Source organism: Ranitomeya imitator, chromosome 6, assembly GCF_032444005.1.
Source record: "Ranitomeya imitator isolate aRanImi1 chromosome 6, aRanImi1.pri, whole genome shotgun sequence".
Taxonomy (NCBI): domain Eukaryota; kingdom Metazoa; phylum Chordata; class Amphibia; order Anura; family Dendrobatidae; genus Ranitomeya; species Ranitomeya imitator.
This window is the reverse complement of record NC_091287.1, coordinates 160,350,613-160,897,563: the sequence shown is the minus strand read 5'-3', so window position 1 is coordinate 160,897,563 and position 546,951 is coordinate 160,350,613. Positions and strand designations below refer to the sequence as shown.

The following is a 546,951-nucleotide window of genomic DNA, read 5'->3' as shown; positions in this document are numbered from 1 at the left end:
CAGTTTTCCCTCCTGCAGATTTAGCAGAGCTCAGTGGTTGAGCTGTGTATATCCCGCCAACACCACACCTTCTGTGTACAATGTATAGTGACCGAAAGCTGCTAATCGGTGCTGGGGAGTGGTTGCACCAGGAGGCCAGTTGTCTTCTAGTAATAATTTTCTGCTGATAAAATACTGATTGTATTGAACAGCAAAAACACAGCCTAGTAAGAGACACATCGCTGGAATCGGGGTCCCCTCCTTCTAGCTTCTACAAGCAAAAAAGAAAAGACGTATAATATATATATAATTAATTTTTTTGTGTGTGATTTATTTTTAAATAATTTAAAAAAAAAATTTACTTCTTTTGCACTTTTTTACTTTGTCTTCCTCTGGGGACTTTATCGTTTATGAATCTGTTCACTGGTATAATGCACTGCAACGCCCTACACCTGTCAGTGTTGCACTGGCAGGACGCCTTTTAGACCATGCCCCTGGCATAGTCTAATAGACCACTGTAGCTGGCAGACACAGAGGTCGTCATGTGACCTCCGGTTGCTATGACTACCATCGGCAGCCCACGAGTACATCATGGGGGCCCCTCCCTCTCCTAGCCTCCTAAATGCTGCGATCGCTGTTAGTTGCGGCTTTTAAGGGGTTAAACACCGGAGCTCGGCTGTCACTTTAGCCGAGCTGCCGGCGGCAATCGTGCGGTCACTGCATGATCACCATGACTTTAGTGTATGTCATTAGTCTGGAACCCCTTCCCAATCATGACATACAGGCCTGTCAAAGGTCTTGAAGGGATTAAAGTGGTTTTCTCACTAAATCTGTTTATCACTGATTCACAGAACAGGTGATAAATGTAAGAACACTAGGGTACCCTCGCTAATAAAAAAACAAACAAACAAGGGTTCCAAAATCCCTTCTGTCAATGAAACAATGGTTCACATGTTTGACCACAGCCATTCTCCTCTAGGGCACTAACACAATCTCCATCAGTTCCCTAGAAGTGTATGGAGCAGGCATGTGCACCACCACTCTATTCACACAGAGAATGTAGATGAAAGGTGACTTTAGTAGGACATCCCCTGTTAAACGCCCTTGTTTAGTAGTTAACCTGTTTTGGCATCTTCCTCACTGTGTACCATATAGTTGTCAATCATAAGCTGGAGGATGAGGTTATTCTCCTTGCCCAGCATAAATATGTAAGTAAAGGAGAGGGAAGTGCGGAGGATCCCCGATGCTGCCGCCAACAAAGGACAATCCAGGCAGGAAGTATAAAAAACTTCCAATTTATTGCAACGCGTTTCGGAGTAGAATCTCTTCCTTCCTCAGACATAACGGAAAAGGAATCACCACCTCCTTTATACATGTTATCATCTTTCTCCCAGTGCATCATATAGCTGTCAATCATAAGCTGGAGGGTGAGGTTATCCTGGTTACCCCTCCCATCATAAATATCTGGACTGAGCTCCCAGCTCCTGCTGTTGCATTGAATGTTTTGATTTTATGTAAATTACACCCAAAAAATTAATAAGTTATGAGAAGGATTGGCTTAAAGAAATTTGAATGTGCACATGTTAGATGCCACTGACAGATTGACAGTGGTATTTGACAGGTTAACAGCCACGGGTGGCGTTCCCCATATAAAAGGCAGGGACAGAACATATGGCGTAAATGTACATCATATGTCATGAAGGGGTTAATCTTTAAGACCTTTAATTGCAGCCAAGCAGTGGAGTACTTTGTCCTGCATACAAATCATGGGTTTCTTGAAAGATGCCATGGTACAATCCTCCTGGTCTGTTAGGAGTCGCTCTCATCTCATCAGTCCATAAAACCTTTGACAAATCTGTTTTTCTTGGCCCAGTCTGGACTTTTCACCTTCTGTGTCTTGTTCAGTGGGGGTTGGGTTCAGTCCCCCTCACCTTGGCCATGTCTCTGAGCACTGAACACCTTGTACTTCTGGGCCTCCAGGGAGGTTGCAGTTCTGGAATATGACAGCACTGGAGGAGAACGGGTTGTGGTTGCTTCACATTTGATTCTTCTCAAATCTTAGGTAGTTAATGTGCATCTTTTTCTCAACAAGGTTTTGAGAAACTGCAACAAAACTCTTAAATGTTCTCTGATTATGTCCCACTTTCCAGAGTGCTGCATCCCTCTCTAAGACTTTAACAATTATTGACATTTCAGAGTCCGTTAAATCTATTTTTGGTCCATTTTGCCTGAGGAAACCAAGCTGCCTAATAATTCTACACACCCTGATAAAGGTGATAAGGCTGTTGTATCCTTAGGTTCATTACACATCACCTAATCTGCTTCCTCCTGTAAGCATTCAGATTATACAAATATTAGAAAAAATTGGAGGAAAAAAAATCTGTCTGTAAAGTATAAACAAAGTCAGTTTTTATTTCTACATAGACCAGAAACCAGAAACTCCAGTATTACATATTTGACTGGTGAGATTTTATATGAAGGACACAGGTAAGAAAGGTATGGAAGTCGTCACTAAACTGCAAAGTATACTGTATATGTCTGAGCGTTTTCTGTCGCATTATTGCAGGTCTGAGGAAGTAATTTCTGACTCGGTCAGATGGTGTGCATTTCTAATATTGCTCTGATTTCTGATTTACTTGTTTATAAGCATTCAGATTATGCAGTTTGTAGATGAATAATCTGCATATAATTAATGTAATGGTCCAATAACTCACTTGCCTAATAATTGTGCACACAGTGTATTATTCAAAAACATCATATGTGCTGAATTCGAAAAACATCATTAATCCCCCAAAAAATAAATACAGTATGTAAAAAAAACAACTTTGCATCAGTCCTAGGTCTTGCATGAATGTCCTGCAGGGAGTTGGGTCCAAGTCTCTGTTAGTTGATTCCCGATATGCTCTTTCCACTATAACATTTCCTATCAGTAAGGCTAGTTTCACATTTGCATCTATGTGCACATCATATCATCCGCAAACGTATGCAAAAATGCATGCTAATGCAGTGTTTTTAATCCGCATCAGCTTACGTATGACGGCAAAAAAACGCAGCATTGGCATGTGTTTTTGCATGCGTTTGCGCTTTTTATGCTCATGCATTCGATAGGAAAATGCTTTCCCAGGAGAATTTTCTTCACACAAGCCACGCCCAATGGGCATGTCTCATGGAAATTCTTTATATAGAACCTTGTACAGATTAAATCCTTTGCATTAGCTTGTGAACAAGAAAGGAAAAGAGAGAGACTGAGAAGACGTCATCGGTATTTTTGGCAACACCCCATTGTAGAAGTCCGAGAGAGCCGTGAAGCCTACCACTCCTTATTCAGTGAGCTCCGTGAAAACCTGGAGAAATATTTTGAGTACACGAGGATGTCTCAAGAGATCTTTAGGGATTTGCTGCTTCGTGTACACGGAGCCATCAGCAGGCAGGACACCCAGCTCCGTAGAGCGATTCCTGCTGAGGAACGTCTGCTGGTGACACTAAGGTACGTAATATTTCAAAAGAAACGCCTGTCATAAATATTATTGTTTTGCCATGTACAGTACTTAATTTTTTTTTTCCTTTTTCTGTTCGGTAAAACACCTGTCATAAATATTGTTGTTCTAAAAGCCATGTCCTTAATGGTTTTTTCCATTCTCTTTTTGGCAGATTCCTGGCTACCGGAGAGAACTTATTATCGCCCCAATTCCGGATTGGAATTTCAACACTTTCTGGGATTGTTGCAGACACCTGCTGGGCTTTGTGGGACATTCGGCGTGAGGAATTTTTTCCCCTACCCACTCCTGAAATCTGGCAGGAAAATGACGAAAAATACTGGCAAATTTGTAATTTTCCAAACTGTTTGGGAGCTGTGGACAGAAAACATATTAGAATTACCAATCCGGCTGGAACTGTATCTGAGTACTTTAATTATAAAAAAATACTTTTCTATAGTGCTCATGGTGATTGCAGCTACGGACTGTAGATTTGTCACCGTGGACATTGGATCTTTTGGATGCGGTAATGACTCACAGACATTTAAAAACTTGGACATGGGCAAACGCTTTTATGGGAACCATTTCAATTTCCCACTACCATGACCTCTTCTCACCCTTGAAGGGCCCGCCAATGCCATTTGTTGTGGTTGGGGATGAGGCCTTTCAGATGTGTGCAAACCTCCTTAAACGATACTCCAGTTGGGACTTGAACTACACCAAAATCATTTTTAACTACCAACTGACAAGGGCACGAAGAACTGTTGAGTGTGCCTTTGGTTTGCTGGTATAGAAATGGCGCATTTTGGGAAAAGCCATTAATCTCAAAATTGATACAATCGATGAGGTTATCAAAGCGTGTGTGGTTCTGCACAACTACATCATGGCTAAAGAGCGACCCCACGTAGATCTTGGTGAACCTCTTTCTAACCCATTGCCAGATTACCATCATCACACTCTGAGGACAAGGTAAGTTGCCCAAATGAGGGATACATTTGCTTGCCTACTTTGTTTTTTATATTGGATGTGTAGCATGGCAAGATGAAATGGTTTAGTAAAATGTTCCTGTAATGTTATGTATTTGGAATGTTAGAATGTACCTTTAATGTTTGCTGACAATAAAACACCTCTAGTGAAACACCTGTTCCAAGTGCCCTCTACATTACAATGCTTAGTTTTATAAGGTGATCACCGGGTCACAACTACAGTCTTTATTCCACTCCCTGTCTCATGGAGATTGAGTTATGTCACCTATTATTTACACTACACCTCTCTGTCAGTGCTATGGTAGATGACGTCGGATTAGCTCCATCGTCTCTAGTCTGCATTAATCTATAGTCCAATAGATTAATGCAGACTGAAGAGACGATGGAGCTAATCCACCTCATATCTTTACTCACCTGCCCGTGTGTCAGAACTAGTGCACTCAGGAGGCAGAAAACCCATGTACACATGGCGGCAACACAGCTGCAAAAGACTGATGACACGACCGCTCATAGTCTGCCAAGTCATGGAGGTGCGATTGCTCTGTTGTCCTGAGCAGTGGTCTCAGTGTTTTTCAACCATGTTTACTTCATGGTTTTAAGGTAAAACAGTGTGGCAATACTTTATTTAACCACAACACACAATAGCAAACAGAACAATCTCAGCAATTACACCAAGATGGGGCACATTACAGGGCCCCACCCTTCCGCTGACTCGCCGAGATAATGGTAGATGTTACTTCAGAGATCCCAGGGTCGCTACTCCATTTGTAGTATGCACGCAGAGAGGAGGTAACGACAAGCGTACGGAGATTTCCGCGAACAGTCCTATGTTCTTTGAGCCGGGTCCGAAGTACCTTCAGCTGAGATCCTCCAGAGTGTCACAGCCATGACTTCTGTAATGTAAGCTACCTGAACACCAACAGCTCTTCTTTCTTATTCATTCAGACATTCCATCACAGGCTTGGGGGAAGGAGGTAGGCTATCCCTCACTGGAGGAGTGTGTAAACAACATGCATAGATTGTCCTTCAGTCCAACATCAAGATAAGGTAAACAATGGTGATGAGGTCAAGTAGCACTACAGGTACAGTCTTTGGGTACCGTTACACTATACGATTTACCAACGATCACGACCAGCGATACAACCTGGCCGTGATCGTTGGTAAGTCGTTGTGTGGTCGCTGGAGAGCTGTCACACAGACAGCTCTCCAGCGACCAACGATGCCGAGGTCCCCGGGTAACCAGGGTAAACATCGGGTTACTAAGCGCAGGGCCGCGCTTAGTAACCCGATGTTTACCCTGGTTACCAGCGTAAAAAAAAAAAAACAGTGCATACTTACATTCCGGTGTCTGTCCCTTGCCGTCTGCTTCCCGCACTGACTGACTGCCGGCCGTAAAGTGAAAGCACAGCGCGCTGTGCTCTGCTTTCACTTTATGGCCGGCAGTCAGTCAGTGGGGGAAGCAGACGGCAAGGGACCTGACGGACACCGGAATGTAAGTATGTACTGTTTGTTTTTTTTTACATTTACGATGGTAACCAGGATAAACATCGGGTTACTAAGCGCGGCCCTGCGCTTAGTAACCCGATGTTTACCCTGGTTACAAGCGAACGCATCGCTGGATCGGTGTCACACACACCGATCCAGCGATGACAGCGGGAGATCCAGCGACGAAAGAATGTTCCAAACGATCTGCTATGACGTACGATTCTCAGCAGGGTCCCTGATCGCTGCTGCGTGTCAGACACAGCGATATCGTATGGATATCGCTGGAACGTCACGAATCGTGCCGTCGTAGCGATCAAAATGGCACTGTGTGACGGTACCCTTTCCCTCTCTGCTTTCAAAATCAACAAGCCAGAATATAAAGCATTATTAGCATATCTTCACACATCAAAAAACAAAGATAAACACACACTATGTACAAGTCACCATTACACACTTACACAGTATGTTAAATAGTATATCAGTCTGTCTTCTTGACCCACCAGACAAACACTTAAATCCTCAAGCCAATCTATATATATAATTGTCTAAGGGTTTTTCTGTCTGTCCTGGAAATCCCGCGTCTGATTGGTCGAGGCCGCCAGGCCTCGACCAATCAGCGACGGGCACAGCATGGCGACGATGATGTCATAAAGGTTGCCTCGACCAATCAGCGACGGGCACAGTCTGCCGCGAATTCTGGAATCATTATTGTCCTCCACTGCTGTCAAGTGCCGCCATTGTGTTGTCTAAGGGTCTAATTGTCTGTCTCGGATATCAGCCAATCAGCGATATTAGTGCAGGATTTTAACACCACTGACAGCGCAACATACATAAATACATACATATTCTAGAATACCCGATGCGTTTGAATCGGGCCAACATCTAGTATACAGATAAATGTCAATTCTACTTGGTTTGCAAAAACATTGTTGTCTGGGAAATTAAGATACAATCTGGTTTCTTCACACCCCACGTAGGCAGACTCTGTAGTATAAGGCAGACCCCACCCATAGGTAGACTCTGTAGTATAAGGCAGACCCCCCATAGGCAGGCTGTAGTATAAGGCAGCCCCTCCATAGGCAGACTCTAGTATAAGGCAGACTCTAGTATAAGGCAGCCCCACATAGGCAGACTGTAGTATAAGGCAGACCACCCATAGGCAGACTCTAGTATAAGGCAGACCCCTCATAGACAGACTCTAGTATAAGGCAGACCCCCCGAAAGGCAGACTAGAATAAGGCAGACCCCTCCATAGGCAGACTCTGTAATATAAGGCAGACCCCCACATAGGCAGACTCTGTAGTATAAGGCAGACCCCCCTTAGGCAGACTCTGGTATAAGGCAGTCCCCAACTAAATAAATACTCACTTCTCTTCTTCCTGGCCCTGAGCGCCCGCTCATCTCCGGACAGCAGGCGCCGGGTAGTGACGTCATCGCTCCCGCTGTCAGTGTCTGAGTCAGACGCTGACAGGGGGATGATGGCAGTAGTGTAACGCTCCTGCTCTCATCAATGCAGTCAGCTGAATCGGCATCCACCCGATACAGCCAACCCTGCGATGACAGGCTTTGGGCCACCGCTGGCACCGGGCCACCCCACCTGCTCAGGGGCCCCATAGCGGCCGGGCGGCAGAGCAGGGAGATCAATTCTCCCTGCTCTGCCACAGAATGTGACTATCGGCGCGCTGTACACTTGCCGATACAGTTGTAGTGGCGTAGCCCCGGGTGGGCCCCCTCAGAGCGTGGGGGCCCAGGGCGATGGCCCCATCTGCCCGCCGGTAGCTACGCTACTGTCAATCCAACTGACTGAATCATAAAATGTTAGAGTTTGAAGGGACCTCCTGGCTCATCTGGTCCAACCCTCTGCTCAAAGCAGGATTCACTAAATCATCCCAGACAGATGTCTGTCCAGCCTCTGTTTGAAGACTTCCATTGAAGGAGAACTCCCCACCTCTCGTGGCAGCGTGTTCCACTCATTGATCACCCTAACTATCAAAAAGTTTTTTCTAACATCTAATCTGTGTCTCCTCCTATTCAGTTTCATCCCATTGCTTTTAGTCTTTCCTTGTGCAAATGAGAATAAAGATGATCCTTCTACAATGTGACAACCCTTGAAATATTTGTAGACCGCTATTAAGTCTCTTCTCAGGCTTCTTTTTTGCAAGCTAAACATTCCTAAATCCTGTAAGCGTTCCTCATAGGACATGGTTTTCAGACCGGTCACCATTCTGGTCGCTCTTCTCTGAACTTGATCCAGTTTGTTGATGTATTTTTTAAAATGTGGTACCCAAAACTGGACACAGTATTCCAGATGAGGTCTGACCAAAGAGGAGTAGAGGGCAATAATGACTTCACATGATCTAGACTGTATGCTTCTGTTAATACATCCCAGAATTGTATTTGCCCTTTTTGCTGCTGCATCACACTGTTGACTCATGTTAAGTCTGTGATCTATTAGTATACCCAAGTCTTTTTCACATGTGCTGTTGCTTAGCCCTATTCCTCCCATTCTGTATATGTTTTTTTCATTTTTATTGCCCAGATGTAGTACTTTGTATTTTTGCCTGTTAAAAATCATTCTGTTAGTTGCTGCCCACTCCTCCAGTTTATTTATATACTAGATGTTGGCCCGATTCAAACGCATCGGGTATTCTAGAATATGTATGTATTTATGTATGTTGCGCTGTCAGTGGTGTTTAAATCCTGCACTAATATCGCTGATTGGCTGATATCCGAGACAGACAGACAATTAGACCCTTAGACAACACAATGGCGGCACTTGACAGCAGTGGAGAACAATGATGATTCCAGAATTCACGGCAGACTGTGCCCGTCGCTGATTTGTCGAGCCTCGACCAATCAGAGACTGTGCCCGTCGCTGATTTGTCGAGCCTCGACCAATCAGAGACTGTGCCCGTCGCTGATTGGTCGAGGCCTGGAGGCCTCGACCAATCAGCGACGCGGGATTTCCAGGACAGAAATAGATAGATTCCTAGATTGTGGCCCGATTCTAACGCATCGGGTATTCTAGAACAGGGGTCCCCAACTCCAGTCCTCAAGGCCCACCAACATGTCATGTTTTCAGGATTTCCTTAGTCTTGCCCAGGTAATAATTGCATCACCTGTGCAATGCAAAGGAAATCCTGAAAACATGACCTGTTGGTGGGCCTTGAGGACTGGAGTTGGGGACCCCTGTTCTAGAATATCCATGTCCCCGTAGTATATGGACAATGATGATTCCAGAATTTGTGGCAGACTGTGCCCGTCGCTGATTGGTCGAGGCAACCTTTATGACATCATTGTCGCCATGGCAACCATTATGACATCTACGTCGATACTGTGCCCGTCGCTGATTGGTCGAGGCGAATTCGCGGCAGACTGTGCCCGTCGCTGATTGGTCGAGGCAACCTTTATGACATCATCGTCGCCATGCTGTGGCCTGGCGGCCTCGACCAATCAGAGACGCGGGATTTCCAGGACAGACAGACAGACAGAAAAACCCTTAGACAATTATATATATAGATTTTTGAATCCTCTTTCTCTCTTCTCTAGTATTAGCTATCCCTCCTAGCTTTGTGTCATCAGCAAATTTAATCAGTTTACCCTCAATTCCTTCATCTCAATCATTGATAAAGATGTTGAACAATACAGGGCCCAAGGACAGAGCCCTGTGGTACACCACTTGAGACATTCTTCCAACTGGATGTGCAGCCATTTATGACCACTCTTTGGGTCCGACCACTAAGTCAGTTATGAATCCACCTAACAGTTGCCTTGTCCATTCCATACTCCATATTCCATTTCCCATCCTTCCTGGACATTTTTGTCCTTAAGGATATCCAGCCATTGGATCCCTCCGATTCTCTTTCTGAGTCCCTTAAACTCTGCCTTTCTTAAATCTAACCTTGACGTCTGAGTCTTCACAGGTCTTCCTCCTCTAGTTATCCAAAATTCTAAAATAGCATAGTCGCTACCTCCTAGGGTCCCAGCCACTCACACCTCCTCAACCATTTCTTCCCTGTTTATAAGGATTAGATCCAAGGTAACAGATCCCCTTGTTTTCTCTCCTACCTTTTGGAAGATAAAATTGTCAGCAAGAGAGGATAAGAATTTGTTTGACCTGTTAGTTTTGCCTGAGCGAGAGATTCCCATCAAATGTCTGGAAAGTTGAAATCTCCCATGACAACTATGTCATATTTTTTGGAGCACTTGACCATTTGATGCATAAAGAGTTCATCCATATCTTTAGCTTGCACAGGCGGCCTGTAGTAAATGCCTACAATTGTGTCCTTTCCATTGTTCCGTTGTTGTACGTCCCCCGGCGTCAGCTTCCCTGCACTGACTGTCAGCGCCGCCGGCCGTAAAGCAGAGCACAGCGGTGATGTCACCGCTGTGCTCTGCTTTACGGCCGGTGCTGACACAGTCAGTGCAGGGAAGCTGACGCCGGGGGACGTGACAGACATTGGAATGTGAGTATGTACTGTTTTTTTTTTTTTTAACTTTTACAATGGTAACCAGGGTAAATATCGGGTTACTAAGCGCGGCCCTGCACTTAGTAACCCGATGTTTACCCTGGTTACAAGTGAACACATCACTGGATCGGCGTCACACACGCCGATCCAGCGATGACAGCGGGTGATCAGCGACCAAAAAAAGGTCCTGATCATTCCCCACGACCAACGATCTCCCAGCAGGGGCCTGATCGTTGGTCGCTGTCACACATAAGGAGATCGTTAGCGAGATCGTTTCTACGTCACAAAAAAGCGTGACGTTGCAAAAATATCGTTAACAATATCGTTATGTGTGAAGGTACCTTAAAGGGACACTGTCACCTGAATTTGGAGGGAACAATCTTCAGCCATGGAGGTGGGGTTTGGGGGTTTTTGATTCACCCTTTCCTTACCCGCTGGCTGCATGCTGGCTGCAATATTGGATTGAAGTTCATTCTCTGTCCTCCATAGTAAATGCCTGCGCAAGGCAAGATTGCACCTTGTGCAGGCATGTACTATGGAGGACAGAGAATGAACTTCAATCCAATATTACAGCCAGCATGCAGCCAGCGGGTAAGGAAAGGGTGAATCAAAAACCCCAAAACCCCGCCTCCATGGCTGAAGATGGTTCCCTCCAAATTCAGGTGACAGTGTCCCTTTAAGAGATTAGTCGCCGTCAAAAATATCTGGCAGCTGTTTACTCATAGTGAACACAGGAGTGTGGTTTGAGCGGTTGACATCTATCTAAAGTGTATGGTGGGCTTTAATAGTGCAACAAGCACATCTGCATTGACGACATGGTCAGTACAAGATAGCGGAGTCCAGTAATAGGCTGCAATAGTCTCACACTCTAGTTATGTCAGTGCTGTAGCCTGTCTACAAAGAGTGGAGGCAATGATGCAGAGGCAGCTGAGGATGGTGGGTAAAATTCAGTCTCTTATTTTAATTTCAGCAATCCTGTAAATTATATAAAAAAAGCAATTCTTGGAAATCGCCGCTTAGGCTTTGTGCACACGGTGTCTTTTTCAGGTGAATTCCGCCCAGAATCCCATGAAAAAATGCCACAAAAGCGCCTGATAAAGTGAACAGCACAGCAATATCATAGCAGCATTATAGACTAAACGGTTGATATTGACTTGTAGGATTACTACTTCCAATAGATGGCATTAGAATTCAAGTCCTCTTCCTCTCTGAAGAGACAATTTGCTTATTTAATTTCCCAGAGCAGCATGCAAGGTGTTTGACTCGAAAACCACAAAAAAAAGGAAAAATCCTCCAATATTCAAGAAAACAAACCAAAAACAGGCAGATATGCTTACCTGTCTAAATGGGCCTCAATACCATTGCACTGACGGTGCAGCGGACCCAAGTAAAATGGCAACTGCACAGGTGCAATACCAAATGAAACAGCCAGCCTTCAATCAGGGATTGACCGTGTGGCACACCAATGCACTAAAATATATACTCTGTATGTGGTGTGTTCACACAAGGAATGCAGAGCATCTGGTTCTCAGCCAATTAATGATGCCGTATGGCGGGCTGCCCAGTGCTAACTGTAATGCATCCTGTGTGAACAGAAGCCACAGTGTACAGAACCATTTGGGCCCAACTGCACCCCGAAAAAAATACAACGTGCAAAAAAAACATATCAATATATGTAAGGTATTGGTTGATATTCTGGCCATAATATGTAAGCTGGCAACCCGCGTCAAGGGTCCTTACGTTTGCCAGTCCTACTCTAACTGTGCAGTTGCCATTTTACTTGGGTCCGCTGCACCCCGTCAGTGCAATTGAGGCCCATTTAGACAGGTAAGCGTCTCGGCCTGTTTTTGTTTTTTTAAGGTCTTTGACTCCTCATACTGGCATGCCAGTCCTGGCATGTCACTCTCCATAAGGAGAAACCTTACCCCTTAGACCAGAGAGTAAAACGAACGCCAGCATTTTCCTGAAGCTGCCTCGGCTTGGAAAACCTTTGCAAATGCGTTGGAATCTAAAGGTGTGTGCGTAGCCTGAAACAGCAGTTGCTGATTGGTAATTGCTGTATTAACCCCTTAATCCCATATGACGTTTTATCCCGTCCAGGTGACCTGGGACTTAATTCCCGGTGACGGGATAGTACGTCATATGCGATCGGCCGCGCTCACGATCGCGATGTGCCGGCGGTACAGGGAAGCATCGCGCAGGGAGGGGGCTCCCTGCGTGCTTCCCTGAGACGATCGGTACACGGTGATGTACTCACTGTGTACCGAGCGTCTTCTCCCTGCAGTCCCCGGATCCAAAATGGCCGCAGGGCTGCATCCGGGTCCTGCAGGGAGCACTTCCGGGTCGCCTGCAGCTCTGTAAGCCTGCAGCGATGTCAGTGAGATCGCCGATCTTACAGAGTGCTGTGCAAACTGTAAGATCGGCGATCTGTGATGTCCCCCCCTGGGACAAAGTAAAAAAGTAAATAAAAAAATTTCCACATGTGTAACAAAAAAAAAAAAAAAAAAATTACTAAATAAATAAATAAAAAAAATATTATTCCCATAAATACATTTCTTTCTCTAAAAAAAAAAAAACAATAAAAGTGCACATTTAGTATCGCCGCGTCCGTAACGACCCAACCTATAAAACTGTCCCACTAGTTAACCCCTTCAGTGAACACCGTAAGAAAAAAAAAAAAACGAGCCAAAAAACAACGCTTTATTATCATACCGCCGAACAAAAAGTGGAATAACACGCGATCAAAAAGACGGATATAAATAACCTTGATACTGCTGAAAACGTCATCTTGTCCCGCAAAAAGAGCCACCACAAAGCATAATAAGCAAAAAAATAAAAAAATTATAGTCCTGAGAATAAAGCGATGCCAAAATAATTATTTTTTCTATAAAATAGCTTTTATCGTATAAAAGCGCCAAAACATAAAAAAATAATATAAATGAGGTATCGCTGTAATCGTACTGACCCGACGAATAAAACTGCTTCATCCACTTTACCAAACGCGGAACGGTATAAACGCCTCCCCCAAAAGAAATTCATGAATAGCTGGTTTTTGGTCATTCTGCCTCACAAAAATCGGAATAAAAAGTGATCAAAAACTGTCACATGTCCAAAAATGTTACCAATAAAAACGTCAACTCGTCCCGCAAAAAACAAGACCTCACATGACTCTGTGGACCAAAATATGGAAAAATTATAGGTCTCAAAATGTGGAGACGCAAAAACTTTTTTGCTATTAAAAAAGCGTATTTTAGTGTGTGACGGCTGCCAATCATAAAAATCCGATATAAAAAACCCACTATAAAAGTAAATCAAACCCCCCTTCATCACCCCCTTAGTTAGGGAAAAATAATAAAATTAAAAAAATGTATTTATTTCCATTTTCCTATCAGGGCTAGGGTTAGGGTTAGGGCTAGGGTTGGGGTTAGGATTGGAGCTAAAGTTAGGGTTAGGGTTGGGGCTAAAGTTAGGGTTAGGGTTGGGGCTGAAGTTGGGGCTAGGGTTGGGGCTAGGGTTAGGGCTAGGGTTAGGGTTGGGGTTAGGGTTGGAGCTAAAGTTAGGGTTAGGGTTGGGGCTAAAGTTAGGGTTAGGGTTGGGGCTAAAGTTAGGGTTAGGGTTGGGGCTAAAGTTAGGTTTAGGGTTTGGATTATATTTACGGTTGGGATTAGGGTTGGGATTAGAATTAGGGGTGTGTCAGGGTTAGGGGTGTGGTTAGGGTTACCGTTGGGATTAGGGTTAGGGGTGTGTTAGGGTTTCAGGTAGAATTGGGGAGTTTCCACTGTTTAGGCACATCAGGGGCTCTCCAAACGCGACATGGCGTCCAATCTCAATTCCAGCCAATTCTGCGATAAAAAAGTCAAACAGTGCTCCTTACCTTCCGAGCTCTCCGGTGCGCCCAAACAGGGGTTTACCCCAACATATGGGGTATCAGCGTACTCAGGACAAATTGGACAACTTTTGGGGTCCAAGTTCTCTTGTTATCCTTAAGAAAATAAAAATGGGGGCTAAAATTCATTTTTGTGGGAAAAATAAGATTTTTTTTATTTTCGCAGCTCTGCGTTGTAAACTGCAGTGAAACACTTGGTGGTTCAAAGTTCTCACAACACATCTAGATAGGTTCCTTGGGAGGTCTAGTTTCCAATATGGGGTCACTTGTGGGGGGTTTGTACTGTTTGGGTACATCAGGGGCTCTGCAAATGCAACGTGACGCCTGCAGACCAATCCATCTAAGTCTGTATTCCAAATAGCGCTCCTTCCCTTCCGAGCTCTGCCATGCGCCCAAACAGTGCTTCCCCCACATATGGGGTATCAGCGTACACAGGACAAATTGGACAACAACTTTTGGGGTCCAATTTATCCTGTTACCCTTGTGAAAATACATAACTGGGGGCTAAAAAATCATTTTTGTGAAAAAAAAAATAATTTTTATTTTCACGGCTCTGCGTTATAAACTGTAGTGAAACAATTGGGGGGTCAAAGTTCTCACAACACATCTAGATAGGTTCCTTGGGGGGTCTAGTTTCCAATATGGGGTCACTTGTGGGGGGTTTGTACTGTTTGGGTACATCAGGGGCTCTGCAAATGCAACGTGACGCCTGCAGACCAATGCATCTAAGTCTGTATTCCAAATGGCGCTCCTCCCCTTCCGAGCTCTGCCATGCGCCGAAACAGTGCTTCCTTCCCCCACATATGGGGTATCAGCGTACTCAGGAAAAATTGGACAACAACTTTTGGGGTCCAATTTATCCTGTTACCCTTGTGAAAATACATAACTGGGGGCTAAAAAATCATTTTTGTGAAAAAAAAAAAGAATTTTTATTTTCACGGCTCTGCGTTATAAACTGTAGTGAAACACTTGGGGGTTCAAAGTTCTCACAACACATCTAGATAAGTTCCTTGGGGGGTCTAGTTTCCAATATGGGGTCACTTGTGGGGGGTTTGTACTGTTTGGGTACATCAGGGGCTCTGCAAATGCAACGTGACGCCTGCAGACCAATGCATCTAAGTCTGTATTCCAAATGGCGCTCCTCCCCTTCCGAGCTCTGCCATGCGCCCAAACAGTGCTTCCTTCCCCCACATATGGGGTATCAGCGTACTCAGGGAAAATTGGACAACAACCTTTGGGGTCCATTTTATCCTGTTACCCTTGTGAAAATACAAAACTGGGGACTAAAAATCATTTTTGTGAAGAAAAAAAAGAATTTTTATTTTCACGGCTCTGCGTTATAAACTGTAGTGAAACACTTGGGGGCTCAAAGCTCTCAAAACACATCTAGATAAGTTCCTTAGGGGGTCTACTTTCCAAAATGGTGTCAACTTTTGTGGTCTAATTTCTTCTCTTACCCTTGGGAAAATAAAAAATTGGGGGCAAAAAGATCATTTTTGTGAAAAAATATGATTTTTTATTTTTACGGCTCAGCATTATAAACTTCTATGAAGCACTTGGTGGGTCAAAGTGCTCACCACACATCTAGATAAGTTCCTTAAGGGGTCTACTTTCCAAAATGGTGTCACTTGTGGGGGGTTTCAATGTTTAGGCACATCAGGGGCTCTCCAAACGCAACATGGGGTCCCATCTCAATTCCAGTCAATTTTGCATTGAAAAGTCAAATGGTGCTCCTTCCTTTCCGAGCTCTGCCATGCGCCCAAACAATGGTTTACACCCACATATGGGGTATCAGCATACTCAGGACCGATTGCACAACAACTTTTGTGGTCCAATTTCTTCTCTTACCCTTGGGAAAATAAAAAATTGGGGGCAAAAAGATCATTTTTGTGAAAAAATATGATTTTTTATTTTTACGGCTCTGCATTATAAACTTCTATGAAGCACTTGGTGGGTCAAAGTGCTCACCACACATCTAGATAAGTTCCTTAAGGGGTCTACTTTCCAAAATGGTGTCACTTGTGGGGGTTTTCAATGTTTAGGCACATCAGGGGCTCTCCAAACGCAACATGGCGTCCCATCTCAATTCCAGTCAATTTTGCATTGAAAAGTCAAATGGCGCTCCTTTCCTTCCGAGCTCTGCCATGCGCCCAAACAGTGGTTTATCCCCACATATGGGGTATCAACGTACTCAGGACAAATTGTACAACAACTTTTGGGGTCCATTTTCTCCTGTTACCCTTGGTAAAATAAAACAAATTGGAGCTGAAATAAATTTTGTGTGAAAAAAAGTTAAATGTTTATTTTTATTTAAACATTCCAAAAATTCCTGTAAAACACCTGAAGGGTTAATAAACTTCTTGAATGTGGTTTTGAGCACCTTGAGGGGTGCAGTTTTTAGAATGGTGTCACACTTGGGTATTTTCTATCATATAGACCCCTCAAAATTACTTCAAATGAGATGTGGTCCCTAAAAAAAAAATGGCGTTGCAAAAATGAGAAATTGCTGGTCAACTTTTAACCCTTATAACTCCCTAACAAAAAAAAATTTTGGTTCCAAAATTGTGCTGATGTAAAGGAGACATGTGGGAAATGTTACTTATTAAGTATTTTGCATGACATATCTCTGTGATTTAAGGGTATAAAAATTCAAAGTTGGAAAATTGCGAAATGTTCAAAATTTTCGCCAAATTTCCGTTTTTTTCCCAAATAAACGCAAGTTTTATCGAATAAATTTTACCACTAACATGAAGTACAATACGTCACGAGAAAACAATGTCAGAATCGCCAAGATCCGTTGAAGCGTTCCAGAGTTATAACCTCATAAAGGGACAGTGGTCAGAATTGTAAAAATTGGCCCGGTCATTAACGTGCAAACCACCCTCGGGGCTTAAGGGGTTAATTCTGCAGACAGTGCGTATTTATTGTGAGATCTCTGGCTTTGATTTAATATGCCACGATGGGAGGTTGTGGAAAGCTTTTAAGCATGTCAGGAATTGACAACCAGGAAGTTGGGACCCAACATTTACAGGGAGTCCGTTTTTTTCATAAAGAGCTGTAGATTTGAATATAGGTTTTTTTTTATGTTTTCTGTACTAACATCTTATATAATAATTACTTTTTGGCGATTGATTTTAAAGTGAATCCGTCCGCAGGGTTTTCTATGTAATCCAAGAGCCGCACAATGTCAGAGCACAGATCTTGACTTCAGTGATGTGTCACTTATTAGGCAGATTATTATTACGGGACTAGGTGTCTCATGCCTCCTATTCCAGCCACGCCCCCACCACTGATTAGCAGTTGTGGAGACATGAGGGTCAGTGGGTGCTCTCATCCGCTGGCCTAGCTGTCTTTAGAAAGATTGCATGGACCAGGGTTCTTCCCACTGAATGCCCATACTTGTTCCCTGTAGGCAGAATACTATTCAGACAACACATTGTGAGGGTAACACAGTGTGGCAATACTTTATGGATCACCAACAATCAATAACATATAGTACAGTCCCAGCAAATACACAAGATGGTGCAAATGACAGTCTCGCCTTTCTGTTGGATTGCCGAGAATTAGAACATCAGTGTCTTTGGGGCTTCCAGAGCCAACTAGCCCAACCAGTGGAGTTAGAGGAGATAACGGGAAGCTGACGGCGTACATTGCGGTATGTGGCCAGGTGACCTGATTGTCCCATCCTGGGTTCTCCAAATGTCTTTGAGGGTTCAGTGATGGTTAATGGAGCAGATCTGTATTCCTCCAGTTGGTGCCATGGTTCTTTGGCTGCTGTCCTGACACAGAGTCTCTCTGGAAACAGAGGTAGATCTCACTTTTATAGTCCACAGCTCTTATTCATGGCATTATTCCACAGGATTGGTGGGAGGAGATAATCTCTCATTGTTCGAGTGTTAAATTAACCTGCATATTTTGTCCTTCCAGGATTATAGAATAATAGACTGCAGGGCTGATACAATGTGTAAGCGTCAGGCATTCAGCATATTAACAAACATTGATTCTTCAATGAACCTGCATCTTTGTCCTCCCAAGGTTATTTAGAAGAATAAATTGCAGGGGCTGGTATAATAGGTAATCAGCAGGCCTTCAATTAATCAACATACAACAAGAGTCAACGTGCTGGTTCATATGAACAATGGCTCATGTTTCTTGATCTACTGAATAATACATCTCGCATAATTAAGAATAAATACTGAGTAATCACAGCAGCTTTCCGTCAATATACACTATACAGGGAAAGCTGCCAATTAGTGATGAGCGCCGGGCTACACAGGACTCAACATTGTGAACTTTACTACAACTGCAGCAGATAAAACTGTGATTCTATCACAACTGCTGCACCCACTAAAGTGAGTAATAAATCGCTAGAATTGGGGTCTCTACCCCTACATCATGCTGCTGTCAGATTATATAGCAAAGTCTGTGGATAGATTTCCTTTAAGTAAAACATATATGCTCTTTCTGGTGATGGGTACCTTTAACCATCCCAGCTATTGTAGCTCTGGAAAATATGGTGACATAATTAAAGAAGTCCACTCTGTCATCATTTTGATCCACATGGATTATGATGCTTTGGGCGTTTAGTACATGAGCTACATTAATAGCTGATTATCGTGTAGATATCTCTTGTGTGTGCAAAACAATCGCATTGACTTACATGCATTGATATAGCAAACTTGTGAAAATCTGCCATGCCACACTATATAAGCATTACACCTTGTATTAGAACAGATGCACTTTGGAAATACCGAACAGCTATGCCATGTTGGAGGTTCTTTTAACGTTTGCTATATCTGAATGTCAAAATGCAAGAAACTGTTATATCAAACACACACAAGGATTACCCAAAATGTCTGAGGACAGTCCAAGTCTTTTGGTGATAAGAAATAAAAACTTAATTGCTTTGGCTGATACTTAGTAATAGTTTGTGTTATGAATAATTTATGTAAACTGAACTCATCATCTTTCCTCCATCTCACCTAACTCCCCTACCTTATATATCACAATAAATGATATCACGCTTTCCCGTGTACAGCAAGTCCGCTGCCTCAGAGTAATCCTCAACTCTGCCCTGTCCTTCAAACCGCACATCAAAGCGCTTGCCGCCTCAACTCAAAAATATTTCCAGAATCTGCGCTTTTCTCAACCCTGAATTTACTAAAATGTTAGTGCATGCCCTCATCGTCTCCTACCTCGACTATTGCAACATCCTCCTCTGTGGCCTCCCTGCTAACACTCTTTGCACCTCTCCAGTTCGTCCTTAACTCTGCTGCATGACTAATCCATTTCTCCTCTCACTATTCCTCAGCTTCTCTCCTCTGCAAATCCCTTAATTGGCTCCCAATTCGCCAACTATATCCAGTTCAAAATATTGACATTGACCTACAAAGTCATCCATAATCTGTCTCCTCCATAGGTCTCTGAACTAATCTTCCATTACCTTCCAACACATAATCTCCGGTCCTCTCAAGACCTCCTTCTGTACTCCACACTTATACATTCCTCACCCAATCGCCTCCAAGAAAACTCCAGAGCACAACCCATATTCTGGAATTTTGTGCCCCAACATGTTGGATTATGTGCCTGTTTCGGAACTACCAGAAGAAACTTGAAAGTGCAACTCTTCAAGCTAGTTTACAGCCTACAATAACCCCACTGCTACCTCACCACCATCAGTGCTTCCGCAACTCCCCCAACTTACTGTCTCCATTATCTGGAAGACTGTGAGCCCACAATGGTAGGGCCCTTTCCCCTTTGTACCAGCCTGTCATTGTTAGTTTGTTCAAGGTAATTTATACCTGTTTTCTGTATGTAACACTCTCTCATGTACAATACCATGGAATCGATGGTGCTCTAAATATAAATAATAATACCATTCATCGAGTGACAATGCCAGATCTCCAACATCCTGACATAATCTCTGCTCAGAGATCCTCTCTCTCTTCTGGATGATATATGGTTTACCGTCATCTGTCAGTGTCTCATCAAAAATGTATTGCTTTGGCCTTTAGTAATAAAATGACTATGCCCCTCTTTGTGGAATAGCATTATGCAAGCAATAAATCAGCCAAAATCTGGGTTGTTATTTTTAAAATAATCTGGGTAGATTATGCGGTGAATTTCTATTACATGGATAGATTTTAGGTGTTGCATTGTAGTATTGAAGGTCAGGTATATGAATGGGGAAAATGTTTTTATTTTCATTTAAGTGTTTCTTTGTACAATAAATCTATACATATCAGAGCCTTTCATATTTCTAATTTCAGAGTAATAAATATTTTATTAAATGTTACTGTTTTTGTAATGAGAATTACATTACACAACCACAAGGCTGTCAATACTACACTAATGTAACACTATATTTACTGACTTACATTTATCTATATTCTGTAGAGGGATCAATTTTGTATTTTACAGGCAAAATCTACATTAATCTACATTAACCTGTCTGTTGTGAATTCCGCTCTTGGGCTCCCTCCGGTGGTTGTGAGTGGCACTTTTGTGGGTTCTGCTCTTGGGCTCCCTCTTGTGGTTTCTAGTGGTATGGCTGCTCCTTGGAGTTAGCTGTCATCAGCTGCCTCCACTTATCGTCTCTTCTGCTCGGCTATTTAAGCCTGGCTCTTTCTTCAGCCAGTGCCACTTGTAAATGGTTCCTGGTTGGATTCACATCTCTTTGGAGTTCCCTGTTATCCTGACCAGTTCAGCAAAGCTAAGTTTTTGCTTGCTCTTTTCTGTCCATAGATTGTGGACTTATCCATTCTGTGCTTTCTATGTTTGTCCAGCTTATCAGTGTGAATTAATTCTGTCTTGCTGGAAGCTCTGGGAGGCAGATTTGCCCTCCACACCTTTAGTCAGGTGTGGAGATTTTTTGTAAACTCTGCGTGGATTTTTGTAGTGTTTTATACTGACCGCACAGTATTCCATCCTGTCCTATCTATTTAGCTAGACTGGCCTCCTGTGCTCATCCTGGTTTCATTCTGTGTATGTCTTTTCCCTCTCCACTCACAGTCATTATTTGTGGGGGGCTAATGTATCCTTTGGGGATTTTCTCTGAGGCAAGATAGTTTTCCTGCTTCTTTCTTTAGGGGTAGTTAGCTCTTAGGCTGTGACGAGATGCCTAGGGAGAGTTAGGAGCATTCCACGGCTACTTCTAGTGTTGTGTTGAGCTTAGGGACTGCGGTCAGTACAGTTACCACTTCCTTCAGAGCTCGTTCCATGTTGCTCCTAGACCACCGTATCATAACACCTGTCACCCCCATAATCGAAGGTAAGCTAAGCCCCCGATGTAACCTGAAAGATGAGAAAAAGAGGCCTCTCTGATCTTTCCCAGCTCCTGCGCACTGCAGTACTTTGCTCTGGCCTCAACAGGGCAGACAAAGTATGCCTGCACCGGAGCTGCAGCGTAAAGACAAGAAGAGAAAGTCATCGTGAGAAGATGGGAGGCGCTGGACCGGACCGCGACACCCATCGGACCAGACCGCAGCGGGAACGCCCCTGGGTGGAGTATAATCTAACCTTTTTTTCTCATCTTTCAGGATACATCGGGGGCTTATGTACATCATTACAGAATGCTGTAGATAATCCCCTGATGCCGGTGGGCTTAGCTCACCTTCGATTTTGGGGGTGACAGGTTCCCTTCAAAAAGTGTGATTATGAAAATACTTTTTTTCTCCAAACTTTATATTGGTTGTGTGTAGTGATGTGAAAACCCGAACAGTAAAGTTTGGGATATGTACCAGACACCTAATGTCCATGCACGGACCCCGAACACAACTTCTCCCAGAAGTCCGTCTTACTGTTCGGGTTTGGCAGCCCGAACCAGGGCCGGCTCCAGGTTTTTGAGGGCCCCGGGCGAAAGAGTCTCAGTGGGCCCCTCCTTTAACACATACCCCGATTCATGATCGCATATAAACACAGCCATGTAGTATATAACACTGCCCACGTAGTATATAGCAGCCCATGTAGTATATAGCAGCCCACGTAGCATATAGCAGCCCATGTAGTATATAGCACAGCCCACGTAGTATATAGCAGCGCAGCCCATGTAGTATATAGCAGCGCAGCCCACATAGTATATAGCAGCGCCACTCACTCATGCACTGGTAGGACTAGGAGCTCCTCCTGAATCTGCCTCATAACTTCAGCAGCACAGCAGCCAGCCAGGGGCGGAGAGCAGAGCAGAGAACGTGCTCTCTCCCCCCACAAACAATGTCACACTGGCTGCCTTCTCTTAACCCCTATGTGTGCCTGCCTGGCTGCACTCACTGAGTGATAAGATGCTTGTGTCAGAGCTGGCACATAGGGGTTAAGAGAACGCAGCCAGCAGTGACTTTGTAGGCGGAGAGAGCATGTTATCTCCTGCTCTCCCAGCTGTATCTATGACAGCGTGAGTGGGCCCCCCTCTCTCCCCAGGGCCCCGGCATTTGCCCGCTGTGCCGTGTGCTGACGCCGGCCCTGGCCCGAACAAAGCTTGATGAAAGGCTGCAGCGGAGCCACTCAACAAGCTTTTCCGGTGTGGATACTTCCAGCCTCATCACAGCCCTCAGTTGTCTGCTTTATCTTGGCTGGTTATCAAAGGTTATCAAAAATAGATGGAAATAGGGTGCCCCCTATTTTTGATAACCAGCCAAGGTAAAGCAGACAGCTAGGGGCTGGTATTCTCAGGCTGATCCATGGATATTTAGCCTTCCCCAGTCTAAAAATAGCAGCCCTCATCTGCCTCAGAAAAGGCGTATCTATTAGATGTGCAGATTCTGGAGCTTTTCCTGGCTCTTTCCACTTGCCCTGGTGCATTGATGGGGTTGATGTCTGCTGTGTAATGTCTGCTGACATCTAGACCAGAAGCTAGTAGTTAGTAATGGGGTCGCATCTATCAGACACCTCCATTACTAACGTAGTAAGTAGTTAAAGAAACACAGGAAAAAAAATATTTTCTTTGAATAAAGACTCTCCTACACTCCCTCGTTAACCCATTTATTCAAAATAAATCCAGGAAATAGCTAACATATTAAACACCTTCTTCTCCACGGTATTCACGGTGGAAAATGAAATGCTAGGTGAAATCCCAAGAAACAATGAAAACCCTATATTAAGGGTCACCAATCTAACCCAAGAAGAGGTGCGAAACCGGCTAAATAAGATTAAAATAGATAAATCTCCGGGTCCGGATGGCATACACCCACGAGTACTAAGAGAACTAAGTAATGTAATAGATAAACCATTATTTCTTATTTTTAGGGACTCTATAGCGACAGGGTCTGTTCCGCAGGATTGGCGCATAGCAAATGTGGTGCCAATATTCAAAAAGGGCTCTAAAAGTGAACCTGGAAATTATAGGCCAGCAAGTCTAACCTCTATTGTTGGTAAAATATTTGAAGGGTTTCTGAGGGATGTTATTCTGTATTATCTCAATGAGAATAACTGTTTAACTCCATATCAGCATGGGTTTATGAGAAATCGCTCCTGTCAAACCAATCTAATCAGTTTTTATGAAGAGGTAAGCTATAGGCTGGACCACGGTGAGTCATTGGACGTGGTATATCTCGATTTTTCCAAAGCGTTTGATACCGTGCCGCACAAGAGGTTGGTACACAAAATGAGAATGCTTGGTCTGGGGGAAATTGTGTGTAAATGGGTTAGTAACTGGCTTAGTGATAGAAAGCAGAGGGTGGTTATAAATGGTATAGTCTCTAACTGGGTCGCTGTGACCAGTGGGGTACCGCAGGGGTCAGTATTGGGACCTGTTCTCTTCAACATATTCATTAATGATCTGGTAGAAGGTTTACACAGTAAAATATCGATATTTGCAGATGATACAAAACTATGTAAAGCAGTTAATACAAGAGAAGATAGTATTCTGCTACAGATGGATCTGGATAAGTTGGAAACTTGGGCTGAAAGGTGGCAGATGAGGTTTAACAATGATAAATGTAAGGTTATACACATGGGAAGAAGGAATCAATGTCACCATTACACACTGAATGGGAAACCACTGGGTAAATCTGACAGGGAGAAGGACTTGGGGATCCTAGTTAATTATAAACTTACCTTGAGCAGCCAGTGCCAGGCAGCAGCTGCCAAGGCAAACAGGATCATGGGGTGCATTAAAAGAGGTCTGGATACACATGATGAGAGCATTATACTGCCTCTGTACAAATCCCTAGTTAGACCGCACATGGAGTACTGTGTCCAGTTTTGGGCACCGGTGCTCAGGAAGGATATAATGGAACTAGAGAGAGTACAAAGGAGGGCAACAAAATTAATAAAGGGGATGGGAGAACTACAATACCCAGATAGATTAGCGAAATTAGGATTATTTAGTCTAGAAAAAAGACGACTGAGGGGCGATCTAATAACCATGTATAAGTATATAAGGGGACAATACAAATATCTCGCTGAGGATCTGTTTATACCAAGGAAGGTGACGGGCACAAGGGGGCATTCTTTGCGTCTGGAGGAGAGAAGGTTTTTCCACCAACATAGAAGAGGATTCTTTACTGTTAGGGCAGTGAGAATCTGGAATTGCTTGCCTGAGGAGGTGGTGATGGCGAACTCAGTCGAGGGGTTCAAGAGAGGCCTGGATGTCTTCCTGGAGCAGAACAATATTGTATCATACAATTAGGTTCTGTAGAAGGACGTAGATCTGGGGATTTATTATGATGGAATATAGGCTGAACTGGATGGACAAATGTCTTTTTTCGGCCTTACTAACTATGTTACTATGTTACTATGTTACTAAATTCCAACGGTAAGCCAATAGATTCGACGACACAAATAGAATCCTATGGAATCTCGTTCTGAGAAAATGGTGGGCACGGAAACTGTCACTCTCCTGCCTGCTGCTGACTGCGAGTAATCCTATTGAGCCTCGCTCTGAGATCGTTCTGAGAAAAATAAATAATTTCCAATGCACCAGGGCAAGTGGGAAGAGCCCGGCAAAGTGCCAGAATTGGCTTATATAAGGGATGCAAATTTTCTTGGACGGCTGCTATATTTAGGCTGGGGAGGGCCAAATATCCATGCACCATCCCAGCCTGAGAATATAAGCCTCCAGCTGTTTGTTTTACCCCACATCGTTTTTTTTTAATTTATTTATTTCTTACTGATAGATAAATAAATGAAAAAATACTAAAAAATAAATTAATAAATAAAAAATGACATGAGGTCCGCCCCTATTTTTAATAACCAGTGAAGGGAAAGCATGCCGTTGTGAGCTGGTCTTATTTTCTAGGAAGGATCCAATATCCATTGACTTTCCCAACCTATTAATATCAGCCCCCAACTGTCTGCTTTGCCATTGCTGGTTATTACAAGAGGAAGGACAATTTTCTATAACCAGCTAAGGCAAAGCAGACAGCTGGGAGCTGATATTAATAGGCTGGGAAGGTCCATGGATATTGGACTCTTCCTCATTGCCCCGGTGTGGTGGCAATCAGCTAATGGGATTGTGGGGTTGATGTCAGCTGTGTAATGTCTGCTGAGTGCTGACATCAAGCCCACGGGTTAGTAATTGATGTGCTTCTATAAGACACTCCCATTACTAACCCAGTAAGTAAATGAAAAAGAAAACACACTAAAAAAATCTGTTTGAAAAAAAGCTACCCGACAATGTCCCTCTTTCCCCCCCATTTATTAAAAATAATAGTAAAAAATCCAGAGGGACCACATTAATCCATAATGTCCCAATGCAGAAAGTAAAGTCAATTAAAGCATGGTTTTATATTTTTTATTTTAAGTTGGAAACATTCTTTGGAAATATGTTATATAAAATTGGAGCTTTCCTTTATTCTACAAATTTTAGGTTAATCGCAGATTCTTTTGCCATTTCACACTAAAGACAGAAGTATTCACTTTCTCGTCTATGTATAGAACTTGTTAAATCTTCTTTAAGAGGTGTTTCCATTCCACAAGCATCATCTTATACCATCATTATTGTAGTACATAGTCTAATTTATAGCTTTATCTCAAAGAAAGACATTTAATAAGATGTACATTGTGATAAACTCACCTGTCACGAAGTGACTGTCCAAGCGTGACACCACCCAACGGGTGGTCGGTCACAAAGCGGCGAGACTCACAATGAAACATCGGGGACACAATAACAATGGTGGGCCCTGCGTTAGGGAAAGGGGAAATGGACACCTGCACTCTCCTAAGGATGTGCCCTAATCTTCCTGAAGTCCCTATCCAGGTTCATTCAACCTGTGGCCGAGATGGATACCTTAGCCCTCTCGCACTGCACCTATCCCTGGGTAGGGAATTGGCGAGTGAGAACACTGGTCCCACCACTGCACTAATAAACACAAAGGGAAAGAAAGACAAACAAGGTATCAGCAAAAAAACACTTAGCTTTCTTCGCTGCAATGCACCGCACAGCAGAGTAAGGCACCAGAAATAAGTATTCAGCTGAAGAACCACCCCACTCAGCAAACTCCTTCTCCAGCTAGCTTGATCACCAGAAGGACCTCCTGTATAACCAACAGTCAGCTGATGCATCAGGTGACCTTATGAAGGATGGTGGGAGTGGTCACCACCAACATCAGCTGACCGAGTAGCAATGCAATAACACCAGCGGCCACCTGGGGGAAAACTGCATTAACCCACTATAACTAGAAAGGGAAAAAGGTTTTAATCAAAGGAAAACCAGATCTGCCACAGATCCAAACATGGATCGTGACAGTACCCCCCTTTCAATGAGGGGCCTCTGGACACTTGACACCGGACCTCACCAAATAACCTACGATGAGGACGCCTCGATCCACCAGAGTTCACCTGGGCAGTCACCGGACTCTCAGGTTTATGGCAAACATGGCCTGATGAAAATGCCAACAACGTAGGCTCCGGAGGCACCACAAATCTCCAGAGCACCGAACTGGGGAATGAGTTGTGTACATGCATAACTGGGGGTAACTCCAACTGAAAAGTCCCCAGGCTGAGAATGGCCGAAACCCGATAAGGCCCAATCACCCTGGAACTCCAGGTCCCAGTTGCACACTTCCACCTTATGTTTTTGGTGGACCCCCTTGAGGAAGGTACCAAACCGAAACACACGTCGGGGTGGACAGGTGTCCCTGCGTTATCTACCATCTTCATCAGGTGAAGTGCACGCTTTAATACTTTTATACTCTTACAGCCATTACATTGATAATTTAATTACTGATGAGCTAGTGATACTGGCTGTATTATTTGCTTGTTCGTGGTTGCAACCGCTCCTACATGTTGCACGTTGCACTTTATAATTCACCTGTATGAGTCTACTTGTATTCAGGGATTGCCTTACCTTGGGCTTAGCATGATGCTGGTGATATTCTTTGTCATCTTTTAGCCCTGCTGTGCACTGTTTGTCCGTCTTTTATCTTGTTTAATATAAATAAAGTGTTATTTGATTTTGGATTCTATGACTGCGTGGGGCTTCTTTTCCTATTTAACTATGTTCTGCAGTTGTCCATATATCCATGCATAGGTGGCGGTTTGGACATGTAGGTGTATTGGTATATGTAGCTATATATATACACATATATGGTGTTATCATTGTGTTAATTACTATCCACCACCGATAATGCACATTGGAATTTTGCTATATGTTATGGCAAACATGGCCTGATGAAAATGCCAACAACGTAGGCTCGGCGGCACCACAAATCTCCAGAGCGCCGAACTGGGGAATGAGCTGTGTACATGCATAACTGGGGGTAACTCCAACTGAAAAGTCCCCGGGCTGAGAATGGCCGAAACCCGATATGGCCCAATCACTCTGGAACTCCAGGTCCCAGTTGTACACTTCCACCTTATGTTTTTGGTGGACCCCCATACGTATTCATTCACACACAGGTCCGGACCTGAACGTTTATTTCCATGTATACGTTTGCCACAAGACGGTGAACTCTTTGAGGAATTGACAACAGAGGCGTCCCCCTGTGTCACCAAACTCACACCCCTACCAAGCTCAGAGGGAACCACCACCCTCACCTGACCCCTCCTCCTAAGCTGACTACGACACTCAGGGTTAGCATGTGGTGAGGGTTGAGTCTTGCCCCTACTCCCTGGCAGCACCTCTGCTGCCCCCAATGGAGAAGAAGGGGTAGGTTGTAAAAGAGCAGCAGAGATCGTAGCTCCCGGGCAGCAGTACTTACACGAATGACCCCAGCTGATTACTTCCCTGGACCGCCAATCTATGACCGGGTTGTATCTTTTCAACCAAGGAAGTCCTAAAACCATGGGAGTTGGTATACCTTCCATGACGTAGCATGATAAAGACTCTTCCTGACAAGCCCCTATACGCAGATGTATATTGTCTACGACTTGAGTAATGCTCCCCTGGCTGAGTGGGGCAGAGTCTATGGCCTGGACGCTTAAGGGTCTTTCTAGCGTCCTCATCAGGCCATGGGTCTGGACAAAATGAGCATCCACCAAATTGACTCCTGCTCCACTGTCCACTAACACCGGAATATTCTCAATTACCCCATCAGTAACCACCTCAGCAGGTAAGGTACACTGAGACGTAAAAAATGGAGGAAATATACACACCCTGGTCACCTCCCTCCACACGACCAGGGGGACGCGGCTCTTTAGATGCGCAGGTACTCTGGCACGTGCTGGGCAGACATTGATAAAATGACAGGTCTGCCCATAGAAAAAACATGCCCTCACTCCACGGCGAACCACAGGCAACCCCGTTTGGAAACCAACTCCTTCCAACTGCATGGGTTCGTCCGCCTGCTCAGGTGTCCCCACCACCCTAGCAAGGACTACAGGGGGCATATTTGGTGTATGCCTCTCCCTCAAGCGTCTATTCACCCGGATGTCAAGGGACATGGTGGTCTTCAACGACCTTGGGGCGGCGTACTGCACCAGAGTATCTTGCAATCTTGGGGACAGACCCTGTACAAAATGGCTCCTAAAGGAAGGGTCATTCCACTGTGTATCTGTGGCTCACCTCCTGAACTCTGGACAATACTCCTCAGCCGGCCGGCCCCCCTGCTTAATTTTACAGAGTCGGGATTCCACCAGGGAGACGCCATCAGGATCACCATACATCAGCGCCAGAGCTGTAAAAAACTCGCCCACCGACCGTAGGGATGGTGAACCGGTCAGCAGGGAGAAAGCCCAGGATTGGGGATCACCCTTAAGAAGGGAAATGATGATTCCCACCCGTTGCTCCTCACTCCCTGATGAACGGGGGTGGAGCCTGAAGTATAGCTTGCAGGCTTCCTTAAAAACTAAAAATATATCTCTCCCTCCAGAGAACCTGTCAGGGAGAGATATCTTGGGTTCTGGTTGAACCTGTACCTGAGTCGAAGCCCGAACCCCAACAATTGCTGCAGCTGTTGCACCACCTCACCACGCAGCACCTTACACTCCTTGGTGAGGGTCTGAAGCAATTGGGCAAAGGCCTGCATTTGAGCATGGCTCACCAGGAAAAATGGGATGGTTGGTTATAATGTCACAAAGTGACTGTCCAAGCGTGACACGACCCAACGGGTGGTCGGTCACAAACCGGCGAGACTCACAAGGGAACAACGGGGAAACAATAACGGTGGGCCCTGCGATAGGGAACGGGGAAATGGACACCTCCTGTACTCTCCTAAGGATGTGCCCTAATCTTCCTGACGTCCCTATACAGGTTCTTTCAACTTGTCGCCGAGCTGGATACCTTAACCCTCACTTGAGTTGGCGAGTGAGAATACTGGTCCCATCGCTGCACTTATAAGCACAAAGAGAAAGAAAGACAAACAAGGTTTCTGCAAAAAACACTTAGCTTTCTTCTGCTGCAATGCACCGCACAGCAGAGTAAGGCACCAGGAATAAGTATTCAGCTAACGAACCACTGCACTCAGCAAACCCCTTCTCCAGCTAGGTTGATCACCAGAAGGACCTGTACAACCAACAGTCAGCTTATGCATCAGGTGACCTTATGAAGGATGGTGGGAGTGGTCACCACCAACATCAGCTGACTGAGTAGCAATGCAATAACACCAGCGGCCACCGGGGGGGGACATCCATATGCAATGTGATTTTAACATGAGCTTTTACATACAGCAGTTGTCATTTTACACATCATTTTAAAATGAAATATTCTTCAAAACACACACACACATATATATATATATATATATATATACATATATACATATATGTTAAAGTATTTCCTTTATTTTTTAACAACAGAAAATAACTCCAAGTAAATCAAACTTCTGTGAAATCAAACTGTCCACTTAGGAAGCAACACTGTTCGACAATCAATTTCACATGCTGTTGTGCAAATGAAATAGACAGCAGATGGAAATTATTGACAATTATCAAGTCACATGAAATAGAAGGGTTAAAGTTTAGCCTTTTATTGCCTTTTGCCTTTAATTGCTAGAATGTGTTTAGAAATTGTTCTGATGATGCAGTAGTCTTGTAGTCTATGATTCAAGGATTTTATACTTCTTATCTTACATGTTTTCAATAATCAGCCACAACATGATCTGGGTACATGGGAAAACAAAGGTCAGCATGACCTGGGAAACATGGGGGAGGGCTACATGAATTACATTGAGAGTTACATTTGTTGTAAATGGTATAAAATACTGCCTCTTGCTTCATTACATCAGATAAAGTGACTTTGCTCACAGCACGTGTGCAGTTTCCTTTTCCTCCAAGCGTGCTTGTAAATGAAGGGCGTAAATTCCTGATTTGGCCTCACTGGTGATCTGGCATATCTGACATTGGGTCAGAACGTAAACAGCTACAAAACACACTCAATAAAGGAGTGGTTCTGCAGGTGGGGAACACAGACCACATCTCAGTACCAATGGTTTCTGGCTGATGTTTTGGTCACTTTTGAATGTTGACTGTGCTTTTACACTTGTGGTAGCATGAGATGGACTCTACAACCCACACAAGTGGCTCAGGTAGTGCAGCTCATCCACAATGGCACATCATTGCGAGCTGTGGCAAGAAGAATTGCTGTGTCTGTCAACATAGAGTCCAGTGACTGGAGGCACTACCAGGAGACAGGCCAGTACACCAGGAGATGTGGAGGGGGCTGTAGGAGGACAGCAACCCAGCAGCAGGACTGCTACCTCAGCCTTTGCGAAAGGAAGAAAAGGAGGAGCACTGCCAGAGCCCTGCAAAATGACCTCCAGCAGGCAACAAATGTGCATGTGTCTGCACAAATGGTTAGAAACTGACTCCATGAGGATGGTCTGAGTGCCCGACGTCCACAGATGGGGGTAGTGCTCACTGCCCAAAACCGTGAAAGACGATTTACATTTGCCACAGAACACCAGGATTGGCAAATTCGCCACTGGTGCCCTGTGCTCTTCACAGATGAAAGCAGGTTCACACTGAGCACATGTGACAGACGTGACAGAGTCTGGAGACGCCGTGGAGAGCGATCAGCTGCCTGCAACATCCTTCAGCTTTACCAGTTTGGCAGTGGATCAGTAATGGTGTGGGGTGGCATTTCTTTTAGAGGGCCGAATGATTTGCATTCATGTCCATACAGACACCGTTGATAAATATCTAATGGCTATGGACGCTTAGGTGTCACTGTTGATCCTTGCACATGTATGTCCACTCGGCGACAATGCAGAGAGGGCTGTGTTTCTCATTTAATGAAGGGATGTTTAAGTTTGGGAACAACTGTAAATTTAAACATAAATATTCATCATGTGGAGGCACTCACAGCACAGCAAAGTGTTTTAGGAGTAGTAGACAGAGGGGAGGAGATAATACTGAGAAATGGGTGACGCTGGTGCTCCTGAATGAGGTGGAGTACTACCTAAATAAATATCCTGATAAAGCGGCATCCATTTTTTTAAGGGAAGGTTTAAGGCAGTGTTCAACAAGTCCGGTCCTCAAGAGCCACCAACAGGTCATGTTTTCAAGATTTCCTTAGTATGGCCCAGGTGATAATTGCATTACCTTCACAGGCAGGAATTTCATCACCTGTGAAATACTAAGGAAATCCTGAAAACATGACCTGTTGGTGGCTCTTGAGGACTGGAGTTGGGGAACACAGGCTTAAGGGATGGTTTTAAGATCCCTTTTTTTATACCAAAGTTCAGTTCACCACTAGGAATTTAAAGTCGGCACTCCAATTCCCCGACGTTGTTTCTGAAAAATTAGGCAAGTAGGTGGCAATGGGTAGGATGGCATGATTTTTTGTGGTGATGCCCCTTAATAATTTGAGGGTTTCACCACTTGGTGTGGTTCCAAAAAAGGAGCAGAATAAATATAGGTTAATCCACCAGTTGTGTTTTCCTAAGGGTTTTTTAATGAATGACGGGATAGATCTGGAGTTATGTTCCGTAATGTACACTTCATTTGATGCGGCTATGGATTGAGTGCGGTTGTGTGGAAAAGGGGGCTTTGATGGCAAAGACTAATATAAAGGCAGGATTTCGGCTATTACCAGTACATCCGGATAGCATGTGCTTGTTGCTTTGTTTTCGGAATGTTTTTTTTTTTTGTTGACCGTTGTCTTCCCATGGGATGTTCACTGCCATGTGTTTATTTTGAAACGTTTAGCACCTTTTTGGGATGGGTGAATAAGGATGTCTCTGGTTTGAATTCTTGCATCCATTATTTAGACGATTTTTTGTTCATTGGATAGGCTCAGGCATCTGATTGTTCTATCTTATTACATACCATGGAAAGTTTCACTAGGAAATTTGGCGTTCCTTTGGCAGCAGAAAAGACAGTAGGGCTATTGATTTCATTAAGTTTTTTGGGAATTGTGAGTGATACAGTGGTTATGAAGTGTAGATTGCCTGAAGAAAAAGTTGCGGACATGCTGGCTGAAGTGGCAAGAATTATTGGATTACAGAAGGTTGCACTAAGGCTACTTTCACACTTCCGTCGTTACAGGGCCATCGCAAACCGTCGGCCCGACGTACCGATGGACGTTGTGCTAAATTTAGCACAACGTGGGCAGCGGATGCAGTTTTACAACGCATCCGCTGCCCATTGTGATGAGCGGGGAGGAGGTGGCGGAGTTTCGGCCGCGCATGCGCGGTCGAAAATGGCGGACATGTCGCACAAAAATACGTTACATTGAACATTTTTTGTGCGTCGCGCCCGCCAAAACACGACGGATCCGTCACACCACGGATGCGACGTGTTCCCATCCGTCGCGATCCGTAGCTAATACAAGTCTATGGGCAAAAAACGCATCCTGCAAGCACATTTGCAGGATCTGTTTTTTGCCCATAACGACGGATTGCGACGGATGGAAAAAGACGGAAGTGTGAAAGTAGCCTAACTATATCTGGCAGTGTTAGCTGGGTGTAGTGCTGTCCAGTGGGCTGAAGCAGGGAGCATTTTACTCCTGCAGGATGGTACACAAATCCATACTACCAGAATGTACAGCACTAAAAGTCCCAGATACCCTAATCTCAGTGGTTAGGTCGGAGTCACACTAAACGTATGAAAAATTGGTCTGAGTCGAGAGTCGCACGAGTGTTCTCCGTATGGTAGTCCATGTGTTATACGTTTGCAATGGGATGATGCTATTTTCTCTCACCCATTTATCCATGTGACATCAATATACCATGTGTATGGCTTTTCATTTCCCACAGATTTTTCCTATGAAATTATATATCTCAATGGTCGTAAATTAGTAAAAACCTAATCAAGGAGGCCATATATTGTCTCCACAAGAACTTCCCTCCTCCAATCTTTTAAATAGACCCCCTGCTGGTGTCTTGTTTTTGCTGGTTTGTGAAAAACATGTCTGACAGGCTAACCTTAAACACAACTGAGCGGGTTCTTTTACATTGAGTCTGTCTCAACATTTTGGGGAGCCTTACCCAGTGATTGTTGGTCCGAGGAGGCAAAGACGAATGTGGGTACATCCGCCTTTGAGGCGACGGCTGACTAAAGAACATTTCCACCGACTGTATGGTTCACTACCCAGCCATCCTGACAAGTTTTATCACTACTGTCGGATGAGCATCTCTACATTTGACCTTTTTTTGGAGGCGGTGCCTAACCTTCAAAGATGCACAAATTACGTATTACTTACGTCTTTTACTTACAGTACGGTATGTAATAATCCTATATTTGTGGTATATTAAATGTAATTATCATTTTCAAACCCGCTCCAGCCATACATTATTTCTACATATTGTGTGAATGTTTACAGCATCTTTACTTCAATTGCTTAACCACATTTTGTCATTATTCTTTCTGCTGTTTGACAAAATGATCTGTTCCTTAGCATGTAAGGAATGTAAGTTCCTTAGCATTGTCTGTTGTTCACCCATGGCTTAGTTTGCTATGTTGCTTACTTTTGATAGACTGCACTGTTAATATTATGCGTGGAGAAGTTTTTTACTGAATTTTTGTTTGTTTATTGTTAACTTTAGATTTTTTACCAGTCTCTCCTATGCGGCACTTCATCTAGAGTTTCTGATTGGGAAATCGACCATCTCAGGCATTGTATGTTCTTCCTGTACAGAAATATGGGCCCGCCTTCATAATTCTGTTATGCCGGAGCCCAAGCAAGAAGACTGGCTGCTGATAGCCTGAGGATTTGAACAAACATGCCAGTTCCCCAACTGCATAGGATCCCTGGATGGGAAGCACATCCGTGTTCGTAAGCCGCCAAACTCAGGCTCCCAATATTACAATTATAAACAATTTTTTTCTGTAGTGCTGTTGGCGCTGGTCGACAGTGCATACAGGTTTATAATGTTGACATTGGGGCATATGGAAGAACTGGAGACTCCAGAGTCTTCAATTCTACCATAATCGGTCGGCAGATGCGAAATAATGATTTGGACATCCCACCCCCACATCTCCTACCAGGTTCAAGTTTAGAAGCCGTTCTGTAATGGTTGCTGATGAGGCATTTCAATTAAGCTACAATATAATGAGGCCATATCCACAGAGAGGCCTCGACCACCGGCGCCAAATATTTAATTATCGGATATCCCGTGCCCAACAATTAGTGGAGTGCACCTTTGGAATTCTCTGTGCAAAATGGAGGGTCCTGATATCAGCCATACAATTAATTGAAGCTAATGTAAATGGTGTCATTAACCCCTTCATGACCTTGGGATTTTTCGTTTTTCCGTGTTAGTTTTTCACTCCCCTCCTTCCCAGAGCCATAACTTTTTTATTTTTCCGTCAATTTGGCCATGTGAGGGCTTATTTTTTGCGGGACGAGTTGCACTTTTGAATAACATAATTGGTTTTAGCATGTCGTGTACTAGAAAATGGGAAAAAAATTCCAAGTGCGGTGAAATTGCAAAAAAAGTGCAATCCCACACTTGTTTTTTGTTTGGCTTTTTTGCTAGGTTCACTAAATGCTAAAACTGACCTGCCATTATGATTCTCCAGGTCAGTACGAGTTCATAGACACCTAACATGACTAGGTTATTTTTTATCTAAAAGGTGAAAAAAAATTCCAAACTTTGCTAAAAAAAAAAAAAAATTGCGCCATTTTCTGATACTCATAGCGTCTCCATTTTTCATGATCTGGAGTCGGTTGAGGGCTTATTTTTTGCGCACCGAGATGACGTTTTTAATGATAGCATTTTGGTGCAGATATGTTCTTTTGATCGCCTGTTATTGCATTTTAATGCAATGTCGCGGCGACCTAAAAAACGTAATTCTGGCGTTTCAAATTTTTTTCTCGCTACGCCGTTTAGCGATCAGTTTAATGCTTTTTTTTAATTGATTGGGCGATTCTGAGCGCGGTGATACCAAATATGTGTAGATTTGATTTTTTTTTTATTGATTTATTTTGATTGGGGCGAAAGGGGGGTGATTTAAACTTTTATATATTTTTTTTTTCACATTTTTTTTAACTTTTTTTTTTAACTTTTGCCATGCTTCAATAGCCTCCATGGGAGGCTAGAAGCAGGCACAACTCGATCGCCTCTGCTACATAGCAGCGATCTACTGATCGCTGCTATGTAGCAGAAATGGAGGTGTGCTGTGAGCGCCGACCACAGGGTGGCGCTCACAGCCACCGGTGATCAGTAACCATAGAGGTCTCTAGGACCTCTATGGTTACCATCCTGACGCATCGCCGACCCCCGATCATGTGACGGGGGTCGGCAATGACGTCATTTCCGGCCGCCCGGCCGGAAGCGGTAGTTAAATGCGGCTGTCTGCACTCTGCGTTTGACAGCGGCATTTAACTAGTTAATAGGTGCGGGCAGATCGCGATTCTGCCCGCGCCTTTTACGGGCACATGTCAGCTGTTCAAAACAGCTGACATGTCCCGGCTTTGATGCGGGCTCACCGCGGAGCCCTGCATCAAAGCAGGGGATCTGACCTCGGACGTATTATCCCGTCCGAGGTCAGAAAGGGGTTAAAGCCTATGTCATCCTTCATAATTTCACGAGGATTCATGAATGTCCATCAAATGATGCTGATGATGGAAACTATGGAAATAATGGCAGGGATCCAACACATGTTGGCAATCCACGTTTTCAGCCCTCTGGCCTTAGACATATTTAACAAATTATTTTCTATCACCAGAGGGATATTCTCCATGGCAAGACTATGCTGTGTCTATCTATATACATAATTGTCTAAGGGGTACTTCCGTCTGTCTGTCTGTCCTGTCACGGATATTCATTGGTCATGGCCTCTGTCTACCATGGAAATCCAAGTCGCTGATTGGTCGCCGCAAAACAGCCACGACCAATCAGCGACCGGCACAGTCCGGAAGAAAATGGCCGCTCTATACTCCCCGCAGTCAGTGGCCGGCGCCCGCTCCACCAGTCAGTGTCCCCGGCACTCCGCTCCCCGCAGTCAGTGTCCCCGGTGCTCCGCTCCCCGCAGTCAGTGTCCCCGGCACTCCGTTCACCGCAGTCAGTGTCCCCGGCACTCCGTTCACCGCAGTCAGTGTCCCCGGCGCTCCGCTCCCTGCAGTCAGTGTCCCCCGCGCTCCACTCCCCGCAGTCAGTGTCCCCGGCGCTCCGCTGCTTACTCCCCGCAGTCAGTGTCCCCGGCACCCGCTCCATACTCCCCTCCGGTCACCGCTAACACAGGGTTCATGCCGGCTGTAACGCATTCCGTTACCGCCGCTATTAACCCTGCGTGTCCCCAACCTTTTACTATTGATGCTGCTTATGCGGCATCAATAGTAAAAGAAAGTAATGTTAAAAATAGTACAAAAAAAAACTGCTATACTCACCCTCTGTTGTCCGCTGAGCCGCTTGCGCCTGCCGCCATCTTCCTTTCCCAGCGATGCTTTGCGAAATTACCCATAAGACCTAGCGGTCTCGCGAGACCGCTAAGTCTTATGGGTAATTTCGCAAAGCATCCTGGGAACGCAAGATGGCGGCAGCCGCGCGCCCATCTGCACAGCGCCATTGGATCCCAGGAAGTGAAGAGATGGGACGCTGAGGAGAGGCGACCAGAATGGTGAGTATGTTCAACTACAAGGGGCCCTCGGATCGTTAGGTGAGTATGTTTATTTTTTATTTTTTTAACCTGTGACATACGTGGCTCGGTAATATAGTACTCGGTAGTATAGTACTGGGCAATATCCTATGTGGCTCTGTGCTGTATACTACAAGGCTGGGCAATATACTGCGTCGCTGTGCAATATACTACGTGGCTGGACAATATACTACGTCGCTTTGCAATATACTATGTGGCTCTGTGCTGTATACTACGTGGCTGGACAATATACTACGTGGCTCTGTGCTGTATACTACGTGGCTGGGCAATATACTACGTAAATGGGCAATATACTACGTAACTGGGCAATATACTACGTGGCTGGGCAATATACTATGTGACTGGGCAATATACTACGTGGCTGGGCAATATACTACGTGGCTGGGCAATATACTACGTGACTGGGCAATATACTACGTCGCTGGGCAATATACTACGTCGATGGGCAATATACTACGTGGACATGTGTTGAGGAGAGCCATAAGATCAAATACTTAATTAACCCCAAGACATAAGAGATTGAGAGAAGTGACCCATAACGTGTATTTTTTGATCTTACATAAGATTTTTTAGATGAAAGTAAGACACTAAAGATGGCTGCCATTTCCTGTATCAGAGAGCCATGTGGCTGCCTGGCTGGTATCCAAGATGACGCCCACCCTGGTGACCTCATGGATCCACCCACAGTGACGCCCACCTTGATGACCTCATGGACCAACCCACCCTGATGACCTCATGGATCCACCCATGGACTTGCTCATTGCCCAACCCACTAACCAATGGAATGCATCCGATCACTCCCATTTTAGAGCTAACCGAGCCCCCTTACAGGGGATATATAAATCTGTGTCTTGCCTGAATAAAGTCTCTTTTTCCCTTGCAGCTGGGCCATAGATTGATCATGGAGAGTTTACATATGACTGTGTGTTGTTATATGTTTATTTCTTTGGTGCGCACCTGATCAATATCCATTAGGCCAGGAGTAGGCAACTTAAGTGAAGTGAACATTTTATTAAATTGTTCAACCTAACAATTTGGCTGCCCAACGTGGGGCCAGCAGAGGAAGAGCCCTGAACCCTGAGGAACGGCAACTGGAACGACAGAACGCGCTGTGTATCCTGTGCAGATTGCCTGATCGTGTCCGGTCTTCGTGGTATCTGTAAGACGGCAGAAGGGTCTCTCCGCTGCTGGTCATTTAATTGCAAGAACCGTCACATGTTTTAGTTGCCTACTGCCTGTTATGTGTTGTGAGGAGGGGAGATGACTGGTAGTTAAAACAGGAAAAGCAAGGTTTTTTTTAGAGAAGGAAAAGCAAGTGTTAGAACAGGAAAAGCAAGTTTTTAGAAAAGAAAAGCAAGCAAGTGTAAGAAAAAAAATAAAAATTATTTTTGTCTATGGTACAGTACATGGTTGTCGCCTGTGATAAGATTTTCAGTTCTGTATAAGAGAGACTAGGACCTTGAGTGATTGACTCGGCCTAGGGGGGCCCGGTAAAACTTGGAGTGAGATGACTCAGTTTGGCGCCTAATAAATTGTGTAGCGGCTCATTAAAACTTGGAGTGAGATGACTCAGTTCGAGCCAAATAAATAAATTTATAGTTTTTTTGCCCCATGGCATCGAGTGAGTTGACTCTGCACGGGGACTGGTAAGTTATGGAGCAATTTGACTAAGTAGGGAATAATTGGTTTGTAAAGTACGGAACACGGAAGTCAGACAGGGACCACGTGACAAGAAGGAATAGGAACTGAGTACTGCAGACTCAGTTCCCTTTAGAATCTCAGGGTTGAGTCATCTCCCCCGTCTTATTGTTTGTTTGGTGTTTGTTATCTTGATAGAGATATAGATATCTATAGAAAGATGGAGAATTTTATGCAGTTCTGCCGTATTGGCACTAAGCCAAATTCAGATGGCAAGATAGACTCGTGCACATTAGTAACGACTCGTGAAAGGAAGAGTCATGTTAAACAATGTAAAAAGCTTATGAAGTTGTGTGGAATGCCAGAAGGGGAAGGTTACAGCCCCTGGAGTGGAAGATTGTCTTGAAAGAAAGAAAGGGTATCCTAGAAGATAATGGATTTTTGTCTACTGCTAGGGCATGGGAGAGAGTCTCTGAAAGTCTGTATAGAGAAAATTGGGTAGAAGAGGAAAGGAATAAAAAGGGCAGAGTTTTGAATTATGTGTATTACAAAAATATGTCCTGTGAGCGGCCACCACCTTATAATGGTGGCCCAGAGCCATGTGCTAACCCTGGCAGCGGCCATTTTGTGAATGGTAAATTTGTTAATGCTGGTAGTAGCCATTTTGTGGATGATAAATTTGTTAATGCTGGTAGTAGCCATTTTGTGAATGGTAAATTTGTTAATGCTGGTAGTAACCATTTTGTGAATGGTAAATTTGTTAATGCTGGTAGTAGCCATTTTGTGGATGGCAAAAGTGTTAATTCTAATGGCGGCCATTTTGTGGATGGCAAAAAGTGTTAATTCTAATGGTGGCCATTTTGTGAATGGCAAATGTAATTCTGACGGCGGCCATTTTGTGAATGGCAAATGTAATTCTGACGGCGGCCATTTTGTGGATGGCAAATGTAATTCTGACGGCGGCCATTTTGTGGATGGCAAATGTAATTCTGATGGCGGCCATTTTGTGGATGGCAAATGTAATTCTGACGGTGGCCATTTTGTGGATGTCAAAAGTGTTAATACTAATGGTGGCCATTTTGTGGATAACAAATGTAATTCTGACGGTAGCCATTTTCTGGATGGCAAATGTGCTGCTCCTGGTGGTGAACATCTTAGACTAAGGCTACACACCACATCACCAAATCCTTGTTACCCAGTAATGACCATTAATGGCCAATACTATTTTCCTTTGGGAAGTGAACAAGCTTTACCCATGTATCCTGTCTCAGTGGTTTCCAATGGGGCACTGAACCTTTCCCCTATCTAGCAATCCTCCCGCCTGGATCGTCCTCGGCACCGACCCTTTCTACTGTCACTTCCACTGCCAATTTAGCCGCACACCCACACAAGATGCTCCAAGCAATGGCCTCTCCTCCCAACGCTTCCACTACAATAGCACTCTCACACAGTCTACCTAACCCTATACCCGGTACCTCACAGGCTCTCTTGCAGCCAAGTGCACAGCTGTATGGGACGGTGGCAACTGTATCAAGGGGGGGCTCAATCTGGGAGGGGGATGTCAATAGCACAGGAAGCACAAAGGGGAGGGAATGTTGGCAACCTGTTTTCGAAAAAAAACTTCCTGAGGGACCCTTGTTAGTGGTGGGAAAGGGTGACATAACGACAATGGAAACAGACGCTATTGTTAAAGCTGCCAATTCTCGGTTAGAGCATAATGGAGGTGTAGCTAGAGCTATAGTGTAAGCAGGAGGGGCGACTATTCAAGCTGACAGTCAAATCATTGTTGAGTCACGTGGTCAGATAGCTGTTGGGGACATAGTGGTGACTAAAGCTGGCAATCTTCCATGTAGAATGATCATACACGCTGTGACCCCTACTTTTGACCCTATTCATCCAGATGTTAGTGCTCAACAACTTCATGCAGCAATAACTCGCATTTTAGAGTATGCGAATATTAGTGAGCAAATTGAGACCTTGACAATTCCGGTGCCATCTCTACTCCCGCCTCAGGTGTCACCACCAACAGTGCCAATGCTCATGTCTGAGGAGCCCTGTTGTGAATTCTGTGGCTGAATTCACTCCTGTGGTCACAAGTGGTACTGCAGCTTCTGAGCTTCCTCCCTCAGGTGTTCTGGTGAGCTCGTTAACTGCTTCATTACTTAACTCCGCCTGATGCTGCTATCCTTGCTCCTTGTCAATGTTTCAGTGTTGGATCTGAGCTTCTCCTGATTGTTCCTGTGACCTGCTGCTCTGTATAGCTAAGTGCTTTTTGCTTTTTTGTTGCTTTTTTTCTGTCCAGCTTGTCTTTTGTTTTGCTGGAAGCTCTGAGACGCAAAGGGTGTACCGCCGTGCCGTTAGTTCGGCACGGTGGGTTTTTTTTGCCCCCTTTGCGTGGTTTTGCTTTAGGGTTTTTTGTAGACTGCAAAGTTCGCTTTACTGTCCTCGCTCTGTCCTAGAATATCGGGCCCCACTTTGCTGAATCTATTTCATCCCTACGTTTTGTCTTTTCATCTTACTCACAGTCATTATATGTGGGGGGCTGCCTTTTCCTTTGGGGAATTTCTCTGGGGCAAGTCAGGCCTATTTTTCTATCTTCAGGCTAGCTAGTTTCTTAGGCTGTGCCGAGTTGCCTAGGTAGTTGTTAGGCGCAATCCACAGCCGCTTTTAGTTGTGTTTAGGATAGGATCAGGTGTGCAGTCTACAGAGTTTCCACGTCTCAGAGCTCGTTCTTGTATTTTTGGGTATTTGTCAGATCACTGTGTGCGCTCTGATCGCTAAGCATACTGTGTTTCTGGATTGCCTTCATAACACCTGTCATTAGCAAACATAACAGTACAAGGAGCCCAAACTAATGATTCTCAATAGAGGGAAAGAAAAAGTTCTGACATCATTTTTTTTTTTTTTCTGCTCTGTGTTCACTTTTTTTTTTTCCCCTAGACATTTGGGTGATTCTGGACACAGGTGTGGACATGGATATTCAGGGTCTGTGCTCTTCAATGGATAATCTCGTTATAAATGTACAAAAAATTCAAGATACTATTGATCAGAAATCTATGTTAGAACCAAGAATTCCTATTCCTGATTTGTTTTTTGGAGATAGAACTAAGTTTCTAAGTTTCAAAAATAATTGTAAGCTATTTCTGGCCTTGAAACCTCATTCTTCTGGTAATCCTATTCAACAGGTTTTGATTATTATTTCTTTTTTGCGCGGCGACCCTCAAGACTGGGCATTTTCTCTTGCGCCAGGAGACCCTGCATTGAGTAGTGTCGATGCGTTTTTCCTGGCGCTCGGATTGCTGTACAATGAGCCTAATTCAGTGGATCAGGCTGAGAAAAATTTGCTGGCTTTGTGCCAGGGTCAGGATGATATAGAAGTATATTGTCAGAAATTTAGGAAATGGTCAGTACTCACTCAGTGGAATGAATCTGCGCTGGCAGCTTTGTTCAGAAAGGGTCTCTCTGAGGCTCTTAAGGATGTCATGGTGGGATTTCCTATGCCTGCTGGTTTGAATGAGTCTTTGTCTTTGGCCATTCAGATCGGTCGACGCTTGCGCGAGCGTAAATCTGTGCACCATTTGGCGGTACTGCCTGAGGTTAAACCTGAGCCTATGCAGTGCGATAGGACTATGACTAGAGTTGAACGGCAGGAATACAGACGTCTGAATGGTCTGTGTTTCTACTGTGGTGATTCCACTCATGCTATTTCTGATTGTCCTAAGCGCACTAAGCGGTCCGCTAGGTCTGCCGTCATTGGTACTGTACAGTCCAAATTCCTTCTGTCCATTACCTTGATATGCTCTTTGTCGTCGTTTTCTGTCATGGCGTTTGTGGATTCGGGCGCTGCCCTGAATCTGATGGATTTGGATTATGCTAAACGTTGTGGGTTTTTCTTGGAGCCTTTGCGGTGTCCTATTCCATTGAGAGGAATTGATGCTACACCTTTGGCCAAGAATAAACCTCAATACTGGGCCCAGCTGACCATGTGCATTGCTCCTGCACATCAGGAAGTTATTCGCTTTCTGGTGTTGCATAATCTGCATGATGTGGTCGTGTTGGGGTTGCCATGGCTACAAACCCATAATCCAGTATTGGATTGGAATTCCATGTCGGTATCCAGCTGGGGTTGTCAGGGGGTACATGGTGATGTTCCATTTTTGTCGATTTCGTCATCCACCCCTTCTGAGGTCCCAGAGTTCTTGTCTGATTATCAGGATGTATTTGAAGAGCCCAAGTCCGATGCTCTACCTCCGCATAGGGATTGTGATTGTGCTATCAATTTGATTCCTGGTAGTAAATTCCCCAAAGGTCAATTATTTAATTTATCCGTGCCCGAACACGCCGCTATGCGCAGTTATGTGAAGGAATCCCTGGAGAAGGGACATATTCGCCCATCGTCATCACCACTGGGAGCAGGGTTCTTCTTTGTAGCCAAGAAGGATGGTTCGCTGAGACCGTGTATTGATTACCGCCTTCTTAATAAGATCACTGTTAAATTTCAGTATCCCTTGCCATTGTTATCTGACTTGTTTGCTCGGATTAAGGGGCTAGTTGGTTCACTAAGATAGATCTTCGTGGTGCGTATAATCTGGTGAGAATCAGGCAAGGAGATGAATGGAAAACTGCATTCAATACGCCCGAGGGTCATTTTGAGTATCTAGTGATGCCGTTCGGACTTGCCAATGCTCCATCTGTGTTTCAGTCTTTAATGCATGACATCTTCCGTGAGTATCTGGATAAATTCCTGATTGTTTACTTGGATGACATTTTGATCTTCTCAGATGATTGGGAGTCTCATGTGAAGCAGGTCAGAATGGTTTTTCAGGTCCTGCGTGCTAACTCTTTGTTTGTGAAGGGATCAAAGTGTCTCTTCGGTGTGCAGAAAGTTTCATTTTTGGGGTTCATCTTTATCCCTTCTACTATCGAGATGGATCCAGTTAAGGTCCAAGCCATCCAGGATTGGATTCAGCCGACATCTCTGAAAAGTCTGCAAAAGTTCCTGGGCTTTGCTAATTTTTATCGTCGCTTCATCTGTAATTTTTCTAGCATTGCCAAACCATTGACCGATTTGACCAAGAAGAGTGCTGATTTGGTTAATTGGTCTTCTGCTGCTGTGGAAGCTTTTCAGGAGTTGAAGCATCGTTTTTGTTCTGCCCCTGTGTTGTGTCAGCCAGATGTTTCTCTTCCGTTCCAGGTCGAGGTTGATGCTTCTGAGATTGGAGCAGGGGCGGTTTTGTCACAGAGAGGTTCTGATTGCTCAGTGATGAAACCATGTGCTTTCTTTTCCAGGAAGTTTTCGCCCGCTGAGCGTAATTATGATGTGGGCAATCGAGAGTTGCTGGCCATGAAGTGGGCATTCGAGGAGTGGCGTCATTGGCTTGAAGGAGCTAAGCATCGCGTGGTGGTATTGACTGATCATAAGAACTTGACTTATCTCGAGTCTGCCAAGCGCTTGAATCCTAGACAGGCCCGTTGGTCGTTATTTTTTGCCCGCTTCGACTTTGTGATTTCGTACCTTCCGGGCTCTAAAAATGTGAAGGCGGATGCTCTGTCTAGGAGTTTTGTGCCCGACTCTCCGGGTTTATCTGAGCCAGCGGGTATCCTCAAGGAAGGAGTCATTGTGTCTGCCATCTCCCCTGATTTGCGGCGGGTGCTGCAAAAATTTCAGGCGAATAAACCTGATCGTTGTCCAGCAGAGAAACTGTTCGTCCCTGATAGGTGGACTAATAAACTTATCTCTGAACTTCATTGTTCGGTGTTGGCTGGTCATCCTGGAATCTTTGGTACCAGAGAGTTAGTGGCTAGATCCTTCTGGTGGCCATCTCTGTCACGGGATGTACGTACTTTTGTGCAGTCCTGTGGGATTTGTGCTAGGGCTAAGCCCTGCTGTTCTCGTGCCAGTGGGTTGCTTTTGCCCTTGCCGGTCCCAAAGAGGCCTTGGACACATATTTCGATGGATTTCATTTCTGACCTTCCCGTTTCTCAAAAGATGTCAGTCATTTGGGTGGTCTGTGATCGCTTTTCTAAAATGGTCCATCTGGTGCCCTTGGCTAAATTGCCTTCCTCCTCTGATTTGGTACCTTTGTTCTTTCAGCATGTGGTTCGGTTGCATGGCATTCCTGAGAATATTGTTTCTGACAGAGGTTCCCAGTTTGTTTCAAGGTTTTGGCGAGCCTTTTGTGGTAGGATGGGCATTGACCTATCCTTTTCCTCGGCTTTCCATCCTCAGACTAATGGCCAGACCGAACGAACCAATCAGACCTTGGAAACATATCTGAGATGTTTTGTTTCTGCAGACCAGGATGATTGGGTGTCCTTTTTGCCGTTGGCTGAGTTCGCCCTTAATAATCGGGCCAGCTCGGCTACCTTGGTTTCTCCATTTTTTTGCAATTCTGGGTTCCATCCTCGTTTCTCTTCAGGACAGGTTGAGTCTTCGGACTGTCCTGGTGTGGATTCTGTGGTGGATAGGTTGCAGCAGATCTGGACTCAGGTAGTGGACAATTTGATCTTGTCCCAGGAGAAAGCTCAACTTTTCGCTAATCGCAGACGCCGTGTGGGTCCCCGACTTCGTGTTGGGGATCTGGTTTGGTTATCTTCTCGTCATATTCCTATGAAGGTTTCCTCTCCTAAATTTAAACCTCGTTTTATTGGTCCGTATAGGATTTCTGAGGTTCTCAATCCTGTGTCTTTTCGTTTGACCCTCCCAGACTCCTTTTCCATACATAATGTATTCCATAGGTCGTTGTTGCGGAGATACGTGGCACCTATGGTTCCATCTGTTGAGCCTCCTGCCCCGGTTTTGGTGGAGGGGGAATTGGAGTATATTGTGGAGAAGATTTTGGATTCTCGTGTTTCTAGACGGAAACTCCAGTATCTGGTTAAATGGAAGGGTTATGCTCAGGAAGATAATTCCTGGGTTTTTGCCTCTGATGTTCATGCTTCCGATCTTGTTCGTGCCTTTCATGCGGCTCATCCTGGTCGGCCTGGGGGCTCTGGTGAGGGTTCGGTGACCCCTCCTCAAGGGGGGGGTACTGTTGTGAATTCTGTGGCTGAATTCACTCCTGTGGTCACAAGTGGTACTGCAGCTTCTGAGCTTCCTCCCTCAGGTGTTCTGGTGAGCTCGTTAACTGCTTCATTACTTAACTCTGCCTGATGCTGCTATCCTTGCTCCTTGTCAATGTTTCAGTGTTGGATCTGAGCTTCTCCTGATTGTTCCTGTGACCTGCTGCTCTGTATAGCTAAGTGCTTTTTGCTTTTTTGTTGCTTTTTTTCTGTCCAGCTTGTCTTTTGTTTTGCTGGAAGCTCTGAGACGCAAAGGGTGTACCGCCGTGCCGTTAGTTCGGCACGGTGGGGTTTTTTTGCCCCCTTTGCGTGGTTTTGCTTTAGGGTTTTTTGTAGACTGCAAAGTTCGCTTTACTGTCCTCGCTCTGTCCTAGAATATCGGGCCCCACTTTGCTGAATCTATTTCATCCCTACGTTTTGTCTTTTCATCTTACTCACAGTCATTATATGTGGGGGGCTGCCTTTTCCTTTGGGGAATTTCTCTGGGGCAAGTCAGGCCTATTTTTCTATCTTCAGGCTAGCTAGTTTCTTAGGCTGTGCCGAGTTGCCTAGGTAGTTGTTAGGCGCAATCCACAGCCGCTTTTAGTTGTGTTTAGGATAGGATCAGGTGTGCAGTCTACAGAGTTTCCACGTCTCAGAGCTCGTTCTTGTATTTTTGGGTATTTGTCAGATCACTGTGTGCGCTCTGATCGCTAAGCATACTGTGTTTCTGGATTGCCTTCATAACACCTGTCATTAGCAAACATAACAGAGCCCACCCTCTACGTCAAGTTTACACCCCAGCAAGCTGCTACTCTGTTGTACCAAGCTCCAGATCCAGAAAAACAGCCGATGCCTTTCTACAGAAGCATGCTTCAAATCCAAAGTACTTACCCAGCTACGTGGCAAGATCTAATTTCCCTGGCAAATCTTAAAGCAGTCGATGCATATTGGCCTGTTATGGATATCGTGTTCAATGATGACTCACTTGCCAGTGACAAGACATGGGACTCTGGTGTTGAGTTCTGCCAAGAACCCAAGACATGGGCCTCGGATGAGCTGGCTGACCTATCACTTATTGTCGCCAAAGGATTCCCGATGCCTCAAAGCTGATGCAGCCATTGTACGAAGACCTCAAGACATCAGCGTTTCTACTATGTACCAAATCCGTGGAAGCTTTCTACGCTCTTAAACAGGCCATATAGTCTGCACCAGCTTTTGGAATCCCAAATTCTGATATCATCTGAGGACATCCAGTTCTCTTAATGGCTCCACACGACATAATTGCTATTCCTGCAACCCTAAACATCTGTTGGTGCAGCGTCATATGAGACTACAATATTCGCTGTTGGTTCCGGATAATGTCACTCTTGTCCGCTGCAGCATCTTCAAACTGTCCATGCTGCTTCCTCTTTCCAGGGGGGATGTGGATGATGATGCTGATGCTCTCGGAGAAGATGCCTCTACACACTCAAAGGAGGATCATGACTGTCTTGAACAAATGCAGAAAGAAGTAGCCTCCAAGAAAAACGTGTCTGAAGACCCATTCCCACATGCTGACCTGACGTTCCTCATTGATGGTTCCAGATTTGCAGATGAAACGGGAAGGTTCCATACGGGATATGCCGTGGTTACACATGACCAGGTCATCTCAGCTGGATCACTACCACCGCACATGTCTGCACAAGAAGCGGAACTTAAAGCTTTGACGTTGGCTTGTCAGGAAGCAACGGAGAAGGTGGTCAACCTCTACACGGATTCAAGATATGCTTTCGGAGTGGCTCATGACTTCGGCAGTATCTGGGCAGCCAGAGGATACCTAACGTCCAGTGGAACTCCTGTAAAACATGCTGCTACCATACAAGAACTTGTGGCCGCTCTTGATCTACGTACGGAGGTTGCAGTGATCAAGATCAAAGCTCACGGAAGATTGGATTCTCCAGAAGCAAGGAGGAACTTCTTTGCTGACAAAACAGTAAAAACCTATGCTGCTGATCCATTTGGGAAAGAGAAAGCAGCGGTGTACGTGTCACAAAACACTGAAGAAGGGACTAAAGGCTCTCTTATGAGGATTATCCATCTACATCAAGACATCGGATGATGAAAAGAAGCCATGGCAAGAAGGAGGAGCTAAAAAAGGATGAAGATGGAGTCTGGAGGGTGAACAAAAAGTTCTGTCTACCCCGTAATCTGTATTCCTCGGAGACAGAATGGGCACACGGTATCGCCCAGAGGCAGGAATCAGATGATTGACCTGATTTGGAAGACTTACATGGCACTTGGGATCTCTACTGTCACCCCAAAATTACTGCAATTCCTGCCTTGTGTGTGCAACATGCAATCCAGCACCGCCCCAGAAAGTTACTCAGAAACATTGGCTAAACCACTCTATCCCTTTCAGAGAATTCAGATAGATCACATTCAAATGCCAAAAGTAGGGAAGTACGGGTATGTACTGGTAGTGACTGACATGTTCTCAGGATGGCCCGAAGCCTATCCAGTAATAAACATGACTGCCAGAGTGACTGTTAAGAGACTGATGACTGAAGTAGTATGCAGATATGGGGTCCCAGAGGTAATTGAGAGTGACCAAGGACCTGCGTTCACTGCAGCACTGACAAAGGAACTATGGACATTGGTGGGAGCTGATTTGGGTTTACATACTCCATATCACCCACAGAGCAGTGGGAAAGTAGAAACACTGAATGGCACCTTGAAAAATAAAATACTGAAAGCCAGTTAGGAGGTCAGACTTGGACAGACATTTTGCCCATTGCCTTATACTCAGTCAGAAACACTCCAAGGGGTCCCACCAACTCACACCACACGAGATTCTTTTTGGGGGAGCCTCCAAGGTTGGGTCAATATTTTCCACAACAACTAGCTTTAGGAAGTGATACTCTTGTAAATTATGTAATTGTCCTTACTAAAAGAACTGTCAGTAACACATGTACAAGTTTTATCATCCATTCCAGATCCAGATTCCAGTAAAGGTACCCATGATTTCCAACCTGGTGACTACATGCTGGTAAAGAAGTTCATCAGAAAGACATCCCTGGAGTCGAGATTTGAGGGTTCCTACCAAGTGCTCCTGACTACTCCTACTTCAGTCAGGATTGCTGAGCGTCTCCTGGATCCATATTATTATTATTATTATTTATTGTTATAGCGCCATTTAATCCATCTCTCACATTATAAAATTGTTAGACAGTTAGGGACAGAGTATCTGACCTGCTTGTCAAAGTCCAGCTACAAAGGGAGGTTTTCCACAAGGGAAAACTTGTCTCAAACTGGTGAAAACTCCAATTCCCCCTCCCGGGCGAGACGGTCAGATATAGGATGTGTTACATCAGGGTGAGTGACATATGTATTTTATGTAACCATGGAGATGGGAGATTGGAGAGTAATAGATCCAGCAGGTAGAAAAGTCCCGAGGACGCTGGTAGCGCGCTCCGAGATACCTCCTGATATATCCATGATTGGTCACACATTCTCTGGTGTCTATAGCATCTGTATTGTCATGAAGCCTCTGATGTCATAGTGACACTTAACACTGGTGGGTTAGGGAACCACGGTGGGATCAAGATAAAAAAAGGGGTTAATAAAGTATTTAGGGGGGACTGTTGAGGAGAGCCATAAGATCAAATACTTAATTAACCCCAAGACATAAGAGATTGAGAGAAGCGACCCATAACGTGTATTGTTTGATCTTACATAAGTTTTTTTAGATGAAAGTAAGACACTAAAGATGGCTGCCATTTCCTGTATCAGAGAGCCATGTGGCTGCCTGGCTCGTATCCAAGATGACGCCCACCCTGGTGACCTCATGGATCCACCCACAGTGACGCCCATCTTGATGACCTCATGGACCAACCCACCCTGATGACCTCATGGATCCACCCATGGACTTGCTCATTGCCCAACCCACTAACCAATGGAATGCATCCGATCACTCCCATTTTAGAGCTAACCGAGCCCCCTTACAGGGGATATATAAATCTGTGTCTTGCCTGAATAAAGTCTATTTTTCCCTTGCAGCTGGGCCATAGATTGATCATGGAGAGTTTAAATATGACTGTGTGTTGTTATATGTTTATTTCTTTGGTGCGCACCTGATCAATATCCATTAGGCCAGGAGTAGGCAACTTAAGTGAAGTGAACATTTTATTAAATTGTTCAACCTAACACATGCATATTCTAGAATACCCGATGCATTAGAATCGGGCCACCATCTAGTGTTATAATAATCTTTGTTCAACTATTTTCAATAAAAAACTGTTATCGAGCAAAGTGTACGATGACAATTTATGTGATAAAATACACCCTGTATATCAGAAGCATTGACAATATACACTGCTCAAAAAAATAAAAGGAACACTAAAATTCCATATCCTAGATATCACTGAATTAAATATTTCAGTTGCAAATCTTTATTCATTACATAGTGGAATGTGTTAAAAACAATAAAACATAAAAATGATTAATGTAGTTCAAAATTAATATCCCATGGAGGTCTGGATTTGGAATGATAATCAAAATCAAAGTGGAAAATCAAATTACAGGCTTGTCCAACTTCAGTGGAAATGCCTCAAGACAATGAAATGATGTTCTGTTGTGTGTGTGGCCTCGATGTGCCTGTAGCACCTCCCTACAATGCCTGGGCATGCTCCTGATGAGGCAGCGGATGGTCTCCTGAGGGATCTCCTCCCAGACCTGGACTAAAGCATCCTTCAACTCCTGGACAGTCTGTGGTGCAACGTGACGTTGGTGGATGGTGCGAGACATGATGTCCCAGATGTGTTCAATCGGATTCAGGTCTGGGGAACAGGCGGGCTAGTCCATAACTTCAATGCCTTCATCTTGCAGGAGCAGCTGAAACACTCCAGCCACATGAGCTCTGGCATTGTCCTGCATTAGGAGGAACCCAGGGCCAACCGCACCAGCATATGGTCTTGCAAGGGGTCTGAGGATCTCACTCGGTACCTAATGGCAGTCAGGCTACCTCTAGCGAGCACATGGAGGTCTGAGCGGCCCTCAAAAGAAATGCCACCCCACACCATTACTGACCCACTGCCAAACCAGTCATGCTGAAGGATGTTGCAGGCAGCAGATCACTCTCCACGCCATCTCCAGACTCTGTCTCGTCTGTCACATGTGCTCAGTGTGAACCTGCTTTCATCTGTGAAGAGCACAGGGCACCAGTGGCGAATTTGCCAATCCTGGTGTTTTGTGGCAAATTCCTAGCATCCTGCAAGGTGTTGGGCTGTGAGCACAACCCCCATCTATGGACGTCGGGCACTCAGACCATCCTCATGGAGTCGGTTTCTAACCATTTGTGCAGACACATGCACATTTGTGGCCTGCTGGTGGTCATTTTGCAGGGCTCTGGCAGTGCTCCTCCTGTTCCTCCTTGAACAAAGGCTGAGGTAGCGGTCCTGCTGCTGGGTTGTTGCCCTCCTACGGCCCCCTCCACGTCTCCTGGTGTACTGGCCTGTCTCCTGGTAGTGCCTCCAGTCTCTGGACACTACGCTGACAGACACATCAAACCTTCTTTCCACAGCTCGCAATGATGTGCCATCCTGGATGAGCTGCACTACCTGAGCCACTTGTGTGGGTTATAGAGTCCATCTCATGCTACCACGAGTGTGAAAGCACAACCAACATTCAAAAGTGACCAAAACATCAGACAGAAAGCATTGATACTGAGATGTGGTTTGTGGTCCCCACCTGCAGAACCACTCCTTTATTGAGTGTGTCTTGATAATTGGCAATAATTTTCATCTGTTGTCTATTCCATTTGCACAACAGCATGCGAAATTGATTGTCAAGCAGTATTGCTTCCTAAGTGGACGGTTTGATTTCACAGAAGTTTCATTTACTTGGAGTAATATTCTGTTATATAAGTGTTCCCTTTATTTTTTTGAGCAGTGTTTATTGGGCCAAACAAAAATCCCACATTGAAATAACAGGTTTATTGAGAGGTCGATGAGGCTGGATCCAGCCCAACGGAGGACCCTGTTGTGGTGCATGGTATTGGCCACTTGGGTAATGGTATTTATACTCATGTGGATTTGTGTTTGGCATTTGGCTAAACCTCCCAGAATGTCCATGTCGAGCACACCCATATTGTGACCACTCTCCTACAATGGGTATGTTCAAGTTGTCATATTGGGCAGATGCAGCTGGATTTGAGAAGTGCGCATGTGGGTGGAGGTGTTGGTACGAGGTTAGATGTGGCTGAGGTGATGAGATCCATGGTGGAGGTGGTTCTGGGAGTGCTACTGGCTGGTCATCATGGCTTCCTGGCATGTGCAGGTGGTTGTCAGTGGACATCTGCAATCTTTAAGGTAGTTGAAAACTAGACTTGGATTATTAGGTTCTGTGCATGAATCTATCACAATTTGTACCACAGCCTCACCTCTAGGGGAATTGTGTACATATATCGTACAAGAATCTGACCATATGCCTCCTCACCATCATCGTTAACAGTATGCGATAGATATTCCAAAACACCAATGTCTACGTTGCACATGTTACCGGGGGTGGGAAGCTCCCTCCTGCGTCAGCAACGGTGTGGGATGGCCACAGCCTGTTACCGGTGGTGGGAAGCTCCCTCCTGCATCAGCAACTTTGTGGGATGGCCACAGCCTGTGGTGAGGTATCCGGGGGAGCATAGGACTACTGCTATATCCACTTTCATCCTCATCTCGATTGGACTGGGAGTTAGGAAATTCAAATGGTCATAATATATATAGGTATTTCCGCTTTTTACTGGATGCTGCACCACTCCTCGCCCCCAGTTGGCACTCATGGTGGTTCTGATCACAGCAGCTGCATCACCATCTTATGACATCAGCCACTGCAAAGTGACACAATAAATTAATCTAAGTATGACACCTTGTTTGCGTTTTCAATGATAGGTTAGCGTGTAAACTTGCATTCAGTTTGCCAAGTGTGCATGAACAAACATGGCAGTTATTCCAAATAACATCATGTGGAATAATGTATTTCATTTTTTAGTTTTTTTGTTTTTTACTTACTAATGTCCTGCTGTACCACACGTGGACTTTCCTCATAATTGGGGAACATCTGGCAGCATATGCGTCTCCAAGCTACATCCTTTTTATTCTGATCTGCATAGTTGGTGTCGCGTTGGCCCCAGATTTCAGGCCTCTCCTGCACCAGAACAATCAGCATTTCCACATTGATATGGCTGGTCATGTTGCTGGTATCCGTGGAGGCGTGTTCCTGTTTTTTTTATTGGTTGCCAGGACAATCTGCATGCCAAGCTTCCTGTTCTTGGCTGATGCAATTTCTTGCGTGCGTATTTGTTGCACGCTACACGGATGGTCAGTGCGGTGTTTGAGTTTTTCTCGCACTCATAGGCTTACATTGGAGAGTCTCGGCCGAGTCTCGGTGACAATCGCAGCATGCTGCGATTTTATAAGCACGCCGAATATGCCTGAGAAACGGTGATATGAGCTGTCCCATAGATTAACCCTGGGCCGAGTGCTATGCGATGTTTTCTCGCATAGTACTCGGCCGTATACTACGGTAGTGTGACTCCGGCCTTAGACAGAGTCTTCACCTCTCACAGCTTCTAGTCCCAACATCTTATCCAGTGCCACACAGAGAATGAATGTGGCAGTGCCTAGTGACTAAAGCAGACATGGCAAGAGCAGGTCCCAGAGGCGTTGTGACATGAGCCTTGTTCTCTGCTTATTTTAGTAAATTAATCGGCATACATTATTAAATGAATATCTAGATATATAAATGGGTATTCATATAATATATGAGGCTTCATTTATAAAAAAAAAAAAAGCCACATCTACAGTGATAAGGAACACACAGTTATAAGACACATTAGCGGAACGCTGATAAGTGGATTTGCTGAGTCTATATAGCCATGCATAACTGTATGCTCTTTCTGCTGTGCATATTGTTGCCCTTATAGGGGGCATCTGTTTTATTGGTGTATTGGTGTTCTCGATGCTGAGAAATACAGTAACAGGCAGATACTGATCCATCATGCCATCCCATCAGGGACGCGTCTAATTGGCTCAAAATTAATTCTGCAGCAAAAGCTTACATGCACTAAGATTGCTATGCCTGTAAACAATTATGGACTGCCCATATGAAGATATCATGTGTTTGGAATCTTGTGATTTTTGGCAACGTTGTTATTATTTATTATTATAGCGCCATTTATTCCATGGCGCTTTACATGTGAGAAAGGGTATACATAAAAAGAACAATATATGACAAGGGAAGCTATCTGGGTTTATAGATTGATACATGTAATTATATTAATAATTTATCCACTTATAGTAATGAAAAAACCCCAGGAGATCGGACTGTATTAAGTGAGGGGGGACAGTCGGTGCACAATATCATGAAAGGGGGAGGAAAAAGAAACTAACCAAAATAGTCCAAAAACAACCAAAAGAGGAAAAATCCTCCACTGTTATTGAATTCTATTGAATCCTCCACTATTCAATAATAATATTAATATTCCTCTTTTGGTTGCTTTTGTTGTTAGAGTAGGACTGGCAAAAGTGAGGAGTGGACCCTTGACGTGGGTTGCCAGCTTACGTATTGTGGCCATAATATCAACTAATACCTTACATATACATGTATTATTACGTGTTTTTGTGCACGTTATTTATTTTTTCGGGGTGCAGCTGCGCCCAGTAAACTGTGGCCTCTGTGCACACGGGATGCATTATAGTTAGCACTGGTCAGCCTGCCATAGGGCATCATTAACAGGCTGTAAGCCAGATGCTCTGCATTTTTTTTGTGAACATTGCTGCATAAAGATTATTTGTTATGCACTGGTGTGCCAAGTGGCCAATCCCTGATTGTAGGCTGGCTGCCTCATCGGTATCACTGCACCTGTGCAGTTGCCATCTTTACTTGGGTCCGCTGCACCCTGACAGTGCATTTGTTTAGAGGCCTGGACAGGTAAGCATCTTTGCCTGTGTTTTGGTGTTTTTTTCAATAATAGTGGAGGATGTTTCCTCTTTTGGATGTTTTTGTTGTTAGAGTAGGACTGGTAAGTGTGAGGACCATTGACGTGGGTTGCTAGCTTACGTATTGTGGCCATAATATCAACTAATACCTTACATATAAATATATTGCTATGTGTTTTTGTTCAGGTTATTTATTTTTTGGGGTGTAGCTGAATACAGATGGCTGTGTAAACTGTGGCCTCTGTTGACACGGGATGCATTATAGTTAGCACTGGTCAGCTTGCCATAGGGGTCATTAATAGGCTGTGAGCCAGATGCTCTGCATTTTTAGTCTGATTAAACTAAAATTTAAATTTTGGGGCATATTAATGACCATCGTTATGTTTGGGGAAAAAATGAGAAGCTTGAAAGCCTAAGAACACCATCCCAACTGTGAAACACGGTGGTGGCAGCTTCATGTTGTGGGGTTGTTTTGCTGTAGGAGGGAGCCCTGCACAAAATAGATGACATCATGAGAAAAGAAGAAGTTAAAGTTTGGGTGGAAATGGGTCTTCCAAATGGACAATGATCCCAAGCATACTGCCAAAATGGTAACAAAGTGGCTTAAGGATAGCAAAGTCAATGTTTTGGAGTGGCCATGATCTCAATCCTATTGAAAATGTACTGCAAAGCTGAAAAGGCAGGTGAGAGCAAGGCGACCTACAAACCTGGATCAGTTGCACCAGTTTTGTCAGGAGGAATAAGCCCAAATTCCGACCAACTATTGTGAGAAGCTTGTGGGAGGATATCCCAAAAATTTGACCCAAGTAGAGTTGAGTGACTTTTACTTTTTTAGGATCGAGTCGGGTTTCGCGAAACCCGACTTTCTCAAAAGTCGGGTCGGGTGAAATCGGCCGATTATTGCGAAAAGTCGGGGTTCGGACGAAACACGAAACCCAATGCAAGTCAATGGGGAATCAAAGTCGGCAGTGAGTGGAGGACAGGAAAACACCTACAGTGTCCATTTTAATGCCAAAAACATCAATTCTTATTTCTTAAGCTTGTCAATCTTAATTTACTTTATAATAATAGCTAGACATTGAAAACAGGGGCTCATTTGGCTAAAGTTGTGGGGGGTAGGGCTGGCTCAAGATTTTCGTGGGCCCAGGAAACGCAGAATACGTCACGGCGGGGGAGCAGGGAGAGGTAAGTATTTCAACTTTGCAAGTGCTGTGATCCTGAGCAAGCAGGGGGGGCCCACTAGTTGGCACTGGCACAGGGCCCCTCATAGTACGGCGGTGTGTTTGACGGCGGGCAGCGCCTCCCACTGCCTGAGACACGTTTGCATACTATGAGGGGCCCTGTGCCAGTGCCAACGAGTATGCCCCCCCACCTGACTAAGGAACCTCCACTTTCATCTGCACCTTCCTCTTTACTGCCCCGTGTAAAGTGGTATAGTATGCGGGAAGGGGAACCTGACTTTCAGCAGAGTCAGATTCTGGCTGTGTAGAGTGCAAGGGGAATTGTTGTGGATTCTGTTTTTGGGCTCCCTCTGGTGGTTACAGATGGTACTGGGTGACTTGTGTTCTCTGCGGTCTCTGGTGTCCACCTGTTCTATCAGGATATGGGAGTTTCCTATTTAACCTGGCTTTCTTGTCATTTCCTCGCCGGCGATCAATGTAATCAGTGTGTCTTGTTACCTCTGCTTTCCGCTTCAGTAATCTTCAGGACAAGCTAAGTTTTTGATTTTCCTGTTCCACGTTTTGCTTTATTTTTGTTTTAGTCCAGCTTGCAGTTATGTGATTCCTTGTTGCTGGTTGCTCTAGTGGGCTGATATTACTCCTCATGTTCCATGAGTTGGCACATGAGTTCAGGTAATTTCAGGATGGTTTTTTGTAGGGTTTTTCGCTGACCGAGCAGTTCACTTTTGTATCCTCTGCTATCTAGTTTTAGCGGGCCTCATTTTGCTGAATCTGTTTTCATTACTACGTATGTGCTTTCCTCTCATTTCACCGTCATTACATGTGGGGGGCTGCTATTTCTGTGGGGTATTTCTCTGGAGGCAAGAGAGGTCTTTGTTTCTTCTAATAGGGGAAGCTAGTCCTTCGGCTGGCGCGAGACGTCTAGAATCATCGTAGGCACGTTCCCCGGCTACTGCTAGTGTTGTGAATTAGGTTCAGGATCGCGGTCAGCTCAGTTTCCATCACCCTAGAGCTTGTTCTGTTTTTTGTGTGCTTGTCCTTTTGTGATCCCCTGCCATTGGGATCATGACAGTATCGCCGGCCCGAAAAGTGGTAATCATATTGGCTGAAGTAGGAGGAAAAGTAGTCTGAGGAAGTGTTTTTTTTTTTTTGTTTTTTTTCCCTTCCCTCAGAGTTTGCTGCGTCTTACCTCCTCTTAATCCTTGAATGGCTCTGACCTCAGCTGTTTATCATGGACGTCCAGAGTTTGGCTTCCAGCCTGAATAATCTTGCTGCTAAGGTTCAAAATATACAAGATTTTGTTGTACATGCTCCTATGTCTGAACCTAGAATTCCTATCCCAGAGTTTTTTTCTGGAGATAGATCTAGTTTTCTGAATTTTAGGAACAATTGCAAGTTGTTTCTTTCTTTGAAATCTCGCTCCTCTGGAGACCCTGCTCAGCAAGTCAAGATTGTAATATCTTTCCTGCGGGGTGACCCTCAGAATTGGGCATTTGCATTGGCACGAGGGGATCCTGCGTTGCTCAATGTGGATGCGTTTTTTCTGGCATTGGGTTTGCTCTATGAGGAACCTAACCTAGAGATTCAGGCTGAAAAAGCTTTATTGGCTCTCTCTCAGGGGCAAGATGAAGCAGAATTATATTGTCAGAAATTTCGGAAATGGTCGGTGCTTACTCAGTGGAATGAGTGCGCCCTGGCTGCAAGATTCAGAGATGGCCTTTCTGAGGCCACTAAAGATGTTATGGTGGGGTTCCCTGCGCCTACAGGTCTGAATGAGTCTATGACTATGGCTATTCAGATTGATCGGCGTTTACGGGAGCGCAAACCTGTGCACCATTTGGCGGTGTCTTCTGAACAGGCACCTGAGACAATGCAATGTGATAGAATTCAGTCCAGAAGTGAACGGCAAAACTATAGGCGGAAAAATGGGTTGTGTTTTTATTGTGGTGATTCAGCTCATGTTATATCAGCATGCTCTAAACGCACAAAAAAGGTTGATAAGTCTGTTGCCATTAGTACTTTACAGTCTAAGTTCATTCTGTCTGTGACTCTGATTTGTTCATTATCAGCCATTTCCGTCGATGCCTATGTGGATTCAGGCGCTGCCCTGAGTCTTATGGATTGGTCATTTGCCAACCGCTGTGGGTTTAGTCTGGAGCCTCTGGAAGTCCCTATTCCTTTGAAAGGAATTGACTCTACAACTTTGGCTATGAATAATCCTCAGTACTGGACACACGTGACCATGCGTATGACTCCCGTTCATCAGGAGGTGATTCGCTTCCTGGTACTGTATAATTTTCATGATGATGCACCTCCGATTTCTATCGCTTCATCTACTCCTTCTGAGGTTCCTGTATTTTTGTCTAATTATCGGGATGTTTTTGAGGAGCCTAAGCTCAATTCGCTTCCTCCTCACAGGGATTGCGATTGTGCTATAGATTTGATTCCTGGCAGTAAATTTCCTAAAGGTCGTTTGTTCAATCTGTCAGTGCCAGAGCATACTGCTATGCGGGATTATGTTAAGGAGTCCTTGGAAAAGGGACATATCCGTCCATCTTCGTCTCCTTTGGGAGCAGGTTTTTTTTTCGTGGCCAAAAAAGATGGTTCCTTGAGGCCTTGTATAGATTACCGTCTTTTGAATAAGATTACGGTCAAATATCAGTATCCTTTGCAATTGTTGACTGATTTGTTCGCTCGCATTAAGGGGGCTAAATGGTTCACTAAGATTGATCTTCGGGGTGCGTATAATCTTGTGCGGATTAAGCAGGGTGATGAGTGGAAAACCGCATTTAATACGCCTGAGGGCCATTTTGGGTATTTGGTGATGCCTTTTGGACTTTCTAATGCTCCTTCTGTCTTCCAGTCCTTTATGCACGATATTTTCCGTGAATATCTGGATAAATTTATGATTGTGTATTTGGATGATGTTTTGTTTTTTTTTCTGATGACTGGGAGTCCCATGTTCAGCAGGTCAGGAAGGTGTTTCAGGTCCTGCGGGCCAATTCTTTGTTTGTAAAAAGTTCAAAGTGTCTCTTTGGAGTCCAGAAGATTTCTTTTTTGGGGTATATTTTTTCCCCTTCTACTATTGAGATGGATCCCGTCAAGGTTCAAGCTATTTGTGACTGGACGCAGCCTACATCTCTTAAGAGTCTACAGAAGTTCTTGGGCTTTGCTAATTTTTATCGTCGTTTCATAACTAATTTTTCTAGTGTTGTTAAGCCTTTGACGGATCTGACTAAGAAGGGTGCTGATGTTGCTGATTGGTCTCCTGCGGCTGTGGAGGCCTTTCAGGAACTTAAGCGCCGGTTTTCTTCTGCTCCTGTGTTGCGTCAGCCAGATGTTTCGCTTCCTTTTCAGGTTGAGGTTGATGCTTCTGAGATTGGAGCGGGGGCGGTTTTGTCACAGAGAAGCTCCGATTGCTCAGTGATGAAGCCATGTGCGTTCTTTTCTAGAAAGTTTTCGCCCACTGAGCGGAATTATGATGTTGGTAATCGGGAGCTTTTGGCCATGAAGTGGGCATTTGAGGAGTGGCGTCATTGGCTTGAGGGTGCTAGACATCGTGTGGTGGTCTTGACTGATCACAAAAATCTGATTTACCTTGAGTCTGCCAAGCGTCTGAATCCTAGACAGGCTCGTTGGTCACTGTTTTTCTCCCGTTTCGATTTTGTGGTTTCATACCTGCCAGGTTCAAAGAATGTGAAGGTGGATGCTCTTTCTAGGAGTTTTGTGCCTGATTCCCCTGGAAATTCTGAGCCCACTGGTATCCTTAGGGATGGGGTGATTTTGTCGGCTGTCTTCCCAGACTTGTGACGTGCTTTGCAGGAGTTTCAGGCGGATAAACCTGATCGTTGTCCGCCTGAAAGACTGTTTGTTCCGGATAATTGGACCAGTAGAGTCATCTCCGAGGTCCATTCTTCTGCGTTGGCAGGTCATCCTGGAATATTTGGTACTAGAGACTTGGTGGCCAGGTCTTTTTGGTGGCCTTCCTTGTCGAGGGATGTGCGTTCTTTTGTGCAGTCTTGTGAAGTTTGCGCTCGGGCTAAGCCTTGCTGTTCTCGGGCCAGTGGATTGTTGTCACCTTTGCCTATCCCGAAGAGGCCTTGGACGCACATTTCCATGGACTTTATTTCGGATCTCCCTGTCTCTCAAAAAATGTCCGTCATCTGGGTTGTGTGTGACCGCTTTTCTAAGATGGTTCATCTGGTACCCTTGCCTAAGTTACCTTCCTCCTCTGAGTTGGTCCCTCTGTTTTTTCAGAACGTGGTTCGTTTGCATGGGATTCAGGAGAACATTGTTTCTGACAGGGGATCCCAGTTTGTGTCTAGATTTTGGCGGACGTTCTGTGCTAAGATGGGCATTGATTTGTCCTTTTCGTCTGCATTCCATCCTCAGACGAATGGCCAGACGGAACGAACTAATCAGACCTTGGAAACTTATTTAAGGTGTTTTGTTTCTGCTGATCAAGATGACTGGGTTACCTTTTTGCCGCTTGCCGAATTTGCCCTTAATAATCGGGCTAGTTCTGCTACCTTGGTTTCTCCTTTCTTTTGTAATTCGGGGTTTCATCCTCGTTTTTCCTCTGGTCAGGTGGAGCCTTCTGATTGTTCTGGAGTGGACATGGTGGTGGATAGGTTGCATCAGATTTGGAGTCATGTGGTGGACAATTTGAAGTTGTCCCAGGAGAGGGCTCAGCAGTTTGCTAATCGCCGTCGCCGCGTGGGTCCTCGACTTCGTGTTGGGGACTTGGTGTGGTTGTCTTCTCGTTTTGTTCCTATGAAGGTCTCTTTTCCTAAGTTCAAGCCTCGGTTCATCGGTCCCTATAGGATCTTGGAAATTCTTAACCCTGTGTCGTTTCGTTTGGATCTCCCGGCATCGTTTGCTATTCATAATGTGTTCCATCGGTCGTTGTTGCGGAAGTATGAGGTACCTGTTGTTCCTTCGCTTGAGCCTCCTGCTCCGGTGCTGGTGGAGGGAGAATTGGAGTATGTTGTGGAGAAGATCTTGGATTCTCGTGTTTCCAGACGGAAACTTCAGTATTTGGTCAAGTGGAAGGGTTATGGTCAGGAGGATAATTCTTGGGTGGTTGCCTCTGATGTTCATGCTGCTGATTTGGTCCGTGCATTTCATAGGGCTCATCCTGGTCGCCCTGGTGGTTCTCGTGAGGGTTCGGTGATCCCTCCTCAAGGGGGGGGTACTGTTGTGGATTCTGTTTTTGGGCTCCCTCTGGTGGTTACAGATGGTACTGGGTGACTTGTGTTCTCTGCGGTCTCTGGTGTCCACCTGTTCTATCAGGATATGGGAGTTTCCTATTTAACCTGGCTTTCTTGTCATTTCCTCGCCGGCGATCAATGTAATCAGTGTGTCTTGTTACCTCTGCTTTCCGCTTCAGTAATCTTCAGGACAAGCTAAGTTTTTGATTTTCCTGTTCCACGTTTTGCTTTATTTTTGTTTTAGTCCAGCTTGCAGTTATGTGATTCCTTGTTGCTGGTTGCTCTAGTGGGCTGATATTACTCCTCATGTTCCATGAGTTGGCACATGAGTTCAGGTAATTTCAGGATGGTTTTTTGTAGGGTTTTTCGCTGACCGCGCAGTTCACTTTTGTATCCTCTGCTATCTAGTTTTAGCGGGCCTCATTTTGCTGAATCTGTTTTCATTACTACGTATGTGCTTTCCTCTCATTTCACCGTCATTACATGTGGGGGGCTGCTATTTCTGTGGGGTGTTTCTCTGGAGGCAAGAGAGGTCTTTGTTTCTTCTAATAGGGGAAGCTAGTCCTTCGGCTGGCGTGAGACGTCTAGAATCATCGTAGGCACGTTCCCCGGCTACTGCTAGTGTTGTGAATTAGGTTCAGGATCGCGGTCAGCTCAGTTTCCATCACCCTAGAGCTTGTTCTGTTTTTTGTGTGCTTGTCCTTTTGTGATCCCCTGCCATTGGGATCATGACAGGGAATGTAGTGGTCTGGGTCAATGTACCAGCAGACTCATCTAGCAGTGGCTGGGCAATGGGCAGGATGAGGAGGAAACACAGATATAGGCCCAAAATAAAAAAAGTAGGCTAAAAGCAGTTCAAAATTGGTAACAGGAGTACACAGGTGGCATTGCTTTGTTCAGTGGAGGACAACTGTAAGGAGTGGCTGACACAGTTACTAGGCCCAAATAAGTAAGTAGGCTCAATGCAGTTAAAAATTAGTAACAGGAGTAGACAGGCAGCATTGCTTTGTTCAGTGGAGGAGAAAAGCAGACACCGTTAGTAGGACCAACCAACAAGTAGGTCAAATGCAGTTTAATATCTGAAACGGTGAAAGTTGAGGCTCAGCTTTGTTCAGTGGAGGAGAAAAGCAAGGAGCGGCAGACACCATTAGTAGGCCCAACCAAACAAGTAGGCCAAATGCAGTTTAATATCTGAAACGGTGAAAATTGAGGCTCAGCTTTGTTCAGTGGAGGAGACCAACAAGCAGCGGCAGACACCGTTAGAAAGCCAAACCAAACAAGTAGGCCAAATGCAGTTTAATATCTGAAACGGTGAAAATTGAGGCTCAGCTTTGTTCAGTGGAGGACAACTGTAATGGGAGGCAGACACAGTTAATAGGCCTAAAATAAAAAAGTAGGCTAAATGCAGTTCAAAATTGGTAAGAGGATTACACAGGCGGCATAGCTTTTTTCAACAGAGGAGGACAACTGTTATGAGAGGCTCACACAGACTTAGTAGGCCTAAAATAAAAAAGTAGGCAAAATGCTGTTCAAAATTGGTAAGAGGAGTACACAGGCGGCATAGCTTTTTTCAGCGGAGGAGGACAACTGTTATGAGAGGCTCACACAGACTTAGTAGGCCTAAAATAAAAAAGTAGGCTAAATGCAGTTCAAAATTGGTAAGAGGAGTACACAGGCGGCATAGCTTTTTTCAACAGAGGAGGACAACTGTTATGAGGCTCACACAGACTTAGTAGGCCTAAAATAAAAAAGTTGGCTAAATTCAGTTCAAAATTGGTAAGAGAAGTACACAGGCGGCATAGCTTTTTTCAGCGGAGGAGGACAACTGTTATGAGAGGCTCACACAGACTTAGTAGGCCTAAAATAAAAAGTAGGCAAAATGCTGTTCAAAATTGGTAAGAGGAGTACACAGATTGCATTGCTTTGTTCAGTGGAGGACAACTGTAATAAGTGGCTGACACAGTTAGTAGGCCAAAATAATAAAGTGGGCTAAATGTCAGCCCAAAAAATGTTCATAAATAAACTGGTGGCATAGCTAGGTACAGGGGTGGGCTCCTCTGCTGAGTAGTAGACAATGGAAGCTGGCGCAAAGTATTAACTGGTCTAAAAGGAGGCCAGGGCCCCTGTATATTTTTACTATCATCTATCATTTCAACAAATTTGGATTGGCAGTGCCATTGAAGGATTTAACAGCACAGACTACACAGTGGTGGAGCAAGGAGAGGTAAAAGTGGTAGAGCACTGTTCGAGCTGGGGGGAACACTCTCTCGTGGGTGGTGGTACTGGCACAGGGCCCCCCATATTACGATGGTGTGTCTGACGTTGGGTGTGCACCACCACCGTCAGAGACATTTCATTGGACTATGAGGGTTCCTGTGCTAGTGCCGTCACCCAAAAGTGGGCACACCCACCTGTCCAGGCAAACGGCACTCGCACGGGTGCTTGCGCCAAGTGGTTACCACGGCCCTGTGGGGGGAGTCAGACCATTTAGGGAGGTAGAAAAATGGCCTAAGGTGAACATTTAGCAGCTGCAAATGGAGGAATTGGAGCAGTCGGTAAGAGGAAGCCAAAAGCAAGATATTTTTCAGGCAAGCTACGTGTCAGCAGGGGAAGGTGGGGCAAAATAATTAGAAATCCATGATTGGTTCATTTTAATGAAGGTTAGATCATCAACATTTCGGGTAGCCAGACGAGTCCTTTTTTTGGTCAGTATTGAACCAGCAGCACTGAAAACTCTTTCTTATAGCACACTAGCAGCTGGGCAAGCGAGCTCCTGTAATGCATATTCTGCCAATTCAGGCTAGGTGTCTATTTTTGAAGCCCAGTAATCAAAGGGGAATGACCTGTGAAGGAGAACATCGATAAGGGAGGAAAAATAGTTCGTAACCATACTGGACAAATGCTGTCTCCTGTCACTTTGAATCGATGCAGCAGTACCTGTCGTGTCTGCGGTCATTGTGAAATCACTCCACAACCTGGTCATAAAACCCCTCTGTCCAATGCCACTTCTGATTTGTGCACCTCTAACACCTCTGCCATGTTGCCCCCTACAGCTCGTGTGAGAACCATCACCGCCGCTGTGTGCTGGGAATGCCTGAACTAAGCGGTCTACAAGAGTTGCTTGTTTGGTAGCCAATTTTTGCTCAAGGTTCTCATGTGGCATGATATTTTGTAATTTCCCTTTATATCGTGGATCCAGGAGGCAGGCCAACCAGTAATCATCATCAGTCATCATTTTTATAATACGGGGGTCCCTTTTTAGGATACGCAAGGCATAATCAGCCATGTGGGCCAATGTTCCAGGTGTCAATTCACTGCTTGTGCTGGGTTGAGGAGCACTTTCTTGCAAATCAACATCACTTGTCTCCCGCAAAAACCCTGTACCTGACCTTGCAATGCCACCAGTTTCTATTGCCCCCTGAGAAGCATCCTCCTCCCATAAATATTCATCCCCCATCATCCTCCTCCTCATCCTCTTCATCCGCCACCTCATCCAGGAGAGTTCCCTGAGCAGACAATGGATGACTGTCATCAAGGCTTCCCTCCTCCTCGGCCGCAGACGCCTGCTCCTTAATGTGCGTCAAACTTTGCATCATCAGACGCATTAGTGGGATGCTCATGCTTATGATGGCGTCGTCTGTACTTACCAGCCGTGTGCATTCCTTAAAACACTAAAGGACTTGACAGAGGTCTTGGAGCTTCGACCACTGCACACCAGACAACTCCATGTCTGCCATCCAACTGCCTGCCCGTGTATGTGTATCCTCCCACAAATACATTACAGCACGCCTCTGTTCGCACAGTCTCTGAAGCATGTGCAGTGTGGAGTTCCACCTTGTTGCAACGTCGATTATTAGGCGGTGCTGGGGAAGCTTCAGCGATTGCTGATGGTTCAGCATATGGCTGGAGTGTACGGGCGACCGGCGGATGTGCGAGCAAAGTCTTCGCACCTTCAGGAGCAGGGCTGGTAACCCTGGATAATTTTTCAGGAAACACTGCACCACCAGGTTCAAGGTGTGAGCCAGGCAAGGAATGTGTTCAGTTCAGCTATGGCAGCCATAAAATTCCTTCTGTTATCACTGACTACCTTGCCTGCCTCAAGATGTACACTGCCTAGCCATGACTGACTTTCTTGCCGCAAGTACTCGGCCAGTACTTCCGCGGTGTGTCTGTTGTCGCCGAAACACTTAATTTCCAACACAGCCTGCTGACGCTTACCACTAGCTGTTCCATAATGTGACACCTCATGTGCAACACTGGCAGCTGCGGATGGAGTGGTCGGGCGACTGCGCTCTGTGGACGAGCTTTCGCTTCTGGAGGAGGAGGAGGAGGAGGAGGGGTGTCGAACGCCTACTGTCAACTGTTTCCTAGACCGTGGGCTAGGCAGAACTGTCCCACTATGGCTGTCCTCTGTGGACCCTGCATCCACCACATTAACCCAGTGCACCGTGATGGACACGTAACGTCCCTGGCCATGCCTACTGATCCATGTATCAGTTGTGAGGTGCACCTTTCTACTGACTGATTGCCTGAGTGCATGGACAATGCGGTCTTTGACATGCTGGTGGAGGGCTGGGATGGCTTTTCTCGCAAAGAAGTGTCGACTGGGTAGGTCATAGCGTGGTACTGCGTAGCCAATCAGGGCTTTGAAAGCTTCACTTTCAACCAACCGGTAGGGCATCATCTCTAACGAGATTAGTCTAGCAATGTGGGCGTTCAAACCCTGTGTACGCGGATGAGAGGATGAGTACTTCCTTTTCCTAATGAGAGTCACTTTTAGGGTGAGCTGGACAGGAGAGCTGCATATGGTGGAACTAGCGGGGGTGGTGGTGGTGGACATGGCAGATTGAGAGAGGGTTGGTGATGGTATTCTTGATGTTGGCCTACCTACAGTCTTTCCTACCAAGAACCTTGTGATTCCCTGACTGCTTTGGCCTTGCGACAATACCTCCACATTTGCTGTTGGTGGTGTCCTGACCAGTGGGCTTACAGTGAGGGAAGCAATGTAGCGTTGCTGACTACCTTCATTCTAAGCGGGTGCACCAACGGTACAGGACGTTTGGTAGTTAGTCCAGGCTTGCAAGTGCATGCTGGTTAAATGTCTACGCATGCACTTTGTATTTAAATTTTGGACATTCTTCCCTCTGCTAAAGGTCTTTGAGCATTTCTTACAGATAACTTTACGCAGATCATTCGGATCTTGGTTAAAAAATTCCCACACTGCACTCTACCTACTATCGAATACCTTTTCAGGCATTGCACGCTGTTCTCCTTTCACCAGATGGCCACGCTGTCCTAAAAGTGTTTTTGGTTTAGTCAAACGTTTTTGGCCAGATACGGGCCTGCCAGATGAAAGCTGTTGCGATGTAGGTGCTTGCTGCGGATCATCCTCCTCTGCTTCAGAGCTACTGCCAGTGGCACCCTGTTCCCCCAATGGCTGCCAATCTGGGTCAACAACTGGGTCATCTATCACCTCCTCTTCAATGTCATGTGCACCTTTCTCTGTGTCACCGTGTAAGGTGCTATAGTGTTCGGGACGGGGCACCATATTCTCATTAGGGTCAGATTCTGGCTCAGTATACTGTGAGGGCAATGTAGTGATCTGAGTCAATGGAACAACATAATAATCTAGCTGTGGCTGTGCATCTGTGCACTCCATGTCCGATTCATCTCGTAATGGGCTGTTAACTATTTCCCTTTCTAACCCTGGCACGGTATGTGTAAAGAGCTCCATGGAGTAAACAGTAGTGTCGCCTGCCGCATCCTTCACTTTTGCTTTGGGTGAAGGACACAAGGAAGCGACTTGGTCCTGACCGGGAGCATCCACTGACGACTCGCTGCTTTTATATTTTGAACTTCCGGAAGAGGAGGCGAAAGAGCTAGAGGCTGAGTCAGCAAGGAAAGCCAAAACTTTTTCCTGCTGCTCCGGTTTTAAAAGCTGTTTTCCTACTCCCAGATAAGGGAGCCTTCAAGGCCCTGTGTAGCCAGATGATGACACTGGCTCAACACCTCCAGCCTTAGGTGCTATTTTGCTTTTCCCACTACCACCAGATGCTCCACCAGCACCACCACCATCAGTACCAGCTGGCAACGACCGCCTACGGCCTCTTCCATCAGACTTCCTCATTTTTTGTTAAAATCTAACCAAAATAACAACCATTATATGTTACTGTAAAACAAGGTAGGAGGTGTATATAAACTTGTTGGCAATTTAAATCTCACTTTTTTTTTGGGGGGGGGGGACTGCGGCATAAAACAGGCCCTGTGCATTACACTACACAATGTAAGTGGCACAACGTTGCTGGCAGATATACGACCAACAGAACTGACGTATAGAAACTTGTTGTCAATTTAAATCTCACTTTTTTGGGGGGGGAAACTGCAGCAAAAAACAGGCCCAGTGTATTACAGTACACAATGTAAGTGGCACAACATGGCTGGCAGATATACGACCAACAGAACTGACATATAGAAACTTGTTGGCAATTTAAATCTCCCTTTTTGGGGGGGGAGACTGCAGCTAAAAACAGGCCCTGTGTATTACACTACACAATGTAAGTGGCACAACGTGGCTGGCAGATATACGACCAACAGAACTGACGTATAGAAGCTTGTTAGCAATTTAAATCTCACTTTTTTTGGGGGGAGACTGTGGCATAAAACAGGCCCTGTGTATTACACTACACAATATAAGTGGCACCACGTGGCTGGCAGATATACAACAAACAGAACTGACGTATAGAAACTTGTGGTCCATTTAAATCTCACTTTTTTTTGGGGGGGAGACTGCAGCAAAAAACAGGCCCTGTGTATTACACTACACAATGTAAATGGCAGAACGTGGCTGGCAGATATACGACCAACAGAACTGACATATAGAAACTTGTTGTCAATTTAAATCTCACTTTTTTGGGGAGGAGACTGCAGCTAAAAACAGGCCCTGTGTATTACACTACACAATGTAAGTGGCACAACGTGGCTGGCAGATATACGACCAACAGAACTGACATATAGAAGCTTGTTGTCAATTTAAATCTCACTTTTTTGGGGGGGAGACTGCAGCAAAAAACAGGCCCTGTGTATTACACTACACAATGTAAGTGGCACAACATGGCTGGCAGATATACGACAAACAGAATTGACGTATAGAAGCTTGTTGGCAATTTAAATCTCACTTTTTTGGGGGGGAGACTGCAGCAAAAAACAGGCCCTGTGTATTACACTACACAATGTAAGTGGCACAACGTGGCTGGCAGATATACGAAAAACAGAACTGACGTATAGAAACATGTTGTCAATTTAAATTTAACTTTTTTGGGGTGGAGACTGCAGCAAAAAACAGGCCCTGTGTGTTAGGGGTCCAGTTCCCGCCTCTGCACAGGGGGAATCTCGGGCCATCTCCGCTGCGGTCTCCCATTCTTCTCGTGCCGCAGTGGAGCCTGCTCAGTGGAGACGTCGGTCCCAGCGTCTCGCTCAGTCTGACTCTGTACAAAGAGTTGCTGCTTTTCCTGCTTCTGCCATTGGAGTCAGTGCTGGGCAGCGGCGAGCAGACGCTTCTGGGACTAAGTCCTGCTTTTCTCGTTCTGAGCATGCCCAGAGTAAGATCTCTCAGTGGAGATCGAGGGTCACATGATCAGATACTGCAGCTAAGGCCATTGGTCCTTCAGGAAGGTCCTGTAGGTGCTCACGCTCTGTGGCAGCTTCTCATTGGTCCTTCTAGGAAGGTCCTGTACGTGCTGCAACTATTTAAGGATCGCATGGCCACACGGCCATGCGCTAGTATTGTTCTATGTTATGTGCTTTGCGCCAGTGTGGTCACGTAAGAGTGTGTTCAGGGACCCGGCTGAAATAAGCCCCTAGAATGCTGGCACCTCCGGCGAGGAGATTGTGTTTGTATGTATTCAGGGACCTGGCTGAAATAAGCCCCTAGAATGCTGGCACCTCCGGCGAAGAGTTTTGTGTGCATGCGTGACCACTGACTGCTCTCTGTTTGGGCAGTTAGCCTGTGCCTCTGTGAAGTCTAACAGGGCACAGTGCTTTGCTTTCACGGCTACTCGGTGAATTAACTGAGTTAGTCCATACCGCCATATAGTGCCACCGTTTGCTAGCAGCAGGTTCTCCTGCACAGTGGACCCCGGGCTGTGAACGCACCAATAACAATAAAAACATCTATATTTACTCGGTGCGTTCCGCTAGCCCTAACAGAATACTAGCTCCAGGGTCTGGCTAGTAAATGGCGGACATTCAGCAATTCTTGCGGTATATCCAGCAGCTGGAGGGTAGGTTGGCGGCTCTCGAGAGCTAAACCTCAGCTGTGGATGTTAGCGCAGTTGCTGTACAGGCTGCTAGCGTGGCTGCAGCAACCTTGTCCACTGCCACCCCTGTTCCGACATTATCTCGCCTCCCGCTGCCAGAAAAATTTTCTGGAGCTAGCAAATCTTGTAGGGGATTCGTGAGTCAGTGCTCTATTCACCTTGAGCTCCTGGCTGCACGTTTTCCCACAGAACGGGCTAAGGTGGGATTTATTGTGTCTCTCTTGTCAGACAGGGCGTTGGAATGGGCGCGTGGCGATCATGTGGTGCAGAGTGCTCCGCTGTTCCTGAGCACTCTGAAACAGGTCTTTTTAGGACCTCAAGTCACCCATGATACGGCGCTCCAACTGCTGGCATTAACTCAGGGTGAGTCCTTGGTCAGCCATTTTGCCATCCACTTCCGCACTTTAGCTTCTGAGCTGGAGTGGTCGGATAAAGCCCTTATCCCCATATTTTGGAGGGGGCTGGCTGATCACGTGAAGGACGCTCTGGCCACTAGAGAGATTCCTGCCACACTGGAGGAGTTAATAACTGTCTCTAATCGTATTGACCTCCATTTTAACGAGCGGAGGTTAGAGCGAGCCCAGTGTAGGCAGAGGTTTCGGCTGGCTCCTACCTTCGCCAAACCTCTGGAATCTCCGGTCCTGGTTCCTGAGTCACATGAGGCCATGGAAGTGTCACAAGCGGGATCTAAGTCCCGGACCGCTTGTGCACTCAAGGTCTGTCATGTTTGCCAGCAGTCAGGACATCTTGTCACCAGATGTCCCCAGCGGTCGAGGAAACGTCAGCGTCTAGTGGTAGTAGGTGGAGGTAGTAGGTGGAGGTACACTAGACACGGCGACGTTTGCCTCCAAATTGTCCTTTAAGGGGACAATTATTATAGGCTCATCCTCCCACTCGGTAGAGCCCTGCGTGGATTCTGGGGCGGAGGGCAATTTTATGTCTTCTGCCTTCGCCCAACGTCACGCAATACTCCTGGTTATGCTAGCTCAACCAGTAACGGTACGAGTGGTGAATGGGTCGACTCTGCCCTCACAGATAACACACCAGACTATCCCTTTTACTCTGTCCATGTTGCCATCTCATCAGGAGATTATATCTCTGCTCATCATTCCTGAGGGAATTGATGAGGTCCTGTTGGGGATACCTTGGCTACGGTACCACTCTCCTCATATCAAGTGGTCCTCAGGCAGGATTCTGGGATGGGGTGAATCTTGTGGGGGTAGGTGTCAGAGGGAGTGCGTTCAGGTTGCTACTTCAGAGGTACCTGCAGAACTATCCTCTCTCCCCAAGCAATATTGGTCTTATGCAGACGTGTTCTCCAAAAAGGCGGCGGAGACCCTTCCGCCCCATCGCCCCTATGACTGTCCTATTGATCTCTTGCCTGGTGCTGAGCCTCTTCGGGGTCGAGTCTATCCGTTATCTCTCCCGGAGACGGAGGCAATGTCTCAGCATATTCAAGAGAATCTGGCAAGAGGGTTCATCAGGAAGTCAGTGTCACCTACTGAGGCTGGGTTCTTCTTCATGCAGAAGAAGAATGGGGAACTGCGTCCATGCATAGACTACATGGGTCTTAACGCCATCACCGTTAAGAATAAGTATCCTTTGCCCTTGATATCTGAGCTCTTCGATAGGCTTCGGGGAGCAAGGGTATTTACTAAATTAGATCTGCGGGGTGCTTACAACCTGATTCGCATCCGTGAGGGGGACAAATGGAAGACGGCTTTTAACACCAGGGATGGGCACTATGAATATCTGGTGATGCCCTTCGGGCGCTGTAATGCCCCAGGCGTTTTCCAAGACTTTGTGAACGACATCTTCCGGGATATGCTCTCCACCTCGGTTGTAGTCTATCTGGATGATATTCTCATCTACTCTCCAGATATTGACTCCCACCAGAGAGATGTTTGCAAAGTCTTCGACCTCCTACGGGCAAACTCCCTCTATGCCAAGTTGGAGAAGTGTATGTTCGAGCAGGAGTCCTTACCTTTCCTAGTCTATATCATCTCCGCCAGGGATTGGCTATGGATCCTGCCAAACTACAGGCTGTGATGGACTGGTAGGAACCCCATTCTCTTAAAGCGGTGCAGCGCTTTATGGGGTTCATTAATTATTATCGCCAATTCATTCCGCAGTTCTCAACTTTGGTAGCTCCCTTGGTTGCCCTCACCAAGAAGGGGGCAAATCCCAAATTGTGGTCTGAGGAGGTCTCCAAGGCCTTTAACTCCATAAAGTCACTCTTCGCTAGCGCTCCCATCCTACATCGCCCCGATGTAGATAAGCCATTTATCATGGAGGTGGATGCCTCATCTGTTGGTGCTGGAGCAGTCCTCTTCCAAAAGGATGCTCAAGGGCAGAAGCATCCTTGCTTCTTCTTTTCTAAGACCTTCTCACCAGCAGAGAGGAATTATTCCATTGGGGACAGGGAGTTGCTAACCATGAAGTTGGCTTTCTCGGAGTGGAGACATCTCTTGTAGGGAGCTCGTTTTCCCTTCCAAGTCTTCACAGATCATAAAAATTTCGTGTACCTGCAGACAGCCCAGCGGATAAATTCTCGCCAGGCCAGATGGTCCTTGTTCTTCTCCCGGTTTCATTTCACCCTCCATTTTCTTTCTGGGGAGAAGAACATTCGTGCCGACGATCTCTCTCGCTCCGTTGTGTCATCTGTGGAGGAGGAAGAGGAGCCTCGGCTTATTGTCCCCACCGAGAGCCTGAGAACTGTGGCCCCGGTTTTGCTAGAGTCTGTGCCTCCGGGCAAGACTTTTGTACCATCCAGTTTGCGACCGGAGGTTCTCTCTTGGGCACACTCATCCAGGGTGGGTGGACATTTTGGTTCTAAAAGGACATCTGAGTTACTGGCGAGGACATACTGGTGGCCGCATATGGCTCGTGATGTCGCAGACTATGTTCGGGTGTGTGTCTCTTGCGCCAAGAACAAGTCCCCTCGGCAAAAGCCAGCTGGGTTGCTTTACCCTCTGCCGGTGGCGGACAGGCCCTGGGAGATGGTCGGGATGGACTTTGTGGTGGGCTTACCAAGTCTCGTAGCTGCACCATTATCTGGGTGATCACCGACCATTTTTCCAAAATGGTTCATTTGGTGCCTCTTCCATGGCTTCCTTCTGCATGGGTTCTGGCAGCCTTGTTCATCAAGCATATCTTTCGCTTACACGGTATGCCGGACAAGATTGTCAGTGACCGGGGTCCCCAGTTTGCGTCTCGATTCTGGAAGGAGCTTTGTCGTCTACTCAGTATTGAGTTAAATCTCTCCTCGGCTTATCATCCCGAGACTAATGGGTTGGTTGAGAGGGCCAATCAGACTCTGGTCACATATTTATGACATTTTGTTTCTGCCAGGCAGGATGACTGGGCATCCTTGTTACCGTGGGCAGAGTTTGCCCTTAACAACGCTGTAGCCGACTCCACTGGTCAGACTCCTTTCCTCCTTAATTACGGCCAGCATCCGCGGGTTCCTGTGCCTATGCCCGTGTCCTCTGCCGACTCCAGGGTGGCAGACTGGGCAGTGGAGGCACGGGACATTTGGGACCGCACTCAGGATGCCATCCGGGCCTCCAAGGAGAGAATGAGGTCCTCCGCCAATGCACATCGGCGCCCTGCCCCGACCTTTGCTCCTGGCGATTTGGTGTGGCTCTCCGCCCGTAACATCAGGCTGCGTGTAGAGTCCACTAAGTTTGCACCTCGCTACTTGGGTCCCTTCAAGGTCCTCGAACAGGTTAATCCTGTGGTCTACCGTCTAGCCCTTCCTCCACGCCTAGGTATCACCGACACCTTTCATGTGTCCCTCCTTAAGCCCGTATACATGTCCAGGTTTTCTGAGTCATCTGCCGAGACATCGGGTTCGTCTACGGACGATTTCGAGGTGAACGCTATTTTGGGGTGCAAGGTGGTACGTGGCAAAAAAATTTATTTGGTGGACGGGAAGGGTTACGGTCCTTAGGATAGGTCCTGGGAGCCTGTTGAGCACATTCGGGCTCCGCAGCTCATTGACGCCTCCGAGTGTAGCGAGGCCCAAGGAGGGGGGGTAACGTTAGGGGTCGAGTTCCTGCCTCTGCACAGGGGAAATCTCGGGCCATCTCCGCTGCCGTCTCCCATTTTTCTCCTTCCACAGTGGAGCCTGCTCAGCGGAGACATCAGTCCCAGCGTCTTGCTCAGTCCCACTCTGTACAAAGAGTTACTGTTGCTTTTCCTGCTTCTGCCATTGAAGTCAGTGCTGGGCAGCGGCGAGCAGATGCTTCTGGGACTAAGTCCTGCTTTTCTCGTTCTGAGCATGCCCTGAGTAAGATCTCTCAGTGGAGATCGAGGGTCACATGGTCAGATACTGCAGCTAAGTCCATTGGTCCTTTCAGGAAGGTCCTGTAGGTGCTAGGACTAAGTCCTGCTTTGCACACACTGAGCATGCCCAGGGCAAGATCTCTCAGTGGAGATTTAGGGTCACATGCTCAGGTATGGCAGTCTCTCATTGGTTCTTATAGGAAGATCTTTTACTTGCTGTAGCTATATAAGGCTCGCATGGACGCACGGCCATGCGCTAGTATCAATTCAAATATGTGCTTTGCGCCAGTATGGTTATGCATGAGTGTGTTCAGAGACCTGGCTAAAATAAGCCCCTAGAATACCGGCTTCTCCGGTGAGGAGATTGTGTGTTCGTATTCAGGGACCCGGCTGAAATAAGCCCCTAGAATACCAGCTTCTCAGGTGAGGAGATTGTGTGTGTGCATAACCACTGACTGCTATCAGTTCGGCAGCAAGCTTGTGCTCCTGTGAGGCTAACAGGGCGCAGTGCTTTCCTCTCACGGCTGCTCTGTGAGGTAACAGAGCTAGTCTATACCGCCAAACAGTGCCACCATTCACTAGCAGCAGGTTCTCCTGCACGGTGGACCCCGGGCTGCGAACGCACCATTTATAATAAACATCTATTTTTACTCGGTGCTTTCCGCTAGCCCTAACATGGTGTCTCTGCGGTGTTGGATGTTTTGATCTCCCCGAGGTCATTCATCCTTATGTTTATAGTCCTTTTACTAGGCACTGCTCCTAATAGCCAGTTTTCTACTCCACACTGATGAGGGGCAAATACCCCGAAACAGCTGTCTGTGGATGGATACCATGTTTTGGCATGTGTTTTTCCTTTTTGGATGCTGCCCTTCCCGTGGTTGTTCCTTCCCGGTGAAAGACCTGGCTATTTATTGCTTGCGTTGAGAAAGATGGTGTCTCCGCGGCTGTTCTACATGTATTCTGATTTCATTTCAGATATTGAGAAAAACATGCATACAGTGGGTACGGAAAATATTCGGACCCCTTTAATTTTTTCACTCTTTGTTTCATTGCAGCCATTTGGCAAATTCACAAAAAGTTCATTTTTGTTCTCATTAATGTACACTCTGCACCCCATCTTGACTGAAAAAAAACAGAAATGTAGAAATTTTTGCAAAAGTATTAAAAAAGAAAAACTGAAATATCACATGATCATAAGTATTCAGACCCTTTGCTCAGCATTGAGTAGAAGCACCCTTGTGAGCTAGTACAGCCATGAGTCTTCTTGGGAATGATGCAACAAGTTTTTCACACCTGGATTTGGGGATCCTCTGCCATTCTTCCTTGCAGATCCTCTCCAGTTCCGTCAGGTTGGATGGTGAACGTTGGTGGACAGCCATTTTCAGGTCTCTCCAGAGATGCTCAAATGAGTTTAGGTCAGGGCTCTGGCTAGGCCAGTCAAGAATGGTCATAGAGTTGTTCTGAAGCCACTGCTTTGTTATTTTAGCTGTGTGCTTAGGGTCATTGTTTTGTTGGAAGGTGAGCCTTCAGCTAAGTCTGAGGTCCAGAACACTCTGGAAGAGATTTCATCCAGGATATCTCCGTACTTGGCCGCATTTATGTTTCCTTCAATGGCAACCAGTCGTCGTGTCCCTGCAGCTGAAAAACACCCCTATTGCTTGATGCTGCCACCACCATGTTTCACTGTTGGGAATGTATTGGGCTGGTGATGAGCAGTGCCTGGTTTTCTCCACACATACTACTTAGAATTATCACCAAAAAGGTCTAGCTTTGTCTCATCGGACCAGAGAATCTTGTTTCTCATAGTCTGAGAGTCCTTCATGTGTTTTTTTTAGCAAACTCTATGTGGGCTTTCATATTTCTTGCACTGAGGAGAGGCTTCCGTTGGGCCACTCTGCCATAAAGGCCCGACTGGTGGAGGGCTGCAGTGATGGTTAACTTTGTGGAACTTTCTCCCATTTCCTTACTACATCTCTGGAGGTCAGCCACATTGATCTTGGGGTTCTTCTTTACCTCTCTCACCAAGGCTGTTTTCCCACAATTGCTCAGTTTAGCTGGACGGCCAGGTCTAGAGAGACTTCAGGTGGTCCCGAACTTCTTCCATTTAAGGATTATGGAGGCCACTATGCTCTCAGGAACCTTGAGTACTGCAGAAATTCTTTTGTAACCTTGGCCAGATCTGTGCCTTGCCACAATTTTGTCTCTGAGCTGCTTGGCCAGTTCCTTTGACCTCATGATTCTCATTTGGTCTGACATGCACTGTGAGCTGGGAGGTCTTATATTGACAGGTGTGTGCCCTTCCAAATCAAGTCCTGTCAGTTTAATTAAACACAGCTGGACTCCAATGAAGAAGTAGAAACATCTCAAGGAGGATCACAAGGAAATGGACAGCATTTGACTGAAATATGAGTGTCTGCGCAAAGGGTCTGAATACTTATGACTGTGATATTTCAGCTTTTCTTTTTTTATTAAATTTGCAAAAATGTCTACATTTGTTTTTTTTCAGTGAAGATGGGGTACAGAGTGTACATTTATAAACAGGTTGCGGGATGCAGTGACGGACAGGAGGCAGATCAAGGGTTAACAAGGGGTTTAATAAACAATAGTTACTCCTTGCAGGGAGATATGTACACAAGGAGCAAGGTTATACGTAATACAGAGAGAACTAATAGGGGGAAGGTTTTTTAACGAACAGGGGAGAATAATACAAATAATACTTTTAACACTTTCGGCATCAGCCAAGGGTGTGCTCCTGCCCGTGAATGAGGACATTTAGATTACATGAAAAAAAAAGGATCTGTCACAGTTCTGTGAAAAAATGGGGGAAACTTCCCTGGTGTTAATGGTGTCCTCCTGTGGTCCTGATGATGGTGGTGTCCTCAGGTGGTCCTGGCAGTGGTGATGTCCTCTGGTGAACCTGGCGATGACGGTGACAGTCTGTGGTATTATTACGAGCACTGGCCCCAATGGATGAAGGGAGGAAGGAGGATTAGTCTCTTCCCTCAGCGGTGAGAGTCCCTACACTGCTGGACCCTGTGACACTATCCCGACACACTCTATTATGGCCAGCTCGGTCCACTCTGCCGTACCGATGAGTGCCTGTATCCCATACACCGACTTGCCTCTCACGGTCAGTACTCCCGGCCGGGGCGGCAATCTCGTAAAGGTCCGCGATGTAAGTGGGGACAGCGGTGTTAGCGAGGACAGCGTTATTTGTGGTGTCTCAGCAGTACCCCATCGGTCGGTTCCTGTCAGCGCTCCCTGTCGCCTCACAGCTGATCTTCTCTGACAGGACTCTCTCTCGCTCGCCGTTCCCGCCTGAACTGTTTGAATTTCTGCACATGCATTAACTGTCTGCTTAGCCATGCCCCCTTCTCTCGAGAACAGGGACACCCCAAGCTCTTCCCCTGTATCCTAGGTGACAGACCCGACGGTTCTGGACCCGTTATGGATGAGGCAAACCTGGTTAGTTTCTCCCCCTTACACATTAATGTGGAAAAAATGAACTTTTTTGAATTTACCAAATGGCTGCAATGAACCAAAGAGTGAAGAATTTAAAGGGGTCTGAATACTGTCCGTACCCACTGTATGTGTCTTTTTATATAGTGTATGTAAACTTCTGGTTTGATCTGTATATGTACAGTATGTAATTAGTGAACTCTGGACACCATCGGTTTCGCAGCCTGTGGACAAGGTTCGCTGCTATTTTTCAGCTTCTTGAATCTGCCACTTCAGGACCCTGGACAGCTGCACACACACTTGGCTCCATCTTGGGGTCTGTGATCTTCCTTGCCTGCTGCTCACCTCCATATACAGTAATGATGCCACATTCAGAGTGCTGTCCTGCTGACAATGTCCCCACAGCCGCAGCCATTAGCCACATGTAATACTGCACTATGTGCTTCCTCTTCATTTTCTCTTTTTCATCCCATCACTCCCCACTCCACTCATGTCTCCTCCTCTTCCCTCCCCTCCCTTCTCATTTTCTCTCAGCCTCCAGGCTCCATCTGATTCCTCTCACTTGGCTCCCTGGACCAGCAGCCATGGCTGATATGAAAACAGGCGTCTTCGCTAAAAATGTCCAGAAAAGGCTGAGCAGGGCTCAGGAGAAGGTGAGTGAACAGAGGCAGCCTGGCCTCCACATCGCAGATAGAGGCAGCCTGGCCTCCACACAGGGACAGAGGCAGCCTGGCCTCCACATAGGGACAGAGGCAGCCTGGTCTCCACACAGGGACAGAGGCAGCCTGGCCTCCACATAGGGACAGAGGCAGCCTGGCCTCCACAGAGGGACAGAGGCAGCCTGGCCTCCACACAGGGTCAGAGACAGCCTGGCCTCCACAAAGGGTCAGAGACAGCCTGGCCTCCACACAGGGACAGAGGCAGCCTGGCCTCCAGATAGCGACAGAGGCAGCCTGGCCTCCACACAGGGACAGAGGCAGCCTGGCCTCCACACAGCAGATAGAGGCAGCCTGGCCTCCACATAGGGACAGAGGCAGCCTGGTCTCCACATAGGGACAGAGGCAGCCTGGCCTCCACACAGCAGATAGAGGCAGCCTGGCCTCCACATAGGGACAGAGGCAGCCTGGTCTCCACATAGGGACAGAGGCAGCCTGGCCTCCACACAGGGACAGAGGCAGCCTGGCCTCCACACAGGGACAGAGGCAGCCTGGCCTCCACACAGCAGATAGAGGCAGCCTGGCCTCCACATAGGGACAGAGGCAGCCTGGCCTCCACACAGGGACATAGGCAGCCTGGCCTCCACACAGCAGATAGAGGCAGCCTGGCCTCCACATAGGGACAGAGGCAGCCTGGTCTCCACACAGGGACAGAGGCAGCCTGGCCTCCACATAGGGACAGAGGCAGCCTGGCCTCCACAGAGGGACAGAGGCAGCCTGGCCTCCACAGAGGGACAGAGGCAGCCTGGCCTCCACACAGGGTCAGAGACAGCCTGGTCTCCACAGAGGGACAGAGGCAGCCTGGCCTTCACACAGCAGATAGAGGCAGCCCGGCCTCCACATAGGGACATAGGCAGCCTGGCCTCCACACAGGGACATAGGCAGCCTGGCCTCCACATAGGGACAGGTAGCCTGCTCCAGCTGTGCACAGTGGCAGCTCCCCGGCCTCCATGTACAGTGGGGCGTTATCATGGCTGATTGTATCTGGGGTCATCAGTGGGAAATGAAGTAATATGTTACATGCATGTGGAAGCAGGAGGGAATGGCTGCTCGGAAGCCATCGCTTGTTCCAGGTAACAGCTTGCATCCCTTCTGCTGTCAGTGAATTGTCACACTGGAGGGGGAGGGAGTGTCTGTGTGTGGAGCTCTCCGGGCACCTAAGGGTTACTTGCAATGCAGCAGCATCAGGGGCCAGGGAATATATTGCAAGGCTGCACTACCGGCAATGGTGGGAGGGATTGCATGGTGCAGATCCAAGAGGAAACACTTCCACAAGGTCGAATTGCTGAAGAACTGTATGTGTAGGACTGCAAAGCCAAGAATATCCCAGCAGTGTCTCACCTAGAAATGAGAGTGGGACAGATAGATGGCAGCTACATCTGTATGCAAATCCTGCTAGGAATAAAGAAAAAAAAAAGAACATCTATCTCATATCTATATAAGTCATATGTGGCTCTATCTATCTATCTATCTATCTATCTATCTATCTATCTATCTATCCTTCCATCTATCTATTATCTATCTATACTTCCATCTATTATCTATCTATCTATCCTTCTATCTATCTACCGCTCTATCCTTCCATCAATCTATTATCTATCCTTCTATCTATCTATCTATCTATCTATCTATCTATCTATCTGTTATCTATCATCTATCTATCCTTCTATCTATCTATCTATCTATCTATCTATCTATCTATCTATCTATCTATCCTTCCATCTATCTATTATCTATCTATACTTCCATCTATTATCTATCTATCTATCTTTCTATCTATCTATCTATCTACCGCTCTATCCTTCTATCCATCTATCCTTCCATCAATCTATTATCTATCCTTCTATCTATCTATCTATCTATCTATCTATCTATCTATCCTTCCATCTATCTATTATCTATCTATACTTCCATCTATTATCTATCTATCTATCTATCTATCCTTCTATCTATCTATCTATCTATCTATCTATCTATCTATCTATCTATCGCTCTATCTATCTATCTATCTATCTATCTATCTATCTATCTATCTATCTATCTATCTATCCTTCTATCCATCTATCCTTCCATCTATCTATTATCTATCCTTCTATCTATCTATCTATCTATCTATCTATCTGTTATCTATCATCTATCCTTCTATCTATCTATCTATCATCTATTATCTATTATCTATCTCTCGATTATCTATCTACAGTATCTATCATCTATATCCTTTTATCTATCTATCTATCTATCTATCTATCTATCTATCTATCTATCTATCTATCTATCTATCTATCTATCTCTAGCCCATATCTGTCTTCTAGCTTCCTCTTGTCAAGGTCACATGTATTTGAATAGGGTGCTTTTGCCAGTATATAATATGGTACATTTCGGATCATAGACCTATTTTCTTTATTATATGACCAATTAGTAATATTTTTACTGATAAGAATCATATTGCACAATAATGATGCATTTGCATTGCATATACTTGCCTGGGAATGGAAGTTTCACGATAATCTTGCACTTTAAACAGGCTGCCGATCACCTAGCAAATAATCAAAATGTTTGTTCGTCGGGTGAAATGATTTTTTGTGTTGCATAAAAGATCCTGTTTCTCGGCAGCGCATCGCATCATCCTGTGCTGCCGAGAACATTGGCAGCTTATGTGCTCTGAACAATCTATTACTGATTGACTAGAGCAGGGTCTGTATGTCAGCGGGGTACAAACCAGCAATCGGTAAATATTTACCAATCAGTGGTTGATTTACACTACAAAATGGGGAAAAGTAACTGCCCCTCAGCCAATATCATGCTTGTACATCTGTGTGTAACTGACTGTAGCTTTGTAACTTTATACTGTACCTGATGGAAAGCTTAGGAAGGATGTCTACATGCAGCGTCTTCTCGCTTTGGTGCCGGATACAAGAAAACCCACTATTGTAATGTGCAGGTATAGTATATTACCGCGGTCCCGTACTATACGTTGTACTGTAACTCTGGGGCATTTGTTTTGGCCATATGAAATGCTGACTAGAAAGAAATTTAGGCCAAATGGCAGCACAATGGGCCAAGTGCTGCTGTACAAAGATTACATCTGTCATTGTGATTTGTTGGGGCAGATAAACAGTCTGCTGTCACTTGTCCCCACCCCCACACATGCACATGTTCAATGCAGTAAGAGGATTGTGTCCCTGTTAACCTTTTCACTGATCCATGGCCGGGGTGTCACTGTTCTAGGAGCAGCCAGTGCTTTTCTTAGTCTTGAAATCCAATGTCAGCTCAGATCTCACCTTCACTAGATAAGGGGAGAACCTAAGACAAGAGATCCCGTATGCTTAGTGTTCTGCTACTTACAAAAAATGTCTGCAGTGCATCATATAGCTTACAGCACACCCGTATAGCACATCCATCCTTTACAAGCGGTCTTTGCGTCCAAAGCTATTGGATGGCATATACATTCGATTTGGGAGACTTCGATCTCTTGTGTCAGTCATCACTGAGATTCAGGTGGATCAGGATGAACAGTGCAGGAGGTCCTATCCATGATCACAACGTGAAATGAAACCACAATAATCTTTATTTATATAGCGGCAACATATTCTGCAGCGCTTTACAATTGAATATTGTTATCCATACTACATGCATCGTCAGTAAACAATGATATATGATGCGCCGTATTCACACTTTACACGTGAGTGCCCAGTCATTGGCTCCTAGTTCTATAAATTAATCAATATGTATCAATATCTGCAATGTCTGACACCAAATAGCTAATGAGCTTATGGGAAATCAAATGGCATTTTAGCAATGCTAGAAAATGGCTTAGAAAACCATTACCCTAATCTGAGCAGAAAATGAAAATGTGGATACATAAGATGCATGTTGGGAAGTAGGAGACTGGAGAGCCATTTATTATAGCTCTGCCATGCATGGGTAACCTGACCACCTGCATAGTGTCACTTAATACAACCCATAGACCATGTCTTTCTTCACCTTCACATTTGAACTATATCAGATTTCTCTAGCAAAACTTGTGCATGGTTTTAATAATTACCTGTATATGGGGAAAGCGGCACCTGGATACACAGACTTGGGAGGTTTAGTTTTTACCTCCAAGTAATTTCAAGCTTTTATTCTTGAATTGGCTGCTTATATACTGTAGTTTCCTAGCTCATATTACAAAGAACCAACCTGGTCATCATTAATGCCATAGACGATGCTTCCCTCACCGACCTGCTACATCAGCCCAAAAAGTTCCCCTTCAGCAGGGACATTACAAATGAATGGCTCTCCATGCAATACAGAGATAATTGGGGCGTTTACACTGCAAGATAATCACGGATGAGCGTTGTTAAAAAATGCTCATTTCATGATTATCTTGCCATGTAAACAGGCTGACGCTCATACTTGTTCATCAGGTGAAATGATTTTTTACGCATCATAAAAGATAATTGTTCTTGGCGGTCCATCATCCTGTGTAAACAGGTCCCATAGCATCCTATAAGCACTGAGCAATCTAGTATAGGTCCCTCAGTGGCCATTGTTTGCTTTGGTGTGCCTGTGTAATCAGGCGTCCAAACTACCGCCAAGTGGTAAAATTTTACTGATCGGCGGTTATATTGTGCTGTCGGTCGGTATGTATAAATGGACTCGTAGAATAGCTCTGTTTTCTGGTTTACAGAGAGGGGTGCCAAGTGCTCTGCTATGACATCCATGGGGACTGTCTTTGTATGTCAAGCACATTAAATCTTGTGTGTGCATTTGCAACTATTGTCTATTGTTCCGATGTATCAAACATAAAAAGTGATCAATAATCAAGACTTCAGCTTGATAGACAGGCAAACATACATTTCAGAAATACACATATTTAAGCGTAGCTTAATATTTCAGCACCTAAAATCAAAACAGGTATTAATAATCATACACAGATTATGAGATGTAAAATCTAGATAAAGTACAGAGTATTGACTTCCGCTTCTATACAGATACATATCATGTCTCAATAGTACAGACATAATAATAGTAAATAAATCTTTATTTATTTACCACCAACATATTCTGCATCGCTTTAGGCTAGGTTCACACGTTGCGTCCTGTCCCTGCGGGTTCTCCCGCAGCGGATTTGATAAATCTGCAGGGCAAACCCGCTGCGGTTATCCCTGCAGATATATCGCGGTTTGTCCTGCGGGTTCCGCTGCGGGATTTTACCCCTACTATTGATGCTGCATATGCAGCAATATGCAGCATCAATAGTAATGTTAAAAATAATAAAATCATGATATACTCACCCTCTGACGTCCCGATCTCCTCGGCGCTGCAGGCGGCGGTCCGGTTCCAAAGATGCTGTGCGAGAAGGACCTTCGTGACGTCACGGTCATGTGACCGCGACGTCACCGCAGGTCCTGGTCGCATAGCAAACCTGAGACCGGACGGCCGCGTGCAGCACTGAGACTTCAGAGGTGAGTATATCATTATTTTTTATTTTAATTTTTTATTTTTTTTTACTCAAATATGGTTCCCGGGGCCTGGAGGAGAGTCTCCTCTCCTCCACCCCTGGTATAACCCGCACATTATCCGCTTACTTCCCGCATGGGGCACAGCCCCATGCGGGAAGTAAGCGGATCAATGCATTTCTATGGGTGCAGAATCGCTGCGATTCTGCACAAAGAAGTGACATGCTGCGGGTTTTTAACCGCTGCGTTTCTGCGTGGTTTTTCCCGCAGCATGTGCATAGCGGTTTGCGGTTTCCATTGGTTTACATGTAAATGTAAACGCAATGGAAACTACAGCAGACCCGCAGCGGCAAAATCGCTGCGGTTCCGTGGTAAAAACCGCAACGTGTGAACATGGCCTTACAATTCAACAGTTTATATACAGTATTCATAAGTAGCAACGTTAAAGATAATACAATAATTAAAGCAAAGATAATGACGACCCTACTCGTGAGAGCTTACAACCTACAATGAGTACAGGTGCTTATTTACAATGATGGTCCAGCCATTTTGAGGGAATGGGGATAGATAAAGGCTGTATGTGTGGTGCTTTTGGGTGATGGAACGTGATAGGCAGCTCTAAACAGATGTGTTTTTAGGAAGTGCCTAAAACTGTAGAAGTTGTGGTTAATCCTGATTTCCTGGGTAGTGCATTCCAGAGGATTAGTACAGCTCGTGAGAAGTCTTCGAGCCGGGAGTGGGGAGGTATGGATTAGTGTGGATGTTAGTAGATGTTAGTCGAAAGTCACTTGCGGAACGTAGAGAATGAGTAGGCCGATAAACAGAAATGAGGGAGGAGATGTAGGGGGGTGCCGCACTGTATAAAGCTCTGTGGGTGAGAACAAGCAGTTTAAATTGGATTCTATAATGTATGGGCAGCCAGTGTAATGACTGGCACAGAGCGGAGGCGTCCGAGTACCGATTAGCCAGATGGACGACCCTTGCTGCTGCGTTAAGAATGGACTAGAGAGGTGAAAGTCGAATGAGGGGAGGCCAACTAATAGAGCATTACAGTAGTCCAGGTGGGAGTGGATCAGGGCAGAAGTAAGAGTTTTTGTTGTTTCTATGGTGAGAAAGGGTCAGATTCAAGAGATTCTACAGGCAAGAACCAAGCCCTATGCAGTCTATACCCTATGACTTGTAAGATCGTTTGACTGCATGATTGGCCGACAGGTATTTTTAGTCTGTAATCATACAGACGCCTAGCTCTGCACTCTGCATAGCTACTAAGGACACAAAATAGTTGAAAAATAGTTGATGCAATTGAAAAAAAGATACAGCTCTATCAAATCTAACCTATAACTTAGCATGTTGATCCAGAGAAAGACAAAAATCCCATTAGGCAGATATTAATTGCTCCATATTAGGGGAAAAAATTATTCCCGGCTCCAAAGATCAAAATACATTTGTAGGTTAAGGTCTCATCACAGAATCTAGTACTCTGAAACTGTAATATTATATTTATCAAGAACGGCATCCAGGCCTCCTTGTACTTTTGTAGTGAATCCACCATTACAATATCATGCAGCAGAGAGTTCCATAGTCTCACTGCTCTTACAATAAAGAATCACCATCTGTGATTATGATTTAACCATTCTTTCCTATGCAGTGGCATGCAAAAATTTGGGCACCCCGGATCAAAAGTACTGTTATTGTGAAGAGTTAAGCAAGTTGAAGATTAAATGATCTCTAAAAAGGGCTAAAGTTAAATATGACACATTTCCTTTGTATTTGTAGGCAAAAAAAATAAATAATTTTTTAAATTGTAAAAATTACAAAAAGGAAAATTGACCAATGCAAATATTTCACGTTGCATAAAAATTGCATCTTTTCAGGTAAGGAAAACAGATCTAATAATAAGAAGGGCTAATGATATTACCTACTATATTTCCTAAGCAGAATTGATCATCCACATTCTAAGCAATGAATAATTTTTGGGGATAAAAGTCATATTTACCTATTTCTAGAATACTCCTTTAGCATAGGCTCCCGGCATCAATAATTTGCTCCTGTTGTATTCAGGATAGAAGGTCACATATGGTGTAATGGGAAATTGACGGTTTTATGTAGCAGAACTGAATCGTAATCTAAAATCCAAAGAAAAATGAGTGGATCTGTGAATATTAATTTTGTAGGCATTTTTGTTATTGACCCCATGGCTCCTGAGTATTCTGTTTTGATTTTTCATTCCTCCATACAATTAGAGAGATATGGATGTTTTAATTTAGTGCTAATTTTTATAGTGTTTTCAAAGGGGCGGGGCTTACAGGATTATCTGGGGGGGTGTCTGAGGGCTGTGCTGCTTTATTACCCTATGAGCCACGCCCCCTTAGAAAAGAAGATAAACTAGCACTAAATAAACAAAGCCGAGATATGAGGAATCATGCGTCAGATTAAAAGAAAACACAAAGCAAAATAAAACCCAAAACACTAAAACCATGGAGTACCCAGGGAAGCAGCAGAAACAAAATAAGAGCAAAAACTGGAAAATTGTGACCTAATGAGAGTTCCTCTATGTATAATGTATACATACATATTGGTGAAATGTGTTTAATTCATCTCTAAAAAGAAGAAAAGTCTTATTGAAGGAGACTGATTAGTAAAAATCCTTTAATCAACAATGCCTTTAAGATATCATTAATAATGTAAAATATTTTAGATTAATTTTACATATTTCAATAATTTTAGAGCTTTCTAATTATCATTTTTTGCTCTATGGCAGTTGTAGTGCTGCGGTGTCCTGACAGTGCAGCGATGAGGCAGTGACCCAGGAAAGTTCAAGGTAAACATAGTTTTAGGCTATGTGCACACGATGCGGATTTAGTGCGGATCCGCAGCGTTTTTTTCCACGCAGAAACGCTGCAGTTCCGCAAAGTGATTTACAGAACAATGTAAATCAATAGTAAAAAAAATCCTGTGCTAATGGTGCGGAAAAATCCGCATGAAAACCTCTGCGGATCAAAAGAAGTAGCATGTCACTTCTTTTGTGCGGAACTGCAGCGTTTCTGAACCCTTCCATCATAGAAATCCGCAGGGGTAAAAAAACGCAGAAAATCCGCACAAAATCCGCATCAGATCCGCAACAAAACTCACAAAATCCGCATAAAAAACACGTCAAATTCGCACCTGCGTTTTCTGCCAGGCGATGCGCATTTTGTGTAGAAAATTCTGCACCCCAATCCGCAACGTGTGCATATAGCCTTAATGTCCAAAAACTCACGAACAAAATAAACGGTATCCTCCGGATTGCATCCAGGGAACAAGACAGTCAGTAAATGTGTCTGGTTGCACCATGGTATCACACTGCGGGGTGCCAGCAGTTCGCTCCACTTGGCTCTGTGTTCCCTCACGCAGGCTGAGCTTTTGTGGAGCTGACTGCTCTGTAACTTGCAAACTCCACACTGACACACCCAACCCTCTTCTGCAAGGGTATTTACAATAACCTGTGGCTGTAGACCACATGAAAAACATGGACCGGGGAGGAAACAGACTGCCCCACTACCTTCCTGTAGTCCATTTCAAAAATAAAAGCCCATGACAAGTTTTCCTAAATCCGCCTTGGACAAATAGCTTGCCCAAAGCCCACACTCACTTTTATTCTGCATTGCAATCACAGCTCTGCCTGTGACTGCAATGCACTTCCATGGTCTCAATATGCTTGTGCGCGCATCCTGGGGGACACGTAGCGACCCTCACATATGACCCCAGTCACTGCCTCACACAATGCATTTTTTTTTGTAATAAAAATGAATTTAGAAATAATACTGTAAGTAGAAAATGTGGCCCACATGGACCAGCTTGATCAAAGGTACATAGCACATTTACATATATTCTTCCCCATGGTGTAAATTAATTTTGTTTTTCCATCTGTGACTTTTATTTGCTAGCTGAAGGCATATACAGGATGTTAGTGGAGCATTAAGACTAGTATGAGCCCAGGCCCAGCGGTGTAAATCTCAGCCTGGCAGCAAACAGTGTACATAAGTTCATGTAGTGTGTAAAGGTACTGTCACACTAAGCGATGCTGCAGCGATACCGACAACGATGTCGATCGCTGCAGCGTCGCTGTTTGGTCGCTGGAGAGCTGTCACACAGACAGCTCTCCAGCGACCAACGATCCCGAGGTCCCCGGGTAACCAGGGTAAACATCGGGTTACTAAGCACAGGGCCGCGCTTAGTAACCCGATGTTTACCCTGGTTACCGTTGTAAATGTAAAAAAACAAACATTACATACTTACATTCCCAGTGTCTGGTCATGTCCCTCGCCTTCAGCTTCCCGCACTGACTGAGCGCCTGCCGTAAAGTACAGCGGTGACGTCACCGCTGTGCTGTGCTTTACGGCTGGCCGGCGCTCACCAGTCAGTGCGGGAAGCTGAAGGCGAGGGACATGACCAGACACTGGGAATGTAAGTATGTAGTGTTTGTTTTTTTACATTTACAACGGTAACCAGGGTAAACATCGGGTTACTAAGCGCGGCCCTGCGCTTAGTAACCCGATATTTACCCTGGTTACCAGTGAAGACATCGCTGAATCGGCGTCACACACGCCGATTCAGCGATGTCAGCGGGTGATCCAGCGACAAAATAAAGTGCTGGACTTTCCCCAGCGACCAACGATCTCCCAGCAGGGGCCTGATCGTTGGTCGCTGTCACACATAACGATTTCGTTAACGATATCGTTGCTACGTCACAAAAAGCAACGATATCGTTAACGATATCGTTATGTGTGATGGTACCTTTAGATCAGCTTGGTACATCAGTGGCCAGATTTACCATTAATTACAACCTTAAGGGTATGTTCACACGTTCCTGATTTCCATCCTTTTTTTTTCAGGACTGTTTTTTTAAAAAACTGCAGCTCTTGGCAGAAAACGCAGGTCCTTTTTTTGGTCCTTTTTTTGTCCTTTTTTGATGCGTTTTTTGATCCTTTTTTTGATCCTTTTTTTTATGCAGTTTTCTATGCAGAGTCTGTGTGTTTTCTAGGAAGTTTTTTAGGGTTAAAATGGCTGAAAATACCCTAACCCTACCCCTAACCCTACCCCTACCCCTAACCCTACCCCTAACCCTACCCCTAACCCTAACCCTACCCCTAACCCTACCGCTAACCCTACCCCTAACCCTAACCCTACCCCTACCCCTAACCCTACCCCTAACCCTACCCCTAACCCTACCCCTAACCCTAACCCTAACCCTAACCCTACCCCTAACCCTATTCTAACCTTAGTGGAAAAAAAAAATTCTTAATTTTTTTTTATTGTCCCTACCTATGGGGGTGACAAAGGGGGGGGTGTCATTTACTATTTTTTTTTATTTTGATCACTGAGATAGATTATATCTCAGTGATCAAAATGCACTTTGGAACGAATCTGCCGGCCGGCAGATTCGGCGGGCGCACTGCGCATGCGCCCGCCATTTTGCAAGATGGCGGCGCCCAGGGAGAAGACGGCCGGACGGACACCGGGACGCCGGGTAAGTATAAGGGGGGGAGATTAGGGCACGGGGGGGCATCGGAGCACTGGGGGGGGGCATTGGAGCACGGGGCGGTGGGATTGGAGCACGGGGGGGCGGGATCGGAGCACGGGGGGGCAGCCACACTCCGCCCACGCATTTCCGCCCGCTTCCCCGCACTTCCTGCTGCAGCGGTTCTGCACCACAAACCGCAGTAAAACCCGCAGATATTTTTTTCATCTGCGGGTTTTACTGCGGGTTTGACCTCACAATGGAGGTCAATGGGTGCAGAACCGCTGCGGCTCCGAAAAAAGAAGTGACATGGTACTTCTTTTTTCCCGCAGCTATTCAGCGTGGCTTTTTTTTTTATTTTCCGCATTGTGGGCACAGCAGTTCCTGTTTTCCATAGGGTACAATGTAATGTACCCTGCATGGAAAACAGCTGCGGACCCGCAGCGGGAAAATCGCGGCAATTCCGCATGAAAAAAAGGATCGTGTGAACATGGCCTAAAGCTCCTGATATGCAGATTGGGGTCTGTTGTTGTTTAGTGTTATCTGATAACAAGAGATGATTGAGGTGGGGCACGAACAGAATAACTGATGATGCACAGCCAAATAGGTTTATCTAAAGAACCTTTTCATGATAAATCATTTCTATGGATTTATTCCTAACATTATATTAATTGAATACCTGCAATGAACCCAGTATTGGGCATTCCCAGAACGAGGGCGCATTAGTGGCTTATTTCTATTATTTGTGCTTGTATAGCTAAAATGAGATATCCCCCTGTATACATGGGCCCTGGAGCACTGCATTGCTTTCATGCTTCATGCCATCCCAGTAACTGGCTCGTGGCTTTTGAACATATTTAGCAATACAAGACAATGATAAAGCCTTATTATTATTATTATTATTATTATTATTATTATTATTATTATTATTATCTTACTGGACATATTCAGAAGCCATAGGCAGTACTAGGTGAAGTTACTCTGAATGCTGTATATGTTAATTTCCCTGTTGTTGATCACAAGAACGGCTTACTGCCCTGGGCCGTAGGTTATTCATTGCACACATGTCTACTTTACATCAGCACAATTTTGGAAACAAAATTTTTTTGTTAGGGAGTTATAAGGGTTAAAAGTTGACCAGCAATTTCTCATTTTTACAACACCATTTTTTGTTAGGGACCACGTCACATTTGAAGTCATTTTGAGGGGTCTATATGATAGAAAATACCCAAGTGTGACACCATTCTAAAAACTGCACGCCTCAAGGTGCTCAAAACCACATTCAAGAAGTTTATTAACCCTTGAGGTGTTTCACAAGAATTTTTTGAATGTTTAAAAAAAATGAACATTTAATTTTTTTTCACAAAAAATTTACTTCAGCTCCAATTTGTTTTATTTTACCAAGGGTAGCAGGAGAAAATGGACCCTAAAAGTTGTTGTACAATTTGTCCTGAGTACCTGGATACCCCATATGTGAGGGTAAACCACTGTTTGGGTGCATGGCAGAGCTCAGAAGGGAAGAAGCGCCGTTTGACTTTTCAATACAAAATTGGCTGGAATTGAGATGGGACGCAATGTTGCGTTGAGGAGCCTCTGATGTGCCTAAACATTGAAACTCCCCACAAGTGACACCATTTTGGAAAGTAGACCCCCTAAGGAACTTATCTAGATGTGTGATGAGCACTTTGACCCACCAAGTTCTTCACAGAAGTTTATAATGTAGAGCCGTAAAAATAAAAAATATTTTTTCACAAAAATTATCTTTTCGCCCCCAATTTTTTATTTTCCCAAGGGTACCAGAAGAAATTGTACCCCAAAAGTTGTTGTACAATTTGTCCTGAGTACGCTGATAACCCATATGTGGGGGTAAACCTCTGTTTGGGTGCATGGCAGAGCTCGGAAGGGAAGGAGCGCTGTTTTTTAGCGGATTTTTATGATTGGCAGCTGTCACACACTAAAAGACGCTTTTTATTGCAAAAAATATTTTTTTTTTTCGTTACCACATTTTGAGAGCTATACTTTTTCCATATTTTGGTCCACAGAGTCATGTGAGGCTTCTTTTTTTGCGGGACGGGTTGATGTTTTTATTGGTAACATTTTCGGGCACGTGATATTTTTTGATCGCTTTTTATTCCGATTTTTGTGAGGCAGTATGACCAAAAACCAGCTATTCATGAATTTCTTTTGGGGGGGCATTTATACCGTTCCGCGTTTGGTAAAATAGATAAAGCAGTTTTATTCTTTGGTCAGTACGATTACAGCGATACCTCACTTAGATTTTTTTTTTATGTTTTGGCGCTTTTATACAATGAAAACTATTTTATAGAAAAAATAATTATTTTTGCATCGCTTTATTCTGAAGACTATAACTTTTTTATTTTTTCACTGATGACACTGTATGGTGGCGCGTTTTTTGCGGGATAAGATGACGTTTTCAGCGGTACCATGGTTATTTATATCTGTCTTTTTGATCGCATGCTATTCCACTTTTTGTTCGGCGGTATGATAATAAAGGGTTGTTTTTTGCCTCGTTTTTTTAATTTTTTTTTACAGTGTTCACTGAAGGGGTTAACTAGTGGGATAGTTTTATAGGTCGGGTCGTTACGGACGCGGCGATACTAAATATGTGTATTTTTATTGTTTGTTTTTTTTATTTAGATAAAGGAATATATTTATTGGAACAATAATTTTTTATTTATTTATTTAGGATTTTTTTTTATTATTTTTTTTTTACACATCTGAATATTTTTTTTTACTTTTTTACTTTGCCCCAGGGGGGGACATCACAGTAAAGTGACAGATTGCTGATCTGACACTTTGCTGTGTACTGTGTCAGATCAGCAATCTGACGTGCACAGCAGGGAGGCTTCCCGGCGCCTGCTTCGGCTTTAGTGAGGTTGTACATGCCTTAGGCCGGAGTCACACTCAGCGTAGGGAAATACGGTCCGTATTTTACATGCATAATACGCAGAAAAGTCCCCAAAATAGTGATCCGTATGTCATCCATAGGCAGGGTGTGTCAGCATATTTTGCGCATGTAATCCTCCGTATGTAATCCGTATGGCATCTGTACTGCGAGATTTTCTCGACGGCTTGCAAAACGGACATACAATGGATCCATGGGCTCAAATATTCATGAAAACATATATACAGTCTATATATATATATATATATATATATATACATACATACATATATATGTCAGTGAGACACATATATCTTTATATTTAATACAGCGCTAGATAGCTTAAAAGCCGGTAATTCAATTGCCGTCTTTTGCTATCTCCTTCCCAAACCCGACAGGATATGAGACATGGTTTACATGCAGTAAACCATTTCATATCCCTTATTTTTTAACATATTCTTCACTAATAATGTTCCAAGTGTCTGTGTGCAAAATTTGGGGGCTCTAGCTGTTAAAATAAAGGGTTAAATCACGGAAAAAATTGGCATGCGCTCCCGCGCAATTTTCTCTGCCAGAGTGAGAAAGCAAGTGACTGAGGGCAGATATTAATAGCCTAGAGAGGGACCATGGTTATAGGACCCCCCCTGGCTAAAATCATCTGCCCCCAGCCACCCCAGAAAAGGCACATCTGGAAGATGCGCCTAATCTGGCACTTAGCCTCTCTCTTCCCACTCCCCTGTAGTGGTGGGATATGGGGTAATAAAGGGTTAATGTCACCTTGCTATTGTAAGGTGACATTAAGCCAGGTTAATAATGGAGAGGTGTCAATAAGATACCTATCCATTATTAATCCAATAGTAGTAAATGGTTAATAAAACACACACACATTAGGAAACAAGTATTTTATTGAAATAAAGACACAGGGTGTTGTAATAGTTTATTATACTCTCAATCCAATTGAAGACCCTTTTCACCTGAAACAAAGTTAAAATAAAAAATCAACAATATCCCATACCTTCCGTCGTTCAGTCTTGTCCCACGCTGTAAATCCATCTGAAGGGGTTAAATAATTTTACACGCAGGAGCCTGCTAATGCAGCCGCCCCTGCTTGTAAAAACTGGGGAATGAATGGAAAGCAGGGGATCGTTTTCCTGTAAAGTACGGCAGAGAAATATACAGCAGATAGGATCTGCCCCATAGAGAATCATTGGTCCGTGTGCAATGCGTAGTTTTTGCGCCTCTCATACGTCCGTACAACTCGCTAGTGTGACCCCGGCCTTAAGGGAGACAAAAATGTACGTTTTTTGTATTATTTCCATTTAGAAAAACTAGCATTACAAAAAAGGTCATCCATGTAAATTGGCTATTTTAGTGGCAAAAGAGTTACATCTGCACATTATAATTAAAACTGAGTCACTGATAATAAGAGCATTGGAGATAATGTTTTGTAAAGTTTGAACCCATTAAGCCTACCATCTCCATGGACCAGAATGTACGCATTAGTTTACACAGCAGTTTCCCTATTCTTATAGCACAAGTCCCAATTTCTCCACACCTCCAATCGATCTGCCGCGCCTATTAACTAGTTAAATGCCGCTGTCAAACTCTGACAGCGGCATTTAGCAAGCGCATCCGGCTGGAAATGTGCACACTGCTGACCCCGTCACATGATCGGGAGTCATCAGGGCGTCGGCATAACAACCAGAGGTCTCCAGCAGACCTTTATGGTTGTTGATGCTAGATTGCTACCTAGATTTTGCTGCCTAGGGGCGATCTGAGCATCGCCCCTATGTGGCATAGCCGATCAGGCTATGCCAACTTCTAGCCTCCCATGGAGGCTATTGAAGCATGGCAAAAGTAAAAAATAAATGTTTTGAAAAACCTTTCGCCCTATTCGAAATAAAACAATAAAAAAATTTAAGATACACATATGATCTATCAATAAAAAAGGATTAACCTGATCGCTAAACGGCGTAGCGAGAAAAAAATTCAAAACTCCAGAATTATGTTTTTTTGGTCACCACGATATTGCATTAAAATGCAATAACGGGCGATCAAAAGATCAAAGAAAGTATCTGCGCTGAAATGGTATAATTAAAAACGTCAGCTCGGCACGCAAAAATAAGCCCTCACCCAGCCCGAGATCACGAAAAATGGAGACGCTACGGGTATCGGAATATTGCACACTTTTTTTTTAACAAAGATTGGAATTTTTTTTCACCACTTAGGTAAATAATAACCTAGACATGTTTGGTGTCTATGAATTTGTAATGACCTGGAGAATCATAATGGCTGGTCAGTTTTAGCAATTAGTGAACCTAGCAAAAAAGCCAAACAAAAAACCAGTGTGGGATTGCACTTTTTTGCAATTTCACCGCACTTGACAATTTTTTTTTCCCGTTTTCTAGTACAAGACATGGTGAAACCAATGGTGTCGTTCAAAAGTGCAACTCGCCCTGCAATAAATAAGCCCTCACATGGCCATATTGACGGAAAAATAAAAAGTTCCGGTCATTAAGGGGTTAAACAGTGTACATTTCTTTTGTCAGTGTAGGGATTAATCTGCTCATTTGAGCGCTCCTGGAGCATTAATGCTCTCAGCTGTGCACTGTAAGCCACTCACATCTCTTATATAATCTGGACCCTGGCTAGCACTCATTATCAGAGGTAGCTTATGCTGCATGGCTGGACGTTGTTGGTGGTTATTATTGGATTAGGTGGTTGGTGGATTTATCTGAGACTGTTGCTAGGTTTTGAGTATGTGATTATTCCCTTTCTTCTCCTACTTTGGTTTAACCCCATCATCCACTTCCCTGTGTTTACCTCTGTTGTTTATGTGTATATATTTGTAAAATTGGTATTTTCCTTTATACCTCTTAGTATTACCTTGCTAGTCTGGTTGATGTATTATTGTACACTTCTACTCCCCTCTACCCTGGGTGGGGGAAGGGTACAGACTGAGGGCGGAATCAGGAGCTAAGACAAGGTACGTGTTCCTGGCATCTTCACCATCAGAAGTAGTCTGGGGAACAGGGCGAGCTAGGGTGCCCCTACCATTAGGGACAGGGAGGGAGCCCCTGGTCCCGGGACACTCGTCAACAGAGTATTGACACCTACCCATCGATATCTCTAAAAAGAATTGTTTATTTCTTGTTTTTCTTTATTGCTTGTAATGCATAACTGATCTTTGAAGGGTAAATGTAGCTGATGAAGGGACCCGGGATGACATTAACCTAAAGCATCCAATACTCTTTTGATAGCTATCTCCTGCCATCTCCACCCTCACATATGTCACTATCTTCCCTTGGTTGTCCCCCTTCCAATTTGTCTATCCCTTCCCACAGTTCATCTCCTAATGTGTTGTCTACTCTTAATGTGTCCAGTCCCATCCAGGAGCCAATCCTTCAATTACTTGCCCCTTCCTCTGTAACCCCTTCATCATCAAATGTAACTCAATCATCCCAGCTCAACAACCCCAAGGTCCTCAGTATATCACCGTCATACATACCCTGAACATAAAACCCATTGTTGTTAAAACATTTTTTTATTTTGTTTGCACAATCCCTGTTTTCTTTGTCACTTTATGCGAAAACACACACAAGTTGTAAAGGGTGTATAACTGGAGGAGTTTTATTAATAATAAAGTCATGAAACATATGTAGTAAGTCAGCAAACATATAGTACAGTAAGTCAGCAAACATATAACATTTAATTAAAGTGTATTAAACCATATCGTCTTGCCATGCGAGACGTCCAATATCCGAAACAACGTAAGCAGCAAACTTGTCCCTCATGTAGGCAACTTCCACTGTAGTCCTCAGAGGGTGATCACGGTAATCCTGCAAACTGGAAAGTGGTATCAACAGGTTTGTCAAGTTCTAATTGTAGTCGCTCTTTTGCCAGGATGTAATTGTGCATAACAACACACGCTTTGACCACATCATCAATTGTCTCAGTTTTTAGAATGATTGGTGTTCCCAAAACATGCCATTTTGATGCCAGCAAACCAAAGGCACACTCCACAGTTCTTTGTGCCCTTGTCAGTCAGTAGTTGAAAACCCTTTTGGTGTGATTCAAGTCCCAACTCGAGTAGGATTTTACGAGGTTGGTACACATTTGAAATGCCTCATCCCCAACCACAACAAATGGCATTGGCAGTCCTTCAGTGTTCAGAAGAGTTAGTGGAAGTGGAAAATTAAAATTATTACCATACAAACGTTTTCCCATGTCAGAGTTTTTGAAAGTCTGTGATTTCTTCATCCAAATGAGCCAAAGTCAATGGCGACACTCAGCATCTGCAATCGCCATGAGAACAATTGAAAAGTATTTTTTGTAATTGAAATACTGGGATCCACTTCCAGCAGGTTTCAGAATCCGAATATGTTTGCCATCCACAGCCCCCACACAGTTAGAAAAATTAAAAATGTCATTGAATTTTGCTGCATTTTTCAGCCAGAGTTCAGTTTTGGGTTGGGGGAGGAATTCTGCACGCAGAATGTGACATAAAGCATCGGGAAGAAATGAGGAATCCAGTTCGACAAGATAGTGAAAAAACTCTTTTCTTTATTCGATTTTGACATAAAGCACCGCAGGTTTCTTCAACAATCCCAGAAATTGTGGACACTCCAATTCAGAATTGGAAATGTAGAGATCTTAAGGTCTCTCCAGTAGCCAGGAATCTGACGAACAGAAAATGGTAAAAAAAAAAATCAGTACCTGGCTTTTCTAACAATAATACAAATGACGTGTTTATTTTTCAAAATTACGTACCTCAGGGTCACCAACAGACATTCTTCAGCATGAATTGCTCTACGTAGTTGCTTGTCCTGCCTGGTGATGGATCCTCGCACACGTTGCAGCAATTCATCGAAGCTCTGTTCAGACATCCTTGTGTAGTGGAAAAACTTATCTGGGTTTGTACGTAGCTAGGTGTGCAACGAGTGGTAGGCTCCACGACTCTCTCTGACTTCAACGATGGGGTGATGCCAGTAGCGATGACGATGTCTTCTCCGTCTTGCTCTTCTTTCTTCTTTGCAAGCCACAGCAAAGGCAAAAGCCAATTTCAATTACAAATCCAGATTGCAATAGAAGCTCTCCATGCCAAGATCCATCTTGTAGCTGGATACAGCAACAAAAGATGAGGTTTTCATCCCTGTTAGGGTCTATATATACATAATCTCCATGAGACACGCCCATTGGGTGTGACTTTTGTCAAGGAAATTCTCCTGGAACAGCATTTGCCGCATAACAAAATTCTTTGAAACTTCAAATGCATGTGCTGAAAAAACGCAAACGCATGCAAAAATGCATACTAACGCTTGCACATACAGCTTTTTTATGGTGTCATGCGTAAGCTGATGCGGATAAAAAATGCTGCGTAAACATGCGTTTTGGCATGCGTTTGCGTATGCAGATGATACGCTGTGTACAGACGCTAATGTGAACTTAGCCTAAGTATCCCGTGTTAGTGTATAGTCACTCTAGTTCTCCTTACAGCTGACCAGTTGCAGAATAAATTCAGGCTCATAATCAGATTCAGAGTTGTATTTGTGAAACCTTTTTTTTGTGTAAATATATTTTTATTAAAGAGAAGAGAATTTTACAAGAAAAACAGTAGTTAAAAACTACGACAATGAGCAAAGTACTTTTTCTTATAATATACAATTCAAGAAGAGTAACACAAAAACACTCATTCACAAACCTTGCATAAATCTTACATAAAAGAGAAAAAAGGAAAAAAAAAAAAAAAGAAAAATTAGAGGGAGTAAACCCTCTAGAATGACTATGGTAACTTTAACTTATAAGCAATAACTCCTTGCCCCCGCAACAGGCGAGGACTTTCAAAACCGTAAATAAAAGAAAGCATACCTAAAATCAGTTCGCCCATGTCCCCAAGAGCGAGACATGCACGCAAATAGTATCATTATAATTATAAAAGTAACTGGTAAATCATGGTACAGACCTATCACACCGAACTGGTGGAAGGAGAACAGCTCACCCAGGGGGGAGATAGAAAGAGGAGGAAATAGAGGGGGGAGCCCAAGTAGGTGGGGCTCAAGAAAAGAAATATAAAATGAGAATACGAAAAGAAAAGAAAAATAGCTTAGTAATCAACTGTAGAATAGACAGGCGTATCAGGTAAACAGGTTGTGAAACCTTTTTTATGAAAAGAGTGATTTACACATTTAATATTGATTTAAAGCAAACATTAAATAAATTGAATATGTGCAGTGAAATCGGTATTGGCCAGTCCCAGCACAAGTGCTCATTATTGGCTTATTCTCCCAATGATTTGTTCTTCCTTAGCCCCTGCTTTACACCAGACATGCAAATGGCTAAATTCAAGCTAAATACATATTCCATAATATCTGCTACGTAGTGTGTCGGTCCTATTATACCTAGTTACTGCATAGTTAACAAAATGTGGTGTGGATGCAATAAATAATTGATGAAGCCACGTCTAGTGCCTGCCGAGGAGTAAGACAAGCTATCTCAAGCAAAATGTGCATGGCGTATAAATAAGTTATATAAAGAAGGTGGGCAGCCTTAGACTGCAGATAAGGCTGGACAGCACAAGGCTCTAATCATATGTGTTATAGGCAGCCATGTGGTGTGAACTCGCCTTATACCACAGTTCAGCACATCGTTCTATGTGAGACATACAGTAATATACAGACAGTTCTGTGTGAATCGCAGTGGTGAGGAAGACCTTGGCATATCCTTCAATATGCTAAAACATCAAATAGGTAGAATACCACATATGTGCTTTCTGTGGCACATTTTTCCAGGCCCCATTTATGTACCTTTAAAGAAGACCTGTCACTTGCTCAAAAAATTGAATCTTGTATAAATCTCTGCTTTTAGTTGAACTAGACGCTTTTTCAGAATTTTCTCTGGCACTGCAAATCAAAACTTTGTATTGCCTGACCTAATAGTGCTGTGATTCAGAGGAGACTGAAGAAACACCCAGTTCAAATACAAGCAGAAATTTCACATGCTGCGCTCCAAAAGCAACAATGTCTCTACAATGGCCTGATGCAATACAAAAAGGAAAAAGAGAGGCAAAATCAGGATAGCTCAGGGATTTTTTTTTTTTTACAAAGGATTTTGATTAATTTTTATTAGCAAATTACAGGTCTTTAAGTCTATGGCCAGGTGGGATTTATCTGCTGTAGAATATCCACAAAACAAAATCTAGAATGAAATCTACAACGACAATGAATCTAAAGTACTGCAAGGCCTCCAATTGTTCTGAAAACACTTGCATATCATTTTGAGATTTTCTAGGACCATATCTAACTCATTTCAAGCTTTTTAACATAAGCACAGCCTTACTAATGTCAAAGTGACCTGAACATATATGGCAATGGGCAGGGGCGTACATATACATCAGGGTGCCCCATAGCAGAAGATCTAATTGGGCCCCCCAAACAAAAATAAAAAAAAATATTCGGAGGGGTCACAGAAGAGCATATCTCACAACTTTGCAGCCTTTACAAAGCTTTTTTTCTCCTACTGAAGTCCTAGATTCCCCTTTCATTGCACCCATAAAGTATAATGCCAATAAAAGTGCTACACAAGCACTGTATGATACTCCCACAGTGACATCATCCACAGTAGCCTCGACACGCACAGTATGATGAGCCTACTGTACACTACCTTAACTCCCCCGGCAATGTATGGTGACCCCAACACAGTATGATCCCCCAAGTGTGACACCCACACAGCCCTCCATGCAGTATAATTGGCCCACATACGGTATAATGGTCCCACACCTCACCACACTGTATATTGGCTCCCACTAGCCCTTCAAACAGAATAATGGCTCCCACAGACCATGATGGACCTCAAGCAAGCCTTTACACTGTGTAATTGCTTGCATAATGTAGAATGTCCCCCACATAGCCCTCCATAAATTATAAAGGCTCTCACATAGCATGCCAAATATTATAATCCGCCTCCACATAACCCTCCAAATGTCATAATGGCCCACACATAGACCTCCATATATTATAATAGCCCCCACATAGCCCTCCATATGTTAGAATAGCCCCCACATAGCCCCCCATTTAGTATAATGGGCCCCATAGTCATCCATATAGTATGCTGCTTCCCATAATCCTCCATATACTATAATGCACTCCCCATAGTCCTCCATATAGTATAATGTACTCTTATAGTCCTCCATATAGTATAATGTGCCCCATAGCCTACCATATAGTATAATGCACACCCCAATAGTTGTCCATATAGTATATTGCACTCCCCATAGCCCTCCATGTAGTATAATGCACTCCCTATAGTCTTCCATAAAGTATAGTACACTTCAAATATTCCTCCATACAGTGTACTGCACTCCCCATAGTCCTCCATACAGTATTATGGCTATTAGCATGCACATCAGCGCAATGGGTGCCATGTAGTGACGTCATCTTGCCCCCTGCACTGAGATGTCAGACGCTGAGGAGGAAGCATCAGCTGATGTTCCCTCTTTTACCATTACTTACAACTGTATCGGCATCCAAAGCAGTCATGTGGCCTTTATTGGCTGTATGCCACTAGTAATGGGTAAAATGATGGTAACATGCAGTAACCAAGCGCCAGTTCCTCAAACACTGATCTTCTTCATTGTTGTGCTTTAACACACGATATGTACAGTTTGTTCAATGTTCTATGGCTTTCTTTCCCCATCTCTATTGATAATCTGTGAGTGGTGACGTACTCTCACTATCCAGATTTAACACAAAATGGTTGCTGCTTGTGCTTTTATACAGGTTAAGATAGCCCCTCCTGGTTGGCTGTGCTTTACCATGTGATGTGATAGTGGCAAGGCATTATGGGGAATTGGTTGCACTCAAGCGTATGTGAGGCTCCTCTGACTGATGCAATCTTTCCCAATGTGTAAAATATCAGAGGTCATTTTAGGCGATTTGTGTTATGTGAGTCACAAATTGAGGGAATTTCTAAAATTTCAACATGAATTCAATTCACATAGAATGGATTCTCTCATCTTTAGTGAAATCCATATTATTATTTGATATGCCGGAGCCTTAAAATGTAAATGATGAATTACTTCATATATACTATTACTACAGTCATGGCCAAAAGTATTGACACCCCTGCAATTCTGTCAAATAATACTCATTTACTTCCTGAAAATGATTGCAAACACAAATTATTTGGTATTGTTATCTTCATTTAATTTATCTTAAATGAAAAAAAACACAAAAAGAATTGTCCTAAAGTCAAATTTGATATATATCCACACCAAACATAAAAAAGCGGGTGGACAAAAGTATTGGCACTGTTCGAAAAATCATGTGATGCTTCTTTAATTTGTGTAATTAACAGCACCTGTAACTTACCTGTGGCACCAAACAGGTGTTGGCAATAACTAAATGACACTTGCAGCCAGTTGACATGGATTAAAGTTGACTCAACCGCTGTCCTGTGTCCTTGTGTGTACCACATTGAGCATGGAGAAAAGAAAGAAGACCAAAGAACTGTCTAAGGACTTGAGAAACCAAATTGTGAGGAAGCATGAGCAATCTCAAGGCTACAAGTCCATCTCCAAAGACCTGAATGTTTCTGCGTCTACTATGTGCAGTGTCATCAAGAAGTTTAAAGCCCATGGCACTGTGGCTAACCTCCCTAGATGTGGACGGAAAAGAAAAATTGACAAGAAATTTCAACGCAAGATTGTGCGGATGTTGGATAAAGAACCTTGACTAACATCCAAACAAGTTCAAGCTGCCCTGCAGTCCTAGGGTGCAACAGTGTCAACCCGTACTATCCGTCGGCGTCTGAATGAAAAGGTACTGTATGGTAGGGGACCCAGGAAGACCCCACTTCTTACCCCGAGACATAAAAAAGCCAGGCTGGAGTTTGCCAAAACTTACCTGAAAAAGCCTAAAACGTTTTGGAAGAATGTTCTCTGGTCAGATGAGACAAAAGTAGAGCTTTTTGGGCAAAGGCATCAATATTGAGTTTACAGGAGAAAAAAAAGAGGCATTCAAAGAAAAGGACACGGTCCCTACAGTCAAACATGGCGGAGGTTCCCTGATGTTTTGGGGTTGCTTTGCTGCCTCTGGCACTGGACTGCTTGACTGTGTGAATGGCATTATGAAGTCTGAAGACTACCAACAAATTTTGCAGCATAATGTAGGGCCCAGTGTGAGAAAGCTGGGTCTCCCTCAGAGGTCATGGGTCTTCCAGCAGGAAAATGACCCAAAACACACTTCAAAAAGCACTACAAAATGGTTTGAGAGAAAGCACTGGAGACTTCTAAGGTGGCCAGCAATGAGTCCAGACCTGAATCCCATAGAACACCTGTGGAGAGATCTAAAAATGGCAGTTTGGAGAAGGCACCCTTTAAATATCAGGGACCTGGAGCAGTTTGCCAAAGCAGAATGGTCTAAAATTCCAGCAGAGCATTGCAGGAAACTCATTGATGGTTACCGGGAGCGGTTGGTCGCAGTTATTTTGGCTAAAGGTTGTGCAACCAAGTATTAGGCTGAGGGTGCCAATACTTTTGTCTGGCCCATTTTTGGAGTTTTGTGTGAAATGATCAATGTTTTGCTTCATTCTCTTTTGTGTTTTTTCATTGAAGACAAATTAAATGAAGATAATAATACCAAATAATTTGTGTTTGCAATCATTTTCAGGAAGAAAATGAGTATTATCTGACAGAATTGCAGGGGGGTAAATACTTTTGGCCATGACTGTATATTTTATACTGAAAACTTGTGAAAACCACCAAAGGGTGGAGTAACCATAAACCATTAAACCCCAATTAAAACGTACACATTTATTGAAATAATTAACAGTGGAAAATACCAACCACAGAATATCATGTGCACAAAAAAGTAAAAAGAACAGTCCAAGTGTTTGCAAAGACCCCCTGATCATAAAGGTAATTTGATATCAGTGTGTACAATTATCAAGAAAACAATTGTTTACCCATAATGACCCAGGATCACAAATGCCCTCCTTGCTGCCCCAATGCGAGTTTCGAGTAGCTGCTTTTCCCCCCTTTTATACTATAGGTGTCACGATCAATTTTTGGATTTGTGGCCGCTCTGTTTCTACTCTGTTTTAAATGTAACTTTTTTCCTTTCAGGACCAGCATGGGTTAATGTCAGTTTTTCCCTCGCTGGCATTCTGCTGCACTGCAGAGTTGCTAGGTCAGCTGATGTGGGTGGTGACCACTCCCACCATATGTTTAAATGGTCACCTGATGCATCAGATGACTGTTTGTGATAGTTTCTCTATGGAGACCAGCCTTGCAGTTGCAGCTCTCTGGTGTCAGCTACCTCTGGTGTTTGGAGACCTGTTTCTGTGTCATCTGCGGTGTGGAGCTTGACAGCGGTGTCTGGAAGCTAAGTGTTGTGTTTATTCCTTGTCCCTTTCGTGTTTGTCACTGTCCCCTGTGTGGTACTATCTGCTGTGGTGAGGCTAGCGCCCCTTGCCGCCCAGTGCACTGGCCAGGGCAGTGCTAGGTGACAGCGAGGGACGAGCTTCCTGACAGCGGTGGGGGGAAGAACCCACTTAGGGCATTAGGGGAATGCAGAGACAGGCTCAGGTTTGAGCTCAGGTGGTGACCATCCCCCATTTCCCTATCAGTAGGGCCTTCCTCTCCTTATTTCCATCCCGTTGTGTGTGTGTTGCGCCGTCCGCTGACCGACCCCTCGTTGGGTCATGTCACATCGTGACAGTAGGTGAGAATTTTGAACTGAAGAGTTTGGATAAAATTTCATGCAAAGTCATCTACTTTGCTTCTCCTCTAATACATTACAGATTTTCGGCCCAGAAACTCTGGATAGAAAAACCACTGCATATATAAGCAGTACCCTATAAATGCCAGCTCATGAATTCCTAGAAGTGCCCACTAAGGCCCTAGTAAATGTCAGCAACAGGGTCCACTTTAGTGTCAGCTAACTTGCAACACTTCCAGTGGCCTTGTGGATGCAGCACTCCTTTAACAAAGCTAGAATATCATTTTACTAACATCCTCCATAGTAAATGTGACTGAACATTTCTGACATATAGTCAGCATACTTATTGGACTGTGTTGTGCTGCTTCTCCGTCCATATCTGGTCAGTGTACTGTTCTCTTTATGTCCAATATGGCTTGCCCCCCTTGCCTCTCCATTGGTGTGCGATGGACCAGCGCAAATGACGATGGTGCTGTGTCTATTCCAGAGAAAGGAATGACAGGCAGAAATGATTCAGACTTGCACAACCCTACAACCGACTCTGCGGTGGCCAACGGGACATTGATCGCAGATCTGTTACCAGATATCCATATGTATCCAGAAGAAAGGCAGCTGAACCAGAAACTCTACATCTTAACGCATACATTGTTTTCAAACATGCCCCGTGACAAACATCCATTTTGTATGTCCGTAACACACATGCATATTGATAACATGCGGATAAAATGGATCCCAAACAACAAAGGTGTAATGTATAGATGTATTTTGCTCCAATATGAAGCTATAGACATCATAAAAAATAATATGTATCAGACAAATATCACTTACTAGATGGTGGCCCGATTCTAACGCATCGGGTATTCTAGAATATATATTTATGCATGTATATAGCAGCCACATAGTATATAGCACAGGCCACGTAGTATATAGGAGCCAAGTAGTATATAGCAGACAAATACTACGTGGCTTGTGCTATATACTATGTGGCTGCTATATACATACATATTGTAGAATACCCGATGCATTAATACAGGCCACACAATATATAACAGTGGCCACGCAGTATATAACACAGCCACATACTATATAACACAGCCCACGCAGTATATAGCAGCCACGCAGTATATAACACAGGCGATGTAGTATATAACACAGGCCACGCAGTATATAACACTGGCAACGTAATATATAGCACAGCCCACGCAGTATATAGCAGCCACACAGTATATAACACAGGCGACGTAGTATATAACACAGGCCACGCAGTATATTACACTGGCCACGTAATATATAGCACAGCCCACGCAGGATATAGCAGCCACATAGTATATAACACTGCCCACGCAGTATATAACTGGCCACGTAATATATAGCACAGCCCTCGCAGTACATAACACAGCCCACATAGTATATAACACTGCCTATGTAGTATATAGCAGCCATGCGGTATCTAACACAGCCCACGTAGCATATAGTAGTGTGGGCACCATATCCCTGTTAAAAAAATAATTAAAATAAAAAATAGTTATATACTCACCCCATGGGATCCAGCGAAGCTCCGGCGATTCGCGCGCGGCTGTCGCGAGCGCATCGTCGGACTACGGAGGGTGAGAATAGCAGGTTTTTTTTTTTAATTATTTTTAACAGTAGATCTTTTTACTATTGATGCCGCATAGGCAGCATGAATAGTAAAAAGTTGGGGACACACAGGGTTAATAGCAGCGGTTACGGAGTGCGTTACCCGCGGCATAACGCGGTCCGTTACCGTCGGCATTAACCCTGTGTGAGCGGTGACTGGAGGGGAGTATGCGGGCGCCGGGCACGGACTGCGGGGAGTAAGGAGCGGCCATTTTCTTCCGGACTGTGCCCGTCGCTGTTTGGTCGTGGCTGTTTTGCCGCGACCAATCAGCGACTTGGATTTCCATGACAGACAGAGGCCGCGACCAATGAATATCCGTGACAGAAAGACAGACAGAAAGACAGACAGACAGACAGTCGGAAGTGACCCTTAGACAATTATAGTAGACAGTATGCGCCAACATTGATTTCTGCAGAGAAGTCCCTGAATGCATAGATTTATTCATGAAGGTTGAATCACATCATTTTCCAGGTTTGTCCTGCTTACTACAGAAAATTGATGTGTATTCACCATGCAGAAAATGAGCCACATTCCCATTTTTGCAGCTTCTAGACAGAGACCTGAAATGTCTTATTAAAATCGATGGTCTACCAGCCAATATATTCAGGATATATCTGAAATGTTAATAGCGTAACTAGCGTTGTAGCAATAGGAAAAATAAAAAAGTGCCTAATACAGTACTGGCATTTAGATCCATATCTCATTTACCTAGGTAAGCCTTTAGAGAGTCAAAGTGGTAAATGAAGATACAACATGAGCCAGACTTATCAACAGCAGCTTTACATGGTATCCAGGTAGCAACATGAATGTATTCCATAGTGCACATTAGTAAAGAGCCAAAGCTGTTAGTTTAAAAGAAAAAAGCAAATTATATGTTCTAATTTAGCTCAGTTCAGAATACATTTAGACTAGTGTTTCCCAAACTCCAGTCTTCACGACTCCCAACTGATTGTGATTCCAGATTTTCCTTAGTATGGCATAGGTGTTGGAATTATTATCAAGGCATCAAAAATTGCCACAGCAATGCAATACTAAGGAAATCTTAATTACATTGATCTATTAGGGGCCGTAAGGAATGAAGTTTGGGGAACACTGTTAAGTAATGGCTTTGGCCATGACATAGGTATCACCTGACAACAACAGTTATCACTGTGTATTCACTATAGCAGTTTACTGAAGGTGAATGGGGTCGTATTGCAGCCTCTAGAGCAAGGGTGCACAAAATTTTTTGGTCCAAGGGCCACTTTGTCATACTGAACCAATCCCAATGCCTGAAAATATTTTTATCGGGGTCCTTACATGAATGCATCGCCAGAACCACCATCAGTACATTAATACATCATCATAACAAAGTTTTGAGTATTTGAGAAGGATTTGGAGAGTTTCTACTCAAAGAAAGTTAGTATAACACACCCAAACTTACGCTGAGTTTTTGTAGCAGAAGCTCAACCAAATATTCCTCATAATCTCAAAACTAAGTTTTGAGGACTTTTCAGTTTTAACATGCAGCATGTTATGGATTACTACATACAGTATGTACAAGATCAGAGCCATAGTCAGTACATGAATGCAGCACCGTAACCACCATCAGTACAGGAATACATCACCAATCCACCGTCAGAACAGGGATACATCACTAAGCTTAGTATAGTGATCAATTGCGGAGAAAGGAGCATTGTGATAAAATCACCGTCAGGGCTGCCGACAAGCGCTGCTTTGCCTCTGTCGTGGCACTGTTCATATATATTCTTGACTGAAAGAAGCTAATACATTTGAATATTGGAAGAACACTGTATCTCCCAATTCTCTGACTGTGGGATGCAAAGTATACTTTGGCTGGCTGCATGTTGGGCACACCTGCTGTAGAGAACAATGACAGCATCAAGCAAGTTACATAAAGTTTTTAGCTAGTTGGATTTTTTGTGGCTTGCTTATCACAGTACCCTAAGGTTTTTCTGCTTTAAGTCACATTGTAGCCATGGCATAGAGCAATCTTTGACCACGTGACCTGTGTCACCATCTATATCTAGCCTCGTTGTATATGATTGGTGTATGCGCTTTGGCCTTTATGTCAATTATGTCTAGAGGGCGCTATGCACCCAGCAAATGCCTATTTCCTTAAGTAGTAGCTAATCTGCAGTACTCACAGTGGCCTCTAGACTGTGCTGTTTAGCTCTGTTCAGCGATTACATCCTTCCGCTTGAGCTAATCAGAGCGGAACGATGTGGGTCCCAGAGGTCAGATTACAAGTCACCAATATTATATGCCTGAACAACCCTTTTATTCAAATTTGGATATTCACTTAAAAGCAGACTTAACTGAGCTTTGGTAATTAAATAGTTAAAAGATTTTTACAACCGTAGATATTTATGTTATTGTTATAGGATACTGGCTATTGAACTTAGGCTACGCCAGGGTTGCGAGCATTTTTATTGGTATATCTATACAGTGTCTTCAATAAAGTGGCGCCGAAGATCGCGTATGTGCATGGCTGACTACGGCACCATTTTATTGAAGTAATGTATTACAACGCCAACATAGCAGTGCTCAAGTGCCGGCCGTAGGGGATGATGGTGATGGCCTGCGTATGCGCACTGCTATGTTGACGTTGTAAAGAAAAGGAGGATAGGAGTAGTTTTCGGCTTAAAAAAAGTAGACATTTTATTTTATACAAAACAAACTCATTGATAAATCACCCCCAAAAATTAAAAATGTACAAACAGACAAGTGATAACTAGCACCAAAAAGGTTTTTTAACCGACATACAGGAGGGCACCTAAGATAGGATGAGTATGAAGAAAGTTACTTCAGATAACAGATTGTATCTCTCAACTAATCATTGGGACTTGCTCTGCCCATAGTCATAATCCTGGTCCTGAGTAATGAAAGAGTCACAAAAAGTATGGTACATCTCACCCATGCTGCTGGAAAGATGTTGACATTGTAGTAGAATTCTTGAATAAAATGGCGCCAGCATCAGCGAGTGCGCATACTTCGCTATCCGGCGCCACTTTTTTTAAGACGCTGTGTTTGCGATTTTGCATATGCAGTGTCTTCAATGAAATGCCGCCGGAGATCTTAAAACATGTGCATGCGCTGACTCCAGCACCATTTTATTGAAGTAATGAACTACAATGTCAGCATAGCAGTGCGTGCACGCTCCAGCCATAGGGATAATGGCGGCATCCCGGCTTCGGATAGAAGGACACGTCCATTGTTATATATGGACACGTCCACTGTTATATATATATAGGATGTCATAAGTGACCTGTTCCCACCATGTGAGGTGGCTGCTGGATTGAATGGTAAAGTGTGTGCACAGGTCTGAGGCTTTGTCCAATTCAACCTTTATAAATCATAAACACCAAGCCGAGCAATTAAAGGGAATCGCGGTCCCATTGCGGTCCGATCCGATTGGTATCGCGGTCCAGGGCCTCCCATCTTCTTACAATGACGTCCTCTTCTTTGCTTCCTGTCGCGGCTTCGGCGCAGGCGTACTTTATTTGCCCTGTTGAGGGCAGAGCAAAGTACTGCAGTGCACAGGCACCGGAAAGGTCAGAGAGGCCCGGCGCCTGCGCACTGCAGTACTTTGCTCTGCCCTCAACAGGGCAGACAAAGTACGCCTGCGCCGGAGCAGCAACGTCATCGTATGAAGATAGGAGGTGCCGGACCTGGACCGCGACGCCCCTCGGACCGGACCGCCCCTGGGTGAGTATAATCTAACTTGCTTTTCTTATCTTTTAGGATACATCGGGGGTTTATCTACAGCATTATAGAATGCAGCTTATAGGCCTAAAATGGGGTGACAGATTCCCTTTAAACATTCACCTAGCACACAGGAGATACATGTATACAGATATATTACCGTATGTATATTATACGTATTCAGTTACACACATATAAGAAATAGTTAGGTGTAAGCTTAAGTTCACACGCTGCAGATTTTGGGCTGCAATGATCTTTCTGCACTAAATTCTGCTGCAACACTCTAATGATGTAGGAATGAAATGCTTCAGAACAGCTTTGGGTGACTTTTATAATTATACTCTAGGATTATAAATCTACTTACAAAGTGAACTTTCAGCCTCACTCCCCCAGTAGTAAATGATAGGAGTTGACCTACTGAGTTGTTAAGATGTACAGTAATTGAAACCTTATTTTGGTAGCATTTTGTCTTGTGTTGCTTTTTCTTTTAAATGAAACCTGTAGCCAACTTTTTGATATGTTATCTGAGAGCAGCATGCCGGCAAAACCCCGATTCTAGCAATGTATCACTTACTGGGCTGCTTGCTGCTGTTTTTAATCATTGTTTTCTCTGCTGCAGATCTAGCAGTTCTCTGAATGCTGAGCCCTTTCTAACCCCGCCCACACCACTGATTGGCAGCTTTCTGTGTATGCTGTGCATAGGCAGAAAGCTGCTCATCATTGGTTACGCAGAGCAGTGGGACTGCATGAAACAATACGACTAGTCCTTAAGTAATAATCTCCTGCTAATAAAACAATTAGCGTATTGAAGCTACAAGCAGCCCATCACTGGAATTAGGATTTCAGCCGCTACATCATGCTGCTCTCAGATAACATATCAAAATCTGATGACAGACATATATTTCTGGGCAGATTTTTATGCTTTCTGTATGGATGTAATATATCTAAGAATTACAGCATGACTGTCAGCGGGTCGTTCATGTAATTCAGCAGTGCATCAAACTGTACTAGGTTCACCTTGTACGTACAGTGGGATAACATTAGTTTATAACGAAATTATTGACAAAAGTGATTAATCTTAGGACAGTCACTTTTATAGATAGTGCATTAGAGGAGCTCCACTTATTGAAATCATCCCCTGAGCCTTCAGCCTACAGTATCATACATTGGGATTTATTAGATGGACACTGCTGATTAATTACATTCTGCATATAATCGGCTGTACTGTAGCTGTGGCTCTTAGTGAAGTGCGGCTCCTTAGACTCATGTAACCAGTTCAGATTTTAATTAAAATGTTATTAAAGCTGTGGTCATCAGGGAAAGTAATTTTAATATTGGATTACTTTGATTGCAAAGTACAATAGTAAAATATTGGGATAATTTTCTTGCTTAAAGAGAACCTTTCACCAAGTGTTTCATGTTGAGCTGGACATAATAGTGGTTGCAGAGCAGAATAAAACCTATGTATATTTTTTTCATTTCTCCTCTCCGTTACAGAGATATTAGCAATCAAAGTATTTGGCACCTAATGAGTTAACTTTTCTTAAGTGAGTGGGACTTAAAAAAGTTAACTAATTGGATATCAAATACTTTGATTTGAGTCCACTATGCAGCCACTATTACATTGTGTGTCCAGTTCAACATGAAAAAATGGTGAAAGGTTCTCTTTGAAAAAAAAACATCACTATTAAGGGTATGTGCACACGTCAGGACTTCTTGCTGAAATTTTCCTGACAAAAACCAGACATTTCTGCCAGAAATCCGCATGCGTTTTTTTCGCGTTTTTCATGCGTTTTTGACGTGTTTTTTGTGCGTTTTTCCCAAATGCATAGAATAGCGGGAAAAACGCAGAAAATCCGCAAAATTAATGAACATGCTGCTTTTTTTTACCGCGATGCGTTTTTTTTCGCGGAAAAAACGCATCATGTGCACAAAACATGCAGAATGCATTCTAAATCATAGGATGCATAATGTATGCGTTTTTAATGAGTTTTTATAGCGTTTTTACTGCGAAAAAACACGAAAAAAACGCGAAAAAACCTGAACGTGTGCACATAGCCTAAAGAAATCAATGTAAAAGATTTGCAGAAACCATTACAGTAATTAGAGGGTAAAGTGGAAACAGGATTTCCATTGTTGTTTTTACTTCTAGCAGGGCTAAAGGTGAATTTACATGGCCCGATTAGTGTTAACAGAATGTTCGTTTCACAATAATTGTGCAGTTTAAACAGACTATCAATTACCTGATGAATCAACAAAATGCTTGTTCGTCAGGTGAAATGATCCTTTAGTTTGTAAAAAAGATCATCATTCTCAGCAGCTCATTGAGTTGTGCCATCCTATGTGCACTACACGATCTATTACAGATCATTCACTGCATATCTGAAGCTGGGTTGGCCGGTATAAACAGAGTATTAAAAGACCGCCAACCGGCAAACTTGTTCCCAGTTGGCCATTGTTTAACCCCTTCATGACCTTGGGATTTTTCGTTTTTCCGTGTTCGTTTTTCACTCCCCTCCTTCCCAGAGCCATAACTTTTTTATTTTTCCGTCAATTTGGCCATGTGAGGGCTTATTGTTTGCGGGACGAGTTGTACTTTTGAACGACATCATTGGTTTTAGCATGTCGTGTACTAGAAAACGGGGAAAAAATTCCAAGTGCGGTGAAATTGCAAAAAAAGTGCAGTACCACACTTGTTTGGCTTTTTTGCTAGGTTCACTAAATGCTAAAACTGACCTGACATTATGATTCTCCAGGTCATTACGAGTTCATAGACACCTAACATGACTAGGTTATTTTTTACCTAAGTGGTGAAAAAAAATTCCAAACTTTGCTAAAAAGAAAAAAAAAAACATTTGCGCCATTTTCCGATACTCGTAGCGTCTCCATTTTTCATGATCTGGGGTCGGTTGAGGGCTTATTTTTTGCGTGCCAAGATGACGTTTTTAATGATAGCATTTTGGTGCAGATACGTTCTTTTGATCGCCCGTCATTGCATTTCAATGCAATGTCGCGGCGACCAATAAAACGTAATTCTGGCGTTTCGAATTTTTTTCTCGCTACGCCGTTTAGCGATCAGGTTAATGCTTTTTTTTAATTGATAGATCGGGCGATTCTGAACGCGGTGATACCAAATATGTGTAGATTTGACTTTTATTTTATTGTTTTATTTTGATTGGGGCGAAAGGGGGGTGATTTAACCCCTTTACCCCCAAGGGTGGTTTGCACGTCAATGACCAGGCCAATTTTTACAATTCTGACCACTGTCCCTTTATGAGGCTATAACTCTGGAACGCTTCAACGGATCCTGGTGATTCTGACATTGTTTTCTCGTGACATATTGTACTTCATGATAGTGGTAAAATTTCTTTGATAGTACCTGCGTTTATTTGTGAAAAAAACGGAAATTTGGCGAAAATTTTGAAAATTTCGCAATTTTCAAACTTTGAATTTTTATGCAATTAAATCACAGAGATATGTCACACAAAATACTTAATAAGTAACATTTCCCACATGTCTCCTTTACATCAGCATAATTTTGGAACCAAATTTTTTTTTTGTTAGGGAGTTATAAGGGTTAAAAGTTGACCAGCAATTTCTCATTTTTACAACACCATTTTTTTTTTAGGGACCACATCTCATTTGAAGTCATTTTGAGGGGTCTATATGATAGAAAATACCCAAGTGTGACACCATTCTAAAAACTACACCCCTCAAGGTGCTCAAAACCACATTCAAGAAGTTTATTAACCCTTCAGGTGTTTAATAGGAATTTTTGGAATGTTTAAATAAAAATGAACATTTAAATTTTTTACACAAAAAATTTACTTCAGCTCCAATTTGTTTTATTTTACCAAGGGTAACAGGAGAAAATGGACCCCAAAAGTTGTTGTCCAATTTGTCCTGAGTACGCTGATACCCCATATGTGGCAGTAAACCACTGTTTGGGCGCATGACAGAGCTCGGAAGGGAAGGAGCGCCGTTTGACTTTTCAATGCAAAATTGACAGAAATTGAGATGGGACGCCATGTTGCGTTTGGAGAGCCACTGATGTGCCTAAACATTGAAACCCCCCACAAGTGACACCATTTTGGAAAGTAGACCCCCTAAGGAACTTATCTGGATGTGTGGTGAGCACTTTGACCCACCAAGTGCTTTACAGAAGTTTATAATGCAGAACCGTAAAAATAAAAAATCATATTTTTTCACAAAAATTATATTTTTGCCCCCAATTTTTTATTTTTCCAAGGGTAAGAGAAGAAATTGGACCTCAAAAGTTGTTGTCCAATTTGTCCTGAGTACGCTGATACCCCATATGTGGCAGTAAACCACTGTTTGGGCGCATGGGAGAGCTCGGAAGGGAAGGAGCGCCGTTTGACTTTTCAATGCAAAATTGACAGAAATTGAGATGGGACGCCATGTTGCGTTTGGAGAGCCACTGATGTGCCTAAACATTGAAACCCCCCACAAGTGACACCATTTTGGAAAATAGACCCCCTAAGGAACTTATCTAGAGGTGTGGTGAGCACTTTGACCCACCAAGTGCTTCACAGAAGTTTATAATGCAGAACCGTAAAAATAAAAAATCATATTTTTTCACAAAAAATATATTTTTGCCCCCAATTTTTTATTTTTCCAAGGGTAAGAGAAGAAATTGGACCTCAAAAGTTGTTGTCCAATTTGTCCTGAGTATGCTGATACCCCATATGTGGCAGTAAACCACTGTTTGGGCGCATGGGAGAGCTCGGAAGGGAAGGAGCGCCGTTTGACTTTTCAATGCAAAATTGACAGGAATTGAGATGGGACGCCATGTTGCGTTTGGAGAGCCACTGATGTGCCTAAACATTGAAACCCCCCACAAGTGACACCATTTTGGAAAGTAGACCCCCTAAGGAACTTATCTGGATGTGTGGTGAGCACTTTGACCCACCAAGGGCTTCACAGAAGTTTATAATACAGAGCCATAAAAATAAAACAAATTTTTTTTCCCACAAAAATTATTTTTTAACCCCCAGTTTTGTATTTTCCCTAGGGTAACAGGAGAAATTGGACCCCAAAAGTTGTTGTCCAATTTGTCCTGAGTACGCTGATACCCCATATGTGGGGGAAGAACCACCGTTTGGGCGCATGGGAGGGCTCGGAAGGGAAGGAGCGCCATTTGGAATGCAGACTTAGATGGAATGGTCTGCAGGCGTCACATTGCGTTTGCAGAGCCCCTAATGTACCTAAACAGTAGAAACCCCCCACAAGTGACACCATTTTGGAAAGTAGACCCCCTAAGGAACTCATCTTGATGTGTTGTGAGAGCTTTGAACCCCCAAGTAATTCACTACAGTTTATAACGCAGAGCCGTGCAAATAAAAAATATTTTTTTTTTCCACAAAAATTATATTTTAGCCCCCAGTTTTGTATTTTTCCAAGGTTAGCAGGAGAAATTGGACCCTAAATGTTGTTGTCCAATTTGTCCTGAGTACGCTGATACCCGATATGTGGGGGGGAACCACCGTTTGGGCGCATAGGAGGGCTCGGAAGGGAAGGAGCATCATTTGGAATGCAGACTTAGATGGATTGGTCTGCAGGCGTCACATTGCGTTTGCAGAGCCCCTAATGTACCTAAACAGTAGAAACCCCCCACAAGTGACCCCATATTGGAAACTAGACCCCTCAATGAACTTATCTAGATTTGTTGTGAGAACTTTGAACCCCCAAGTGTTTCACTACAGTTTATAACGCAGAGCCGTGAAAATAAAAAATCTTTTTGTTTTCCCACAAAAATTATTTTTTAGCCCCCAGTTTTGTATTTTCCCAAGGGTAACAGGACAAAATGGACCACAAAAGTTGTTGTCCTATTTGTCCTGAGTACGCTGATACCCCATATGTTGGGGTAAACCCCTGTTTGGGCACACGGGAGAGCTCGGAAGGGAAGGAGCACTGTTTTACTTTTTCAACGCAGAATTGGCTGGAATTGAGATCGGACGCCATGTCGTGTTTGGAGAGCCCCTGATGTGCCTAAACAGTGGAAACCCCCCAATTATAACTGAAACCCTAATCTAAACACACCCCTAACCTTAATTCCAACGGTAACCCTAACCACACCTCTAACCCTGACACACCTCTAACCCTAATCCCAACCCTATTCCCAACCGTAAATGTAATCTAAACCCTAACCCTAACTTTAGCCCCAACCCTAACTGTAGCCCCAACCCTAACCCTAGCCCTAACCCTAGCCCTAACCCTAGCCCTAGCCCTAACCCTAGCCCTAATCCTAGCCCTAACTCTAGCCCTAATGGGAAAATGGAAATAAATACATTTTTTTTATTTTTCCCTAACTAAGGGGGTGATGAAGGGGGGTTTGATTTACTTTTATAGCAGGTTTTTAGCGGATTTTTATGATTGGCAGCCGTCACACACTGAAAGACGCTTTTTATTGCAAAAAATATTTTTTGCAATACCACATTTTGAGAGCTATAATTTTTCCATATTTTGGTCCACAGAGTCATGTAAGGTCTTGTTTTTTGCGGGACGAGTTGACGTTTTTATTGAAAACATTTTCGGGCATGTGACATTTTTTGATCGCTTTTTATTCCGATTTTTGTGAGGCAGAATGACCAAAAACCAGCTATTCATGAATTTCTATTGGGGGAGGCGTTTATACCGTTCCGCGTTTGCTAAAATTGATAAAGCAGTCTTATTCTTCGGGTCAGTACGATTACAGCGATATCTCATTTATATCATTTTTTTTATGTTTTGGCGCTTTTATACGATAAAAACTATTTTACAGAAAAAATAATTATTTTTGCATCGCTTTATTCTCAGGACTATAACTTTTTTATTTTTTTGCTGATGATGCTGTATGGTGGCTCGTTTTTTGTGGGACAAGATGACGTTTGCAGCGGTACCATGGTTATTTATAACTGTCTTTTTGTTCGCGTGTTATTCCACTTTTTGTTCGGCGGTATGATAATAAAGCGTGTTTTTTTTGCCTCGTTTTTTATTTTTTTTTCTTACGGTGTTTACTGAAGGGGTTAACTAGTGGGCCAGTTTTATAGGTCGGGTCGTTACAGACGCGGCGATACTAAATATGTGTACTTTTATTGTTTTTTTTTTTATTTAGATGAAGAAATGTATTTATGGGAATAATAATTTTTTTTTTTTTCATTATTTTGGAATATTTTTTTTTTTTTTTTTTTTTACACATTTGGAAAATTTTTTTTAAACTTTTTTACATTGTCCCAGGGGGGGACATCACAGATCAGTGATCTGACAGTGTGCACAGCACTCTGTCAGATCACTGATCTGACATGCAGCGCTGCAGGCTTCACAGTGCCTGCTCTGAGCAGGCTCTGTGAAGCCACCTCCCTCCCTGCAGGACCCGGATCCGCGGCCATCTTGGATCCGGGCCTGGAGCAGGGAGGGAGGGAGGTAAGACCCTCGCAGCAACGCGATCACATCGCGTTGCTGCGGGGGGCTCAGGGAAGCCCGCAGGGAGCCCCTCCCTGCGCGGTGCTTCCCTGCACCGCCGGCACATCGCGATCATGTTTGATCGCGGTGTGCCAGGGGTTAATGTGCCGGGGGCGGTCCGTGACCGCTCCTGGCACATAGTGCCGGATGTCAGCTGCGATAAGCAGCTGACACCCGGCCGCGATCGGCGGCGCTCCCCCCGTGAGCGCTGCCGATCGCTATGACGTACTATCCCGTCCAGGGTCAGATAAGCCCAGGGCACCTCGACGGGATAGTACGTCTAAGGTCACAGAGGGGTTAAACTTTTATATATTTTTTATTTTTTTCACATTTTTTTTAACTTTTTTTTACTTTTGCCATGCTTCAATAGCCTCCATGGGAGGCTAGAAGCAGGCACAGCACGATCGCCTCTGCTACATAGCAGCGATCTGCTGTTCGCTGCTATGTAGCAGAAAATCAGGTGTGCTGTGAGCGCCGACCACAGGGTGGCGCTCACAGCTGCCGGGGATCAGTAACCATAGAGGTCTCAAGGACCTCTATGGTTACAATGTACAAGCATTGCCGACCTCTGATCATGTGACTGGGGTCGGCAATGCCGTCATTTCCGTCCGGCCGGATGCGGTAGTTAAGTGCCGCTGTCTGCGTTTGACAGCGGCATTTAACTAGTTAGTAGGCGCGGGCAGATCGCAATTCTGCCCGCGCCTATTACGGGCGCATGTCAGCTGTTCAAAACAGCTGACATGTCCCGGCTTTGATGCGGGCTCACCGCCGGAGCCCGCGTCAAAGAGGGACTTCTGACCTCGGACATACTATCCCGTCCGAGGTCAGAAAGGGATTAATGCACATTGCGCTGTGTAAATGGACCTTCACTCTGACATTAATGTACTGAATATAATCATTATTGTACCAGACATTGTATGCAATGCAATTATTCTATAGAATGGCGACCATTTTTGGCAAAATATGAGTATTTTTTTTCTCTTTTTGACCTTATATATTTTTATAAGGATTTTGTAGAGTGCCTAATTATTGTAATCTGTAAAATATCTTTTTGGCAATGTATGAAGTAATAGACAACAGGGATACATTATTAATGAATTGATACCGGCGAAACCTAAGAACAGAAAGCAGAAAAGCAGAAGGCAAATTGTATTATGAAAGCTTTTTAATTAGAGTTAGGCAAATAGTCTCTTCAGAAAGGAAGACGCCTCTCACACAACCAAACAGATCTCACCCTTTGCACTGACGAGGGGCAGTACCCCGAAACACAGTGTCTGCAAATTGAGTGTAGGGATTCGGACAGAAATCCGAGAGTGGACCCTCTGGGTCGTGACTCTAGAGCCCCCGGGGTCGAGCGGACCAGATGGAATCACCCCCTATACAGGGAGCGTTAGGAGCAGGACCTCGGGGGAATGGAGACACAACAGCTAGAGCCAAAGGGACGACCCAAGATAGATGGAGACTACAGAGCTATTAGAGTGGCGGGGCATAAAAGGAAAAGAAGACTTAACTGAAGATGACAGGAACACAGACGATGTAGAACACGGCAGGACCACAGGACTTGGCAGGGCACAGCAGGTACACGGAACTTGGCAGGACACAGCAGGAACACGGAACTAGGCAGGACACAGCAGGAACACGGAACTTGGCAGGACACAGCAGGAACACGGAACTTGGCAGGACACAGCAGGAACACGGAACTTGGCAGGACACAGCAGGAACACGGAACTTGGCAGGACACAGCAGGAACACGGAACTTGGCAGGACACAGCAGGAACACGGAACTTGGCAGGACACAGCAGGAACACGGAACTAGGCAGGACACAGCACTGAAACAAAGCGAACACTGAGCAGGGAAAAGATATCGGAATAGGGGAGCCTAGGACATAGGGACACTGACGGCAGACAGTGCACCTACAAAGCAAAGGCGTCTTACCTAGGAAGACGCCGGGAAGTAATACCCGATGGGCGCCGCCATGTTGGGGCGGAGCCAGCGGGTTGCGACCTCCCAGAAGGCTCTGCGATGGAGGAGACGCGACCGCGCATGCGCAGTGAGACCGGACGCCGTGAGCCGGCGAAGGAGGAAGCAGAGCGGCGCGAGACAGGATCGCTAGTGCGCCGAGGGATGAGAGAAGCCGGGTAAGTATGTGCGGCGGTCGTAACAGTACCCCCCTCCTTAGTCCCCCTCTTTTTAAGGCTGGAAAGGAATCTTTTCATGATAAGAGGAGCATTGATGTTCTCTTGAGGCTCCCAGGACCTCTCCTCAGGACCAAATCCCTCCCAATCAATCAAAAAATAAGTCTTACCCCTAACTACCTTTTTAGCAAGAATATCTTTAACATTAAAGATTCCATCAGAAGTACAGAGCTGAGGAGAGGGAGAGGTAGCGGAGTGAAAATGATTAAAGACTGCGGGTTTGAGAAGAGACACATGGAAGGCATTGGGAATGCGCAAAGAGGCAGGTAGCTTCAACTTATAAGAGACATCATTAATGCGACTCAAGATAGGAAAAGGACCAATATAGCGAGGACCCAGTTTGCAAGAGGGAATTTTAAGCTTGATATAGCGAGAGGAGAGCCAAACTTTATCACCCGGAGAATATGGCGGAGCATCCAAACGCTTCTTGTCAGCAAACTTTTTCATATTAAGGCTAGCTCTCTCAAGAGCCACTTTGGTCTCATTCCAAATCGTAGAGAATTCCCGGGACAAGAAATCCGCTGCCGGTACCCCCGAGGAAAGAGAAACAGGAAGAGGAATGTTCGGATGTTGACCATAGACTACAAAAAAAGGAGTTTTGGAGGAAGACTCGCTGGGAAGATTGTTATATGAGAATTCGGCCCAGGGGAGAAGAAAGACCCAGTCATCTTGGTGTGCGTTGGAGAAATGTCGCAGATATGTAGTTAGAACTTGATTAACTCGCTCCACTTGTCCGTTGGACTGAGGGTGATAGGCGGAAGAGAAATCCAAGTTAACCTTTAATAGACTGCAGAGAGCTCTCCAAAAACGTGAGGTAAATTGTACTCCACGGTCTGAGACGATATGATGTGGAAAACCATGAAGACGGAAGACTTGGTGTAAAAAGATCTTTGCCAATTCTGGAGCCGAAGGCAGACCAGGCAATGCGATGAAGTGAGACATCTTAGAGAACCGATCTACAACAACCAAGATGACAGAGCAATTCGAGGAACACGGTAGATCAGTGATGAAGTCCATAGCTATATGACTCCAAGGGACGGAAGGCACAGGCAGAGGATGCAGGAGACCGGAAGGAAGCTGCCTAGGGACTTTATTCTTGGCACAAGAAGGACAAGAGGCGATGAATTTGGTGACGTCTTGTCGGAGAGATGGCCACCAGTAGTGCCGAGACACAAGAGAAAGTGTCTTCTTGACTCCTACATGTCCTGCAATTTTGGAGGAGTGACCCCAACGTAAAACTCTCTCCTTGTCTTGATTAGCCACAAGAGTCTTGCCAGGAGGAGTTGAAATCACTCTAAGCGGAGCAAGAGTGACGATCTTCGCAGGATCAATGATGTGAGCCGCAGAATCCTCAATGTCCTGAGGCAGAAAGGATCTCGAAAGAGCATCTGCTTTGACATTCTTATTTCCGGGTCGGAAATGAAGTTCAAATTCAAATCGTCCGAAGAATAAAGACCATCTGGCTTGTCATGGATTTAGTCTTTGGGCAGAGTAAATATAGGCCAGATTCTTGTGGTCTGTGTAAATGGTGAATGGATGAAGAGACCCCTCAAGAAGATAACGCCATTCTTCCAAGGCTAGCTTGATAGCCAATAGTTCTTTGTCCCCTATAGAGTAGTTACGCTCAGGGGCGGAAAAGGTTTTAGAAAAAAAAACACAGGTCACCAAACGTCCGGACGAAGATTTTTGCAGAAGTACAGCTCCAGCTCCAATAGAGGATGCGTCGACCTCAAGGACAAACGGTCTATTAGCATCAGGACGATGAAGCACAGGGGCCGTGGCGAAACTTTGTTTGAGGGACAGAAAGGACTCTTCAGCCTCAGGGGTCCAAAGACTGGAGTTGACTCCCTTGCGAACTAGGGCAGAGATAGGCTTGGTCAAGGAAGAAAAATGAGGAATAAATTGTCTATAGTAATTGGCAAAGCCAAGAAAACGTTGGATGGCTTTTGTTCCAAGAGAACGAGGCCAATTCAGGACAGCAGAAACCTTCTCTGGATCCATCTCTAAGCCAGATCTTGAGACAATATATCCAAGGAAGGGAAGGGAAGATTGTTCAAAGACGCACTTCTCAATCTTAGCGAACAGATGATTCTCTCTTAACCTTTGCAGAACACGACGGACATCTCGCCTGTGAGTGGAGAGATCCGGAGAAAAGATGAGAATGTCGTCAAGGTAAACTACGACTGAGGAGTAGAGAAGATCCCGAAATACATCGTTCACAAATTCCTGAAAAACCGCGGGGGCGTTGCAGAGACCAAACGGCATAACCAAGTATTCGTAGTGACCGTCACGAGTATTGAAGGCAGTCTTCCACTCATCGCCTGCACGAATACGAACCAAATTGTATGCGCCACGTAAATCTAATTTGGTAAAAATTTGCGAACCCCGAAGACGGTCGAAGAGTTCCGGAATGAGTGGCAGAGGATATTTGTTCTTCACCGTGATGTTGTTTAGGCCTCGATAATCAATGCAGGGACGGAGAGAACCGTCTTTCTTCTTCACGAAAAAAAACCCTGCTCCGGCCAGAGAAGAAGACTTGCGAATGAATCCTTTAGCAAGATTTTCTTGAATGTACTCAGACATAGCTTGAATCTCAGCAGGAGAGAGAGGATAGATTCTGCCCCTGGGCGGGTTAGTTCCAGGCACGAGATCTATGGGACAATCATAGAGACGGTGAGGCGAAAGACCCTCAGCCTCCTTCTTGTTGAAGACATCAGAAAAAGAGCTGTAGACACAGGGTAAGGCGGGAAGAGAAGAGGAAGGAGAAGAATTAGAGGAAAACCCCACAGGACGCACCGGCAGCAGACAACGTTCCCGACAAGACTCACCCCAGCGCAAGATATTGCCATTGCGCCAATCTAAAATGGGCTCGTGGTTCCGTAACCAAGGAAGACCTAAGAGCATAGAATGAGACAGGCCAGCTAAAACATAAAATACAATTCTCTCCTTGTGCAGAGCCCCAACTTGAAGTTCCACCTCAAGTGTTACTTGAGTAATGGTCTCCTGTAAAGGTTTACCATCCACAGATGCAAGAATCACAGGAGCCTCTAAGGTTTTGACTGGAACGGAGAATTTCAAAACCTCTTCCAACCTGATAAAATTCCCTGCTGCGCCCGAATCCACATACGCATCCAAAGAAATGCCCTTGCCCGCAACATGCAAAAGAACGGACAAGGTAAGGGGTTGAGAGGGATCAAACACACCTAGGGAGGCCTCTCTTACCTGACCTAGGCGGAGGAGTTTTCCGGACGTTCAGGGCATGAGCGCAATAAATGAGCAGCACTCCCGCAGTAAAAACATAACCCCTGAGTGCACCTCTCTTTACGACGTTGTTCGGACATCTTAAGACGGTCCACCTGCACAGGTTCCGGTGCGGACGCCTGAGAAGAAATTCTAGGCTGTGGGCTGAGTGGCTTTCGGGTGGCAGGAGAAGGACGAAGAGATCTCCGCTCGCGGGTGCGTTCTTGGAACCGAAGGTCAATACGGGTAGCTAAGGAAATTAATTCCTCCAAAACTGTAGGGGTGTCCCGACCAGCTAACTCATCTTTTATGCGCCCAGAGAGGCCCCGCCAGAAAGCACCCACCAACGCCTCATTGTTCCAGCCCAAATCAGAGGAGAGGGTGCGGAACTGAATAGCGTACTGGCCTACGGATAGCGATCCCTGATGGAGAGAAAATAGAGCTTCAGTAGTAGAGGCCAGACGTCCAGGTTCGTCAAAGACAAGACGGAAAGTCTCCAAAAATTCAGACAACCGGGAGACTAGGGGATCGTCTCGCTCCCAGAGTGGATTAACCCATGCCAAGGCGTCACCCTCCAGATGGGAAATCAAAAAAGCAACCTTGGACCGATCCGTTGGGTAATGCTGGGGCAGAAGCTCAAAGTGAAGACGGCATTGGTTTAAAAATCCACGGCAGGATTTAGGATCCCCATTGTACCGAGGCGGTTTAGCCAAGCGGGGTGGAAGGTGGGAAGCAGGAGCAGATGTAGAAGTGGCTGTCTGGATAGAAAGCAGCCGATCGGCTATTGAAGACAAATAACTAAGAATATGGGCCTGGGTGTCACGCTGCTGAGCTAACTCTTGCTGTACGCCAACGAGTAGAGCAGCATTGCCAGGATCAGAGGGCAGGAGCGAAGACAAGCGAGAATCCATAGATTTCAAAAAGGACATTATACGGGACTGATTCTCCCGCAAAAAGAGTAGCTCTTTTTGCACAGCAGAGGCCCCAGCGGGGTCCATGGCCTTTGCTTACTGTAGGGATTCGGACAGAAATCTGAGAGTGGACCCTCTGGGTCGTGACTCTAGAGCCCCCGGGGTCGAGCAGACCAGATGGAATCACCCCCTATACAGGGAGCGTTAGGAGCAGGACCTCCGGGGAATGGAGACACAACAGCTAGAGCCAAAGGGACGACCCAAGATAGATGGAGACTACAGAGCTATTAGAGTGGCGGGGCATAAAAGGAAAACAAGACTTAACTGAAGATGACAGGAACACAGACGATGTAGAACACGGCAGGACCACAGGACTTGGCAGGGCACAGCAGGTACACGGAACTTGGCAGGACACAGCAGGAACACGGAACTAGGCAGGACACAGCAGGAACACGGAACTTGGCAGGACACAGCAGGAACACGGAACTTAACATAGTAACATAGTAACATAGTAAGGCCGAAAAAAGACATTTGTCCATCCAGTTCAGCCTATATTCCATCATAATAAATACCCAGATCTACGTCCTTCTACAGAATCTAATAATTGTATGATACAATATTGTTCTGCTCCAGGAAGACATCCAGGCCTCTCTTGAACCCCTCGACTGAGTTCGCCATCACCACCTCCTCAGGCAAGCAATTCCAGATTCTCACTGCCCTAACAGTAAAGAATCCTCTTCTATGTTGGTGGAAAAACCTTCTCTCCTCCAGACGCAAAGAATGCCCCCTTGTGCCCGTCACCTTCCTTGGTATAAACAGATCCTCAGCGAGATATTTGTATTGTCCCCTTATATACTTATACATGGTTATTAGATCGCCCCTCAGTCGTCTTTTTTCTAGACTAAATAATCCTAATTTCGCTAATCTATCTGGGTATTGTAGTTCTCCCATCCCCTTTATTAATTTTGTTGCCCTCCTTTGTACTCTCTCTAGTTCCATTATATCCTTCCTGAGCACCGGTGCCCAAAACTGGACACAGTACTCCATGTGCGGTCTAACTAGGGATTTGTACAGAGGCAGTATAATGCTCTCATCATGTGTATCCAGACCTCTTTTAATGCACCCCATGATCCTGTTTGCCTTGGCAGCTGCTGCCTGGCACTGGCTGCTCCAGGTAAGTTTATCATTAACTAGGATCCCCAAGTCCTTCTCCCTGTCAGATTTACCCAGTGGTTTCCCGTTCAGTGTGTAATGGTGATATTGATTCCCTCTTCCCATGTGTATAACCTTACATTTATCATTGTTAAACCTCATCTGCCACCTTTCAGCCCAAGTTTCCAACTTATCCAGATCCATCTGTAGCAGAATACTATCTTCTCTTGTATTAACTGCTTTACATAGTTTTGTATCATCTGCAAATATCGATATTTTACTGTGTAAACCTTCAACCAGATCATTAATGAATATGTTGAAGAGAACAGGTCCCAATACTGACCCCTGCGGTACCCCACTGGTCACAGCGACCCAGTTAGAGACTATACCATTTATAACCACCCTCTGCTTTCTATCACTAAGCCAGTTACTAACCCATTTACACACATTTTCCCCCAGACCAAGCATTCTCATTTTGTGTACCAACCTCTTGTGCGGCACGGTATCAAACGCTTTGGAAAAATCGAGATATACCACGTCCAATGACTCACCGTGGTCCAGTCTATAGCTTACCTCTTCATAAAAACTGATTAGATTGGTTTGACAGGAGCGATTTCTCATAAACCCATGCTGATATGGAGTTAAACAGTTATTCTCATTGAGATAATCCAGAATAACATCCCTCAGAAACCCTTCAAATATTTTACCAACAATAGAGGTTAGACTTACTGGCCTATAATTTCCAGGTTCACTTTTAGAGCCCTTTTTGAATATTGGCACCACATTTGCTATGCGCCAGTCCTGCGGAACAGACCCTGTCGCTATAGAGTCACTAAAAATAAGAAATAATGGTTTATCTATTACATTACTTAGTTCTCTTAGTACTCGTGGGTGTATGCCATCCGGACCCGGAGATTTATCTATTTTAATCTTATTTAGCCGGTTTCGCACCTCTTCTTGGGTTAGATTGGTGACCCTTAATATAGGGTTTTCATTGTTTCTTGGGATTTCACCTAGCATTTCATTTTCCACCGTGAATACCGTGGAGAAGAAGGTGTTTAATATGTTAGCTTTTTCCTCGTCATCTACAACCATTCTTTCCTCACTATTTTTTAAGGGGCCTACATTTTCAGTTTTTATTCTTTTACTATTGATATAGTTGAAGAACAGTTTGGGATTAGTTTTACTCTCCTTAGCAATGTGCTTCTCTGTTTCCTTTTTGGCAGCTTTAATTAGTTTTTTAGATAAAGTATTTTTCTCCCTATAGTTTTTTAGAGCTTCAATGGTGCCATCCTGCTTTAGTAGTGCAAATGCTTTCTTTTTACTGTTAATTGCCTGTCTTACTTCTTTGTTTAGCCACATTGGGTTTTTCCTATTTCTAGTCCTTTTATTCCCACAAGGTATAAACCGCTTACACTGCCTATTTAGGATGTTCTTAAACATTTCCCATTTATTATCTGTATTCTCATTTCTGAGGATATTGTCCCAGTCTACCAGATTAAGGGCATCTCTAAGCTGTTCAAACTTTGCCTTCCTAAAGTTCAATGTTTTTGTGACTCCCTGACAAGTCCCCCTAGTGAAAGACAGGTGAAACTGCACAATATTGTGGTCGCTATTTCCTAAATGCCCAACCACTTGCAGATTTGTTATTCTGTCAGGTCTATTAGATAGTATTATCTTGTATTAACTTGGCAGGACACAGCAGGAACACGGAACTTGGCAGGACACAGCAGGAACACGGAACTTGGCAGGACACAGCAGGAACACGGAACTAGGCAGGACACAGCAGGAACACGGAACTTGGCAGGACACAGCAGGAACACGAACTAGGCAGGACACAGCACTGAAACAAAGCGAACACTGAGCAGGGAAAAGATATCGGAATAGGGGAGCCTAGGACATAGGGACACTGACGGCAGACAGTGCACCTACAAAGCAAAGGCGTCTTACCTAGGAAGAAATACCCGATGGGCGCCGCCATGTTGGGGCGGAGCCAGCAGGTCGCGACCTCCCAGAAGGCTCTGCGATGGAGGAGACGCGACCGCGCATGCGCAGTGAGACCGGACGCCGTGAGCCGGCGAAGGAGGAAGCAGAGCGGCGCGGGACAGGATCGCTAGTGCGCCGAGGGATGAGAGAAGCCGGGTAAGTATGTGCGGCGGTCGTAACATTGAGATTCTGGTTTGGCTTTTATCCTAAGCCATGTGACAAGGCTCGTTAAAGGGTCGACATTGACTGTTAGAATTGCTACTTCCAATAGGTGGCACTAGAGTTCTAGTCCTCTTCCTCTCTGAAGAGACTATTTGCATATTTCCCAGAGGAGCATTGTGGCTTTAAGTCCCTTCATCTCGGCATGCTTCACATGTCACTCTTCACAAGGAGAAACATTACTACTTGGATCATAGGGTTAGGAAATGTAGATAGATAAGGATCAGAAAATGAGTGCAGATTAGGATAAGGGGGTCAAGAGTAAAGGAGTTTGCAGCCTTAAGCAACTAGTCTGAACTCACTCTATGTGGCTGCAGACTTGTGAATCCTTACATCGTGCACAGCGTACACTGTGTGAATTCTCCAGTGTCGGCACCGTGAGCGCAAGTATTTCATTTACATACATAAGGTCACGTGTCGACTACATGTGAGCGGCGTCTCTCAATGCAAGTGTATCTAGTCAGAATGTGTCCGGAAGAATGCAAATCGCATACTTGCAGTCACATGACTGACCGCCGACAGTGCCTGAATGTCCTCACAGTGCGCAGTGCATGTGATGTGATGATTCACAAGTCTGCAGTCACATAACGTGACAGCATACTTGTAGCCTATGGGTAGACAACCCCTTTAATAGGGTTAGGAAATGTGGTAAGTCAATTATTTCACATTATAGTTACATTGCCTTCAAGTTTTAGGTATTATATAGAACACCTAACCCTTCTGTACAGAGCCTTCATGTCACACAAAACCTGTTGAGATACCTTGTTAGTAGTAAATTTGAGCCTTTATTTCCATCTATGAAGAACGACAGAGAAACAACATTGGAATAGTTCCTGAAGAGCTCAGAGTATTCAATGTGATAGTGTCGTCACAATATGTGAGTTATTTGCAGCTACAGTGACCTCGCTCAATGATAAATGCTGTTATACTGTAGTGTAAACACCAGACATCAAAAGTTCAGCCATAGCTCCTAGACTCAATTTGAGAACTTTTGTCCCGGGCTTCTAGTACTCACCTCCCTCCAACGTCCTCATTGCTCTATTGCTCCTCCTCCTCAGGAATGGAGCCACATCACTCTACTCGGGGCAATTAAATTATAATATTCACCCCTCTACTGTGATTAGGTCTCCCCAGGATTTGAACTCGCATCTCCATGTTTGCAGGCAGCAGGTCTATCTATGAGATATCTATGTGCCCACAATGATGAAGCTATGAGAATTTGGTTATCTTGACCTCTATTGCAGGCAGTGAACCCACAAACAGATTATACATGTCTATAGACATACATTGTATAAAACAATGTATTTCTATCTTTGCTGTATTCTAGAGGTGAAGAAAAAGTCAGATTTTTTGATTCCAATAAAACTACTACTACTAAAACGCAATTACAAACATGTCATTTTTTTCTGAGTCTCCATGGTATTTGTACCCACAACCTTCAACACTATAGGCAGGAGCTAAATCAATGGAGCCACAGGATCTGGTGGTGTAGCAGGGAGAATTTTGTGTACTTGATCTATATTGCAGGCTCTAACTCCACAGGCAGATTGTACTGATACATTGTGCACAGCAGTGTTTTTCTATGTATTTATATTCTAGAGGGAGAATTTTTTCATCAAAATAATGAAAAACACTTGATAATGAAAAAAATAATAAACATCACAAATCAGCAAACAGATGTATTTGGTGTCCTTAACGACCTGCATAACACAGCAATCAGATTATTTATCTTCTCTGAATATTGTGTTTGCTGCATTTCTTTTATACATTTTGCCCCTTATTTAAAGCAAATTTTGGTGAAGATATAAAGCAGAGTGTTAATGCTTTTTAATAGTACAGATATGCTTTGATTTTGTGCTTAAAAATGCACAGAAACTGAATACATGTCTTTTTTTTCAGAAGAAGCCTATAGAGAAAAATGCACCAAAACTGCAGAGTTCAGCAGCGTATTTAGACGCACAGGGGGCAGAGATTTAATGGAATCGCATCCACTTTGCTTGGAAATTTAGACATGTTCACATGTAGTGTAAATGTTACGTATTTTCTGCAGTGTTTTTTTGCACAGAACTTATGAAACCTGCGCCCCCTTTGGTCTAAAGACGCTGCTGAGCTGTGCAGTATTGGTGCTTTTATTCTCTCTTGTCTGCTATGTGGAGCCTAAAAATAATGCATGTAAAAAGCTGCAGATGCTTTTTTAAGTGCAGAATCAAAGCTTTTCTGTACTATAAAAATACATTAAAAACACGGCTTATCAATTGCACCAAAATCGCATCAAATAAAAGGGAAAATGCTTAAAAATGCAGCAATAATCAGAGAAGATTGGTACTGTGTAGTTTGGTGAGAACAGCTTTGGAACACAAAAAATGCAGTATTTATGCAAATACAGAGACCAAAAAACAAGATGTGGTATAGTGAAGCTATGTAAAGATGAGAAAGTCCTGGTTGTTACCACTGTGGATGAATGAACAAAAAATAAATCCATAGGTCCCAACTAGAGATGAGCAGGACACACAGATGGTTGCGCTAGTCCTGGCTAATCAAAAGCCTGAAGGTAAGAGATTCACAACCTCCTGTCCAGCCACCAGGTAAGGCTACTTTCACACTAGCGTCGGGCTCGGCCCGTCGCAGTGCGTCGGGCCGAGGTTACCGACGCTAGCGTTGTTTGCTCCGCACAACGGGTGCAGCGGATGCAGATTTTCATCGCATCCGCTGTCCCATTGTGAGGTGCGGGGAGGTGGGGGAGGAGTTCCGGCCGCCCATGCACGGTCGGAAAAAGCGGTCCGTCGGCAGCAAAAAACGTTACATGTAGCGTTTTTTGCTCCCGACGGTCCGCCACAACACGGCGCAACCGTCACACGACGGTTGCGACGTGTGGCAATGCGTCGCAATGCGTCGCTAATGTTAATCTATGGGGCAAAAACGCATTCTGCAAACAACTTTGCAGGATGCGTTTTTTCCCATAAACGACGCATTGCGACGTATTACAAAAAACGCTAGTGTGAAAGTAGCCTAACACTGATCTAGACACTGGACCAGAGACCCGTGAATCGACCCGATCATCTCTAGTACAGACCATCCTGGATACAGCGGACAGTCCTCGATTTGGGTCTACACCCTGTGATATCTGCTGAATTTCCTTCACTGCCACCGCACCTCTGATATCCCCTCCTGCCAGGTGAGAAAGAAATGGTACATGGGCGTGGATTGGGGTGTGGTCACAGGCATGGTCAAAATTTACCTTGGCGTGATACGCGCCACATGATTTGTTCCTCTTTCTATTCTTCAAAAGTTGGGAGGCATGGCTCACAAGCTCACAAAATGGTAAAAATGGTGGAGAAAGAAGTGCATAAAAGTCATCCTGTATCTGGATAAAATATTACCTCTTAAAACCTGAAAACAAAGTGAGCACAAACTACCTGTCTGAAACTCAAAGGGCCTGTCCAGGCATATAATACTGATAGTCTATAAGATAGGTTATCAGTATCAGATCACTGGGGGTCTGACATCCAGAACCCCCAAAAATCAGTTGTTTTAGCTATGGCGCTGGTGATGTGCATATTGTGATGTCCATTCAATATTTATACAATACTCACCTCAAAATGATGATTGACGGAGAAGCTTGTGACCAGACCTGTCCATCAGCCTCCTCCAAATACAAACAGTGTACAGGGAAAAGTGTTTAACCCCTTAATCCCATATGACGTACTATCCCGTCAAGGTGACCTGGGACTTAATTCCCAGTGACGGGATAGTACGTCATATGCGATCGGCCGTGCTCATGGGGGAGTGACTATCGCAGCTGACATCCAGCACTGCGATCAAACATTATTGGTACAAGGCGATGTGCTCACCTTGTACCGAGCGTCTCCTCCCTGCAGGCCTCGGATCCAAAATGGCCACGGGGCTACTTCCGGGTCCTGCAGGGAGGTGGCTTACAGTCTGGAGCAGTGCATGTCAGATCGCTGATCTGACACAGTGCTCTGCTAAGTGTCAGATCAGCGATCTGTCACTATACAGTGATGTCCCCCCTGGGACAAAGTAAAAAAGTAAAAAAAAAAATATTTTAAATGTGTAAAAAAAAAAAAAAAACCTAAATAAAGAGAAAAAAAAATATTGTTCCCATAAATACATTTATTTATCTAAATAAAAAAAAATGAAAGTACACATATTTAGTATCACCGCATCCGTAATGACCCGACCTATAAAACTGGCCCACTAGTTAACCCCTTCAGTGAACACCGTAAAAAAAAAACCGAGGGAAAAAACAACGCTTTATTATCATACCGCCTAGCAAAAAGTGGAATAACACACGATCAAAAAGACGGATATAAATAACCATGCGAGCTGCCATACAGCATCATCAGCAAAAAAATAAAAAAGATATACTCCTCAGAATAAAGCGATGCAAAAATAATTATTTTTTCTATAAAATAGTTTTTATCGTATAAAAGCGCCAAAACATAAAAAAAAAATCTAAATGAGGTATCGCTGTAATTGTACTGACCCGAAGAATAAAACTGCTTTCTCCATTTTACCAAACGCGGAACGGTATAAACGCCTCCCCCAAAAGAAATTCATGAATAGCTGGTTTTTGGTCATTCTGCCTCACAAAAATCGGAATAAAAAGCAATCAAAAAATGTCACATGCCCAAAAATGGTACCAATAAAAACGTCAACTCATCCCGCAAAAAACAAGACCTCACATGACTATGTGGACCAAAATATGGAAAAATTATAGGTCTCAAAATGTGGTAACACAAACAATTTTTTTTGCAATAAAAAGCGTCTTTTAGTGTGTGACGGCTGCCAATCATAAAAATCCGCTAAAAAACCTGCTATAAAAGTAAATCAAACCCCCCTTCATCACCCCCTTAGTTAGGGAAACAAAAAAATAAAAAAAAATGTATTTATTTCCATTTTCCCATTAGGGCTAGGGTTAGGGTTAGGGCTAGAGTTACGGTTAGGGCTAGGGTTAGGGCTAGGGTTAGGGTAAGGGTTGGGGCTAGGGTTTGGGCTAGGGTTAGGGCTAGGGTTGGGGTTAGGGTTGGGGTTAGGGGTGGGGCTAGGGTTAGGGTTGGGGCTAGCATTAGGGCTACAGTTAGGGTTAGGGCTACAGTTAGGGTTGGGGCTGGGGCTAAAGTTGGGGTTAGGGTTGGGGCTAAAGTTAGGGTTAGGGTTTGGATTACATTTACGGTTGGGATTAGGGTTAGGGGTGTGTCAGGGTTAGGGGTGTGGTTAGGGTTATGGTTGGGATTAGGGTTAGGGGTGTGTTTGGGATTGGGTTTCAGTTAGAATTGGGGGTTTCCACTGTTTAGGCACTCAGGGCTCTCCAAACGCGACATGGCGTCCGATCTCAATTCCAGCCAATTCTGCGTTGAGAAAGTAAAACAGTGCTCCTTCCTTTCCGAGCTCTCCCGTGCGCCAAAACAGGGGTTTACCCCAGCATACTCAGGACAAATTGGACACCAACTATGGGGGTCCAATTTCTCTTGTTACCCTTGGAAAAATAAAAATTTGGGGGGCTAAAAAAACATTTTTGCGAGAAAAAAATTAATTTTTATTTTCACGACTGCGTTATAAACTAGTGAAACACTCGGGGGTTCAAAGTTCTCACAATACATCTAGATAAGTTCCTTGGGGGGTCTAGTTTCCAAAATGGTGTCACTTGTGGGGGGTTTATACTGTTTAGGTGCATCAGGGGCTCTGCAAATGCAATGTGACGCCTGCAGACCAATCATCTAAGTCTGCATTCCAAATGGCGCTCCTTACCTTCCGAGCTCTGCCATGCACCCAAACGGTGGTTCCCCCCCACATCAGCGTACTCAGGACAAATTTCACAACAACTTTTGGGGTCCAATTTCTTCTTTTACCCTTGGGAAAATAAAAAATTGGGGGCGAAAAATCATATTTGTGAAAAAATATGATTTTTTATTTTCACGGCTCTGCGTTATAAACTTCTGTGAAGCACTTGGTGGGTTAAAGTGCTCATCACACATCTAGATAAGTTCATTGGGGGGTCAACTTTCCAAAATGGTGTCACTTGTGGGGGGTTTCAATGTTTAGGCACATCAGGGGCTCTCCAAACGCAACATGGCGTCCCATCTCAATTCCTGTCAATTTTGCATTGAAAAGTCAAATGGCGCTCCTTCCCTTCCGAGCTCTACCATGTACCCAAACAGTGGTTTACCCCCACATATGGGGTATCAGTGTACTCAGAACAAATTGTTCAACAACTTTTGGGGTCTATTTTCTCCTGTTACCCTTGGTAAAATAAAACAAATTGGATCTGAAGTAAATTTTTTGTGAAAAAAAGTTAAATGTTCATTTTTTTTTAAACATTCCAAAAATTCCTGTAAAACACCTGAAGGGTTAATAAACTTCTTGAAAGTGGTTTTGAGCACCTTGAGGGGTGCAGTTTTTAGAATGTTGTCACACTTGGTTATTTTCTATCATATAGACCCCTCAAAATGACTTCAAATGAGATGTGGTCCCTAAAAAATATTGATGTTGTAAAAATGAGACATTGCTGGTCAACTTTTAACCCTTATAACTCCCTAACAAAAAAAATTTTGGTTCCAAAATTGTGCTGATGTAAAGTAGACATGTGGGAAATGTTACTGTGTGACATATCTCTGTGATTTAAGGGCATAAAAATTCAAATTTGGAAAATTGCAAAATTTTCAAAATTTTTGCCAAATTTTAGTTTTTTTCACAAATAAACGCACGTTATATCTAATAAATTTTACCACTATCATGAAGTACAATATGTCTCGAGAAAACAATGTCAGAATCACCAAGATCCGTTAAAGCGTTCCAGAGTTATAAACTCATAAAGGGACAGTGGTCAGAATTGTAAAAATTGGCCCGATCATTAACGTGCAAACCACCCTTGGGGCTTAAGGGGTTAACTGGTGGTTTCTGATGGACAGGCCTGATCACGGGTGCCTATGTTATCTATCACATTGACCAAAGGATAGTTTTGCAATTTGTGGGGAAAACGGCACTGACAAATTAAGGAGGAGAACCTGTAATACATATACAGGTGCATCTCACAAAATTGGAATATCATCAAAAAGTTAATTTCTTTCAGTTCTTCAATACAAAAAGTGAAACTCATATATTATGTAGAGTACAAATAGAGTGATCTATTTCAAGTGTTTATTTCTCTTAATGCTGATGATTATGGTTTACAACCAATGAACACCCAAAAGTCATTATCTCAGTAAATTAGAATACTTTGTAACACCAGCTTGAGAAAATGATTTTAACATCCGAAATGTTGGTCTACTGAAATGTGTGTTTAGTAAATTCACTCCATACTCGTTCAGGGATCCTTTTGCATTAATTACTACATGAATTCTGTGTGGCATGGAGGCTATCAGTCTGTGCACATCTGAGGTGTTATGGAAGCCCAGGTTGCTTTGATAGCAGCCTTCAGCTCGTCTGCATTGTTGGATCTGTGTCTCTCATCTTCCTCTTGACAATATCTCATAGATTCACAATGGGGTTGGGGTTAAGGTCAGGCGAGTTTGCTGGATAATCAAGCACAGTGATAGTGTTGTTTTTAAACCAGGTATTGGTACTTTTCGCAGTGTGAACAGGTGCCAAGTCCTGCTGGAGAATGAAATTTCCATCTCCAAAAAGCTTGTTGACAGAGGGAATCATGCTCTAAAATTTCCTGGTAGATGGCTGTGCTGACTTTGTCTTGATAAAACACAGTGGACCTACACCAGCAGATGACATGGCTCCCCAAACCATCACTGATGGTGGAAACTTCACACTAGACCTCAAGCAGCTTGGATTGTGGCCTCTCCACTCATCCTCCAGACTCTGGGACCTTGATTTTAAAGGTCTAGTGTGAAGTTTCTCACAATCAGTGATGGTTTGGGGAGCCATGTCATCTGCTGGTGCCACACCGCATTGATGCAGTAATTGATGCAAAAGGGGCCTCGACCAAGTATTGAGTGCATTTACTGAATATACATTTCTGTAGGCCAACATTTCGGATGTTAAAATAATTTTTTCAAGCTGGTGTTATAAAGTATTCTAATTTACTGAGATAATGACTTTAGGGTTTTCATTGGCTGTAAACCAGAATCATCAACATTAACAGAAATAAACACTTGAAATAGGTCACTCTGTTTGTAAATACTCTATATAATATATGTGTTTCACTTTTTGTATTGAAGAACTGAAATAAATTAACTTTTTGATGATATTCTAATTTTGTGAGATGCACCTGTATATTAGCAATCGCTCACACTTGTGTCCTCAACACATTTGTTACAATATAGTGGACAACCCATTTAAAGGGAACCTGTCACATTGTACATGCAGTCAGATCTGTGGAGGGCATGGTCTAGAGACGGAGAAGCTGAGCAGAATAGGGTTGTGGGATAATATTTAAGTTATATTTTATTCAGTGAAATCCTTGGTATTTCTAGTAGTATCTTTGAGTCCAGTGGGTGGTCGTACTCAGTGATTGACAGTTATCTCTGTGTGCAGTCATACAGGGAAGGCTGTTTATCACTGAGCAGGCCCGCCCACTGGACTCGTGGGTACAAACACCAGGGATTTCAATGAAATACAAATATTACTGAAGCTTTTCTCACAAAAATCAATCTGATCAGCTCACTCTGCTCTATACCATCCCGCCTGCAGATCAGACACCATTTTCATCATGACAGGTTCCTTTTAAGCCATTAAGGTAGTGGAAGCCTTCAATGTATACATGCTCTAAATCTCCATCCATTATAAAGCAGATGATATGCAAATTAATTTTAGATTTGCATAAACTTACATCTTATGCTATTTTATTCATCTACATCTTCATCACTGCTTACAATAAGCTACATAATGACTGATATACTGTAATTATTCTCTATATTTGATGTGACATAAAGTTCATGAAAAAGCATAAGCATATCATCATTAATTATGTCTTTCCAATTAGTGAGAAAACAGAAAACATAACAGCTATGATGAACTGAAGCTATTCTGCATTCTGTAGACTGCGGTCACCGAACCGGCAGTGATATACCTTAAAGGGAATGGATCTGCTTTTGCTTCAAAAATGCCAGTCTGGCGCATATATAATGCTGTAATATGTAACAGTATTCCATTGTAGGGACTGCTCTTCTGTATTTTTGACCTAAATATGTTTGCTATGATTGGGATCCTAAAATGAGCTGAACTCCAAAAAATCAGTAAAAGGTCATATTTTGATTAAAAGGTAATCTCGATCTCTGAATGGTCATATGTCACAGGAAATCATCATCCATCTCTGCCAGGAATCTACATTAACTTCGGATGCTAGGGTCCCTTTTACAAATTAGCTTGATTTACCTTTATTTCAGAGAGTTGAAACCAGAGTAGGTAAAATTTACTGTTACTGGTGGCTATATTTTTTAACGAATGTTCGCTGAACCCACTGATTTTGGAAATGTTGGCGGGGAAGGGGGGAGGGTCTCTATTCTTGAATTTGGACTTTACAATGTGGTATCAACAAAAGTATAACTAGATAGAGTCACAAATGATCATGTCAAAGAGACATTTGCCCACATCAGCCATTTATACAGATTACATATAAGAAACATAGTTATTGAAAAGATGCCCCAAAACATTCCACAGGCTCTACCAGCTTAGTATGTATATAGTAATGTATATAGTATATACAGGCCAGGAAACAATTCGAGTGATAAGGTAGCAGTACGTATATCTTCAGAATTGATACAAAGTGTCATGTAAAAATTATTATTGCAGTCCTATGTAGGAAAATGTCTATTTTACCCACAAATGTAATGTCTTAACCTTAATAATACGAACAATTAATGGATAGACCTTTGATTACAGATGATTCTTTTTTTTTTTTTTACTAACAAATGATATACAGTACTGTGCAAAAGTTTCAGGAAGATGTGGGGAAAATGCTGCAATGTAAGAATGATTTAAAAAATAGAAGCTTATTTTTATCTATTAAAATGTAGAATTAATGAACAAGAGAGAAATCTGAATCAAATACATTTTTTGGTTTGAAACACCCTTTGTGTTCAAAATAGCATGAATTCTTCCAGGGACATTTAGACACAGTCATTAAAAGGATTCTGCAGAGAGGTTGTCCCAAACATCTTGGAGAGCTAACCACAGATCTTTTGTGTATGTAGACTTGGGCAAATCCTACTGTCTCTTCATGTAATCTGAAACAGACTCCATGTGTGGGACAAATCATCACTTCAGGACTCCTTGAAGATAGTTCTTAATGACATTAGCTGTATGTTTGGGATTGTTGTCCTGCTGCAAAGTAAATTTGGAGAAAATCAGACTCCTCCCTGATGGTAGTGCTTGATTTGTGACACCCCTGAGCACAGGGCAGATACCTATCTGTCTGTATTTCTCAGCATGAATAATACTATTAATCCTGGCCAAATTTCCAAATCAATTTACTTAAATGCAGCCCCAAACTTGCAGGATCCTACACCATGCGTCCCTTTGTTTGCAAACTCATCATTATATGATTCACCAGCCCTTCAGCAAACAAACTGCCTCATGTTGCAGAAAAATATTTATATTTTTTACTCCTCATTCCAAAGCACCTGCTGCACCCCAGTTTTTATGTTTTTGAGCATAGTTGAGTCACTTGCTTTATAGCAGGGGTCTCAAAATGCATTCCTCGAGGACCGCAAACCATGCGTGTTTTCCAGATTTCCTTAGCATTGCACAAGGTGCTGTAACCATGATGTGTGTAGGTGATTAAATTATTACCGTACCTGTGCAGTACAAGGAAATCCTGAAAACATGACCTGTTTGCGGCCCTTGAGGAATGAAGTTGGAAACCTCTGCTTTATAGGTTTCAGGTATTAGTTTTGGCAGTAATTCTTACCTGAAAACCACTTCTGGCCAGATTTCTCCAAACAGTAGATGAGTGTAGAATGGTCCCAATGGTTGCTGCTATTTTTAAGATGATGGCACTGCTGTACATCTTCCAATTTTAAAGGGAACTAAGCATGATGTTTTTTTCATCTGCTGCACTACACCATGTTACAAATTATTATGCAAATGATATTTTTCTCGGATTTTCTCAAATGGTCGGTGCAAATGACAGTTAGTCTAATAAAAGTCATCACCCGTTAGAGTATACATAAAATTTTATTGAAGAAACCTCCCAATGATAACAGTATAATCTCAAAAATGAATAAAAACTCAAAATGCATTGTTCCAAATTATTATGCACAGTAGAATTTCTAAACAATTGATATGTTTTAAAGAACTGAAAATGCTCATTTGTGAAATTTGCAGCATTAGGAGGTCACATTCACTGAACAAAAAAGCTGTTTAACTCCAAAACCTCCTAACAGGCCAAGTTACATGTTAACATAGGAACCCTTCTTTGATATCACCTTCACAATTCTTGCATCCATTGAATTTGTGAGTTTTTGGAGAGTTTCTGCTTGTATTTCTTTGCATGAAGTCAGAATAGCCTCCCAGAGCCGCTGTTTTGATGTGAACTGCCTCCCACCCTCATAGATCTTTTGCTTGATGATACTCCAAAGGTTCTCAATAGGGTTGAGGTCAGGGGAAGATGGTGGCCACACCATGAGTTTATCTCCTTTTATGCCCATAGCAGCCAATGACTCAGAGGTATTCTTTGCAGCATGAGATGATGCATTGTCAGTATGAAGATGACTTTGCTCCTGAAGGCACGTTTCTGCTTTTTATACCATGGAAGAAAGTTGTCAGTCAGAAACTCTATATACCGTATTTTCCGCTTTGTAAGACGCACTTTATTTCCCCCAAATTTGGGGGGGGAAATGGGGGTGCGTCTTACAAAGCGGATATACCGCTGTTACGCTCAGGGACCAGGAAAGCGAGATAAGTGGACCCACTGGACTGAAACAGCGAACCTCCCCAGGACGAGTGGACCAGAGGGACCGCCCCCTATACAGGGAGCGTTAGGAGCAGGCCCAGGGGAGACTGCTGAACGGCAGCCGGTACCAAAGTACAAGGAAAGGAAAAGGTCAGGGCAGGGACGACGGAAAAGAGAACGAAGAAGGAGAAGCGGAACAGGTAACGGGAACTGACAAGACAGACAGAGAAAGGAAGGACAAACCGGAAGACAGGATGGAGACACGAGACCACGGAAGCGCAGGAGACGATGGCGGAAGGACTAGGCAGAGGATCAGGAACACCGGGAAGAAACGAAGGTACAGGAGAACTGGAGCTGCAAGGGAAGCACGGAGACAGTTAATGATAATACACAGAAACGAAAAGTCAGAGACAAGCAGCAGGGAGAACGTAAGGTATGCTAGGAAGCGAGGGAGCCAGAGGCATTTGCCAGAAAACAAATGACAGACAGGCACAGCCAAAAGGAAGAGGCGGCCTTAAATGCAGAGTGGCAGCATACCTTCCGGGTCATGGTCCTCCAGGACCACAGAGAGCAGGGGAAAGAGTGTCCAAAGAAAAAGGCAGAGTGCGCATACAAGTGCTCCCAGTAGAGGGCGCTGTGGACACGCAGGAGCGCTGCTAGTAACGTCAGCGCTGCCAGCGAGACACAAGGCTGACCGGAGCAGGGAAGGCAAAGTGCGCGTGCGCAGGACACCCTAGTGCGCGCGCACCCGACAGGAAGCAGGAGCCGGGAGAGCGAGCAGAGAAGGCGGCGCTGGAACAGGAGCGCGCCGGGACGCCGAGGAGCGGTAAATAAAAGCGGACAGCAGGGGCCGCGGCGGTGATAATGGCGACCTGGCAGTACTCCCCTCCTTACCTCCCCCTTTCTAAGACCAGAAAGAAATCTAGCCAAAACTCGAGGAGCTTGGATGTTCTCCCGAGGCTCCCAGGATCTCTCCTCTGGACCAAAACCCTTCCAGTCTACCAGAAAAAAGGTCCTCCCCCTCACTCTCTTCATGGCAAGGATGTCCTTAATCTCAAAAACATCATTAGCGGAGACCGGCCGGGAAGAAGGCGCAGTAGAGGCATGAAACTGATTGAGAACAAGTGGCTTCAGAAGGGAAACATGGAAGGAATTAGGAATGCGTAGCGAGGAGGGCAGCTTTAACTTGTAGGAGACATCATTAATACGGGTCAGAATCTCAAAAGGCCCAATATAACGAGGACCCAATTTACGAGAAGGAATCTTTAAGCGAACAAATGTAGAGGATAACCATACCCTATCACCGGGATGATATAACGGAGGGTCTAGGCGCCTCTTGTCAGCATGTCTCTTCATTCTGTCTCGCGCAAATTCAAGAACGGTCTTGGTCTCCTGCCAGATCCTGGAGAACTCCCCGGACAAAAGATCAGCCGCCGGCACCCCCGAGACAGGAGGAACCGGTAGAGGTACACCAGGATGTTGACCGTAGACGATAAAGAAGGGCGACTTGGAAGAAGATTCACTGGCATGGTTGTTGTATGCAAATTCTGCCCAAGGAAGAAGATCAGACCAGTCACTGTGATGTGCATTGGAAAAATGATGAAGATAAGTTACCAGAGTCTGATTGGTGCGTTCCACTTGACCGTTGGACTGAGGGTGGTAGGCAGAAGAGAAGTCAAGTGAGATGTTCATATATTTACAGAGCGCTCTCCAAAACCGAGATGTAAACTGAACTCCTCTATCTGAAACGATATGTTGAGGAAAGCCATGAATACGAAAAATATGGCGGACAAAATTTTTTGCCAGTTCAGGTGCAGAGGGTAAACCAGGAAGGGATAAAAAATGAGCCATTTTGGAGAACCTATCCACAACAACAAGGATGACAGTGCATCGGTGATGAAATCCATTGCAATGTGTTGCCACGGAGCTGAAGGAACTGGCAGCGGATGAAGAAGTCCTGAGGGCCGTCGTCTAGGAATCTTGTTCTTGGCACAAGACGGACAAGAAGCAACAAAATCTTGAACATCCTGGGAAAGAGTCGGCCACCAGTAGTAGCGGGAAAGAAGCAAGAGCGTCTTCTTAAGACCGGCATGACCAGCAAACTTGGAGGCATGGCCCCAACGTAAAACTCGCCTTCTGTTGCACTCAGAGACGAAGGTCTTGCCCGGAGGCAGCGAAGACAGATTGACGGGAGCTACTACGATGACCTTGGAGGGATCCAGAATATGCGAAGCCTCTTCCTCTGAGTCGATAGGCAAAAAGGATCTGGAGAGAGCGTCGGCCTTAAGATTTTTATTGCCAGGACGAAAATGTAACTCGAAATTAAAACGAGCAAAGAAAAGGGACCATCTAGCTTGCCGGGGATTAAGTCTCTGAGCCGAACGAATATAAGCTAGATTCTTGTGGTCCGTATAGATCCTGAACGGGTGAACAGCTCCCTCCAAAAGGTATCTCCACTCTTGTAGAGCCAACTTTATGGCCAATAACTCCCTGTCACCAATAGAATAGTTTCGCTCAGAAGGAGAGAAGGTCTTGGAAAAGAAACCGCAGGTGACAAATCGCCCAGACGAGGATTCTTGAGACAGTACTGCCCCTGCTCCTACTGCAGAAGCATCCACTTCGAGAATAAAAGGTTTATTGACTTCAGGACGATGAAGTATGGGAGCTGTGGTGAAGGCTTGTTTCAAAGAAAGAAAGGCATCTTCAGCTTCAGGGGTCCAGATGTGAGGATCGGATCCCTTGTGAATCAAGGAGATGATGGATTTGATTAGAGAAGAAAAGTGAGGAATGAATTGTCGGTAGTAATTCGCGAAACCGACGAATCGCTGGATAGCTTTGGTACCAAGAGGACGTGGCCAGTTGAGCACGGTGGACACCTTTTCCGGATCCATGCATAGACCAGAGTCGGAGATAATGTATCCCAGGAAAGGAAGAGATGACTGCTCAAATGCGCATTTCTCGATCTTGGCGAATAGACGATTCTCCCTCAGACGCAGAAGAACAAGACGAACGTCCCTTCTGTGAGTAGACAGGTCAGGAGAATAAACGAGAATATCGTCCAGATATACCACCACGCAAGAATACAAAAGATCACGGAAAATGTCATTCACAAATTCTTGGAATACCGCGGGGGCATTGCATAAGCCAAAGGGCATGACGAGGTACTCATAGTGACCATCTCTGGTGTTGAAAGCGGTCTTCCACTCATCTCCGGAACGAATTCGGATAAGATTGTAGGCCCCGCGAAGATCCAGCTTAGTAAAAATTCGAGCTCCCCGTAGCCGATCAAAAAGTTCAGGAATAAGAGGCAGTGGATACTTGTTCTTAATAGTAATACAATTAAGACCACGGTAGTCGATGCAGGGACGGAGGGTTCCGTCCTTCTTCTTAACAAAAAAGAAACCTGCACCTGCGGGTGAGGAGGACTTCCGGATGAAACCCTTGGCCAAATTCTCCTGAACATACTCGGACATGGCTTGAGACTCAAGAAGATTCAGTGGATAGATTCGTCCTCTTGGTGGAGTTGAACCAGGAACGAGGTCGATCGGGCAGTCATATGGGCGATGCGGGGGCAAGTTCTCCGCTTCTTTCTTATCGAAGACATCAGCAAAGGAGTGATAGGCAGAAGGCAAACCTGCCGGAGGAGAAGTAGACATGGATGACAAGGAAGAACAGGACGTAGACATTTAGTTTGACAGGAATTACCCCAAAGGAGGACATCACCAGAACGCCAATCTAAAACTGGCTCGTGTATTCTTAACCACGGAAGACCCAGGCGAAACGTATGAGATAAAGATGGCAACACGTAGAAGGCAATCTTCTCCCGATGTAAAGCTCCGATTTGCAGTTCCACTTCTTCTGTGACCAAAGTAACGGTCTCCTGCAAGGGCCGACCGTCAACTGAAGCTAACTGCCGAGGAGACTCCAAGGATCTGACAGGAATTTGAAACCTACTGACCGCCTCGAGTTGAATAAAATTTCCAGCCGCTCCAGAATCAACATACGCTACTTCAGAAAAGCGAGCGGAACCGATATGCAACTGAACTGAAAGAGTAAAAGGTAGAGAGGAATCACTATCACCCAGGTAAGCCTCCCTTACCTGACCTAGGCGGAAGCGTTTCCCGGCCTCACCGGACAGGAACGCAGAAGATGGGAGGCACTGCCACAGTAAAAGCAGAGACCCTGTGCCAGTCTCTCCTTACGACGCTGCTCCGCCGGCTTGATACGGTCCACCTGCATACGTTCAGGAGCAGATACCACAGAAGGAGAGACTTGAGGAGAGCGAGGAGGACTGCGAGAAGATAGGACTGGACGAGGCGGTCTCCTCTCCCTGGCCGATTCACGGAGACGTTCCTGAAAATGCAAGTCAATGCGGGTCGCCAGGGAAATCAGATCCTCCAGAATTATAGGAGTGTCTCTACCCGCCAACTCGTCCTTAATTCGACCAGACAGACCACGCCAGAAGGCCCCAACCAAAGCCTCATTGTTCCAGCCCAGCTCGGACGACAAGGTACGAAATTGAATGGCGTACTGGCCGACAGAAAGAGTACCCTGGCGGAGACTAAAAAGAGACTCGGTAGTAGAAGCCAACCGTCCCGGCTCATCGAAGACCTTACGAAAGGTCTCTAGAAAAGAAGACAGTTGGGAGACGAGAGGATCATCACGTTCCCAAAGGGGGTTAACCCAGGCCAGGGCCACACCCTCCAAGTGAGACACAATAAAGGCCACCTTAGCTCGGTCAGTGGGGTATTGTTGTGGCAGAAGTTCAAAGTGCATCTGGCATTGGTTTAGGAAACCTCGACACAATTTAGGATCTCCCCCGTATCGTGGCGGCCTAGCCAGATGAGGAGGAGGGTGCGAAGCCGGAGCCTGGGCAGGGGCTGAGGTGGCAGTTTGAAGGGCGAGCAGACGATTATCCACAGAAGCCAGGTAACTCAGTATGTGGCCCTGGGTATCACGTTGCTGGGCGAGCTCTTGCTGGAGACTGGCCAGCTGGGTTGCGCTCCCCGGGTCGGAGGGTTGAAGAGCAGCTAAACGGGACTCCATAGATTTAAGAAAACCCATAATCCGGCTTTGGTTCTCCCGTAAAAACAAGAGTTCCTTTTGGGTGGAAGCAGAGGTACCAGCGGGATCCCTGGCCTGTCTGTACTGTTACGCTCAGGGACCAGGAAAGCGAGATAAGTGGATCCACTGGACCGAAACAGCGAACCTCCCCAGGACGAGTGGACCAGGTGGACCGCCCCCTATACAGGGAGCGTTAGGAGCAGGCCCAGGGGAGACTGCTGAACGGCAGCCGGTACCAAAGTACAAGGAAAGGAAAAGGTCAGGGCAGGGACGACGGAAAAGAGAACGAAGAAGGAGAAACGGAACGGGTAACGGGAACTGACAAGACAGACAGAGAAAGGAAGGACAAACCGGAAGACAGGATGCAGACACGAGACCACGGAAGCGCAGGAGACGATGGCGGAAGGACTAGGCAGAGGATCAGGAACACTGGGAAGAAACGAAGGTACAGGAGAACTGGAGCTGCAAGGGAAGCACGGAGACAGTTAATGATAATACACAGAAACGAAAAGTCAGAGACAAGCAGCAGGGAGAACGTAAGGTATGCTAGGAAGCGAGGGAGCCAGAGGCATTTGCCAGAAAACAAATGACAGACAGGCACAGCCAAAAGGAAGAGGCGGCCTTAAATGCAGAGTGGCAGCATACCTTCCGGGTCATGGTCCTCCAGGACCACAGAGAGCAGGGGAAAGAGTGTCCAAAGAAAAAGGCAGAGTGCGCATACAAGTGCTCCCAGTAGAGGGCGCTGTGGACGCGCAGGAGCGCTGCTAGTAACGTCAGCGCTGCCAGCGAGACACAAGGCTGACCGGAGCAGGGAAGGCAGAGTGCGCGTGCGCAGGACACCCTAGTGCACGCGCGCCCGACAGGAAGCAGGAGCCGGGAGAGCGAGCAGAGAAGGCGGCGCTGGAACAGGAGCGCGCCAGGACGCCGAGGAGCGGTAAGTAAAAGCGGACAGCAGGGACCGCGGCGGTGATAATGGCGACCTGACAACTGCTTACCGTTACAGGCTGGGATAAGGGGGTGTCCGCTGCTGCCCGCCGCCCGCCGCCGCCCGCCACCGCTACCGCAGTTGTCCGCTGCTGCCCGCTGCTGTCCCGGGAGATCCTGGAAACTCCGGTGCTGCGGGGGGCTCTGGCATACTGGAGTTAGTTCCAGTATGACTGACTTTGGGAAAATGGCCGCCGGAATCTCGGGAGATGAGATTTCAGCGCTGAGATCTCATCTCTCGAGATTCCGGCGGCCATTTTCCTGGAGTCAGTCATACAGGAACGCATGGACGAACTGCCGGGGGGCTCTGGTCTTTCACAAAATGTCGCCAGAGCCCCCCCGCAGCCCCGGAGACAGCCCTGCAGCCCCCCGAGACAGCCCTGCAGCCCCCGAGACAGCCCTGCAGCCCCCGAGACAGCCTTGCAGCCCCAAAGACAGCCCTGCAGCCCCGGAGACAGCCCTGTAGCACAGGAGCCCCCCTGCAGCACAGGAGCCCCCCTGCAGACCCCCTCATCCCAGCCTGCAGCACAGGAGCCCCCCTGCAGACCCCCTCATCTCAGCCTGCAGCAATGCTCCACTCCTGCTTCCAGCACCGACCCTGGGACCCTGATCCGCTACAGCCACAACCCCTGGTGAGTAATAAGACGCATGGATTATAAGACGCCCCCACCAATTTATTAAAAAAAGTTTTTTTCCTATTTTTCTCCTCAAAATTTGGGGTGCGTCTTATAATCCGGAGCGTCTTACAAAGCGAAAAATACGGTACTTTGCAGAGGTCATTTTCACACCTTCAGGAACCTTAAAGGGCCCAACCAGCTGTTTCCCCATGATTACGGCCCAAAACATGACTCCATTCACTACTCCATCCATCTGGACCATCCAGGGTTGCTCAACACTCATCAGTAAACAAGACTGTTTGAAAATTAGTCTTCATGTATGTCTGGGCACACTGCAACCGTTTTTGCTTGTGAACACTGTTTAGAGGTGGCCAAATATCTGTCTGCTGGTTTGTAATGGCTTTTTAGCAGCTGATCTCTTAATCCGATGAACTTGCCTGGCAGAAACCTTCCTCATTCTGCCTTTATCAGCACGAACACATCTGTGCTTAGATTCAGCCACAAATCTCTTAACAGTGCGATGATCACACTTACGTTTTCGGGAAATATCTAATGTTTTCATCCCTTGAATAGGCATTGCACTATTTGATGCTTTTCGGCAGCAGAGAGATCCTTTTTTTCCCATGTTACTTGAAAACTGTAGCCTGCTTAATAATGTGGAACATCATTTTTAGGCCACATTCACACGTTCCTTTTTATCCTGCGGGTTCTCCCGCAGCGGATTTGATAAATCTGCAGGGCAAACCCGCTGCGGTTATCCCTGCAGATTTATCGCGGTTTGTCCTGCGGGTTCCGCTGCGGGTTCCGCTGCGGGATTTACCCCTACTATTGATGCTGCATATGCAGCAATATGCAGCATCAATAGTAATGTTAAAAATAATAAAATCATGATGATATACTCACCCTCTGACGTCCCGATCTCACCTCGGCGCTGCAGGCGGCGGTCCGGTTCCAAAGATGTTGTGCGACCAGGACCTTCGGTGACGTCACGGTCATGTGACCGCGACTTCACCGAAGGTCCTGGTCGCATAGCAAACCTGAGACCGGACGGCCGCGTGCAGCGCTGAGACTTCAGAGGTGAGTATATCATGATTTTTTATTTTAATTCTTTTTTTTTTAATACAAATATGGTTCCCGGGGCCTGCAGGAGAGTCTCCTCTCCTCCACCCCGGGTATAACCCGCACATTATCCGCATTACTTCCCGCATGGTGGGCACAGCCCCATGCGGGAAGTAAGCGGATCAATGCATTTCTATGGGTGCAGAATCGCTGCGATTCTGCACAAAGAAGTGACATGGTCCTTCTTTTTTTCTGCAGCAATTCAGCGCGGTTTTTTTCGGGTTTTTCCGCATCATGTGCACTGCGGTTTCTGTTTTCCATAGGGTAACATTGTACTGTACCCTGCATGGAAAACAGCTGCGGACCCGCAGCGGCAAAATCGCCGCGGTTCCGCAGTAAAAACCGCATAGTGTGAACATGGCCTTAAGTAGTTTTTCTTTAATTAGAATCACCTGGAAAACTAATTATCACATGTGTTTAAGATTAATTTCAGTGATCCATTGAGCTCTGAGACACAATACCATCCATGAGTTTATTTGAAAAACAAAACCATTAAATCTTTATGAAACTTAAATCCAATTTGCATAATAATTTGGAACACGGTGTAAAGCTCCTTGACTATTTCAGCTTCTTGTTCCTCAACGTTACCCACTTCTTGCTGTCCTCCATGCTGTGAAATACAGGCTGATGTATAGCCACAATGCAATACTATCAGGGAGACATCTGATTAGCTCCAAATTTATTCTCTGTTGGGACAATGACCTCAAATATACAGCCAATATCAATATAAGTTAAGGTACCGTCACATTAAGCAACTTACCAACGAGAACGACAACAATCTGTGACGTTGCAGCGTCCTGGATAGCGATCTCGTTGTGTTTGACACGCAGCAACGATCAGGATCCTGCTGTGACATCGCTGGTCATCGCTGAAAGTCCGGAACTTTATTTGGTCGTCAGGTCGGCGTGATTCGTCATGTTTGACAGCAAAAGCAACGATGCCTGCAATGTTTTTCCATGGAGCGAACAACCAGCGAGAACGATAAGTACGTCACTGGATCGCTCCTGCATCGTTCTGGAGCTGCTGTGTTTGACGTCTCCTAGCGACCTAAACAGCGACGCTGCAGCGATCGGCATCGTTGTCTATATCGCTGCAGCGTCGCTTAATGTGATGCTACCTTTAGCTTCATTGTAAAGATGAACAAGTAGCGTAGGAAGTGATAATAAGGCCCCCACAAAAGCCTTATCTCAACATCACCGAGTCTGATTAAAGTGAACCTGTCAGCAGTTATGCCAGGTGCCGGGGCTCTTTGACCTTTTCCAGCACCTGCAAACTGCAGTACTTTGCCCTGCCCTCAACAGGGCAGATAAGAACGCCTACACAGGAGTGTAATGTCAGGGAGCCTGTGTGGATGATGCAGGGTTGCATCATCCAGAAGAAGTAAGCAGGAGGGCGGCGATCATAAGAAAATGGGAGGCGCCGGACTTAGACTAGCGACATGCCTCGGACTGGACCGCCCCGCAGGATGCTGTATATCAGCCCTGAAAGGTGATGGCCACATCTTATATTGACCAAAACTGCTGAAAAGTTCCCTTTAAGAGACAGAAGGATTTTCACAAGCCTACATCTATAGATCTGTAGTTAGTTCTTCAAGATGTTTGCAACAAATTCCCTGCTGAGTTCCTTCAAAAACTGTGTGTAAGTGTACCTGGAATTGATGTTTTGGTGCAATTTTAAAGGCATAAGGAGATCACAGCAAATATTAATTTGATTTAGACTAGTTGGCCCGTGCAAAATTTTCGCACATTGGTCGTCGGGGGTGCAGGCAATTTCCGAAAAAGCAAGCTGGTCAAATGTAAATGTAAAGTCCATGAAATCTTTGTAACTATCAGCTCTAAGTTGTTTTTGATGTGTGTGAATATACGCTAACCTGGAGCTTTCTATCTACTATATAATTGTCTAAGGGTCACTTCCGTCTGTCTGTCTGTCTTTCTGTCTGTCTTTTTGTCTGTCTTTTTGTCTGTCACAGATATTCGTTGGTCGCGGCCTCTGTCTGTCATGGAAATCCAAGTCGCTGATTGGTCGTGGCAAAACGCCCACGACCATTGCCACGACCAATCAGCGACGGGCACAGTCTGGCGGAAAAATGGCCACTCCTTCCTCCCCGCAGTCAGTGCCCGCTCCATACTCCCCACCAGTCAGCCCTCACACAGGGTTGATGGCAGCGTTAATGGACCGCGTTATGCCGCAGTGTAACGCACTCCATTAACGCAGCTATTAACCCTGTGTGACCAACTTTTTACTATTGGTGCTGTGTATGCAGCATCAATAGTAAAAAGATCTAATGTTACAAATAATAATAATAAAAAAAAAGCTTATTGTCACGCTCCGACGTGCGTCCTGTCCTCGGCAGTGCAAGCGGCAGGTTCTGGTGGCAAGGATGCTATGCGAGAAGGACCTTCCATGACGTCACAGTCATGTGACCACGACGTCATCACAGGTCCTGCGCTCATACCAACCCTGGGACCGGAAGCTGCCGCATACACCGCACACAAGCGCCAGGACTACAATGGACCCTCGGAACGTGAGTATATGTTTATTTTTTATTTTAAGTCTTTTTTAACCTGTTACATACATAGTAACATAGTAACATAGTTAGTAAGGCCGAAAAAAGACATTTGTCCATCCATCCATCCAGTTCAGCCTATATTCCATCATAATAAATCCCCAGATCTACGTCCTTCTACAGAACCTAATTGTATGATACAATATTGTTCTGCTCCAGGAAGACATCCAGGCCTCTCTTGAACCCCTCGACTGAGTTCGCCATCACCACCTCCTCAGGCAAGCAATTCCAGATTCTCACTGCCCTAACAGTAAAGAATCCTCTTCTATGTTGGTGGAAAAACCTTCTCTCCTCCAGACGCAAAGAATGCCCCCTTGTGCCCGTCACCTTCCTTGGTATAAACAGATCCTCAGCGAGATATTTGTATTGTCCCCTTATATACTTATACATGGTTATTAGATCGCCCCTCAGTCGTCTTTTTTCTAGACTAAATAATCCTAATTTCGCTAATCTATCTGGGTATTGTAGTTCTCCCATCCCCTTTATTAATTTTGTTGCCCTCCTTTGTACTCTCTCTAGTTCCATTATATCCTTCCTGAGCACCGGTGCCCAAAACTGGACACAGTACTCCATGTGCGGTCTAACTAGGGATTTGTACAGAGGCAGTATAATGCTCTCATCATGTGTATCCAGACCTCTTTTAATGCACCCCATGATCTTGTTTGCCTTGGCAGCTGCTGCCTGGCACTGGCTGCTCCAGGTAAGTTTATCATTAACTAGGATCCCCAAGTCCTTCTCCCTGTCAGATTTACCCAGTGGTTTACCATTCAGTGTGTAATGGTGACATTGATTCCTTCTTCCCATGTGTATAACCTTACATTTATCATTGTTAAACCTCATCTGCCACCTTTCAGCCCAAGTTTCCAACTTATCCAGATCCATCTGTAGCAGAATACTATCTTCACTTGTATTAACTGCTTTACATAGTTTTGTATCATCTGCAAATATCGATATTTTACTGTGTAAACCTTCTACCAGATCATTAATGAATATGTTGAAGAGAACAGGTCCCAATACTGACCCCTGCGGTACCCCACTAGTCACAGCGACCCAGTTAGAGACTATACCATTTATAACCACCCTCTGCTTTCTATCACTAAGCCAGTTACTAACCCATTTACACACATTTTCCCCCAGACCAAGCATTCTCATTTTGTGTACCAACCTCTTGTGCGGCACGGTATCAAACGCTTTGGAAAAATCGAGATATACCACGTCCAATGACTCACCGTGGTCCAGTCTATAGCTTACCTCTTCATAAAAACTGATTAGATTGGTTTGACAGGAGCGATTTCTCATAAACCCATGCTGATATGGAGTTAAACAGTTATTCTCATTGAGATAATCCAGAATAACATCCCTCAGAAACCCTTCAAATATTTTACCAACAATAGAGGTTAGACTTACTGGCCTATAATTTCCAGGTTCACTTTTAGAGCCCTTTTTGAATATTGGCACCACATTTGCTATGCGCCAGTCCTGCGGAACAGACCCTGTCACTATAGAGTCACTAAAAATAAGAAATAATGGTTTATCTATTACATTACTTAGTTCTCTTAGTACTCGTGGGTGTATGCCATCCGGACCCGGAGATTTATCTATTTTAATCTTATTTAGCCGGTTTCGCACCTCTTCTTGGGTTAGATTGGTGACCCTTAATATAGGGTTTTCATTGTTTCTTGGGATTTCACCTAGCATTTCATTTTCCACCGTGAATACCGTGGAGAAGAAGGTGTTTAATATGTTAGCTTTTTCCTCGTCATCTACAACCATTCTTTCCTCACTATTTTTTAAGGGGCCTACATTTTCAGTTTTTATTCTTTTACTATTAATATAGTTGAAGAACAGTTTGGGATTAGTTTTACTCTCCTTAGCAATGTGCTTCTCTGTTTCCTTTTTGGCAGCTTTAATTAGTTTTTTAGATAAAGTATTTTTCTCCCTATAGTTTTTTAGAGCTTCAATGGTGCCATCCTGCTTTAGTAGTGCAAATGCTTTCTTTTTACTGTTAATTGCCTGTCTTACTTCTTTGTTTAGCCACATTGGGTTTTTCCTATTTCTAGTCCTTTTATTCCCACAAGGTATAAACCGCTTACACTGCCTATTTAGGATGTTCTTAAACATTTCCCATTTATTATCTGTATTCTTATTTCTGAGGATATTGTCCCAGTCTACCAGATTAAGGGCATCTCTAAGCTGTTCAAACTTTGCCTTCCTAAAGTTCAATGTTTTTGTGACTCCCTGACAAGTCCCCCTAGTGAAAGACAGGTGAAACTGCACAATATTGTGGTCGCTATTTCCTAAATGCCCAACCACCTGCAGATTTGTTATTCTGTCAGGTCTATTAGATAGTATTAGGTCTAAAAGTGCTGCTCCTCTGGTTGGATTCTGCACCAATTGTGAAAGATAATTTTTCTTGGTTATTAGCAGAAACCTGTTGCCTTTATGGGTTTCACAGGTTTCTGTTTCCCAGTTAATATCCGGGTAGTTAAAGTCCCCCATAACCAGGACCTCATTATGGGTTGCAGCTTCATCTATCTGCTTTAGAAGTAGACTTTCCATGCTTTCTGTTATATTTGGGGGTTTGTAACAGACCCCAATGAGAATTTTGTTACCATTTTTCCCTCCATGAATTTCAACCCATATGGACTCGACATCTTCATTCCCTTCGCTAATATCCTCCCTTAAAGTGGACTTTAGACAAGACTTTACATAGAGACAAACCCCTCCTCCTCTCCGATTTTTACGATCCTTTCTAAACAGACTGTAACCCTGTAAGTTAACTGCCCAGTCATAGCTTTCATCTAACCATGTCTCGGTTATTCCCACTATGTCAAAGTTACCTGTAGATATTTCTGCTTCTAGTTCTTCCATCTTGTTTGTCAGGCTTCTGGCGTTTGCGAGCATGCAGTTTAGAGGATTTTGTTTTGTTCCAATCTCCTCACTGTGGATTGTTTTAGAAATGTTCTTACCTCCCTTCTGAGTATGTTTTCCTGGGTCGTCTTTGTACGAGTCTAATGTTTTTCTTCCCGTCCCCTCTTCTTCTAGTTTAACGCCCTCCTGATGAGTGTAGCGAGTCTTCTGGCGAATGTGTGTTTCCCAGGTTTGTTGAGGTGTAGTCCGTCTCTGGCGAGGAGTCCATCATACCAGTAATTCACACCGTGGTCCAGGAATCCAAATCCTTGTTGTCTGCACCATCGTCTTAGCCAGTTGTTTGCATCAAGGATCCTGTTCCATCTCCTGGTGCCATGCCCATCTACTGGAAGGATAGAAGAAAAAACTACCTGTGCATCCAGTTCCTTTACTTTCTTCCCCAACTCTTCAAAGTCCTTGCAGATTGTCGGTAGGTCCTTCCTTGCCGTGTCATTGGTGCCAACATGTATCAGAAGAAATGGGTGGACGTCCTTGGAGCTGAAGAGCTTTGGTATCCTATCGGTCACATCCTTGATCATCGCACCTGGAAGGCAGCATACTTCTCTTGCAGTTATGTCCGGTCTGCAGATGGCTGCTTCTGTGCCTCTCAGTAGTGAGTCTCCCACCACCACCACTCTTCGTTGCTTCTTGGCTGTACTTTTTGCTGTCACTTGTTGCTGTGTGCCCTTTTCTTTTTTGCTTGCTGGTATTGCTTCATTCTTAGGTGTGCCATCTTCATCCTCTACAAAGATTTGATATCGGTTCTTCAGTTGTGTGGTTGGTGATTTCTCCATGGTCTTCTTGCTTCTTTTGGTCACATGCTTCCACTCATCTGCTTTTGGAGGTTCTCTGACACTTTTTGCACCTTCTGTGACCAGTAGAGATGCTTCTGTTCTGTCTAGAAAGTCTTCATTCTTTTTGATGAGTTTCAAAGTTGCTAGGCAATATGCTACGTGACTGGCCAATATACTACGTGACTGGGCAGTATACTACGTGGCTCTGTGCTGTATACTACGTCGCTGTGCAATATACTACGTGGCTGGGCAATATACTACGTGGCTGTGCAATATACTACGTGACTGGACAATATACTACGTGACTGGGCAATATACTACGTGACTGGGCAATATACTACGTGACTGGGCAGTATACTACGTGACTGGGCAGTATACTACGTGTCTGTGCTGTATACTACATCGCTGTGCAATATACTACGTGGCTGGGCAATATACTACGTGGCTGGGGAATATACTACGTGTCTCTGTGCTGTATACTACGTCGCTGTGCAATATACTACGTGGCTGGGCAATATACTACGTGACTGGGCAATATACTACTTGACTGGGCAATATACTATGTGACTGGGCAATATACTACGTGACTGGGCAATATACTACGTGGCTGGGCAATATACTATGTGGCTGGGCAATATACTATGTCACTGGGCAATATACTACGTAGCTGGGCAATATAGTACGTGACCGGGCAATATACTACGTGGCTGGGCAATATACTACGTGGCTGGGCAATATACTACATGGCTGGGCTGTATACTACGTGACTCTGTGCTGTATACTACGTCGCTGTGCAATATACTACGTGGCTGGGCAATATACTACGTGACTGGGCAATATACTACGTGACTGGGCAATATACTATGTGGCTGGGCAATATACTACGTCACTGGGCAATATACTACGTAGCTGGGCAATATAGTACGTGACTGGGCAATATACTACGTAGCTGGGCAATAGGTAATATGCTATGTGGTTGGGCAATATACTACGTGGCTGGGCAATATACTATGTGGGCTGTGCAATATACTATGTGGACATGCATATTCTAGAATACCCGATGCGTTAGAATCGGGCCACCATCTAGTCTATATATATAATTGTCTAAGGGGCACTTCCGTCTGTTTGTCTGTATGTCTGTTTGTAGGTCACGGAAATCCCGTGTCGTTGAATGGTCGCGGCTGCCAGGCCTTGACCAATCAGCGACGGGCACAGTCCGGCCGCGAATTCGCCCCTTCCTACTCTCTGTCAGTGCCCCCTCCAGTCAGCGCTCACACAGGGTTAATGGCTGCGTTACACCACGTTATGCCGCGGTGTAACGCAGTCCGTTAACGCAGCTATTAACTCTGTGTGACCAACTTGTTACTATTGATGCTGCCTATGCAGCATCAATAGTAAAAAGATCTAATGTTAAAAATTAAAAACAAAATAAAAAATCATTATATACTCACCTTCTGTTGCCTTTCCCGCTGCTCTTCGTGACGCTCCGGTCAGTGCATTGCAGTCTCGCGAGGTGATGACGTAGCGGTCTCGCGAGACCACTACATTATCATCTCGCAAGACCACAATGCATTTTTGCATTCTTTTGTTCATTGACTTTACATTTTGTTAACTGATGAAAATAAACTATTAACATTTGCATTTTTTAAAACATTTGCAGCATTTTTCCACACCTACTGTAAACCTTTGCATAGACAAGCTCCAAAGAAAGCCATACCTTTTATGATAAACATTATAACCCTACATAAAACGCAGAGCTGCCTTAATTCTTAATTAAGGCAGATTATGACCTCAATTTTTCTGTATAGATACATGTTGTAGACAACCTTGAAATCTTCACAACAAATTTCTCAAGGTGTCTTAAAAGAAACATTTTGATCGTGTGTGTACAAAGAAATCAGAAGGGCCCTAAAGCAGAAGTCCGCACAGTATAATGGCCCCCACACAACCCTCTACATAGTATAATGGCCCCCCACATTACAGTGACCCGCACGGAGCCCTCAACATAGAATAATTCCCCCCACACTGACCTTTACCCAGTATAATGAACCCCACTCAACCCCTTACACAGTATGATGACTCCAACACAGTATAATGGCCCTCACACAGCCCTCTACACAGTATACTGGCCCCCACACAGTCCTTCGTGCAGTATAAAGGCCTCCATTCAGCACTCCACCACTCCACACAGTATGATGCCCCCCACACAGCTATCCTCACATAATAATGGCAGTGCACAGGTCCTGTGCTGCCTTTTCATACCAAATTTGCTTTTTACTGCTGCAGACAATCACTCGCTGCAGCTATGACTAAAGGTACCTTCACACTGAACAACTTGATAACGATAGCGATCCGTGACGTTGTAGCGTCCTGGATAGCGATATCGTGTTTGACACGCAGCAGCGATCAGGATCCTGCTGTGACTGTTAGGAGTCGAGTTTCCTCTGCTGCACAGGGGGAATCTCGATCCGTCTCCGCTGCGGTCTCCCATTCTTCTCCAGCCTCAGTGGAGTCTGCTCAGCAGGGACATCGATCCCAGCGTCTCACTCAGTCTGACTCTGTGCGAAGAGTTACTGCTGCTTTTCCTGCTTCTGCCATTGAAGCCAGGGCTGGGCAGTGGCGAGTGGACGTTTCTGGATCTAAGTCCTGCTTTTCTCTGTCTGAGCATGCCCAGGGCAGGATCTCCCGTTGGAGATCGAGGGTCACATGCTCAGGTACTGCAGCACATCCCATTGGTCCTTTTGGCAGGTCCTGAAAGGGCAAAACTTCTGTAGCTGTTTCCTGTGCTGCAGCTATATAAACTGCGCATGACCGCACGGCCATGCGCTAGTATTGTCTTGTAAATATGTGTGTGTGTTGTGAGTGAAAGTCGCTCTTTAAATAACCCTCCCTATTGAATGTCTGTTCGCGGAAGGTGTATGTTTGCTTTCTAGCGCCCGACTTATCCAACAGCACGAAACACACATTACAGCTACCAGTTGCTGTGTCCGCCAGTACGGCGCTGTGCGCTTGCTCTGCGCTTTCCTGACCCAAGCCTGGGTGGTTAGTGGCGTCCGTCAGTGCGGCACCGCACGCCCTCTTGTGCCTTAATATTATTATTTATGTTCCTCTGACACACCCAGTTGCGGTGTTGTGCCAGCAAGTGTCTAATAGGACTTCAATCCTGTGTAGGGGTTGAGTCCGCTGACTTCTTGCTCGCGCTTTATGTGCGGTACTGCGGTCCTGTGACGCAACAGGATCGCTTCCTTCACGCAGGGTGAAGTTAACCCATGTGTGTATACTTAGTACCGCCATATAGTCCGTCTTACTAGCAGCAGGGTCTTTTACCTGCACGGTGGACCTCGGACTGCGAACGCACCTAATACCATAACATCTGATTCTTGGTGCGTTCCGCCAGTCCCTAACAGAATACTAGCGCCAAGGTAACATAGTAACATAGTAACATAGTTAGTAAGGCCGAAAAAAGACATTTGTCCATCCAGTTCAGCCTATATTCCATCATAATAAATCCCCAGATCTACGTCCTTCTACAGAACCTAATAATTGTATGATACAATATTGTTCTGCTCCAGGAAGACATCCAGGCCTCTCTTGAACCCCTCGACTGAGTTCGCCATCACCACCTCCTCAGGCAAGCAATTCCAGATTCTCACTGCCCTAACAGTAAAGAATCCTCTTCTATGTTGGTGGAAAAACCTTCTCTTCTCCAGACGCAAAGAATGCCCCCTTGTGCCCGTCACCTTCCTTGGTATAAACAGATCCTCAGCGAGATATTTGTATTGTCCCCTTATATACTTATACATGGTTATTAGATCGCCCCTCAGTCGTCTTTTTTCTAGACTAAATAATCCTAATTTCGCTAATCTATCTGGGTATTGTAGTTCTCCCATCCCCTTTATTAATTTTGTTGCCCTCCTTTGTACTCTCTCTAGTTCCATTATATCCTTCCTGAGCACCGGTGCCCAAAACTGGACACAGTACTCCATGTGCGGTCTAACTAGGGATTTGCACAGAGGCAGTATAATGCTCTCATCATGTGTATCCAGACCTCTTTTAATGCACCCCATGATCCTGTTTGCCTTGGCAAGGTCTGGCTAGTAATGACGGACGATCAGCGTTCACAGCGGTACATCCAACAGCTGGAGGGTAGGTTGGCGGCTCTAGAGCGTGCAACCTCAGCTGTGGACGTTACTGCTGTCGCTGTTCAGGCTGCAAGTGCAGTTGCAGCCAGTTTGTCCGCTGCCACCCCTGCTCCGACCTTATCCCGTCTCCCGCTTCCAGATAAGTTTGCTGGTGACAGTAAGCTATGTCGGGGATTCGTGAGCCAGTGCTCCATACATCTCGAGCTGCTGGCTGCACGTTTTCCTACGGAACGGGCGAGGGTGGGATTCATCTTGTCTCTTTTGTCGGGCAGGGCGTTGGAGTGGGCAAAGCCGCTTTGGGAACGTGGTGATCGTGTGGTACAGAGTGCTCCTATCTTCCTGGACGCTCTGAGGCAGGTCTTTTTGGGACCCCGTGTCACCCACGATACCGCGCTCCAATTGTTGGCAATTTCTCAGGCTTTGTCCATGGTCAGCCAGTTCGCCATCCTATTCCGGACTCTAGCTTCTGAGCTGGAATGGCCGGATAAAGTCCTTATTCCGGTGTTGTGGAAAGGACTGGCAGATCATGTAAAGGACGCCTTGGCCACCAGGGAGATTCCCGCCACACTGGAGGAGCTTATTACTATAGCTACCCGCATCGATCTCCGTTTTAACGAGCGGAGGTTGGAGCGGACCCAGTGTAGGCAGAGGTTTCGGCTGGCTCCCACCTTTGCCAAACCTCTAGAATCTCCTGTTATGGCGTCTGACTCCCATGAGGCCATGGAGGTTTCTTGAGCGGGACCTAGGTCTCAGACCGCTTGAGTACCTGTGGTGTGTAAAAATTGCCAGCAACCGGGACATTACGCTAATAAATGTCCACGGCGGTCGGGAAAATGATCGCTTCTAGTGACCATTGGAGGAGGTTCACTGGACACAGCGGCATTTTCCTCCAAATTGTCCTTTAAAGGGACAATCCTGTTAGGCACATCCACTCTTACAGTAGAGCTTTGTGTGGATTCAGGAGCAGAAGGAAATTTTATGTCTTCTGCTTTTGCTCTGCGCCACGCAGTACCTCTGGTTATGCTTGCCAAACCAGTAACCGTTAGAGTGGTGAATGGGTCGACACTTCCGCTACAGATCACACATCAGACTGTCCCTTTCACGTTAGCCATGTCCCCATCCCACCAGGAGATTATTTCCCTTCTTGTCCTTCCCGAGGGAATGGATGAGATTCTGCTGGGAATACCCTGGCTCCGTTTCCACTCCCCACATATTGAGTGGACCTCTGGGAGGATATTGGGTTGGAGTGAATCCTGTAAGGGCAGATGTGTGAAAGAGTGCGTTCAGGTTTCCACCACTGAGATGCCCGCAGATCTCTCTACTCTCCCCAAATACTATTGGTCTTATGCAGACGTCTTCTCCAAAAAGGCCGTGGAGACCCTTCCGCCTCACCGTCCTTATGACTGTCCTATAGATCTCTTGCCTGGAGCAGAACCTCCTCGGGGACGTGTCTATCCCCTCTCTCTCCCGGAAACGGAGGCTATGTCCCAGTACATCCAGGAGAATTTGGCAAGAGGGTTTATTAGGAAGTCAGTGTCACCAGCAGGGGCAGGGTTCTTCTTCGTACAGAAGAAGAATGGAGAGTTGCGTCCTTGCATAGACTACAGGGGTCTTAACGCCATCACCGTTAAGAATAAGTACCCGCTGCCCCTGATTTCTGAGCTTTTTGATAGGCTACGGGGAGCTAAGGTATTTACCAAATTAGACCTGCGGGGAGCTTATAACCTGATTCGCATCCGTGAGGGGGACGAATGGAAGACGGCGTTTAACACCAGAGATGGGCACTATGAGTATCTGGTGATGCCCTTCGGGCTCTGTAATGCCCCAGCCGTTTTCCAAGACTTTGTCAATGACATCTTCCGGGATATGCTTTCCACCTCGGTCGTAGTCTATCTGGATGATATTCTCATCTTCTCTCCAGATATTGACTCCCACCGGAGAGATGTTGGCAGAGTCTTCGACCTCTTACAGGCAAACTCTCTTTACGCAAAGTTGGAGAAGTGTGTGTTTGAGCAGGAGTCTTTACCTTTCCTGGGCTATATCATCTCTGCCCAGGGATTGGCTATGGATCCTGCCAAACTACAGGCTGTGATGGACTGGCAAGAACCCCATTCACTTAAAGCGGTGCAGCGCTTTATGGGGTTCATTAATTATTACCGCCAGTTCATTCCCCATTTCTCAACTTTGGTAGCTCCCTTGGTAGCCCTCACCAAGAAGGGAGCAAATCCCAAAGTGTGGTCTGAAGAGGTCTCCAAGGCCTTTTCTTCTACTAAGTCTCATTTTGCTAGCGCTCCCATCCTACATCGTCCCGATGTCGATAAGCCATTTATAATGGAGGTGGATGCCTCTTCCGTTGGTGCTGGAGCAGTCCTCTTCCAAAAGGATGCTCAAGGTCGGAAGCATCCGTGCTTCTTCTTCTCCAAGACCTTCACACCAGCGGAGAGGAATTAGTCCATCGGGGACAGGGAGTTGCTAGCGATGAAATTGGCTTTCTCAGAGTGGAGACATCTCTTGGAGGGGGCTCGTTTTCCCTTTCAAGTTTTTACAGACCACAAAAATTTGCTCTATTGCAAACAGCCCAGCGGCTAAATTCTCGCCAGGCCAGATGGTCCTTATTCTTCTCCCGATTCCACTTCACCCTCCATTATCTCGCTGGGGAGAAGAATATTCGAGCTGATGCTCTTTCTCGCTCTGTTGTGTCATCTGAGGAGGAGGAAGGAGAGCCTCGGCTTATTGTTCCTTCTGAGAGCTTGGGAACCGTGGCTCCGGTGTCGCTTGAGTCTGTGCCTCCGGGCAAGACTTTTGTGCCCATAAATTTGCGACCGGAGGTTCTCTCTTGGGCTCATTCCTCCAGGGTGGGTGGACACTTTGGGACAAAAAGGACATCTGAGCTGCTGGCGAGGACGTACTGGTGGCCGCATATGCTTCGGGATGTCAGAGATTACGTTCTGGCGTGTGTCTCATGCGCCAATAATAAGTCTCCTCGACAACGGCCGTCTGGGTTACTCTATCCCTTGCCGGTGGCAGACAGGCCCTGGGAGATGGTCGGGATGGACTTTGTAGTGGGTTTGCCCAAGTCTCGTGGCTGTACCATCATTTGAGTTATTACCGATCATTTCTCGAAAATGGTGCATTTGGTGCCGCTCCCACGGTTACCTTCTGCACGGGCCTTGGCAGCGTTGTTCATAAGACACATCTTCCGCCTACACGGCATGCCAGACAAAATTGTCAGTGACCGGGGTCCCCAGTTTGCGTCTCTGTTCTGGAGAGAGCTTTGTCGTCTTCTCAGCATTGAGTTAAATCTCTCTTCCGCATATCATCCCGAGACGAATGGGTTGGTAGAGAGGGCCAATCAGACTCTGGTCACATATCTACGACATTTTGTTTCTGCCAGGCAGGATGACTGGGCATCTTTATTACCATGGGCAGAGTTCGCCCTTAATAACGCTGTAGCTGACTCCACCGGTCAGACTCCTTTCCTCCTTAATTACGGCCAGCATCCGCGGGTTCCTGTGCCTATGCCCGTGTCCTCTGCTGACTCCAGGGTGGCAGACTGGGCAGTGGAGGCACGGGACATTTGGGACCACACTCAGGATGCCATTCGGGCCTCGAAGGAGAGAATGAGGTCCTCCGCCGATGCACATCGGCGCCCTGCCCCGACCTTTGCTCCTGGCGATTTAGTGTGGCTCTCCGCCCATAACATCAGGCTGCGAGTTGAGTCCACTAAATTTGCTCCTCGCTACTTGGGCCCATTCAAGGTCCTCGAGCAGGTTAATCCTGTGGTCTATCGTTTGGCCCTTCCGCCACGCCTGGGTATCACCGACACCTTTCATGTGTCCCTCTTGAAACCCGTGTATATGTCCCGGTTTTCCGAGTCATCTGCTGGGACATCGGGTTCGTCTACGGACGATTATGAGGTGAACGCTATTTTGGGGTTCAAGGTGGTACGTGGCAAAAAATTTTATTTGGTAGACTGGAAGGGTTATGGCCCCGAGGACAGGTCCTGGGAGCCTGTTGAGCACATTCGGGCCCTGCAGCTTATTGCTGCCTTCGAACGTAGCGAGGCCCAAGGAGGGGGGGGGCAATGTTAGGAGTCGAGTTTTCTCTGCTGCACAGGGGGAATCTCGATCCATCTCCGCTGCCGTCTCCCATTCTTCTCCAGCCTCAGTGGAGTCTGCTCAGCAGGGACGTCGATCCCAGCGTCTCGCTCAGTCTGACTCTGTGCGAAGAGTTACTGCTGCTTTTCCTGCTTCTGCCATTGAAGCCAGTGCTGGGCAGCGGCAAGTGGACGTTTCTGGATCTAAGTCCTGCTTTTCTCTGTCTGAGCATGCCCAGGGCAGGATCTCCCGTTGGAGATCGAGGGTCACATGCTCAGGTACTGCAGCACATCCCATTGGTCCCTTTGGCAGGTCCTGAAAGGGCAAAACTTCTGTAGCTGTTTCCTGTGCTGCAGCTATATAAACTGCGCATGACTGCACGGCCATGCGCTAGTATTGTCTTGTAAATATGTGTGTGTGTTGTGAGTGAAAGTCGCTCTTTAAATAACCCTCCCTATTGAATGTCTGTTCGCGGAAGGTGTATGTTTGCTTTCTAGCGCCCGACTTATCCAACAGCACGAAACACACATTACAGCTACCAGTTGCCGTGTCCGCCAGTACGGCGCTGTGCGCTTGCTCTGCGCTTTCCTGACCCAAGCCTGGGTGGTTAGTGGCGTCCGTCAGTGCGGCACCGCACGCACTCTTGTGCCTTAATATTATTATTTATGTTCCTCTGACACACCCAGTTGCGGTGTTGTGCCAGCAAGTGTCTAATCGGACTTCAATCCTGTGTAGGGGTTGAGTCCGCTGACTTCTTGCTCGCGCTTTATGTGCGGTACTGCGGTCCTGTGACGCAACAGGATCGCTTCCTTCACGCAGGGTGAAGTTAACCCATGTGTGTATACTTAGTACCGCCATATAGTCCGTCTTACTAGCAGCAGGGTCTTTTACCTGCACGGTGGACCTCGGACTGCGAACGCACCTCATACCATAACATCTGATTCTTGGTGCGTTCCGCCAGTCCCTAACAGTGACATCGCTGGTCGGAGCTAGAAGGCCACAACTTTATTTCGTCGCTGGATCACCTGCTGACATCGCTGAATCGGCATGTGTGACGCCGATCCAGCGATGTCTTCACTGATAACCAGGGTAAACATCGGGTTACTAAGCGCAGGGCCGCGCTTAGTAACCCGATATTTACCCTGGTTACCTAAAAAAAAAAAAACACTACATACTTACATTCCGGTGTCTATCGCGTCCCTCGCCGTCAGCTTCCCGCACTGACTGTGAGCGCCGGCCGTAAAGCACAGCGGTGACGTCACCGCTGTGCTCTGCTTTACGGCCGGCCCTCACCGTCAGTGCGGGAAGCTGACGGCGAGGGACGCGACAGACACCGTAATGTAAGTATGTAGTGTTTTTTTTTTTACATTTACAATGGTAACCAGGGTAAATATCGGGTTACTAAGCGCGGCCCTGCACTTAGTAACCCGATGTTTACTCTGGTTACCCGGGGACCTCGGCATCGTTGGTCGCTGGAGAGCTGTCTGTGTCACAGCTCTCCAGCGACCACACAGCGACGCTGCAGCGATCGGCATCGTTGTCTATATCGCTGCAGCGTCGCTTGATGTGACGGTACCCTAACGCATCACTGCTGCTGCCAGTCATTTGCTACAATGGTCAGATGTTAGTTACAGTTACTTGACAACCATTCATGTAATTAACTATCTGTGGAATACATGACTATGCCATGACAGCCAAAACATAGACCTTTCTTACAGAGTTGCTCCCCATAAGAAAGTTCTCAATGTGAGATGCCTTTATAATTGCTATATTCCAACAAGAGAATACAGACAAGTGATGTCGTCTTGTGAGTGTGACAACTCATTTCTTCTTCAAAATTCTGATTCTAGCGCCTAAATCCTAAAATTGTTCATTTATTAGTTACTTCCAGCTCAGTGGCTCTTCAATTGCTTTTAGAAGATTTCCTACATTTTCAATGTTTTCCATTAAAAGAGGATTTTGCATTGACATTTATACATGTCAGTAATAGAAATATTGCTTAAAATAAATCATAATATTTTCTGGCCGTGCTGTATATGAGCCAGTCACTCGTAATGAATGTATTGTCTCAGTTGTGGTGGTTAGTCTGGGCATATTAGCATCAAGATCCACCTTCACAGAATGCGTCATCGCAGAATGGATTTCTCCCACTGAGCGTACAAGTTATTATCAGATCAGTAACCAATGACAGTAAAAAAGAGGGCATGCCAGGGTGAAGGAATGCTAGTTTCTAGACCTCGGCGCCAGTGTAAATGTGTCTAATGCTTCAAAGGATGATTTGTGAAATGGGGTTGTTATAGTGTCACCATGATACAAGATGGGAACTGGATTTTCCAAATAAGTTAACCACATCATAATAAAACCTATATTATACGGAATATATCTATAAAAAAATAAATATTATCAAACAGATGTAGATTTCCTTTATGCAGAATTCATCTTGGACCAAAAATATAGTGTATAAGTATCACCTGGCCACCAGATTTTGGCCAAAAATCTTATCTATCTACAGTACCCATGGCAAGGCCAATTCACTACTTGGATGAGAGCTATTTCGCAGCCTTTCTCACTGATTAATCTTTTCAACAGGTGACAGCTCTAATTTTTCTCATGACAGCTCATTAAATTGTCTGCATGGACACAGATAAAGGGAACCTGTCAAGCAATTTATGCTGCGCATAACTGCGGGCAGCATGAATCGGAGCCAGGCTGCACATAGGTATGCCTCTCTGAAGAGGTAGACTTAAAAGTCTCTTCAATCTGACATGCCATGTTTGGCATGCCACTCTCATCCCAATCAGACGTCTCTCACCCAGCTAAACCAGATCTCACACTGCACTGATGAGGGGCAGCACCCTGAAACATTGTGTCTGCAAATTAAGATTCTGGTTTGGTTTTTATCCTAAGTCATGTGGCAAGGCTTGTAAGGGTCGAAATTGACTGTTAGGATTGCTACTTTCATTAGGTGGCACTAGAGTTCTAGTCCTCTTCCTCTTTGAAGAGGAATTTGCAGATTTATGTTCTCTGATAGGCACTGGCATTTCAGAGAAATATAGTTTGAAGCTCTGGCTTCTCCCCATACTGCTCCAGGTGATGGACAGGTTTTTCTCATAGCGAGATATATGTCAATCTCCTAGAGCGGCGCTGGGAAAAAACGTCTAGAGTCGGCACCGGACTAGTCTCATGTCTCGGTATAGTCCCTGGGTGGATTTTCAAACTACCTTATCTAATCGAGTATAAGCCAATCCGAGTATATGCCGAGGCACCTACTTTTCCACGGAAAACTGGGTAAGCTTATTGACTCGAGTATAAGCCGGGTATGCATTGTCCCCACATCCCTGTCCAGCTATACATGGCTCCCACTTCCCTGTCCTGTATGTATATACAGCAAGGTAGATTTGTGAACAAGTTTAAAACATAACTTTTAATATGAACCATAAAAAGTCCCGAAGACCCTTATTACACCAACATAAATACCACAAAATAAGCACACACAATTCACATACTAACAGACGCTCCCACAGAGAGCTGCGAATCCATGTAGCATGGTGGAGAAAAAAGGGGAAACCTTTTTCAAAAATATATACACCACCAAAAAACAATACCATTAGGCACCTTTATCAGTTGCCCTACAATCTGCATGTAACATATTCAGGTTTTGGCAGAAAAAGGCAAAACAATCAATTCAGAACTTAATGCCTAAGTATATAAAAGGAACAATCTCACCCAAACATAGTTCTTTCCTTCACAACCGATGGTAGATCGTCCAAGGGTATCCATATTCATAGGGGGAGGCCTCCAAACACCCATACAGTACCCAGTTCATTGGATTTGTACCTGACCATATTCAAATCATCCCTCACAAATAGGTCTCCTGACGCGTTTCTCTAGGCTTGGTCATCAGGGGAGAAGCCGTTCATTACAAAGTGAAGACAAGGTGTGTGCAATCCATCACACACCAAAGTGAGATTGTCCTGGTATGAATGCCTCGCCATCCCTGTCCCTGTCTGCATGCTTCCCTTGTCCCTGTTATTGTATGCATGCCTCTCCCTTCCCTGTCCTGGAATAAATGCCACCCTGTCCCTGCCCCTGTATGCATGCCTCCCCGTTCCATCCCTGTATGCATGCCTCTCCTGTTCCATCCCGGTATGCATGCCTCTCCTGTTCCATCCCGGTATGCATGCCTCTCCCGTTCCATCCCGGTATGCATGCCTCTCCCGTTCCATCCCGGTATGCATGCCTCTCCGGTTCCATCACTGTATGCACGCCTCCTGTCCTGGTATGAATGCCTCCCCCTTCCCTGTCCTATGGGAGTGGAGACGTGTCCATATTCATTACCTTAATGAGGTTGCGCAGGTAGGCGAGTATGATGTGTCCTGGAAGCCGCAGGCTCCTGTCTCCCGCTGCTCTGCCGCCCCACCTTCCCCGCCGGCTTTCTGTACCGTGACCCTTCTATAAGCCAAGGTGGGGGGGAGTTTTCAGCACACAAAAAATGTGCTGAAAAACTCGGCTTATACATGAGTATATACGGTATGTTTTTTTTATACACTGGTGCATTTCAGAGACAGACAAACCTGGCTGGAGTCGTGCATTCATGCTTTGATTTGTGCTATCCGTTGTTTGACAGGTTCCCGTTGAATAAACTATATCTGCCTGCAGCAAACAGTAGTGGGAGACTCAAGGCCACTTGCTCGAACTTAGTGTATTGGTTTAATACTGTGCTCAATATGTAAGTGTACGCACTAAGCGCCCCCTAGTGGTAGCTGCAGTCAGTCAGCATTTTATCATTGTTGCTATGACTATGCTTAAATAGGGAATTTGGATCCGAAAAATTAAGCTCTGACTCATGAAAGCACTATGCACAGGCACATGGGGTCCTCAGGAACGTGCTATACCGTAGAACGGTCCAGGCTTTGAAATACAACTTGTCTCGGCAGGATTAAATTATGACCTGGGGTAGCAATTTGTAGTATAGTATTATTACTCCACTAACAGGAGCACGTGTCCCCACTAAACACTGTGGAAATGATGGTAGAACGCGACAGTGACATTCACGACAGCTGTACTGAGCTACAATGATACATTCTGGATCTTTTCGCGCACAACCTTTGTGTAATGAAATTCTCTGCGGCTCGTCATAGAGCTTAAATAAATAAATAATCTTTATTTTTATATAGCGCTAACATATTCCGCAGCGCTTTACAGGTTGCACACATTATCATCGCTGTCCCCATTGGGGCTCACAATCTAGAATCCCTATCAGTATGTCTTTGGAATGTGTGAGGAAACCGGAGTACCCGGAGGAAACCCACGCAAACATGGGGAGAACATACAAACTCTTTGCAGATGTTGTCCTTGGTGGGATTTGAACCCAGGACTCCAGCTCCTGCTGTGCTATCCACTGAGCCACCGTGCTGCCCTAATCTAACCTGTATACAGAAGACTGAATTTGCTTTATGACTGGTTAAATTACAACCCTATTTATATGTAAACTAGATGGTGGCCCGATTCTAACGCATCGGATATTCTAGAATATGCATGTCCACGTAATATATTGCCCAGCCCACGTAGCATATTGCCCAGCCACGTAGTATATTGCCGAGCGACGTAGTATATTGCCGGGGCCACGTAGTATATTGCCCAGCCACGTAGTATATTGCCCAGTGACGTAGTATATTGCCCAGTCACGTAGTGTACAGCACAGAGCCACGTAGTATATTGCACAGCGACGTAGTATACAGCACAGAGCTACGTAGTATATTGCACAGTGACATAGTATATTGCCCAGTCACGTAGTATATTGCCCAGTCTCGTAGTATATTCCCTAGTGACGTAGTATATTGGCCAGTTACGTGATGGACAGGTTTTTCTCATAGCGAGATATATGTCAATCTCCTAGAGCGGCGCTGGGAAAAAACGTCTAGAGTCGGCACCGGACTAGTCTCATGTCTCGGTATAGTCCCTGGGTGGATTTTCAAACTACCTTATCTAATCGAGTATAAGCCAATCCGAGTATATGCCGAGGCACCTACTTTTCCACGGAAAACTGGGTAAGCTTATTGACTCGAGTATAAGCCGGGTATGCATTGTCCCCACATCCCTGTCCAGCTATACATGGCTCCCACTTCCCTGTCCTGTATGTATATACAGCAAGGTAGATTTGTGAACAAGTTTAAAACATAACTTTTAATATGAACCATAAAAAGTCCCGAAGACCCTTATTACACCAACATAAATACCACAAAATAAGCACACACAATTCACATACTAACAGACGCTCCCACAGAGAGCTGCGAATCCATGTAGCATGGTGGAGAAAAAAGGGGAAACCTTTTTCAAAAATATATACACCACCAAAAAACAATACCATTAGGCACCTTTATCAGTTGCCCTACAATCTGCATGTAACATATTCAGGTTTTGGCAGAAAAAGGCAAAACAATCAATTCAGAACTTAATGCCTAAGTATATAAAAGGAACAATCTCACCCAAACATAGTTCTTTCCTTCACAACCGATGGTAGATCGTCCAAGGGTATCCATATTCATAGGGGGAGGCCTCCAAACACCCATACAGTACCCAGTTCATTGGATTTGTACCTGACCATATTCAAATCATCCCTCACAAATAGGTCTCCTGACGCGTTTCTCTAGGCTTGGTCATCAGGGGAGAAGCCGTTCATTACAAAGTGAAGACAAGGTGTGTGCAATCCATCACACACCAAAGTGAGATTGTCCTGGTATGAATGCCTCGCCATCCCTGTCCCTGTCTGCATGCTTCCCTTGTCCCTGTTATTGTATGCATGCCTCTCCCTTCCCTGTCCTGGAATAAATGCCACCCTGTCCCTGCCCCTGTATGCATGCCTCCCCGTTCCATCCCTGTATGCATGCCTCTCCTGTTCCATCCCGGTATGCATGCCTCTCCTGTTCCATCCCGGTATGCATGCCTCTCCCGTTCCATCCCGGTATGCATGCCTCTCCCGTTCCATCCCGGTATGCATGCCTCTCCGGTTCCATCACTGTATGCACGCCTCCTGTCCTGGTATGAATGCCTCCCCCTTCCCTGTCCTATGGGAGTGGAGACGTGTCCATATTCATTACCTTAATGAGGTTGCGCAGGTAGGCGAGTATGATGTGTCCTGGAAGCCGCAGGCTCCTGTCTCCCGCTGCTCTGCCGCCCCACCTTCCCCGCCGGCTTTCTGTACCGTGACCCTTCTATAAGCCAAGGTGGGGGGGAGTTTTCAGCACACAAAAAATGTGCTGAAAAACTCGGCTTATACATGAGTATATACGGTATGTTTTTTTTATACACTGGTGCATTTCAGAGACAGACAAACCTGGCTGGAGTCGTGCATTCATGCTTTGATTTGTGCTATCCGTTGTTTGACAGGTTCCCGTTGAATAAACTATATCTGCCTGCAGCAAACAGTAGTGGGAGACTCAAGGCCACTTGCTCGAACTTAGTGTATTGGTTTAATACTGTGCTCAATATGTAAGTGTACGCACTAAGCGCCCCCTAGTGGTAGCTGCAGTCAGTCAGCATTTTATCATTGTTGCTATGACTATGCTTAAATAGGGAATTTGGATCCGAAAAATTAAGCTCTGACTCATGAAAGCACTATGCACAGGCACATGGGGTCCTCAGGAACGTGCTATACCGTAGAACGGTCCAGGCTTTGAAATACAACTTGTCTCGGCAGGATTAAATTATGACCTGGGGTAGCAATTTGTAGTATAGTATTATTACTCCACTAACAGGAGCACGTGTCCCCACTAAACACTGTGGAAATGATGGTAGAACGCGACAGTGACATTCACGACAGCTGTACTGAGCTACAATGATACATTCTGGATCTTTTCGCGCACAACCTTTGTGTAATGAAATTCTCTGCGGCTCGTCATAGAGCTTAAATAAATAAATAATCTTTATTTTTATATAGCGCTAACATATTCCGCAGCGCTTTACAGGTTGCACACATTATCATCGCTGTCCCCATTGGGGCTCACAATCTAGAATCCCTATCAGTATGTCTTTGGAATGTGTGAGGAAACCGGAGTACCCGGAGGAAACCCACGCAAACATGGGGAGAACATACAAACTCTTTGCAGATGTTGTCCTTGGTGGGATTTGAACCCAGGACTCCAGCTCCTGCTGTGCTATCCACTGAGCCACCGTGCTGCCCTAATCTAACCTGTATACAGAAGACTGAATTTGCTTTATGACTGGTTAAATTACAACCCTATTTATATGTAAACTAGATGGTGGCCCGATTCTAACGCATCGGATATTCTAGAATATGCATGTCCACGTAATATATTGCCCAGCCCACGTAGCATATTGCCCAGCCACGTAGTATATTGCCGAGCGACGTAGTATATTGCCGGGGCCACGTAGTATATTGCCCAGCCACGTAGTATATTGCCCAGTGACGTAGTATATTGCCCAGTCACGTAGTGTACAGCACAGAGCCACGTAGTATATTGCACAGCGACGTAGTATACAGCACAGAGCTACGTAGTATATTGCACAGTGACATAGTATATTGCCCAGTCACGTAGTATATTGCCCAGTCTCGTAGTATATTCCCTAGTGACGTAGTATATTGGCCAGTTACGTAGTATACAGCACAGAACCACGTAGTATATTGCACAGCGACGTAGTATACAGCACAGAGCCACGTAGTATATTGCCCAGCCACTAGTATATTGTCCAGCCAGGTAGTATATTGCCCAGTGACGTAGTATATTGCCCAGTCACGTAGTATACAGCACAGAGCCACGAAGTATATTACACAGCAACATAGTATATTGCCCAGTCACGTAGTATATTGCCCAGTCACGTAGTATATTCCCTAGTGATGTAGTATATTGGCCAGTTACGTAGTATACAGCACAGAGCCACGTAGTATATTGCACAGCGACGTAGTATACAACACAGAGCCACGTAATATATTGCCCAGCGATGTAGTATATTGCCCAGCCACGTAGTATATTGCCCAGCCACGTAGTATATTGCCCAGTCACGTAGTATATTGCCCAGTCACGTAGTATACAGCACAGAGCCACATAGTATATTGCACAGCGACGTAGTATACAGCACAGAGCCACATAGTATATTGCACAGCGATGTAGTATACAGCACAGAGCCACGTAGTATATTGCACAGCGACGTAGTATATTGCCCAGTCACGTAGTATATTGCCCAGTCACGTAGTACATTCCCTAGTGACGTAGTATATTGGCCAGTTACGTAGTGTACAGCACAGAGCCACGTAGTATATTGCACAGGGACGTAGTATACAGCACAGAGCCACATAGTATATTGCCCAGCCACGTAGTATATTGTCCAGCCAGGTAGTATATTGCCCAGTGACGTAGTATATTGCCCAGTCACGTAGTATACAGCACAGAGCCACGTAGTATATTGCACAGCGACGTAGTATACAGCACAGAGCCACGTAGTATATTGCACAGCGACGTGGTATGTTGCCCAGCCATGTAGAATATTGTCCAGCCACGTAGTATATTGCCCAGTGACGTAGTATACAGCACAGAGCCACGTAGTATATTGCCCAGTGACATAGTATATTGCCCAGCCACGTAGTATATTGTCCATCCACGTAGTATATTGCCCAGTGACGTAGTATACAGCACAGAGCCACATAGTATATTGCCCAGTGACGTAGTATATCGGCCAGTGACGTAGTATATTGCCCAGCCACGTAGTATATTGCACAGCCACGTAGTATATTGCCCAGTGGCGTAGTATATTGCCCAGCCACGTAGTATATTGTCCAGCCACGTAGTATATTGCCCAGTGACGTAGTATACAGCACAGAGCCACGTAGTATGATGCACAGCGACGTAGTATACAGCACAGAGCCACATAGTATATTGCCCAGTGACGTAGTATATTGCCCAGCCACGTGGTATATTGCCCAGTGACGTAGTATATTGCACAGCGACGTAGTATACAGCACAGAGCCACGTAGTATATTGCCCAGTGACGTAGTATATTTCCCAGTGACGTAGTATATTGCACAGCCACGTAGTATATTGCCCAGTGACGTAGTATATTGCCCAGCCACGTAGTATATTGCCCAGTGACGTAGTATGCAGCACAGAGCCACGTAGTATATTGCACAGTGACGTAGTATACAGCACAGAGCCACATAGTATATTGCCCAGCCACGTAGTATATTGCACAGCCACGTAGTATATTGCCCAGTGACGTAGTATACAGCACAGAGCCACGTAGTATATTGCACAGCGACGTAGTATATAGCATAGAGCCACATAGTATATTGCCCAGCCACGTAGTATACAGCACAGAGCCACGTAGTATATTGCACAGCGACGTAGTATACAGCACAGAGCCACGTAGTATATTGCCCAGTGACGTAGTATATTGCCCAACCACGTAGTATATTGCCCAGCCACGTAGTATGTTGCCCAGTGACGTAGTATACAGCACGGAGCCACGTAGTATATTGCACAGCCACGTACTATACAGCATAGAGCCACGTAGTATATTGCCCAGCCACATAGTATATTGCCCAGCTACGTAGTATATTACCCAGCCACGTATGTCACAGGTTAAAAAATAAAAAATAAACATACTTACCTAACGATCCAAGGGCCCCTTGTAGTTTAACATACTCACCATTCTGGTCGCTGCTCCTCAGCGTCCCATCTCTCCGCCTCCTGGGATCCAACGGCGCTGTGGCGATGGGCACGCGGCTGCCGCCATCTTCCGTTCCCAGGATGCTTTGTGAAATTAACCAGATGACTTAGCGGTCTCGCGAGACCGCTAGGTCTTCTGGGTAATTTCGCAAAGCATCGCTGGGAAAGGAAGATGGCGGCAAGCGCGAGCGGACAACGGAGGGTGAGTATAGCAGGTTTTTAGTTTTTTTTACTATTTTTAACATTACTTTTTTTACTATTGATGCCGCATAGGCAGCATCAATAGTAAAAGGTTGGGGTCACACAGGGTTCATAGCGGCGGTAACGGAGTGCGTTACTCGCGGCATAATGGGGTCTGTTACCGCCGGCATTAACCCTGTGTTAGCGGTGACCGGAGGGGAGTATGGAGCGGGCGCCGGGGACAGTGACTGTAGGGAGCATGGAGCGGAGCGCCGGGGACACTGCGGGGAGTATGGAGCGGAGCGCCGGGGACACTGACTGCAGGGAGTATGGACCGGAGCGCCGGGGACACTGACTGCGGGGAGTATGGAGCGGAGCGCCGGGGACACTGACTGCGGGGAGCGGGGCGTATGGAGCGGATCGCCGGGGACACTGACGCCGGGGACACTGACTGCGGGGAGTAAGGAGCGGCCATTTTCTTCCGGACTGTGCCCGTCGCTGATTTGTCGCGGCAGCCATGACAGGCAGCTGGCGAGACAAATCAGCGAATGAATAACCGTGACAGAAGGACAGACAGACGGAAGTGACCCTTAGACAATTATATAGTAGATGACACTGTATGGGCCCGTAACACAGACATCGCATGTAATCTTATCAGCGTCACCTCGCTGACAGTAATGATGGGACTTAGGGTACCGTCACACTATACCATTTCGATCGCTACGACGGTACGATTCGTGCCGTTCCAGCGATATCGTTACGATATCGCTGTGTCTGACACGCAGCAGCGATCAGGGATCCTGCTGAGAATCGTACGTCGTAGCAGATCGTTTAGAACTTTCTTTCATCGCTGGATCTCCTGCTGTCATCGCTAGATCGGTGTGTGTGACACCGATCTAGCGATCTAGCGATGCGATCCAGCGATGCGTTCGCTTGTAACCAGGGTAAACATCGGGTAACTAAGCGCAGGACCGCGCTTAGTAACCCGATGTTTACCCTGGTTACAAGCGTAAAACTAAAAAAAAACAAACAGCACATACTTACATTCTGGTGTCCGTCAGGTCCCTTGCCGTCTGCTTCCCGCACTGTGACTGCCGGCCGTAAAGTGAAAGCAGAGCACAGCGGCTGTGCTTTCACTTTCACTTTACGGCCGGCAGTCAGTGAGTGCGGGAAGCAGACAGCAAGGGACCTGACGGACACCAGAATGTAAGTATGTGCTGTTTTTTTTTTTTTTAGTTTTACGCTTGTAACCAGGGTAAACATCGGGTTACTAAGCGCGGTCCTGCGCTTAGTTACCCGATGTTTACCCTGGTTACCCAGGGACCTCGGCATCGTTGGTCGCTGGAGAGCTGTCTGTGTGACAGCTCCCCAGCGACCACACTACGATTTACCTACGATCACGGCCAGGTCATATCGCTGGTCGTGATCGTAGGTAAATCGTATAGTGTGACGGTACCTTTAGACACATGGGATATTATGTTTAGACGACTGCAGTCTCTTCTATTGTCTGTATCAACTGTACAAACTGTAGAAACGTTTTCGGTGATCTATCAGTAGTGTAATATCATCTGGATGAAGTGGGGACAAGTTTATCACCCAGCATGATACGTTTTACATTTGTTAAGCACATTTTTAAGTTTTTGTCTTCCATTTAGCACTTCATGACAGATGTACTTTTACACCAGTATGTCTGTAAAAAATAATGGCCATTTTATGAGCAAATGTAAAAATTGACTAAAACACACAATAACTTCATTTTAAACAAGCTGTTGGGAATTATGTACAATTATTCAGGTTCTGCTGAAAAACAACACAATTTCCTGTTTGGGTGACAGCCAGTTCTAGTTAATGAAAAGGGCATGGGTGTCATGATCCCAATGGCAGGGGATCACAAAAAGGACAAGCACAGATACAAACAAGCTCTAGGGCGATGGAACCTGAGCTGACCGCGACCCTGAACCTAACACACAAATAAAAGTAGCCGGGGAACGTGCCTACGATGATCCTAGACGTCTCGCTCCAGCCGAAGATCTAACTTCCCCTATCAGAAGAAACACAGACCTCTCTTGCCTCCAGAAAAATACCCCACAGCAAATAGCAGCCCCCCACATATAATGACGGTGAAATGAGAGGAAAGCACATACGTAGTGTGAAAACAGTTTCAGCAAAATGAGGCCCGCTAAAGCTAGATAGCAGAGGATACAAAAGTGAACTGCGCGGTCAGCGAAAAACCCTTCAAAAAACCATCCTGAAATTACTTGAACTCATGTGCCAACTCATGGTACATGAAAAGCAATTTCAGCCCACTAGAGCAACCAGCAGCAGAGAATCACATATCTGCAGGCTGGACTAAAAACCAAATTAAGCAAAACACAAAACAGGAAAATCCAAACTTAGCTTGTCCAGAAGGTTCTAGGAGCAGGGAGCAGAGGTAACAAGACACACTGGATACATTGATAACCGGCGAGGAAATGCCAGCAAAGCCAGGTTAAATAGGAAACTCCCATATGCTGATGGAACAGGTGGAACCCAGAAACCCAGGAAAGACAAGTCACCCAGTACCATCAGTAACCACCAGGGGGAGCCCAAAAACAGAACTCACAACAGTACCCCCCCCTTGAGGAGGGGTCACCGAACCCTCACGAGAACCACCAGGGCGACCAGGATGAGCCCTATGAAAAGCGCGAACCAAATCATCAGCATGAACATCCGAGGCAACCACCCAAGAATTATCCTCCTGACCATAACCCTTCCACTTGACCAAATACTGGAGTTTCCGTCTGGAAACACGAGAATCCAAGATCTTCTCCACAACATACTCCAATTCTCCCTCCACCAGCACTGGAGCAGGAGGCTCAAGAGAAGGAACAACAGGTACCTCATACTTCCGCAACAACGACCGATGAAACACATTATGAATAGCAAACGATGCCGGGAGATCCAAACGAAACGACACAGGGTTAAGAATTTCCAAGATCCTATAGGGACCGATGAACCGAGGCTTGAACTTAGGAGAAGAGACCTTCATAGGAACAAAACGAGAAGACAACCACACCAAGTCACCAACAAGAAGTCGAGGACCCATGCGGCGACGGCGATTAGCAAACTGCTGAGCCTTCTCCTGGGACAACTTCAAATTGTCCACCACATGACTCCAAATCCGATGCAACCTATCCACCACCATGTCCACTCCAGGACAATCAGAAGGTTCCACCTGACCAGAGGAAAAACGAGGATGAAACCCCGAATTACAAAAGAAAGGAGAAACCAAGGTAGCAGAACTAGCCCGATTATTAAGCGCAAACTCGGCCAGCGGCAAAAAGGTAACCCAGTCATCCTGATCAGCAGAAACAAAACACCTTAAATAAGTTTCCAAGGTCTGATTAGTTCGTTCAGTCTGGCCATTCGTCTGAGGATGGAATGCAGACGAAAAGGACAAATCAATGCCCATCTTAGCACAGAAAGTCCGCCAAAATCTAGACACAAAGTGGGATCCCCTGTCAGAAACGATGTTCTCAGGAATCCCATGCAAACGAACCACATTCTGAAAAAACAGAGGGACCAACTCAGAGGAGGAAGGCAACTTAGGCAAGGGTACCAGATGAACCATTTTAGAAAAGCGATCACACACAACCCAGATGACGGACATTTTTTGAGAAACAGGGAGATCCGAAATAAAGTCCATGGAAATGTGCGTCCAAGGCCTCTTCGGGATAGGCAAAGGTGACAACAATCCACTGGCCCGAGAACAGCAAGGCTTAGCCCGAGCACAAACCTCACAAGACTGCACAAAAGAACACACATCCCTCGACAAGGAAGGCCACCAAAAAGACCTGGCCACCAAGTCTCTAGTACCAAATATTCCAGGATGACCTGCCAACGCAGAAGAATGGACCTCGGAGATGACTCTACTGGTCCAATTATCCGGAACAAACAGTCTCTCAGGCGGACAACGATCAGGTTTAGCCACCTGAAACTCCTGCAAAGCACGTCGCAAGTCTGGGGAGACAGCAGACAAAATCACCCCATCCCTAAGGATACCAGAGGGCTCAGAATTTCCAAGGGAGTCAGGCACAAAACTCCTAGAAAGAGCATCCGCCTTCACATTCTTTGAACCTGGCAGGTATGAAACCACAAAATTGAAACGAGAGAAAAACAGTGACCAACGAGCCTGTCTAGGATTCAGACGCCTGGCAGACTCAAGGTAAATCAAATTTTTGTGATCAGTCAAGACCACCACACGATGTCTAGCACCCTCTAGCCAATGACGCCACTCCTCAAATGCCCACTTCATGGCCAAAAGTTCCCGATTACCAACATCATAATTCCGCTCAGCCGGCGAAAACTTTCTAGAAAAAAACGCGCATGGCTTCATCACTGAGCCATCGGAGCTTCTCTGTGACAAAACCGCCCCCGCTCCAATCTCGGAAGCATCAACCTCAACCTGAAAAGGGAGCGAAACATCTGGCTGACGCAACACAGGAGCAGAAGAAAACCGGCGCTTAAGTTCCTGAAAGGCCTCCACAGCCGCAGGAGACCAATTAGCAACATCAGCACCCTTCTTAGTCAAATCCGTCAAAGGCTTAACAACACTAGAAAAATTAGTTATAAAACGACGATAGAAATTAGCAAAGCCCAAGAACTTCTGTAGACTCTTAAGAGATGTAGGCTGCGTCCAGTCACAAATAGCCTGAACCTTGACGGGATCCATCTCAATAGTAGAAGGGGAAAAAATATACCCCAAGAAAGAAATCTTCTGGACTCCAAAGAGACACTTTGAGCCTTTTACAAACAAGGAATTGGCCCGCAGGACCTGAAACACCTTCCTGACCTGCTGAACATGAGACTCCCAGTCATCAGAAAAAAACAAAATATCATCCAAATACACAATCATAAATTTATCCAGATATTCACGGAAAATATCGTGCATAAAGGACTGGAAGACTGAAGGAGCATTAGAAAGTCCAAAAGGCATTACCAAATACTCAAAATGGCCCTCAGGCGTATTAAATGCGGTTTTCCACTCATCACCTTGCTTTATTCGTATAAGATTATACGCACCCCGAAGATCAATCTTAGTGAACCATTTAGCCCCCTTAATGCGAGCAAACAAATCAGTCAACAATGGCAAAGGATACTGATATTTTACGGTAATCTTATTCAAAAGACGATAATCTATACAAGGCCTCAAGGAACCATCTTTCTTGGCCACGAAAAAAAAACCTGCTCCCAAAGGGGACAAAGATGGACGGATATGTCCCTTTTCCAAGGACTCCTTAACATAATCCCGCATAGCAGTATGCTCTGGCACTGACAGATTGAACAAACGACCTTTAGGAAATTTACTGCCCGGAATTAAATTTATAGCACAATCGCAATCCCTGTGAGGAGGAAGCGAACTGAGCTTAGGCTCCTCAAAAACATCCCGATAGTCAGACAAAAACACAGGAATCTCAGAAGGAGTAGATGAAGCGATAGAAATCGGAGGTGCATCATCATGAACCCCCTGACAACCCCAGCTTAACACAGACACTGATTTCCAGTCAAGGACTGGATTATGAGTTTGTAACCATGGCAGACCAAGTACTAGAACATCATGCAAATTATACAGTACCAGGAAGCGAATCACCTCCTGATGAACGGGAGTCATACGCATGGTCACTTGTGTCCAGTACTGAGGTTTATTCATAGCCAAAGGTGTAGAGTCAATTCCCTTCAAAGGAATAGTGACTTCCAGAGGCTCCAGACTAAACCCACAGCGATTGGCAAATGACCAATCCATAAGACTCAGGGCAGCGCCTGAATCCACATAGGCATCGACGGAAATGGATGATAATGAACAAATCAGAGTCACAGACAGAATGAACTTAGACTGTAAAGTACTAATGGCAACAGACTTATCAACCTTTTTTGTGCGTTTAGAGCATGCTGATATAACATGAGCTGAATCACCACAATAAAAGCACAACCCTTTTTTCCGCCTATACTTTTGCCGTTCACTTCTGGACTGAATTCTATCACATTGCATTATCTCAGGTGACGGTTCAGACGACACCGCCAAATGATGCACAGGTTTGCGCTCCCGTAAACGCCGATCAATCTGAACAGCCATAGTCATAGACTCATTCAGACCAGCAGGCGCAGGGAACCCCACCATAACATCTTTAATGGCCTCAGAAAGGCCATCTCTAAACTTTGCAGCCAGAGCGCACTCATTCCACTGAGTAAGTACCGACCACTTCTGAAATTTTTGACAATAAATTTCTGCTTCATCTTGCCCCTGAGAGAGGGCCAACAAAGCTTTTTCAGCCTGAATCTCTTGGTTAGGTTCCTCATAGAGCAAACCCAATGCCAGAAAAAACGCATCTGCATTAAGCAACGCAGGGTCCCCTGGTGCCAATGCAAATGCCCAATCCTGAGGGTCACCCCGCAGGAAAGATATAATTATCTTGACTTGCTGAGCAGGGTCTCCAGAGGAGCGAGATTTCAAAGAAAGAAACAACTTGCAATTGTTCCTAAAATTCAGAAAACGAGATCTATCTCCAGAAAAAAACTCTGGGACAGGAATTCTAGGTTCAGACATAGGAGCATGTACAACAAAATCCTATATATTTTGAACCTTAGTGGCAAGATTATTCAGGCTGGAAGCCAAACTCTGGACGTCCATGATAAACAGCTGAGATCAGAGCCATTCAAAGATTAAGAGGAGGAGGAAGTAGCCAGGCTGCAAAAAAAAAAAAACTTCCTCAGACTACTTATCCTCCTACTTCAGCCAATACAATTAACACTTTGTGCTCCGGTTATACTGTCATGATCCCAATGGCAGGGGATCACAAAAAGGACAAGCACAGATACAAACAAGCTCTAGGGCGATGGAACCTGAGCTGACCGCGACCCTGAACCTAACACACAAATAAAAGTAGCCGGGGAACGTGCCTACGATGATCCTAGACGTCTCGCTCCAGCCGAAGATCTAACTTCCCCTATCAGAAGAAACACAGACCTCTCTTGCCTCCAGAAAAATACCCCACAGCAAATAGCAGCCCCCCACATATAATGACGGTGAAATGAGAGGAAAGCACATACGTAGTATGAAAACAGTTTCAGCAAAATGAGGCCCGCTAAAGCTAGATAGCAGAGGATACAAAAGTGAACTGCGCGGTCAGCGAAAAACCCTTCAAAAAACCATCCTGAAATTACTTGAACTCATGTGCCAACTCATGGTACATGAAAAGCAATTTCAGCCCACTAGAGCAACCAGCAGCAGAGAATCACATATCTGCAGGCTGGACTAAAAACCAAATTAAGCAAAACACAAAACAGGAAAATCCAAACTTAGCTTGTCCAGAAGGTTCTAGGAGCAGGGAGCAGAGGTAACAAGACACACTGGATACATTGATAACCGGCGAGGAAATGCCAGCAAAGCCAGGTTAAATAGGAAACTCCCATATGCTGATGGAACAGGTGGAACCCAGAAACCCAGGAAAGACAAGTCACCCAGTACCATCAGTAACCACCAGAGGGAGCCCAAAAACAGAACTCACAACACATGGGTAAACTACACAAGGCATCTTGCTTCATTCGTCATTTATGTTATGCCAAGCATCAGATTGCATTGTGTCTTCTGTTGTTTAACCCCTTCCTGACCTTAGACGTATCCATAAGCCCTGGTTGGGAAGGCCTTTCTGACCTTGGATGTATGGAAACGTCGTGGCGATTTTGCGCGTTCAGGAGCTGTATGTGCTCTATCGCCTCCCGGTGTTCAGCCAATATGACAGCTCACCCCTGACTCTCATGGCCAGGAGCGCTGCCCGCACCACTCCTGGCAGTTTAACCTCTTGAATACTAAAATCTATACCAATTGCAGCATTTAGAGGGCAGGGAAAGAGCCCCCTCCCTCTCCCTTCTTTCTAAATGCTGCAATTGATATCGGCGACAACATTGCAAGTGCCCGATCGTTGCCATGGTGAGCTGAGGTCATAATGAAGACATCCGGGTTACCAGACTAGCAGCTTGTTAAACCTTTCCCCGAGCATGGTCTAGCAAGCTTGTGTGGGAGCAGAACTGACAATTATAAAGCATTGTAAAGCCCTTGCATTGCTATGCTTTATAAAGCGATCACACTGCTGAAAGTGAAAATCCCATTGAGGGAAACAAAATTGTAAAGATATTTCTGAAAAATCACAAAATGATAAAAAAATAAAACTGTATTGTGCCCATAAATAAGTATTTTTATGTAAGAAATAAAAACAGTATGATTGTCTTACCGCTGTCTCTAACATCATGTCCTCCCTCTATCTGAAACTGAACCTGTCAAAAACTGACTCCTCTTGTTATCTCCCTGTATTAACCTACCTTTGCCTGACATTGCCATCTCCGTGTGCGGGTCCATCATTACTCCAAAGCAACATGCCCGCTGCCTTGGGGTCATACTTGATTCTGAGCTTTCATTCACCCCCCACATCCGATCACTGGCTCGCTCTTCTTATCTGCATCTCAAAAACATTTCTAGAAATTGCCATTTTCTTACTTTCGACTCTGCAAAAACTCTTACTGTTTCACTTATTCATTCTCATCTGGACTATTGTAACTCTCTACTAATCGGCCTCCCTCTTACCAAACTTTCCCCTCTCCAGTCTGTCCTGAATGCTCCAGCCAGGATAATATTCCTCACCAACCGTTACACAGATGCCTCTACCTTGTGCCAGTCATTACACTGGTTACCCATCCACTCAAGAATCCAGTACAAAACTATTACCCTCATCCACAAAGCACTCCATGGCTCAGCACCACCCTACATCTACTCTCTGGTCTCAGTGTACCACCCTACCCGTGCCCTCCACTCCGCTAATGACCTCAGGTTAGCATCCTCAATAATCAGATCCTCCCATTCCCATCTCCAAGACTTTACATGTGCTGCGCCGATTCTTTGGAATGCGCTACCTAGGTTAGTACGATTAATCCCCACAGTTTTAAGCGTGCCCTAAAAACTCATTTGTTCAGATTGGCCTACCACATCAACGCATTAACCTAACTATCCCTGTGTGGCCCATTCAAAAAAAAAAACATAATCAGGTTCCTCGCAACATGTTCTCATACACTTTATGCAGTTATTAGCCCTCTGTGTTGTACTGCTACATACTTAGGCAGTTAACTGGTTCATGCAGCTTTACATGAACACCTGAGCCTTACACTATGGTTGGTCCGAATAACTAAAGCAATTGTTACCATCCACCTCTCGTGTCTCTCCTTTTCCTCATAGTTTGTAAGCTTGCGAGCAGGGCCCTCATTCCTCTTGGTATCTATTTTGAACTGTGATTTATGTTATGCTGTAATGTCTATTGTCTGTACAAGTCCCCTCTGTAATTTGTAAAGCGCTGCAGAATATGTTGGCGCTATATACAGTAAATAAAATTATTATTATTATTATTACTACACATAGTCTGCAAACTAGTCTAAGAAAATCTGTGCTCCAGTAGGCAAATAGTGCTCTGTCCCTCTCGAATCTTGCCATGGGGCTAAGCAGTACTGTACAACCACATATGGGGTATTTCTGCATTCACCAGAAATTGTAGGATACATTTTGATGCCAATTTGTACACATTCTCCCTTGTGAAAATGTAAAATCTGGGTCTAAAACAAAATTTTTGCTGCAAAAGTGCAATTTTCGCTTTGCACTGTGCCTCAAAAGTAGTTTTCAGTCACATATGGGGTATCAGTATACTCAGGAGAAATTACACAACAAATTTGGGGTCCACTTTCTCTTGTTACCCTTGTCAAAATAAAAAATGGGGCTAAAAGTACATTTGTGTGGCAAAAATTTTGATTTTTTATTTTGACGGCTTTACGTTATAAACTTCTGTGTAGAACCTGATGGTTCAAGGTGCTCACCACACATCTAGATAAATTCCTTGAGGGGTTTAGTTTCCAAAATGGCATCACTTGTGGGAGGTATCTACTCTTTAGGCACATCAAGGGCTCTCCAAACCCGGCATGGCGTTCGCTAACGATTCTAACTAATTTTGCGTTCAAAAAGTCATATGGCGCTCTTTCCCTTCCGAGATCTGCCATGCACGCAAACAGTAGTTTTCCAGCACCTATCAGGTATTGGCGTACTCTGGAGAAATTGAACAACAAAGTTTGTGGTCCATTCTCTCCTATTACCCTTGCGAAAATAAAATATTTGGGGCTAAAGTAAACTTTTTGTGAAAAAAGTTAAATGTTATTTTTTTCCTTACATATTCCATTAATTCCTGTGAAGCACCTGAAGGGTTAATAAACTTCTTGAATGTGGTTTTGAGGACTTTGACGGGTGGCATGCGCCCAAACAGTAGTTTTCCAACACATATGGGGTCTCGGCGTACTCAGGAGATTTTTACCCTTGTGAAAATAAAAAAATGGGGCTAAAAGAATATTTTTGTGGGAAAAATTAGATTTTTTTTCAAGGCTCAACGTTATAACTTTTTGTGAAGCAAGTGAGTGTTCAAAGTGTTCACCATACATCTAGAAAAGTTCCTAGAGGCGTGTAGTTTCTAAATGGGGTCACATGTGGCAGGTTTCTACTGTTTAGGTACATCAGGGGCTCTCCAAATGCGACATGGTGTCAGCTAGTGATTTCAGCCAATTTTGCATTCAAAAAATGGTGTTCCTTCCCTTCCGAGCCTTGCCATGCGCGCAAACAGTAGTTTTCCAGCACATATGGGGTATTGGAGTACTCAGGAGAAATTGAGCAACAAAGTTTGTGGTCCATGTGAAAATAAAAAATTAGGGGCTAAAGTAAAATTTATGTGAAAATAAGTTAAATATTCATTTTGTCCTTCCACATTCCATTCATTCCTGTGAAGCACCTGAAGGGTTAATAAACTTGAATGTGTTTTTGAGGACTTTGATGGGTGCCGTTTTTAGAATGGTTTTACTTTTGGGTATTTTCTGACATATAAGCTCCCAAAGTCACTTCAAATGGCTTTATAAATTTTGTTGTAAAAATGAGATATTACTGATCAAGTTTTAACCCTTCTAACTTCCTAACCAAAAAATTATGTTTAAAAAAATTATGCAGATGCAACGTATGCATGTAGTAAATGTTATTTATAAAATATTTTGTGATATAACTCTCTGGTTTAAGGGAATCAAAATGAATAGTTTTAAAATTGGGACATTTTTAACCCCTTAGTGACAGAGCCAATTTGGTACTTAATGACCAGGCCAATTTTTGCAATTCTGACCACTGTCACTTTATGAGGTTATAACTCTGGAACGCTTCAACGGATCCCGCTGATTCTGAGATTGTTTTTTCGTGACATATTGTACTTCATGTTAGTGGTAACATTTCTTCGATATTACTTGCGATTATTTATGAAAAAAACGGAAATATGGCGAAAATTTTTAAAATTTTGCAATTTTCAAACTTTGTATTTTTATGCCCTTAAATCAGAGAGATATGTCATGAAAAATAGTTAATAAATAACATTTCCCACATGTCTACTTTACATCAGCACAATTTTGGAAACAAATTTTTTTTTTGTTAGGGAGTTATAAGGGTTAAAAGTTGACCAGCAATTTCTCATTTTTACAACACCATTTTTTTTTAGGGACCACATCACATTTGAAGTCATTTTGAGGGGTCTATATGATAGAAAATAATGAAGTGTGACACCATTCTAAAAACTACACCCCTCAAGGTTCTCAAAACCACATTCAAGAAGTTTATTAACCCTTTACGTGCTTCACAGGAACTGAAACAATGTGGAAGGAAAAAATGAACATTTAACTTTTTTTTGCAAACATCTTAATTCAGAACCATTTTTTTTATTTTCACAAGTGTAAAAACAGAAATGTAACCATAAATTTTGTTATGCAATTTCTCCTGAATACGCCAATACCCCATATGTGGGGGTAAACCACTGTTAGGGCGCACCGCAGAACTTAGAAGTGAAGGAGCGCCGTTTGACTTTTTCAATGCAGAATTGGCTGGAATTGAGATCGGACACCATGTCACATTTAGAGAGCCCCTGATGTACCTAAACAGTGGAAACTCCCCACAAGTGACACCATTTTGGAAACTAGACCCCTTAAGGAACTTATCTAGATGTGTGGTGAGCACTTTGAACCCCCAAGTGCTTTACAGAAGTTTATAACGTAGAGCCGTGAAAATAAAAAATCGCTTTTGTTTACACAAAAATGATCTTTTCGCCCACAAATTCTTATTTTCACAAGGGTAACAGGAGAAATTAGACCACAAAAGTTGTTGTGCGATTTCTCCTGAATACGTCGATACCCCATGTGTGAGGGTAAACCACTGTTTGGGCGCACCGCAGAGCTTGGAAGTGAAGGAGCGCCGTTTTACTTTTTCAATGTTGAATTGGCTGGAATTGAGATTGGACGCCATGTCGCGTTTGGAGAGCCCCTGATGTGCCTAAACAGTGGAAACCCTCCACAAGTGACACCATTTTGGAAACTAGACCCCTTAAGGAACTTATCTAGATGTGTGGCGAGCACTTTGAACCCCCATGTGCTTCACAGAAGTTTATAACGTAGAGCCGTGAAAAAAAAAAAATCGCATTTTTTCTACAAAAATGATCTTTTTGCCCATAAATTTTTATTTTCACAAGGGTAACAGGAGAAATTAGACCACAAAAGTTGTTGTGCAATTTCTCCTGAGTACGCTGATACCCAATATGTGGGGGTAAACAACTGTTAGGGCGCACCGCAGAGCTTGGAAGAGAAGGAGTGCCGTTTTACTTTTTCAATGTAGAATTGGCTGGAATTGAGATTGGACGCCATGTCGCGTTTGGAGAGCCCCTGATGTGCCTAAACAGTGGAAACCCCCCACAAGTGACACCATTTTGGAAACTAGACCCCTTAAGGAACTTATCTAGATGTGTGGCGAGCACTTTGAACCCCCATGTGCTTCACAGAAGTTTATAACGTAGAGCCGTGAAAAAAAAAAATATTTTTTCCACAAAAAAGATTTTTTAGCCACCAAATTTTTATTTTCACAAGGGTAACAAGAGAAATTGGACCCCAAAAGTTGTTGTCCAATTTGTCCTGAGTATGCTGGTACCCCATATGTGGGGGTAAACCACTGTTTGGGCACACGGCAGAGCTCGGAAGGAAGGAGCGCCGTTTTGGAATGCAGACTTTGATAGAATGGTCTGCGGGTATTATGTTGCGTTTGCAGAGCCCCTGATGTACCTAACCAGTAGAAACCCTCCACAAGTGACCCCATTTTGGAAACTAGACCCCCCAAGGAACTTATCTAGATGTGTGGTGAGAACTTTGAATGCCCAAGTGCTTCACAGAAGTTTAGAATGCAGAGTCGTGAAAATAAAAAATATTTTTTTTCCACAAAAAAGATATTGTAGCCCCCAAGTTTTTATTTTCACAAGGGTAACAGGAGAAATTGGACTGCAATAGTTGTTGTCCAATTTATCCCGAGTACGCTGATGCGCAATATATGTGGGGGTAAACCACTGTTTGGGCGCACGGCAGAGCTCGGAAGGGAAGGAGCGCCTTTTTGGAATGCAGACTTTGATAGAATGGTCTGTGGGCATTATGTTGCGATTGCAGAGCCCCTGATGTACCTAAACTGTAGTAACCCCCACAAGTGACCCCATTTTGGAAACTAGACCCCCCAAGGAACTTATCTAGATGTGTGGTGAGAACTTTGAATGCCCAAGTGCTTCACAGAAGTTTAGAATGCAGAGTCGTGAAAATAAAAAATATTTTTTTTTTCACAAAAAAGATTTTGTAGCCCCCAAGTTTTTATTTTCACAAGGGTAACTGTCATGATCCAGTTCTGAGATTATGTTCAGCTCTCTTGTCTCTGGACTGGTCATGTGGGAGTTAATCCTCTCTGCCTCACCCTGGAGCTGGCTGTGTTATTTAAGTCCTCTGCAGCCTGGGGGCCAGTGTCAGCTATAAGTTCATCCTGCACTGATTGAGCTCCTGACCTGGATCCCTGTTCTAAGTGTTCCTCTTTGCCTCTGACTGACTGCACCCGTTTGTTACTTGTTCTGACCTTTGGCCTGTACCCCGACTCTGTCTTACGCCTCACGTTTTGGTTACCACGTTCCCGGTAGGTTCTGACATCTTGCTTGCCCCCGACGATTCTCTGGAGCGAGAGGGTCAGCTATAATGTGATGTGCTGCTGCAGTGCAGTATGGAGCAATCTCCACCAGGGGGTGCTGGATAAGGAAAGGAGGCTGCACACACAGCACAGCTACACTGAACAACAACACAGGTGTCACAGGTAAAGAAAGGGACATGAAACAAGCCAAGGTCATACACGGAGATAGCAGCACGGTACAGAAGGGGCGAGCAGAGAATCGTCGGGGGCAAGCAAGATGTCAGAACCTACCGGGAACGTGGTAACCAAAACGTGAGGCGTAAGACAGAGTCGGGGTACAGGCCAAAGGTCAGAACAAGTAACAAACGGGTGCAGTCAGTCAGAGGCAAAGAGGAACACTTAGAACAGGGATCCAGGTCAGGAGCTCAATCAGTGCAGGATGAACTTATAGCTGACACTGGCCCCCAGGCTGCAGAGGACTTAAATAACACAGCCAGCTCCAGGGTGAGGCAGAGAGGATTAACTCCCACATGACCAGTCCAGAGACAAGAGAGCTGGACATAATCTCAGAACTGGATCATGACAGTAACAAGAGAAATTGGACCCCAGAAGTTGTTGTCCAATTTATCCCGAGTACGCTGATGCCCCATATGTGGGGGTAACCCACTGTTTGGACGGACGGCAGAGCTCAGAAGGGAGGGAGCACCATTTGACTTTTTGAGCGCAAAATTGGCTGTCGTGTTTGGAGACCCCCTGATGTACCTAAACAGTGGAAACCCCCCAATTCTAGCTCCAACCCTAACCCCAACACACCCCTAACCCTAATCCCAACCTCATCCATAATCCTAATCACTAACCCTAACCATAATCACAACCCTTACCCCAAAACAACCCTAATGTCAACCCTAACCATAACCCTAATCAAAACCCTAAATCCAACACACCCCTAATCCTAATCTCAACCCTAACCTCAAACCTAACCCTAATCCCAATACACCCCTAATCACAACCCTAACCTTAACCCTAATCCCAAACCTAACCCTAATCCCAAGCGTAACCCTAATGCCAACCCTAACCCTAATACCAACCCTAATCCAAACCCTAACCCTAATCCCAGCTCTAACCCTAACTTTAGCCCCAACCCTAGCCCTAACTTTAGCCCCAACCCTAACCCTAGCCCTAGGGCTACTTTCACATTCCGTCGCAATCCGTCGTTTTGGACACGAAACGGATCCTGCAAATGTGCCCGCAGGATGCGTTTTTTGCCCATAGACTTGTATTGCCGACGGATCGTGACGGATGGCCACACGTCGCGTCCGTCGTGCACTGGATCAGTTGTGTTTTGGCGGAGCGTCGGCACAAAAAAACGTTCAATGAAACGTTTTTTTGTACGTCGCATCCGCCATTTCTGACCGCACATGCGTGGCCGTAACTCCGCCCCCTCCTCCCCAGGACATAGATTGGGCAGCGGATGTGTTGAAAAACTACAGCTGCTGCCCACGTTGTGCACAATTTTCACAACGTGCGTCGGTATGTCGGGCCGACGCATTGCGACGGTCCCGTACCGACGTAAGTGTGAAAGAAGTTTAGCCCCAACCCTAACCCTAAATTTAGCCCCAACCCTAACCCTAAATTTAGCCCCAACCCTAGCCCTAACCCTAGCTCTACCCCTAACCCTACCCCTAACCCTACCCCTAACCCTACCCCTAACCCTACCCCTAACCCTACCCCTAACCCTAACCCTACCCCTAACCCTACCCCTAACCCTAACCCTAATCCTAACCCTAATTTTGGCCCCAACTGCTGTTCTCCTGCCGGCCGGCAGATGGAGACAGATGGCGGGCGCACTGGGCATGCGTCCGCCATGTTCTGCTGCCGGCGGCCAGGAGGAGCAGCAAGAGGATCCAGGGACCTAGGTGAGTATGCTAGGGTCCCCGAATCCCCCTATTTCTCTGTCCTCTGATGTGCGATCACATCAGAGGACAGAGAATTACACTTTACTTTTTTTTTTTTTTTTTTTTGCGGCCGCCGGTAAACAGTTAATTACCGGCGATCGCAAAACAGGGGTCGGTAATACCGACCCCGATCATGCTCTTTGGGGTCTCGGCTACCCCCGGCAGCCGAGACCCCAAAGATTCTCCCGGTGCCGGCCGGCGGGCGCACTGCGCATGCGCCCGCCATTTTGAAGATGACGGCGCCCACCTGGAGACACGAGGAGCATCGGGGGAGCTAGGTGAGTATTGGGGGGCCACCTGGGACCCCTTTTCTCTGTCCTCCGATGTGCGATCACATCGGAGGACAGAGAAATTAAAAAGAGATCGCTTTTTTTTTTTTTTGCGATCGCCGGTAAACGGTTAATTACCGGCGATCGCAAATGCGGGGTGGGTTAAAAACCCCCCGAATCATGTTCTCTGGGGTCTCGGCTACCCTCGGCAGCCGAGACCCCGGAGAAAATCGGCCTCTGGGGGGCGCTATGGACTTTTTCCACAGCGCCGTTAATTAACGGCGCTGTGGTTTAAGTACCCTTAGCGGCCGCCGTTAAAAGGCGTATCGGCGGTCGCTAAGGGGTTAAAAGTTTTGACAAATTTTCTATATTTTCACAAATAAACGCAAGTCATATCGAACAAATTCAACCGTTATTATGAAGTACAATATGTCACAAGAAAACAGTCTCAGAATCAGTTGGATCCGTTGAAGTGTTCCAGCGATATTAACTCATAAAGTGATAGTGGTCATAATTGTAAAATTTCGCCTGGTCATGAAAGTGAAAAATGGCGTGGGGGGTGAATGGGTTAAAGATTAGCTGTCATTTTAATTTTTTCCTCATAAATCATTAGTATAAGTGAAAATAATAATCTTTTTATTATATGTTAGTAAAGAAATCTGCTTCTTTCTCCTATTGGACAGATCTTTCATCTTCAAAATTCTCAGTTCACAAGTAAAATCTGTATTCAGTGAAGACAGATTATCCCATTACCAAGATAGGAGACAGTGTCAGACTGGGATGTCAAGGGTCCACCAGTAACATTGACTTTGGGGGGCCCACTTTTCACCTGCATACAAATATTACACTACCCTCATTCACACATTTACCTATATCTCTATATAATAATAAACCAGGTAGTTTGGTTAATGAATGATGAGATGCTGCTTTTTTTCTGTACAGAGTGAATCAATTGAATTATGCCAAGTACTGCCCATACAGTGCAGTTGGGGGCCCAGATCTGCACAGGGGCCCACCGGGGGATTGCCCTGTTACCCTATGGGTCAGTCCAATGGAGAACTATACGTGCTGTTTCGGGAGAACTTGCAGCAGAATGTCTGTGTCTACTTCTAGCTTCTCTCTCCACATTTCCTCTCCATAGAATTTTAAAAGCATCTCCTGTCATCTCCTATCTCCATAATTGGGAAGTCTGTGCTCACTGAATACAGATTTTCCACTGAACTGAGAATGAACGATCAGTCCCGAATTAGATAACATAAGAAAACAGACTTCTCTTTTAAAATATATTACAAATTTGCTTTTTCAAGTATGCTAATGATTTCTGAAATAAAAAAGCAACAATTAGTCTTTAAGTGGTTACTAATATATGTTTGTTTGGTTTTTTTTTGAAGAGAGAAGATGAAACCAACAAAGTTTGTTTTTATGAAGAAGTACGAAGAAGTGTAGACTTTTTTTTGTAACTTGGGACACCCCATCTGACAGGTGCAGCTCCATTACTAAAGGTGCCTGATAAACAGTGAAGGGGATGGTGTCCCTGTAAAGCGCCAATCAGGTGGGGTGACCCTACTGGTCTAATATTGATAGACTATGAATTTTCTTTTTTCCCAGATGAATTCTGTAACTATTTCCTGACCAGAAGCTTTATTAACAATTTTTTAACCAAGCCCATTTTTTTAGTTAGCTAGCCAAATGCCAATTAAATAACAAGCTGCTGTTCCGTTTCTTTGCCAACCTTGATTTTTGAAGACATTTGTTATTATGGACTTCAAAACATTTTGTTCAATCCAGACAGTAGTGGTCTTCAGACAGTAGGTGCTCAATGACCATATGCACTGTTCCAGTGTTACAGAACAAATCCACGGCAGGCACCGTTTTGCTCATTAATCCATAGAAAACATTTTTATATGACTTCCTTATATTAATAAAAAGAGCAAAAGAAAAGAAAATGTCTTCAGTTATAGATAAGATAAACATGATAAATACTAATACAACATCAGCCAAACATAATTTTCTCTTTCCTGTATGCCAGGAATACCAGATATCTATTTTATTTAATAGGCATAAACTTGGACAGACAGAACAGGTAAGGCCACATAAGAAAATAAAGCAGAAAGCTTTAGACCAGCTCACTTGCCCTCTGATCATAATTCCTCTGCATGGTGCCGCAAGACTGGCTCCCAGCAGGTCCATTATTTAGCTTTCATGCAGCCACATTGAGGCAAAATACTGCATTTGTTTGTGCTGATTATCTACTATGTGTAAAGAAAGTGGATGTGATTTCATGAAATCCCTGAACTTAAAGGGAGGCTGTCATCATCAGTTATCCCTCTTCTGTTAGCAGTTCCTGGGATGTTAGTTACACTGCTGTGTGCTCGCTTCCCCCGCAATGACATTCCCAGCTGCAATGGACTCAGGGTGGATAAAAATCAATGTTTTTTTTTTTTTAAAATAAAAAAAATCGGATTTTTTTTTATTTAAATCGGATTTTTTTTATTTAAATCGGATTTTTTTCAATAAACTGCTTTTTGAGGAAAATATTTTACCATCCAAAGGTTCTTCCATCATGAGATAAAGCTGAGTTGTTTAACTCAGTAGAATAAAGGCTGTATATGTGTAACATTCACAATGCCATGCTCTTCCAGAGGTTTCTGTAGGATTAGTGGGCAGTTTCTCTCCTATATTATCACAGACGCTCGCTTTACTTACGCAGTTCTCAAAACTGAATTTGACTCCGCAGAGGTCCCAGCCTCTTCTTCACGGCATTCATGTGAATCTAAGTGTGAGGAGGAGGAAGGGCAAGCAGACAAGAAAATTAAAGTGAAACTTTGAGCACAATACTGCAGCATAGCCACAGACAGACAAGTCTGGATCTGTTTGTGTGTACGATCTGAGGTTTATTACATTCTTTCCTTATAATGGCAGCAGGCCGTAAAAGAGACCCAGTTTGGGAATATTTTAATGAAGCTCCTTCGCCTATCGGTAAGGCAGGCATGCGTGCAAAATGCAAACGATGCAACAAAGAGATGCAAGGCCTGGTGGCGCGAGTGAGGCAACATCATGAGAAGTGCATCTTTTACGGCCTGCCCTTCCTCCTCCTCACACTTAGATTCACATTCTTCTTGTGTTGTGCAGATCTATTCCACTCCAAACAGTCAGAAACATATTGTCTAACTTCTTGGACTTGGCACTGAAGGGGTTGATTCTGTATTCATAGGTTTGTAGAACAATAGGATTAAGGTCTTTTTCTCAACTCTGTTCATGTTGTAACATTTTTGCCGTGAAGAAGAGGCTGGGACCTCTGCGGAGTCAAATTCAGTTAGGTAGAAACTTTGATTTAAATCACTGATTTAAATCAAGCCTTACTGACTAGTGATTTAAATTGTGATTTAAATCGTGATTTAAATCAGTTAGATTTAAATCAAATCCACCCTGAATGGACTACTACGGCGTTCACAGGCACAATTAATCTTACTTTTTAAACGCTTTCATCTGGCATTTAAGGATAATACAGGCATAGCTCTCAACCGTCCCGGATTGTCCCGTAACGTCAGAGCTTTTTTTCCCGGCGTCTATACTCACCTCTCTTCTTTCCGATGTCTTCATTGCTCTGTAGCTCCTCCTCATCTGGGGGGCGGTTCCTTATGTTTATGTTCAGTGCATAAATTAAACTATATATTTAGTGCTTTGCTCTCTTGTGTTCAGTTTCCCCAAAACTTGAACCCACATCTCCAAGCTGTAGCTCTACCAATGAGCCACAGCTTATAATAACACAGATAGGATAATTTGGTTATCTTGACTGTTATCGCAGGCAGTGAACACAGGTTATACATGTCTATTGAAATACATTTTGTATATAACAATGTATTTCTATGATCTCTGTATACTGAGGTGAAGAAAAAGATTTTTTTGTTCCTATAAAAGTAGTTAAAATAATAAGCAATTACAAAAATGGAAACCTGTTACCAGGTTTGATCGATATGAGATACAGCCACCACCTTTCAGGCCTGATATACCGCATTCTATAATGCTGTATATAAACCATCAACCTAACTTGTAAGGGCTCATACTCATCTGCGACGAAAATGGACTAGTGCAATCTAATAAGAAATTGGATTGCACTCTGAGTCGCTAAGCTATGAGTCACAGCTCATCTGCGATTTTTTTTCAGTTGAAATTGAACTGAGAAAATAATTGCATTATGCTGCGATTATCCTCATATCTCGTATGTGACTCGCCAACGCAAGTCAATGGGTATAAGAATAAAAATCACACGGCACTCGGACCATGTGAGTGCCGTCCGATTTTTACATACAGACGTCCTTTCAAAAACCAGCAATTCATCTGCCGCGTACAGTAAAATCACAGCCTGACCCGACAGAATAGAATGGATAGAAAACATATATACACATAGAATAAATAGATATAAATAATACAGTCACATGTATAATTAGTACGGTGCTTGTGTAGCTTACTGTACATGTATTTGTTTACACAATAAATTATTTTTGGAAAAAAATGATGTGGGATCTCCCAACATTTTATTAACCAGGAGAGGGAAAGTAAACAGCTGGGGGCAGATGTTTATAGCCTGGAAGGTGGTAATACTCATGGAGCTTCGCAGGCTATTAGAATCACCTCACAGCTGTATACTTAGCCTTTCCAGGTTATTAAAATGGGGGGCCTCCCCAAAAAAATCATGCAGGGTCCCTCTATAATTAATAACCAGCAAAGGCTAGGCACTCAGCTGTGAGCTGATATTAATAGCCTAGGAAGAGGCCATGGATATTGGCCCTGTCCCAGATTAAAAGTATCAGCTCTTAGCTGCTCCAGAATAGGTACATCCATAATATGCACCAAATCTGGCACTTAGCCCTGTTGTTCCCACTTGCCCTGGTCCAGTGGCAAGCGGGGTGATAGTTGAGGGGTTGATGTCACCTTTGTAATGTGAGGAGACATCAAGCCTAGAGGGTAGTAATGGAGAGGTGTCTATAGGATGCCCCTGTTACTAACCCCATAGTGATATTGTCACGATCCATGTTTGGATCTGTGGCTGATCTGGTTTCCCTCTGACTTAAACCTTTTTTCCTTTTTGGTCATTGGGGGTTAATGCAGTTTCCCCCCCCTGGTGGCCGCTGGTGTTATTGCATTGCATTGCTGCTGGATCAGCTGATGTTTGTGACCACTCCCATCATCCTTTATAAGGTCACCTGGTGCATCAGCTGACTGTTGGTTATACAGGTCCTTTTAGGAGACCAACTTTGCAGTAGCAGCTCCCTGGTGTCAGCCAAGTCTGGTGTTTGGAGCTCAGTTGCTGTACTATTTATGTTGTGGAGTCTGCAGCGGCGTGCACAAGCTAAGTTCTGAGTTTTGTTTCTTTGTAGTTTGTGCATTCACCTTTATATCATATCTTATTGTGTTTCCTTCTGTCTCATATTGTTTATTCCTGTTTATTTGCTTTGTGGTGCTGTTTACACTGTTCACCTCCTGGGGTGGGGGTTGGGGGTTTAGTTCAGGGGACAGGGACAGGTCGGCGACTTCGGCCTCCCTACCTTCAAGGGTATCCCCAAGTTAAGGAAAGACAGGGCTACCCCTAGCCTGAGGGGCAGTTCAGGGGCCCAGATTCCTAATCTCCTGTCTTCCTAAACCTTGCTCCGTGACAGATATTGTATAAAAAAAGCTCACCCAGAATAAATTCCTTTAATTGAAAGACTGACACAGACTCCTTTAACGAACATAAATTAAACCACACTCACGTCATCACTCAGTCCACTGAAATAATGTCCTCTGTAACAAAATTTAAATAATAAACAACAATATTCCCCACCTGTCCACCGAGAAGATAATAATTCATTTATCCCAATGCATCTCGCTCTGCTACATCTAGATGGCAGGCTGCATTATTGCATGAGGTGACTATATAGCGTCATCCACACAAAAGCATGAAAGAGGGAGGCGATCGTAAGAAAATGGAAGGCACCGGACCAAGAACATCGACACCCATTGGACCAATCCGCCCCCCAGGTGAGTATAATAAAAGTTCTTTTTCTTCTCTTTTATTTTGGGTTGGAGGCATATATACAGCATTATAGAATGCTGTATATCAGGACTGAAAGGTGATGGCCGTATCTCATATCGGCCAAACCTGGTGACATGTTCCCTTTTCCTCAGCCTCTGTAAAGAGGCCTGGAAACAAGCGTCAGATGACTTAAATATTGTTGGTCACGCTAGTTTAATGGCCTGTACTCCTCACATCTAAATAGTAAAAAAAAAATAAAAATGTTTATTTGTGATGGTGCAATATGTTAGCATTTGGGGCCCCACTTTAAACTTTTGACCAGGGCCCCACTTTGCCTAAAACTGGCCCTGCACACAGACATAGTCTAGCATACCAAAACGGCAATAATTTGTAGTAAAAAGATATGTGGGTGCGATTTTTAGACCCTCATTTTTTAGCAGCATCTATCACTGTGGCACTTGGGCTGCACCTGTGGGAAAATATACAGTAGCATGTTAGATGATGTAGGACTGGAATTTACCATCCCCCTTTTCTAACATACTGTGAGGATAACAATGCACACACTATAAAAGTTGGATATTACAGCAATCACTCAACCAGAGACAATGATGAATGGTTTTGGGGTAAAACCAGCTGTTTAGAGATAGTGGGGTCATGGAGCTGTTGTAGAGTGGGGGGAGGCTCAAAAAGTTTACAATCTTAACTAGATGGTGGCCCGATTCTAACGTATCGGGTATTCTAGAATATGTAGGTAGTATATAACACAGGCTACGTACTATATTGCACAGTGACGTAGTATATAACACAACCGACGTAGTATATAACAGAGCTACGTAGTATGTTACACAGTGTACGTAGTATATAGCAGAGCTACGTAGTATATAACACAGCCACGTAGTATATAACATAGCCACGTAGTGTATTGCACAGCTATGTAGTGTATTGCACAGGCACGTAGTATATTGGTCAGCCACGTAGTATATAGCAGAGCCACGTAGTATATAACATAGCCACGTAGTATATTGTAGAACCACGTAGTATATTGCACAGCCACGTAGTGTATTGCACAGCTACGTAGTGTATTGCACAGCTATGTAGTATATTGGTCAGCGATGGAGTATATAACATAGCCACGTAATATATTGTAGAGGCACGTAGTATATTGCATAGCTATGTAGTATATTGCACAGCCACGTAGTATATAACAGAGCTACATAGTATATTGCACAGCTACGTAGTATATTGGACAGTCACGTTGTATATTGCACAGTCACGTTGTATTTTGCCCAGCTACATAGTATATAGCACAGAGATGTAGTATATAACAGCCCACGCAGTATGTAACACAGCCCACGTAGTATATAGCAATGTGGGCACTATATGCGTGGATAAAAAAGACTTAAAATAAAAAATAAACATATACTCACCTTCCGAAGGCCCCTTAAAGTCTTGGCGCCTGTGTGTGGTACACACGGCAGCTTCTGGTCCCAGGGTTGGTATGAGTGCAGGACCTGTGATGACGTCACGGTCAGATGACCGTGATGTCATAGCAGGTCCTTCTCGCATAGCATCCTTGGCACTGGAACCTGCCGCTTGCACTGCCGAGGACAGCGCGGGACGTCGGAGGGTGAGAATAACCTTTTTTTTATTATTATTATTTGGAACATTAGATATTTTTACTATTGATGCTGCATATGCAGCATCAATAGTAAAAAGTTGGTCACACAGGGTTAATAGCTGCGTTAACGGAGTGCGTTACACCGCGGCATAGCACGGTCCGTTAACGCTGCCATTAACCCTGTGTGAGGGCTGACTGGAGGGGATTATGGAGCGGGCACTGACTGCGGGGAGGAAGGAGCGGCCATTTTACCGCCAGACTGTGCCCGTCGCTGATTGGTCGTGGCTGTTTTGCTGCGACCAATCAGCGACTTGGGGAATTCCGTTACAGACAGACAGAAAAACAGACAGACAGAAAGACAGAAGTTACCCTTAGACAATTATATAGTAGATATATACTTACCTTGTAATGTCTTCACATCCTGTTCAGTCCAGATGTCTCCGGATCCCAGAATTCCAAGCGGCGAAAGTTCACCGAACTCGATATTGGGACACCCAAGTTATGGGTGTCTCAATATGGAAACTGCTAGTGGTACCAGCCTCTTGCGCGGTACCACCAGTGGAGCACCGTCGCACCACACGCACACACACACACACACACACTGTATACGCCATACGCACCACACACACAAACACACGCTGTATATGCCGTACGCACCACACACACACACATTCTATATGCTGTACGCACCACACACACACACACACACACTGTATATGCCGTAGGCAACCTCTTGCGCGGTACCACCAGTGGAACACCGTCGAGGACACACCACCACCGTGATCAGCCGCATGATTCACTGACCGCCGCCATCTTTGTACAGGAGGAGTGCATGCACAGTTTTAATGTGACTGCCGCTATCTGTCTGCACAAAGATGGCGGTGATCTCATTTACTGCGCCTGCGCAAATTCCGCACAATCGAGTTGAATCATTCGGCTGATCCCGGCGGCAGATGCGCAACGTGTCTACAGGCAGAGGAAGCCGGTCACATTAAAGGGGTATTCCCATGAACGAAAGTTCGTTTTAAAAATTGTGTCTGACCGTGTACGGAGCATAACACATCTCCTGGGCTGGGGAGGAAGCAAAAGACAATACTGACATTACAGCAGGTGATCACATAGGATATCTTTTGTCATGTTAAATATTTCACTGACTGTTTTTAAACAATATTTTATCTCACAAAATGTATCCTCTGCGATCAAAGGGCACAGGGGTGAGAGACAGAGCATAGGGGGACACATCTCAAACGAGACAGCACATGAGGGGAGAACACAGCACAGGAAGGAGAGATACAGCAGACAAGGGGGATAGCACATGGGGTAGACAGGTCAAAGAAGAGAGCACAGAAGTCAGCACATGGGGAAAGAGAGAGTGGATAGGTGGGTGAGCACATTGGGGGACAGATTCTCAATGCTGCAAAGCCTGCCCCCATCGTGACATTACCATGCCTCCATCTAGATATACTATAAACTGTAATTACATTGAAAACTGTTTCTATGTTTGCCAATAATTCGCACTCTGCGTGGTTCCCGTAATAAATGGGATACCCCAAGATTCAGTGGAGCAATTACTGTTTAACTTTCTTATAATAGACACAGATATTTGTATAAATAGCATTGATTCAAATTTTGCTGAAGCCATCAAGGAGTGTCATTATGTGTAGTATATGGATGATGTTTATATAGAGAACTAGATGGTGGCCCGATTCTAACGCATCGGGTATTCTAGAAAAGCATGCCCACGTAGTATATTGCACAGCCCACATAGTATATTGCACAGCCCATGTAGTATATTGCCCAGCCACGTAGTATATTGCCCAGCCACGTAGTATATTTCCCAGTGACGTAGTATATTGCCCAGCCACGTAGTATATTGCCCAGCCACATAGTATATTGCCCACCACGTAGTATATTGCCCAGTCACGTAGTATATTGCCCAGCCACGTAGCATATTGCACAGCCACGTGGTATATTGCCCAACCACATAGTATATTGCCCAGCCACATAGTATATTGCCCAGCCACGTAGTATATTGCCCAGCCACGTAGTATATTGCCCAGCCACGTAGTATATTGCCCAGCCACGTAGTATATTGCCCAGCCACGTAGTATATTGCCCAGCCACGTAGTATATTGCCCAGTCACGTAGTATATTGCCCAGCCATGTAGTATATTGCCCACTTACGTAGTATATTGCCCAGTTACGTAGTATATTTCCCAGCCACATAGTATATTGCCCAGTCACATAGTATATTGCACAGCCCACGTAGTATATTACACAGCCCACGTAGTATATTACCCAGCCACGTAGCATATTGGCCAGCTACGTAGTATATTGCACAGCCCACATAGTATATTGCCCAGTCACGTAGTATATTGCCCAGCCACGTAGTATATTGCAAAGCCCACGTATATTGCCCAGCCACATAGTATATTGCCCAGTCACGTAGTATATTGCCTGTTATGATAAGATAATTCAGTACCACAATGGACATAGAGGTCAGAGCACATACAGTGACCTGACAATAACCCAAAAACATAGAACGAGCTCTGAGACATGGGAACTCTGCTGACCGCAATCCCTAATCCTCTCCACCCACACTAGAGGCAGCCGTGGATTGCGCCTAACGCTCCCTATGCAACTCGGCACAGCCTGAGAAACTAGCTAGCCTGAAGATAGAAAATAAGCCTACCTTGCCTCAGAGAAATACCCCTAATAATAATGACTGTGAGTTAAGATGAAAAGACAAACGTAGAGATGAAATAGATTTAGCAAAGTGAGGCCCGACTTTCTGAACAGAGCGAGGATAGGAAAGGTAACTTTGCGGTCAACACAAAACCCTACAAAAACCACGCAAAGGGGGCAAAAAGACCCTCCGTACCGAACTAACGGCACGGAGGTACACCCTCTGCGTCCCAGAGCTTCCAGCAAGCAGGAAAAAACAAATAGACAAGCTGGACAGAAAAAACAGCAAACAAAATAGCAAAGCAGAACTTAGCTTAGCTTAGCAGCAGGCCACAGGAACGATCCAGGAGGAAACAGGTCCAATACTAGAACATTGACTGGAGGCCAGGATCAAAGCACTAGGTGGAGTTAAATAGAGCAGCACCTAACGACTTCACCACATCACCTGAGGAAGGAAACTCAGAAGCTGCAGTACCACTTTCCTCCACCAATGGAAGCTCACAGAGAGAATCAGCCGAAGTACCACTTGTGACCACAGGAGGGAACTCTGCCACAGAATTCACAACAGTACCCCCCCCCTTGAGGAGGGGTCACCGAACCCCTAACCAGAGCCCCCAGGATGACCAGGATGAGCCATATGAAAGGCACGAACAAGATCGGGAGCATGGACATCAGAGGCAAAGACCCAGGAATTATCTTCCTGAGCATAACCCTTCCACTTAACCAGATACTGGAGTTTCCGTCTTGAAACACGAGAATCCAAAATCTTCTCCACAATATACTCCAACTCCCCCTCCACCAAAACCGGGGCAGGAGGATCAACAGATGGAACCATAGGTGCCACGTATCTCCGCAACAATGACCTATGGAATACGTTATGTATGGAAAAAGAATCTGGAAGGGTCAGACGAAAAGACACAGGATTAAGAACCTCAGAAATCCTATACGGACCAATGAAACGAGGTTTAAACTTAGGAGAGGAAACCTTCATAGGAATATGACGAGAAGATAACCAAACCAAATCCCCAACACGAAGTCGGGGACCCACACAGCGTCTGCGATTAGCGAAACGTTGAGCCTTCTCCTGGGACAAGGTCAAATTGTCCACTACATGAGTCCAAATCTGCTGCAACCTGTCCACCACAGTATCCACACCAGGACAGTCCGAAGACTCAACCTGCCCTGAAGAGAAACGAGGATGGAACCCAGAGTTGCAGAAAAACGGCGAAACCAAGGTAGCCGAGCTGGCCCGATTATTAAGGGCGAACTCAGCCAAAGGCAAAAAGGACACCCAGTCATCCTGATCAGCAGAAACAAAGCATCTCAGATATGTTTCCAAGGTCTGATTGGTTCGTTCGGTCTGGCCATTAGTCTGAGGATGGAAAGCCGAGGAAAAAGACAAGTCAATGCCCATCCTACCACAAAAGGCTCGCCAAAACCTCGAAACAAACTGGGAACCTCTGTCAGACACGATATTCTCTGGAATGCCATGTAAACGAACCACATGCTGGAAGAACAATGGCACCAAATCAGAGGAGGAAGGTAATTTAGACAAGGGTACCAAATGGACCATCTTAGAGAAGCGATCACAGACCGCCCAAATGACTGACATCTTTTGAGAGACGGGAAGATCTGAAATAAAATCCATAGAGATATGTGTCCAAGGCCTCTTCGGGACCGGCAAGGGCAAAAGCAACCCACTGGCACGAGAACAGCAGGGCTTAGCCCGAGCACAAATCCCACAGGACTGCACAAAAGTACGCACATCTCGCGACAGAGATGGCCACCAAAAGGATCTAGCCACTAACTCTCTGGTACCAAAGATTCCAGGATGACCAGCCAACACCGAACAATGAACCTCAGAGATAACTTTATTCGTCCACCTATCAGGGACAGTTTCTCCGCTGGGCAACGATCAGGTTTATTAGCCTGAAATTTTTGCAGCACCCGCCGCAAATCAGGGGAGATGGCAGACACAATTACTCTCTTTTTGAGGATACCCGCCGGCTCAGATAAACCCGGAGAGTCGGGCACAAAACTCCTAGACAGAGCATCCGCCTTCACATTTTTAGAGCCCGGAAGGTACGAAATCACAAAGTCAAAACGGGCAAAAAACAGCGACCAACGAGCCTGTCTAGGATTCAACCGCTTGGCAGACTCGAGATAAGTCAAGTTCTTATGATCAGTCAAGACCACCATGCGATGCTTAGCTCCTTCAAGCCAATGACGCCACTCCTCGAATGCCCACTTCATGGCCAGCAACTCTCGATTGCCCACATCATAATTTCGCTCAGCAGGCGAAAACTTCCTGGAAAAGAAGGCGCATGGTTTCATCACCGAGCAATCAGAACTTCTCTGCGACAAAACAGCCCCTGCTCCAATCTCAGAAGCATCAACCTCGACCTGGAACGGAAGCGAAACATCTGGTTGACACAACACAGGGGCAGAAGAAAAACGACGCTTCAACTCTTGAAAAGCTTCCACAGCAGCAGAAGACCAATTGACCACATCAGCACCCTTCTTGGTCAAATCGGTCAATGGTTTAGCAATACTAGAAAAATTGCAGATGAAGCGACGATAAAAATTAGCAAAGCCCAGGAACTTTTGCAGACTTTTCAGAGATGTCGGCTGAGTCCAATCATGGATGGCTTGGACCTTAACAGGGTCCATCTCGATAGTAGAAGGGGAAAAGATGAACCCCAAAAATGAAACCTTCTGAACACCAAAGAGACACTTTGATCCCTTCACAAACAAAGAATTAGCACGCAGGACCTGAAACACCGTTCTGACCTGCTTCACATGAGACTCCCAATCATCCGAGAAGATCAAAATGTCATCCAAGTACACAATCAGGAATTTATCCAGGTACTCTCGGAAGATGTCATGCATAAAGGACTGAAACACTGATGGAGCATTGGCAAGTCCGAATGGCATTACTAGATACTCAAAATGGCCCTTGGGCGTATTAAATGCAGTTTTCCATTCATCGCCTCGCTTAATACGCACAAGATTATACGCACCACGAAGATCTATCTTGGTGAACCAACTAGCCCCCTTAATCCGAGCAAACAAATCAGATAACAACGGCAAGGGGTACTGAAATTTAACCGTGATCTTATTTAGAAGGCGGTAATCTATACAAGGTCTCAGTGAACCATCCTTCTTGGCTACAAAAAAGAACCCTGCTCCTAATGGCGACGATGACGGGCGAATATGCCCCTTCTCCAAGGACTCCTTCACATAACTCCGCATAGCGGCGTGCTCAGGCACAGATAAATTAAACAGTCAACCTTTTGGAAATTTACTACCAGGAATCAAATCGATAGCACAATCACAATCCCTATGCGGAGGTAGGGTATCGGACTTGGGCTCATCAAATACATCCCGGTAATCAGACAAGAACTCTGGAACCTCAGAAGGGGTGGATGACGAAATAGTCAGAAATGGGACATCACCATGTACCCCCTGACAACCCCAGCTGGACACAGACATGGATTTCCAATCTAATACTGGATTATGGACTTGTAGCCATGGCAACCCCAGCACGACCACATCATGCAGATTATGCAACACCAGAAAGCGAATAACCTCCTGATGTGCAGGAGCCATGCACATGGTCAGCTGTGTCCAGTACTGAGGCTTATTCTTGGCCAAAGGCGTAGCATCAATTCCTCTCAATGGAATAGGACACTGCAAGGGCTCCAAGAAAAACCCACAACGCCTAGCATACTCCAAGTCCATCAAATTCAGGGCAGCGCCTGAATCCACAAATGCCATGACAGAATATGATGACAAAGAGCAGATCAAGGTAACGGACAGAAGAAATTTTGACTGTACCGTACCAATGGTGGCAGACCTAGCGAACCGCTTAGTGCGCTTAGGACAATCAGAGATAGCATGAGTGGAATCACCACAGTAGAAACACAGCCCATTCAGACGTCTGTGTTCTTGCCGTTCAACTCTGGTCAAAGTCCTATCGCACTGCATAGGCTCAAGTTTAAGCTCAGGTAATACCGCCAAATGGTGCACAGATTTACGCTCACACAAGCGTCGACCGATCTGAATGGCCAAAGACATAGACTCATTCAGACCAGCAGGAAATCCCACCATGACATCCTTAAGGGCTTCAGAGAGACCTTTTCTGAAAATAGCTGCAAGCGCACCTTCATTCCATTGAGTGAGTACGGACCACTTTCTAAATTTCTGACAATATACCTCTTTCTCATCCTGACCCTGACACAGAGCCAGCAAATTTTTCTCTGCCTGATCCACTGAATTAGGTTCATCGTACAGCAATCCGAGCGCCAGGAAAAACGCATCGATATTACTTAATGCAGGATCTCCTGACGTAAGAGAAAATGCCCAGTCCTGAGGGTCGCCACGTAAAAAAGAAATAATGATCCTAACTTGTTGAACTGGGTCACCAGAGGAGCGAGGTTTCAAAGCCAGAAATAGTTTACAATTATTTTTGAAACTCAAATTTAGTTCTATCTCCAAAAAACAAATCAGGAATAGGAATTCTCGGTTCTAACATAGAATTCTGAACCACAAAGTCTTGAATATTTTGTACTCTTGCCGTGAGCTGATCCACACATAAAGACAGACCTTTAATGTCCATCGCTACACCTGTGTCCTGAACCACCCAAATGTCTAGGGGAAAAAAAAGGCAAAACACAGTGCAGAGAAAAAAAAATGGTCTCAGAACTTCTTTTTTCCCTCTATTGAGAATCATTAGTACTTTTGGCCTCCAGTACTGTTATGATAAGATAATTCAGTACCACAATGGACATAGAGGTCAGAGCACATACAGTGACCTGACAATAACCCAAAAACATAGAACGAGCTCTGAGACGTGGGAACTCTGCTGACCGCAATCCCTAATCCTCTCCAACCACACTAGAGGCAGCCGTGGATTGCGCCTAACGCTCCCTATGCAACTCGGCACAGCCTGAGAAACTAGCTAGCCTGAAGATAGAAAATAAGCCTACTTTGCCTGAGAGAAATACCCCAAAGGAAAAGGCAGCCCCCACATATAATGACTGTGAGTTAAGATGAAAAGACAAACGTAGAGATGAAATAGATTTAGCAAAGTGAGGCCCGACTTTCTGAACAGAGCGAGGATAGGAAAGGTAACTTTGCGGTCAACACAAAACCCTACAAAAACCTCGCAAAGGGGGCAAAAAGACCCTCCATACCGAACTAACGGCACGGAGGTACACCCTCTGCGTCCCAGAGCTTCCAGCAAGCAGGAAAAAACAAATAGACAAGCTGAACAGAAAAAACAGCAAACAAAATAGCAAAGCAGAACTTAGCTATGCAGAGCAGCAGGCCACAGGAACGATCCAGGAGGAAACAGGTCCAATACTAGAACATTGACTGGAGGCCAGGATCAAAGCACTAGGTGGAGTTAAATAGAGCAGCACCTAACGACTTCACTACATCACCTGAGGAAGGAAACTCAGAAGCTGCAGTACCACTTTCCTCCACCAACTGGAAGCTCACAGAGAGAATCAGCCGAAGTACCACTTGTGACCACAGGAGGGAGCTCTGCCACAGAATTCACAACAATTGCCCAGTCACATAGTATATTGCCCAGCCACATAGTATTTTGCCCAGCCACGTAGTATATTGCCCAGCCACGTAGTATATTGCTCAGCCACGTAGTATATTGCCCAGCCACGTAGTATATTGCCCAGCCATGTAGTATATTGCCCAGTGACGTAGTATACAGCACAGTGCCATGTAGTATATTGCCCAGTCACGTAGTATATTGCCCAGTTACGTAGTATATTGCCCAGCCACGTAGTATATTGCCCAGTTACGTAGTATATTGCCCAGTTACGTAGTATATTTCCCAGCCACATAGTATATTGCCCAGTCACATAGTATATTGCACAGCCCACGTAGTATATTACCCAGCCACGTAGTATATTGGCCAGCCACGTAGTATATTGCACAGCCCACATAGTATATTGCCCAGTCACGTAGTATATTGCCCAGCTACGTAGTATATTGCACAGCCTACGTAGTATATTGCCCAGCCACATAGTATATTGCCCAGTCACGTAGTATATTGCCCAGTCACATAGTATATTGCCCAGCCACATAGTATTTTGCCCAGCCACATAGTATATTGCCCAGCCACGTAGTATATTGCCCAGCCACGTAGTATATTGCCCAGCCACGTAGTATATTGCCCAGCCATGTAGTATATTGCCCAGTGACGTAGTATACAGCACAATGCCATGTAGTATATTGCACAGTGATGTAGTATACTGCCCAGCCACGTAGTATTTTGCCGAGCTATGTAGTATATTGCCCAGTTACGTAGTATATTGCCCAGTCACGTAGTATATTGCCCAGTCACGTAGTATATTGCCCAGCCACGTAGTATATTGCCCAGCTATGTAGTATGTTGCCCAGCTATGTAGTATATTGCCCAGTGACGTAGTATATTGCCCAGTGACGTAGTATACAGCACAGAGTCACGTAGTATATTGCACAGCGACATAGTATATTGCCCAGCCACGTAGTATATTGCCCAGTGACATAGTATATTGCCCAGTGACGTAGTATACAGCACAGAGCCACGTAGTATATTGCCCAGTTACATAGTATATTGCCCAGCCACGTAGTATATTGCCCAGCTACGTAGTATATTGCCCAGTCACGTAGTATACAGCACAGAGCCACATAGTATATTGCACAGCGACGTAGTATACAGCACAGAGCCACGTAGTATATTGCCCAGCCACGTAGTATATTGCCCAGTCACGTAGTATATTGCCCAGCTACGTAGTATATTGCCCATCCACGTATGTCACAGGTTAAAAAAAAACATACTCACCTTCCGAGGGCCAGTTGTAGTTTGATCACATGACCGTGACGTCATGGCAGGTCCTTGTCGCGCAGGACCTGTGATGACGTCGCGGTCACTTGACCGTGACGTCATGGCAGGCCGTTCTCGCGCAGGGCCTGTGATGACGTCGCGGTCACTTGACCATGACGTCATGGCAGGTCCTTCTTGCGCAGGCGCGCAGGGCCTGTGATGACGTCACGGTCACATGACCGTGACGTCATGGCAGGTCCTGCTCCCATACCACCGGAACTTGCCGCTTGCATAGGCAGCATCAATAGTAAAAACTTGGTCACACAGGGTTAATAGCGGCGGTAATGGAGTGAGTTACCCGCGGCATAACGCGGTCCGTTACCGCTGGCATTAACCCTGTGTGAGCGGTGACTGCGGTGAGTATGGAGCGGGCGCCGACTGCAGGGGAGTAGGGAGGGACTAATCGGACTGTGGCCTTCGCTGATTGGTCGCGGCAGCCATGACAGGTAGCTGGCGAGACCAATCAGCGACTTGGATTTCATGACAGACAGAGGCCGTGACCATTGAATATCCGTGACAGACAGAAGGACAGAAAGACGGAAGTGACCCTTAGACAATTATATAGTAGATAAGCTGACCCAGGCACATTATGTTGATTGCAGCATATTTGTTACGGATCCTGGAGTGTACCCACTGGATTGCGGCGCCGACCGATCCCGGGCGAGCTGACCAGGTGGAACCGACCCCTATACAGGGGGAAGGTATGCTGCGATAGCTAGTGCCGGAGGGACAGCTCGAAGGAAACAGAAAGAACCAGGGTCCTCACCAAGAACAGTACGGAGCAGCGCATTCACTAAAGGGCACGAGACAAGGACCAGGCTCAGTCCACACAGCGGGTATGGGACTCTGGATAAGACAGGATACTTGCTGGGAGAGCCGAGATCCAGGGTAAGGCAGAGTGCACACAGGGAGACATACAGTGACAGGGACGGAGCAGAGTACGCACTGGGAAGCGTACAGGGGCAGAGCAGAGCATGGCCAGAGAAACACACAATAACAGGTACGGAGCTGACTATGCACTAGGAAGCATACAGGGACCTGAGAACTAGTCTGCACGGGACAAGTGCAAGAAAACAATAATCAGGCGCCAAGGGACGGCCGCAGCTGCCAGATATACCTGACTCGGACGCCGGGTAAGGTCACTTCCGGGTCAGGACACAGGCTGCTCAGGCCTAAGGCACCCAGCATGTGCGCATGCCCACATATTACGCAGTGCATTACAGATTAACAGTTTCATACACAACAGTCATAAGTAACAATTTTAACAATAAGACAACCCTGTTTGTGAGAGCTTATAATCTACAATGAGGTGGGGTGAGTCACAAAGTTCAGGTGTGTATTTACAATGATGGTTCAGCCATCTTGAAGGAGTGGTGTTGTAGTGCTGTTTTGAGCGGTGGAGTTCCCCTCCACTTCTCATACTGTGTCCTTACCAATCCCTCCCTCATGCCTTATACTGTGTCTGCACCAATCCCTCACTCTGTCCTCATAGTGTGTCCTCATCAATTCCTCCTCTCCTCATACTGTGCGCTCACTAACGCCCCACTTTTTGATGTGTCTGCACCATTCCCCTCACTCCTTATACTGTGTCCACATAACCCCCATTCCTCATACTGTGTCCGCACTAATCCCCCCACTCCTCATAATGTGCCTGCACCCATCCCCCCACTCCTTATACTGTGTTTGCACAACACCCCCTACTCCTCCTACTATGTCCGCATATTGTATCTACAACAATTCCCCTGCTACTTATTGTATTTCCACACAAACCCCACCTTACTCCTCATACTGTGTCTGCACCAATCCCCACAGCTCCACTCCATATACTGTATCCGCACCAATACTATGTCTGTCTTGCTCATATCTCCTTAAATCACCCTCTCCACCCCCAATTGCAATAAATCTTCTGTCTATTCAGCTCTAGGGGGATGCATACCTGACCTACGTTCACGACGTGCAAGCCCTCATCAAAGTCAGGTACCAGACATATGATGTAACTGTATGTCATATGTCGAGAAGGGGTAAAATGGGTTGTACACTACATTTATATTGATGAACTATCCTCAGGGTAGGTCACCAATATTAGAGTGGTGGAGTTGTGACACATGGAATCCCCAGCAATCAAGTGTTGGTGTTGGCTGGATGGGATCAGTCGCAAAGCAGAACAGCACAGATCCATGAACTACTTCCATTGATCGCTTTTTGACAAACGTACCTTTTGGAATTATGTCCAAACCATTTTCCCATATGCTTTTGGCAAACTTGATGTAGGTTTTGGCAAAATATAGATTGGATTGGGTGTTTTTTGCCACCCTACCCCACTGGGCAGATATATGAAAAATATGAGAGATTGTGGTCATGTGCAGTACATAACCACTTCTTGCCAGAAAATCTTGCAGCCCCTAAAATGCTATTGTCTCTGAGGCATGGACTTAATGAGTGTCAAACAGTACTCTTCATCAATCTGGCTCCAACTTTCTCTGATTGCTGTTGCCAGATCAGCTTTTCAGGTCGGAGCCTTGTCATGGACCATTTTCTTCAACTTCTACCAAAGATTTTCAATTGGATTGAGATCCGGTCTATTTGCAGGCCATGACATTGACCTTATGTGTCTTTTTTCAAGGAATGTTTGCACAGTTTTTGCTCTATGGCAGGATGCATTATCATCTCGGAAAATGATTTCATCATCCCCAAGCATCCTTTCATTTGATGGGATAAGAAAAGTGTCCAAAATATCAAAATAAACTTGTGCATTTATTGAAGACTAGATGGTGGCCCGATTCTAATGCATCGGGTATTCTAGAATATGCATGTCCACGTAGTATATAGCACAGCCACGTAGTATATTGCCCAGCCACGTAGTATATTGCCCAGCCATGTAGTATATTGCCCAGTCACGTAGTATATTGCCCAGTCATGTAGCATATTACCCAGTCACGTAGTATATTGCCCAGCCACGTAGTATATTGCCCAGTGACGTACTATATTGCCCAGCTACGTAGTATGTTGCTCAGCTACGTAGTATATTGTCCAGTGACGTAGTATATTGCCCAGTGACGTAGTATATTGCCCAGTGACGTAGTATATTGGCCAGCTACGTAGTATATTGCCCAGTGAGGTAGTATATTGCCCAGCCACGTAGTATATTGCCCAGCCACACAGTATATTGCCCAGTGACGTAGTATATTGCCCAGCCACGTAGTATGTTGCCCAGCCACATAGTATATTGCCTATTGCCCAGTCACGTAGTATATTGCCCAGCCACATAGTATATTGCCCAGTAACGTAGTATATTGCCCAGCCATATAGTTTATTGCCCAGCCACGTAGTATACTGCCCAGTCACGTAGTATATTGCACAGCCCACGTAGTATATTGCCCAGCCCACGTAGTATATAGCAATGTGGGCATCATATCCCTGTTTAAAAAAAGAATTAAAATAAAAAAATAGTTATATACTCACCTTCCGGAGCCCCCGGATCCAAGCGAAGCGGTTACCGACGCTGAGTCCTCGCGCGCTCCCATCTGAAGAGTGCATTGCGGTCTCGCGAGATGATGACGTAGCGGTCTCACGAGACCACTATGTCATCATCTCGCGAGATCGCAGCATGGACCGGTTACCGGAGCGTCGCGAGCGGGAAAGGCCTGTTGTGGATCCGACGGGCCGACGGACGGTGAGTATATAACGATTTTTTTTAATTATTATTTTTAACATTAGATCTTTTTACTATTAATGCCGCATAGGCAGCATCAATAGTAAAAAACGTTGGTCACACAGGGTTAATAGCAGCGTTAAGGGAGTGCGTTACACCGTGGCATAACACGGTCGGTTAACGCTGCCATTAACCCTTTGTGAGCGGTGACCGGAGGGCAGTATGGAGGGGGCTCTGACTGCGGGGAGGAAGGAGCGGCCATGTTGCCGCCGGACTGTGCCCGTCGCTGATTGGTCGTGGCTGTTTTGCCGCGACCAATCAGCGACTTGGATTTCCATGATAGACAGAGGCCACGACCAATGAATATCTGTGACAGACAGACGGAAGTGATCCTTAGACAATTATATAGTAGATGTAATGACAGCCATCTCCCCAGTGCCTCTACCTGACATGCAGCCCCAGGAAATTTGCAGGTTCTTTTCAGGCAGTCAACTTTATAAAACTCATTGGAATGGCACGAAACAAAAGTTCCAGCATCACCTTGCCCAATGCAGATTCGTGATTCATCACTGAATATGACTTTCATCCAGTCACCCACAGTCCACGATTGCTTTTCCTTAGCCGATTGTAACCTTGTTTTTTCTGTTTAGGTGTTAATGATGGCTTTCGTTTAGCTTTTCTGTATGTAAATCCCATTTCCTTTAGGCGGTTTCTTACAGTTCGGTCACAGACGTTGACTCCAGTTTCCACCCATTCATTCCTCATTTGTTTTGTTGTTCATTTCCTGTTTTGGAGACATATTGCTTTAAGTTTCCGGTCTTGACGCGTTGATGTCTTCCTTGGTCTACCATGTTTACCTTTAACAACCTTCCCATGTTGTTTGTATTTGGTCCAGATTTTAAACATAGCTGACTGTGAACAACCAACATCTTTTGCAACATTGCTTGATGATTTACCCTCTTTTAAGAGTTTGATAATCCTCTCCTTTGTTTCAATTGACATCTCTTATGTTGGAGCCATGATTCATGTCAGTCCTTTTGGTACAATAGCTCTCCAAAGTGTGATCACTCCTTTTTAGATGCAGACTAACGAGCAGATCTTATTTGATGCAGGTGTTATTTTTGGGTATGAAAATTTACAGAGTGATTCCATAATTTTTTCCTCAAAATTGAGTGATTCCATAATTCCATAATTATTTCCCTATGCTTGGTTAAAAAAAGTAACCATTACTGACTACCATATTTTTTGTTCTTGATTTCTTTTAGTTTTTCTTAAAGCCAGAAAGTTGCCATTTGAAATTACTTTAGTTTTGTGCCATGTCTGCTTTTTTTCTACAAAATTAAACAACTGAATGAACATCCTCCAAGGCTGGTGATTCCATAATTTTTGCCAGGGGTTGTATAACAACTAGGAATATAAATGAGACATCCCATGTTCAAAGATCAAAGGTCAAAAGGAAAATTAGCATAATCACTTAATCATAGCAGCACAGATGACCTACATTAGAGAGAGGAAGACAGCTAATCTCTTCTCAGCAGGAAAGTAACCATTTCAATAATGAAAATGAGGAAATTTCGCAATTATGTCAAGCATCATGTGCATGACCCTGAAAAATATAATGATAAAAATATAAATGTTTTACTAAAAAAATATATATACATCTAAATAATAAATTATGGCTGATGGCTGCAATGTTTATTAAACACGCCAATACATGCACAGTTTTCTTCAACTTGGTCAGCCACCTTTTTTCATGTGGGGATTGACATGTAATGTAAGTCTACCTCAGCAATCTTTTGCTACCAAATTAATCCCTTGCTACTGGCAATTCAATCAAAATTCAAGTGATCATGTACATTTTATCAGATATTTAACAAATTTAGAAACATAGTAATCACTGATCGCTATTACTTGTAGGGTAGAGTATAAGGAAAGTAGAAAGCGGCACTCAGCAGTACCAGTGGTGAGTGCCGCTTTCTGCCTTTATATTTTACCCTACAAGTTTCAAGTTGTACTCTTTCAAGCTGAGCACCCCATGATCTGTGCATACACACTGGATGATTTCTTTGTGCATTTTAGTGTATTGAACAATGCCAGCTTTTTCTTTCCTTTTTCTTTCCTTTTTTAACACTGATTGTTATATGTTTGTCTGAATTTTGGCTTATCAGATAACCTTTAGATCACACTGTTAGGGCTCATCTACATGACGGTATGCACATGGAGTGTCAATTATGTGCAAACTTTTTTTTAAGATTTTTCGTAAATCCCACAAAAAACCCTAATTTTTTTCTTTGTTAGGAAGTGATAAGGGTTAATAATTGACTAGCAATTTCTAATTTTTTCAACAAAATCATTTTTTTAGAAACCTCATCACATTTGAAGTGACTTTAAGGGGCCTATATGACAGAAAATAACCAAACGTGACACAATTCTAAAAACTGTACCCCTCAAAGTCCTCAAAACCACATTCAGGAAGCTTATTAACCCTTCAGGTGCTTCACAGGAACTAAAGAAATATGAAAGGGAGAAAACAATATTTAACTTTTTTCACAAAAATTTTAAATTTTACTTTAGCTCCAAATTTGTTATTTTCAGAAATTTGTTGTGCAATTTGTGGGGGAAATTGACTGTTTGGGCACACGGCAGGTCTCGGAAGGGAAACAGTACCGTTTCACCTTTTGAACGTAAATATAGCTTGAATCAAGAGCGGACGCCATGTTGGGTTTGGAGAGCCCCTGATGTGCCTAAAATGTGGAAACCCCTCACAAGTGACACCATTATGGAAACTAGACCCTTTAAGGAATGTATCTAGATGTGTGGTGAGCACCTTGAATCCCGAGGTGTTTCATATAAGTTTATAACGTAGAGTTGTGAAAATAAAAAAACACATTTTACCCACTAAAATGTACTTTTAGCCCCAAGTTTTTATTTTCACAAGAGTAGCAGGAGAAAATGGACCGCAAAATTTGTTTTGTTTTGCAATTTCTCCTGAGTACGCCGATACCCCATATGTGGGGAGCATTACTATTTGGGTGCAGGCGGCATCTTCCGGTCCCAGGGTGTGCTGACGTCGCGGTCACGTGACCGTGACGTCACGGCAGGTCCTTGTCGTGCAGGACTTGTCATGACGTCACGGTCACATGACCGTGTAGTGGTCACATGACCGTGACGTCACGGCAGGTCCTTTCCGCGCAGGCGCGCAGGACTTGTGATGACATCGCGGTCACATGACAGGTCCTTCTGCCAGACCATCCGTGCGACCGCAACGTGGCGGTTGCATCGTGAGGAGCGGGAAAGGCGGCGTAGGTGAGTATATAATCATTTTTTATTTTTTTTATTATTTTTAACATTCGATGTTTTTACTATTGGCGCTGCATAGGCTGCGTCAATAGTAAAAAACTTGGTCACACAGGTGTTGTGAATTCCGCTCTTGGGCTCCCTCCGGTGGTTGTAAGTGGCACTTTTGTGAGTTCTGCTCTTGGGCTCCCTCTTGTGGTTTCTAGTGGTATGGCTGCTCCTTGGAGTTAGCTGTCATCAGCTGCCTCCACTTATCGTCTCTTCTGCTCTGCTATTTAAGTCTGGCTCTTTCTTCAGCCTGTTCCACTTGTCAATGTTTCCTGGCTGGATTTACATCTCTGCTTGGATTCTCCTGGTTTCCTGACCAGTTCTGCAAAGATAAGTTCTGGCTTTGCTCATTTCAGTCCACATGTTGTGGACTTATTGTTCTGTGCATTCTATATTTGTCCAGCTTGTCAGTATGGATTATTTCTGTTAGCTGGAAGCTCTGGGAAGCAGATTTACCCTCCACACCTTTAGTCAGGTGTGGAGATTTTTGTAAACTCTGTGTGGATTGTTTTGTAGTTTTTATACTGACCGCACAGTATCCTTTCCTGTCCTATCTATCAAGCTAGACTGGCCTCCTATGCTAAAATCTGATTTCATTTCTGCGTATGTTATTTTCCCCTCCTCTCACCGTCAATATTTGTGGGGTCTATCTTTCCTTTGGGGATTTTCTCTGAGGCAAGATAGGTTTCCTGTTTCCATCTTTAGGGGAAGTTAGATCTTAGGCTGTGCCGAGGGGTCTAGGGAGCGTCAGATACCCCCCACGGCTATTTTTAGTTGCGCTGCTTCAGGGTTTGCGGTCAGTACAGATACCACCTCCTTCAGAGCTTGTCTCATGTTGTTCCTAAACCACCAGATCATAACAGTACAAGTGGCCAAAAATGAATTAAATGCATCTCAAAAGAAGGAAAAGAAAGTTCTGAACCATTTTTTTTTCTGTGCTTTGGTTTGTCTTTTTTTTTTCCTCTTGATATCTGGGTGGTTCTGGATATATGTTTTGGCATGGATGTTCAGGGTTTGTTTTCTCGTGTGGATCAACTTGCTGCAAGAGTACAGAGTATCCAGGACTATGTTGTCCAGACTCCGGCTTTAGAGCCCAGAATTCCTACTCCTGATTTGTTTTTTGGGGACAGATCCAAGTTTTTGAACTTTAAAAATAACTGGAAATTGTTTTTTGCTTTAAAACCCCGTTCTTCTGGTGGTCCCATTAAGCAAGTAAAAATCATCATATCCTTGCTGTGTGGTGACCCTCAAGACTGGGCTTTTTCTCTTGAAACAGGGGATCTGGCATTATTGAATGTAGATGCATTTTTTCAGGCGCTCGGATTATTGTATGACGAACCTAATTCTGTGGATCATGCAGAAAAAACCCTGTTGGCTTTGTGTCAAGGTCAGGAAGCGGCAGAGTTATACTGCCAGAAATTTAGAAAATGGTCTGTGCTCACTAAATGGAATGAAGAGGCTCTGGCTGCTATTTTCAGAAAAAGTATTTCTGAAACCCTTAAAGATGTTATGGTGGGCTTTCCTACGCCTGCCGGTTTGAGCGAATCTATGTCTCTAGCCATTCAGATTGATCAGCGTCTGCACGAGCGCAAAGCTGTGCACCATATGGCAGTATCCTCTGAGCAAAGTCCTGAACCTATGCAATGTGATAGGATTTTGACTAGAATAGAACGGCAGGAATTCAGACGTCAGAATAGGCTGTGTTTTTACTGTGGTGATTCGGCTCATGTTATCTCTGATTGCCCTAAGCGTACTAAGAGAGTCGCTAGGTCTGTTACCATTAGTACTATACAGCCTAAATTTTTCTTATCTGTAACCCTGATTTGCTCATTGTCGTCCTTTTCTGTCATGGCATTTGTGGATTCAGGCGCTGCCCTGAACTTAATGGACTTAGAATTCGCCAGGCACTGTGGTTTTTCCTTGCAGCCTTTGCAGAGCCCTATTCCTTTGAGGGGCATTGATGCTACACCCTTGGCCAAGGATAAACCTCAGTACTGGACACAGATGACTATGTACATGGCTCCAGCACATCAGGAAGATTGCCGTTTTCTGGTGTTGCATAACCTGCATGATGTTGTTGTACTGGGATTTCCATGGTTACAGGAACATAATCCGATGCTGGATTGGAAAACTATGTCTGTGACTAGTTGGGGTTGTCGAGGAGTACATAGTGACGTTCCTTTGATGTCAATTTCGTCTTCCCCCTCTTCTGAGGTCCCTGAGTTTTTGTCGGATTTCCAGGATGTATTTGATGAGCCCAAGTCCAGTTCCCTTCCTCCACATAGGGACTGTGATTGTGCTATTAACTTGATTCCTGGTTGTAAGTTCCCTAAGGGCCGACTTTTCAATCTGTCTGTGCCAGAGCATGCCACCATGCGGAGCTATGTTAAGGAATCTTTGGAGAAAGGGCATATTCGGCCTTCTTCGTCACCATTGGGAGCGGGTTTCTTTTTTGTTGCTAAGAAGGATGGCTCCTTGAGACCCTGTATTGATTATCATCTTCTTAATAAGATCACGGTCAAATTCCAATACCCCTTGCCTTTGCTTACTGATTTGTTTGCTCAGATTAAGGGGGCTAGTTGGTTTACTAAGATTGACCTCCGAGGGGCATATAATCTTGTTCGTATTAAACAGGGTGACGAATGGAAAACTGCATTTAATACGCCCGAAGGCCATTTTGAATACCTTGTGATGCCATTTGGGCTCTCTAATGCTCCATCTGTGTTCCAGTCTTTCATGCATGATATTTTCCACAATTATCTTGATAAATTCATGGTCGTATATTTGGATGATATTTTGATTTTTTCCAATGATTGGGTGTCTCATGTGAAACAGGTCAGGATGATGTTCCAGATCCTTTGTGATAATGCTTTATTTGTGAAGGGGTCTAAGTGCCTATTCGGAATTCAGAAGGTCTCTTTTTTGGGTTTTATTTTTTCTCCCTCGTCTATAGAAATGGATCCCGTTAAGGTCCAAGCTATTCATGACTGGATCCCACCCACATCTGTGAAGGGTCTTCAAAAATTTTTGGGCTCTGCTAATTTCTATCGCCGTTTCATTGCCAACTTTTCCAGTGTGGTTAAGCCCCTTACTGCTTTGACGAAGAAAGGCGCTGATGTGACAAATTGGTCCTCTGAGGCTGTTGAGGCCTTTCAGGAGCTTAAACGCCTATTTACTTCTGCCCATGTTTTGCGTCAACCGGATGTTTCTCTTCCTTTTCAGGTTGAGGTCGTCGCTTCTGAGATTGGGGCAGGGGCCATTTTGTCTCAGAGGGAGTCTGATGGTTCTTTGATGAAACCGTGTGGTTTTTTTTCCAGAAAGTTTTCGCCTGCGGAACGCAATTATGATGTCGGCAATCGGGAGTTGTTGGCTATGAAGTGGGCATTTGAGGAGTGGCGACATTGGCTTGAGGGAGCTAAACACCGTGTTGTGGTCCTGACCGATCATAAGAATCTGATTTACCTCGAGTCGGCCAAGCGGCTGAATCCTAGACAGGCTCGATGGTCCCTGTTTTTCTCCCGTTTTGATTTTGTGGTCTCGTATCTTCCGGGATCTAAGAATGTTAAGGCTGATGCCCTCTCTAGGAGTTTTTCGCCTGATTCTCCTGGAGTCCTGGAGCCGGTTTGCATTCTTAAGGAGGGGGTGATTCTTTCTGCTATCTCCCCTGATTTGCGGCGGGTGCTTCAGGAATTTCAGGCTGATAGGCCTGACCGCTGTCCAGTGGGGAAGCTGTTTGTTCCTGATAGATGGACAAGTAAGGTAATTTCTGAGGTTCATTGTTCAGTGTTAGCTGGTCATCCTGGGATTTTTGGTACCAGAGATTTGGTTGCTAGGTCCTTTTGGTGGCCTTCCTTGTCGCGCGATGTGCGTGCTTTTGTGCAGTCCTGTGGGACTTGCGCCCGGGCCAAGCCTTGCTGTTCCCGCGCTAGTGGGTTGCTTTTGCCTTTGCCGGTCCCTGAGAGGTCCTGGACGCATATTTCCATGGATTTTATTTCGGATCTTCCTGTTTCCCAGAAGATGTCTGTTATCTGGGTTGTTTGTGACCGGTTCTCTAAAATGGTCCATCTGGTACCTTTGCCTAAGTTGCCTTTCTCCTCAGATCTGGTTCCTTTATTTTTTCAGCATGTGGTTCGTTTGCATGGCATTCCGGAGAATATTGTGTCTGACAGAGGTTCTCAGTTTGTCTCTAGATTTTGGCGGGCCTTTTGTGCCAGGATGGGCATTGATTTGTCTTTTTCTTCGGCGTTTCATCCTCAGACTAATGGCCAAACTGAGCGAACTAATCAGACCTTGGAGACCTTTTTGAGATGCTTTGTGTCTGCTGATCAGGATGATTGGGTGTCTGTCTTGCCGTTGGCCGAGTTTGCCCTTAATAATCGGGCTAGTTCGGCTACTTTGGTTTCACCTTTCTTTTGTAATTTTGGTTTTCATCCTCGTTTTTCTTCTGGGCAGGTTGAGCCTTCTGATTGTCCTGGTGTTGATTCTGTGGTGGACAGGCTGCAGCAGATTTGGACTCATGTGGTGGACAATTTGACGTTGTCTCAGGAAAGGGCTCAACGTTTTGCTAACCGCCGTCGGTGTGTTGGTCCCCGGCTTCGTGTGGGGGATTTGGTTTGGTTGTCTTCTCGTCATGTTCCTATGAAGGTTTCTTCTCCTAAGTTTAAGCCTCGGTTTATTGGTCCTTATAAAATTTCTGAAATTATTAATCCGGTGTCTTTTCGTTTGGCTCTTCCTGCCTCTTTTGCCATTCATGATGTTTTCCATAGATCTTTGTTGCGGAGATATGTGGTGCTCGTTGTTCTTTCGGTTGACCCTCCTGCCCCGGTGTTGGTTGAGGGAGAGTTGGAATATGAGGTTGAGAAGATTTTGGATTCTCGTTTTTCGAGGCGGAGGCTTCAGTATCTTGTCAAGTGGAAGGGTTATGGCCAGGAGGATAATTCTTGGGTTGTTGCCTCCGATGTCCATGCCACCGATTTGGTTCGTGCTTTTCACTTGGCTCATCCTGATCAGCCTGGGGGCTCTGGTGAGGGTTCGGTGACCCCTCCTCAAGGGGGGGGGGTACTGTTGTGAATTCCGCTCTTGGGCTCCCTCCGGTGGTTGTAAGTGGCACTTTTGTGAGTTCTGCTCTTGGGCTCCCTCTTGTGGCTTCTAGTGGTATGGCTGCTCCTTGGAGTTAGCTCTCATCAGCTGCCTCCACTTATCGTCTCTTCTGCTCTGCTATTTAAGTCTGGCTCTTTCTTCAGCCTGTGCCACTTGTCAATGTTTCCTGGCTGGATTCACATCTCTGCTTGGATTCTCCTGGTTTCCTGACCAGTTCTGCAAAGATAAGTTCTGGCTTTGCTCATTTCAGTCCACATGTTGTGGACTTATTGTTCTGTGCATTCTATATTTGTCCAGCTTGTCAGTATGGATTATTTCTGTTAGCTGGAAGCTCTGTTAAGCAGATTTACCCTCCACACCTTTAGTCAGGTGTGGAGATTTTTGTAAACTATGTGTGGATTGTTTTGTAGTTTTTATACTGACCGCACAGTATCCTTTCCTGTCCTATCTATCAAGCTAGACTGGCCTCCTATGCTAAAATCTGATTTCATTTCTGCGTATGTTATTTTCCCCTCCTCTCACCGTCAATATTTGTGGGGGGCTATCTTTCCTTTGGGGATTTTCTCTGAGGCAAGATAGGTTTCCTGTTTCCATCTTTAGGGGAAGTTAGATCTTAGGCTGTGCCGAGGGGTCTAGGGAGCGTCAGGTACCCCCCACGGCTATTTTTAGTTGCGCTGCTAGGTTCAGGGTTTGCGGTCAGTACAGATACCACCTCCTTCAGAGCTTGTTTCATGTTGTTCCTAAACCACCAGATCATAACACACAGGGTTAATAGCAGCGGTAATGGACTGCATTACACAGCAGCATAACGCGGTCCGTTACCGCTGCCATTAACCCTGTGTGAGGGCAGACCGGAGGGGTGTATGCGGGCGCCGGGCAGTGAGTGCGGGGAGTAAGGAGCGGCCATTTTCTTCTGGACTGTGCGTGTCGCTGATTGGTCGCGGCAGCCCTGACAGGCAGCTGCCGAGACCAATCAGCGAACGAATAACCGTTACAGAAGGACAGACAGACAGACGGAAGTACCCCTTAGACAATTATGTATATGGATTTTTTACAGATGACACTGGCTTCGGGGAACAAAGTGACAAGTGATGGTGAGTATGTACTCTATGACTCTATGTTATATGTACTGTATGTCTGTATGTATTGTATGTAATGTATGAATGTATTGTATGTAGTATGTATGTAGTATGTATGTGGTATGTATTTATGTAGTATGTTGTATGTATGTAGTATGTTGTATGTATGTAGTATGTATGTAGTATGTTGTATGTATGTATGTAGTATGTATGTTGTATGTAGTATGTATGTTGTATGTATGTAGTATGTTGTATGTATGTAGTATGTATGTTGTATGTAGTATGTATGTTGTATGTAGTATGTATGTAGTATGTATGTAGTATGTATGTTGTATGTAGTATGTATGTATGTATGTAGTATGTATGTAGTATCTATGTAGTATGTTGTATATAGTATGTATGTGTTTTTTTGTGTTTTTTTTACATTCAACACATTAGCCGGGTGATGGGACTACTACTGTCCCATCATTGGCTAATGTGTCAATCACTGTCATTGCAGCATGCATAGCCCGATGGGACTTGTAGTCCCATCGGACGATGCCTGCACACACCTGCACAGACCCCCGGCAGCCCGCACAGACCTCCGAGAGGCCCGTACAGACCCCGGCAGGCCCGCAGACCCCCGAGAGGCCTGTACAGGCCCCCGGCAGGCCCGCACAGAACCCCGAGAGGCCTGTACAGGCCCCGGCAGGCCCGCACAGCCCCCCACGAGGCCCAAACAGGCCCCGGCAGGCCCGCACAGACCCCCAAGAGGCCCGTGCAGGCTTGCACAGACCCCTCGAGAGGCCCGTACAGACCCCCGGCAGGCCCTTACAGACCCCCGAGAGGCCCGTAAAGACCCCACCCGCACACATAGACACGCACAGTCTCCGCCCACGCACTGCCCACACTCTTCCCCCCTCCCGAACTGGATGTGCAGGGAAAGAAAGGGTTTATTTTCATTCCGATATTTGTGTCCCATTGACTTGCATTGGTTTCTGGTATCGGAATCGGTGATACCCGATATTTTTGGGGTATCGGTCTGATCCAATCTGATCCGATATTTCCGGATATCGGAAGGCATCGCTCAACACTCGTGAGGTTGCAAAGTGTTAAATAAAAAGCAAGTCCCTTGTATAATAGAATTTTAGCTTGGGGAAAATGGATCTATCTTCCTTTGCCTTTGTAGCAGCAGTTTATATATTATTTATGGTATAGATTCCTATATTAATGTCTATAAATTGGTTAATAGGTGCAGGTTTGATGAACAATATATTAAACAATTAGATTACTTAGACACATTAATTCTAATTAGATGTAAATTACTTGGAATATACTTTAAAAAGTTAATAGTACAGCAGATTTAGGCTGTTTGCTGCTTGAAGGGCTTCATTTTTACTAATACACTGAAAAATGTTTCTTACCAGTGGCATTTTAAAAAAAGACAGAAAATCTACTACATATATCAGCTGACTATTAACTCATTTCTGACATCGGGTGTATATTTACCCCCGATGTCAGACTCTCTGCCCTTGATGTGGGCTCCAGCGGTGTGCCCACATCTTTCCCAGCACATGTCACCTGTTTTGAACAGCTGACATGTGCCCGGAACAGTCGCGGGTGGAATCGTGATCCACCCACGGATATTAACCCGTTAAATGCTGCTGTCAAACGCTGACAGCAGCATTTAACAAGCGCTTTCGGCAATCGGGACGGAATCCGCCCACCGGGTCACCGGTTCATTGGCATGACAACCAGAGGTCTCCTGGAGACCTCTATAGTTGTCACTGCCATCTTGCTGTGAGCGCCACTCAGTGTTCGGCGCTCATGGCAAGTGAGTAATTCAGCTACATATAGGCGATCTAATCATCGCCTACGTGTAGCTGAGCAGATCGGGTTGTGGCATCTTCTAGTCTCCCATGCATGACAAATGTAAAAAAAAAAAAAAGCTTTTAAAAATATTTAAAAAAATAAATAAATAAACGTTCAAATCTCCCCCCTTTCACCCCATTCAAAATAATACACACAAAAAAATCAAACATGCACATATTCGGTATCGCCGCTTTCAGAATCTATCAATATAAAAAAAGGATTAAGCTGATTGCTAAATGGTGTAGGGAGACAAAAAGTCAAAACACCAGAATTATGTTTTTTTGATCGCCGAGACATTGCATTAAAATGCAATAACGGGAGATCAGATGTTTGTATTTGATCCAAAATGGTATAACTAATAAAGGTTAGCTTGGCGCGCAAAAAATAAGCCCTCACCCAATCTGAGATCATGAAAAATGGAGATGCTAAGGGTATCGGAAAATGGGGAAATTTTTTTGTTTTTTAGCAAAGTTTGTTTTTTTCTTTCACCACTTAGATAAAAAAGAACCAAGACATGTTTGGTGTCTATGAACTCGTAATGATGTGGAGAATCATAATGGCAGGTCAGTTTTAGCATTTCGTGAACCTAGTAAAAAAGCCAAACAAAAAACAAGTGTGGGATTGCAATTTCACCACACTTGGATTTTGTTTCTCATTTTCTAGTACACAACATGGTAAAACCAATAGTTCAAAAGTACAACTTGTCCCGCAAAAAAACATGCCCTCACACAGCCATATTGATGGAAAAATAAAAAAGTTATGGCTCTGGGAAGAAGGGGAGCAAAAAACGAAAACGAAAAAACGAAAAAACCTCCGGGGTTAAGAAGCAGCAGGTGACGAAGTGATAATCTCATCTTGGAAAGTTTACTGTAACATGGTCATGTATATTAGGAAAACTAAGCTGAAATCACAGCCAAAAAGTCAAATACAGTGTAAGATGATGATATCTACATATTTTGTCTGCAGATTATATAGGGAATTCTTGAAAAAAATAAAATTACACTGATTATAGTAAGATCCACACTCACATTTCAAAGCAAGTAGAGAATTAATATTCTTTAAGGTTGATAAATGTAAAATCTAGGACATCTACTATATAATTGTCTAAGGCTATGTTCACACCTAGGAAGGAGGCTGTGGGTTCTCCTGCGGGTTTTCCCGCAGCGGATTTGATAAATCTGCAGGGCAAACCCGCTGCGGTTATCCCTGCAGATTTATCGCGGATTGTGTTGCGGGTTCCGCTGCGGGATTTACTCCTACTATTGATGCCGCATATGCAGCAATATGCAGCATCAATAGTAATGCTAAAAATAATAAAAATCATGATATACTCACCCTCTGACGTCCCGATCTCCTCGGCGCTGCAGGCGGCGGTCCGGTTCCAAAGATGCTATGTGAGCAGGACCTTCGTGACGTCACGGTCATGTGACCGCGACGTCACCGCAGGTCCTGGTCGCATAGCAAACCTGAGACCGGACGGCCGCGTGCAGCACTGAGGAGATCGGGACGTCAGAGGGTGAATATATCATGATTTTTTATTTTAATTCTTTTTTTTTTTACACAAATATGGTTCCCGGGGCCTGGACAATATACTACGTGGCTGCGCTGTATACTACATCACTGTGCAGTATACTACGTGGCTTGGCAATATACTACGTGTCTCTGTGCTGTATACTACATGACTGGGCAATATACTACGTGACTGGGCAATAATACTACGTGACTGGGCAGTATACTACATGGCTGTGCTGTATGCTACGTGGCTCTGTGCTGTATACATTGCTCTGTGCTATATACTATATCACTGTGCAATATACTACGTGGCTGGGCAATATACTACGTGGCTGGGCAATATGCTACGTGTCTGTGCTGTGTACTACGTGACTGGGCAATATAGTACGTGACTGGGCAATATACTACGTGACTGGGCAATATACTACGTGACTGGGCAATATGCTACGTGTCTGTGCTGTATACTACGTGGCTCTGTGCTGTATACTATGTCGCTGTGCAATATACTACATAGCTGGGCAATATACTACGTGACTGGGCAATATACTACGTGGTTGGGCAATATACTACGTGGCTGGGCAATATACTACGTGGGCTGTGCAATATACTACGTGTACATGCATATTCTAGAATACCTGATGCGTTAGAATCGGGCCACCATCTAGTGTATATATATTTATTTATGATTTTATAGTTCAACTCCAAAGCAATGTTCACACGTTCAGTATTTTACATCAGTATCTGGAAGCCAAAACCAGGAGTGGGTGATAAATGCAGAAGTGGTGCATATGTTTCTATTATACTTCTCCTCTGATTGTTCCACTCCTGGTTTTGACTTACAAACACTGATGTAAAATACTGACCAAATACTGATCGTGTGAATGTGGCCTTAAAAGGACCCTCATAAGATGTGTATATGAGCATGCAGATCATAGAAAGTTGAATAATGTCATATCTTGATATCTATAATCCGATGTCTTATTCCAGAGAAACCCACGTTTTTCTTAACATGTAAATGAGCTGTTAAGATCTATCAGCGGAAAGTAGATCTCCTCAAAAATATTCAACCAAATCTACCGTATATACTCGAGTATAAGCCGACCCGAGTATAAGCCGACCCCCCTAATTTTGCCACAAAAAACTGGGAAAACTTATTGACTCGAGTATAAGCCTAGGGTGGAAATGCAGCATTTACCGGTGAATTTCAAAAATAAAAATAGATCATTATTTCCCCATAGCTGTGCCATATAGTGCTCTGCACCGTTCATGATTGTCCCATAGCTGTGCCCCATATAGTGCTCTGCACCGTTCATAGTTCCCTATAGCTGTGCCCCATATAATGCTCTGCACCGTTCATGATTGTCCCATAGCTGTGCCCCATACAGTGCTCTGCACCGTTCATTATTTCCCTATAGCTGTGCCCAATATAGTGGTCTGCACCGTTCATTATTTCCCTATAGCTGTGCCCCATACAGTGCTCTGCACCGTTCATTATTTCCCTATAGCTGTGCCCCATACAGTGCTCTGCACCGTTCATTATTTCCCTATAGCTGTGCCCCATACAGTGCTCTGCACCGTTCATTATTTCCCTATAGCTGTGCCCCATATAGTGCTCTGCACCGTTCATAGTTCCCTATAGCTGTGCCCCATATAGTGCTCTGCACCGTTCATAGTTCCCTATAGCTGTGCCCCATATAGTGCTCTGCACCGTTCATAGTTCCCTATAGCTGTGCCATATAGTGCTCTGCACCGTTCATAGTTCCCTATAGCTGTGCCCCATATAGTGCTCTGCATCGTTCATAGTTCCCTATAGCTGTGCCATATAGTGCTCTGCACCATTCATTATTTCCCTATAGCTGTGCCATATAGTGCTCTGCACCGTTCATAGTTCCCTATAGCTGTGCCCCATATAGTGCTCTGCACCGTTCATAGTTCCCTATAGCTGTGCCCCATATAGTCCTCTGCACCGTTCATAGTTCCCCATAGAAAGCTCTGCCATTGCCGCTGCTGCTGCAGTAAAAAAAAAAAAAAACCATACTCACCTCTCTTGCTTGCAGCTCCCGGCGTCCGGTCCCGGCGTCTCGTCCCGGCATCTCTGCACTGACTGATCAGGCAGAGGGCGCCGCGCACACGATATGCGTCATCGTGCCCTGTGACCTGAACAGTTAGAGCGCAGACGCCGGGAAGATGGAGCGGCGCCCGGCGGCTGGAACGCGGACAGGTGAATATTACATACTTACCTGGTCCCGACGTCCGGCTCCTTCTGCCTGTCACAGCTGGTCTTCGGTGCCGCAGCTTCTTTCTCTAATCAGCGGTCACCGGCACCGCTGATTAGAGAAATGAATTGGCGGCTCCACCCCTATAGGAGGTGGAGCCGCTTATTCATTTTTCTAATGAGCGGTCCCACGTGACCGCTGAAGAGGGGAAGAACTGCAGCACCGAAGACCGTGGGACAGGCGGGGAGCGCCAGGATCGCTGGGACTAGGTAAGTATGCCTCAGCGCCCTCACCCCCTCACCCGCCGACCCTGCCACCCACCTTGACTCGAGTATAAGCCGAGAGGGGCACTTTCAGCCCAAAAATTTGGGCTGAAAATCTCGGCTTATACTCGAGTATATACGGTAATTTTAAGTGAAAGCCATTACAAGTGTGAGGTAAGTAAATAAGGAGAATAGACTGTCAGTCATTACATGTCTCACACTGGTAATGGCCAATTTCATTTAAAATAAGCTTTGGAAGCAGATTTTCGGTGAGATCTCTGTCTGGCCCATAGATTTTAACAGCTCATATCATTTTATTCAACTTTCTATGACCTACATGCGTGCCTATTCTCTTTAGGGGAGATCGAGAAATGTAATTGTGGTGATGTTTACATATTAAAATATTAAGCATTAGTGAAGAATTAGAACAATGGGAGAGATTTTTGCATTCAGCAGTTTTCTGCCTTATTTCTTATTATGGTTCTTGCTTTTTCTTCATGATGAAAACTGGTAAATAGATAAAAAGGTAGAAAGGTTAGAAGTTAATGGTTTTGGAATATGGACGTCACAGTATTAGACCTAAATAATCCTGCTGTGTAAACCACTTAATGGATTTAACACTAAATAGACCTGGCTAGTAGAACTAAAGAACTCCGACTAAACTGTATGTTAGCATTGGCCTTAAATCCTAGGTAATAATGCAACCTGTACTGTATGTAGTTGATTAACAAGGACATGTACAGAATAGTTTATCCAAAGCCCTAATAGAGGTGGTCCTTAGATTACAACCCTAGTGTATTGACCAGAGCGACTAATTGATACAAAGAGCACTAACTGCCTTGAGATTGTTGATATTGTTCAAACCTTTTGGTTCTCAAGTCCTCAGCCAGTTCTATTCTCCAAATTTTGTTCTCCATGCTTAGTGTGGCACACACACACAATGCAAAGATGGAGTCAACTTCTTCCCTTTTTATCGGGTTTCAGGTGTGATTTTCATATCGGCCACACATTTTTTTTCCCACAGGTGAATTTGAACGAGCATCACATGCTTAAAGCAAAGTTGTTTAGCCACAATTTTGTAAATGGTGCCAACAATTTTGTCCGGCCTAGTTTTGGAGTTTTGTGAGAAATTATTTCCAGTTTACCATTTTTTTCTCTGTTTTTTTTTTGTGTGGTTCCAATACACACAAAAGGAAATAAACATATGTATAACAAACCATGTGTAACTGCAATAATTTTCTGGGAGAAATTCTTTATTTTCTGAAACAATTTCAAGGGTGCCAACCTTTTCGGACATGACTGTATATGTTCTAGCAGGGCACATGGACATGAGTGGTCTTTATTAGCCAAGCCTGTAAAAAAAACATGTTCAGTGTCCAATTTTCTGGTGGGTTTGGACTGTTATGTCTATGTTCCTTTTTTGTTACTTGTGTGGAAAAGCTGCAAAGAGGTGTAGTATATTCAAGATTGATTGAGAAGAGGATAGAAAGGCAGTGGGGAAGAAAAGAGGGGAGTCGTTCAGTTTATATGTGTTTGCTGGATGTGACCAGTCATTTAGACAGGCTGATTATGGTGTGAACCTCCCAATTACAATACAAGGAGCAGCTTGTGAGCATAAACTGCTGTCTTAAAAAAGTGAAATACTGTGCAGACTAACAAAACAGGAACATTTATGAGTACACGTCTTGTTCCTTTGGAAGTTATACCTTTCAATGATCAGAATACAAATAAATGATTTATCACATTTAGAAAAATCTCTTGAAACACATATTTATTGCTCAGCACACAAGAACTGCGGGAGGGAATGTTAAAATTGTGAGATGTTGGAAGCGCTATCTTTCTTACTGTGTGGGGTCTTATGATTTATGGTGTTGCTTGGCTACAGGAACTATCAAGCTGCATTTAATTATGTTCAATAAAATGAATTTAAGTAAACTTTGCAATTTCACTAATTAGAAAACTTGCTAACTTTTGATTATATTTAGTGCGGAGATTCATTAGCACTGTACAACACAGCAGGCTAAACCTCTGCAGGAACATCAGGAAACACATTGTACATGACACATCGTACAGGAGATAAAAACCAATATTGTTTTTGAGTAAAAATGCCTGGCCGTTATTAGGCTTGGCAAGTATTATCTCTATAGCTGTGGATGTAAGAAAATAACATACTGTAAATGTTGACTGTGATCATGATGTACCTTACTTTGTCTGTAGAGCAGAACAGATATATTGTGTAGGGGTTCAGCTCTCTGGTAGTCGCTTGGATATACACAGGCACAGGGTTTCAATGTCAAAAAACAAAATAAAGTTAATTGTCCTTCATAAACTTTACAGCTCTTAAAAGAAAACGTTTCTCTAGCCCAAATGAATAACATAAACAGTCCTTTCTTCAGCACACTACAACAAAGTAAATGTTGCAGTCTCTCCAATCTCAATATTGCAGGCAGTAGCAGCTCAAGTAGTTTTAACCGCTTTCACCAACATGCACCACTCACACTGCTGAGCCAACCCAGCTGCCTGTTATTACACTTTTAAGACTCGGAAGGAGTATGGGAGCAGGCTCTCCCACCTAGGCTCTTATGGTCGCTCCTAAATCCCGGACCCAAATTCCAAATAGTATGAATTCCCCACAGTGGGCCTCCACATAATAGAAAATCCCAAAAGTATAAATTGCTGACAGTCGCCTCTACACTAGCATCCTACTTGCCTATATGTCTTTTTCTATGTGTTTTCACAGCTCTGCCCATTTGGGGCCGAGCTACTCTCTGCTGCCTAGTCACATGACCTTAGAATTCCACATGACATGAAGGTCCCTGGAGGTTCTTTAGTCTTTACCCATATGGAGTTGCGGAACATAGATCTGACAACTCCCTGATCCACCATTGGGTACAACTGTATCCATGTCCTGAGAAAAGAGATATACTTGAAGTCAGATAATGTCCAACCTCCCTGGACAGTCAGACAACTCCCCAAATTCAGAACTGACCCCTTGACCTAGTAAGGAAGTATGTAAAACTCTTGAGAAACCTTAACCTTGGTCCCAAAAGTTGAGGGCCAGCCCAGCCCTCTTCAATATTTTATCTGTTGAAAAAGTTTACTTATCAATTTTGGTTCCCTGGATCAATCTTTAGTGATCTGGACCAATGAATGAAGTCTAGCACACATACCATGGGATCAACTGGAACTGAGACCATCAATTTATCTTGAATTTTACTTAATAAATTAAAAAGACCATAGAAGGAAAAAGTTTGCCAAATAGTTACCCTATCTAGTTTAAGTAGGTAGGTGCAAAACCCAATTTTGGAGAGAGAAAAAAAAACATGTACAGTGTACAAACATAAATTGCACCATTCTTTGATTAATATTTTGTTATGCAATTTTTACTGTTTTAAGTATATTCACCTATTGTTAATCTATGAAAGTCCCAATAGATCCGTTATATCTTGTTGTATACTTTTTGTTAAACATCTCAGAATTTATTATAGCATAAAGATTTTGAGGGATCCCCCTATTTTTTTGCTCACCATAGTTCTTTATGTGACCGGAAAATATACTGTGTATGTCCAAAGCTAATGGTACTAGAAAATCTCCTTGGAGCCTAATTTAAACTATAAATCAAAACTATCAGATGAAGAAATAGCCGCGCTCGCAAACGACTGTGAAACACAATATAATACGCTTTGTTTTTCCACAGTGGAGAAAGTGATAAAAAATCAGTAATATCAAAGACACATTTTAGACTTTTTCATATCTTGTGATACAATATGAATATTGCAAAAAATATTCTTTATATTGTGAGAAACACTATACCCCTGACACAAGAAGGTTAAAGATATCTTCATACAAATAAATAAATGAGAGATATCTTTTAATATCTGATTTTCTTTAGAGCAAACCCAATGCCAAATCTGGAAGGTCAGGTAGTATCCCTAGAAAGACTACCTTTAGCCATAGGAAATTGTATATCTGTTAAACTCATCCAAGTTCAGAATGAAGACTATTTACCTGCTTAAAATGTTTCAAAGTTTTAGAGTTGAAAGAAGACACAAGTCCATCTAAATTAACCTATAAGCTAAAATGTTGTGGAAGACAAAAAGCCTATTAGCCAGATGCAAAATTCCCCATATGAAGAGCAAAATTTCTTCCTGATTCCATATACCATATAGAAATCAGACTAGTTCCAGGGATCAACATTTCATCTTCAAAATGTAGTACTCTTAAGCTGTAATAGTATGTTTTTCAAGAAAGACATCCAGGCCCTCCCTGAAAGTTTGTAGTGCATCCACCATTACAATATCATGCGGAAGAGAGTTCCAGACTCTCACTGCTCTTACCATAAAGAATCACCATCTGTGATTGTGATCAAACCTTGTCCATTTGTCAACCTTACAGACCTAGGTGTGAAAACATCTTTAGAGAGGTCTCCGTAGTGTGCATTTATATATTTCTACATTGTAATGAGATCGCCCCTAAGACTTTTTTCAAACTGAATAACCCCAGGATTAATAACCTATCTTGGTATTGCAGTCTACTTCTTAATAACCTTGGTTGCTCTCCTCTGCACCCGCTCTAGTTCAACTATGTCCTTATACTATATTACACTGCAGCCCAAAATAGGACATAGAATTTCCAAAAATTATACTATCTGCATTTCCCATTTAAAGAGGTATTCTCGAGTTTGAAAGTGGGGTAAGGGATAACTTTTGTGATCGCTGGGTTTCCAACCACTAGGGTCCCCCACTGATCCCAGCTGAATTAAGCGGGAGTCGTTCGTTATCACTGCACTCATTGCATTCTTATTGGGACCCCCAAAGATAGCTGATTTCTGCACAAAATTCATTAAGCTGCCTTGTACATGATTAGCAACTTCTACATTCAGTCGAGGCTCTTCAGAGTCCAGTCCGTAGGATCGGTGGGGGCCTCAGCAGTTGGGAAGCTACTCCCTGTTTCACAGATAGGGGATAACTTTCAGACTTGAGAATACTCTGGTAAGTCTGAGTAATGCCTAAAGATGCCAGAGACAAAGACTCTTTTGTAGCTGCCGTCTGCTCTGGCTAATGGAAGACGAGATATTGAAGGGGGGACCCAGGGACATATTTAGAGTTTCTGCTGCCCTAGGCACTTTTAGTGCTGCATCCTCATTGGTGAGTATGACACTATCGGCAGTGATTTTGGCAATAATCTCTGAGGTAAAAGTAGCCTTTTGCAGCAGATCTGGCAGTTTTTCCGCATCTGCCATGTAACGGATCACTTACGGCAACACTGGGCTCGGCCTCATTCATTCCCTATGGGACTTGCGGACATGTGCAGCACTTGCGGTATTGCCGTGATCCGGCAAATGCAGTACTTGCAGCAATAGAAAAAAAAACATTGCTAGCAGTGTTTTTTTTTTCTCACCGCAAGTGCAAAACAGCAAGTGCCACACATGTCCACAAGTAGCCATCACTACCTGTCCCTGCACCTTGCTAGCTCATCCCTAACCATCCCTCTCTGACCTAAAACTACACCATAAAGCTTTAGAAAAACAATTTATTAACTGACATATTCCTACGACAATGAGGGCTCCAGGCTACGGCGTAGATTGGGACGGACAGCCTCCGGGTCTCCATTATCTCTCTGTGCACACCCTCAGTCCCTGCCTCACTGCCTGTGCTGCACTGTGCACAGACCTCCCTCCACCGGACCCGGTAATCGCTGCTCGCAGTAGCATAACGGCAGAGGTATATCTAGGGTTTCTGGCACCCGGGGATTAATTTTGGCCTACCCCCCCTCCCCGGGGGACATATGGGATTTTCACACTTAGTCATGTACCGTCGAGCTCCTCTCCCTAATGCTCTCAATGTTCAGTGAAAAACAGAGAAGCAGGAAGAGAAGCTCATTGTCACAGGACCATAAGTATGAAAGTCACATATGAGTGAAGTGTCCATGTGACGACTACTGGAACCTGCAGAGCTGAATCCTGACATTGCAGGCTTCTGATTTCTCACAACTAATGCACTGCACACTTTTAGGATTCTCCCTTGCCAGTGGACAGTCATGTCAGCACAAGCATGTGATTTGTATACTTCTGATCACATTACGACTAGACGTGCCCGGCCTCGCTCAGTTCATTTTCATTGAGTGAGGCCACACATGTCTAGTCAGCACGTGACCGCATGTATGTAAATCGCCAGCACAAGAGAATCCTGACAGCATGCAGTGCGCACTATGAGAATTCAGAAGTCTGCAGTCACAAAGAATGACTGCAAACTCATTACAAACCTGGACATTCCCTTTAATGCTCCTAACATAAATAAAAATATGAGAGTTAGTTAGCGTCACACATAACATTTACATCCAGGTACCTTATACATGACGTCGTCTAATTTTGCCACGGAAAACTGGGTAAGCTTATTGACTTGAGTATAAGCCCGGTATGCATTGTCCCCTCATTCCTATCCCAGTATGTGTGGTTCCCCCGTCCTGTCCTGCTCTGTGTGGCTCCCCCTCTTGTATGCATGGCTCGGCTCCCCCCTCCCATCCTGAATGCATGGCTCTGCTCTCCCCATCCCATCTTGTATGCATGACTTTGCTCTCCCCCAGTCCCATCTTGTATGCATGGCTCTGACCCCCCAGTCCTATCTTGCAAGCATGGCTCTGTTCCCCCCAGTCCCATCTTGTATGCATGGCTCTGCTCCCCCCTTCCAGTCTTATATGCATGGCTCTGTTCCCCCCAGTCCCATCCCATTTGCATAGCTCTGTTCCCCCCAGTCCCATCCTGTATGCATGGCTCTGATCCCCCCAGTCCCATCCTGTATGCATGGCTCAGTTCCCCCCCAGTCCCATCTTGTATGCGTGGCTCTGCTCCCCCCAGTCCCATCCTGTATGCATGGCTCTGTCCCCCTGTCCCATCTTGTGTGCATGGCTCTGTCCCCCCTGTCCCATCTTGTATGCATGGCTCTGTTCCCCCCAATCCCATCTTGTATGCATGGCTCTGTCCCCCTGTACCATCTTGTGTGCATGGCTCTGTTCCCCCCAGTCCCATCCTGTATGCATGGCTCTGTTCCCTCCCAGTCCCATCCTATATGCATAATTCTGTACCCCCATTCCCATCCTGTATGCATGGCTCTGTTCTCCCAGTCCCATCCTGTATGCATGGCTCTGTTGCCCCCATTCCGATCTTGTATGTATGGCCCTGTTCCCCCCAGTCCCATCTTGCATGTATGGCTCTGTTCCCCCCAGTCCCATCCTGTATGCATGGCTCTGATCCCTCGCAGTCCCATCCTATATGCATAGTTCTGTTCTCCCAGTCCCATCCTGTATGCATGGTTCTGTCCCCCCCAGTCCCATCCTGTATGCATGGCTCTGTTCCCCCCAGTCCCATCCTATATGCATGGCTCTGTCCCCCCTGTCCCATCTTGTATGCATGGCTCTGTTCCCCCCCAGTCCCATCTTGTATGCATGGCTCTGTTCCCCCCCAGTCCCATCCTGTATGAATGGCTCTGTTGCCCCCAGTCCCATCTTGTATGTATGACTCTGTTCCCCCCAGTCCCATCCTGTATGCATGGCTCTGTCCCCCTGTCCCATCTTGTGTGCATGGCTCTGTCCCCCCTGTCCCATCTTGTATGCATGGCTCTGTTCCCCCCAATCCCATCTTGTATGCATGGCTCTGTCCCCCTGTACCATCTTGTGTGCATGGCTCTGTTCCCCCGAGTCCCATCCTGTATGCATGGCTCTGTTCCCTCCCAGTCCCATCCTATATGCATAATTCTGTTCCCCCAGTCCCATCCTGTATGCATGGCTCTGTTCTCCCAGTCCCATCCTGTATGCATGGCTCTGTTGCCCCCATTCCGATCTTGTATGTATGGCCCTGTTCCCCCCAGTCCCATCTTGTATGTATGGCTCTGTTCCCCCCAGTCCCATCCTGTATGCATGGCTCTGATCCCTCCCAGTCCCATCCTATATGCATAGTTCTGTTCTCCCAGTCCCATCCTGTATGCATGGTTCTGTCCCCCCCCAGTCCCATCCTGTATGCATGGCTCTGTTCCCCCCAGTCCCATCCTATATGCATGGCTCTGTCCCCCCTGTCCCATTTTGTATGCATGGCTCTGTTCCCCCCCAGTCCCATCTTGTATGCATGGCTCTGTTCCCCCCCAGTCCCATCCTGTATGAATGGCTCTGTTGCCCCCAGTCCCATCTTGTATGTATGACTCTGTTCCCCCCAGTCCCATCCTGTATGCATGGCTCTGTTCCCTCCCAGTGCCATCCTATATGCATAGTTCTGTTCCCCCAGTCCCATCCTGTATGCATGGCTCTGATCCCCCCAGTCCCATCCTGTATGCATGGCTCTGTTGCCCCCAGTCCGATCTTGTATGTATGGCTCTGTTGCCCCCAGTCCCATCCTGTATGCATGGCTCTGTTCCCTCCCAGTCCCATCCTATATGCATGGTTCTGTTCCCCCCAGTCCCATCCTTTATGCATGGCTCTGTTCCCCCAGTCCCATCTTGTATGCATGGCTCTTTTCCCCCCCAGTCCCATCCTGTATGCATGGCTCTGTTCCCCCCAGTCCTTATCTTGTATGCATGGCTCTGTTCCCCCCCAGTCCCATCTTGTATGCATCGCTCTTTCCCCCTGTCCCATCTTGTATGCATGGCTCTGTTCCCCCCCAGTCCCATCCTGTATGCATGGCTCTGTTCCCCCCAGTCCCATCTTGTATGCATGGCTCTGTTCCCCCCCAGTCCCATCTTGTATGCATCGCTCTTTCCCCCTGTCCCATCCTGTATGCATGGCTCTGTTCCTCCCAGTCCCATCTTGTATGCATGGCTCTGTTCCCCCCCAGTCCCATCTTGTATGCATCGCTCTTTCCCCCTGTCCCATCCTGTATGCATGGCTCTGTTTCCCCCCCAGTCCCATCCTGTATGCATGGCTCTGTTCCCACCATTCCATCTTGTATGCATGGCCCTGTCCCCCCGTCACATCCTGTATGCATGGCTCTGTCCCCCTGTCCCATCTGGTGTGCATGGCTCTGTCCCCCCTGTCCCATCTTGTATGCATGGCTCTGTTCCCCCCAATCCCATCTTGTATGCATGGCTCTGTCCCACTGTCCCATCTTGTGTGCATGGCTCTGTTCCCCCCAGTCCCATCCTGTATGCATGGCTCTGTTCTCTCCCAGTCCCATACTATATGCATAATTCTGTTCCCCCAGTCCCATCCTGTATGCATGGCTCTGTTCCCCCAGTCCCATCCTGTATGCATGGCTCTGTTGCCCCCAGTCCGATCTTGTATGTATGGCCCTGTTCCCCCAGTCCCATCTTGTATGTATGGCTCTGTTCCCCCCAGTCCCATCCTGTATGCATGGCTCTGATCCTTCACAGTCCCATCCTATATGCATAGTTCTGTTCTCCCAGTCCCATCCTGTATGCATGGCTCTGTTCCCCCCAGTCCCATCCTATATGCATGGCTCTGTCCCCCCTGTCCCATCTTGTATGCATGGCTCTGTTCCCCCCAGTCCCATATTTCATGCATGGCTCTGTTCCCCCCCAGTCCCATCCTGTATGAATGGCTCTGTTGCCCCCAGTCCCATCTTGTATGTATGACTCTGTTCCCCCCAGTCCCATCCTGTATGCATGGCTCTGTTCCCTCCCAGTGCCATCCTATATGCATGGTTCTGTTCCCCCAGTCCCATCCTGTATGCATGGCTCTGATCCCCCCAGTCCCATCCTGTATTCATGGCTCTGTTGCCCCCAGTCTGATCTTGTATGTATGGCTCTGTTCCCCCAGTCCCATCCTGTATGCATGTCTCTGTTCCCTCCCAGTCCCATCCTATATGCATGGTTCTGTTCCCCCCAGTCCCATCCTGTATGCATGGCTCTGTTCCCCCAGTCCCATCTTGTATGCATGGCTCTTTTCCTCCCCAGTCCCATCCTGTATGCATGGCTCTGCTCCCCCCAGTCCCATCTTGTATGCATGGCTCTGTTCCCCCCAATCCCATCTTGTATGCATGGCTCTGTCCCCCTGTACCATCTTGTGTGCATGGCTCTGTTCCCCCGAGTCCCATCCTGTATGCATGACTCTGTTCCCTCCCAGTCCCATCCTATATGCATAATTCTGTTCCCCCAGTCCCATCCTGTATGCATGGCTCTGTTCTCCCAGTCCCATCCTGTATGCATGGCTCTGTTGCCCCCATTCCGATCTTGTATGTATGGCCCTGTTCCCCCCAGTCCCATCTTGTATGTATGGCTCTGTTCCCCCCAGTCCCATCCTATATGCATGGCTCTGATCGCTCCCAGTCCCATCCTATATGCATAGTTCTGTTCTCCCAGTCACATCCTGTATGCATGGTTCTGTCCCCCCCCAGTCCCATCCTGTATGCATGGCTCTGTTCCCCCCAGTCCCATCCTATATGCATGGCTCTGTCCCCCCTGTCCCATCTTGTATGCATGGCTCTGTTCCCCCCCAGTCCCATCTTGTATGCATGGCTCTGTTCCCCCCCAGTCCCATCCTGTATGAATGGCTCTGTTGCCCCCAGTCCCATCTTGTATGTATGACTCTGTTCCCCCCAGTCCCATCCTGTATGCATGGCTCTGTTCCCTCCCAGTGCCATCCTATATGCATAGTTCTGTTCCCCCAGTCCCATCCTGTATGCATGGCTCTGATCCCCCCAGTCCCATCCTGTATGCATGGCTCTGTTGCCCCCAGTCCGATCTTGTATGTATGGCTCTGTTGCCCCCAGTCCCATCCTGTATGCATGGCTCTGTTCCCTCCCAGTCCCATCCTATATGCATGGTTCTGTTCCCCCCAGTCCCATCCTGTATGCATGGCTCTGTTCCCCCAGTCCCATCCTGTATGCATGGCTCTGTTCCCCCCAGTCCTTATCTTGTATGCATGGCTCTGTTCCCCCCCAGTCCCATCTTGTATGCATCGCTCTTTCCCTCTGTCCCATCTTGTATGCATGGCTCTGTTCCCCCCCAGTCCCATCCTGTATGCATGGCTCTGTTCCCCCCAGTCCCATATTGTATGCATGGCTCTGTTCCCCCCCAGTCCCATCTTGTATGCATCGCTCTTTCCCCCTGTCCCATCCTGTATGCATGGCTCTGTTCCCCCAGTCCCATCCTGTATGCATAGCTCTGCTCCCCCTCCCAGTCTCATCTTGTATGCATGGCTCTGTTCCTCCCAGTCCCATCCTGTATGCATGGCTCTGTTTCCCCCCCAGTCCCATCCTGTATGCATGGCTCTGTTCCCACCATCCCATCTTGTATGCATGGCCCTGTCCCCCCGTCACATCCTGTATGCATGGCTCTGTCCCCCTGTCCCATCTGGTGTGCATGGCTCTGTCCCCCCTGTCCCATCTTGTATGCATGGCTCTGTTCCCCCCAATCCCATCTTGTATGCATGGCTCTGTCCCCCTGTCCCATCTTGTGTGCATGGCTCTGTTCCCCCCAGTCCCATCCTGTATGCATGGCTCTCTTCTCTCCCAGTCCCATACTATATGCATAATTCTGTTCCCCCAGTCCCATCCTGTATGCATGGCTCTGTTCCCCCAGTCCCATCCTGTATGCATGGCTCTGTTGCCCCCAGTCCGATCTTGTATGTATGGCCCTGTTCCCCCAGTCCCATCTTGTATGTATGGCTCTGTTCCCCCCAGTCCCATCCTGTATGCATGGCTCTGATCCCTCCCAGTCCCATCCTATATGCATAGTTCTGTTCTCCCAGTCCCATCCTGTATGCATGGCTCTGTTCCCCCCAGTCCCATCCTATATGCATGGCTCTGTCCCCCCTGTCCCATCTTGTATGCATGGCTCTGTTCCCCCCCAGTCCCATCTTGCATGCATGGCTCTGTTCCCCCCCAGTCCCATCCTGTATGAATGGCTCTGTTGCCCCCAGTCCCATCTTGTATGTATGACTCTGTTCCCCCCAGTCCCATCCTGTATGCATGGCTCTGTTCCCTCCCAGTGCCATCCTATATGCATGGTTCTGTTCCCCCAGTCCCATCCTGTATGCATGGCTCTGATCCCCCCAGTCCCATCCTGTATGCATGGCTCTGTTGCCCCCAGTCTGATCTTGTATGTATGGCTCTGTTCCCCCCAGTCCCATCCTGTATGCATGGCTCTGTTCCCTCCCAGTCCCATCCTATATGCATGGTTCTGTTCCCCCAGTCCCATCCTGTATGCATGGCTCTGTTCCCCCAGTCCCATCTTGTATGCATGGCTCTTTTCCCCCCCAGTCCCATCCTATATGCATGGCTCTGCTCCCCCCAGTCCCATCTTGTATGCATGGCTCTGTTCCCCCCCAGTCCCATCTTGTATGCATCGCTCTTTCCCCCTGTCCCATCTTGTGTCCATGGCTCTGTTCCCCCAGTCCCATCTTGTATGCATGGCTCTTTTCCCCCCCAGTCCCATCCTGTATGCATGGCTCTGTTCCCCCCAGTCCTTATCTTGTATGCATGGCTCTGTTCCCCCCCAGTCCCATCTTGTATGCATCGCTCTTTCCCCCTGTCCCATCTTGTATGCATGGCTCTGTTCCCCCCCAGTCCCATCCTGTATGCATGGCTCTGTTCCCCCCAGTCCCATCTTGTATGCATGGCTCTGTTCCCCCCCAGTCCCATCTTGTATGCATCGCTCTTTCCCCCTGTCCCATCCTGTATGCATGGCTCTGTTCCCCCAGTCCCATCCTGTATGCATAGCTCTGCTCCCCCTCCCAGTCTCATCTTGTATGCATGGCTCTGTTCCTCCCAGTCCCATCCTGTATGCATGGCTCTGTTTCCCCCCCAGTCCCATCCTGTATGCATGGCTCTGTTCCCACCATCCCATCTTGTATGCATGGCCCTGTCCCCCCGTCACATCCTGTATGCATGGCTCTGTCCCCCTGTCCCATCTGGTGTGCATGGCTCTGTCCCCCCTGTCCCATCTTGTATGCATGGCTCTGTTCCCCCCAATCCCATCTTGTATGCATGGCTCTGTCCCCTGTCCCATTTTGTGTGCATGGCTCTGTTCCCCCCAGTCCTATCCTGTATGCATGGCTCTGTTCTCTCCCAGTCCCATACTATATGCATAATTCTGTTCCCCCAGTCCCATCCTGTATGCATGGCTCTGTTCCCCCAGTCCCATCCTGTATGCATGGCTCTGTTGCCCCCAGTCCGATCTTGTATGTATGGCCTTGTTCCCCCAGTCCCATCTTGTATGTATGGCTCTGTTCCCCCCAGTCCCATCCTGTATGCATGGCTCTGATCCCTCCCAGTCCCATCCTATATGCATAGTTCTGTTCTCCCAGTCCCATCCTGTATGCATGGCTCTGTTCCCCCCAGTCCCATCCTATATGCATGGCTCTGTCCCCCCTGTCCCATCTTGTATGCATGGCTCTATTCCCCCCCAGTCCCATCTTGTATGCATGGCTCTGTTCCCCCCCAGTCCCATCCTGTATGAATGGCTCTGTTGCCCCCAGTCCCATCTTGTATGTATGACTCTGTTCCCCCCAGTCCCATCCTGTATGCATGGCTCTGTTCCCTCCCAGTGCCATCCTATATGCATAGTTCTGTTCCCCCAATCCCATCCTGTATGCATGGCTCTGATCCCCCCAGTCCCATCCTGTATGCATGGCTCTGTTGCCCCCAGTCCGATCTTGTATGTATGGCTCTGTTGCCCCCAGTCCCATCCAGTATGCATGGCTCTGTTCCCTCCCAGTCCCATCCTATATGCATGGTTCTGTTCCCCCCAGTCCCATCCTGTATGCATGGCTCTGTTCCCCCAGTCCCATCTTGTATGCATGGCTCTTTTCCCCCCAGTCCCATCCTGTATGCATGGCTCTGTTCCCCCCAGTCCTTATCTTGTATGCATGGCTCTGTTCCCCCCCAGTCCCATCTTGTATGCATCGCTCTTTCCCTCTGTCCCATCTTGTATGCATGGCTCTGTTCCCCCCCAGTCCCATCCTGTATGCATGGCTATGTTCCCCCCAGTCCCATCTTGTATGCATGGCTCTGTTCCCCCCCAGTCCCATCTTGTATGCATCGCTCTTTCCCCCTGTCCCATCCTGTATGCATGGCTCTGTTCCCCCAGTCCCATCCTGTATGCATAGCTCTGCTCCCCCTCCCAGTCTCATCTTGTATTCATGGCTCTGTTCCTCCCAGTCCCATCCTGTATGCATGGCTCTGTTTCCCCCCCAGTCCCATCCTGTATGCATGGCTCTGTTCCCACCATCCCATCTTGTATGCATGGCCCTGTCCCCCCGTCACATCCTGTATGCATGGCTCTGTCCCCCTGTCCCATCTGGTGTGCATGGCTCTGTCCCCCCTGTCCCATCTTGTATGCATGGCTCTGTTCCCCCCAATCCCATCTTGTATGCATGGCTCTGTCCCCCTGTCCCATCTTGTGTGCATGGCTCTGTTTCCCCCAGTCCCATCCTGTATGCATGGCTCTGTTCTCTCGCAGTCCCATACTATATGCATAATTCTGTTCCCCCAGTCCCATCCTGTATGCATGGCTCTGTTCCCCCAGTCCCATCCTGTATGCATGGCTCTGTTGCCCCCAGTCCGATCTTGTATGTATGGCCCTGTTCCCCCAGTCCCATCTTGTATGTATGGCTCTGTTCCCCCCAGTCCCATCCTGTATGCATGGCTCTGATCCTTCCCAGTCTCATCCTATATGCATAGTTCTGTTCTCCCAGTCCCATCCTGTATGCATGGCTCTGTTCCCCCCAGTCCCATCCTATACGCATGGCTCTGTCCCCCCTGTCCCATCTTGTATGCATGGCTCTGTTCCCCCCCAGTCCCATCTTGCATGCATGGCTCTGTTCCCCCCCAGTCCCATCCTGTATGAATGGCTCTGTTGCCCCCAGTCCCATCTTGTATGTATGACTCTGTTCCCCCCAGTCCCATCCTGTATGCATGGCTCTGTTCCCTCCCAGTGCCATCCTATATGCATGGTTCTGTTCCCCCAGTCCCATCCTGTATGCATGGCTCTGATCCCCCCAGTCCCATCCTGTATGCATGGCTCTGTTGCCCCCAGTCTGATCTTGTATGTATGGCTCTGTTCCCCCCAGTCCCATCCTGAATGCATGGCTCTGTTCCCTCCCAGTCCCATCCTATATGCATGGTTCTGTTCCCCCAGTCCCATCCTGTATGCATGGCTCTGTTCCCCCAGTCCCATCTTGTATGCATGGCTCTTTTCCCCCCCAGTCCCATTCTGTATGCATGGCTCTGCTCCCCCCAGTCCCATCTTGTATGCATGGCTCTGTTCCCCCCCAGTCCCATCTTGTATGCATCGCTCTTTCCCCCTGTCCCATCTTGTATGCATGGCTCTGTTCCCCCAGTCCCATCTTGTATGCATAGCTCTTTTCCCCCCCAGTCCCATCCTGTATGCATGGCTCTGTTCCCCCCAGTCCTTATCTTGTATGCATGGCTCTGTTCCCCCCCAGTCCCATCTTGTATGCATCGCTCTTTCCCCCTGTCCCATCTTGTATGCATGGCTCTGTTCCCCCCCAGTCCCATCCTGTATGCATGGCTCTGTTCCCCCCAGTCCCATCTTGTATGCATGGCTCTGTTCCCCCCCAGTCCCATCTTGTATGCATCGCTCTTTCCCCCTGTCCCATCCTGTATGCATGGCTCTGTTCCCCCAGTCCCATCCTGTATGCATAGCTCTGCTCCCCCTCCCAGTCTCATCTTGTATGCATGGCTCTGTTCCTCCCAGTCCCATCCTGTATGCATGGCTCTGTTTCCCCCCCAGTCCCATCCTGTATGCATGGCTCTGTTCCCACCATCCCATCTTGTATGCATGGCCCTGTCCCCCCGTCACATCCTGTATGCATGGCTCTGTCCCCCTGTCCCATCTGGTGTGCATGGCTCTGTCCCCCCTGTCCCATCTTGTATGCATGGCTCTGTCCCCCTGTCCCATCTTGTGTGCATGGCTCTGTTCCCCCCAGTCCCATCCTGTATGCATGGCTCTGTTCTCTCCCAGTCCCATACTATATGCATAATTCTGTTCCCCCAGTCCCATCCTGTATGCATGGCTCTGTTCCCCCAGTCCCATCCTGTATGCATGGCTCTGTTGCCCCCAGTCCGATCTTGTATGTATGGCCCTGTTCCCCCAGTCCCATCTTGTATGTATGGCTCTGTTCCCCCCAGTCCCATCCTGTATGCATGGCTCTGATCCCTCCCAGTCCCATCCTATATGCATAGTTCTGTTCTCCCAGTCCCATCCTGTATGCATGGCTCTGTTCCCCCCAGTCCCATCCTATATGCATGGCTCTGTCCCCCCTGTCCCATCTTGTATGCATGGCTCTGTTCCCCCCAGTCCCATCTTGCATGCATGGCTCTGTTCCCCCCCAGTCCCATCCTGTATGAATGGCTCTGTTGCCCCCAGTCCCATCTTGTATGTATGACTCTGTTCCCCCCAGTCCCATCCTATATGCATGGCTCTGTTCCCTCCCAGTGCCATCCTATATGCATGGTTCTGTTCCCCCAGTCCCATCCTGTATGCATGGCTCTGATCCCCCCAGTCCCATCCTGTATGCATGGCTCTGTTGCCCCCAGTCTGATCTTGTATGTATGGCTCTGTTCCCCCCAGTCCCATCCTGTATGCATGGCTCTGTTCCCTCCCAGTCCCATCCTATATGCATGGTTCTGTTCCCCCAGTCCCATCCTGTATGCATGGCTCTGTTCCCCCAGTCCCATCTTGTATGCATCGCTCTTTCCCCCTGTCCCATCTTGTATGCATGGCTCTGTTCCCCCCCAGTCCCATCCTGTATGCATGGCTCTGTTCCCCCCAGTCCCATCTTGTATGCATGGCTCTGTTCCCCCCCAGTCCCATCTTGTATGCATCGCTCTTTCCCCCTGTCCCATCCTGTATGCATGGCTCTGTTCCCCCAGTCCCATCCTGTATGCATAGCTCTGCTCCCCCTCCCAGTCTCATCTTGTATGCATGGCTCTGTTCCTCCCAGTCCCATCCTGTATGCATGGCTCTGTTTCCCCCCCAGTCCCATCCTGTATGCATGGCTCTGTTCCCACCATCCCATCTTGTATGCATGGCCCTGTCCCCCCGTCACATCCTGTATGCATGGCTCTGTCCCCCTGTCCCATCTGGTGTGCATGGCTCTGACCCCCTGTCCCATCTTGTATGCATGGCTCTGTTCCCCCCAATCCCATCTTGTATGCATGGCTCTGTCCCCCTGTCCCATCTTGTGTGCATGGCTCTGTTCCCCCCAGTCCCATCCTGTATGCATGGCTCTGTTCTCTCCCAGTCCCATACTATATGCATAATTCTGTTCCCCCAGTCCCATCCTGTATGCATGGCTCTGTTCCCCCAGTCCCATCCTGTATGCATGGCTCTGTTGCCCCCAGTCCGATCTTGTATGTATGGCCCTGTTCCCCCAGTCCCATCTTGTATGTATGGCTCTGTTCCCCCCAGTCCCATCTTGTATGTATGGCTCTGTTCCCCCCAGTCCCATCCTGTATCCATGGCTCTGATCCCTCCCAGTCCCATCCTATATGCATAGTTCTGTTCTCCCAGTCCCATCCTGTATGCATGGTTCTGTCCCCCCCCAGTCCCATCCTGTATGCATGGCTCTGTTCCCCCCAGTCCCATGCTATATGCATGGCTCTGTCCCCCCTGTCCCATCTTGTATGCATGGCTCTGTTCCCCCCAGTCCCATCTTGTATGCATGGCTCTGTTCCCCCCCAGTCCCATCCTGTATGAATGGCTCTGTTGCCCCCAGTCCCATCTTGTATGTATGACTCTGTTCCCCCCAGTCCCATCCTGTATGCATGGCTCTGTTCCCTCCCAGTGCCATCCTATATGCATAGTTCTGTTCCCCCAGTCCCATCCTGTATGCATGGCTCTGATCCCCCCAGTCCCATCCTGTATGCATGGCTCTGTTGCCCCCAGTCCGATCTTGTATGTATGGCTCTGTTGCCCCCAGTCCCATCCTGTATGCATGGCTCTGTTCCCTCCCAGTCCCATCCTATATGCATGGTTCTGTTCCCCCCAGTCCCATCCTGTATGCATGGCTCTGTTCCCCCAGTCCCATCTTGTATGCATGGCTCTTTTCCCCCCCAGTCCCATCCTGTATGCATGGCTCTGTTCCCCCCAGTCCTTATCTTGTATGCATGGCTCTGTTCCCCCCCAGTCCCATCTTGTATGCATCGCTCTTTCCCCCTGTCCCATCTTGTATGCATGGCTCTGTTCCCCCCCAGTCCCATCCTGTATGCATGGCTCTGTTCCCCCCAGTCCCATCTTGTATGCATGGCTCTGTTCCCCCCCAGTCCCATCTTGTATGCATCGCTCTTTCCCCCTGTCCCATCCTGTATGCATGGCTCTGTTCCCCCAGTCCCATCCTGTATGCATAGCTCTGCTCCCCCTCCCAGTCTCATCTTGTATGCATGGCTCTGTTCCTCCCAGTCCCATCCTGTATGCATGGCTCTGTTTCCCCCCCAGTCCCATCCTGTATGCATGGCTCTGTTCCCACCATCCCATCTTGTATGCATGGCCCTGTCCCCCCGTCACATCCTGTATGCATGGCTCTGTCCCCCTGTCCCATCTGGTGTGCATGGCTCTGTCCCCCCTGTCCCATCTTGTATGCATGGCTCTGTTCCCCCCAATCCCATCTTGTATGCATGGCTCTGTCCCCTGTCCCATTTTGTGTGCATGGCTCTGTTCCCCCCAGTCCTATCCTGTATGCATGGCTCTGTTCTCTCCCAGTCCCATACTATATGCATAATTCTGTTCCCCCAGTCCCATCCTGTATGCATGGCTCTGTTCCCCCAGTCCCATCCTGTATGCATGGCTCTGTTGCCCCCAGTCCGATCTTGTATGTATGGCCCTGTTCCCCCAGTCCCATCTTGTATGTATGGCTCTGTTCCCCCCAGTCCCATCCTGTATGCATGGCTCTGATCCCTCCCAGTCCCATCCTATATGCATAGTTCTGTTCTCCCAGTCCCATCCTGTATGCATGGCTCTGTTCCCCCCAGTCCCATCCTATATGCATGGCTCTGTCCCCCCTGTCCCATCTTGTATGCATGGCTCTATTCCCCCCCAGTCCCATCTTGTATGCATGGCTCTGTTCCCCCCCAGTCCCATCCTGTATGAATGGCTCTGTTGCCCCCAGTCCCATCTTGTATGTATGACTCTGTTCCCCCCAGTCCCATCCTGTATGCATGGCTCTGTTCCCTCCCAGTGCCATCCTATATGCATAGTTCTGTTCCCCCAATCCCATCCTGTATGCATGGCTCTGATCCCCCCAGTCCCATCCTGTATGCATGGCTCTGTTGCCCCCAGTCCGATCTTGTATGTATGGCTCTGTTGCCCCCAGTCCCATCCAGTATGCATGGCTCTGTTCCCTCCCAGTCCCATCCTATATGCATGGTTCTGTTCCCCCCAGTCCCATCCTGTATGCATGGCTCTGTTCCCCCAGTCCCATCTTGTATGCATGGCTCTTTTCCCCCCAGTCCCATCCTGTATGCATGGCTCTGTTCCCCCCAGTCCTTATCTTGTATGCATGGCTCTGTTCCCCCCCAGTCCCATCTTGTATGCATCGCTCTTTCCCTCTGTCCCATCTTGTATGCATGGCTCTGTTCCCCCCCAGTCCCATCCTGTATGCATGGCTATGTTCCCCCCAGTCCCATCTTGTATGCATGGCTCTGTTCCCCCCCAGTCCCATCTTGTATGCATCGCTCTTTCCCCCTGTCCCATCCTGTATGCATGGCTCTGTTCCCCCAGTCCCATCCTGTATGCATAGCTCTGCTCCCCCTCCCAGTCTCATCTTGTATTCATGGCTCTGTTCCTCCCAGTCCCATCCTGTATGCATGGCTCTGTTTCCCCCCCAGTCCCATCCTGTATGCATGGCTCTGTTCCCACCATCCCATCTTGTATGCATGGCCCTGTCCCCCCGTCACATCCTGTATGCATGGCTCTGTCCCCCTGTCCCATCTGGTGTGCATGGCTCTGTCCCCCCTGTCCCATCTTGTATGCATGGCTCTGTTCCCCCCAATCCCATCTTGTATGCATGGCTCTGTCCCCCTGTCCCATCTTGTGTGCATGGCTCTGTTTCCCCCAGTCCCATCCTGTATGCATGGCTCTGTTCTCTCGCAGTCCCATACTATATGCATAATTCTGTTCCCCCAGTCCCATCCTGTATGCATGGCTCTGTTCCCCCAGTCCCATCCTGTATGCATGGCTCTGTTGCCCCCAGTCCGATCTTGTATGTATGGCCCTGTTCCCCCAGTCCCATCTTGTATGTATGGCTCTGTTCCCCCCAGTCCCATCCTGTATGCATGGCTCTGATCCTTCCCAGTCTCATCCTATATGCATAGTTCTGTTCTCCCAGTCCCATCCTGTATGCATGGCTCTGTTCCCCCCAGTCCCATCCTATACGCATGGCTCTGTCCCCCCTGTCCCATCTTGTATGCATGGCTCTGTTCCCCCCCAGTCCCATCTTGCATGCATGGCTCTGTTCCCCCCCAGTCCCATCCTGTATGAATGGCTCTGTTGCCCCCAGTCCCATCTTGTATGTATGACTCTGTTCCCCCCAGTCCCATCCTGTATGCATGGCTCTGTTCCCTCCCAGTGCCATCCTATATGCATGGTTCTGTTCCCCCAGTCCCATCCTGTATGCATGGCTCTGATCCCCCCAGTCCCATCCTGTATGCATGGCTCTGTTGCCCCCAGTCTGATCTTGTATGTATGGCTCTGTTCCCCCCAGTCCCATCCTGAATGCATGGCTCTGTTCCCTCCCAGTCCCATCCTATATGCATGGTTCTGTTCCCCCAGTCCCATCCTGTATGCATGGCTCTGTTCCCCCAGTCCCATCTTGTATGCATGGCTCTTTTCCCCCCCAGTCCCATTCTGTATGCATGGCTCTGCTCCCCCCAGTCCCATCTTGTATGCATGGCTCTGTTCCCCCCCAGTCCCATCTTGTATGCATCGCTCTTTCCCCCTGTCCCATCTTGTATGCATGGCTCTGTTCCCCCAGTCCCATCTTGTATGCATAGCTCTTTTCCCCCCCAGTCCCATCCTGTATGCATGGCTCTGTTCCCCCCAGTCCTTATCTTGTATGCATGGCTCTGTTCCCCCCCAGTCCCATCTTGTATGCATCGCTCTTTCCCCCTGTCCCATCTTGTATGCATGGCTCTGTTCCCCCCCAGTCCCATCCTGTATGCATGGCTCTGTTCCCCCCAGTCCCATCTTGTATGCATGGCTCTGTTCCCCCCCAGTCCCATCTTGTATGCATCGCTCTTTCCCCCTGTCCCATCCTGTATGCATGGCTCTGTTCCCCCAGTCCCATCCTGTATGCATAGCTCTGCTCCCCCTCCCAGTCTCATCTTGTATGCATGGCTCTGTTCCTCCCAGTCCCATCCTGTATGCATGGCTCTGTTTCCCCCCCAGTCCCATCCTGTATGCATGGCTCTGTTCCCACCATCCCATCTTGTATGCATGGCCCTGTCCCCCCGTCACATCCTGTATGCATGGCTCTGTCCCCCTGTCCCATCTGGTGTGCATGGCTCTGTCCCCCCTGTCCCATCTTGTATGCATGGCTCTGTCCCCCTGTCCCATCTTGTGTGCATGGCTCTGTTCCCCCCAGTCCCATCCTGTATGCATGGCTCTGTTCTCTCCCAGTCCCATACTATATGCATAATTCTGTTCCCCCAGTCCCATCCTGTATGCATGGCTCTGTTCCCCCAGTCCCATCCTGTATGCATGGCTCTGTTGCCCCCAGTCCGATCTTGTATGTATGGCCCTGTTCCCCCAGTCCCATCTTGTATGTATGGCTCTGTTCCCCCCAGTCCCATCCTGTATGCATGGCTCTGATCCCTCCCAGTCCCATCCTATATGCATAGTTCTGTTCTCCCAGTCCCATCCTGTATGCATGGCTCTGTTCCCCCCAGTCCCATCCTATATGCATGGCTCTGTCCCCCCTGTCCCATCTTGTATGCATGGCTCTGTTCCCCCCAGTCCCATCTTGCATGCATGGCTCTGTTCCCCCCCAGTCCCATCCTGTATGAATGGCTCTGTTGCCCCCAGTCCCATCTTGTATGTATGACTCTGTTCCCCCCAGTCCCATCCTGTATGCATGGCTCTGTTCCCTCCCAGTGCCATCCTATATGCATGGTTCTGTTCCCCCAGTCCCATCCTGTATGCATGGCTCTGATCCCCCCAGTCCCATCCTGTATGCATGGCTCTGTTGCCCCCAGTCTGATCTTGTATGTATGGCTCTGTTCCCCCCAGTCCCATCCTGTATGCATGGCTCTGTTCCCTCCCAGTCCCATCCTATATGCATGGTTCTGTTCCCCCAGTCCCATCCTGTATGCATGGCTCTGTTCCCCCAGTCCCATCTTGTATGCATCGCTCTTTCCCCCTGTCCCATCTTGTATGCATGGCTCTGTTCCCCCCCAGTCCCATTCTGTATGCATGGCTCTGTTCCCCCCAGTCCCATCTTGTATGCATGGCTCTGTTCCCCCCCAGTCCCATCTTGTATGCATCGCTCTTTCCCCCTGTCCCATCCTGTATGCATGGCTCTGTTCCCCAGTCCCATCCTGTATGCATAGCTCTGCTCCCCCTCCCAGTCTCATCTTGTATGCATGGCTCTGTTCCTCCCAGTCCCATCCTGTATGCATGGCTCTGTTTCCCCCCCAGTCCCATCCTGTATGCATGGCTCTGTTCCCACCATCCCATCTTGTATGCATGGCCCTGTCCCCCCGTCACATCCTGTATGCATGGCTCTGTCCCCCTGTCCCATCTGGTGTGCATGGCTCTGACCCCCTGTCCCATCTTGTATGCATGGCTCTGTTCCCCCCAATCCCATCTTGTATGCATGGCTCTGTCCCCCTGTCCCATCTTGTGTGCATGGCTCTGTTCCCCCCAGTCCCATCCTGTATGCATGGCTCTGTTCTCTCCCAGTCCCATACTATATGCATAATTCTGTTCCCCCAGTCCCATCCTGTATGCATGGCTCTGTTCCCCCAGTCCCATCCTGTATGCATGGCTCTGTTGCCCCCAGTCCGATCTTGTATGTATGGCCCTGTTCCCCCAGTCCCATCTTGTATGTATGGCTCTGTTCCCCCCAGTCCCATCTTGTATGTATGGCTCTGTTCCCCCCAGTCCCATCCTGTATCCATGGCTCTGATCCCTCCCAGTCCCATCCTATATGCATAGTTCTGTTCTCCCAGTCCCATCCTGTATGCATGGTTCTGTCCCCCCCCAGTCCCATCCTGTATGCATGGCTCTGTTCCCCCCAGTCCCATCCTATATGCATGGCTCTGTCCCCCCTGTCCCATCTTGTATGCATGGCTCTGTTCCCCCCAGTCCCATCTTGTATGCATGGCTCTGTTCCCCCCCAGTCCCATCCTGTATGAATGGCTCTGTTGCCCCCAGTCCCATCTTGTATGTATGACTCTGTTCCCCCCAGTCCCATCCTGTATGCATGGCTCTGTTCCCTCCCAGTGCCATCCTATATGCATAGTTCTGTTCCCCCAGTCCCATCCTGTATGCATGGCTCTGATCCCCCCAGTCCCATCCTGTATGCATGGCTCTGTTGCCCCCAGTCCGATCTTGTATGTATGGCTCTGTTGCCCCCAGTCCCATCCTGTATGCATGGCTCTGTTCCCTCCCAGTCCCATCCTATATGCATGGTTCTGTTCCCCCCAGTCCCATCCTGTATGCATGGCTCTGTTCCCCCAGTCCCATCTTGTATGCATGGCTCTTTTCCCCCCCAGTCCCATCCTGTATGCATGGCTCTGTTCCCCCCAGTCCTTATCTTGTATGCATGGCTCTGTTCCCCCCCAGTCCCATCTTGTATGCATCGCTCTTTCCCTCTGTCCCATCTTGTATGCATGGCTCTGTTCCCCCCCAGTCCCATCCTGTATGCATGGCTCTGTTCCCCCCAGTCCCATCTTGTATGCATGGCTCTGTTCCCCCCCAGTCCCATCTTGTATGCATCGCTCTTTCCCCCTGTCCCATCCTGTATGCATGGCTCTGTTCCCCCAGTACCATCCTGTATGCATAGCTCTGCTCCCCCTCCCAGTCTCATCTTGTATGCATGGCTCTGTTCCTCCCAGTCCCATCCTGTATGCATGGCTCTGTTTCCCCCCCAGTCCCATCCTGTATGCATGGCTCTGTTCCCACCATCCCATCTTGTATGCATGGCCCTGTCCCCCCGTCACATCCTGTATGCATGGCTCTGTCCCCCTGTCCCATCTGGTGTGCATGGCTCTGTCCCCCCTGTCCCATCTTGTATGCATGGCTCTGTTCCCCCCAATCCCATCTTGTATGCATGGCTCTGTCCCCCTGTCCCATCTTGTGCGCATGGCTCTGTTCCCCCCAGTCCCATCCTGTATGCATGGCTCTGTTCTCTCCCAGTCCCATACTATATGCATAATTCTGTTCCCCCAGTCCCATCCTGTATGCATGGCTCTGTTCCCCCAGTCCCATCCTGTATGCATGGCTCTGTTGCCCCCAGTCCGATCTTGTATGTATGGCCCTGTTCCCCCAGTCCCATCTTGTATGTATGGCTCTGTTCCCCCCAGTCCCATCCTGTATGCATGGCTCTGATCCCTCCCAGTCCCATCCTATATGCATAGTTCTGTTCTCCCAGTCCCATCCTGTATGCATGGCTCTGTTCCCCCCAGTCCCATCCTATATGCATGGCTCTGTCCCCCCTGTCCCATCTTGTATGCATGGCTCTGTTCCCCCCCCAGTCCCATCTTGCATGCATGGCTCTGTTCCCCCCCAGTCCCATCCTGTATGAATGGCTCTGTTGCCCCCAGTCCCATCTTGTATGTATGACTCTGTTCCCCCCAGTCCCATCCTGTATGCATGGCTCTGTTCCCTCCCAGTGTCATCCTATATGCATGGTTCTGTTCCCCCAGTCCCATCCTGTATGCATGGCTCTGATCCCCCCAGTCCCATCCTGTATGCATGGCTCTGTTGCCCCCAGTCTGATCTTGTATGTATGGCTCTGTTCCCCCCAGTCCCATCCTGTATGCATGGCTCTGTTCCCTCCCAGTCCCATCCTATATGCATGGTTCTGTTCCCCCAGTCCCATCCTGTATGCATGGCTCTGTTCCCCCAGTCCCATCTTGTAAGCATGGCTCTTTTCCCCCCCAGTCCCATCCTGTATGCATGGCTCTGCTCCCCCCAGTCCCATCTTGTATGCATGGCTCTGTTCCCCCCCAGTCCCATCTTGTATGCATCGCTCTTTCCCCCTGTCCCATCTTGTATGGATGGCTCTGTTCCCCCCCAGTCCCATCCTGTATGCATGGCTCTGTTCCCCCAGTCCCATCTTGTATGCATGGCTCTGTTCCCCCCAGTCCCATCTTGTATGCATCGCTCTTTCCCCCTGTCCCATCCTGTATGCATGGCTCTGTTCCCCCAGTCCCATCCTGTATGCATAGCTCTGCTCCCCCTCCCAGTCTCATCTTGGATGCATGGCTCTGTTCCTCCCAGTCCCATCCTGTATACATGGCTCTGTTTCCCCCAGTCCCATCCTGTATGCATGGCTCCGTTCCCCCAGTCCCATCTTGTATGCATGGCTCTTTTCCCCCCCAGTCCCATCCTGTATGCATGGCTCGGCTCCCCCCAGTCCCATCTTGTATGCATGGCTCTGTTCCCCCCCAGTCCCATCTTGTATGCATCGCTCTTTCCCCCTGTCCCATCTTGTATGCATGGCTCTGTTCCCCCCCAGTCCCATCCTGTATGCATGGCTCTGTTCCCCCCAGTCCCATCTTGTATGCATGCCTCTGTTCCCCCCAGTCCGATCTTGTATGCATCGCTCTTTCCCCCTGTCCCATCCTGTATGCATGGCTCTGTTCCCCCACTCCCATCCTGTATGCATAGCTCTGCTCCCCCTCCCAGTCTCATCTTGTATGCATGGCTCTTTTCCCCCCCAGTCCCATCCTGTATGCATGGCTCTGCTCCCCCCAGTCCCATCTTGTATGCATGGCTCTGTTCCCCCCCAGTCCCATCTTGTATGCATCGCTCTTTCCCCCTGTCCCATCTTGTATGCATGGCTCTGTTCCCCCCCAGTCCCATCCTGTATGCATGGCTCTGTTCCCCCCAGTCCCATCTTGTATGCATGGCTCTGTTCCCCCCAGTCCCATCTTGTATGCATCGCTCTTTCCCCCTGTCCCATCCTGTATGCATGGCTCTGTTCCCCCAGTCCCATCCTGTATGCATAGCTCTGCTCCCCCTCCCAGTCTCATCTTGTATGCATGGCTCTGTTCCTCCCAGTCCCATCCTGTATGCATGGCTCTGTTTCCCCCCCAGTCCCATCCTGTATGCATGGCTCTGTTCCCACCATCCCATCTTGTATGCATGGCCCTGCCCCCCCGTCCCATCTTGTATGCATGGCTCTGTTCCCCCCAGTCCCATCCTGTATGCATGGCTCTGTCCCCCTATCCCATCTTGTGTGCATGGCTCTGTTCCCCCTGTCCCATCTTGTATGCATGGCTCTGTTCCCCCCAATCCCATCTTGTATGCATGGCTCTGTCCCCCTGTCCCATCTTGTGTGCATGGCTCTGTTCCCCCCAGTCCCATCCTGTATGCATGGCTCTGTTCCCTCCCAGTCCCATCCTATATGCGTAACTCTGTTCCCCCAGTCCCATCCTGTATGCATGGCTCTGTTCCCCCAGTCCCATCCTGTATGCATGGCTCTGTTGCCCCCAGTCCGATCTTGTATGTATGGCCCTGTTCCCCCCAGTCCCATCTTGTATGTATGGCTCTGTTCCCCCCAGTCCCATCCTGTATGCATGGCTCTGATCCCTGCTAGTCCCATCCTATAAGCATAGTTCTGTTCTCCCCCAGTCCCATCCTGTATGCATGGTTCTGTCCCCCCCCAGTTCCATCCTGTATGCATGGCTCTGTTCCCCCCAGTCCCATCCTATATGCATGGCTCTGTCCCCCCTGTTCCATCTTGTATGCATGGCTCTGTTCCCCCCAGTCCCATCTTGTATGCATGGCTCTGTTCCCCCCCAGTCCCATCCTGTATGAATGGCTCTGTTGCCCCCAGTCCCATCTTGTATGTATGACTCTGTTCCCCCCAGTCCCATCCTGTATGCATGGCTCTGTTCCCTCCCAGTGCCATCCTATATGCATAGTTCTGTTCCCCCAGTCCCATCCTGTATGCATGGCTCTGATCCCCCCAGTCCCATCCTGTATGCATGGCTCTGTTGCCCCCAGTCCGATCTTGTATGTATGGCTGTTCCCCCCAGTCCCATCCTGTATGCATGGCTCTGTTGCCCCCAGTCCGATCTTGTATGTATGGCTCTGTTCCCCCCAGTCCCATCCTGTATGCATGGCTCTGTTCCCTCCCAGTCCCATCCTATATGCATGGTTCTGTTCCCCCCAGTCCCATCCTGTATGCATGGCTCTGTTCCCCCAGTCCCATCTTGTATGCATCGCTCTTTCCCCCTGTCCCATCTTGTATGCATGGCTCTGTTCCCCCCCAGTCCCATCCTGTATGCATGGCTCTGTTCCCCCCAGTCCCATCTTGTATGCATGGCTCTGTTCCCCCCCAGTCCCATCTTGTATGCATCGCTCTTTCCCCCTGTCCCATCCTGTATGCATGGCTCTGTTCCCCCCAGTCCCATCTTGTATGCATGGCTCTGTTCCCCTCTTAGTCCCATCCTGTATGCATGGCTCTGTTCCCCCCAGTCCCATCTTGCATGCATGGCTCTGTTTCTCCCCCAGTCCCATCCTGTATGCATGTCTCTGTTCCCCCAGTCCCATCTCGTACATATGGCTCTGTTCCCCCCCAGTCCTATCCTGTATGCATGGCTCTGTTCCCTCCCCAATCCCATCTTGTATGCATGGGTCTGTCCCCCCCCAGTCCCATCCTGTATGCATGGCTCTGTTCCCCCCAGTCCCATCCTATATGCATGGCTCTGTCCCCCCCAGTCCCATCCTGCATGCATGGCTCTGTTCCCCCCATTCCCATCCAGTATGCATGGCTCTGTTTCCCCCCCAGTCCCATTCTGTATGCTTGGCTCTGTTCCCCCCATTCCCATCTTGTATGCATGGCTCTGTTCCCCCCCCAGTCCCATCTTGTATGCATGGCTGATGGCTCTGTTTCCCCCCCCCCCCAAGTCCCATCTTGTATGCATGGCTCCCCATCCATCCCCCCTCCTCCCCCGTCGCCCTCCTCGCCGTCGTCCTCCCCACCGTCGTCCTCCCCCCATACCCCGCCTCCCCACCTCCTTGAACTCATCATACTCACCCTCCTCGGCTCCAGCGGTGCCTGCAACTTTAATAGTCTCAACGCTGGCAACTTCTTCCTGTGCTGAGTGGTCACGTGGTACCGCTCATTAAGGTAATGAATATGCGGGTGGGCTGGCGGTGAGCCCGGATAAAAAAAAAACAAACAAAAAAAACCCCTTGCTCAGGTGCCGCCCCCTGCATCCTTGCGCCCCAGGCACGTGCCCTCAAGTGCCTAGTGGCAAATACGGCCCTGGGGGATCCCCAATATCGCACAATTTCCTACTTGGATACTTTAAAAGACGGTTTTCTAAATCAGAAACCCTTTTGATGTTTCTCAGCCTGGAAAATGTTAAAACCGTATTTCTATTGTATTTGATTGGAATTATATGTAGCAGAAATGTTACTGTGCTACATTCGTGAGCATAGAACACATTGCTGGACTGCTGCCTACCATTTCTGAGAGATATGCTGTCTAGCTACTTTGGTGCTGTTAGGTTTAAACACTTTAAAAGGCAAGGATTATTCATATCTCGTGTCACCATGCGGCTTCATAGGAAGATAAATGTAATGTCAGCAGATATAATTGAAAGAGAAAAAAGTAACAACATCAGCTTGATAGCGTTTTGGGCATAAAAAAGGTTAAAATTCAAGAATCTTTATGTGATTGGTAATGTCGTTACTTATTGGTATTATATATTGATGGGTAAGGGTACTTTCACACTAGCGTTTTTTTTAATCCGTCAGAATGCGTCGTTTTGCAGAAAAAACGCATCCTGCAAAAGTGCTTGCAGGATGCGTTTTTTCCCCATAAACTTCTATTGACGACGCATTTGCGACGGATTGCCACACTTCGCATCCGTCTTGCAACGGATGCGTCGTGCTTTTGCGGACCGTCGGGAGAAAAAAACGCTACATGTAACTTTTTTTCTCCTGACAGACCGCTTTTTCCGACCGCGCATGCGAGGCCGGAACTCCGCCCCACCTCCCCGCACCTTACAATGGGGCAGCGGATGCGCTGGAAAAATGCATCCGCTGCACCCATTGTGCAATGCAGCAAACGCTAGCGTCGGAATCTCTCCCCGATGCATTGCGACGGGGAGATTCCGACGCTAGTGTGAAAGAAGCCTAACATGTTCACACCATAGATTAATTTATGCTTCATATTGGGATACTATTTATTTGATATAATAAGTATATAAATAGAAATTGCTACAAATTGCAGATTTTGCTGTTTGGATATTGCTTCACTCTCACTTTCTGCAGATGAAACTGAGAGTTGCTGCTGTTCTCTGGCTTCCTTTAAATGTCAGTTTTGGCAGAAGGAAAGGAGTGTGAAGTGGCCACTGATTGGGTGCAGGGTTCATGGGGCACAACATCATCACACGAGCCTCGGGAAACCTGATCTCAATGTTGCAGGAATGAAGCCAGCATGGAAGCTGCTTTTGCTTTATATGGGGGAATATAATAATTAAGAAGGGGTTTTCTAAGTAGTGGACAACCCCTTTAAGCTGGTTTTGATGTGAAGTTTTTTTATTGACTTGATTCTCAAATAACCAATTAGCTTAATTTATTAAAAATGTATCATGAATGCAATTATATTATGGTTTAGAATGTAATTAAATGTTGTTCTGTAGCTAAGAATAATTCCCACTTGTGAGCCCTAGAAATATCTGCCATTGCTCTAGCAATAAGTATGACTTTCTGGTTCTATTTCGAATACTTCATGTTACAGTGTTAAAGACACAACAGAAGAAATGTTCATAAGGCTGTGTGCACACGTGTGTTTTTTTTGCGGTTTTTCCCGATAAAAACACTACATACAATAAGCATCCCATCATTTAGAATGAATTCTGCATGTTTTGTGCACATGATGCATTTTTTTCCGCGAAAAAAAACGCATTGCGGTAAAAACCGCAGCATGTTCATTAATTTTCCGTTTTTTTTGCGGATTTCCCACTCCAAAATGCATTGGGAAGTGTCCGGAAAAAAACGCGTCAAAAACGCATCAAAACCGCGGCAAAAACACGTCAAAACTGCAGCAAAATCGCGGCAAAAACGCATGCGGTTTTCTTGCGGATTTCTTGCAGAAAATGTCCGGAATTCTCAGGAATTTTCTGCGAGAAATCCTGAACATGTGCACATAGCCTAAATCTTTATAATTTAAGCACCTTTGACTCTAGTCATTATGTAGAGCAGTGGTCCCCAACCTTTCTGACCTTGAGCGCCACATTCAGCCCTGAGAGAGGGTTGCAAGCCACATTCAGCCCTGAGAGAGGGTTGCGAGCCACATCCAGTTCCTGCCCCTCACAGTAGTCGCAACTAAAGCCCCCATTCCATGTATAATGATAACCAAAGCTTTTCCACAGAAATCACACCAAAGCAGTATACCGAGATCCAGGGGTTCCCACAATATCCCCATTCAGTATTCTCACATTAAGCCCTCCCAACACACTGTTGCATCCAGTTTCAAGCATCTCCTCTGACAGGTAGTGTCATCTTATCTCCATCGTACCATACTTAAGTTATATCTAATCCCCTATGTCCAGTATATGTGCACCCAGATTATTATTATTTATTATTATAGTGCCATTTATTCCATGGCGCTTTACATGTGTAAAGGGATATGCATAATAAAAACAATTACAATAATCTTGAACAATACAAGTCACCGACTGGTACAGAAGGAGAGAGGACCCTGCCCATGAGAGCTCATAGTCTACAAGGGATGAGTAAGGATACAATAGGTGAGGGGAGAGGTGATCGCACATCAGAGGAGAGAGAAATGGGGTCCCCCAACCCTCCTGCATCCCCCCATCATGTTCCCCAGCTGCCCGCCATTTATTCCAGCCAATTTTGCGTTCAAAAAGTCAAACGGTGCTCCCTCCCTCCTGAGCCCTGCCATGCGCCCAAACAATGGCTTTCCCCCACATACGGGGTATTGGTGTACTAAGAAGAAATTGCACAGCAAATTTTGTGCTCCATTTTCTCCTGAAACCCTTATGAAAATAAAAAAGTTTGGTTCCAAAGTAAATATTTTGTGAAAAAAGTTAAATGTTAATTTTTTTCCATCCACATTGCTTTAGTTCTCATGATGCACCTGAAGGGTTAATAAACTTCCTGAATGTGGTTTTGCGCACCTTTAGGGGTGCAGTTTTTAGAATGGGGTCACTTTTGGTTATTTTCTGCTATGCTGACCCCCCAAACTCACTTCAAATGTGAGATGGTCCCTAAAAAATGGTTTTGTAAATTTTGTTGGAAAAATGAGAAATTGCTGGTCAAGTTTTAACCCTTATAACGTCCTAACAAAAAAAAATTGTTTCTAAAATTGTGCTGATGTAAAGTAGACATGTGGGAAATGTTGTGGGAATATGACTCTCTGATATAAGAGCACAAAAATTAAACTTTGAAAATTTTTACACTTTTTGACACTTTTTTTTTTATAAATTAACGCAAGTCATATCGAAGAAATTTTACCACTAACATAAAGTATAATATGTCACGAAAAATTCTCAGAATCAGCGGGATCCGTTGAAGCGTTCCAGAGCTATAGCCTCATAAAGTGACAGTGGTCAGAATTGTAAAAATTGACCTGGTCATTAAGTACAAAATTGGCTCTGTCACTAAAGGGTTAATATGGGATCCAAACACACAGGCTTAGGCCTGTTTCACACGTCAGTGTCTCCGGTACGTGAGGTGACAGTTTCCTCACGTACCGGAGACACTGACACACGTAGACACATAAAAATCAATGCATCTGTGAAGATGTCATTGATTTTTTGCGGACCGTGTCTCCGTGTGCCAAACACAGAGACATGTCAGTGTTCGTGGGAGCGCACATATTACACGGACCCATTAAAGTCAATGGGTCCGTGTAAAACACGTACCGCACACGGACGTTGTCCGTGTGCAGTCCGTGTGCCGTGCAGGAGACAGCGCTACATTAAGCGCTGTCCCCCCCACTGGTGCAGAAGCCGCGATTCATATCTTCCCTGCAGCAGCGTTTGCTGCAGAGAAGATATGAATAATAGTGTTTAAAATAAAGATCTATGTGCCTCCCGCCCTCCCACCCCCTGTGCGCCCCCCCACCCCCTGTGCGCCCCCCCGCTGTTCTGAAAATACTCACCAAGCTCCCTCGTTGGCTGTCGCTGTGTTGTGAATTCCGCTCTTGGGCTCCCTCCGGTGGTTGTAAGTGGCACTTTTGTGAGTTCTGCTCTTGGGCTCCCTCCGGTGGTTTTAAGTGGAATGGCTGCTCCTTGGATTTAGCAGTCTGCAGCTGCTTCCACTGATTGTCTTTCTGCTCGGCTATTTATGCCTGGCTCTTCCTTCAGCCAGTGCCACTTGTCAATGGTTCCTGGTTGGATTCACATCTCTCTTGGATTTCCCTGATATCCTGACCAGTTCTGCAAAGATAAGTCCTTGCTTTGCTCTTTTCTGTCCACATGTTGTGGACTTATTCATTCTGTGCATTCTATGTTTTGTCCAGCTTGTCAGTATGGATTAATTCAGTTAAGCTGGAAGCTCTGGGAAGCAGATTTACCCTCCACACCTTTAGTCAGGTGTGGAGACTTTTGTAAACTCTGTGTGGATTTTTGTAGTTTTTAACACTGACCGCACAGTATTCTATCCTGTCCTATCTATCTTGCTAGACTGGCCTCCTGTGCTACATCCTGGTTTCATTCTGTGTATGTCTTTTCCCTCTCCACTCACAGTCATTACTTGTGGGGGGCTATCTATCCTTTGGGGATTTTCTCTGAGGCAAGATAGTTTTCCTATTTCTATCTTTAGGGGTAGTTAGTTCTCAGGCTGTGACGAGGTGCCTAGGGAGTGACAGGGGCATCCCACGGCTACTTCTAGTGTGGTGTTGAGCTTAGGGACTGCGGTCAGTACAGGTACCACCTCCTTCAGAGCTCGTCCCATGTTGCTCCTAAACCACCAGTTCATAACACGCTGCTTCCTGTTCTGGCTGCATCTTCTCCTGTATGCGGTCATGTGGGGCCGCTCATTTACAGTAATGAATATGCGGCTTCACCTCCCATAGGGGTGGAGCGGCATATTCATTACTGTAATCGGCGGCCCCACGTGACCACATACAGGAGAAGATACGGCCAGAACAGGAAGCAGCGACAGCCAACGAGGGAGCTTGGTGAGTATTTTCAGAACAGCTGGGGGGGGGGGGGGAGAGGGGCGCACAGGGGGTGGGAGGGCGGGGGGCACATAGATCTTTATTTTATACACTGTTATTCATATCTTCTCTGCAGCAAACGGAAGGGAAGGGAAGATATGAATCACGGCTTCAGCACCAGATGCCGCACGTGTGCCACACTGATGTGCCACAGAAACGTAGGGGCACACGGACACGGATAATTCCGGTACCGTTTTTTTCCGGTACCGGAATTATCTGGACGTGTGAAACCGGCCTAAATGGAAGATCTGTGATTCACAATACGCAGTGATCTTCTACCCCCAGATCTCCCAGGTTGGTGTGACACACTCCTGACAACTACTGTATATATTCCTTTAAGGCCGGGGTCACACTAGACCGTAATACGGATGAGTGCAATGTGATAAAAAACGCATAGTGCTCGTCCCAATGTTAATCTATGGGGCAGCTCCCATCATCCGATATTTTTTTGGCCGTATTCAGGATCCGAGTGAAATCGCAGCATGCTGCGATTGTCCGCGTATCTCGGCTGAGAATCGCCAATGAAAGTCTATGGGGGTGAGAAAAAATAGCACAGCACACGGACCATCAGTGTGACTTGCGAGAAATTCTCAGGCATTGGGCAGGTGACAGGAAAGGCTCAGCCATTATTTGCTCATTTTGCAAGTGGGTGAGAAAATCTCGCCATACGGATGTCACACGGATGTCATACGGATCATTTGATGCGAGAAACTCGCATCCTCGCACTGCACACGGATCACTGTTTTGGTAACATTTGTGCGATTCTCGTCCGTCAAAAATGGACCTTTTTTTATACGTTGTGTGTCCCCCCGGCCTAATGGTCACAGTCTGTAAGATGCTGTTTTTTGCCTGCAGCTCTCTGAATAATGAATTAGTTTTATGTACCGCTGTAGAGTTATCCTGTGGTTTTTACATTTCCACCCATAGTGTTGTTTTACCATAATACACTCCTACTGTTTAATGCGGCAGAGCAAATGTTCCGCTTGACTAAAAATACCAGTGATATTTCCACTGATTGTTTTCATGACTAGGCATTGTTCCCTACAGACAATAGTAACTAGGTCAGTCCTCCGAGACATGAGTGCATGAATGAATGCAAAGAAATGTGTATTCCCAGTAGCGCTAGGTAACATTTATACTTTGTGACTAATAAAAGTATGTAGAGTAATTCCCCTGCTCACATTACAATATCATGGAAAGTGCCAATTTAAGACCTGGTTTAGGACTTTTTCTTTTAAATTTATTTCAATCGTAAAACCTAATCCTTTTAATAGCAAGGTTACTGGATTTTTTATACTAACCCCTTCTTTTCAGAACCGATTTTCGTTTTTGTGCTTTCATTTCTCCTTCTATACTTGTTAAGAGCAATTACTTTTATTTTTCTGTCTACATGGCCATATGAGGACTTGCCTTTTTGAAGGACAAGTTGTAGTTTTGAGTGATACCATTTATTTTACCATATAATATACCGTACTTAAAAATGAAGGGCACATTCTCGTGTTTTTAGGTATTATTTATGTGGTAGTAAAAACTTGCCTGGCAACATGATTCTTCAACCCCGCGTGATTACATTGATACCAAACTTGTATAGAGTTTTTATATTTTAATGTACAAAGAAAATTTAAATGTAAAAAAAAACGCTTGTGTTGCCATATTGTAAGACTTATAACTTTGTTATTCTTCCAATCATGGATGAGGGCTTGGCGAGATGTAGTTTTTATTAGTCCCATTTTGAGGTACATATGATGCGTTTATCACTTTTATAGCAGCTAACGGGTAAGGTGCAATGACCAAAAAATTCAGGTCTGGCATTTTTGTTTTCTTTTTTACTGCTATATGGGATAATGAATTTGTATACTCTCTTAGATCAAACTTTTACGGATACAATACAACATATGTTTATTTTTCCCAATTATTGGGGGGTTTGGAAAGTACATTTGTTTTATTGTGTAATATTTTTAAAAAATATTTTTTTATTACTTTTTACTTACCATTTTTTGCTTCCTCTAGAGAACTTGAACCTGCTGTAATTTGAGCCTAATTATATAACTCCATATAGTTACATAGCATGTTTAAGAAAGACATCCATCCATCAGGTTCCAGCAAGAGATGGTGGAGGATATTGAATGTAGGGAAGGAGTAGAGGTTTAAACATAATGCATGAACAATCAACTCTAAAAAAAACCAGAGTTCCCCGTCTGAGTATCAGATAACCTTTAGAACATGAAATTTATACATTCACCTAAATATTTAGGCTATTCTCTTCTAATAAATGATCTAGGCCTTTTATGAAACCATATTACAATTCCAGCTGTGACCTTCTACTGAGGCAGGTTGTTCCTCTGGAGAGTGAACTTTTTTTTCTCTTCAGACTGATGGTGTACCCTCTTTTGAGTGAATTTTATGTGGAACAGCTTTTGACTATATTATTTTTGTTGAATTGGGCCATTAATATACCTTTACAAGATAATTATGTCTGTCTTTTATTTCTCCTCTCAAAAGTATATACATTTAATTTTTTCATTCGTTTCTCATAAGTAAGGTTCTCCATGCTTGTTATCAGTTTTGTGGCTCTTCTTCGTATTTTTTTAACTTGACAGCATCCTGTATATGAACTTATGCTTCTTTTAATACATAACATCCGCTGATTGACATTGCATGCTGTTAGGCTGCGTTCACATTTGCGTTGTGCGGTGCTGCGTCGGCGACGTAACGCTCAACGCAAACAAGAACGCATGCAAAGTGCATCATTTTGTGACGCATGCGTCCTTTTTTTTGCATGATTTTGGACGCAAAAAAATGCAACTTGCTGCGTCCTCTGCGCCCTGATGCTTGCGCCAAAAAAGACGCATGCGTCACAAAACGCAAGACAACGCATGTCCATGCGCCCCCATGTTAAATATAGGGGCGCATGATGCATGCGTCGCCGCGGCTGCGCCCGACGCAGCCCCGCAAAACGCTAATGTGAACGTAGCCTTATTTACCCTGCGATCTACATGTACACCCAGGTCCTTCTCTACAAGTGTTTCACTTCTAAAATAATGGGGAGCACAGAGACTTAGTAGTAGGCTTGCAGCGCTATGGTCCTTGGTTCCCACCAAGGAAAACATGTGTATAGAGTTTGTATGTTCTCTCTGTGTTTTCATGGGTTTCCTCCTGATACTTTGATTTCCTACCACACTCAAAAGACATCCTGATAGGGAATTTAGATTTTGAGCCCCAATGGGGACAGTGATGATGATGCCTGTAATACTTTGTGGAATTAATGATGCTATAAAAGTCAGTTAAGTATTAATATATGATGTCTGCAGTTTTTTAGCATGTATAACTTTATTTTTATCCACATTAAACCTCATCTGACAAGTTAACACTCAAAAACTTAGATTGTTAAAGTCAGCTTGTAACTTATGAACATCTTCCGTGGGCTGCTCTATATTAGCTGGCTTGTAACCAGCTGCAAAAATAGAAATGGAAAATATAAGTAATACTTGGTAATCCCATACTCTAAACTATTAATAAACAAGTTGAATAATAGTGGACCCAGCACTGAATCTTGGGGTGCACTATTTATAATTGGAGGCCATTAGGGTAGTAGTCATTCACCACAACTCTCTTGGTGAGATATTTGAGCCAGTTTTCAATCCAATTACAAACAATACAAAGCAAAGCAATTTTTCAATTTACTTCTTGCTAAAAATTCTCTCCATTCTCAAGAATGGATGGATTTTTAATTTTATTTTGTAGTGTGTGTTCATTGTGTAGGTTACTGGACACCACAACAATCTTTCAAAAATGGTCAGTCTCCTAAGGAAGAGGTACAGAGATTACAACTCTTTTCTATACAGTGTGACCACGCTGCTCTGAAGCTGAAAGAATCACTGTATCAGGCCAACTTTAATGAACCTGTGGTCCTCTGATGCTACAGAGTTAAAGCCTTACTTTACAGAATCAGTGAGCACACAGTTTGGATCATTGACCCAGCCATAGCATTGGTCCAAACTGTCAATCATAAGGATCGCCCAAACAGTAGCAGCATGTGACGCTGAGTCACTACTCACTGGCACGTCATGAGACAGGGTAGTCACGATGTCCAAGGTCAGATACCAGGAGGGCTCGTAGTACTAAGGAGCAAGACAAAGCTGTGGTCAGGTAACAGTCCGGGGTCAAATGCCAGGAGGGTACATCAAGACCAGGGAGTACACCAAACGGATACTCAGAGGCCAAGTCCAGGGTCAGATACCTGAAGTCAGAGGCCATCAAAAGCAGAAGGGATAACCCATACAAATAGCCACAACAAATTCGAGGTCAGCAACAAGATAAAGAAGTCACACACAGAGCAAGCACATGCACTTAATTAAGCAAAGCTACAGCTGACAGTGGACTGCAGATAGCAACCTAGTTACATAGCTTGAGAATAATAAAAGACGGGAGGCACCTGGGGAAACACCCGCAGGCTAGAACAGATTGAGTAGCAGGGCTGTTAATCAAAATGCTGACAGCCCAACACGCCCCAGATCCCACAGGGTGTCTGAGCTGTCACTCAAGGTGTCACTAGGCCACTGTCAGATATGAAACCATGACACAGCAGAGATGTTGAGAACATTACACAGCTGAACTGAGATGTGTGGCTGTGAATCCAGCACATAATGAGGTAAAACAGTTGCTTGAAGCTGCTACAGGATCGCTCTGTGACTTACTTTTACTTCTCACTTTTTCTCCCGCCACCCCTGTCCAATATCTCACTGTGCTGGCAGTCAATCTTGCTTTGTTAAAGTTGGATTTGTGTTTTTTTTTCAGACCAAATGGTGAGTTCAGGAGAGCGGGGAGAAGTGTCTCTTAATTGAGGAAAGAGGCAGATGTCTCTGATTAGATATATTATAAAGTTTCTTACATTCACTTATACTATTGTGACCGGGAAGTTCTGGACCAACTTTTGCTAGAAAGTTCAGCCCTTTTAGTGTGAATTAGGATTACTTTTGGGAAACTTTAGTTAATAAGATATATTTAGAAAAATCACCAATGGGGGACTACCCACTAATTTATTAAATAAAAAGGCCAGGCCGAGATAAGGTTCCAATTCAGCGCAGACGTTTGAACCATAACATTGATCTGCCACAAGGAACTTTCCAAATTGAGGAATAATTTGTAACCCATACAATTCTAGGACTCAATTTACCCCAAATTACTTATTGTGACAATAAAAATAAGCAACCTGATAAATTTCTGCACCAAGATACAGGCGGTGTGTCCTCAGAGGTGCAAAAGGACAACAACCGCACTGTAGAGTTCTAAGGTACCAGCATGGTGTCTCCGAACAAGTATGGCATAGTGTTTGGCTAATCTTTTTAAACAGTCTAAAAGCAAATCTGTCTTTTTACCCCCTCAAGTAATAATTATACAGCTTTATTTTTTTCAAAAGCACTGAAAGAAATGACAGCTGTGCTGTAATTGGTTGCGATCGGCAGAAAAGAGTTTTCCTTCTAGACAGTTTCATTCAGGAAATCTCCCCCATTTTAAATGATTCAGCTAGATTCCAAATTTTCATGGGGTGAAGAATGTCTAAAATGGCAAAACTGATGTGCTGTGCATGTTTCATCTGCAAATATTTTAATTGAACTAATTTCCTTGCCCATTAAGAGGTTCATCAGTAAAGCTTGATAACGAGCTGCGGAAGTTCAGACATCTTTTTTGTATACATGACAATACATGTTTGTTAATCGTGCTGACAATAAAACCATAGAGAGCAATGATTAATTTTGATTAAAGTATCTTGTAATTTGTTTTGATGGTGTGGAAAATAAGAAAAAAATGGAAATATCTCAGAATTATTCATAGTTAAATACCTTCTACTATTTGTTTTTTTTTTCTAAATTACCATATTGTCATAATAATGTCTTCTAACTTATGGATCTTTTTAAGAGTTTTCAGAGTATAATTTTGATAATTCTTTGGTAACGACTGACAAAATATAGTGTGCTTTTCATGAGGGATTGCAGCTTCTTGAAATGTAATGCAATATTGTGAAATGCTTACAAAACCCTTGACAGGCTGCAACTTATATGACAACTATTGGGTGGCCACACACATTATACCGACAGTCCGTGACAGAGAAATCAGGTTTTCTTTAGCAAGCTGGCAATCTCGCTGACATGTCTCAGGATAATGTGATCCAAGAGGATAGGTAAGGAAGGATGTATGTTTCTTTACTTGACAGGATGAGAGGTGTGATTAGCCACATATTACAGGGACTAGTCAAGGAAGGGCCTAAATAATTCCTCATAGCCAGTGCACCTGAAGGGAAGCACAGGGCTGGTTTGCTGTGGGCCAGAACGGAGTTCTAATTGCCCTGAAACCCCTCTTCTAAACAGGAGTCAATCATGAGTATGTGGTGTGGTGGAGTTGGTTCTTTACTTTCTGTTCCTTCAGGGGCATCTTCTGTCTCCCCGTCCATGGGACTGGGTCACGCTGTAGCTTCAGACAAGACAGGAGACCTTGGGTCTGGGTTATCAAGTTCAGCTTTACTGGCAATTCGGTTACACATGGCTGCAGCATACAGAATAAGACATAGTCCCATTTTAGTGATGTTTCCTTTGTTTCCTGGCCTGTCAGTCAACGTCTCATTTCTGCCCAACTTGTCCCTAGCCCAGATGCTCTTGCTGACCCTAGGGATCCTCCTTTCAGCATAACACCTTCCTTGAGGGCCACCATCTTTCCCTTTCTTGTCCAGCTTTTACTCTCCACTCCGCTCTCACGCACTGACTAGACTCCTCTCTCAACTTGTACTTGCCAGAGTCGTTGCCTCTAACTGACTCACTGAGTAACCAGAAAAAACTTTTCTGTAAAACCTGGTCTAACCCCTCCCAAACTCTGGGCTAATCCCAACTATCACATCCCTAGTATAGTGCAAACTGTATCTCTACCCTTGCAATTCCTCTAGTGGACAGACCTCCCACATTCCCAGGGACGGCCTTAAGCATAGCCTGTAGGAGAATTGAACACACAACACCATCCATAGGGATAAAATACAACATTGAGTTTTATATAAATATAACACACTAGATTGTGGCCCGATTCTAACGCATCGGGTATTCTAGAATATGCATGTCCCCATAGTATATGGACAATGATGATTCCAGAATTCGCGGCAGACTGTGCCCGTCGCTGATTGGTCGAGGCAACCTTTATGACATCATCGTCGCCATGGCAACCATTATGACATCATCGTCGCTGTGCCCGTTGCTGATTGGTCGAGGCCTGGCGGCCTCGACCAATCAGAGACGCAGGATGTCTACGTCCTTTATGACATCATCGTCGCTGTGCCCGTTGCTGATTGGTCGAGGCAATCAGAGACAAGGGATTTCTACGTCGATGCTGTGCCGGTCTCTGATTGGTCGAGGCCTGGCGGCCTCGACCAATCAGAGAGCAGGGATTTCCAGGACAGACAGACAGACAGACAGACAGACAGACAGACGGAAAAACCCTTAGACAATTATATATATAGATTAACACATAAATGTAATAACCCTTCTGTTGCAACGGCGTCTTTATCTCACACCCACCATAAAAAATATACAATGTGTGCTGCTTGTATCCACATATCGGAGGTTCTTCTGTGGACCTTTTGTCTACTTAAAGAGAACCTTTGACCAGTTTGAGCATGTTAAACTGGGCACATCATAGAATGATGGTGGCTGCAGAGCTGAGTAAAACAGAGTCTTTATTATTTAATTTATCCTCTCTTGTGAAGGTAAAAGGTGGTAAAGGTTAGGTTATAAAAAGATCAGAAACTCTGTATTTTACCAAAGTGTTTTCCCTGATCGTTTGTATTTCTTCCCCTGCATGACCTTGACCAATCAAAAGAAGGCAGCAATATACAGGGGAAAAAATAAAGCCCCAATCCCCTGCAATAGCTTAGAACAGGTTTTCTCCTGATCTCACTGCAGAGGTGTGATTACAAATTGCACACTCAACACTGCTTTGCTCCATGCACTTTGTAATCACACACAACTCTGCTGTGAGATCAGATAGTTATTTACAAGCTAATATCGCCACAATATCTCGGCTCATAGTCATAAAAGGTCATCTTTAAAGAGGACCTGTCACCAGATCGAAAGTTGCCAGTTGTTCTAATTATATTCCCACTGCTCCCCTGAGTATTCCATGTTTTTTTTTTTTTTTTAAATCGGCCAAACGGTTTCAAAGATATAGGCTTTATTACTTTTTGCAAATTTTTAGAGTCTTTACCAAGAGGGCGTAGCTCACATGGCTCTCTAAGGACATGTCTTTAGGCTGCTCTGTATTATTACCCTGTGAACACTGCCCCTTTGGTATAAACCATAAAAATTAACACTAAACAAAAAGGCCCAAACATTTGGAGCCATATAGAGAACATAAAGGGAATCTGTGACCAGGTTTTTGCTACCTCATCTGGCAAAAGCATAATATAGGAAGAGACCCTGACTCCACTTAGTTTGTTGAGTGCAGCAGTTGTGACACACAATTTTTAGATGTAGCATATAGCAGAGCTCAGAAAGCTGAACTCACCCACATCACAGCTCTCTGTTACTTTGTATATTGACAGTAAACTGCTAATCACTGCTGAGGATATGGTTGGACTACCATATTTTGTGGTGAATAAGACGCACCAGATTATAAGACGCACCCCAAATTTTGAGGAGCAAAATAGGAAAAAAACCTTTTTTTAATAAAATGGTGGTGCTTCTTACAATCCATGCGTCTTATTGCTTGCTGGGGGTGGTGGCAGGAGTGGGGCGATGCTGTAGACCCCAGAATGGGAGAAAGGGGTGTTTGAATGTGCGACGCTGCGGATGTTCGGTGATGCGAAACTCCTGAGCCCCAGGTCTTCCATGGCTTACTTAGCGGTGGACTCCGGGAAAATGGCTGCCAGGGGCGTACTTGCGCAGATGGAGATCTTAGCACTGAGATCACATCTCCTGAGATCTTGGTGCCGAGATCTCCATCTGTGCATGCGCTGGCTGCGGCAGCCATTTTCCCGGAGTCCACCTCAATGTAAACCATGGGAGTGCGGGGGTCCTGGGCTTTCACAAAATGTCGGTGGGGACCCAGCACCACCAAACACCTGCAGTGTCGCACTTCTAAACACCCCCTCATCCCAGCCTGCGGCCTGCAGCAACGCGCCACTCCTCCTCCAGCAGCGACCCTGGGACCCTGCTCCGTCGCGGCCGGTAAGGTATATTTGAATTATAAGACGCACCCCCATTTTGCCCCCAAATTTTGGGGGGAAAAAGTGCATCTTATAATCCGAAAAATACAGTAGGTCTCATGTGAGCACCAGTTCAGGCAGTGATTATCTCCTGCTGATAAAACACTCATTGTATTGAAACAACAACACACAGCCAAATTAGTGACACATCCACTAGCTCATGCCGTCCTTAGATTCAGGGGCTGTGCAGCTGCACATGAGCCCAGGATGTGAGTCGGGACCCATCATCAGAAAGTTCATTATTATGTCTCCTGTGTTTGAGATATAATTACATTGGCCAGCAGGTGGCAGCATTACAGAACTGTAGCACAACATGCCTAAAGGTACCGTCACATTAAGCGATGCTGCACCGATATAGGCAACGATGCCGATCGCTGCAGCATTGCTGTTTCGTTGCTGTGTGGGCATTGGAGAGCTGTCACACAGACAGCTCTCCAGCGACCAACGATGCCGAAGTCCCCTGGTAACCAGGGTAAACATCGGGTTACTAAGCGCAGGGCTGCGCTTAGTAACCCGATATTTACCCTGGTTACCATTGTAAATGTAGAAAAAAAACAAACAGTACATACTTACATTCCGGTGTCTGTCCCGCGCCGTCAGCTTCCCTGCACTGTGTCAGCGCCGGACGGCCGTAAAGCAGAGCGGTGACGTCACCGCTGTGCTTTACGGCCGGCCGGCGCTCACAGTCAGTGCGGGAACCTGAGGCCGGGGGACAGTCACAGGAATGTGAGTATGTAGTGTTTTTTTTTTTTACATTTATAATGGTAAGCAGGGTAAACATCGGGTTACTAAGCGCGGCCCCGCGCTTTGTAACCCGATGTTTACCCTGGTTAGCAGTGAAGACATCGCTGAATCAGTGTCACACACGCCGATTCAGCGATGTCTGCGGGAGATCCAGCGACTAAATAAAGTTCTGGACTTTCCCCAGCGACCAACGATCTCCCAGCAGGGGCCTGATCGTTGGTCGCTGTCACGCATAACGATTTCGTTATACGATATCGTTGCTACGTCACAAAAAGCAAAGATATCGTTAACGATATTGTTATGTGTGACGGTACCTTAAGGCTATGTGCACACAGTAGGAAATGTGGTGCAGAATTTTCTGCACTAAATCTGCATCTGCAGATTTGATGCAGTTTCTGTGCAGTTTCTATGCAGTTTCTGTGCAGTTTCTGTGCAGTACAATGTAAATCAATGTGAAAAAAAGCTGTGCACATGGTGCAGAAAAATCTACGCAGAAACGCTGCATAACTGCACAAAAGAAGTGACGTGCACTTCTTTGAAATCTGCAGCGTTTCTGCACAGATTTTTCTGCACCATGTGCACAGCTTTTTTTTCACATTGATTTTCATTATACTGTAAATCACAGTGCAGATCTGCAGCGTTTCTGCAGCAGAAAAATCTGCTGCAGTTCTGCACCAAATCTGCACTAAATCTGCATTTTGGTGATCCGACTCTTGGCTCCGCTCACCCTAAAGAGCTGGCTCTTTTGGATCCTAAATGGATCCCTATTAAATATGTGTTCACAATATGTGAACACATCTTTAAGCCCCAAGTGACAGAGCCAATTTGGTACTTAACCCCTTCATGACCGGGGGATTTTTCGTTTTTCCGTGTTCATTTTTCGCTCCCCTCCTTCCCAGAGCCATAACTTTTTTATTTTTCTGTCAATTTGGCCATGTGAGGGCTTATTTTTTGCGGGATGAGTTGTACTTTTGAAAGACATCATTGGTTTTAGCATGTCGTGTACTAGAAAACGGGAAAAAAATTCCAAGTGCGGTGAAATTGCAAAAAAAGTGCAATCACACACTTGTTTTTTGTTTGGCTTTTTTGCTAGGTTCTCTAAATGCTAAAAATGACCTGCCATTATGATTCTCCAGGTCAGTACGAGTTCATAGACACCTAACATGACTAGGTTATTTTTTATCTAAGTGGTGAAAAAAAATTCCAAACTTTGCTAAAAAAAAAAAAAAAAAAAAATTGCGCCATTTTCCGATACCCGTAGCGTCTCCATTTTTCATGATCTGGGGTCGGTTGAGGGCTTATTTTTTGCGTGCCGAGATGACGTTTTTAATGATAGCATTTCGGTGCAGATACGTTCTTTTGATCGCCCGTTATTGCATTTTAATGCAATGTCGCGGCGACCAAAAAAACGTAATTCTGGCGTTTCGAATTTTTTTCCCGCTACGCTGTTTAGCGATCAGGTTAATACTTTTTTTTAATTGATAGATCGGGCGATTCTGAGCGCGGCGATACCAAATATGCGTAGATTTGATATTTTTTTTATTGATTTATTTTGATTGGGGCGAAAGGGGGGTGATTTAAACTTTTTTTTTTTAACTTTTGCCATGCTTCAATAGCCTCCATGGGAGGCTAGAAGCAGGCACAGCACGATCGCCTCTGCTACATAGCAGCGATCTGCTGATCGCTGCTATGTAGCAGAATTGCACGTGTGCTGTGAGCGCCGACCACAGGGTGGCGCTTACAGCGACGGGCGATCAGTAACCATAGAGGTCTCTAGGACCTCTATGGTTACCATCCAGACGCATCGCCGACCCCCGATCATGTGACGGGGGTCGGCGATGACGTCATTTCTGGCCGCCCGGCCGGAAGCGGTAGTTAAATGCCGCTGTCTGCGTTTGACAGCGGCATTTAACTAGTTAATAGGTGCGGGCAGATCGCGATTCTGCCCGCACCTATTACGGGCACATGTCAGCTGTTCAAAACAGCTGACATGTCCCGGCTTTGGTGCGGGCTCACCGCGGAGCCCTGCATCAAAGCAGGGGAGCCGGCATCGGACGGTATAGTACGTCCGATGCCGGTAAGGGGTTAATGACCCGGCCAATTTTTACAATTCTGACCACTGTCACTTTATGAAGTTATAGCTCTAGAATGTTTCAACGAATCCAACTGATTCTGAGAATGTTTTTTCGTGACATATTGTACTTCATGTTAGTGGTAAACTTTCTTCGATATAACTTGTGTTTATTTATGAAAAAAAAACAAAATTTGGCAAAAATTTTGAAAGTTTTGTCATTTTTAAACTTTTAGTTTTTGTGCACTTAAATCAGAGAGTAATGCCACACAAAATAGTTAATAAATAACATTTCACACATGTCTACTTTACATCAGCACAATTTTGGGAACATATTTTTTTTAGGACGTGAAAAGTTGACCAGTGATTTCTCATTTTTTCAACAAAATTTAAAAAAACATTTTTTAGGGACCACCTCACATTTGAAGTGAGTTTGGGGTGTCAATATAACAGAAAATACCCCAAATTTACACCATTCTAAAAACTGCACCCCTCAAGCCACATTCAAGAAGTTTATTAACCTTTCAGGTGCTTCACGAGAACTAAAGCAATGTGGAAGGAAAAAATTAACATTTTACTTTTGTCACAAAAAATTTACTTTGGAAACAATTTTTTATTCACAAGGGTATCAGGAGAAGATGGACCACAAAATTTGTTGTGCAATTTCTCCTGAGTACGCCAATACCCCGTATGTGGGAAAGCCACTGTTTGGTCGCATGGCAGAGCTCAGAAGGGAGGGAAGCACCGTTTGACCTTTTGAACGCAAAATTGGCTAGAATCAATGGTGGCTCCGTGTCGCGTTTAGAGACCTCTTGATGTACCTAAGCAGTGGAACTCCCCAATTGTAACGCCAACACACCCCTAACACTAATCCCAATCCTAACCCTAACCAGAACGCTAAACCCAACACACCCCTAACACTAATCCAAACCATAACCCTAACCACAACACACCCCTAACCTTAATCCCAACCCTAACCATAATCCCAACCATAACCACAACCCTAACCCTAGCCAAAACCTAACTCTAGCCCATCCCTAACCCTAGCCCAACCTTAACCCTAACTTTTGTCCAACCCTAACTTTAGCCCAACCCTAACTTTAGCAATAACCCTAACTATAGACCAATCCTAACTTTAGCCCAACTCTAACCCTAATGGAAAAATGGAAATAAATACATTTTTTTATTTTGTTATTTTTACCTAACTAAGGGGGTGATTAAGGGGGGGTTGAGTTACTTTTTTTATTTTGATCTCTGTGATAGGGTCTATCTCAGTGATCCAAATGAACCTATAGGAAAAATCTTCCTATTGTTGCATGGTGCTGGCTGGCAGATCCTCGTGGGCGCACTGCGCATGCGCCCGCCATTTTCTTCCTGGAAGAAGATGCTCCCGGCAGGGAGACTTCACGGTGGATGCAGAGACACCGGAGGTACCTGGGGGGATCGGTGGACCCCATTTCTCTCTCCTCTGATGTGTGATCACATCAGAGGAAAGAGAAATTAAATGGGAAATTGGACTTTTTTTTGCGGTCGCCGTTATTTTGTTAATAATGGCGATCGCAACACTCGGGTCAGTAAAAACCAACCCGAATCATGTCGGTAGTCGAGGATAAATTCCGACGCTGGGGAGTGCTATACACTTATTTCTCAGCACCATTAAAAAGTGGCGCTGAGGCATGAGCACCCTTAATTGCTGCCGTCAAAAGGCGTATCTGCAGTTGTTAAGGGGATAAAAGGAGGTGAATGTGGCCGAGACTCCACCTACCCATGGCCAATACCCTGCCTACTTGCAGCCTGACAATTAAACTGATGAATGGGCAGAGTTTGGGTCAGGTGGGCAGAGTTACATCTGCCGGACCCCGGAATTTTACGCCCAGTGACAGCCATTCAGAGAATTCAGTGGCTCTCACTGGGGTGCCGGCTACCATCGTTCACAGCAGGGAGACGGCTCTTTGTACCAGATCGTTCACGAGCGACCCATCACTACTTTTGGCACAGGAGAGAGGGAGAGGGAGGAATGGTGGACTAAGCATCTGCAGAGCCAGACAGGACAAGAAGAGCAAGCTCCCTTACAGTCCTCTCCATTCTGTACAGTGTCCTCCTCTCTGTATATACCTAGTTATAGAGTCTGTGCAGGACTTGTTGTGAGGCCCCGCTGCTCCAGAAATTGATTGTATGTGGTTATGTATTTGCATTCCTTTGCATGTATGATTGTGGTTTTACACGAAGATTTTATGCTGTAGCTTTTTGTACCTGGCGGACAGAGTTTGTGCAATATGATGTTTTTCATCCATGTTTAGCAAGTATGTTTGAAAAGTACTCAATATACATGCCAAATATGTCAATAGCCTTGTGTTGCCACATGGAGGCCAGAACAGTGTTATTTTGTCCTCTGTCTGTACAAAAACCATAACACACAACAAGTTTAGAATAGTGCAGAAGACAACTGTACAGGTCCTTCTCAAAAAATTAGCATATAGTGTTAAATTTCATTATTTACCATAATGTAATGATTACAATTAAACTTTCATATATTATAGATTCATTATCCACCAACTGAAATTTGTCAGGTCTTTTATTGTTTTAATACTGATGATTTTGGCATACAACTCCTGATAACCCAAAAAACCTGTCTCAATAAATTAGCATATTTCACCCATCCAATCAAATAAAAGTGTTTTTTAATAACAAACAAAAAAACCATCAAATAATAATGTTCAGTTATGCACTCAATACTTGGTCGGGAATCCTTTGGCAGAAATGACTGCTTCAATGCGGCGTGGCATGGAGGCAATCAGCCTGTGACACTGCTGAGATGTTATGGAGGCCCAGGATGCTTCAATAGCGGCCTTAAGCTCATCCAGAGTGTTGGGTCTTGCGTCTCTCAACTTTCTCTTCACAATATCCCACAGATTCTCTATGGGGTTCAGGTCAGGAGAGTTGGCAGGCCAATTGAGCACAGTAATACCATGGTCAGTAAACCATTTACCAGTGGTTTTGGCACTGTGAGCAGGTGCCAGGTCGTGCTGAAAAATGAAATCTTCATCTCCATAAAGCATTTCAGCCGATGGAAGCATGAAGTGCTCCAAAATCTCCTGATAGCTAGCTGCATTGACCCTGCCCTTGATGAAACACAGTGGACCAACACCAGCAGCTGAAATGGCACCCCACACCATCACTGACTGTGGGTACTTGACACTGGACTTCAGGCATTTTGGCATTTCCTTCTCCCCAGTCTTCCTCCAGACTCTGGCACCTTGATTTCCGAATGACATGCAAAATTTGCTTTCATCAGAAAAAAGTACTTAGGACCACTTAGCAACAGTCCAGTGCTGCTTCTCTGTAGCCCAGGTCAGGCGCCTCTGCCGCTGTTTATGGTTCAAAAGTGGCTTTACCTGGGGAATGCGGCACCTGTAGCCCATTTCCTGCACACGCCTGTGCACGGTGGCTCTGGATGTTTCCACACCAGACTCAGTCCACTGCTTCCTCAGGTTCCCCAAGGTCTGGAATCGGTCCTTCTCCACAATCTTCCTCAGGGTCCGGTCTCCTCTTCTCGTTGTACAGCGTTTTCTGCCACATTGTTTCCTTCCAACAGACTTACCATTGAGGTGCCTTGATACAGCACTCTGGGAACAGCCTATTTGTTGAGAAATTTCTTTCTGGGTCTTACCCTCTTGCTTGAGGGTGTCAATGATGGCCTTCTTGACATCTGTCAGGTCGCTAGTCTTACCCATGATGGGGGTTTTGAGTAATGAACCAGGCAGGGAGTTTATAAAAGCCTCAGGTATCTTTTGCATGTGTTTAGAGTTAATTAGTTGATTCAGAAGATTAGGGTAATAGGTCGTTTAGAGAACCTTTTCTTGATATGCTAATTTATTGAGACAGGTTTTTTGGGTTATCAGGAGTTGTATGCCAAAATCATCAGTATTAAAACAATAAAAGACCTGACAAATTTCAGTTGGTGGATAATGAATCTATAATATATGAAAGTTTAATTGTAATCATTACATTATGGTAAATAATGAAATTTAACACTATATGCTAATTTTTTGAGAAGGACCTGTATTTCAACCCACTGGATCCGGGAAAAGAGCCCAAGCGATAACCAGAATACCCTATAGATAAGACTCCCCTCATTGTCAGTGCACATATCCTTTTTGTAATACTAAACATTGTGTACAGTGGATTATTTTTAATCTAAATAGTTAATTTGACCGTTAAAGGGAACCTGCCATGAGATTCCTTCTGCCCAGACCACGGGTGACATGAATCAGAGACTGACTGTGGGATTGGAGTCAGGTATATTTTTTTCTGAAGGAATGCTGAGTTTCAGAGAAAACATAGCTTAACCCCTTCCCGACCTTTGACGCCACATAGGCGTCATGAAAGTCGGTGCCAATCCGACCTGTGACGCCTATGTGGCGTCATGGAAAGATCGCGTCCCTGCAGATCGGGTGAAAGGGTTAACTCCAATTTCACCCGATCTGCAGGGACAGGGTGAGTGGTACTTTAGCCCCGTGGCTACGATTGCTCTGATTGGCTGTTGAAAGTGAAACTGCCAACCAGAGCGATTTGTAATATTTCACCTAAAAAACTGGTGAAATATTACAATTCAGCCATGGCCAATGCTGCAATATCATCGGCCATGGCTGGAATCACTGATGTGCCCCACCCCACCGATCTCCCCCCCAGTCCTCCGTTCTGTGGTCCACTCCCCTCCGTCGCCCTGTCTGCTCCCCCGTCCTCCTGTCCGCTCCCCCCGTGCTCCTATGCCACCCCCCCGTGCTCTGACGCCCCGCCGTGCCCCGATCTACCCCCCCCTTATACTTACAGAGGCTCCCGCTGTCTGTCCGTCTTCTCCATGGGCGCCGCCATCTTCTAAAATGGCGGGCGCATGCGCAGTGCGCCCGCCGAATCTGCCGGCCGGCAGATTCGTTCCAGGTATATTTTGATCACTGTGCTAAAACCTATCACAGTGATCAAAATAAAAAAAAAAGTAAATGAACCCCCCCCCTTTATCACCCCATATGTAGGAACAATAATAAAATAAAGAACATTTTTTTTTTCCACTACAGTTAGAACTAGGGTTAGGGTAAGGGTTAGGGTTAGGCAATGTGCACACGTATTCTGGTCCTCTGCGGATTTTCCGCAGCGGTTTTTATAAATCCGCAGTGCAAAACCGCTGCGGATTTATCGCGGATTTACCGTGGTTTTTCTGCGGATTTCTCTGCGGTTTTCTATTGGAGCAGTTGTAAAACTGCTGCGGAATCCGCAGAAAGAAGTGAAATGTGCGGAATGTAAACCGCTGCGTTTCCGCGCAATTTTTTCCGCAGCATGTGTGCAGGGTTTTTTGTAAACTCATGGGAAACTGCTGCGGACCCGCAGCGGCGGAAACGCTGTGGACCCGCAGCATTTTCCGCATCGTGTGCACATACCCTTAGGCTGGAGTCAAACTCAGCGTAAGACAATACGGTCTGTTTATTACGGCCGTAATACGCTGAAAAGTCCCCAAAATAGTGGTCCGTAGCTCCTCCGTAGGCAGGGTGTGTCAGCGTATTTTGCGCATGGCATCTTCCATATGTAATCCGCATGGCATCCGTACTGCGTGTTTTTCTCGCAGGCTTGCAAAACCGACATACGGCTATACAAGGGATCCATGTGTAAAAAAACAAAAAAAAATATACAGTGGGGCAAAAAAGTATTTAGTCAGTCAGCAATAGTGCAAGTTCCACCACTTAAAAAGATGAGAGGCGTCTGTAATTTACATCATAGGTAGACCTCAACTATGGGAGACAAACTGAGAAAAAAAATCCAGAAAATCACAGTGTCTGTTTTTTTAACATTTTATTTGCATATTATGGTGGAAAATAAGTATTTGGTCAGAAACAAAATTTCATCTCAATACTTTGTAATATATCCTTTGTTGGCAATGACAGAGGTCAAACGTTTTCTGTAAGTCTTCACAAGGTTGCCACACACTGTTGTTGGTATGTTGGCCCATTCCTCCATGCAGATCTCCTCTAGAGCAGTGATGTTTTTGGCTTTTCGCTTGGCAGCACGGACTTTCAACTCCCTCAAAAGGTTTTCTATAGGGTTGAGATCTGGAGACTGGCTAGGCCACTCCAGGACCTTGAAATGCTTCTTACGAAGCCACTCCTTCGTTGCCCTGGCGGTGTGCTTTGGATCATTGTCATGTTGAAAGACCCAGCCACGTTTCATCTTCAATGCCCTTGCTGATGGAAGAAGGCTTGCACTCAAAATCTCACGATACATGGCCCCATTCATTCTTTCATGTACCCGGATCAGTCGTCCTGGCCCCTTTGCAGAGAAACAGCCCCAAAGCATGATGTTTCCACCACCATGCTTTACAGTAGGTATGGTGTTTGATGGATGCAACTCAGTATTCTTTTTCCTCCAAACACTACAAGTTGTGTTTCTACCAAACAGTTCCAGTTTGGTTTCATCAGACCATAGGACATTCTCCCAAAACTCCTCTGGATCATCCAAATGCTCTCTAGCAAACTTCAGACGGGCCCGGACATGTACTGGCTTAAGCAGTGGGACACGTCTGGCACTGCAGGATCTGAGTCCATGGTGGTGTAGTGTGTTACTTATGGTAGACCTTGTTACATTGGTCCCAGCTCTCTGCAGTTCATTCACTAGGTCCCCCCGCGTGGTTCTGGGATTTTTGCTCACCGTTCTTGTGATCATTCTGACCCCACGGGGTGGGATTTTGCGTGGAGCCCCAGATCGAGGGAGATTATCAGTGGTCTTGTATGTCTTCCATTTTTTAATTATTGCTCCCACTGTTGATTTCTTCACTCCAAGCTGGTTGGCTATTGCAGATTCAGTCTTCCCAGCCTGGTGCAGGGCTACAATTTTGTTTCTGGTGTCCTTTGACAGCTCTTTGGTCTTCACCATAGTGGAGTTTGGAGTCAGACTGTTTGAGGGTGTGCACAGGTATCTTTTTATACCGATAACAAGTTTAAACAGGTGCCATTACTACAGGTAATGAGTGGAGGAAAGAGGAGACTCTTAAAGAAGAAGTTACAAGTCTGTGAGAGCCAGAAATCTTGATTGTTTGTTTCTGACCAAATACTTATTTTCCACCATAATATGCAAAAAAAATGATAAAAAAACAGACAATGTGATTTTCTGGATTTTTTTTTCTCAGTTTGTCTCCCATAGTTGAGGTCTACCTATGATGTAAATTACAGACGCCTCTCATCTTTTTAAGTGGTGGAACTTGCACTATTGCTGACTGACTAAATACTTTTTTGCCCCACTGTATATATATACTGTCTATATATATATATATATATATATACTGTATATGTCAGTAGACACATATATGTATATATATTATTACTTCATACAGCGCTAGATAGCTTTAAAGCCGGTAATTCAATTACCGGCTTTTGCTATCTCTTCCTAAACCCGACATGCTATGAGACATGGTTTACATACAGTAAACCATCTCATATCCCCATTTTTTTTTGCATATTCCACACTACTAATGTTAGTAGTGTGTATATGCAAAATTTGGCCGTTCTAGCTATTAAATTAAAGGGTTAAATGGCGGAAAAAATTGGCGTGGGCTCCCGCGCAATTTTCTCAGCCAGAGTAGTAAAGCCAGTGACTGAGAGCATATATTAATAGCCTGGAGAGGGTCCATGGTTATTGGCCCCCCCCCCGGCTAAAAACATCTGCCCCCAGCCACCCCAGAAAAGGCACATCTGGAAGATGCGCCTATTCTGGCACTTGGCCACTCTCTTCCCATTCCCGTGTAGCGGTGGGATATGGGGTAATGAAGGGTTAATGCCACCTTGCTATTGTAAGGTGACATTAAGCCAAATTAATAATGGAGAGGCGTCAATTATGACACCTATCCATTATTAATCCATACTAGTAAAGGGTTAAAAAAACACACACACATTAATAAAAATTATGTTAATGAAATAAAAACAAAGGTTGTTGTAATAATTTATTCCTCACTCAATCCTTCTGAAGACCCTCGCTCTGTGACAAAGAAAAAATAATAAACCATATTCATATGAGGGCGCCCTCTGCTGGTTGTCCTCATATGAACTCGAGCCTGGGAGCTTTCTAGGAAAGTTCCCACGCTCCAGGAACAGCCAGCAGAGGGCGCCTCACCGCAAATGAAGGTAAATATAGGTCATTGACCTACATTACCTTCATTCCCCGGGGTTTTGCAGCCAGGAGCAGCTGCATTAGCAGAGCTTCTGGCTGCAAAATATTTTAACCCCTTCAGATGGATTTACATCGTGGGACGTTACAGATCTTCGGAAGGTATGTATATTGTTGGTTTATTATTTTTAGTTTGTTACAGAGCAAGGGTCTTCAGAAGGATTGAGTGAAGAATAAATTATTACAACAACCTTTGTTTTTATTTCATTAAAATAATTTTTATTAATGTGTGTGTTTTTTTAACCCTTTACTAGTATTGGATTAATAATGGATAGGTGTCATAATTGACGCCTCTCCATTATTAATTTGGCTTAATGTCACCTTACAATAGCAAGGTGGCATTAACCCTTCATTACCCCATATCCCACCGCTACACGGGAATGGGAAGAGAGTGGCCAAGTGCCAGAATAGGCGCATCTTACAGATGTGCCTTTTCTGGGGTGGCTGGGGGCAGATGTTTTTAGCCGGGGGGGCCAATAACCGGAGACCCTCTCCAGGCTATTAATATCTGCCCTCAGTCACTGGCTTTACTACTCTGGCGGAGAAAATTGCGCGGGAGCCCACGCCAATTTTTTCCGCAATTTAACCCTTTAATTTAATAGCTAGAACGGCCAAATTTTGCATATACACACTACTAACATTAGTAGTGTGGAATATGCAAAAAAAAGGGGGATATGAGATGGTTTACTGTATGTAAACCATGTCTCATATCACGTCGGGTTTAGGAAGGAGATGGCAAAAGCCGGTAATTGAATTACCGGCTTTAAAGCTATCTAGCGCTGTATGAAATACTAATATATATACATATATGTGTCTCACTGACATATATAAATATATATATATACCTATTCTATATGTACACATTTATTCTACCTATTCTATTGTAAGCTGTCAGTGTGATTTTCCTGTACACCGCACTGAATTGCCGGCTTTTCTCTCTAACACCGCTGCGTATTTCTCGCAAGTCACACTGCTGGTCCGTGTGTAATCCGTATTTTTGGGGCTTCCATAGACTTTCATTGGCTTTTTTTTTGCACAATACGGTGACAAACGTAGCATGCTGCGATTTTCTACGGCCGTAGAAAGCCGTATAATACTGATCAGTAAAATACGGCAGATAGGAGCAGGGGCATAGAGAATAATTGTGCCGTTTGTTTGGCGAGTTTTACGGACTTATTTTCTGTGCTCTTACGTCCGTAAAACTCGCTAGTGTGACTCCAGCCTTAGAATTAGTCTATGTGCACACGGTGCGGATTTGGCTGCGGATCCGCAGCGGATTTGGCTGCGGATCCGCAGCGGATTGGCCGCTGCGGATTCGTAGCAGTTTTCCATCAGCTTTACAGTTCCATGTAAACCTATGTAAAACCAAATCCGCTGTGCCCATGATGCGGAAAATACCGCGCGGGAACGCTGTGTTGTATTTTCCGCAGCATGTCAATTCTTTGTGCGGATTCCGCAGCGTTTTACACCTGTTCCTCAATAGGAATCCACAGGTGAAATCTGCACAAAAAACACTGGAAATCCACGGTAAATCCGCAGGTAAAACGCAGTGCCTTTTACCCGCAGATTTTTCAAAAATGGTGCGGAAAAATCTCACACGAATCCGCAACGTGGGCACATAGCCTTAGGGTTAGGGTTGGAATTAGAGTTAGGGTTGGAATTAGGGCTAGGGTTGGAATTAGGGCTAGGGTTGGAAATAGGGTTAAGATTAGGCTTGTTGTTAGGGTTATGGTTAGGGGTGTGATGGGGTTAGGGTTGGGATTAGGGTTAGGATTAGGGTTAGGGTTGGAATTAGGGTTAGGATTAGGGTTAGGGTTGGGATATCAGCATACTCAGGACAAACTGGGCAACAATTATTGGGGTCCAATTTCTCCTGTTACCCTTGTGAAAATAAAACATTGCTTGCTAAAACATCATTTTTGAGGAAAGAAAAATGATTTTTTTATTTTCACAGCTCTGCATTGTAAACTTCTGTGAAGCACTTGGGGTTTCAAAGTGCTCACCACATATCTAGATAAGTTCCTTGGGGGGGTCTAGTTTCCAAAATGGGGTCACTTGTGGGGGAGCTCCAATGTTTAGGCACACAGTGGCTCTCCAAACGCGACATGGTGTCCGCTAAAGATTGGAGCCAATTTGTAATTGAAAAAGTCAAATGGCGCTCCTTCCCTTCCGAGCCCTGTCGTGCGCCCAAACAGTAGTTCCCCCCACATATGGGGTATCGGCGTACTCAGGACAAATTGTACAATAACTTTTGGTGTCCAGTTTCTCTTTTTACCCTTGGGAAAATAAAAAAATTGATGCTAAAATATCATTTTTGTGACTAAAAAGTTAAATGTTCATTTTTTCCTTCCATGTTGCTTCTGCTGCTGTGAAGCACCTGAAGGGTTAATAAACTTCTTGAATGTGGTTTTGAGCACCTTCAGGGGTGCAGTTTTTAGAATGGTGTCACTTTTGGGTATTTTCAGCCATATAGACCCCTCAAACTGACTTTAAATGTGAGGTGGTCCCTAAAAAAATGGTTTTGTAAATTTTGCTGTAAAAATGAGAAATCGCTGGTCAACTTTTAACCCTTATAACTTCCTAGCAAAAAAAAATTTTGTTTCCAAAATTGTGCTGATGTAAAGTAGACATGTGGGAAATGTTATTTATTAACTATTTTGTGTCACATAACTCTCTCGTTTAAGAGAATAAAAATTCAAAATTTGAAAATTAAATTTTCAAAATTTTAGCCAAATTTCCATTTTTTTCGCAAATAAACACAAAAATTATTGACCTAAATTTACCACTAACCTGAAGCCCAATATGTCACGAAAAAAACTAATCTCAGAACCGCTAGGATTCGTTGAAGCGTTCCTGAGTTATTACCTCATAAAGGGACACTGGTCAGAATTGCAAAAAACGGCCAGGTCATTAAAGGGAACCTGTCACCTGAATTTGGCGGGACTGGTTTTGGGTCATATGGGCGGAGTTTTCAGGTGTTTGATTCACCCTTTCCTTACCTGCTGGCTGCATGCTGGCTGCAATATTGGATTGAAGTTCATTCTCTGTCCTCCATAGTACACGCCTGCGCAAAGCAATCTTGCCTTGCGCAGGCGTGTACTATGGAGGACAGAGAATGAACTCAATCCAATATTGCAGCCAGCATGCAGCCAGCAGGTAAGGAAAGGGTGAATCAAACACCCGAAAACTCCGCCCATATGACCCAAAACCAGTCCCGCCAAATTCTGGTGACAGAGTCCCTTTAAGGTCAAAATAGGCTGGGTCATGAAGGGGTTAAAGAAGGCTTCTCCACACACCACTGTAGATGACAGATCTTTCATGTGTGTACCTGTCAATCAACTAGATTCATGCTGGGAGAAATCAGCCGGACATGGCAGTGGATACCTCCAATCTATTTTATGGTCACCGGTCAGTTCTGTAAAGCACCGCTCCAGCATTTATTTCACTGCCGGAGTGGTATCCCCTAATGTAAGTTCCTTGCCCCTAGTAATAAACTAACCAGCCGCTGTCTTCTGCTCTTCCCGACACCGCTCCAAACTCGATTGTCCATCTAATAACCACGACTTCTGACTGACCGTAAGTCAGAGGGAACTGTCACAAGCTCTCAATGTAAATCTATGAGACCCTCGTTCTGGCCTCATTCTGGCTCTCCTAGACGTACATTGAAAAGTGACCTCCAGCTCACCCAGCAATCAGTGGAAAAATCTGGCAGGTGCAGAAGACCATGGCCAGCGGTGGCGGATTTGCGCAGTTGCAGAACAGAACAGTACAGCTCTGTTAGCTTTATAGTGGCCACGGCCGGATGCTGCAGTTGCGCCATTTTGATTTGAATAGGTGCGGATGCAGAGTACCCAGTCGTGGACTCTATACCTTCGACAAAGCTGTACTCTGCAGTTGAGCACTTCTGGCCACTTTTGACCCGCTGACAGGTCTTTTATAGGAGACATTAGAAAATTATAACAACTTTTAAACAAATGCATGATTTCTGGAGTATATCAGAGCATCCATTGAGAAGCTATGAAAAGTCCTCCAGAACTCAATGAAAAGTTGTCTGTAGCACGCAATCCCTTCAATGCTGCTCTCACAGATGTCCTTTTATACATTTAAGGCCATGTTCACACGTTTAGTATTTGGTCAGTATTTTACATCAGTATTTGTAAGCCAAAACCAGGAGTGGAACAATCAGAGAAAAGTATGAGAGTAAGTGCACACGAACAGTAAACGCTGTGGGTGGGACGCTGTGTACTTGCATAGCGTCCAACCTGCAGCATCCAGCTGTTACAGCATAGTGGATGGGACTTCAAGAGATCCCTTGTCCACAGATGCCCGCGGCTCACCTGCAGAGACGGTCTATCCAGACCGCAGCATGTCTATTTATCTAGTGGAGATGTGAGCCTCCGTGAGATAAACATCACCCCTACAATGGACGCAGTGAATCCGCACGGTTCAGTGATCACATGCGGAATCACCTGCATTCAATAGCCGGCAGCGCTTTGGACGCAGAGAACACGTGCTGCGTCCAAAGCTCTGCCAGTTCCTCAATGTGTGGGCATACCCTAATAGAAACACGTCCCAATTCTGTATTTATAACCCACTCCTAGGTTTGGCTTACAAATACTGATGTAAGAGCTAAGAAAATACTGAACGTGTAAACATGGCCTAAAAGACACACTAAAATGCCATGCTGTGTTTTGGAGAACATACCAGAAGGACTGAAAAAAATACACCAGAAAAAGGAAGAGAAGCAAAGAATAAAAAGAAACAGAAAAACCACAACACAAAATGCCAACTGTAAACTATAATAATCCAGGGTAGCAAAAATATTCATTTTCATTGTCACTTAAAGGTCAGACATGTAAAAAGACTACAGAGTAAGGGCTCATCTCCACTTGTGTGAGAAAAAAACGGTCCGATTTACGGACCGAAAAAACTGATGTAACGTCTGCGAGTGCCATGCGAGTGCCATGCGAGTGTCATGCGATTTTTTTATCGCAACATCCGTGTGACATCCGTATTGCTGTCCGATTTTTACGCACGGGTCTCCTTTGAAAAGCCGGTAATTCAGCGCAGAGTACAGTAAAATCACAGTGACAGGTTAGATTAAAGTAGATATATACACATAGAATAGGTATATATACATATATATATGTCAGGGAGACACTTATATATATATATATTTATATTTAATGCAGCGCTAGATAGCTTTAAAGCTGGTAATTCAATTACCGGCTTTTGCTTTCTCCTTCACAAACTCGACATGATATGAGACCTGGTTTACATACAGTAAACCATCTCATATCACCATTTTTTTTGCATATTCCACACTACTAATGTTAGTAGTGTGTATATGCAAAATTTGGCCGTTCTAGCTATTAAATTAAAGGGTTAAATGGCGGAAAAAATTGGCGTGGGCTCCCGCGCAATTTTCTCAGCCAGAGTAGTAAAGCCAGTGACTGAGAGCATATATTAATAGCCTGGAGAGGGTCCATGGTTATTGGCCCCCCCCCCCCCCGGCTAAAAACACCTGCCCCCAGCCACCCCAGAAAAGGCACATCTGGAAGATGCGCCTATTCTGGCACTTGGCCACTCTCTTCCCATTTCCGTGTAGCGGTGGGATATGGGGTAATGAAGGGTTAATGCCACCTTGCAATTGTAAGGTGACATTAAGCCTAATTAATAATGGAGAGGCGTCAATTATGACACCTATCCATTATTAATCCAATTGAAAGAAAGGGTTAAAAAAATATACACACACATTATAAAAAATTATTTTAATGAAATAAAAACAAAGGTTGTTGTAATTTTTTTTAACGCCCAATCCACTCAGTGAAGACCCTCGTTCTGTGACAAAAAAAAAATAATAAACCAACAATATACTTACCTTCCACAGATCTGTAAAGTCCAACGATGTAAATCCTTCTGAAGGGGTTAAAACATTTTGCAGCCAGGAGCTTTGCTAATGCAATGCTACTCCTCGCTGCAAAACCCCGGGGAATGAGTCTAAATATAGATCAATGAGCTATATTTAGCTTCATTTGCGGTGAGGCGCCCTCTGCTGGATGTTCATAGATCGTGGGAACTTTCCTAGAAAGCCTGGGAGCATTAAATATAAATATATATATATAGGTGTCTCCCTGACATATATATATGTATATATACCTATTCTATGTGTATATATCTACTCTCATCTAACCTGTCAGTGTGATTTTACTGTACTCTGCGCTGAATTGCCGGCTTTTCTAAGGACACGGGTGCGTAAAAATCGGACAGCACTCGCATGGTGCGAGTGCTGTGCGTTTTTTTTCTCGCACCCATTGACTTGCATTGGCGAGTCTCGTCCGAGAATCTCAGCAATACGCAGCATGCTGCGATTTTTTTCTCAGCCGACACAGATTTTTCTCAGTCCGATTTCGGCTGGGAAAAAAATCGCAAATGGAGTGTCACATATTGATTAACATTGGTCCGAGTGCAATCCGATTTTTTATCGGATTGCACTCGTCCGTTTTTCTCACAAGTGGAGATGAGCCCTAAATCAAATAATCGCACAGCTGCCAATGATTGACATTCAGATGAGGTACAAGAGTCGCCACAGTAGGGGTAATGAAGAAGATAAGTGCTTAATTCTTAATTAAGGGATACATTTCTAACTGATCTTTAATTCCAGCTGTAAAAGCTGTTAATGCTGGAGAGAAAAAGTGAAAGCACGCTAACCCTAATGAGAAAACTCTGGGCCACATTTACCATTTGTTTGCACCTAGAACTTTGAAACATTGAAACATGTCTTGCTTATATTCTTGCATTGTGATTTAAATATATTTAGGAAGAAAATGTGTCCAAAAGACTGATCTTCTGTTTCTAATTCGCATCTGTCAGTTTTCCAGCTCATAAAAGGGCATGATTTCAAGGACATCTTACTTATAAGGCAGACAAAGGCGGACTAGTCAGAAGCCCAGGGGCATTGTAGGGGTTAAGGGCCTACCATTTTTTTTTTTTTTGCTGAAACACGGTTACCTGCGCTTTAGAGCTCTAACGGTCAAAGACATTTTGCATCGTAGCAGTATATGTATATTTATCACAGTAGATCCAGTGTCAGACTAGGGTGCAAAAGGCCCACCAGTAACATCTACATTGGGGGTCACCGTTCAGCTACATGCAAATATTACATTACTCATATTCACAAAATTACCTATGATTCTATATAATAATATTAACAATAAAATGTTGTTAAATGAATGATGAGATGCTGCCTTTGTCTGTAAATAGTGAATCAAGTGTATTGTGCAGACTACTGCTCATAGTTCCAATGATAACTCATAAAGGGCAAAGAGACTTCCTGTTTCTATATAAATATAAGAAGGATTTATACAGTCAGTTTTTAATCATGTGATGTCATAGACCTAATGGAAAAGAGAAGAATTAACTGGGTAGAAAGGCAAATTGTAAACTGGTAAGCAATTTTTATCCTACCGTGTTTCCCCGAAAGTAAGACAGAGTCTTACATTCTTTTACCACTCAAAAGTCCCACTATGTCTTACTTTCGGGGTATGTCTTACATTGGGAAAAAAAACGCTGCTTTTTTTCCCCCAACGTACAGTTTACTACCGCACTAGTGTTGAGCGATACCGTCCGATACTTGAAAGTATCGGTATCGGATAGTATCGGCCGATACCCGAAAAATATCGGATATCGCCGATACCGATACCAATACAAGTCAATGGGACACAAGTATCGGAAGGTATCCCTGGATGGTTCCCAGGATCTGAAGGAGAGGAAACTCTCCTTCAGGCCCTGCGATCCATATTTAAGTGTAAAATAAAGAATTAAAATAAAAAATATCGCTATACTTACCCTCTGACGCGCCCTGGTACTAACAGGGAACCTTCCTTCCTTCGAATCAGCGCTTCCAGGACCTGCGGTGACGTCGCGGCTTGTGATTGGTCGCGCGACCACCCATGTGACCGCTCGCGCGACCAATCAGAAGCCGCGACGTCACCGCGACGTCACCGCAGGTCCTGGAAGCGCTGATTCGAAGGAAGGAAGGTTCCCGGTTAGTACCAGGGCGCGTCAGAGGGTAAGTATAGCGATATTTTTTATTTTAATTCTTTATTTTACACTTAAATATGGATCGCAGGGCCTGAAGGAGAGTTTCCTCTCCTTCAGACCCTGGGAACCATCGAGTTTCGGCCAACCCCGACACTACTCAGCACTACGGTATTTACTACGTCTTACTTTCGGGGTACGTCTTACATTAGCCGACACCGCTAAAACCCCCACTACTTCTTACTTTCGGGGGTGTCTTACTATCGGGGAAACACGGTATTAATATAGCAAAATATTAAGAGGATAAAAACTGACACAGAGATGGACGCTGATCCAATTGACACATGCTCTTTGCATGAAGATAAAGCTGTAGTAAGTTGAAACACTAAATTTCCATAGGGGTGTAAAAATACTTGAAAACTTAGAAATCCCTGCATGGGTCAGTATGGGATAATATGACCCTGCTTACTTAAGATCAGACCATATACGCCAAATCTGAAATTTTGCCTTACATTTTGGAGCACAGTAAGTCAACCCCACTATCAATAATAATTCCTACGAATTGTTGTTTGCATCATTCTTGTGAGACTTAAAGGTCTGTTGGGTTTGTTTTATTCTGCAGACCTGTTTGAAGAATTGACGTTAGCATGAAACTCCCTGTGGCGTAAGTCACACTTCAGTTCTTTTCTGTCTATTATTATTCTGAAGTTGTGATGTACTGTTCCCTCCCCCCACCCATTACTCTGTAGGCCTCCAAACATGGAAGACACAAATTCAATAAAAGGCAACTAAACTTTCCTAAGGGAATTAGACATGATGTAATTTGTCAAACCATAATGAACATTTTCTGTTTTGCCGTGCCTAACTCTCAGTAGCAGGACATCATTAATTTCACATACCCAGTATTTAAATGACATAATGGCTAGTTAAAGGCTAATTGAATATAACATCTTAGTATACATTAGAAAGAAAACTGAAAGCAAGTGAGTTGTGCTAATATAATATGATGAACTAAGCTGTAAGGCATGATAGGGCGTCATTCTATTAGAGTAGAAAATACAGGACCATACAAGTGTTAACCCCTTTCTGACATCGGACGTACTATCCCGTCCATGTGGGGTGGGCCCCTATGACCATGGACGGGATAGTACATCCAGCGCGATCGGCGGCGCTCACGGGGGGAGCGCCGCCGATCGCGGCCTGGTGTCAGCTGCCTATCGCAGCTGACATCCGGCACTATGTGCCAGGAGCAGTCACGGACCGCCCCCGGCACATTAACCCTTGGCACACCGCGATCAAAGATGATCGCGATGTGCCGGAGGTGCAGGGAAGCACCGCGCAGGGAGGGGGCTCCCTGCGGGCTTCCCTGAGCCCCCCGCAGCAACGCGATGTGATCGCGTTGCTGCGAGGGTCTTACCTCCCTCCCTCCCTGCTCGAGCCCCGGATCCAAGATGGCCGCGGATCCGGGTCCTGCAGGGAGGGAGGTGGCTTCACAGAGCCTGCTCAGAGCAGGCACTGTGAAGGCTGCAGCGCTGCATGTCAGATCAGTGATCTGACAGAGTGCTGTGCACACTGTCAGATCACTGATCTGTGATGTCCCCCCCTGGGACAAAGTAAAAAAGTAAAAAAAAAAATTTTCAAATGTGTAAAAAAAATTAAAAAAAATATTCCAAAATAATGAAAAAAATATATATATATTATTCCCATAAATACATTTCTTTATCTAAATAAAAAAAACAAAACAATAAAAGTACACATATTTAGTATTGCCGCGTCCGTAACGGCCCGACCTATAAAACTGGCCCACTAGTTAACCCCTTCAGTAAACACCGTAAGAAAAAAAAAAAAAAAACGAGGCAAAAAACAACGCTTTATTATCATACCGCCGAACAAAAAGTGGAATAACACGCGATCAAAAAGACAGATATAAATAACCATGAAAATGTCATCTTGTCCCTCAAAAAACGAGCCGCCATACAGCATCATCAGCAAAAAAATAAAAAAGTTATAGTCCTGAGAATAAAGCGATGGCAAAATAATTATTTTTTCTATAAAATAGTTTTTATCGTATAAAAGCGGCAAAACATAAAAAAATGATATAAATGAGGTGTCGCTGTAATCGTACTGACCCGAAGAATAAAACTGCTTTATCAATTTTACCAAACGCGGAACGGTATAAACGCCTCCCCCAAAAGAAATTCATGAATAGCTGGTTTTTGGTCATTCTGCCTCACAGAAATCGGAATAAAAAGCGATCAAAAAATGTCACGTGCCCGAAAATGTTACCAATAAAAACGTCAACTCGTCCCGCAAAAAACAAGACCTCACATGACTCTGTGGACCAAAATATAGATTAGGTTATAGGTTATAAATGGTATAGTCTCTAACTGGGTCGCTGTGACCAGTGGGGTACCGCAGGGGTCAGTATTGGGACCTGTTCTCTTCAACATATTCATTAATGATCTGGTAGAAGGTTTACACAGTAAAATATCGATATTTGCAGATGATACAAAACTATGTAAAGCAGTTAATACAAGAGAAGATAGTATTCTGCTACAGATGGATCTGGATAAGTTGGAAACTTGGGCTGAAAGGTGGCAGATGAGGTTTAACAATGATAAATGTAAGGTTATACACATGGGAAGAGGGAATCAATATCACCATTACACACTGAACGGGAAACCACTGGGTAAATCTGACAGGGAGAAGGACTTGGGGATCCTAGTTAATGATAAACTTACCTGGAGCAGCCAGTGCCAGGCAGCAGCTGCCAAGGCAAACAGGATCATGGGGTGCATTAAAAGAGGTCTAGATACACATGATGAGAGCATTATACTGCCTCTGTACAAATCCCTAGTTAGACCGCACATGGAGTACTGTGTCCAGTTTTGGGCACCGGTGCTCAGGAAGGATATAATGGAACTAGAGAGAGTACAAAGGAGGGCAACAAAATTAATAAAGGGGATGGGAGAACTACAATACCCAGATAGATTAGCGAAATTAGGATTATTTAGTCTAGAAAAAAGACGACTGAGGGGCGATCTAATAACCATGTATAAGTATATAAGGGGACAATACAAATATCTCGCTGAGGATCTGTTTATACCAAGGAAGGTGACGGGCACAAGGGGGCATTCTTTGCGTCTGGAGGAGAGAAGGTTTTTCCACCAACATAGAAGAGGATTCTTTACTGTTAGGGCAGTGAGAATCTGGAATTGCTTGCCTGAGGAGGTGGTGATGGCGAACTCAGTCGAGGGGTTCAAGAGAGGCCTGGATGTCTTCCTGGAGCAGAACAATATTGTATCATACAATTATTAGGTTCTGTAGAAGGACGTAGATCTGGGTATTTATTATGATGGAATATAGGCTGAACTGGATGGACAAATGTCTTTTTTCGGCCTTACTAACTATGTTACTATGTTACTATAGAAAAATTATAGCTCTCAAAATGTGGTAACGCAAAAAATATTTTTTGCAATAAAAAGCGTCTTTCAGTGTGTGATGGCTGCCAATCATAAAAATCCGCTAAAAAACCCGCTATAAAAGTAAATCAAACCCCCCTTCATCACCCCCTTAGTTAGGGAAAAATTAAAAAAATGTATTTATTTCCATTTTCCCATTAGGGCTAGGGTTAGAGTTAGGGCTTGGGTTAGGGCTAGGGTTAGGGCTAGGGTTAGGGTTAGGGCTAGGGTTAGGGTTAGGGTTAGGGCTAGGGTTAGGGCTAGGGTTAGGGTTAGGGCTAGGGTTAGGGCTAGGGTTAGGGCTAGGGTTAGGGCTAGGGCTAGGGTTAGGGCTAGGGTTAGGGCTAGGGTTAGGGTTAGGGCTAGGGTTAGGGTTAGGGCTAGGGTAAGGGCTAGGGTTAGGGCTAGGGTTAGGGCTAGGGTTAGGGCTAGGGCTACAGTTTGGGTTGGGGCTAAAGTTACAGTTAGGGTTTAGATTACATTTACGATTGGGAATAGGGTTGGGATTAGGGTTAGGGGTGTGTCTGGGTTAGAGGTGTGGTTAGGGTTACTGTTGGGATTAGGGTTAGGGATGTGTTTGGATTAGGGTTTCAGTTATAATTGTGGGGTTTCCACTGTTTAGGCACATCAGGGGCTCTCCAAACGCGACATGGCGTCCGATCTCAATTCCAGCCAATTCTGCGTTGAAAAAGTAAAACAGATAAAGGAAAGAGAAAAGACACTGCTACAAAATTGCACACCACCCAATATATGAACAAATAACAAAAAACACTTTATTGGCAAAACGATAAAAACAATTAAAAACACTATATCACCACAGACCACCTGGATACAAAATACATGTTCATATATTATAACAGTAATATAGCCTGTCACCAGTCCCATAGGATAAACTAGGCATATATAACAATATAGTCCTACCTAATGGCTCATGGGGAATCTAAGAGTCACCGAAGGGTAACTCACACACCCTCAGATGAAAAGGCCAAATGGCCACAAAACACCCATACGAACCGATGGAGACCGAAAATCCCAAACATGGGTCAAAAAAGCATAATACCTGTAATCGAACACAAGCCAAACTAAATGCTGGCAAGCCAAAGTATCCAGGGAACTGGGTGGACCATAGCCCCACGCGTATCGCCTCCCAAATGAGGCTTCGTCAGGGTAAGTATGTGCCCAGCCAATAGACTAGTGTTTATATAGATCCTCAATTATGTCTTAGAGCTCTTACCGGTGTGAATACATGTCCGGCCATGGAAGCTGCAGCGCCACCTCCAAAACCGGAAGCGGAAATGACGGACCTAGAGGCTCGAGAGCCCGGCGTACAGGGTAGCCACAGAATAATGCACACAAAGCGCGCGTGCGCAATAAAGTCCAAAGCCACCCCATAGCAACAGGAGCTGCGTCCCAGACAGCGCACCCAAATGATCATAACGCCCGGCGTACCAAGCGCCCACATATAGATGCCCACATATAGGCAGAGAGGTGCACACAAGGCACACCTACATAATATAACGCCATAATAACAAGAGGGGCGCAGTCAAAAAGGAAACTACAGTCACCCTCAAACCAAGGACAGCGTACCTTGAGGACTACATGGCCCAGCATGTCCAGCGCCACATCAAGGCAAAGGGTGCATAGGCCCGCGCATGCGCAATAGTATTAGGGACGTATAACCAAAATACAGAAACGCCTGTATAGTATAAGCGCCTGTATAAGAATTAGCACCATGGTGCAGAAACCAATTAAATAAATAGGTGAACTAGCGTGCGTCCGCGACTAGTATCAAACAGAGTATCTCTCATATGATGTATACCAACTAACATAAGTCGTATGATGTATACCAACTAACATGAGTCCCTCCCTGCGTATGCCCGGGAAATATTCCCGAGCCTGCGCAGACAGGTTTCAAAAATGAATAAAAAAAGACTGAAAAAGAAAAGGGCCCATGTAGGGGAAAAGCAAAAGAAGAGAGTGCATGACACTGCAGTCCCCCACAAATAAATGGAAGCCGAAAGGGCGATAGAACCTACAGATCAGGAGACATATAATATCTCACCCACATATGGATACTAATCCACACCTGTACACTCAAGGGACCACATATACAATCATACCCATATATACGCCATCCATGTAGGGGTCTCACACATATCCATGCCCACCACACAACACATAGCAATCACACATACCCAAAACAACACCATATATACAACATGTATCCATACACCTAAAAAGGGGGAAGGGAAGAGGTAAGGGTGGACGGGAAAGAGGAAAAAACATACAACATGAATCACCACACTACCAGCATAATAATTAAATATTTATTGTATATAATATATAATATAGTGTATCTTAATTAGACACTAGTCCAAAATTAGGTCTATCTAAGGCCACAAAAGAGAATAGTAATGTGGGACCAGCCCATCCTAAATGAGACTATTTATATTTCCAGAGGCCTGCCTAAAAAAACTATCCCACATAACCGGAAGCCATACCACGAAACCCCCCCACACATACCTCCATATGCATAAAATCCAAGCCCGTCCCCATGAGCCAACCTAAATCACCAATACTCCCTCCATGAGCCAAACAAACATATACACTGTACTCAATGGCACAATATCCGAGGAGGAAGGGCAAAGTTAGTGTTGGAAATAAAGCCACTATTAAAGTCCCACGGCAGCCTTGAATCCAAAATTAGGATGATATCCAAGTGAAGAAAGTCCATGATGTAAACTTCATGCTCATCTCAGATACCGTATATATAGCATCTTGTCTCCGACTCCACATAAGGGCAAGAAAAAGGAAGGACACAGTCCAATAGTCCACATATGCGTAGATTAACCAAGGAATCCGGTGAATAGCAGCTCCTCATTCAAACCTGTAGGAGCAACAGATCCCAAATTAAAAATCCACCGTGACTCTACTTGAAGTAAACGTTTTTTGGGGGAGCCCCCCCTCTCCGACATAAAGATCTTTTCTAATCCAATCACCCGTATATTCCTGGTGCTCCCAGAATGGTGTGTTAGGAAGTGAGCCGCCACCGAAGTCAGGGTCCTCCCTTTATCCCTGTCACTTCTTGCCAAGTGGATAATAGAGAAGTGTTTTTGGACCCTCCGTCGTAATTCCTGAGAGGTCTGGCCCACATAGACCATCTTGCAAGGACAGATAAGAGCATAAATGACACATCTAGTCCTGCAGTTGATATACCCCCCAAGCTTATATGTCACACCATCGACGGGATTTTGAAAAAATTCCCTAGTTGGACCCATGTGGGGACAGATGTTACAGTCCCCACAGGGAAAGGACCCCCTAAGCCTCACCCCACGATTAAGCCGGGTAGTCTGTCGTCTGTAATGACTTTTGACCAGGAGGTCCCTCAAATTGGGCGCCCTCCTGGCTACCAAGAGAGGCCGTTCACCAACAATATTAGAGGTGTTCAAATCCGTGGTGAGAATACCCCAATGTCTGTGTAAAATGCCTCCCAATTGTGACCAGTGCGTGTTATAATTGGTTATAAACCTGGGAGCATTGTCCCGTACCTTGCGTGTCGAGTTCAATAAAGACTCCTGTGTCTCACTCCTCGCCCTCTGGAAGGCAGAAGATATACACCTCTGCGGATAGTTTCTCTCTTTAAAACGAGAAGTCAACGCCAGGGCCTCTGACTTAAAGTCTTCATCACGTGTACAATTCCTTCTTGTTCTTAGAAACTGTCCAATGGGGACTCCGTGTCTCGTGTGCTGGGGATGGAAACTTTTGAAATCCAGGAGACCATTTGTTGCTGTAGGTTTACGATACAATTTCGTAATAATGGTGTCATTTTCCATCACCACCTCCAGATCCAGGAAAGCGACTGAGGATGAAGATAACGAATACGTCAAAAAGATATTATAGGAATTCTGGTTCAACCTTTCCATAAATGTCCTACACTCAGCCTCCGTCCCAGACCAAACGAAAAACACGTCGTCGATAAAGCGCATCCAATGATGCACTTTATCTTTAAACATGTCAAGCACATATACCACGGTGGCCTCCCACCAACCTAAAAATAGGTTGGCGAGGGCTGGGGCACATCTGGCCCCCATGGCCACACCTGAGGTTTGGAGATAATACGTCCTATCAAATGTGAAATAATTGTGCTTCAGGACAAATTCCATGAGGTCCACAATTAATGAATCGTGCATTCTATCAGAATGCCCTACCTGGTCCAAGAAATAGAGGACCGCTCTAACTGCATCATCATGATTGATGTTGGAGTAGAGGGCCTCTACATCACACGTAACCAGAAACGTCTCCTTTGGTAACACAATGCCCTGGCAACTCCTGATGAAGTGGGAGGAATCAAGTATAAAGGAAGGTAGTTTCTTAACCAGGGGCTGCAGGAAGTGATCAACATATATGCAGATTTTCTCGCATAGACTCCCAATACTGGCCACAATTGGGCGACCTGGTGGTTTACAAAGATCTTTATGTACCTTGGGGAGCATGTAAAAGGTAGCTGTAATTGGGTATTCCACCCACATGAAATTAAATTCATGACCATTAATGATCCCCAGGTCCCGGGCCCTTTCCAAAAGACCCCTTAATTTAGCTGAAAACACCCCTGTAGGGTCAGATGGTAATTTTCGGTAGAACCGGGTGTTATCCAGCTGACGATGGGCCTCCTCCAAATAGAGGGTATGTGGCCACAAGACCACATTGCCCCCTTTATCAGCCTCCTTAATTAAGAAGGCCGGATTGGATTTCAAATTAAAAATGGCTCATTTTTCTTCTTTCCCCAAATTACTCGGTGTACCAGAAAAGGGACGTAACTGAAGAATATCCTTCTTCACCAGCTCAAAAAATACCCTTATAGCCGGCACTAAAGAGAAAGGGGGGGCCACCATAGATTTATTCTTATGGGGGAAACAATCCTTACCACTCTCGATGGTATCCTCCTGTAACAGTTGTAATAGATCTTGAAGCACTCGTTGGTCCGTTTGATCCAATCCATCCCTGTCCTGTGGTCTGCTGTGAAGAACTTGTAGAACCAAGCACCTACAAAATAAATACAGGTCCTTGACCAATGTAAACTTATCTATATTATGTACCGGGGAAAATGTCAAACCCCTTTTTAACACCGATAGTTCAACCGAGGTGAGCTGGTATTCTGATAAGTTAATGACCTGCAATTTACCTGATGGTTCCTGTGAGGTAGGTGATGGAGACCCGGACTCTAATGGTGCTTCTATTTGTGGAAGAATTTGTGCCGTTTCGGTGTCCTGCGGCCCCCAAATCTGGTGAACCGTCGAGGCGGCTGGGCGGCGTTTGAGACCCCTTCTCGTCCGGCGTCTGGCTCGCTGTCGGCCGATGATAAAAAATCACTGCTAGACGAATGAACACCTCCTCCTTCGCCTCTAGAAGGCCCTGATGCTGTCCCAGGCTGTTTGGAAATCTGAAGGACCTGCCTACGATTCCCTTGATGTTTCCACTGGAATGCTTGTTGGGTATCGAAGTCCTTACGATCACGGAAAAATTTAGACCTCTTCTTCTCCCTAATCTCATGGTCGTATTTATCTAAGGTATCCTTAAGCCTAATCTTGAAGGGCTGAACCTGCGTCTTATCGTCATAGTTGGACAATTTTGACTCCAGATCTTTAATATGGTTCTTAGTGCTCATAAGTAACTCCCTATCATGCTCAAGAAGCATGTTCATTATAATATTTGAACACCGTAGCAGTCCTTGTTCCCATGTAGAGCGAATGGACACAGAAGGTTCCCATGCAGGATAAATGGGAACTCTAAGGCCCCGGGGTACAATATTGGCCTTGATGTACTCTTCCAGGCTGCGGATGTTCCACCACAATCTGATCCCCAATCTATGGGCCGAAGTCAATTCAGCTGACAATGTGGTAAACTCAGAGCCTGGTATATAAGTATCCGTGGAGGAGAAGACATTAATAGATTCAGCGCGCCAGGCTGCCTCCCGCGCATCCTAGTCCATGGCATACTAAACACCGGAAAGAGCTACAAAACACAATTATATAATTATATTTTCAGTAAACAAAAATAAATTTACTGATATAAATTCCTGTATTTCCTGTATTTTTTCTGTGATCTGATAGAATATCCTGTGGACAAGAGACATTGTGTATGTGTATATATATATATATATATATATATATTTTGTATTTATGTAGTAACATTCTTTCTATATGTTAGGTCTATCTATGCCACATATGTTTAGGGGTGACGGTATATGGTCCTGTATCCAGACCTTTTTAATTGGTTTTATCTTGTACATGTCCTGTTTTGAGGTAATTAAAATTAAAATTGTTTGATATGTTTATATAATTTACTAGACTGTGGCCCGATTCTAACGCATCGGGTATTCTAGAATATGCATGTCCCTGTAGTATATGGACAATGATGATTCCAGAATTCGCGGCAGACTGTGCCCGTCGCTGATTGGTCAAGGCAACCTTTATGACATCATCGTCACCATGGCAACCATTATGACATCATCGTTGCTGTGCCTGTTGCTGATTGGTCGAGGCCTGGGGGCCTCGACCAATCAGAGACGCAGGATGTCTACGTCCTTTATGACATCATCGTCACTGTGCCCGTTGCTGATTGGTCGAGGCCTGGCGGCCTCGACCAATCAGAGACGCGGGATTTCTACGTCGATGCTGTGCCGGTCTCTGATTGGTCGAGGCCACCAGGCCTCGACCAATCAGAGAGCCGGGATTTCCAGGACAGACAGACAGACAGACAGACAGACAGACAGACGGAAAAACCCTTAGACAATTATATATATAGACTAGATTGTGGCCCGATTCTAACGCATCGGGTATTCTAGAATATGCATGTCCCCGTAGTATATGGACAATGATGATTTCAGAATTCGCGGCAGACTGTGCCCGTTGCTGATTGGTTGAGGCAACCTTTATGTTATCATCGTCGCCATGGCAACCATTATGACATCATCGTCGCTGTGCCCGTTGCTGATTGGTCGAGGCCTGGCGGCCTCGACCAATCAGAGACGCGGGATTTCTACGTCGATGCTGTGCCGGTCTCTGATTGGTCGAGGCCTGGCGGCCTCAACCAATCAGAGAGCCGGGATTTCCAGGACAGACAGACAGACAGACGGAAAAACCCTTAGACAATTATATATATAGATGGGTGTGCATACCGTTATTGGCCTAGTCTGTTTTCTTTCTTGTTTCTATTGTTCATTTACTGGCCAGGTTTTGCACCCTTTCCTTTTCTGATTAGTGCAGGGGTGCACCACTTACATATACTACTACTTTCCTCACAGTCTTCTGGTTACAATCACCAGCTGGGTGCTGTGTCGTCCGGGTCGGTGGTCCAGCCAGCTCTTGGGTTGTTTGGGGTGCACTTTTCCGGGACCCCCTTCTTGTGTACCTTTCCAGGTTGTCTCTTCCTGTGCTGGATCACACTCTCCTGCCCTGCGTCTTACACAGTGTCCCAAGCCAGCAGCCTCAGGTCCTGTCGGGCGACGTCCTCCTGGTCCCCTTGACCCTATGTGGCTGTCTTTTTAGCGAATGTGTGTAGATTTGGCTGTGACACATACAGACACCACAGCCTCCGGTTTGGTAGCTGAGTCCTACAGTCTCTCCACTAGTCTGGGGCCGGTCCCCACTGCAACCTGGTCCCTCCACCCGACTCCGGTCGGCGTGGATTCGGGCACCACCGGAGGATTATTCACTTCCTTGGCCCCTATGACCCCATCTCTCTCTGGAGCTCCTCTCACACCGTGCTCCTCTCACTCCTCTTCTCACACACCAACTAACTCCGCCTCCTCCTGTTTCCATAGCAACACATTACTCCAAACTGTCACTCTGCCTCAGGTCTCCTACCTTTATCTCCTTCCTCCACCCACACCCTCTACCTAGTTCTCGCTCCAGCCTGAGATGGGGCCCTTTCTAAATAGGGTCCACCCAGATCCCCTGGCCTGGAGTGGTGTTGGATACTAGTGTGCGGTTACCGGGTAGTGCCCCCTACTTACCCGAGAGTGGGGTACCACTCCTCTGGCTGAGGTGCAGTACCTCTGTGGTGACTAGACCCTCAGGGGCACCACATATACATTACCATTATTAACCTAGGAAACTCTATATGATCATGTACATTTTAAAATGCTGAAATATAAAAACGGATGGTACATGAATGGTGCACAGACTGACATATGTATGTTTTTTGAAGAAGAGGGTGATGCCAACCCAAAACCATCCAGTCATGATCTTTGGATGACATGTCATGTACAGATGCTTGGAGGGGAAAATCATTGATTCAGCATTTAAAATCCAAGATGTATTTAATGTCACCACTTCATGACTATCATTATATAGGAAATGCCAAATCGAACGCATGATGCAACATCACCTAACAAACACTATTGATAATCATGGGGCTCATTTGATATCTATTATTATGGACAAAAATAATACAGTAGGGCTTATTTGTCAATGATTTTTGATGGAATCTGTGATGGAGATGTGAACATGATGTGAACAATGATTTATACTATTTATTATTGACTATTTCTATAGACATAGAAGGTTTGTGTGATTTTTTTTTGTGTGCTCCAAACCATATATTTTGGAAGGTTATGAAGTATGTATGCTTCAGTATGGTAACTTATTATGGGCACACTAAGTACTTATTAAAGAGGTTGTTCCACAATGGATATTTCTCACTTATCTACAGGATGGGTAATAAATGTCCAGTTGCTGGATGCCTTACCAATGGGACCCCAAAGAATCACTAGAACAGGGGTCCAAATCATTAGGACAGTGAAGAATACAAGTGTGAATGGAGCTTTTATGGAGACAGTGGAGAATACAAGTGTGAATGGAGCTTTTATGGAGAAGTTTATGGGGATGATAAAGCTGAACACTGCACAAAGCATTTCCACAATCAGATATTAATCATCAAACCTGTATATAAGGGATACATTTATTTTGTGGTGTCATCCCTTTAAACCACAGTCTAATATTTTCTTATCTTTTGCACATTAGATATGAATTTTTGCTAGAGGTAATATCATTTGATCCCAAGTTTATGACCTTGTGTTTTTAAATTTTTCTTTTCTTGTTCTTCTCTTTTTAGGTACTTCAAAAGCTTGGAAAAGCAGATGAAACAAAAGATGTGCAGTTTGAGGAATATGTGCAGAACTTCAAAAGACAAGAGGTAAGATGTGTCTATTACTGTAAGCATCAGTAGATATGTAACAGATAGATGCAATCCAATACTATCAGCTTAGACCCTCTTTTTATTATTGAAGATACAAACGACAGTAAAATACAGCAAATAAGAGAAAATGGGAAACATCGTTAATGAATAAAGCAAATAATGATATTTTTTGCATAATTTCTTCCTACTAGTTAAAGCTGTTGGCCACTATTTTTCTCGTGAGAGTGTATAGGATGTAGCATTTAGGCTTCTACACATAGACAGCTTGTCATATCGTGCTTTTGGGGAATGCACAGTAGCTATGGCAGTAAGCCTCTGCCCAGTGCTGTGGTTTGTTTATGGGCGCTCATGACAATCACTACAACAATCCCAAATTGTAACTACTGTAAAGTTTGTGCCATGTATGCATGATGAGGGTAGATCATGTAAATACTAAAAAGCAGTACAGAATCATATCACGGGCATGGATGGAGAAAGAAACATAAGTTGCACCATAAAGAGGGCCCACTGTGGATTTTTTTCCTTGTCCCCTACTCAACTATGTTCGCCGCTGGCTCTGTGAGCTTGTAATATATACTGTTTTTGATGTCCTTTACCTCATGTTATGCCATCTTTTCACAATCGAACAACTCACCTCCAGTGTTTCTCCTCATGTAGCTTCCATAAACTTTATAGAGCATCAGTTATAGCTGGTAACGTTTCAGAATAATCTGTCATATCTGTACATGTGGACCACCCCTGTTTCTGGCTATTATACTACTTTTATCTTTTATTTTTCACCAGTTCTCTCTTCAAGTTCTATCTCAAATTTTCAGTTGTCTTTGAGGGGGGTATACATGAAACAGCTTTTTCTTTTTTTATGCATCATTTGTGTACTTCTACAAGTTATTCATGTACCCCTTAGACCTCTTTTCTCAAGACTAACTAAATCTAGCTTTTTGAATATTTCCCATAACTATCATTTGCTAAATCCCATATGTAATGGGAGTGGTGGAACCACTGTGCCGTGTTCCAAGGAGAGCCTGGAGGAGCGTGACTGGGTGAGCACCAGACTCTTCACTAGATACCCTGATGATGGGGTTAGGCTTGGCTCCTGATGGATACCTGGTGCTACTCCGGCACAGTAAAGACCAAATCATAAATACTAGGTGAGGCCTAAGTCCAGTTTACAAGAAAAAGGTGGTCTATTCTTGACTCCAGGACAGACCTCAGACGCACGGCAGCTGACCCCCAAGGGACAGGTAGCTGAAACGGCTCGGTAGCTGACATGTGCCTCTAACAGCCGAGGGTGGAATTGCGACTCTTAACTTGTTAAATGCCGCTGTCAAGCTCTGACAGGGGCATTTAACACGCGCTTCCGGTAAGTGCACCGGAAATCCCACCCATCAGGTTGGCTTGACAACCATAGGTCTCCAGCAGACCTCTATGGTTGTTACTGCCAGATTGCTATGAGCACCGCCTGGTGGTCGGTGCTAATAGCAAGTCAGCAATTTTTCACATACATTCGATCTGATCATTGCCTGTATGTAGCAGAAGTAATCGGATTACGACAGTTTCTAAACTCCCAAGGAGACTATTGAAGCATGCCAAAAGTAAAAAAATGTTTTAAAACATATTTAAAAAAATATATACCGTATTTTCCGGCGTATAAGATGACTGGGCGTATAAGACGACCCCCAACTTTTCCAGTTAAAATATAAAATCTTCTTAAAAGTCGGGGGTTGTCTTATATGCCGGGTGTCGTCTTATAGGGTGGGTGCGGAGCAATCTGCGGTCGACGTATATAGTGGGGGGGGGGGTGGTCCCGATGACGAGGTGAGGGAGCGCCTCACCAGGAAGGTGTAAGTGAAGCAAACTGTCAGCGCCTGGGATGCCAGGGTTATGCAAATAAGAGAGAGAGCGGTGCATTGCCTAGAAAAACACTCCTCTTTCACTCATCTGGCTCGCCTTTGTATCCTATTATCTCCTTCTCTGCCTCTGCTTCACTTACACCTTCCCAGTGAGGTGCCCCCTCTCCTTGTCATTGGGACCGCTCCCCCCACATTATGCGGCGACCTCAGATTACTCTGCACCTGCCCTATAAGACGACACCTGGCGTATAAGACGATACCCGACTTTTGAGAAGATTTTCAAGGGTTAAAAAGTAGTCTTAAAATACAGTATATATATATATATATATATATATATATATATATATATATATAAATATAAAAGTTCAAATCTCGCCCCTTTTGCCCAATTCAAAATAAAACGATAACAAAAAAAATCCAACATAGACATATTTGGTATCGGCGCATTCAGAATTGCCCGATCTATCAATATAAAAAAAGAATTAACCTGATCGCTAAACAGCGTAACAAGAAAAAAGTAAAAACGCCAGAATTACGTTTTTTTGGTCGCCACTACATAGCATTAAAATGTAATAACGGGCAATCAAAAGATCGTAGCTGCACTGTATCGGTAAAAACATCAGCTCGGCACCCAAAAAAAAAGCCATCACCCAACCCGAGATCGCGAAAAATGGAAACGCTACGAGTATTGGAAAATGGCACAATTTTTTTTTTAATAAACTTTGGCACTTAGATAAATAACCTAGACATGTTTGGTGTCTGTGAATTCGTAATGACCTGGAGAATCATAATGGCAGGTCAGTTTTAGCATTTTGTGAACATGGTAAAAAAACAAAAAAAACAACTGTTGTTGTAATTTTACCGCATTTGGAATGTTTTTTCCCGTTTTCCAGTACACGATATGTTAAAACCAATGGTGTTGTTCAAAAGTACAACTTGTCTCACGAAAAACAAGCCCTCACATGGCGATATTGACCGGAAAATAAAAAAAGTTATGGCTCTGGGAAGAAGGGGAGCAAAAAATGAAAACGCAAAAACGAAAATACCTCCGGGGGTTAAGGGGTTAAAGGTACTCTATTTTTTACTTAATTTACCCCTATACAGATGTAGGAAAGCTTTGTTAGATTTAGTGGTTCTGTAGATCCACTGATAGTTTTTATGGTAATAGAAACACTTATTATTGGCTTCACTGCAGTAGCTCGAGCCTAATAAGCTTCTGATAAAGCTCTAGTTTAATTCATAGATCATGCAATTTAGTGTACATACATCAATAATAATATTAATAATAATAATAATAATAATCTTGCATAATGTCTGTCAGCAAGAGCATTCCGTTTCTGATAAGACAGCAGTTCTCTAAAGTGTATTGTAGAAAGAAGTAAATGGCTGATGTGTCTAGCATTTCAATCAAACATGGATTCCCACATGCGGTTTTACCAGTAGGCTTCAGATCTAGCCGAGCTACATTTATTCCATGTGCAACTAAAGCAATGTCATTTTTCCTGTACAGAAATCCATATTAATTGCTATATCTGCAATGTTTATTTGTCAGAGATTAGAGTAACGTTTTCATGACTTTAACCTCACGTAATTGCAATGTCAGCTGGAATGGTTTATGCTTCAATAGAAAATCTGTGTATCGTGTTGTGAAACGTGGTGATAAATATCTGCAATTACTGTTAATACAATTAGCTGTGTTAAGTTCTTTTTTAAATTAATAATTAGCTAACTATAATTGTCTATCTTCCTTTCTTTTTCTCTCTTTCCTTCTCTCTCTAGTTCTTTTTCCTTCTTTCTTTCTTTCTTTCCTCTGTCCTCTATATTTTCTTATTTTTCTTTCCTTCCCTTTCTTCGTTTCCTTGTTTTTCTCTCCCTCCTCTTTCTCTCTAGCCTCTCTCTTTTACTCTTTCCCTCTGTCCTACTCTTCTACTTTCCTTCTCTCTCTAATTATTTTTCCTCTTCTCTTTCTCTCTTTCCTTCTCTCTCCTCTTTCTTTCCTTATTTTTCTCTTCCTTCCCTTTCTCCGTTTCATTGTTTTTCTCTTCCTCCTCTTTCTCTATCTTCTTTCTCCTTCTCTTTTTCTCCATCCTACTCTTTCTCTCTGTCCTTCTCTTCCTCTTTGTCCTTTTCTTTCTCTCTCCTACACTTTCTCTCTTTCCTTCTCTTCTCTTTCCTTCTCTGTCTAATAAAACTATAAGTGACCAAGCAATCTAGCCCTTGTTATTTTATTGGAATTCATGTGCAGAATGGTTTGATTAAATAATAGAATCTAGGCTTATTGAGTTGCTCTCCATCGTCTACATTGTTCTCTGCAGCATTGCTCATTCATACTCGGATTCCACTGTTTGTTTAGGGTTTTTTTTACAGTACATTTTTGGTAAAGTACAACTTTAAATATGCCATCCTGACGGCAAATAGATATCCCAGTGTTGAGAAATGCAGCGTTCAATATTTATGTAAATCAGGTTGGACGTGCCCAGAGTGCGATATCAATGTTCTGTCTTATTCCCTGCTTTGCGCCACTTCCGTGCGGTGATTCTCTTCTCATCTGCTCTGTCTTCGGTGGGGAATAAAGTGGAGGATCATTGCTCTAGCCAGGAATTGGCGCCCTCTCGGTGCACTTGCAACCTCATTTATATAAAGATTGATTTTCTCAGCAATGACAAAAATAATTTGCTTCCAGAAAGGTATGTTTGAACTTCACTTTTTCTATCCTACCCAGCAAGGAAATTAGTTTGATGACCCTAAAGCTCCTGACAGGTTCCTTGTAAACTTGGATTTTTGCAGCGGATGTGACAGAGGATCCACATGTGGATTAGCTCCAATAATTCTGAATTCTGCACATAAATTAATTCCAAAGGCAAGAGAAAATATTCAAGAAAATTATATATTACTAGATGGCAGCCCGATTCTAAAGAATCGGGAGTCTAGAATCCATATATACTTTATTTATTCAAATGTAAGAATAATACAATTAATAAATAATAGTAAGGAAGAACAAAAATAATAGGCAGTATATGGAGAAAACACCAAACAAAAGTTCAAAATTGGTGTGAAAATGTCACTGAACCACTTCACAACTAAATATATATAGTTTTGGTAAATGGTATTATCATTTTTTTGACGAAATTCGGCAGGAGCTTGAAGAGCAACGTCACTGGGCCCGCCTCCACGCAGTAGAAACTTGCTGTGAGGTAAAAATTCAAAAATCACACCAAAATGGCGGGCGGAGTGTGTCACAGTACGGCACGTTTCTGATTGGTCGCTCGCAGCAGGCGGCAACCAATCAGACACTGGACACTGTTGACGTCACTTATCTCCGGACATTAGATCCGGACATTAGCTCCGGACAGGCAGTTGGCACAAATTGCAGGAAGTAGTATTCTAGGCAATTATATATTAGAAATTTGATAAGAACAATGATACCAATAATAATGCATAAATTAGTCCTGATAGATGAATGCTAATGTATCTGGTCCCGGAGATATGCATGGTAATTATTCTGCTAGGGCCACTTGGAAAAAGCTTTAGATTTACCAAGTTGGTCGTAAACCACTAAATATTTGCAATGTTTACAAAATGTCAGCTATACATTTTTCTTCTATTGTCTCTTTTACAAAAATTGAGTGTTTTTTTATTGTTGTAAAATACTTTTTGTTGCAAAAGTGTCTGTAATGTTCATTTTTGATAACTGAGTGTAATAAGTGAGTAATATTGCATCCTTTTATTGCACAGATGGGTAATAGGTTTAGGTTATATGGTGGTTGCCATTTTACATTAGTATTACTGCTTGATATTCAATTCAGTCTCAGTAATTTATCCTTCCTAAAGCAATATAAGGATACACTTTTGGAAGTTTTATAATTTGTAATAAGTATTGTCTCTGTCATGTCATTCACTGATTGCATGGTCAGTCTAGAGTATATTTTATGAGTCTCTAAATTTATTTCACATGGCTCCTATGGAATTATTAAAGGGAACCAGTCAGTAAGATCAACAATACCAAGCCATCTATAATGGCATGCAGGTCATAGAAAGCTAAATAAAATGATACCTTGATTTCTGCGATCCAAAGTCTTATTCCAGATAAATCTATGACTTTCTTAATATTTAACTGAGCTGTTCAGGACTATGGGAGGAACACTGAATTTGTGTCCTTAGTTGATTTTGAATGAAAAAATGTGTTACCAGTGTGAGACATGTAATAACTGACTGTCCGCTCTACTGATCTCACTGCAGAGCTGTGTGTGAGTAGAAAGTGCTCATTGTTGAACAGACATAAGTGTGATTACATACACATCTTTAACTTTCAATTTACACAGGGGGAGAGCAGTATAACCGAGAAAGTGAGCAGAGCAAGTTGAAGTGTTTGTAATGAGACAAAGCTTAGTGATGAGAGCAGACTGTCTGTTATTAAATGTCTCACACAGGAGAGATTGCTAACCTGATCTCATTGCAGAGCTGTGGCTGACTACAGCTAACACTTCTTCAGCTTCCCACTTGCAGGCAGCCAGTGTTTGGAGAGAGATGTTAACTACAGCAGAGCTGACAAGAGGAAAGGAGAACTACAACTTCATGCGTTTGTAATGAGACATAAGGCTGCTGTGTTGCCCCTTTCCCCACATTGGCTGCCTGTAAGATGGAAGCTCAACAAGTGTTAATTTTAATCAGACACAACTCTCATTTAATTTAAAATAATCTCTGGAGGCAAACTCTCAGGGTCTGTGTCTGTGTCCAGCGCATTGTTCTTAACAGCTTGTTTTCATATGGGAAAAACGTGGATTTCGATATCGGATTGCAGGTATCAAGGTATCATTTTATTCAATTTTCTATGACCTGCATGCTCATATAGATGGCTTAGAAGAGTTGATCCTACCAACAGATTCCCTTTAAAAAGCTCCTGAACCAGATATATTAATACTGATCTGCAGAGATTATTTTAAGTATTATCATGGGCATTACTGTTTTTTCTCGTATATAATTAAGTGTATAATATTCCTGGATAGCTTTTGTTTTTCTTTTTTTCTGCTGTTGTGTTTATTCAGTGTATGTTCAGTGTGGTACACACCAGGATGCCAAACCACACAATGACTTTTTACTAAAGATGAGTGAGCACTGTAATGCTAGAAAAAAAAAATTGGATCAACAAACTGAATTTCAATTAAAAATTATTCTTTATTTCATTCTTTAAAAAAAAAGTGGTCCAGACAAATTTTAAAATCATGTAACATTCTTATGCATTTCTGGCTGTAGCCCTTAGTTGTAGAAGATTTTACAATTTGTCTGGACCACTTTTTAAAAGAATGAAATAAAGAATAACTTTTTAATTGAAATTCAGTTTGCTGATTCAATTTTTTTTTCTAATTCATCCGATGGTACAAATCTGGATCCCAACTGCAGTGTCAGAGGCTATCTACCTTATAACGCATGGTGAGGCACTATTCCCTTTCTTTTGTTGGTTCTTCTTACTAAAATGCTAGTTACTAGAACCGAACAATTCCTAATGCTCGGATGCTCATTTTGAGTAACAAGTATAATGGGAGTCATTGAGAAATCAGAAAAAAATTTCAGCAGACCTTACAAGGAGGTCTGGGGGTCAATGAAAATGTTAAAATGGATGGAAAAAATGGTGAATAGAAGGAGAACAGCATGGGGAAAACCCCTGGAAGCATCTCTGACTCCCAGATTGCTGCTGAGAACAATGGTATCACACTTTTACTCCACTTTAAGGACTTACCGTAAAACATTCAAAATCGACAAGAAATTTTAGTTTACAGGAAAAAAAATGTTAAGAAACATTGTTTTTTATATAATGACTTTTATATAAGGCAAAAATGAAAAATACTTGAAAAATAATAATTTAAGTAAATCAAAATTTTTATTTTTATTAAACAATTCAGAATTTCAGTGTAATTTATGAAGGAATCAGAACTGCCAAAAATGTGATGGAAGAGGGACTCAGATACACCCTGTATTAGACATAAAGAGGGGCCTCATGCACATTTTTTTTTTTAAATTATCATGTACAGTAGTGATACTCGTAGACTCTTAAAGGTTGTGCTGTAAGTGAAAAGCCTGCTAAAAATTACAAGCAGGGTCATCCATACATCCTTGAAGTCACCAAGTGTAGTACCTCATTCAAATATTGCGAATAAAGTGTAGTTGTGGTTCTCCTACACTCATAAAGGCTCTGCACGCAGTGCAAAGCCAGGAAAAAAATTATAAGCATTCTCATTCATAGACCCTTGAAGGCAACAACTGGAGGGCCTCATTAAAATATTAAGAAAGTGTAGTTGATGTGCTCCTACACTCATAAAGGCTTTGAAGAAACTGCTAAGCCATGAAAAAATGATAAGGGGGGTTAATACAGTCATCCATAGACCCTTAAAGGGAACATATGGAGGGCCTCATTAAAATATTTTGAAAGTGTAGTTGATGTACTCCTCTACTTATATAGGCTTTGCGCAAAGGGCAAAGCCAGGAACAAATTATAAGTGGAGTCATCCAGTAATCCATAGACTTTTGAAGGTAACAACTGGCGGACCTCATTAAAATATTGATGATTAAAACCTCTTTATGTGCCCCTGTCATCTGGTGGAGTGGAAAAGCTGGGGTTTATCCAAGCTTTGTTCAATTTTCTCTTAGTGAGCCTGTTGACAGGCAAAAGCGTCTGACTCATTTGACCTGTGCCGCGGCACTGAAAAACCTTTCAGACAGGATGCTATTGCAGGACAGCACAACACCTCTAAGGCACAGAGGGATAGTTCATACCAGGTGTCCAGCTTTGAGACCCAATAGCTGAAGGTCGCTGAGGAATTAGGGAGTATGCTGGTTTTGTCGGCCAGGTATTGCTTGACCATCTTTAAAAACGTTTCCCTCCTTGTGAAAACTATCTTCAGGGTCTAGACGCTGGGATAGTATCATGAAATTTGCCCACTACATCACACACTACAATGCCTGGTTGGAGGTTCCGTTGCAAAAAGCACAGATCTGTCTGCTCTGTTTTTCTTTTAAGTAACTCTGCCGTGGTGTGCGGTTTGTATTCTATAGACAATTAGCTTCAGTAGCGTATGTTGCCACTTCGATAAGGCAGTGCTGCAGAGCTTCCAGCTTCTGGCTGATGTGGACAACATACTCTGAGATAACACATCGGAAATGAAGGATGAAGAGGAGCAGGAGGGGTACAGGAACTGATGTATGGCGTGGAGGAAACCCTGATAGAAGTAAGGCTATCAATACTCGACGTTGGGAGCAGATGTGCCTTGCCAGTGTGGGACTCATCTCCAGCCTCCTCAATGTTCACTCAGCATGCCGTTACAAAAGTGAAGCATCCCTGGCCACAAGCGCTTGTCCACGTTTTGGTCATTAAATGGACAATCCCAGTAACCGCATCGGTAAGAGCAAGGGTGATGTTCCTGGACACGTGCTGTTACAAGATGGAGATGCAACCCCTGGAGAAAGTGCAACTGGGGACCAAGTACCAAGGCAAGGCTTCCACCATGAGTCGGCAAATCCTCCATGTCAGCAAGCCTAAACGGTAATATTTTCATGGCAAGCAGCCTGGAAATGTGGCAGTTTAGCCTTTGAACCTGTGGGTGGCTGGAAACTTTCTATTTCGTCCCAAGACCTGGGGTAGGGACAGCTGAACGCTGTGCTGGGACAAGGATTTGGAAGTGCCTGATGATGGTGCGTCAGAATATGCAGGGCGGGAGGTATCTGCGTCAGTGTCATTGGCAGGGGATTGGGAAGCACCTAGCTCAGGGATGAGGCAGTAATGCCTTCCTCTGGCAACAATCGTGGACCCAGGCATTTGGACTACCGAGTTGGCTACATAGGTGACATGTGTCTGATCATGTTGGTGGTGGTTAGGCTCTTAATGGTCAGGCCCCTGTTGAACTTGATATGGCACATATTGCAAATAATCATTTTTTTGGCTCAGAACTATTTTTTTTTAAAAAGTCCCAGACTGGGGAACACCGTACAATTTGATGGAGAAATTCAGAGAAATTCAGGAATGTCAGTGCTTTGCAGAACAGTTGCTTGCCTTCTCCCTTTTGTCACTTCACAGTCTCTATCTGCCTGTTCCGGTGCCGCCGATCCCTCCCCCTCAGCACTGCTGGTCTTGCTCTGCATGCCAGATTTCCTGGTTGGGTCGGTGACTTTGTCATCCACCACCTCGTCTTCTACTGCTGCACCCTGGTCCTCCTGACTTGGTGACTTAACAACAACCTGACTTATTGGCAACTTCATCATCTTCCTCCTTAGACAAAATTTGCTGTTCCTCTCCATCATCTGCTTGTGGCCATGACTGCTCTAAGTTTTGTGCATCACTAAACAGCATCTTCTCCTGTCCCTCCCGAAAAATACAGGATGAGTGGCCATAATCAAGAAGTGATGTTGTAAAGAGCTCCTTGCTGTGGGATCAATATTCTTCTGGGACTCAACGTGGTGGAAGGAAGTAGGGTCAGGGTGATAATTAAGTGATCTCGACTGTTTGCTGGTGAGACTGGATCATGGTGGAAGACTGGGTGATAATACTGACCACCTGTTGGCACTGCTGTGGTTTTAGAAGTGGTGCACTGTGTCTACCTGCAAAGTGGGACAGGAACCTTTGTGTCGTGGATGGGCATGATTCTTGTGTTCCAGCATCAGGCGTAGTCACACCTGCTCCACGTCCTTGGCATCTGTGTGCACCATCATCAACCCTTCCACTTCCCTGTCCCTTACCGCACACCTTCCTCTTTTTGTATTTGCCATGCCTCTTTAAACTAAGTTTATTTTTAATTAATAAAACAAATTGGTCACCTGGAGCAGTCAAAGCATTTTTTTTAGTTCAATACCAGCATTATGTACCGCAAATAACATAATACTCTATGGATTAGTAATGGAATCCAGAAAAAAATGTCAATGCTTTCTTGGAGTGTTATATACAAAAGAAATGTACCACAAAGCACATAATAATCTATGAATGAGTAATTGAAACAAAAAAAACATTTTCAACGCTTTTTTAGAGTGTTGTATACCACCAAAATGGATGACAAAGCATATAAAACTGTATGGATGAGTAATTGAATAAAAAAAAAAATTGTAAACTTTTTTTTGAGAGTTATATACTGCAGAAATGGACCACAAAATACTAGTGATGAGTGAGTATACTCGTTGCTCTAGATTTCCCAAGCATGCTCAGGTGGTCTCCGGGTCTTTCGGCGTGCTCGGAGATTTATTTTGTCAACACAGCTGCATGATTTGCTTCTGTTAGACAGCTTGAATACATGTGGGGATTCCCTAACAAACAGGCAACCACCACATGTATTCATGCTGTTAATCAGCCGCAAATCATGCAGCTGCATCGACATAAACAAAATCTCCGAGCACGCCGAAATACTCAGAGACCACCCAAGCATGCTCAAGAAACCTCGAATAATGAGTATACTCGCTCATTAGTACAAATTATGTAAGAATACTCTTTGCATGAAAATATAGTCCATTTTTTCACCCCCTCAAAAAAAATGTAATGTGCAACAGATATTTATTTAGCAATGGACTGCAAACTCTAAGCCTAGAGATTGTATTCTGCTACTCTCCCTCCTTCTATAAGTGTTTCTTCTTAGGCTAAATGTGGAATGTATCTGATACAAACAGCAAAGCACAGATTTAACCCATACAAAGTCTGTTGGTATGATGGTTCAGAATCTGGAGCAGTATCTATGCTAGAGAACTCTGATTCATTTACCTGTGCACCCACAGCCCTGGAGAAGCTCTCTCTCCCTCCAATAACTACTGTCCCATAGCTGTTCAATGGCGTCAGTGAGCTGACTGTGGCAGCATCTGTTCTTTTACAAGCTCTGATGATGTCATGTGGCCAGCAAATCACAGTTATGCCACTACCAAGATTGCATTACAGTGACTGGCAGGCAATCCCCACATTTGTATTGGCTGTGTAACAGGCACAAAACATGCGGGGCTGGTGTTCGAGTTTCAAATTCGAGCATAGGCTAATGCTCGCCAAGTGCCGATTAGTGTTGAGCCTCCTCCCTAGTGTTCGGGTTCGGTTCGGATCATCGAACGGGGACGTGTTCAACGAAAGGTTCGTCAAACGTTCGACGAACACCGTCGAACCCCATTGAAACCAATGGCAGGCAAACACAAACGCATACAATTACATGGAAAACACATAGAAAACACCTTAAAAGGTGTCCAAAAGCTGACAAACTGCTCAGAAGACACAACAAACACATGCAAAAGTCACAACTACATATAGTCATGCAAAAAGAAAAGAGGTGGAGGAGTAAAAGGAGGAGGAGACACAGATATAGGCATGTCATGCCCTTCTAAAATCAAGAAAGGCTGGAGTAAAAATCTAAACTCACTCTACCAACACCCAGACGTCTTTACACAAAAAATAAAAAAATAAATATCTTTAGGTAGAATGGCGGCGGGTCCATTCAGAACACTTTCCTTAGAAGACGTAGTGGTACCCCCGTTGGGAGTTGTGCCAAAAAATGAACCCAATACATTCAGACTAATACACCATTTGTCATATCCAACGGGCAGGTCAGTAAACGACAACATCGACGCGGAACCAATTACAGTACTATGTACTGTACCTCCTTTAACAAGGCAATCAGGCGGGTCAAGAAGTTGGGAAGAGGCACCCTAATGGCCAAAACAGACATTGGGGGGGAGGTGTTCCGGTTACTACCTATGCCTCCGAATAGTGTCCTCCCATTGGGCTGCTTCTGTGAAGGAGCATACTACATATATCGCTGTTTGCCCATGGGGTGCTCCATATCCTGCTCACTATTTGAGGCGTTTAGTTGCTTCCTCGAATGTGTTGTCATGGACGTTTGTAAGGCGGCACATATTATCCATTACCTCGACGACGACTTATGCCTGGGCCCAAAAGATTTGCCACAGTGTGAAAACACGCGGTAGTCCACCTGTGAGAAGGAGAGAGCTGGAGGGAGAGTGGACACCCCAGAGCCGAAGGGTTAGATAGAGAAAGAAAGAAGGCGGTGTAGCTTGCTTCAGCTTTATGGGTGGGGTACTCTGCTGAGTAGCAGAAATTGCTGCTAGGCCCAAAAGGATTTCCTGGGCCAGATGCCGTTAAAAAATAGTACTTAGGTAAACAGGCAGTGTAGCTTGCTTCATGGGTGGGGTACTGTGCTGAGTAGCACAAAATGCTATTAGGTACAAAACAATTACCTGGGCTAGATGCAGTTAAAAATTAGTAATTAGATCAACAGGCAGTGTAGCTTGCTTCATGGGTGGGGTACACTGCTGAGTAGCACTAAATTTTACTAGGCCCAAAAGGATTTCCTGGGCTAGATGCCGTTACAAAATAGTAGTTAGGTAAACAGGCGGTGTAGCTTGCTTCATGGGTGGGGTACGCTGCTGAGTTGCACCAAATTCTACTAGGCCCAAAAGGATTTCCTGGGCTAGATGCCGTTACAAAATAGTAGTTAGGTAAACAGGCGGTGTAGCTTGCTTCATGGGTGGGGTACGCTGCTGAGTTGCACCAAATTCTACTAGGCCCAAAAGGATTTCCTGGGCTAGATGCCGTTACAAAATAGTAGTTAGGTAAACAGGCTGTGTAGCTTGCTTCATGGGTGGGGTACGCTGCTGAGTAGCACCAAATTCTACTAGGCCCACAAGGATTTCATGGGCTAGATGCCATTAAAAAATAGTACTTAGGTAAACAGGCGGTGTAGCTTTCTTCATGGGTGAAGTACGCTGCTGAGTAGCACCAAATTCTATTAGGCCCAAAAGAATTTCCTGGGCTAGATGCCGTTACAAAATAGTACTTAGGTAAACAGGAGGTGTAGCTTGCTTCATGGGTGAAGTACACTGCTGAGTAGCACCAAATTCTACTAGGCCCAAAAGGATTTCCTGGGCTAGATGCCGTTACAAAAGAGTAGTTAGGTAAACAGGTGGGGTAGCTTGCTTCATCGGTGGGGTACGCTGCTGAGTTGCACCAAATTCTACTAGGCCCAAAATGATTTCCTGGGCTAGATGTCGTAAAAAAAATAGTACTTAGGTAAACAGGCGGTGTAGCTTGCTTCATGGGTGAAGTACGCTGCTGAGTAGCACCAAATTCTACTAGGCCCAAAAGGATTTTCTTGGCCAGATGCTGTTAAAAATAGTACTTAGGTAAACAGGTGGTGGGTGGCTGGGCTACTCTGCTGACTAGCAGACACTGAAGCTTTGGAGCAGACCTCTGAATCCCAGGCCATAGTATGAGTAAACAATTCTGCAGACGACCCCACCCACCTGGAATTGACAATGGCAACATCAGGTAAAACTCAGCAAGGGGACTAAATAAAAGAGTCTCCATTTTTTCCAAAAATTCGGCCACAGACACCACTTAAGTGGCATCAATTTCGCCAGAGTTTTTTAAAACGTTTAGTGAGGTGATTTTCAAAAATCATCAAGCTTTTAGTCTCCCAAAGATGAGACAGGGGTAGAAAAGTACTTGCGGATCCAGGATTTGTTCATCTTGATGAACGTTAGTCTATCTACATTGTCACTGGACAGCCGCGTGCGCTTATCTGTCAGCACACCACCAGCAGCGCTGAACACACATTCAGAGAGAACGCTGGCTGCGGGGCACGGCAATATCTCCAAGGTGTGAGTGGCGAGCTCAGGCCATTTTTCAAGATTGGAAGCCCAAAATGAGCAAGGGTCCAGTTCCACAGTCATGGAATCGATGTTAACTTGGAGATACTCTTGTACCATCCTCTCTAGGCGTTGGCTGTGCATCAGACTTCTTGTCTCCTGTGGCCTTGCAAAGGATGGTCTAAAAAAATCTTGAAATGTTTGGAAAAAATTGCTGTTACCACCAGATACGATGTTACTGTTACGGTTTGAGTGATGACTCGATAGTCCCACAGTTGGCAAGTTATAACTCAGAGATTCACTACGTGCACCACTGGTGTTTTGTGGAAAAGCAGATGTTAGATTCTGTAACAGTCTCTGCTGATACTCCTGCATGCATAAATCCCTTTCTATAACAGGAATTATTTTGCCAAATTTGCTTTTGTACCGGTGATCTAAGAGTGTGGCAACCCAGTAGTTGGCATTACTTCGGATTGTGACAATCCGAGGGTCATGTTGCAGGTAGTGCAGCAAGAAGGCACTCATGTGTCTTCCGCATCCAGGAGGACCAAGTCCTTGTTGTCTTGGTGGCAAGGTGAGAATCATGCTTCCTTCGTCTGCCCTCTCCCCCCAACCTCGTACAACAGAAATTTGATCAAGGTCTCCCTCATCTGATGAGTCTTCCATGCCCAGCGCCAGTTCGTCCTCCACTTCTTCCTCGCCTCCTGCACCTTCCTCAACACCCCGGTAATCCCTCTCCCCCAGCCTCCAATGCCTTGGTGCTGCCAACCTTCTTGACCTTGGAGATATGATCCCTTCCGCATATGACTCCTCCTGTTCCTCCTCCTCCTCCTCTTGTTCCACCACCTGACTCCGAGCACTGTGTAAGGTGTGCTCCAGCATGTAAATCACCGGAATGGTCATGCTGATAATGGCATCGTCAGCACTAAACATCTTCGTTGCTATTTCAAAACTGTGCAGAAGGGTGCATAGGTCCCTGATCTGAGACCACTCCTGCAGCGTGATTTGCCCCACCTCTTGATCTCCTTGGCCTAGGCTATACGTCATAACATATTGCACCAGGGCTCGTCGGTGTTGCCACAGTTGCTGCAACATGTGCAGGGTTGAATTCCACCGTGTGGGTACAATGCATTTCAGCCGGTGAACTGGCAGGCCCAACGACTTCTGTAAAGATGCAAGTCGTCGAGCTGCGGGATGCGAACGGCGAAAGTGAGCACACAGCGACCGTGCCCTCTGCAGAAGCCCATCTAGTCCGGGATAGTGGGATAAAAATTGCTGGACAACCAGGTTCAAAACGTGAGCCATACAAGGCACGTGTGTGACATTGCACCGGCGAAGGGCCGCACCCAGGTTTGCAGCATTGTCACACACAGCTTTCCCTGGCTGCAGGTTGAGTGTAGACAACCATTGATGGAACTCGGTCTCCAGAGCTGACCACAACTCCTCAGCTGTGTGACTCATATTTCCCAGACATTTCAATGTAAACACTGCCTGATGCTGTTGAGCCCTGGTGACAGCATAGTGAGGAGCTGTGCAGGATTTTTTCTGCGCAGTTGCAACGCGGGTAGCATTACCAGACAGGCTTTGGGTGCAGGTGGAGGACCGAGGGGAGGTTGAGGAGGCAGATGCAGTGGAGGAACTTCTAGATACAGAGGATCGACAAGCAACTGGTGGGGACGGCAAGACTTGGACAGCAGCCCCTTCTCCTGATGTCGCCGTAGTTACCCAATGCCCAGTCACCGACATGTAACGCCCCTGTCCATGTCTACTCGTCCAAGTGTCGGTGGTGAAATGCACCCTGTCACACACACAGTTTCTCAAGGAAGCGGTGATGTTGTGTGCGACATGCTGGTGTAGCGCAGGCACAGCTTTCTTTGAGAAGTAGTGTCGACTGGGCATCTGGTACTTGGGCACTGCGACGGACATAAGGTCTCGAAAATCCTCTGTGTCCACCAGGCGGAAAGGCAGCATTTCTGTAGCCAACAGCTTGCAGATGGAGAAATTCAACCTCTTAGCTTTGTCATGGCTAGCAGGAAATGGTCTTTTACTTGTCCACATCTGAGGGACTGAGGGCTGGCTGCCGTGTTTAGACCTTCTGGTCTGTGAGGAAGGTGCAGGCAGTTATGTTGCCTTGATCAAAATGTGGTGTCGATGTCGGAGAGCGCTCAACACCAGCAGGTGTGTCCACTTGCAAATGTCCTGACGACCTGCCAATCACACTGGCTGTTGCAGGTAAAGAGGTGGAAGGTCTGCATCCAAAACCATGTGCGACTGCTGTCTCCAGAGTCACAGAGGATGAAGAGGATGCGGATGCACTTGATGGTGCAGACGGTGGTTGACCCGGCCCACTAGGCCGCATTATAGCACAGTGAGCTTCCCACTGCAACTTATGCCTCATATCCATGTGACGGTTCATGCATGAAGTACTCAAGCTAGTGATTTTTTGGCCTCTACTGAGATTTTGTTGACAAATCTTACAGACAACATGAGTTGGGTCATCCTTTGCGATGTCAAAAAATGTCCAGGCTATGCAAGGCTTAGAGCCCGTGCGACCTGAAGAGCCACTACGACTTCTGGTCTGAGGCACAGTTGGGGTTGAGGATGCAGTTATTGATGTGCTTCCAGTACTCCATCTCTGTCCAGGAAGGCGCACCGTTACCTCATTGTCAAACTCGTCACTAGCATCCTCCTCCACCTCCTCTGCTGACCACATGGACTGGCGGACTGGGGGTTGACAGTAAGTGGGGTCTACAACCTCATCATCATCATTCTGTGTGTTCTCACACCCATCGTCCTCAGAGCCAACCTCTTCCTGCCGCGACCGAAAAGTCAAGTTTTCGTTCCAATCAGGTATCTCAGTCTCATCATCATTTTCCTCATTGTCTCCACCAACAGGAGTTACAGTTTGGGAACAAGGGTCTACATTATGCTCTGAACCTTGTTCATCTGGGCCTAGATCCGACTCACAAAGATTCTGGGCATCAGTGCAGATCATTTCCTCGTCTGGATTCACAGAAGCTCTGGAGCAGTCCTCTGATTCCCAGGCTATAGTATGCGTAAACAGCTCTACAGACTCAACCATGTGTGTTACCCCATGCTCAGATGGACAGCTGGAGACTTTGGAGCTGTGAGGAAGCAAGTGCGATTGGGGTGACAACTCTGAGGACTGGAGGAGTTGTCATGTTGAAGTTGACATGGAGGAGAGCCCACTTGAGCGAGCACTTGATATCCGTTGAAGCACCTGCTGTTTTTGTGCCTCATCTGGAATTTTTGGCGATGCTTGTAGCGATGGTCATAAGAGAGGGATCATATCAGATTGTCCACGAAAAGAAGTTGACATCTTACTTTGGCTGGAAGATGGTCTTTCTTCTGCAGATGTTACTGTTGCTTTACCACCTACCCCACGGACACAACCGTTTTCGGTACCAGTCCCTAAACTATTAACTGGATTAGATGCAGTGAAAATAGAGATACACAGGCGCTATAGTTAATTTCACAGGCGGGCTACTCTGCTGATGTGCAGACACTGCTCTTAGGCCCTAAACTATTAACTGGATTAGATGCAGTGAAAATAGAGATACACAGGCGGTGTAGTTAGTTTCACAGGCCGGCTACTCTGCTGACGTGCAGACACTGCTCCTAGGCCCTAAACTGTTAACTGGATTAGATGCAGTGAAAATAGAGATACACAGGCGTTGTAGTTAGTTTCACAGGCGGGCTACTCTGCTGACGTGCAGACACTGCTCCTAGGCCCTAAACTATTAACTGGATTAGATGCAGTGAAAATTGAGATACACAGGCGGTATAGTTGAGTGAGTGATATCTGAGTATCCCCGAGCAAGTTCGCTCTTCCCTACTTTTTAACCTTTAACTAGGCAGACTGACTAATTACAAGTCCGTAGATAAATTATAGTTTAAAATGTCTCTGTTCAAATTATTTTAAATCTTTTCTAGGGGTATCATCATTTTTGTCCAAGCCATTTTCATTAGTTTGTTTTTTTAATTTTTATGCTGAACCACAATTCAAAACAATGTCTGATTTTCATTAGTTAGTATTTTGTAAATTTAAATTGCAGCTAACATTTGTGAGTTTCAAATTATTTCAGTGACCATTGTGGGCTTTTCTTACTTTACCAGAAAGGGTACCAGCAACTTTGCCCATGTGTGTTGAAGCCTATAAAGCACAGAATCTCTATAGTGCCATTTGTATCTTGTTATATTTATTCCAAAGCATGAGTATATTACCCAATTCATTACTAGAGGAATATCAGCAGATTCTGTCAGATTTGGACACAATTTTCATCAGTGATTTTCTCAGATTAAAAAAAATTGCAAAGTTTTTCCTATCCATTACAATGTTAAAAACAGCACACCGAGTGAACATGGATGACAGTGTGTTCTGTCAGTGATATTTCACAGCCACATAGATTTGGATGGGTAATCCTGCCCCATGACTTGGATCAAAAATGGACATGTCTCCATTATTGTTTTTGTGAACACAGGGTCCGCAAAAAATATGGATGTGTGAAATACTACTTGAATCCTGCAGAAAACTTTTACTCTCTGGTAATAAATGTCAAGGAATAAAAGGAAACCATTATGGATAAATAAGACAGTACAAAGTTTAATAAGGCAAAAACAAATGGCATTCAAAATCTTGAAAGAAGAGAATACTGAAATAGCATTTCAGGAGTATAAAGATCTACCGTAAATAAGAAATGGAAAAAAGAAATTAACCCCTTCACGACATGCGCCGTACTAGTACTGCGCATGCCGTGTCACCCCCTTTGATGTGGGCTCCGGCGGTGAGCCCACATCAAAGTCGCGACATGTCAGCTGTTTTGTACAGCTGACATGTGCGCGCAATAGCAGCGGGTGAAATCGCTATTCACCCGCCGCTATTAACCTGTTAAATGCCGCTGTCAAACACAGACAGCGGCATCTAACTACCGCATCCGGCCGGCGGCCGGAAATGACGTCATCTTGAGACCTCTATGGTTACTGATGCAGGCCTGCTGTGAGCGCCCCCCTGTGGTCGGCGCTCACAGCACACCTGCATTTCAGTTACATAGCAGCGATCTGATGATCGCTGCTATGTAGCAGAGCCGATCAGGCTATGCCAGCTTCTAGCCTCCCATGGAGGCTATTGAAGCATGGCACAAGTAAAAAAAAAATGTTTTTAAAAATATGAAAAAAATATAAAAAATATAAAAGTTTAAATCACCCCCTTTCGCCCCATCCTAAATAAAACAATAAAAAAAAAATCAAACATACACATATTTGGTATCGCCGTGTTCAGAATCGCCCGATCTATCAATTAAAAAAAAGCATTAACCTGATCGCTAAACGGCGTAGCGAGAAAAAAATCCGAAACGCCAGAATTACGTTTTTTTGGTCTCCGCAACATTGCATTAAAATGCAATAACGGGCGATCAAAAGAACGTATCTGCGCAAAAATGGTATCATTAAAAACATCAGCTCGGCACGCAAAAAATAAGCCCTCACCCGACCCCAGATCACGAAAAATGGAGACGCTACGGGTATCGGAAAATGGCACTTTTTTTTTTTTTTTAGCAAAGTTTGGAATTTTTTTTCACCACTTAGATAAAAAATAACCTAGTCATGTCTATGAACTCGTACTGACCTGGAGAATCATAATGGCAGGTTAGTTTTAGCATTTAGTGAACCTAGCAAAAAAGCCAAAAAAAAAACAAGTGTGGGATTGCACTTTTTTTGCAATTTCACCGCACTTGGAATTTTTTTCCTGTTTTCTAGTAAAAGACATGGTAAAACCAATGGTGTCGTTCAAAAGTACAACTTGTCCCGCAAAAAATAAGCCCTCACATGACCATATTGACGGAAAAATAAAAAAGTTATGGCTCAGGGAAGGAGGAAAGTGAAAAACGAAAACGCAAAAATGAAAAAGGGCCGCGACTTGAAGGGGTTAAGCTGGCAAAGTTATCTACAGAGAAACAAATCACCAGCGACATTAAAATAAATCCTCAATTTTTTTTTATAAATACATCAATGCCAAAAAGAAAAAAAAATGTTATCGGCCCCTTAAAAGATGACAATAACAAGATAATTACAGAGGATAAAGAGAAGGCTGGGCTGTGCTAGGACTGATTCTTTTAACCTCTTTATTAATGACCTAGCAAATGGCATTGAGAGAGTAAAGGGTCAGTCTTTGCTGCTGACACCAAACTATGTAGGATGCTAAAATCTTACCTTGACATTACAATATCGCAAAACGAACTGAATAAGACGTCTGAATGGGTAAACACTCGGCAAATGAGATTTAATGTAGATATATGTAAAGCAATGTACCTAGGACGGAGTAATCCTATTGCTGCATATACATTAAATGGGAGTATACCCAGGACCACAGGGTATTCTCGTTACAAGTAAGCTGAGCAGCAGTACTCAATGTCAAGCAGCAGCTGTAAAAGCAAACAAGATTTTAGGATGTATTAAAAGAGAGAAAATTCTGCTATCCCAATGTATTGTTACCACTTTAAAAATTACTGGTGAGGCCATATCTAGAATATGGGATCCAATTTTGGGCTCCACATTTTAAAAAGGATATTTAGAAGTTAGAATTAGTTCAAGACGGGCAATTAGATTATTACAAGGGATGGAAGGCCTCTCATATGATGAAAGGTTGGAAAAGATGGCATTGCTTAGCTTAAAGAAAAGCACATGACTTATTCCTCCCACAGACCATATTAAGTACTTGGGGGCACTCATTACAGGTGGAAGAAAGGCGATTCGGGCAGCTAAATAGGAAAGGGTTCTTTACAGTTAGAGCAGTAAGACTATGGAATGCCCTACCATAAGAGATAGTAATGGCAGACACTATAACAATGTTTAGAAAAGGGTTGGACAATTTCCTTGATACACATAATATTGTGGGTTATAGTTAAATTAGTGACGAAATGTACAATTGGTGGAGAAAGGCTAAACTTGATGGACCTAGGTCTTTTTTCAACCTATGTAACTATTTCACTACTCCATATTCACTATTCTAGATTATAAAAAAGACGGAAAGAATACATATGTTAAAAAAGAGTACGCTTGAATGAGGCCTTAGATACCGAATCTGTACCTGAATCCTGATAGAATCCTGAATGTGTGGCCTAGTAATTATTGACAGGCAGCACGGTGGTGCAGTGGTTAGCACAGCAGCCTTGTCTAATCCCACCCAGGACAACATCTGCAAAGAGTTTGTATGTTCTCTCCGTGTTTGCGTGGGTTTCCTCCGGGTAATCCGGTTTCCTCCCACATTCCAAAGACATACTGATAGGGATTCTAGATTGTGAGCCCCAATGGGGACAGTGAGATGATAATGTGTGCAAAAGTGTAAAGCGCTGCGGAATATGTTAGCGCTATATAAAAATAAAGATTATTATTATTATTTATTATTGACATAAAAGTGTTTTTATTTTAAAAGCGCTTCACTTAAGACAGTTGCAAAACTAGACATACCCTTTAAGACTTATAGTAATGCAGGATTACCAAACTACATGTAATTGGGTTTACTTTCCTTTCAGTTTTTCTAAAGCAAAATATTAATTTTACTTCCAAGAAATGCAAATATGCCTGAGTTCTGTACATATGAACTTATGGATAATCTATTAATCTATTGTGTTGAAAAGAACACGTTATCACCATGGAGGCTCTTTTTCAATATACAGGTGCTTTTCAAAAAATTTGAATATCATCAAAAAATTACCAGATTTTTCATACGCTAAGACACACTGTTTTCCCCCCAAAATGTGGAGGAAAATGGAGGTGCATCTTATAGTCCAGATGTATCGACAGTGGCTGAGGTGGGGAGGTGAGGGAGCGGCATCGGCTGAGCAGCGGGTCACAGAGGCAGGCGCCGGCTGCTGCTGCTAACTCCAGTGCCCACTGCTAAAAAGAAATGAATATTCACTGCATTCCACACTCATGGACGTCGAGGGCAATGGATATCCATTTCTCTTTAGCATTCTGGTATGATTGCCCCCCATCCCGGTCCTGGAATGCCTGGCCCCATCTCTATACTGGTATGATGGGCCCCCATCCCCATCCTGGTATGCATGGCCCCATCAGAAAACATAAAAAAACAATGGGATGGGGGTTTGGGCCATTCATACCAGGAGAAGGATGGGGCCATGCATACCAGGACCCCGATGGAAGCCAATCATATTAGGCTAAGGATGGGGCCCTGCATACCAGGATAGGGTTGGGTCCATCCATACTAAGATGAGATGGGGGTCCTGCATACCAGTATGGGGATAAAGGGGACCATTTCTACGAGGATAAAGATGAGGGGGTCATACCTATCAGGCTAGAGATCAGGAGGACATGCATACCAGGCTAGGGATGAAGGACGCCATTCATACCAGGATGGGGATGAGAAGCCATGCATACCAGGATAGGGAAGAGGAGCAATGCATACCAGGATGGGGATGAGGGCCATGCATATCAGGATAGGGATAAGGGGGCCATGAATACCAGGATGGGGATGAGGGAGCCATGCACACCTGGATAAGGAGGAGGGAGCCATGCATACTAGGATACGGATGAGAGGCCCATGCACAACAGGATAGGCATGAGGGAGCCATGCATACCAGGATAGGCATAAGGGGGCCATGCACACTAGGATAAAGATGTGGGAGCCATGGAAACCAGGATAGGAATGGTGTATCCGGATGGGGATGTGAGGACTGTATATATACCAGGATAGGGGATGTTAGTACAGAATTTACCACATTTCTGCTTCAATTTTTTTTTCTCCTAAATTCCTCCTCTAAAACCTAAGAGCGTCTTATGATCCGGTGCGTCTTGTAGACCGAAAAATACAATAGTTTATTTCAGTTTTTCAATAATGTTGATGATTATAGCTTACAGCCAATGAAAACCCCCAAAAAGTCATTATCTCAGTAAATTTGAATACTTTATAACACCAGCTTGAAAAATGATTTTAAAATCCGAAATGTTGGACTATTGAAATGAATGTTCAGTAAATGCACTCAATACTTGGTCGGGGATCCTTTTGCATCAATTACTGCATCAGTACGGCCTGGCATAGAGGCGATCAGCCTGAGGCATTGCTGAGGTGTTATGGAAGCCCAGGTTGCTGTGATAGAAGCCTTCAGCTTGTCTGCTTTTTTGGGTTCGGTGTCTTTCATCTTCCTCTTGACAATGCTCCATAGATTCTCTATGGGGTTAAGGTCAAGTTAGTTTGCTGACCAATCAAGCACAGTGACATTGTTGTTTTTAAACCAGGTATTGGTACTTTTGGCAGTGTGGATAGGTGCCAAATGTTGCTGGAGAATGAAATTTCTATCTCCAAAAAGCTTGTCCGCAGAGGGAAGCATGAAGTGCTCTAAAATTTTCTGGTAGACTACTGCGCTGACTTTGGTCTTGATAAAACACAGTGGACCTACACCAGCAGATGACATGGCTCCCCAAACCATCACTGATTGTGGAAACTTCACACTAGATCTCAAGCAGCTTGGATTGTGTGCCTCTCCACTCTTCCTCCAGACTCTGGGATGTTGATTTCCAAATGAAATGCAAAATTAACTTTCATCTGAAAACAACGCCTTGGACCACCAAGCAACAGTCCAGTTCTTGTTTCTCCTTGGCCCAGGTAAGAAGCCTCTGTCGTAGTCTATTGGTCATGAGTGGCTTGACACAAGGAATGCGATGCTTGTAGCAAATGTCCTGGATATGTCTGTGTGTGGCTGCTCTTGAAGCAATGACTTCAGCAGCAGTCCACTCCTTGTGGCTTACCCTCCTTGTGGAGTGTGTCAATGCCTGCCTTCTGGACATCTGTCAAGTCAGCAGTCTTCCCCATGATTGTGGAGTCTACTGAAACAGACTAAGGGACCTTTTTTAAACACTTAGGAATCCTTTGCAGGTGTTTTTTGTTAACTATTCTAATTTACTGAGATAATGACTTTTGGGTTTTCATTGGCTGTAAGCCATAATCATCAACATTAACAGAAATAAACACTTGAAATAGATCACTCTGTTTGTAATGACTCTATATAATATATGCTTTTCACTTTTTGTATTGAAGAACTGAAATAAGTTAACTTTTTGATAATATTATAATTTTGTGCGAATCACCTGTAAATAAATATATTACTTTTAAACAATTTTGTAGAATAAAATTAGTTTCTCGGCCAAAGAGTTAATGTACATAAAATTGCATTCTACATATCCATGATCACTTGTGCTGCATTGTCAATTTCCCCAATACCATAGATAATGGTGGTTCTTCCAGATTACAAATGTGCGCAGATGGAAACCTCCCAGGCCTCTATTATATTCTAGGCTATGTGCATGGCTGTGCATATAATATCAGATTTGTATAGAGATTGTTATAGGCTACAGTATTGGTGGAAATATCTTACACATTGTTGTATCAATATAGGGAAGAGAATGAGTAAAACTAAGAGAGGTCATAAGCACACTCAAGGGAATGAGAGAAAACAAAAGATTTCCATTATTGCTTTTCCATCTATTGGTTCCGCACTGAGTAACTAAATTTTACATGCCTTTAGTTGAACATTGAATTCAGGGCTTGCCTGCAGCAAAGTCCTTTTTAAATGGGTGGTTCTTGTGCATGGACATGGATGCCTATATTCCATTAACAAAATCGTAAATCGGTGCTAACCACATGTCCTCCTAACAGTCCCAGCCACAGAGCGCTATTGTAATGCGTTGCCTTACCTCCAAACAGTATTAACCTACTTGATGGATACATACAACTCTGAAAGCACTGAGCACGTAAAGTTTTATCAATATAAATCTCAACATTAAAATTGCAACATGGAGAAGGAAAAGTAATGGAGTTATTGAAATCACAGGATGTTAATGGGACTGTCACCAGATTTTTTCTATCCCATCTAGGAGCAGCATGATGTAGGGGCACACACCGAATTCCAGTGATGTGTCACTTATTCAGCTGCTTGCTGTCATTTTGGTACAATCACTGTTTTATCCGCTGCAGACCTGCAATAGTCTGAATGCTGCTCTATATAACCCCATCCACCCCACTGATTGGCAGTTTTCTGCCAATGCACAGTGTACGCAGGAAGCTGCCAATCAGTGGTGGGGTTCTACAGAGTTCATGTTCAGTTAGGTCCATACACATTTGGACAGTGACACAATCTTCATGATTTGGGCTTTGCATACCACTATTTTGGATTTAAACTGCAACAAATGAGACTGGCTGAAGTCTGGAAGCCATGGATATCACCAGATGCTGAGTTTAATCCTTTTTGATGCGTTGCCAGGCTTTTACTGAAACTGACTTCAGTTGCTTGTTTTGTGGGACTTTTTGCCTTACGTTTTGACTTAAGCAGGGCTGTAGAGTCGGTAAGCCAAACCCCCAACTCTGACTCCGACTCCTCAATTTCACTGGCTTCAACTCCCAACTCTGACTCCACAGCACTGGCTCACTACTTGGCCTGTACATAAAAAACAGTCCAGATTCATCTCCACTAAAAGCAGAGATCCTTAGATCAGGAATAGACCAGACATTTTACAACATATCTTAACTTTCCCAAACTATTATGAGAACATTTACACCACATCCTGCATTGTACTACTGTAGCCAATTTATTATAAACAATGATATACGACCATGTGATATTTCAGTTTTTCTTTTTTATTAAATTTGCAAAAGTTTCTACATTTCTGTTTTTTTTGCAGTCAAGATGGGGAGTAGAGTGTACATTAATTAGAAAAAAATAATCTTTTTTGAATTTACCAAATGACTGCAATGAAATAAAGAGTGAAAAATTTAAATGGGTCTGAATACTTCCCGTACCCACTGTATTTAAGGAGTCGGAGTCAGTCCATTTTATACTGACTCAACAATTTTGACTCCACAGCCCTGGTCTTAAGCATGTGAAATGCATGCTCAATGGGGTTGAGACCTGGTAACTGACTCAGCCTTTGCAGAATATTCCCCTTTACCCTAAAAAAAACTCCTAGCTTGATTTTGCAGTATATTTAGGGTCATTGTCTCTACTGTGAAGCGCCATCCAATGTCTGTCTGCTATTTCATCCTTCTTCTCCACTAGATTTCTAAAACTTAACATGGACAAAACAGAATTCATCATCTTTCCCCCATCTCACGTGACCCCCCCAACGAACCTATCCATTACAGTAAATGGCTGCCCACTCTCCCCAGTCCCACAAGCTCGCTGCCTCGGGGTAATCCTTGACGCTGACCTCTCCTTCAAACCACATATCCAAGCCCTTTCCACTTCCTGCCGCTTTCAACTCAAAAATATTTCACGAATCCGTTCATTCCTCAACCATGAATCTGCAAAAACCCTAGTCCATGCCCTCATCATCTCTCGCCTTGACTACTGCAACCTCCTGCTCTGTGGCCTCCCCTCTAACACTCTCGCACCCCTCCAATCTATTCTAAACTCTGCTGCCCGACTAATCCACCTGTCCCCCCGCTATTCCCCGGCCTCTCCCCTCTGTCAATCCCTTCACTGGCTCCCCATTGCCCAGAGACTCCACTACAAAACCCTTACCATGACGTACAAAGCCATCCACAACCTGTCTTCTCCATACATCTGTGACCTCGTCTCCCGGTACTTACCTACACGCAACCTCCGATCCTCACAAGATCTCCTACTCTACTCCCCTCTTATCTCCTCTTCCCACAATCGTATACAAGATTTCTCTCGCGTATCACCCCTACTCTGGAACCCTTTACCACAACACATTAGACTCTCGCCTACCATCGAAACCTTCAAAAAGAACCTGAAGACCTATCTCTTCAGACAAGCCTACAACCTGCAGTAACCACCGATCGACCAAACCGCTGCATGACCATCTCTACCCTCACCTACTGTATTCTCACCCATCCCTTGTAGATTGTGAGCCTTCGCGGGCAGGGTCCTCATTCCTCCTATACCAGTTATGACTTGTATTGTTTAAGATTATTGTACTTGTTTTTATTATGTATACCCCTCCTCACATGTAAAACGCCATGGAATAAATGGCGCTATAACAATAAATAATAATAATAATAATCCAATCAACCTTGCTGCATTGGCTGAATCTGAGCAGAACGTATCGCCCTGTACACCCCAGAATTCATCTTCTGTCTTCAGTCACATCATCAATAAACACCAGTGACTCATCCCATTAGAAGCCATGCATGCCCATCACTGCCTGCACCATATTTTACAGAGGATGTGGTGTGCTTTAGATATTGAACCTTTCCAAGCCTTCACCATACATTCCTGTTCCCATCAGTCTGGTACCGATTAGTTTCATCTTTCCAAATACGGTAATGGTTTTCCAGAAATGGGCTGGCTTCTCTAGATGTTTTTTTTGGCAAAGTCTAATATGGCCTTTCTATTTTTAAGGCTGATTAATAGTTTTCACCTTGTGGTGAACTCTCTGTATATGCTCTCATGAAATCTTCTCAATGGTAGACTTAGATTCTGGAACACCTACTTCCTGGAGAGTGTTCTTCACTCGAGTGGATGTTATGAAGGGGTTTTTCTTCACCATGGAAAAGATTCTACGATCACCCACCACTGTTGTCTTCTTTGGACGTCCAGGCCTTTTTGAGTTACCAAGCTCACCAGTGCCCTCTTTTTTTTGTAGAATGTACCAAACTCATTCATTTGACCATTCCTAACATTTCTGCTATGTATCTGATGTATTTCTTCTTTTTTTTCAATCCAATGATGGTCTGTTTCACTTCTATTGAGAGATCCTTTAACCTCATCTTGTGGATTCATAGCAACAGCTTCCAAATGCAAATGCAGCACCTGGAATCTGCTCCAGATGTTTTAGCTGCTTAATTAGTGATGGAGTAACATGGGAATAGCCCATGCAGCCTTTTATAGATCGGTAATTCTTAAACCCTTACTCCAATTAGGTAGTTTATACCTTCACAGTAAGAGAGTCGCCACTTTAAATGGAACCTGAAAAGTGATACATGCTGCCCAGTCAGTGAGTACCAAGTATCAGCCACAGCCATGTATGTTTGACTCTGAAAAGCTGCAGCGTTTCAAAGAAAAACATACTTTTAATAGCTGCCGAGGACAGAGCCGCACTGTGCACTAGTTGTACAAGCGGTTCCCCGGCGGCTTCTCCCCCAACAAAGACTGGCCAGCCTCTTCCTTTGTGGGCGTATAGGCAAAGACTTGTCAGTCACTGTTAGTGGGCGAGTAAAATGCAGACCAACCTGTATGATTAGTGCGCAGTGCGACACTGTCCTCGGCAGCTATTAAAAGTACCGTATATGCTCGAGTATAAGCTGACCCGAATATAAGCCGAGGCACCTAATTTTACCACAAAAAACTGGGAAAACTTATTGACTCGAGCATAAGCCTCGTATGCATGGCCCCCTCATCCCCATCCTTGTTTGCATGGTCCCCTAATGCCCATCCTGATATGCATGGCCTCTTCATCCCCCATGTTTGTATGTATGGCCCCCTCATCCCTATCCTGGTATGCTTTGTCCCCTCATCCTTATCCTGGTACACTTACCCCAAGTATAAGCCTATTGGGGCTTTTTCAGCCCCAAAAATGTGCTCAAAAACTCTGCTTATACTCTAGTATATATGCTTTGTTTTTCTCTGAAACTCCACAGCATTTCAAAATCAAATATACATGGCTTTGATCCTACAGCCAGCTGATACTTGCTGCCCGCGGTTTCCCTTTAAGGCCATATTGATTATACAGTATAACTGTATCTTGAATATATTTTGGTAAACAGCTAAAATTCCAAAACTTGTGTCAATGTCCAAATATTTTTGGACCTAGCTGTATATGTTTGTACCTGGCAGCAGGTTTACTAGTCATCTAATGATAATCCCCTGCGGATAAGACAGTGATTTTATCAAAACTACAGCAATCATCCAAGTAAGTGACACATCGCTGGAATTCAAGGTTTCTGTCCTTACGTTATGCTCCTCTCAGATTAGATGGCAAAAACTTGGTGACAGATTCCCTTTAATGGCATGCTTGGCAATATCCACAAGGAAAAATATCCCTGCTTTGACCCATTTTCAGAGACATATTAAGGATATGCTTTGTACTCTCCAAAAAGAGAAGCATGCCACCTTGAAACCATTGTCAGAGGCCTCTAAGTCAGCTAAATCAGACCTCCTACATTGCACTAATAAGGGGAAAATAGCCTAAAACACTTGTCTGCAATTTGGAGCATCTGGTTTGGCTTATTATTATTATTTATTTGTAGATCATCATTGATTCTATGGTGTTGTACATGAGAAGAAGTTTCATACAAAATCTACTATATAAAGCTGAATGTGTGTGTGTGTGTGTGTGTGTGTATGTGTGTGTGTGTGTATGTCCGGGATTGGCATCTGCACCGTCGCAGCTACAGCCACAAAATTTTGCACACTCACACGTCTGGACCCCGAGAGCGTCATAGGCTACGTTGTGAGGCGAAATTTTAACCCCGCGCGTTCCAATTCACCAAACAATTTTGCCCCTATCTACATAATGGGGAAAAAGTGAAAGGAAAAGTGTTGGAGGCGTCGCAGCTACAGAAACAAAATTTTGCACAGTCACACGTCTGGACCCTCAGAGCGTCATAGGCTACGTTGTGAGGTGAAATTTTAACCCCGCGCTTTCCAATTCACCAAACAATTTTGCCCCTATCTACATAATGGGGAAAAAGGTGAAAGGAAAAGTGTTGGAGGCGTCGAAGCTACAGCCACAAAATTTTGTACAGTCACACGTCTGGACCCTGAGAGCGTCATAGGCTACGTTGTGAGGTGAAATTTTAACCCCGCGCTTTCCAATTCACCAAACTATTTTTCCCCTATCTACATAATGGGGAAAAGTGAAAGGAAAAGTGTTGGAGGCAAATTGACAGCTGCCAGATGTGAACAAGGGGGACTTAAAGAATGAGAGCGATGGCGCCAAAGAGTATATACCGATCAGTTGCTAAGGTGGGGCCCCGACATGAGATACTCACCATACATGGGGATATGAACACACACACAAAATGCGCCACACACTACCACGTGCTTGAACACATATACCACCCTCAGCACACATTTCACCACACATACACCAACCTCGCCACATAAAAGTCGAAACACAAAAGTCGCCGCTCAAAACTCACCACGCGCAAAACTCGCCACATGCAAAAACTAGGCTCACGCAAAACTCGCCACAAGTGCAAAACTCACCTCATGGAAAACTCGCCACACGCAAAACTTGCACACGCGGAAAAATTGCCACATGCACAAAATTTGCAACACATGCAAAAGTTGCCTCACACAAAACTTGCACATACTCAAAAGGCACCAGACATAAAACTCACCACGTGCAAAACTCGCCATGCGCAAAACTTGCAGCACACAAAACTCATCTCACAAAAGTCGCTACATGCATGTCGCCACACACAACTCAACACACACAACTTGACAGACGAAACTCGCCCTAAAACACACACAAGTCTGGTATTAGCCTTCAAAAATAAAAATCTGATTAATAAGCAGACAAACTACAAGAGCAACAAATGTACCATATAGGAAATACAGCAGCTGTCAGTCACATGACCTGTCTATTATGTGTATGTGTGAGCTAATATATACTGCCAGGGGAGGGCTTCCTGTTGGCTGGGGATTTATCAAGCTGCCAATTTATCTTACAAATACTGAGGTAAAAATACTGAGCAAATAACGTGTTAACGAGGTCTAATACAGGAGATCACACAGGTATATACTATATACAGGGGAGATGACACACAGATATATACTATATACAGGAGAGATGACACACAGGTATATACTATATAGAGGAGGAGATGACATACAGGTACATACTATATACAGGAGGAGATGACATACAGGTATATACTATATACAGGAGGAGATGACACACAGGTATATACTATATACAGGAGCAGATTACCTACAGGTATATACTATATACAGGAGGAGATGACATACAGGTATATGCTATATATAGAAGATGACATACAGGTATATACTATATACAGGAGGAGATGACACACAGATATATACTATATACAGGGGAGATGACACACAGGTATATACTATATACAGGAGGAGATGACATACAGGTATATACTATATATAGAAGGAGATGACATACAGGTATATACTATATATAGGAGGAGAGGACATACAGGTATATACTATATATAGGAGGAGATGACATACAGGTATTTACTATATATAGGAGGAGATGACATACAGGTATATACTATATACAGGGGAGATGACACACAGCAGGTATATACTATATACAGGGGAGATGACATACAGGTATATACTATATGCAGGGGAGATGACATACAGGTATATACTATATACAGGAGATGACATTCAGGTGTATACTATATATAAGGGAGATGACAAACATGTATATACTGAGGTGAAAATGAGAGGTGTGAGGTGAAAATGAAAAGGTGTGAGTGCAAAATGAGAGGAGTGAGGGAAAATAGTGTAGTGATCGGAAAATGACAGATGTGAGGTCGAAATGACAAGTGTTAGGCGGGAATGAGGAGTGAGGGAGAAAATGAGAGGTGTGAGGGAGAAAATGAGAGGTGTGAGGGAGAAAATTAAAGATGTGATTGGGAAAATGAGAGGAGTGATGGGAAAATAAGAGAAGTGACGTGCTATAACTAACCACAGATATTTACTATGCCCAGGCAACGCCGGGCTCTTCAGCTAGTAAAAATATAAATTACAATAAACAATCTAACAATTACAGACTGGTATAGAAGTCAGAGAGCCCTGCCTTTGCGGGCTTACAGTCTATAACAGGGGTGGGCAATTAATTTTGCCATGGGGCCGCATGAGAAAGTGGGATGGTTTTAGAGGGCCGAACTAATATAATTACCGTATTTTTCGGAATATAAGACGCACCGGACCATAAGGCGCACCCCAAATTTGGGGTGAAAATTGCAGAAAAAAAGATTTTTTTATAAGATGGGGGTCCGTCTTATTGTCCGAATTTACAGTATCTTACGGTAAGATTCTTACCTGAGGGCTGGCGGTGGCAGAGCAGGGTCACAGGAGGCAGGGTGTCGGCAGAGGTGGGGTGATGCGGTGTGGCGTGCGGCGTGCTCCTGAGCAGGGTCCCTTCCTGATTACGCGGGCGACGCCACGGCCTGGTGTCCATGGGGGGGTTGCAGCAGTGGTGGTGCGGCGGCAGCAGAGGTGCGGTATGGCGTGCGCAGGGTCCCTTCCACCGGTGAGGTGACGCAGCGGCCAGGAATGCAATGTGTGCACCAGAGCCGGGTTGAATATCGGTGGCGGCGGCCATCTTCCCAAGGCCGCGCGTGCGCAGATGGAGTGCTCTGCTTCACGGGGCTTCAGGAAAATGGCCGCAGGAGGCTGCATGTGCGCAGATGGAGATCGCGGCGGCCATTTTCTTGAAGCCGAGCTCTAAATCTGCAATCTCGGCTTCAGGAAAATGGCCGCCGCTCTGCTCCTCCTCAGAAAACAGCTGGCTGAGCGGTGCCGAGGGCGGCTGTCAGAAGTGACAGCTAGCTGGCGGGCCGCTTAAAATCATCAGGTGGGCCGGATGCGGCCCGCGGGCCGCATCTTGCCCAGGTCTGGTCTATAAGATCATTTTATCCCAAGTCATGTGCCAAAGCTTGTTAAAGAGTCAATACTAACTTCTAGGATTACTACCCCTAATAGATGGCACTAGAGTTCAAGTACTTTTCATCTTAAAAGAGACTATTTGCATATTTAAATTTCCAGCTGAGACTGTCCCTCCTTAGGCCACCTGTCAGAGGCCTCTTACGGAAATCATACCTCCTGCTTTGCCCTGATGAAGGGCAAACACACTGAAACATGTTTCTGCAAATGAAGTGTCTGGTTTGGCTTTTTCCAATGATGAAGCTGTAGGAAAAAGTTCAAATAGGGTCTTATCTGATGGGTATTTACAGTATATGCTCAGATTATACTAACCTGATTAATCCTTTGATAAAGCGGGAAAATATCATAGGAGATAACAGCTGCAGCAGATCCACGAGTCAGCAAGTGACCAAATCAGAACCAGTTACTACCACATACCACAAAGAATAAACCACCATCCTTCATTTATTACTAGGGTTGAGCGAAACGGGTCGAACATTTTCAAAAGTCGCCGACTTTTGGCGAAGTCGAGTTTCATGAAACCCGATCCGACCCCTGTGCGTGGTCGGCCATGCGGTACGCGACTTTCGCGCCAAAGTCGCGTTTTAATGACGCGAAAAGCGCCATTTCTCAGCCAATGAAGGTAAACGCAGAGTGTGGGCAGCGTGATGACATAGATCCTGGTCCCCACCATCTTAGAGAAGGGCATTGCAGTGATTGGCTTGCTGTCTGCGGCGTCACAGGGGCTATAAAGGGGAGTTCCCGCTGACCGCCATGTTACTGCTGCTGATCTGAGCTTAGGGAGAGGTTGCTGCCGCTTCGTCAGAAGCAGGGATAGCGTTAGGCAGGGTCCATTAACCACAAAACCGCTTGTGCTGTAGCGATTTCCACTGCCCAACACCACCTTCGGTGTGCAGGGACAGTGGAAGCTCCTTTTTTTTTTTTTTTCCTCAGCGCTGTAGCTCATTGGGCTGCCCTAGAAGGCTCCCTGATAGCTGCATTGCTGTGTGTACGCCGCTGTGCAAACCAACTGCTTTTTTCAAAGCACAAATCCTCTTGTTCCTTCCTTTCTGCACAGCTATCTTGTTTGTTTGTCCACACTTTTTATTTAATTTGTGCATCAGTCCACTCCTTATTGCTGCCTGCCATACCTGGCTGAGATTACTGCAGGGAGATAGTAATTGAAGGACAGTTCCTTTTTTTTTTTTTTTTTTTTTTGTGGGAGATTAAGATTGACATTTCTGCTAGAGTGCCATCTCTGTCTGTGTCATCTCTCACTCAGTGGGCCATAGAAAGCCTATTTATTTTTTTGCTTGATTTGGGTTCCAAAATCTACCAGAAAAAATCACAACATCAATCAGTGGGAGAAAAATATTGGCCTCAGGGCTTGTGTGCCACTCCTTACTCCTGTGTGTGCCATCTCTCACTCAGTGGGCCATAGAAAGCCTATTAATTTTTTTGCTTGATTTGGGTTCTAAATTCTACCTGAAAAAATCAATAAATCAATCAGTGGGAGATTAATATTGGCCTTTGGGCTTGTGTGCCAGTCCTAAGCGTGCCATCTCTCTCTCTCTCAGATAGTGGGCCATAGAAAGCCTATTTTTTTATTATTTTATTGGGTTTATAAATTTTCCCTGGAAAAAAAAAAGTGGGAGATTAATATTGGCCTCTGGGCTTGTGTGCCAGTCCTGAGCGTGCCATCTCTCTCACAAATAGTGGGCCATAGAAAGCCTATTTATTTTTTTGGTTGATTTGGGTTCATAATTCTACCTGAAAAAATCAATCAATCAGTGGGAGATTAATATTGGCCTTTGGGCTTGTGTGCCAGTCCTAAGCGTGCCATCTCTCTCTCTCAGATAGTGGGCCATAGAAAGCCTATTTATTATTATTTTTTTTATTGGGTTTATAAATTTTCCCTGGAAAAAAAAAAAAAAGGGAGATTAATATTGGCCTCTGGGCTTGTGTGCCAGTCCTGAGCGTGCCATCTCTCTCACAAATAGTGGGCCATAGAAAGCCTATTAATTTTTTTGCTTGATTTGGGTTCCAAAATCTACCAAAAAAAATCACTAAATCAATCAGTGGGAGATTAATATTGGCCTCTGGGCTTGTGTGCCACTCCTGACTCCTGTGTGCGTCATCTGTCACTCAGTGGGCCCTAGAAAGCCTATTTTTTGTTTTATTTGTTTTCTAAATTCTCCCTGAAACAATCATTTTATTTTCTTTGGTTTCTAAATTATTCCTGAAAAAAAATCATTTTTTTTGTATTTTTTTTCTCTCAAGTCTCCCTGAAAAAAAAAAAAAAAAAAAAAATCTGTGGGAGATTCATATTGCCCCTTCTGCTTGTGTGCCAGTCTTGACTCCTGGGTGTGCCATCTCTCTCTCTCCCCAATTGTGGGCCATAGAAAGCCTATAAATTTTTTTGCTTGATTTGGGTTCCAAAATCTACCCAAAAAAATAACTAAATCAATCAGTGGGAGATTAATATTGGCCTCTGGGCTTGTGTGCCACTCCTGACTCCTGTGTGCGTCATCTGTCACTCAGTGGGCCCTAGAAAGCCTATTTTTTGTTTTATTTGTTTTCTAAATTCTCCCTGAAACAATCATTTTATTTTCTTTGGTTTCTAAATTATTCCTGAAAAAAATCATTTTTTTGGTATTTTTTTTTCTCTCAAGTCTCCCTGAAAAAAAAAAAAAAAAAAAAAAATCTGTGGGAGATTCATATTGCCCCTTCTGCTTGTGTGCCAGTCTTGACTCCTGGGTGTGCCATCTCTCTCTCTCTCCCCAATTGTGGGCCATAGAAAGCCTATTAATTTTTTTGCTTGATTTGGGTTCCAAAATCTACCAAAAAAAAATAACTAAATCAATCGGTGGGAGATTAATATTGGCCTCTGGGCTTGTGTGCCACTCCTGACTCCTGTGTGCGTCCTCTCTCACTCAGTGGGCCCTACAAAGCCTTTTTTTTTTTTTTTTCCTAAATTCTCCCTGAAACAATCATTTCATTTTATTTGTTTTATAAATTCTTCTGTAAAAAATAATTTTTTTTTAATTTTTTTTTTTTCTGAAGTCTCCCTTTTAAAAAAAACAAACACAAATCAGTGGGAGATAAATATTTACATTTGCCCTTCAGTGACAGTCCTGCGTGTGTGCCATCTCATTTGTTGCCAACAACAACAGAGTGTGTAACATTGTGGCTGATTTTCGTTGTGGTCTCACCCACCTGTAAAGGGGTAGCTAAATCATACTGAAGTTATAGCTCACCGTGTAAGTTGTGTGACAGCAACAAATACCGTTCCCCTGGAACCAATTTTAAATTGCCTACAGCCAGCCCATTTTATTATGTTAGGCCTTCGAAGCCTGTCTGCGGTCCCTCCTTCCACTAGGCCTCCACTGACCTGTCTACTGCTGCCCGTGTTCCCCTGGAACCAATTTTAAACTGCCTACAGGCAGCCCAATTTATTATGTTAGGGCTTCGAAGCCTGTCTGCGGTCCCTCCTTCCACTAGGCCTACACTGACCTGTCTACTGCTGCCCGTGTACCCCTTGAACCAACATCATAAAATAAAAAAAAAAGTATTTTGCTTATAAAAAAGAAAATACTGGTGAGATATCAAATGCAGACATTTTAACATTAAAAACAAACACACAACTAAAATCTGGTACAGTACTAAAAATGGCCACCAGCTACAATTACTTTATCCTGCAAGTATTTAACTGAAAGGTTTTTTAAATTGAAAACACAGATATGGCATCCACCGAGTGTTGTCCTGTCGCGTCTTCTTTATATTATTGCCGAGAAGATGCAAAACAATGAAAATAATAAAATCATTAATTACCAAAATAATAGAGAAAGTCAACACCACATTGCAAATAAACATTCATTCCAAATAAAGAAGCAGGGCGCGTCCGAGGGTGAGTATATACCTAATAAGAATATAATCACCCTCGGACGCGCAATGCTTATTTCCAACAGCCTTCCTTCCTAAGAATCAGCCCTTCCGTGGTGTAGAGAGACGTTGTGTTACACTCCAAGGTGTTCCCCAGGTTGCCTTTCCTGAGCTTCGATCTTCCGGCTCTCGTTTAGTAGTTGTTGGAAACTACGCTGCATTAGGCCTTCAAATTGGGTATGGGGTGTAGAGAGATGGTGTGTTCCACTCCAAGGTGTTCCCCAGGTTGCCTTTCCTGAGCTTCGATCTTCCGGCTCTCGTTTAGTAGTTCTTGGAAACTACACTGCATTAGGCCTACAAATTGGGTATGGGGTGGAGAGAGATGGTGTGTTACACTCCAAGGTGTTCCCCAGGTTTCCTTGCCATTGCTTCGGTCTTCCGACTCTCGTTTAGTAGTTGTAGAAAAGTACACTGCATTAGGCCTACAAAATGGGTATGGGGTGGAGAGAGATGGTGTGTTACACTCCAAGGTGTTCCCCAGGTTGCCTTTCCTGAGCTTCTATCTTCAGGCTCTCATTAAATTGTGGTTAAATGGAACAACTGCATTTGGCGTACTAGTTGGTTTGGGGCCTACTATCGGTGTCTGCCACTCCTTGCTGTTCTCCTGGTTTCCTGTCCTGAAATTCCATTTTCAGGCTCTCGTTAAGTAGTTGTTAATGTTAGACTGCATTTGGCCTACTAGTTGGGTTGGGGCCTACTATCGGTGTCTGCCACTCCTTGCTGTTCTCCTCCACTGAACAAAGCTGTGCCGCCTGTTTACTACGGTTGCCAATTTTGAACTGCATTTCGACTACTTACTGATTTGGCCCTACTCTCTGTGTCAGCCTCTCATTCCAGTTGTCCTCCACTGCAATGCCCCCTGGTTATTCCTGTGTTACCAATTTTGAACTGCATTTAGCCCACTTTATTCTTTGGGCCTATATCTGTGTTTCCACTTCATCGTGCCCATTGCCCAGCCAGTGATAGATGAGTCTGCTGGTACATTGACCCATAACGCAACATTCCCCGTGCATGCTACACAACAACATTGTGACCCTGCTGAAAGTCAGGTTGCTCTTCCCGCATACCATACCACCTTACACGGGGACAAAGAGGAAGGTGCAGATGAAAGTGCAGGTTCCTTCATCAGGTGGGGGGAGGAATACTAGTTGGCGACGTCACTGGCACAGGGCCTCTCATAGTACGCAAAAGTGTTGCTGCCGGTGGGAGGCGCCCCCGCCGTGCAAACACACCGCTGTACTTTGAGGGGCCCTGTGCCAGTGCCAATGCCAACAAGTGGGCCCCCCCTGCTTGCTCAGGATCACAGCACTTGCAAAGTTGAAATACTTACCTCTCCCTGCTCCACTGCCGTGACGTGGTCCAGATTTCCTGGGCCCACTAATTACTTGAACCAGCCCTACCCCACACAACTTTAGCCAAATGACCCCCAATTTCAAATGCCTTCCAATTATTATAAGGTAAATTACGCTTGACAAGCTTCATTAAGAAGAATGGATGGTTTTGACATTAAAATGGGCACTCTAGGTGTTTTCCTGGCCCCCACTCACTGCCGACTATGCTGCCCCATTGACTTGCATTGGGTTTCGTGTTTCGGTCGATCCCGACTTTTCGCCATAATCGGCCGATTTCACTCGACCCGACTTTTGAGATAGTCGGGTTTCGCGAAACCCGGCTCGACTCTAAAAAGGTCAAGGTCGCTCAACTCTATTTATTACGTCTGGATTGAAGTATTATTCAGCAGTGCGGGTAATAGCCACAAAGATTTCTTTTACTTTGGTTTGGCTTTTTATCCTAAGCCATATGGCGAGGCTCATTAAAGGGTCAATATTGACTTGTTTAGGATTGCTATATCCAATAGTTGCCCCTCGAGATCAAGTGCTCTTTCTCTCTGAAGCGGCAATTTGCATAGTGATACACAAATTTTGAAAAAATTAAAGCAAATTATTAGATCATGCAAATTTTCATTTAGACCTTTGATCTGTGAACATGTGATGTCTCATTTTTTTATTCTGACATATTACATTTGTATGCTACTTGAGAAAGAACCTCAGTAAGAGTCATCAAGCCTTTATGCACATTAGATGATTGACCAATTTTGCTGATATCAGCAGTTTAGGTATTTTTTTATGTAATGTTCATGGACATCTTTACTTTGAAAAAAAACAAACTAACTTCAATACATAAAGCATCCTGCATATTTGAGCTTATATTGAGATAGGTTCCCTGTCCTTATTGATCCTTTATTATTGTTACCTGGCTATATATGTCCTCTAACCACTTGGCCTCTTTGATTTGGAAGCATGATTTTTTGCTGCTATATTTACTATTAGGCTACTATTACTTATAATTAGGCCGGTCTTAGTTTGTTAGGGATTATCTGTTCCTTTGATATAGGTTTAAATTTCAAGCACTTTATCCATATATGGTCCAACTTTAGGATCTTATTTACTATGCTTTATATGTTTCTATGAGGATATTGGTAGAACCATTTAGCATGCCTGGTTGAGACTTTTTTCTGCGCAGTGCATATATATCTATATTTTTTTGCAATCATTTTTTTTTACCTTATTTTGTATACTTTCTGCTCTGTACTGTGCAAGTATTACCACATTCTATAAGGATTCATTCTGTCTACTTTTTTGTATATGGTAATATTGGCATCCACGCTTTTGCCTTATGGTGGCAATCTCTTTTGCATATTTTTTCCACCTTTTATGGAATTCTATTTTATGTATTCTAGTGTGTATAATAAAGTTTCATTGTTTTATGGTCAAAATTGCTTTTTGTTCTTTTTTTGGATGTCTATAGTTATTTGAAGCATTGCCACGTTACTAGGCAGGTATTTTTCTTCTTTAACTGCAATACATGTGTTTATCACTATCGCTGACAAATAGATCTTATAATTTAATATCATTTATTAAGGAAAAATCTCTTTAAGATGGTCCCCAAACTTTAGTTCTATACAACAATAAGGACAGTTTAATAGATTTCAGTTTAATATCCTACTTAATATTGAAATTGCACCATCAAGAGGGAAAATCCATGGAATTATGGCAATCTAAGTATTAATAGACATGGTAATGATATGTAAATGATGAAAAAATGGAAAAAAAAAATGTTCAAAACTTCTCATTAGTTCAGTATCGAGTCTGTATCACGTGCAGAAATGCTTGCACTTATATGCCATCATTGAAGTTATTACTGGTTGTGTGAGGAATGTTCTCCCATGCTGAATATACTTGGATAATCAAATCATCAAGATCCACTGCTGGCAGCAACTTTTGGAATTGTTGACCATTGACATCCCTGATGTGCTCGACAGGAGGCAAGTCTGGAGATGCTGCAGACCGTGGTAGCACGTCTATGCCCCACATCTTTCTTACTGTAGTACGAGCAACATGTGACCTGGCATTGTTGTGTTAAAAAAAAGGCTCCTGGTACATAAATAGCCATGAATAATTCATTAATAGCACTCAATTAGAGTAAATGTATGTATTTCTGTGCGTGGTGCTCATACTCGATATTGAATAATGCTGAGATGTTTTCAATATTTTGTTACCAGTTTTTCATCATTTGCATAATGTTAACATGTCTATTGATCCTGTGATTTCCTTAATTGCACAACTTTTAATACTTGGTGTTTCAATTTCAGTGTTGAGGAGTGTAGATGTCAGGGGTAGACTAGGCCAAATATATGCTATCATGGTTTGAGGGGACACAGACTAAGATCCATGTCAACGCTCAAATGATTTTCACCATCTATCCCTTCCGGTGTACTTGTAGCCATCTAATTATAATTTATGGCTTTGGAATAGACTAAGTCTGTGGTTCAGTAAAATCACCATGTATAGTAATATTTGCAACTAAGTAAGGATAAACTTAACTTTCTGCAAATGAAAAACAAATGGAGTGTCCTTTCTTTAGGTGTTCTTTATGTATAATAGAAGTAACAGCAATTGGACTTCCATATCAGAGTGATTAGCTAGTTTTTTTTACCACCATATGTGCGCCAAACTCAACCCAGTGATATACTTTAAAGTAGTCTGATGTGGAAGTCCTGACAATGTTACCTTTGGTATACTTGATATAATTTTTTGGAGCCATAAATTTCCTACGTTTTCAACACAGAAGTTTATAAAAAAAATCCTGACAAAACACTAATTAGAGCAGAGAGAAAAAAAATCTGAAAATGCTTAACCCCTTAAGCCCCGAGGGTGGTTTGCACGTTAATGACCGGGCCAATTTTTACAATTCTGACCACTGTCCCTTTATGAGGTTATAACTCTGGAACGCTTCAACGGATCTTGGCGATTCTGACATTGTTTTCTCGTGACATATTGTACTTCATTTTAGTAGTAACATTTATTCGATATAACTTGCGTTTATTTGTGAAAAAAACGGAAATTTGGCGAAAATTTTGAAAATTTCGCAATTTTCCAACTTTAAATTTTTATGCCCTTAAATCACAGAGATATGTCACGCAAAATACTTAATAAGTAACATTTCCCACATGTCTCCTTTACATCAGCACAATTTTGGAACCAAAATTTTTTTTTGTTAGGGAGTTATAAGGGTTCAAAGTTGACCAGCAATTTCTCATTTTTACAACACCATTTTTTTTTAGGGACCACATCTCATTTGATGTCATTTTGAGGGGTCTATATGATAGAAAATACCCAAGTGTGACACCATTCTAAAAACTGCACCCCTCAAGGTGCTCAAAACCACATTCAAGAAGTTTATTAACCCTTCAGGGGTTTCACAGGAATTTTTGGAATGTTTAAATAAAAATGAATATTTAACTTTTTTTCACACAAAATTTATTTCAGCTCCAATTTGTTTTATTTTACCAAGGGTAACAGGATAAAATGGATGCCAAACATTGTTGTACAATCTGTACTGAGTACGCTGATACCCCATATGTGGGGGTAAACCACTGTTTGGGCGCATGGCAGAGCTCGGAAGGGAAGGAGCGCCATTTGACTTTTAAATGCAAAATTGACAGGAATTGAGATGGGACACCATGTTGCGTTTGGAGAGCCACTGATGTGCCTAAACATTGAAACCCCCCACAAGTGACACCATTTTGGAAAGTAGACCCCCTAAGGAACTTATCTAGATGTGTGGTGACCACTTTGACCCACCAATTGCTTCACAGAAGTTTATAATGCAGAGCCGTAAAAATAAAAAATCATATTTTTTCACAAAAATGATCTTTTCGCCCCCAATTTTTTATTTTCCCAAGAGTAAGAGAAGAAATTGAACCTCAAAAATTGTTGGCCAATTTGTCCTGAGTACGCTGATACCCCGTATATGGGTGTAAACCATTGTTTGGGCGTATGGCAGAGCTCGGAAGGGAAGGAGCGCCATTTTACTTTTCAATGCAAAATTGACTGGAATTGAGATGGGATGCCATGTTGCGTTTGGAGAGCCCCTGATGTGCCTAAACATTGAAATCCCCACAAGTGACACCATTTTGGAAAGTAGACCCCTTAAGGAACTTATCTAGAGGTGTGGTGAGCACTTTGACCCAACAAGTGCTTCACAGAAGTTTATAATGCAGAGCCGTAAAAATAAAAAATCATATTTTTTCACAAAAATAATCTTTTCGCCACCAATTTTTTATTTTCCCAAGGGTAAGAGAAGAAATTAGACCACAAAAGTTGTTGTGCAATTTGTCCTGAGTGCGACGATACCCCATATGTGGGGGTAAACCACTGTTTGGGCGCATGGCAGAGCTCGGAAGGAAAGGAGCGCCATTTGACTTTTCAATGCAAAATTGACTGGAATTGAGATGGGACGCCATGTTGCGTTTGGAGAGCCCCTGATGTGCCTAAACATTGGAACCCCTCACAAGTGACACCATTTTGAAAAGTAGACCCCTTAAGGAACTTATCTAGATGTGTGGTGAGCACTTTGACCCAACAAGTGCTTCACAGAAGTTTATAATGCAGAGCCGTAAAAATAAAAAATCTTATTTTTTCACAAAAATGATCTTTTCGCCCCCAATTTTTTATTTTCCCAAGGGTAAGAGAAGAAATTAGACCACAAAAGTTGTTGTGCAATTTGTCCTGAGTGCGACGATACCCCATATGTGGGGGTAAACCACTTTTTGGGTGCATAGCAGAGCTCGGAAGGGAAGGAGCGCCATTTGACTTTTCAATGCAAAATTGACTGGAATTAAGATGGGACGCCATGTTGGTTTGGAGAGCCCCTGATGTGCCTAAACATTAAAAACCCCCACAAGTGACACCATTTTGGAAACTAGACCCTCTAAGGAACTTATCTAGATGTGTTTTGAGAGCTTTGAACCCCCAAGTGTTTCACTACAGTTTATAACGCAGAGCCGTTAAAATAAATTTATTTTTTTTTCGCAAAAATTTTTTAGCCCCCAGTTTTGTATTTTCACAAGGGTAACATAATAAATTGGACCCCAAAAGTTGTTGTCCAATTTGTCCTGAGTACGCTGATACCCCATATGTGGGGGGGAACCACTGTTTGGGCGCATGGCAGAGCTCGGAAGGGAAGGAGCGCCATTTGGAATGCAGACTTAGATGAATTGGTCTGCAGGAGTCACGTTGCATTTGCAGAGCCCCTGATGTACCCAAACAGTACAAACCCCCCACAAGTGACCCCATATTAGAAACTAGACCTCCCATGGAACTTATCTAGATGTGTTGTGAGAACTTTGAACCCCTAAGTGTTTCACTACAGTTTATAACGCAGACCCGTGAAAATAAAAATTCTTTTTTTTTTCACAAAAATGATTTTTTAGCCCCCAGCTTTGTATTTTTACAAGGGTAACAGAATAAATTGGACCCCAAAAGTTGTTGTTCAATTTGTCCTGAGTACGCTGATACCCCATATGTGGGGGGGAACCACTGTTTGGGCTCATGGCAGAGCTCGGAAGGGAAGGAGCGCCATTTGGAATGCAGACTTAGATGGATTGGTCTGCAGGCGTCACGTTGCATTTGCAGAGCCCCTGATGTACCCAAACAGTAGAAACCACCCACAAGTGACCCCATATTGGAAACTAGACCTCCCATGGAACTTATCTAGATGTGTTGTGAAAACTTTGAACCCCCAAGTGTTTCACTACAGTTTACAACGCAGAGCCGTGAAAATAAAAATCCTTTTTTTTCCCACAAAAATGATTTTTAGCCCCCCAAATTTTTATTTTCCCAAGGATAACAAGAGAACTTGGACCCAAAAAGTTGTTGTCCAATTTGTCTCGAGTACGCTGATACCCCATATGTTGGGGTAAACCCCTGTTTGGGCGCACGGGAGAGCTCGGAAGTGAAGGAGCACTGTTTTACTTTTTCAATGCAGAATTGGCTGGAATTGAGATCGGACGCCATGTCGCGTTTGGAGAGCCCCTGATGTGTCTAAACAGTGGAAACCCCCCAATTATAAATGAAACCCTAATCCAAACGCACCACTAACCCTAATCCCAACTGTAACCCTAACCACACACCTAACCCAGACACACCCCTAATTCTAATCCCAACCCTAATCCCAACCGTAAATGTAATCCAAACCCTAACCCTAGCCCCAACCCTAGCCCTAACCCTAACCCTAACCCTAACCGGAAAATGGAAATAAATACATTTTTTTTAATTTTATTATTTTTCCCTAAGGCTAGGTTCACATTGCGTTAGGGAAATCCGTTTAGCACTAGCGGATTGCGCTAACACAATGTCTTTTTAGGTGTCGTGTTTAGTGGTCGCGTTAACGTCCCCGCTCTGGAAGATCGGGGATCGGACCTCGGGCGCGCCGCGGACGCTGCAAGCAGCGTCTGAGGCGCGCCACAAAAGAATGGCACCTTGCTAGCGCGAGCCGAAAATGGCACGCTCTAGCGATGCGCTACACCTGAAAATCACATTGCTGTTAATGGTTGTGCTAACGGACCCGTTGCACGGCGTTAATTGTGACATTTTCGCCGTGCAACGCTGTCCGTTAGCGTTAACCCATTAACGCAATGTGAACCTAGCCTAACTAAAGGGGTGATGAAGGGGGGTTTGATTTACTTTTATAGCGAGTTTTTTAGCGGATTTTTATGATTGGCAGCCGTCACACACTAAAAGACGCTTTTTATAGCAAAAAAGTTTTTGCGTCTCCACATTTTGAGACCTATAATTTTTCCATATTTTGGTCCACAGAGTCATGTGAGGTCTTGTTTTTTGCGGGACGAGTTGACGTTTTTATCGGTTACATTTTCGGACACGTGACAGTTTTTGATCGCTTTTTATTCCGATTTTTTTGTGAGGCAGAATGACCAAAAACCAGCTATTCATGAATTTCTTTTGGGGGAGGCGTTTATACCGTTCCGCGTTTGGTAAAATTGATGAAGCAGTTTTATTCTTCGGGTCAGTACGATTACAGCGACACCTCATTTATATCATTTTTTTTATGTTTTGGCGCTTTTATACGATAAAAGCTATTTTATAGAAAAAATAATTATTTTGGCATCGCTTTATTCAGAGGACTATAACTTTTTTATTTTTTTGGTTATGATGCTATATGGCGGCTCGTTTTTTGCGGGACAAGATGACGTTTTCAGAGGTAACATGGTTATTTATATCCGTCTTTTTGATCGCGTGTTATTCCACTCTTTGTTCAGCGTTATGATAATAAAGCGTTGTTTTTTGGCTCGTTTTTTTTTTTTTTTTCTTACGGTGTTCACTGAAGGGGTTAACTAGTGGGCCAGTTTTATAGGTCGGGTCGTTACGGACGCGGCGATACTAAATATGTGTACTTTTATTGTTTTTTTGTTTTTTTTTTTATGTAAAGAAATGTATTTATGGGAATAATATTTTTTTTTTTCTGCTTTATTTAGGAATTTTTTTTTTATTTTTTTTTTTACAAGTGTGGAAATTTTCTTTTTTACTTTTTCACTTTGTCCCAGGGGGGGACATCACAGATCACCGATCTGACAGTGTGCACAGCACTCTATCAGATCGGTGATCTGACATACAGCCGGGCAGGATTAGAGCTGCAGCTGCAGCCTGATCCTGACCCGGAAGTGCTCCCTGCAGGACCCGGATGCAGCCCGGCGGCCATTTTGGATCCGGGGACTGCAGGGAGAAGACGCTCGGTACACGGTGAGCACATCACCGTGTACCGATCGTCTCAGGGAAGCCCGCAGGGAGCCCCCTCCCTGCGCGGTGCTTCCCTGCACCGCCGGCACACCGCGATCATCTTTGATCGCGGTGTGCCGGGGGTTAATGTGCCGGGAGCGGTCCGTGACCGCTCCTGGCACATAGTGCCGGATGTCAGCTGCGATAGGCAGCTGACACCCGGCCGCGATCGGCCGCGCTCCCCCCGTGAGCGCGGCCGATCGCATATGACGTACTATCCCGTCCATGGGAATTAAGTCCCAGGTCACCTGGACGGGATAGTACGTCATATGGGATTAAGGGGTTAAATAATTATGCAGAATAGAGTAAAAAAAGCCATAAAAATACAGTGTTTGCCTTTTGATCATAAATCGCTATTGACTGCCAGTTCACTTCTGTCTTCAGTACTTTTTGCCTACATTTTTAGGGACCTTTTCATCAAGATTTTTGTATACCAGTCTAGATGCATAGTCTGCTGGAGTAAGAAAGTAGAGACTACTGGATTTTTATTTATTATTGAACTAATTCAAAAAGTTATATGGAGGACTATGGGGCACATTATACTATGTGGAGGACTATGGAGCATATTATACTATATGGAGGACTAAGGCACATTATGCTATGTGAAAGACTATGGAGCATATTATACTATATGGAGGACTAAGGGGGAAATTATACTACGTGGAGGACTGTGGAACATTATACTATATGGAGGACTAAAGGGCACATTATACTATGTGGAGGACTATGGAGCATATTATACTATATGGAGGACTAAGGGGGAAATTATACTATGTGGAGGACTGTGGAACATATTATACTATATGGAGGACTAAAGGGCACATTATACTATGTGGAGGACTATGTAGCATATTATACTATATGGAGGACTAAGGGGGAAATTATACTATATGAAGGACTGTGGAACATATTATACTATATGGAGGACTAAAGGGCACATTATACTATGTGGAGGACTATGGAGCATATTATACTATATGGAGGACTAAGGCTGCTTTCACACATCAGTTTTTTGCCATCAGTCACAATCCGTCGAATGTTGAAAAAAACTGATCCGTCGCAGATTGTGAAAAACTGATCCGTTTTTTTTGCCGGATCCGACTAGCTGGTCCAGCTAATTGGATCCTAAAAAATCAGAGCATGCTCAGTTAAAAAAAAATGGAATCCGTTGCCGGATTCCGTCATTTGACAGATCCGACGCCACAGTATTCCATTATAGCAAACGACGGATGGCGATGGATCCGTCGCTGTCCATTTTTTTTGACAGACACAAAAAACATTACTATGTCAGTTTTCTCCGGCCGCCGGATAAACAATTTTCGACGGATCCGGCGAACGACGGATGAAACGTGAGGCCATCCGTTGCAATTCGTTGCTAATACAAGTCTATGAGAAAAAAAAAACGGATCTGGCGGCAACATTTGCCGGATCCATTTTTTTAAATATTTACCAGATTGAGACTGACGGCAAAAGACTGATGTGTGAAAGGGGCCTAAGAGGCACATTATACTATGTGGAGAACTATGTAGCATATTATACTATATGGAGGGCTAAGGGGCACATTATACTATGTGGAGGACTATGGAGCATATTATACTATATGGAGGACTAAGAGGCACATTATGCTATGTGGAGGACTGTCTAGTGTAACAACTCTGCTGGCATCACGGCATGGCCTCTCATCTCTCACACTATCTTACCCACTGCTCCAGGTCATGTTGTGGTTTCTGTTTCTTGCCAGCTCCATCTTCTGTGCCTCTGCTCTCTGCATGCTTCCTGGCTGTGCGTATAGGGGGCGGCACCTGAACTCTCTGGTTCTTATAGGAATCAGGTGCACCTGTCTAATCCGTTCCTGACCAATTACCAAGAGGCCTCCAGTATTTAGTGCAGCTCCACCCAGTGGACTGGGCCTGTGCAATGTGTTAACTCAGTTTGTGTTTTGCTTCTGAGCTGCCAGGCCTTGCTCTGTGTCTTGCCTTCTCTGAAGGCTGTTCTCCTTGCTTTGCCTTGCATCTTGTTTGTCTGTACTCCAGGAGGCTGTATATCCTGGTCCGTGTGTCTTTGTTCTTATACCTTGTCTTGTTCCATTACCTTGTCTGAAATTTGCCCTACCTATGTCTCCTTGTCTGTGGTTTCTTTCCCTGCAGTGCCTCTCTGCTCTGCTCTCGGCTCCACACTCTGCGACCTTGCTTTGCTTCTTACTCTGCACTCTGTGCCTTTGCTCTTGGCTCTTGGCTCTGCACTCTGTGCCTTTGCTCTTGGCTCTGCACTCTGTGCCTTCACTCTGCTCTTGGCTCTGCACTCTGTGACTTCACTCTGCTCTTGGCTGTGCACTCTGCCTTCACTCTGCTCTTGGCTCTGCACTTTGTGGATCTACCCTTGTCTCTCTGCAGCTTTGCCTCTGCTCCGCACTCCTGCAGTTCTGCTCCATTCTACTCTGCTCCGCTCCTGCTGCTGCAGAAATCTCTTGCTGCAGCTCATCTCCGCATTCCTTGTGGTTCCGCTCTGCTTAGCTTCTGCAGTAATATCTTGCTGCAGCTCCTCTCCGCATTCCTTGCGGTTCTGCTCTGCTTAGTTTTTGTTGCTGCGCTATCTCTTGCTGCTCTACCTGTTCCTTCATTCTACATATCCGTACCTGCATCTCCTGTGTGAACAGTTTCCTACCTGTTCCTTTATACACCTCGCCAACCTGCCCTGTGTCTCTGCCGTTTCTGCCAGCCCTGTGTCTCTTCCGTTCCTGCCAGCCTTGTGTCTCTGCCGTTCCAGCCAGCTCTGTGTCTCTGCCATTCCTTCCAGCCCTGTGTCTCTGCCGTTCCTGCCAGTCCTGTGTCTCTGCTGTTCCTGCCAACCCTGTCTCTGCCGTTCCTGCCAGCCTTGTGTCTCTGCCGTTCCTGCCAGCCCTGTGTCTCTGCTGTTCCTGCCAGCCCTGTGTCTCTGCCAGCCTTGTGTATCAGCCGTGCCAGCCTACTCGTCTGAGTTTCATCCGTGCTCATCTGCTAGTCCTGCCTGATGCCCACACCTGTCCTACTGTTCCTGTTCTCCAAGTGGGATCAGCAGCCACAGCCAGACACCACCCTGGAGTAGCACCTGGCAGCTGCCTGCCGCACAAGCCTGACCTCACCATCAGAGGCTCCAGTGAAAACCAAGGCAAATATGATAGTCACGCCCCTTCCAGGGTAGTCTGGTTTGTGGCACAGTGGGGCCCCAAACCCCCCTTGGCTCACGCCCACAAGTCAGGGCGTGAGCGCGACTTGGAGCATATTATACTATATGAAGGACTATGGGGTTTGCATTATACTATATGTAGGATTATGGGATGTGTATTATACTATGTAGAGGACTATTGAGTGCAATATGCTAAGTGAGCAAAATGCTTCCTAAATAATTGAGTGATTGGATTATTTATGCTGTAACAAAAATCATTGTACTCAGCAGCACATATCCTGGTGAAGACTGCAGATTACATGATACAGCATGGGAAAGATTGATCTACTAGTGATCATTCTGTGCCCGTCATTGTTCCTCAGCTGGGGTAAAGAGGCCGGGAAGCAAGAGGCCGGGAAGCAAGCATCGAATGATTTCAGTATTGTCGATCACACTCGTTTATTGGCCTGAATTTAGCGCATGTAAATACAACTGAAATGTTCCTGTGTGATGGTGCAATATGTTAGCATTTGGTGCCCCAATTTTAATTTTCACCCAGGGCCCCACTTTGTCTAAAACTGGCCCAGCGTGTACTGTATATAAAGGAAAGGTCCCAAAATCATAATGTTATTTTGTCTTTATATTTTAGTAATTATGTTTTAGTTAAAGAAAAAAGAAGAGCCTTAAGTCTGAAATACATCCACGCCTGCCAATTTCATCTGTGTGCAAAGTTCTAAATATTTGGCAGAATTCATTCAATCTGGATTGATACTTCACTAGTTTTGTTTTTTTGGAACAAAAAAGGTGCAAAGGAAATTTTTTTTATAAATGACATCCATACAAATACCAGGCAGCAATATAGACAGATGTCTCCACGTTTCACATCCTCCATAGATATCTTGAATAGCCATTGGCATTTTTATGAGGTCATTATCTGAACCATGGGGTAATCCAGTTTAATAACAAGTACAATATCTACTGAGCTTTGGCTAATTGTGACTGTGGGCCTCATTGTGTGTGGTCTAATTGTTTGCAGATTGCTTTGCGGCATTATAATGATCAGTCAAACTTGTTATTTCTGGGTTCAGCTCCACAGTCTTGCATAAAATAAAGAAAGTATCATTCATGTTCATATGTAATTGTTCATATGTAATCTAATTTTATTACATATGTTTGAAGCAGTAGATCATTAAACAGGATAAACATAAGAGAATGCAAATGTACAATCACATCAGCACATGGAACGAGAACACAGATTTTATTGTCAAAACCTCATTAGGTGAAAAGAGCACAACTGGAGATACATATTGCAGAAAAGTGAGCAGGAGATGTCGGTTACTCTAAAGCAGGGGTTCGCAATTCATGACTCCTCCTATGCTGGACAGAACAACATCTTGCCAACCAGTTTTCTCTCTATAGTAGGACTATCTTGACCACCAAACTTGTTGGAAGGATGAGAGATGGGGCATGTGCTTCTGTCATCCATAGAAATATTGCCCAACACACTTAGATGGTAGGCTCTGATTCTCAGTTTGCATGTATTAAAAACAGAGATAATTCTGTTCACATTTGCACTCTGGATGCATATGGTTCTAAGCATTTTTTGTCTGAGAACCTTATCCTCTCCATAGAGTTTTATTGCTACTGATGCCCAGTCGCTCCACCAACCATCTTGTTGCTCCTGATGCCTCCCCTCTCCACAAACCATCTTGTTGCCCCTGATGCCCCCCCTCTCCACCAACCATCTTGTTGCCCCTGATGCCACACCTCTTTTACACTAGAATCCTAATTGCCTGTGTTGCCACCTTGCCAGTTGCTTCACTGACCAGACCCCCTTCATGGAGGAACCTCACCCTTGAATCTGAGTGTCACATCCTTCTCAGAAAAGAAAAAGCTCTTTTATTCACTGCAGAGAAAATCGCTCATTGGTTAATGTATGATCGCGTCTGTGTGAGAACAGTTCTGGATTATCTAATAAGCGCCTTATTGTGTAATACAGGAAAGCTACAGGTCATAGGAGGTAGGATGCCCCTCAACATTAGTACATGTGCTGGTAGAGTTCCTCCAAATATTACAGCCATGAAAGTGGCTCCTCATTATTAACAGTGTTAGTGTGTCCCCATCATTTATACAGTATAAGCAGACTGAACATCATTAACCGCTTGTCATATTAAGGAACTGTGTCATAAAATGTGTACACGTTTCATGTCTCCTCCTGTATGTTCTAAGTGGAATGACTTTTTCTAGTATAATCCAAGAGATACAGTGGCATGTAAGATTGGGCACCTCTGGTCAAAATTACTGTTATCATGAACAGTTAAGCAAGTTGAAAATGAAATGATCTCTAAACGGTGTAAAGTCAAAGACGACACATTTCCTTTGTATTTTAGGCAAAAAAAAGTATATATATATATATATATATATATGTTTACTGCAGATATACTGCAGATTTTGGACAAATAAAATTCTATCTAGAGTTAATAATACTCGTGATTCAATTTAATTTTTAGACAGTCAAATTATCTGTAGAAATTCCTCCCATGATGGGAATATGGTGACAGTTGGTGGCAGGCCTTAGAGATGTGCTGCTTAAGCAAGCTTTGCGTGAGCGCCTGCGAGCTAATCCACGCATAACTTTTGCAGACATTGGGGTAGAGGCGCGCATAGGCGAGCAGGAGCAGGGGACCGCAGCCTTAGCAGGGATGGTCCGGAGCGTGAAGTATCTACCCCGAACGAGGAAGAGCCAGAGTGGATCCCTTGAATTACGGCAGGGAATGCAGAAAATATGGGAAGACATCGAGAGCTTGAAGGAAACCTTTGCTATAACCTTGGAGTTCAACGCCATACCCCGAGGTAAATCAGGTCAACAGGTGAAAGAGGTTAGAGGAGAGGTGTGGAGCATGAAGACAACTTCAGCAGCAGCTTCAGAATTCAACCCCATATCGTGGGGAGAAAAGCAAAGGCGGAAGGGGTATGCTTCCCGTAGAGGACGACGATCCCGACCAAAGCGTCCAGCAGACAGGCAAAGAAGTGGGTGCTGGATGTGTGGAAGACTGGGACACCTGTCCAGAAGTTGCCCTACCCAAGACAGACAACGGAGAAGATTTGCTCACCCCTCCGAAGGTCCTGCTTATTGGAGAGAACGCCGCCCCGGGGAGAAATGGTACGGTGAGAAGAGAGGAGCCGCACCCAGGGCCATAGAGAGCCACAACTTCAGACATCAAGGAGTGAGAGAGAAGACGTCGACTGTGTACAATGAGATGTCTGTGCTGGTCAGGAGTGTGGAGGCAAGTCTGGTGAAACTCCAAATTGGATCCAAAGGCCCAATCTGCGAGGTACAACCCGCAGGGGAAGACGGGACGTTTATCCGAGTAGTCCATCAAAGTATAACGCTACTTTGCCTGTTATAAGATCCTGAAGAAGGGGAGAAAGTGTCAGGTGTTCCTGAAATGCCCATTCCCATGGTTCCAGATTGTGAGGAGGAAGAACCACTTGCTTTGTTCCCTGAAGATGATAGTTCGCTGCCCACCAGCCCAAGGGATTCTGACCAGATAAAAGAGATGCAAAGTGGACCTGAGATATCACCTCCTGCAGCTGTAGAATATAAAGAGGACAAATTTCTTGATCTGCCACATGTTGACCAAGAAGGGGAACAGGCTCCTGAAATGACCACTCCATCAGTTTTGGACACAGCTCCATTCTCTACGACCCAACCTGAAGTTCCGAATACCCCTAACGAGCAGATTTAAGAAGAACTCTCGCCCGTGAAATTGCGAGTTAAAGGAGTGGGGGAGTGTAAGGGGGTCGACAGCACTGCAAGTACCTGCGTGCCGGGTCCAGAACTATAGATGCTCCATCCCCTGTTCCTGGGGGAAGCCTGAGTGAGTCGGACCTTCCCCTGTTGCCTGGGGGAAGCGCTAGTGGGGCGGACCTTCCTGCTGTCTCAGGAGGGCAGAGAAAGAAAAGAAGAAAACACGCAGCAGTGGGGAGATAAAAGAGAAGAGCGCGCGCAGGAGGTCAGTTTGGTGCAAATGCAGAGCAGCGTGCAGAGCAGTGAGCAGTGCGCTCTACCTCTCCTGCCCTCACCACAGAGTACTTGCTCTGCAACAGGTGGCATAGAGAGAGTCCCAGTCACCTGCAGAGGGACCACTGCTGAACAGAGCAGAGCCGTGCACACAGAGCAGAGCCATGCACACCGAGCAGACCAGAAGGACAGGGACTGCTGCGCTGAGGGGAGCTGTGTGTCTAGCAACAGCAGCAAGAGAGAGGAGTACTCCATCCAGGTAGTACCAGCATCGTTCAGGCCAGTGTCCGCCATCTCCTGCCGTCAGAATCTGGAATTAGAGAGGGAGAGTGATATGCAGTGTGTGCCTGGCGACTATAGAGAGAGGTGCAGTGTACCGGTGACTACCAGAAAGCAATGCGCCAAAGCACCGTGTCCATGAGTACAATACACGTGACCGGAGACAGGACAGACCTTTGCACCCTGACTGTGCCATTATAGACTTGCCGAGCCACATTGAGCTCGTACAGGACAGTGGCCTGTACCCTTGTCAGACATTACAGCAGGGACCAGTGAGTGCTTCGGTCTCAGAGCATCCATACAGCGTAGTCCCGCGCCCAAGCGACGCCATCGCCACAGCTGACAGAGACTATGAGGAGATGCATGCAGGCGCCACATCGGGCTAAGACAGTGCCATGGCCCATGCTCTTCCGGCCATATCAGTATATGGACTAGGGCTCAGCGGAAGGTACCGGAGACCAACCGCTGCCACCAGAAGACGGGGCATTGATGCCCACAGGACCTTCAAGGAAAAGATATTGCGCCAGCTGTTGTCGGCGGTAACCATTTCATGGACTTAGGAATCATTGACTCTCATCAAAAGTACCATTACTATTACCATTATTCTTCACCTCACCATATCCTTTGCCATTGATCGGTTTTATCCCCCCTGTTTAACCCTTTACCTCCCTGCGTGGAGTATTCCCCTGTTAATAAACGTGTTAACCCTTGCTCAGCCTCCTGTCCGTCACTGCATCTAGAAACCCGCTTGCAATATTATTCGAGCACACCAAAGATACTCGTTTACCACCTGAGCATGAGCTGGTAACATCTTATCTGAATATGTTCACTCATCACTAGCAGGCATTCATTTTACTGAATATTTATACACCCAGTTGTCAGAATTTCCAATTTAGTTTTTCCCCCCATTAAAACGTGCAATGTTTGCCAAAATAAAGATGTGGTCCAGTGAGGCCATCAGGGGATGAACAATTGCTTTAAATTGCACTCCTTTTGCCATCTTCTTATATTGTACCTAAACTGGTACTTATTCTATTGTTCAGTATTGTTCAATATTGATATTTCAATGTCTGCTTCTGTATGTTCCATTTGTATGCGCTACAATATTTTTATTACTTTTTTTACAGTCAGAAGGTACCCGGCTACAGAGTCAGCTACGTGCATATTTGGCTGCTATTAAAGGTAAGATATTACTTGTATTTAATTGATTTTTTTTCTTTTATTTTTTTCTTTCACATTTTTATTATTAGGCGGCTTATTGTATCCTGGGGATTAACTGATAATGTAATTCTCTAATATGCAAATATAGAAGCTAGAGATAAGTCGATTACTTTGCACAACCCCAATTCATTGTGGAGGCCCCTCCAAGATCCCATATTTTCCTTATGATTAGCCGGGTTGGGAAGGTGTCACCTTTTCGTCGCACTTTGTGCAGATGAAATCATATCAGACCAGTGAATCAAATCCCATGGCAGTGAATCCCAGTAAATTTATGCAGCTCCAGTCCATGGCCAAAGAGTGAACTGCTCATATGTAATAGAAACTCCTATAACCTAGAGACTTAGGGTATGTTTCCACCTTCAGGATGGCCGGCGGTTTCGTCTGAGCGGCTTTGCCGCTCTGCGGTAAGCCCCGCCCCCTTCTGGGACGCGATGATGCCGGATGTGTTCACAGCACACATCCGGCATCATCGCTCCCCACCATAGGGCCCTGTGCTATATCTTGCGGCGACGCAGCGTCGCCGCAAGATATACGGACATGCTGCGATCTGAAAAGACGCGCAGCATGTCCGGAGTCGCAGGGCCGCCGCGTGCGTGTTACCACGCATAGTGGAGACGGGATTTCATTCAATCCCCTCCACTATGCTGTAACATCTGGACGCTGCGTGTCTGACGCTGCGGCTCTATGCAGCGTCAGATACGCAGCGTTTCCTACACGTGGAAACATACCCTTAGGTGTTTGAAGCTTTCACTGTTGGGAAAAGGTAAAAATTGGAGTGTTGACAACAGTATCCCTGATGTTAAGGCTATGTGTACTCATTGAGTATTTGCTTGCAGAAATTTCTGCAAGGTTTCTGCATCTCTTGGCAGGAAAAACACTGCAGAAAAAAAGTGGTGTTTTTGGTGCGTTTTTGCTGTTTTTTGTATGTATTTTTTGCATGCGTTTTTGCATGTGTTTTTGTACAGCAATGGATGTTTTTTTCAGCTAAATAAAGATATATATATAAAAAAAACTGTTTTGTGATGTAATTTCTTGGTTCAACACCACCTTTTTCATGCTGATACAGTGGCATCAGGGTTATGGGATTAGGACTTGGTGTCAGCAGCTGTCATTGACTGTCAGCTGTCATAGCTGCTCTAGGCTTAAGGTACCTTCACACATAACGATATTGTTAACGATATCGTTGCTATTTGTGACGTAGCAACGATATCGTTAATGAAATCGTTATGTGTGACAGCGACCAACGATCAGGCCCCTGCTGGGAGATCGTTGGTCGCTGAATAAAGTCCAGAACTTTATTTCGTCGCTGGACTCCTGCTGACATCGCTGGATAGGCGTGTGTGACACCGATCCAGCGATGTCTTCACTGGTAACCAGGGTAAACATCGGGTAACTAAGCGCAGGGCCGCGCTTAGTAACCCGATGTTTACCCTGGTTACCATGCTAAAAGTAAAAAAAAACAAACACTACATACTTACCTACCGCTGTCTGTCCTCCAGCGCTGTGCTCTGCACTCCTCCTGTACTGGCTGTGAGCCGGAAAGCAGAGCCGTGACGTCACCGCTCTGCTTTCCGGCTCACAGACAGTACAGGAGGAGAGCAGAGAAGCAGAGCGCAGCGCTGGAGGACAGACAGCGGTAGGTAAGTATGTAGTGTTTGTTTTTTTTTACTTTTAGCATGGTAACCAGGGTAAACATCGGGTTACTAAGCGCGGCCCTGCGCTTAGTTACCCGATGTTTACCCTGGTTACCGGCATCGTTGGTCGCTGGAGAGCGGTCTGTGTGACAGCTCTCCAGCGACCAAACAGCGACGCTGCAGCGATCCGGATCGTTGTCGGTATCTCTGCAGCGTCGCTTAATGTGAAGGGGCCTTTAGTAATTTAAAGGTGTCAGCCCAACACCCTCATTACTAAGCCCTTAAGTAAACACACACACACACACACACACACAAACACACACACACATTGTCAGGAGCCTATGTAGGAGCCTTAACAGAATGAACCTACATAGGCTGTAACCAAACAGCAATTGTTAATTTTAAAGAAAAAAAAATAAAAATTTGTGTTGGCTCCCACGTAATTTTAATAACCAGCAAAGTTAAAGCCGACGGCTGAGGGCTGATGTTAATATTCTGAGAAAGAGCCAATAGCCATAAAGGTTCCCAGGCTATTAATATCAGATCACAACTGTTTGCATAGCCTTTACTGGCTAGCGTACAGGGGGACCCCAGGAAATATTTTACATAGAGCCCCCCATAAAATCCAACCAGCTAAGACTAGGCAGACAACTGCGGGCTGATATTAATAACCTAGGAAGGGGCCATGGATATTGGCCCCTACCAGATTAAAAACATCATATCTCAGCCATCCCAGAAAAGGTGCATCTATAAGTTGCGCCAAATATGGCACTTAGCCTTGCTCTTCCCACTTGCCTTGTAGCGGTGGCAAGTGGGGTTCATATTTGTGGGTTTGATATCACTTTTGTATTGTCAGGTGACATCAAGTAACCCCATAGTGATATTGTATAAAAACACAGACATCCAGAATAAAGTCCTTTATGTGAAATAATGACACAGGCTCCTTTAGTCACCGAACGCCTAATCCACCGAGGCCAACATCTCCTGCAGCAAAAATAAAATAATAAACCACTATATTCCTCACCTGTCCGCAGAGAAGATAATCCATAATGTCCCACGACGATCCTGATCACTTTGAGAGAAGTCACTGATTTGACTGCTCTCAAAGGCAGCCAGCGATACACTGACAGGAGTTAATCGCTCCCACAGTGTATCACTGAGCTGCCATGAGAGTTCACCGGAATTCATCAGCTCCTGTGATCTCCCTTACAGCACCACTGCTGTGTGAGAAAGTGCTCATGTAGCGATGCCGTAAGTGAGAGCATCGGAGCTCATGAACTCTGGTGAACTCTCTCATGGCAGCTTGGTGATACACTGAGGGAGTGATTACCTCTTGTCAGTGTATCACCGGCGGCCGGGTAGAGTGGTCACATCTTCTGATGTGACGGTTCTACACGTGAGCTCTCCATGGGACACTTGAGCTTACGTGGACTACGGCGGAAAAGTGAGTATATGTTGGTTTATTGTTTTACATTATTTCGAGGAGACGAGGACATCGGGGATTTGGTGTTAGGTGAGTATAATGAGTTTTTATTTTTATTTGAATGTGTATGTAATTATTTTATGTTTTTTTTCAACTGTGAGCACAGTCGCCGGCAGATGATACTACTTCTACCATCAGCGGCACCTGCTGTCACTGTTATCAGTGACAGCAGATGTAGCCCAAGGGGAGCAGTAGTCTCATCAGCTCACGCCTGCTGACCTGTGGTAAGCTTTTTACCGCAGGTCACCGCTGCAGGACACAGTAACAGCTGCGAGGTCATGCTGACATCTGACAGCATGATCCCGCAGCTCTCTGAACGACGGTCTTACCGGAGGTTGCGTTACCGCTGATAAGAACCACGGCACCGGTGTTTCCCACACTGTCACACAGATGACATCATGGGAAACTCCATGGGAAGCTGGTAAAACGCAAAACAATACTCAGCAAATCCTGGGATGGATTTGACTGACTCAATTGAAGTCAATGGGGGAAAAAATGCTGTTCAAAGAATTGACATGCTGTGGAAAAAAAGGAAATGGAAATACTTAAGGAAATGTTTTGATCATGTGCACAACACAACACAAAACACTGTGAAAATGCATCAAAAATGCATTGTGTGCACATAGCCTAACAGTTTTTAACCCCTTAACCCCCAAGGGTGGTTTGCATGTTAATGACCGGGCCAATTTTTACAATTCTGACCACTCTCCCTTTATGAGGTTATAACTGTGGAACGCTTGAATGAATCTCAGTGATTCTTCTGACATTGTTTTCTTGAGACATATTGTACTTCATGTTAGTGGTAAAATTTCCTTGACATTACTTGTGTTTATTTGTAAAAAAAAAAACAAACGGAAATTTGGTGAAGATTTTGAAAATGTTTCAATTTTCCAACTGTGAATTTTCATGCCTTTAAGTCACAGAGATATGTCACACAAAATACTTAACAAGTAACATTTCCCACATGTCTACTTTACAGCAGCTCAATTTTGGAACCAAATTTTTTTTTTGTTAGGGAGTTATAAGGTTTTAAAGTTGACCATCAATTTCTCATTTTTACAACACTATTTTTTTAGGGACCACATCACATTTGAAGTCACTTTGAGGGGTCTATATGATAGAAAATACCCACGTTCTAAAATTCTAAAAATTGCACCACTCAAGGTGCTCAAAACCACATTCAAGAAGTTTATTAACCTTTCAGGTGTTTCACAGGAATTTTTGGAATGTTTAAAACAAAATGAACATTTAACTTTTTCACAAAAAATTTACTTCAGATCCAATTTGTTTTATTTTACCAAGGGTAACAGGAGAAATGGGACCCCAAAAGTTGTTGTGCAATTTGTCCTGAGTACGCCGATGCCCCATATGTGGGGTTAAGCCACTGTTTGGGCACAAGGCAGAGCTTGGAAGGGAAAGAGCGCCATTTGATTTTTCAATGCAAAATTGACTGGAATTGAGATAGGGTGCCATGTCTCGTTTGGAGAGCCCCTGATGTGCCTAAACAGTGGAATCCCCCCCCAAAGTGACACAATTTTGGAAAGTAGACCCCCTAAGGAGCTTATCTAGATGTGTGGTGAACACTTTGAACTCCAAGTGCTTCACAGAAGTTTATAATGTAGAGCCGTAAAAACAAAAAATCTTTTTTTTTCTACAAAAGTGATTTTTTAGCCCCCAGTTTTGTATTTTTCCAATTGTAACATGAGAAATTGGACCCCAAAAGTTGTGCAATTTGTCCTGAGTACACTGATACCCCATATGTGGGGGTAAACTACTGTTTGGGCGCAAGGCAGAGGTCATAAGGGAAGGAGCACCATTTTACTTTTTCAACGCAGAATCGGATGGAATTGAGATCTGACGTCATGTTGCGTTTGCAGAGCCCCTGGTGTGCCTAAACAGTGGAAACCTCCCAATTCTAAATCCAACCCTAACCCCAACACACCCCTAACCCTAATCCCAACCCTAACCACCTCTAAAGGCCCCTTCACATTAAGCAACGCTGCAGCGATACCGACAACGATCCGGATCGCTGCAGCGTCGCTGTTTGGTCGCTGGAGAGCTGTCACACAGACCGCTCTCCAGCGACCAACGATGCCGGTAACCAGGGTAAACATCGGGTAACTAAGCGCAGGGCCGCGCTTAGTAACCCGATGTTTACCCTGGTTACCATCCTAAAAGTAAAAAAAAAAAAACACTAGATACTTACCTACCGCTGTCTGTCCTCCAGCGCTGCGCTCTGCTTCTCTGCTCTCCTCCTGTACTGGCTGGGAGCCGGAAAGCAGAGCGGTGACGTCACCGCTCTGCTTTCCGGCTCACAGCCAGTACAGGAGGAGTGCAGAGCACAGCGCTGGAGGACAGACAGCGTTAGGTAAGTATCTAGTGTTTTTTTTTTTTTACTTTTAGCATGGTAACCAGGGTAAACATCGGGTTACTAAGCGCGGCCCTGCGCTTAGTTACCCGATGTTTACCCTGGTTACCAGTGAAGACATCGCTGGATCGGTGTCACACACGCCGATCCAGCGATGTCTCCAGGGAGTCCAGCGACGAAATAAAGTTCTGGACTTTATTCAGCGACCAACGATCTCCCAGCAGGGGCCTGATCGTTGGTCGCTGTCACACATAACGATTTCATTAACGATATCGTTGCTACGTCACAAAAAGCAACGATATCGTTAACAATATCGTTATGTGTGAAGGTACCTTAACCCTAATCCCAACCCCAACACACCCCTAACCCCAACACACCCCAAACCCTAATCCCAACCTTAACCATACCCCTAACCCTGACACGCCCCTAACCCAACCGTAAATGTAATCCAAGCTCTAACCCCAACTCTAGCCCCAACTCTAACTTTAACCACAACCCTAACTTTAGCCCCAACCCTTACTTTAGCCCAAACCCTAACCCTAACTTTAGCCCCAACCCTACCTTTAGCCCCAACCCTAACCCTAACTTTAGCCCCAACCTAACCCTAATAGGAAAATGGAAATAAATACATTTTTTTTATTTTATTTTTCCCTAACTAAAGCGGTGATAAAGGGGGGCTTGATTTACTATTTATAGCGGGTTTTTATAGCGGGTTTTTATGTTTGGCACCTGTAACACACTAAAAGACGCTTTTTATTGCACTATATAATTTTTCCATATTTTGAGTCATGTCAGGTTTTGTTTTTTGCGGGACGAGTTGACGTTTTTATTGGTTCCATTTTCAGGCACGTGACATTTTTTGATCGCTTTTTATTCCGATTTTTGTTAGGCAGAATGAACAAAAACCAGCAATTCATGAATTTGTTTTGGGGAAGAGGGGGGAGGGGGGTCGTTTATACCGTTCCGTGTTTGGTAAAATTGATAAAGCAGTTTTATTTTTCGGGTCAGTATGATTACAGCGATACCTCATTTATATAATTTTTTTATGTTTTGGCGCTTTTATACAATAAAAACTATTTTATAGAAAAAATAATTATTTTGCATCGCTTTATTCTGAGGACTACAAATTTTTTAATTTTTAGCTGATGACGCTGTATGGCGTCTCGTTTTTTGCGGGGCAAGATGACATTTTCGGGAGTACCATGTTTATTTATATCCATCTTTTTGATCGCGTGTTAGTCCACTTTTTGTTTGGCGGTATGATGATAAAGCATTGTTTTTTGCCTCATTTATTTATATTTTTTTATTTATTTATTTAGGATTTTTTTTTTTACACATGTAAATATATATATATATATTTTTACTTTGTCCTAGGGTGGGACATCATAGTATAATGTCAGATCGCTTATCTAATATGCAAATTGCCTCTTCTGAGAAAAAGAGGACTTAAACTCTATAGCGCCACCTGTTGGAAGTAGCGATCCTACAAGTCACAATCAACCCTTTAAACGAGTCGTGCAATATGACTTAGGATAAAAGCCAAATCAGTATCTCATTTCGCAGATACGGTGTTTCGGGCTGTTGGCCCTCTTCAGTGCGAAGCATGAGAACTAAATTGGCTAGGTGAGAGGCTCTGGACTGGGGTCTAAGGGGTATCATTTCTCCTTATGGAGAGTGACATACCTTGACAAGCCAGAGATGGTATGTCACTCTCCATAAGGAGAAATGATACTCCTTAGACCCCAGATTGCTTATCTGACACTTTGCACAGTACTGCGTCAGATCAGCGATCTGACAGGCAGTGCTGCAGGCTTGCAAGCCACCTCCCTGAAGGACCCGGAAGGCCCCCCGCGGCCATCTTGGATCCGGGGCTTGCAGGGAGGAGGACGGATGATACACTCGGAACAACGCTATCACATCGCATTGTTCCGAGGGTCTCTAGGAAGCATGCAGGGAGCCCCCTCCCTGCGTGATGCTTCCCTATGCCACCGGAATGCTGTGATCATGTTTGATTGCAGTGTTCCAGGGGTTAATGTGCCGGGAGCGGTCCAGGACTACTCCTGGCACATAGTGCTGGATGTCAGCTGTAATAATCAGCTGACACTTGGCCGCGCTACCCCCGTGAGCGCGGCCGATCGCCTATGACGTACTATCCCATCCCTGGGAATTAAGTTCCAGGTCACCTCGAGGGGATAGTGCGTCTAATGGCAGAAAGGGTTTAAATTAAAAACAAAAACATTAAAACTTAACCTATAATTTCTAGTTATAAAATATATACATTACCATATACTAAAATGAATACCTGTGTATTCCCATAAAAAAACATATTAGACTAAAGAGCCACAGTGGTAGGCAGTAAGTCAGTGATGAAATCCACAACAATTATACTCCACATATTTAGCTTAAATTCCAGTGGTCATGAATGGGGCCTCACCAGTTTGTTAGTATACGGGGTTACTACGACGCAGTGGACATACAGTGGGTACGGAAAGTATTCATACCCCTTTAAAAAGTTTTCTCATTAATTTTCATTTTTCTTCTCATTAATGTACACTCTGCACCCCATATTGGCTGAAAAAAACAGAAATGTAGTAATTTTTGCAAATTTATTAAAAACGAAAAACTGAAATATCACATGGTCATAAATGAAGTTTTTTGAATTTACCAAATGGCTGCAATGAAACAAAGAGTGAAAAATTTAAAGAGGTCTGTTCCCACTGTAAGGCCCATCTTTTTGCAATAAGCTTGCATAAGCCCTCCCTTGAAGACCTATTGTAGGAGAAATGTGTCTGGATGCACGGAGTGTGAATATAGGTCAGGTACAGCTGAGGGAGAGTGGTGGACTGCCCTTCTAAGTGCTGGAGTCATTGGGGAATTTATGGCCTATAATGTCTAACAGGGCCATCCCATGACTCTGCCCTTTCCAGACCAGTCGAGGATCCTCTGGGTGACCAGGCTGAAAATGATCCTCGATTTGTCCTGTGGATGAAGAAACTGGGTGAGAGATTTACAATTATTTTATATCCCTATTTCCTCTCATTCTTTGCATGTGTTGCAAGGCATTGTACCCAGAGGGACTTCTCATTAGACACATTCATGACCACTGTCCTTTAACTAAATGTGCAGAGTTCAAATAGGTCTGGATTTCTTCACTGACTAAGTTTATGTTCCCATGGTCAGTAAACGCTGCTGTTGGACACTGTGTACATCCGCAGCGTCCAACCCGCAGCGGCCAGATGTTACAGCATAGTGGATGGGATTTCAAGAAATCCCATGTCCACTATGCGTGCACCGGTGCCCTTGGCTTACCTGGGGAGATGGACATGCGGCACGTCTTTCCAGACCGCAGCATGTCAATTTATCTTGCTGAGACGCGAGTCTCCGCAAGATAAATCTCACTCGTACAATGTATTGGATGTGGTGATTCTGCATAATTCACAGAACACATGTGGAATCACTTGCGATCAAAAGCCGGCAGCGCTTTGGACACAGCGCTGTCCAAAGCGCTGCCGATTAGTGGCCACCACTGTAGCTTGTTAATCTAATACATGTTTTATCTGAATACAGAAGTATTAATTTTAGTACATGGTAATGTATATATTTCCTAAATAGACATTAAAGTTTAAGTTTTAATATTATTGCTCACCAGGCTGTTTCTGAGTTGATTAAGTGAGTTGTTGAGAAGATGAGGTACAGGATCAGGACCCTGGTGATTCGATTGAGTCCATTGCTATATTTAATTAAAAATACAAATAAAAGCACAATGCATTTTGGCTGCTAACAGCCTTCCTCAGGTGCACAATGCAAACTCCTCCTATTGTTGGGTCTCGGTTAGCACAACCCATTTAAGTACGCAACATTCTGCTCTCACCTGAGTGTTTTACTCCAATTTACTACGCTTAGATAACACCACATTTCTCTCCTTTTCCCCAAGGGATTTCCATTACTTTTGTGTATTTGTTAGAGGCTAAGTTAGATTCACGAAGGGTGCAGATCTCCAGAATGAGATATGTGCCGACCATCAGTTATAAAATGATGGACATTTCAGCTCTAAGGCCTACTCAATTGAGAATGATGCTTTTGATTATATGATAGTCTATGAGATGGTGCAAGAAGGTTCAGTGTATAAAAATGTAATGGGATAAATGGGATAAAATTATGTTTACAGATGGATGTATTGTATTGTTTGTTTAGAGTTAAGGGTACATAGTTGTTTGTAGATGCAACTGCATTACATTAGCATTGTATCATGTTTTAATCATTAAAATCTGGATGAAAATTTTAAGAGAGAAGAGCACCTATTGCATCTGAATATGTTGTCGATTACATTCAAAAATTGATTCCATCTACTATATAATTGTCTAATTGACTGGGCAATATACTACGTGGCTGGGCAATATACTACGTGGCTGGGCAATATACTACATCACTGGGCAATATACTACGTAACTGGGCAATATACTACGGGACTGGGCAATATACTACGTGGCTAGGCAATATATTACGTCACTGGGCAATATGCTACGTAGCTGAGCAATATACTATGTAGCTGGGCAATATACTACGTAGCTGGGCAATATACTATGTGGCTGGGCAATATACTACGTGGCTGGGCAATATACTACATAGCTGGGCAATATACTACGTAGCTGGGCAATATACTACGTGGCTGGGCAATATACTACGTGGCTGGGCAATATACTACGTGGCTGGGCAATATACTATGTGGTTGGGCAATATACTATGTGGCTGGGCAATACAGTATACTACGTGGACATGCATATTCTAGGATACCCGATTGTAACGGGGTCTACCAAGCTGGGGTACCCCTTTCAGTACCACCCCGTGTTTCAGGAGGTCCACTCTGCTTTAGCTGGAGTCTGAATGAAGGACGCTGGCTGGAATTGCTTGGTTACATGGGCGCATATAAACGATCACTGCTTCTCCACGTATTTCCAGTCTGACAACACTTTACTCACAGGACACAGAATATATCACACAGATACAGAGGGCAGGCCAATAGAAAAGCGGCAGGCCAGACATACATTATAATAGCCGCAGGTGCCCAGAGCCTGCCGATATTTACTGTGGGAATTACAAAGGTGGGCGGACAAAAGGGGACTATCATGTCCCCTCTGCCCAGGGGCGCAGCCTGTGGGCTGATGCATTAGGGACATGCATCTCACATGGAACCTATTATAGATACATATAACTGCACAACATATTCTGGGTGCTGAGTGGTTCCGTAACACGTAACACGGCTCCCCTTTTCAGCGACGCGATCGGCATACACAGTCTGATCCTTAACGGATCGGTTTGGGGATGACCAATGTTTATGGGGTTGGTACAAGTTCCGTTTGTCGACTTAGTCCATCGGCGTTACCGGTTTGTTTGCCGGGTCTGTAGTGGATGGTGAAGTCCAGAGGTTGTAGGGCTAAACTCCACCGCAGCAATCTGGCGTCGCCTCCGGAGACCCGATTAAGCCAGACTAGGGGATTATGGTCTGTTAGGAGGGAAAACTGCCGTCCATACAAATATGGTTGCAACTTTTTGAGTGCCCATACTACCGGCAGTCACTCCTTCTCGATGGCCGCATAGCTTACTTCACGGGGCAGTAGTTTCCGACTGAGGTAAGCTACCGGGTGTTCTTGGCCGTCTGGCCCGACTTGGCTCAGTACTGCCCCCAATCCAAACATAGAAGTGTCTCTGTGAACAAGGAAACGCTTAGTTGGATCGGGTGCGGCCAATACAGGGGTATTGGTGAGGGCGTCCTTTAGTTGGCGGAAGGCTTCCTCACACTCTGGGGTCCAGGTTACCTGTCGGGGTTGATTCTTAGGGGTCAGATCAGTGAGGGGCTTGGCTACGCTGTTGTAATTGGGAACAAATTTCCTGTAATACCCCGCTGTCCCTAGAAACACCATGACCTGGGTTTTAGTGCGTGGGGTGGGCCATTTGGCTATGGCATCAATCTTGGCTGGTTCTGGTCGCTGTTTCCCACTTCCCACCCAATGCCCTAAATACTGAACCTCTGCTTTGCCCACGTGACACTTGTTTGGGTTCAGGGTGATCCTGGCCTTGTGGATCCTGTCCAATACTGTCTCTAGGTGATTTAGATGCTCTTCCCATGTCGCACTGTAGATGGCGATGTCATCCAGGTAGGCACAAGCATAGTCATGGAGACCATCCAGAAGCCGGTCAGCCAGCCTCTGGAAGGTCGCCGGGGCATTCTTCATCCCAAATGGCATAACTTGAAACTGGAATAAGCTGAACGGGGTGACAAATGCTGACTTGGGAATAGCGTCAGGACTAAGAGGAATCTGCCAGTAGCCTTTGCATAGATCGATGGTGGTCAAATACTTTGCCCCGCCAGCCGGTCTAACAACTCATCCACATGCGGCATGGGATATGCATCCGTTACTGTTTTCTCATTGAGCTTACGATAGTCTACACAAAACCATGTAGTCTCATCCTTCTTGGGCACTAATACCACGGGAGTTGCCCAGGGACTATCTGACTCTTCAATGACCCCTAAATGCAACATCTCTTGTATCTCTTGTCGCATCCCCTCTCATACAGACTGAGGGACGCGGAAGGGGTTTTGTCGCAGGGGGGTCTGATCCTGGGTCTCAACCTTGTGTTGTGCCAGGTGAGTGTACCCTGGTCTCCCCAAAAACATCCTCTGTCGCTACCTCAATAACTCCTCTGCCTGCTGTCTCTCCCGAGGGCCTAGGTCTTCACCCAAGTGTACCTGGTCCCATGTTTTAGACTGAGTCCTTTCCCCTAAGTTATCCGGCAAGGGAAGTCTGGCTAAATCCTCTGCTTCAAGTGCACAGATGGCCACTACCTCTTCAGGGCGCTCCCGGTAGGGCTTCAGCATATTCACGTGGAACATGCGGATAACCCTGGGGTCGTCACAATCGGCGACATTATAGGTTGTGTCGGCTATTTTCCTCAGTACCTGGTAGGGCCCCTGCCATGCAGCTTGGAACTTGTTCTGCCTAGTGGGCTCTAACACCAGGACCTTCTGTCCTATTTCCAAGGTGCGCTCTCTGGCCCTCCGATCGTACCATACGTGCTGGCGCTGCTGGATCACCTGCATGTTCTCACGTACAGCCTGGTCAGCTCCTGTAGGCAGTCCCGGAATTTCAGCACATAGGGTACAATAGGTACCCTTTCTATCAGGCCCCCTCCTTCCGAGTGTTCTAGCATTAAGTCTAGGGGTCCCCTTACCTGTCTCTCGTATACCAGCTTGAACGGGGAGAACCCCGTGGATTCTTGGGGCACCTCCCGATAGGCAAACAGGAGGTGTGACAAGAATTTCTCCCAGTCCCTGTAGGTCCTGGTAAAAGTCCCAATGAGTTGTTTTAATGTCCCAATAAAGCGTTCACACAACCCATTGGTTTGCGGGTGGTACGAGGCGCTTATAATGGACTTTACGCCACACAGTTTCCACAATTGGTTGGTCACCTCTGCTGTAAACTGGGTACCCTGGTCCGAGATAATCTCCCGGGGAAATCCAACCTGTGAGAAAACCTGGAGCAGGGCGGCCGCCACCATCTCTGCCAGTAAGTTAGGTAATGCAACCGCCTCTGGATACCGTGTGGCATAATCTACCACTGTCAATACATACCTTTTCCCTGACGGACTGGGTTTGGCTAACGGCCCTATCAGATCGACCGCTACTCGGCTAAATGGTTCCTCCACAATGGGGAGGGGGCGTAATTTGGCCTTGCATCGATCTCCCCTCTTGCCAATGCGCTGGCAACTGTCACAGGTCTGGCAGTACTGACGAACATCATAGGTTACCCTCGGCCAAAAGAAGTTTTGTGTCAGACGATGCCTGGTGCGACTGACGCCGAAGTGCCCAGCCAAGGGTATGTCATGAGAGATTCGCATTAACCCTGCCTATACTTCTTTGGAACTACCAGCTGTCGTTTTATAGTGGGGCTCGTCCCTGTGTGGTGCTGCTCTGTGATCCGGTAGAGGAGTCCCTGCTTCCATGCAAACTGTTCCCCTTCCAGTGCCCCTCTCCCCTCCTGTGCCTTCCCGCGATATCCCTACAATGAAGGATCCTCAAGTAACTCCCTCTTAAATTCATCTGGGGTAGCCCAAGAAATGTGTCTGGCTATGGGAATACGTGTAGGGCTGGGATGTCTTACCTGGGCCTCCTCTGAGTGTGATTCCCCCTCCGCAGCTCGAGCTTGTTTCCGGGTGGTCACAGGATATGTCTCAGCCAGAGGGGCAAACGAGAGGGCAGACAACATGGGCCCCAAGTCATTTCCCAGCAAGACGTCTGCAGGCAAAACCTCCATCAAGCCAACCTCGACAAGGCCATCCCCGACTCCCCAGTTCAGGTGAATCCTGGCAGTGGGCAGTCGATGTATAGCTCCCTCTGCTACACAGACTGCCACTGTCCGGGCCGTCTTCTCTTGGTCCCGGACGAGATGAGGCTTCACAAGGGTCAAAGTTGCCCCGAAATCTTAGTCCCTGCCTATGTTTCCCCTTAACCCACACGACCTGTCGATGCTGTTGTCGATTATCTGCCCGGGCTGTCTGCACGCAGCACTTTCTCCATCTCTTCCACCCCTTGGTTAGTCGTAGCCCCCAATGCCGGGTCAGCTTCGCCTTGGTAGCAGTGTACAGCAGCCCGGCTGAAGGTAGCTGTTCCCGCCTTTGGCCACTGGGTATGCTGAGTCCGGTTGGGACATTGTCTTTGCAGGTGGCCCAGCTGACGGCAGGTGTGGCATCGCACCCCAGGGGGACTGTGGTAGGCCGGGTTTCTAGCTGATCCCCTACAATCTTCAGTGGTTTGGGGCCCTCCAGGTCCATGGGCGGACCCCTAGTGACCATCTTTGATCCGGACATCTGAGGCCTCCTGGCATCATGATGTTCATCGGCCAGACGAGCGGCTTCCTCAAGAGTCGTTGGCCGCCTGTCCCGAAGCCATTCCTGTGCTCGGGGGTTAGTCCATTAAAGAATTGTTCTACGAAGAAGAGATGGAGGACGTCCTTAGTGGTTGCTTGGCTCCCTTGTACCCACTGTAGCAGTGACCACTGTAATTTACAGGCCCATTCAGCGTGGGTATCGGTTACTCGTTTTATAAGTCCGCGGAACGTTTGGCGGTATGCATCTGGTGTCAGCGCATACCGGGCCAAGATCACTTCTTTGATCCACTCATAGTTCATACAGTCCTCATCAGGTACCGTGCGATAGGCGTCCGTTGCCCGGCCTGTCAGCTTGCTGGCCAGAATCTGAACCCGTTCCTCCGGCTTCACTTGATGAAGGGCACACTGCAGCTCAAACCCCTGCAGAAAGCCATCAATATCTTCCTCTGCCTCCCCAAACTGTCGGAAGGCATTATACTGGATCTTTTTGTGGCTTACTGTTGAAGGTACCTGGTTGAAGGCCAGAGCTCCCCCTGCTCGCTGACTCTCTCTGCTCTACCATCTCCATCTTGGCCAGCTCCACTTTGGTCCGCTCTGCCATCTCCATCTTGGCTAGCTCTATCCTGGTCCGCTCGGCCATCTTTTCTTTCAGATCAGTACGCACATCAGCCATCACCTCTCGTATGATCTCTACTGCAGGGTTTGGGCCATAGAATGCCAGTCTGTTCTTTACCTCCCTCTGGAATTCAGTCTCCTCCACGTTCACATTGGGGGGCGCTGCACTGTCGTGTTCCATGATGGCTGCTATCAAATGCGCTTTGTTTTGTTGCTGGCGATTAACCCTCGGGCTTCCACCAGATCTTTTAATGTAGTCCTTTTTAACTTCTGGTAGTTGTTTTCCATTCATTCATTTCCTCCTGTAGATTGGTTATCATATCCCCATCATATTCACCTTGTAGTGATGCTTGCCTTGTTGTTATACAAATTATGTGCTTACTTATCTAAATGATTATGGATATAACGCATGTATAAAATCTCCAATGAAATTGAAAAAAAAAAGCTGTCTGTCAAATAAATTCCTGCTGAAATTAGCTATTTTCTGCCATTTCAGTGTATCAGTGGCCAAACTGTAGTGCTCCATTGAGTCTGCCTTCCCTGTACATAATTCATGAGCTAGGACATCACACCTGCCAAATGACCCTGGGTTACTGCACAATGATCTGTTCCTGCTGGTGCATTGCTGCCAGTAGCTTGTCATTAATAATTAGCACATTGACAAGTTGCATGGGTATACCAGAAATACGGATTTTTATAATCCTTTTGATCCTGTTGATTTCTTTTTATTTCAATATAGTAGTTTTATATATTTATTGCATTCCAGATACAATTTCTAAGAAAAGAAATAAATAATGGTAAGAAAGCATATTAAATAAATCTTGCCTTAAATCCCCTCCCCAAGGTAATTACAAATAGTTATTTGTTTTACAATTACAGCGCTTATTACTAAAGAGACAAAATCATAAAACTTTATTTCCCATGATAAAAGTAATTGTCCCGCATGCATGTATTCACACAATGATAAAGTAAACCCTACAATTGCAACATTTACCACTGGTAGCTAAGAAACATTTGGAAACATGAAGAAGTGTTCCAGCTTAGGCTCCTTTCACACTAGCGTCGGAATCTTCCCGTCGCAATGCGTCGGGGAGAGATTCCGACGCTAGCGTTTGCTGCATTGCACAATGGGTGCAGCGGATGCATTTTTCCGGCGCATCCGCTGCCCCATTGTAAGGTGCGGGGAGGTGGGGGCGGAGTTCCGGCCGCGCATGCGCGGTCGGAAAAAGTGGTCCGTCAGGAGAAAAAAACGTTACATGTAGCGTTTTTTTCTCCCGACGGTCCGCAAAAGCACGACGCATCCATCGCTCGACGGATGCGACGTGTGTCAATCCGTCGCAAATGCGTCGTCAATGCAAGTCTATGGGGAAAAAACGCATCCTGCAAGCACTTTTGCAGGATGCGTTTTTTCTGCAAAACAACGCATTGTGACGGATTAAAAAAAACGCTAGTGTGAAAGTAGCCTTTGTTCCTTATAATTAAATTGCCTAGGAAAAACTGGGCTTGTAAAAATACAAGAGAGCAGAACAAAAAAATAGAAGCTCTCTACCTGACTGGTCAATGTGACTAATGATATACCAGAAAAGACTAGAAAAAATGTTAGGAAAAAGACCCCTCTAACATGATAGAAGTATGCCCAGTCAAAAAATCTCAATAAGCAGAACTGCCAGCACTTTTTGCGTACCATACGGTCAAGCTGCTCCCACTACAGCTCAATGGGGTTGAGATCTGGTGACTGCGCTGACCACTCCTTTACAGATAGAATACCAGCTGCCTGCTTCTTCCCTACATAGTTCTTGCATAATTTGGAGGTGTGCTTTGGGTCATTGTCCTGTTGTAGGATGAAATTGGCTGCAATGAAGCGCTGTCCACAGGGTATGGTATGGAGTTGCAAAATGGAGTGATAGCCTTCCTTATTCAAAATCCCTTTTACCTTCTACAAATCTCCCACTTTGCCAGCACCAAAGCAACCCCAGACCATCACATTACCTCCACCATGCTTGACAGATGGCGTCAGGCATTCTTCCAGCATCTTTTCAGTTGTTCTGCATCTCACAAATGTTCTTCTGCGTGATCCAAACACCTCAAACTTGGATTCCTCTGTCCATAACAGTTTTTTCCAATCTTCCTCTGTCCAATGTCTGTGTTCTTTTGCCCATATTAATCTTTTCCTTTTATTAGCCAGTCTCAGATATGGCTTTCTCTTTGCCACTCTGCCCTGAAGGCCAGCATCCCGGAGTTGCTTCTTCACTGTAGACATTGACACTGGCGTTTTGTGTGCACTATTTAATGAAGCTGCCAATTGAGGACCTGTGAGGGTCGATTTCTCAAACTACAGACTCTAATGTACCTGTCTTGTTGCTCAGTTGTGCAGCAGGGCCTCCCACTTCTCTTTCTACTCTGGTTAGAGCCTGTTTGTGCTCTCCTCTGAAGGGAGTAGTACACACCGTTGTAGGAAATCTTCAATTTCTTGTCGGTTTCTCGCATGGAATAGCCTTCATTTCTAAGAACAAGAATAGACTGTTGAGATTCACATGAAAGTTATTTTTTTCTGGCCATTTTGAGAGTTTAATGGAACAAACAAATGTAATGCTCCAGATTCTCAACTAGCTCAAAGGAAGGTCAGGTTTATAGGTTCTCTAATCAGCCAAACTGTTTTGAGCTGTGCCAACATACTTGCACAAGAGTTTTCAAGGGTATTCTAACCATCCATTTGCATTCTAACACAGTTAGCAAACACAAAGTGCCATAAGAACACTGGAGTGATGGTTGTTGGAAATGGGCCTCTATACACCTATGAAGATATTGCATTACAAACCAGACGTTTGCATCTAGAATAGTCATTTACCACATTAACAATGTATAGAGTGTATTTCTGAATCATTTATTGTTAGCTTCATTGTAAAAAACTGTGCTTTTCGTTCAAAAACATGGAAATTTCTAAGTGACCCTAAACTTTGGAACGATATTGTAAATATTAAAACTGTATTAAAAAATAACAACATCCAACTTAGAAAGACATGGATACCAAATAATGAAAAATTCACAAAAAGTTAATCACTGATCATTCTGAGCTTGATTGGGTCTAAGAATCCTCACATGGACACAATATACACAAGTTCCTCTGACTGTTACAACACATGGTTAGTAGATAGTCATAAACACATTACACGAGGAGATAATGATGTATCAAACAACGTAAATGCAATGTAAATGGCTAAGCAATGGTTAGAGGGTCACTTAGTAAATCGAGGGTATATCAATATTTAAGAATGCATTCAGGCATCCACAGTTGCAATGTATTTCTCCAAACCATCCTGGATCTCACACCTTATGGACATTTACAACTTTAAAATCTGAAATGCAATAATATTTTTTCCTGTATTAAAGGAATGCAAGAAGCATCTCTGAAGCTCACAGAATCACTTCATGAAGTGTATGAACCTGACTGGTATGGAAGAGATGATGTTAAAACGGGAGGAGAGGTGAATACTTAGTCCACTTTATGTTAGCTCTTTAGTCTTTATAGGAGAAACATATTGGCTGACTTTATTAGTTTGTGTAGCTTATTCTAAACAGTTTTCAGAACATATTATAATTGATCACTATTAATAGTTTAATTATTTATTTTTTAACTAGCCATTACAAAGTTCCCATTTGTAAACAAAATTTAAAACATTTTAACAACGTGCAAAAAAAGGTGGCTAAATATAATACCGGAAAAATTTACATTTTCACATAGAAGTATACATTGATACGGTTAAATATCAATACATGTGTAAAAGAAAATAGTAAACTTTTTTTTGCAATATTTCATTTTCCTTTTACAGAAATGTGATGCACTGTGGGAGGATTTTCATCAGAAGTTAGTTGATGGAGCTCTGATAACACTTGATACATATTTAGGGCAGTTTCCTGATATTAAGGTAAGAAAGCAGATTATTATTATTATTATTTATTTATATAGCACCATTGATTCCATGGTGCTGTACATGATAAGGAGTTACATACAAGTTACAGATATCACTTACAGTAAACAAACTAACAATGACAGACTGATACAGAGGGGCGAGGACCCTGCCCTTGCGGGCTTACATTCTACAGGATGGTGGGGAAGGAGACAGTAGGTTGAGGGTAGCTCCGGTGTTGGTGAGGCGGTAGCTTCGGTAGTGGTGAGGAGGCAGCGGGGTCAGTGCAGGCTGTAGGCTTTCCTGAAGAGATGGGTTTTCAGGTTCCGTCTGAAGGATCCGAATGTGGTTGATAGTCGGACGTGTTGGGGCAGAGAATTCCAGAGGATGGGGGATATTCGTGAGAAGTCTTGGAGGCAATGATACCCTTTTGCCATTCTTACAATACTATGGTAGCAATTGCTTCTTTGAGATTCGACTAGAGTTCTAAGGAATCTGTTTTTTTTCTTTTGGATGAGGAAGAAAAATGTGCAATAATCATCACTATGCTGGAAAGAAAGCATGGATTTTCACTTTAAACAGTGGTGTATGAAGAATGTATAATTCTTACAGTATACAGTTGGCATGGAAAGTATTCAGACCTCTTTACATTTTTCACTCTTTGTTTCATTGCAGCCATTTGGTAAATTCAAAAAAGTTCATTTTTTTCTCATTAATGGACACTCTGCACCCCATCTTGACTGAAAAAAAACAGAAATGTAGTAATGTTTTCAAATGTATTAAAAAAGAAAACTGAAATATCACTTGGTCATACGTATTCAGACCCTTTGCTCAGTATTGAGTAGAAGCACCCATTTGAGCTAGTACAGCCTTGAATCTTCTTGGGAATGATGCAACAAGTTTGTCACACCTGGACTTGGGGATCCTCTGCCATTCTTTCTGAATAATTGTAGGTCCAGACGTAAATCACATAAACAATGGTAGTTTATTCAACGCATTTAAAAGTCTAAGCGACTCCTTCATCAGGAAATACCACATGAATAATTAGTATTCGTGTTGTATTTCTTGATGAAGAAATCACTTGGACCTACAATTATTCAGCAGCGCAGATTATATCCACATTAACCCGTTCATTGATCTACAGCATGGTCACTTGCTGACCTGTGGATCTGCTGCAGCAGATAACTTTATATACTTTATCAAAAGCTCCATCTGGTGAGTAGAATTTGATTATATCAATTCCCTTGGGTTGGATAAGACCCTATTTGCGATGATCTCTCCAACAGCATTCCCTGCCATTCTTCCTTGCAGATCCTCTCCAGTTCCGTCAGGTTGGATGGTGAGCATTTACAGACAGTCATTTTCAGGTCTCTCCAGAGATGCTCAATTGGGTTTAGGTCAGGGCTCTAGTTGGGCCAGTCAAGAATGGTCACAGAGTTGTTCTGAAGCCACTCCTTTGTTAATTTAGCTGTGTGCTAAGGTCATTGTCTTGTTGGAAGGTGAACCTTCGGTCTAGACTGAGGTCCAGAGCACTCTGGAAGAGTTTTTCATCCAGGATATCTCTTACTTGGCCGCATTCATGTTTCCTTCATTGGCAACCAGTTGTCTTGTCCATGCAGCTGAAACCCTCCATAGCATGATGCTGCCACCACCTTGTTTCACTGTTGGGATTGTATTAGGCAGGTGATGAGCAGTGCCACACATACCACTTACGATTATCACCAAACAGGTCTATCTTCATCTCATCAGACCAGAGAATCTTATTTCTCATAGTCTGGGAGTTCTTCATGTTTTTTTTTTTTTAGCAAACTCTATGCTGGCTTTCATATGTCTTGCACTCAGGAGAGGCTTCTGTGGGGGCAATTCTGCCATAAAGGCCTGACTGTTGGAGGGCTGCAGTGATAGTTGACTTTGTGAAACTTTCTCTCATCTTACTGCATCTCTGGAGCTCAGCCACAGTGATGTTGGGGTTCTTCTTTACCTCTCTCACCAAGGCTCTTCTCCCACAATTGCTCAGTTTGGCTGGATGGCCAGGTATAGGAAGACTTCTGGTGGTCCCAATCTTCTTCCATTTAATGATTATGGAGGCCACTGTGCTCTTAGGAGCCTTGAGTACTGCAGAAATTCTGTTGTAACCTTGGCCAGATCTGTGACTTGCCACAATTTTTTGGCCAGTTCCTTTGACCTCATGATTCTCATTTGGTCTGACATGCACTGTGAGCTGTGAGGTCTTATATAGACAGGTGTGTGCCTTTCCAAATCAAGTCCTATCTATTAATTAAACACAGCTGGACTCCAATGGAGTAGAACCATCTCAAGGAGTTTCACAAGGAAATGGACACTATGTGACTTAAATATGAGTGTCTGAGCAAATGGTCTGAATACTTATGACCATGTGATATTTCAGTTTTTCTTTTTTATTAAATTTGAAAAAATTTCTTCATTTCTGTTTTCTTTTCAGTCAAGATGGGGTGCAAAGTGTACATTAATGAGAAAAAAATTAACTTTTTTGAATTTACCAAATGGCTGCAATTAAACAAAGAGTGAAAAATTTAAAGGGGTCTGAATACTTTCCATACCCACTGTATGTGGGACAGAGCAAACACCAACTCACAGCAATAGGAGTTGAGAAGCCATAATGTAATAAAACTGTCCGCTCAGACTGGGCTTCCACAGCCAGATACTGCAGTAGCCAATCTAATTGGCAGAGTCTCAGAAGACTTCTGGTGTTCATCTTTGACACCCTCTACAGGGAGTGATCTACACTTTACTCCTAGGGTGGGTCCACCGGAAGTCCCTGACTAGTGGACTAAGTTGAGGGAAACTAAATTGGCCTGGGTAACATTAGACAAGGACAGAAATACAAGAAATAGGAAAGTCGGGTAGAGTATTTAGGCAGGCCAGAGACTTTGTTGTCAAACTAAAGTAGGCATCCAGAGGTAATCCAGAAGAGTCTTGAAGAAATAAGTAGGTTGAAAGACAGGTAAAAATTGCAGAGATTTTATTAAAAGAATAAAATAAATGGCATTGGGCATAGCAAGCAGAAAACTGAAACAGGCTGGGAGGACCAATAATTAGCCGCTGAACCTGTGTCGTGATTGGCCAATGAGATGGATGCCTGAATTGGCCAGAATAGCTGCTCATCAATAGGCTGTACGGCCGAGTGCATTGGTCATACCACACCCACTACCTCTTCAAGCTCCACCAAGATACCTGGAGCAGTTGTGAGTCGCCTAGATGAACTATGAAGAAAAGTGGTGAAATAAGTTTCTTACACATAATAAAAATGTGTCTGAGAACTACAGATAAGTGAATCTCCAGAAATTAGTTTTGAATAGAATCGCTTAATTAATTTGGACAATTCAATTCGGTCTAAATATTATTGGTCTGAATTGAAAGTGCCCTGGTTGCCATGTAGAGTCTTTTATTGTGGTCTAATTATAGTGATCAGAGGGGAGGGAAGGTGCAATTTTGCTGCACTTGGCATTTTTCAAAACTACATCTCTTCCCGCAAAAAAAATGGTTATGGCTCTGGAACAAGGGAGAAAAAAAAATGAAAGCTTCAAAACACAAAAAGTTCAGATCGTTATGGGATTAAATGAATTCTCATGTAAAGAAGGTACTAATAATTGGACAGCATATGTTCAAAGGTGAGGTGGTGTGCAATGACTGCTCTTTTATTTCCATCCATTCACAGTACTAAATGAAAACAAGATAGAATGGATGAGAAGATTGTTTAAAATGTGTCATCTGTCATCCCCAGGATAACAACATATCATTTTTTACATCCATAGAGAATCTTTTTTCATTCTTATGATGACAGAAGTCAAACAAGCTCACATTTTGAGCTGGTGCTTTTTCACAGACTCTATGGGGATAATATAGAGGAACCTGCAGGGTTTGGTAACAATTGCTATTCATCTAATTGCCGTCTTCTAGAACCTGTACAATAAATGTTCATAGGGAATTCTGTCTGTGCCAGATTTTGTGTGCTGTTTAATAATTAAAGGGAGCTTGACATGAGAGTTTTGCTGCAGAAACCACAGGCATGATACCGATATAGTCCTACATATAAGTATAAGTAACATGCATAATATCATAAAGACACTAACATGATTGGTACATGTGATCGAGTATCTGTGAGGTAAGTGTTTGTTCCAGAACCTTCTAGCAGAAACACCTGTCTGTGCTGTTGGGTGGACTACAGGTTCCAGATACTCTAAGCGAGGACTGCTGAGTGGAGAGAGGGCTGTCATTAATTATGAGGCTGCAGATAAGTCCATAGTTAAATGCAATATCATAGTTTAACACAAGAGCATAGTTTTTTGTTCTTTTTGCTTTTATCTTTTATCTCTACGGTTTATACCTATTAGTATGTGCTCCATGGACAATGCATCTTGTAAGATGTATGCATGCCTTGAACAAGCATTTGAAGGTGAATATGTTTGCACTTGATGCCAGCGAGTTAAATGCTTGGAAGCCCAGGTAATAGATCTAAATGTGCAGATTGCAACAGTCAGGAGCATTGCAAACTTGGGGAGGGATTTAGAGCTCACTGAGCATGCGCTGGCTGAGGCCAGTGATATGGAGGAGGGTGGAGGTGGAGAAGATCAAGACAGAGAAGTATGCAGCTGGGTAAATGTTACATGAAGGGGTAGGAAGATAAGTTGAAGGGAGCCCAGTCCTGATCTGGCGCAACCTAGTAAATATGCTTGTTTGGCTGATATTAGGAAAGCTGGCCCAGGATTGGGATAACTGCAGCAGGACGTTGCTCCTAGCAACCCGGAAAACGACTGCTGTAGGAAGGAGGGAAATAGGAGTGCAGCAAAGGCCAGACAGATGTTGGTGGTAGGGGACTCTATAATTTAGGCCGAAAGACAGGGTCATCTGCCGCCAAGACCGTGAATGCAGAACAGTGTGTTGACTTCCGGGTGTTTGGGTTCGACATATTGTGTATTGGATACACAGAGATTGCTGGGTGGGGCTGGGGAAAACCCAGCGGTTATGGTACACATCGGTACCAATGACAAAGTTAGAGGGAGGTGGAAGGTCCTTAAGAATGATGGTCATGGTACACAACTGTACCAATGACAAAGTTAGAGGGAGATGGAAGATGGAGCTGAGTAGGAGTAACAAATGTGTTAATAATATTTAATATCTGCTGGCAAATGCAAGAAGTCTAGCAAACAATATTAATGAACTGGAGACTATTATGACAGTTACAGAATATGATGTAGTGGGCATTACAGAAACCTGGCTTGACGAGAGCCATGACTGGATAACAAAAGTAGAGTAACATTTACAAACATTTACAAAGGACAGGAAAGATAAAAAAAAGGTGGAGGGGTGTGCATCTTTGTAAAATCCAAATTAAAACCTGGGCTCAATGGAGACATTGGGAGGAGTTACAGCAATGTAGCATCACTATGGGTGAATGTACATGGGGATGGCAATAATGAAAAGCTGCTAATTGGAGTTTGATACAAGCCTGCTAATATAGCTGAGCATAGCTGAACAGGTAGAAAAGGAAATGCTGCAGCAAATTGAAAAGGTAGCAAACAGTAATAGGGTTCTTATAATGGGGTTTTTAATTATCCAGACATTCAATGGGACATAAACTCTTCTGGTTGTGCTTATAGCTACAACCTCTCTCAACTGGTTGATAAACCAACCAGGGGAGGCAATCTGCGGGATTTGGTTCTGTCAAATAGACCAGATACAATTTCAGATCTACAGGTCAGGGAGCTTTGGGGAAGCAGTGACCAAAACATGGTAAGTTTTAATGTAATTTTCAATCAAACATGATTAACCCCTTTACCCCCAAGGGTGGTTTGCACGTTAATGACCAGGCCAATTTTTACAATTCTGACCACTGTCCCTTTATGAGGTTATAACTCCGAAACGCTTCAACGGATCCTGGTGATTCTGACATTGTTTTCTCGTGACATATTGTACTTCATGATAGTGGTAAAATTTCTTTGATAGTACCTGCGTTTATTTGTGAAAAAAACGGAAATTTGGCGAAAATTTTGAAAATTTCGCAATTTTCAAACTTTGAATTTTTATGCAATTAAATCACAGAGATATGTCACACAAAATACTTAATAAGTAACATTTCCCACATGTCTCCTTTACATCAGCATAATTTTGGAACCAATTTTTTTTTTTGTTAGGGAGTTATAAGGGTTAAAAGTTGACCAGCAATTTCTCATTTTTACAACACCATTTTTTTTTAGGGACCACGTCTCATTTGAAGTCATTTTGAGGGGTCTATATGATAGAAAATGCCCAAGTGTGACACCATTCTAAAAACTGCACCCCTCAAGGTGCTCAAAACCACATTCAAGAAGTTTATTAACCCTTCAGGTGTTTAATAGGAATTTTTGGAATGTTTAAATAAAAATGAACATTTAACTTTTTTACACAAAAAATTTACTTCAGCTCCAATTTGTTTTATTTTACCAAGGGTAACAGGAGAAATTGGACCCAAAAAGTTGTTGTCCAATTTGTCCTGAGTACGCTGATACCCCATATGTGGCAGTAAACCACTGTTTGGGCGCATGGGAGAGCTCGGAAGGGAAGGAGCGCTATTTGACTTTTCAATGCAAAATTGACAGGAATTGAGATGGGACGCCATGTTGCGTTTGGAGAGCCACTGATGTGCCTAAACATTGAAACCCCCCACAAGTGACACCATTTTGGAAAGTAGACCCCCTAAGGAACTTATCTGGATGTGTGGTGAGCACTTTGACCCACCAAGTGCTTCACAGAAGTTTATAATGCAGAACCGTAAAAATAAAAAATCATATTTTTTCACAAAAAATATATTTTTGCCCCCAATTTTTTATTTTTCCAAGGGTAAGAGAAGAAATTGGACCTCAAAAGTTGTTGTCCAATTTGTCCTGAGTACGCTGATACCCCATATGTGGCAGTAAACCACTGTTTGGGCGCATGGGAGAGCTCGGAAGGGAAGGAGCGCAGTTTGACTTTTCAATGCAAAATTGACAGAAATTGAGATGGGACGCCATGTTGCGTTTGGAGAGCCACTGATGTGCCTAAACATTGAAACCCCCCACAAGTGACACCATTTTGGAAAGTAGACCCCCTAAGGAACTTATCTAGAGGTGTGGTGAGCACTTTGACCCACCAAGTGCTTCACAGAAGTTTATAATGCAGAACCGTAAAAATAAAAAATCATATTTTTTCACAAAAATTATATTTTTGCCCCCAATTTTTTATTTTTCCAAGGGTAAGAGAAGAAATTGGACCTCAAAAGTTGTTGTCCAATTTGTCCTGAGTACGCTGATACCCCATATGTGGCAGTAAACCACTGTTTGGGCGCATGGGAGAGCTCGGAAGGGAAGGAGCGCAGTTTGACTTTTCAATGCAAAATTGACAGAAATTGAGATGGGACGCCATGTTGCGTTTGGAGAGCCACTGATGTGCCTAAACATTGAAACCCCCACAAGTGACACCATTTTGGAAAGTAAACCCCCTAAGGAACTTATCTGGATGTGTGGTGAGCACTTTGACCCACCAAGGGCTTCACAGAAGTTTATAATGCAGAGCCATAAAAATAAAACAAAATTTTTTTCCCACAAAAATTATTTTTTAGCCCCCAGTTTTGTATTTTCCCTAGGGTAACAGGAGAAATTGGACCACAAAAGTTGTTGTCCAATTTGTCCTGAGTACGCTGATACCCCATATGTGGGGGGGAACCACCGTTTGGGCGCATGGGAGGGTTCGGAAGGGAAGGAGCGCCATTTGGAATGCAGACTTAGATGGAATGGTCTGCAGGCGTCACATTGCGTTTGCAGAGCCCCTAATGTACCTAAACAGTAGAAACCCCCCACAAGTGACACCATTTTGGAAAGTAGACCCCCTAAGGAACTCATCTTGATGTGTTGTGAGAGCTTTGAACCCCCAAGTATTTCACTACAGTTTATAACGCAGAGCCATGCAAATAAAAAATATTTTTTTTTCCACAAAAATTATATTTTAGCCCCCAGTTTTGTATTTTTCCAAGGTTAGCAGGAGAAATTGGACCCTAAATGTTGTTGTCCAATTTGTCCTGAGTACGCTGATACCCGATATGTGGGGGGGAACCACCGTTTGGGCGCATGGGAGGGCTCGGAAGGGAAGGAGCATCATTTGGAATGCAGACTTAGATGGATTGGTCTGCAGGCGTCACATTGCGTTTGCAGAGCCCCTAATGTACCTAAACAGTAGAAACCCCCCACAAGTGACCCCATATTGGAAACTAGACCCCTCAATGAACTTATCTAGATGTGTTGTGAGAACTTTGAACCCCCAAGTGTTTCACTACAGTTTATAACGCAGAGCCGTGAAAATAAAAAATCTTTTTGTTTTCCCACAAAAATTATTTTTTAGCCCCCAGTTTTGTATTTTCCCAAGGGTAACAGGAGAAATTGGTCCACAAAAGTTGTTGTCCAATTTGTCCTGAGTACGCTGATACCCCATATGTTGGGGTAAACCCCTGTTTGGGCACACAGGAGAGCTCGGAAGGGAAGGAGCACTGTTTTACTTTTTCAACGCAGAATTGGCTGGAATTGAGATCGGACGCCATGTCGTGTTTGGAGAGCCCCTGATGTGCCGAAACAGTGGAAACCCCCCAATTATAACTGAAACCCTAATCTAAACACACCCCTAACCCTAATTCCAACGGTAACCCTAACCACACCTCTAACCCTGACACACCCCTAACCCTAATCCCAACCCTATTCCCAACTGTAAATGTAATCTAAACCCTAACCCTAACTTTAGCCCCAACCCTAACTGTAGCCCCAACCCTAACCCTAACCCTAATCCTAGCCCTAACCCTAGCCCTAACCCTAGCCCTAACCCTAGCCCTAACCCTAGCCCTAACCCTAGCCCTAGCCCTAGCCCTAACCCTAGCCCTAACCCTAGCCCTAACCCTAACCCTAGCCCTAGCCCTAACCCTAGCCCTAACCCTAACCCTAGCCCTAACCCTAACCCTAGCCCTAACCCTAGCCCTAACCCTAGCCCTAATGGGAAAATGGAAATAAATACATTTTTTTTTATTTTTCCCTAACTAAGGGGGTGATGAAGGGGGGTTTGATTTACTTTTATAGCGAGTTTTTTAGCGGATTTTTATGATTGGCAGCCGTCACACACTGAAAGACCCTTTTTATTGCAAAAAATATTTTTTGCAATACCACATTTTGAGAGCTATAATTTTTCCATATTTTGGTCCACAGAGTCATGTGAGGTCTTGTTTTTTGCGGGACGAGTTGACGTTTTTATTGAAAACATTTTTGGGCACGTGACATTTTTTTATCGCTTTTTATTCCGATTTTTGTGAGGAAGAATGACCAAAAGCCAGCTATTCATGAATTTCTATTGGGGGAGGCGTTTATACCGTTCCGCGTTTGGTAAAATTGATAAATCAGTTTTATTCTTCGGGTCAGTACGATTACAGCGATACCTCATTTATATCATTTTTTTATGGTTTGGTGCTTTTATACGATAAAAACTATTTTACAGAAAAAATAATTATTTTTGCATCGCTTTATTCTCAGGACTATAACTTTTTTATTTTTTTGCTGATGATGCTGTATGGCGGCTCTTTTTTTGCGGGACAATATGACGCTTTCAGCGGTACCATGGTTATTTATATCTGTCCTTTTGATCGCGTGTTATTCCACTTTTTGTTCGGCGGTATGATAATAAAGCGTTGTTTTTTGCCTCGTTTTTTTTTTTTTTTTCTTACGGTGTTTACTGAAGGGGTTAACTAGTGGGCCAGTTTTATAGGTCGGGCCGTTACGGACGCGGCGATACTAAATATGTGTACTTTTATTGGTTTTTTTTTTTTATTTAGATGAAGAAATGTATTTATGGGAATAATATTTTTTTTTTTTTTTTCATTATTTTGGAATATTTTTTTTTATTTTTTTTACACATTTGGAAAATTTTTTTTTAACTTTTTTACTTTGTCCCAGGGGGGGACATCACAGATCAGTGATCTGACAGTTTGCACAGCACTCTGTCAGATCACTGATCTGATAGGAGTGCAGGCTGCTTCACAGTGCCTGCTCTGAGCAGGCTCTGTGAAGCCACCTCCCTCCCTGCAGGACCCGGATCCGCGGCCATCTTGGATCCGGGGCTCGAGCAGGGAGGGAGGTGAGGAGACCCTCGCAGCAACGCGATCACATCGCGTTGCTGCGGGGGGCTCAGGGAAGCCCGCAGGGAGCCCCCTCCCTGCGCGGTGCTTCCCTGCACCGCCGGCACATCGCGATCATCTTTGATCGCGGTGTGCCAGGGGTTAATGTGCCGGGGGCGGTCCGTGACCGCTCCTGGCACATAGTGCCGGATGTCAGCTGCGATAAGCAGCTGACACCCGGCCGCGATCGGCCGCGCTCCCCCCGTGAGCGCGGCCGATCGGCTATGACGTACTATCCCGTCCAGGGTCAGATAAGCCCAGGGCACCTCGACGGGATAGTACGTCTAAGGTCACAGAGGGGTTAAGGGGAAATGCGCAAACCTGGAACTTTAAGAAAGCTGATTTCAACAAATTAGGGAAGAGTTTAATCATATAGATTGGGACTACGTCATGGTGAATGGGGATACTGAACATAAATGGGGCATGTTTAAGGACATACTACTAGAATCTTGTAGAAAACTTACACCCTCTGGTAATAAAATGTCAAGGAATAAAAAGAAAGCATTATGGATAAATAACACAGTACAAAGTTTAATAAGACAAAAACAAAGGGCATTCAAAATCTTGAAATCTGAGAATACAGAAATAGCATTTCAGGAGTATAAAGATCTCAATAAGAAATGTAAAACAGAAATCAAGCTAGCAAAGTTATCTACAGAGAAACAAATTGCCAACGACATTAAAATACATCCCCAAATTTTGTATAAATACATCAATGCCAAAAAGAAAAAAAAAATGGTATCGGCCTCTTAAAAGATGACAATAAAAAGATAATCACGGAGGATAAAGAAAAGGCTGATACAGTATATTAAACAGGCTCTTTTCATCTGTGTTCACCAATGAACTGTCTGTTACAGTGATCATTCAACAAGGTAAAAATCAAAATTCACAACCTGATATAACTAGTTTAACAAAAAAGAAGTACCGTATATACTCGAGTATAAGCCGACCAGAGTATAAGCCTAGGCACCTAATTTTGCCAAGGAAAACTGGGTAAGCTTGTTGACTCGAGTATAAGCCGGGTATGCATTGTCCCCTCATCCCTGTCCTGGTATGCGTGGCTCCCCTGTCCCTGTCCTGGTATGCATGGCTCCCCCGTCGCTGTCCTGGTATGCGTGGCTCTCCCCATAGTTGTCCTGGTGTGCATGGCTCCCCTGTAGCTGCCCTGGTATGCGTGGCTCCCCCATAGCTTCCCTGGTATGCGTGGCTCCCCGCTCCCATCCTTGTATGCATGCTTCCTTTTACTAAAAAAAGCAAAACATCCAGCATGCGCACGCAGCACCTCGTTCCGGCTTCCACCAGCTCTTCCTGTGCTGAACGATGACATGGCAATGCTCATTAAGGTACCATATTTTTCAGCGTATAAGACGACTGGGCATATAAGACGACCCCCAACTTTTCGGGGGTCATCTTATACACCGGGTGTCGTCTTATACGGCATGTGCAGGGAGCGGTCCCGGATGGTTCCCAAGGTCTGGAGGAGAGGAGACTCTCCTTCAGGCCCTGGGATCCATATTTGTGTAAAAAAAAAGAATAAAAATAAAAAATATGGATATCCTTACCTACTTATCGCGACGTCACAAAGGTCCTTCGCGGCACGCAATGCATTCCTGGGAACGGAAGCTGCCGCATGCACTGCTGAGAACCGGGAGAACTCCGGGGGCCATTGGAAGGTAAGTATATCCATATGTTTTTTTTTATTCTTTTTTGCACGAATATGGATCCCAGGGCCTGAAGAAGAGTCTCCTCTCCTCCAGACCCTGGGAATCATTCGGGACCGCTCCCTGCACCACATGCGGCGACTTCAGAGCTCCGCACATTCCGTACCCGGCGTAGAAGATGACCCCCGACTTTTGAGAAGATTTTCAGGGGTTAAAAAGTCGTCTTATACCCCGGAAAATACAGTAATGAATATTCCCTCCATGCCTATGGAAGTGGAGACGCGTGCATATTACCTTAATGAGCGGGGCCACGTGATCGCTCAGCACAGGAAGAGCTGCTGGAACCTGGCACCAATAAGATGCTGCGAGGGCATGCTGGAGGGTGAGTAAGATGTCTTCTGGAAGCCAGCGGCTGCAGCTGTCACTGTGCACGTTATGAAAGAAATGAATATTCATTTCTCTTTAGAAATGGCACAGGCTTTAGCCACAGCCACCGGCTCCTGCCTCTGTCACCCGCTGCTCCACTGTTCCCTTCCCCCGCTGGTTGGGAAAGGTCAGAGAGGCCCAGCACCTGTGTGCTGCAGTACTTTACTCTGCCCTCAACAGGGCAGATAAGTATGCCTGCGCAGGAACGCGATGCTGGGGAGTGATTAAACAACAAGAGGGCAGCGCCGGACTCGGACCTGCGACACCCATCGGACTGTACCAGACCGCCCCCCCCCCGGGTGAGAATAATAAAACTTATTTTTCTTATCTTTTAGGTCAGACCAGGGCTTATCTACAGCATTAAATAATGCTGTAGATAAGCCCTGAAGGGCAGTTGCCGTATCTTATATCGGCCAAAACTGCTGACATGTTCCCTTTAAGTTTGTGTGAAGATTCATGCACACGACCGATTTTATGGTATGAGTGCCATCTGTGATTTTCATGGATAGCACTTGTTTCTATGATATTCCATGGTACTGTGTACAGTGCATGCCCATCATGATGACATTGTGACGCGGATGGAGGAGTGCGCATGCGACACCCCAGTCATATCTGTTGTACACTATTGCGGCCATGTGAACGGTTAGCCAGGTGATATAAAGTCCTGTATCAGCGTTTTGGATGAAAAAGTAACTTTTAATGTAAATATTTAAAAGGTGCAAAGCTCTCAGAAAAATAATCACACAAAAGTGCAAGGGGCATTTGACATACAACACTGAAAAATGTGAAGTTCACATAATTAATGGGGTGCTTATTATGTTAACCCCTTGTATGCAAAAAGACTGATCCTTAAATACACTCTTGTATAACATGCAATATGTTCCAAAAGCCTTCCTTTATACGATCAGATTTCAATGGGCAGTCATAAAAAAACTAATATTGCCCTTTTTGTGTCTACTCCACATAATGCAACTAGTCACAACATCCATTGACTATTTATACAGAATAGATCCCTTATTAATAATGTCAGGTCCATCTGTTTGCCACACATAAGACCCTCTCCTGTAGCCGGATGTCCAGCAGGACAAAATACATAGCAATTTGTAGGGTCACAAATGTTAGCAATGTTTAATCCCCAAGTGGTGCAATCTATTCATGCAGAAAATCTCACTAGTGCATCTTTATTCCTCCCACCACTCTCCTTACAGACCTGGAGGGGATTTTAATGACATCAATAGTCGGCATATATGGCAAATTAGAAAGATCTCACCCGCATGGATATCGTTCTAAAAACCGCCCTTTGCTCCAAACATGGCGGTGGATACTTTCCCCCCTTGTTCCCGACGTGTTTTGTTGTCCTCATCAGGGGATAACATTGGGGCCAGTGTGATCATGCCATCAGGAAGACGCTGTCATAGCGAGTGTACCGCCTAGCGGTGACCGGCCTTATAAATGCGCCCTGCATTCAAATGCTAATCTGCTTCCGGTTATGATATTGCGTAAGATCCGGTCTACAGACCGCAAATACAAACCCGATATACGCTCAGTGGAACGCAAGCGCCGGCATTAAGTACAGCACCTGTGTCCCCGAGCTTACCATTTTATCTACACAGGCTTTACCACTCTGGTGGAGAAAATTGCGCGGGACCCCACGCCATTTTTTCCCATGATTTAACCCTTTATTTTAACAGCTAGAGCCCCCAAATTTTACACAAAGACACTTCTTACATTAGTAGTGAGGAATGTGTAATAAAATAAGGGATATGAAATGGTTTACTGTATGTAAACCAGGTCTCATATCCTGTCGGGTTTGTGAAGGAGATAGCAAAAGCCGGCAATTGAATTACCGGCTTTTAAGCTATCTAGCGCTGCATTAAATATATATATATATATATATATATATATATATATATATATATATATATAGGTATCTCACTGACATATACAGGTCCTTCTCAAAAAATTAGCATATAGTGTTAAATTTCATTATTTACCATAATGTAATGATTACAATTAAACTTTCATATATTATAGATTCATTATCCACCAACTGAAATTTGTCAGGTCTTTTATTGTTTTAATACTGATGATTTTGGCATACAACTCCTGATAACCCAAAAAACCTGTCTCAATAAATTAGCATATTTCACCCATCCAATCACATAAAAGTGTTTTTTAATAACAAACAAAAAAACCAACAAATAATAATGTTCAGTTATGCACTCAATACTTGGTCGGGAATCCTTTGGCAGAAATGACTGCTTCAATGCGGCGTGGCATGGAGGCAATCAGCCTGTGACACTGCTGAGATGTTATGGAGGCCCAGGATGCTTCAATAGCGGCCTTAAGCGCATCCAGAGTGTTGGGTCTTGCGTCTCTCAACTTTCTCTTCACAATATCCCACAGATTCTCTATGGGGTTCAGGTCAGGAGAGTTGGCAGGCCAATTGAGCACAGTAATACCATGGTCAGTAAACCATTTACCAGTGATTTGGCACTGTGAGCAGGTGCCAGGTCGTGCTGAAAAATGAAATCTTCATCTCCATAAAGCATTTCAGCCGATGGAAGCATGAAGTGCTCCAAAATCTCCTGATAGCTAGCTGCATTGACCCTGCCCTTGATGAAACACAGTGGACCAACACCAGCAGCTGACATGGCACCCCACACCATCACTGACTGTGGGTACTTGACACTGGACTTCAGGCATTTTGGCATTTCCTTCTCCCCAGTCTTCCTCCAGACTCTGGCACCTTGATTTCCGAATGACATGCAAAATTTGCTTTCATCAGAAAAAAGTACTTGGGACCACTTAGCAACAGTCCAGTGCTGCTTCTCTGTAGCCCAGGTCAGGCGCCTCTGCCGCTGTTTATGGTTCAAAAGTGGCTTTACCTGGGGAATGCGGCACCTGTAGCCCATTTCCTGCACACGCCTGTGCACGGTGGCTCTGGATGTTTCCACACCAGACTCAGTCCACTGCTTCCTCAGGTTCCCCAAGGTCTGGAATCGGTCCTTCTCCACAATCTTCCTCAGGGTCCGGTCTCCTCTTCTCGTTGTACAGCGTTTTCTGCCACATTGTTTCCTTCCAAAAGACTTACCATTGAGGTGCCTTGATACAGCACTCTGGGAACAGCCTATTTGTTGAGAAATTTCTTTCTGGGTCTTACCCTCTTGCTTGAGGGTGTCAATGATGGCCTTCTTGACATCTGTCAAGTCGCTAGTCTTACCAATGATGGGGGTTTTGAGTAATGAACCAGGCAGGGAGTTTATAAAAGCCTCAGGTATCTTTTACATGTGTTTAGAGTTAATTAGTTGATTCAGAAGATTAGGGTAATAGGTCGTTTAGAGAACCTTTTCTTGATATGCTAATTTATTGAGACAGGTTTTTTGGGTTATCAGGAGTTGTATGCCAAAATCATCAGTATTAAAACAATAAAAGACCTGACAAATTTCAGTTGGTGGATAATGAATCTATAATATATGAAAGTTTAATTGTAATCATTACATTATGGTAAATAATGAAATTTAACACTATATGCTAATTTTTTGAGAAGGACCTGTATATATATGTGCATATATACCTATTCTATGTGTATATATCTACTCTATTCTAACCTGTCAGTGTGATTTTACTGTACACCGCGCTGATTAACCGGCTTTTCAAAGGACACCGGTGTGTAAAATTCGGACAGCAAAACGGATGTCATACGGATGTTGCGATAAAAAACATCGCATGACACTTGCATGACACTTGCATGACAATCGCATGATTTTCCTCCTTTTTTTCGGTCCGTAAATCGAACCTTTTTTTTTCTCGCAATTGGAAATGAGCCCTATATCTGAAGCTGGTTGTCCTGTTTAAACAGGCTATTAAATGACCACCACAGTGTAAACGCATCTTTAGCATGTTCTAAATTGCTGTGAATAACATTTGGACCAACTCTTCTTCTATGAGAGTTTCAGTGCTTACATGTGATTTGTCTGCAGTGTTAATCACATCACTAGGGGCTATATATGGAAAATCTATTTTAGCCACATAGGATATTTCAGCGCATTTCCCATGGTAACACATAAAATAGACACTTTCCTTATGTAAATCACTTTCTAATTCCCTAATTAACGGATGTCATTTTTTTTATTAAACACAGTTTTCCATGGTAATTGTTAGCATAGTGCACCACTATAAAAAAGGAAAAAAGAGGCTAACTAGTACCCAACTGATTGTACAAATGTTTTTTCCATTACATAGACATTAATCACAACAATAAATCAGGTGGCTAGGAAATAGCTTTGATTGTTAAAACTGCTATTATACCTGCATGGAAAACTTTGCTTCAGTTTTCACTTCAGTTTAATTTAGTCTTTGATATGTATTCTATTTGTTTTTGCCACACCCATGTAGCCCAATCATTTCACTTAATAAGCTAGGATTTGACACTTTTTTGTTACTGTCATAGGACTACCATAGTACATACAATTTAGAATGTTCCTCCAAACATTAAAAGGTTTGGAAACCATAGCACCTTAGGTGATAAGTTACTTATCATATACCAAGACCCTTGTCAGAATCTTAGTGATAAGTTGCTTACTGCTAGTGCTCCAATAGTTAGGATGTCCACAAATCTCCAGAATGGAAGTCCATGGATCCCTAGAAGCTGACAAGCACCTTTCAGTTATCCTGTGGATAGGTGATAGTTCTTATGGCGTGCCAAACTTTTTAAGTCACTGTGATAATAAGGGTTTTACCCTAATCATAGTTTGAAAACCCCCATTCTGAGTGTAGCTTCTAATGAGCTGATCATCAGGGGTCTGGCTGTTGTCATCACTAGGTAAGCTGGCATCCTTTAAACAATACCCATTGAAATACAAATTCACAACATGGGGTGTTTGGTACTGTGGGGAAAGCAGATTTGGTTATTTTATAAACTAGAAGCTGTGGAGACTTCTTTTCGAAATTGTGTATGGTGACACTTAATTTGAATCCTTTTTATTTTTCTTGTTAAAGAATCGGATTGCCAAGCGGAGCCGAAAATTAGTTGATTATGACAGTGCAAGACATCATTTGGAAGCATTACAGAATGCCAAGAGAAGAGATGAAGGGAGAATTACAAAGGTATTTATCAAATCCATATGTCTAGTATGTGTTTCTAGAATCATGTTCTAATGTCTAAGAGCATGTCAGTATTTCAGTTTCATGTCGGATTCTTATGTGTTAGCTTTTTTTTTTTCAATACTAGCTACTGTAGAGTTAGGGTGACACAAAAAGCTGTATGTGTGTGGTAGCCAGTATCTTATACTGAAAGTTCTCCCTCTGCTCTTTAGGCTGAAGAAGAGTTCCAGAAGGCACAGAAAGTGTTTGAAGATTTTAATACAGATTTGCAAGAAGAATTGCCATCATTATGGTCCAGGTGTTATCTTTTTCTCCTTTTTTTTTTAATTCAAATTAAATACTGAATAAAAGAAAGCTACCGTACATAAAATTTGTGAAGTATCATAGACGGTGACAAGAGGGTGTCGTGGGAGTATCAAAAGTCATACAACAGATAAAAAAGTGCAATATTGCTCAATGATAATCAATGATAAAAGCAAACTAAACACATCAACTAACAGAAAGTTGTATTTAGATTTATAAACATGTATATAGGAAAAGAAAAAAAACTGTTGAGTATGGGTCAATTAACTGATAAATCTAGTTAATTAGATAAATCAATACAAATAGTTCATGTGGCACAAAGAACACCATTAAAAACATGTAAAGAGTGCCAAAGAGCTACAAAGTCAATTTTACTTGAGTTTGTTGAGTATTCAAAGAAAATAATATATCCATAATATACCATTATGGAAACCAATAACCATTGGTGAACGTACCACTGTTGGTTTCTAATCAATTCAAATTGAATTTGTTCTACTTTGAATTTTATCAATTTGCAGTTTACACAACAAAAAAATTCAATAAAGCGTAAATTAATGGACAGTCTCAGTAGCCCACTGAAAAGATCTAATAACTTTCTACTGTTTTCCTTGCCTCCTACTGTGACTCATCAATAATCCAGACGAATCGGTTTCTATGTGAACACGTTCCAAAACATATCAGGTCTGGAGGCAAAGTTTCATAAGGAAATCACAGGGGTAAGTAATTTGCTTCGTATTTCTTCAGAAAAGTAGAATTACTATGGTGTATTTTTTGGCAGAAGAGTAAAAAGAATCTTTGACTTTAGACTCAAATACATCTGTTGCCCAGAACACAAGATCCCTATATCTGCAATATCAGTAACTGCAATCAATACATACATAATTAATATTACAACTTGAGGCCACTAGTATGAAGGTTGCTAATGTCCTCATATCTCTTTCTGACTTTTTTGCTCGTATATCGTTAATGCAATAGCTTTCTACTTTTAGAAGAATTTATATTTCTCTCTGAGTTTATGGGGGAGTACTGCTAAGTAAGAAGCTCTGCCAGGAGTAATTTAGCTGATCTCTTCTTCTATAGTGGCGTTTCTATGGCAGCTTAATTGACGTAATTGTGCTTATATTACTGTTATACTGGATTCATTAAAAATGATAGATAAATTCAGCAATATTTGCTTTGTCCATAAAATAGATAAATAATGTATTCTTTATGTCTTTGGCATACATGGTATATAGCACACTCATACATAGTACTTATATATTGCATGCATAATGTTAGGGTTCTAAGAAAAAATTCAGAAGTGGACCCTCTGGGTCGCGGCTCCAGAGCCCCCGAGGGCGAGCGGGCCAGGTGGAACCACCCCTTATACAGTGAAAAAAAAAAAAAAAAAGACACTTGAGCTAAAAGTAAACAATTTTATTGAAAAACTATATAAAATATACATGAGTACAACAAATAAGAACCAGAGTAAAAAGACACAATGAGAAAAAAGAAAGGCGACACTAGTGCGACACACGGACGCTATAATCAAATGAGGAGCAAGTAATCAATTGTTATCATACCAAAGGTATATAAATACACATATGAATAGCATATATCAATAAGGTGGTAATTCTGCATACAAGCAATAAAAGACTGTAGTGTCAGATAAATAACTGGGCAAATGGTAACCACACTCATAAAGAAGCTCTCAAATAATGTACTAGTGCAGGAAGGTTCTAAAATATAAATATAAGTGCAAATAAAGTGCTTAATGCAAACCTTATATAGCAAGGTACCCTTTACTAACAATGATGCATAATCTCAAGTATCCTGGGGAAATCCCATATGCGTAAGTAAGTTGAGACCAGGGATTCAAGCTTCAGGAGGCTAATTTGCATATTCCAGGTGCCTTCTGGGAGAAGCGAAGTCTCCCTAAGCTAGAAGATCGTTGGGTACAGCCGGGACCAGCTGCTTCGAAAGCATCACCAAACCAGGGATTCAAGCTTCAGGAGGCTAATTTGCATATTCCAGGTGCCTTCTGGGAGAAGCGAAGTCTCCCTAAGCTAGAAGATCGTTGGGTACAGCCGGGACCAGCTGCTTCGAAAGCATCACCAAACCAGGGATTCAAGCTTCAGGAGGCTAATTTGCATATTCCAGGTGCCTTCTGGGAGAAGCGAAGTCTCCCTAAGCTAGAAGATCGTTGGGTACAGCCGGGACCAGCTGCTTCGAAAGCATCACCAAACCAGGGATTCAAGCTTCAGGAGGCTAATTTGCATATTCCAGGTGCCTTCTGGGAGAAGCGAAGTCTCCCTAAGCTAGAAGATCGTTGGGTACAGCCGGGACCAGCTGCTTCGAAAGCATCACCAAACCAGGGATTCAAGCTTCAGGAGGCTAATTTGCATATTCCAGGTGCCTTCTGGGAGAAGCGAAGTCTCCCTAAGCTAGAAGATCGTTGGGTACAGCCGGGACCAGCTGCTTCGAAAGCATCACCAAACCAGGGATTCAAGCTTCAGGAGGCTAATTTGCATATTCCAGGTGCCTTCTGGGAGAAGCGAAGTCTCCCTAAGCTAGAAGATCGTTGGGTACAGCCGGGACCAGCTGCTTCGAAAGCATCACCAAACCAGGGATTCAAGCTTCAGGAGGCTAATTTGCATATTCCAGGTGCCTTCTGGGAGAAGCGAAGTCTCCCTAAGCTAGAAGATCGTTGGGTACAGCCGGGACCAGCTGCTTCGAAAGCATCACCAAACCAGGGATTCAAGCTTCAGGAGGCTAATTTGCATATTCCAGGTGCCTTCTGGGAGAAGCGAAGTCTCCCTAAGTTAGAAGATCGTTGGGTACAGCCGGGACCAGCTGCTTCGAAAGCATCACCAATTTTTGCCTGTAGGACATTATTGCAAGAGAGCTTGGCTGAGTAGATTACACAAGAAGGAAAACACACAGCAAGTCAGCAGGATCTAGGAGCAACATGGCAGATGTGACAACCTACATGGTGAGCTGCAGCATGTGCTACATGTTCACAGATCGACCAGAAGAAGAATCCAATTTCACCTGTCAGAAGTGTAGACTAGTGGCCCTTTTAGAAGAAAAGGTGTGGGGTCTGGAAGAAAGAATAGCAACTTTGAAACTCATCAAAGAGAATGAAGACTTTCTAGACAGAACAGAAGCATCTCTACTGGTCACAGAAGGTGCAAAAAGTGTCAGAGAACCTCCAAAAGCAGATGAGTGGAAGCATGTGACCAAAAGAAGCAAGAAGACCATGGAGAAATCACCAACCACACAACTGAAGAACCGATATCAAATCTTTGTAGAGGATGAAGATGGCACACCTAAGAATGAAGCAATACCAGCAAGCAAAAAAGAAAAGGGCACACAGCAACAAGTGACAGCAAAAAGTACAGCCAAGAAGCAACGAAGAGTGGTGGTGGTGGGAGACTCACTACTGAGAGGCACCGAAGCAGCCATCTGCAGACCGGACATAACTGCAAGAGAAGTATGCTGCCTTCCAGGTGCGATGATCAAGGATGTGACCGATAGGATACCAAAGCTCTTCAGCTCCAAGGACGTCCACCCATTTCTTCTGATACATGTTGGCACCAATGACACGGCAAGGAAGGACCTACCGACAATCTGCAAGGACTTTGAAGAGTTGGGGAAGAAAGTAAAGGAACTGGATGCACAGGTAGTTTTTTCTTCTATCCTTCCAGTAGACGGGCATGGCACCAGGAGATGGAACAGGATCCTTGATGCAAACAACTGGCTAAGACGATGGTGCAGACAACAAGGATTTGGATTCCTGGACCACGGTGTGAATTACTGGTATGATGGACTCCTCGCCAGAGACGGACTACACCTCAACAAACCTGGGAAACACACATTCGCCAGAAGACTCGCTACACTCATCAGGAGGGCGTTAAACTAGAAGAAGAGGGGACGGGAAGAAAAACATTAGACTCGAACAAAGACGACCCAGGAAAACATACTCAGAAGGGAGGTAAGAACATTTCTAAAACAATCCACAGTGAGGAGATTGGAACAAAACAATATCCTCTAAACTGCATGCTCGCAAACGCCAGAAGCCTGACAAACAAGATGGAAGAACTAGAAGCAGAAATATCTACAGGTAACTTTGACATAGTGGGAATAACCGAGACATGGTTAGATGAAAGCTATGACTGGGCAGTTAACTTACAGGGTTACAGTCTGTTTAGAAAGGATCGTAAAAATCGGAGAGGAGGAGGGGTTTGTCTCTATGTAAAGTCTTGTCTAAAATCCACTTTAAGGGAGGATATTAGCGAAGGGAATGAGGATGTCGAGTCCATATGGGTTGAAATTCATGGAGGGGAAAATGGTAACAAAATTCTCATTGGGGTCTGTTACAAACCCCCAAATATAACAGAAAGCATGGAAAGTCTACTTCTAAAGCAGATAGATGAAGCTGCAACCCATAATGAGGTCCTGGTTATGGGGGACTTTAACTACCCGGATATTAACTGGGAAACAGAAACCTGTGAAACCCATAAAGGCAACAGGTTTCTGCTAATAACCAAGAAAAATTATCTTTCACAATTGGTGCAGAATCCAACCAGAGGAGCAGCACTTTTAGACCTAATACTATCTAATAGACCTGACAGAATAACAAATCTGCAGGTGGTTGGGCATTTAGGAAATAGCGACCACAATATTGTGCAGTTTCACCTGTCTTTCACTAGGGGGACTTGTCAGGGAGTCACAAAAACATTGAACTTTAGGAAGGCAAAGTTTGAACAGCTTAGAGATGCCCTTAATCTGGTAGACTGGGACAATATCCTCAGAAATGAGAATACAGATAATAAATGGGAAATGTTTAAGAACATCCTAAATAGGCAGTGTAAGCGGTTTATACCTTGTGGGAATAAAAGGACTAGAAATAGGAAAAACCCAATGTGGCTAAACAAAGAAGTAAGACAGGCAATTAACAGTAAAAAGAAAGCATTTGCACTACTAAAGCAGGATGGCACCATTGAAGCTCTAAAAAACTATAGGGAGAAAAATACTTTATCTAAAAAACTAATTAAAGCTGCCAAAAAGGAAACAGAGAAGCACATTGCTAAGGAGAGTAAAACTAATCCCAAACTGTTCTTCAACTATATCAATAGTAAAAGAATAAAAACTGAAAATGTAGGCCCCTTAAAAAATAGTGAGGAAAGAATGGTTGTAGATGACGAGGAAAAAGCTAACATATTAAACACCTTCTTCTCCACGGTATTCACGGTGGAAAATGAAATGCTAGGTGAAATCCCAAGAAACAATGAAAACCCTATATTAAGGGTCACCAATCTAACCCAAGAAGAGGTGCGAAACCAGCTAAATAAGATTAAAATAGATAAATCTCCGGGTCCGGATGGCATACACCCACGAGTACTAAGAGAACTAAGTAATGTAATAGATAAACCATTATTTCTTATTTTTAGTGACTCTATAGCGACAGGGTCTGTTCCGCAGGACTGGCGCATAGCAAATGTGGTGCCAATATTCAAAAAGGGCTCTAAAAGTGAACCTGGAAATTATAGGCCAGTAAGTCTAACCTCTATTGTTGGTAAAATATTTGAAGGGTTTCTGAGGGATGTTATTCTGGATTATCTCAATGAGAATAACTGTTTAACTCCATATCAGCATGGGTTTATGAGAAATCGCTCCTGTCAAACCAATCTAATCAGTTTTTATGAAGAGGTAAGCTATAGACTGGACCACGGTGAGTGATTGGACGTGGTATATCTCGATTTTTCCAAAGCGTTTGATACCGTGCCGCACAAGAGGTTGGTACACAAAATGAGAATGCTTGGTCTGGGGGAAAATGTGTGTAAATGGGTTAGTAACTGGCTTAGTGATAGAAAGCAGAGGGTGGTTATAAATGGTATAGTCTCTAACTGGGTCGCTGTGACCAGTGGGGTACCGCAGGGGTCAGTATTGGGACCTGTTCTCTTCAACATATTCATTAATGATCTGGTAGAAGGTTTACACAGTAAAATATCGATATTTGCAGATGATACAAAACTATGTAAAGCAGTTAATACAAGAGAAGATAGTATTCTGCTACAGATGGATCTGGATAAGTTGGAAACTTGGGCTGAAAGGTGGCAGATGAGGTTTAACAATGATAAATGTAAGGTTATACACATGGGAAGAGGGAATCAATATCACCATTACACACTGAACGGGAAACCACTGGGTAAATCTGACAGGGAGAAGGACTTGGGGATCCTAGTTAATGATAAACTTACCTGGAGCAGCCAGTGCCAGGCAGCAGCTGCCAAGGCAAACAGGATCATGGGGTGCATTAAAAGAGGTCTGGATACACATGATGAGAGCATTATACTGCCTCTGTACAAATCCCTAGTTAGACCGCACATGGAGTACTGTGTCCAGTTTTGGGCACCGGTGCTCAGGAAGGATATAATGGAACTAGAGAGAGTACAAAGGAGGGCAACAAAATTAATAAAGGGGATGGGAGAACTACAATACCCAGATAGATTAGCGAAATTAGGATTATTTAGTCTAGAAAAAAGACGACTGAGGGGCGATCTAATAACCATGTATAAGTATATAAGGGGACAATACAAATATCTCGCTGAGGATCTGTTTATACCAAGGAAGGTGACGGGCACAAGGGGGCATTCTTTGCGTCTGGAGGAGAGAAGGTTTTTCCACCAACATAGAAGAGGATTCTTTACTGTTAGGGCAGTGAGAATCTGGAATTGCTTGTCTGAGGAGGTGGTGATGGCGAACTCAGTCGAGGGGTTCAAGAGAGGCCTGGATGTCTTCCTGGAGCAGAACAATATTGTATCATACAATTATTAGGTTCTGTAGAAGGACGTAGATCTGGGTATTTATTATGATGGAATATAGGCTGAACTGGATGGACAAATGTCTTTTTTCGGCCTTACTAACTATGTTACTATGTTACTATGTTATGAGACTAAGCTATACCTGCATAGTTACAATCGAAAACAGATAGGGAAAATGAGAGACGAACCAACCTGCTGCCGTGCGTGGAAAGAGGGGCCCCGACGCGCGTTTACCTCTGGTGCCCTCTTTATAAGTTTACTACCCCTATACAGGGAGTGTTAGGGGCAGGCCCAAGGGGGATGTAACCATAAAGGCTGGAGCCAAAGTGACGACTAAGGGGTATACAGGGAAGAGATAAAATGGGAACTGAGGGAATATGGGAAGCAGACGGAACAAGGAAGACCTGAGACAGACAGCGACTTGAAGCTACAAGAGAGGGAAAAAGCAAATAGTAATGAGAAAAATGTAAGGAGAGCAGGTTAGGGGAACACAGAGACCCACGGAATACAGGGACGGAGGGGCTGCTGTAGACACAGAGCTGGCAGGCAGACAAGGCAAAGACACCAGACAAGCAGGAGCGGAAGGGACACAGCAAACCAGTACGGTAGGGGCACAGAAACAACAGACAAGGTAGACAGAAAGGTCAGGAAGCCCACTAGGCAGAGTCACAGGGAAAGCCGACTGGGCAGAGTCAGAGAAAATGGCAAAGGAAACAGACATGGGGCCTCAAGACGAGGAAGGACACCAGCACTGATGCTTGCGCCACAGCGATCGATAAACAGGGGTCTTACCTCAGTAGACGTTGAGCAGAAATACCCGGTGGGTGCCGCCATAATGGGGTGCAGCCACTGGGTCACAACCACCCAGAGAACCTAACAGCGGGAGAAGTGCGACCGCGCATGCCCAAACCGCCGATGCGCTGCAACCCAGAGAAGTCAGACGGAGAGCGGCGAGGGACCACGTCGGGGACACGCCGGAAGGACACAGAAGGACCCGAGGCCGTGACACATAAAAATACTTTCCGATCGCCATCTCCTGCCTTTCCAGCACAGTTTTGGTATTATCCTGCATTCCCTCCCTAATTCCAAAAAAGTTGTGATTCCGTGTAAACCGGAATCCTGCAATTGATCCGCTCATTTCTATTTGGCACTAATGCAACCTCATTCCATCTGAGATGCAGGATTTTGAACTGTGCACTGATGACAAGCTGGCTGGTCCTCTACTACTGAATCAGAAAGGTTTCTATAAAGAATTTTTTATCTAAAGTCATCTGACCACAGAGCAGTTTTACATTTTTCCTTAGTCCATTTTAAATGGGTTTTGGGCGAGAGAAGACGGCCAGAGAAGAGCTTTAACTTTCAATTGTGCACTGCACAGTGAACTATGTACACAGACAATGATTTATGGAAGTATTCCATAAATCATTGCAGTGATTTTTACAACAGGACCATGCCTGTTTTTAACTTAGTGTTGCCTGATGGTCATATTCCTAACACTTTTAGCTAGTCACATAAGGCACAAGCAGGAGGTTGGAACTCCAAGCCTAGAGTAGTCTTTGACTTGTAGGTGGGGTGTAATGTCAGCCATTAATGGGTGTCACCATAGACAATGACAATGGAATGTAGATTGCTATGTTACTGTCTCTGCAGTGTCCATAAAAAGCTGAAGAAAGATACTGTCCTAGTAATGTTCCATTACATAGTGAGACTCTGGGGAAAGAGTAGAACCCTGCCATGGTGTATCGACGACATTGATGCAGAACTATTAGGGAGAGAGAGAATCTTACACTTGAGGAGTCAGTGAGGTTTAATCATCAGGAAAATGGCGAGTCTCCATTGCCTTAAAGAACTGGAAAGTGAAAGACCAGACAAGACAAGGTGCGAGCTAGGAGAGATCACCTGCGTGAAGAGTACGTAACTGTAAGAATGAGGGACAGACATGCAAGTGTGGTGTGATTGCAACATGGGCAAAGAAGTAACCTTCCACAAAAAGGGAGCCTAATTGTGAAAATGTCTGGTGATGGAATACCTCAGGGAAGATGTATAAAGACATTAAATAAGTTGTTAAAATGTTTAAAGAGACTATGCCGTGAGAACAAAGTATTGTTGCTGGTTTTAAAACAATAGGTGCTGTGTCCGTTCATCTATGCCAATTCCTAGAGGAGAAACTCTATTGTTAAGGTACCTTCACACTAAACGACGCTGCAGAGATCCAGACAACGATCCGGATCGCTGCAGCGTCGCTGTTTGGTCGCTGGAGAGCTGTCACACAGACCGCTCTCCAGCGACCAACGATGCCGGTAACCAGGGTAAACATCGGGTTACTAAGCGCAGGGCCGCGCTTAGTAACCCGATGTTTACCCTGGTTACCATCCTAAAAGTAAAAAAAACAAACACTTCATACTTACCTTCCGCTGTCTGTCCCCGGCGCTGTGCTTCTCTGTACTGGCTGTGAGCACAGCGGCCGGAAAGCAGAGCGGTGACGTCACCGCTCTGCTTTCCGGCCGCTGTGCTCACAGTGAGTGCAGAGAAGCACAGCGCCGGAGGATAAACAGCGGAAGGTAAGTATGTAGTGTTTGTTTTTTTTACTTTTAGGATGGTAACCAGGGTAAACATCTGGTTACTAAGCGCGGCCCTGCGCTTAGTAACCCAATGTTTACCCTGGTTTCCAGCGAAGACATCGCTGAATCGGCGTCACACACGCCGATTCAGCGATGTCAGCGGGAGAGCCAGCGACCAAATAAAGTTCTGGCCTTCTAGCCCCGACCAACAACATCACAGCAGGATTCTGATCGCTGCTGCGTGTCAAACTGAACGATATCGCTAGCCAGGACGCTGCAACGTCACGGATCGCTAGCGATATCGTTTAGTGTGAAGGTACCTTTAGGTCTAACCTATTGTGTCTTAATAAGGCCACACGCTAAGTCCCTTACACACACAAATACATTCACATTTAATACATATATAGCTGCAGTACACACATTACACATACTCACCTGACAGAGCACCTGCCTGAATCAAGTTACAACAGCCCGTTTTGTAATTTGTAATACAGACAAGGAGGCTGTATGTAACCAAGTTTTGGGTTGCCAACCACTGTTTTATACAATTATAGGAAAGCAAATCGGAAGACTGATGGTTTCTATTAAAATTGCGTATATCCCACTGGAAACTAATAACACACAATGTGGCTGGAACCTTTTTAATACATCCTCTGTTCGGATTTTAAAAAGCTTTGTTGACAAAAAAATTGAATTTCTTCTGCTTTGTACCCCCGAGACCAGGCATGAAAGTCACTGCAGGGCTGCAAGGACAGACTTACAAACTACAGAGTTTAAAGTCCCCGGTGTCTGAACATTTCAAAACATTGAGGAAATATGAGGAACAAATATTTCTCTGTGGAGGGTGGTTTTCTCCATTTTACACTGTTGCTACCTTCCTATATATTCGGTTGCTGTCATTTAACCATCATTTTGCAATCTGATTTTCATGGCATATAATGTAATATATACAGTAAGCAGACCTGCTACATATTTATTGCTTTGCTAAATTCCTCCCGGCTGTGCTATATTTATTCTTTGTTTGTGAGAAAGCATTTGAAATACTGAATTAGTTTTTATTTGTTTTTATTGGTTTTCTCAACTGACTATTGTGGAAAAATACAAGCTACTTATGTTTCCAACGTTTATTTTTCTAGCGCAACTAATTCTTCAAAAGCAACAGAACAGAATTTTGTGAACTGTACAAATATGCATTATAGCGATTACTTTTATTCTGTGTTTAATTTTGCCATAATACACATATGGTGATAAAATTGGAATTGAATTTATATTAGTCATGGATACTCAAATAGAGTAATTATGTATCTAAAAGTTCTCACTAAAGCAATGTTACTGTATTTACTGAAATATTTTTTGACTGAAGAGCAAATCCATTATGCACCTAGCACCTGTACTTGGTTTGAACAGTCATTCTGTGCTTACAGAGTCCCTTTAAAGGATATTTTGAGCTTTTCAATAGCTTTTTGTGACTGATGCTATTATAGACCACAGATGATCAACGCATTAAAGGAATTCCCATGGCCACATGCACACATTGAGTATTTGGTGAGTTTTTTTTTTGTCTCAGTATTTGTAAGCCAAAACAAGAAGTGGAACAGTAAGAGGAAAAGTATAATAGAAACATGTGCACCACTTCTGTATTTTTCACCCACTCCTGGTTTTATCTTACCAACTCTGTGGTACAAAACTCACCAAATACTCAATGTGTAAACGTGGCCTTACGGCACTTATTACCCATACTGCAGAGACACGAGGGTCAGTGGGTGCTTTTGCCCACTGGCCTGAGACTGTATGGACCAGGGCTCATCCCCTGAACACCTGCTCTCCTTTCCCATGGGTATAATACTACTCAGACAACACCAAGCGAGGGTAAAACAGTGTAGCAATACTTTATTGAAGCACCAACAGACAGTAAAATATAGAACAGTCCCAGCAAATACCCAAGATGTTGCAAATTACAGAGTCTCACCCTTCTGCTGAAAGAAGCTATGACTTTGGGGCTTCTAGGGCCGACAACCCCCACCAGTGGCACCCTGCTTTTGGCAGACACCCACAGAGAGGCGGAAATGACAAACTTAGGAAGCTGACAGTCCATTGAGGCACGTGGCCATGTGACAGTAGGGTCACAACCTGGCTATTCTGAATACCTCCATGGGGCCAGGTAACCGGAGGGTCACAGCCTGGGTTCTCTGAAAATCTCCATGGGGTCAGAAGACTAGAGGATCCCAACCTGACTTCTCCAAATGTTTCTGTGGGGCCAGGTGACCAGAGGGGCCCATTCCTGGCTTCCCCAAATGTCTCCATGGGTTCAGTCATAGTCAATGAAGCAGATCTGTATTCCTTCAGCTAGGCCGAGGTCCTTTAACCCCTATCTGACCTCGGACGAGATAGTACGTCCGAGGTCAGATCCCCTGCTTTGATGCAGGGCTCCTCGGTGAGCCCGCATCAAAGCCGGGACATGTCAGCTGTTTTGAACAGCTGACATGTGCCCGCAATAGGTGCGGGCAGAATCGCGATCTGCCCGCACCTATTAACTAGTTAAATGCCGCTGTCAATCGCAGACAGCGGCATTTAACTACCGCATCTGGCCGGGCGGCCGGAAATGACGTCATCGCCAACCCCCGTCACATGATCGGGGGTCGGCGATGCGTCTCCATTGTAACCATAGAGGTCCTTGAGACCTCTATGGTTACTGATGAGCGGTGGCTGTGAGCGCCACCCTGTGGTCGGCGCTCACAGCACACCTCCATTTCTGCTACATAGCAGCGATCAGCAGATCGCTGCTATGTAGCAGAGCCGATCGCGTTGTGCCTGCTTCTAGCCTCCCATGGAGTCTATTGAAGCATGGCAAAAGTAAGAAAAAAAAGTAAAAAAAAAATGTGAAAAAAATAAAAAAAATATAAAAGTTTAAATCACCCCCCTTTCGCCCCAATCCAAACAAATCAATAAAAAAAAATCAAATCTACACATATTTGGTATCGCCGCACTCAGAATCGCCCGATCTATCAATTAAAAAAAAGCATTAACCTGATCGCTAAACGGCGTAGCGAGAAAAAAATTCAAAACGCCAGAATTACGTTTTTTAGGTCGCCGCGACATTGCATTAAAATGCAATAACGGGCGATCAAAAGAACGTATCTGCACCAAAATGCTATCATTAAAAACTTCATCTCGGCACGCAAAAAATAAGCCCTCAACCGACCCCAGATCACGAAAAATGGAGACGCTATGAGTATCGGAAAATGGCGCAATTTTTATTTATTTTTTTTTTTAGCAAAGTTTGGAATTTTTTTTCACCACTTAGATAAAAAATAACCTAGTCATGTTAGGTGTCTATGAACTCGTACTGACCTGGAGAATCATAATGTCAAGTCAGTTTTAGCATTTAGTGAACCTAGCAAAAAAGCCAAACAAAAAACAAGTGTGGGATTGCACTTTTTTTGCAATTTCACCGCACTTGGAATTTTTTTCCCGTTTTCTAGTACACGACATGCTAAAACCAATGATGTCGTTCAAAAGTACAACTCGTCCCGCAAAAAATAAGCCCTCACATGGCCAAATTCACGGAAAAACAAAAAAGTTATGGCTCTGGGAAGGAGGGGAGTGAAAAACGAACACGGAAAAGTGAAAAATCCCAAAGTCATGAAGGGGTTAAACTGGCATCCATTACAATGTCAAAACTGTGTTCCCCTTGATGGTGCCATGGTGCCTTGGCTGGTGTTGTGTAGAAACTCTTCTGATGAAGCCATAATGTTCTGGCTGTTTTGTAGAATGTCTTCTGATGGAGCCATGGTGTATTGGCTGTTGTCTTGTAGAGTGTCATTGGAAACAGAGGAATATCCCCTTTTATAGTTCAAAGCTCTTATTCATGCAACTTTCTACAGGATTTAGGGGAAGGTGGCAGGAGGTCAACTGTCATTGTTTGAGTATTTAATCAATCTGCATAGTTTGTCCTTCACTGTTTGCAGGTCAACAAACTGCATGGAGTGGTACAATGGGTAATAATCATATTAGCAAACATTAATTTTTTAATGATCCCGCATGTCTCTCCTTTAATGATAGCACTCAATTTGTAGGAGCTGATATAAGAGGTAAACAGTAGCCATTCAACAATTCACAAGTTACTATCACCTTTAATATAGGATGAGGCCTGGAATGTCTGCCATGCAGTAGCTACTATGAGAGGCTTTTTCATCAAGCACTAGGCACTTTAATGATATGGCAGCTAGGGTTAATATACCATTCCAGTAGTAGAGTATAACGTGGCACAGCTGTGTCGGTGCTCAAGAGAGGTTTTCCACACCAGTATATAGTAAGTAAATAACTTGGCACTCAACTTGGTGGATAGTGATAATAAAGAAAACAATTTTATTACTTGAGTAGCAGCCCAGCAAAATAAACGTTTCGGTCAAACAATCAGACCTTCTTCAGTAAAACCGACTGCTGGTGTGTAGATGTATATAAGGCACTAGTATATGTGGAGAGGCTCCTATGACAGAATTTTATTTCTATGACCTCGAACAAATGACATAGAAGTATATGTTTTTCATCCACACTGGGTATGTAGATAGTCTATAATGAATGTTTTAGAAAGGAACACTCAGAGAATGCAGGTGCAATAGGAATGAAATCCAAAGGTTTAACTTAAAGTGCGGTGGTCTAAACCACAAAGAACAGGAGCAGCGATGATTTAATGCACGGAGGTACATGGAGCAGTTGCCATAAAGAGTTGTCAGCGCAGGTGAGCTCCGGTATTAGATAGGCAGAGGGAGTACATCAACGCGGTATCCACCGTATTGAGTGGATACCGCGTTGATGTACTCCCTCTGCCTATCTAATACCGGAGCTCACCTGCGCTGACAACTCTTTATGGCAACTGCTCCATGTACCTCCGTGCATTAAATCATCGCTGCTCCTGTTCTTTGTGGTTTAGACCACCGCACTTTAAGTTAAACCTTTGGATTTCATTCCTATTGTACCTGCATTCTCTGAGTGTTCCTTTCTAAAACATTCATTATAGACTATCTACATACCCAGTGTGGATGAAAAACATATACTTCTATGTCATTTGTTCGAGGTCATAGAAATAAAATTCTGTCATAGGAGCCTCTCCACATATACTAGTGCCTTATATACATCTACACACCAGCAGTCGGTTTTACTGAAGAAGGTCTGATTGTTTGACCGAAACGTTTATTTTGCTGGGCTGCTACTCAAGTAATAAAATTGTTTTCTTTATTATCACTATCCACCAAGTTGAGTGCCAAGTTATTTAATATACCATTCCACACATAATAAAGGAGGGAGATAGTGATCTCTATACACACTAAGGACACACTATTAGGTGTCTTAACGGGTCTATTACAGTATTGTACTATACGTTTCTACCTCTTTGCCTCTGGGCAGTCTCTGTTACTAATTTGAAGATTTGGTGCGGTTGCTTTACATGGTCGTGCACCTGCCGTCATATTTTGCATGTGCGTTTTCCTGAAGACAGTGTATTTTATCTTATACATGTAACTATCTTTTTTTCTGTGTATTTAATAAAATTTGATAATTTTAGACTTATGACAGTTTCTTCCTATATTCTCATGTTGGTTTTTTTCTATATCTCTGGGAAGAGTCATTTGAATAAGCCAGCTTTATATGTGATTCTATAAGTTGGAGATACTATGGAGATATGGTAGATGTGTGGCACCCCAGGAGTCCGGTTGGTTGCCACAGTGGCATTGCCTCCTCCACAGGGAGTAATGTCATGCCTGGAAGCAAGGAGGGTTCCCCTTACCAGTTGTCAGTAGGAGAGAAGTAGAGCAGAACCTGGGGAGTAGAGCTGGGATTAAACCATCCTCATAGCTGAGCGCTAGGAATCGGATACTGGAGTCTGTGGTTGCGTGGATACTGAAGTCCCAGCAGCTAAATCCGGAGGGCAGGGGACTCTAGGTCTCCTGGCCCGATCTAATACCCGGTCGCACAGCAGCATACCAGAGCCTGGAGCCGACACAAAGGAGCGGCACCTGTGATAGGTTTGAACTACCTGCCATGTGGCCAATGGTTAGTTTTTAAAAACAGAGAGAGCAGATAGCAGCAGGAGGGTGAGCAGTGAGGCAGCAAAGAAAAAGGGAGGACAACGCAGAAGGAAGGCTTCCGTACCTACCTGGCCAGGTGTATCCAAAAATTGCTTCCAGGCTGCCCGGCTCTCCATTACGATCTGTTATCAGTACCCCGGTCTGTACTATCAACCATCAAGTAAAGGAAAAGAAAACTACAGCTCTTGTGTCATTCAATGATCTCTTGCTCCCTGAGTCCTGCACCACAAGCTACACGAAGCCTGACATAAATGGAACCGGTAGCCCTGAAGCCCTGCTTCACCTGTGGGTAGCAGAGCCATCCCAGCTGCCTCACCATCAGCCCCAGCAGTCTCCTTTAGCACCGTCGACCATCCATTGCCATACATCACAGGTGGCATCACGTTAAATCCCATATACATAATCCCCATTTTTCGGCACAGCCAGGGCCACGGAGTCGGGTCACGGCCCCATGACTTCCCCAAAGAACTGTCCAAACCAGTTCCAAGTACCCCACGGCCCTAGTGGGCGTGTCAGATGCAATCCAAAAGAGTCAAATCTTGTTTTCTTAAATGTGCTTGACAGCTACACAAATCTTGCAATTTCATATGTGGTCCCGTCAAGTAGAATCAAAAATTCCAGGAGAAGCGATACTGGTTGATATGTCTTAAATCCAAATGATTCTTACTCATAATCTCATGTTAAAACAAAACAAACTTAAATTTAATCCCCCCATGTTAAAACATGCCTCTTGTCATGAGATCAATCAAGTAATTTACTGTATCATTATTCATGATATTATTATATGCCTTTTATATTTTATTGCCACCCCTTGCATCCTGGTCATTTGGAGTCAGACTACTTACAAATAACATTTTTTTCATATATGGGTTTTAGTTCACAATTTTCCTCTTTTAGTGCGTTTTTCACTAATCAGATCCCTTATTTTTGCTTTCATTGGATCTTCTTATTTTTTATGTCTCATCATTGTTCCAAGAATGTCTCTTTGTAGCACGTATACACACCTCACCACCACATAAAATGAAGAGAAAAATAAATAATTTTTCACATGCCCAAATACAGGTGCTTCTCACAAAATTAGAATATCATCAAAAAGTTAATTTATTTCAGTTTTTCAATACAAACAGTGAAACTCATATTTTATGGAGTCATTAAAAACAGAGTGATCTATTTCAAGTATTCATTTCTGTTAATATTGATGATTATAGCTTACAGCCAGTGAAAACCCAAAAATCATTATCTCATTAAATTAGAAAAATTAACAGAAAACATCTGCAAAGGTTTCCTAAGTGTTTAAAAAGGTCCCTTAGTCTGTTTCAATAGGCTCCACAATCATGGGGAACACTGCTGACTTGACAGGTGTCCAGAAAGCAGTCATTGACACACTCCACAACGAAAGTAAATTTCCATTTAATTTTGAAATCAAGGTCCCAGAGTCTAGAGGATGAGCGGAGAGACATACAATCCAAGCTGCTTGAGGTGTAGTTTGATGTTTCCACAATGAGTGATGGTTTGAGGAGCTATGTCATCTGCTGGTGTAGGTCCATTGTGTTTTGTCAAGACCAATGTCAGCGCAGCCGTCAACCAGGAAGTTTTAGAGCATTTTATGCTTCCCTCTGCTGAAAAGCTTTTTGGAGATGGAAATTTCATTCTCCAGCAGAACTTGGCACCTCTCCACACTGCCAAAAGTACCTGTACTTTGTTTAAAAACAACAGTATTACTGTGCTTGATTGGCCAGCAAACTCACCTAACCTAAACCTTAACCCTATGGGGTATTGTCAAGAGATGGGAGACACCAGACCCAACAATGCAGACGAGCTGAAGGCTGCTATCAAAGCAAGGCTTCCATAATACCTCAGCAGTGCCACAGACTGAAAACCTCCATGCCATGCCATGCCGCATTGATGCAGTAATTGATGCAAAAGGAGCTCAGACCAAGTATTGAGTGCGGTTACTGAACATACTTTTCAGTAGGCCAATATTTCGGATTTTATAAACATTTTTCAAGCTGGTGTTATAACGTATTCTAATTTACTGAGATAATGACTTTTCAGTTTTCATTGTCTGTAAGCCATAATCATAATAATAATAATAATAATTTTTATTTATATAGCGCCAACATATTCCGCAGCGCTTTACAACTTATAGAGGGGACTTGTACAGACAATAGACATTACAGCATAACAGAGATCACAGTTCAAAACAGATACCAGGAGGAATGAGGGCCCTGCTCGCAAGCTTACAAACTATGAGGAAAAGGGGAGACACGAGAGGTGGATGGTAACAATTGCTTTAGTTATTCGGACCAGCCATAGTGTAAGGCTCAGGTGTTCATGTAAAGCTGCATGAACCAGTTAACTGCCTAAGTATGTAGCAGTACAGACACAGAGGGCTATTAACTGCATAAAGTGTATGAGAACATGATGCGAGGAACCTGATTATGTTGTTTTTTTTTAATAGGCCACACAGGGATAGTTAGGTTAATGCATTCAGGCGGTAGGCCAGTCTGAACAAATGAGTTTTTAGGGCACACTTAAAACTGTGGGGATTGGGGATTAATCGTATTAATCGTATTAACCTAGGTAGTGCATTCCAAAGAATCGGCGCAGCACGTGTAAAGTCTTGGAGACGGGAGTGGGAGGTTCTGATTATTAATCATCAACATTAACATAAATAAACACTTTAAATAAATCACTCTGTTTGTAATTACTCTGCACAATGTATGAGTTTCACTTTTTTGTATTGAATAACCAAAATAAATTTACTATTTGATAATCTAATTTTGTGAGAAGTACCTGTATATCAGGTAATATTTAATTTTTTTTAACCCAATGTACTGGTATGTATGTATGAGGCCTCTGTATGTGCTTGTAGATATTTGTGTTTGATTAGATAATTGGTACATGTATTAGATATACTGTATATTTAAATGTAACTTGGTCTGTTGCTCCTAGCGATTTATTTATGCATGCATACTATTTATGCTATTCAGTGTGCCGGTGCATCCTATGGATCCTGTCTTGATTTGTTATCTCTAGTGATTTATCTGCACATGCATATTGTGTACTTTTTCCCTTTGGTTCCATTTTGTACACAAACCTGTTATTTTTGTGCATGTGGACTGTTTCCTTTATTTCATTACATTATCTCGCCTGCGCACAGTCTTTTTTGCTATTTCTGCCAGATCATCATTACTCGTGCACATGCGCACTATCTGAATCAATACCCTCTCCTGTATTCACTAAGTAATCGTGGAATCTTGTCTGTTAGAAACACCTGTAGCATTGGTAGCACTTTATATTATGTTCTATTTTTAAGATTATTTCTTTTTCCATGTTTTTGGATGACATGTAAACTAAAGATATGAAACACTAATTCCACCCCTGAGGAAGCTGAAACTCGGTGATGTGTGTGGGGATTTTCCTGCATCTAACAGTGATTTATTCTGTTACTATGCATTGTGCACTTCCTATTATTATGGTCATCATTTAGACAACAAATGTAACATATCAAAAACGTTATGACTATGGACAAGAAATAATTAATTTTTTTCTTACTAATGCAAATTCAAGTAAGTAAGATGATTTAATTTCCAGGGTAAGAAGAATCTAACATTGAGATGCAATAAGATTCGCAATTCAAAAGAGCCTGCCTCCAGTCTACACCTCTTGGTAGTAGATTAACTCTTTCTACCACAAAATGCTCAATCCTGGCAAGATCTCCTAGATGCACTCTCTGAAATTGTTGGGATGCATTATAGGGGTTAGCAATATTGTGAGTATCTAAATCCAAAAAACTGTAATACATGTAGGGAGGGGTCCCAATCAATAGCAAACCAATAAGAAATGAACCCCTAAAATATAACTAAATTTATTATAGTTAAAACTCTTCAACCAACAAATATTCATAGAAAAGGTCTATCTATCTTTAATTAGCAGGGATACAATGCAAAAGGGGTTATCATGCTCTTGTAAATCCTATGATGTTGCTACCTGTCAGCAGAGGTTGGTACCCTAATATGTTCGATATGGCGTCACTACTCCACGTCTAGTCTCCCTAGGAACCCTATTACACACCTAAATATAAAGTGCAGCACAGGTAGAAAATAACCAAACAGTACCTTGGATGTATGCCAGTATCAGTCCAAAATCATTAATAAACCACCAACCACAAATTTATAAGCAATATGTAAACATATACAGTTGAAACTAGAAGTTTGCATACACTATATTAAGAGACACATAAGCATGTTTTTCTCAATATCTGACATGAAATCAGAATAAACATTTCCCATTTTAAGTAATTTGGGATTACCATAATTATTATTTGCCAAATGCCCAAAAAAGGAGAGAGTGAGAATGTTTCAAGGCATTTTTATTAGTTACTGCAAAGTCAAAAGTTTACAAACATTTCATTAGTATTTGGTACCATTGCCCATAAACTGAATGACTTGGATCAAACGTTTGGGCTATCCTTCCACAACCTCCTCACAATAGTTGGTCAGAATTTGGGCACATTCCTCCTGACAAAACTGGTGTAACTGATCCAGGTTTGTAGGTCGCCTTGGTCACACCTGTCTTTTCAGCATTGTCTTTAAATGTCCAATAGGATTGAGATCAAGGCTTTGTGATGGCCTCTCCAAAACATTGACTTTGTTATCCTTAAGCCACTTTGATACCATTTTGGCAACATGCTTCTGGTCATTGTCCATTTGGAAGACCCATTTTCGCCCAATCTTCCTGGCTGATGTCTTGAGATGTTGCTTCAGTATTGCCACATAATCTTCTTTTCTCATGATGCCATCTATTTTGTGAAGTGCACCAGTCCCTCCTGCAGCAAAACAACCCCACAACATGATGCTGCCATCCTTATGTTTCACAGTTGGCATGGTGTTCTTAGGCTTCCAAACTTCTCCCCTTTTCTTCCAAATGTAGCAATGGTCATTATGCCCAAAAAGTTAAATTTTAGTTTCATTAGACCACAGGACATTTCTCCAAAAATGAAGGTCTTTATTTCTGTGTCCATTTGCAAACATTAATCTGGCTTTTTTTTGTTTTTTATGTTTCTTTTGGAGTAATGGCTTCTTGCTGGCAGAGTGGCCTTTCAGCCCATGTTGATACAGTACTCATTTCACTGTGGATATTGACACAATCTTACCAGCTTCTGCCATCATCTTCACAAGGTCTTTTGCTTTTGTCCTTGGATTTATATGCAAATGGACCAAAGCACTTTCATCTCTGGGACACAGAAACCGTCTCCTTCCAGAGCGGTATGATGGATGAACATTACCATCTTGTTTGTACTTGCTTAGAATTGTTTGTACAGATGAACGCGGCACCTTCAGGTACCTTGACATTGTACCCAAGGATGAGCCAAACTTGTGCAAGTCCACAATTCTCTTCCTGATATCGTGGCTGATTTCTTTAGACTTTCCCCATGATGCTACACAAAGAAGCAGTGTGTTTCAGCAAGTGACCGTTTTGCATAACACTAACCAGGGCCGGACTGGCCATCGGGCACTTCTGGCAAATGCCAGAAGAGCCGGTGCCAGGAGTGGGCCGCTGCCACTATCAGCGGCGCCAGGGCCGACTCCTCCTGCCACCGCCGACTCACCCCCCTGATCGCCCGCCCCACCCTGCATTTAACTATACCAGCTTCTATGACGCCGCTCAAAAGAATGTAATGATGGGGGAGAGAGCGTCTACTGACGCTCCCTCTCCCATGATTCCCCGCTCTGCCTCTGACACTGCAGCTGTGCGATGACGTCATATCATTGCGCACCTGCTGTGTCGGGCGGGCAGTGTTGCGAATTCTGCTTTTGGGCTCCCTCTGGTGGTTGTAGGTGGTAATGCAGTTGTCCCTGGCCTGCAGTCCTGGACAGGTGTATCTGCTGATTGCAATTCTGACTGGGGTATTTAGGTTTGCAGGACTCATTAGTCCTTGCCAGTTGTCAATGTTTCTTGGGAAGTGTTAGATCTCTGTCTGGCTTCTCCTGCTTAGCTGCCAATTCAGCAAAGATAAGTGTCTGTTTCTTTTTCTATGGCACACAAGCTGTGTGCTTGTTTTTTGATTGTATTCCTGCTCTGAGTGTAGAAGTCTCTGGAGTTGCAGATATACGTTCCACGTCTTTAGTTAGATGGAGGAATTTTTTGTATAATCTGCTGTGGATATTTTTGGAAGGGTTTTAATACTGACCGCACAGGACTCTGTTCTATCCTTTCCTATTTTAGCTAGAGTGGCCTCTTGTGCTAAATCCTGTTTTCTGCCTGTGTTTGTCTTTCCTCTCCTACTCACAGCCAATATTTGTGGGGGGCTGCCTATCCTTTGGGGTTCTGCTCTGAGGCAAGGTAGTATTCCTATTTCCATCTATAGGGGTATCTAGTCCTCCGGCTGTGTCGAGGTGTCTAGGGTTTGTTAGGTACACCCCACGGCTACTTCTAGTTGCGGTGTTAAGATCAGGATTTGCGGTCAGTATAGTTACCACCTACTCCAGTGAAAGTTTTCATGCTGCTCCAAGGTCACCGGATCATAACAGGGCAGACTGCAACTGCTGAGACCGGAGCCGGGAGCAGCGCGGGCACAAGGAGAGGTGAGGAGAGTGTTGTTTTTTTTTTTTAAATATATCAATGAGTGATAACTGGATTGTGGAGCAATTGGGGGGCTGTGCTGTATTACATTCTATGGGGCTGTGCTGTATTGCATTCTATGGGGCTGTGCTGTATTACATTCTATGGGGGGCTTTATTACATTCTATGGGGGCTGGCTGCATTACATTCTATGTGGGCTCTGCTGTATTAAATTCTATTGGGGGCTGTATTACATTCTATGGGGGCTGGCTGCATTACATTCTATGGGGGCTGGCTGCATTACATTCTATGGGGGCTGGCTGCATTACATTCTATGGGCACTGGCTGCATTACATTCTATGGGGGCTCCCTGCATTACTTTCTATGGGGGCTGTGCTGTATTACATTCTATTGGGGGCTGCATTACATTCTATGGGGGCTGGCTGCATTACATTCTATGGGGGCTGGCTGCATTACACTCTATGGGGGCTGTGCTGTATTACATTATATGGGGGCTGTGCTGTATTACATTCTATTGGGGGGGCTGCATTACATTCTATGGGGGCTGGCTGCATTACATTCTATGGGCGCTGGCTGCATTACATTCTATGGGGGCTGTGCTGTATTACATTCTATGGGGGCTGTATTATATTCTATGGAGGCTGTATTACATTCTATGGGGGGCTGTATTACATTCTATGGGGGGCTGTATTACATTCTATGGGGGCTACATTATATTCCATGGGGGTTGTATTGTATTCTTTGGGGAGGTGGGCTGTATTGCATTCTATGGGGAGCTGTATTATATTCTATGGGTGGGCTGTATACATTCTATGGGGGGCTGTATTACATTCTATGGGGGCTACATTATATTCCATGGGGGTTGTATTATATTCTGTGGGAAGATGGGCTGTATTACATTCTATGGGGGGCTGTATTACATTCTATGGGGGGCTGTATTACATTCTATGGGGGGCTGTATTACATTCTCTGGGGGCTACATTATATTCTAGGGGGGCTGTATTATTTTCTATGAGGGGTGACTGCATCATACTCTATGAGGGGGCTAAATTATATTCTATAAGGAGCTGCATTATACTATATGAGGGCTGCATTGTATTCTACGGAGGGGCTACATTATATTCTATGTGGGGCTGCATTATGCTCTATGAGGAGGCTACCAAATATATATGCAGGGGCTACATTAAACTATATGAGGGGCTGCATTATATTCTCTGGGGGGTTACATTATACTCAGGGGGCTACAATATACAGTTATATGAAAAAGTTTGGGCACCCCTATTAATCTTAAGCTTAATGTTTTATAAAAATTGTTTTTTTTGCAACAGCTGTTTCAGTTTCATATATCTAATAACTGTTGGACACAGTAATGTTTCTGCCTTGAAATGAGGTTTATTGTACTAACAGAAAATGTGCAATCTGCATTAAAACAAAATTTGACAGGTGTATAAGTATGGGCACCCTTATCATTTTCTTGTTTTAAATACTCCTACCTACTTTTTACTGACTTACTAAAGCACTTTTTTTGGTTTTCTAACCTCATTGAGCTTTGAACTTTATAGCCAGGTGTATGCAATCATGAGAAAAGCTACTTAAAGTGGTCACTTTCAAGTTGTTCTCCTGTTTGAATCTCCTCTGAAGAGTGGCATCATGGGCTCCTCAAAACAACTGTCTAATGATCTGAAAACAAAGATTATTTAACATAGTTGTTCAGGGGAAGGATACAAAAAGCTGTCTCAGAGATTTAACCTGTCAATTTCCACTGTGAGGAACATAGTAAGGAAATGGAAGAACACAGGTACAGTTCTTGTTAAGGCCAGAAGTGGCAGGCCAAGAAAAACATCAGAAAGGCAGAGAAGAAGAATGGTGAGATCAGTCAAGGACAATCCTCAGACCACCTCCAGAGAGCTGCAGCATCAACTTGCCGCAGATGGTCTCACTGTGCATCGGTCAACTATACAACGCACTTTGCACAAGGAGAAGCTGTATGGGAGAGTGATGCGAAAGAAGCCGTTTCTGCAAGCACGCCACAAACAGAGCCGGCTGAGGTATGCAAAAGCACATTTGGAGAAGCCAATTTCCTTTTTGGAAGAAGGTCCTGTGGACTGATGAAACCAAGATGGAGTTGTTTGGTCATACAGAAAGACATTATGCATGGCGGCCAAAAAACACAGCATTCCAAGAAAAACACTTGCTACCCACAGTAAAATTTGGTAGAGGTTCCATCATGCTTTGGGGCTGTGTGGCCAATGTCGGAACCGGGAATCTTGTTAAAGTTGAGGGACTCATGGATTCCTCTCAGTATCAGCAGATTCTTGACAATAATGTTCATGAATCAGTGACAAAGTTGAAGTTACGCAGGGGATGGATCTTTCAGCAAGACAATGATCCAAAACACCGCTCCAAATCTACTCAGGCATTCATGCAGAGGAACAATTACACTGTTCTGGAATGGCCATCCCAGTCCCCAGACCTGAATATCATTGAACATCTGTGGGATCATTTGAAGAGGACTGTCCATGCTTGGCGACCATCAAACTTAACTGAACTGGAATTGTTTTATAAAGAGGAATAGTCAAAAATACCTTCATCCAGGATCCAGGAACTCATTAAAAGCTACAGGAAGCGACTAGAGGCTGTTATTTTTGCAAAAGGAGGATCTACTAAATATTAATGTCACTTTTCTGGTGGGGTGCCCATACTTATGCACCTGTCAAATTTTGTTTGAATGCAGATTGCATATTTTCTGTTAGTACAATAAACCTCATTTCAAGGCAGAAACATTACTGTGTCCAACAGTTATTAGATATATGAAACTGAAATAGCTGTTGCAAAAAAACCTATTTTTAAAAAACTTTAAGCTTAAGATTAATAGGGGTGCCCAAACTTTTTCATATAACTGTATTCTGAGGGGTGGCTGCATTATACTCTGGAGTGGCATCATTATACTATATGTGGGCTGCATTATACTGTATCGAGGACTATGGGGAATACATTATATTATATGAAGAACTATGGGGTGCATTATACTATGGGAAGTGAATTGTACTACATGGATGACAATGGCACTGCATTATACTATATGGAGCACTATGAGGAGTGTATTATACTATTTGGAGGACTGTGGCAGTACATTATACTATATGGAGGACTGAGGAGTGTATTATACTATATGGAGGACTGAGCAGTGTATTTTATTATATGGAGGACTATGAGGAGTATATTATACTATATGGAGGACTGGGGAGTGTATTATACTATATGGAGGTTTGAGGAGTGTATTATACTATATGGAGGACTGAGGTGCACATTATAATTTATCGAGGACTATGGGGTGTATTATACTAAACAAGCATAATGCTGCCTATTCATCGAGTGATTGGATTGTTTATGTGGCTACAGAAATCCTAGTTCTCAGCAGCACATCGCCGGTGTAAACTGTAGATGTGTTGCTGATAACATAATACTGTATGGGGACAGATTGATCCAATTGTGATTATTCTGTCCCCATCATTCTTTCTCAGTTGGTGTAAAGAGGCCGGGAAACAAACGAACAACTTCAGTATTGTCGATCACACTCGATTAGCGGCCTGAGATCAGTGCATGTAAATACAGCAGAAATGCTTCGCAGGGAGATGAGGCAAGGATGATGACAGTTGTAGTTGGCACCCGACACCTGGGAATAGCACTAACTCTACTGCTTTTCCCAGCTGCCAGAGCATTTAATTCTGGTATGTGCAATGATTTTTAGGGTTGATGTCAGCTGTGTAATGTCAGCTGCCATCAATCCCTGGTATAAGAAATGGAGAGGTATATAACAGACACTTCCACTACTAGCCTAGACCTGGCAAGACCCAGCGACTCTGAAGAGCTGTGACGGTAGTAACAGTACCGCTCTTCACAGTCGCTGAGCTCACTGCAAGACCCGGAATATCTGAAGAGCGGTGACGTTACTGATGTCACCGCTCTTCAGAGTCACCGGGTCTCATGCTACACAGCGGAACCAAAAGTGACTGTAAGCAAAGTATATGGAGCATCAGAATGAGTTTCCATAGCCTTTGGTCGTCTCATCCCTTCATTATCTACGAGATCCAGTTATGTAGGTAAAGTAGCGGCTTTTCTTGGTATTGCAACTAAAAGCAATAAATAGGACTGAGCTGTAATGCTGGATACAGCTGTGATTATATGTTATATAGTCGTGTTACACTCCTCTCACTTCTTGTAACCTACAAGTGTACAAAGATATTATGCAGTCACCATATGACAAGTGGGCCTGTGTAACTTCAAATGCCAGGGCTGAATTTTAGTCCCAGTCCGGCCCTGACACTAACCGTGCTAAACCGTGCTGCTGAAGAGACTGAAACGTCATGAGGTCATTCCTCTTTAGATACTCCAGCATAGAATCTCTTAGAATACCCTCCAGGATTTTACCCACAGTAGAGGTTAAGCTTACTGGCCTATAATTTCTGAGTTCAGTTTTTGTCCCCTTTTTGAATATTGGCACCACATTTGCTATACGCCAGTCCTGTGGTACAGACCCTGTTATTATGGAATCTTTAAAGATTAAAAATAATGGTCTATCAATGACTGTACTTAATTCCTGTAGTACTCGGGGGTGTATCCCATCCGGGCCAGGGGATTTGTCAACTTTAGTAATTTTTTGACACCGCCGTACTTCCTGCTGGGTTAAGCAGGTGACATTTAATTGGGAATTTTTGTTATCAATGGTCATGTTGTCCATAATGGGATTTTCTTGTGTAAATACTAATAAAAACAAGTCGTTTAGCATATTGGCCTTTTCCTCATCTTCATCCACCCAGACTATTTTTAAGGGGGCCAACACTATCATTTTTTAGTTTCTTACTACTTATGTAGTTAAAGAATATTTTGGGATCATTTTTACTCTCTGGCAATGAGTCTCTCTGACTCAATCTTTGCTGCCTTGATTTGCTTTTTACAGAGTTTATTTAATTTTCTGTATTTATTGTAAAGCTGCAGCAGCTTCGTACGCAGTGAAGAAACAGTGACCCACAAATTCAAACACAAAAGTCTCTTTTAATGTGTTTCTTCACAGCATTAAAGTCCATTTCACGTAACTTCAGTGATCAATTTACACCAGTTCAAAGTAATGCATATCACATGGCTTTAGATTTGCGGTCCCTAAACAGGCCAGACTTCCCTTGTCCAGTTTCCCTGGGCGACCGCACGCCATCTCACAGTCTCTATACGTCTCCGTACACACAGCATCATATGTTGCAGACACTACACACGCCAGCCCTCCTCTGACTAGTTCTCATGGGTGTCCTGCATCGCTGTATCACAGTCTCTTACAGACTCATTACTCACACAGTCGTACACAGTTCAGGATATCCTCCGGATAGCAGCCGGGCACCATATCCACCTGTTTGCAATCGTTGCACATGCTAGTCCTCTTTCGGGTACAGGACATCCACCTCCGGGCACAGGACTATCCACATCCGACTCATTCGGGCACAGGACATCCACCTCCGGGCACAGGACTGTCCACATCCAACTCCTACGGGCACAGGACATCCACCTCCGGGCACAGGACTGTCCACATCCGACTCCTACGGGCACAGGACATCCACCTCCGGGCACAGGACTGTCCACATCCGAGACCAGTACCATGGACGACTTGCATCTCTGTGTACGCTGCGGGTGCCAGGCTATCAGCTGCCCTGGGTGCTGGCTCTGCTGGCCTCCATGCACTCTGCAGACCAGCACACAGCAGACTGACACTGACGTGCCCCTCGCACACCTGGCCTCCCCTGGCCAGACACCTGACATACCCATACCCCTTACTGCAGGGTTTTTAAACACACACAAACCTGTGGCCTTCAGCCACCTGGTATACAACAAAGAGAAAAAAATAAAATATAACTTTTAATAGTATATTTCTTTAAAACTACCCCAACAAACAAAAATTATAAATAAAGACGTGATATGGTGCACATTAAAATCACACTTAATCAATTAGAACGTCCATCCGGACCGACATATCATAGGGATATAATAACTCTCATAAATCAGAGTCCCTAAAAGTACACAAAAAAACCCAATTCTGATTAGATAGAATGCCCAATCAAAAAAGTTAGTAAATAGACCGTGAACTAATCAATCCCGGCATCATACACGATGCTCTTGTTAAAGGGATGCAAACACCGACTATATGTGGACTTCTTAGCCTGATTGCATGTGTTATCACCTACACCAATAAGTCAGGAAAAAAGGAAGGATCTCACCCATCAACCGAGCAGGTACCGATCATCTCCTCTTAATTCCCAGACAACCAGCCTCCATGGAGGGAGTGGATCACTTTTAGACCTAGTATGCCCTGTATAGGCTAATATGGCCCTGATCCCCAGACTCCCGCCCTTACAAGGGCAGTCCACATCTGACCCTTATACACATAGCCCTATTTGTCCCTGTGCATCCCGACGTGTTTCGTCTTCACCACGACTCCTCAGGGGACCTGTACACTCAAATAGGGAACAAAAGCTCTTTCATGGGGGACTAGGGTTCTGTCCTGATACTACTTGGGCTAAATGTGGTATGTCCTGGATACAGTACAATACCAGAATATGTGTGAGTCTCTTTTGAGTGACCTTTGGAGCTATGAGGTACTGACTAGCAATCCGACGGTAGAATACACTATGGAGCTGAGAGCTATCCTGGATGAGGGTATTGCTACTGAAGTTATTGATAAAGTGGAGTATGATTTTTTGTTGCCTAAAAACACAGTTATGGCTACGTTCTATTGCCTGCCAAAAATACACAAAGAGGTTTCTCCTTTGAAAGGGAGACCCATAGTGGCAGGCATAGACAATGTTACCCAAAATGTGGGAATTTGTTTGGATCAGGTATTGAAACCATTTGTGTCATCTTTACAGTCTTTTGTACAAGACACGCCTGATTTGCTTCGTAGATTGGAGGGGTTGTCTGTGGATCCTGGGGTACATTTGGGCAGTGTGGATGTGGAGGCTCTCTACAGCTCGATACCCCATGATAAAGGCCTTGAGGCAATTAAATACTTCTTGAGTACTAGAGTGTGTCAATTTCGTGTCCACAACGAATTTGTGCTGAGACTTATGCGGTTTTGCTTAACACGCAATTTTTTCCTCTTTGACCATAAGATCTACCACCAGCTCAGGGGCAGTGCGATGGGGTGCCCTTGTGCCCCCACGTACGCAAATTTGTTCCTGGGCTGGTGGGAGGAGACATGTGTATTTGGAAGCGAGATGGATTATACTGGGTCCATAGAATTATGGACCCGGTATATTGACGATGTCTTGGTAATTTGGGGAGATTCTGCAACAAATTTTTCACTATTTGTGGATACCCTTAATCGTAATGACTTAGGTCTTTACTTTACATCCGTGATAGGCCCGTCAACATTGCCATTTCTGGACATTCTGATCAAGAAAGGGTAGGGCGGTATTTTGACCACATGTACATATAAAAAACCTACAGCAACGAATGCACTATTGAAATGGGAGAGCAGTCATCCAACCCATTTAAAAAGAGGTATACCCAAAGGTCAGTACCTCAGGATCCGCAGAAATTGCTCCACAGAAGAAGATTTCAAAGCGCAGGCTAAGGAACTCCGTAGTAAGTTTTTGGAAAGGGGGTATCCTCCTGATGTTCTGAAGCGGGCTTATAAGGAGGTCAAACAGAAGAGTAGGTCTGAGTTGTTAAGACCAGCCCATAGAGCAGAGGATGGAGGACAAATGAGGCTCATTACAACGTTTGACAATGGTGCATCTGAAGTACGAAGGGTCCTTACCAAACACTGGTCCATCTTACTTATGGATCCAGATATTGGAAATCAGCTTACTGAGCGACCACTGATTACCTACAGAAGAGGTCGGTCATTAAAGGATAGACTTGTCAAGAGCCATTTTAAAAACCCTGTACCCAAGACATGGTTAAAGAGTGACACAAAGGGTTGTTTCAGATGCGGACACTGTGTGGCCTGTTCCCATGTTGCCACAGGTGACAGATTTACTAGCAATGTCACTGGAAAACAATATATGATAAGAGAATTCATCAATTGTAGCACCAAAGGGATAGTGTACCTAGTCTCTTGTGTGTGTGGAAAAGAATATGTGGGTAAAACCATTAGAGAGTTCAAACGGAGAATAGGAGAACACATTGGAGATGTGATACATAAGAGAGAAACCCCAGTTGCACGACATGTGAACAGTTGCCAGGGAGGCAATATAGACTCCATAAAATTTATGGGTATTGAAAAAGTGGCAAAGCCCGTAAGAGGGGGTAACTGGGATAAGATCATCCTACAAAAAGAAACCAGATGGATATTCCACTTAAATACTGTAGCTCCAAAAGGGCTCAATGAGCAAATAAACTATAGCTGTTTTATTTAAGATGCTTTGATCGTGAGCTGCTCTGAGGGCTCATTTTTGGCTTATGAACTGTCAATACTATATTCTGTGATTTTAACTACCTGCTAATGCCATTTCTGAGGCCATTACCCATGTTTTGGGAGTAATGTCAGCGGTTTTGTTACCATCTATATTTTCATTGTGTAGTGGGACAGAGTAATATTGGCATAATAATAAAATAATTTGAAGATATCATTATAGCCATCCTGTCTCTTTGCATAGGAATTGTGGTACGGTACAGGTCTGATAATTACATAACCAAGATTTATTTGATCAATCCCCCGCTGTTTATCACAATCCCCTGATAGGGTTAACTTGACGCAATAAGCCGTTATAATTTAGGGCCACCTGAAAGACCGGTAATAAACGCAGGTGTCCAAGAGGAGACTTCCAACTGTGTATTGGATGTTGGGCAGCTGATTTTTGTTTATGCGTCGTAGTGGTTGCTAAGGTGATCGTCACGTGAGGTGAGCATTCGCTCTAAGTGACATGAATGCAACTTCGGGATTGCAAACCGGATGTGAAGCGGCCATTACTTACACAAGCGGCCGCTTTTTGTTTATGCGTCCTAGTGGTTGCTAAGGTGATCGTCACGTGAGGTGAGCGTTCGCGCCAAGTGACATGAATGCAACTTCCGGATCGCAAACCGGATGTGAAGCGGCCATTACTTACACAACGCGCCGGGGACGCATAATCGGTCACTATGGTGATGGTGACGTGTTGTGACCTCCGGAAAGTGAACCGGAAGTATAGCAGCCATTTTGTAATACACGTGTAATGGGAGTTATGGCGTGTGAGAGCGGCGGAGTCTGAATGGGTGAGTCATTATGATTGGACACCTAGTCATAATGGTGTGGGCATGCCTATATAAGTAATTAAAGGGGGCGTGGTGACATACCACATTTAGCCCAAGTAGTATCAGGACAGAACCCTAGTCCCCCATGAAAGAGCTTTTGTTCCCTATTTGAGTGTACAGGTCCCCTGAGGAGTCGTGGTGAAGACGAAACGCGTCGGGATGCACAGGGACAAATAGGGCTATGTGTATAAGGGTCAGATGTGGACTGCCCTTGTAAGGGCGGGAGTCTGGGGATCAGGGCCATATTAGCCTATACAGGACATACTAGGTCTAAAAGTGATCCACTCCCTCCATGGAGCCTGGTTGTCTGGGAATTAAGAGGAGATGATCGGTACCTGCTCGGTTGATGGGTGAGATCCTTCCTTTTTTCCTGACATATTGGTGTAGGTGATAACACATGCAATCAGGCTAAGAAGTCCACATATAGACGGTGTTTGCATCCCTTTAACAAGAGCATCGTGTATGATGCCGGGATTGATTAGTTCACGGTCTATTTACTAACTTTTTTGATTGGGCATTCTATCTAATCAGAATTGGTTTTTTTTGTGTACTTTTAAGGACTCTGATTTATGAGAGTTATTATATCCCTATGATATGTCGGTCCGGATGGACGTTCTAATTGAGTAAGTGTGATTTTAATGTGCACCATATCACGTCTTTATCTATAATTTTTGTTTGTTGGGGTAGTTTTAAAGAAATATGTATACTGTTTAAGGAGAGAGAAATTGGGCTTTGACCCAACTTTGCTGGTATTAATACTCCTTCAGCCACCTGGAAAACCCAGACCGGAAATCCGTGAGTCTCATGCACACCTATGGACTTCATCCGTCTGCATGCACATTCTGGGGAGAACAAACAGCGCCCCCTAGCTGTATCAGAGGCCACAGCCTCACATTATTTAATGCCTCATCACTACCTACTTGCTTTAATTCTCTAAATGCTTTCTTTTTGTCACATATTACGCCCCTTACAGCTCCATTCAGCCATGTTGGTTTCCTCCTATATCTAGTATGTTTATTCCCATACGGTATATACTGTGCACAGGTCCTGTTCAGGATGGTAAAAAACGTCTCCCATTTTCTTTGTGTACTTTTATGTCTCAGGATATCGTCCCAGTTTATTTCACTAAGATCATCTCTCAACCGTTGGTAATTTGCCTTCCTGAAGTTTAGTGTCCTTGTAACCCCTCTACTACACATCTTATTAAACGATACATGAAAACTTATTATTTTGTAATCACTATTCCCCAAGTGACCCCCAACCCTTACATTTGATATGTGGTCTGGCTTGTTGGTTAATATTAGGTCTAGCAGTGCCCCCCTTCTTGTTGGGTCCGGAACCAGTTGTGAAAGGTAATTGTCTCTCATAGTTGTCAAAAACCAATTACCTTTGCTGGAACTTCAGGTTTCTGTTCCCTAATGTATTTCACGGTAGTTGAAGTCCCCCATAATAATGACTTCTCCTTGAGTCGCTGCTTCATACATTTGATTTACGAGGATATTCTCTGCTGCCTCCATTATTTTTGGAGACTTATAACAAACCCCTATCAGTAATTTATTATTTTTTCCTCTCCCCTTATCTCCACCCCCAGGGACTCTACATTTTCTTTAGATTTGCATATATTATCATGCATGATGGGTTTGAAGGATGATTTTACATATAAATATACCCCCCTCGCTTATTTACCGTATTTTTCGGAATTTTAAGATGCTCCAGATTATAAGACACACACCAAATTTTGAGGAGAAAAATAGGAAAAAACTTTTTTTAACAAAATGGTGGTGCTTCTTATAATCCACTAGTTGGTGGCCCGATTCTAACGCATCGGGTATTCTAGAATATGTATTTATGTATGTACAGTTAGGGCCAGAAATATTTGGACAGTGACACAATTTTCGCGAGTTGGGCTCTGCATGCCACCACATTGGATTTGAAATGAAACCTCTACAACAGAATTCAAGTGCAGATTGTAACGTTTAATTTGAAGGGTTGAACAAAAATATCTGATAGAAAATGTAGGAATTGTACACATTTCTTTACAAACACTCCACATTTTAGGAGGTCAAAAGTAATTGGACAAATAAACATAACCCAAACAAAATATTTTTATTTTCAATATTTTGTTGCAAATCCTTTGGAGGCAATCACTGCCTTAAGTCTGGAACCCATGGACATCACCAAACGCTGGGTTTTCTCCTTAATGCTTTGCCAGGCCTTTACAGCCGCAGCCTTCAGGTCTTGCTTGTTTGTGGGTCTTTCCGTCTTAAGTCTGGATTTGAGCAAGTGAAATGCATGCTCAATTGGGTTTAGATCTGGAGATTGACTTGGCCATTGCAGAATGTTCCACTTTTTGGCACTCATGAACTCCTGGGTAGCTTTGGATGTATGCTTGGGGTCATTGTCCATCTGTACTATGAAGCGCCATCCAATCAACTTTGCAGCATTTGGCTGAATCTGGGCTGAAAGTATATCCCGGTACACTTCAGAATTCATCCGGCTACTCTTGTCTGCTCTTATGTCATCAATAAACACAAGTGACCCAGTGCCATTGAAAGCCATGCATGCCCATGCCATCACGTTGCCTCCACCATGTTTTACAGAGGATGTGGTGTGCCTTGGATCGTGTGCCGTTCCCTTTCTTCTCCAAACTTTTTTCTTCCCATCATTCTGGTACAGGTTGATCTTTGTCTCATCTGTCCATAGAATACTTTTCCAGAACTGAGCTGGCTTCTTGAGGTGTTTTTCTGCAAATTTAACTCTGGCCTGTCTATTTTTGGTATTGATGAATGGTTTGCATCTAGATGTGAACCCTTTGTATTTACTGTCATGGAGTCTTCTCTTTACTGTTGACTTAGAGACAGATACACCTACTTCACTGAGAGTGTTCTGGACTTCAGTTGATGTTGTGAACGGGTTCTTCTTCACCAAATTAAGTATGCGGCGATCATCCACCACTGTTGTCATCCGTGGACGCCCAGGCCTTTTTGAGTTCCCAAGCTCACCAGTCAATTCCTTTTTTCTCAGAATGTACCCAACTGTTGATTTTGCTACTCCAAGCATGTCTGCTATCTCTCTGATGGATTTTTTCTTTTTTTTCAGCCTCAGGATGTTCTGCTTCACCTCAATTGAGAGTTCCTTTGACCGCATGTTGTCTGCTCACAGCAACAGCTTCCAAATGCAAAACCACACACCTGTAATCCACCCCTGACCTTTTAACTACTTCATTGATTACAGGTTAATGAGGGAGACGCCTTCAGAGTTAATTGCAGCCCTTAGAGTCCATTGTCCAATTACTTTTGGTCCCTTGAAAAAGAGGACGCTATGCATTACAGAGCTATGATTCCTAAACCCTTTCTCCGATTTGGATGTGGAAACTATCATATTGCAGCTGGGAGTGTGCACTTTCAGCCCATATTATATATATATAATTGTATTTCTGAACATGTTTTTGTAAACAGCTAAAATAACAAAACTTGTGTCACTGTCCAAATATTTCTGGCCATAACTGTATATAGCAGCCACATAGTATATAGCACAGGCCACGTAGTATATAGGATCCATGTAGTATATAGCAGACAAATACTACGTGGCCTGTGCTATATACTATGTGGCTGCTATATACATACATATTGTAGAATACCTGATGCGTTAATACAGGCCACACAATATATAACAGTGGCCACGCAGTACATAACACAGCCACGTACTATATAACACAACCCACGCAGTATATAGCAGCCACACAGTATATAACACAGGCGATGTAGTATATAACACAGGCCACGCAGTATATAACACTGGCCACGTAATATATAGCCCAGCCCACGCAATATATAGCAGCCACGTAATATATAACACTGCCCACGCAGTATATAGCAGCCACATAGTATATAACACTGCCCACGCAGTATATAACAGTGGCCACGTAATATATAGCACAGCCCACGCAGTACATAACACAGCCCACATAGTATATAACACTGCCTATGTAGTATATAGCAGCCACGCGGTATCTAACACAGCCCACATAGTATACAGCAGTGTGGGCACCATATCCCTGTTAAAAAAATAAAATAAAAAATAGTTATATACTCGCCCCCTAGGATCCACCGAAGCTCCGGCGATACGCGCGCGGCTACCGCCATCTTCCATTCCCAGGATGCATTTCGAAATTAACCAGATGACTTGGCTGTCTCGCGAGACCGCTAAGTCTTTTGGGTAATTTCGCAATGCATCGCCGGGAACGGAAGATGGCGCAAGGCGCGAACGGCACGGCGAACTACGGAGAGTGAGAATAGCAGGTTTTTTGTTTTATTATTTTTAACATTACATTTTTTTACTATTGATGTCGCATAGGCAGCATCAATAGTAAAAAGTTGGGACACACAGGGTTAATAGCAGCGGTTACGGAGTGCATTACCCGCGGCATAACGCGGTCCGTTACCGCCGGCATTAACCCTGTGTGAGCGGTGACTGGAGGGGAGTATGCGGGTGCCGGGCACTGACTGCGGGGAGTAAGGAGCGACCATTTTCTTCCGGACTGTGCCCGTCGCTGATTGGTCGTAGCTGTTTTGCCGTGACCAATCAGCAACTTGGATTTCCATGACAGACAGAAGCCAATGAATATCCGTGACAGAAAGAAGGACAGACAGAAAGACGGAAGTGACCCTTAGACAATTATATAGTAGATGCATCTTATTGTAACTAGTGAGTCTCATCATGACCACCATATCTACCTAGTCTAGTATGGGAGTAAATCAGGAATGTGGGATACTAGTTAACGGTGGATAGGTGTTTTTAAATCTAACATCCTATCTAACATATGCACACGATCGCCATTAATTGGGAATATTTTTAGGCCATATTAAATATGGGTACGTTTTAGTCATATTTTAATATATATACTAACATTTTTATGCACTATTTAATGTAATCTTATGTTTTTAGGGGGCTTTATTAAAAGTGAAGTTTTATATATGTGGGTGTTTTATTTTTAGCACAAATTGCAGGTAAATGTTGCATATTTTAGAGGGCTGTAAAATCTTGGAGTATAATGGGGGCTTAAATCAACCATTAGGTATATATGTATGTGCATTTTTAGTAATATTTTATAATGCGGGATGTGTATCAGGCAATTATTTATATTGTCCCTCAACTAGAGGGTTAATTTATTAATATCGCCCCTGAGTTTGGTGTCACCAATAGTGATGTGGGTGCAATTCGATCTAGGGCGGGAGGTATGTGGAGCCTTTATATAGGAAGCATTAAACACTGGACGGTAACCCTGGCGAAGGAGTGCGGCACACTCCAAAACGCGTTGGTTAGACTGACCCTGCCAAGGCTCCATAGGCCAGTGATGTCACACGCTGCTCGGCAGCGTCGGCCATTTTTTTCTGTTTCTCGTGCATCCAGGGATGCCTCCGGCCAGGACGTCTCTGGCGCTGCATGCAGCTCCACTTGTCCCCGGCAAGCACTCGCTATCACGGACACCGGGGCACGCACGCTCACCCCGTATGCAAGCACCCTCAGTTCCAGTGAGCATCGCTACATGTGGGCACAGCTTTACGGTTCTCTGCAGAGAGACTAGCCGTCGGACAACTCTCACGCACCTCCATATGTCGGGCAGGTAAGCGTATCTGCTACTTAGCAGGCACTATTCATTGCTGTGGCATCAGTTTATGTCATAGTAGTTACCATATCAGTAGGTGTATTCCGTAGGTAGACTGGAGTACTGTATACCCCACATTGTATACCCAGGCTAAGCGGGCTTACCTTATCTATACTGCATTAAGAAGGTCTATTATGGTCCTATCTATACACACCTATTTATTTTAAGTTAGGTCTTGGTCACTTGTAGCGCGGTATCTCTTACTGTCTAATAGTTTTCTATTCCCTTGACAGATTGGGCACAGTATCTGTCTGATATACCGGCAGCACTTGTGGGACCTCTATTTTATGTTTAGTTATAGCGCCAGTGTATTTTATTATGCATCTTATTGCTTGCTTACCGGGGGTGGTGGCTGCGGTGAAGCTGGGTCCCAGGGTCGCTGCCGGAGGAGGCAGGAATGGAGTGTTCCTGCAGGCCGCAAGCTGGGATGAGAGGGTGTGCAGGTGTCCTGTGCTGCAGGGGGTCCCTGTGCTGCAGGGGTATCCAGTGCTGCGGGGAGGCTCCTGTGCTGCGGGGGTGTCTCCGGTTATGCTGGCATCTCCGGTGCTGCAGGGGGCTCTGACGACATTTTGTGAAAGGCCAGAGCCCCCCTGACAGTTCGTCCATGCTTTCCTGTGCAGGCGACTTCGGAAAAATGGCCGCCAGGAGGCAGCCCATGCGCAGATGGAGATCTCGGCACCAAGATCTCAGGAAATGAGATTTCAGCAATGAGATCTCATCTCTCGAGATCTTGGTCATTTTCTCAGAACCACCGCACAGGAGGAAACCACGGAACTGCCGGGGGGCTTTGGCCTGTCACGAAATGTTGACAGGGAACCCCGCAGTGGCGGACACCCTGGGCAGCAGCGGCGGACACCCCCTCATTCCAGCCTACAACGATACTGGTAAGCGATATAGCCGCATTGTAAGACGCACCCCCATTTCCCCCAAAAAATTTGGGGAAAAAGTGCGTCTTACAAAGCGAAAAATTCGGTATATGGTCGTTTCTGAACAGACTATAGCCCTTTAAATTAACAGCCCAGTCATGGCTCTCATCCAGCCATGTCTCAGATATCCCCACATTGTCATAATTATGTTCCAACCAAATTCTTATTCCTCCATTTTGTTGGTAAGGCTCCTGGCTTTAGTGTACATGCACTTTATGTGTCTCTCTGTACCTCTATTCTTTCTTAAATTATTAATTGTTCTTACCCCACCCCCTATGCCACCCCCAATTTCTCTATTTGTGCCCAGGTCAAAATCTGCACTATCTTCCCCTCTTATAAAATGAGTCCCGTCCCCCCCAATCCCTAGTTTAAACACTCCTCCAACCTTTCTCCCCCAGCACAGCTGCACCCTCCACATTGAGGTGCAGCCATCCCTATCATAGAACCTGTAGCCAACTGAGAAGTCGGCTCAGTTCTCCAGGAACCCAAACCCCTCCTTCCTACACCAATTCCTGAGCCACTTATTTATCTTCCTAATGTCCTGTTTCCTCTCTGGCGTGGCATTTGGTACAGGCAGTATTTCAGAGAATACCACCTTGGGGGTCCTTGCAGTAAGCTTGCAGCCTAATTCCCCGAAATCGTCTTTAAGGACCTTACACATACAGTCATGGCCAAAAGTATTGACACCCCTGCAATTCTGTCACATAATACTCATTTTCTTCCTGAAAATGATTGCAAACACAAATTATTTGGTATTATTATCTTCATTTAATTTGTCTTAAATGAAAAAAACACAAAAAGAATTGTCCTAAAGCCAAATTGGATATAATTCCACACCAAACATGAAAAAGGGGGTGGCACTGTTCGAAAAATCATGTGATGCTTCTCTAATTTGTGTAATTAACAGCACCTGTAACTTACCTGTGGCACCTAACAGGTGTTGGCAATAACTAAATCACACTTGCAGCCAGTTGACTTGGATTAAAGTTGACTCAACCTCTGTCCTGTGTCCTTGTGTGTACCACATTGAGCATGGAGAAAGGAAAGAAGACCAAAGAACTGTCTGAGGACTTGAGAAACCAAATTGTGAGGAAGCATGAGCAATCTCAAGGCTACAAGTCCATCTCCAAAGACCTTAAAGTTCTTGTGTCTACCGTGTGCAGTGCCATCAAGAAGTTTAAAGCCCATGGCACTGTGGCTAACCTCCCTAGATGTGGACGGAAATTAAAAATTGACAAGAGATTTCAACGCAAGATTGTGCGGATGTTGAATAAAGAACCTCAACTAACATCCAAACAAGATCAAGCTGCCCTGCAGTCCGAGGGTACAACAATGTCAACCCGTACTATCCGTCAGCGTCTGAATGAAAAGGGACTGTATGGTAGGAGACCCAGGAAGACCCCACTTCTTACCCCAAGACATAAAAAAGCCAGGCTGGAGTTTGCCAAAACTTACCTGAAAAAGCCTAAAATGTTTTGGAAGAATGTTCTCTGGTCAGATGAGACAAAAGTAGAGCTTTTTGGGCAAAGGCATCAGCATAGAGTTTGCAGGAGAAAAAAAAAGGCATTCAAAGAAAAGAACACGGTCCCTACAGTCAAACATGGCAGAGGTTCCCTGATGTTTTGGGGTTGCTTTGCTGCCTCTGGCACTGGACTGCTTGACCGTGTGCATGGCATTATGAAGTCTGAAGACTACCAACAAACTTTGCAGCATAATGTAGGGCCCAGTGTGAGAAAGCTGGGTCTCCCTCAGAGGTCATGGGTCTTCCAGCAGGACAATGACCCAAAACACACTTCAAAAAGCACTAGAAAATGGTTTGAGAGAAAGCACTAGAGACTTCTAAGGTGGCCAGCAATGAGTCCAGACCTGAATCCCATAGAACACCTGTGGAGAGATCTAAAAATGGCAGTTTGGAGAAGGCACCCTTCAAATATCAGGGACCTGGAGCAGCTTGCCAAAGAAGAATGGTCTAAAATTCCAGCAGAGCATTGTAAAAAACTCATTGATGGTTACCGGAAGCGGTTGGTCGCAGTTATTTTGGCTAAAGGTTGTGCAACCAAGTATTAGGCTGAGGGTGAAATGATCAATGTTTTGCTTTTTGCTTCATTCTCTTTTGTGTTTTTTCATTTAAGACAAATTAAATGAAGATAATAATTCCAAATAATTTGTGTTTGCAATCATTTTCAGGAAGAAAATGATTATTATCTGACAGAATTGCAGGGGTGTCAATACTGTTGACCATGACTGTATTCTTTCTGTGTTATAACTCCTTTACTATTGCCTTCATCTAATAAAGATTTAAAATTCTCCAGGAATATATATATGTAGGGTCACTTTTTAATTCATCATATGTTGTGTTACTTAACATTTGTTTGTGTAATTTGAGTTAGGGATCTGCATCTATTACTACTACTGACCCTTTAACTGCCATTCTTACTCTCAGTTGCCTGTTATTTTTTCACAGCATGAATAGTGGACTTTTTAATCTTACTAAGACTGTTGCCTATTGATCTGTTAATTTGTAAATATAATATTAAAAGATCTTTCTGCACCAATTCCTGGAATCTGGCTAGGAATGGTGTCCTGTAGTGTATTGAGTAAACATAAGGGTTGTTAGCTTTTTCAACCTGAAGTCTGAATCTGCATCACCAGAAGACTTGTGTTTGAAATGTTATTTAACCATGAGTACTCACAAATTTGTTAACATTTAATACATCAAAGTTTTCATTTGGTTCCTCTAAAACTTTTATTATTGGCGTGATCTTCTCAGAATGCTTCCTCCTCCCTTGTTCTGTCCCTAAGTTTTTTGGTCAAGCTCCTTAACCCCTTCACCCCAAAGCCTGTTTTCACCTACGTGACAGGGCCAATTTTTACAATTCTGACCACTGTCACTTTATGAGGTCATAACTCTGAAACGCTTCAACGGATCCTGGTGATTCTGACACGGTTTTCTCGTGACATATTGTACTTCATGATAGTGGTAAAACTTCTTCGATATGACTTGCATTTATTTGTGAAAAAAACAAAAATTTGTCGGAAATTATGAAACTTTAGCAATTTTCAAACTCTTAGTTTTTATGCCCTTAAATTAGAGAGTTATATCACATAATATAGTTAATAAACAACATTTCCCACATGTCTGCTTTACATCAGCACAATTTTGGAAACATAATTTTTTTTTGTTAGGACGTTATAAGGGTTAAAAGTTGACCAGCGATTTCTCATTTTTGCAACAAAATTAGCAAAACCATTTTTTTACGGACCACCTCACACTTGAAGTGACTTTGAGGGGTCTATATGACAGAAAATGCCCAAAAGTGACACCATTCTAAAAACTGCACCCCTCAAGGTACTCAAAACCACATTCAAAAAGTTTATTAACCCTTCAGGTGCTTCACAGGAATTTTTTGAATGTTTAAAAAAATTGAACATTTAACTTTTTTTTCACAAAATTTTTACTTCAGGTCCAATTTGTTTCATTTTACCAAGGGTAACAGGAGAAATTGGACCACAAAAGTCGTTGTACAATTTGTCCTGAGTACGCCGATACCCCATATGTGGGGGTAAACCACTGTTTGGGCACATGGCAGAGCTCGGAAGGGAAGGAGCGCCATTTGACTTTTCAATGCAAGATTTGCTGGAATTGAGATCGGAGCCCATGTCACGATTGGAGAGCCCCTGATGTGCCTAAACAGTGGAAACCCCCACAAGTGACACCATTTTGGAAAGTAGACCCCCTAAGGAACTAATCTAGATGTGTGGTGAGCACTTTGAACCTCCAAGTGCTTCACAGAAGTTTATAATGTAGAGCCGTAAAAAAAAATTTTTTATTAATTTTCACAAAAAATGATCTTTTTGCCCCAAATTTTTTATTTTCCCAAGGGTAAAAGGATAAATTGGACCCCAAAAGTTGTTGTGCAATTTGTTCTGAGTACATCGATACTTCATATATGGGGATAAACCACTGTTTGAGCGCATGGCAGAGCTCGGAAGGGAAGGAGTGCCATTTGACTTTTCAATGCAAAATTGGCTGGAATTGAGATCGGACGCCATGTCGCATTTGGAGAGCCCCTGACGTGCCTTAACAGTGGAAACCCCCCACAAGTGACCCCATTTTGGAAAGAAGACCCCCTAAGGAACTTATCTAGATGTGTGGTGAGCACTTTTAACCCCCAATTGTTTCACTAAAGTTTAGAATGTATCATTGTGAAAATTAAAAAATCATTTTTTCTTTCCACAAAATGATGTTTTAGCCCGCAATTTTTTTTTTCCCAAGGGTAACAGGAGAAATTGGACCACAAATGTTATTGTCCAATTTGTCCTGAGTACGCTGATACCCCACATGTGGGGGGGAACCACCGTTTGAGTGCATGGCAGAGCTCGGAAGGGAAGGAGCACCGTTTGAAATGCAGACTTAGATGGAATGGACTGCAGGTGTCATGTTGCATTTGCAGAGCCCCTGATGTACCTAAACAGTAGAAACCCACCACAAGTGACCCCATATTGGAAACTAGACCCCCCAAGGAACTTATCTAGATGTGTTGTGAGAGCTTTGAACCAACAAGTGTTTCACTACAGTTTATAACGCAGAGCCGTGAAAATAAAAAATATTTTTTTTCCACGAAAATGATATTTTATCCCCTATGTTTTTTTTTCCCAAGGGTAACAGGACAAATTGGACCCCAAAAGTTGTTGTCCAACTTGTCCTGAGAACGCTGATACCCCATATGTTGGGGGGAATCACTGTTTGGGTGCACGGCAGAGCTCGGAAGGGAAGGAGCGCCATTTGAAATGCAGACTTAGATGGATTGGTCTGCAGGCGTCATGTTGCATTTGCAGAGCCCCTGATGTACCTAAACAGTAGAAACCCCCCACAAGTGGCCCCATATTGGAAACTAGACCCCCCAAGGAACTTATCTAGATGTGTTGTGAGAGCTTTGAACCAACAAGTGTTTCACTACAGTTTATAACGCAGAGCCGTGAAAATAAAAAATATTTTTTTTTCCACGAAAATGATATTTTATCCCCTATGTTTTTATTTTCCCAAGGGTAACAGGACAAATTGGACCCCAAAAGTTGTTGTCCAACTTGTCCTGAGAACGCTGATACCCCATATGTTGGGGGGAACCACTGTTTGGGCACACAGGAGAACTCGGAAGGGAAGGAGCACTGTTTTACTTTTTCAAAGCAGAATTGGCTGGAATTGAGATCGGACGCCCCCTGATGTGCCTAAACAGTGGAAACCCCCAATTATAACTGAAACCCTAACCCCAACCCTAACCCTAGCCCTAACCCTAACCCTAGCCCTAGCCCTAACCGTAGCCCTAACCCTAGCCCTAGCCCTAACCCTAGCCCTAACCCTAGCCCTAACCCTAGCACTAATGGGAAAATGGAAATAAATACATTTTTTTACATTTTATTATTTTTCCCTAACTAAGGGGGGTGATGAAGGGGGGTTTGATTTACTTTTATAGCGTTTTTTTGGCGGATTTTTATGATTGGCAGCTGTCACACACTAAAAGACGCTTTTTATTGCAAAAAATAGTTTTTGCATCACCACATTTCGAGAGCTATAATTTATCCATATTTTGGCCCACAGAGTCATATGAGGTCTTGTTTTTTGCGGGACGAGTTGACGTTTTTATTGGTAACATTTTCGGGCAGATGACATTTTTTGATCGCTTTTTATTCCGATTTTTGGGAGGCGGAATGAACAAAAACCAGCAATTCCTGAATTTCTTTTAGGGGGGGCGTTTATACCGTTCCACGTCTGGTAAAATGGATAAAGCAGTTTTATTCTTCGGGTCAGTACGATTACAGCGATACCTCATTTATGTAATTTTTTTTATGTTTTGGCGCTTTTACACAATAAAAACTATTTTATATAAAAAAATAATTGTTTTTGCATCGCATTATTCTGAGGGCTATAACTTTTTTATTTTTCTGCTGATGATGCTGTATGGCGGCTTTTTTTTTGCGGGACAAGATGACGTTTTCAGCGGTACCATGGTTATTTATATCCGTCGTTTTGATCGCGTGTTATTCCACTTTTTGTTCGCCTGTATGATAATAAAGCGTTGTTTTTTGCCTTGTTTTTTTTTTGCGGTGTTCACTGAAGGGGTTAACTAGTGGGATAGTTTTATAGAGCGGGTCGTTACGGACGCGGCGATACCAAATATGTGTACATTTATTGTTTTTGTTTTTTTTTACATAAATAAATGGATTTATTGGGAAATGTTTTGTTTTTTTTATTTGGGGATTTTTTTTTTTTTTTTTTTACACATTCTATTTTTTTTTTTTTTACTTTCTAACATTGTCCCAGGGTGGGACATCTCTGTATTAGATCAGATCGTTGATCTGACACTGTGCATAGCACACTGTCAGATCAACGATCTGACAGGCGGCTTAGCTGGCTTCCAGCGCCTGCTCTCAGCAGGCGCCGGCTAGCCAGGTCACTTCATGACCCGGAAGGAGTCCGGCGGCCATCTTGGATTCGGGGACTCCTTCCGGGTCACCGGAGCAACGCGATCTCATTGCGTTGCTCCGGTGGGAGAGCGCAGGGAGCCCCCGTCCCTTCGCGATCCCCCTCTATGCCGCTGTCACTACTGACAGCGGCATCAGAGGGGTTAAATGCCCGCGATCGGCGATAGCGCCGATCGTGAGCATTGCTGCGGGGTGTCAGCTGTCGTATACAGCTGACACCCGCACCCGATCACCGCGGCGCTCAGCGCGAGACCGCGGTGATCGGTGCGCCGTACTAGTACTGCTGCTGGCACTAATGCAGTGCCGGCAGCGCAGTACTAGTACGGCGCATGTCGCGAAGGGGTTAAATTTAATTTTTTCTTGCATTTTTATAAATGTTCTTGTTCTTGTTTTAGTTCATTATTAATTTCTTTTAATTTTAATTTTGTATCAAATTCATAATTATAAATGGTTGTCGGAGACTTTTTCATTGGCTGGTGTCACACTTAACGTATGATAAATCGGTCCCATTCTCTCGGCCGAGAGTCGCACAAATGTTCTCTGTATGGTCATCCGTGTGTAATGCATTTGCAATTCGATGATGCAATTTTCTCGCATCTATGTATCCGTATGACATCTGTATGGCTTTACATTTCTCACTTCTTTTCTCCAATGAATTTAATGGCTCAATGGGCTGAAATGAGGAAACTATGTACGTATTTCTCACAAGTCACACTGATGGTCCGTGTGGTGTCCGATTTTTTTCTCACACCCATAGGCTTGGATTGGCGAGACTCGGCCGATATACGCGTACAATCACAGCATGCTGCAATTTCACTCGCACGTAGAATACGCCCGAGAACAAAAATGGTGATGTGAGCTGCCCCATAGATTAACACTGGTCCCAGTGCTATGCAATGTTTTCTTGCATAGCACTCGTCCGTATTATACGCTAGTGTGACTTCGGTCATTCTTAAATCATGGGGAATCATTTATTTTTGAAACACACTAACTCTTAGCTCTTTTCCTAAGACTTATGGTTTTACTGGAAAGCATGCATATGAAATAGCATGCTTTGTAAAGTTTTTAAAGGATATTTAACAAAACAAGACTTTTTACTATGTTCTGGATCCAACTGTGTTGCAATACAATTATAATTATACTAAATGTGGAAGAGAAAATGAATGATCAAAAAAATAAGCAAGATGGATTCTTAAGCTAAAAATCATGGACTGATCATTGAGAAACCTAAAAAAATACAAAACCACATCAACACATTCTTGAGAAAGTCTATTCAAAAATAAAACAATTTAGTTGTTCAGTTCAATAATTCAGTGTGTATGTAAAAAAGAATGTTAAGTGCATTTATATATAATATTTTTTATTTTTCTGTTTATTTTTTTCAGCTGTGTCACAAACTCTATGAAGTTATGACCAAGTTAGGAGATCAGCATGCTGATAAAGCATTTACTATTCAAGGAGCTCCAAGGTAAGACACCTGTCTATATAAGTCATAATTAATTTTTCAATTAATTAATCTCAGTTCTGTATCCCAATTCTTGAATGAGGTGAGTATTGCAAATTTGTGACCGATTCAGTGCCAGCAGTTTCAGAAAAAAAACAAGACTCAAGAGATGATCAGCAACTTCGTCTACAATCCCAGAAGATTGGGAAGAGAGATCTCACCATTCTTGCATTTTTTCCCTTGTCTATACTGACAGGAAATATGCTAGAGAAGAAGCTAGGAAGGACATACCATACTTAGCGGATAAATGGGACAACCACATTCACCTATTATTAAAGGGGCCATCAGGCACAGTAGTATATATGTTAGCTAGAAGGAACCAGCATGTGAGCCTTCTCAACCCACTAAGGCCGCATTCACACGTATTTTGTCAGTATTTTACATCAGTTTTTGTAAGCCAACATCAGGAGTGGCGCAATCAGAGGAAAAGTATAATAGAAACACGTCACCACTTCTGCATCTTTGTACCTATTCCTGGATTTGGTTTACAAATGCAGATGTAAAATACTAGCTAAATACGTAGCGTGGCCTAATTTCCATTTGTTAGATCTAGAACTATTCTTCCCTAGATGCACTACTTTTGGACAATATCTCTGTTATGGCACAATGATGACGAAAAAGTTAAGCCTCTTGGAAGAAGGGTAGAAGAAAAATGCAAAAATGAAAAACCACCTGGTCCTTAACCCCTTTCTGCCCTCAGACGGGATAGTACGTCCGAGGTCAGATCCCCTGCTTTGATGCGGGATCCGGCGGTGAGTCCGCATCAAAGCCAGGACATGTCAGCTGTTTTGAACAGCTGACATGTGCCCGCAATAGTGGCAGGTGGAATCGCGATTCACCCGCCGCTATTAACTAATTAAATGCTGCTGTCAAACGCTGACAGCGGCATCTATCTAGGGCTTCCGGCCATCCTGCCGGACATGAGCGCATCGCTGACCCCCGTCACGTGATCGGGGGTCAGAGATGCGTCAGCATGACAACCAGAGGTCTCCTTGAGACCTCTATGGTTGTTGATGCCGGATTGCTATGAGCACCACCTTGTGGTCGGCGCTCATAGCAATGCAACAATTCTATTACATAGGAGCAATCTCAGCTTTGCTTCTATGTAGCAGAGCCGATCGAGTGGTGCCAGCTTCTAGCCTTCCATGAAAGCTATTGAAGCATGGCAAAAGTAAAAAAAAAATGTTTTAAAAAATATGAAAAAAATAAAAAAATAGAAAAGTTTAATTCACGCCCCTTTCGCCCCATTCAAAATAAAACAATAAAAAAAATCAAACCTACAAATATTTGGTATCACCACGTTCCGAATCGCCCGATCTATCAATAAAAAAAGGATTAACCTGATCGCTAAATGGCGTAACGAGAAAAAAAATTGAAACGCCAGAATTACGTTTTTTTGGTCGCCGCAATAGTGCGTTAAAATGCAATAACAGGCAATCAAAAGAACGTATCCGCACCAAAATGGTATAATTAAAAATGTCAGCTCGGCGTGCAAAAGATAAGCCCTCAACCGACCACAGATGACGAAAAAATGGAGACGCTGCAGGTATCAGAAAATGGCACTTTTTTTTAGCAAAGTTTGGATTTTTTTTTCACCACCTAGATAAAAGAGAACCTAGACATGTTTGGTGTCTATGACCTCGTAATGACCTGGAGAATCACAATGACAGTTTTAGCATTTAGTGAACCTAGCAAAAAAGCCAAACAAAAAACAAGTGTATTGTATTGTAAGTGGATTGCACTTTTTTTCACCTCACTTGGAATTGTTTTCCCGTTTTCTAGTACACGACATGCTAAAACCAATGGTGTCGTTCAAAAGTAAAGCTCTCCCCGCAGAAAGTAAGCCCTCACATGGTCATATTGACAGAAAAATAAAAAAGTTATGGCTCTGGGAAGGAGAGCGAAAAACAAAAATGCCCCAGGTCATGAAGGGGTTAAAGGGAATCTGTCAGCAAGTTTTAGCTACCTAATCTGAGAGCAGCATAATGTAGGCAAAGAGAAGCTGAATTCAGTGCCGCTCTTCTGATGCAATCAGAGTTTTTAGATTTAGCAATGCAGCAGAGCTTAGAAAGTTAACCCAGCCCACATCAGGCTCTATACGTACAATGTCTATAGACAGTGAGCTGCTTATCACAAAAGGGGTTGAGTCAGACTAGGAGGCACAGAGCCTCTGTGTCCCAGCAATGATAAGCTCCTGGTGCTGTTAAAATCATTGCAAGTAAACAACAGCACGGAGCTTGATAAGAGAGGCATCGCTGAAATCTGGGTTTTAATCCCTACACCATGCTGTCTTCAGATTACATGGCAAAAACCTGCTGACAGCTTTCCTTTAACAGGTCAGATTTATTAGAGGCTTGGTATCTGGAATTTACTACCTCAAAAATGAAAAATATAATAAATTAAAATGAAAGAATATTGTAATCAGTATTATGTAAGTGGTAGATCTCATGAATGATTGGTAAAATATAGCATGGCTATCAGTCAAGGATAATACAAGTGAGTGTGAAGATTTGGTTGAATTAATTATTCATATCTTATTTGTAAATTAGACTTTGTAGTTGCCTAAGTTCTTGAGAAAAAAAGGATACTTTTTTAATAAAAATAATTTTATTTCTTTAATACTGCAACAGAAAACGATGGTGAGTGCTTTGGCTTACCTCCTAGGTAAAAGCAATGAACTGCCAGACTTTTCAAGGCTGAGTGACTGCTACGCTCATGCAGATTGATACTAATTAGCTTAGTGATCCCTTATTGCCCTTCTAGAATCCGCTTTCCATTTTTACATTTACATTTTGCAGAGGCTATTTTTTAGAAAACAATATCTGACGATAAATATTTCCACACTGTCGAATCATCTCTTTCCTAATGCAAAATAGAAGTATTGTTATTTCTTCTGCATTAGTGATTCCGGTCCACTCCGTATTGCGAAGACCCCGTCTCCACCAGAAGAGGTTTCACAGATACCTAGTCCAACAGCAAGTCCTAACCATACATTAGCACCTGCATCCCCAGCACCAGCAAGACCGAAATCTCCTTCACAGGTACGTAGAGATCACATCGCAGAAATAAATGCTATGAATGTATTTACTCTCTGTATAAATTAACATAAACCTTCACTTAAAATATTTATACTGTACTTGGAACCTTTGCTTTCATATTCAGCTTATTACCCAATATCCTTCTCCTCTAAATTAGGAAAGTTCATCTGGAATTTGTTAGACCCCATTATAAATCAGTTGGTCCTAGCGAGCACAAGGGCCTTATTAACTAATAGAGCCATATATTACGTTTATTAAGCACATGTTTATAATATGTTAACTCAACCCCCCATATATCATCATGTAGCAGGTCAGTGCTTGTGAAGCGGGCTCAGGAGCTGAACCCGCTTCACACATGGTGGGTGTCAGCAGGGGTTATCTGAGACTATTTTATTTTTTACTATGGACCTAAGAACTAACAGGCAGGTACCTACCTGGTCTGCCCACCAGTGATCTCTGCCAACTCAGAGTGATCACAGACCATCATGTCGATGGGGCAGCTGCTTCTCTTCTGCTTTGCTCTGTTTACAGGGCTTGACTGCCGATATGCTGATTGACAGCCAGCTACCTGCTTAGCTGTGGGAAGTCAGCTGTCAATCAGCATGATGGCGGCAGTCACTCTCTGTTGTCAGAGCGGCCCAGAAGTGGAAGAGTTGCTCTGTTGACGTCAGACAATAGAATCGCTGGCAGGAGCTGTCTGTGACTGCTCAGAGCCAGTGCTGGGTACAGCCTGTTAGTTTTTATTTCCATAGCTAAAAAAACACTTTAAATAGCCAACATCTGCCCCCAGTAGCTGTGGCCGGAGCTGAGCTACATCTACTCATGTTAATCAAGTAATGCCACTGTCAATCTCTGACAGTGGCATGATTGGTGGCAGCGTTCATATACATAAAGTGCTTGCTGCAAGGGGGAGGACCGGAGCTGCTGTACTCAAGAGACAGGGGATTGAAAAAGTAATTATTTTATTGGTTTGGTTATCTTAATGCCTTTATGTATTTTAGCTCATTTTATTTTCAACCCTTTTTAGTTGTTTTTTTTTTACAGTTAAACAAACTTTTAATATTGGAGACTTTATGGATAATTGTAAAGTCTTTTATGGAAACCTACCTTTCAGTACTTTCATTAGTAGATTCTATGGACCCTCTCTCACGGTCTACAGCCTTATGTCTGGTCAGCATGGATTTACACACTGATGTTCTCACTTACATTGAATGCAGTTGGGAACCATAAAAAATACCAGTGCTAGATCTGTATTGTTGGAGCAAGGAGGTAGAATGATCATAATGGGAAAAATAAGATATCCGTCTAGGTAGAGGTCTCCATCTTCAGTGTGTGTATGTAAAACCTTCATTACTGCTCTAAAGTGTAGATTTTTTAGTGATTATAAACCTATTACTAACTAACACATATCTGATTCTCCTCTTAGCTGAGAAAAGGTCCTCCTGTCCCACCGCTACCTAAACTCACTCCGTCAAAAGAACTTCCACAAGAAACTATCATTAGCTTCTTTGAAGACAATTTTGTCCCAGAGATCAATGTGACAACCCCTTCACAGGTAGGTGAAATGCTGCCTAAATGTCTGGTTTTTGGAGAAGTGTATATTCCGAATATTCTCTGCATTAACGTTAATAGCATTTTAGGAATATTGATGAGCCGGTTTAAGTTGCCTTTATTTGAGAATATGGTGACAGATTGCCATTACGTTTTCCGATGCGTATCGTACTTATTGTAAGAATTCCAAGGGCTTAACAACGGCCTGAGACTGTGTCCTGCTAATGAGCTTTCCCTCTCAGATTATTGCAGCAGCGCACGCAGGCGGTTTGTAGAGCAGATGGTTAAGTGGATACCTGAGATTAATCGTAATTGTTTTGTTTCTTATAGAATGAAATGGCAGAGGAAAAGAAAGTAGAATCTTTACTAGATTTGGACTTTGATCCTTTCAAACCAGAAGCTGCATCAGCAGGAATAACACAGTCTCATTCTCCGATGTCCCAGGTACGAGTCACTATATTTCTGGATATATTCACAATTCTATCTATCGATCGATTTATCGATGTATCTCTTATCTATCATTCTATCTATTATCTATTTATCTCTTATCTATCCTTCTATCTCTTATCTATCTCTTATCTATTCTATCTATTATCTATCATCTATCTATTGTCTATCTATTATCTATCTAACATTTATCTCTTATATATCTATCTATCTATCTATCTCTTATCTATCCTCCTATCTATTATTATATAATCTATCTATCTATCTATCTTTCTATCTATCTCTTATCTATCCTCCTATCTATTAAATATAATCTATCTATTATCTATCTATTATCTATATCTTATCTATCATTCTATCTATTATCTATCTCTTTTCTATCCCATCTATTGTCTATCTATCTATCTATCTATCTATCTATCTATCTATCTATCTATCTATCTATCTATCTATCATCTATCTATTATCTAACTAACATTTATCTATTATCTATCTATTATCTATCTATCTATCTATCTATCTATCTATCTATCTATCATCTATTATCTACCTATTATCTATCTAACATTTATCAATTATCTATCTATCTAGTATCTATCTATCATCTATTATCTATCTAATATTTATCTATTATCTATCTATCTATTTAGTATCTATCTATCTATCTATCTATCTATCTATCTATCTATCTATCTATGTCATTCAGTTTAGGTTGATTTTCTAAAGGTTCTTTCTTACAACTGCTGCAGGGGAAATGCAGTGTCACTTCAGAACTATTCCGTTTTAGAAGTGTATAAATGAATACATGATCCTGGACTGGGTCCACCAGAGCAGAGGCATTTGATATTCAGTGACTCTCCGCTCTGGCTAATACAGGGGCATCTCCAGAAAGCTCCCCCATCTTTTGACATCTATATTCTCTACTAATGTATGTAGAAATGAGTTGTCTAATTGATACATGAAATATTATTGTACTTTGGGGTGTAGCATTGGTAGCCACAGATCAAGTCTTTATGCTGGAAGTGAGTTTGAAGTATTTTCTGCGTCATGAAAGGTTTATAGTGATGATCTGTATACTCAGTCCCTTTGATATCTTCAGAACATTTTTCAATTGCATAAGTGTGTTATTTGCTGAAAATTGATAAAATACTAGTCAGTGTTTTGTGAAGTTCACAGGATTAAAAGTCAAGCACAGAATATATCTTGACATTTAAAGGTTCTTGAATGTTTGACAGTTTGATTATAGGTTCGGTCTTTCTTAGTAATGCTCGGTGGTGCATTTTTCTTATCGTGGATATATTGAACATATGTATTTTTGACAGTAAAAGGGACATGATTAAAATGTGTAAATTATACGTCTAGACGAAATGTTACCTCTAAATTATCAGATCAGTCTTCTTCAGTTCTCCAGCTAATAACTGTCATTTTCTGAGAAAAGCACAGACTGAAGCAGAATTAGCATATTCTCGAAGATAAGTTTGGTAACCTTTACTGCTGTTTTTAGTGTTTACTTTGTGCATTCTATTTAATTGAAAGTCTTGTATTATTTATCGCTGTTAGGACAGTGGTATCTAAAAAAACAATATAAAAGAAAATAAGAAAATCAAAGATATCAATGAAAATGCGGAATTTTTTTCAATGTCGTAAATAAAAAGGTGTGAATGAGGGCATAAAAGATGTCATCGGTCTTCCAGATGTATGGAAGTTGTAACATCCTTTTCATAACCATTTCAGAGATAATTGGGGAGTGCTCTATTGTTCATGCTGTTTTGCTATAGATGCAAAAGATATACAGCATATTGAATAAACCTGGGCTTTATTCTCTCAGGATGTGAGTAGTAAAAGATGTCTAAACAATTTTAGCTCACTATTATTATAAACTCTGACCTCAAAGGAGTCTTCCATTAGTGAACAGTCCCAGCTTGATGAATTCAGTTCCCCATGGAATATAAAGACAATGTATACTCACCTCCTGAAGTGCATATCGGCATTGTTGTTCCCAGCAGATGACGTGGCATTGTTGTGTTACATGACTTGTGCAGCCAATCAGCTGCCGCTGATCAATCTACTATATAATTGTCTAAGGGTCGCTTCCGTCTTTCTGTCTGTCCTTCTGTCTGTCCTTCTGTCTTTCTGTCATGGATATTCATTGGTCGCGGCCTCTGTCTGTCATGGAATCCAAGTCGCTGATTGGTCGTGGCAAAACGCCCATGACCATTGCCACGACCAATCAGCGATGGCCACAGTCCGGCGGCAATATGGCCGCTCTTTCCTCCCCGCAGTCAGTACCCGCTCCATACAGTCATCCAGTCAGCCCTCACACAGGGTTAATGCCAGCGTTACCGGAGCGCGATGTAATGCACTCCGGTTACGCAGCTATTAACCCTGTGTGACCAACTTTTTACTGCATACGCATCATCAATAGTAAAAAGATCTAATGTTACAAATAATAATAATTTAAATAAAACGTTATTCTCACCCTCCGACATGACGTCCTGTCCTCGGCAGTGCAAGCAACAGGTTCCGGTGCTAAGGATGCTATGCGAGAAGGACCTGCCATGACGTCACGGTCATGTGACCGCGACATCATCACAGGTCCTGCGCTCATACCAACCCTGGGACCGGAAGCTGCCGCGTGTACCGCACACAGGCGACAGAACAACAAGGGGCCCTCGGATGGTGAGTATATGTTTATTTTTTATTTTTTTAACCTGTTATATACGTGGCTGGGCAATATACTACGTAGCTGGGCAAAATACTACGTGACTGGCCAATATACTACGTGACTGGGCAGTATACTACGTGTCTGTGCTGTATACTACGTGGGTCTGTGCTGTATACTACGTCGCTGTGCAATATACTACATGGCTGGGCAATATATTACGTCACTAGGCAATATACTATGTGACTGGGCAATATACTACGTGACTGGGCAATATACTACGTGACTGGGCAATATACTACGTGACTGGGCAATATACCACGTGGCTGGGCAATATACTACGTGGCTGGGCAATATACTACGTGGCTGGGCAATATAATATGTGGCTGTGCAATATACTACATCGCTGGGCAATATACTACGTGACTGGGCAATATACTACATGGCTGGGCAATATACTACATCACTGGGCAATATACTACGTGGCTGGACAATATACTACGTGTCGGCGCAATATACTACGTGACTGGGCAATATATTACGTGGCTGGGCAATATACTATGTGGCTGGGCAATATACTACGTCATTGGGCAATATACTACGTAACTGGGCAATATACTACATGACTGGGCAATATACTACGTGGCTGGGCAATATACTACGTCACTGGGCAATATACTACGTAGCTGGGCAATATACTACGTAGCTGGGCAATATACTACGTAGCTGGGCAATATACTATGTGGCTGGGAAGTATACTACGTAGCTGGGCAATATAATACGTAGCTGGGCAATATACTACGTGGCTGGGCAATATACTATGTCACTGGGCAATATACTACGTGACTGGGCAATATACTACGTAGCTGGGCAATATACTACATGGCTGGGCAATATACTACATGGCTGGGCAATATACTATGTGGTTGGGCAATATACTACGTGGCTGGGCAATATACTATGTGGTTGGGCAATATACTACGTGGCTAGGCAATATACTATGTGGACATGCATATTCTAGAATACCCGATGCGTTAGAATCGGGCCACCATCTAGTATTTATAGAAAAGGTTGCAGCTAGTTAGCTGCCAGCCACTGATTGGCTGCAGCAGTCACGTGACATAACAATGTCATGTCAGCTGCCAGGAACAGCAGCACCGATATCGATGAAACAACGCAGCAGCAGGAGGTGAGTATGCAATGTTTTTATATTCTATGTGTTAGGTCTCGAGTTCCCACTTCTGCACAGGGGGAATCTCGGGCCATCTCCGCTGCGGTCTCCCATTCCTATCCAGCCGCAGTGGAGTCTGCTCAGCAGGGACGTCGGTCCCAGCGTCTTGCTCGGTCTCGCTCTGTACAGAGAGTTACTGCTGCTTCTTCAGCTCCTGCCATTAAAGTCAGTGCTGGTCAGCAACGAGCGGACTTCTCTGGGACTAAGTCCTTATTTGCGCACACTGAGCATGCCCAGGGCAAGATCTCCCGTTGGAGATCGAGGGTCATGTGCTCAGGCTCTGCAGCGCATTCCATTGGTCCTCTTGGCTGGTCTTGGAAGGGCAAAGTTTCTGTGGCCACTTCCTGTCCTGCAACTATATAAACTGCGCATGACCGCACGGCCATGCGCTAGTGTACAATTATTATGTGTGTGTGTAGATGGATGTATGTCGATGGATGAAAGCTCCTAAGTATCCCTCCCTAGAGTTGTTGACTGCTCGCGGATGATGGTAGCTCTCTAGCGCCCGACTATCCATCTGTATGTTACACACATCACAGCGTCCTATAGCTGTGCCTGCCAGTACGGCGCCGTGCGCTTGCCTTGCGCTTTCCATACCCAAGCCTGGGTGGTTAGTGGCGTCCGTCAGTGCGGCATCGCACGCACTCTTGTGGTCATTTATTACTAATGAGTTTCATTACACACCCAGTTGCGGTGTTGTGCCAGCAAGGGTCTAATCGGACTTCAATCCCTTTTGGGGTTAAGTTCGCTGACTACTTGCTCGCGCTCTATGTGCGGTACTGCGGTCCTGTGACTTAACAGGATCGCTTTCTTCACGTTGGGTGAGGTTTAACCCACTTGTTTATAATTTTAGTACCGCCATATAGTCTGTCATTCACTAGCAGCGGGTTTCGCCTGCACGGTGGACCCCGGACTGCGAACGCATCTATATCATCTTACTTGGTGCGTTCCGCCAGTCCTAACACTATGTGGACCTGAATTTGGGGTTGTTCAGTAATAGACAACTCATTTAATGAAATAAATATGAAACAGACATTTAGTCCAGAATACAACAAATTATCATTTTTTTCCAAAATATAAGTCATACATTCACTGGGCCGCCTGCTGCCATTGCCACGTCAAGATGAAAACACTTACACATGTGCTGTCTGATTTTGCATCAATATGGTTGTACCTAATTTATTTATGTTTTACATTTTTAGACATTGCCTTGGGATCTCTGGACGGTAAGAGGACTTTTTATTTACAAGATTACTTTATATAATTTCCTTTGTAGATAAAAACGGCTTTTTATTAAAGTTAGTTTTTAAAATCATAAACTGGTCAGCATAATAGATTCAGCTGTTACATATGAACAACATGACGGATGAGCTGACAGCCATATACAAAGTGAAGAGCCCTGTGCGAGTGGAGCAGAGGTCGATCGTACACTCTGCTTCTCCAGGCATTCTTATGGGAGTGCCAAAGACCAGCCGAGCATAGTGCTCAACTATCCCCAGACCCAGGGGCAAAAAAATGACTGTTAGTTTGAAAATATTATTTAAAATGATTTTTCAATATATTATATCTATTAACATCAGTTTTGTCATCCTGAAACCTCCACTTGCTCATTACTTTCTAACCAGTACAGAGAATTTGCTAATTTTACCGCCTACTTGCTACCTAATCCATATTCCCAAACCCTTGGCTCCTTATTTTTTAAATAATAAAACTAGGACCAGTTCATGCATGTATGCAATGAATAATGATAGCTGTCAGAAACGCGTCTGAAGTTACTAATGTTTGTGGATTTTAATGGATTCTGAATAAAAGAAGATTTTTGTTGGACCCATTGCTGAATTTTTCCACATTTCTGACAGTTCACTTTACATTTTTACTGGGATTCTTCCACAGCACAGAGCTCTAGGGTGGTGGCTTTAAAAGAGTAACAGTGTGTTACCAGTTGTTGGCTTCATTCAGTAACATTTGATTTTCCTTTCTATTTTTACACATCAAAAAACTGATTTACAGGTGCATCTCACAAATTTAGAATATAATCAAAAAGTTAATTCATTTCAGTTCTTCAATACAAAAAGTGAATCTCATATACTGTATAGAGTCATTACAGAGTGATATATTTCAAGTGTTTATTTCTGTTAATGTTGAGGATTCTGGCTTACAGCTAATGAAAACTCAAACATCACTATCTCAGTAAGTTAGAATACTTTATAAAACCACCTTGAAAAAATGATTTTAAAATCCGAAATGTTGGCCTACTGAAATGTATGTTTAGTAGGTTGGGGCTCCTTTGGCATCATTTACTGCATCAATGTTACGTGGCATGGAGGCGATCAGCCTGTGGCACTGCTGAGGTGTTATGGAAGCCCAGGTTGCTTTGATAGCAGCATTCAGCTCGTCTGCATTGTGAGGTCTTGTGTCTCTCATCTTCCTCTTTACAATACCCCATAAATTATCTATGGGGTTAAGGTCAGGTGAGTATGCTGGCCAATCAAGCACAGTAATACTGTTGTTTTTAAACCAGGTATTGGTACTTTTGGCAGTGTGGACAGGTGCCACGTCCTGCTGGAGAATGAAATGCCATGCCGCATTGATACAGTAATTGTTGCCAAATCAGATTTAAAAATCATTTTTTTCAAGGTGGTTTTATAAAGTATTGTAATTTACTGAGATAATGACTTTTAGGCTTTCATTGGCTGTAAGCCATAATCATCAACATTAACAGAAAGTAACACTTGAAATACATCACTCTGTTTGTAATGACTCTATTTGATATATGAGTTTCACTTTTTGTATTGAAGAACAGAAATAAATTAACTTTTTGATGATATTCTAATTTTGTGAGATGCACCTGTATTTATCACTACTAATAATAGTTTTCTTAGAGCGATATACGTGAGTCAAATAGTCTACATATTTAGCAGACTGATCTTCAGATTGTAGATCTCCACTCATTCCCTCCCCAAAAGCCCATACATTAGAGGACACAAAGTGCATGGTCACATTTTTAAGTTTACAGTCTGTACATTTTGAGTTTTCTTATTTACCTGTACAGTCTACATTCCTTTTCACAGCGGTAGTTAAGGGTGCTTAAACCACAATGCCATTAAGTGTATAGCGCTCCCCAGAGTCAGGTTTTCTTCGGGGATTCCCTTGGCAGCCGAGACCCCATAGAACATAATTCGGGTTGGTTTTAACCAAACCCGGGGTTGCGATCGCTGTTATTAACCATTTAAAGGTGACAGCAAAAAAAATGCACAATATGTCATTTAATTTCTCTCTCCTTTGATGTGATCGCACATCAGAGGAGAGAGAAATAGGGTTCCTGATCCCCCGGTATCTCCGTAGTCCCTCCATAGCCCCTGAAGTCCCCCGTGTCTCCGGCTTCTTCAAGGAGAAAATGGCAGGCGCACTATGCAGTGCATCCGCCGAGATCTGCTGGCCGGCACTCGGCAACAATAAGGAGATTTTTCCTATTGGTTCATTTTGGTCACTGTGATAGACCCTATCACAGTGATCAAAATTAAAAAAATAGTAAATAAACCCCCCTTTTTCACCCCCTTAGTTAGGGAAAAATAATAAAATATATTTATTTCCATTTTCCCATTGGGGTTAGAGTTGGGCTAAAGTGAGTTGGGCTAAAGTTACAGTTAGGGTTGGGGCTAAAGTTAGGGTTGGGACTAGGGTTGGGGTTAGGGTTGACATTAGGGTTAGGGTTGTGATTAGGATTAGGGTTGGGATTAGTGTTAGGGCTGGTGTTAGGGTTATAGTTAGGATTGGAATTAGGGTTAGGGGTGTGTTGGGGTTAAGTTTGTGGTAAGGGTTTTAGATAGGGTTGGGATTAGGGTTAGGAGTGTGCTGGGGCTAGAGGTGTGATGGTTATGGTTAGGGTTGGGATTCAGGTTAGGAGTGTGTTGGGGTTAGGGTTGGAGCTAGAATTGGGGGGTTTCCACTGTTCAGGTACATCAGGGGGTCTCCAAACGCGACATGGTGCCAACATTGATTCCAGCCAATTTTGCATTAAAAAAAAATCAAATGGTGCTCCCTCCCTTCCGAGCTCTGTCATGCGCCCAAACAGTGATCCCCCTACATATGAGGTATCAGCATACTCATGACAAATTGCACAACAACTTTTTTGGTCCAATTTTTCCTGTTACCCTTGTAAAAGTAAAAATTTTGGGGTGAAAATATCATTTTTGTGGAAAAAATATGATTTTTTATTTTCACGGCTCCACATTATAAAGGTTTGTGAAGCACTTGGGGGGTAAAGTGCTCACCACACATCTAGATAAGCTCCTTGGGGGGTTTAGTTTCCAAAATGGTGTCACTTATGGGGGTTTCTAGTGTTTAGGTGGTTCATTAGTGGCTCTGCAAACGCATCATGACGCCCTGCTGAGCATTCCATCAAAGTCTGCATTTTTAAACGTCACTACTTCCCTTATGAGCTCCGACGTGTGCCCAAACAGTAGTTTTCTACAACATATGGGGTACCAGCGTACTCAGGACAAATTTGACAACAACGTTTGGGGTCCAATTTCTCCTGATACCCTTGTGAAAATAAAAAATTGTGGCAAGAAAATCATTTTTGTAGAAAAAAAAATATTTTTTTATTTTCACGGCTCTGCGTTATAAACTTTAGTGAAACACTTGGGGGTTCAAAGTTCACACAACACATCTAGATTAGATCCTTGGGGGGGTCTATATTCCAAAATGGTGCCACTTGTGGGGGGTTTCTACTGTTTAGGCACATCAGGGGCTCTCCAAACGCAACACGGCACCCGATCTCAATTCTAGCCAATTCTGCATTGAAAAAGTCAAACGGTGCACCTTTCACTCCGAGCTCTACCGTACGCACAGTGGTTTATCGCCACATATGGAGTATTGACGTACTCAAAACACATTGCACAACAACCGGGGGGGCCTAATTTCTCCTGTTACCCTTGTGAAAAATAAAAATTTTGGGGTGAAAAAATAATTTTTGTGGCAAATTTTTTTTTATTTTCATGGCTCTACATTATAAACTTCTGTGATGCACTTGGGGTTTTAAGTGCTCATCACACATCTAGATAAGTTCCTTAAGGGGTCTAGTTTCCAGAATGTTGTCACTTGTGGGGGGTTTCCACTGTTTAGGCACATCAGGGGCTCTCCAAACTCAACATGGCATCCAATTTCAATTCTAGCCATTTCTGCATTGAAAAAGTCAAACGGCGCTCCTTCTTTTCCGAGCTCTGCCGTGCGCCCACATAGTGGTTTACCCCCACATGTGGGGTATCGGCGTATTTAAGAGTATTTGCACAACAAATTTGATGGTTCATTTTCTCTTTTTACACTTGTGAAAATAAAATAAATAGGTTCTGAAATAAAATGTTTGTAAAAAAAAAGTTAAATGTTAATTTTTTCCTTCCACATTGCTTCAGTTCCTGTGAAGCACGTAAAGGGTTAATAAACTTCTTGAATGTGGTTTTAAGCACCTTGAGGGTACAGTTTTCAGAATGGTGTCACTTTGGGGTATTTTCTATCATGTACACCACTCAAAGCGACTTTAACCCCTTAACCCCCATGGGTTGTTTTTATGTTAATGACCGGGCCAATTTTTACAATCTGACCACTGTCCATTTATGAGGTTATAATTCTGGAATGCTTGCATTGATCCTGGTGATTCTGACAATGTTTTCTTGTGACATATTTTACTTCATGTTAGCTGTAAAGTTTCCTCGATATTACTTGTGTTTATTTGTGAAAAAAAAACAGAAATTTGGCGAAAATTTAGAAAATTTCGCAATTTTCCAACTTTGAATTTTCATGCACTTAAATCACAGAGATATGTCACACAAAATACTTAATAAGTAACATTTAACACATGTCTACTTTACATCAGCACAATTTTGGAACCATTTTATTTGTTAGGAAGTTATAAGGGTTAAAAGTTGACCAGCGATTTCTCATTTTTGCAACACTATTTTTTTAGGGACCATATCACATTTGAAGTCACTTTGAGGGGTCTGTATGATAGAAAATACCCAAATGTGACACCATTCTAAAAACTGCACCCCTCAAGATGCTCAAAACCACATTCAAGAAGTTTATTAACCCTTTACGTTCTTCACAGGAATTTTGGAATATTTTTTAAAAATGAACATTTAACTTTTTTTCACAACAAATTTACTTCAGATCCAATTTGTTTTATTTTACCAAGGGTAACAGGAGAAATTGGACCCCAAAAGTTGTTGTACAAATAATCCTGAGTACGCAGATACCACATATGTGGGGGTAAACCATTGTTTGTGCACATGGCAGAGCTCAGAAGGGAAGGAGCGCCGTTTGACTTTTCAATACAAAATTGGCTGGAATTGAGATAGGACACCATGTCGCATTTGTAGAGCCCCTGATGCGCCTAAACAGTGGAAACCCCCACAAGTGACACCATTTTGGAAAGTAGATTCCCTATGGAACTTATCTAGATGTGTGGTGAGCACTTTGAACCCCCAAGTGCTTCACAGAAGTTTATAACGTAGAGCCGTAAAAATAAAAAAATCATATTTTTCCACGAAAATTATATTTTTCCCCCAATTGTTTATTTTCCCAAGGGTAACAGGAGAGATTGGACCTCAAACATTGTTGTGCAATTTGTCCTGAGTATGCTGATACCCCATATGTGGGGGTAGACCCCTGTTTGGGTGCATGGCAGAGATTGGTATGTAAGGAGCACTGTTTTACTTTTTCAACACAGAATTGGCTGGAATTGAGATCGGATGCCATGTCGCGTTTGGAGAGCCCCTGATGTGCCTAAACAGTGGAAATCCCCCACAAGTGACACCATTTTGGAAAGTAGATTCCCTAAGGAACTTTATCTAGATGTGTGGTGAGCACTTTGAACCCCCAAGTGCTTCACAGAAGTTTATTATAACGTAGAGCCGTAAAAATAAAAAATCATATTTTTTCCAACAAAAATGATAATTTAGCCCCCAAATTTTTATTTTCCCAAGGGTAACAGGAGAAATTGGACCACAAAAGTTGTTGTCCAATTTGTCCTGAGTACGCTGCTACCCCAAATGTGGGGGTAAACCACTGTTTGGGCGCACGGCAGAGCTCGCAAGGTAAGGAGCACTGTTTTACTTTTTCAATGCAGAATTGGCTGGAATTGAGAGCCCCTGATGTGCCAAAACAGTGGAAACCCCCAATTCTTTCTCCAACCCTAACCCGAACTCACCCCTAACCCTAATCCCATCCCTAACCATAACCCTAACCGCACCTCTAACCCAAAAACTCCCCTAACCCTAATCCCAACCCTAACCACACCCCTAACCCCAACACATCCCTAACCCCAACACACCCCTAACCCTAATCCCAACCCTAACCTAACCCTAACCACACCCCTAACCCTGACACCCCCCTAACCCTAATCCCAACCTTAAATGTAATCCAAACCCTAATCCCAACTTTAGCCCCAACCCTAACCCTAACTTTAGCCACAACTCTAACTTTAGCCCTAACCCTAACCCTAATGGGAAAATAGAAAAAAAATACATTTTTTATTTTATCGTTTTTATAGCTGGTTTTTGTTTGGCAGCTGTCACACGCTAAAAGACGCTTTTTATTGCAAAAAATAGTTTTTGCATCACCACATTCTGAGAGCTATAATTTTTCCATATTTTGGCCCACAGAGTCATGTGAGGTCTTGTTTTTTGCGGGACGAGTTGACGTTTTTATTGGTACCATTTTCAGGCAGATGACATTTTTTGATCGCTTTTTATTATGATTTTTGGGAGTCAGAATGAACAGAAACCAGCAATTCATGAATTTCTTTTGGGTGCTGCATTTATACCGTTCCGCTTGTGGTAAAATTGATATAGCAGTTTTATTCTTCGGGTTAGTATGATTACAGCGATACCTCATTTATAGCATTTTTTATGTTTTGGTGCTTTTATACAATAAAAACTATTTTATATTAAAAAATTATTATTTTTGCATCGCTTTATTCTGAGGGCTATAACTTTTTTATTTTTTTATTTTTTTTTGCTGATGACACTGTATCACAGTTCGTTTTTTTTTTTGCGAGACAAGATGACGCTTTCAGCAGTACCATGTTTATTTATATACGTAATTTTGATCGTGTGTTATTCCACTTTTTGTTCGGCGGTATAATGATAAAGCATTGTTTTTGCCTCGTTTTTTTTTTTAACGGTGTTCACTGAAGGGGTTAACTAGTGGGATACTTTTATAGGTCAAGTCATTACGAACGCGACAATACTAAATATGTGTACTTTTGTTATTTTTTTAATATGTACATAAATGGTTTTTGTTTTTATATTTTTTTTCTTTAAGAAATTAACAAACAATTTTTTTGCACATGTTCATTTTTTTTAACTCTTTTACATTGTCCCAGGGTGGGACATCACTGTGTAAAGTCAGATTGCTGACAAGCCACATCCCTGCAGGATCCGGAAGGATCCCGCGGCCATCTTGGAATCGGGGGCCTGCAGGAGGGAGATCCTCGGAACAACACGATCACATCTCGTTTTTCTGAGGGTCTCAGGGAAACACGCAGTGTTCCGGGGGTTAAAGTGCTGGGAGCGGTCCATGACCGCTCCTGGCACATAGTGCTGGGTGTCAGCTGTGATAATCAGCTGATACCCAGCAACAATCGGCCGCGCTCCCCCCGTTGATCACGTATAGATGTACTATGCTGTCCATGAGAATTAAGTCCCAGGTCACATGGATGGGATAGTACATCCGATGGCAGAAAGGGGTTAAATGTGAGATGGTCCCTAAAAAAAAGTTTTGTAAATTAAATTTTGTTGTAAAACTGGAAAATCGCTGGTCAACTTTAAAACCTTATAACTTCCTAACAAAAAAAGTTTGCTTCCAAAATTGTGCTGAGGTAAAGTAGACATGTGGGAAATGTTATTTATTAACTATTTTGTGTGACATATTTCTCTGATTTAAGGGCATAAAAATCTAAAGTTTGAAAATTGCAAAATTTTAAAGATTTTCGCCATATTTCTGTTTTTTTCATGAATAAACACAAGTCATATTGAATAAATTTTACGGCTATCATAAGGTATAATATGTCATTAAAAAATAAATCTCAGAATCAGCGGGATCCATTAAAGCGTTCCAGCGGTGTAACCTCATAAAGTGACAGTGGTCAGAATTGTTAAAATTGGCCTGGTCATTAAGCTGCAAATTGGCTCTGTCATTAAGGGGTTAAAGTGGTCTTCTCAAGTTTTCTCCCACTGATCCTGAGAATCGGAGCTCTAAAGAGTGACAGTGTGCTTGATTAACCACAACTCCATTCACACTGTCATGATCCGGGTCAGATTTTGCCATGTTTCTCCTGCTCCGGCCTGGTCATGGTGGGGTTAACTATTCCTGCCTCTCTTTGATTTGGGAGTGGCTATTTCTTGGTTCTCTTGCTGGCAGCTTGTGTCAGTGATAGTTTTGGGCTTGCTGGGACTGCTACCTGTGAAACACCTGTGTTCCTTTTTCCGCTGACCTCCCTTACCTGTTCCTGACCTGTCTCCTGTACCTAACCCAGTTTGACTCTGGTGTGTATCCCCTCCGTTTGTGACTCGGCTTAAACTCTGACTTTGTCTCCTGTTTCCCATTTTTGTTACCACACGTCTGTCTGGCTTTTTGACCTTTTGGCTTACTCTGACTCCGATCTCTGTCTCACGTCTCCGGTACCTTTGCTCCTGGCTGGTTCGGACCCTCGGCTTGTATTTTGACCACAAGTTCTGTTTTCCCCTTTAAATACGCTTACCTACTGTTACGGACTTGGCTTGTTTTGACCACTCTCTTTCGCCACCTGTTGGTGCAGTGCAGCTTGCACTGGGCTGCGGTGTGGCAAGTGTGACCTCTTTTTCTGTCACTCACTCTCCTTTGTGGAGTCTGCACACACCTGCATTGCTGCACCGTGACACGCACAAGCCCAATTCTTAGGATCGGCAGGGGTCCCAGCGAAAAGACATCCAGAAATCAGGAAGTTATCTCCTACCCAATGGATGGCAGATAACTTAAAACTTGTGAATAGTCTATCAATGTAATGCAGTGAAGCTATATAGCATTGTATAACTTTGAATATTGATTAACTATAAAAAATATTTATTTTCCTTTCATAGTCAAACAATGAATTGGTGCAGCCAGTAAGTAAATTTTTTAATTGTCCACCATCATGTACTAAACTCTTTAAGAAGAATCTGAAGTTTTGCCTTGGAGTTGCGTTAAAGAATATATTACAGGCATTCCAAGATTACCAATCTTTTAAGAAAAACTTATTGTAGTTACTGTTCTTAATAACCATTCTTATGATATAAAAAAACAGTTAAATGAAATTTGTAATTCTCTCAAATTCTCCTCCAGATAGGTCACCAGTCACTGACTTTGTTTTGCAGCAGCCAGTTTTCCCTTTATTGTCATATTGCCATAAACGGACAAATCTGCAGCGTAGTCACAAAGTTCCTGTAGTTTTACCTATAGTTATATTTGTCAAATTACTATGCATGAAGTTCAATCTTCTTCAGTTTTACAGCAGCCTTATTTGACAAATTCCGAAAACAAAGTAAAGTTCCAATTATATTTGGCAAGTTACTACGTGAAATTTCTTAGTTTTTCTTTAACGTGATTTTACAGTGAAACTTCACTTGAGTTTAGTTTAGTGTACTTACCAGTTCATTTTGCATTGTGTTCATTACAACATATGTTTCTTTCATCATTTCCATAATTTTTCTTATCTTTTTTTCCTCCCTTGTACTTGTCTGTCTGCATGAAGCCTGACTCATCAAAAAGTCTGTCATTATGTAACCTTGTTATAGCCGAGACCCCAACTTGTGGGTCAACCGAGGATTTACACATTTCACAGAGCGATGTAGCTGAGGGTACTTTGGTTCTTGGGGATAGTGGTTTTTCAGATAGGCAGGAAAAGTCAAATGATGATGACATTTTTGATGCCACCTCCTTGGAAGAACAGTTTGAATCAAATGAGGATGGTCAATTTATGGAGGGAGTTTCAAGTCAGGAAGTAGTAATTATTAGTGGGGAAGATGATAATGTTTTTGAAGATAGTCAGTATCGAGAAGAAGATGGGTTACCAACTAACACACACATTCAAGAATACAATGAAGAGGATTTAAATTCTGAATGCATTTCAGACACAGACAAAATCCATGAAGAAGACTATGATGAGCAAAATAGACATATGTTTGACACCAGTTTAGAACATAACATTGATGCAGATATTTTGGATAATGAGAATGAAAGAGATGGGTTGTCTCATGGAGGTATGCATAACTGGAGTAACTCCAATGAATTTGTAATGGAGACTATTACTGATACCAAGGACAGCTCCAATAATAATATACAAGAATCTGGTGGCATCAGAGATGCCCAAAGCATTGATCTTGTACTTCCTAACGTGAACCACCCTGATGTGTTTCAAGACCGAAGTCAGTTAATCAGAGGTGGAAATAATACTTCCCAGTCTGATTTTATTACTAGTGATATAGACACAGACCAGATATGGCCAACTAATTGGGAACCGACCTGTACAACAGATTCATGGGGTGAATCCTATGGAACTGATAGCCAATCACATGAATTCTGGGGGCCTGAGCAAAATTCAGCCGAGTTTAATTCATTTTGGTATTTTCAAACCATTGAAGGAAACGCTGATAACTCATGTTTATCCAATGAACACGAAGCACAAGCAAACTTGTCTGGAAACGAAGGCTGCTGTAATCCCACTGACATAAGAAAGGAAGAGGACAATAATCAACCAATGTCATGCAGAAGAAAACTCACAATTTCTAGTCTTGAATGTTCATCTAACCTAAGAGAATTTGAAACCAACAGCTCAGATTTGTCAGAAGATGAACTAGCTAACCGCAAATATGGTTCTTTCTACCAGGATGTAGACCATGAGAAAGAAGAGGTATCTCTGTTCTTCCCATGTGTAGACTAGCATAGATAGATATTGGACCTTGTGCTTTATGTCCCTTCCATTAGTTCATCCTTTTCTAGAAAAAAAAACGCAAAAGTGAAATTAGTACTAAATTAGTTTTATTCATATAGCAAGTTGTGTGCTATATTAAAGGGAATCTATCACCAGGTTTTTCTACCACATCATCATGATGTAGCGGTAGAGACCCTGATTCCAGAGATGAATAACTTATTTTACTGGGTGCTGCAGTTTTGATTATAGCACCACTCCAGTGTTTTCTTTTAATACAGAGCTGGAGTGGTGCCACTAATTTAAGTTCCCCTACCCTAGTATTATACTCACCAGCCGAAGTCTTTAGCTCTTTCCGCTGCCACGGACAAGTAGTCTTCTAGAGAAAATCATCTACTAATAAAAAAATGATTTTATTTAAAACTACAGAAAGCAGATCAGTAGGTGACACATTTCTAAGATCAGGGTCAGATTAGGTAGCAAAGAACTGGTGACAGATTCCTTTTAATTTTTATGAGCATGAACAAGTGAATTGTATGTAACATATCTATCTACCTTATCCTCCAAACCGAGAGGTGCTCTTTGTAGCTCTTCTCCTTTATGTTAGGGTATTTAAAAAGTAATTATTCTGAACAAAAAAAACCCTTTTTAATAATATCGAATACAGAGAATATACAGTATGTCTTCTTAGGAAATTATGTTGTCAGTACACATTTTTAATGGTATAACTCGTAGATCAAACTCTAACTACAACTACATCAAATACATAATATATGTCTAGGATAGGAATGCTCTTTTAAAATTCAAACCACAAATAAAGGCTTAATTTACATGACCATATTGTCAAAAAGTATTTGACAGAATCCTGCATATGACACCCATATCTCAAATATGTGAGTTCAGATGAGATCCATCCGTAGCTTCCAGGGACCATTCACTGCTTCACAGGGTGTGATAGGGTCGGTACTGCAGATATATGGTTGTGTACATGGGACCTTAACCCCTATGAAGTGGTAAATTAATAAACCATGATGTATATATCTGCCAGTCAACACTACATGACTAATTTATAGGTCATGCTGATTGGGTGGGTATGACCAGTGTACCTGCATGACCAGATGCCAGAGCCTGACTGTGATATATAACTAAGCTCCTGCTGAAACTGTGGGGATCAGTGTGAACAGCAATTCCCATAGTTTAACGCCCTAAAACCTATGTTAATTCAATGCCCACCTCCAACCCAATCAAAGGTTGGATCTAATAGAATGACTGACAGGCATATTACAGTGCAAAGTATGCATTTTTATTATTTGAGCAGTCAAGTTCATTTAAAGGATTTCTCAATTACTTTAACAACCCCTTCTTAAATGCCCGAGTCCCCCAAGTTAAATAAGAAAAGCTCATTCTCGCCTCCAGCACTGGCACCATTCTGTGATATCGGAACGTTGTTGTGTCACGTAAATGCTACAGCAAATCATCGGTCACTGACTGTCTGCTGCCCAGTGGAATTCTATTTGGTCAAAATAGTGAAGGCTGTCACCAGTGTGGGAGGGAAGTGTAACATTATCTCATTTAAATCGAGTGACTCTGGCACTTAAGAAGTCGTTGTCCAAAGAGTGGAGAAGACTCAGCTATAACAGTGAAAAATAAAAAAACTACCAGACTACTAGAATTACAGTTTTCATTCATCTGCCTCTCAAAAAATGTAAAAAAAAAGTTATATAAAAACATTGTTCTTCAAAATTATGCCAACAAAAGCATCAACTCATCCGCAAAAACAAACAAGACATCATAGAACTCCGTTAATGGAAAACTAAAAAAAAATCTCTCAGATATAGTAATGCAAAAACAAATGATTTTTTACAAGGATGTTATTGCCCAAAAAGTAGGAAAACTAAAAAAATTAACATCTGGTATCACCACAATATTGTTGAGCAATAGTGGAAAGTTAACGTTTTACTGTTATTAAACGGTGAACACTATAAATGAGAAAATATTGAAAAACGAAAAAATATGTGAACAATTAATGTATTTTTTCCATACTAGTCCCCACAGACCACCCCCAAAAAAAGAAAAGTTTTTTCAGCGCATCATATGGCTACTTCGACAGCAATATTAAATAGCTATGGATTTGGGCACACAGAGATGAAAAGAAAAAAATTGAAAAAATTTGCAGTGTCTTGAAGGTCCAGATTAGATTCATCCTTAATGGGTTTAGGTATATAGAAGGAGATTAACAATTGCAAATAACAATGAAAACCATAGTTATTTACCGAAATATAGTTCCTGCCAGCCCTGATAACAGATAATATATTGTTCACATAAAGTGTATAAAAAAGTGCATATTAGGGTGTAAAAGGATAGGGTAGCCCCCTAAAAATACTACATTTATAGTTATCAAAAGAGGAACTCTCCTTACACCTCTAATTAGGTCCGATATCAACTATTAACGTCAAAATTAACTACTAATAATTAATATCCACTTAATACGACAACGTTATCTTTACCTTATACTATATACTAACTGAGACAAAACAGTGTAACAATAAAGGGTATTTATTACACATACACAAGTCTACAGTCTATAACATACATATATATTTATACCCAAGCTGGCGACAATAAATATATATATATATATATACAAATATACTGATATGACAACTCTGATATAGTAAAATCACTACAGTATACAGTGATATCCCAACAGTATCACACAGTAACAACCCACAATAACCAGTAATATCACAACAATATCACACAATATAAAAACCCGCAATTAACTGTCCGATTACCCAAATCATACATACAATATCAGCCCTCCCACCTATGGCTAGCTAACCCTAATAGTACTGGGCATATTAAGAAAAGGGGATACAGAGTATACTTAAGCCATGTGGGTCCATCATCATTCCAGGCAATGCAGGCACAGCAAAAAGAGAGAGCACATGTGTCTTGTGCCTTTTATGTCCAGCTAGAAGAGGCGTGTCCAGTCCCAGGTGTGTGGGGATGAGGTCACAAATCTATTATAGCTTGAGGAGGGGTTACTGAGCACATGTGCGGGAATTGTATATCACTAAACACATCTCTACATAAAGATTTACATTTTGGCCTTCTACATAGGGCAATAAAAAATAGGAACAATATAAAAATAATTGTGATTCCTTGTAGGAAAATATTGTTGCGTAGTACATTTTGGATCTGTTATCATTTACAATTTATCATGGAGGTTTAATCCTGACCCCATAGCTGGTACCTTATCATCAAATGTTAATGTTTTGCCTTCTCATTTCATTTAGGCATCCACCAGCGCTTTTAATGGACTGACACAGGTAGGTTTGAAGATGATAAAAAAAAAATAGAAGAAATATCCTTAATCACCACAGGCTACTGTTCGTTAGTATAGAAATGGAAAACTCTAGCTCCAAGGGTTATAAATGAAATTAAATATTAAAAACTTTCATCACTCACTGTAGCAACAGTGTAAAACATCCACCTCATCACAACAACTTTCTTCTACCAAAACGAGCATTTTAAATATTATTAAGTATTTTTAAATTCTATTAAAAATTATTATAATGACTAAGCCATCCCAGGCCAGAGTCCATTTATTCTCATTGATTAGTGTTTAGCATTATGTTTACTAGGAATTTTAAGCCTTGTTCTTGCTACCAATGCTGCAGAACTAATGCACATTCCATGTCAGCTAAGTTCTCCATTTTTTAGAGAACTATGTTAACCCCTTCCCGATAAGGTGATTTTTCCTTTTTTGCATTATAATTTTTTTCTCCCTTTCTTCCAAGAGCCATAATGTTTAGATTTTTGGGTCAACATAGCTGTGCCAGGGCTTGTTGTTTTGTGGGGCAAGTTGTACTTTTGAATGTCTCCATCCCTTTTATAATGTGATGCACTGGAAAGTGGAAAAAAACATGTACGGTAAGTGTGGTGAAATAGCAAAAAAAACATCATTCTGCGATGGTTTTTTTCTCCCCAGTGTTTATGCAGTAAAAGTGACCTGGAAAATGATTCTCTAGGTCAGTACAATTATGGTCATACCAAACATGCATAGTTTGCTTTTGTTTTGTTTTTTTAAGTGGTGAAAAGAAATTCTGAAATTAGTCATTTTCTATTTGTGACTTATGAAGTTTCTGTGTGAGGAGGCTTGTTTTTTTTTTGTAACCCGAGCTAACAATTTATTGATACTACTTTTGGGCAGAATGTTTTGATCACCTCATATTGCATTTTATTGCACTGTTGTTGCCCAAAAAAACGCGATTGTGGAGTTTTGATCTATTTCTCGTCACATCATTTATTGATCTGGTTAATTAATTTTGTATTTTTAGAGATTGGACTTTTCCAAATACCACATATGTGTATTTTTTAATTTTTCTTTACTTCTTAATTTTTACTTCTTAATTTACTTCTTAATTTTTGAAACGGGGGGGTAATTTCAACTATTATATTTTTTTCATATTTTTTAAAGCATGTTATTATGATCTTTGTAATAAAATAACGTTTATACCAGCTGTTTTTTTACAGGAGTACCATTATGACAGTCACAGGTACTCCCAATCGGCATCAGTATCAACAAACCCATTGGCTGTTAGAGGCAAATGATAGCTGAATAGTACAATCATCATCTGCTGCCATAGATGCACACTCAGTTTCTGAGCCCGCATCATAGTCTGGAAGCTGGCATCTGATGTAACTGTACGTCATATGTTGATAAGGCTTTAAATGTAAAGTCCACAAGCCCCCACTAATACTCTGTTATTCTTTGTTACTATTCCCTGAGTATCGTTTCATCAAAACTGCTTCAGGAAAGGATATCCAAGCCAAACCAGATCTCCGCTTTGCACTGACGAGGGGCAGTACCCCGAAACACAGTGTCTGCAAATTGAGATTCTGGTTTGGCTTTTATCCTAAGTCATGTGACAAGGCTCGTTAATGGGTCGATATTGACTGTTAGGATTGCTACCTCCAATAGGTGGCACTAGAGTTCTAGTCCTCTTCCTCTCCGAAGAGAAAGGAAAAACTTCTCTAAAAACTCCTTGCAGGGTATGTGCCCATGATGTATTTTGTAGGTGAGTCCACTCTACACTTTTTTAAATTAAAATTGTGAACTAATTACCCTGTGTTATTTCCATGTATTACTACTATTTATTTATGTACTTACTGCAGCGTCTCTAGTCATTGTTTTTATTCTAGGTTGTATTTGTCTGTTACTGATCCACAGTGTGAATGTGCACCTATACATTGCACTTATACCAACAGATGTAATGGCACAAGTTCAGTTTTTTTATATTCATTTTTCATTTCTATATCAAAATGACTTGCTGTCCATATTCTCATTCTTTTGAGTATTTAGAAAGCACTTTTTCATTTGAGTTTCACAGTGCATTTTCATGAAAAACACATGTGAACATACCAGATAAGGAGTTTTTAAGACTTTTTTTTGTTACTGAAGCAGTTTTTAATAATTTTTCATTTGTTTTTGGAGAGTTTTTCTTTTTTACTAAAGCCTTTTGCAGCCTTTTCTTTGGACATTGCCTAGTTTGGAAGTGTATTCCATCAGGAACCCCTTCAAAGAAGTGACAAGCATTTTCTTATCTCCTACCAGATGTTTTTCAAAATCTGAAACAGAAGAAAAACACATTTCCCATGCAATGGCACTCAAATAAATAGGCAAACATAATAATTTGCCACGTCCTCAATATTTTGTGAGGGACTCACTCTACGCGATGCACTTGGAGCAACCACTTTAACTTACTTAAACTTTACTGCTACCAGAACCAACATGTTGTCTTATGAAAATTTCTACTAAGCCATTGGCTCTGTTTAGTCAGCAAAAAAAAAAAATACTGTAGAGCATCGCAGCAATAACAGCATATACTTGTTTTAACCCTTTTCTGACATCTGGCATAATAAGAGAAAGCACCATTGCAATAAATGCACACCACAAAATTGTATAGAAAATTATTTAACAGTATATTTTATTGCTACGCCACACAAAATATTAAAACATAATTAAAACCAGACAAGAATCAATCCACTCAGAAAAAAAAGTGCATGTTATAGTGCCCAATATACACATACGGTACAGACCAAAAGTTTGGACACACCTTCTCATTCAAAGATTTTTATGTATTTTCATGACTAAGAAAATTGTACATTCACACTGAAGGCATCAAAACTATGAATTAGCACATGTGGAATTATATACTTAACAAAAAAGTGTTAAACAACTGAAAATATGTCTTATATTCTAGGTTCTTCCAAGTAGCCACCTTTTGCTTTGATGACTGCTTTGCACACTCTTGGCATTCTCTTGATTAGCTTCAAGAGGTAGTCACCAGAAATGGTTTTCACTTCACAGGTGTGCCCTGTCAGGCTTAATAAGTGTGATTTATTGCCTTATAAATGGGGTAGTGACCATCAGTTGTGTTGTGCAGAAGTTTAGTGGATATGCAGCTGATAGTCCAACTGAATAGACTGTTAGAATTTGTACTGTGGCAAGAAAAAAGCAGCTAAGTAAAGAAAGCGAGTGGCCATCATTACTTTAAGAAATGAAGGTCAGATGGTCCGAAAAATTGGGAAAACTTTGAAAGTGTCCCCAAGTGCAGTTGCAAAAACCATCAAGTGCTACAAAGAAACTGGCTCACATGAGGACCGCCCCAGGAAAGGAAGACCAAGAGTCACCTCTGCTTCTGAGGATAAGTGTATCCAAGTCACCAGCCTCAGAAATCGCAGGTTAACAGCAGCTCAGATTAGAGACCAGGTCAATGCCACACAGAGTTCTAGCAGCAGACACATCTATACAACAACTGTTGAGACTTTGTGCAGCAGGCCTTCATGGTAAAATAGCTGCTAGGAAACCACTGCTAAGGACAAGCAACAAACAGAAGAGACTTGTTTGGGCTAAAGAACACAAGGAATGGACATTAGACCAGTGGAAATCTGTGCTTTGGTCTGATGAGTCCAAATTTGAGATCTTTGGTTTCAACCACCGTGTCTTTGTGCGACGCAGAAAAGGTGAACGGATGGACTCTACATGCCTGGATCCCACTGTGAAGCATGGAGGAGAAGGTATGATGGTGTGGGGGTGCTTTGCTGGTGACACTGTTGGGGATTTATTCAAAATTGAAGGCATACTGAACCAGCATGGCTACCACAGCATCTTGCAGCGGCATGCTATTCCATCCCGTTTGCGTTTAGTTGGACCATCATTTATTTTTCAACAGGACAATGACCCCAAATACACCTCCAGGCTGTGTAAGGACTATTTGACCAAGAAGGAGAGTGATGGGGTGCTACGCCTGATGACCTAGCCTCCACAGTCGCCAGACCTGAACCCAATCGAGATGGTTTGGGGTGAGCTGGACCGCAGAGTGAAGGCAAAAGGGCATAAAAGTGCTAGGCATCTCTGGGAACTCTTTCAAGACTGTTGGAAGACCATTTCCGGTGACTACTTCTTAAAGCTCATCAAGAGAATGCCAAGAGTGTGCAAAGCAGTCATCAAAACAAAAGGTGGCTACTTTGAAGAACCGAGAATATAAAACATATTTTCAGTTGTTACACACTTTTTTGTTAAGTATATAATTCCACATGTGTTAATTCATGATTTTGATGCCTTCAGTGTGAATGTACAATTTTCTTAGTCATGAAAATGCAGAAAAATCTTTGAATGACAAGGTGTGTCCAAACTTTTGATCTGTACTGTATATGCATATAAACTCTTTCACACGTGGAGCATTTGGTAATTTAACCCTTTATCTTTCAGGCTTTTACTGAGTTCTCTTGGTTTCATTATGCAGATGCCCTTTTATATATATTGTCTTTGGTCATCTTCTGTGGTCTTACTTATTGGATCCTTCCCTACCTTGGGGGGCCCTTTTCCTTGATGGGCATGTTATTGTCCACGTTAGGTTTGCAGAGTTGCACCACATAGCCCCATGAGCCAGTAGGTCTGAGATTGGTTTATATGCATATACAGTGGGGCAAAAAAGTATTTAGTCAGTCAGCAATAGTGCAAGTTCCACCACTTAAAAAGATGAGAGGCGTCTGTAATTTACATCATAGGTAGACCTCAACTATGGGAGACAAACTGAGAAAAAAAAATCCAGAAAATCACATTGTCTGTTTTTTTATCATTTTATTTGCATATTATGGTGGAAAATAAGTATTTGGTCAGAAACAAAATTTCATCTCAATACTTTGTAATATATCCTTTGTTGGCAATGACAGAGGTCAAACGTTTACTGTAAGTCTTCACAAGGTTGCCACACACTGTTGTTGGTATGTTGGCCCATTCCTCCATGCAGATCTCCTCTAGAGCAGTGATGTTTTTGGCTTTTCGCTTGGCAACACGGACTTTCAACTCCCTCCAAAGGTTTTCTATAGGGTTGAGATCTGGAGACTGGCTAGGCCACTCCAGGACCTTGAAATGCTTCTTACGAAGACGCCTCTCATCTTTTTAAGTGGTGGAACTTGCACTATTGCTGACTGACTAAATACTTTTTTGCCCCACTGTATGTGTATATTGAGCACTATAACATGTACCGTATTTTCCGGCGTATAAGACGACTGGGCGTATAAGACGACCCCCAACTTTTCCAGTTAAAATATAAAATCTTCTCAAAAGTCGGGGGTTGTCTTATATGCCGGGTGTCGTCTTATAGGGTGGGTGCGGAGCAATCTGCGGTCGAAGTATTTAGTGGGGGGGGAGTGGTCCCGATGACGAGGTGAGGGAGCGCCTCACCAGGAAGGTGTAAGTGAAGCAAACTGTCAGCGTCTGGGATACCAGGGTTATGCAAATAAGAGAGAGAGAGCGGTGCTGTGCCTAGAAAAACACTCCTCTTTCACTAATCTGGCTCACCCTTGTATCCTATTATCTCCTTCTCTGCCTCTGCTTCACTTACACCTTCCCGGTGAGGCGCCCCCTCTCCTTGTCATTGGGGTTGTTCCCCCCACAATATGCAGCGACCGCAGATTACTCCGCACCTGCCCTATAAGATGACACCTGGCGTATAAGACGATACCGACTTTTGAGAAGATTTTCAAGGGTTAAAAAGTAGTCTTATACGCCAGAAAATACAGTACTTTTTTCTGATTGGATTGATTCTTGTCTGGTTTTAATAATGTTTTAATATTTTGTGTGCCGTACCAATAAAATATGCTGTTAAATAATTTTCTATACAATGTTGTGGTGTGCATTTATTGCTGTGGTGCTTTCTCTTTTTTGGCCATTATTATTTACCACTGAGCTTGTCCCCCTAGTTTTCCTTTTCTTCTGGTATCTTTGTATATAGTGGTGCGCTTGGTTTCTCTATAATCATCTGGCGTAATAATATGCCAATGTCGGACTCCCTCCCTTTGATGTGAGCTCCGACGCTGAGCCCACATCTTTTCCAGCACATGTCAGCTTTTTTGAACAGCTGACATGTGCCGTTAACAGCTGCGGGAGGACTTGCAATCCTCCCACGGCTGTTAACCCATTAAATGCCGCTGTCAAACTCAAACAGCTGCATTTAACACACGTTTCCGGCAAGTGCACCTGAAATCCGCCCATCGGTGTGATCGCGGGTTACTGAGGCTGATATGACAACCAGAGGTCTCCTGCAGATCTCTATGGTTTTCACTGCCAGATTGTTATGAGCCCTGCCCGGTGGTCGGCGCTCATAGCAAGTGAGTAATTCTGCTACATTCAAGTGATCTGATCATCGCCTGTATGTAGCAGAGCCGATCGGGTTGTTGCAGCTTATAGTCTCCTGTGAAGACTATTGAAGCATGCCAAAAGTAAAAAAAGTGTTTAAAATACATAAAAAAAATAAAAGTTAAAATCACCCCCCTTTCTCCCCATTCAAAATAAAGCAATAAAATAAAATCAAACGTACACATATTTGGTATCACCGCATTCAGAATCGCCCGATCTATCAATAAAAAAAAGGATGAACCTGATCGTTAAATGGCATAGCGAAAAAAAAGTCAAAACGCCAGAATTACGTTTTCTTGGTCCCCTTAATAATAATAAAAATAATCTTTATATAGCGCCAACATATTCCGAAGCGCTTTACATTAAAATGGTATAATTAAAAATGTCAGCTCAGCGCACAAAAAATAAGCCCTCACCCAACTCAAGATAACGAAAATTGGGGACGCTATGGGTATCAGAAAATGGCGCAATTTTCTGTTTTAACAAAGTTTTGATTTTTTTTTCACTACTTAGATAAAAAAGAACCTTGACAGGTTTGGTGTCTATGAACTCATAATGACCTGGAGAATCATAATAGCAGGTCAGTTTTAGCATATAAGGAACATAGTAAAAAAGCAAAACAAAAAACAACTGTGAGATTACACTTTTTTTACACTTTCACCGCAGTTTGAATTTTTTTCCCAATTTTCAGTAAATGATATGCTAAAACCAATGGTGTCGTTCAAAAATACAACTCGTCTTGCAAAAATCAAGCCATCACATGGCCATATTGACCAAAAAAATAAAAAAATTATGGCTCTGGGAAGAAGGGGAGCAAAAAAACGAAACCGGCGAAAAATACCTCTGGTCATGAAGGGGTTAAATACACGTCAACTACATTTTATGTATTTAAATTTATTTTAAGTTTTACGTGTGCCCTAAAATCGATATCATAGTTAGTAAAGTAAAGAAATGATTGTAGCAAGAATTAACCCATTTTGCATTTGTGTCTTTCTAGCCTGATGCATCCACTTCCCTTTTCGAAATGCAAACGGAGCAAAGTGCTGGTGAAGGGACAGTAAGTAGTTTGGTTTCTCTTTAAAAAAATAAATAAAAAAATACTGTTATATAGGGCAAGTCATCAGTCATTTTTTTAACTAAAATGTTAGCAACTTTCTAAAATAAACTTTGGCTTTGATTTATCAACACTGCTGTTTTGTATGTCAGTTTGATGAAGAATGTTCTGGAATACGATGCTCCAAATTCTTTAAAAGGAATCTGTCTCCAGATTTGTGCCATGTAATCTGCACAGCGCAATGTAGAGGCATAGACTCTAATTCCAGTGATATGGCACTAACTGAGCTGCTAGCTGCAGTTTTGATAATTCACTGTTTTATCAGCAGGATATTATCAGTAGAGGACTAGTAAACCTACTGCCACGTAGTCCTGCATATTCTTGAGCTCTGTGAAACCCCGCCCCAATCACTGGTTGTCAGCTTTCTGCCTATGAGCATTGTATACAGAAAACTGCCAATCAGTGGTGTGGGCGGGGTTTTACAGAGCTCAGAATTCAGAGAGCTGATAGATCTGTAGCCGATAACAAACTAATATAATTAAGAATGCAGCACGCAGCCCAGTAATTGATACATTTTTGGAATCAGGGTCTCATTAAGATGATCTCAGATGGAGTAGCAGAAATCTGGTGATAAATTCACTTTAAGAGACACTGGCCTCTTAATGAATTTGGTGAATCTCTCAGCTGCCTTGTGTCACTCCAAGAAGAGTACTCCAGTCAACAACTGGAGTACATTCCTGTCATAATTTACCTCTCATTTGTGGCATACAGTGCCTTGCGAAAGTATTCGGCCCCATGGTACTTTTCAACCTTTTCCCACATATCATGCTTCAAATATAAAGGTACCAAATGTAAATTTTTGGTGAAGAATCAACAACAAGTGGAACACAATTGTGAAGTTGAATGAAATTTATTGGTTATTTTAAATTTTTGTGGAAATTCAAAAACTGAAAAGTGGGGCGAGCAATATTATTCGGCCCCTTTAACTTAATACTTTGTTGCGCCACCTTTTGCTGCAATTACAGCTGCAAGTCGCTTGGGGTATGTCTCTATCAGTTTTGTACATCGAGACACTGAAATTCTTGCCCATTCTTCCTTGGCAAACAGCTCGAGCTCAGTGAGGTTTGATGGAGATGGTTTGTCAACCGCAGTTTTCAGCTCTTTCTACAGATTTCTGATTGGATTGAGATCTGGACTTTGACTTGGCCATTCTAACACCTGGATACGTTTATTTGTGAACCATTCCATTGTAGATTTTGCTTTATGTTTGGGATCATTGTCTTGTTGGAAGACAAATCTCCGTCCCAGTCTCAGGTCTTTTGCAGACTCCAACAGGTTTTCTTCAAGAATGGTCCTGTATTTGGCTTCATCCATCTTCCCATCAATTTTAGCCATCTTCCCTGTCACTGCTGAAGAAAAGAGCAGGCCCAAACCATGATGCTGCCACCACCATGTTTGACAGTGGGGATGGTGTGTTCAGGGTGATGAGCTGTGTTGCCTTTACGCCAAACATATCGTTTGGCATTGTTGCCAAAAAGTTTGATTTTGGTTTCATCTGACCAGAGCACCTTCTTCCACATGTTTGGTGTGTCTCCCAGGTGGCTTGTTGCACAATACTTTTTATGAATATCTTTGAAAAATGGCTTTCTTAATTCCACTCTTCCATAAAGGCCAGATTTGTGCAGTGTACAACTGAATGTTGTCGTATGGACAGACTGTCCCACCTCAGTTGTAGATCTCTGCAGTTCATCCAGAGTGATCATGGGCCTCTTGGCTGCATCTCTGATCAGTGTTCTCCTTGTTTGACATGAAAGTTTAGATGGACAGCCGGGTCTTGGTAGATTTGCAGTGGTATGATACTCCTTCCATTTCAATATGATCACTTGCAGAGTTCTCCTTGGGATGTTTAAAGTTTTAGAAATCATTTTGTATCTAAATCCGGCTTTAATCTCCTCCACAAATCGTAGAATAAAGTAATCACTGCACTCGTATATTGAAAGTTGCTTGAAAAAGTGTAAAGTTTTATTCACAAATGAAAGTTCATGCTGAAGTGATAGGCAAAATTTTTATGGGACTTTGATGCCCCGATCACTAGCACCGTGACTCACAGTTGTCGAGTGCTAGCTTTCGTTCTCTACTTAATCTCCTCCACAATAGTATCACGGACCTGCCTGTTGTGTTCTTTGGTCTTCATGATGCTCTCTGTGCTTCAAACAGAACCCTGAGACCATCACAGAGCAGGTGCATTTATACGGAGACTTGATTACACACAGGTGGAATATATTTATCATAATTAGGCATTTAGGACAACATTGGATCATTCAGAGATCCACAATGAACTTCTGGAGTGAGTTTGTTGCACTGAAAGTAAAGGGGCCGAATAATATTGCACGCCCCACTTTTCAGGTTTTGAATTTCCCAAAAAAATTTAAATAACCAATAAATTTCGTTCAACTTCACAATTGTGTTCCACTTGTTGATTCTTCACCAAAAATTTACATTTGGTATTTTTATGTTTGAAGCATGATATGTGGGAAAAAGTTCAAAAGTTCCCGGGAGCCGAATACTTTCGCAAGGTTCTGTATATTATGAATATGCTGGGCACACTCTGTCTTTTTTAAAAGTGTGTGGAGCCGGCCAAGACTGATGTAAAAATACTATCTTCACTTTTTGTTTGTACATCTACAAATGACCCATAAATTTTGATACATTTTCACCAGTTTGGGGTCAGAATTACGGCCAAAAACTCATGCATCGTGATCAAAATTTTTAAGATTATAGCAAAGAACTCATGCAGAATCAAGAAAGTGATTTGAAAATAGTTCAACATAACAAAGAAGGAATTTTTGAAAGCTACAGATTTTTTTTTATTGTAACAGGATTAAACTTTATTCACACAACACCTTTGAGGCTATGCTCCCACGATGAGTATATGGTGAGTTTTTTTATGATGCGTATTATTAAAGAAAGTAAGCTATGTTACTTAATGGATGCAGAAATGGTGCAGAAAATCTGCAACATCAAAAACGCAACGAAACTTCATCGTGGGAACGCAGCCTAAATGTTGCCTTTTGTGAGGTCCAGTATATGGTGTATGTGCATGGTATGTTTTAAGAAGTAAAACAATTTGATATTTCTGGAACACAAGTAAAAATTACAGATTTAGGGCCTGATTCCTTATTGCATATGTTGTTTTTGTGCCATTTTTTAGTGCATTATTTGCACTTTCTTCTTTTAATTTGCAGCCTTTTAAGGTCTATTTTATATGTGTTTGCTTGTTTATTTTATGTGCTGTGTTGTGAGAGGTGTTTGGAGTTTTGAGAGGTGTTCAACTGATTCATCAATTGCAATTTTTAAAAAAAAACTCTAAAATGTTTGCCTAAATGTACCCAAGCCTCTTCTTTCACTATAAGGAATGATTTTATGCATGTCAGGAAACTTTGTACGCATTTTACGACATTGTAGTGGAAGTGCAACTTTTTTCTGTAAAGAGCTGTGAAAAAGATAAAATACAATAATGAAGAGCATTTTTTATTGTACACAAAATTCATGATCCACATGCGTGATTTTGATGAATTTGGCTGAAAAAAAGAAAAGATGCTTAACCCCTTAAGCCCCGAGGGTGGTTTGCACGTTAATGACCGGGCCAATTTTTACAATTCTGACCACTGTCCCTTTATGAGGTTATAACTCTGGAACGCTTCAACGGATCTTGGCGATTCTGACATTGTTTTCTCGTGACATATTGTACTTCATTTTAGTAGTAACATTTATTCGATATAACTTGCGTTTATTTGTGAAAAAAACGGAAATTTGGCGAAAATTTAGAAAGTTTCGCAATTTTCCAACTTTAAATTTTTATGCCCTTAAATCACAGAGATATCTCACGCAAAATACTTAATAAGTAACATTTCCCACATGTCTACTTTACATCAGCACAATTTTGGAACCAAAATTTTTTTTTGTTAGGGAGTTATAAGGGTTAAAAGTTGACCAGCAATTTCTCATTTTTACAACACCATTTTTTTTTAGGGACCACATCTCATTTGATGTCATTTTGAGGGGTCTATATGATAGAAAATACCCAAGTGTGAGACCATTCTAAAAACTGCACCCCTCAAGGTGCTCAAAACCACATTCAAGAAGTTTATTAACCCTTCAGGGGTTTCACAGGAATTTTTGGAATGTTTAAATAAGAATGAATATTTAACTTTTTTTCACACAAAATTTATTTCAGCTCCAATTTGTTTTATTTTACCAAGGGTAACAGGATAAAATGGATGCCAAACATTGTTGTACAATCTGTACTGAGTACGCTGATAGCCCATATGTGGGAGTAAACCACTGTTTGGGCGCATGGCAGAGCTCGGAAGGGAAGGAGCGCCATTTGACTTTTAAATGCAAAATTGACAGGAATTGAGATGGGACGCCATGTTGCGTTTGGAGAGCCACTGATGTGCCTAAACATTGAAACCCCCCACAAGTGACACCATTTTGGAAAGTAGACACCCTAAGGAACTTATCTAGATGTGTGGTGACCACTTTGACCCACCAATTGCTTCACAGAAGTTTATAATGCAGAGCCGTAAAAATAAAAAATCATATTTTTTCACAAAAATGATCTTTTCGCCCCCAATTTTTTATTTTCCCAAGAGTAAGAGAAGAAATTGGACCTCAAAAATTGTTGGCCAATTTGTCCTGAGTACGCTGATACCCCATATATGGGTGTAAACCATTGTTTGGGCGTATGGCAGAGCTCGGAAGGGAAGGAGCGCCATTTGACTTTTCAATGCAAAATTGACTGGAATTGAGATGGGACGCCATGTTGCGTTTGGAGAGCCCCTGATGTGCCTAAACATTGGAACCCCTCACAAGTGACACCATTTTGAAAAGTAGACCCCTTAAGGAACTTATCTAGATGTGTGGTGAGCACTTTGACCCAACAAGTGCTTCACAGAAGTTTATAATGCAGAGCCGTAAAAATAAAAAATCTTATTTTTTCACAAAAATGATCTTTTCGCCCCCAATTTTTTATTTTCCCAAGGGTAAGAGAAGAAATTAGACCACAAAAGTTGTTGTGCAATTTGTCCTGAGTGCGACGATACCCCATATGTGGGGGTAAACCACTTTTTGGGTGCATAGCAGAGCTCGGAAGGGAAGGAGCGCCATTTGACTTTTCAATGCAAAATTGACTGGAATTAAGTTAGGACGCCATGTTGGTTTGGAGAGCCCCTGATGTGCCTAAACATTAAAACCCCCCACAAGTGACACCATTTTGGAAACTAGACCCCATAAGGAACTTATCTAGATGTGTTTTGAGAGCTTTGAACCCCCAAATGTTTCACTACAGTTTATAACGCAGAGCCGTTAAAATAATTTTTTTTTTTTTTTTCGCAAAAATTATTTTTTAGCCCCCAGTTTTGTATTTTCACAAGGGTAACATAATAAATTGGACCCCAAAAGTTGTTGTCCAATTTGTCCTGAGTACGCTGATACCCCATATGTGGGGGGGAACCACTGTTTGGGCGCATGGCAGAGCTCGGAAGGGAAGGAGCGCCATTTGGAATGCAGACTTAGATGGATTGGTCTGCAGGAGTCACGTTGCATTTGCAGAGCCCCTGATGTACCCAAACAGTACAAACCCCCCACAAGTGACCCCATATTAGAAACTAGACCTCCCAAGGAACTTATCTAGATGTGTTGTGAGAACTTTGAACCCCTAAGTGTTTCACTACAGTTTATAACGCAGAGCCGTGAAAATAAAAATTCTTTTTTTTTTTCACAAAAATGATTTTTTAGCCCCCAGCTTTGTATTTTTACAAGGGTAACAGAATAAATTGGACCCCAAAAGTTGTTGTTCAATTTGTCTTGAGTACGCTGATACCCCGTATGTGGGGGGGAACCACTGTTTGGGCGCATGGCAGAGCTCGGAAGGGAAGGAGCGCCATTTGGAATGCAGACTTAGATGGATTGGTCTGCAGGCGTCACGTTGCATTTGCAGAGCCCCTGATGTACCCAAACAGTAGAAACCACCCACAAGTGACCCCATATTGAAACTAGACCTCCCATGGAACTTATCTAGATGTGTTGTGAAAACTTTGAACCCCCAAGTGTTTCACTACAGTTTACAACGCAGAGCCGTGAAAATAAAAAATCCTTTTTTTTCCCACAAAAATGATTTTTAGCCCCCCAAATTTTTATTTTCCCAAGGATAACAAGAGAACTTGGACCCAAAAAGTTGTTGTCCAATTTGTCTCGAGTACGATGATACCCCATATGTTGGGGTAAACCCCTGTTTGGGCGCACGGGAGAGCTCGGAAGTGAAGGAGCACTGTTTTACTTTTTCAATGCAGAATTGGCTGGAATTGAGATCGGACGCCATGTCGCGTTTGGAGAGCCCCTGATGTGTCTAAACAGTGGAAACCCCCAATTATAACTGAAACCCTAATCCAAACGCACCCCTAACCCTAATCCCAACTGTAACCCTAACCACACACCTAACCCTGACACACCCCTAATTCTAATCCCAACCCTAATCCCAACCGTAAATGTAATACAAACCCTAACCCTAACCCTAGCCCTAACCCTAGCCCTAACCCTAACCCTAATGGGAAAATGGAAATAAATACATTTTTTTTAATTTTATTATTTTTCCCTAAGGCTAGGTTCACATTGCATTAGGGAAATCCGTTTAGCACTAGCGGATTGCGCTAACGCAATGTCTTTTTAGGTGTCGTGTTTAGTGGTCGCGTTAACGTCCCCGCTCTGGAAGATCGGGGATCGGACCTCGGGCGCGCCGCGGACGCTGCAAGCAGCGTCTGAGGCGCGCCACAAAAGAACGGCACCTTGCTAGCGCGAGCCGAAAATGGCACGCTCTAGCGATGCGCTACACCCGAAAATCACATTGCTGTCAATGGTTGTGCTAACGGACCCGTTGCACGGCGTTAATTGTGACATTTTCGCCGTGCAACGCTGTCCGTTAGCGTTAACCCATTAACGCAATGTGAACCTAGCCTAACTAAGGGGGTGATGAAGGGGGGTTTGATTTACTTTTATAGCGAGTTTTTTATATCGGATTTTTATGATTGGCAGCCGTCACACACTAAAAGACGCTTTTTATAGCAAAAAAGTTTTTGTGTCTCCACATTTTGAGACCTATAATTTTTCCATATTTTGGTCCACAGAGTCATGTGAGGTCTTGTTTTTTGCGGGACGAGTTGACGTTTTTATCGGTTACATTTTCGGACATGTGACATTTTTTTATCGCTTTTTATTCCGATTTTTTGTGAGGCAGAATGACCAAAAACCAGCTATTCATGAATTTCTTTTGGGGGAGGCGTTTATACCGTTCCGCGTTTGGTAAAATTGATGAAGCAGTTTTATTCTTCGGGTCAGTACGATTACAGCGATACCTCATTTATATCATTTTTTTTATGTTTTGGCGCTTTTATACGATAAAAGCTATTTTATAGAAAAAATAATTATTTTGGCATCGCTTTATTCTCAGGACTATAACTTTTTTATTTTTTTGGTTATGATGCTATATGGCGGCTCGTTTTTTGCGGGACAAGATGACGTTTTCAGAGGTACCATGGTTATTTATATCCGTCTTTTTGATCGCGTGTTATTCCACTTTTTGTTCAGCGTTATGATAATAAAGCGTTGTTTTTTGGCTCGTTTTTTTTTTTTTTTTTCTTACGGTGTTCACTGAAGGGGTTAACTAGTGGGCCAGTTTTATAGGTCGGGTCGTTACGGACGCGGCGATACTAAATATGTGTACTTTTATTGTTTTTTTTGTTTTTTTTTTATGTAAAGAAATGTATTTATGGGAATAATATTTTTTTTTTTCTGCTTTATTTAGGAATTTTTTTTTTTTTTTTTTTTTTACAAGTGTGGAAATTTTTTTTTTTACTTTTTCACTTTGTCCCAGGGGGGGACATCACAGATCACCGATCTGACAGTGTGCACAGCACTCTGTTAGATCGGTGATCTGACATACAGCCGGGCAGGATTAGAGCTGCAGCTGCAGCCTGATCCTGACCCGGAAGTGCTCCCTGCAGGACCCGGATGCAGCCCGGCGGCCATTTTGGATCCGGGGACTGCAGGGAGAAGACGCTCGGTACACGGTGAGCACATCACCGTGTACCGATCGTCTCAGGGAAGCCCGCAGGGAGCCCTCTCCCTGCGCGATGCTTCCCTGCACCGCCGGCACACCGCGATCATCTTTGATCGCGGTGTGCCGGGGGTTAATGTGCCGGGAGCGGTCCGTGACCGCTCCTGGCACATAGTGCCGGATGTCAGCTGCGATAGGCAGCTGACACCCGGCCGCGATCGGCCGCGCTCCCCCCGTGAGCGCGGCCGATCGCATATGACGTACTATCCCGTCCATGGGAATTAAGTCCCAGGTCACCTGGACGGGATAGTACGTCATATGGGATTAAGGGGTTAAAAAAATAAATTGGCAAATGATAAATCGGTCCCCCACTATCATGTTAAATCATTTACTTTGCTTGACGTATGTTTATAAATTGCTGTGAAATTAGGAGAAGCTTAAGAAAAGTCCATCACTTCTTTTTTCACGTGCGAATAACAAATACATGGACTAAGACATGGTTGAAAATGCTCCTTATTTGCATACGAGGAAAAATAACTGACTTGTGAATTTGGCTTTAGCTGAAAAATATTTCCTCGCATCCCTCACACTTCAACCTTTTATTATGGACACCGTGTCCTGTGGTTGTACTTTTGGCAATGTAAATCCAGTTCTCTTATACGTTCTTGATTGCTTAAGTTCAAATATAGACTTTTATCATTTACGATGATGTCCGATTTAGGTTTACGCAGCTGTCAGATTGTATTTTATTTTGGATTTTGCCCCATAGATGGAAGGGAATGTAATAAAAACCATTGAATTCAGTTAGTAAATATTTTATATTGTGATAAATAAGGTGGAATCAGATGTAGCTGCTTCTGTGGAGACCAAGACTGAGGAGGTGCAGCCTCTGCCCGATGTTCCTGCTGAGGACACTAAAGCTGATGAGCCAAATGAATTAGACGAGAAGATAATGGTGAGTCAGAAGAAACATCATCCAAGCATCAGCTCATCTATTCCATTTCATTACACCCCTGTCATCCATCCATGGTGGTATCATACTTGCAATTCAAGATTCTTTCTAAAGGTTTTTCAGTAGTGTTTAGAAGTAAAATGTGAACAGCTCAGATGGCTATCATGCACATTGGGGAGGCTTTCACTAGTTCCGAGGAATAGAAATATCATGATGAATAGTGGCCAATCAGTAGATATGGCAGAATGTGGAGACATGCACCACTCACTGTATATGTGGGCTGTGGCTGTATACAATGGGTGTTCCTAACTTGTGCCTTCCATTCATACTGTAGGGTGTCACTGTAGGGTGGCCGTGTGGTTATTCAATATATGTGATCAATTTCAGACTTTTGTTTTATTTGGTCCCTGTGGTTATTGATGAGCAACGAGGATATGAAATCTGACTCTGTCACAGTTCGATCTGATTGTCATCGTAGTGTGATCCGAGTCACTCGAAAGAGAGAATCTCAGCAGAGGTGAGGGAAAGATGGAGAACTAAATTTCTCCAGCTTTTCTATTTACTCTGTGCGAGTGCATCAGACTGTACTGGGATGACATCCGAGTTAAGTCCGATTTTTCACTCGCACCCATAGACTTGAATTGGCAAGCGCGATCTCACAGCATGCAGCAATTGTTTTCTCATGCCGAATATACATGAGAAAAAAATCGCAGAGCTGCACTGCTTCATTGAATAACATTGGTCCAAGTGCAATTTTTATAGGTTTGCACTTGTCTGATTTTTGCACTCATTTGAGCGAGCCCTAGAAACGACTTCATGTGCACAAATTAACCCCAGTTTGATCTGGACAGTCAAAATAGAAGTTAGGTGACCCGGAAGTGGAGTGGAGTGGAGCGGCGCTGGAAGTCAGAGAAGACAGCAATCGGTGAGTATATTACAGTACTTCCACTAAGCCACATACACATTTACACAGGTTTAGGCAAGTTTTGTGGGCGCACTTCTTTAAATACATAATTTAATAGCTAATAACCTGTATACACTTAAGCCCCCTCCACTAGTGATGAGTGAGTATGCTCGTTACTCGGGTTTTCCGAGCATGCTTGGATGTTCTCCGAGTATTTTCGGCATGCTCTGAGATTTCGTTTGTGACGACGCAGCTGCATGATTTGCTGAATACATGTGGGGATTCCCAAACAAATAGACAATCTCCACATGTATTCAGGCTGTCTTGCAGCCTCAAATCATGCAGCTGCGTCGACACAAACTAAATCTCCAAGCACGCCCAAATACTCAGAGAACACCTGAGCATGCTCGGAAAACCCGAGTAACGAGCACACTCGCTCATCACTACCCTCCATCCTTAAAAAAAACCACACAATTCACATCTGTTGAATAATCAACATAATTATATTTCTGCTTGTCTGGAAAACTGTGCCAAATGCCAAAAAAGATTAATGATAAAAACAACATACATTGTGTAACTGTTATCTGCAGAAGTTAATTAGTGGATAAAACAAACACTAACTAGATGTAGTTTTGTAAATAATGTACATTTCAGGGCTTGTCCTGGTACAGAACTATTCATTCAAAGCATGTGATTAAACATAGTAAGAATATTTACTTTAGACTATAATATATATTTATATAATATATATATGTATATATAAATTACATAGTTTCTTAAAGGTGTTGCACAGCCTTAGGATGAAAGTCTCCATTCACTCTATGTGACTGCAGACTTGTGAATCCTCACATCGTGCACACTGTGAAGACTCTCCGGTGTTTTCACCGGGCACGTGAACGTAATTTGCATACATGCATTTGTGAGGGGACCGTAGTCGTGACTGACGTATATTGCTCAATCGCACCCTGGTCTCCCATACATACAAGCAATGTCTTTTTGGCAATGTACTTGCCTCTCTGCTCTCTGTGCCTTCAGGGTCTCCTCTGAGTCGCTGAAGACCCCCTCTATACGTTTGCGCACAAACAGAGACACAGTCCATTTTCAACTGTAAACAAATAACAAATAACTAATGGTCTGATTATACCGCAGCTGATTATTTCTTTGCTGTAAAATCTTGTTTAAAAACAGTCAGTGACATTTTTCCCCTCATGAAAAGAATCAGCTGTGATCCTGTGCTGTCCTGTCTGTATACTCTTTTGCTTCCCCCCATGCCCAGGAGATTTGATATGATCAGACCGACCATGTCCCTTTATGGTCAGACACAGCCATTACACAGCACACAGCGGGGGCACATTTATAAGATTATCTCAGCACAGGGACATTTTTTTTAACTCATCCAATTGTGGAAATTATTATTCCAAAATCTATTTATTAAAATGAACTTTGTTCATGGGAAACTCCCGTTAACTTTAAACATGAGGATCATATTTAATCAAGAGCATCAGCTACTAACAGAAACAGCACGCTATGGGGTGCCTGACTTTCAATAATTGAAAGCAATCGTCTGCTTGGAAAGTCCAACCATGAACATTGTTTATAAAGTACAATATGCACATATAGAGATAGATAGACAAGGTACATAAAGTATAAATAAGATCAATGTCATAACTGGAAACATGTGGGCCCCAATGCAAAATCTACAACAGGGCCCCCAACTATCATAGGTTTTTAATAATATTATTATTATTATACATTATTATTATTATACATTTTTATAGCGCCATTTATTCCATGGCGCTTTACATGTGAATACGGGGCAAATATAGACAAATACATTAAACATGAGCAGATAACAAGGCACACGAGTACATAAGGAGGGAGGACCCTGCCCGCGAGGGCTCACAGTCTGCAGGGGGTGGGTGAGGATACACTAGGAGAGGGAAGAGCTGGCTGTACGGCTGTTCAGTAGGTTGAGGATCACTGCAGGCTGTAGGCTTGTCGGAAGAGATGAGTCTTCAGGTTCTTTTTGAATGTTTCTATGGTAGAGAAATAATATTCTCATTATTTATAATTTTCTCATATGGAACAAATGAACCATTAGTAGGGCCCCCTAGATTCCAGGTCATGGGTGCGACTGCAACCCCTGCATCCATTATAGTTATTCCCCTGGGTAAGGTATATACTTTTAATGATGAAATAGTCCATAATGAATAAGGAAATCCAGCATCCCCCAAAAAGCTAAAAAAAAAAATGTTTAAACACAACCCAATTAAACATTGTTTTGAAAAAATGCACATAGCTAAAAACGCCTGCAGTCTGCTGAATTTCCTATCATTATGGATTTTTATCATTTGCAGTGTTCCCCAAGTCCAGTCCTTAAGAGCCACCAACAGGTCATGTTTTCAGGATTTCCTTAGTATTGCACAGAGGATGGAATTCTTGCCTGTGCAGGTGATGCAATTATCACCAGTGCAATACTAAGGAAATACTGAAAACATGATTTGTTGGTGGCTCTTGAGGACCGGACTTGGGGAACACTGATTTAAGGGAAGGAAATTGTCACATTGTACCCTGAAGCCAAACAGAATGATATGTAGAATTGTTGGAAAACACTCAGTAACTTGCCTGCTACAGTATTTATTGAAGTCCTTGGTGACTGTATACATATGAGTCCAGTGGCCTTTCCTGCTAGTGACTGTCAGCTATCTTTGAGTGCACAGTCATACATACGGAGAAGACTGTCAGTCGCTAGCAGGACCACACACTGTATTCATATGTATACAGACAATAAGGACTTTGACCAATAAAATGCAAGTTATCATGAAACTTTTTCGACACAAATGTCTATTGTGATAATTTCGCCTGCCTTACTAAATCCTGCACACAGATCAGACACCATTTGCACCATAACAGGTTCCCTTTAATACGTCAGACCTACCCCGGTGCTCCTTCTTTCCATGCTCAGCAATTTACATTATTCTTCCGGATTAGAGCATGTAGCTAAGAACTGCACATTTTGGCACGTTGAGCTGTTTCTCCTTTATTTTTCTTTTAAGCTTTTCCTTTCTCTACATTTTACCTAGTAGTTTTTTTCTATAGTGTCACCATAAAATTGTTCTAGCCATTACTTAATCATCAATATCATAATCATTATTACATTACATATCACACTGTACTGTCTACTGTTCATCATACCTGACAAGGTGTTACACTGTTTCCTTCCGGTGAAGGAAACTACTGAATCTGAAGATATCAAGACAGCGGATGAAGCTGACACTGAGGGCAGCAAGGTAGGTGTCTGCCCTGTATGCAGAGAAACCTGCTGGATTCATATTCCTAAGAATATATTTGTAAGAGGGTTGAAAATAGGCAGTTCCTGTTAACACTCCTACAAGAAGACTATTCCTTTAATATGTTACATCCCTCACCTAGACGTACGTTTACTGCACTTGTGTGGTGTTCTGTGTTGGGCAGTTGCCCTGATGTTACATTCTTATGTTCTCTTGCTCTGTGGTGTGCCCTGTGGTTGATGGGATGTAATACGGGACATATGGTTGTGTGCTGCATATGCAAATGGTCCAGGGGTGAGTAGTCCCAGGAGAGCCATACCATAGCTCTACCAGAAACTATGAATTATGGAGATCTTGTCATGAAGAGAGGTGGGATCAGAGTGGGTACAAACCTTTTAAATGAGGCCAAGGGTTTTTAAGGACTGGTTTCCTGACACTCAGGGTCAGTTGCAAAGGGGAAATGAGCACATTAAAGCACTCCCTGGTAGAGGACGTGACCAGCACACCACCCGGGTTTACAGAGGAAAGTTTGCCTCTTAAATCTCTCCTGGGCAGAGGATCCGAAGCTCATATGTAAGAGGGCAGAAGAACTGCCCTCCAGTATTACAAGTAGTATAAAGGCTTGCAACAATGTCACAAAGACAGATCTGTGAGGAAGAACACAGAAAGGACTGTCACCTAAGAGAGTGGTAAGGAGTATCACCAATGAGAGGTCACTGCCTGAAGAGCAAGAGTGCTAACATGTCCAGATGAGAGTGAGACCACATCATAGTGGTTCAAGGCTGAGATGCCAGATGTGTGAGTGCAGGGAAAGTGGGGTGAGAGCATACTGCAAGTGAACAGCTCTGCAATGTATGGCAGCCGGGCGAGAGAATGGGCCATCCAGATTGACTGAGTGAGACAGTAGCCAGTGTTGTGAGAACACAAGAGGCCTGTGGGTGACTTTGCCAATACTTGTAAATACCTTCAAGCAATAATATGGATTTCCTAAAGTGAATGGGTCTCTTGTTCCAGAGACCTTGTGCTTCTACACCACCCTGACAGGGGAGCCCCGCTAAGTCAACCTGCAATTTCCTGTTAGTTTGAAGGGGAGCAACATAACACCCTCATCTTTCCCTTACATGTTCACATTGTGTTTTTGGGTTATGCTTAATGCAAATGCAGGCAAATGTTTCTGATATATATGTAAAACAAAAGCTGTGATATCTGCCGTACCTGTTTACCATATGGGATCCGATTGGATATAATTCTGAGCTATTGCTTGATGTATTGGTTAAACTAATGCTATGGGTAAAGCCTATAGGTAATGGATGTCACTTTTTAACTCCATTTAATGTATCCATCATACATAAGTTATAGTACATTCATTTTTCATGCTGACAAATCTTCTGTCATCCTGTAGGACTGCAGCCTGCTCAATCGTGACATTATGCAAAGTGCACGCTGCTACGATTTCCCTACATACGTAGCGTGAGGAGGTACTTGCGATCACGTACTGAATAGCCTGCTGTCAGCTTCTAGAAGATTGCAAGATGTGCAGGAGATTCTAGTAGGAATATAACTACAAGTGCGCAAATTGCTCACTCACGCTGAAATACAAGGGAACCATGACAGTGTGCGCTTTGCACAGTCACGATTTGGCAGCTGCAGTTACAAAGAGTGACTGTAGACTTTTATTTTCAACCTGGAAAAACTTCTTAAAGGGACACTGTCACCTGAATTTGGAGGGAACAATCTTCAGCCATGGAGGCGGGGTTTTGGGGTTTTTGATTCACCCTTTCCTTACCCGCTGGCTGCATGCTGGCTGCAATATTGGATTGAAGTTCATTCTCTGTCCTCCGTAGTACATGCCTGCACAAGGCAATCTTGCCTTGCGCTGGCGTGTACTACAGAGGACACAGCATGAACTTCAACCCAATATTGCAGCCAGCGGGTAAGGAAAGGGTGAATCAAAACCCCCGCCTCCATGGCTGAAGATTGTTCCCTCCAAATTCAGGTGACAGTGTCCCTTTAAACTCATATATCATAAAAATCTATTGATATGCTTATGACGTATCCATTACATTACGCCTGTGTTCGACGCTGTACAGTTAAATCTCTCAACCATATACTTCTATGTTAAAGAAAGTATATTTTTAAAGCAGAGGTGGGGAACCTCAGGCCCGCAAGCCGTTTACGGCCCTCAATTACTTTTATCCACCCCTGAGCAGATTCCTGAGAACGGCAGTGCTTGGGCCGGCAGATGTATTTTTTCTTCTTGCTCTGTGGCACGTGCACACAATATTCACTACTGAATGCTAAGGGACATGCCAGACTAGTGCCAGAGCCAAGGTCTACTTTGTGGGTGGAGTTAACGCACAATTTGTACGGCCCCCGAAGATTGGTATAAGTATAAGTATTCAATTGGCGCTTGGCAGAAAAAATGATTCCTCACCACTGTTTTAAAGTATGGTGTATCATTTGAATGGACTCTGCAAGATAGAATAGTTTAGCCTGCGTTCAGTGAGTTCCGAAGTTATCAGACGCTAATTGTTAGGTGAAAACATAATGTGAACACAGCTTTGGCTAATATTTTTTCCTTCCATTTTAATATTTTAAGGTCATGTGGAGATAGATATATCCTTCAGATATTTTTCATGAAAGGCTTTTTACTATACTGTATTAATTGCTCTATTCTACATTTTACCATGAATATTTGCATATTTGCCATTTTACTCTATTGATGGTCATGCTTGACATAGTTGTTACACTGTTTCCTTCCTGTGAAGGAAGCTATTGAATCTGAAGATATCAAGGAAGCTGATGAAGCTGACACAGAGGGCAGCAAGGTAGGTGTCTGCCCTGTAAACAGAGAATCCTGCGGGATTCATATTCCTTACATTTGTTTCAAATGTAAGTGTTTTTCCTGCCTTTTTCACACGTGAAGGTCATCCCAGCATGTGTACAGTGCTTGATTAATTATTAACGGTTATGGAAACAACTTGCAATAAGCTTTAGGCATATTTCATTTATTCAGTTAATACAACTTAAAGAACGTAATAAAATGTAAAGTAATCATTAACACTCCCCATGATGTTTACATTAGCCAGAATTATAATTATTGGTATTTTTCTTCCTGATTAATGGTCAATTTACAGACTACTGTCATTCAATAGCAGGAATGCAGTTTCAAACATCAAAAAAGCTGAACAGTCAGGCAGCCGATGTCGGGATTACGCTCGCAGTAGAATTGTATTCACTTACACAGTACAGAGATCCCACCACAGATCCAGCAGTACTCCAAATGCCCACATTCAGCACCCTATGATGAAAATATTTTCCCGTTTCCAGGAGTATGCCAAGATTTTTTAATGTAAAAAAAAGTTACATTTCTCACCTTTCCAAAAGATTGTGGGAAAATGTCACAGTGCTAGGGGTCCAACCACCTGGACCCCCACCAATCACTAGAATAGGCGTTCTGAGCCCCCTATTCCTACACAGTGAGGATCAATTTAAATGGAGTGGTGGTTACATCCTGTCAGCAGGATTTCACACCCCAAACTATTTATATAGTCCACCACCAACTTTACTGTACATGGCCTGTCCATTGCTCTGTTTCTGAGAAATCAGAGTTTGAATTGATAAACAAATGAGACAGAAGAACTATTTGGAGATCTGAAGCCTCTGTTACTCCAGCTCTATTCTTTACCTAGAGACGCTTTGTGACTTAAAGAGGTTGTCCACTACAATAAATAATGCCCGCATCGATTTAAACAGTGGAAATAAGTATTTTTCTAACTACCCCTTGTTGCCATTCTTGCTTGTGAGCGGTGTTATCACTGACTGCTCACTGGGCATCACGTGATCCCGGCTGCAGCCGGCACTGACATCCGCTAATGTCACATCGTTCCGGGAACCCAGAGGCATGACCCAGTCATGCACACCCCCTGATTGACTGGGTTGTAGGTGGTGTTTCACCGCACGTTACAGCCCGGTATCCAGGGTGTGCTTTCCCTCTCTCCTCTGCTTTCATTGGCCACAAGCGCACGCTGGATGCTGGGCTGTGACGTGCAGTGAAGCTTTGCCCACAGCCCAGTCAATCGGGGTGTGCATGACTGGGTCATGCCTCTGGGTTCCCGGAACTTGACGTTACATCGGCGGATGTCAGAGCAGGCTGCAGCCGGGGTCACGTGATGCCCAGTGAGCGGTCAGCGATAGCGCCAGTCACAGCACAGATGTCAACAAGAGGTATTTACCAAAATACTCCAACTGTTTAAATCAATGGGAGCATTATTTTTTGTAGTGGACAACCTCTTTAAGGCAAAAAAGACATCAGTCAACATGAGGAGAAGGCAGCTCTGGGTGGGAAATTGATCTGGTGTAACAGGGTTCAGATCTGAAAATAGCTCTTCAGACTAGTTATCATATCAATTCAGATTTCTCACTAATGGATGAATAGACTGGCCATGTAAAGGGATTGCTGGACTTGTCTTTGAAAGAACTATTTGCACAAATAGTTTATGGTGTGAAATCCTGTTGACAGATCCCTTTTGATATCTATAGTGCTAGTGAAAAACAGACATCTGATATACTTGTGTGACTATGTGGACAGAATATGTTGACAGAGTAACCATATGTTCATGTTTTCGTGTAAACAAGATTTTTTCATGCTTTTTTATACAAACAGGAGAGGATCATAAAGAATAATCTCTAATTTTGGTCTTTATCTTCTGCTCTAGAGATTTATATAAGTGGTTACTGTGTATTCCAAGCTGTATTGCTTATTGCAAGGTAGTTTAGTAATTTCCATGTGTTTATATTTATTTTTTATTCATGTACCGTACTTTACTTTTATTTTCTGTACTGATTGTTCCATGACAGTTAATGCATTTTTCCAATACAATTGCTTATTCATTATTATTCTGCTGATTTTTTTATCATCAAGTCGCTTGACTTTGACTAACAGCTAAGGAGTTTGCCAACATAATTTAAGGTTACATCCATAAAGGAAAATCTGTAGCAGCAAAAAAACATTGTAGCTTTAGTTACAGAAGTGCTGCAGATTTGCCACACATTTCTCCTTTCATTTTACATTTCACATCCGCTGAGTTAGTCATTTTTTGCTGTAGATTTTCTTCATTGTGTTTAAATGAGATTTCAAAAAATCTAATCTACGATGCTGGTACTATAATACAGAAATGTTGCATCTGCATAATCCAGACAGAAAATCCTCGGTGTGTCCAAGTCCTGTGCACCATGTCATTTTAAATTGGTTGTTTAAAAGGAACTTGAAAGCTAATAGAGGAGCGGACATGCCATTGGAGAAACCTGTGCAGTCGCCCAGGGGCCCAGGATCTAAGAGGCCAATTACTACATCGAAAACAGGTTGAGTTGTGTATTATGATAAGCTGCAAAGGGCCCATATACTGTTCTTGCACTGGGGCCTCTTCTATCCTATCGGCTCTTGAGCTGATACATGCTGCCCAAGTCATGTGCAGTATGTGTCGGACACTGGCACTATGATTTCACCAATTTATGTTTGACAGTGAAATGCTGAAGCCAGAGGCCAAGCCACATGGCTGACTAGTTGAAAAAGCTGGTCCCAGATAGCATCTTCCCGCCTGCTGCCAATTATTGATAGGTCTCACCCTATACATGCACATAGTGGAACACCCATCACTCTAATCTGGAATGGGCAGGGAGAAAGCATTGGAAACCCGCTTTTTCAAATAATCATCCATGTGCTTGATCTAAATCCGGTTTTCAAACTATGTTTTTCTCTGAAACACTGCAACGTTTCAGAAACAAGCATACATGGCTGAAATCAAACCGCCAGTGTCTTGATACATGCTGCCCACAGATTGAGCAACATGTATCCATGTTCAGATTACCTTTAAACAAGCCTCTTCTTTAAAGGGAATCTGTCACCATGTTTGAACCATCTAAACTATTAATGTGGGCATACAGGTTATGGAATGCTGGTGAGAGTGAACCCTTTATGTCTCATATCAGATGTCTTGGTGTTGATAAATCAACTTTTATCACTTAAATGACCTATATGTAATGACCGATCTCTGCTCTCCTGATCTCACTGCAGAGCTGTGTGTGATTATACCAGACACATCTGCAGGCTACTCTCAGCTGAAGCTTTCATCTCATAGGCAGACAGTGGTGTAATGTTGTTGCAACACAGCACAGATGAGAGAGAAGCAAAAAAAAGTGTTAATAACGTGTCTCACACTTGTAACTCCCCTTCATGTAAAACAAGCTGTGGAGGCAAAGTTATCATCCAGGCACCATGCTCCCCATAGCCTGGAAGAGGTAATTCACATAAATGGACAAAAGTTAATTTATCAACACCAAGACATCTGATATGAGACATAAAGGAAGGACTTTTCTCAGCAGTCTACATAACCTGTATGCCCATATTAATAGTTTAGATCGGTCAAATGTGGTTACAGCCAAAGCTTCACTGCACAAAGCACCTTCCTTATAGGCAGTGTATTTACATCCAGTTTCAACATCCCTCTAACAAATAGCATCATCTTAACTCATGCTTACCATATATGTGCCCTCCCCCCAGTATATGCGCATCCAAAAGTTCTCTTCTGTTCAGGGTAACTTACAAAAGTCACCATCTTGATAACTTCTATTCTAGCTCTTTGCTAGACCTTGTTCTAATGCACCAAGTTGGCCGACAGCCACGAGCAACACATCATTGGGTTGTTAGCCTCATGTGGCTCCTGAGCAACACGTTGGGGACTCCGGTTCTAAAATATCTCTGCATAGTAAAACAACTGATCATGCAGCTGCTGGAATGATGAGATGGCTGTCAGACACAGCCGGCTCTCCATAGAGAAGACATGGATGATTCATTACTGGCTCTACTCTGTTGCTGTATACACAACGCTAAATAAGCGATGTGTATACTATAATAGGAAAGGCTAATGGCGCTTCCTCCTCCTGACCCAGTAGTCATGATTGCTGTGCGTAAGGAGAGAGCAGTAGCTGTTGGTCCTAGAAGACCCAATTAGCTCTGCTGTTCAGCCAGGAAGCTGCATTTTCACTGTAACTGGGCTACTGTACAAACCCCAGTTACAGGAGATGTCTGATAAAATAAGGATTTAAATGTTGATTGCCCCCTCCACCCCAAAATAAATGAAAAATGAAAATTTTATATACAGTATATGTAAAAAGATAGGTAAAAAAAATGCCACAGCTAATCCAAATAGTTGTTACTAGCTCTGCTGCTGGCAAAACAGCCCCCCCCCCAAAAAAAATAAACTCACATGTCTGATATATAAAAACAACTGCTACAGAAGGGGAGCCAATTTTAAATTGTATTTTAGTGGTCCTTGTGGACACACAGAGGTCGGTGGGCGCCCAGGTCCAATAGCCAGAACCGCTTTGACCAGGGATCGTCCCGCCAAACGCCCACTCTACCTTTAACGTGGACATATCGCTACTCAGATAACACATGGTGAGTGTAAAACAGTATGGCAATGCTTTATTGAACCACAAAACAGGGAGGTAATATGTAGTACAGTCCCAACAAAATACCCCAAGATGGTGCACATTACAGAGTCTCACCCTTCCGCTGACTCGCCGGGATAATGGCAGCTGTTAATTCAGCACTCTCAAGGTCGGCTACCCCACCTGTGGCACGCACACAGAGAGGATTCCAGTGTCCTCAGAGCATATTCTATGTCCTCCTTACGAAAATAAACTCCACACATAATTGAGGAGAAACAACTGGTATCCATTGGGCCCAAACATGGCGTCCTCCACATTCTGTAGTTCCTGGATTAAATCCAATTAAATCCATTGAAGCTGGCACGGCTCCTGTAGTTTCTGTTTCTTTTGAGGTTATACATCCATTCTGCTCTTCTTCTCAAGGCCGAGTTGGTGGGGTTGGACATAGCATCCGTAACCTGCTGTGCATGCCTTATCAATGGTCTTCTGGGTCTATTTGTATGCCTCACTGGTTGTGGAGCCCTGGATGGTGTGTGAGAACACCAGTCCTCTGCAGCTCCCCCTGTTCTTCCAGGCTAAGCAGTATCCCACCGCTGCCACCATAATGTGTAGACACGGGGGTCAGTGGGTACTCCCGTCCACTGGCCCGACTGTCGTTAGAAAGATTGCATGGAGCGGGGCTCATACCAATGAATGCCCGCTCTCTCTCCCTGTGGGCAGAACACTACTCAGACAACACAGGATAAAGGAAGTGTGGCAATACTTTTTTGAACCAAAAACAGGCAGATAACACATAGAACAGTCCCAATAAAATACCACCACCTTGGGTCTCACATTTCCGCTGACACATCGGGATAATGGCAGCTGTTAATTCAGAGCTCCCAGGGTCGGCTACCCCACCTGTGGCGCGCACACAGAGAGGAGGTAATGACAAGCATAGGGAGATGACAGTCCATTAAGGTACAAGGCCAGTTGACCTGAGTGTTACAATCTGGCTTCTCCTAACACCTCATGGAGCCAGGTGACCGGCGGGTCCCAATCCTGGCTTTCTACAAACGTATCCATGGTTCATCAATGGTCAATGGAGCAGATCTGTATTCTTCCAACTGGGGCTGAGAACACCTACGTTATTTCCTGTAGAATGATAGATCCATGTCCCTTGTGAAGGAGCCATGATGACCTGGCAGCAGTCCTGTAGGATCACCTGGATGTTTGGATGGTTTGGCAGAATCTCTGGCTGTCTCTCTCTCTGTATCTGTCAGACTATACAGAGGCACAGCACCTCTTTTTATATTTAACAAGTGTCCTTCAGTCCAGCATCACAGATAAGGGGAAGAATGGGGATGACCAAGTCGCCTTGTTTGATTATGTAATCTATTTGCATAGATTTTCCTCCTCTGTTTTAAAAGTCAATAAACTATCTGGGCTACCCAATGCATAATTAGCATATCACTAGTCATCAAGGATAAGAGCACACTATGTTATATCGCATATCAGCTTACAAGTCAATATTTCATACAAAAAGAAAAAAAAAAAAAAGCATGAACCGCACATCCCAAAATCATACATTGAACATACGTTGTCTGTTTGGGCGGTAGGACCCACTGCGAGGTTTGCCGTGAAGTGGCAGTGGGCTCCTTACAGTCTGATCAGAATGTTAAACTGAAAACCTCATGTTCAGTATATAAATTTTTGCCTAGCGGCTTTAGATCAACGTATGATTTTGGGATGTGCGAATCATGCTCTTTTTTTTTTTTTTTGTACAAAGTCAATATTTCAGGCTTACACAAACAAAAGTCTGTTTTCTTGACCAGCTAGAAATAAATGCTTGAATACAAAAGCCAACATACAAATAATAGTCTATTCTTTTTCGTTTGCTAAAAATATATGTCTGGTTAATTAAGATACAATGCTGTGTCTCCACAGTCCTTTCGGGTTATGATTTTTTTTTAAATACAAAGACATATAAAATAAACACGTATCTCCTTTATTTTACCAGCGATATTAGCTGACACTCCCAAAAGAAAATAGCATTAAAATTAAGCCTTATGTATCAAGATAAAAAAGATTCTAAAATTATTTGAATATTCAATCAAGAAAATATGTACAACTGTACAAAACCGCATGCACGAAAAAACTGAAAATCTGTTTGGCCAGGAATGGGCTAAATGACCTGGTCCAGAACTGGTTAAAAGTGAATTCTGAAAGTGCAGATATGTTTTCAAAATTTTCCTTAACTAAAAATAATTTCCATTCATCTGAACAGGATAATTTCAAATGAATTGGTTAGTTACACATTCTGCTACAAAATCGTCAGTTTGTGAATTGACCTTAATGAATTTAGATTACATCATAAAACAAGAACAAAAACATTAGAAATAAATATAAAGAAGTATAATAAATGAATAGAAATGTGGTGTTTTAAAAAACGGCTGAGTAGTTTTCCATCCTCCATACTTACTTTCTGCCAGAAGCAACTAAATATTGAACACTTGGCCAAGTTCATGTTTAATGTAAGCTTGGGGACATGGGGCACAAAAAGGCTTTTGCATGGGTGAGAAAGGAAGCATGATTAGTTATGCAAATCAGCTGGATTTGTAATTCTCACTTTAGTAGATGGGTGGTGTACACAAAAGTCTTATGTTTAAAGATGCACAAGATTCATTAAACTTTGTGCCATAAATACGTTTGACATGGCAACACAGCCTCCAGCAAAACTGAATTTAAAAATTCCACTCAGGATAAACCCTCTAAATAAAGTAGTGATATCTAGTCTGGGGAAAAATGCTGGAGTTTCCTCTGTTTTCCTAGAATTTTTTGGAGGGACATCGTGTGGCCTGATGTTGGCTGGATGTTGTCTACAGGACACGTAGATCTTTACGAGCAACATAGTCAAAATACACTCAAGAAATCCACGTGATTCACTTAAAAGGAAACTATCATCAGAAAATAATCAATTGTTTGAATGGAGTTTTTGTGTTTTTTTTTTTCATTTTAGCATTGTTTTTTTTCCTTATCACAGTTTGTATTAAAAATAAAAATGTTAAAAATAAAAACAGAAATCTTTTAATTTTAACACATGACACTGGAGCATTTTTAGACTCTAACATCTTGTTGTTTCAGGAAACGTCACACGTACATTAGGCACACTGTTCAGACTCCAACTCTATCTAATGTATTAAAGCATCTAATGAGCATGTGTACAGGTCATTATGAAGGGAAGGGTCAGCTGTGACATCACCTATTGTAAATGGTGGATCCTGTTTTAACAGCTGTATATAGAGACGTAAATGTGCCTTTGCCTTTGATGGTATGAAGCCTTGCTGAAGACTCTTCCTGAAAGGATGGGAAGTTAGAGACTAAAAGGCCCCAGTAGTAGGTGTAAAAATTGGATGATTACAGTTTTGTTTATTAATATAGTTGTGTTACTTTTTTTAATAAAAAAAAATACATGTGACACTAAAACTGGATTTCAACAGTAGGTAATTTTCTCATGATAGACTCCCCTGACATGAAGCTTAGCCGCAAATTTGACACAGTTCATAGAGAAAAGCTTGTAACCCTAAAAAGGGGCGACAATGCAACCCTTTAGTTTGCGAGATCTTAGGGATATGCCATTAATCTTAAAAGTGTGAAAATTCTTTGTACTACAGTTATATCTGATGAATGAATAGAATTCCAGAAATGTAAGATTTGATGACGGAAGCATCATAAAATAAAAATCATACTTCAAAACGTGCAGATATGCTTTACATGGACATTTATACATATGTTTTCTGTTATTGATATTCCAGGCAGAATCTGACAATACAGAAGAAAATCTTGTTGAACCAACCCAATGTGCTGCAGAAGATGGGAAAGAACCTGAGCTAGACAGCGCGAAAGATACTGATGTGACTTCGGTAACAACTCCCAACAACGCTTTTTTCCCTTTACATGAGTTTTGCATTAAGCTGTTATCTGCTTTAAACATATGTTTCACTGAAACTGCCATATACTAAACTCTTCTACCATTGCACCAAAAAAAAAGAGTCCAGTATTCTTTAGATCAGGGGTCCCCAACTCCAGTCCTCAAGGCCCACCAACAGGTCATGTTTTCAGGATTTCCTTTGCATTGCACAGGTGATGCAATTATTACCTGGGCAAGACTAAGGAAATCCTGAAAACATGACCTGTTGGTGGGCCTTGAGGACTGGAGTTGGGGACCCCTGCTTTAGATCCACCATAAAGCCATGAAACAGACATGAAGCAAGCAAAACCATTGTTTCCCAGACTGTGTACACCTACATTTTCTGGCTGTTAATAATAATGGCTTCCCATTGATGTGAGCAGAATTGCAATATCCCAGCTGCCTATAACTAGCACATGGTTTTCTCCTATGTGTCTTGTATCATGCTAGGAGCGTGGTCTAACAGGCTTCCGTCAGCACAATTCTGCATTGCAATGGATTATACCAGCAATCAGAGTTATGAAAGTTAAAGTCTCAGATGGACTAAGTAAAAAAGTTAAATATAAGCTAAAAAAAAAAAAAATTAAATATTTTTTTTAAAAAAATCAAAATAATAAAAATAAAAAATGCAAAAAAAATTTCTACCCATACATATGTATATTTATGTAAAAAAAAGTACACATTGGGTATCGCCATGTCCAGAATGAACTGATCTATAACACACCGTTACATTAGTTAACCCCTTCAGTAAATACCGTAATTAAAATAAAACCGTAACAAAAAAATTATGCTTTTCATCATATCGCCAAACAAAAAGTGGAATAAAATGCTTTCAGAATACAGCGATGCAAAAACTATTCTTTTGTCTATCAAATAGTTTTTATTATGTAAAAGTGGCAACACATAAAAAATTATGTAATTGTTGTGTCGCTGTAATCATACTGTCCCAAAGAATACAGCTGTATTTTCAATTTTAGAAAACAAGATTAGATCCAGCTCACCATAAGGGACATCTTGGAGGTGTTCAGAGCCCGGAGACATCGCATCAAGGCATGGAATAATCGAAGAATGAAGATAATCCAGCTCAACGAACCGTGAATAGACTTTTATTCACACAACGTGCATAACACGATCAGAAGGACAAGATCAGCAATACACCTAAGAAATGCAACATCAATGCATTTCAGGTAACAGCCCACCCTTAATCGAGATCATGACTAAGGGTGGGCTGTCACCCGAAATACATTTATGTCGATTTATTTTAGTTATGTTTCTAATCTTGGCCTCTGTTAAGCACGTTATGTGAATAAAAGCCTATTCACAGGAGGTTGAACTGGATTTTCTTCATTTTTCGATCATGTACCTGCTAACCATAACAGCACAATCTGCAGTATAACATAGTGCTCCTTCCCTTTTGAGCTTTCCACTGTGCCCGAAAAGTAGTTCTCAATTACATGTAGTGTATTGGCACACTCAGCAGAAATTGCACAACAAACTATGAGGTAAATTTTTTCCTATTAGCCTTATGGAAAGAAAACAAATTGGGCTAAATCAACATTTTAGCAGTAAAAAATGTAATTATTCTTTTAAAACTGCCCAATGGAATAAAATCTGTGAGGCACATGTGGTGTCAATATACTCATTGCACCCTTACATGATATCATTGTGGAGTGTAGTTTGTAAAATGTGATCCCTTATGGGGAGTTCCACTATTCTTACATTTCAGGGGCTCTGCCAATGTGACATGGCACCCTCAAACCATTCCAGCAAAATCTGAACTCCAATATGGCTCTTCTTCCCTTCTGAGCTTTGCACTGTGCCTCAAAAGTACTTTTCAACCACATATGGGGTATTGGCATATTTGGCAGAAATTGCGTAACAAATGTTATCATTCATTTTCTCTTATCCCTTTTGAAAATTAAAAAGCAACATTTTAGTGTAAAAAATGGTAATTTTTCATTGAATCAGACCAATGTTAAACAATTCTGAGAATTGCCTGAGGGTTAAAATTGTTCACTACACACCTAGATGAATTCCTCAAGAGGTGTGGTTTCCAAAATGTGATTACTGTTTTCATGTGTCAAATGCAACATGGCATCCACAATCTTTTCCTGACAAAATTGCATTCTAGAATTCAATTGGCATCCCTTCCCTTCTGAGCCCTGCTGTGTAGTTTTCCACCACATATGGAGTATTGGTATAGTCAGGAGAAATTGCGCAAAAAATTATATTCTCCATTTTGTTCTAATACCCAGTAGCATAGCTACTGGGGGGGCAGAGGGGGCCATCGCCCCGGGCCCAGTCACATGAAGGGGCCCACTGGGAGCCAGGGCAGGGCCACTTCTGTGAGAGGAGGCAGAACACCGCATAGGAGCAGACCAGTATAATGTCTGCTCCCTTCTGATGTCTGCACGCTGCTAGCACAGTGGCCGGCTGCAGTCTCCTCCCCCCTGCAGTGAATGGTTTCGCCTGTCAGTGTCTGACCTGATCCTGAAGCTTTTCCTGGCAGTTTCCTCACTCTGTGCACGCTGGGTCCTAGTGCCCACCTTTCATTTCACTTACTTCCTGGTCCTGCCTGCAGTCCAAACTTTCTCAGTAAGTAGGGATGGACCTTATTAGATTTATTAAATTCAGGTATGTCACTGAGACTGTTGGGGTATTGTGGTGGCTGAAAGTGAGTGAGGGGGGACAGGGTACTGGGGGGTGATTGTGAGACGATGGGGGTATTGTGGGGGAGGGGAGTCAGGGCACTGGGGGGTGAATGTGAGACCATTTGGGGGTTGTGAGGGCAGAAGGTGGGTGAGGTGGGACAGGGCACTGAGGGGGTGGATGTGAGATGATGGGGGTATTGGGGCTGAAGTGGGGGAGGGGGGACAGGGCACTGGGGGCTGAATATTATATTGTTATGATATTATATGTGATCCATCACATGTAATATTTGCTGTCTGGGGAGGCTGGAGATGGGGGGGTAGGGGGCTTTTGATGTGTACCACCTGGGTCTTTTATGAGTATTAGTATAAGGAGCCCGCATGCAGTAACCAAGAGCTGCATCACATTTACAGCACCATTCCAGCATTATTTTATTTCATTGCTATTGTTATTTCATTGCTATTGTTATTTCATGGCGCTATAACAATAAATAATAATAATAATTGCTGGAGCGGTGCTGAAAATCCACGTCCCCTGCCCTCTGTCTCATACTCACCTTCTGGCGTTTTCATCTGTTGTTGTCTCTGCTCGGCTCTGTTTCCTGCAGTTTGTGGCCTGTCCGCGGCTCCAGTGTTTCATGGAGCAGCGCAGAGGTCACTAATCAATGTGAGTCTATGGGAGCCTCGTTCTGGCCTCTTTCTCACGCTCAGGCTATGTGCACACGTTGCGGATTGGCCGCTGAGGATTCGCAGCAGTTTTCCGTCTGGTTTACAGTGCCATGTAAACCTATGGAAAACCAAATCCGCAGTGCACATGGTGCGGAAAATACCGATCGGAAACGCTGCGTTGTATTTTACGCAGCATGTCATTTCTTTGTGTAGATTCCGTAGTGTTTTACACCTGCTACTGTATAGGAATCCGCAGGTGGTAAAACGCGGGTGAAATCTGCACAAAAAACACAGGAAATCTGTGGTAATTCCGCACATGAATCCGCAACAAGTGCACATAGCCTCATAGTCTTACATTGAGCGCTTGTGACATAACTTCTAACTTCTGACCAGTCAGAAGCTGCGCTCACAAGTTTGAGCAGCAGCAATGCCACAAAAAATAGTGAATACGCTGGAGGATGAGTAAATGACCGGGACAGCCAAATCATAACAGGAGGCTGTGAATCCATCACACTGTGTATAAGGGAGCTGTGGGCCCATCATACTGTGTATAACGGAGCTGTCGGCCCATCATACTGTGTATAAGGAAGCTGTGGGCCCATCATACTGTGTATATGGGAGCTGCGGGCCCATCATACTGTGTATAACGGAGCTGTGGGCCCATCATACTGTGTATAAGGAAGCTGTGGGCTCATCATACTGTGTATAAGGAAGCTGTGGGCCCATCATACTGTGTATAACGGAGCTGTGGGCCCATCATACTGTGTATAAGGAAGCTGTGGGCCCATCATACTGTGTATAAGGAAGCTGCGGGCCCATCATACTGTGTATAAGGGAGATGTGAGTCCATCATACTGTGTATAAGGAAGCTTCGGGCCCATAACACTGTGTATAAGGGAGCTGTGGGCCCATCATACACTGTATAAGGAAGCTGCGGGCCCATCATACTGTGTATAAGGGAGATGTGAGTCCATCATACTGTGTATAAGGAAGCTGCGGGCCCATCATACTGTGTATAAGGGAGCTGTGGGTTCATCATACTGTGTATATGGGAGCTGCGGGCCCATCACACTGTGTATAAGGGAGCTGCAGGCCAATCATACTGTATACGGGAGCTGCGGGTCCATCATACTGTGTATACGGGAGCTGCGGGCCCATCACACTGTGTTTACAGGAGCTGTGAGTCCATCATACTGTGTATAAGGGAGCTGTGAGTCCATCATACTGTGTATAAGGGAGCTGCGGGCCCATCATACTGTGTATAAGGGAGTTGTGAGTCCATCATACTGTGTATAAGGGAGCTGTGAGTCCATCCTACTGTGTATATGGGAGCTGCAGGCCAATCATACTGTGTATACGGGAGCTGCGGGTCCATCATACTGTGTATACGCGAGCTGCGGGCCCATCACACTGTGTTTACAGGAGCTGCGGGTCCATCATACTGTGTATAATGGAGCTGTGAGTCCATCATACTGTGTATAAGGGAGCTGCGGGCCCATCATACTGTGTATAAGGGAGTTGTGAGTCCATCATACTGTGTATAAGGGAGCTGTGAGTCCATCATACTGTGTATATGGGAGCTGCAGGCCCATCATACTGTGTATATGGGAGCTGCTGGCCCATCATACTGTGTATAAGGGAGCTGATGGCCCATCATACTGTGTATAAGGAAGCTGTGGGCCCATTATACTGTGTATAAGGAAGCTGTGGGCCCATTATACTATGTTTGGTGAACTGTGGGGGACATCATACTATGTATAGGGAACTGTGAAGGCATATTGTGCATATGGGAGCTGTTGGCCCATTACACTATATAGGGGAGCTCTGGGGGGCATTATACTTTCTATAGTGGAGTTCTGTCAGCATTATACTGTCTATAAGGGAGCATTGGGCTCATACTATGTATAGGGGAGCAGTGGGATCATACTGTGTAAAGGGGAGCAGTGGGAACATCATACGGTGTAGCGGGGAGTTATAGAATCATCATACTGTGTATAGGGGAGCTGTGGGGGCCTTATACTGTGTATATGGAAGCTTTGAGCTCACCATACTGTGTATAATGGAGCAGTACATGGGGGAACTTAGGGGACATTATTAAATGTTAAGTGGGCACTTAAGCATCATTGTTATAGGGGCACTCAGAGTATTGTGACCGTCAAAGTTGCATATCGACACAATATGGCGGTAATGTCAATGTTCGTTTTTGTATATAGATTTATTTTCAATAACAGCGCCGTCATATTCTGAGGTTCCACTATAGTCATAATTAGAGTCCGCAACCGTAGCTGTAATCAGGGTTAGCTGGTTAGGGGCCCACTCAGATGTTTTGCCCCCCCTAAGTTGAAACCCTAGCTACGCCTCTGCTAATACCCTTGTGAAAATGAAAAATTTGGGGTTGATGCAACATTTTTTCGTGAAAAATTATTTTTTTAAAAAATTTTCAACGCAAAACCCCCAACCCTAACCATAACCCTATTCAAAACCCTAACCCCAAGACACCCCTAACCCTAATCCCAATCATAACCATAACCCTAACCACAAACCTAACCCTAATCCCAACACACCCCTAATCCCAACCATAACCCTAATCCCAACCCTAACCCTAATCCCAAACCTAACCCCAATCCCAACCCTAACCCTAATCTCAACCCTAACCTAAACCCTAATCCCAACCCTAATCCTAACTCTAACCCTAACATGAGCCCCAACCCTAACTTTAACCCCAACCCCATCCCTTACCCTAACTTTAGCCCAATTCACTTTAGCCCAACTGTAACCCTAATTGGAAAATGGAAATAAATACATTTTCTTTATTTTATTTTTCCCTAACTAATGGGGTGATAAAGGGGAGGTTTATTTATTATTTTTTTCTATTTTGATCACTGTGATAGGGTCTATCACAGTGACCAAAATGAACCAATAGGAAAAATCAGGCAGATCTCGGCGGGTGCACTGTGCATGCGCCTACCATTTTCTTCCGGGAAAAAGATGGTGGCGCCCATGTGGGGAAGCAGGAGGGCCGAGGAGCACCGGGAGGTACCAGGGGGATCGTGGACCCAATTTCTCTCTTCTGTGTTGTGCGATCACATCAGAGGAGAGACAAATTAAATGGCACATCTGACTTTTTTTGTGGTCGCCATTATACGGTTAATAACGGCGATCGCAAAACCAGGGTCTTAAAAATTTACCCGAATCATGTACTTTGGGGTCTCGGATACCCCCGGCAGCCAAGACTCCGAAATCTGCCTGGTGCCATCTGGCAGATCTCTGTGGGCGGACTGCGCATGCGCCCGCCATTTTCTTCCCGGGAGAAGATGGAGGTGCCCATGGGGGGAAGCAGGAGGGCTGAGGAGCATCGGGAGGTGCCAGGTGGAGATCAGAGACCCTATTTAGATCTCCTCGATGTGCGATCACATCAGAGGAGAGAAAATTAAATGGCACATTGGACCTTTTTTTTGCGGTCGCCGTTATATGGTTAATAACGGCGATCGCAAAACCGGTGTCGGTAAAAACCCACCCGAATCATGTTCTCTGGGGTCTCAGCTACCCCCGGCAGCTGAGAATCTGGAGAAAATCCGACTCTGGGGGGCACTATACCCTTTTTCCACAGCGCCGTTAATTAACGGCACTGTGGTTTAAGTACCCTTAATTGCATCCGTGAAAAGGCGTATTGGCGGTCGTTAAGGGGATAAAATTCAAAATTTGGGGATAAAGAAACATTTTTGTGGGAAAAATTAAAATGTACATTTTTTCTTCCACATTGCTTGTATTCCTAAAGGGTTAATAAACTTCTTGAATGTGTTTTTGAGTACCTTGAGGTGTGCAGTGCTTAAAATGGTGTCACTTTTGGGTATTTTCTGTCATATAGACCCCTCAGAGTCACTTCAAATGTGATGTGGTCCCACTGAAAATTGGTTTGGTAAATTTTGTCGGAAAAGTGAGAAATTGCTGATCAACTTTTATCCCTTTTAACTTTCCGTGATATAACTCTGGTTTAAGGATATAAAAATTAAAAGTTTGAAAATTGGGACATTTTCAAAACTTTTACAAAATTCTGATATTTTCACAAATAAACGCGAAAAATAGTTATCTAAATTTACAACTAACATAAAGTACAATGGGATACATTCCAGAGTTATTACTACATAAGTGACAGTGGTCAGAATTGTAAAATTCGGCCTGTTCAGAAAGGTGAAAACATGCTTGGTGATGAAGGGGTCGCAAAACCGGTGTTGGTAAAAACCCACCCGAATCATGTTCTCTGGGGTCTCAGCTACCCCCGGCAGCTGAGAATCTGGAGAAAATCCGACTCTGGGGGGCACTATACCCTTTTTCCACAGCGCCATTAATTAACGGCACTGTGGTTTAAGTACCCTTAATTGCGTCCGTGAAAAGGCGTATTGGCGGTCGTTAAGGGGATAAAATTCAAAATTTGGGGATAAAGAAACATTTTTGTGGGAAAAATTAAAATGTACATTTTTTCTTCCACATTGCTTGTATTCCTAAAGGGTTAATAAACTTCTTGAATGTGTTTTTGAGTACCTTGAGGTGTGCAGTGCTTAAAATGGTGTCACTTTTGGGTATTTTCTGTCATATAGACCCCTCAGAGTCACTTCAAATGTGATGTGGTCCCACTGAAAATTGGTTTGGTAAATTTTGTCGGAAAAGTGAGAAATTGCTGATCAACTTTTATCCCTTTTAACTTTCCGTGATATAACTCTGGTTTAAGGACATAAAAATTAAAAGTTTGAAAATTGGGACATTTTCAAAACTTTTACAAAATTCTGATATTTTCACAAATAAACACGAAAAATAGTTATCTAAATTTACAACTAACATAAAGTACAATGGGATACATTCCAGAGTTATTACTACATACAGTGGGGCAAAAAAGTATTTAGTCAGTCAGCAATAGTGCAAGTTCCACCACTTAAAAAGATGAGAGGCGTCTGTAATTTACATCATAGGTAGACCTCAACTATGGGAGACAAACTGAGAAAAAAAAATCCAGAAAATCACATTGTCTGTTTTTTTTATCATTTTTTTTGCATATTATGGTGGAAAATAAGTATTTGGTCAGAAACAAACAATCAAGATTTCCTACTCTCACAGACCTGTAACTTCTTCTTTAAGAGTCTCCTCTTTCCTCCACTCATTACCTGTAGTAATGGCACCTGTTTAAACTTGTTATCAGTATAAAAAGACACCTGTGCACACCCTCAAACAGTCTGACTCCAAACTCCACTATGGTGAAGACCAAAGAGCTGTCAAAGGACACCAGAAACAAAATTGTAGCCCTGCACCAGGCTGGGAAGACTGAATCTGCAATAGCCAACCAGCTTGGAGTGAAGAAATCAACAGTGGGAGCAATAATTAGAAAATGGAAGACATACAAGACCACTGATAATCTCCCTCGATCTGGGGCTCCACGCAAAATCCTACCCCGTGGGGTCAGAATGATCACAAGAACGGTGAGCAAAAATCCCAGAACCACGCGGGGGGACCTAGTTAATGAACTGCAGAGAGCTGGGACCAATGTAACAAGGCCTACCATAAGTAACACACTACGCCACCATGGACTCAGATCCTGCAGTGCCAGACGTGTCCCACTGCTTAAGCCAGTACATGTCCGGGCCCTTCTGAAGTTTGCTAGAGAGCATTTGGATGATCCAGAGGAGTTTTGGGAGAATGTCCTATGGTCTGATGAAACCAAACTGTAACTGTTTGGTAGAAACACAACTTGTCGTGTTTGGAGGAAAAAGAATACTGAGTTGCATCCATCAAACACCATACCTACTGTAAAGCATGGTGGTGGAAACATCATGCTTTGGGGCTGTTTCTCTGCAAAGGGGCCAGGACGGCTGATCCGGGTACATGAAAGAATGAATGGGGCCATGTATCGTGAGATTTTGAGTGCAAACCTCCTTCCATCAGCAAGGGCATTGAAGATGAAACGTGGCTGGGTCTTTCAACATGACAATGATCCAAAGCACACCGCCAGGGCAACGAAGGAGTGGCTTCGTAAGAAGCATTTCAAGGTCCTGGAGTGGCCTAGCCAGTCTCCAGATCTCAACCCTATAGAAAACCTTTGGAGGGAGTTGAAAGTCCGTGTTGCCAAGCGAAAAGCCAAAAACATCACTGCTCTAGAGGAGATCTGCATGGAGGAATGGGCCAACATACCAACAACAGTGTCTGGCAACCTTGTGAAGACTTACAGAAAACGTTTGACCTCTGTCATTGCCAACAAAGGATATATTACAAAGTATTGAGATGAAATTTTGTTTCTGACCAAATACTTATTTTCCACCATAATATGCAAATAAAATGTTAAAAAAACAGACAATGTGATTTTCTGGATTTTTTTTTCTCAGTTTGTCTCCCATAGTTGAGGTCTACCTATGATGTAAATTACACAGACGCCTCTCATCTTTTTAAGTGGTGGAACTTGCACTATTGCTGACTGACTAAATACTTTTTTGCCCCACTGTAAGTGACAGTGGTCAGAATTGTAAAATTCGGCCTGTTCAGAAAGGTGAAAACATGCTTGGTGATGAAGGGGTTAAGGGTATTTGGATGTCCAACTTAAATTCTTCAGTGGAATCCAATGCCGATTTTGTTGTGGATTTCGTTGTGGAATAGCTGCAGTTTTGCTACAGCTTTCAACATTTTAATGGCATTGCAAAAGATGAAAACTAAGGTGAAATCTACCGAATAGATTAACGATCAGTAGACTTCAAATTTGCGCTGCTGTTCATTTTATGCTGCATATTTTCTTCATAATATGTGGATGAGATGTCATGTAATCTCATTAAACATCTTGGTAAGGTTATACCCAGAAGGTTTTCCTCTGCGCATAATCCTCATTGGAACATACCATTATTTTTGTTCCAGTAAAAGATTTTGCAGCAAGAATTCTGAAATACTTCGTTATAGTTAGTTTCCAGTAGATGGCAATAATTCACAAGAAAACATTTTGTGTACAGCTCTGCAAGTTATTACTTGGTCTGGTGTTTAAATTGTATTCATTATGCAGAATGGTGTTTCTCAATACTCGTAATTAGTAATGAGCAAAGGTGTTAACTAGATTGGTGCTAAGGAGATTGAAATGACCGACAACTACTCGGTTGTGCGTTGAATTCAATGGATTACGAGTAGTGATAAGCGAAGATGTTCTGATAAGGTGTTATCTGAGTATGCTCGGGTGTTAACAGAGTGACTTTGGCGTGCTCAAAAAATATGTTCAAGTCCCTACGCCTGCATGTCTCACAGCTGGTTGACAGCCACAACACATACAGCCTCCAGGACTCGCACATATTATTCAAGCATGCCGAAGTCTCTCGGTTAGCACTCAAGCATACTCAGGAAACACCTTATCCAAACATGTTCGCTCATCCTAATTCATTGAATTCAGTGCACAACCGAGGAGCTGTTGGCCATTCCAATTTCCTTAGCACCAATCTAGATGTGCTCTTACAGCTGCTCTTGTGCTGCCAATACACAGGCTAATAAACCGGTATAAAGAAATATTGCACTGCATTAAGTTACAGAATCTAAATTAGAAACACACCTATAGGATTAAAAAAATACCTAAGAAAAGCTGTTAAAAATATGTAAAAAAATAAACAAGTCCTAAAACTTAAAATAATGGACATATATTTGGTTTTGTCACAAAAACAGTAACTTGTATAATAAATGATAGTGTCATGAACCGGGGGTGTTTGGTTGCCCCAGTTCTTTCTTCATTATTTATTATTATTCATTTATATAGCACCATTAATTCCATGATGCTGTACATGAGAAAGGGGTTACATACAGAGTTATAGATATCATTTACAGTAAACAAGTTTACAGTGACAGACTGGTACAGAGGGGAGAGAGGACCCTGTCCTTGCAGACTTACATAATATGGGATAGTGGGGAAGAGGCAGAAGGTAGGGGATGAGGCGGCGGCTCTGGCGATGGCGAGGCGGCGGCTCTCTGGCGATGGCGAGGCGGCGGCGATGGCGATAGCGAAGCGGCGGCTGTGGCTCTGGCAAGGCTGCAGAATGGTTATTGCAGGCTGTAGGGTTTCTTGAAGAGATGGGTTTTCAGGTTCCGTCCGAAGGATCCGTGGGTGGTGGATAATCGGACGTGTTGAGGCATGGAATTCCAGAGGATGGGGGATATTCGGGAGAAATCTTGGAGGCGGTTGTGTGAGGAACGAATAAGTGTGGAGAAGAGTTGGAGGTCTTGGGAGGATCGGAGATTACGTGAGGGAAGATATTGGGGGATTAGTTCAGAGATATAGGGAGGGGACAGGTTGTGGATGGATTTGTAGATCAGTGTTAGTAGTTTGAACTGGATTCGTTGGGGAACTGGGAGCCAGTGGAGGGATTTGCAGAGGGGAGAAGCAGGGGAGTAGCGAGGAGAGAGGTGGATTAGCCGGGCAGCAGAGTTGAGGACAGATTGGAGTGGTGCAAGAGAGTTAGCGGGGAGGCCACAGAGGAGGGTGTTGCAGTAGTCGAGGCGGGAGATGATGAGGGCATGCACAAGAGTTTTGGTAGAATGTGGGCTGAGGAGGAGGATGGAGAACTGTCTGTTAGCTTTGGCTGTGAGTAAGTCATTAGTAATTTTTGTCAGGGCAGTTTCGGTGGAGTGGTGGGGGCGGAAGCCAGATTGGAGGTTGTCAAGGAGAGAGTTAGATGAGAGGTGGGAGGAAATTTGAGCATGGACATGCTAAATCCTGTTTCCTGCCTGCGTGTGTCTTTTCCTCTACTACTCACAGTCAATATTTGTGGGGGGCTGCCTATCCTTTGGGGTTCTGCTCTGAGGCAAGGTAGATTTCCTATTTCCATCTATAGGGGTATTTAGTCCTCCGGCTGTGTCGAGGTGTCTAGGATTTCTAAGGCACACCCCACGGCTACTTCTAGTTGCGGTGTTAAGTTCAGGATTTGCGGTCAGTACAGCTTCCACCAACTCAGAGAAAGTTCCATGCGGCTCCAAGGTCACCGGATCATAACAGTACAACTGGCCAATAATGAGTTAAATGCATCTCAGAAGAAGGAAAGAAAGGTGTTGAGCCATTTTTTTTCTCTGCACTCTGCTTTCTCTTCTCTTCCCTCTTTTTCTCTGGGTGGCTGAGGAGTCTTGTACTAGCATGGATGTTCAGGAATTAACTTCTCGTGTGGACCAGCTTGCTGCTAGGGTACAGGGTATTTCTGATTATATTGTTCAGACTCCTGTTTTAGAGCCGAAGATTCCTACTCCTGATTTGTTTTTTGGTGACAGGTCCAAATTTTTGAGTTTTAAAAACAACCGTAAACTGTTTTTTGCTCTGAGACCTCGATCCTCTGGTGATTCCATTCAGCAGGTTAAAATCATCATCTCCATGCTGCGTGGCGATCCACAGGATTGGGCATTTTCCCTGGAATCTGGGAATCCGGCTTTGCTTAATGTAGACTCCTTTTTTCAGGCTTTTGGATTATTATATGATGAACCTAATTATCTGGATCAACCGGAGAAGACCTTGTTGGCCCTGTCTCAGGGTCAAGAGGCGGCAGAATTGTATTGTCAGAAATTTAGAAAATGGTCTGTGTTGACTAAATGGAATGATGATGCTTTGGCGGCAATTTTCAGAAAGGGTCTTTCTGAATCCGTTAAAGATGTTATGGTGGGGTTTCCCACGCCTTTCGGTCTGAGTGATTCTATGTCTCTGGCCATTCAGGTTGACCGGCGCTTGCGGGAGCGCAGAACTTTGCGCGCTGTGGCATTGTCCCCAGAGCAAATTCGTGAGCCAATGCAGTGTGATAGGATTCTGTCTAGAACGGAACGACAAGGTTTCAGACGTCAGAATAGGTTGTGTTATTATTGTGGCGATGCTTCTCATGTCATTTCTGTCTGCCCTAAGCGGACAAAGAGGATCGCCAGTTCATTTACCATCAGTACTGTACAACCTAAATTTCGGTTATCTGTGTCCTTGATCTGCTCATTGTCATCATTTTCTGTCATGGCGTTTGTGGATTCAGGTGCCGCCTTGAACTTAATGGACTTTGAATTTGCCAGGCGTTGTGGTTTTTCCTTGCAGCCTTTGCAGAACCCTATTCCTTTAAGGGGCATTGATGCTACACCTTTGGCTAAAAATAAACCCCAGTTTTGGACACAGATGACCATGTGCATGGCGCCAGTCCATCAGGAAGATTGTCGATTTCTGGTATTGCATAATTTGCATGATGCTATTGTGCTGGGTTTTCCGTGGTTGCAGGTACATAATCCTGTGTTGGACTGGAAGTCTATGTCTGTGACTAGTTGGGGTTTTTCAGGGGATTCATAATGATGTTCCTTTGATGTCAATCTCCTCTTCTTCCTCTTCTGAAATTCCTAAGTTTTTGTCTGATTTTCAGGATGTATTCGATGAGCCCAAGTCCAGTTCCCTTTCACCGCACAGGGACTGTGATTGTGCTATTGACTTGATTCCAGGCTGTAAGTTTCCTAAAGGCCGACTTTTCAACCTGTCTGTGCCTGAACATACCGCCATGCGGAATTATATTAAGGAGTCTTTGGCGAAAGGGCATATTCAGCCATCTTCTTCAACGTTGGGAGCGGGATTTTTTTTGTTGCTAAGAAGGATGGCTCCTTGAGACCCTGTATTGATTATCGCCTCTTGAATAAGATCATGGTCAAATTTCAATACCCTTTACCTTTGCTTTCTGATTTCTTTGCTAGGATTAAGGGGGCTAGTTGGTTTACTAAGATTGACCTTCGGGGGCATATAATCTTGTTCGTATTAAGCAGGGTGATGAATGGAATACTGCGTTTAATACGCCCGAAGGTCATTTTGAATATCTTGTGATGCCATTCGGGCTCACTAATGCTCCATCTGTTTTTCAGTCCTTCATGCATGATATCTTCCAGACTTATCTTGATAAATTCTTGATTGTATATTTGGACGATATTTTGATTTTTTCCGATGATTGGGAGTCTCATGTGCAACAGGTCAGGATGGTGTTTCAGATCCTTCGTGACAATGCTTTGTTTGTGAAGGGGTCTAAGTGTCTCTTTGGGGTGCAGAAGGTTTCTTTTTTGGGCTTCATTTTTTCTCCCTCATCTATGGAGATGGATCCGGCTAAGGTTCAGGCCATTCATGATTGGATTCAACCCACATGCGTGAAGAGCCTTCAAAAATTTTTGGGTTTTGCTAATTTTTATCGCCGTTTCATTGCTAACTTCTCTAGCGTGGTTAAACCCTTGACCGATTTGACGAAGAAAGGCGCTGATGTGGCGAATTGGTCCTCTGCGGCTGTCTCTGCCTTTCAGGAGCTTAAACGCCGATTTACTTCTGCTCCGGTGTTGCGCCAACCGGATGTTTCTCTTCCGTTTCAGGTTGAGATTGACGCTTCTGAGATTGGGGCAGGGGCCGTTTTGTCTCAGAGGGATCCCGTTGGTTCCTTGATGAAACCGTGTGCCTTCTTTTCTCGAAAGTTTTCGCCTGCAGAACGCAATTATAATGTCGGCAATCAGGAGTTGTTGGCTATGAAGTGGGCGTTTGAGGAGTGGCGACATTGGCTTGAGGGAGCTAAGCACCGTATTGTGGTCTTGACCGATCATAAGAATCTAATTTACCTCGAGTCTGTTAAACGGCTGAATCCTAGACAGGCTCGATGGTCCTTGTTTTTTTTTCCCATTTTGATTTTATAGTTTCGTATCTTCCGGGTTCTAAGAATATTAAGGCTGATGCCCTCTCTAGGAGTTTTTTGCCTGATTCTCCTGAGGTCCTTGAACCGGTATTCTGAAAGAAGGGGTGGTCCTTTCTGCCATTTCCCCTGATTTACGACGGGTTCTTCAGGAATTTCAGGCTGACAGACCTGACCGCTGTCCAGTGGGGAAACTGTTTGTTCCTGACAGATGGACTAGTAGAGTGATTTCTGAGGTTCACTGTTCTGTGTTGGCTGGTCATCCTGGTATTTTTGGTACCAGAGATTTGGTTGGTAGGTCCTTTTGGTGGCCTTCTTTGCCACGTAATGTGCGTTCTTTTGTGCAGTCCTGTGGGACTTGTGCGTGGGCCAAGCCTTGTTGTTCCCATGCTAGTGGGTTGCTTTTGCCATTGCCAGTCCCTGAGAGGCCCTGGATGCATATTTCTATGGATTTTATTTCTGATCTTCCGGTTTCCCAGAAGATGTCTGTTATCTGGGTTGTTTGTGACCGGTTCTCTAAGATGGTTCATTTGGTGCCTTTGCCTAAATTGCCTTCCTCTTCACATTTGGTTCCGTTGTTTTTTCAGCATGTGGTTCGTTTGCATGGTATTCCGGAGAATATTGTGTCCGACAGAGGTTCCCAGTTTGTTTCTAGGTTTTGGCGGGCCTTTTGTGCTAGGCTGGGCATTGATTTGTCTTTTTCTTCTGCATTTCATCCTCAGACAAATGGCCAGACCGAGCGAACTAATCAGACTTTGGAGACTTATTTGAGATGCTTTGTGTCTGCTGATCAGGATGATTGGGTGGCCTTCTTGCCATTGGCCGAGTTTGCCCTTAATAATCGGGCTAGTTCGGCTACTTTGGTTTCGTCTTTCTTTTGTAATTTTGGTCTTCATCCTCGTTTCTCTTCTGGGCAGGTTGAGCCTTCTGACTGTCCTGGTGTGGATTCTGTGGTTGACAGGTTGCAGCAGATTTGGGCTCATGTGGTGGACAATTTGGTGTTGTCTCAGGTGGAGGCTCAACGTTTTGCTAACCGTCGTCGGTGTGTTGGTTCCAGGCTTCGGGTTGGGGATCTGGTCTGGTTGTCTTCCCGTCATGTTCCTATGAAGGTTTCTTCCCCTAAGTTTAAGCCTCGGTTTATTGGTCCTTATAAGATTTCTGAGATTATTAATCCGGTGTCTTTTCGATTGGCGCTTCCGGCTTCTTTTGCTATCCATAATGTCTTCCATAGATCTTCATTGAGGAAATATGTGGTGCCCGTTGTTCCCTCTGTTGATCCTCCGGCCCCTGTGTTGGTTGATGGAGAGTTGGAGTATGTGGTTGAGAAGATTTTGGATTCTCGTTTTTCGAGGCGGACGCTTCAGTACCTTGTCAAATGGAAGGGTTATGGCCAGGAGGATAATTCTTGGGTTTTTGCCTCTGATGTCCATGCTGCTGATTTGGTCCATGCCTTTCATCTGGCTCGCCCTGATCGTCCTGGGGGCCCTGGTGAGGGCTCGGTGACCCCTCCTCAAGGGGGGGTACTGTTGTGAATTCTGCTTTTGGGTTCCCTCCAGTGGTTGTAGGTGGGAATGCAGTTGTCCCTGAGTTGCAGTCCTGGCCAGGTGTATCTGCTGATTGCAGTTCTGACTGGGATATTTAGGTGTGCAGGATTCTTTAGTCCTTGCCAGTTGTCCATGGTTCTGGGAGGTTTTGGATCTTTGTCTGGTTCCTCCTGCCTTGCTGCCAATTCAGCAAAGATAAGTGTCTGGTTTTTATTTCTGTGGCACACATGCTGTGTGCCTTATAATTATATGCTATTCATTTGTTTTCTCTTGTCCAGCTTAGACTGTGTCAGTGTTTTCTCAGTCTTGTTGGATTCTCTGGAGTTGCAGATATACGCTTCACATCTTTAGTTAGATGGTGGAATTTTTTTGTATTTACCAGAAGATAGCGATAGGTTGAAGAAATGGGTTAGGGCTGGAATGAGCATGTTAGTGAGGTTGGGGAGCAGGTGGGAGGGGATGGGGTCAAGTGCACAGGTGGTGAGGTGTGATTTGGAAAAGAGGCGAGTAAGCTCTCCTTCAGTGATGTTGGAGAGGGAGGTTATTAGGGAAGGGCAGAGATATGGTATATGGAGTGGTTGGGGTGGTGGAATAGTTAGGGTTTGCCTTGTTTAGTCGATCTTGTTTTTGAAGTAGGTGGCAAAGTTCTCGGAAGAGATGAGGGGAGTAGGAGGTGGCAGTGGAGGAGGTAGTTAAATGTGCTGATTTATATCCCAGTTCCGGTTTTGAACTATTTGGTGCCCCCTTACCCTCAGGTCAGTCAAGGAACTGCTCCTAGGATAATTAGTCACCAGAATGGCTGCCCCATCGTCTACTGGCTATTGCGCATGCTGCAATGAGGGTGAAATACCTATTCCCCACCGCAGCCATGCAATGCTCTGTCACTGCCAGCTATACCCAACAAGCTCAGTACGCTCTGTTGCCACCAACTCCTATTCCTATGATTAATAGTGGGTCAGGTGCCAACCCAATCAGTAGCGTAATTTACTTCAGAGGATGTTGGAGGTAGGAAAACGAAGCTAGTAAATATTATACCTTTTACTCCTAAAAGAAAAAGGCAGTGTTTACAAAAGATATAAAAATGATAATACAAGATGAGACAATTTTAGTATGTACAGAAGGATTACAAAATAAAAGTGATGAAAGTTGAAAAAAAAACACTTACAGTTCTCTCATATCATGGCTGGGAAGGGCGACACATCCCAATGCATCAGAGCAGATTGCAGAGTTTCTATTAGCTGACTTCCTGGGCAAAGGCGCTCCTAAAATGAGGCTGCATCTCTTATTCCCTCTGCTCATGACATCACTGAGGGGCTGGTTACTACCATTTTTTTTGAAAGTTATGAAATCTGGCTATTAGCCATAACTCCTGGGGAAAAGCCCTTGGAAGGCTGACAAAATTATCATGTTTCTCAGCATGAAATGAACATTCATTTAAGTCTAAACACAATTGGCTATGTGTCTCGGTTAAGCAGTAATCCACTACTTGGATTCTGCTGGTTCGGGACATTAGGAAATGCAATGGTGTGTTGTTGTGAATTCTGCTTTTGGGTTCCCTCCAGTGGTTGTAGGTGGGAATGCAGTTGTCCCTGAGTTGCAGTCCTGGCCAGGTGTATCTGCTGATTGCAGTTCTGACTGGGATATTTAGGTGTGCAGGATTCTTTAGTCCTTGCCAGTTGTCCATGGTTCTGGGAGGTTTTGGATCTTTGTCTGGTTCCTCCTGCCTTGCTGCCAATTCAGCAAAGATAAGTGTCTGGTTTTTGTTTCTGTGGCACACATGCTGTGTGCTTAATAATTCTGTGCTATTCATTTGTTTTCTCTTGTCCAGCTTAGACTGTGTCAGTGTTTTCTCAGTCTTGTTGGATTCTCTGGAGTTGCAGATACACGCTCCACATCTTTAGTTAGATGGTGGAATTTTTTGTATTTTCTGCTGTGGATATTTTTTGGAAGGGTTTTAATACTGACCGCTTAGTATTCTGTCCTATCCTTTCCTATTTTAGCTAGAGTGGCCTCTTTTGCTAAATCCTGTTTCCTGCCTGCGTGTGTCTTTTCCTCTACTACTCACAGTCAATATTTGTGGGGGGCTGCCTATCCTTTGGGGTTCTGCTCTGAGGCAAGGTAGATTTCCTATTTCCATCTATAGGGGTATTTAGTCCTCCGGCTGTGTCGAGGTGTCTAGGATTTGTTAGGCACACCTCAAGGCTACTTCTAGTTGCGGTGTTAAGTTCAGGATTTGCGGTCAGTACAGCTTCCACCAACTCAGAGAAAGTTCCATGCGGCTCCAAGGTCACCGGATCATAACAGTGTGTAGTTCTATTGTTGCACATCCCAAATATGTAACTTTCACACCTATACCACTGCTTGGGGTCAAGTTATTCCATTTTGAATAACTCTCATACACAAATGGAAGCACATGGCTGCAAACAAAGAAATGGTTTCTGCTACCCAACACATTCTTGAGGGGGGGGGGGGGGGTGAGTGGTTTAGAATTACACAGACAGAGTGAGAAGGAGAGCTATCTAGGCAGGGAGAAGAAGGAGGGGCTGTGGGGGGAACCACAGCTGAAGCATGTGTCTTACACAGACCTAATAGATGTTGCAGAGCTCAGTGTGCATGATAAGAAGAAGGAAAAATATAGGAAATCGTTTGTGCCAACTGCCATGGGAATGTACAATAATAACATTAGGGTTAAACCACCAAGGTGAAAGTCTACTTATTTCTCTACATTTCAGTTCACTCGTTGTGTATGTCCTATTCTAATGTATAATGTATAATGTTCTTCTGTCAACAAACTGTCATGTCAACTATGTAATTCCTTTATGTTTTTTATGATTTAAGTTGTGCTGCTGTGATACCATAATTTCCCACGGGATCAATAAAGTGTATCGTATCGTATTGTATAATATAGAATCAAATTCGTCATATTTCCTGACAGATAGTATGGCACCTTTAAAATGCAGGACTTTTTAAGTGCCCTAATTAAAGCAAGCAAACAGCTGTACGGGGTCCTGGATTTTAGCTTGCTTGGTTTGGGTGTCAGAAGATGCATGAACGAGGTCTGTTAGCTACATTGTATACTTAGCATTATTATTATCATCACTATTATTCTACCTTGAACGTGTTTATGTCACATTTTGTTAATGTTTTAGAATTTTAATGAGAAATATTAACAAATACTTCTTGTCCGTAAAGTCATGGTGCACTTTCGACCAGTCACTGGGAAGCAACAAAAAACGATAGAAATGTGAAATCTGCTCCAAATAAAGGAAAAACTCTCCCAGTTTCATACCTATTTAGTGCAGTTCGATGTGGGCTCCATTTGTTGCCCTACACACATCCAAACGATAGTGAAGTTCTTGCCATACACGGGCAAGGACGTCTGGTGTTACAGAGTAAAAAACATCTGTGATTCTCTGTTTTAAGTGATTGTCGTTGATACGTTCAATGTACACATGATGCTTCACATACCCCCAAAAGTAAAAGTCTAAGGGCATCAGATTCGGGGATCGTGATGGCCATGGCTTGACAGAACCCCTGTCTATCCACCGCCGGGGTAATGTTCTATCCAGAAACTCATGAACAATGGTGGCGCAGTGTGGAGGAGTGCGGTCTTGTTGAAAGATGACATCTTCTGGAAATTGTGGCACTGCATACAATTCCAACATGTCAGGATACGTATTTGCCGTCACAGACCACTCCGCAAAAAAATGGGCCTATCAACTTATAATGCACTAGGCCACACCACACATTCACTTTAGGGGTGTTACATTCGTACTCAATGTAGGCATGAGGATGTTCAGCAGCCCATATTGAGATGTTATGGCGATGAACATGTCCATAGATATGGAAGGTCGCCTCATCGCTAAACACAATCTTCTGCAAAAATCTTGCATCATTGTCAATCTCATGAAGCATATCTGTAGCAAACACACATCGTTTGGGTCTATCCGCCATTTTGATAGCATACAACAGCTGAAATTTTTTCCCCCGTAAAACAGAGACATTTTTCTAACACCTTATGAACTGTAGTCTTGCTTAAATGTAATTGTCGAGCACACGCACGCACAGATTTTTAAGGCTCCTTAGGTAATGTTATTCCGATGTGGTGACGCTTCGTTTGAAATGCGCCGATATTCACTTAGCACTTTGGTCACGGATTCGAGTTTAGTGAGCCACAGAACACACTGAACTTTCCTCTGTACCGTCCACATCTCGACTGGCATGGAAAACCTCACAGCTGGCATAAGCTTGTGGTTGCATCATGTCACAGACCTGATAGTGTATTAATCAGAGTTCAGTTTATTAGGGTTTTATCTGACTGGGGGCTCAGCAACAGCTTAAATGAGTTTGTGTTGTTTGATTGGCTCTTGTTATCTCCCCTCATGAACAAGTCTGATATGATTGGGTCAGAGAAAGGGCGCCAAAATGTAAACTATAAATAGATCCTGTGACTGGTCAAAAATGCATCATGACTTTATGGACACACTGTATATAACTATTTTGAACATTGACAAATATTGTAATATTACAGGATGTTACCTGCATACCATCAGTAGTAATAGAACCAGCATCAAATCATGAAGATGAGGGAGAATTTGAAGAAAAAGGGGTTGAAGTTAAAGATGAGTTTGATGCCATCCAGGATTCATCTGTTGGGCAAACTGAGGGCACTGCCAGTGAAAGTAACAATCTTCCCACATTGGAAAGCCCTCCATCTCAGGAGATACCCACTGGCTTCCTGTTTAAGGTCAGAATATTAATTTGTATAGCTTCTTATTAATCTTTTGGTGTTTGCTAGAAATGACATGAAATGTAGTTTGTGTATCACTCTAAGGCCGGGGTCACACTTCCGAGTGCAATGCGAGAAACTCGCATGAGTCTCTCGCAACAATACCCGGTATTGCTGCCAGCTCTCGGGAACGGAGCGTTCAGCTGCATAGAAATACATGCAGCTGCACGCTCTGGTCTCAAATGACGGTGGCAGTGCCGAGTATTGATGCAAGTGACTTGTGCGAGTTTCTCGCATTGCACTCACGAGTGTGACCCAGGCCTAAGTCCTGAGACAAACTAATGATTTTAAAATCGGTTAGAATTTGTTCCTGCAAAGTTGGACAAGTGTCCTGCAAGTGTCATGCGTTTTTCATACGAGTACAATCTGATTTTTAACACCTTGCTTCCGATTTACATCCGAATGCAGTGCTATTGCTATCCGGTTGCAATGCGATTTTAACATGAGCTCTTACAAAGAGCAATTCTCTATGCTGTGAACTCCCAAGAACTTTCTGATGGCACAACGAGCGTGAGAACTTTCTCACGCTCGAGGTGACGTCAGTTAGGTCATAGCAGAGACACTGAGCAGCGGTAACACACGCAGCTCAGTGTCTCCACTAGATAGCAGGCTGCATGGTTGCATGATGCGACTATACAGCCTGCCATCCAGTAGAGACACTGAACAGTGTGTGCTACCGCTGCTGAGTCTCGCTGAGAACTCCTATGACCTGACTGATGTCATAGCGAGTGTGAGAAATCTTCCTGTGATTGTTCTGTTCCTTTTTTTGGCTTACAAATACTGATGTAAAATACTGACCAAACACGGTACGTGTTAACATGGCCTTACAGGGACTACAGTGCTTAAGCTATGAAGCTGCATTTCTGTATATTTTATGTGATTATATTTATTTTCAGGCTGAAGCGGTACATGATTTTGAGGCAGCAAATCATGATGAACTTAATCTCACAAGGGGTGATATTGTGTATGTTGTTGACTCTCCGACATCAGCTGACCAGGTAATGTTTAAATAAAAATCTAGATTTTATAATCGTTTAGAATTAGTGATGAGCGAATATACTTGTTACTCGAGATTTCCTGAGCACGCTCGGGTGTCCTCCGAGTATTTTTTAGTGCTCGGAGATTTAGGTTTCTTCACCGCAGCTGGATGATTTACAGCTACTAGCCAGCTTGATTACATGTGGAGATTCCTGAGTCAACCCCCCACATGTACTTAGCCTGGCTAATAGCTGTAAATCATTCAGCTGAGGCGATGACAACTAAATCTCCGAGCACTAAAAAATACTCGGAGGACACCCGAGCGTGCTTGGGAAATCTCGAGTAACAAGTGTATTCACTCATCACTATTTAGAATATTAACTATGGCTTTTTAACATACCGATATTATCACTCTACCATTTTATCAGAAAAAAACAAATGTATGAAATTGTTGTAAAAATAAAGGAGACTTGGGTGGATTCCCTTTTAATACAATTAATCGGTATCACTTTATAAATGAAACAACTTCCTAAAGTACTTTGTTTCAATTGTGAATAATAAAAAGTGCAAATTTGCAGGTTGTGAAACTAATCCTGCTATCAGCTGAGATGTGGATACAGTTACATAGTATCTGATCTAGGCAATGTTCTGAGATATGGCTTGTAGCAAACTCAGTGAGATTTGTGCTGCTGCCTCTCATGTATTTAGCTCACAGGACTAGTGGTGAGCAAGTGTACACCTTGCTTGGGTTTTCCCCGAGCACGCTCGGGTGACCTCCAAGTATTTATGACTGCTCAGAGATTTAGTTTTCATCACGGCAGGTGAATGATTTACAGCTATTAGCCAGCTTGATTACATGTGGGGATTCCCTGGCAACCAGGCAACCCCCACATGTACTCAGCCTGGCTAGTAGCTGTAAATCATTCAGCTGCCGTGATGAAAACTAAATCTCCGAGCAGTCATAAATACTCGGAGGTCACCCAAGCATGCAATGAGTACACTCGCTCATCACTAGACAGGACATTACCTACACTGGGTACAATGGCATTTATTCCACAGACAACGATTCTTGGAAATAACAACTGGGCTAATTAACAATGTGTAAATTCCTTCTTAATTTTGTAGAAAATCATGTCATCCATTTAAATTGATTGACAAAGTTGCTCATTTCTACTATCAGTAAACTTGTGTCATTAAAATATTATTATTATATGCCTAATAAGTTCAACATTTCTAAATAAATGTGAAAAACATTAAAAAAAGCAAAGAATGTCACAAAAATTTAGAAATTTATTTTCACACCCCTCCTCAGAAATAGCCACAACATCTACAGCTCTGGGAAAAATTAAGAGACCACTGCAAAATTTTCGGTTTGTATATTTTTGAGTAAAATGTAAATTGTTCTCTTAGTCTATAAACTTCTGACAACATGTCTCCGAATTTCCAAGCAATAAATTTTGTATTTTTTTTCTGAAAAAGAGAAATGTCAAAATTAAAAAAAACCTCAGTGCTTTCAGACCTCAAATAATGCAAATAAAACAAGTTCATAATCATTAAGGCCATATGCACACGTTGCGGATTAGGCTTAGGATTTTCTGGTGTGGATTCTGCCTCTCCTGGCAGAAAACGCACCTGCGGTTCCGCAGCGTTTTTTGTGCGTTTTTGCTGCGGTTTTCTTGCGGATTTGCTGCGGTTTTTACCCCTGCGGTTTTCTATAATGGAATGGGTACAAAAACGCTGCAAGCAAAAAAGAAGTGACATGCTACTTCTTTTAAACTGCAGCGTTTCCGCAGCGGATTTTCCGCAAAGTGTGCACAACATTTTTCTTTCTCATTGATTTACATTGTACTGCAAACCAATTGCGGATCTGCAGCGTTTCTGCACCTCAAAAAACGCTGCGGATCCGCAGAGAATCCGCAACGTGTGCACATACCCATAGAAACAATAATAATAATGTTTTAACTCAGGAAGAGTTCAGAAATCAATATTTTGTGGAATAACCATGATTTTTTAATCACAGCTTTCATGCGTCTTGGCATGCTATCCACCATGTTTCACACTGCTTCTGGCACAAAAATTTAAGCAGTTCTTAGTTTGATGGCTTGTGACTATCCATCATCCTCTTGATTACATTCCAGAGGTTTTCTCTGGGGTTCAGGTCTGGAGACTGGGCTGCCCATGACAGGGTTTTGATGTGGTGGTCTCTTAATTTTTGCCAGAGCTGTATGTTGATGAGTTCAAACTCCTCGTGTCATTATTAACATAATCAACATGTAGAGGGAAAGTTCATCATAAAAGTCTATGTTGAGCATAAAATGTCCATACATGTGATCTGCTTGACTGTGGTTTGACGCATCACATAACCAACTGATGCGTACTTCCCCACCAAACTTTAGCGCATGCATAATACAAAATACAATTAATTTATCATACTTATTACGTTCTTACATTATGGCTAGTCAGAACAATGAAAGCAATTGTTACCATCCACCTTTAGTGTCTCCCCTTTTTCCTCATAGATTGTAAGCTTGCAAGCAGGGCCCTCATTCCTCTTGGTATCTGTTGATTTATGTGATTATTGTTATGCTGTAATGTCTTTTCTCTGTACAAGTCCCCTCTAATTTGTAAAATGCTGCGGAATATGCTGGCACTATAGAAATAAAATTATAGTTATTATATGTTTAATAATTTGCAAATTATATCAGTATGTCTAAAATATGTTACCCCACATTTGAAAGGAGCCTGTCCCCATGAAAATGCCCTTCAATCTGCAGGCGCAATGTGATAGAGCAAGGAGAGCTGAATAGATTGATATATAGTTTTGTTGGAAAAGATTCAGTGTAACCTGTGTTTTAATCATGTAAATCTCTGCTCTCTCGGGATTTTCAGTCCATTTTCAGGTAGCCCTATCAGTAATTAACAGCTTTGTGTAAGTGTGCATACAGACATAGCTGTCAATCACTGATAGGACCGCCCACTGGACCGAAAATTCAAGAAAGAGCAGAGGTTTACAGGTTTAAAGCACCACTCCAGCTTTTTTTTTTTTTTTTTAATACAGCGCACCAATCGAATGGCCTCACGCTGGCACTGCACTGATGGGGTGACAGTTGACACCCCCACAGCAGCGCTAGCACCGATCGCAGGCATTTAACCCCTCTGATGCCGCTGTCAGTAGTTACAGCGACATAGAGGGGTATCACGCAGGTAGGGTGCTTCCTGCGCGCTTCCATCAGGACAAATGCATTGCAGAACATCAGATTGCTTTGCAGAACATCAGCAATCCGATGTTATACAGTAATGTCCCATATTGGGACAATGTAAAAAAGTTAAAAAAAGAAAAAAAAAATTAAAAAGTTTAAAAATATATTTTTTTTTAAATCCCCAATCCCAAATAAAGAAAAAAAAGAAACAATTATTTTTCGAATAAATACATTTATGTAAATAGAAAAAGAACAATAAAATTACACATATTTGGTAATGCCGCGCCCGTAACAACCTGCTCTATAAAACTGTCTCACTAGTTAACCCCTTCAGTGAACATTGTAAAAAAATAAAAATAGAAAACGAGGCAAAAAACAATGCTTTATTATCATACCACAAAAAGTACAATAAAACGTGATCAAAAAGACGAATGTAGCTAAAAATGGTGCCGCAGAAAATGTTATCTTGTCCCACAAAAACAAGCCACAATTCAGCTCTATCAGCAGAAAAATAAAAAGCTATAGCTCTCAGAATAAAGCGATGCAAAAATAATTATTTTTTCTATAAAATAGTTTTTATTGTGTAAAACTCCAAAACATAAAAAACGATATAAATTTGGTATCGCTGTAATTGTACTGACCTAAAGAATAAAGCTGCCTTACCAATTTTACCACAAGCAGAATGGTATATAAAAAAAACAGCAATTCCTTAATTGCTGGTTTTTGTTCATTCTGTCTCCCAAAAATCAGAATAGAAAGCGATCAAAAAATGTCATGTGCCCGAAAATGGTACCAATAGAAATGTCAGCTGGTCCTGCAGAAAACAAGCCATAACATGACTCTGTCGGTCAAAATATGGAAAAATTATACGTCTCACAAAATAAATCTGGTATCGCTGTAATCGCACTGACCCGAAGAATAAAGTCGCCTATTCACTTATACTGCACTAGGAACAGAGTGAAAAATAAATAACAATTATTCACATGCTGTTGATTTTTTCATTCTGCCTCCCAAAGATCGCAGTAAGACTTGGCGCGCAGTTATCCTGCGCTCTGCGCTGAGCGCTTGCACTGTGGCTTCTGTGTAAATCTCTGAAACATGGGATTAAGACGGAACATCTGGTGGAAGATTCCCTATAATGAGGCTGATGGAGGCACTGTGGGCGCCATAGGACCTGTGATCCGGTGGTGTCCGTCTTTTTAGGATTGCATAAAAGTGCTGTCGCCCACAGTTTTGTGCACCTTTTAAAAGGGCACCGCTGAACAGAGGCCAAGCGTAGTCCAGAGTAACTCTGCTGCCTCATTAAAGTGAATGGATCCCTCTGGGGTTTCATCTGTCATGTCACTCGGCGATTTAGATGATAACCCCCATGTAAGTGCTCAGCGTACAGCGCTGGATAAATGTGATCATAAATGCTGTGTAAAATGTTCCCAATAAAAGCTATCACACAGTTTTGGTGGTAAAAATGTAAATTATTTTATCTTCACTGCTCAATGGTATAAAAGTCTGTGACACACCTGTGGTGTCAATATAATTACTGCACCCCTAGATGAATTCATTGAGAGGTTTAGTTTGTAAAATGTGGTCACATATGTGGCTCTGCCAATGTAACATGTCACCATCAAAATCGTACGTATAATCACGTGACCGCGACGTCATCGCAGGTCCTTCGCTCAATGCATCCTTAGGAACGGAGGCCGCCGCTTGCACCGCTGAGAACCGCGGGCCGTCAGAGGGTAAGTATATCCATATTTTTTGTTTTTATCCTTTTTTTTTACATGAATATGGATCCCAGGGCCTGAAGGAGAGTCTCCTCTCCTCCAGACCCTGGGAACCATCCAGAATCGCTCCCTGCACACGCCGTACCCGGCGTATAAGACAACCCCCGACTTTGGAGACGATTTTCAGCTGTTAAAAAGTCATCTTATACACCGGATAATACGGTGTATATCACTCTCTTCAGCTCACCCTGCTCTATCACATTGTGCCTGCAGATGGAACTGCATTTTCGGGGTGACAGATTCCCTTTAAAGAACACCTGTCATCAGTTAAGAATCTCTAGTGTTTGCTCTTATTTTACTCCCTCTGTTCCCTGAGTCTTTAGTTTTTCTTTTTTCTTAATTCCACTATATGGATTGAGTGATATGGACCTTTTTAATAATTATATTATTTTTATAGGCTTTACCATAGAGGTGGTGCTCACACTAATAATTCAGAGCAGCCTAAAGACATGCCCACAGACATCTCCTTGGTAAAGACCATATAAATTAGCAGCAAATTAAATGCCCCATATCTCAGGAACTGTATGACAGATTTTAAAAAAACAACATTCTTTGGGGAGCAGCAGGAATAAAATAAGAGCACAAGCTAGCTAATTTAGCCAAGTCCAAGTGACTTCTTCTAAAACATTTGCAATGTGCAGGGCCGTATTTAGAGTTTCTGCTACCCTAGGCACTCTTAGTGCTGCCTCCCCCATTGGTGAATATGACACTATCGGCAGTGACTTTGGCAAGAATTGCTGTTGTGAAAGTCGCCTTTTGCAGCAGATCGGGCAGTTTTTCTGCATCTGCCACATAACGGATCACTTACGGCAACACTGTGTTTGTTTTCATTCATTCCCTATGGGATTTGCGGTACTTGCTGTGATCTGGGAAATGCAGTGCCATACCTCCCAACTTTTGAAGGGAAAAAGGTCTAAAGGCAAATTTTAGGCCACACCTCTGACCACACCCATTTCACAACTAATCACACCCATATCCAAGTCCCAACCACACCCATTTAGCACTGCTGATCACACTGTTTCATATACATTAAAACCCCCAAAAAATATGGCCACACAGTGCTCCATACTGTATAATGGCTACGCAGTGCTCCACATACTGTATAATGGCCCTACATGATGTTCCATACTGTATAATGGCCACACAGTGCTCCATACTGTATAATGGCCACACATGATGCTCCATACTGTATAATGGCCACATATAATGCTCCATACTGTATAATGGCCACACATGATGCTCAATACTGTATAAGGGCCACACATGATGCTCAATACTGTATAATGGCCATTGGCCACACATGATGCTCCATACTGTATAATGGCCACACATGATGCTCCATACTGTATAATGGTCCCACATGATGCTCCATACTGTATAATGGCCACACATGATGCTCTATACTGTATAATGGCCACACATGATGCTCCATACTGTATAATGGCCACACATGATGCTCCATACTGTATAATGGCCACACATGAGGCTCAATACTGTATAAGGGCCACACATGATGCTCAATACTGTATAATAGCCATTGGCCACACATGATGCTCCATACTGTATAATGGCCACACATGATGCTCCATACTGTATAATGACCTCACATGATGCTCCATACTGTATAATGGCCACACATGATGCTCCATACTTTATAAAGACCACACATGATGCTCCATACTGTATAATGGCCCAACATGATGCTCCATACTGTATAATGACCCCGCATGATGCTCAATAGTGTATAATGCCCCCCTCCCATCTTGTATGCATAGCTCATTTCCCTCCCATCCCATATGCATGGCTCATATCCCCCCCTCCTCCTGTATGCATGGCTCATAATTCCCCCCCTGTATGTATGGCTGATGGCTCATATTCCCCCGTATGCATGGCCCATAATTCCCCCCCTGTATGTATGGCTGATGGCTCATATTCCCCCATATGCATGGCTCATAATTCCCCCCCCCCGCATGCATGGCTGATGGCTCATTATTCCCCCCCCCCCATATGCATGGCTGATGGCTTATAATTCCCCCCCCATATGCATGGCTGATGGCTCATAATTCCCCCCCCCCCTATGCATGGCTGATGGCTCATAATTCACCCCCCCCTGTATGCATGGCTGATGGCTCATAATTCCCCCCCTATGCATGGCTGATGGCTCATAGTTCCCCCCTATGCATGGCTGATGGCTCATAATTACCCCCCCGTATGGATGGCCGATGGCTCATAATTCCCCCCCTGTATGTATGGCTGATGGCTCATAATTTCCCCCCCTATGCATGGCTGATGGCTCATAATTCCCCCCCCTATGCATGGCTGATGGCTCATAATTCCCCCCCTCCCCCCCGTATGCATGGCTGATGGTTCATAATTTCCCCCTATGCATGGCTGATGGCTCATAATTCTCCCCCCCTCCCTATGCATGGCTGATGGCTCATAATTCTCCCCCCTCCCTATGCATGGCTCATCTCTCCACCCCCTCCCCCGCTCCTTCTCCCGGGCCATCTTGCATGGCGCGGGCGGCTTACCTTCCTCCTTCATTCCCCCGCCCCCCGTCCCCTGTCCCTCATACTCACCTGTCAGCTGCCTGTCCCACACACCACGCGGCCGCCGCCGACATCCCTCTGGCTCTGTCCCGCCGCAGCGCCTTCTTCCTGAGTGAGCGGTCATGTCGTACCGCTCATTAAGGTCATGAATATGCGCATATTCATAACCTTAATGAGCGGTACCACGTGACCGCTCACTCAGGACGCGAGGACGCGCTACAGACGCTGAGACCAGGCATTGCTGGAGCAGGTGAGTATCGTCTTTGAGGAGAGTGGGTGGGACTCGGAGGCAGGAGGCGTGGAGTTGGGGCGGTCAGTCGCGTTTGTGACCCGGGACTAAAAAAAAATAAAAAAAATCCTTGCTCAGGTGCCGCCCCCCGCAATGTCGCCGCCCTAGGCACGTGCCCTCGAGTGCCTAGTGGCAAATACGGCCCTGGCAATGTACAGTATATTATGATCCAGGAATAAGGCATCACTATTCCTATATAAACTCCATCATTGGAGTACATGCACCACCATGCTACACTTCTCTATGTATTCGTGTTACCTATAACATGACGTCTCTGTGTCATTACCGTTCAGCATCCTGCTGTCTCAGAGATCTCACCAATCTTTTCTTGTTTCATTGTTTTTATGTGTTACTACCACTACAATTTATTGTTATTTTTTCTTTACAGACTGTATTTGGTTTGACCTTTTTTCTAATCTAGTACAGCCATTTGAGCAAGGAAGTCCCCAGTTTTGTTAGCAAGATTTCTTTATTGTTTCATGAGTACAAATTTTGGCAACCTATTTCCAATCTTAAGTGGCTGACTTGTCTGCATCTCTTTTTCAGGATGTTAAAATGATATACAGTCAGGCCCGGATTTAGGGGAGGGGGGGGCTCAAGGGGCCTGGGCCCTAGGCCACCCACCTAGCGGGGGCCTCCCACCATCATAGGGATAAATATCTCAAAACATATAAAATACATGTCTCTTTGCTGTGAACCGTTTCTAATGATAAGGAACATTTAACAAAAGAGAAACTATTGAAAGTGTAGGGACCTGCCTACGGTCCTACATCTCAGTGGCCAGCAGCCTTCTCTGATCCCAACAAAAGCTTCTAGGCGCTACCTATTCAGCTATATGATCGCGCCCTCGGATTAGATCAGATGAGAGTTTGTTCAGCTACCTTCGAGGAAGGAGGCGGAACCACGATGTTGGTGTGAGGAGAGGATTCTCCACCGCGGAGCGCAGCAGGACTTCACTCTGGATCTTCAGACACTGAAGATCCAGAGGTGAAGTGGTTCAGTCTTCACAGTGTTGCGGTGGGTGAGTATGATCTCTGTCTGTCTGTGTGTGTCCGTCTATCTGTGTATCTTTCTTGCTGCTCCTGTTCTACACAGTACCATACTGTATATACAGGTCCACACTATATCCTGCATTACAGTGTGTCTGTGTATACTGTTGTACAGTGCCTTGCGAAAGTATTCGGCCCCCTGGAACTTTTCTTCACCAAATGTAAATTTTTGGTGAAGAATCAACAACAAGTGGCACACAATTGTAAAGTTGAACGAAATGTATTGGTTATTTTCAATTTTTGTGGAAATACAAAAACTGAAAAGTGGGGCGTGAAATATTATTCGGCCTCTTTACTTTCAGTGCAGCAAACTCACTCCAGAAGTTCATTATGGATCTCTGAATGATCTAATGTTGTCCTAAATGCCTAATGATGATAAATATAATCCACCTGTGTATATTCAAGTCTCCGTATAAATGCACTCTGTGATAGTCTCAGGGTTCTGTTTGAAGCACAGAGAGCATCATGAAGATCAAGGAACACAACAGGCATTTTTGTAAATAAACTTGTGTTCGTTTCATTTTGTGTTTTTGCATTACATATTGCAACACCTTGAAAAATGGGCCTCCCTCCAAAATGGGCCCCGGGCCATCCACCTCTTAAATCCGGCCCTGTATACAGTTGTATATAGATCACATATATGGGACCTTGTATTTGGGACCTTAGTGGTGGCAATGCTCTAAAATATACTGCTCTCTAAAAACCTTATTGACAAGGTATGCAAACTGGCCAAAAGCATAAAGGATTGTCATGGGATGGGACATTGCTTACCCATCTTTAATATAGATCATCAACAACAGATTGAAGGGGACTCTGATTACTAGCTCTTCTCAGCTCCAGTGGCAGTAACGTAAGGCGGGGTATTAGCCATTGGGGAGGTACATTACGCGAAGGTGGGGGTCCTGGCTGGGTGTGTGGACTTCTCCTGCAAAAGTACTATGCTCGTGCAAGCTGCATGTAACTGATGTTACAGCTGGTTTGCCAGGACTAGATGTTGGACAGCTCAATGAGGGAGACCACCATTCAAAAATAAACGTTTTACTGAACGAGAATTTGGTAGGGAATATATACAAGGGATAGCTGGTACACAGTCTTATGAACATTTCCTTTACAACTCAAAGCATTTTCCACACAGTTTCCTTCTTTCTTTTCTCTATTGTTCTTTTCCTCTTATAGGGGTATTTTCATGTCCAAGATCTTATCCCAATACATAGTAAGTGTAATAATAATATTGGCAAATATCTCCAGTTAGAAATGTAGTATGTTTTTTTGATTTGCTATCTCTCTTTCCTCATACAGTACAGACCAAAAGTTTGGACACATTTTCTCATTGAAAGATTTTTCTGCATTTTCATGGCTATGAAAATTGTACATTCACACTGAAGCCATCAAAACTATGAATAAACACATGTGGAATTATATACTTAACAAAAAAGTGTGAAACAACTGAAATTATGTCTTATATTCTAGGTTCTTCAAAGTACCACCTTTTGCTTTGATGACTGCTTTGCACACTCTTGGCATTCTCTTGATGAGCTTCAAGAGGTAGTCACTGGGAATGGTTTTCTCTTCACATGTGTGCCCTGTCGCGTTTAATAAGTGGGTTTTCTTGCCTTATAAATGGGGTTGAGACCATCAGTTGTGTTGTGCAGAAGTCTGGTGGATGCACAGCTGATAATCCTACTGAATAGACTGTTAGAACTTGTTTTATGGCAAGGAAAAAGCATATAAGTAAGGAAAAACGAGTGGCCATCATTACTTTAAGAAATGAAGGTGAGTCAGTCCGAAAAATTGGGAAAACTTTAAAAGTGTCCCCAAGTGCAGTGGCAAAAACCATCAAGAGCTACAATGAAACTGGCTCACATGAGGACCACCCCAGGAAAGGAAGACCAAGAGGCACCTTTGCTTCTGAGGATAAGTTTATCCAAGTTACCAGCCTCAGAAATCGCAGGTTAACAGCAGCTCAGATTAGAGACCAGGTCAATGCCACACAGAGTTCTAGCAGCAGACACATCTCTACAACAACTATTAAGAGGAGACTTTGTGCAGCAGGCCTTCATGGTAAAATAGTTGCTAGGAAACCACTGCTAAGGATAGGCAACAAGCAGAAGAGACTTGTTTGGGCTAAAAAACACAAGGAATGGACATTAGACCAGTAGAAATCTGTGCTTTGGCCTGATGAGTCCAAATTTGAGATCTTTGGTTCCAACCACCTTGTCTTTGTGTGACGCAGAAAAGGGGAATGGATGGACTCTGCATGCCTGGTTCCCACCATGAAGCATGGAGGAGAAGGTGTGGGGGTGCTTTGCTGGTGACCCTGTTTGGGATTTATTCAAAATTGAAGGCATACTGAACCAACATGGCTACCACAGCATCTTGCAGCGGCATGCTATTCCATCTGGTTTGTGTTTAGTTGGACTATCATTTATTTTTCAACAGGACAATGACACCAAATACACCTCCAGGCTGTGTAAGGGCTATTTGACCAAGAAGGAGAGTGATGGGTTGATACCCCAGATGACCTGGCCTCTGCAGTCACCAAACCTTAACCCAATTGATATGGTTTGGGGTGAGCTGGACTGCAGAGTGAAGGCAAAAAGGCCAACAAGTGCTAAGCATCTCTGGGAACGCCTTCAAGATTGTTGGAAGACCATTCCCGGTGACCACCTCTTGAAGCTCATCAAGAGAATGCCAAGAGTGTGCAAACCAGTCATCAAAGCAAAAGGTGGTACTTTGAGGAACCTAGAATACAAGACATATTTTCAGTTGTTTCACACTTTTTTGTTAAGTATATAATTCCACATGTGTTAATTCATAGTTTTGATACCTTCAGTGTCAAAGTACAATTTTCATAGTCATGAAAATACAGAAAAATCTTTAAATGAGAAGGTGTGACCAAACTTTTGGTCTGTACTGTATGCAGGCATTACAGGACCTTAAGTATCCATGGTTACGACCACTAGCAACTAAGTAATTGTCACTATATCAATGGTCGTAACCATGGATACTTAAGGTCCTGCAATGCCTACACATGGTGAAAGAGACATAGCTAATCAATAACATCTATACTACATTTCTAATTGGAGGTATTTGCTAATAATATTATTATTACATCTACTACATATTGGGATAGAATCTTGGAGATGAGAATACCCTTTTAACTCTTTTTACTTTTCCTCTTTCTCCACTGTTTTTCACTACTTCACTACAACCCAGTTCAACTTTATTGTCCTGTTTAGTAAGAGTTCTGTAATAGACCCACGGTTCTGCATCTTCCTTCCCCTTAGGGTGCCAGTATGGCTGGTACTTATCCCCTCTAATGCTGATACTCTGGAACTCCTGCCCAGGGCATTTTACTTGTCTCACGTACTCAGTCCTGTATAGGCCCATTACCTTCGATAGTTATAAACTCTGGGCCTTTCAGCTAGGTGGTCTCTCCCAGGACCCATCTCTGTTAGATCATTTTATCTCTTAGTGACTTCTCCTCCTGATCTCGCAATCTCTTTCCTTTGGTCTTCTCTCACATTAGGGACACCCCAGAATGCAGCACTGCTCACAATGAACCTTATGTCCTCTTTCTAAGCACCCTAGACCCTATCTGACTCATTACCATGAAGTCCTAGCTGATCTTGCTACGTAGCCCCTCTCTCTTTATGCTAGACCCAAATCTTAACTCTATCGATGCTTACTCACTACCTGTTGCTGGGCAGAACACAGCTTTATCACATGACAATTCAAAACATCAACTCTCACTATCCCTACTGTCAAACTGCGCACATCATCATCATTACTTATATCTTTAACTTACATGACAATTCACATTACACATTACAGTTCTCATTACATCACATAAAATTATACTTGTTTCTTCAAGGGGGAATGTGGACAGCATATCCATCTCCTTACAAGGCAGCCAGATTTAAACACTGAATGAAACTGAAGAGTAGAACTCCATTCAAGATGTATGGGCACTGAAGTGCAGTTATATACATAGAGATCCTATGTAAGGGAATAAGAACCGATCTGGATCATCTGACAGTACCCGCTAAACCTTTAACATAGCTGAGCTGTCATCTCCACTTAATTTTTACATACCCCAACAAACTAATATACCGTATTTTTCGGACTATAAGACGCACCGGACCATAAGACGCACCCCAAATTTGGGGTGAAAATTGCAGAAAAAAATATTTTTTATAAGATGGGGGTCTGTCTTATTGTCCGAATTTACAGTATCTTACCTGAGGGATGGCGGTGGCAGAGCAGGGTCACAGGAGGCAAGGTGTCGGCAGAGGTGGGGTGATGCTGGGATGAGGATGTGCTGGGATGAGGAGGTGCTGGGATCAGGAGGTGCTGGGATCAGGAGGTGCTGGGATCAGGAGGTGCTGGGATCAGGAGGTGCTGGGATCAGGAGGTGCTGGGATGAGGAGGTGCTGGGATCAGGAGGTGCTGGGATCAGGAGGTGCTGGGATCAGGAGGTGCTGGGATGAGAAGGTGCTGGGATCAGGAGGTGCTGGGATCAGGAGGTGCTGGGATCGGGAGGTGCAGTGAGAGGTATGGCGTGAGAGGGGTCCCTGGCTTACCATGCAGGCTTACCTAGATGGCAGAGGTGCGGTGGCAGAGGTCCGGTGGCAGAGGTGCGGTTGCGGGGGTGTGGCGGCAGAGGAGGCGCAGTAAGCGGGGTCCCTTTCCCCAGTATGGTGATGCAGCAGGCCCGGTATGCAGCAGAGCCGGGTGAATCCTCTTGTTATCGGTGGGCGCGGCCATTTTCCGGAGGCCGCGCGTGTGCAGATGAAGCGCTCTGCTCCCGGGGCTTCAGGAAAATGGCCGCGGGAGGCCGCGCGTGCGCAGATGGAGATCGCGGCGGCCATTTTCCTGAAGCCCCGGGAAGCAAAGCGCTCCATCTGCGCACGCGCGGCCTCCGGAAAATGGCCGCGCCCACCGATAACAAGAGGATTCACCCGGCTCTGCTGCATACCGGGCCTGCTGCATCACCATACCGGGGAAAGGGACCCCGCTTACTGCGCCTCCTCTGCCGCCACACCCCCGCAACCGCACCTCTGCCACCGCACCTCTGCCACCTAGGTAAGCCTGCATTGCGACTATTAGACGCACCCCCCATTTTCCCCCCTTTTTTGGGGGGGAAAAAGTGCGTCTTTTAGTCCGAAAAATACGGTATATGACCTTTGCCCAGACAAAACCTTTAAAACTATGGAGTTTTGAGCACTGGAATACCGTAATCAATGCATTTATAATGCTATTGGCTGCCTTCTGATAAACTTTCACCTTTTAATATTGAACTCTATATTTTGCAGGAGGCTGGTTGGCTTACTGGTGTTAGAGAAGTGGACTGGCAACAATACAAGGATCTGGCAACTTACAAGGGACTCTTTCCAGAAAACTTTACTCGTAAATTAGAGTAGTAAATTTGAGGCAAGAAAATGATGGATGTTTCATATTTGGGTTTATTGACCTTCTGATAAGACAGATACATTTGAGACTACAATGTTAACTGTTAAAGACTGGTGCCTGTCTCAGATAGAACTTGGTGAAACATATGAGGGCAAACAAAATCAGCATGAAAGCCAGATGTCAGTTATAATCTACTAATGTATAAATGGAGAAAAGTCGATGTTGTTCACTTGTATGCAACCACTGGTTTGTTTGTGCTTTGTCAGATAAAAGGTTAGGTGAACCTTTCCTAAGATCTTCTTACAACATAAATCTCATCTGTTCTAAATTTCAACATTATTTTATTTAATTGAAAGATCAATTTTGATCTATATTAAATTACGCTGGAAGAAATTGAGAAGCGAGCACTGTGCCCAGGACAACAGCATTTGTTGGACATCCATCTTATAATTGCACTCCAATGGTCATCTGTGTATACTTTAATTCTTTTCAGCGATGTGTGGTTCCTCAACAATATGTAACATCATGGTTCTAGATTTCTGCTGTTGAAGGACACTATGGTCGTGATATTTCATCTTGGATATAATCCTTTCTCCAAGACCACGAGTGACCCAGAAAGCTCATTCACGCATAAAAGACTTGTCTTGTGCATATCGAAGACAAAAAAGTTTTCACTTCAACATAGTACATGTTTAATATACTGTAAATTGTTACGTGGGACTAAGGATGTACCCTATATCAGCATACGCACCCTAACTTATGTGCACTGAGTCTATATTGTCTTGAATTGCTGCATTGCAGATGATCTTAGTAACCGTAAAGAGCAGAATGAACAATACCCTCACAGTCTTATGTCTTAAAACCAAGGAACTGCTGCAAAACATATTTTTTTGGTGTCACTTACAGACATATCTAATGCAGTTATGTATCATGTATGTTGTCCTGTAGTTTCTTAAATCTGTAGTATCATTGACAAGTGCTTTGCTTTGAACTCGTTTTGGCATTGTGGTATTTGCTAGTTTGGTGCAGTGAGGCACAACTAGCATCCATGCCCAAGCATTCAACAATACGTCTTCGTAAATGATGTGAAATTTTCTTTATAGTAATGAGATAAGATGAGCGCAACAGAAATGCACAGCTATTGGTTCTTTCTAGTTTACAAAATATTAGAAGAATTTCTCTTGGAGAAAAGATATATTTTACCAGCTTACACTAAATACAAGATTTCAACCATGCAATGTATCCGATATGAAAATAACATCTGTATCTATTGTTTTTTTCAATGTTGTGTCATCTCTCTAATAAACTTTTTGTTCAACCACTTATTGTGACTAATAGTATGTTATAATTCTTGGGAAATATAACAACATGGTAATATTTGATGTCCGTATAAAAAGAGCAAAGATATTTTTATCAGATTTTTATTTTCAGGTTTTGATTCCTGCACGCCATTTCATCAAGAGGTATTGATGAATCATGCGCTGTGTGTTCACCTGTTGTTGCTATTCTAGTACGCCACTTTGAATGTAGTTTAGGATTTCCAAATGTTGTCGCCTAATAAATACTCTCCCATCTCCCTGGAACAATTTTATGTGCACTAGATATTTTTTATGCAATTTTTGTAAAACAGGCGACTTTTGTTGCAAGGTACGGTAAGTTACAAAACTAAAGAACATTTTTTACATTGTGCGAATTCATGAACCAAGAGCACCATTTTGAATAATTTGTCAGAAAAAATGTCAAGGAATGCCGCAACGTAAGAAAGAAATGATGAATGGGGCCAAAGTTTCATTTTCATGTTGTAGTTTATAGATTGTCTACAAATTGTCTTTAATACAAAGGTGGTGCCTCTGCATTTGATGTGGGCTTGCACACCGAGTGCACATTACTTCCACGCTTGATGGCTGATTTAATCATCTATCAAGTGCCTCTTACAGTCTTGGGTGGAGCGGTGCTTCGCCTGTGGCTGTTAACCAGTTAAATCCCACTGTTAATCACTCAGAGCAGAATTTGACACGCTCCAGCCAGAAGCACGTCATTCATTCCACTATTCGGCACCCCGTCACGCGATCACTGTGAGCCGATGGATTGTCATGACATCCGGGTTCTGCTTATGATCCCACGTTTGTCATTACAAGCTTCCTGTAAGATCGTGATTTCTGCCATACATAGCAGTGCTACAGCACAATGACTAAGGCGGCACGACCTGAAACGCATATGATTTTAAATGCACTTTAAGCCTGTGACTGTCACTGGTATGAATCGCCCGTTTTTGTGTCTCTAGATATAAAGATGAATATTATGAATAATATTGCAAAAGAGCTAGAAGTAGGAAGGCACTAACGCGGCTTAAAGACAGGCAATTCACTTCTAAGCGTGGGGGATTCTATTTAGGACATATACGGCACAAAACCAAAGTAGCAGCTTATGGGTGGTGCTCAACCACAAGGTATTTGATAACAATCCACATGAAGAAAAATGAAAGTGGCACTCACCCTGATGTTGCTGAACGATAGTGTCCTTTTATTCAGAAAAACGAGTGGACAAACATGAAATGGAGAGGCGGCTGGTAGAGGTTTAGGGTGCGGGAGGGAAGAAAGGGACGACGGCCGTTTCGCGCTTATGCGCTTCTACGGGTCCAGGTGGTAGAATCAAGAACGTCATATCCTATATAGGGAGCTAGACGGCTAAATGTGAACAGGTGAGTGATAAAAACAATTAAGATACAAACACCAAATAACGTTAATAAGCACATAATACAAGTTAAATTAGACATTTCTTATTGTAGACTAGATCTTCATAGAAAAATGGTCATATCCAATTTGTCATTTAACCCGATGGGTCCCTGTGCATTGGTTTCCATGATCCATCTAGCCTCATGTTGTAAAAGGAGTTTGTTGCGATCGCCTCCATTGAGTGGGTTTTTTACTATCTCTAAGCCCGCAAAACGTAAGACATTCGGGTCCGCACTATGTACCTCTCTCATATGTTCAATAAAGCGAGGGCATCCTTTACCTGATGAGACCGAGTTGTAATGTTCTCTAAATCTATGAAACATTGGGCGTATGGTTTTGCCAATATAAAAGAAGTGTCAGGGACAGATGATGACGTAGACCACATACTGGGATTTACATGTGACTAATTGACGGACTGTGTGGCAGACGGAGCCTATACGGATAGGATTATCCAGGAGTCTCAGGTAACAAAATTTACAATTCCCGCATTTATAGTTCCCAGTGGGCTGTGATTTTCTTAACCAATTGCTGTTATCTATTACGGTAAGGCGGTTTTTAACAAGGAGATCGCCTAAATTCTTTGTGTGTTTGTATGCGAAAGTTGGATTGTGCACTAATAGGGGAGATAATTCCCTGTCATTTTTCAGTACATGCCAGTTTTTATTAATGGCCGCGTAAATTTCCTTGTCCATAGGACTATGTGTAAATGTGAATACGAATTTCCTGTTATTATCCGTTTTTTCTTTAAGGGAATGTAAAGATTTCCTACGATTTTTTAGTAGATTTTGTTGTGTAAGTTTTTTTACTCTATTTTCAGCCTTTAACAGTATGTTGGGAGGATAGTTTCTATTTAAAAAATTGGTCTTCAATTTAGTTATTTGTTCTTGAAATACCATTTCATTATTATTAATTTTTCTATAACGGACCATTTGGCTATAAAGTATGCTATTTTTCGTGTGAAAGGGATGAGCGCTATTAAAATGTAACAGGTTATTTGTTGCAGTGGGTTTTTTGTGTACACATGTATTAATTTTACCCTCTATTATATCTATTTTCACGTCCAGGAAATCGAGCGAATCGCCCCCAAAACAGGCTGTGAACCGCATATTTTCCTTATTGATGGTATTAAGATGGAGGACGAAATTATCAAAGTCAATTCTCGATCCGTCCCATACAATAAAAATGTCGTCGGCGAATCTTAAGTACGCACGTATATGCCGCAAGAATGGGTTGATAGAGGATGTTATATATTTTTCCTCGAAAACCGCGAGAAACAAATGAGCAAGTACGCACGCGACGGGCGTACCCATCGCGGTTCCTGTGTGTTGAATGAACCATTTATCGAGGAATTTAAAAGCATTATGCGAAAGTACGAACTCCAGGCTTTCGGTAATAAAGTCAATGAAGTCTTGATCTTTATTAGTATTAAGCAGGATCGAACGAATGGCTTCAATTCCTTTATCTTGAGGAATTCTTGTATATAGGCTGACAATATCGATTGAAACGAGAGAAAAAGTAGGTTGCCAGTCTAGAGTTTGTAAAGCCAATAAAAAATCCCCCGAGTCTTTTACAAAGGACGGAATTTTTTGCAGCAGTGGTTTGAGCAACCAATCGAGGAATTTGGACAAGGGTTCTGTCAGTGAACCAATCCCAGACATTATAGGGCGCCCGGGCGGCTTGGTGGCATGTTTATGACTTTTAGGTAAGCTGTACCAGTTTGGGATGATAGGATGTTCTGGTAAAAGCTTTTCTGCTTTGTTTTTTAATAGCACACCTTTTGCGACATATTTATTTAGCAATGTTCTTAATTTCTCCCTATATTTACTGGTGGGATTATACTCTAAAGGAGCGTAAGTGGCTTTATCATTTAATTGGGACATTGCTTCCTCAATGTAATATTTTCTATCCAGAATAACGATATTGCCGCCCTTGTCCGCTCTCCTTATGATTATATCATCCCACTGCTGTAAGTCTCGTATTGCTTTTTCTTCGTGATGTGAAAGATTTTTTTGAGGGCGACGATACAATAGGGCTTCTACGTCTTTCAATACTAAATCCTGGAACAAGTCAATAGCGTTCCCTGGAGAAATGGGTGGCATAAAGGTTGACTGTGTGCCGCCTTTAAATGGCTCAAAGTTAGAGTCAATATCGCTATCTGTATTTACAATCTGTATTGCGGTGGTGAACTCATCTAAATTGGGGCAGCACGGTGGCGCAGTGGTTAGCACTGCAGCCTTGCAGCGCTGGGGTCCTGGGTTCTAATCCCACCCAGGACAACATCTGCAAAGAGTTTGTATGTTCTCTCCGTGTTTGCGTGGGTTTCCTCCGGGCACTCCGGTTTCCTCCCACATTCCAAAGACATACTGATAGGAATTCTAGATTGTGAGCCCAATCGGGGACAGTGATGATAATGTGTGCAAAACTGTAAAGCGCTGCGGAATATGTTAGCGCTATATAAAGATTATTATTATTATTATACATTCTCAATGTCTTTTGGATCTGTGGGGGGAAACGCCATGAAGCCCAAATTTCCAATAGAAGCAGGACTTTCTGTGGAGATATTAGCGACAGAGTTTTTATTATTTTTAACATGAGAAAATAATTTTTTTAAATGTAATTTTCTTCTGGCTTTGAATAGATCAATTTTGAACTCCGTAAGATTAAACTCCTCCAGGATACAAAAATTCAGTCCCATAGATAGCACATTTTTTTGTTCGGTGGTAAGAACCTTGCTGGATAAATTATCTGGAATTCGCTATTGTTAGTTACTATCTCCTCCAAGACACTTGTTTGCGTTTCTTCTGGCCGTTTGTTTTTCCGTCCACCTCGTCTGATCTTTTTGTTAAAAGGACTTCCGTTTGTGAAACAGATGCTGCGACATTGACATTTTCCACTGGCTCCTCGATACCGCTGGAGTCGGAGTCGGTTACCCATCCATCTTTTTGCGGTTTGCGTTTATTGAATTTTCTAGATGGATGATTTCTTTGATAATTTCTTCTTTTATTCCTATTCCAGGAAAAAATTTGACCTGTAGAAAAATCATTTTTGTCTCTCAAAAATTTATCTTTTTTCTTTTGTTTAGTTTCCATCTGAATTAACACCAATTTTTTGTCGAGTTTTTTGAAAAACGATTTGCTCTGATTATCTGTGACGCGAGAATTAAATTCTTTCTTAGCATTATCTAATTGTTCACAAAGAATTGCATACTCTTTTTCATTTTGAGTGATGACTAATGCCAAAAGATTCTGTGAACATTGTAGATGGATTTCTTCCCAAGCTTTCTGAAAGGACTCGTCCCCAGCAAATTGGGAGATTTCTTTGAAAACACGAAGTCCTCTTGGAACCCGTCCGCAATCCACATAGGATTTCAGAGATTTAATAGTCCAGTAAAGTCTAATTTCTCTCTCAGCCAGAGAGTATATTTTTGTTTCCAGTGTTTTAGTGCTTATCAACGATAATTCGTCTTTATGGTTGCAATCCATAAAGAACTCCTCCGCACCCTCTCTACCAGCCAGTAAACCATGCTCCAAAGGAGTGCCAGGGTCCGAATCCATATCTTCGTGACTAATTTCCATTATAAATGAAGCGTCCAGCGGCTTCTACAGACTTTAATTACTCCACCTGTGCTCAATTCCAATAAAGTCCAAAAGTTCATGCAATGCAAAAGAGCTAGAAGTAGGAAGGCACTAAGGCGGCTTAAAGACAGGCAATTCACTTCTAAGCGTGGGATTCTATTTAGGACATATACGGCACAAAACCAAAGTAGCAGCTTATGGGTGGTGCTCAACCACAAGGTATTTGATAACAATCCACATGAAGAAAAATGAAAGTGGCACTCACCCTGATGTTGCTGAACGACTGAATTTTTGTATCCCGGAGGAGTTTAATCTTACGGAGTTCAAAATTGATCTATTCAAAGCCACAAGAAAATTACATTTAAAAAAATTATTTTCTCATGTTAAAAATAATAAAAATTCTGTCGCTAATATCTCCACAGAAAGTCCTGCTTCTATTGGAAATTTGGGCTTCATGGCGTTTCCCCCCACAGATCCAAAAGACATTGAGAATGCGTGGCTACTAGCCAATTTAGATGAGTCCACCACCGCAATACAGAATGTAAATGCAGATAGCGATATTGACTCTAACTTTGAGCCATTAAAAGGCGGCACACAGTCAACCTTTATGCCACCCATCTCTCCAGGGAACGCTATTGACTTGTTCCAGGATTTAGTATTGAAAGACGTAGAAGCCCTATTGTATCGTCGCCCTCAAAAAAATCTTTCACATCACGAAGAAAAAGCAATACGAGACTTACAGCAGTGGGATGATATAATCATAAGGAGAGCGGACAAGGGCGGCAATATCGTTATTCTGGATAGAAAATATTACATTGAGGAAGCAATGTCCCAATTAAATGATAAAGCCACTTACGCTCCTTTAGAGTATAATCCCACCAGTAAATACAGGGAGAAATTAAGAACATTGCTAAATACCATGCACTGTCCTCCCTCCCCCACTGCATCTAGTTCTCTCTCTGACTTTGAAGCAGTTACAGAAGAAGAAGTAAGCAGGCTCCTTGCATCTTCTCGCCCGACCACTTGCACCAGTGACCCCATTCCGTCACATCTCCTCCAGTCCCTTTCCCCGGCTGTCACCTCTCACCTAACAAAAATATTCAACCTTTCCCTCACTTCCGGTATTTTTCCCTCCTCATTTAAGCATGCCATCATACATCCATTACTTAAAAAACCATCCCTCGACCAAAACTGTGCCACTAATTATAGACCTGTCTCTAATCTTCCCTTCATCTCTAAACTCCTCGAACGCCTGGTCCACTCCCGTCTTACCCGCTATCTCTCAGGTAACTCTCTTCTCGACCCTCTTCAATCTGGCTTCCGCTCTTTACACTCTACTGAAACTGCCCTCACTAAAGTCTCTAATGACCTACTAACAGCTAAATCTAATGGTCACTACTCCATGCTAATTCTCTTGGATCTCTCTGCAGCATTCGATACTGTGGATCATCAGCTCCTCCTCACTATGCTCCGCCCCAAGGTGCCTCAAGGACACTGTTCTCTCCTGGTTCTCCTCCTATCTCTCTGACCGATCCTTCACTGTATGTTTTGCTGGTTCCTCCTCCTCTCACCTTCCCCTTACTGTTGGGGTTCCTCAATGATCAGTCCTAGGCCCCCTCCTCTTCTCGTTGACTACTGCCCCTATTGGGCAAACAATCAGTAGATTTGGTTTCCAGTACCATCTCTATGCTGACGACACCCAATTATACACTTCTTCTCCTGATCTCATGCCTGCCTTATTAGAAAACACCAGTGATTGTCTTACCGCTGTCTCTAACATCATGTCCTCCCTGTATCTGAAACTAAACCTGTCAAAAACTGAACTCCTCGTGTTCTCTGCCTCTACTAACCTACCTTTGCCTGACATTGCCATCTCCGTGTGCGGTTCCACCATTACCCCAAAGCAACATGCCCGCTGCCTTGGGGTCATCCTTGATTCTGACCTTTCATTCACCCCCCACATCCGATCACTGGCTCGCTCTTCTTACCTGCATCTCAAAAACATTTCTAGAATTCGCCCTTTTCTTACTTTCGACTCTGCAAAACTCTTACTGTTTCACTTATTCATTCTCGTCTGGACTATTGTAACTCTCTACTAATCGGCCTCCCTCTTACCAAACTTTCCCCGTTCCAATCTGTCCTGAATGCTGCTGCCAGGATCATATTCCTCACCAACTGTTACACCGATGCCTCTACCTTGTGCCAGTCATTACACTGGCTACCCATCCACTCCAGAATCCAGTACAAAACTACTACCCTCATCCACAAAGCACTCCATGGCTCAGCACCACCCTACATCTCCTCTCTGGTCTCAGTCTACCACCCTACCCGTGCCCTCCGCTCCGCTAATGACCTCAGGTTAGCATCCTCAATAATCAGAACCTCCCATTCCCGTCTCCAAGACTTTACATGTGCTGCGCCGATTCTTTGGAATGCACTACCTAGGTTAATACGATTAATCCCCAATCCCCACAGTTTTAAGCGTGCCCTAAAAACTCATTTGTTCAGACTGGCCTACCGCCTCAATGCATTAACCTAACGATCCCTGTGTGGCCTATTTAAAAAAAAAAAAAAATCAGGTTCCTCGCATTATGTTCTCATTCACTTTATGCAGTTAATAGCCCTCTGTGTCTGCACTGCTACATATTTAGGCAGTTAACTGGTTCATGCAGCTTTACATGAACACCCGAGCCTTACACTATGGCTGGTCCGAATAACTATAGCAATTGTTACCATCCACCTCTCGTGTCTCCCCTTTTCCTCATAGTTTGTAAGCTTGCGAGCAGGGCCCTCATTCCTCCTGGTATCTGTTTTGAACTGTATTTCTGTTATGCTGTAATGTCTATTGTCTGTACAAGTCCCCTCTATAATTTGTAAAGCGCTGCGGAATATGTTGACGCTATATAAATAAAAATTATTATTATTATATAAATAAATATGTCGCAAAAGGTGTGCTATTAAAAAACAAAGCAGAAAAGCTTTTACCAGAACATCATATCATCCCAAACTGGTACAGCTTACCTAAAATTTATAAACATGCCACCAAGCCGCCCGGGCACCCTATAATATCTGGGATTGGTTCACTGACAGAACCCTTGTCCAAATTCCTCGATTGGTTGCTCAAACCACTGCTGCAAAAAATTCCGTCCTTTGTAAAAGACTCGGGGGATTTTTTATTGGCTTTACAAACTCTAGACTGGCAACCTACTTTTTCTCTCGTTTCAATCAATCGATATTGTCAGCCTATATACAAGAATTCTTCAAGATAAAGGAATTGAAGCCATTCGTTCGATCCTGCTTAATACTAATAAAGATCAAGACTTCATTGACTTTATTACCGAAAGCCTGGAGTTCGTACTTTCGCATAATGCTTTTAAATTCCTCGATAAATGGTTCATTCAACACACAGGAACCGCGATGGGTACGCCCGTCGCGTGCGTATTTGCTCATTTGTTTCTCGCGGTTTTCGAGGAAAAATATATAACATCCTCTATCAACCCATTATTGCGGCATATACGTGCGTACTTAAGATTCGCCGACGACATTTTTATTGTATGGGACGGATCGAGAATTGACTTTGATAATTTCGTCCTCCATCTTAATACCATCAATAAGGAAAATATGCGGTTCACAGCCTGTTTTGGCGGCGATTCGCTCGATTTTCTGGACGTGAAAATAGATATAATAGAGGGTAAAATTAATACATGTGTACACAAAAAACCCACTGCAACAAATAACCTGTTACATTTTAATAGCGCTCATCCCTTTCACACGAAAAATAGCATACCTTATAGCCAAATGGTCCGTTATAGAAAAATTAATAATAATGAAATGGTATTTCAAGAACAAATAACTAAATTGAAGACCAATTTTTTAAATAGAAACTATCCTCCCAACATTCTGTTAAAGGCTGAAAATAGAGTAAAAAAACTTGCACAACAAAATCTACTAAAAAATCGTAGGAAATCTTTACATTCCCTTAAAGAAAAAACGGATAATAATAGGAAATTCGTATTCACATTTACACATAGTACTATGGACAAGGAAATTTACGCGGCCATTAATAAAAACTGGCATTTACTGAAAAATGACAGCGAATTATCTCCCCTATTAGTGCACCATCCAACTTTCGCATACAAACGCACAAAGAATTTAGGCGATCTCCTTGTTAAAAACCGCCTTACCGTAATAGATAACAGCAATTGGTTAAGAAAATCACAGCCCACTGGGAACTATAAATGCGGGAATTGTAAATTTTGTTACCTGAGACTCCTGGATAACCCTATCCGTATAGGCTCCGTCTGCCACACAGTCCGTCAATTAGTCACATGTAAATCCCAGTATGTGGTCTACGTCATCATCTGTCCCTGCCACTTCTTTTATATTGGCAAAACCATACACCCAATGTTTCATAGATTTAGAGAACATTACAACTCGGTCTCATCAGGTAAAGGATGCCCTCGCTTTATTGAACATATGAGAGAGGTACATAGTGCGGACCCGAATGTCTTACGTTTTGCGGGCTTAGAGATAGTAAAAAACCCACTCAATGGAGGCGATCGCAACAAACTCCTTTTACAACATGAGGCTAGATGGATCATGGAAACCAATGTACAGGGACCCATCGGGTTAAATGACATATTGGATATGACCATTTTTCTATGAAGATCTAGTCTACAATAAGAAATGTCTAATTTAACTTGTATTATGTGCTTATTAACGTTATTTGGTGTTTGTATCTTAATTGTTTTTATCACTCACCTGATCACATTTAACCGTCTAGCTCCCTATATAGGATATGATGTTCTTGATTCTTGCACCTGGACCCGTAGAAGCGCATAAGCGCGAAACGGCCGTCGTCCCTTTCTTCCCTCCCGCACCCTAAACCTCTACCAGCCGCCTCTCCATTTCATATTTGTCCACTCGTTTTTCTGAATAAAAGGACACTGTCGTTCAGCAACATCAGGGTGAGTGCCACTTTCATTTTTCTTCATGTGGATTGTTATCAAATACCTTGTGGTTGAGCACCACCCATAAGCTGCTACTTTGGTTTTGTGCCGTATATGTCCCAAATAGAATCCCACGCTTAGAAGTGAATTGCCTCTTTTTAAGCCGCCTTAGTGCCTTCCTACTTCTAGCTCTTTTGCATTGCATGAACTTTTGGACTTTATTGGAATTGAGCACAGGTGGAGTAATTAAAGTCTGTAGAAGCCGCTGGACGCTTCATTTATAATGGAAATTAGTCACGAAGATATGGATTCGGACCCTGGCACTCCTTTGGAGCATGGTTTACTGGCTGGTAGAGAGGGTGCGGAGGAGTTCTTTATGGATTGCAACCATAAAGACGAATTATCGTTGATAAGCACTAAAACACTGGAAACAAAAATATACTCTCTGGCTGATAGAGAAATTAGACTTTACTGGACTATTAAATCTCTGAAATCTTATGTGGATTGCGGACGGGTTCCAAGAGGACTCCGTGTTTACAAAGAAATCTCCCAATTTGCTGGGGACGAGTCCTTTCAGAAAGCTTGGGAAGAAATCCATCTACAATGTTCACGGAATCTTTTGGCATTAGTCATCACTCAAAATGAAAAAGAGTATGCAATTCTTTGTGAACAATTAGATAATGCTAAGAAAGAATTTAATTCTCGCGTCACAGATAATCAGAGCAAATCATTTTTCAAAAAACTCGACAAAAAATTGGTGTTAATTCAGATGGAAACTAAACAAAAGAAAAAAGATAAATTTTTGAGAGACAAAAATGATTTTTCTACAGGTCAAATTTTTTCCTGGAATAGGAATAAAAGAAGAAATTATCAAAGAAATCATCCATCTAGAAAATTCAATAAACGCAAACCGCAAAAAGATGGATGGGTAACCGACTCTGACTCCAGCGGTATCGAGGAGCCAGTGGAAAATGTCAATGTCGCAGCATCTGTTTCACAAACGGAAGTCCCTTTAGGAAAAAGATCAGACGAGGTGGACGGAAAAACAAACGGCCAGAAGAAACGCAAACAAGTGTCTTGGAGGAGATAGTAACTAACAATAGCGAATTCCAGATAATTAATTTATCCAGCAAGGTTCTTACCACCGAACAAAAAAATGTGCTATCTATGGGACTGAATTTTTGTATCCCGGAGGAGTTTAATCTTACGGAGTTCAAAATTGATCTATTCAAAGCCACAAGAAAATTACATTTAAAAAAATTATTTTCTCATTTTAAAAATAATAAAAATTCTGTCGCTAATTTCTCCACAGAAAGTCCTGCTTCTATTGGAAATTTGGGCTTCATGGCGTTTCCCCCCACAGATCCAAAAGACATTGAGAATGCGTGGCTACTAGCCAATTTAGATGAGTCCACCACCGCAATACAGAATGTAAATACAGATAGCGATATTGACTCTAACTTTGAGCCATTTAAAGGCGGCACACAGTCAACCTTTATGCCACCCATCTCTCCAGGGAACGCTATTGACTTGTTCCAGGATTTAGTATTGAAAGACGTAGAAGCCCTATTGTATCACCGCCCTCAAAAAAATCTTTCACATCACGAAGAAAAAGCAATACGAGACTTACAGTAGTGGGATGATATAATTATAAGGAGAGCACACAAGGGCGGCAATATCGTTATTCTGGATAGAAAATATTACATTGAGGAAGCAATGTCCCAATTAAATGATAAAGCCACTTACGCTCCTTTAGAGTATAATCCCACCAGTAAATATAGGGAGAAATTAAGAACATTGCTAAATAAATATGTCGCAAAAGGTGTGCTATTAAAAAACAAAGCAGAAAAGCTTTTACCAGAACATCCTATCATCCCAAACTGGTACAGCTTACCTAAAATTCATAAACATGCCACCAAGCCTCCCGGGCGCCCTATAATATCTGGGATTGGTTCACTGGCAGAACCCTTGTCCAAATTCCTCGATTGGTTGCTCAAACCACTGCTGCAAAAAATTCCGTCCTTTGTAAAAGACTCAGGAGATGTTTTATTGGCTTTACAAACTCTAGACTGGCAACCTACTTTTTCTCTCGTTTCAATCGATATTGTCAGCCTATATACAAGAATTCCTCAAGATAAAGGAATTGAAGCCATTCGTTCGATCCTGCTTCATACTAATAAAGATCAAGACTTCATTGACTTTATTACCGAAAGCCTGGAGTTCGTACTTTCGCATAATGCTTTTAAATTCCTCGATAAATGGTTCATTCAACACACAGGAACTGCGATGGGTACGCCCGTCGCGTGCGTATTTGCTAATTTGTTTCTCGCGGTTTTCGAGGAAAAATATATAACATCCTCTACCAACCCATTCTTGCGGCATATACGTGCGTACTTAAGATTCGCCGATGACATTTTTATTGTATGGGACGGATCGAGAATTGACTTTGATAATTTCGTCCTCCATCTTAATACCATCAATAAGGAAAATATGCGGTTCACAGCCTGTTTTGGGGGCGATTCGCTCGATTTTCTGGACGTGAAAATAGATATAATAGAGGGTAAAATTAATACATGTGTACACAAAAAACCCACTGCAACAAATAACCTGTTACATTTTAATAGCGCTCATCCCTTTCACACGAAAAATAGCATACCTTATAGCCAAATGGTCCGTTATAGACAAATTAATAATAATGAAATGGTATTTCAAGAACAAATAACTAAATTGAAGACCAATTTTTTAAATAGAAACTATCCTCCCAACATTCTGTTAAAGGCTGTATATAGAGTAAAAAAACTTACACAACAAAATCTACTAAAAAATTGTAGGAAATCTTTACATTCCCTTAAAGAAAAAACGGATAATGACAGGAAATTCGTATTCACATTTACACATAGTCCTATGGACAAGGAAATTTACGCGGCCATTAATAAAAACTGGCATGTACTGAAAAATGACAGGGAATTATCTCCCCTATTAGTGCACCATCCAACTTTCGCATACAAACGCACAAAGAATTTAGGCGATCTCCTTGTTAAAAACCGCCTTACCGTAATAGATAACAGCAATTGGTTAAGAAAATCACAGCCCACTGGGAACTATAAATGCGGGAATTGTAAATTTTGTTACCTGAGACTCCTGGATAATCCTATCCTTATAGGCTCCATCTGCCACACAGTCCGTCAATTAGTCACATGTAAATCCCAGTATGTGGTCTACGTCATCATCTGTCCCTGCCACTTCTTTTATATTGGCAAAACCATACGCCCAATGTTTCATAGATTTAGAGAACATTACAACTCGGTCTCATCAGGTAAAGGATGCCCTCGCTTTATTGAACATATGAGAGAGGTACATAGTGCGAACCTGAATGTCTTAAGTTTTGCGGGCTTAGAGATAGTAAAAAACCCACTCATTGGAGGCGATCGCAACAAACTCCTTTTACAACATGAGGCTAGATGGATCATGGAAACCAATGCACAGGGACCCATCGGGTTAAATGACAAATTGGATATGACCATTTTTCTATGAAGATCTAGTCTACAATAAGAAATGTCTAATTAAACTTGTATTATGTGCTTATTAACGTTATTTGGTGTTTGTATATTAATTGTTTTTATCACTCACCTGTTCACATTTAGCCGTCTAGCTCCCTATATAGGATATGATGTTCTTGATTCTTGCACTTGGACCCATAGAAGCGCATAAGCGCGAAATGGCCGTCGTCCCTTTCTTCCCTCCCGCACCCTAAACCTCTACCAGACGCCTCTCCATTTCATGTTTGTCCACTCGTTTTTCTGAATAAAAGGACACTATCGTTCAGCAACATCAGGGTGAGTGCCACTTTCATTTTTCTTCATGTGGATTGTTATGAATAATATTATATGAATTTATGAACGTATCTGCACAAAAGTGGTACCATTAAAAACATCAGATCGGCATGCAAAAAACACCCGACCCGAAATCCCAAAAAAATGGAAACGCTACAGGTATCAAAAAATTACGCTTTTTTTTTTTTTAGCAAAGTTTGGAATTTTTTTTCACCACTTAGATAAAAAATAACCTAGACATTTTTGGTGTCTTTGAAGTTGTAATGACGTGGAGAATCGCAATGGCAGGTTAGTTTTAGCATTTAGTGAACCTAGCAAAAAAGCCAAGCAAAAAACAAGTGTTGGATTGCACTTTTTTTTGCAATTTCACCACACTTGGATTTTTTTTCCCGTTTTCCAGTGCAAGATATGGTAAAACTGATGGTGTTGATCAAAAGTACAACTTGTCCTGCAAAAAATAAGCCTTCACATGGCCATATTGACGGAAAAATAAAAAAGTTATGGCTCTGGGAAGGAGGGAAGCGAAAAACGAAAACGCAAAGGTTAAAGGAACGTGCCTCCTGTTTTCCTTCCGTCGCACCCAAGTGAGTAAAACCCTACAATTTGTACCTAGTGGAATTGATATTTTGATGCAGTTTTTAAGACAAAGGTTGGTCACCCCAAATATTGATCTGATTTAGATTTCCCTTTTGTTCATTTACTTTCCACTTTGTTAATTTATACAAATAAACAATTAACACTTCTATTTTTTTTTACCATTCTCACTTTGCAGCATGTTTTTTGCATCTACTTTAAACTTTTGCACAGAACTGTATATACTTCAACACTGATACAAAATGATCAGTGTGTAGATTCACACTAGAGATGAATGAAGAGTGTGAAGTCTCCTGAAATGCTATGACATGACTGACAATGAATGATGAATCAGTGCTATTGTTGTTGCACCACTGCTCAACTCACATCAATTCACGAGTCCTGATCCACATGACATCAAGTACTGTAGATCAGCTCCTCACCACATGGCATTGTTTTTACATGTTGGAATATAGCAACTCTTTTCATTTTCTTCCTGGTAGAACTTTCTATTTTGGTTTAGACTTTTTACACGTACTCTGGCATTATGCCTAACTGGTATCGGATAGTCGCTTTCCCTGATCTACCATTTGTGCTTGATTACTCCAATGTACCACTTTATTGTTCCTACCTAATTTAGTCCAAGAAAACTGTCTTGGATGATACCCTCCGCTTCCCTAAGGACCCCAAGATTTAATTTTTTAGGAAATGGTTCATTGTCCTTTAGGTGTGTTTTCAAGTTATAAAAAAACCTCATTAAAGACAGATACATTTTTTTTCCCTTTATTAATACATCATAAAAAGGAGACAAACAACACATAATAGCACACACCATACAAAAAGTGCACACTAGGTCCACCCTAACAATGATCCCTGAAAATAACCCCTACCTACCAGCGGAGGTTGGCACCCTATTGAAAATCACGAGAATGGCGCCCCCACTCAACTTGAGGGCATCCACGTAGTGGAGGGTTCCTTTTTGGCCTCTATAGACGTGGAATCTTTATACAGCAACATTCCACATGAAGTTGGTATTCAAAGTGTCAGGCATTTTTTAAGATCAAGATCAATTCAATATGAGATACAATCATTTTGTTTTAGACACCTTGAGGTTCACACTTACTCATAATTTTTTCATCTTTGACAGGAAGTACTTCCACCAGCTCAGGGGCACTGCGATGTGGAGTCCCTGCGCCCCGTCGTATGCAAATTTGTTCCTGTGCTGGTGGGAGGAAACATTTGTATTCACGGATCAACCGAAGTGGTGGCATGAACATATAGGGGTATGGTACAGGTTCATTGATGACGTTTTTGTCATATGGCATGGTTCTGAGGTAGAGTTTTCTAAGTTCATCGATGAGTTAAATGTGAACTCTATAAATCTTAAGGAGAAGACGACGGCAATTTCACGCTTGAATCAGCGCTTCTACGGGTCCATCATCAATGGACCCATAGAAGCGCTGTTTCAAGCGCGAAACGGCCGTCATCTTCTCCTGCACACTCCTCTCACTGCCCTGTTCCCCCAAGCCGTGAAGATGTTTGTCTATATTTGAATAAAGGAACTTCTGACTACAGGATCGGTGAGTGCTGCCGCGTTTGTTCTATGATTTACCATGATTTGATCTCTCATTTTCACGCGAGCACCTCCGTTTACCTATTGGATTACCACTTACTGAAAGTCTCCATTCAGCGTCTCTTTGGATTCTGCAGCTGTGCAGCTCACTTTTTTCTTTTTTTTTTATTCTATAAATCTTAAACTTACCTCTGAAGTAGGTGTGGACCCTCTACCTTTTCTTGATATTCTCATCCGTAGGAATGGAGATGGGAGCCTGGACACTCAAATTTATAGGAAACCAACGAGTACAAATAGCTTATTGAGGTGGGATAGTCATCACCCACTTCCCCTTAGACGATGAATCCCAAAAGGACAATTTATGAGGCTAAGAAGGAACTGATCTGGCGTGGATACTTATCATGCACAATCTTCTGAAATGAGTACACGATTTCATGACAAGGGTTACCCGCGGCATGTTGTTAAATCTGCATACACACATGCCCTTTCATGTGACAGGAGTAAATTACTTCAAACTTGTACAAAATCTAGTCAATCTGACCATGACCTTACTAGGGTTATTGGTACCTATGACTGTCAAAGTAAACGAGTTGTGGCTGTTTTAAAAAAACATTGGGGCATTCTGACTGCAGATCCTGATTTAAAAGATGTGGGTGGCCGCTTGCCTGTAATCACATACAGAAAAGGGCGGTCAATCAAAGACAACTTGGTACATAGTTTCTTTAGAGGACCAACACCAACAGGTACATGGTTGGATCGCAAAATTTGTGTTTTTTTAAATGTGGTGATTGCATAAACTGCAAATGGATGAAGCCATGTAGTCTTTTTACAGTGCCTTTAATGGGAAAAAATTTTATCAACGAGATTTCTCCAATTGTAAAAGCATTGGAGTCATTTACATGGCTACATGTACATGTCCTATGGACTACATAGGCAGGACTGGGAGAGAACTTAGAAGGAGAGTTGGTGAGCATATTGGGGACATTAGACATAAACGTGATACCCCACTCGCCAGGCACATGAATTGTAAACATCAGAGTAGCCTTGGTGAGGTTCTGTTCAGTGCTATAGAGGTGGTAAAATCTA

The 546,951-nt window shown here is 43.7% G+C and overlaps 1 protein-coding gene across 6 annotated transcripts; it reads left to right on the top strand.

Moving 5' to 3' along the window:
• Positions 1-78,171: 78,171 nt before the first annotated feature.
• AMPH (amphiphysin) lies at positions 78,172-529,952 on the top strand. 6 transcript variants are annotated; one of them, XM_069730258.1, is made up of 23 exons: positions 78,338-78,446; positions 298,336-298,416; positions 353,167-353,221; positions 371,636-371,730; positions 372,076-372,171; positions 389,443-389,550; positions 389,760-389,845; positions 390,491-390,566; positions 435,633-435,715; positions 438,654-438,792; positions 440,216-440,344; positions 440,671-440,784; positions 445,883-445,906; positions 454,799-454,822; positions 459,924-459,956; positions 467,334-467,393; positions 476,339-476,458; positions 480,590-480,649; positions 483,418-483,477; positions 491,896-492,003; positions 513,112-513,327; positions 514,266-514,367; positions 528,531-529,952. In XM_069730258.1, the coding sequence occupies exons 1-23, from the start codon at positions 78,378-78,380 to the stop codon at positions 528,636-528,638; spliced, it is 2,046 nt and encodes a 681-aa protein (XP_069586359.1). In that variant the 5' UTR covers positions 78,338-78,377; the 3' UTR covers positions 528,639-529,952. The 6 variants fall into 6 exon arrangements, with proteins under 6 accessions (XP_069586355.1, XP_069586357.1, XP_069586359.1 ...); XM_069730254.1 differs by lacking the exon at positions 483,418-483,477 and having other exon boundaries at positions 78,172-78,446; XM_069730253.1 differs by lacking the exon at positions 454,799-454,822 and having other exon boundaries at positions 78,341-78,446.
• The last annotated feature ends 16,999 nt before the right edge of the window (positions 529,953-546,951 follow it).

What these genes read in the sequence shown, in the direction of transcription:
- AMPH (XM_069730254.1), top strand. Translation starts at nt 78,231, where the DNA reads ATGTGCTTCCTCTTCATTTTCTCTTTTTCATCCCATCACTCCCCACTC. An exon ending in ATGAAGGGAGAATTACAAAG is followed by an intron (nt 389,551 to 389,759) that starts GTATTTATCAAA and finishes TCTGCTCTTTAG; the next exon opens with GCTGAAGAAGAGTTCCAGAA. An exon ending in ATGTGACAACCCCTTCACAG is followed by an intron (nt 440,345 to 440,670) that starts GTAGGTGAAATG and finishes TGTTTCTTATAG; the next exon opens with AATGAAATGGCAGAGGAAAA.